Here is a 565,457-nt window from a genome sequence, read left to right on the forward strand (position 1 = left end):
TTTCTTTTTAATAATTAACATTCACATTTCTCCCAGCAATTTTTACATGTTTACAGCCTGTTAAACCTGCTGGTGTTTAAGGCAACACTGAAGGTCCTCCATCTCTGTCTGTTCTTGGCCATGATAGCATCACACACAAATGTAGAAGGATCATCCATTGCTGTTTCTGTAACCGTTTTGTTTGACCAGTCAGGGCTGTTAGCCCTGAGCTGAACCCCCAAAGCTGGAGGGCTGGTGGGCTGCCCTTAGTCTGGCCTCTACCCTTTGACTTGATTGGCATGGGTGACCCTACCAAGAGCCAAAGCATAAAGCCCTGACTCCGACCAACATAGCTCTCTGGGTCATTGAAGCAAGTAAGCCTACAAACCACAACAGGGTTGTAGTCCGCTTGGGGGACTCAGCAACTCACACCTCATTAAGACTTATATACCAATACCAAGAGTTGCACAGTACATGAAAGGCAGTCTGGTGAATTCCGGATGACAAGCTGTGCAACTCTGTGTGAAGTCCCTGACGCTACAGCTGAGATCCATTGGTGAAATAGGTGGGACTATTGTCGGATCACTTTGGGCCGGCAACTCCAAGTATTGGAGTAACCATCTCAGACAATATGAAAACTCTTAACATACTAGGCAGTAGTTCAGTTAACATTGAGAACCAACACTGAACTACAAACACAATGAAATTTAGTGGTTTCAGCCTTCTGCATAGGCTCTGTAACTCTTTTTTAATGATTTGAACATGCCGGAGGCTCTTTAATTCTGACACAATGATTGGAACTTGCCAGAGAATTTTGATGAAATAGATGCACAATTAATATTAGCAAATGATAAAGGAGTAATCTGCATTATAGAAATAAAACCTGCATTCATTGCAATTTTTACATTTCAATCAGCTCATCTCAAAGCACTTTTCAGTCATTTGGGGAGTTTAATCACGACTGTAATATGGGAAACCTGGCAGCGAATCTGTACACAACAAAAGCCAATTAATAGCACTGAAATAAAAGTAGAAAAAGCTGGAAACACTCACAGCATCGGTGGAAAGAGAAACAGAATGTTTCAAGTCAGAGACTTTATCAGAGCTAAGTCTTTTCTGATTAAAGATCTTCTGCCTGAAGAACTAACTCTTTCCCCAAATGCTGCTTGAACCGTTGCATGTTTCCATTATTTTCTGATTGATTTTGGATTTTCAGTGTTGCAAAACTCAGCAGATTTATTGAAGTTCAAAGTAAAATTTATTATCAGAGTGTATGTGCATCACTGAGTTGTGGCTGAAAGAAGGTCATAGTTGGGAGCTTAATATCAAAGGATGTAATTTGTATTGAAAGGGCAGGCAGGAAGGCATGGGCAGTTGTGTGACTCTGTTGGTAAGAGATGACATTACATCTTTAGAAAGAGGTAAGATATGGTCAGAGAAAGTTGAATTTGGGTGGAGTTAAAAAAACTGCAAGGGTGAAAAAACATTATGGGAATTATATATGGGCCTCCAAATAGTAAATAAGATGTGGGGTTGAGATTGCAAAAGGAGTTGGAAAGAGCATGTAATAAGGGTAATAACACAATTGTAATGGGGGACTTCAATATGCAAGGGATTAGGAAAATCAGGTTGGTGTTGGATTGCAAAAGGGGGAATCTGTTGAATGCCTGTGAGATGTTTTTTTAGAGCAGCTTGTGCTTGAGCCTACTCAGGGAAAAGCCATCATAGATTGGATGTTGTATAGTAATCCAGATTTTATTAGGGAGCTTAAGGTAAAGGAACCCTTAGGAGACAGTGATCATAATATGATTGAATTCATACCGCAATTTAGGAGGGGGAAGCTCAAGTCAGATGTATCAGTATTACAATGGAGTAAAGGGAATTACAGAGTCAATGAAAGAGGAGTTTTCCCTGGTGGATTGGATGGGGATTCTGGAGGAGATGACGGCTGAGCAAAGATGGCTGAAGTTTCTGGAAATAGTTCACAAGGCGCAGGATAGATATGTCCCACAGAAGAAGTTGTTCTCAAATGGCAGAAGTAGGCAACCGTGGCTGACAAGGGAAGTTAAGAACTGCAAAAAAGCCAAGGAAAGGGCATATAATGTAGCAAAAGTGGGTGGGAAGTTTTTAAAATCCAACAAAAAGCAACTAAAAAAGCTACATGAAGGGAAAAGATGAAACATGAGGACAAAATGGCTAATAATATAAAGCAAGATACTAGAAGTTTTTTCAGTTATATAAAGAGTAAAAGGGAGGTGAGAGTTGATATTGGACCACTGGAAAATAATGGTGGTGAGGTATTAATGGGGATACAAAGAAATGGTAGATAAACTTAATGAGTACTTTGCATCCGTCTTCACTGTGGAAGACACTAGCAGTGTGCCAGAGGTCCGTGAGCGTCAGGGAGGAGGAGTGAGTGCCATTGCTATCACAAAGGAAAAAGTGCTAAGCAAACTGAAAGCTCTTAAGGTGGATAAGTCACCTGGGTCAGATGGACTACATCCCAGAGTCCTGAGAGAGGTTGCTGAAGAGATAATGGATGCATTAGTCATTATCTTTCAAGAACCACATGATCCTGGCATGGTTCCGCAGGAATGAAGAATTCCAAATGTCACTCCACTCTTTAGGAAGGGAGGAAGGCAAAAGGAAGGAAATTATTGACCAGCTAGCTTAACCTCTGTGGTTGGGAAATTGTTGGAGTCCATTATTAAGGATGAGGTTTCAGGGTACTTGGAGACTAATGACAAAATAAGTCAAACAGCATGGTTTCTGTAAAGGAAAACCTTGCCCGACAAATCTGTTAGAGTTCTTCAAGGAATTAACAAGCAGAGTGGACAAGGGAGAGGCAGTGGATGTTATTTACTTGGATTTTCAGAACGCATCTGATAAGGTGCCACACATGAGGCTACTTAACAAGATAACATCCTATGATATTACAGAAAATATACTGGCATGGATAGAGGAATGGCTGACAGGCACATCGCAGCGAGTGGGAATAAAAGGAGACTTTTCCGATTGGATGGCAGTGACAAGTGGTGTTCCTCAGGGATCGCTGCTTTTCACATTGTTTGTCAATGATTTAGATAATGGAATTGATGGCTTTGTGACAAAGTTTGCAGATGATGTGAAGGTAGGTGGAGGGGTAGGTAGTGCTGATGAAGCAATGCGATTGCAGAAGGAATCAGAATCAGGTTTATTATCACCGGCATGTGACGTGAAATTTGTTAACTTAGCAGCAGCAGTTCAATGCAATTCATAATATAGAAGAGAAATAAATAAATAAATAATAGTAAATAAACAAGTAAATCAGTTACAGTATATGTATACTGAATAGATTTAAAAATGTGCAAAAACAAAGACACTGTATATTAAAAAAAGTGAGGTAGTGTCCAAGGGTTCAATGTCCATTTAGGAATCGGATGGCAGAGGGGAAGAAGCTGTTGCTGCATCACTGAATGTGTGCCTTCAGGCTTCTGTACCTCCTACCTGATGGTAACAGTGAGAAAAGGACATGCCCTGGGTGCTGGAGGTCCTTAATAATGGACGCTGCCTTTCTGAGACACCGCTCCCTGAAGATGTCCTGGGTACTTTGTAGGCTAGTGCCCAAGATGGCGCAGACTAGATTTACAACCTTCTGCAGCTTCTTTCAGTCCGGTGCAGTAGCCCCTCCATACCAGACATTGATGCAGACTGTCAGAATGCTCTCCATGGTACAACTATAGAAGTTTTTGAGTGTATTTGTTGACATGTCAAATCTCTTCAAACTCCTAGACAAATTAGAAGAATGGGCAAAAAAGTGGCAGATGGAATACAGTGTTGGGAAATTATGATCATGCATTTTGGTAAAAGGAACAAAAGTGCAGACTATTATCTAAATGGGAAGAAAATTCAAACATCGGAGGTGCAGAGGGATTTGCCAGTCCTTGAGCAAGGTTCCCAGAAGGTTAACTTACAGGTTGAGTCTGTGGTAAAGAAGGCAAATGCAATGTTGGCATTTATTTCAATGGAAATAGAATATAAAAATGAGGAGGTAATGCTGAGGCTTTATAATACACTGGTCAGACTGAGACTGCACTTGGAGTATTGTCAACAGTTTTGGGCCTCACATCTCAGAAAGGATATGTTGTTATTGGAGAGAGTCCAGAGGAGTTTCATAAGAATGATTCCAAGAATGAAGGCATTAACAAACGAGGAAAGTTTAGGCAGCTTTTGGCCTGTACTTACTGGAATTTAGAAGAATATATGGGGATCTCATTGAAACCTACTGAATGATGAAATGACTAGATAAGGTGGATGAGGAGAGGATGATTCCTATGGTGGGGATATCCAGAACTAGAGGGCACAGCCTCAGAATTGAGGAGCCACCCTTTACAATAGAGGTAAGGTGGAATTTTTTTAGCTGGAGAGTAGTAAATCTGTGGAATGCCTTGCCACAAACAGCTGTGGAGGTATATTCAATGCGAAAATTGATAGTTTCCTGGTCGGTCAGGGCATCAAAGGATATGGCGAGAAGGCAGGTGTATGGTGTAGTGGGGTCCAGGATCAGCCAGGATGGAATGGTGGAGCAGACTCGATGGGCTGAATGGCCTAATTCTGCTCCAACGTCTTATGGTCTTATGTCACCACATATAACCCTGAGAGTCCTTTTTCTGTGGGCATACTTAGCAAATCTGTAGAGCAGCAACTGTAAACAGGATCAATGAACAACAAACTGTGCAAATATAAATAAATAGCAATAAATAATGAGCATGAAATAGAATGAGTGCAGTTATCCCCCTTTGCTCAAGAGCCTGTCATTTGAGGGGTGGTGCAAATCCTGAGGCTCTTGTACCTTCTACCTGATGGCAGCAAGAAGGAAAGAAAATGGCCTGGGTGGTGAGGGGCTTTGATGATGGGCGCTGCCTTTCTACAACAATGTACTCAATGATTTGGAGGGCTTTACCCACAATGTAATGGGCCAAATCCATTACCTTTTGTAGGATTTTCTGCTCAGAGGCATTCATGTTCCCATACCAGGCCATCGGCACACTTTCCACCACATGTCTATAGAAGTTTGCCAAGGTTTTTAATAACATGCTAAATCTCCGCAGGCTCCTGAGGAGGTAGAGGCACTGCCATGCCTTTGTTGCAATTTATATTGTGAGTCCAGGACAGGTCCTCTGAGATAATGCCACCCAGGAATTTAAAGTTACTGACCCTCTCCACCTCTGATCCTCCAATGATTACTGACTCAGGGACCTCTGGTTTTCCTCTCTTAAAGACTAAAATCAGCTCCTTGGTCTTATTAACATTGAGTGAGAGATTGTTGTTATTAAACCACTCAGCAAAATTTTCAAGCTCCCTCCTGTATGCTGATTCATCACCAACTTTGAAACTTCCCAAAACAGTTGATGTCATCAGCAAACTTGTATATGGTGTTGGAGCCACACAGTCATAGGTGTAAAAGTGAGTAGAGAAGGGGGCTAAGCATACAGCCTTGGGGTGCATCAGTGCTGATGGAAATTGTAGAGATGGTTTTGCCAATCCAAACTGACTGGGCCCACAGGTGAGGAAATCCAGGATCCAATTGCACAAGGTGGTATTGAGGCCCAGGTCTTGGAGGTTACCAATGATGTATTTAATGTTGAGTTGATAAAGAGCATCCTGATGTATGCGTCTTCGATGTTCAGATGTTCCAGGGTTAAATGAAGAGCCAATGAGGTGGCATCTGCTGTAGATTTGTTGCCTCAGTAGGCAAATTGCAGCTGATCCAGGTCGCCACCCAGACAGGAGCTGATATGCTCCAACACTAACTTCTCAAAACACTTCATCACTGTGGATGAAAGGGCAGCTGGGAGTGATAGCCATTGAGGCTGGTTACCACAGTCTTCTTGGGCACCAGTATGATTGAAGCCTGCCTAAAGTAGGTGGGTACCTCACACTGCTGGAGCGAGAGGTTGAAGATAGCCATGAACACACCAGCTAGTAAGTCAGCACAGGTCTTTAGTATTCAGCCAGGTACTCTGCCCAGACCAATGCTTTCCTTGCATTCATTTATTAGAAGGCACATTCTCTTCAAATACTGATACCAAAGGATATTTATTGATTTTCATTTACTGCTATAGAGCTGTGATAGATGACAATCAAGTGATAATTCTTGCTCAGAAGACCAGAAGATAATATGTTACCTTTTGAAAGCTGGAGTTTTAACATTGACCAGAGCGAACAGAAACCAAATGTCTTGTTTGATAGATTGTTTTTGGGACTGAGCTGCACTCCCTCAGTATTGCAGGGAGCAGGGAAGGAGAAGTGGAACTCATCAAACATCTTTTATATTCTTTTTTTGAAGGGATATGGGTTTCACAAACTGAACCAGCAATTAATTGCCAGAAGACCGTGAGACATAGGAGCAGAATTAGGCCATTCAGTCCTATGAGTCTTCTCCACCATTCAATTATGGCTGATTTATTATCCTTCTTAAACTATTCTGCTGCCTTCTCCCATAACATTTAACAGACTTGCTAATCCAGAATTTATCAACCACCACTTTCAATGACTTGGCCTTCACAACTATCAGTAACAATGATTTCCACTGATTCAGCAGCTTCTGGCCAAAGACATCTCGTCCTTATCTCTGTTCTAAATGGATGGCTTTCTTTTCTGAGGCTGTGCCCAGGTCCTGCCCTTCCCACCATAAGAAACATCCCCTCAACATCCACTCTATCTGGCCTTTCAAAATCCGTATTGAAATATTTTGAATATTTTTGCACAAGTACCAATGAAATCAACTGTCTGTCAATTTTCAAATTATTTTGATTAAATGAACTCCTAAGCTGAACAGTCAGCCTCCCTGATTACCGTGGGATGGTCACATATAGGTAGTTCCTGCACCATCTACCCCTCCTCACGAATTTTAGCCAGGACAGTTTTTTTTTTCTGCTTGTCTGATTCCAAAGTTTCTCTCATGCCCATCCCTAGTTGTCCTTGCAAAGGTGGTGGTGAACTACCTTCTTGAACAGCTGCAGTACTTGTGATGTGGGTACGTTCATAGTCCTGCTACAGAGGGAATCCCGGGATTTCCACCCAGTGACAGTGAAGGAACGGCGATGTGTTTCAGTCCGGACGGTGTGCAGTTTGGAGGGGAACTCCCACATGGTGGTGACTTCAGACTTTCACTGCCCTCGCCCACTAACAGGTGGAGGTGATGAGTTCATAACTGCTGTCTCAGGAGTCTTAGAGAGTTGCTGCAGTGGGTTCTGCAGATTGTAGTTTGTTGCTACTGAATGTAGTAATGGAGCAAATGACTGGTTTTGGTTAGTTGTCTGTCAAGCCAGCTGTCATGACCGATTTGGTGCTGAGTTCTTCCTTTTGGAAGCGATGGTACAAGCAATAAGAACATCTTGAAAATAAAATAACCTCCTCTGCCAATTCTTGGAGATTTCAAAAGGTTGTAAAATGTTATTCCACTGGGGGGCACCAACTGTGAACAGTTACCATAAAATTTCTGGCTAGCATTATAATTCTACATTCAGGATCAAATGGTGCCAGAAGGAATCAGTAACTTGGCAAGTTGAAACAAAACACTTTGAAAGCATAAAATGTAGTTGAGAAATTAAAAACAATGACACAGTACTATTTTTGGCATAGGACAAAATAAAAAGCAGAACTGCACACTTAATTAAATTAGAAACAAATTTGCTCAGTACTTGGATGTCAGGAATTTCTGGAAAGCACCAAGAAAGGCCATTTCAGATGATCTGAGGTTCTGGGTGAATTTGCTTATCAGAGCTTGAAGAAAAAATGTCTCCTCCATTAAATGAAGATCCGAATGGTCCTAAAATGAACATATGCTAACTTCACAAGTGGCTGAAACACTCTTATCATTAAAAGCATTAAGAAGTTAGCTATAAAAAGAGCAGTTAATTTGTCCAAACAATTTTTTTCATCCTAGTGATTTCTGGCTGCATGAACAAGCTCATTTCAATGAAAAACATTAACATTTCATTTTATTGAGGTTTACGCAGATGCATGCTGTACTCTTTCCATTTCTGATTCAATATTAATAGGAATTAATGCCATTTCTTTTTTCTATGTGCAATTGTATTTACAAATACCATCTTGCCGAACATAAATAGTTAAAAGTAACTCAGTTTTGACCAGAGTAATATATGCATCCCCTCTTCTTAAGTTACAAATAGAACTTAAATGGACTAATTCTCCACAACTGCTCTTACAATGAAGTCCTCTCCCTCATGATCCCGGACTAATGTACTATTGCTTCCTGCTAGATAATTGTTTGCAATAGCATTGTTTTTTCCCCATGTTATTTCTTTTATTGCACATTCAGGGAGATATATCTTGGTTTTTAGCCAGATAGTTCTTCATTTACTTAAGCATTTACAGATGAAGATTGCTGTAATTACCAGAATACCTGCTTATTTTCTAAGTATTATCTTGGCAACCAGCTGGCATTTACAACCAATTAACAAGCTTTACCATTAGTTGCATAGGAATATCTTGGAGTCTGCCCATTGTGTGCTAATTTTCCCTCACAGATAATCAGCATAAGTCTCTAAAAAGGAAAAAAAAGTGAAAAGAAAGGTCTAAAAAAACAACTGCAGATGTGGAAATTACCATGTGGCTTCGGCAGACAAAAGCCACCTTGTGACTCACTGATTGCGATGAATGCCGTCACTGCTGGTTCTTAAGTATTCTCTTTGTCTCATCTTTTTAAAAAATGTAAGTACCCATGTTTTTTTTTATACCATAAGCTACAACTAGCGTTTGCTTGCCTGCAATTTAGTGAAATTGAGCAATTGTGGGGCTAAACACTTGGAACAATTTGACCAAAACAGCTTGAGGGAAAAAAGATGAAAATGTGCCTATTCCAATTAATGAAGATAACCACTAAATTATTCTCTAATTATTTCCCAATTGCACTAAGTGAAGGTGATCCATCTATAAATTAGCTTTAGAAAATGACAGGCTAACTTTTACTACATTGCTTCTAATCAGCAGGGTTCTGCCAGCAAATTAAACTAACTGATTGATAGGTGATTGTTATTTTGTACAGACTTTTCAAAATCAAGTTTCTAGAAAGCTATCATTTGAAAATAATTCAACAAATTCCAAGGACTAGTATTTTCTGTTTTTACATATTAGAAAAATGATATTGAAGTATATTACTGAGTGAATGATTTCCTATATGATGTATAATTCACTACCCGCACACTCCAGTTATTTATTAAATATTTTTTGCACTTTAATCCTTCTACCTTGACAAAAGCTGAAGTAATTTTTAATACTGTGAATTCTAGTTCATTGGGACACATCAGGACAAGTACATTTTGGCCCATTTAAGCGGTTGCCCTAATTCACTGATTTTTTTCTGGAAAGGTATAAAAAAAAGACAAACTATCAATCAACTGAATAAAAATTTACACTCTAAAATTAAATACAGAACAGATTATAACACTACCAATGTCACTTCAGTACTATAAAACTGTATAATAGTTTTTAAAAAAAGGATCTACTCCTTTCCCGGCGAGTATAATGAATAAACTCTTCTCGGGCTTAGTACAGGTATCGATTTTAACTGGCGTTTCAATGACAAACTCCATCATCATGGCAGTGTTTGTCATCGAAACATTGGTTAAAATCAATAACTGTACTCAGCTGGAAGCCTGAGAAGAATTTATTCGTGTGTATTCTTTCCTAATAGTTATCGACGGAGGAATTCAGCCAGCGTATGCTGCAGCGTAAGGGAGAAGAAGCACCCCTGGAGAAGGGGCTCACTCACATTTGGCTCCCACCAGACTCTCAGCTCTCACCCGTGGCTCCAAGCAGTTGTCTGCATGCAACAGTGGCCACAACCCAATACTCTGCTTCAACGGTTAGGCTAGACCAGGTGAGGGTAGCTAGCGGGCCTCATTCCCAGTGAAACATGGATATGCCTGTCCTAGCATGTGAAGTCAGCTCTGGCAGATTGGATGGTTGAGATCAACTGTGAGATCCAACAGCCAAGAAGGTGGTTCTACAGTGCTTCATGGAGAGCGAAGAAACATGAGAAGTCATGGTTATCCACTGCAACCAAGGAAGACATCAATTTGTGATGTCTAGTCATACCACTGGACCCAGACTTCCGTGGCTGAGAGAGTGGAATTGTCCTGGTGCAACAGCTTTTCCATTTTAAAAATTCTCCTGCACAGGTTTCACTGTCATCATCAGACACAATGGTCAACTGACATGTTGCTGTGTTCTTTTGATGGACTGTAAATGAACATATTGAGCACAGACACCTAGTGCAGATAGTGGACTGCCTTCATACAGTCCTTTTGACAATTGCATCCTACAAATCTTCATTTTCATTGTAACATTCAAAATGATTCAAAAACATTCGATACCTTCAAATTCTTCATAGTTCCTAACTTGCTGAAGTAGCGAAATAGTTTCATTCTCACTCCAGGCCATCTCTGGCATCTCCAAGCCTGAATGCTTGAAACCACAGTGAGAAAAATAGTTCAGTATTGTCTTGCTGCTTATTTCTCACCAACTATCAGTGACAGAAATCACTACTTTTTGAACACAAACATATGCAGACGATGCTATATAAAAGTTTGCCTTTCACACTATCTCTGACAGAATATCATCAGTTACTGCCTCTCCAAAATTCTCTTCCTCTCCCATAGATAGACATGCATTCTGCACTTTCCAGACCTACAGGTCAGATGTATTGATTTTCGTCCTTGGTACTGGTTGCTTGATCATCTTGATTGCAGAGGCCATAATCCATAGCATGTAGTACATTCTCCTTGGCACCTTAAAAAAAGAGTCTTTGTGATGATTTTGCAGCATAAGGTAGTTTTGTATACTAATAAAGGCCCTAATTGTTAAATATTCATGAATCTCTTTACCCTCATTCAAAGGAGTACGTGACAGTTCTGGTTTGGTGAAAATTTTGCTTATTTTCCCAGCTCTGCATATATATCCTGTGAAGCAGGCATTGGTACTGATAATGGTCAACAACTAGGTTCACTGTTAACCTGCAATCACCGCAGAGCTGAGCTATCCTTCCTGCTTTCAGCAACTACAATAACTAATGTTTACCAATCACTCTGATTTGTATAACCAGAACACTCATTCATCGACCCCGTTATCCAACACAAATTGGAGAGATTGAACCTTACAATAGATTAGATTTGCACCTGGCTTGACATAGATATGGATATCATAAACCATAATATCCTTGCATGTATCCTTGAACATTTGTGCAAACTTCAATTAATATGTCTTAACATGCTTTTGGAGCATCCATTTTGAATACCTCTCTCTACTCCTTCCAAGATTCTAAGCCAATCTTTGTCCATCAATATTGGCTTATTAATATAATCAGAAATTACTCATCTACTGACAGAATGCTGTGATACACATTTCACTTCATCTAAACAAGCTTTAAAATTCACTGCACTCTGTTCATGATACCTGACTTATTTTAGAAATCTCTTGTCTTGTCAATGCTTATGGTGATGCATTGATTTAACTGTCATTTTTCTTGACAAACAACAGAAAAGCTGCAGGTGCTGGAAATCCAAGCAACACACCCAAAATGCTAGAGGAACTAAGCAGGCAAGGCAGCATCTATGGAAAAGAGTAAATAGTCGGCATTTCAAGCTGAGACCCTTCCTTCATCAGGACTGGAAAAAATGGTGAGAAATTAGAGTAAGAAGATGGGGAGAGAGAAGGATAAAATACAAGACGGTAGGTGATAGATGAAACAGGGAGAGGGAGAGGGGTGTAGCAAAGAGCTGGGAATTGGTTAGTGAAAGAGATAAACGGCTGGAAAAAGGCGAATCTGATAGGCGAGGTTAGAAGACCGTGGAAGGAAAGGAAGGGGGAGGAACACCAGACAGAGGTGATAGGCAGGTAAGGAAATAATGTGAGAGAGGGAAATGGTGAAGGGGAGGGGAGGCCATTACCAGAGCTTCGAGAAATTGATGCTCATGCCATCATGTTGGAGGCTCCTGAGAAGGAATATAAGGCATTGCTCCTCCAACTTCAGTGTGGCCTCATCGCGGCAGTAAAGGAGGCCATGGACTGATATGTCAGAACGGGATTGGGAAGTGCATATAAAGTGTCTAATTCAACAAAAATGAGCAGCAGGCATCATATTAAGTCACTCTTGGAGAAAGAGGCATCCTGACCCAATATCACATGACATTGTTACGTGCTGAAGATCAAAGGTAACAACATGACAATTCTATGGTTACAATGTATCTACAATGCTTCCTTTGAATTACATAAAGGTTTTCACAAGCCTCCTTCTCACCCACACTCCAGACACCCGAAATGAATGTTAATCAGCATTGTCTGGTTTGTGCTCAACTCCAGTCGACAACTCCAGGAAAACTATTGTTCAGGGCTGCATTTTAAATTTAATCTACTATCCCCATTCATGTCTGAAGATTGGTTGAGGGTGAAGTTAATATTTGCTGTATACCCTAACTCTAGACTATGCCTTAACTCAGGCATTGAAGAGTGTCCAGAGTAGGTGCACGAGAATAATCCTAGGAAGGAAAGCAGTGTTTGATGGCTCTGGGCCTGCACTCACTGGAGTTTTGAAAATTGATGGGGGAACCTCATTGAAACGTATTGAATATTGAAAGGCCTAGAAAGAGTGAACATGGAGAGTCTGTTTCCTAGGTGTGGGAGAGTCTAGGACCAGAGGGCACAGCCTCAGAATAGAAGGCTGTCCCTTTAGAATAGAGATGAGGTGGAATTTCTTTAGCCGGAAGGTGTTGAATCTATGGAATTGATTGTCACAGATAGCTGTGGAAGCCAAGTCATTGGGGATATTCAAAGAAGGGATTAATAGATTCTTGATGAGTAAGAGCATCACAGCTCACAAGGAGAAGTCAGGAGAATGGGGTTGAAAGGAATAATAAGTCAGCCATGATGGAATGGTGGAGCAGACACAATGGGCCGAATGGCATAATTGCCAATGGCCGAATGGCCAATGACATTAGATCTGGGAAAGGATTCTGAAGTTGGTTTGCAAATCCTTCATCTGTCTTATAGTCCTGTGGTATTATGACTGTATTTTCCTTCTATTTCTGCATTGTGGATGACTCAATTCCAATTGAATTTTCTACATTCGGACGTAGCCAATGAGTCAAATGTGGGAACCACAGATGGAGCAAATGGTGACTTACAGGGCAGGCAGTTTGTGAGGTGGTGCATCCTTTCCATGGCTTAAAGAGGGCTTCTGTGAACTCCATATACATGTCCCAAAGGTTCTAAACATCTTTTCTAAATATTTCTTCTCCACATTTATTGGTCATGGGCCAAGCATTCCGAGGAAAGAGTGGGAATGGTGCACATTTTCAAGGAGGCTTTCCATCTTCAATAGTTCACTCTTTCCACCTGGTATTCCCTTCCTGGATCAGAGCACGGAATTTAACCTTTTTTAGGAGTTATTGTGGCCTGTCTATTGTTGATAAGTAAGTGTACTTAAGGTTTCAAAGCCAATGACATTAGATCTGGGAAAGAATTCTGAAGTTGGTTTGAAAATCCTTCATTGAATTTGGAGGATCTTGCAGAAACAACATTGGTAATATCTTCATAGTGCCTTCAGAGATCTGCTACATACTATAAATTCAAAGTTCAAAGTAAATTTATTATCAAATTACATACACTGTATGCCAACATATACAATCCTGAGATTAATTTTCTTGCAGGAATGCTCAGTAAATCCAAGAACCATAATAGAATCAATAAAAGACTGCAGCCGACAGGGCAGACAAACAGCCACTATGCAAATACGAAAGGGAAAATAATGCTAGTAATAATAACCAAATAAGCAATAAATATTGCAAACATTAGATGAAGAGTCTGTGAAAGGAGTCCACAGGTTGTGGGAACAATTTGGTGAAGGGACAAGTGAAGCTGAATGAAATTATCCCCACCGTTTCTGTTGAGGGGTAATAACTGTTCCTGAAGCTGACAGTGTAAGCCCCGAGGTTCCTTTACCTCTTTCCTGATAACAGCAGTAAGAAAACAGCAGGGCCTGCATGGCGGGCGTCCCTGATGACGGATGCTGCTCCGTGCAGAGGTGGCTAATGGGAGGGGAGCTTTACCCTTACTGGACCAGGCCGTTTCCGCTACTTTTTGCAGGATTTTCCACTCAAGGGCTTTAGTGTTTCCATACCAGGCTGTGATGCAGCCAGTCAACTTACTCTCCACTACACATCTGTAGAAGTTTGCCAAAGCTTTAGATGTCTTGCAGAATCTTTCCAAACCCCTAAGGAAGTAGAGGCTCTGCTTTCTTTGTTATTGCACTTACATGCTGGGCCAAGGACAGGTCCTCCAAAATAAAGGCACTGAGGAATTTAAAGTTTGCTGACCCTCTCCACCTCTGATCCTCTGATGAGGACCTCGGGTTTCCTCCTCCTGAAGTCCTAAAGTCAATAATCAACTCCTTGGTCTTGCTGACATTAAGTAAGAGGCCGTTGCTGTGGCACCACTCTGCCATATCTTCAATCTTCTTCCTATATGCTGATTTGTCACCACCTTTGACTCAGCCAGCAGTGGTGTCTATACCTTTTAATATTCGATAGGTTTTAATGAGATCCCCCTCATTCTTCTAAACTCCAGTGAGTACAGCCCCAGAGCCATCAAGTGTTCTTCATATGTTAACCCTTTTATTCCCAGGGCCATTCTCCCAAACCTCCTCTGGACCCTCTCCAATGCCAGCACATTATTTCTTAGATAAGGGACCCAAAATTGCTCATAATACTCCAAAGTGCAGTCTGATCAATGTCTTATAAAGCTTCAGAATTACATCCTTGCTTTTATATTCTAGTCTTCTCAAAATGAATGCTAACATTGTATTTGCCTTCCTTACCACCAACTGTTCTCCCCCCAACCCACCCCAAACTGTATCGAAAGCGATATGCTTGTTATTGAGGGAAATGACCACAGGTGTACTCTGCACTACCTGCTTATTCCCTTTCCCTCTCCTGACAGTCACCCCGTTACCTTCCTCTTGAAACTTGGGGATGACTATTTCCCTGTGGCTCCTATCTATCACTTCCTCATTCTCCCATATGAGTAATTCATTCAGCTGCAGGTTTTGTTCCTTAACATGCTTTGTAATGAACTGCAACTGGATGCACCTCAAGCAGGTGCAGTTTTCATGGAGAAAGAATGTCTCCTAGAGTTCCTCAACTCAATTGAAGGTCATACCATTGACCCTAGACAAATTCTCACCACACCGGCTATGTACTAATAGACAAAAATAAATAAAAACTACCATAAACTTACCGAGAACCTTCACTTCTGCTCGCCTAGGCCTCTTGAGCCAAAGCCTGCCCACTCCAACAATTGCTGCTCTACATTTTATTGGCTCAAATAAAACTCACTCCCAAAGAGACTTCTTGTTTTTTAAGTGACTCTCAGTCTACAAAGATCTTACTCTCACTCACTACTTCAAAGTTTTGACCAACATAAACCTACTCTGTGATCAACCTAAACCCTCCCTCCTACATAGCCCATTTTTTCTTTAATCCATGTGTCTATTAAAGAGTCTGTTAGATGTCCTTAATGTATTAGCCTCAACCACCACCCCAGGCAATGCATTCCAGATATTTACCACTCTGGGTAAAGTAACTGCCTCTGACATCTTGCATAAACTTTACCCCACTCACCTTTAAAGGATGATCTCTGTATTGCCACCCTGGGAAAATGTCAGAAGAAAGTGCATGGTAAATGGGAGGAACCATAGGAGTATTGATCTACAGAAGGATCTTGGGGTGCAAGTCCAAAGCTCTCTGAAAGTGAAACACAAGTCGATCAGTCAGGCTGCTGAGTAGAATCAGGAGGTCACGTTATAGCTGTATACAACTTTAGTTGAGTCATACGAGGGGTATTTTGCACAGTTCCGGTCTCTGTATTACAGGATTTGAAAAGGTTGCAGAAGTAGTTTACCATCATGTTCCCTGGTTATAGAGTATTTGCTGTAAGGGCAGGTTGGACAGACTTGGATTGTTTCCTCTGGAATATTGGAGCATGAAGTAATCTGGTTGAAATTATAAAACTATGACAGGCGTAGATAGGTTAGATGGTCAGAGTCTTTCCCCTGAGATAGAAATGTCAAATACTATAGTCTATACATTGCCTTAAGATGAGAGGGTTAAAGTTTAAAGGAAACATATGTGGCAAGTTTTCTTTTACACAGAGAATGACATTGTCTTGGAATTTGCTGCCAGGGGAAGTGGTGAAATCAGATATGATACAGTATTTAAGAGGTATTTAGTTAGGCAAATGAACAAGAGGGAAATTGGGGAATTTATGGTAGTAATAGTAAATTGGTAATATAGTACAGTAATCGTGGCAATTCGGGACCAAACTTGAAACACTGAAGAATGCTCGCCAGCTGCAGCAGAGCTTGAATGCAAATCCCTTCTACAAAGTGAAACCAAGTGACATAGATAACAATACGGCTTCGCTCCCAAAAGAGCTCAATACCTTTTATGCTCGCTTTGACCATCAATACATGAACTCCCACAGCCCCAATGACCCTGTAATTTCAGTCTCTGAGGCCGAAATAAGAGCATCCTTCAGGAGGGTGAACCTATGAAAAGCATTCGGCCCAGACAGGTTACCTGGCCAAGTACTGAAGACCTGTGTGATAAACTGGCTCAAATGTTCACTAATATCTTTAACCTCTCACTTGGGCATTCTGAGATACCCACCTGCTTCAAGCTGGCTTCAATTGTACCAGTGCCTAAGAAGAACATGGTAACTTGCAACACTATCATCCCAGTAGCACTTACATCCACTCCAGTGAAGTGCTTTGAGAGGTTGGAAATGAAACATATCAACTTCTGCCTAAGATGCGACTTGGATCCACTTCAGTTTGCCTACCGGACGAACAGGTCAACAGCAGACGCCATTTTATTGGCTCTTCACTCAATCCTGGAACATCTCGACAACAAAGATGCATACATCAGGATGCTCCTCATTGACAACAGCTCGGCATTCAATGCCATCATCCCCCCTCAAGACTAATCAATAATCTTCAAGTCCTAGGCCTCAATGCTTCCTTGTGCAACTGGATCCTCCACTTCCGCACATGCAGACACCAATCAGTTCAGATTGGCAACAACATCTCCTACACAATCTCCAACAGCACTGGTGGACCAAAAGGCTGTGTGCTTAGCTCCTTCCTCTACTTGCTATGCACTTATGACTGTGTGGCTAAGCACAGCTCTGATGCTATATTTAAGTTTGCTGACAGCACTATGGGCATAGGCTAAATCAGTGGTGGTAACGAATCAGCATATAGTAGAGATATTGAAAATCTGGCTGAGTGATGCCACAACAACTTTTCACTCAATGTCAGAAAGACCAAGGACTTCAGAAGGTGGAAACTGAGGTCCATGAGCAAGTCCTCATTGGGAGATTAGATGTAGAGGGTGTCAACAACTTTAAATTCCTTGGTGTTAAACTTTCAGAGGATCTATCCTGGGTTCAGCATGAAAGTGCCATTATGAAGAAAGCACAGCAGCACCTCTATTTTTTCAGAAGTTTGTGCAGATTCAACATGTCACCTAAAACTTGACAAAGTTCTGTAGAAGTCTGGTGGAGAGCATATTGACTGGCTGCATCATGGCTTGGTATGAAAGCACCAATGCCCTCATATGGAGAAGCCTACATAAAACAGTGCATACAGTATAGTCCATCACAGGTAAAGGCCTTCCCTCCACTGAGTTCATCTACATGGAGTGATGTTGCTTGAAAGCAGCATCCATCATCAAGCACCCCCACCATTCAGGTCCCACCATCTTCTCACTGCTGCCATCAGGAAGAAGGTACAAGAGCCTCTGGATCTATGTCACCAGGTTCAGGAACAGTTATTCAACCACCAGGCTCTTGAGCCAGAGGGAATAACTTCACTAAACTGTTCCCACAACTTATGGACTCACTTTCAAGGACTCTTCATCTCGTGTTCTTGATATTTATTGCTTGTTTTTCCTCTTTTTTGTGTTTGCACAGTTTGTAGGTTTTTTTTGCACATTGGATGATATCCTTTCTGTTGGGTGATGTCTTTCATTGATTGTATTGTGTTTCTTGTATTTACTTGTGGATTGCCCACGAGGAAATAGATCTCAGGGTTGTATATGGTGACATGTGTGTACTTTGAACGTCGACAGATGCACAGTTTATATTGAACAGACACAGTGGACCAAAAGAACTGCTGTGACCCTTGTGTGCTGCACTACACTATGTTCAATGGTCCACTGAGTTTTTCCAGCATCCTGTATTTTGTTTCAGATCACAGAATCTGCAGTCACTTTTGTCTTCAGTGAGATAACATTTCTTGTTCTCCTGGACACCATTATGTTGTGCAGGCACATTGTAACTATCACCATTTACTTCCAGAATGTCACTTGCTCTATAAAGCATTTCTATTTGTTCTCTGTACAAAATGAAAACTCACACACTAGACCATTTGCACCAGGCTGCCTAGCCATGAAGATCTCTCACTCATAGTGAAGGGGTAAACAATATTACCGACAAATGTGGATGAAATCTTTCAGCTGTCACTGCTCTGGTAAAACCTCTTCTGAAGGAAAACATTTCGCTGAACAGAAGTACATTCTGCAAGAGTAAATAGAAAACTGACCCAAAATGCAATGGCATTGAAACATCCTAGTAATCGGCAAAGCATGTAGGATTCTGTGCAAAAAAAATCCTATGTAGAAACGTATTTAACTTTTGAAGCTTTCAAGAAGATTTGAAGAATATCTGATGTGCAGAATTTCGTCACAATCAGGTTTAATATCACTGGCGTATGTTGTGAAATTTGTTGCTTTGTGGCAGCATTAGATTGATAATACATAATAGATTTATTCTCAGGGAATAATAGAATTTCATGCTGTAAAGTGTCAAAACCTTGGCACGTTCCCCAAGTTAGTTCTCTTTATGTTCACATTGAAAAAACAAAACAATAACAAAATTGAGGCAGGTTATCTGACCCATCTAGCTGATCATAATTTACGCTTCACTCAAGCCTATTCCCACTTTATTTCATTCAACCTTCTCAGCAGAGCCTTCGATTCCTTTCTCAGCTGTGCACACATATAGCTTCCTTAAAGGAAACCACGCCATCCACCTTCGATACCTCATGTGATGCCATACCTTCTAACCACTCTTTGGGAAAAGTCACTCCCACTAAAACTTTTTTGCATTCATTAGTCATATGGATTCCAGTTTTGGTGTTCTTCACAACTGAAACCATTGGAAGAAGAAGCATTTCATCAATGCACACACAGTCTATAGGATATGCACATTGAACCCAGAATTCAATTCAACTAAAGTCATCAGGAATGAAGTTTGAAAGCAGATTGCAAAGCAGACATGCTATGTCGTACATTTACCACTTGTACATTTAGATTATGAAGACACGTAGTCCTCTTTTATTGTCATTTAGTAATGCATGCGTTAAGAAATGATATATTATTTCCTCCGGTGTGATATCACAAAACACATGACAGACCAAGACTGAAAAAGCTGACAAAACCACATAATTGTAACATATAGTTTCAAACAGTGCAACAATACCTAACTTGATGAAGAAGTCCCTGAGCACAGTAAAGTTCAAAGTCTCTCAAATGTCCCATGTCTCACGCAGACGGGAGAAGGAAGAAAAACTCTCCCTGCCATGCCGACCACAATCCGACTCTGAATCATCCGAAAACTTCGAGCTTAGCAAAGACATATTATTGTTGCCACATCTAACCTAACAAACGTTAATACAGTTTCATAAACCTCCCTGAGCACCTCCCTCAGCCTTCTCATTTCTACAATAAGGTCCCAGATTGCTCAGCTTTGCTAATGTTTTAAACTTTATAATTAAATAAAATCTTTTGCACTCTGCATAGTCGCTGAAGGCAAACCATGTCAGTTCATCTCATGCGGTTGCATCTGCTTCCAAACCAAATGTGCTGATACCCTGTTCTGGAAGGTCACGGGATCAAAATGAGAGAACCAAACCTTTGCAATATCACAAACAAAATAAATGATTATTTTTAAAACTGGCAGTAATACTGTGCACACCGTACCAGAAAAAAAGGCTGCATTATTCAATGTGTTAAGTTTCTTCAGGTTAGAATTAACATCAGAGAAAACAAAGATTTTTTCCAAATTACCCAAGGGAAACAGTACTATTATTTTGGATACTTTGCTGAAAAATTAAATACTGTTGCAAAATCAAAGCTTATCTAACATAAGGAGAATTCACAACTTGCAACTGGGGTTAATTCATTTGCCTGAGTAATGAGGAAGCTTTCACCCAGCAACAACTTATAGTAAATTAACCAGGGCTATAGGTACATAAAACTCCGTATGTGTGGCTTTTACTTCAGACGAAGGGAGATAGGAAGCTATACTCAATCACAGCCACTCGACACGCGATATTTTGGATAACCTGATGGGCAATTTTAATTTTCCTGTTTGCTCGGTTGGGATTTTCATTTATGAAACAGTCCCGTCTCATGGAAACCATTTGAGCTTGCCTTGGTAATAAAGGAAAAAGCTACAAATTGAACAAAATCTGATCAGAAAGCAAACTCAGGAATTTCCAAATGTCAATAGTGATACCATCTCCTTACCCTTCGTGGTGCCGTTTTATGTGTTTATGTTACGATTAAAGTGAATAAAATTTACTCATTCATTGTCGATGTATTATCTATTTAATGAAGAAAGATTTGCTTAACTTTCTATATTACAGTATGATTTGGATGAGTAAATATCAATTCCTCTATCCTGATGATTGAATGAAGCTAAGGACAGTAACAGTACAGGCTCTAGATTGCCCTTCTGTTGCTCCCAAATTAAAACTCTCCAAACAGTTAGATACCACTAGCAATCTTAATTTCCACCGTCATTCGACACTGATATTGACATTCACTTATTAAATCATAATAATACAAATTTGCTTTTCGGCTGTTGTTGGAATGGCCTTTGTGTACAGTATGCACGTCTCTAAAGAGATACCGGAAGGAAGCAAAATGCAAAAGGTTATTAAAGTTGCATTTTAATTATGTAGTGAGAAAAATGTTTTGTTTTGTTACTCCGTACGTTGACCCATTATAATCCTTCTGTCAACCACAGTGCTCAGCGACACATTGGCAGCAATTGCTGAGATAGCTCATTTGGAAGCATCCAAGATGGAGACTTTAAAGTGAACGTGGCGAATTTCAGATTGTGGTTTATGTTCTGAAGCAGATTTAGCTACCAAGTCCCTCCAGAGTAAAATGAAAGCTCGTTTAAAGCTGATTAGGTCATATACCGACATATTTGGTAACTTCAATGCTGACAAGGTCGAAGCCGCCAGCCAGCTGGGAGTGCCACTGGAGAGGCCAATAATGAATTGGAGTCAAGAACTTACTGAAGCTAAGCGATAACGGTAGCCAAAAGCATGGTCAAGATCATTTAAAATTACTTTATCTAAGTAAAGACAAGGTATACGCTTTATCAGCAAAGCACTTCTGTTGACACCAGCATTGTCCTTTTACAAACTATTTCTGTTGCCTCAGTGTAGCAGTGGAGTTGCCTCTGATTTCAACAAAGCAGGTTTTGTAATCATTTGCTTGATTGACGTCTCAGACATGGATTGGCATTGGGGAAAGGAATGGGGGAGAGAGAGTGAGAACTGTGCTGGGCAGCCCACAAGTGTTGCCACGTTTCTGGCAACAAAATAGCCTGCCCACAACATATTAAACCTAACCGTACATCTTTGGAATGTGGGAAGAAACCAGAGCACCCAGAAGAAACCCACACATCATGGGGAGAATGTAAAAATCCCTTACAGACAGTAGTGGGTATGGAACTGTTGCTGAAAACCATTCCACCATGCCACCCATAACATTGGACAGTTTTCCAATAATATTGTAATAAAATTGAACTTGAGAACTCTCAGCCAATCCTACAGCTGAAGGAATATTTTAAGGAAACTCAGCCTAGATAGTTCAGAAAATCCAGAGATACTTTGAACATTATTTTCCTTCAGCCAATATGTTTCATGAGTCAAGAGTCAAGCATGCAGATATCAAGATCTTTCTTTCTGACCCTAAATCCCAGACCAAGACTAAAGTTTCATAAGTTAACCTTTTAAAATTCCTTTGCAGACTATGGTTGTAATATCTTCAATGGCTACTTTACACCTGAGGGGTTCTCTGATGTTTATGTAAGCAAAAGTATATTTTTTCTTTCATAAATTTAACCTCACTAAAACATAATGTATTTGGAGTCAGCTTAGGAAATATGAACTGGATTTAAATCTGAAAGTCATACTTCTTCACTTCCACTTTACAGATGAGATAAATATAAGCTCGTGTGTATCTGGACAGCTTAGGTTTCTGCAAAAACACACAAAATGATGGAAGAATTCAGCAGTTCAGGCAGTGTCTATGGAAGTGAATAAACAGCCGATGCTTCGGGCTGAGACCCTTCATCAGAACCCCTCACTTGAGTCCTGATGAAGAATCTCAGCCTGAAGTTTCAACAGTTTATTCATTTCCATGGATATGACCTAACCTGCTGAGTTCCTTCAGCATTTTGTGTGTGTTGCTCTGGATTTCCAGCACCTGCAGAATGTCTTGTGTTTAAGTGTCCTCTTTCAATATTATGTGTTTCAGTAAGATATTGGTCTGGGTACTGAGCATAGCTTCTGAGTCTTAATGCAACCAACAGATCCCACACTGACCAGATATCATACAGGAACACTGTGATACTTATGCTAAGGCATTCCTCACCATGTCACTAATGAATCCTGTCTGGAGATATGCGTTCAAACCCCACTATTATGATTTAAATTCAGTTAGATAAATCTAGAATAAACAACATCAGTAGCAGTGACCATGAAATAGCTGATAGTTATGAAGCTCCAAATCCTTTATGGTAGGATATCTGTTGAATTTACCTACTGTTTAACAACAAGTCACTCCAAGCTCACGTCAGTGGGTTTGATTCCAGCAATCATTTCAAGAATTATTAGGGATGGACAACAAAGGCTGCTTCATCTCTCTAAACAGCCATCACTGGCCGCTCTTTGTACCAGCTCCCTCTCCATGCACCCAACATAACCAATGAGCCCTCCCCACCCATTCATACTCTTCTCTCCACCCTTCCATTGGGCAGAGATACAAACGTTTGAAAACACATACCACCATTCTCAAGGACAACTTCTAACTGGCCATAATAGTTAGAAGACTCTTGCATGATGCTCTTCACCAATAACGACAAACTGTTCATCTCACAAAACAGAGAGTTTTGCAAACACTGCGAGTCAGTAGCTTGAAATGTGCAAATTTCTTCCAGACAGCAGCAGAGTGGCCCCAGGGACAACGCTTCAGCTGACTGGGGCACTTAAAAGCAGGGGAGTAGTCTCAAAATAATGGGTTAGTCATTAAGGAATTTAAAAAAAAACATGGAACTTTCTTCATCTAAGATACTGAATATTTGAAATTCTCTGTCCAAGTGAGCCGCGGAAGCTTGGTCAATAAATATATATGTCTGGTACTATTAGATTTTTAGATAGTAATTAAGATAATTGTGATTAAGATAAGACAGTAGGGCTGAGGTAAATAATCAACCATGACCTGATTTATTGGCAAGGCAGGTAGAAGGGGCTGATAAAGGCCAAATAACACAAAGCAGCTCAAAACATCAACTGTCCTTTTCCCTCCACAGATGCTGTCTGAGTTCTTCTTTGTTTGCTCTGCACAAGATGCCATAGTCTACTTCAATCTCTTATATTCTAAAAGAAAAATGGGAGAGAAGAAAAACTGAAGTTAACTTATTACATTATGAATATAATGCAAGTTTTAATCACAATTCACCATATCACTGTTACAACCTTCTTTGAATTTAACAGCAGCAATGAGCCTGAATATCTTTAAGACCAGTGAAGGAGTTAAAAGTCGTAAAGAGTATTAGCATTCCAATTAAGTTTTATTTTTGACACTTTCTTTGCAAAGACCTTCCATTGTATTCCAGCACATCACTTTAAAAATTCTTACTGATTTGTCATTCCAATTTATTTTCATATAATCACTCAGTGCAATTTGCTATTGTCTGCATTGAAAAGCAGCTGTTTTCTGACTGTTCAAAGATTGAGCTATGTCAATTACATAGAAATGACTGCAGTAGGAAGGCTATAATTAAATAGCATCATTTCTTATTATACAAAACAAAATCTGTTTTCTTCTTCTATATTCCTGAAGCCATACTGTTACACCAGTTGGACTATAGCCTCTACCTCATCTTCTGCAAAGCACAATTTCTTTTCTACAACGTGCCCTGTAAGAATAAAACAGTGCTGTGATATATGCACAGATGTGCCTGAAGCAGTTTCAACTATTGTATTCTTGTTTTTTTTACATTATTCTGTTTTTACAGCTATTCACAGAGCACCATCTGATTCCTAGAAACTAGCGACATTTTCAATATGAGTTGCTATCCTCTATGACAACTGACTCCTGTGCTAGCCCTCTCCTTACGCACTTGTCATGGAGCATAGGATCCTAGCAGCACAACACAACTTCTTATTCCCATGTTTGGTCAATGCACCAACAATGACGGGATTTAAAACAAAAGCCCGGATGAAATAAAACTAGGTTAGAGTGTAAGTCTAGTGCTGGGACTCAGAATAACTGATGTTACACATATCAGTTCCTAGACCAAGCCTGAGCACATATACCTTCCAATGCAATTGACTTGTCTTTGTTTGATCCATATTTTGTTGTCATTTAAAAAGGAGGCATGCCCATAAGATGCTCTGTAAAATAAGTGACATGAATTTGAATATTTTTCATTTTTCTTTATAAAGTAATTCTATAATCCTTGCTTATTTAAAGACTATGCATGTTGCCATTGTGCTCAATCGTATAGAGAAGTTCGGAATTGATTCAAACTGATAGCTCTGCCAGCATTACAGCAACTACTCATAACAGTTTTGCACAAGGTAAGTAAAAAAGATCAACTAAATCATATTGAGACCTGGGTGAGTTTAATTGTCCAGTTTACAGTTATGTTAACACCCATTTAATGTTCGGAGTGAAATGATTATTTTTGATATGTATTCTACCTCTCGCATAATACAGTGGACCATGATTTTCAACAGATACTTAATTATGGTTGTGATGACCTATCACCCAAGCAGCAAATGACAATTATCATTTCTTTTCTTCGAGTAGCATAAAGGTGTAGAGTATGTTGGAAAGAGGTTTAAATACCTTCCACTCCAATGAAATGCTTAATCACAGGCAAGCCATATATCAAATGCAGTAAGTGGAACGATCATCACTGAAACGATTGCAGAGGTATGTGGTTTATTTTGAAAGAAATGCAATAATGTTATCTAGTTAATTTAAAGGGATGGTCATAAACATATGTTGGAAAGTGCATTGAATTGAATTGGCCATGATAAAGTGGGACATGAAAGTGTAAGACCCAGAACCATATGCACTATCTGACATAGAAACTGAGAACAATATAGAGGGTTAAGGTTAAATTATGAGGACACGCAGTCCCCTTTTATTGTCATTTAGTAATGCATGCATTAAGAAATGATACCATGTTTTTCCAGAATGATATCACGGAAACACATGACAAACCGACTTAAAAACTAACAAAAACCACATAATTATAACACATAGTTACAACAGTGCAAAACAATACCGTAATTTGATAAGAACAGACCATGGCATGGTAAAAGTCTCAAAGTCTCTCGAAAGTCCCATCATCTCATGTAGACGGTAAATCTCCAGCGCCGCCAACTTGCCGATGCAGCATACTGGAAACATCCGACCACAGTCCGACTCCGAGTCCGTCTGGAAACTCCAAGCCTCCGACCAGCTCTCCGACACCGAGCACCGAGCACCATCTCTGCCGAGCACTTCAACCCCAGCCCCGGCAACAGGCAATAGGCAAAGCCAAGGATTTGGGGCCTTCGCCTCCGGAGATTCTCGATCGCGCAGTAGCAGCGGCAGTGAAGCAGGCATTTCAGAAGTTACCCCAGGTGTTCCTCCGTGCTTCTCACGACCGTCTCCATCAAATCCGGATTGTGCACGGCCCCCTAGTTAACACATAATCGATATCATTCGGAACGGCCACACACGCTGCATCGCGCCACCATCTTCTCCTCCCTCTAGGGCAAGCAGGATGAAAGGTCATTTGACATTTTTAGTTCCAAGGCTTTTTAAATAGAATTACTGAATCAAGGGAAGAAGAGTAAGTCCAGTTAAGTGTTTATGATTCTTTCTTTGGGGATGATCATTGCCAAGCAATTTTGTGACATAAGACCATAAGACATAGGAGCAGAATTTGGTCCATCGAGTCTGGTCCGCCATTCAGTCACTCCCCGGCCTTCTCTCCATAACCTTTGATGCCGTGTCCAATGAAGAACCTATCAAGTTCTGCCTTAAATACACTCAATGACCCGGCCTCCATGGCTGCATGTGGCAACAAAATTCCACAAATTCACCACCCTCTAGCTAAAGAAATTTCTCCGCATCTCAGTTTTAAATGGACATGAAGGCTTTATCTGCAGCTTTTATGCTGTTCAGTCATTCTTAAACATCCCTTATTACTCTGTCACTTTCATCACCAATTTGTTTTCCTCTGCTCTTTATAGTTTGCCTTATTCAAGTTGGATGTAGCTTTAGCTAATATAACAATGTTTTTTAATATATTTATAGCAATATATCTCCTCCACTCTCCTCATTTGCCCAATTCTTTCGCTCAGTGATGGACAAAAACACACTCCCTGTGTCTGCAACTTCACGGCTCAGTTGGTGCCAGCTTTGCCTCTCTGAGTCTGAAGGTTGTGGCTTCAAGTTCTCCAGAGAACTGAGAACAGAAACAAGCAAATGCAGATGAGATGTTAAACCATCTGATCTCTCAAGTAACAACAATCCCTATACTCAATTCCTGATGAGTTACTATTTCACATTCAAAGTAAATTCCAAAATAAATTTATTATCAAAGTAGATGGAGGTCATAATTATAATGCCCTGGTTAAGATTTTTACTGCTAGCCTGTAGGTATTTCATTTTAGCTGTTTCTATGAAAGCAGTGTGTCTTGCCAATAGGATGTTTTGGTTTCGGCTAAAGTTAAGAAGCCCTGCTGTTCAACTTAGGATTGTTGTGTCAGCCAATCAGGATGGTGGAATAGAGAGAAAGTTCTAGAGAGGGCGGGGTGGAAAGATTTGTGACAGACAGTAGTCTGGGTTTGGGGGCTTTAGGTGGCACTGCCAAGGGGGACAGAATGGAAGATGCTGTAGAATTCCATTGGAAGGCCTGTTGCCAAGGTGATTTGTGCAGATGAATAGCTCCAAGGAGGAATGGCCAATGCTCCTGAGAGAACGCCTGTTTGTTCGAGATGGATTTTAAGCGAAGTTTGGAATGTGGTATGCGCTTTCACACAGACCATGGGTCCAGTGTGTGAGTTAAAGACAACTCCAGTATGAGTTCCAACCTTATGTGCACATTGGACTAGTTTAACTGTAATGGGCCTTTTTATTTTTTTTTCTTCTCTCTTTCCTATTAACTATTCGATAAAGCTGAATTTGAAAATATACTTTCATTGTAATTTTATGTGGTGTACAATCTGTTATTTTTTGCCAACTGACAATAGTGTACAGACAGTATTTACATAGCATCCATTGAAATCGAGATTTCTTTAATCGGAACATCACAACATTCCCATTTGATTGAACCTCAAATCATACCAACATTAGACATATATTAGACCCATTAGACCCACCCAGCCAACACACTTTTCATCCCTCTTCCCTCCGGGAGAAGGCTCAGGAGCTTGAAGACTCATACGGCCAGATTTGGGAACAGCTTCTTTCCAACTGTGATAAGACTGCTGAACGGATCCTGACCCGGATCTGGGCCGTACCCTCCAAATATCTGGACTTGCCTTTCAGTCTTTTTGTACTACCTTACTTTCCATTTTTCTATTTTCTATTTATGATTTATAATTAAAATTTTTAGTAATTACTAATTTTTACTATTTTTTATATTTTTAATATTTAATATTTTAATCCAGGGAGCAGGAAGTGCTGAATCAAATATCGCTGTGATGATTGTACGTTCTAGTATCAATTGTTTGACGACAATAAAGTAGAAAGTATATATTATTTGTGAAAAAGGGGCATTCTCACCACTGAGTCACGGGCTGTTACCAGAGCCGGCTAACAAACCAAGTTTATACACGAGCCCAGGGAAGGGCATTTCTTGCAGGCATTTACAGGAAAATAAATAAATACAATAGAATTTACAAAAACAACTATTCTTAACAAAAAGGCTGACAAACATCCAACGGGGAAAAGAGGACAAGTCATGGAATTAATAAATTTAAGAAGTAAATAAATAATACTGAGTTGTAAAGTCCTTGAAAATGAATCTATAATTTGTGAAGTCAGTTCACTGTTGAGTAAGTGAAGTTATCCACACTGGTTCAGGAGCCTGATGATTGTCAGGTAATAAATGTTATTACGCTACCTGGTGGTGTGGGACCCAAGGGTTCTGCATCTCCTGCCTGATGGTAGTGGTGTTGGTGGTCTGGTAACTGGGCTGGTATTGAAAGTCCTGCCATGGTTGCCCCTGAGAGTCACCTTCTGGTCTACATTTGTGGAGACACCATCCAGGAATTCTCGAATGCTGTGTGATTTGTTGTTTAAGCTGTTTGTGTGTTTGTGCCTGTGTTTAAATTAGTGTAAGGGAAAGTAACTAAAGTACTTTATTATGGAAGCCACAGGAACTAAGGTTTGATGCAATCAAAGAGATTATCTACAAATAATGCTTGTGCTTTGAGCAGGGTGGATGCCCGAATTCCTGATTTATGGTTACTCAGAGAGCTGAGTTCTGTAAAAGTTTTGGGGGAAGTTACACTGATTGAACGGTGTTTTGACCAATCAGCTGGTAAGGATGTCACGTCAGTCCAGACTAGCAGTGACGTGACTGAAGTCGCGCTGCCTGATAGGTTGGGAGACGCAGGAGAGGCAGGGGCATCGGCAGTCCATATTTTTAGAGAAGGGGGTATGTCGCTGAGGGCAAAGACTTTAAAGACAAGTTGTTCTCATTTCTGCGAGGTGAGGGGAAAGAGCTGTCTGATGTGAAAGGTCTAAGGGGTCCTTCAGCGCCTGATTTAATTTCTGAGCTGGTTTGGGCAATTATATCACTGGTTGATAAATGCAGAAGTATATCTGTGGAGATCCAAGGTTGTTCTTGGCTGAGAGTGTTCTCTGGAATCAAGCACAGCCCCGGTGGGGAAGAAAAATCTGAGGCTTGGGCTGAGCAGACATCTCAGTCACTGGATGCATAGCAGTGCTCAGGTAATATGAGAAAACAGAGACTGATAGAGAGCTGAAAAGGTCTGGCAGCTGATATAGTGAGGTTCCTAAAGGCAGAAAACCCATTAGCCACGTTGGCTAATTACCTGCAAGCTCTGGAAGATGCTTTTGGCACAGCTGAATGTGCAGCCAGTCTGATGACGAAGTTCATCAGGAGGAAGGAGAGAAGCTGTCTGCCCACCTTTTCAGGTCGGAGACACGGCTGTGCTGTTTGTGCCACAAAGAGGACATTCAACTGTCTGAGAGAAATTGCTTGAGGATGGAGCAAGTTGTGAAGGGCATGCTGTCACATGATGTGATTGCTCTACGTATTTGAATGACCCGTAAAATGTGCCCTCCTCCATCCTTTACTGAATTGCTCAGACAAGTTAGAGAGGAGGAAAACATGATTGAGAAGCAGAACGTTTCCAAAAGCCGAATAGTGCCTTCAGTGGTAGCCATTGCTGCTACAATGGCCCCTAATGCCACAGAGACGGAGCTTTTGAGATTGAAGTGGAAAGCCTTCGAGCTGAGCTGAGTCAATGTACGTCTGCTAATGTTTTAGCTAAACGTGATACGTCCATTGGGGAACCCAACCCATCCATAGGACTTACGATGTAGAGGAAGCTGCTGGAGAAACAACCGGTATTTTCTGTTACAACTGTGAAGAAGATGGACATTTCAGGCGAGACTGTGAGAGACATGAAAATCTTTGAAGAAAAAGTCAGCGGTTCATCAAACAGAGAAGAAAAGGGGCACAACTGTGGAGGGACCCAGTAAAGGAATGGGCTGGCATTTTGGAGAGTATATGTTCCTATCAGTGTACCAAGGTAAGTATAAAGTACAGAACACTATTCCTGAAGGTTTAGTGGGACCAAGCACTGATGTATCCATATGGATTGAGGAAGTTTATGCGAGAGCCATACTTGACACAGGTTGTCAAGTTACTTTGCTTTATAGATCCTTTTACAACAGTATTTGACACATTTACCATTGACATCACTCAGTGCCCTTGAGATTCGGGGGCTGAGTACTGATGAGTACCCATACGATGATTACTCATCGCTGAAACTGGAGTTTTCAGAAGCAGATATTGGAGTACCTGAGACTATTGACACACCAGTGTTGGTCTGCCCGGATCTGATCGAAACTGGTGGAGCTTCCATTCTTTTGGGAACAAGTACTTCCATTGTGAGAAGGCTCGTGGAAGCATGTAAGGAGAGAAATGCAGAGAACTTTTTGAAAACCTTGTCCATTCACCATATGTTCAGAGTTTCTTTTGAGAAGGTGCAAGTTCATCCTAAGCAGGATGACGAGCAGAAACAAAGAACTGTGTGGTATACCCACTCTAAACCTGTCATGTTACGTCCTGGAGGAGTAGCTAGAGTAACGGGAACCTCCAAATTTGCCAGAATGCCCAATACCTCAGCCATTCTTGTGGATGCCCTGATGATCAGGAAGAAGAGGTACGTTTACCTGCAACAGTGCTGGTGAGACCTGAACTGCAGAAATCTTGGGCTGTCTATGCAAACAGGATGTTAGTGATTATCAGGATCTCCTCAGGAAGAGATGTTACCCTCAGACACTGGGTGCCAACTGCCTCTCTTTTTTCTGTGATGGTAGTGTCTAGTTTTCCAGGGATCGAGGAAGTCAACATCAAAGTCATGCAACTTTGGTAACTCACCAATGCCTGAAGAATGGAAAAGGTATTAACTATGAAGATGTTGGAACATGAAGATACCTTCTCTACTGACAAGTCTGATGTTGGTTGCTCCAAAAGTACTTGCCACACTGTTAGAGTGACCGAGGACACACCTTGCTGAGAGAGGTTTCACCGGGTAGCACCTGTGGAGATTGAAGAGGTTCAGCAGCACCTACTTAAAGTGAAGGCAGCTAAGTTCAGTCATGGAGCAGGGGAACCTGAGCTGCTGGAAGGCATGAGTGATAGACAGGAAGGATGACAAGGAGCAGCTGAAGCTGAGATAAGGAGGTCTCAGAAAGTCAGGAAACCCCTAGCAAGGCTGGCAGAGGATGCACCTGGAAAGCAGAGTGTTATGTCCAATCCCATGGTGAGAAATGCAACTTCCATTTACAAATAGGTCGGGGGTCCTGAAATCACAAAATTCATTTGAATATTGTGCTATTAATAATGGTGTAATAAGTTCTGAAGTCATGAGGACATGACTATTTTTGGCAGTGGGGGGGAGTGTAATGCCCTGGTTAAGATTTTTACTGCTAGCCGGTAGGTATTTTATTTCAGCAGTCTCTACGAAAGCAGTGTGTCTTCCTGATAGGATGCTTTGGTTTCGGCTAAAGATAGGAAGCCCTGTTGTTCAACTTAGGAATATTGTGTCAGCCAATCAGGATGGTGGAATAAGGAGAAGGCTCTAGAGAGGGTGGGGTGGAGAGATTTGTGACGGACAGTAGTCTGGGTTTGGGGGGTTTTGGCAGGAACTGCCAAGGGGGACAGAAAGGAAGGTGCCACAGAATGCCTTTGGAAGGCAAGTCCCCTTTGCACAAAGTGCTTTGTTCAAACGAATGGCTCCAAGGAGGAAGGGCCAATAGTCCTGAGAGAGAGGCCATTTGTTCAAGATAGATTTCGAGTGAAGTTCAGAATGTGGTGTGTGCTTTCACACAGACCGTGGGTTCAATGTGTGAGTTAAAGACTCTTGTATGAACTCCGAGCTTATGTGCACATAGGACTGGTTTAACTGCAATGGGCTTTCTGAATTATTTTCCTTTTCTCTTTCCTATTAACTGTTTGATAAAGCTGAATTTGTAAGTATACTTCCTTTATAATTTCTTTGTGGTGCACGATCTGTTGTTTCTTGCCATATGACAATTGTGTATGAGTAGTACTTACACAGCATTCACTCAAATTGATGTTTCTTTAATCGGAATATCACAACATTCCTGTATGGTTGAACCACAAATTATACTGACCCTAGACATACGTTTTTTTTTGTGAAAGGTGCCCCTCTCACTGCGGAGCCATGTGGCTGTTAGCAGAGCTGGCTCATGAGCTGTTTATACACGAGCCCGGGGAGGGGCTACATAATATATTACCACGAGATTCATTTTCTTGCAGGCATTTACAGGAAAATAAATAAGTACAACAGAAGTTACAAAAAAAAACTATTCTTAACAAAGGCTGACAAACATCCAATGGGAGAAAGAGGACAAGTCATGGAATTAATGAATTTAAAAATTAAATAAATAATACTGAGTTGTAGAGCCCTTGAAAGTGAATTTATAATTTGTGGAATCAGTTCAGTGTTGAGGTAAGTGAAGTTATCCACGCTGGTTCAGAGCCTGATGATTGTAGGGTAATAACTGTATTACCCTACTTGGTGGTGTGGGACCCAAAGATGACTGATGGTAGTAGAGTTGGTGGTCTGGTAGCTGGGCTGATGTTGAAAATGCTGCCGGGGTTGCCCCTGAGAGCCATCCTCTGGTCCAGGAGTGAAAGACAGCAAGAGTCAGGCTCCTGTGACTCGGGATTTATCACCTGCTCAGTCCCAGGGTGAACAATGGTAGTGCAGCCTGGGTGCCAGCAGATCATTGGTCCTCAGAGTCCACCCAGGCATGACCTGGTCTGCAGATTCACGCCATTGCAGTGACACCCCATAAGGTCAGTCACTGACCTCCCACTATTAACTCGCAGGGAGCACCGTCAGCCTTGCCCTACAGCTAGCCATGTTGGACTGATCCTTCAATTGTCTTTTGTGCCAATCTGACCCATCTGGAACAAGAACTTCCCTTGGTTCACCAAGGGCATGCTGAGGACTTAAAGCAGATGGAAGCAGTCTTCCAGCAATCTGTCTGCAGCTATAGCAGAAGATGGAGCTTTTCATTTATCTGAGGAGGTAGAAGGATGATCAGTGTCTGCCGATTCATCATCCGTTCTGGGTCCCCTATTCCTCTGCACAACTGCTTCCATCAGCACATCATTCTTCTCTTATCTTGGTGCACTGATCTCCTGAATTAGTCAGCATCGGCAGCCTCCTGCAACTCCACTGATCACCCTCAACCCTCTGTCTCTACCTCTACCCACCACTCCCACCCACCTGGCTCCATCTCCTCTTTTTCTCGCCTCTCTTCATCTGTCTCTACCTATCACCTATCAGTCACAATCTCCCAACTCTACCCCACCCCACCTGCCTCCATCTGCCCATCTTTTCCCTCCTCTCACACAGTTCCACCGATCACCTTCCAGCCCCTGGCTCAACCCTCCCTCTCGCTTTTTGTGTACTGGCTATCTCCACTCTACACTCAGTCCTGATGCAGGGTCTCGACCTTAAACAGCAACCATGCCTCTGCTTCCACAGATGCAACCTGACCTGCTGAGTTCCTCCAGCAGTTCGAGAGGTCATAAGTATAGGATGAAAGGTGAAATATTTAAGGGGAATCTGAGGGGAAACCTCTTCATAAAGAGGGTGGTGCAAGTGTGGAACAAGTTGCCTGCGGAAGCGGTCATTACAGGTTCAGTTGTAGAAGTTTAGATAGGTACATTGTGGAAGGGGCTTTGAGGGATATAGTCCAGGTGCAGATAGGTGGAACTGGGCAGAAGATTAGGTCAGCATGGACTAGATGGGCCAAAGGGTCTGTTTCTGTGCTGTAGTGTCCTATATCTGAGATCTGGATCATCAATTTTAAGTTATTCCATGGGGAAGGATTGGAACCACCTCCTTCAAAAAGAGATTTTGTAAAGCATGGATGCCTTGCTGTGGACAAAGGGTAACTACTGTATATTTAATATTTCAGTTATATTGTAAATATATTGTTTGATTATGCATTCCTTTCTTGTTTACAGAATTCATTACAGGTTATATAGAAACATAGAAAACCTATAGCACAATACAGGTCCTTCGGCCCACAAAGCTGTGCCAAACATGTCCCTACCTTAGAGCTACCTCGGCTTTACCCATAGCCCTCTATTTTTCTAAGCTCCATGTAGCCATCCAGGAGTTTCTTAAAAGACCCTATCATTTCCGCCTCCACCACCACCGGCAGCCCATTCCACGCACTCACCACTCTCTGCGTAAAAAAACTTACCCTGACATCTCCTCTGTATCTACTTCCAAGCACCTTAAAACTATGCCTTCTTGTGCTAGCCATTTCAGCCCTGGGGAAAAGCCTCTGACTATCCACAAGATCAATGCCTCTCATTATCTTGTACACCTCTATCAAGTAACTTCTCATCCTCCGTTGCTCCAAGGAGAAGAGGCCAAGTTCACTCAATCTATTCTCATAAAGCATGCTCCCCAATCCAGGCAACATCCTTGTAAATCTTCTATGCACCCTTTCTATAGTTTCCACATGCTTCCTGTAGTGAGGTGACCAGAACTGAGCACAGTACTCCAAGTGGAGTCTGACCAGGGTCCTACATAGATACAACATTACCTCTCGGCTCTTGAACGCAATCCCATGATTGATGAAGGCCAATGCACTATATGCCTCCTTAACCACAGAGTCAACCTGCATAGCAGCTTTGAGTGTCCTATGGACTCAGATCCCAAGGTCCCTCTGAGCCTCCACACTGCCAAGAGTCTTACCATTAATGCTATAATATATAAGAAGTACATGAATGGCATACATCATTACAGTACCACGTCAAAAGTACATGCCACACTAAAGAAAAAGAAACTAAGCACATGTATCTCAAGCTCCTGTGTCTTTCTTAAGATTAGTTACAAAACATAACTGTGGCGACAAATAAGTTTTATAATTAACCAGACATGACTACATTCCTGTTGAAGCGTAGCACGTTTTTTCTTCACAGGGGAAGAGAGACGTACAAGTTTTTTAAAAAATGTGCAGCACATTTTGCTTTGGAAAGGGAGAGAGAAGGTTGAGTTTTAAAAGAGGCAGAAAACAGACAAAATTCGCAGGTTCATAAATAGTGATTACCGGGTGATAACACTTAAAAAAAAGCAGAAATTGCTGGCTACATAGGAAAGATAGATATGTTCAATTTCACAACAGTTAACTGGATGATGTATACCGAATGGATTTAGCAGTATTTTGAATTAAATGAATAGCTAATAAAAAGAGAGTGCCAGTATTACTGAGTGCAATAGGTGAAAAAGCATACAGTTTGCAGAGAACTTTAACTGCTCCAATCAAAGCAGCCAAAATTAGCTTTCTGATATCATTAACATTTTGTAAGAACATTTAGAGCCAAAACTATTTTGTAGCATGGAGCTACAAAAAAAAAACAGAATTTGGGATACAACTGGATGATTCAACTGTGCAAGACAATGAGGCATTGCCAATGACATATGTATGGTTTAACAAAAGTGGAAAAAGTTTATGAAGAGATTCTCTCTTGTAAAAAAAATAAAAACAGATATCATTGGAGAATCAATCTACAATGAACTCAAAATGTATATTGAGGATACAAGTATTCCAATTAGGAATATAATTTCTTGTGCAACAGATGATAGGCTGTCATGTTGGTTTAGTAGCGTTTATGAAAAAAGAAATTCCAAGTCTGTTTGCAATCCATTGTGTAATTCATTGTCAACATCTCACAGCCAAAAACTTCAGCCAGTGACTTTTTTCAAGCATGACTCTTGTAATATCTGCTATCAACAAAATTAAAGTTTATTCATTAAATAGCAGAATGTTTTGCAGTAAAGCCAAGATAACGATGAAGAGCTTGAATGCTTGCCTCTTCACACTGAAGTGCGTTGGCTGTCAAAAGGCCGCTGCTTAAAACATTTCTTTCATCTTTTTGACACTATGGTTGAATTTTTGCTCACAGTCGACAAGAGCTTGAGAAACAAGATTGAACTACATGGAGATGTGGCATATCTAACCGATCGGTATGACAAAATGAACATTCTAAATATGAAATTGCAGGGTGAGAATTTCAATTTAATCCAGGCAAAAAGTGCACTGTCCATTTTTATCAGAAAATTTAAAATATATATAAGCAGAACAGTGGGAGGAGAATGTTCTCACAGTTTCCCTGTATGGAAGGTAAGGCATTCTCTTTCACAGATGGTGATTTGTAAGAGTACTGCTTATACCTGCAGTCACTGAAAGATTTTCAGTATAATTTCAGGGAAAAATCTGGAAATTCTTTGCAAGGTGAAAGAACGGGAAGAGAGCTTGAAAGAAGAAATTATCAAAATTCGGAATGATGAAGAAGCAAAAACACTTTCAAAAACGTCTGCTTTTGTGGAATGTGGCTGCATTGTCATAGGATCTTTTCTGGTCTTTGTAGAAGAGACAAATTGCATTGCATTTCCATCCTCCTACCTTGTTTAAAGAGACTTCACTGCAGTGAATCACACACTCAGAAAAAACAGATACCGCTTGGACATTATTATGTGTCAGGACTTAAGGATTTTGCTGTCACAACTTGAACTAGATATTTCAACTCTTGCTAAAAACCATCAAACTCAAGGATCACATTGACATATTGAAGCTGCTGTACAGCGCACAGGTACTGAGTAAGCTAGGTTTAAAGACAAATAAAAATTTAAAGCAAAATCATTTTTCTCATGTTAGCATATGGTAGACATGTTTTTACACTATATTGTGCCTAAGAGGGCCATTGGCAAGTATGAAGTTGCTTTAGAGAGGTTTTGGGCTAAGAAAGGTTGGGAAACACTGATTTATATTTCATAAGTGGAATCAAAATGAAGGGGAGTCCATTTCAGTCCATGTGGTTGCACTGAAGAAATTGTCCAAGCATTGTCAGTTCAGTGATGGGCTTAATGATTCACTGAGGGATCATTTAATTTGTGGAATCTTACAAGAAAGCATTAAAAATGGCTCCTAACTGTATCACAACTCACATTCAAAAGAGCAATGGAAATCACTATATCAATGGAAACAGCAGCCAGAGACACAATTGAGTTGCAGTCAGGAAGGAAAGTGAGCATGAAGAAAATTGCAACATCTAAACAGAAACCTGCCTGGCCGAACAAATTGCATTTCCACTGTGGCAGGGGCTCACATACACCAGACCAATGCAGATTTAAGGGCAAAACTTGCAGAATTTGCAACAAAGTAGGGCGTATGCAAATAGTATGTCAGGCAGAGAAAAATAAATGGATTGTACAGGGTAGAAGAAAAAAGATAAAAAGTCAAGTTGTAATACTGGGTGTCCAAAACTATCAGAACCATTTTCTGCTGTCCCAGAGTCAACTCCTACAAACACCACAGAGGAGGCCCCAGAACCTGAGATGGTTTCACAGCCACAAGCCTCACCAGCCAAGCAGAGTGACACCCCACCCCTAACTTGTCAGGAAATATGTTATCCCACAAGAGTAAGAAATCCTCCACAGTGATTAAATCTTCAGGGCTGAACGGCAACACATGCGATAAAGTCTGATTTGTTCAGCGAAAGATGGCAAATGATAGTGTTTGATCTGAAGTTTAATTCAGCAGTTGAGCAGTGCATGATCCCTGATTCTTTCTCAGAAAACTATTTAAGTTACCAACACATAATCAAGTCTAGGCTGAGAACATTGTTCCAAATTGGTTTACTGCTGGCACCACCTCAAAGGGAGTGAAGCTGTAATCATCTGCAAAATTTATAACTTTCCATTTTCATAAATAATATACAATTTTGTCAGTAATCCTGTAAACGTTATAATCCTATTGAATACTATCTGCATCTCTATGTTTAAAGAATTTAAGATTTTAAACTGGGCCGTGATCCAGGTCCAATTGTACATTTCACAGACTATAAAATGTAGCTTTGGTTTTAGCAGTACAGCAGAAATTAAATTAACTGGTCATTTTTGGAACAACCCCAAGCATCCTGATGCCATTTAGGATGAAGTTTATCAGCTTTGCAGGTGCTTAAGTTAATGCACTGAACATGGAGTGAGTATAGCAAGCAATTTTCTTGCACCGAAAAGAACACTCGAAAGCAGTAATGATTATTTGATGGTGCCACTAACTTAAGCTTCAATCGCTGCGAGGTAATTTAGAAAAAATTCCAGATTATCAAGGATTTACAATGAATTGCTGGACAAATCAAGGCACGGCCCAACACCTTAAGTACAGATATTTTTATTAACAAGAGGAATTTTATTCACATTCCAACCAGTCCTATTTTTAACTGCATCCAAACCCACTTGTCTTTCTCCATATGTAATCGGCAACCCACCTCTGCATTTACACCGTAAGCTATGGACAGGCATGGTAAATTTCCTGTCTTGATGTCCCCACCACACCCTATCCCCATTCAGAACCTATGAATTTCCATTGACAAGAACCAAAGTGAAAGATCTCACCTCTAGTCTATCTATAACAAATTCCACCTCCCATTTCATATGAGTTCTTTGGTGACATTTAAGGTTAAATAAAGCCCTGTTGATCTATTGTATTCTGCTCCTATTGAGGGGGAATGAAATTATGTGTAATACAGAGGTAAAGGTGTGTAAAACGAGTAATTTTCACTTCTTTTGTTAGAATCTGGGCTTCATGAACATGAGGTTAAATCCTAGTGTAACACATTGGTAAATGAAAAACAGTTTCTAAACATGGATGATACAAAAAGGAGGTGATATGTCAGAGTGAAGGGTTACATTGATCTTTAAAGGGTCAGCACATTATCGTGGGCTGAAGGGCCTTCACTGCGCTGCAGTGCTGTTCATTAAAATCACCCTGACGTTTCTGAAATGTTCAGACTAAAGTTATTATTAAAGTACATATATGTTACCACTTATGTACTTTAATAATACCCTGAGATTCATTTTCTTGCTGGTATTCGCAGTAGACACATAGAATCAATGAGAAACACTACACAAACAAAAGACAGACAAACTAACAAGGTGCAAAAGAGGACAAACTGCGCAAATACAAAAATAATAAATAAATAAATGCATGATACTATTGCGAAGGTGACTTGTAGAGTCCTCGAACATGAGTCCATAGGTTGTAGAATCTATTCAGTGTTGAGGTACAGGGGCCTCGGGACTCACACTACCAGATTGGGAACAGTTATTACCCCACCCCAAGCCATTAGGCTCTGGAACCAGTGAGGAGCATTTCATTCATCTTCACTTTCCCCATCACTGAATTGTTCCCACAACCGATGGACTAACTTCAAGGATTCTTCATCCCATGTTCTCGACACTTACTGTTTTTTCCCTCTCTCTCTCTTGTATTGGCGCTGTTTGCTGTCCTTTGTACATTGGATACTTGTTCGTTATGTTGGTTGCGGTCCTTCATTGATTCTATTATGGTTCCTTGAATTACTGAGTATGCCTGCAAGGTACGGGATCTCAGGTTTGTATATGGTGACATATATCTACTTTGATAATAAATTGACTTTGAACTTTTATCCATATTAATAAAGAGCTGCTGGTTGAATGGTAGTAACTGTTCCTGAACCTGCTGGTGTAGGACCCAAAGCTCCCGTACCTCCTTCCTGATGGCAGCAGTGAGAAAAGATCATGGACTGGATGGTGAGGGTCTTTGTAAATGCCCTCCATGGAAGGATAACTTGGTGTCCTTACCCAGTTTGACAAATGTGATCCCAGTCCATCACCAATTTTATTGGCTTCATGTCATGCTCTGATAACCATCTCAGTTTTATTAAATCACTTGTTCAGGAAGTCCTACAACCAACTGAAATTCAAAGGAAAATGTTGGGTGCTGAAAATTTGAAATTTCTCTTGAAATTTGAATACTCCCCTTTTCTTCTTCATCGGGTAAACGAGGATGAATATTAAATTCTAGTGTTGGAAAGTGACATTCTTTCTTTTCATTGGCATTCAGCACATTTTCCGAGCTGCACAAATATAACGGGAGACCAGGAAAAAACACTTGTGTTTATATTATGCATCCAAAATAGTTAGATGTTCCACGAGACTTCCCAGTAGCATAAACTGTTGGGAAGGACTTAGAGAAAGTCAATAAAAACAGAGAGAAGAGATGAATTTTGAAGCTGCTTTTAAAGTGGGAAAGTTTGGTTGGTGGAAGGCTGCAGGGAGAGTATTACAAGATGTGGAGACAAGTCAGAAAGCAACACCAGCGTCAGTGCAGGGGCCAGGGTGTATGTTCAATGGTATAATTGGGGATCAGAGCATTGGTGCTTAGGTGCTTAGGGGTGGAGGAGGTTGCAAAGATGGGGATGGGTGAAGGTACAGAAGAATGTGTAAAACTTGGCAAAGACTGTAAGCCAATTCATTTAAAGACTGGGAGCAAATGGAGGTTGACAATAGGAACTAACATCATTCCAATCAGCACACAGAAAGTTACTGCTCTCTTTAAGATACTGGAAGATATTTGGTAAGTCAAACTAACAAGTGGAATGTATTAAACAACCTACAAGAGGAATGGGATTCCTGTGTAGCAATTAGTACAAACCTTTACAGCGCCAGCAATCACTGATTGCAGGGGTTCAATTTCTGTTGCAGTCTGAAAGGCGTTTGTATATTCCCTCTTGTAACTATGTGGGTGTCCTTCCGATGCTCCTACATTACAAAGACATATGGTTGAAAATTCAGAGTTCAAAATAAACCGATTATCAAAGAATATGTCACCATATACAACCCTGAGATTCATTTTTTTGCTGTCTTTCACAGTAAATACAAAAAACAACAGAATCAATGACTAATGGATTAACAACTAGTGCAAAACCAACAAACTGTCCAAATACAAAAGGAAATAATGTTAACAATAACAATAAATAAATAAGCAATAAATATCGAGAACATGAGATGAAGAATCCTTGAAAGTGAGTCCATAGGTTATGGGTTAAATCAGTAACGGAATGAGTGAAATTATCTCCTCTGGTTGAAGAGTCTGATGTTTGAGGAGTAATAACTGTTCCTTAACCTGGTGGTGGGGGAGTTCCGAGGCTGTTATATTTGAAAGTATTCTTTCATTTATGCCAAATTGGTTTCCCCTCAAAAGCTGTGAAGCTGTTCATTTGAAATGGGTTTGGAATGGTTTGCATCATAAAAACATCAGGTTCAACTGCAGACGTTGTGGTCAGCTGTCAGTCAGTGAAGGGCACCAACAATTAAAGCTCACTTCTTTGGCAGCCGGACAGCAGGAACAAACTCTATGTCTTTTGTGGAGGGAAGGAGGCCTGCAGGAGAAAGAGAGCTGCCAGATTTACAGAAAGTTTATCAAAATTCTCTTTCTCTTTCTGCAAATGCCTGTATTTGGGAAAATGCTTGAAGCTATCATTAAGGAAGGAATAGAGAGACATCTATATGGAAGTAGTTTCATCAGGCAGACACAGCATGGGTTCATGATGGGCAGGTCCTGTTTGACAAGCTATTGTATTTTTTGAGGTTATAATGAGTGCAGTGGAGGGGAACAGGAGGATATTATCTACTTGGATTTCCAGAAGGTGTGTGATAAGGTGCTCAATAAAAAACTTATCCATAAGATAAGGATGCATTCAGTTGGGAGTAACATATTAGCATGGACCAAGGATTGGTTAACCAGTAGAAGGCAGAGAGTTCGGATAATTGAGTGTTTCTCTGGTTGGCAGTCAGTGGAGTGCCGCAGGGATTGGTGCTGGGTCTCCAAGTGTTCATGATACACATTAATGATTCAGAAGAGGGGTCTGGGCATAGAGTATCTAAGCTTGCTGATGCCACTAATTTGAGTGGAAAAACAAATTGTGCAGAGGATGTGGAGAGTCTGCAGAGAGATATAGATAGGTTAAGTGAATGGGCAAGGGTCTAGCAGATGGAGTACAACGTTGGAAGGAAAAACAGAAGATGAGATTGTTATTTAAATGATGAATTATTGCAACATGGGGTTGTGCAGAGGGACTTGACAGTGCTTGTGCATGAATCACAAAAATTGGTTTGCAGGTACAACAGGCTATCAAGAAGACAAATGGAATGTTGATCTTCATTGATCCAGGGAGCAAATTTAAGAAAAGGGGGTTATGCTGCAACTGTATAGGGTACTGTTGAGGCCATACCTTGGATACTACATGCAGTTCTGGTTTCTTTACTTGAGAAAATGTATACTAGCCCTGGAGGTAGTGCAGTGGAGGTTCACCAGATTGATTCCAGAGATGAGGAGGCATTGAGTTGCCTAGAACTCTACTTGCTGGAATTCTGAAAAATGAGAGGGGATCATATAGAAACATATAAAATTAGAGGCAGTAGAGGCTACCTTATGAAATATATTTAAGACACTGTTAGATAGATCCTTCCATAGCAGGGAAATGAAGAGTTATGGAGAAAAAGCAGGTGAGTGGAGCTGAGCCCACAGCTAGATCAGCCATGTTCATTTTGAATGGCAGAGCAGACGCAACAGGGCAGAAGACGCACTCATATTCATATTTATTATGTTCTTATGTTGAAGTCCTGAATCAGATACATGCAAGGAAAGGAATGAGAACTCCCACACCTCGGAGCAAAGACGGAAAAAAATCCATGATCTTGGTTCAAATGTCAGAAGTGAGCTGCATGCCACTACAATTCTATTCTTGTTCATTAACTCAAGACATCAACACTCATCTCTCCAAAGAGGCAGGAGACCACCGGCAGAAGGGGAGGGGGAGGGATCATTGTGTTTCTCACATGCGGAGCACATCCTCTGTACAGATAAATAGGTTACTTGAGGCCCTAACCAGATGATTGGATCACCATAATTATCACTTTAACAGTTTCCGTGCACATTCATCTTTTTCATCTCCAGGGTATTGGGGAAGGGTCTCTGATTTTCCCCTTCCCAGAAGGTTGAGCTGGTGGAACAACAATTTGAGGGAAAGGAGGAGGTGGGGGGGGAGATGAAGACTAGTGATGAGGTTGTATATTTTACTTTAAAGTTGCTCTGATTTTCATTTTACAAAATATTCTCAAGGCACCCTCACTGTTAAAATGTAGCTGTTTCATTGTGCAGTGGTAAGTCACACAGTTGTGGAAGCTGCTTGCATTACTGCAGCCTCTGCTCTACCACATAGGGTAATGAAACCAACACCATAAGACATTGGAGTATTCAGCCCATTGAGTCTGTTCCACCATTCCATCGTGGCTGATTTATTATCCCCCGCACTTCCATTCTCCTGCCTTCTCCCTGTAACCCATGACCCCTTACTAATCAAAAACCTATCAACTTCCACTTTAAATATACCCTGTGACATGGCCTCCACGGCCACGTCTGGCAAAGAAGTCCACAGGTTCACCACCATCCAGCTAAAAATATTCCTCTTCATCTCTGTCCTAAAGAGGTATCACTCTATTTTGAGTCTGTGCCCTCTGGCCATAGACTCACCCACTATAGGAAATACCCTCCCCAGTCCATTATATCTAGGCCTGTCAATTTTTGATAGGTTTCAATGAGATCATAAAGCACCACAGCACAGAAGCAGACCCTTTAGCTCATGTAGTCCTTGCTGAACTGTTATTCGGCCTAGTTCCATCAGCCTGCACCTGGTCTGTAGCCTTGATACCCCTGCCATCCATGAATTTACCCAAACTTTTCATAACTGCTCCAATCAAACCAATCGTCAGCTTGGTCAACACTCTTATCACCCTCTGAGTGAAGAAGTGCCCCTCTGGTTCCCCTTAAATATATCACCTTTCACCCTCAATATACGAGCTCTAGTTCTAGTTTCACCCAACCTCAGTGGAAAAAGCCTGCTTGCATTCACCCCATCTCTACCCCTCCTAATCTGGCATACCTCTATCAAATCTCCCATCATTCATCTGCACTCCAGGAAATAAAGTCCTAACCTGTTCAATCTTTCCCTGAAACTCATCAAGGAAGGCGGCACACGCAGAATGCTGGAGGAACTCAGCAGTTCAGGCAGCATCTACGGAAAAGAGTACGGTCAATGTTTCGGGCTGAAGCACTGCAGCATCTATGGGAGGAAAGGAATTGACAATGTTTCAGGTTGAAAGCCTGTAAAAAGACTGAAACGACAACAATTGCTTTCCTGCCCACAGATGCAGCTCAGCCTGCTGACCCCAGCCAATTATTAGTTGCTCCAGCTTTCAGCATTTGAAGTCTCTTGTGCCCTAATTGAGGTAGCAGGTAGTTCCACTTGTGATACAAAAAAAAAGGAATTAAGTGATAATTCACATGTCCAAGCTAAGTATTATCAACAAGCTTAGAGTGAAAAATTTCTCTTTAGCCATAGAATCATACAGACTAGAATCAAGTCAACCATCCCACCCTGTGCTTGCTGATCCCACTTACTGATCTAAAACTGAATACCTACCTGTCAAACAGCACATCACCTTGGATTTGCATGACACTGAGCTCCTACTGGGTGCAACAACAGACTGTGGAGACTGTAAAGTTCAGCATTAATGTAGGCCACCAGAAGTCCAAAAGATTTAGGAAGAACCTTCAAAGCCTGTTTTCAAAGCACTGTCGTGATCTACATTTCGTTGGATGTGCGATCACCCTACTCAGCTCTGATTGTCCAGTAAATTGTCAGTGAGGTTGTGCGAAGCAGTGAACAAGAAGCCACAGGCACTGATGAGGCTCCAAATAATGATGCCAACTGCTGCGACCTCTGAACTTGCAGCACAACCTGCTGGGAAGCGAGCTCAAGGTCTCTGTTCACCTCTGACACTCTGCTGGCTCAAGGCTTTGTGGGATATCCATTCAGCAGAGGGAAGGTGAAATTTATAGAATCATACAGATGTACAGGGGAGAAACAGGCCTTCAGCCCACTCAGTCCATGGTGACCGTCAAGCACTCAATTGCACTAATCCCATTTTGCTTCCCCACAGGAACTACCAGTCACCAACACACTGGGGCAATCACAGTGGCCAACAAACCTACTGACCTTGGGATGTGGAAAGATACCAGAGCAGCCGGAGAAAAGCCCACACGGTCCTGGAGAGAATGTTGAAGCTCGCCACGGACAGCGCCAGAGGTCAGGGTTGAACCTGGGTCACTGGCGCTCTGAGGCAGCAACGCTACCAGCTGCAAGTCAAGGAAACAGACGGGTGAGGTGCTAACAGGGAAGACTGTTAAACTCAGCTGGTGCAACTCTGGACATACTCTTCAAAAAGACTGCAGTGCAGGGTGAACAGGTGAACCCTTGCTTAAAGATGAGAAATTGCAAAAGTACTTTCAGAGTTATGCTCTCCATGCCTGGCTACAAGATTGGGTGGCTCAGCAGCAGAGTGGTTAGCATGACGCTAGTATAGCACTGGTGACCCAGGTTCACTGGTGACCTATCACTGTTGGTAATGCATTTGTATGTTCTCCCCCGTGACTGTTTCCTCCAGGCGCTCCAGTTTCCTCCCACAGTCCAAAGACATATGGTTAATTGGTCACATGGGTGTAATGGTGCCGTGCAGTCTCATTGGGCCCAAAGGTCCTGTTACTGAGCTGGATCTCTAAATAAAAATAAAAGAAATCCAGTCCCATCAAATAATTTCAAAAAAATCCAGCATAGAAATTAATCCCCAGTAATCTGCCAGTTGGACTGCTGGTTATAGTGACAATTCCCTGAGAAAAGAGCATTCAATAAGAGTGGAACTTTCATTTCTAGTAGACAAGATATTGTGCAATATCATTTACCCCTGTATGACAAAGTTCTTAAGAAAAGAATTGGGGTAAGACTTTTATCAGAAAGTAGATGATGTAGTAGTAGTACAGGCCCTCAGGCCCACTAAAATTTAGTCTGCAACCTATCCTGTAACATTCCTTGGAGTGGTTGTGACAACTGTACATGATGGTCATGGAGTTAGGGAAGCTTTTGATGCACCATACTATATGAGCAACACACACAAAATGCTGGAGAAAATCAACAGGACAGGTAGCATGTAAGGAGGGAAACAAGCAGTCAGCGTTTCAAGCTGAGACCCTTCATCCTGAGACCCTTCATCCTGCGTGCAAATAGAATCCTTCTCCTGATCTGAATCATCAAAAGCTTAAGTGCAAAGTTGATCACAGTGAGCTCAGCCTTTGAATGAGAACAGGAACGTATCAGGAACCAGCCCACCCTTTCCACTATTACCATGAATTGGCCAATGTGGTGTGTAACAGAAGACCTCGGCTCCGCGGGACTGACTCAGCGGTGAGCAGGCAGTGCATTGTGGCCAGCTTCCGAAGGATGGCTGCATCCTCTGTCTTCATCATGAAGACACTGTCACCTGGAGAAGCAAGAATGGCATTGGCCTGGTATCCTAGCACAAGCAAGGTGAGACACAAATGTTTGTGTTCCATGAGGAGTTTTGGTTACATGATGCCATCTGAGTTTTGTTCCTCACTGCCTGAAGTTTCAGTGATCATGGCAAACCTGTGATCCCACCATCCGTGATAGAATTTACCCACCATCAAGGAAATCTTCAAAAGGCAACGCCTCAAAAATGTGGTATTCATCATTAGGGACCTCCACAACCCAGGACTTGCCCTCTTCTCACTGCGACCATCAGGGAGGTATCTCAATGTGCCAACATTGTGAATCTACATGTATAGCATGCAAAAAAACTGTTTTCTCTCTACCTTGGTACATGTAAGCCAATTACCATTTCCCTTTGATCTCCCTCCGCCCACTCCTGACTGTGCTGGAGACTCACCTGGACAATGACCTCAGCAGCATTTGTAAACAGAGAGACAACCTTGAGCTGTGCACTCAACCGCACTAGCAGCAGGACTTTAATCTGCCCCAGTCAAAGCTGCACCACCTCCATCTCAGGGCAGAGCAAACTAAATAACTAAAGATCCTTTTGAATACAGAGAACGGGGCTTGTTCCTGCTGCTCAGTGCATGGATCAGCGAGAGCTCTAATTGTATATTCATTATTCTCCTTTACAGGGGATCTGTCAATTCTTTCTCAGAATCAGAATCACCAGCCTAATGTCTTGAATTCTTTTACTTTGCGGCAGGAGTACAATACAATTCAAAATAATAGAGAAAAAAACATGAATTACAGTACGTACATGGATATTTATACATATATGTACCGTGTGTGTGTGTGTGTGTGTGTGTGTGTGTATGTATATATATGTGTGTATGTGTGTGTGTGTGTCTGTGTCTGTGTGTGTGCGTATATATATATAAATAAAATGAGTATATATAAATAGTTAAATTAATAAGTAGAGCAAAAATAGAAATAAAAAGTAGTGAGGTAGTATTCATGGGTTCAATGCCATTCAGTAATCAGATGGCGGAGGGAAAGAAGCTGTTCCTGAATCATTGAGTGTGTGCCTTCAGGCTTCTGTGTCTCCTACCTGATGGTAGCAATGAGGACAAAGCATGACCTGGGCGATGTGGGTCCTTAATGATGGACACCACCTCTGAGGCATCGCTGCTTGAAGATGTCCTGGATACGACGGCTAGCACTCATGATGGAGCTGACTGAGTTTACGACTCTCTGCAGCTTACTTTGATTCTGTGCAGTAGCCCCTGCATACCAGACAGTGATGCAGCCAGTGACACTTGCAATTGGATTGACACTCCTGTGCATTTTACGTACCGTGTTCAGATCCGGTTTAGTTTATTGCCAAATACACCAGGGTGAAATGAAATTCAATGCAGCGTAAGTGTGTTCCAGGCACTCAAACGGATGCAGAAGTCTGACTGCTTGCTACATTTGCTGTGCTTGGGTACATTGAGGTCTACAGCGTGTCATGCTGGAAATCAGTTGCATAGCACTCGAAAAGGATGTGCTACAGAACTGAATTTCTAGGGCTTTCAGAATCAGAACCAGGTTTATTATCAACTACATATGTCATAAAATGTGTTCTTTTTCAGCAGCTGTGCAGTGCAAGACAAAAAATTACTCTGTTACAAATATAAATAAAAAGTGCAAAAGATGGCTTTAACTTTTATTATGGTTAACCACATTGAAGTGAACTACAGTTTACAACAAAGTAAGTATATCTAAAACAAAAAGAAGTGAAATTTAAATATGTTAGAACCAATGGAAACACATCTACACACAGTGCTGTCACAGGAAAGCAGCATCCATCATCAAGGACCCCCACCATGAGGGCCATGTGCTCTTCTCACAGCTGCCATCAGAGAGAAGGTACAGGAGCCACATGACCCACTCCCTGACCCTGGCCATCAGGCTCTTGAACCTAAGGGGATAATTTCACTCGCCCCCATCACTGAACTATTCCCACATACCTATGGACTCACCTTCAAGGACACTTGATCTCATGTTCTTAATAATGCTTATTTATTTCTTATTGTTGTTAATTATTTTCCTTCATTTTGTATTTACACAATTTGTCCTCTTTTTCATATTGGTTGTTTGTCTGTCCTCTTGGTTCCATTGATTCTATTGTGTTTCCTTCATCTACTGTGAATGCCAGCAAGAAAATTATTCTCAGGGTTGTATATGATGACATATATGTGTTTTGATAATAAACTTACTTTGCAGAATTGCTAAATTGTGCAGTACTCAATTACTTTATTAAACTGCAAGCAAGTAAATCCTTTCCTCTGAAAGTTAAATCTTGATGAAAAGGTGGAAAACACTGCCACCTACTGGGGAATATGTGTACATTCAGAACTCAGTTGAAGCAACCAGGCTAAAGCAGGATATGTAGGAAGCTTACCTGGCTGGTAACCTGAGCTCACTGCAAGTCCAAAATAGTTACAGAAGTTGTGAGCACTCTTGCTTCCTTGGCCCCTTTCATTGATTTTAATTTCCATACTTAATTTCCCTACCAGCAGCTACCTCCCGTCGCTGTCTGAATACAGTTTTGTCTAATACCTTGTTGCCTAATGTCACAAAGCCATCTAGAATTCTGTTCCACTGAGAGCATAGGTCCAGCTAAATCAAATTGGGAAACTTTCCTCACATAAAAAAAGAATTATACTCTTGGCTAATGGATAAATGATGTACTTTTTCCAAAAGGAGAGGTTATGAGCATAGCAACAGACACAAAAGGGTGGAGGAAATCAGCAAGTCAGGCATCTATGCAGAATTATGAAAATAGGACGAGAACTGAATGGCATTAGTTGACTCAACATGACAGGAAACACATTCAGCCCATTAGGTTTACGCTGACTCCCAATAGAATAATTTTGTTAACCCATTTTCCTCTTAATTTCCTCTGCCCCTGCACCTTATTCTCTTACACATGACCATCAATTTGTCTTTGACTCGACTGACACTTACCTACACTTAATGAGTGTCACAATAAAAGACAATAAATCTATCAACTTAACTCAGAAGGACTTTTTTTCAGGTTTGAGGAATTAAAGACGACATAATTTTAAGGATAGAGCTGAAAAGCACCCTCTTTTACACAGCAGGTACTAGATATAAGGAACCAGCTGCCGGAGGAAGCAGGGACATTTGATACATTTAAGAAGAGTGTGGACAGGTACATGGATGGTATGGGTGTAAAGGAATATGGCCAAGTGCTGGGAAATGTGATTATCTTGAATATACATCATGGACAAGGATGGACCCAAGGGGTTTTTGTGCATGCTGTACAACTGTATGACCCCATGACTCTGACTTTAGGACGTGGGAGGAAATTGGAGGACCACAGAGGATTCCACAGCCCCAGACAGGACATGCAAACTGCACCTGGACAGCAGCCAAGGTCAGGATTAAACTTCGGTTTCTGGGACTCTAAGGCACTTGCACTAAGTGCTAGGCTACCGAAATCATAACAATGTGAAATTCTTTAGAAACACCCAAGGAATTTATCTTCCAGTAAAATTTAAATTAAATTCTGGATAGACTTCAGACAAATCTGTTCCAGGTACAGCAGTTACACCTTAAGTCCAGTAAGAACTTAATATTCTTATTTTCAAAGCTAAGAGGGTGCATTGCCCTATCATTTCATTGCATACGTTAATAGTGTTTAGCAAGAACAATGACATCAATAAAGGAATGAAAGGGTTAAATCCTACTAAACCATATTAAAATTAAAGGGGAGGGGGGTCAAATGACATAGGTCTCAGACAACAAAAGTGCACAGATGGTTCATGGGTCAGTGAGGTAGAGGTCCAGCCGTGGTCGCTCATACTAAACGTGCGACTGTTTACCAATCATTGTGTTCATCCCTGTATAATTAGTCTGAAGCCAGTGCATGTTTGCAATAGTAATAAAAGATGGACTTCTTAGGTAAGTTTACCTTTTGAGTGCAACCTGTTATCTAAATCTCAAAAGCCCCTGTCCAATTATTCTTATCTGATAGGTGCCTATTCGATTAAACCAAAGAGGGAGAAACTGGGAGAAATGAATGTGTATATTGTTAACTTTGAAATTCACTTGTGTGGAAATTGCATTTATATCAGGTAAGATAAAACTGTGCTTTGTGTAACACAAAAACCTATTCAGCTCCTCACTAGAAAAAATTAATTTGCGATGGCTATAGTCTAGCTCACTCCCTGAATCCGGAGCTGGAACAGGACCAGAACAGTTCCTGACAAGACCTATGTATTGGTGCAAGACGTAGGCTATATTTCATTAGGAGTTTCAGGAAATGTGGTATGTCACCAAAGATTCTAGCAAATTTCTACAGATGTACCATGCAGATCATTCTGACTGGTTGTATCACCATCTGGCATGGAGACACCAGTATGTAGCATTGGAAAAAGCCACAGAGGGTTGTAAACTCAGCCAGCTCTATTATGCACACTAGCCTCCCCGCCACCGAGGACATCGTCCATAGGCGATACCTCAAGAAGGCAGCATCCATCTTTAAGTATCCCCCCTCACCCAGTACATGCACTCTTCTCAATGCTTCTATCAGGGATGAGGTACAGGAGCCTGAAAATACACACTCAACATTTTTAGAAACAGTGTCTTCCCCTCTTCTGTAAGATTTCTGAAAGAACCACGAATCCATGGACACCATCTCACCATTTGCACTTTTTTATATTTCTGGCTGTAACTTGCAGTAATTTTGAGTTTTGCACTGTACTGCTGCTGCAGAACAACTCTCATGACATATATCAGTGATAATAAACCTGGTTCTGACCTCACTCAGTTTAATGCAGACTCCAGTTTGAAATGGCCTCACCCTTCGAGTCTCATTCCCTGTGGACTCTGTTGAATTGGTAATGACAAAAGCTGCAGGCGGCTGGAAGAGTGCCCCAATAGCTCAGCACAAGGAACCCAGCATTCACATAATTGCCAACAGTCTGAGCACCAAGGCATGCACTGACTGGGCAGCTCAACAAGTAGCTGCTCTTCGTTCAAAACAGGAGGGAGTATCCCCTCCCCATTCTGCTCAGTAGAACTAAAGACACTGCTCTAGACTGTAGCCTATCTGGGTATGAAAAGGGAAACACTGCTGGCGTCAGGACACTTGATCCATTACAGACCTGTAGCTAACCGTGGCCATATTCAGAAATACGCATTGTCTTGTTTTCTGCTTCCACCGTTTCAAATTTCATTCAATATCTTGAAGGAGATGGAGCTGGCACTCCAACTGTGATGATGCTGTCAAGCAGCAAAAGAAGATCAAATGAAGCTTCCAGAGAGTCATATGTTTCAACTGGATCACCACACATTCTTCCAAATCAGGGGTTCCCAACTTCTTTTTTTAATGGGATGGACAAATACCATTAAGCAAGGGGTCTGCGGACCCCAAGTTGGGAACACCTGGTTTATAGGCCCATTTTACTTCATCTCTCCCCTTCGACAGCCTCCTCATCCCAGCAACAAATCTAATGAACTTCTGCAGCGTCTCCTCAAAGCAGATCTACCATTCCTTTGAATAAAAGACCTGTAGCTGGTCAAGTCAACTCTGCAGCCTGTGTATTGGAACCTGTGATGCACCCAGTCAGAATGCCCTGCACCATATATCTATAGAGGTTTGCAGGAGTCTTTGGTGGCACGTTGGATCTCCTCGAATTGCTGTTAAAGTATAGCACAGCTCGGTCAGCTGTAGTTCCTGTTTCTCTGCTGGATGGCTCTGTAAACTCCAGGAAGGCAGAGGCCACTAATTTCTGGATCAAAGGGCTGAGGAGACGCCTCAAGGTCCAAATTTTCCATCTTCTGTGTTCGAGTCTCAACAGAGAAGCCCTCATGACAACCACAGCTGTACAGTGCCTATAAAAAATATTCACCCGCCCCCCCCCCCGGAAGTTTTCATGTTTTACTGTTTTACAACATTGAATCACAGTGGATTTATTTTGTTTTTTTCTGATAAACAGAAAAAGACTCTTTCGTGTCAAAATGAAAACAGATCTCTACAATGTGATCTAAATTAATCACAAATATACAACACAAAATAATTGATTGCATAAGTATTCACCCCCTTCAAGTCAGTATTTAGTAGATGCAACTTTGGTAGCAATTACAGCCTTGAGTCTGTGTGGATAGGTCTCCATCAGCTTTGCCCATCTGGACACTACAATTTTTCCCCGTTCTTCTTTACAAAAGTGCATGGGGATCGTGAGAGAACAGCCCTTTTCATGTTCAGCCACAAATTTTCAATTGGATTGAGGTCTGGACTCTGACTTAGCTACTCCAGGGTATTAACTTTATTGTTTTTAAGTCATTCCTATGTAGCTTTGGCTTTATTTTGGGGTCATGGTCTTGCTAGGAAACAAATCTTCTCCCAAGTCGCAGTTCTCTTGCAGACTGCATCAGGTTTTCCTCCAGGATTTCCCGGTATTTTGCCGCATTCATTTGACCCTCTACCGTAACAAGCTTTCCAGGGCCTGCTGCAGAGAAGCATCCCCACAGCATGATGCAGCCACCACCATGCTTCTTGCATGATCACTCAGTTTTTGAGGTTGGCCTGCTCCAGGCAGATTTACAGCTGTGCCATATTCTTTCCATTTCTTGATGATTGATTTAACTGTACTCCAAGGGATATTCAGTGACTTGGAAATTTTCTTGTATCCATCTCCTGACTTGTGCTTTTCAATAATGTTTTCGTGGAGTTGCTTGGAGTGTTCTTTTGTCTTCATGGTGTAGTTTTTGCCAGGATACTGGCTCACCAGCAACTGGACCTTCCAGATACATGTGTATTTTTACCACACCTTGACTACACATAGGTGATCTTCATTTAACTAATTATGTGACTTCTAAAACCAAACGGCTGCACCAGTGATAATTTGATGTGTCATATTGAAGGGGGATGAATTCGTATCAATCAATTATTTTGTGTTTTATAATTGTATATAATTTAGATCACTTTATAGAGATCTGTTTTCACCTTGACACGAAGTAGTCTTTTTCTGTTGATCAGTGTCAGAAAGCCAAATTAAATCCACTGCAATTCAATGTTGTAAAACAATAAAACATGAAAATTTCCGAGGGGGTGAATATTTTATACAAGCACAGTATCCTCGGACCGGAATTTCCCAGTCTGATTACCTCAGCCATACAAAGTTCCTGGATGTTTATGGGTACTTTTCCTCCCTGCAGAGTAAACAGGCAACATCAACAGTTTCACAAACCTGCAATATCTCCTCACGCAGTATTAGACACTTGAAGACTACAATAAGTATGAGAGTAAGTTCACTAACATCACTATCCCAGCATAGAAGCATGCTCGCAGCGAAATAGGAGCGGGGATGGGTTTGTAGCACTTTTGCTCTAATGTTCTCTTGAGCACAACGCCCTCACCCCCACCCTGCTCAATTTTAATGATCTCAGGTGAGCTTTGGCTTTTCTTTCTGTGATATAATGACACTGAGAATTATGAGCCACACTTTTCAGCTTGCCTCAGTGGCTGGTATCTCCATCTCTACTGTGAAGGTTATGAACCTATCGAGAAACTAGAGCGCCATCTCCCTTGCGGGACTTTCAAACCAAAGCTCTGAACTCCTGAGTTCCAGCAAGTGTCAGGCATCCAGGAAATGTTGTTTTAATATATGTAAGAAGTTCTAATCTCTTGGCAAAAAGGTGTACCCACGGTAGAACAACAGAAGCAGCCTAGGTTTCAAAAGCCAAAATTGCTCAGAATACCTCACAACATATGGTTGCCACAACTAATAAGGCACATATACAGACATCCCACCCTGCAAAAACTCATTTCAGGGAGGTATCACCACCATTTCAGGGAGGTTAACACCCTACCCCCCGCAACATCATATCCACGCCCCTCGCCCGTCGACCTCCAAGGGTGTATGTAATACTTTGTTTAGTGATTTTGTCTAATCTGTAAACCAAGTTGGGTATATACAGCAAATGTGACATTAAAATATGTGTTTATATTATATTATATTATCATGTTTATTCTATTACAACTTTAAGCAAGTCTACAGGGAGTTTGGCCTCATCACGTAGGACATTAATAGTGTAGCTCCTTAGCAGCTAGCCAGCTAGTTTAAATAACGTTAGCTATGCTAATGAATGAATGACACCTGTTAAACTCACCTCAACATGCCTTTTACATTTTAACCGACCATGGACAATAGAAAAGTCACTGTTGCAAACAGTGCAGCGAGCAACACTGTCATTATTTTTGAGGTCGACTGTAAAGCCCGCCCGCAGAGAAAACTGATAGGTCTACTTAGCAGGGGTCCCCAACATTTTTTGCACCGCAGACCAGTGTAATATTGACAATATTCTTGCGGACTGGCCGACCGGGCCAGGGTGTTAATCACGACCGGAACATAGGTGATAAGTCAATAGTATCATATCATTTTAAGTAACGTTTGGATATTAAACACACAGCGCATATTTTCCCCATATGAACATATAAAATCATTGCAACACACCAATATCGCTGAAACAGTGGGAGCCCTGGGCTTGTTTTCCTGCAGCAAGACGGTCCCGTCGAGGGGTGATGGGAGACAGCGATACTCGAAGGGGGTTCCTTATGTCCAGTCTATTCCGCAATTTAGTTCTCGTTGCATTCATTGCAGAAAACTCCGCTTCGCAGCGAAATGATGTTGGAAATGGAAGCAACGATTTCAGTACTTTCATGGCTATCTCAGGATATTCAGCCTTGACTTTGATCCAGAATGCCGACAGAGATGTTATGTCAAACATACTTTTCAGCCTGCCATCATTTACAAGCTCGAGGAGTTGATCTTCTTCCCGCGCTGACATGCGCGTAATGATCTTGCGTGCGTTCAAGTTTAACAGTGTGTGACAGGGAATGAGGAAAGGTGCAAATGACTCACGTCATTACATATCGCCAAATCATATTGTTTCCTCATGGCCCGGTGGTTGGGGACCACTCTTAGCACAAAGAGAGACCAATCAGGATGCTCGCTCTCCCTCTCCCTCTCAAAAAAATCTATTTCCGGGATATTGTATATAATCTCCGGGCATCAGGGAGCCACTATCGATATGTGGGAGACTCCCGGATCTTCTGGGAGAGGTGGGATGTCTGCATATAGATAGACACATGGATGAAGGGCTATTGGGAGGAAAGTGTTAGATTGATCTTGGAGTAGATTAAAATATGGCTCAACATCATGGGCCAAAGGACCTGTGTACCATGCTGTATTGTTTTATATTTCAAAATGTATCCCTCGTTAAGAGGGCTGTTAAAGCTTACAATGAAATCATTGTCACAGTTGACTCCCTCTGTTTGGAGTAACCAGGCTGCCTTTTATTATCTAACCTCAATAAAGACAGATCAAAACAATCCAGGAAAGCCATTTACTGTCTTAAGAGCTGGAACATCAGCCTTGTTTACAATGTTGTTTCTTCTAGCTGCAGTGTCCAGCTCCGGTCATAATCTATTTAATAGCTCACCTGCCTTCACTTGTCCTTCACAGTGGTAGTTGGAAAGCACTGCTGGCTGACAAGCACATGCTGTTATTATCTTCCTGTGGAGCACAAGAGGGAAGATCAAAGAGATCTGATATATTTTGTCTTTATAATGTGAAACAGGTTGAGATCTGCAGTAGAGACATGAAATAACAGGAATGCAGAGTGAATACCAGCACCTGAAAGCAAGAGGAACAGGTAGCACTTTGTGGATGAGACCTTCAATGTGGAACTTATTGTAGCTAATGTTTTACTGCAACAAGTATATTAAATCATCTCATTCGTTCAGAAGCTTCATTCTTTGTGTTTAGTTCTGGCATAAATAACACAGCTTATATCCCTGCTCTACACTTTGGGGAGCACTACTCTCTTTTCCTATAGCCACCTACAAGCAGAAGCGGTGATATCAGAGGGGTGTGTGTGTGTGTGTGTATATATATATATATATATATATATATAGTGTGTGTGTGTGTGTGTGTGTGTGTGTGTATTTATATATATAAATAAATTAAATGGCAGGACAATGAAAGACCATCCAATTAAAATCTGAATCACACCATCAATCTGCTCTTATTTTGTGTGTGCCAATACATTTGCAGGTTGATTTCTTGCTAATTAGCATTAAAAATATCATCAGGTTCACTTTAGATCAACTATCTTTATAACATGCGGCTCTGGAAACTGTTGTAGCGTGGATGAAATCACGCAGAGACAGAGTCACTGGTAGATACAAAGCAGCTTCTTTATTCGACACAACAAGGTACAGTAGGCATCTCAAGACTCTTTCGCAGAAAGGTCTGCTAGCTAAATGTGGGCTCGATATTTATATGCTAAACACAAAGGCAATTGCTACTTAAAAAGTTACAGACAATGCATAGACAATGCTTCCCTTTGAAGTTACATACAAAATATCACACTATCCTTTCCTTCCGACACCAACATGTCTGTGTTGGTATCCACAGCCTTTAGTTCAATCCACAATACATTTATTTGGCATTTTACGTGCTAACATAGAAGACAATTAATATTTATAGTGTATAGGTAAGACTGTCTTCGAAACTACAGCATCAGGCACCAGAAGCATCTGGTATTTACACCTTTTGGGAAGCCCATTGCGGTGGACTCAATCCACAGTCCTTTGTCAAACAGTTAAAATAGAAGTCTGGTGGCCAAAATCATTTAAGTGTAAACAAATCATCTACCCCAAAAAAATCCACTCTAACAAAACATTCAGATAAATAAATGGCAAGTGCCTCCCAGGTTAATATAACATGTTCCTTTAGCTTCGTTCTTTGGATGGGTTGACCAGCTTTTTGGCCACATAGTAAAAAGATAACCTTTATATATCCTCCCAGAAAATTGGCAAAAAAATGTTTCACAGTCATATCTTGGTAGAGGATTAATCTATTCTGCTACTCCGGTATGTTCTACCATTGTGCCATTCTGTAGTTGACTTGTGTGCTATCTTCATTTACCAACCCTTTCTCCGTAATCAATACACTTACCTAACCAAATACTGTTTTGGCAATTCCAATTAATCTGGTTGGTCTTCTTGGGAAAAGTCTGTCAATCTTTGTTTATGTATAGTTTTCCATAATTTTTCTCGTATTTCTTTACTTTCCTGTAAATGTCTGCATGGAAATAAATCTCAAGGTAGAATATTGTAACATATACATACTTTCACAATAAATGTATTCCAACTGACTTTGAAGAGAGGCTGAGCTTTAATTTTGCTCCTACATGGCCTAGTTCCAACACAATTATTATGACTTTCTTTCCTGGATTTACACAACTAATGGTACATCCTTCCATTATATCACATTATCATTTTGGATGCCTTGATTAGATCACAACTCATTCAAATTCACAGGAACTCAAGACAAATTAATGCAATGTATATCATAGTTTAGTTCTTTCAGTGTTGGAAATATTCTGGTATATCTGCACCTTCCCTTCTCCCAGATCCTTACATTCACCTTCCCTTAGGCAAGGTACCCAGAACTCAGTGCACAACCCGATTTCATGCAATTGTTAAAGTGCTGTTACTACAGTATTATTTCCACAACAACTGATTGCTTAAAAGTTAAGATTGCCACAATATCGCTGCTGCAGGGGTATAACAAATTCAAAGATCAAACAGATGAAGAAATAAGCTACAATTATCTAATTAGCTTGGATATCCTCCTGGAAAAACAGCTTAAAAATCTTTGCTTAGACAAGACTTACAGAATCTTGGGGTATTGTTATCCAGTTGCCTTTCATGTAACATCCATCCAGCTGACAATAATTATGAACTATTCTGAAAATGATTATAATCATATTTCCAAGCTTCCAGCTTTTGGGAGAACAGCTGTCCATTTTTTTTTGCTTCCAATATCTTGACTCCAACTACTTGATCCAATTCTCTTAAAAAGCAGGAATGTACACCAATTTCTCTAATTTCCAGTAAATTTTTCACCTTCCCCTCATTTCTCTTTTTCTATTCCCCATTCTGGCTCCCCTGTTAACCCTTTTCTTCTCCTCACCTGCCTATCACCTTCCTCTGGTGCCCCTCATAACTTCCCTTTCTCCCATGATCCATTCTCCTTTCCTATCAGATTCCTCCTTTTTCAGACCTTCACCTTTTCCACCAATCACCTCCAGCTTCTCACTCCCCTCTCCCACCCGCTCACCCACCTTCCCCCTCACGTGACTTTACCTATCACTTGCCAACTTGTACTTTCCACTCCCCCACCTTCTTTTTCTGACTTCTTCCCCCTTCCTTTCCAGTCCTAGTTAGGAGTCTCAGCCTGAAATATTAACTCTTTATTCATCTCCATAGATGCTGCCTGACTGCTGAGTTCCTCCAGCATTTTGTGTGTGTTACTCTCAATTTCCAGCATCTGCAGAATCTCTTGTGCATTTATTTTAGATTTATATTCCTTGAGCTAGGTCTACAACATCAAAGACTGAATATCTGAACAGTTCATTCCACTTGGGTGATTTCTACACTCAAGACATGAACAAGGAACATTCATTTTAACTGAACCCAAACAAAGGCTGTGGAAATATCATCAGAGGCACATACTTGCTTTGTCCAAAAACTAAATAGACTATTAAGTAAAAAGTCTAAAGGGAAACAAATTCAGCATTAGGGTGGAACAACTACACAAATGGAATTCCACCCAAACAGCAACAGGAATAGAAAAGTAAACCCTATTCATTATCATCCCAGATGGAGTCATAACCCATTAATGATAGCATTATCAAACACCAAACCATTTCCTATTTACTCCTATCTGAACTTCAGTTTGTTTTATGACATTAGTCCAGGAATTAATTACACCCAGGAATTAGATTAGATAAGATTGCAGTCTTTGAACTGTAGTTAAGCTAACATCACAAAACTCAATCAGAATCGGGTTTATTATCACCGGCATGTGACGTGAAATTTGTTTTTATGTCTTGAGTTGTTGCCACATGATTGGCTGAATAGATATTTGCATTAAGCAGCAGGTGTACCTAATAAAGTGCCTCTGTGTGTAGTAGAAGATACAAGCTGAATCTGATGGTCAAAGGTAATATTGCATTAGACTTGGTGTAATATTGGGAGATCTAGGACCAGGCACCAAGTGAAGACATGCCCAGAGTGCTTGACCATTGGAAGGAGAGAGATTAGGGCATGCCATCTTGGAATGAGAGAATATATCTACCAAACTCACTTCCATGAGGCAGTTTTACAAGTGGATTGTATGTCATGTATAGGATTTGCTTCACTGGGATGCCTGAGGGCATATTTCCCATGGGACTTTTCATTATAGCAACTTACTTGATGTACTTCTCTATATTTTGGAGAACTAGAAACATAGAAAACCTGCAGCACAATACAGGCCCTTCAGCCCACAATGCCGTGCCGAACATGTGCTTACTTTAGAAACTACCTTGGGTTACCCATAGCCCTCTGTTTTTCTAAGCTCCATTTACCTATCCAGGAGCCTCTTAAAAGACCCTATCATATCCACCTCCACCACCATCTCCGGCAGCCCATTCCACGCACTCACCACTGTCTGCATAAAAAACTTACCGCTGACATCTCCTCTGTACCTACTTCTGAGCACCTTAAAACTATGCCCTCTCATGTTAGCCATTTCAGCCCTGGGAAAAAGCCTTTGACTATCCACACGATCAATGCCTTTCATCATCTTATTCACCTCTATCAGGGTCACCTCTCATCCTCCGTCGCTTCAAGGAAAAAAGGCCAAGTGCACTCAACCTATTCTCATTAAGGCATGCTTGCCAATCCAGGCAACATCCTTGTAAATCTGCTCTGCACCTTTCTATAGTTTTCACATCCTTCTTGTAGTGAAGTGACCAGAACTGAGCACAGTACTCCAAGTGGGGTCTGACCAGGGTCCTATAGAGTTGTAACATTACCTCTCAGCTCCTCAACTGAGTCTAAGAGGATTCTATCATACTCCTCTTCTGAGATTGAAAAAGGAATTGGGTGATTGGGGCGGTTAAAAGTTAACTGAAGTGAGTTTGGGAGTTCATGAGTTAACTCATGCATTACCTTGACTTAAGAAAATGAATGAGGTTTTTCAACTTTATTTCGACTGAACTGTTCAAAATACATCACCCAGGCTGCATCTGACCACCCTTTCCAGGCATCGGTTTTGGAGTGCTCTTTTTGTACTCGTCGCTGCTCCTGTTTATTACAGAAATCTTATTAACGCACCAAAGATGGCTGCAATGGTGCAAGTGCTCAATAGGTGACAGTATTACACCAGACATTTCAACATACCCCAGAGTCTTTCAGGTTCAATTGAAATTAGGTTCTGAGGGTTGCATTTTACTATGGACATTGGCTCAATTCCCGTGTGTTTGGTTTCTTTCAACAGTAACAACATCTGAATTAGAGGTCATATTCTACTCAAAAACAATACACAGAAAAGAGGAGTTTCTGAACATTTGTGATTACTAATCTATCTTTCTCTCTGGAAGTGGAGTATTTACTGTTATGGTTTGTGACTCCAAAACATTAAACTAATTAAAAGAACGACACTGGAGTCCAAAATGGGAGTCTAACTTTGTGGTTACTTAAAGTGAGGTGCACATTTATCACGAGATAGAGACATGACGTATGCAATTCACTTACTTTTGCATCTAACCCGTAATGAATTATTTAAGTGAACAAGAATGTTTAATCAAACAATGCATTTGCAGTATTGCTCAAATACTACTGAAATATTAAACACCCAACACTCTTCCCTGCTTAGCTATAAACTCCAACTCAATATAGAATGCATCTCAACTATGCACACATGTATACTTTATAATACAACTACTATAAATACATCCACAGCATAGTAATTTTTTAATTGTCCCATTCAGGCCTAAAGATTTAATCGCAGTGGAGGATTTCTTACTGTTGTGGGATAATATCTTTCCAGATAAGGGGGTCACTCTGCCTGGCTGGTGAGACGTGTGGCTGTGAAACAATCTCAGGTTGTGGGGCCTCCTCCATGGTGGTTGTAGGAGTTGATTCTCGGACTGCAGGAAGTGGTTCTAATAGCTCTGGACAGCTTTCTTCTCCTTCCTTTTCCTTCTTGTAGTTTGTGCATCTTGATCTTTGGAAGGTGCACTTAGTTCACTGGAGACCAAGCTACAGAAAGTTGTAAAATTAGTCCTTTCCAACATGGGTACTAACCTCTGTAGTATCCAATACATTTTCATGCAGTGCCTCAGAAAAGCGACGTTCATTATTTAGGACCCCCATCACCCTGGGCATGCCCTCCTCTGATGAAGAGTTCCGGCCCGAAACTTCAACTCATCGTTTCCACGGATGCTGCCCGACCTGCTGAGTTCCTCCAGCATGTTGTGAGAGTTCCCTCTTCTCATTGTTACTGTTGGGAAGGAGGTACAGAAGTCTAAATTCAGGAACAGCTCATTCCCCTTTGCCAACTGATTGCTAAATGGACATTGAACCCAGGAACAACGCTACCTCACTTCTTAAAATTATTTCTGTTTTTGCACTATTTCTAATTTACCGAAAATCCATATATATATATTTACCGTAATTAATTTAGTTTTTTTTCCATATTTGTCATGCATTGCTTAGTACTACTGCTGCTAAGTTAACAAATCTCATGACATAAGCCTCAGATACTAAACCTGATTCAAATTCTGAAAAATCCTTCTAATGGTTCCTTTGGCATTCTGCAATCAACAATGGTTTCAATTCTAAATGTTCCTGCATTACTTTCACAATATCAGCAAAGCTCATTTTAGCTGGTTTGGTTGGAACAGTTAAACTCTTAAGCAAGCTGTATGCTTTTCCTTCCAACATGCTCGGCAAACCTGGTACTTGCTTCTCATTGGCTATTTCATTTGCTTTAAAATACAGCTCAGTTCATTCAGTATACATGAGCCAGTAATCCAGTAAGCAATTGAACGTATCTATCTTTCCAAAGTAGTCAGCCATGCCTGCGTTTTTTTGAACTATTGTCATCCAGTACTCACAGTTTATGAAACCATGAATTCTTCTGTTTTCTGCCTTTTTATAACTCGACTGTTCCTGCACATGCTGAGGTGTTTTTAATTTGAATGTCTCACTGTGCTTTTTTTAAACTCGAATATCTGGATGTTCTTCAGTAGTTAGGTAATTATTTCAGGTTCATTTTAAAAATACCTCATCACCACTGTTATGTTCTGTAACTCCACATCACTAAACTCATTAAAATAAAGACACAGAAATTCTCAGGAATCCAAAGTTTGACCATGGTGTGACTAATGTCTTGAGCTGTGTATATTTCAATGGAAGAAGCATTGCAAGAAAGGCAAATGAGCGCAGGCATAGATAAGCACCTGGAATTATGATATTGAAACCAATAATGAGACTTGGTTACATGAGAGGAGGACTGGGAACTCAGTATTCTGGGGTTCAGTTGCTTTAGAGGCGACAGAGTGGAAAGATTTAAAAGGAGAGGGTGGCATTACGAGTCAGGGAAAATGCCAAGGCAGTGCTTAGTTTGGACAGACTGGAGAACTCATCTATTGAGGCTTTATGGGTGGAACAGAGGAATTGGAAAGGTATGACCATATTACCAACCACCCAGCAGTCTGGGGGACTTCAAGGAACAAATCTGCAGAGAGATCACAGAGTGTTGAAAGAAACATAAGGTTGTTATAGTGGTTGATTTTAACTTCCCACATATTGACTGGTATTCCCAGTCTCTTAAAGGAATAGATGGGATAGAGTCTATCAAATGTATTCAAGAAAGCTACCTTAATCAGTACATAGAAGTCCCAATGAGACAGTGTGCGATATCTTATCTCCTTTTAGGGAATGAGTCAGGGAAGCTGACAGAAGTTTATGTAGGGGAGCACTTTGCATCTAGTGATCTTAATGCCACTAGTATTAAAGTAAAATGGAAAAAGACAGGTTGGTCCGTGGGTTGAGATTCTAATTAAAGAAATGCCAATTTTGATGGCATCAGAAAGGATCTGGCAAGTGTGGATTGGGACAGGTTATTTTAGACCATAAGACTATAAAATATAGAAGCAGAATTAGGCCATTTGGCCCATTGAGTGTACTCCACCATTTCATCATGGCTGATCCATTTCCCTCTCACCACCAATCCCCTACCTTTTTCCAGTAACTCTTCACACCCTGACTAATGAAAAATCTATCAACCACTCCCTTTGATTTACCCAATGACTTGGCCTTCAGAGCCAGCTATGACAATGAATTCCACAGATTCACCACTCTTTGGCTAAAGAAATTCCTCTTCATCTCCGTTCTAATTGGACTTCCCTCTATTCTGAGGCTATGTCATCTGGTCTTAGACTCCACCACCGTAGGGAACATCCTCTCCACATGCACTCTATCAAGCCTTTTCAACATTCAACAGGTCTCAATAAGTTTCCATTTATTTCTTCTGAATTCCAATGAGTACCAGCCCAGAACCATGAAACATTCCTTATATGATAAGCCTTTCAATCCCAGAATCATTTTCGTGAACCTCCTTTGAACCCTCTCCAATGTCTGCACATCCTTTCTTTGATAAGGGGACCAAAACTGCTTACAATACCAGTGCCTTTTAAGGCCTCAAAATTACATCCTTGTTTTTATATTCTAGTCCACTCAAAATGAATACTAACATTGTATTTTCCCTTTTCAACACCAACTCAACCTGCAAATTAACCCCTAGGGAACCCTGCATGAGGACTCCAAAGTCCCTTTGCACTTAAGATTTTTGAATTTTCTCTCCATTTAGAAAATAGTCTACATTTTTATTTCTCCTACCAAAGAGCATGATCAGACACCTCGACCCTGTATTCCATTTGCACTTCTTTGCTCATTACCCTAACCTGTCCAAGTTCTTCTGTGGCCTCTCTCTTTCTTCAAAACTACACTCCACTTATCTTTGTATCATCCACAAACTTGGCTACAAAGCCAACAACTCCATCATCCAAATCATTGACATATAACATAATAAGGAACAGTCCCAAAACAGACCCCAATAGAAAACCACTGGTCACTGGCTGCCAACCAAAAATGGCTCCTTTTTTGCCTCCTGCCAATCAGCCAATGCTCTGTCCATGATAGTATCTTTTCTGTAATAGCATGGGCTCATAGCTTGTTGAGTAACTCATGTGTGGCACCTTGTCAATGGCCTTCTGAAAATCCAAGTACGCAACATCCACTGATTCTCCTTTGTCTATTCTGTTCGTTATTTCTTCAAAAAATTCTGGCAAGATTTTCCCTTAGGCACATTTTATCATGTGCCACCAAGTACCCTAAAACCACATCCTTAACAATGACTCTAACATCTTCCCAACCACTGAGGTCAGACTAACTGGTTCATAATTTCATTTTTTCTGCCTCTCTCTCTTCTTGAAGAGTGGAGTGACATATGCAGTTTTCCTGTCCTCTGAAACCATGCCAGAATCTATTGATTCTTGAAAGATCATTACTAGTGCTTCCACAAACTCTTCAGCCACCTCTTTCAGTAACATGGGGTGTAGACCGGGTGACTTACCTACTTTCGGATCTTTCAAGCACCTTCTCCCTAGTAATGGCAACTTCACTTGCTTCTGCCATCTGACATTCTAAAACTTCCGGCATATTTCTTACTTCAGTGGTTGGTAAGTTGATGGAGAAGACCCTGAGAGGCATAATATGATTAGCAATAGTCAGCATGGCTTTGTGAAAGGCAGGTCATGCCTTACGAGCCTGTTTTAATTTTTTGAGGATATGACTAAACACATTGATGAAGGTAGATCAGTAGATGTAGCGTATATGGATTTCAGCAAGACATTTGATAAGGTACCCCATGCAAGGCTTATTGAGAAAGTAAGGAGGCATGGGATCCAAGGGGACCTTGCTTTGTGGATCTAGAATTGACTTGCTCACAGAAGGCAAAGAGTGTTGTAGACGGGTCATATTCTGCATGGAGGTCGGTGACCAGTGGTGTGCCTCAGGGATTTGTTCTGGGACCCCTTCCCTTCACGAGTTATATAAATGACCTGGAAGAGGAAGTGGTGGGATGGGTTAGTAAATTTTCTGATGACTCAAAGGTTGGGGGTGTTGTGGATAGTGTGGAGGGCTGTCTGAGGTTACAGCACGACATTGATAGGATGCAAAACTGGACTGAGAAGTGGCAGATGGAGTTCAACCCAGATAAATGTGAGGTGGTTAATTTTGGTAGGTCAAATATGATGACAGAATATAGTATTAATGGTAAGACTCTTGGCAGTGTGGAGGATCAGAGGAACCTTGGGGTCCGAGTCCATAGGGCACTCAAAGCTGCTGTGCAGTTTGACTGTGTGGTTAAGAAGGCATACAGTGCATTGGCCTTCATCAACCATGGGAAGAGCCAAAAGGTAATGTTGCAGCTATATAGGACCTGGTCAGACCCCACTTGGAGTACTGTTCGAGCCACCTCACTACAGGAAACTATAGGAAGGGTGCAGAGGAGATTTACAAGGATATTGTCTGGATTGGCAAGCATGCCTTATGAGAATAGGTTGAGTGAACTTGACCTTTTATCCTTGGAGCGACGGAGGTTGAGAGGCGACCTGACAGAGGTGCATAAGATGATGAGAGGCAGTGATTGTGTGGATAGTCAAAGGCTTTTTCCCAGGGCTGAAATGGCTAACACGAGATGGCATAGTTTTAAGGTGCTTGGAAGTAGGTACAGAGGAGATGTTAGGGGCAAGTTTTTATGCAGATAGTGGGGAGTGCATGGAATGGGCTGCCGGCGATGGTGGTGGAGGCAGATATGATAGGGTCTTTTCAGAGATGGGCACATGGAGCTAGGTTTTCTATATTGCTAGTGTCTTCCACAGTGAAGACTAATGCAAAATAGTTATTCAGTTCATCTGCCATTTACTTTTTCCCCATTACTACCTCTCCAGTGTCATTTTCAAGTGGCCCTAATTCTACTCCTGCCTCTCTTTTACACTTTATATATCTGAAGAATCCTTTCGTATCCTTTTTAATATTATTGACTAGCTTACCTTGTCTTCCAAATTTTGCTTTTTTATGACATTTTTGTTGCCTTCTGTTGGTTTTTAAAAGCTTCCCAATTCTCTAATTTCCCACTATTTTTTTCTCAATTATATGCCCTCTCTTTGGATTTTATGTTGGCTTTGACTTCACTTGTCAGCCACGATTCCATCATCCTACCTTTAAGATAATTCTTCTTTAGAATATATCTTCTGAATTATTCCCAGAAACTCCAAAATTTGCTGCTTTGCTGTCATCTCTGCTAGTGTTCCCTTCCAATCAATTTTGGCCACCTCCTCCCTTATGCTTCTGTAATTCCCTTTATTCCGTTATAATACTGATACATCTGACTTTAGTTTCTCCTTCTCCAATTGCAGGACCAATTCTATCATATTACAATTATTTACCCCTAAGGGTTCCTTTAATCAGTTCCAGTTCATTGCACAACACCCAGTCCAGAATAGCTGATCCCCTAGTGGGCTCAACCATGAACTGCCCTGAAAAGCTGTCTTCTAGGCATTCTACAAATTCCTCATCTTGGAATTCAGCAGCAACCGAATTTCCCAATCTACCTGCACATTGAAATCCCCAGTGATCATCATAACATTGACCTTTTGCCATGCATTTTCTATCTCCCATTGAAATTTGTAGATAACATATTTGCTACTGTTTAGAGGTCTATATATAACACCCATCAGGGTCATTTTACCCTTGAAGTTTCTTAGCTCTACCTACAACGTTTCTATACCTTCTGATTCTATGTCCCCACTTTATACTGATTTGATTTAATTTTTTTTTACCAACAGAGCCTACCTGACTGTACTTCCAATACAACGTGTATCCTTGGACATTAAGCTCTCAGTTATAATCGTCTTTCAACCATGATTCAGTGATGCCTGCAATATCATACTTGCCAATCTGTAACTGAGCCACAAGTTCATCTACCTTATTCCTCTGCGTGCATTCAAATTTTACACCTTCAGTCCTATATTCTTCACCCTTTTCAATTTTGTCCCCATTTAACATTGCAATTCATCCCTATCATTGCAATTTTGTCCTATCATCAGCTTCTCCTTGCTAGCAGTCTTACTATACAGTGCCTTTGTTTGCAACCCAACTACCTCATCCTCAGTCCTATCACTCATTCCCATCTCCTTGCCAAATTAATTAAACCCTTCCAAACAGCTCTAGAAAACCTGCTCACAAGGATATTAGTCCCCCTTGGGTTCATTTGTAACCCATCACATTTCTACAAGTTGTACCTTCCCCAAAAGAGTTCCCAATGATCCAGAAATATGAACCCTTGCCCCTTGCACCTGTTCCTTCTCCACGCATTCTTCTGCCAAATCACCCTATTCTTACCCTCACTGGTGCATGGAACAGGTAACAATCCAGAGATTACTGCCCCGGAGGTCCTGCTTTTTAGCTCCCTACTGTAGCTCCCTAATATCTCTCCTCAGGACCTCCTCACCTTTCCCACTTGTGCCATCGGTGCCAATATGCAGCAGGACTTCTAGCTGCTCACCCTCCACCTTTAGACTGCCGTGGTCCCGATCTGAGACATCCCTGATATGGCACCTGGGAGGCAACATACCATCGAGGTGTCTCTTTTGCATCCACAGTATCTCGTCTCTTTCTTCTAACTATGCAATCTCCTGTCACTGCTGCAGTCCTCTTCACCTTTCTCTCTTCTGAGCTACAGCACCAGACTCAGTGACAGAGACCAAGTCACTGCTGCACCTCGCTCCCCCCAGCAGAATCTAAAGTGGCATAATCATTATTGAGGGGAACAGCCACAGGGTTACTCTGCATTGGCTGCCCATTTCTCTTCCTTCTCATGACAGTCACCCAGTTACAAGCCTCCTACAACCTAGGGGTGACTACTTTGTTAGTCTCCTGTATGAGCTGAAGGTCATTAGGCTGCAACTCCAGTTCCTTAACATGTTCTCTGAGAAGCTGCAGCTCAGTGCACCTTGTGCAGATGGGGTTATCTGGGAGGCTGAATTTTGCCCAGAATTCCCACATCTCATACAGAGAACAAAACACATCCCCTGGAGACATTCTCACTGCACTAACTGTGCCCAAACAGATGAGGAGTGAAGAATAAAGAAGAAGAAGAAACTTACCAGATACTTAGCTCACCCAAACCTGATGAGCCGAAGCCACTCTAACACTGGTCCACTTGCACAATGGCCGCTCCAACAATGGTCACTCCATTTGCTCCTGCCTTATTTTTAGTCACCCTTTCTAATGAATCCCATTCTGTTTTCTGGCAGAGGTGTACTTGGTAAGGGGGAGGTATTCAAAAGTGAGAGTATAAATCTTGTATGTGCCTGTCAGAATAAAGGGTAAAGATAACAGGTTTAGGGAACCTTCTTTTCAAGAGATAGTGAGGCTCTCATTAAGAAACAAAAGGATGTATACAGCAGATGTAGGCAGGTCGGAATAAATGAGGTACTTATGGAGTATAAGAAATGCAAGAGAACACTTAATGAAGAAAGAAATTGGGGGGGGGGGTTAAAAGAAGGTAAACAAGGCATGAAGTTGCAATGTGAAGGAAAATCCTAAGAGATTCTACAGGTATGTTAAGAGAAAAAGGAGTGCAAGAGATAAAATTGGTCCTTTGGAAGATCAGAATGTTAATCAATGCATGGAGCCAAAAAAGATGGTGGAGATCTTAAATGGATTTTTTGCATCTGTATTTACTCGGCAGGTGGACACAGAGTCTATAGAAATTAGACAAAGCAGCAGCGAGATCATGGACCCCATACAGATTACAGAGGGGGAGGTGTTTTTGCTTTCTTCAAACAAATTAGGGTGGATAGATCTCTAGGCCCTGACAAGGTGTTCCTTCAGATCCTGTGGAAAGCTAGTGTAGAAATTGCAGGGGTCCTAGCAGGGATATTTAAATCACCCCTAGTGACAGGAGGAGAACCAGAGGATTGGAGAGTTGCTAATGTTGTTTAAGAAAGGCTCTAAAGATAAACCAGAAAATTATAGGCCGGTAAGCCTGACATCAGTAGTGGGAAAAGTTATTGGAAGGTACTTTAAGGAACCAGATGTATGAGTATTTGGATAGCCAACATGCTTTTGTGCATGATAAGTCACGTCTAACCAATCTTATAGGGTTTTTCTAGGAAGCTGCCAGGAAAATCAAAGAAGGCAAGGCAGTGGATATTGTCTAAATGGACTTTAGTAAGGCATTTGACAAGGTCCCGCAAGGGAAGTTGGTCAAGAAGGTTCAGTCGCCCGGCATCCAAAATGAGCTAGTAAACCGGATTAGGCATTGGCTTTGTGCAAGAAGTCAGAGAGTGGAAGTAGATGGTTGCATCTTTGACTGGAGGCCCGTGAATAGTGGAGTGCCGTAGGGATCGGTGCTGGGTCCATTGTCGTTTGTCACCAATATCAATGATCTGGATGATAATGTGGTTAACTGGATCAGCAAATTTTCACATGACATGAAGATTGGGGGTGTAGTGGACAGCAAGGAAGACTACCAGAGCTTGCAGCAGGATCTGGACCAGCTGGAAAAATGGGCCGAAAAATGGCAGATGAAAATTAACACAGACAGGTGTGAGGTTTTGCACTTAGGAAGAACCAACCAAGCTAGGTCTTAGCAGTGAATGGTAGGGCACTGAGGAGTGCAAAAGAACAAATCAAGCTGGTAAGACAGGTCCACTATTCATTGAAAGTGACCTCAGATGTAGATTGTGCTGTAAAGAAAGCCTTTGCCGCTAGGCCTTCATAAATCAAAATATTGAGTATAGGAGATGGGATGTTATGTTGAAGCTGTATAAGAAATTGGTGAGGCCTAATTTGGAGTACTGTGTGCAGTTTTTGTCACCTACCTACAGGAAAGATGTAAATAGGGTTGAAAGAATACAGATAAAATTTACAAGGATATTACCAAGACTGAAGAACCTGAGTTATAAGGAAGGATTAAACAGGTTAGGCCTTTATTCCTTGGAACATAGAAGATTGAGGGGAGAATTGATAGAGGTATACAAAATTATGTGGGGTTTAGATAGGGTAAATGCAAGCAGGCCTTTTCCACTGAGGTTGGGTGGGACTACAACTAGAGTTCATAGATTAAGGATGAAAGGGGAAATATAAAGAGGAACATGAGGGGGAACCTCTTCACTCAGAGGGCTGTGAGAGTGTGGAACATGCTTCCAGTGTAAACTCAATTCAACTTTAAAGAGAAGTACATGGATGGTAGGACTATGGAGGGCTATGATCCAGGTACAGCTCGTTGGGACTAGGTAGTTTAAATGTTTTGGCCTGGACAAGATGGGTGAAAGGGTTGTTTCTGTGCTGTATTTTTCTATGGCCATGACTCCATGGTTGCACTGGTGTAAAGTCATTCACATCCTCAGATGCCATGAAGCTGAAAAGAATCAGAATCGGATTCAGTATCACTGCGATATGTTGTGTAATTTGTTGCTTTGTGGCAGCAATACAGAGCAGGACATAAAAATTACTAGCAATTACAAACATAAATAAATAATGCAAAACAGAACTGCTGAGGTAATGTTCACCGACCGTTCATGGTGGAGGCAAAGAAAGTATTTTAAAAACATTGAGTATGTGTCTTCTTTCTAACAGACTAATGAGAGAGGATGTATCTAGGATAGTGAGGATCCTTAATGATTAATCTCACCTTCCTGAGGCACTGCCTTTTGAAGAAGTCTGTGATGCCAGGGAGGTTTTGTCCATGATGGAGCTGGCGGGGTCTACAGCACTCTGCAATCTCTTTCGATCCTGCAGACTAGAGCCTCCACAGCAGGTGGAGATGCAACCAGTCAGAGTGCTCTCCACAGTACATCTATAGAATTTACAAGAATCTTTGGTGACATTCAAATCTCAAACTCCTAATGGAAGTACAGTCCACACTGGTGCAATGTGGATATTAAAATACTGCTTCTTTATTTTCTGGGTTTGAGAAAATATTTGGTGTAATCTCCTCTTTTTGCAGAAAATTCTTATATATGGGTGAGCCAGAACAAAATCGTTGGGGGTCCATAACCTGTTTCTTGTTTAAGGGAAAGTTTTACTGATTTTGCAAGCCTTTAGGGTTTAGTGTTTCCCATGCAATAAGCATGTCTCCAGTTCCAAGATTTACTCTGGGAAGGTTAAGGAGCCAGTTTAATATAATGAAAAGCAGACCAAATCTTTTAGATACCAAAGCAGACCCCTTCCACAACCTAAATGCCCATTCAAACCTTCCAGGTGAAGCAGCAATTGTACTTCTATTTTAGTGTACTAGCCCCAGATTATTGATGTACATTCATTTATAATGCTCTCTGGTGATGCTCATGCTGTGGTCTCCATGCAGTGAAAGTACCAAATGGATTTTGGGTGATCTCTTCGCAAGTCCATCTGTTCAGTACACAAGATCACCCTGAGCTTCCATTTGCATGTCAATCTAATTTTCCACCCATTCCCACTGAACTTTCTTCCTTCTGCCACTTACGCTAGTGCAATTTAAGCTCCAGGAATCTATCTCCTTCTCCCTTTCATTCCCTTTCTCTATCAATCCATTGAGCTTTGCACTATCTTCTGTGAGGGTCAAAGGGAACAGACCTGTGGCAGGGTGGAGATGAAATTATCAACAGATGCCCCAGGTGAAGCATGTGCTTTGTATTACGAAGGATTCTAATTGGATCAGCGCTGCAACGTGATGAAGTCACAAAAGGAGAAGAAGGGGTTTCCGTCAAAACTGATCTGGAAGGTGAGGTCACATGGGATGCCACCCCAGGGCAGCTAGTGAGGTGGTTTCAGAATTGGCTCAATGATAGGAAGCTGAGGGTGATGGGTAAAAGTCAGTTCTCTGACTGGGAGTCTGTCACTAGTGGGGTGCCCCAAGAATCATTACTGGGACCTCTATGAAAATGATTTGGATATAAATATACATGGCTTGACAAGCAAGTTTGCTGATTATATTAAAATAATATTATCTTGCTGATGGTGAACCAGGTTACTATGAATTGAAAGAGATCTTGATAGGTTAGGGAGATTGGGTAAGAAATACAAAATGTTTATCAATTTTCAACTTAAATAGCGTAAGTATGAAGTGAAGAATTTTGGACATTACAACAGGGTAGGACTTAGATGGTGAAAGGCAAGGCAGCTTCAAGTTCCTGAGTGTCAACATCTCTGAAGATCTATCCTGGGCCCAACATATTGATGTAATTACAAAGAAGGCACGACAGCAGCTATATTTCATCCAGAGTTTGAGGATACTTAGTATGTCACCAAAGACTCTCACAAATTTCTGCAGATGTACCATGGAGGGCAATCTAACTGATTGTATCACCATCTGGTATGGGGGCAGGGGGGCAGGCAACTGCACAGTATCAGAAAAAGCTGCAGACAGTGGTAAGGTCAACCAGCTCCATCATGAGCACCAGCCTCCTCAGCAGCGAGGACGTCTTCAAAAGACGATGCCTCTAAAAGGCAGCATCAATCATTAAGGAGCCCCATCACCCAGGGCGTGCCCTCTTCACATTGCTACCACGAAGGAGGAGGTACAGGAACCTAAAGAAACACACTCAATGTTTTAGGAATAGCTTCTTCCCCTCGGCCATTAGATTTCTGAATGGACAATGAACCCATGTACACCAACTCTTCACTTTTTTCCTGTGTTGCTCTCCTTTTGCACTTCTTATTTTGTATAGTTCTTATTGTAATATATAGTTTTGTAATAAGGTATGGAAATATATAGTTTTATAATTAGGTATTGCAATGTACTGCTGCCGCAAAACAACAAATCTCACAACATATTCCAAAGATACTAAACTTGATCCGGATTGGAACAGAGGCACTTGGGAGTACAAGTGCACAGATTATTGAAATTAACCAGAAAAGTACATAGGGCGGTGAAGAAGGTGTTTAACATTCTGCCGTTCATCAGTCAGGTATGGAGTTTAGGAGTAGGAATATTATGTTGCAGTAATGCAATTCATTGGTGAGATGCACTTAGAGTATTGTGTACAGTTATGGACACCCTGATATAGGGAAGATGTTGTCAAGCTGGAACAGATGGCAAGAGATTTTTGAGGAAGCTGCCTGGACTAGGGGACATCTTCCCTATATCAAAGTTATATAAGGACAGGTTAGACTACAGCAGAATGAGGAGTGACCTCATATAGTTTATAAAATCATGATGCTTATAGATAAGCTGGTCATTCAGAGCCTTTTCACAGGGTTGGAGAATCCAGAACTAAAGGGCACAGATACTAGGAAAGAGGGGAAGGATTTAAAAGATTCCCGAGAGGTAACCTCTTTACACAGAGGGTAGTGAGTACCTGGAATGAACTGTCAGAGGAGGAAGGTACATTTACAACATTTAAGAGGTATTTGGATAGGTACATAGAGGGAAAGGGACTTGGAGGGTTATGGGCCAAACAAGGGCAATTAGCAGGGAAAATGCCGTGGTTGCATAGACCAGTTAGGCCAAAGGGTATTTTATCATGCTGTCGAGTCATAGAAAACTCCAACATAAACACAGGCCCTTCAGTCCATCTAGTCCACGCTGAAACTTTCAAACTGCCTAGTCCTATCAAGCTGCACACAGACCTTAGCTTTCCATACCCCTACCATCCATGTACCTACAAGTATCCAAACTTCTCTTAAATGTTGAAATCAAAATCACATCCACCACTTACACTGGGAGCATGTTCCACACTCTCAACATCCTCTAAGTGAAGAAATTTCCCCTCATGGTCCCTTTAATTTTTCAACTTTCACCCATATCCCATGAACTCTTGTTGTAGTCTCACCCAACCTCAGTGGAAAAAGCCTGCTTGTATAACCCTATCTCTATCTCTCATAATTTTGTACACCACTATCAAATCTCCTCTCAATCTTCTATGTTCTAGACTCTAGAATAAAGTTCTAACCTATTCAATATTTCCTTATAACTCAGGTGCTCTAGTCCCAGAAACATCCTTGTAAATTTTCTCTGTACTCTTTCAATGTCATTTACATCTTTCATGTAGATTGGTGATCAAAACTGTACACAATACTCCAAAATAGGCCTCACCAATATCTTATGCAATTTCCACATAACATCCCAACTCCCTTATTCAATACTTTGATCTACGAAGGCCAAGAGCGCCAAACCTTTCTTTATGACCCTAACTACCTGTGCCACAACTTTCAATGAATTATGGACTGGTATTGTCAGATCCCTTTGGTCTACCACACTCCTCAGTGCCCTACCATTCTTTGTGTAAGACCTACCCTGGTTGGTCCTCCCAAACTGCAAAGCCTCACACTTGTCTGCATTAAATTCCTTCTTCTGTTTTTCAGCCCATTTTTCTGGCTGGCCCAGATCCCACAGTAAGCTTTGATAGTCTTCCTCACTGTCTACTGTCCACCCCCAATCTCTGCGTCATCTGCAAATTTGCTGATCCAGTTTACCACATTACCATCCAGATCATTGATGTAGAGAAACAACAATGGACCCAGCACCGACTCCTGTGACACTTCTCTAGTCACAGGCCTCCAGTCAGAGAGGCAACCATCTACTATCATTCTCTGGATTCTCCCACAAAGACAATGTCCAATCTGATTTACCACCTCATCTTGAATGCCAAGTGACTGAACCTTCCTGACAAACCTCCCATGCAAAACCTTGTCAAATACATTCCTGAAATCCATGCAGACAACATTCACTGCCTGCCTTCAACTTTCCTGGTAATTTCCTCGAAAAAATCTCTATAGGATTGATTAGACATAACCCATACAGAACGCTATGCTATTATCCCTATTCAGTCCCTGTCTACCAAAATACTCATATATCCAGTCCATTAGAATACGTTCTTATTTTCCCACTACTGATACCAGGCGCACCAACCTATGATCTTCTGGTTTATTCTTAGAGCCCTTCTTAAACAAAGAAACAGCATTAGCATTCCTCCAAACCTTTGGTGCCTTACTTGTCACTAAGAATGATCTAATTATCTTTGCACTTGCCCCTCGCAGGGTCCAAGGCAACACCTTTTCAGGCCTTGGGGATTTGCTCACCCTAGTTTACCTCAAGATAGCCAGCAGCTCATCCTCTGTAATCTGTATAGGGTCCATTACCTTGTTGCTATAGTGCCTTACTTCTACAAACCCTGCTTCCATGTCCTGAGTAAATACAAAAGCAAAGAATCCATTTAAGATCTCCCCATCTCTTTTGCCTCCACACACAAATTACCAATCTGATCTTCCAGAGGACCAATTTTGTCTCTTGCAGTCCTCTTGCTTTTTACATATCTGTAGAAGCCCTTTTAAGATTCCTCTCTGCGAGAACAACCTTCAAAGCCCGACTGATTTCTTTAAGTGTTCTCTTGCATTTCTTACCCTCCTCAAGCATCTCATTTGTTCTTACCTGCTATACAACTCCTTTTTTCGTAACCAGAGCCTCAATATTTCTCAAAAGCTGAGGTTCCCCACAATCTGTTTTCCTTGCTTTGTATTTTGATAGGCAAGTACAAGCTTTCTAATCTCAAAATGGCACTTTTGAAGGCCTCCCATTTACCGAGTACACCTTTCCCAGAAAACAGCCTGTCCCAATCCACACTTGCCAGATTCTTTCTGATACCATCAACATTGCCCTTCCTCCAGTTTAGAATCTCAACCAGAGGATTATTGCTTGCTTGGTGGGTGATGGGTGCTGAGGTTTCCTACCGAAATAAGTGGGGCAGGGGAGAGAGTTGATGCTTTGTTGCTGCTTGTGCATGGGAGTGGGGAGAGGGGGCTTGGGGTTCTAATGTTTTACTGTCATTCATTTTAATTTTCCACACATAGACTGGGAAGCCCATTCTGTAAAAGGGCTGGATGGTTTGGAGTTTGTAAAATGTGTGCAGGATAGTTTTTTGCAGCAATACATAGAGGTACGAACCAGAGAAGAGGCAGAGTTGGATCTCCTGTTAGGGAATGAGATAGGTCAGATGGCGGAGGTATGTGTTGGGGAGCACTTCCGGTCCAGTGATCACAATGCCATTAGTTTCAATATAATTATGGAGAAGGATAGGTCTGGACCCAGGGTTGAGATTTTTGATTGGAGAAAGGCTAACTTTGAGGAGAAGCAAAAGGATTTAAAAGGAGTGGATTGGGACAATTTGTTTTATGGGAAGGATGTAATAGAGAGATGGAGGTCATTTAAAGGTGAAGTTTTGAGGGTACAGAATTTTGAGGACTAATCAAAATAGGACATACATGGTAAATGGTAGGGCATTGAAGAATGCAGTAGAACAGAGGGATCTAGGAATAAAGGTGCATAGTTCCCTGAAGGTGGAATCTCATGTGGATAGGGTGGTGAAGAAGGGTTTTGGTATGCTGGCCTTTATAAATCAGAACATTGAGTATACGAGTTGGAATGTAATGTTGAAATTGTACAAGGCATTGGTAAGGCCAAATTTGGAGTACTGTGTATAGTTCTGGTCATGAATTATAGGAAAGATGTCAACAAAATAGAGAGAGTATAGAGAAGATTTACTGGAATGTTACCTGGGTTTCATCACCCAAGTTACAGAGAAAGGTTGAACAAATTGGGTTTTTATTTTTTGGAGCATAGAAAGTTGAGGGGGGACTTGATAGAGGTATTTAAAATTATGAGGGGGATAGATAGAGTTGACGTGGATAGGCTTTTTCCATTGAGAGTGGGGGAGATTCAAACAAGAGGACATGAATTGAGAGTTAAAGGGCAAAAGTTTAGGGGTAACATGAGGGGGAATTTCTTTACTCAGAGGGTGGTAGCTGTATGGAACGAGCTTCCAGCAGAAGTGGTTGAGGCAGGTTCGATGTTGTCATTTAAAGTTAAATTGGATAGCTATATGGACAGGAAAGGAATGGAGGGTTATGGGCTGAGTGCAGGTCAGCGGGATTAGGTGACAGTAGGAGTTTGGCAGGGACTAGAAGGGCCAAGATGTCCTGTTCCATGCTGTAATTGTTATGTGGTTATATGGTTATATTCTTTGGGGTTCTACTCAGGTTGTCTGCGGAGAGTAAGAATTTCAGGTTGCATACTGTATACATTCTCTGATATTAAATGGAACCATTGGAAACATTAAGATCACTAGATTCAAACTGGTCCCCTCCACAAACTTCTGCCACCTACCATTATCTCATTCTCTCATAGAAGATCAAGTATTGCACACTCTCTTATTGGGGCTTCTATGTACTGATGAAAGAAGCTTTCCTGAACACACTTGACAAACTCTATCCCATCTTGTCCTTTTACAGTTTGGGAGTCCCAGTCAGTATGTGGAAAGTTAAAATCACCTATATTTTTGGAACAGTCTGCCATTTCTCCACAAGTTTGTTCCTCTAAATCCCACGGACTGTTGGGTGGCCTGTAATACAGCGTCATTAATGTGATCATACAGTTCTTATTCCACAGTTACATCCATAAAGCCTCACAACATAAGTTCTCCAGTCGGCCCTGACTGACATTTTTCTCTGACTGATCATGCCACCCTTTCCCGCTCCATCACATTACTATTCTATAATTCTAATTGGGGGACTGATATGGTGGGAGCTCACTTTGCTACATAAAGTGAAACGATTGCTTACAGAGTGAGATGTAATAATCACAATCTATTCATTTCTCTGAACCTGAAAAGATCACTCATCCACATCGTTCACTGTATCCATAAGCCGGGTACAAACTCCGAATGATCAGCTCTCTGATAACTGTGCTTTTCAAATACATCAGTTGTTTACTTGAAATCAGCAGGCAGGAAGATCAATGTCACCACCACCTTATCTTTTTACTATGTTCTCCTATGGCTATTACACTGGATTACCCAGCTATTTCTCCAAATAAGAATGTTTGAAATTGTTTATATTTAATGCAGTTTTTAAGTTCTCTAAGTGTAACAAAAACAATCAATCTAGTTTGATACATGATCATAAAAAGAAAGCAAACAATTTAAACTTCCTCTGGAATTTTGAAATTCCCTTGAATCGTGATTTTCATCATCATTTCTTATCCCTCTCTTCCAGGTTTTTCTTCTCACTTTTGAGAGCAAAGAGGCCTCATTTTAAACATCTCATTTAAACCACAGTAGTTCTAGCTTCCCTCCATACAAAAACAGAGAGTCAGCATGGATGTTTTGTTTTGATCCAATCTCAGGAAGGAATCTCAAACCCACAACCATTGACTCAGAGGCCAGAGGGTTTTCAAATAAGACATAAGCAAGACTTGCTTACAGTTGGGACATTCTGGACAAGAACATCTGTCACATGAGCCACGCAATGCAACACTGACTAGCGAATAAGCAAAAGCAAATAAGAATTACCACAGCTGTGACATTTTAATGTGTGGAAAGGGCATTGCCTGAGGCAGCAGGGGATTCGGCCTCCCAAACCTCATAAAGCTGGATATTTTCTCAGGAAGGGAAATCTTGCACTAAAACATATTTCATCTTGCTGTTACCTGTATGAAGCTGAGCAGGTTACAATATATATAATTATAATTTAAATTATAATTTGTGTGTATCTTTTTGCTGCAATCAATGCAGTTCCTCCTCTGGGCATAGAAGTTCTCAGTTCTTACATAACTAATCTTTGAATAGAATATTTTCTGCTGATGAAGATAGTTTTAATAACAGTGCACGGCCAGACATGATGCAAGTTGCATTTGGTGTACTGTTTCAGTGATCATGAGAGAATGTCATCAACAAGGAGTTCAAAGTTCAATGTGCATCATTATACTGGGATGCACAATGACAATGTGCAACAAATTTGAAGTCGCCCATGAGGGCATTTGCTTTTGCTGGAAAGGCTTAGCTTTGAGATGAAATGGCCCAGTCCAGCCCAGTACCTTTGTAATTGGTTAAATCCAGGATGACAGGTTCCATGGTCAAAAATGGAGTATTCATTCATGTCAATTCTGCTTCTTTGATCAGAGTGTAGAATTGTAACTTTTCTTATATTTATCTCGCAGTTCAACTTGCCTATTGCTTGCTTACAATCACCTGTAAGTGTGCAATTATTTAGTAAATTTTCAGTAATTGTACTATAGCTGACTCTGTATTTCTAGAAGTTCCTCTGTAGCCTCTGTCACGCTGCTGAACCTAACTATTTATTCCTTCTCTGAAATGTCTTGCTATCTCTTCAATTTGAGCTAGTCTTCAATAGTTCAGTAGTTTCAGAGAAATGTGTGCAATATACATCTTGTTCTTCACAGACATCCGCAATAACAGAAGAGTGTCCTGAAGAATGAATGACAAAAAAAAGGTTAGAACCCCACCTCCCCTTCCCAGGAATAAACAGTAGCCCTTCCCCATTATTTTTTTGTATAGAATGACCACAACTTCTTTGTGATTTGTTTTTTCTTCCTTTGTTCTTTGCTCTTGTAACACCTAATAAATGGCCACAACCACCGAAGAACTTCTGGATCACAGTATTGCCAGATCCAAAGAAAGGTATCTATAAAGAAAGGTAGAGTCGAAGGGTTCTGAAGCAGCAGGCCATATTGGACAGCTGGAGATATCATATTTCATGAGATATGTTCCAGTGCGTGGGCAACATGGACGTCTGGATAAGAAGTTTGTTTTGGCACTTTGTGTAAGGCAAGTGGGGTAGGACCATGGTCTTCAGAAAAACCTGGTCACAGGCAACTTACAAGCAACAATCAAACGTCAATCACTGTCTACAAAGATTGCAGGCTACCAGTTCACAGCAGAGGGTAACCTCACTTTCTACACTGACAAGACATTTTTTTCTCTATTGAGAATAGTATGCAAATACTTTCTTAAACAAAGTAAAACTCATTGACACTTTAAGGACATTGAAACCAGCCAATGGATATGAGTCATTCCAGCTTTGCACTGTTATAAATTTTGCAAGGTAAAACAGCAGATGAGCCCATATTAGATGTCCCAAGATAAGGTTAGGGAAGGAATTAAATAACTATCCTGTCACTTAAGATGTATTTGTTCTGTCAATCATTATTTGGCGTGTTTGTATATCTCAGAACCCATCCTTCAATACGATGAAATAAAGTAAATGGGGTTTGAGTAAATGGGGTTTTGCATTCTAAAACCTTCAGACCATATATAGGCGTTTGAATATTCTCAGGTGCCGTGTCAGTTGAACCGTGCTTTATTTTAAAGACATGATTTCTAGAAGTACTTATCTACATCCAAAATATTGATGTAAGCTATGTAATTATAATACAAAAATGGAAATTGTTGGAAATATTCAGCAGGTTATCAGTGGGAAGGGTAAAACAACTTACATTTCAGGCCAACTAGGGAGGAGACAAAAGAAGCGGTTAAGCTGCAGGGAGGATGAAGGAGACATCTTGGAGAGGTTTACAATCTCTGTTTGTCTCCTTCCCAGTTTTGACTAATGGACCTCAGCCTGGAACTCAAACTATTCTGCAGATGCTGGAAATCCAGAGCAACACACCCAAAGTACTGGAGGAACTCAGGAGGTCAGGCAGCATTAATGGAAATGAATAAACAGCGGACATTTCAGACCGAGACCTTTCACCAAGACTGGAAAAGAAGGGGGAAGGAGCCAGAATATGAAGCTGGGGTGTGGGGGAGAGGGGAAGAGAAGGTGTAGAAACTAGAAAGGGATATCAGGTGCGTGGGGGTGGGGTTGAAGTAAGAAGCTAGGAGATGATAGATGGAAACGTTAAAAGGCTGAAGAAGGAATCCAGTAAGCGAGGAGAGTGGACATGAGAGAAAGGGAAAGAGGAGGGTCACTAGGGGGAGTTGATAAGCAGGTGAAAAGGCAGGAAGAGATAATGGGGGTCAGAGTGAAGAATTGAAAAAAAGGGGTGGGGGGGAGGAATTATCAGAAGTTGGAGAAATATGTTAATGCCATCAGGTTGGTGGCTAACTAGATGGAATATGAGATGCTGCTCTTCCAACCTGAGAATGACCTCATCACGGCAGAAGAGGAGACCATGGACCAATATGTCGGAATTGGAATTCAAATGGTTGGCCACCAGGAAATCCTGCCTGCCCTGCTGTGTTAACCTGAAACATAAACTCTGTTTCTCCTCCCTGAGATGCAACCCAACCTATCCGCAGCACGTTCTGTTTTTATATTAGATTTCCAGCATCCGCAGTTTTAATAAATTTTCATTTACTAGCTCATTATAATGAATGAAACTGTATTTAATATCATCACTTGCTGTTATCTGTGATGATAAATCCTTGATATACTTTGAGTGCAGGAACGGCTGCTTGCCAAGTTATAACTGCATCTCCTGTATGCACCTGGATCATTCAAAGTTCCAACAGGAGCAATGTTACAAGCATTAGTAATAGAAGTGAAGTGGAGCATTATGTTCTGGTGTAGATAGATAGATAGTTAGATATACTTTATTGATCCCGAGGGAAATTGGGTATCATTACAGCTGCTCCAACCAAGAATAGAGCATAAATATAGCAATACAAAAACCACAAACAATCAAACAGCAAAATGCAAACTATGCCAGATGGAAATAAGTCCAGGATCAGCCTATTGGCTCAGGGTGTCTGACCCTCCACAGGAGGAGCTGCAAAGTTCGATGGCCACAGGCAGGAACAACCTCCCGTGACGCCCAGTATTGTATCTCGGTGGAATATGGCCGGGATCCAACAGCAAAAGGTTCAATATATGGTCTACAAACACGTTCCTCGATCGTAATATGACCCGGATTGCACCATCCATTGTTAACCAGAACAGTAAGCACCCAACTCCTTTACGCTTACCGCTCTCAGTGCACTTCCGGTCAGCCCGAACGGTCTGGAAGCTGTCCATGGAAAAGATTTGATCGGGTATGTCCTCGTGCAGCCCCGTTCCAGTAAATCGCATAACATTGCACTCCCGAAATGTTCTCTGACGCCTGGCTAGCGCCGTGAACTCGTCCATTTTATTACCCACCGAACTCCTCTTCTCCATAAGTCTCTGGTGCGCTGCTGCCATATTGAGCACAATCCATTCCCTACCTTCATTTCTCAATGTTATTGCCTCCCCCTTTTCTCCAAACACATGTTGAAGTACATGTTCATCCTGTAACCTCTGCTAACAACCAGCCTAATTTTAAATGAAAATCACAAATGAAAACATGAAGTGGCATTGGTGAAATACGTTTTACTCCCCCACCCAGAGCACATACTCTCAGTCACACTCCCTGTATCGGGAAGGAACTGAAACAAGAGTGGGAACTTGGTGAATGCTTCACTGGGCTGCGGTCACAAGCTATTTTGTTATTATCTAGGAGCAGTGCTGTGTGAAGCCTCAGAGTGCATAGCACCAACTGAAGTATTACCTTGGGCTTGTCTCTGGTTTTGTTTTTGCACTCACGTCTTTCTTTTTTCCCTCTCCATTGGTTTGTATGGCTTGTGATTAATTTACGTTCTGTACTGTCTGAACTTATACTTGTACTTCACCATACTGGTGCAGAAAACGGTAAACTCAACTTGACATACCTTGATGATCAATGAGGCAAGAAGAATTTACAGGCGAACACTAAATGGGGCAGAAATAAAATATTATGAGGTAAGGAGAACTTTTTAATTAATAAAATGCAAAAATGTCTTAGAAGTTACTTCTATTTGACAGAAAGGTATTTAATGATAACATTTCCCCACAGACTTTTAGACATTGTTACCTTAATTTGCCATTTAAGATCTGGGCTGTGTGAATAAACGCAGCTGGCATGAGGAGCTCATTTTGTCAAATGAAGATTGTGACGGAAACAAGTAGTAAATCACAACTGTTGTTGTCAGCAATTGAATATTACTTTTTCTGCGCACATAATGATTGCCTGACAGATCCCAAACTCTAATGCTGAGTGACTCATTTTCCAAAGGCTACTCTAAAATGCTGCAAAGAAGCAGTTCAAACTGACATGCTAAAATTTTCACCATAAGCAGGAAAATTTCAATTCGACAAAGGCGTTCAGAATGCATAATCAGTAGAAGAAATGGAAACTTTAAAAAAATTCAATAAAAATGCATGGAGGAATCAGCAAAAAGCATGTAAATGTGACACAAATCACTTGGGGAGACCAAAGAGCTGGAGAATTCATGAAGAATTAAGTCAAAAGCACTGATTTTACCTTCAGTATTTGTGTCAGTCTAATTTACAAAATTGCAAATTGCTTAACCAAGAGAGAAAAAAAAACACTGTAAAGTCTTAGTCGAGACACATAAAATAAATTAAAAGGATAATTGCAGTTTAAACTTGGGATGTTCATGTGGCAAAAGAATGCTAAAAAGCAGGGATAATAGCATAATATTAGAAATCACAATTAACTCAATATGGCTTCATATTGTTTTATCCCCATCTCCATTCTATTTTAATTAAATACAAACAAAGACAGATAATGCCCATGGAGAACAGAAGAAATTAAAGCCTATTTCATATTCAATAAGGTACCTCACTGTAACTTTCCTGCCCTAACTCTATATTCCTTAGATCACCTGGACAACAGTAATACTGACGTCAGGCTGCTGTTTATTGACTACACAGCTCGGCGTTTAGCACAATCATACCCTCAGTTCCAATTGACACACTCCAAAACCTGGGCCTCTGTACTACCGGCTGCAGCTGGACCCTCAATTTCTTCATCAGGAGACCACAGTCAGTGTGGATCAGAAATAACATCTGCTCTCCGACATCAACACTGATATACCTCAAGGATGTGTGCTTAACCCACTGCACTACTCTCCTCCACACCCACAATTGCGTGGCAGGCACAGCTCAAATGACATTTATAAATTTGCTGATGACAGTACTATTGTTGGCAGAATTTCAGATGGTGATGAGATAGATCTGCTGATTGAGTGGTGTTGCAAAAACAACCTTCCACTTGATATCAGTAAGACCAAGGAATTGATTGTGAACTTCAGGAAGGGGAAGTTGAAGGAGCACATGCCAGGAATCAGAGATGGAAAATGTGAGCAGTTTCAGGTTCCTGGGTGGCCGCATCTCTGAAGATCTTTTCTGGGCCCAGATGTGGTCTGACTAATGTCTTATAAAGTATCAGCCCTACAGCCTTGCTTTTACATTCTAGTCCTCTCAAAATGAATGCTAACTATGCATCTCCCTTCCTTACTACTGACTCAAACTCCAAGTTAACCTTTAGGGAATCCTGCATTAGGACTCCCATGTCACTTTGGACCTCCGATTTCTAAATTCAATCCCCATTTAGAAAATAGTGTAAGCCTTTATTCTTCTGCTAAAGTGCATGACCATGTACTTCCCTACGTTCTATTCCGTCTACCTTTTCTTTGACCATTCTGCTATTCTGCCCAAATCCTTCTGCAGACTCCATGCTTCCTGATCGCTACCTGCCCTTCCACCAATCTTTGTGTCATCCACAAACTTAGCCCCAAAGCTATCAATTCTGTCATCCAAATCATTGAAATATAACATGAAAATTAGCACCGATTCCCGCTGAACACCATTAACCACTGGCACCCAAGCAGATACAACTCCCTTTATTGCCACTCTGCCTGCTGCCGCTCAGTAAACTAATCATTTACAGGCTTGACTTCAGCACTGCTCTCTCCTCCTCGAACCTTACCCTCTCTGAATGCACTGCCCTCTCCTCTCTCCACACTAATCTCAAACTTACCATCAAACCCACAGACAAAGGGGGTGCTGTTGTTGCCGTCATAATGGGGGCGCTGGGAGCAGACCCAAATGCAAGACAGACACTGAAGCACTAGGAACGGGACTAGGTGTGTCAAGAAAGCAAGGGAACTGGGGAAGAAACGATGCTGGACAAGACACAGGCCCTAGACGAGACTAGGATACAGGGCCTGAGCTAAGACTAGACTAGGAAAGCGGGACCTGGACGAGGAGCTAGGAACTTCGAACCTGGACATGGACTCCGAGCCAGAGACTGGACAGGGACCCAGAACCTGTCTTGACTCGGGCTCGGACTCAGGATCTAGGCAAGGACAAGACGTGTCAAGGCAACAAGACAGGATGTGGCAGCAGGAAGCGGGACTCCTGGGCAAAACAAGGCACCAGAACTGAATGAGGACACGAAGCTCAGACTTGGACTTGGGAGGCGGGAACGCAGAACACAGGGCCTTGGTTTTGGGAGGCGGGAACGCGGAACACAGGGCCTTGGTCTTGGGAGGCGGGAACGCGGAACAGAGGGCCGGGACCCCTCCTTGGGAACAGGACGTAGGGCTGGGACTCATACACAGAATGCTGAACATGACAAGACGGTCCTCAATACAGGGTAGCAGCAAATGGCTGGACCTACCTACCAAAGGCAAGGACACAAAGAGACAATTCCAAACAATGAAAGACAGTTCCTTATCAGGGCAAAGGCAGAGGCTTCAGAAGGAAGGGGAAAGTCTAGCAAATGAAGTTATTAATGTAGCCAGCCCAAAATGAGAATCAGGTGCCTCAATTAAAGCACCCAACAGAACAAGGGAAAACTGGAAAACCTGGAATAAGGAGCGATGGACCGGACCATGAACCAGAATGCGGACTTCACGGACCGGACCACGACCATTGTAGAGGAGCAGACTGACCTCTACCTTGCGAGGCCAGGCCAGGCGGCAACTCTCAGTCTTGAAGGGTCTCGGCCTGAAACATTGACTGTTCATTGATTTCCGTAGGTGCTGCCTGAGCTGCTGAGTTCCTCCAGCATTTTGTGTGTTGCTTTGATTTCCAGCATGTCCAGACTTTCTCATGATTGTAAATTTCAATCATCTCCTCATACCTACCCCTTAAAGAAGACCCTACTCCAGACCATCAGAAAGCTGACTTCAACATCAACTCTGGAAAGCTCCCATCCACAGCCACTGAACTCACAGTTACCTTACCTCACACTACTCGCATCTACCTGACTCCCTAGATAGGCACATTGCTTCTGCCTGCTCCTAGTCCACTGCACTTGTGTCCTCATACCTCGACTCCATTCTATCCCCCTTTGGTTCAGTCACTTCCCATCTACATCCACAACACTTTTCATGCTCTCGATCTCCTCATTAACTATCAATTCCCTGGCCCTGACCAGTTCAGCACATTTAACAGATAACTTCGCCCACCAGTCTTCAGATCTGGATATGGATTGTGGATTTGATTTTAATGCAGCTCTGAACAATAGGTTCACAGACCAGGCAGACCAGGAAAGGGGCACTTAGCTAATTGTCTGGATATGCATGACCCCAATCAACATTCCACTGCATGGATGCAACAGAGATTAACACCCGTTTTGGGTATGATGGTGGGAAGATTGTAAATATGGATTTGTTTGAATTGTCCTGAATTTTCTTTGAACTTTAGCACACAAAATGTGTGTAGTGCCGGGCATAGGCTGACCTTTTGACTGAAAATATCTCCATATGATGCCTGCTGTATCTTGTTTTCTCAAATGAAGAAACTGCTTGGTAGCTACCAGTACTTTTCTCTAGTAACTTCATTCACACAACAACAGTACCCATGGGCATCTGCATGGGCTCCAGCTATGTCTGTCCTTTCATTGGCTACGTAGAACAGTCCATGTTCCAAACCTTCCCTGGTAATGCTCCCCAACTCTTCTTCCGCTGCATTGATGACTGCATTGGTTCTGCTTCATGCACCCATGCTGAGCTCATCAATTTCACAAATTTTGCCTCCAACTTCCTCACTACCCTTAAATTCATTTTGTCCATTTCTGACACCTTCCTCCCATCTCTCGATTTCTCTGTCTCCATCTCTGGGGACAAACTGTCGACCTGCATCTTTTATAAAACTACAAATTTCCACAGTTATCTTGACTATACCTCCTCCCGCCCTGCCTCGTGTACGAATGCTATTCCCTTTTCTCAGTTCCTTCATCTCCACCGCATCTGTTCCCAGGATGTGGCTTGCTTTTCCAGGACATCAGAAATGTCCTCCTTCTTGAAAGAACAGTGTGTCCCTTTCTCCACTATTGATACTGCCCTTACCCACATCTCCTCCATATCCCAAATATCACCTTCACCCATTTTCCAGTGATAGAGCTCCTCTTGCACTTACCTACCACCCCATGAGTCTCCACATCCAACACATCATTCTCTGAAACTTCTGCCTTCTCCAAAGGGATCCTACCACCATTTACCCCTCCCCCTCTGCTTTCTGCAGGGATCGGATCCTCCATGATTTCCTTGTCCATTCATCCCTCCACACTAATTTCCCTCCCGTAACTTACCTCTGCAAGTAGCCAAAGTGCTGTACCTTCCCTTTCACCTCCTCCCTCACCTTCATTGAAGGCCCCAAGCAATCCTTCCAGGTGAAGCAACACTTCATCTGTGAATCTTTTGTCTCCAGTGCTACTGATGCAGCCTCCTCTACATTGGTAACACTTGTCATAAATTGGGGAGCAATTTCATACAGCATGTCCGCTCTATCTGCCAAAAGCGAAACTTCCTAGGCACCACACATTTTAATTCTGATTCCCATTCCTGTTCTGACATGTCAGTCCATGGCCTCTTCTTGTACCACCATGAGGCTACCCTCAGGGTAGAGGAATATCATCTTATATTCCATCTGGATAGCCTCCAACTTTTAGATTATGAGAACACTCAGTCCTCTTTTATTGTCATTTAGAAATGCATACATGCATTAAGAAATGATACAATGTTTCTCCGGTATGATATCACAGAAAACAAGACAGACCAAAGACTAACACTGACAACACCACATAATTATAACATAATAATTACAGCAGTGCAAAGCAATACCATAATTTGATGAAGAGCAGTCCATAGGCAGGGTAAAAAAAATATAGTCTCAAAGTCACTGAGTCCCCGATAGCGGCAGCAAAAGGGAAAAACTCCCTGCCATAAACCTCCAGGCACCGTCAACTTATCAATGCCTTGGAAGCAGCCGACCACAGCCAACACTGAGTCCATTCGTCTGAAAACTTAGAGCTTCCGACCAGCCTCTCTGATACAGCCTCCCGAGCGCCATCCTCTGCCGAGCGCCTTCGACCTCTCCCCGGCTGCTGAAACACGCAAAGCTGAGGATTTCGAGGCCTACAGCTCCAGAGGTTCCGGTTACCACACAGTAGCAGCGGTAGCAAAGCAGTCATTTCAGAAGTTTTCCAGATGTTCCGCTATGCACTCATGTCTGTCTCCAGAATCAGAATTGTGCACGGTCCCCTACTTGACAGATAACAGATATTCATCACCGGAGAGGCCGCGCGCGCTGCCGTCGCGCTGCCATCTTCTCCACTTGATGGAGTAATTAACAATTTCTCCTTCCAGTAAAAAAATACCCTCCCCCTCCCTTCTTCTATTGCCCACTCTGACCTCTTGCCTCTTCTTACCTGGCTATCACCTCCCCCTGGGTCCCCTCCTCCTTCCCTTTTGCCTATGACCCACTCTCCTCTCCTATCAGATTCCTTCCTCTCCAGCCTTTTATCTTTCCCACCCACCTGGCTTCACCTATCACCTTCTAGCCATCCTCCCTCTCCTCCCCCTCCTTTTTATTCTGGCATCTTCCCCCTTCTTTTCCAGCCCTGAAGAAGGGTCTTTGCCTGAACCATGAACTGTTTATTCATTTCCCTGGATGCTTCCTGACCTACTGAGTTCCTCCAGAACTGTTTTCTGTGTTGCTTTGGACTTCCAGCATCCGCAGACTTTCTCATGTCAAAACTGAGAATGTTTTACTGTGACTACTTGAAATAGATTGAATTCACCATGGAAGCAACTTGTTGATGCATAAACACAAGAAATTCTGCAGATGCCAGAAATCCAGAGTAACACACACAAAACACAAAATGCTGGAGGAACTCGGCAGACCAGGCAGCATCGATGGAAAAAAGTACAGCCGATGTTTTGGGTCAAAACACTTCAGCAGGACTCCAAAGGGGTTCGGCCCGAAATGGCGACGGTATTTTTTTCCACAGATGCTGCCTGGCCTGCTGAGTTACTCCAGCATTTTGTGTGTGTTGCTTTTCTCTTGATTTTAACAGACACAAAATGCTGGAGAAACTCAGCAGGTCAGGCAGCATCTATGAAACTGAATAAACAGTCGACATTTTGGGCTGAGACCCTTCATCAGGACTGGAAAAGAAGGGGGTTTCACCTATCACTTTCTAGTTTGTCCCCCTTCCCCTTCCCCACCTTTTGATTCCAGTCACATGATCCATCATGTCTATATCCACCCTGTCAATCCTATATTGGATTTTATTTGTTTCGATAAGATTACCCCCTATTTCTTTAACTTCAGCTTAATCTTTCTTTTTACAATAAATTCCCCATATCAGGTATCAAGCCTATGAACCTTTGTTGCTTTTCATCTATCACAAGTATATCTGCCTTTAGGATAAGCAGACTAGTTTGCATTATCAACACTCACCAGAGCCCTATAAAAACCCAGTAAGATGTTTTAGACCTATTCACAAAATTTCTTGCAATAATGGATTACAACCTATTTGTCTTGCTCTTGCTTATATCTGCATATTCAGTGAATTGTGCCCAGATCCTTCTGAACACCAATACTATTTAATACAGCCCACTTAAACATCTGTTTTTCTTTTTCTTCTAACAACTTACGAGATTTCCCATATTCCATCTGCCATAGTGCAATGCCTTCACTTAGCCTGCCTTTATAGCCTTGAAACCTAGAGTCCACCTCATAACCCACACTGCTACCCAGTTTTGCATCATCAGGAAACATGGACTTGGACATTTGGTTTTCTTCTCCAGATCATTGTTATAGATTGTGAACTGCCAGGGATATATCATCAACCAGTCCAATAAGACGGGCACCAGACACAGCCTCCCAACCTGTTTATTGCTGCATGTTTTTTCTGAACATTAACACATCCTTAATCCATGCTAGTTTCTTAACCCTTTCCCACATGCTCCAATGTTATTTAACAAGCACATGAGTGGCATTTTATTGCTGACATTTTGAAAGTTCTAATGCAGATAATCCCCACAATATGGCCTCTTGACTTACAGAAAGTCTCTCTTACTGAATCCCTCAGATTCACAGATTCCCTCTCATGGAATTAGAGTCAAAAAGGACACAATTTTTTTTAAATTTGTATTCCTTAGCACATGTGCAGTTGATATAGCTTCACACTATAGAAAATTATGATACAGACTGTTTTCGAGGAACTCAACCATCCTCTCTGTAATGTGAGATTTTCCTGTACACCACATCTACTAGTTCCTTCATATCTATTTCACTAGCTGCAAACTCAAAAAAAAACTATTAACAGATTTGTCAAACATGATGTCCCTTTCATAATTTCACATTGCCTAATGTTAGTATTTTCTATGGTCTCTGATCATTTGCTTTGTGACAAATGCTAACTTTCAGATATCAAATTAACTGATCTGTAGTTCCCCAGTTTCTTTTCCCTCCCCTTGCTCTTTAGTTAAGACTGCATTTTCCACTTTCCAAACTGTGGGAACACCTCTGGAGTCCATGGAGTTTTAGAAGATGTCCAGGGCATCTGCTAACTGGATGAGTTCAAATCTGACTATGAACTTCCTGGCCTTTGTTTCAAAACCCTATGCTGCAGGTCATCAAGTCATAGTAACTTGTTGGCTTTCAGTCCCATGTTTTTGAATGGTGTTCCTTCTTTTCAGCTCTAGATCCCCTGCCCCCGTCACGCTCCATTTTCTGAAGGCTTGCTGGATCTTTTTCAAAGACAACTATACAGTATATTTCTCTGCTATTTTGTTATTTCCCAGTAAATTATTTTTCCTTTTTATATAAATGTAGAAGCTGTTACAATTCATTATCTATCCATGCTTCTTGCTAATACTACTTTCCCTTTCCTTATTAACCTTTCGGTACTTCTTTGAAATCTTCACAGTCCTTGGGCTTGCTTTACATTTTCGCCATAATGTAAACCTTGTTTGATTGACCTGAAACTGCATTTAACTTCTCTTGCTAGCCACAGCTGGACACTTTGTCCTGGTGATTGAGTCTTTTGAAGGGTAACAAAGAAGATTGATGAGAGTAGGTGGTAGACATTGCCTACATGGACTTTAGCAAGTTCCTTAATAAGGTAGGCTGCTTCAGAAAGTTAGATCACATGAGAGCCAGGGCAAGTTAAATAACGAATGGATGGCACTAAGATTGATGTTAGTGGAGAGTGAAGAAGGTTATCTAAAATTACAATGGGACCTTGATTAACTGGACCAAGTAACGGTAGATTTTGTTAAGACAATCAGGGCAAAGTAAGTGCCAGGGCCCTGGTAAGAATTGTAGTACAGAGTAGTACACAAGGTGTGCAGGTGCATAGTTCCTTGAACGTGGTGAAACAGGGCGCTGAAACATTTGCCTTCATCAGTCAAAATATTGAATACAGGAGTTGGGAATCATGGTACAACTGTACAAGACATTTTAAGGCCATTTCTGGAGTACTGCATGCAGTTCTTGTCACTCTGCTATGGCAAGGATGTCATTAAACTGGAGCGGGTGAAAGAAAGTTATACAAGGCTGCTTCAGGACTGGAGGGTCGAGATATAAGGAGAGGTTGGTTAGCCTGAAGCTATTCTCCCTAGAGTGTAGTATGCTGAGGAGTGACAATAGAGATTTATGAAATCATGAGGGTCATGGATAAGGGGAATAGCCAGTCTTTTCCCCAGGGTAAAGGGTAAAGGAGTCTAAAACTAGAGAGAATAGATTTAAAGTGAGAGAGAAAAATTTAAAGGGAACCTGAAGGATAATTTTTTCCACAGAGGGTAGTGCATATGGAATGAGCTGCCAGAGGAAATGTCAGAGGCATGTACAAAAACAACTTTTAAAAGACATTTGGATGGGCACATGGAGTCACAATGTCACAGAGTTAATACAGCACCTAGGCCCTTTATATCAGGCACTTTGACCCCACTGGTCCATGATATCTACAGCATCCTCCCTGCTAGTCCCAGTTGCCCATGTTCAGCTCATATCCCTACAAACCCTTCCCCTCCATGTACCTATCCAAATGCCTCTTAAATGCAACAATTGTACCCACCTTGGCCACTTCCTCTGGAAGCTCATTCCAGGTACTCACTGCCCTCTGTGTAAAGAAAACACCTCTCAGATCTCTTTTAAATCTCTCCCCTCATAGTTTGATTCTGTGCCTTCTAGTTCTGAACTCCCCAACCCTGGGGGGAGAAAAAAACAATGACTATCCTCATCTCTAGGGTTGGGGAGCCAGATCTTAGATCTTACCCATACCGCTCATGATTTAGAGGAAAAAATTAGAGGAATATAGGACTAGTGCAGGCAAATTGGACCAGCTCATCTGGCAACTTGAGTTGGGCTGAAGGGCCAGTTTTCCTGTTATATACCTGTAACTCTGTGCCTCTATGATTCTAAATGCAGATGTTTCTGTGTTCTGTTCCTGCCTGAGATATACTGGTTATCATCACTCATTTCACCAACTGCAGTTATCTCATTATCCTTTCCCTTTCACTTATCAAATGTTCCCTTTGGAAATCTTCCAGCATTTTGTTAAATATTTTAAACCATTTTGGTTTCCTTAATCTGGATCATTGCTAGCTGGGGACAATCTGTGAATGGTCTTATTAGTGACTTAATGAGGTTATTATTTGTCTCTGCTGTAAGATTTAGGATTACACTTTTTACTAATTGCATGAGAAGTGTGAATTCTATTGTCCAATTAGCGACTGGAGCAGCAGACCTAAGCATCGCTGTTGGAAATGTATCGTTTGGGAAAGTTTTAATTCCACAACACTGGAGCTGTCACCACAGCATTCCAGGAAAATATTGTTGAAGGCAACCTGCTGATGAAGCAGCAGCATTATTAGAAAGAATTCAGCTGTTGTTAGATCTTCATAAACACACTCATTAACTACAAAGATCTGGTTTTTGCTCTTCCAAAAATACGTTATTGGACGCAAGTGCACAAACATAATTCAAATCTATCAGATGTCAAGCACAAATAAATCAATGACAAATTTTACTTTTGTTGAAGTAAGTAAGGGAAGATTAACTTTTTCTCAGATTAATGTAGGAAAGATGTTGAATTTTCTCCTGTGTGTAGAAGGGAATAACTGTGCTTAAAATTTCTCTGAAATCATAGTATTAATTATCACTTCTCAGAAATACAGCACAGCAGCAGCTTCTGCGAGTGTTACAAAGCATGTTACCAAGGCAATTTCTTTAGGTGTCTCAAAGGTGACGCAGCTTCAATTTGTCGAAAGTGGAAATTGCGGGTAAATATCCAGGTGACCCCTTCCTTATGCCATCCAAAAATAACCTGTCTTTTGTTCAGTCTTGACATAGACTGGATTGATTTTCTTCCCCCAGAGGCCTAAGTGGCTTTTTGATGGGAAGTACATCGGAAGTAAACCGGCTATTTTACTTCAGTACTGAGGAGAAAAGAGCCAAAATTATAGCGTAGGTGTCTGCTAATGCACAGTCTAGCTGTAAAACACTTCCCCTTGATAAGGTTTTGATTCAAGCAATTCGTGACCATCACTTATCAGCCAGTAACACTGGGGCACAAGAACAGGTTTCTTTTTGTATGTATTAATGGTAGAATCTGCATACTAAAAACAATGGGAACATTAAGCCTTTTGCATTGTCAACTAAAATGCTATTTGGAATATCTGACTATAAGGTCAGTTGGTAAAACTCTGTCCTCTCAATCAGATAGTTGTGTCTTTTAAATTCACTCCAGAGGCTCAAGCACATGACATTTTGGAGAAGTGCTGGAGGTACGAGCTGACAGATGCATTAAACAATGTTTCTATCTGCTCTAGGATAAACAAGGGGTGCTGAAAGCCCCATATTAAAATACTGGCCTCTTGCAACAGAAACAGCAATCACAAATCTGGGGTCCTGATTCCCACAGCCATGCATTCTCTACACCCCTGCTGCTTCCTTTCCCTCTTCTGCTGAGCTGCAGACTGAGACTGAATTAAATTATTCACAATTATGGTTTCATATTTGATATATAAATATAATTTCAAAGAAAGCATGACAGCACCTCTACTTCCTCAGGTGTCTTTGGAGATTGTGCAGATCACCACATTGAGCAGATCTACATGAAACTTTGCCGTAGGAAAGCAACATCCATCATCAAAGATCCTCACCACTCAAGCCATGCTGTTTTCTCGCTGCTGCCATCAGGTAGAAGGTACAAGTGCCTCGGTACTCGCACCAGCAGGTTCAAGAACAGTTACTACCCCTCAACCATCAGGCTCTTGAACAGAAGGGGATAACCACACTCATTCTATTTCTGGTGTTCCCACAACCAATAGTCTCCCTTTAAGGACCCTTTATCTTGTTATTTCATACTCGCTATTTATTGCTATTTACTTATATCTGCATTTGCAGTTTGTTGTTCTTTGATCCTGTTTACAGTTACTGTTCTATAGATTTGCTAGGTATGCCCATAGGAAAAAGAATCTCATGTATGTACTCTGATAATAAATTTTGCTTTAAACTTTGGTAAGCTTTTACCATAGATCTATACAATCACTGAGACCTCCAATTTCTACCTGTGTAACAATCTGTGATTCTCCTCAATCACAACTCATCTGCTACTCAAAATCATAAGTGGGGTTTTGATTAAACTTATACAAGTAAAATCATTGCCAATAACATTGGATAATGCCCTTCAGCAACAAAATACACTTATTTGGAAATTTGTCTAAACCATTTTGTCAGTGTTAAAATGCCATTAGTAATCTCCTAAATGTTGCTTCTAAGAAATGCCAAATTCATTCACAGCATTCTCTTCTCACTGCTGCCATCAGGAGCGAGGTATAGAGCCTCAAGTCCCACAGTACCAAGTTCAGGAAGTTATTATCCCTTGTGACGAGAATACACATAAAATTAAGATGTTTGCTGGCCTAGGTTAGCATCAGTGACATCAGCAAGTGGTCTGCCACCTGCCCTCAGGGGAAGGAGAGATAAGGAACAATGGAGCAGCGTCTGGAGATGTGTAATGAAGGGATGTGGGAGAGAGAGCTGTCTGGAGCGGCTCCCCCCTTTGAACCTTGAACTGTTTGAAGTGATGGACAGGCGATGCCCCAGCAGGGGGATAAAAAGGGACCAGTTCGCTAAGGCAGGACACACACGCCACCCGAGGTAACGAGACCCTGGAAGCGGTACGCTCCTCACGAGTCGGTGGGAAGTACCAGACAACGCACAGGGTGGAAAGGTACGATCAGCGGGAACCCGGTGTGTGTCCGCCCTTGCCTGGGTGCCGGGTTCACTGCAGAGGATCGACCGCATCTGGAGGAGGGGTCACAGTCGGTGACCTCAGGTGACATCACCAAGGACCCGCCCAAAAGCTGCTTGTGAGCCATCTCGTCGGTCTGTGAGTGAAGCCGTGCTGAATGATCGGTTGTTCCCGTTCTCTCTCTCTCTTCCCCCACGTTGTCCATCGCCATGGCAACGATTACTGTGAACTGAACTACTAAACTGGACTGAACTTTGAGTCACTTTGAAATTTGGTCATTTACCCCTAGACAACGATAGAGCTTGATTGATGCTGTTATCTTAATTCTGTGCACATGTGTGTTTAGCATCGCTGAACTGTTGCATTTATTATCCTTTCGATTACTATGTTGCTTGTTTCTTTAATAAAACTTTCTTAGTTCTAGTACTCCAGACTCCAACTGAGTGATCCATTTCTGCTGGTTTGGCAACCCAGTTACGGGGTACGTAACACCCTCAATCATCAGGCTCTGAACCAGAGGGGATAACTTCACTTACTGCAACACTGAAATTATTCCACAACCTATAGACTCACTTAAGGTTTCTATAACTCATGTTCTCAATAGCTATTACTTATTTATTAATTATTATTATTTTTCTTTTCCTTTTGTATTTGCACATTTTGGGGTCTTCTTCATATTAATTGTTTGTCCATCTCTGTTGTGTGCAGTTTTTCATTTATTCTATTGTGTTTCTTTGTATTTTCTGTGAATATTCATAAGAAAATGAATCTCAGGGTAATTTAAGGTGACATATACATACTTTGCTAAAATATTTACTTTGAACTTTGAACTTTTTTGAAAATAGTGGGAGCAGACTCCCTTACATAACACCACTCTAGTTCAGGCACAGTGGGTTAAAAACTGAGAGGAAAACTGCTTTAATCTTTTGGGTGTGTGGTGCCGTGGATTCCAGTTACAGTCTCTTGACTTGAGTTGTCCAACATTTCGCCTACAACTTTAAAGTCAAAGTAATTTTATTATCAAAGTATGTCTATGTTACCTTGAGATTTATGTTCTTGGAAGTCTTTACAGGAAAAAAGAAAGACAATAGATTTTACAAATACATATATAAACCGACAAAGACTGACAGACCAATGTGCAAAAGAAGACAAAGTATGCAAATAAAAACACTACTGAGAACATGATTTGTAAAGAGTTCTGGAGAGTGAGTCTGTAAGTCACAGAATCAGATCAGGTTAGTAGAGAATGAAGCTATCCACATCAGTTCAGAAGCCTGATGGTTGTAGAGTAATAAGAGTTCATGAACCTGATCGAGTGGGTTCTAAAGCTTCTGTACATCCTGCCTGATGGTAGTAATGTGAAGAGAGCATAGGCTGGATGGTGGAGGTCCCTGATGATGATGATGATTATGATGATGCTTTCCTGTGCTGAGAATCCATGTAAATGTGCTCAAAAGTTGAGAGGGCTTTGCCTGTAATGTACTGGGCTGTATCCACCACTTTGTAGTGTTTTCCATCGCTGGGCATTGGTGTTTTCATACCAGGCTGTGGGGCAACCAGATGACACACACAAAATGCTGGAGGAACTCAGTAGGCCAGGCAGCATCTATGGAAAAGAGTACAGCTGACATTTCAGGCCAAGACCCTTCGGCAGGATTGGAGAAATAAAGCTGAGGAGTTGAGTTAAAAGGTGGGCGAAAGGGAGAGGAAAACACAAGGTGACAGGTAAAACCTGAAGGGGGAGGGATGAATTAAAGAACTAGGAAGTTGATTGGCGAAAGAGACAGAAGGCCATGGAAGAAAGAAAAATTGGGGGAGGAGGACCAGAGAGAGATGATGGGCCGGCAAGGAGATAAGGTGATGGGGGAAAGGGGATGGGAAATAGTGAAGGAGAGTGGGGGTGTGGGGGCATTACCAGAAGTTTGAGAAATCGATGTTCATGCCATCAGGTTGGAGGCTACCCAGACAGAATATAGGGTGTTGTTCCTCCAAGCTAAGTCTGGCTTCATCGCGACAGTGGAGGAGCATAGGTGCTCAGCAAAGCAGCCTCCCAATCTATATCGGGTCTCATCGATATACAGGAGGCCACACCGGGAACACTGGACACAGTATATGACCCCAGTAGACTCACAGGTAAAGTGTCGCCTCACTGGAAGGACTCTTTGGGACCCTGAATGGTAGTGAGGCAGGAGGTATAGGGGCAGGTGTAGCACTTGTTCCACTTGCAAGAATGTGCCAGGAGAGAGATCAGTGGGGAGAGATGAATGGACAAGGTAGTCGCAGAGGGAGCAATCCTTGCAGAAAACAAAAAAGTGGTGGGGAGGGAAAGATGTGCTTGGTGGTGGGACCCCATTGGATACGGCGGAAGTTTCGGAAAATTATGTGCTGGCTGTGGAGGCCAGTGGGGTGGTAGTTGAGGACAAGATTAGATTAGATTATGAGGACACTCAGTCCTCATTTATTGTCATTTAGAAATGTATGCATGCATTAAGAAATGATACAATATTCCTCCAGAGTGATATCACAAAAAAAATGGGACAAACCAAAGTCTAATACTGACAAGACCACATAATTATAACATATAGTTACAACAGTGCAAAGCAATACCATAACTTGATAAAGAGCAGACCATGGGCACGGTAAAAAAAAAGTCTCAAAGTTCCGATCAACTCCCGATAGTCCCCGATAGCAGGCGGCAGAAGGAAGAAACTCTCACTGCCATAAACCTCCAGGCACCGACAACTGTCGATGCATTGGAAGCAGCCGACCACAGCCAACTCTGAGTCCGTCTGAAAACTTCGAGCCTCCAACCAGCCCTTCGACACCTAGCACCCAGCGCCATCTCTGCCGAGCGCTTCGACTCTGCTCCGGCCGCCGAGCAACAGGCAAAACCAAGGATTCAGGGCCTTCCCCTCTGGAGATTCTGGATCACACAGTAACAGTGGCAGCCATAAAGGCATTCCAGAAGTTTCTCCAGGTGTTCCTCCGTTCTCTCACGTCTGCCTCCATCAAATCGGGATTGTGCACAGCACCCTACTTGACAGATTACAGACATCATTCACCGGAGTGGCTGCTGCAAGCTGCGTTGCGCCGCCATCTACTCCTCGTATCCCTGGTAAGATGCCTATCCTTGGTAGGGTGGAGAGAGGATGGGCTAAGAACAGACGAACATGAAAAGGAAGAGATGCGGTTGAGGGCAGCGTTGATGGTGGAGAAAGGGATGACTGTACTCTTTTCCATAGATGCTGCCTGGTCTGCTGAGTTCCTCCAGCATTTTGTGTGTGTTGCTCGGATTTCCAGCATCTGCAGATTTTCTTTTGTTTGTGGTGCATCCAGTCAGGATACGCTCCACTGCGCATCCATAAAAGTTCATCAAAGATTTAGACAACATGCTGAATTTACACAAACTTTGAAGAAAGTAGAGGCACTATCATGCTTTTGTTATGATGACATTTACATGTTGGTCACAGGACATGTTAATACCAAGGAATTTAAAGCTACTGACCATCTCCACCTCCATTCCCCTAATGAGGACTGTCTCATGGATCTCCAGCTTCTTCCTCCCGTAGTCAATAACCAGCTCTTTGGTTTTGCTGACGTTGAGCAAGAGGATGCTGCTGTGCATCACTCAACCAGATTTTCTGTCTAACTCCTAAATACTGATTCGTTACCACCTTTGATTCAGCCAACAGCAGTGGTGTTATCAGCAAACTGCAGGAGAATTCCTTTAAGTTAGGTTCTTTTATAAAACTATTGATTCCCATAGTTATCTCAATTGTATCTCTTCCCACCCTGTCACCTGTAAAAATGCTACTTCCTTTTCTCAATTCCTTCCCCTCCGCAGCATTCTTCTCCGGACATGGCTTTCTGTTCCAGGACATCAGAGATGTCCTCCTTTAAAAAACAAGGTTTCCCTCCCTCCTCTATTGATGCTTCCCTCACCTGCATCTCCTCCTCTTCCCAGACATCCGTGCTCACCCTATCTTCCCACTGCCTTAACAGTGATGAAATTCCTTTTGTCCTTACCTACCACCCCATCAGCCTCCACATCCAATGCATTATCCTCTGCAACTTCTGCCATTTCCAAAGGGATCCTACCACCAAACATATCCTCACCTTCCCCCCTCTTCTTTTTCCACAGGGATTGTTCTCTGGGTGATTCCCTTGTCCATTCGTCCCTTCTCACTAATATCCTTCCTGGCATTTATCCCTGCAAGTGGCCAAAGTGCTAACCATGCCCATATACCTCCTCCCTCACCTCCATTCAGGGACACAGGCAGCCCTTCTAAGTGAGGCAACACTTCACCTGGGTTCATCCATTGTACCCAGTGCTCCCAAGGCAGCCTCCTCTACATTGGTGAGGCCCCTCATAAATTGGGGGACTGCTTTATCAAGCACCTCTGCAGCATCAGTCACAAGCAGGACTTCCTGGTGGCCATTTTAATTCCCATTACCGTTCCCATTCCAGCATGTCGGTCCATGGTCTTTTCTTGGCACAAGAGGAGACCACTCTCAGGGTGGAGAAGCAACACCTTATATTCTGTCTGGGTAGCCTCCTACCTGATGGAATGAATTTCGATTTCTCCCTCTGTAAACAAATTTCAACCTCCTATCTTCCTCTATTTCTCACTCTGACCTTTTACCTCTTCTCATCTGCCTATTACTTCCCCCCCCCCCCGGATCCCCCCTCACCTTTCTCCTATTGTCCACTCTCCTATTCCATCAAATTCCTTCTTCCCCAGCGTTTGACCTTTCCCACCCACCTGGCTTCATCTATCACCTTCCAGCTAGCTCCCCTCCTCTCCTCCTATCTTATTATTCAAGCACCTTCCTTCTCTGTCCTTAAAAAGCATCTCAGCCTGAAACGTCGACTATCTATTCATTCCCACAGATGCTGCCTGAGCTGTTGAGCTCCTCCAGCAGAATCAGAATCAGGTTTATTATCACCAGCATGTATCATGAAATTTGTTAACTTAGCAGCAGCAGTTCAATGCAATAGATAACACAGAATAAAAAAAATACTAATAAATAAGTAAATCAATTACAGTATATGTATATTAAATAGATTAAAATCATGCAAAAACAGATAATAATATATATTTAAAAAGTGAGGTAGTGTTCATGGGTTCAATGTCCATTTAGGAATCGGATAGCAGAGGGGAAGAAGCTGTTCCTGAATCGCTGAGTGTGTGCCTTCAGGCTTCTGTACCTCCTGCCTGATGGTAACAGTGAGAAAAGGGCATGCCCTGGGTGCTGGATATCCTTAATAATGGACACTGCCCTTCTGAGACACCGCTCCTTGAAGATGTCCTGAGTACTTTGTAGGCTAGTACCCAAGATGGAGCCAACTAAATTTACAAACTTCTGCAGCTTCTTTCAGTCCTGTGCAGTAGCCCCTCCATACCAGACAGTGATGCAGCCTGTCAGAATGTTCTCCATGGTACATCTATAGAAATTTTTTAGTGTATTTGTTGACATACCAAATCTCTTCAAACTCCTAATGAAGTATAGTTGCTGTCTTGCCTTCTTTATAACTGCATCAATATGATCAATATGTTGGGACCAGGTTAGATCCTCAGAGATCTTGACACCTAGGAACATGAAACTGCTCATTCTCTCTCCACTTCTGATCCTGCTATGAAGATTGGTATGTGTTTCTTCGTCTTACCCTTCCTGAAGTCCACAATCAGCTCTTTCGTCTTACTGACATTGAGTGGCAGGTTGTTGCTGTGGCACCACTCCACTGGTTGGCATATCTCACTCCTGTACGCCCACTCGTCACCACCTGAGATTCTACCAACAATGGTTGTATCAGCAGCAAATTTGTAGATGGTATTTGTGCTATGCCTAGCCACACAGTCATATATATATATATGTATATATATATAGAGTATAGAGCAGTGGGTTAAGCACACACCCCTGAGGTGCACCAGTGTTGATCGTCAGTGAGGAGGAGATGTTATCACCAATTTGCACAGATTGTGGTCTTCTGGTAAGGAAGTTGAGGATCCAATTGCAGAGAGAGGTACAGAGACCCAGGTTCTGTAACTTTCTCAATCAGGATTGTGGGAATGATGGAATTAAATGCTGAGTTATAGTTGATGAACAGCATTCTGATATAGATGTTTGTGTTGTCCAGGTTGTCTAAAGCCATGTGAAGACCTATTGTGGCGATAGGCAAATTGCAATGGCTTCAGGTCCTTGCTGAGGCAGGAGTTCAGTCCAGTCATGACCAACCTCTCAAAGCATTTTATCACTGTAGATGTGAGTGCTACCGGGTGATAGTCATTAAGGCAGCTCACATTACTCTTCTTAGGCACTGGTATAATTGTTGCCCTTTTGAAGCAAGTGGAAACTTCCGTCCGTATCAGTGAAAGGTTGAAAATGTCCTTGAATACTCCGCCATTTGGTTGGCACAGGTTTTCAGAGCCTTACCAGGTACTCCATCAGCACTTTCCACCTCGCGAGTGTTCATTCTCTTTAAAGACACCCTAACATCGGCCTCTGAGATAGAGATCATAGGGTCATCAGATGCAGCAGGGATCTTCACAGCTGTAGTTATATTCTCCCTTTCAAAGCGTGCATAGAAAGTGTTGAGTTCATCTGGTAGTGAAGTATCGCTGCCATTCATGCTATTGGGTTTCGCTTTTTGTGTGTGCTGCTTTAAACTAGATTCATGTTGAGTTTCCAATATTATCAAGAGCTGAATCTTCACAACAACAGCGTGATCCAGACTGATGTGTGATAATCTCACCATAAACAAATATTGGACATCAAACCACTGTGATATCATTCATGGTCACTGGACAACTGGGGAGTGGTGAGAAAACAGGAAAACTATCACCACAAGACCACACAACAAGCATTACACTGACAGAACATTTGTGTGAAATTGGTTAACACTGTGTATGCCATCTGCATTAATTTCTCTTACATTGACTTAATCCAGGTTCACATATTAATCATTGTGAGTCCTTGCCCTCAGTTACAAGCTGTCATTTAAGTGATAGCATAGATTATTAACTATGTGATAAATTTTGTCAAAATATTATTGCATTCTTGCCCATTTCTATTTCATATTATGTTGCTTCTATTTTTGCATTTCATGATAGGATTGTACATGTGATTTAAACTGCTTTTTCAAATTAGAGAAAAATATAGACTACGATTTGACGTTGTTACATGTAAGGAAGAATCAAGAATGCAGGATTGGATTAAGTGAAAATTCCAGAATTAGCTTCGCTATATGAAAATAATAGATAGTTTAATTACAATAAATTTACTTAACCAGTAACAGTGCAGGCCCCTTGATTAGGTTACTCATTTCCATTCAATTAACGTTTACTTATTTTTGTAGAGATACAGTGCAGAATAGGCTTTTACGGCCCTTCATGCCGCACCGTCCAGTAACCTCGAAAAACCCCAATTTAACCCTAACTTAATCATGGGACAATTTACAATGACCAATTAACCTACCAAGTATGTCTTTGGACTGTGAGGGGAAACCGGAGGACCTGGAGAAAACCCACCTATTCCATGGGGAGGACATATAGGGGCTCCTCACAGAGGATGCTGGGATTGAATTCCAAACTCCAAAAACTCAAGCTGTAATAGCATTTCACTAACCATGTGGTTTGCCATTAATTGTAAAAGAGAGTTATACAACAAAGTCAAAGTTTAAAGTAAGTTTATTATGAAAGTACATATACTTTATGTCACCATACACTACCTTGAGTTTCATTTTGTTGCAGGCATTCACAGTAGAACAAAGAATTAATGAAAAACTACTCACAAAGATTGACAAACCGACAATGTGCAAAAAGACAATGGATATATTTAGAATATAGGAAAGTGCTCTGAGCAGGTGATAACTTTATATATATTATATATAAAAATCAATTATGTAACATAATATACTTCAAAACCACAGTATTCAACCCAATTGTGACTTGCCTAATGAATGGGTCGTTATACCTCTGGGGGAAGGAAGGAGGCAAAATTTAGACATGTATGTTTAGAAGACAAGGTGACAGATTGTTCAGAGGTTGTATTAATTGTCTCCTCTGTTACTGGGCAATTTTGAAGACAAAGCTCTGACAGGATTAGCTGAGTTACATTGTTCCCTTACAATGGGATTAATTGAACCACAATGTTCTCTTTTGGAGCTGGCTCCTGCCTGGGCAAACTCTACAGTAAATCGCTGTCACATCTGAAAATAAATCTGAATTTACTGAAGTAAATCAAAGGGAATTGCTGACACTGAGGTGCCAATATGACTCCCTGAGGAGGCAGACACAACTAATGCTTGTAGGCCATTGTAGAAAAGCAGAATCTGTACTTCAAAAACCTGTCACCTGTCTTTGTGGATGTAACCCAGCAAGATGGTGCCTGAATTAAACTGATACATTTAGGGAGTCATAGAGTCATACGGTAGGGAAACCAGCCCTTCAGCTCATCTCCTCAATGCCGACCATGTTGCCCAGCTTGCTGTCAACGAGATTACATTTAGTTATCTCCATCCTGATCTATCCTGTGGAAAATATGGTGAGTGGGGGTAGGTTGTTGTGAGTCCTCTGGATGGGACCCTAATGACAGATTTGTCCTTTAAAAAGCAATGGGTGCATGATTCAGAAAATTAAATTTCAAAGTCCAAATTTGTATCGATCATCAGATGCTTTAGAAAAGAACTCCCAAATTTACCAATAGGATCGATGCTACATGGATACATTTATAAGGTGGTAAGTATTGAACTCATTTCATACTCAGAAATTGTCACCATTTTCCCCCACTTTGGCAGAAAATAAAACTAAACAAAAACAGGGCAGGAAAGGGGAAATGATTCTGTCTTAGAACATTTATCATCGTACATTGGTTGATTTTGACACTTCGGGCAAACCAGAGAGAATCTTTCACTGAGCTGATGATCTTCCAGCAGCAGTCAATTTTGACCTCAGTATGCTTCCCTGGGAGCAAATTGCAGACAGAGTCCTACGTCAGGAATAAACTTCCTGCTGCTCAGGAAAATACTTGGCAAAGACCATTGCATCAACTTTCTAACGTTGGCAAAGTATGGTCCAAACAGAGATGGACAAACGAGTTGTTTACAATGCAGCTGTCTCAAGGGCAATGTGTGGTAAGATTGAGACATTAGCTGTACAGGAAGGATCTGACAAGTTGAGTCCTTCTCACCACTGGCCAAGTGAGATGCTGGTGCTTGTTTGATAGGTCTGCTGTTGCTGGCATTTTGCAAAATAATTTTTTCTGTCTGCTCAGGGAACTATCCTGGAGAATCCAACATGACTTTCTTTGACTTGGCCCCCAGAACATTCTGTGCTGATAGACACTGTGAAGCTGGTGATATGGAAGTCTTTATTTGTCACAACACGCAGGCATCATTCTGGAGACATTCTCTGTCGAGGCTCACAAACCCAAATGTACACCACGTTTTTATATCCATAAGATCTAAGGCACAGCAGGAGATTCAACACAGTTTCAATAGTTACAATAACTTTGCCTACTTCAATATTTTGGGTTGACAATGCTTCCTTTGAATTACATATCTACAGGACAGACACCTCTGAATGCTCAAAGATCTTTGTCACAAAGTAATTCACACAATTAGTCTGAAAGCTTCTGGAGACAGAATTGTAAGACACCCAAAATTAATGTTGTCAGGGCTGTCTCTGAGTACACAAATATGATAAGTACATAAAGACTATTGATTGTCTATACCTGTGACCATGCTTGATATGTTAAGTGACAACACCTGTGTGATCTGACGGCTTGAACTCAGGTCACAATGGTGCAAATAACTTAGTCATATAGCCTGATTTAATGAAAGACATTTAACACAATCCCACTATTTTCATGCGTATGTAATCTCTCAGTCTGTGGAGCAGCCTGTGCTTTAAACTTCAATTTACTGTTTGCAATTTACAAAAAACTAAAGCCCACTTCTAAGCTTCCTGAACACATTTACATTTACAGAACTGAAGCTTGGTTCTTGTTTGAATTAGCATCTCCTACAGTATATTCATGTAACTCCAGAGTACTCCTGAACACCCGAAGACTGGACTGACACCTCTATTTATTTATAATTATAAACCTACTGCCCTCTACTGTGCATATTGTCTTGTTTAGTATTTATTGTAATGCCTGCACTGTTTGTGCACTTTATGAAGTTCTGGATAGGTCTGTAGTCTAGTGTAGTTTTGTGTTGTTTTTTATGTAGTTCAGTATAGTTTTTTGTTTGTTCATGTAGCACCATGGTCCTGAAAAACATTGTCTTGTTTTTACTGTGTGCTGTACCAGCAGTTATGGTTGAAATGACAATAAAAAGTGACTTGACTTGACTTGACTTGAACATACCCTCCTCTTGACCCCGGACATAAATCTATCCTAGGATCTGATTAAGTGGATCAGCAAAAATGCATTTCACTTTGGATCCCTTCCGCAATTACTAATCTACCTGCACCTACATCTACACTATCTAACGTCCTAATTGTCTCTCTACAAGACTGCACAAGGATGGCGATCAAACCTTCCAGAAATTTGATCACATCCTTTTTGCCCTTTCAGTCTCTGTTTGTTTGTTTGTCACTTTGTTTCAGGCTCACCGGCAAGAGTTCACAATCCATGTCATGACAGAAGATCATCAGAATAATCCTGACAACTAGTCTTTCTGCTCAATCTACAAGATTTGGGGTGGTCTCTATTTGAATTGATGAAAGAACTTCACCCCAGTGGCACCCCCTCCAGCTGGCCCAACTACTAAAAGGGCCCAGCTTATTTGTGCAAACAACAGGAATCCTGCAGATGCTGGAAATTCAAGCAACACACATCAAAGTTGCTGGTAAATGCAGCAGGCCAGGCAGCATCTCTAGGAAGAGGTACAGTCGACGTTTCAGGCCAAGACTCTTCGTCAGGACTAACTGAAGGAAGAGTTAGTAAGAGATTTGAAAGTGGGAGAGGGAGGGGGAGTTCCACAATTATAGGAGAAGACAGGAGGGAGAGGGATGGAGCCAAGAGCTGGACAGGTGTTTGGCAAAAGGGATATGAGAGGATCATGGGACAGGAGGCCCAGGGAGAAAGACGGGGGGGCGGAACCCAGAGGATGGGCAAGGGGTATAGTCAGAGGGACAGAGGGAGAAAAAGGAGAGTGAGAGAAAGAATGTGTGTATAAAAGTAAATAACAGATGGGGTACGAGGGGGAGGTGAGGCATTAGCGGAAGTTAGAGAAGTCGATGTTCATGCCATCAGGTTGGAGGTTACCCAGACGGAATATAAGGTGTTGTTCCTCCAACCTGAGTGTGGCTTCATCTTTACAGTAGAGGAGGCCGTGGATAGACATGTCAGAATGGGAATGGGATGTGGAATTAAAATGTGTGGCCACTGGGAGATCCCGCTTTCTCTGGCGGACAGAGCGTAGGTGTTCAGCAAAGCGGTCTCCCAGTCTGCGTCGGGTCTCGCCAATATATAGAAGGCCACATCGGAGAAAGGGGCTTCCCTTCCTCCACTATCAACTCTGCTCTCAAACACATCTCCCCCATTTCACACACATCTGCTGTCACTCCATCCTCCCGCCACCCCACTAGGAATAGGGTTCCCCTGGTCCTCACCTACCACCCCACCAGCCTCCGGGTCCAACATATTATTCTCCGTAACTTCCGCCACCTCCAACGGGATTCCACCACTAAGCACATCTTTCCCTCCCCCCCTCTCTCTGCATTCTACAGGGATCGCTCCCTACATGACTCCCTTGTCCATTCGTCCCTCCCCATCCCTCCCCACTGATCTCCCTCCTGGCACTTATCCGTGTAAGCGGAACAAGTGCTACACATGCCCTCACACTTCCTTCCTTACCACCATTCAGGGCCCCAGACAGTCCTTCCAGATGAGGCGACACTTCACCTGTGAATTGACTGGGGTGATATACTGCGTCCGGTGCTCCCGATGTGGCCTTTTATATATTGGCGAGACCCGACCCAGACTGGGAGACCGCTTTGCTGAACACCTACACTCTGACCGCCAGAGAAAGCAGGATCTCCCAGTGGCCACACATTTTAATTCCACATCCCATTCCCATTCTGACATGTCTATCCACGGCCTCCTCTACTGTAAAGATGAAGCCACACTCAGGTTGGAGGAACAACACCTTATATTTCGTCTGGGTAGCCTCCAACCTGATGGCATGAACATTGACTTCTCTAACTTCTGCTAATGCCCCACCTCCCCCTCATACCCCATCTGTAATTTATTTTTATACACACATTCTTTCTCTCACTCTCCTTTTTCTCCCTCTGTCCCTCTGACTATACACCTTGCCCATCCTCTGGGTTCCCCCTCCCTTGTCTTTCTCCCCGGACCTCCCGTCCCATGATCCTCTCACATCCCCTTTGCCTATCACCTGTCCAGCTCTTGGCTCCATCCCTCCCCCTCCTGTCTTCTCCTATCATTTTGGATCTCCCCCTCCCCCTTCCACTTTCAAATCTCTTACTAGCTCTTCCTTCAGTTAGTCCTGACGAAGGGTCTCGGCCTGAAACGTCGACTGTACCTCTTCCTAGAGATGCTGCCTGGCCTGCTGCGTTCACCAGCAACTTTGATGTGTGTTGCCAGCTTATTTGTATTCACTCCCCATTCAGCTGCCTTCTCTCTTTCTCGGCCTGCCTTGCCATCGAAGTTGTGGAACTTGATGTCTCTGCTTTACCTCAGATCCCTTCCCGTCTATTATCTCCAATATCATTCTCTTCTGACCTATACAACTAATCATCTACCTCCAAGAAACAGCCTTTGTTACAAAGTATAGTACAGTTAAATTTTAAAATGTATTCACAATTCATTGAGACACTCTGTCTCTGTCTTCTGTATTTGCATTCTCTTTCTTCTACATTCATCAGTTGTGGTCAGATGTGACGCAGCAGCCTGGCGTTCAGAATAAAGTTTAATATCATCAGCATATGTCGTAAAATTTGTTGTCTTTGCAGCAGTGGTGCAATGTAATACATATTTAAAGAAAAAACACGAATTACAGTAAATATATATAAATTAACTTATTTAAGTAGTGCAAAAACAGAAATAAAAAAAAGTAGTGAGGTTGTGTTCATGGGTAATGTCCAATCAGAAATCAGATGGCAGAGGAGAAGAAACTTTTCCTGAATCATTGAGTGCGTGTCTTCAGCAAGATGTTTAGTATTGGGAGTCGAAGGCCATGCTTCCTTAAATGAACTTTTAAACCATTGCAGCATCCTCTCTTCTGCTGTCTTAAAGAGGAACCACACCAGTGACCACAGTCCATTCAAGCTTCTTCGACTTTGAGTAGCGATAGATTTCTTAATTGCCTAGAAGTGATATTACTAACTTTACAGATCTTAGATGTAGTTGTGGTTCTCAGTGAAAGCAATCTGAAATGGGAATATTTGATGCCTTCCATTGGAGTTGCTTGTACAAATCGATTTCTTGACGACGCCTCAGAAGTTCTCTGTAATGACACTGTTACTGGGTGGACTTGATCCCTTGTTCTGTCTGTGAGGGCGACAAGAAGGTGAGTCATAGGGTTTAACCTGAATCCAGTGGTTCTGCTTGCTGCCTCGTCAAGTCTGAACACAGACACAGGTGTCATTCGTGCTGAGCATCATTTGTGGTCCTATCCACTGGGAGTGAAACCCGTTTTTCCAGGCAGCTCCCTTACCGTGACTTGACCACTCGGCTGAGGGAGGACTATCTTCTCACTCCCTGACTTTCTCCGATCAGTAACATGTTGCTGCTGTTTTGCTCCATCCTTCAGTGCATTAATCTCATTACAATGATCCTTCACTTCGCCATATGGTCTGACTAAACAGGCTCCAGTATGTTCTTCCCCTACACTTACAATTTCTGTCATCTCATTATCTTCTGTTTTTCTCTGCACCCTGTGATCTGCACACTTAATCCCTGTCTGCTCCTTACTCTCCCCTTTCTGGTGCATCTTTATGCTATCTCTGCAGGCTGTTGCACTACCTCTAACAACTCTTCACTGTGTTTGGCCCCTACCCTCGAGACCTCCTGACAAGATTCACAATCATTGTTCCGTCTCCTCCTCCTGCTTGGGGATGCTGTCTCTCTGTCAGCCATGTTGTCTGCTCTGGGGATCACACAAGTTTGCTATCACTGCCCTGTCCATGTTATTTCTCCTTTTCCTGAGTCTATGATAGAATCTGCCTTATTTACCATGTCTAGCCCCAGGATAGTACACTCATTGTTTGGGCGCACCCAAAAATCTGCAGGAAGCTGCACTCCCTCAATCACAAGTACCTGAGACTCACTTCTCTCTGTTCTCACAGTTTCACCCCCTGCACTGGTAATGGAAGTCACCTCTCCAGGCGTGGGCACCAGTAGATTAGTTATCAATACTGACAACCCCATGACCACAAACATTTTACATTGCTAGCCCCCTAATGAATATCTTGAGTACATCCGTGAGTGACCATTACTTGCAATGGAGGCTGCTGCCTGCCAATTTTCAGACCTGGACGATGTCTTCACCAGCTCTATAATCTGGTCAACAGTCAACTTGGACAGAGAGGTTGCTGCTGTGGATTCTGCCTGATTCGGTGAATGACTCTCACACCTTCCTCCTTTTTAAGACACTGCCTCAAACCATCTCCTTCACCTTTAAGAGGCACAATATATTTAGGAATAGTCAGCATGGCTTTGTGAAAGGCAGGTCATGCCTTACGAGACTGATTGAATTTTTTTGAGGATGTGACCAAACACATTGGTGAAGGTAGAGCAGTAGATGTAGTGTATATGGATTTCAGCAAGGCATTTGATAAGGTACCCAATGCAAGGCTTATTGAGAAAGTAAGGAGGCATGAGATCCAAGGGGACATTGGTTTGTGGATCCAGAACTGGCTTGCCTGCCCACAGAAAGCAAAGAGTGGTTGTAGACGGGTCATATTCTGCATGGAGGTCGGTGACCAGCGGTGTGCCTCAGGAATCTGTTCTGGGACCCCTTCTCTTCGTGATTTTTATAAATGACCTGGATGAGGAAGTGGAGGGTTGGGTTAGTAAATTTGTTAATGACACGAAGGTTGGGGGTGTTATGGATAGCATGGGGAGCTGTCAAAGTTTACAGCGGGACACTGATAGGATGCAAAACTGGGCTGAGAAGTGGCAGATGGAGTTCAACCCAGATAAGTGTGAGGTGGTTCATTTTGGTAGGTCAAATATGATTGCAGAATGTAGTATTAATGGTAAGACTCCTGGCAGTGTGGAGGATCAGAGGGATCTTGGAGTCCGAGTCCATAGGACGCTCAAAGCTGCTGCACAGGTTGACTCTGTGGTTAAGAAAGCATATGGTGCATTGGATCTCATCAGTTGTGGGATTGAATTTAGGAGCCGAGAGATAATGTTGCAGCTATGTAGGACCCTGGTCAGACCCCACTTGGAATACTGTGCTCAGTTCTGGTCGCCTCACTACAGGAAGGATGTGAAAACCATAAAAAGGGTGCAGAGGAGATTTACAAGGATGTTGCCTGGATTGGGGAGCATGCCTTATGAGAATAGGTGGAGCAACGGGGGATGAGAGGTGATCTGACAGAGCTGTATAAGATGACGAGAGGCATTGATCATGTGGATAGTCAGAGGCTTTTTCCCAGGGCTGAAATGGCTAGCACAAGAGGGCACAGTTTTAAAGTGCTTGGAAGTAGGTACAGAGGAGAAGTCGGGGTTGGTTTTTTATGCAGAGAGTGGTGAGTGCATGGAATGGGTTCCTGGCAACGGTGGTGGGGGCGGATACGATAGAGTCTTTCAAGAGACTCCTGGACAGATACATCGTGCTCAGAAAAATAGAGGGCTATGGGTAACCCTAGGTAATTTCTAAGGTAAGGACATGTTTGGCACGGTTTGTGGGCCGTAAGGCCTGTATTGTGCTGAGGTTTTCTATGTTTCTATGTCTCTTCCGGTGGTTTCTTGCTTGGTGCCCCAGTTGCTGGCACACAAAGCAAGTCCTCAGTGTCTTCACAACAGCTACATCCACTACAGCCACTTAACGACTTCTCTTCCCCCTACTCCGGTCAATCTTCCTGGCCCGTGAGACTGTTGTGTGGTAAATCATTCCTGCTATCCCCAAATATAAAATTTCCTGGTGAGCTGTGCTCTGGCCTTCCTTCTGCATTTTCAGGAAGACTGGATCGTCTCTAGATTGTGCAATCTTGAATGCTCCTCATATGCTTGATATTTACACTCTGCATAATGCACGTCAGGCTCATCAGCTCTCTGAACCAGTGACATTATCATTCCCCAGTAATTCTCACCTCCGCCCAGTTACTCGTTCACTTTGCCCTTAAAGCACTGATATCTCTCTTCACTACTGGTGTTCTCAGCAGTTGCCCAGTTACTCTTCCGCACACCCTGGGCCATACTATCCCACATACTCCTTGGTCATTTTGCTTTAACCAATATGTGAATATCTTTGGGTGCACCTATTGAATTTTAATCATTTCCTCGAGTGTGGACCAAAATTCTGAATTCAAACAAGTGACTTTAAGTGAGGGCAGCTCTGACAAAATGGTCTTCTTTTCCCCAGAGGTCTCTGAATGATGGTAATTGGGGTCAAGGGTTGGCTGGGGTCAGTAGGATTCTCGACCTCAATAGGTGCCAGCCCAACAGATGTACCTGGATGCAATCTCTCCCTCAAATATCTCCACACTAATTCCCATACCAGGCAAAATATGGAAGATGGATAAATATTAAACAGTACATACTTAAAACTACAGAGTATGTACTCTGTAATCTTCCACATATATGCTGTTGAACTCTGGAACCCTGGGACATGTGCTCTGCAAAGATGCATACATCAAGATGTTCTTTATCGACTACAGCTCAGCGTACAATACTTTCATTCCCTCAAAGCTAATCAATAAGCTTCAAGACCATGGCCTCAATACCTCCTTGTCCAACTGGATTCTCCATTTCCTCTCTTGCAGACCCCAGTCAGTCCAGATTGGCTCCTCCGCAATCTCTTATCAGCACAGGTACACTGCAAGGCTATAGCTTAGCCACCTGCTCTACTCACTTTATGCTTTATGCTTATGGCTGTGGCTAAACATAGCTCCATTGCTGATAAAACCACTGTCGTAGGTGGTGATAAAATCTGGGAGATTGAAAATCTGGCTGAGTGGCGCCACAACAACAACCTCTTACTCAATGCCAGAAAGACCAAGGAGCTGATTATTGATTTCGGGAGAAGGAAACTGGAGGGCCATGAATTAGTCCTCATCAGGTGATCGGAGATGGAGAGAGTCAACAAATTTAAATTCCTCATTGTTATCATTTCAGAGGAACTGTCCTGAGCCCAGCAATTCTGTGCAATTACGAGGAAAGCATGACAACACTTCTACTTCCTTAGGAGTTTGCAAAGATTTCGCAGGACATCTATAAGTTTAACAAACTTCTATAGGTGAGTGATAGAAAGTATATCGACTGTCTGGTGTGGAAACACCAATGCCCTTAAATGGAAAATACTACAAAAAAGTTGTGGATCAAAGTCACTAGAGAGATACTGATGTTGGTGATATAGAAGTCTTTATTTATCATAACAAGCAAGCATCATTCCACAGACATTCTTGGTAGAGGCTCACAAACCCAAATGTACATCACATTTTTATATAGATCAAAGGCAACAGCAGGATATTCAACACAGTTTCAATAGTTACAATGACTTTGCCTACTTCAATATTTTGGGTTGGCAATGCTTCCTTTGAATTACATATCTACAGGACAGACACCTCTGAATGTTCAGACACCTTTGCCACAAAGTAATTCACACAAATAGTCTAAGAGCTTCTGGAGACAGAACTCCCAGACACCCAAAATTAATGTCAGGGTCATCTCTGAGTACACAACTATCATAGGTACAAAAACTGCTTGAACTCAGGAAACAATGGTGCAAATAACTTAACCATGTAGCCTGGTTTGATGCAAGCCAATTAACACAATCCCATTGTTTTAATGTTTGGCTGGTGCATATGCAATCTCTTAGTCTATGGAGCAGCCTGTGATTTTAACTTCAATTTACTGCTTGCAATTTACAAAAAGAACTGAAGGCTAATTGCGAGCTTCCTGAACTCACTCACATTTATAATAAGAACTGAAGTCTGGTTCTTATTTGAATTAATATCTGCTAGATTCACATAACTCCAAAATACTCGCTAACAGTAACACCAGGGATATATAAAATCACAGCAGGTAGAGCCATTCAGAATTTGCATGCCCAAGCTCTACCCAGTGCTTGATGCAGCCAAAAAGGGCTGTGATAGAAAGGTCCTCACCTCCTTTCTCTGCAAGTTTACTGAACGTTACACCTGTTGGGCAAGAGAAACAGGGAAATTTAAGATAAAAGATCAGTTCCTCCGTCACAGTACCACACCAACAAAAACCTGCTACATATTTAATACTTCAGTAACATCTGAGTAATTTTGTAAATGTATTATTTGCTTGAGCATTCTTGTTCATTTAAATAATTCATTATGGGTTATCTATAAAAGTATGTGAATGGCATACGTCATCACACCACCACGTCAAATGTGCGTGGCTCACTAAAAGTGAAAACAAAACTAGAAATGCTATCTCCAGGCTCCCATCTTTTTCTTTTGATTAGTTTCATGTTTTGGAGTTATAAAACATAACAGAGGAAACGATGAAGTTTTAGATGAATCCAATATAACTACCTACCTGTTGAAGCACAGCAAGTCATTTGTGCTTTTAAAAAAAGGTGTAGCAAGAAACAGTCTAAAAAACAGTGCAGTGCGTGCCTCTTCGGGAAGGGAAAAAGACAATCAAGATAAAAGTGTCAGAAAACAAACTAAATTCACAAGTTCATAAACAGTGGGTGCTGTTGTTGAGTGCTGTTGAGTCATCATCAACTCAAAGCAACCCTATGGATAGTGTAGTTATCTATAGGGTTTTCATGGCAAGATACTGAAGTTGATTGCCAGGCCTTTCTTCCACACAGATACTGCTGCTGCCCAAGTTGGGACCCAGCCGATTCAAACTCAGGACCACCTGTTTTGAAGTCCATTGCTGATACCATGACACCACCAGTCAGCTCAAACAGAGAGTACTGAGGGATATTAATCAAATTTTTAAAAAACAGTAATGGTTGGCTATATTGGAAAGATAGACACATTCGATTACACAATAGATATACTGAACTAATTGAGCTGTATTTTGAAGTAAATGGAATTGCTAATGAGAAACAAGTGCCAGTTTTGCAGAGAGCATTGTGCTTAAAGGCATACAGTTTGCTTAGAAGTTTAACTACTCCAACCAAACCAGTCAAAATGAACTTTGCTGATATTGTGAAACTAATGCAGGAACATTTAGACCTGAAACCATTCTTGATTGCAGAACACTTTGAATGCTTTAAATTTCATAAGCGGAATCAAGAGGAAGGGGAGTCCATTACAGTGTACGTGCCTGAACTGAAAAAGTTGTCTGAGCATTGTTAGTTCAATGACGGGCTCAATGATGCACTGAGAGATTGTTTAGTTTGTGGAATCTTACAACAAAGCATTCAAGGACTGGCTCCAAACTGAAGCACAACTCACATATTAAAGAACAGTTGAAACAGCTGTATCAATGGAAACAACAAACAGAGGCTCAGTTGAGTTGAAGTCAGGAATGAAGTCAGGAATAAAAGTGAGTGTGAACAAAATTGCAACATCTAAACTGAAACAGGCCTGGCCAAACAGAAAGTGTTACTGATGTGGCAGGGGATCACATACACTAGACTGATACAAGTTTAAAGGTAAAACTTGCAGAAAAAAGTAGGACACATACAAAGAGCACGTCAGGCAGACAAAAATAAATGGACTGCACAGGTAAGCGAAAAAGATAAAATGTCAAGTTCAGTTTCAAAATGAACACTAATCTGCATGCTGTTGGTGAAAAATCTGATAATGATGAGAATTGCACAGGACTACATAGTCTTGAGATTTACAATGCGAAAACTAATAATAGACAAACAATATTGCTCACATAAGAAGTGAATGGCAGGTTAATTAAAACAGAATTAGACACTGTCTCGGCTGTTTCAGTCATTCCACAAAATGAGTTTGAATCGCATTTCAAAGATACTGAACTAAAGACTCCAGATATCCAACTAAGCATTTATATTAGAGAAAAGGAAACTCCTGTGGGAATGACATTTGTAACAGTGAAATACCACAACCTAGAAGCCACATTGGGCTTGTATGTGGTAAAAATAAGAGGTCCAGTATGGTGACACAATAATTGGCTGAGACCACTACAATTTGATTGGAGAATCATCCATCATTTGCATGCCACATTCCTTGCAATAGGGTCAACAGAAAACAAATGAAGAAAGGTATCGGATGATGCCATGCCTAAGGAAGGCATCGAAAAACTCAAACATATTGAGGCAGGTTTTGAAGGGGGTAGAAATCTGCCTCAATGACTATTGCCCAGAAGCCCTTACATTCACAGTGACGAAATGTTTTGAGAGGTTGCTGATAAAACATAGTTGCTGCCTGAGAACCAATTTGGATTTACTCCAATTTGCCTACCAGTGCAACAGGTCCACAGCGGATGCCATCTCATTGGATTTTCACTCAACCCTGAAACATATGGACAGCAATGATACATACATCAGGATGCTCTTTATTTTCTAAAGCTCAACATTCAATACTATCATCCTCTCAAAAATAATCTATAAACCTCAAGACCATGGCCTCTCTACCTCCTTGTGCAATTGGATCCTTGATTCCTTCATTTGCAGACCCCAGTGAGTTCCGATTGGTAACAACATCTCCTCCACAATTTCCATTGGCACAGGTGCACCACAAGGCTGTGTGCTTAGCCCCCTGCTATTCTACTGGCTTTACACTTATGACTGTGTGGCTGAGCACAGCTCCAATTCCATACTCAAGTTTGCTGACAACGCCACTGTCATAGGCCGAATCAAAAGTGGTGATGAGTCAGCATGTGTGCCGAGGGGTGGGGGGGTGGAGATTGAAAATCTGGCTGAATGGTGCCACAACAACCTTGTACTCAACGTCAGCAAGACCAAGGACTTGATTATTGACTTCAAGAGGAGGCAACTAGTGGTCCATGAGACAATCCTCATCGGAGGATCAGAGGCAGAGAGAGTCAGCAACTTTAACTTCCGCAGTGTTATCATTTCAGATAATTTGTACTGGGTCCAGCACATAAGTGCGATTATGAAGAAAGCACAGCAGCACGTCGACTTCCTTACAAGTTTGTGAAGATTCAGCATGTCATCTAAAACTTTGACAAACTTCCATAGAGAAGTGTGTAGTGGAGAGTATATCAACTGGCTGCATCACTGCCTGGTATGGAAACACCAGTGCCCTTGAACAGAAAATCCTACACAGTAGACTGAAAGGGAGAGTCAATGCTATTGCCCTATCTTGTGATGTAATTGTAATTGTATTAGTAGAGACATTAAGGGTTATAGGGAGAAGGTAGGAGAATGGGATGAGAAGGAAAACAAATCAGCCATGACAGAATGCCAGAGCAGAGCTGATGGACTGATGAGCCTAATTTTGCACTCATACCTTATGGTCTTATGGCAGTTGACCTATAGAAGGCTGCAAACAAGTGCAATATTTAACATAGTTCCTGTAACATAAGAAGTTTAAATTTTCACATTTAACTTGTATTATTTATTGATATTCTACAGTAGATAGAAAGCGTGACTCAAAGTTATTGCCCTATCTTGTGGCCTTTTGAGTTGACATGTCAGATTCCGGTATGTGTCAGTGCAACATACTATTTTTAAAAGGGCACATTGCAGGTTTTTATCATGACATTTTGAAAGTCATTTCTATTTGTGAGGTTTAATATTTATGGAAAGTGCCTGCAGGAGGCCAACCTAAAACCATCATTTGTCAAGTATGAGTTCCTTAAATGTTTAAAATCCCTCCAGCTGCTCTGTAGCAAGGAGGCAGACTGAACGCCTTTCACCAGCTGAGACTTCATCAGTCTGTTCCCTCTGCAGCCTTGCTGGAAATTTTGCCTTCAATGACTCACCTTCCTTCCTGTATGGCACTCAGCTCCGAAATACTCTGTGAAGACCAACTCCATAATAATTAGACCCAATTCCATTGCAATCCACATCCTCCCCACACACACACACACCCCCACATATATCCCATCCCAAACACATCCCGCCACCCCACCCATACGCACACAATACACACCACACAGACAACACACAGATCACACACACACACCAATTCTGCACAATCCCATCTCTCACATATCGTACACACACACACACACACACACATCATATACACCCACCCTTATGCGCAGTCTACAGCACAAACAGACTCCACACTCCCTCTTTGGATAGGGATACGAGTCAAAAAAACACCGATGGAGAAGAGAGGGGGTGTGTTACTGTTAAAGGTAACAAATTAACTAGAAAACGAGTGCTGGTCATGTTTAGCTGCTGCAGTCTTTACTAATGCAATAAGCATTCCTCTCGTACTACTGCTGATCAGCAAGAGAATGGAGGCTTATTTTGGAAGCATTAAAGCTCAGTTAGATAATTTGCTGCATAAACATATCAAATTTCTGTGACATTCCAATTCTCAGAGTGTTGATTGAGTCAAAAAACAAATTGCTGAAAGAGACATGTCATGACATCCATGTGTGTGTGCAGTTGTTAATGAGTTGTAAGGAATGTACGTACTGTAAGAGTACAGAAAGACCAGTCACACCAAAGTATTGTTAACACTTGTAACTGTTTTCATTGACATTTAAAGATCAAAGGTTCAAAGTAAATTTATTATCGGTTGTGGTGGTTGTCCATCATGTCTGACGATGACAGGAAACCTGTGCGGGAGAGTTTTTGAAGTGGAAAAGCCATTGCACTGAGACATAAGGTACCCTATGCAAGGCTCCTTCAGAAAGTAAGGAGGCATGAGATCCAAAGAAGCATTGCTTTGTGGATCCAACACTGGCTTGCCCACAGAAGGCAAAAGCTGGTTGTAGATGGTTCATATTCTGCATGAAGGTCGGTGACCAGTGGTGTTCCGCAGGGATCTGTTCTGGGACCCCTCCTCTTCGTGATTTTTATAAATGACCTGGATGAGGAAGTAGAAGGGTGGGTTAGTAAGTTTGCTGATGACACAAAGGTCGGGGGTGTTGTGGATAGTCTGGAGGGTTATCAGAGGTTACAGTGGGACATTAACAGAATGCAGAATTGGGCTGAGAAGTGGCAGATGGACTTCAACCCAGATAAGTGTGAAGTAGTTCATTTTGGTAGGTCTAATTTTAAGACAGAATATAATATAAATGGTAAGACTCTTGACAGTGTGGAGGATCTAAGAGATCTTGGGGTTCGTGACACTCAAAACTGTTGCGCAGGTTGATAGGTTTATTAAGAAGGCTTATGGTGTGTTGGCATTCATCAACCGTGAGACTGAGTTCAAGAGCCATGAGGTAATGTAACAACTATATAAGACCTCGGTCAGACTCCACTTGGAGTACGGTGTTCAGTTCTGGTCACCTCACTACAGGAAGGATGTGGATACTATAAAGAGAGTGCAGAGAAGATATACAAGGATATTGCCTGGATTGGAGGGCGTACCTTATGAGAATAGGTTGAGTGTACTTGGCCTTTTGTCCTTGAAGCGATGGGAGGTGACCTCATAGAGATCTATAAAATGAAGAGGGACATTGATCGTGTGGATAGCCAGAGGCTTTTTCTCGGGGTTAAAATGGCTAAAATGAGAGGGCATAGTTTTAAGATGCTTGGAAATAGGTACCAAGGGGATGTCAGGGGTAAATTTTTCACTCAGAGAGTGGTGGGTGTGTGGAATGCACTGCCAGCAGTGGTGGGGGAAGTGGATACAACAGGGTCTTTTAAAAGTCTCTTAGATAGGTACATAGAGCTCAGAAAAATAGAGGGCTATGTGATAGGGAAATTCTAGGCAGTCTCTAGAGTAGGTTACATGGTTGGCACAACACTGTGGGCCTGTAAAATGCTGTAAATTTCTATGTTCCATTTTCTATATTTTTCCACTCTCTCGACCTCTGAAGTCCAGGTCCAATGGTACGAACAAGTGTCACAATCTGGGGTCTTCCTTGGTTGCAGTGGATGACCATGACATCTTCTGTGCCTTGTCATACCCTTTGCTCTCCACCGAGCGTTGTGGTACCACCTTCCTAGCGATTGGATCTCTCTGTTGATCTCAACTGCACAGTCCTCCAGGGCTGACTTCGCATGCTCGGCCAGGCATGTCCCTATTTCACTGGGGTTCGAGGCTGTCGGCTATCCTCATTAAGCTTAGCTCGCCTATTGAAGCAGTGTACCAGGGTATGGCCAGTGTCGCATGAAAGTAGCTACTTGGAGCCACAGGTGAGAGCTGAGTGCCCGGTAGGGACCAAAAGTGAGTGACCTGCCCCTGAATGGAAACAAGCCACTTCTCCGGGGGTGATACCCCTCCCTGAACACACCATACACCATTATCAAAGTACATTTCCAGTATCTCAGCATATACTACCTTAAGATTGATTTTCTTGCTGGCATTCACAGTTGATAAAAAGAAATACAACAGAATCAATGAAAAGCTACATGCAAGAACAGACAAACAACTCATGTGCAAAAGACAAACGGTGCATTCACAAAACAAACCAAATAATGATTAATAAACAAACAAATAAATAATACTGAGAACAGGAGTTGTCGAGTCCTTGAAAGTAAGTCCATAGTTTGTGGAATCAGTTCAGTGTTGGGGTGAGTGAAGTTATCCGCAGTAGTTCAGAAGCCTGATGGTAGAAGAGTAATAATTATTCCTGAACCTGTAAGTGTGCAACTAAGCTCCCGTTCCACCTTCCAGATGGCAGCAGCAAAATGGGAGCATGTCCTGTATGTGCTCAATGGTGAGAAGGAATTTTCCTTTGATGGACTGGGTTTGGTCGTTGGTTATGATATTCTTTGTAGCCTATTGCTTCAAATTTCAAGATGTAAACTTAAATGGTCAAACAAACTGCAGAACTTATACTTATCAACTGCTGCTGCAATAAGTATAATCACAATTTCTAAAAGGCTGATATGGTTCTGAGAATGAGAAGGACCAATGCATTTCAATCCATGATAGTTTGAGGTTGCAGTAGATGGACATAACTGCTGATAGCTGGCTGGATGTGTGATGATCTGAGCTGAGAGGTAGATATACCTCTCACCTGACACCTCAGCTTTATGTCAACCACAGCTGCTACATCTAAGGCAGCAGCCCTCATTCAAAAAGGTGGCACACAGTTTGCTTACTATAATTTTAATTAGCATTAATAGATCAATGGTGACACGTTGCAAGCCGCTCTCTGGAGGTAAATACGTTACATCTATTTCAATCACTTTACTCTTTTTTAAATCTAAATTCTATGACTCCAGGACGGCCTTAAATGTTATTGTCTATCTGTATTGCACATTGTAACTCTAAAACCTTGTTCTATGTTCTGTTATCACTTTCCCTTGTACTACCACAATGTACGTTATAATGAAATAATCTGTAGAGATGGCACATATAACTAAGATTTTTCACTGTACCCCAATACATGTGACAATAATAAAATAGTTTATCATACTTTATGTCAATGAGTTGTGATTAAGTGAAATTATTGCTTATTTTACTCAGCAATAAGTTGTCTAATCAATGAGCTACGAATCACAAGGAAAAGAAGTTGCCTTGTCTGTCATAGCTACAACCCACAGTAATTAGTTCAAAATACGAACCCATCTTCCCCAACCAGTGACACTAATCTTTGACTGATTTGCTCATGGAATCCAACAGAGGGCAATGTTGGCCTGTAATATTATGTCAGTATGGGATAAAAATAATAATAATTTTACATTTTAATTTACATTGCATTGAAAATACAGTTTTCTTTATAACTGCTTGTTACATTTTGTATTCTAATTTATGGATCTGTGCCCCAGTACTCTGCTTTTCCATCCATTTCTACAAGAAGTGGAAATGTAGATTGAAAATATGGCAAAAATAGATAAATAACTCATTAGAACAAGACCTAAATCAACATCATGTGGAGAAACCATGTTCTCTCTTTTCTTTCAGTTTCCTAGGGATCTGGCTTTTGTATAAATAGGAGGAGAAAGATAATTCACAAGGGATTCCTGTGCAGCTAACAAGGTGATACAATTTGCAAAAAACAAAGGTCATTTTAAGAAGAACAGGGCAAAAAGCAAGGATATTTGATTAATCCTGCATGGAAACTTAGACTAATCCTGAAATACCTGCACAATAAATATTTCTGACCTGCACTATATATAGAGACACTGAAGACAAGACCTGCACAGAAGAAATAAGAAATGAGAAGGGTTGCAACGGTGCTTGTGGGTGGGAGTGGCAAAGGAGGAAGCTGGGCTAGTTACCTGATGTAAGTCTTTAAAAAATCATTTAAGTCTAAGAGGGTAGATGTGGAGAACTGTAAGGGAAAATCCAAATCCAGAGAAAATAAATATTAAATAGACAAAATCCGGTGGAGTAATCCAGTGAAAAATGAAACGGTGGAAATTGCCATCAAATGAGGCAGGTGAATGAACAGCAGATCTGCATTCAGAAAAGGAGAATGAAGAGAAGGCTGTGGATTAAGTGAGATTCTTACCACAGAAACACAGGTGCTGTCTGATGAGGCCGTAAAAATGCTGCTCTATCCTGCAAAGTGTTTGTGATCATCAATAGTTTTCGTAGTTTTACTGAAAAAAAATGCAAAAAATGTGGCAATTCACAAAATGCACTACTAATATTAAATCTGGATAATGCACAGAGGTTAATTTAACTTACCTCCGTACCATCTCTGGTCAGAGAATGACATTGATCAGCTGGTAAACTAAGCAGGGCAATGCCAGATGGAATTTAATCCTGGTAAGTGTGAAGTGATTAAAATTTTAATAAGCTGCCTAATAAGCAGACAGCATAAATAGTAGGGCCCTAGGGGTTATTGTAGAAACAGAGGGACCGTGGTGTATAGATCCATTGATCCCTGATGGTGGAAGCAGAGGTAGATGAATTGGTGAAGAAGGCATATTGGATACTGGCTTTGGAGATGATGATATGACTTTGTAGAAACTTGGTTAGGCTACACTTTTGGAGTACTGAGTACAGTTCTGTTTGCCACGCCATAGGAAGGATACAGCAGGGTGTTGCCTGGAGTGGAGCAATTCTGTTACAAGGAGAGCGTGAATGGCTGGGATTGCTTTCCTTGCAGCAGAGGAGACAGGGATATATAAAATTATGAGGGAGATAGATAAGGTGGCTCACTAGATACTTTATCCCTTAATGGAGATGAGCAGTCAGAGGGGATCTAATGATCATTTTCACTCAGGAAGTGGCTGCAATCTAAAAGATTACCTGAATGGACGGTGGAGGCAAATATTCTTGCAAGCAAGTACTTGGAGCCATTGAATTGCCTAAGGCAATGACAGGCTGTGGAGCATGTGCTGTTAAATGTGGATCTGGTTAGGTAGTTACTTGGTGATCAACATGGACACAGTGGGCCAGTACAATTTAGCCCAGGCAACACACATCAAAATTGCTGGTGAACGCAGCAGGCCAGGCAGCGTCTCTAGGAAGAGGTACAGTCAAAGTTTCGGGCCAAGACCCTTCATCCTGATGAAGGGTCTCGGCCCAAAACGTCGACTGTACCTCTTCCTAGAGATGCTGCCTGGCCTGCTGCGTTCACCAGCAACTTTGATGTGTGTTGCTTGAATTTCCAGCATCTGCAGAATTCCTCGTGTTTGTGATTTTTAAAAAAAAGACAATTTAGCCCAATAATCTTTTCTATTATTCTGAGTACGTCTATATTAATTTAGTCTGATTAGACATTATAAAAATCAAGTATAGATTTTAGTAATAAGTGCTCAAAACCCAGGCCTGTGACAATTATTTTTAAGCATGCAGCTGTCAGTTGAGTTAATTCATGACCAGTTTGTGGCTTTAAGATATTACTTGTCATCACTCCAGAGATCAGTTGATTATTGAGTACAAAGAATGCACTGGTAAAAATAAGTGAAATCTCTGTGATTAGGATAAATGTTGACTGGGTCTTTTCCAACAAAATATTTTGCTGGCCTTGATAACATCTCGTATTTGTTTTGTTTATTGGCTCAGTTCAATAGTGGGTCTGCCATTGCAGTAAGTTCTCCTATACCAGCACTTTCATCACTAAAGTTCTGCTATTTGCATGGGTTAGAACTTTGGTTCCTTAGTTCAAATTTGTGTTTCAAATCAGATTGAATCATAGATTAAAGCAATACTTATCTGTCTTTATTTGCTTGTGGTATGCAGACCAGGGACATGGTCTAACTCCACTTTGCTCAGTTACTCCTCCGCTGCAGGATCCATCAAGTCAAGATCCATCTCCTGCTGTTAGTTGTGTAATGACCTTTCTTCCTTCTCCAAACTGTGTACCCAAAGTTGAAATGTTCGGTAGGATATTAGAGATGGATTTCTCATTCATAGGAGGAAAAGGAGAATGGATCAGAGGAGGGAGCCGGGACAATGTATTTATTTTAACTTGCTTTTCAAACCAGCCATTGCCCTCCTACCAGTTGAAACTTGCAGTGAAGAATGAAGCTGGGGAATCAGTGCTACTCTCTGTCTGCTTGTTGTACGCCAATGTGTGCTTCCCACTTTCAGTTTACCCTACTGGAGGCAGCCATGCAGAGTGTCAGTCTCTCCAGAGTGCAAACCTTGGCACTTTTGACCAACTTCTATTGATGCACAGTGGAGAGTATCCTACCTGGTTGCAGCATGGCCTGATATGGAACCACCAGGAATAGGAAAGGCTACAGAAAGTTCTGGATACAGCCTAGCCCATCACAGGCAGAGCCCTCAACACCATTGTATACAGACATCAAACCCACCCCCCCGTACAAAAAGACAGCGTCCTGATCGCCAATCCCCCTCTCCCCTGCACAAAATGGAACAAAAACATTGACCACAAACAACCCCTCCCCCAAACAAGTAACTAACAGAACACAACAGAACATCTCCTTCCAAACCCCCTCCCCTTGCACGACAAAACGGAAAAGGAACGGGCGCTAAAAAACACAGAATAGAAAATCTGTAAGTTTGAAAATGTCCACAGTCCATAAACGTAACAGTCCAGTCCATAAATGCAGAACCACGATGCCATTCTCTGATATCACCAACATTCATCGAAAGAGTGGGACACCACATGAGCGCAGAGGCCTACCCGCCTGCCACAGCTCACAGATTCCTTCTCGGGCAGAAATCAAAATGAAGGCAGTCAGTGCTGAACTCTCACTCGCTATGTACATTTGCCTCAATGTCTCAATCTTCCTTGAAGCTTTAATCAGCGATTAATGGACGCTTTAACTGGCAAAATGGAGCTGAACATTATAGCTGTTTAAATTATGGACCTGTATACCCAGACCTCTTTATTCTACCACACTCCTCAGTGCCTTACTGTTCACTGTGTTAGACCTACCCTAGTTAGTCCTATCAAAGTGCAAAACCTGGCACTTGTCTGCATTAAATTCCATCTACCATTTTTCGGCCCATTTTTCCATTGATGCAAATCCCTCTGCAAGCCATAATAGCCTTCCTCACTGTTCACTACACCTCCAGTCTTGGTGTCATCCACAAATTTTCTGATCCAGTTAACCACATTACCATCCAGATTGTTGATATAGATGACAAACAACAAGGGACCCAGCACCAATCCTTGCGTCACGCCGCTAGTCACAGGCCTCCAGTCAGTGAGGCAACCATCTACTACCACTCTCTGGCTTCTCCCACAAAACCAAAGTCTAATTCAATTTACTACCTCATCCTGAATGCCAAATAACTGAACCTTCTCAACCAACCTCCCATACAGGGACCTTGTCAAATGCCTACTAAAGTCCATGTAGACAACATCCATTGCCTAGCCTTCATCCACATTCCTGGTAACTTACTCGGAAAAAACAATAAGCTTGGTTGTACATGACCTACCATACACAAAGCCATGCTGACTATCCTTATCAGTCCATGTCTATCCAAGTACTTATACCTCCTGTCCCTTAGAATATCTTCCAATAACTTTCTCGCCACTGATGTCAGACTCACTGGCCTATAATTTCCTGGCTTATGTTTAGAGACTTATTAAAAAGAATAAAACAACATTAGCTATCCTCCAATCCTCTGAAACTTCTCCTGTCACTAAGGCTTTTTAAATATCTCTGCTAGACCCCAGAAATTTCTGCACTTACCTTCTGTAGGATCTGAGGGATCACCTCGTAAGGCCCTGGGAATTCATCCATCCTGATCTGCCTCAGGGTATCAAACACCTCCTCCTCTGTAATCTGTTTCAGTCCATGAAGTCAATGCTGTTTTGCCTCTCTTCTATAGATTCTGTATCCGTCTCCTGAGTAAATACAGATGCAAAAAAAATCTATTTAAGTTCTCTTTTGGTTCCACACAAAGGTTACCATTCTGGTCTTCCAATTTTGACCCTTGTGATCCTTTTGCTCTTAACATACTTGTAGAATCTCTTAGAATTCTCCTTCACCTTGTCTGCTAGAGCAAATTCATGCTTTCCCTTAGCCCTCCTGATTTTTTTCTTTCTTGCATTTTTATACTCCATAAGCACCTCATTTGTTCCTACTTGCCTATACCTGTAATGAACCTCATTTCTTCTCTTAACCAGGGCTTCAATAACTCTTGAAAACCAAGGTTCCCTACACTTCTTATCTTTATCTTTTATTGTGACAGGAACATACAATCTTTGTTCTCTGAAAATTTCATTTTTGAAGGCCCTGCACTTTCCAAGTACATTTTTGCCAGAAAACAGCCTATCCCAATCCATACTTTTGAGATAACTTCTGATACCGTCAAAATTGGCCTTTCTCCAACTTAGAATCTCAACCCACGGACCAGATGTATCTTTTTGCTTATTTACTTTGAAACGTCTATCACCTGCCCTGTCTCATTCCCTAATAGCAGATCCACTATTGCAAGCTCTCTCATTAGGATTTCTATGTAATGATGAAGAGAAAACTTTCCTGAACACATTTGACAATCTCGATTCCATCTAGTCCTTTTACAGTATGAAATTCCCAGTTAATTCATGGAAAGTTAAAATTACCTACTATAAAACACGTTATGTTTCTTGCAGCAATCGGCAATCTCTTTACTAATTTGTTCCTTCAAATCCCTCACAGTTTGGTGGTCTATAATATTGCCCCATTAATGTGGTCATACCTTTCTTATTTCTCAGTTCCACCCATAATGCCTCACGAGTTGAGTTCTCCAGTCTGTCCTGACTGAACATCGCCGTAACATTTTCCCTGACTCCTCCTCCTTTAATCCCCCCACTCTGTCACATCTAAAACAACAGTACCCCAGAATATTGATCTGCCCGTCCTACCCCTCCTACAACCAAGTCTGCCTAATGGCCGCAACATCCTAATTCCAGGTGTTGATCCATGCTGCAAGCTTATCTGCCTTTCCTGTGATACTTCTTGCATTGAAATATATGCAGCTCAGGACTCTAGCTGCACCACACTCAACCCTTTGATTTCTTACTTTGTCTGAGGTCTTCCCAACATCTGCCTCCACAATCTCTCCACTAACTGTTGCCTCCCCTGCAACTCTAATTTAAACCCCACCCTGCAGTATTGACAAGCCTCCCCACTAGAATATTAGTCCCCCTCCAGTTCAGGTGCAAACAGTTCCTTCTGTACAGATCCCACCTTCCCTGGAAGAGAGCCCAATGATCCAAAAATCCAAAGCCCTCCCGCCCACACCAACTCCTTAATCAAGTGTTAAACTGTATAATCTTCCTCGCTCTGGCCCCACTAGCACATGGCATAGGTAGCAATCCTGAGGTTACAGCCATGGAGGTCCTGTCCCTTTAAGTTAGCACCTATCTCCCTGAACTCTCTACACAGAACCTCATCACTCACCCTATCTATGCCATTGGTGCCTACATGGACCACGGCCTTTGGCTGTTCACCTTCCCACTTAAGAATACGAGGTCTCGATCTGAGCTGTCCCAAACCCTGGCACCCAGGAGGCAACATACCATCCAGGAACCTCATTTTCACCCACAAAAACCCACCGTCCGTTTCCCTAAATAATGAAGTCCCTATCATCACAGCGCACCTCATCTCCGTCCCTTCCCTCTGAGACACAGAGACAGACTCAGTGCCAGAGACTCAACCACTGTGACTTTCCTCTGTTAAGTCAAACCTCCCCCTGACAAACAGTATCCCCCTGTCATTGAGAGGGATGGCCACAGGAGTACTCTGCACCGTCTCCTTAATCCATTTCCTCTTTCAGACTGTCACCCAGTTTCCTGTGCCCTGTACCTTGGGTGTAACTACCTCTCTATATGTCCTATCTATCTGCCTCCCGAATGATCTGGAGTTCATCCAGTTCCAGCTTCATCTGCTTAACGTGGATTCTTAGGTTGTTAATTCAGACAATAAAATTCACTTTATGTTTCTACATACATGTGATAAATAAACTAATCTGAATTTAGATAGTGAGACTCTTAGTACTCCAGTCATTTTAAAACAATGCATCGTTCCAAGGCACGGAAGATTCATGGCAATCTACAGCCATCTGTTAGCTCCTTACAGCTGGAATGCAATCATAAAAAGCGTGGGAAAAAATTCAGGCTTCCCCTACTGGGATTTTTGTCTCAACAGCTTGGCTTCTCTGTTAAAAGAAGAAAAAGACTGAGATAAGGGAATAAAATGTCATACTGCATGAAAATGAAAAGTGGTAGCTTTACACATAAACAAAAGTGAAGATAAAGTCAACGTACTGCAGTGCAGAGAGTGTGGGAAATTAACTGTGGCTTAGAAAGTATTTTGTCAAAGGAAGATGAAAATTTACTAACACTAACAGATACTCAGTTGAAAACTGAATGAAGATAAACAAATCAAGAAGACTGAAATTGAGAAATGAGGGAGTGGGAATTTTAGTGAAGTGGGAAATACATGGGGAGGATGCACTGTTGCCCCAAACAACTTTCATTTGTGTAGACCTCTAATTTAGAAGATAAGGATTTCACAGGTCCATTAATGAACAAATATTTGATAGAATACGTGTGGGCTATGAAAACGGATGGTGAGGTGGAGCCATGTACGGTATAAGCAGGATAGATACGGACAATGTTACCAAGGAGCAGCAAATTAATGAAAAAAGAATCAAAGTTCAAGAATTCTAAGTAAGTGTAATAAATTACTAATAAAGTAAAGGTAAATTATTGAAGGACTTCCAAGAACAACAGAGCAGGGATTGAGAAAAGAAGCTCTTGCTTGTGACATTCCCGCTAAGACCGGAAGCATAAAAACTGAAACAAAGGATTATGGCTAATTAAGTAACATTGGAGAGATGTTGGGAGTAGGAAAACAGTATAGGGGTGGGAGATCAGCAATGATTGAGCTGAATGACCTTCTCCTACTATTTTTAAGAGGAGGACGTGACAAGGTGCTGATGGATTCAACATCGTTTGAGATAAGGGATAAACAATAATTCCCTTCACATTACTTGAGGTAGGCTTCCAGTTCCTGGGGAGAAGAGTGGACAATAAAAGGAGGTCAATGGGAATTCTAAAATTATTGCCAGAGGAGACATCAGTTACTGAGTATGGTGGTACAAAGAAAATAGAATTACATTCTCTAAATGTGCATAGGAATCCTTCTTCAAGCTGTATGTACAAAGATCTTGGAGAAGTAATTTTTGATCAAATTATGACTAATAACATATATTTGCTAATAACAAGTGTTGTCTTGGGAACTATAACCATAGTTTAGGTAGTATAAGATTATAGGAAAACATTACAGTGAGAAGAAAAAATTGGCATGAGCCAGATTCTCAAAAGATGACGTCTAAGAAACTGAGTTAAGCTTTAATGAAAGCCTTGCAGGCAGGAGAGCAGATAGTGAGTGGGACAGTTTAAAAGGGAGAATGTGAAAATTTTAAATAAAGCAATCCATTTAAAAAGGCAATACTCTAGATTTCAGAACATTCTGCATAAATAAGAAGCAAACAGATAAGAGAGGTCCAGGCACTATAAGCATACTAAAGAACACCACATGACAGAAGAAGCGGTAGACGTAGGTGTAATTACAATGCTTAGAAAGGCAATTGGACAGGTACATAGAAATAAAAGGCTCAGAGGGATATGGGCCAAATGCAAGCAAGTGGAACTAGCTTACGTAAATACCTTGATCAGCATGGACTAGTTGGGCCAAAGGGCTTGTTTCTAAGCTTTATTGCTTTCTATAAGTAAGGCATGAAATTAAGAAAAAAAAGTGAAGAGAGGAATATAGGGGGAAGGTACTATGGAGAGAGAAATAAAAAAATAACAAGGAAGATTGAACTATTTCCACAAAAATATGAATAGACAAATGGAAAATGGCTCAATAAGGTGCAAGACCATTGATAGGGGATATTAAACAAATACTTCATCCAAAGAATTGAATTAGTTTATTACTGTTACATGTACCTAAGGACAGTGAAAAACTTGCTTTGTATGTCTTCCATACAGATCATTTCATTAAAACAGTGCATCGAGAAGGGAAAACAATAACACAATGAAGAATAACGCTTTACAACTACAGAGGACATGCACTGCAGACAGATAATAAGGTGCACATGCATAATGAGGGAGCTTGCAAGGTCTAGAACCCATCTCATTATACTAGATGACTGTTCAATAGTCTTATAATAGTGTCCTGCTCAGAAGATGACCTGAGCTTGGTAGCATCTACTATCAGACTTTTGTATCATCTGACTGGTTGGAGAAAGAGAACAAAGAATGTGTACATGGGTGGGATCTTTGATGATGCCGCCTGCTTTACTGAGGCAGTAAGAAGCATAGACAGAGTCCACAGAAGGGAGACTGGTTTCTGTGCTGTGTCGGGCTGTGTTGACAATTTCTGTAGTTTCTTGTGGTCACGGGCAGAACAGTTGACATACAAAGGCATGTTGCATCCATGTAGGATTCTTTCCATGATACATCAATAAAACCTGGTGAGGTTCAAAGAGGACATAACAATTATTTTTTTGGCAGCCTAAAGAAGTAGGATCACTGGTGAACTTTCTTAGTCATGGTTGGGCCAGAACAGGTTACTGGTGATACACCCTCCTAGAAACTTGATGCTTTTATCCCTCCCGACCTCTGCACCATTGACATAATCAGGAGCGTATGCAACCCCTCCCCCGATCCAGTTCCTGTAATCAATGACCAGATCTTTTGGATTGCTGACGTTGAGGGAAATGCTGTTGTCATGGCACTATGTTACTTGGCTCTCAGTCTCCTTCTGTACTAAGTCATCGTTATGTGAGATTTGGCCCACTACGGTGGTATGACGTGCAAACGTTTAGATAGAGTCAGAGCATGCAGTTGCAGAGAGTACAAAAAGGGGTCTAGGGGTCTGAGGACATTGCTCTCTGGGGGACCTGTGCTGAGACTGAGGAAAATTCTGAATTGGTTAAAAATCAGTTGAAAAATATGATAAAGTATTAAACAACTAGAAAACACAAAAGAGAACAAAGGTTCTGTGATCAGGTAAGGTATACCTGATCAACCCGAGGGTAATTAAACAAAGGATTTTATTAAATAGTGTATTCAATGACAAGAATAGTGTATTGGAGGAGTAAAGAATGGCTGATGTGATATAATAACTTAAATCAGTAAACACAGGCAATTATCTTAAAACTGCTGGAATATTTAATTAAAATTAAATTACTTAAGAATATATAGGTTGAGAAAACAATTAGAAACAACAAACTTAAATTTCAGAAGGGGAGATTGCCTTTCCTAAATGCTGGGTGGATTACCGTCAGTGACAGATATGGTGGATAGCAGGAAATGCAGGACATGGTGCAAATACCCCATGAAAGAGTGGGTGAATTGACTATGATGTCTTGGAATGTGGAAACAAGTTGTAAATCTGATGCTGTGCTTGTTCAGAAAAAAAAGGGATACTAAAAAGCCATTAGTTGTAAATATTTATGATCATGAGTGGATGGGACAAAATTGTTCTGAACAAATTGTTTCCACATGTACTTCTCCAGTGGGGCAGAACTTGGGAATTTACAAACAGTTAAGGATCTAAAGGAAATTCTCAGTAATTAATTACTAATAGCCTTTAGAACATGACTTCTCCAAAGGGAATACTTGAGCAGTGACATTAGGGACCAGGCCTGTGAAATATGGTTTCAATTTGGCAGCTGAGCATCAGAATTAGGTTTCTGTAGGGTTATGGAGTCGTAGAATAACACTGGATGTAAATAGGCCCTTCAGCCCTGCTGGACCATGCCAACCACGGCATTTTCCCTGCGAGTCCCAGTTGCCCACGTTTGGCCATTAACCTTTCAAACTCTTCCCCTCCACGTACCTAACCAAATGCCTCCTAAATGGTACAATTGTACCCACCTCAGTCACTTCATCTGGCAGCTCATTCCAGATATCCAATACCCTTTGTGTAAAGAAGTTATCCCTCAGGTCTATTTTAAATCTCTTCTGGCTTATCATGTATCCGTGCCCTCTAGCTTTGGACTACTCAACCCTGGGGAAAAGACTATGACCGCCCACTTTATCTATAACCATCACGATTATATAAACTTCTGAGGTTACCTGTCATTCTTCTACACTCCAGGGAGTAAAGATCCAGCATGGCCAACCTCTTCTCTAACTCAGGCCCACTAATTCAGGCTCACCTTTGTAAATCTCTTCTGCACCCTCTCCTATTTGATTGTGTCTTTCTTACAATAAGGTGACCAGCCAAAGCAGCCTTACCAAGGACACTCTATATAAGTGCAACATAATGGCCTCACTCCTAAACTCAGTGCCCAGACTTGAAACACATTAAGGTCAGCAAATTCTCAGGGTCAGACCAGGTGCACCCGAAGACCTTATGAGAAGGGAAGGGAAGAAATTATGAAGGCCCTGGTAGAGACATTTGCTTTGTTGCTAGCCACTGGTGAAGTTCCAGAAGACTAGCAAAAATCTATCTCCCTAGTTCCCACCAAATCCAATGCACCCTAATCTTCCAGATCAGTCTGTCATGCAGAACCTTGTCTATATGGACTTTAGTAAGGCCTTTGACAATGTCAATTGCCCACCACTCTCTATCCCCTTAGTTACCTGTTCAAAAAAACCCTAAGGGATTCATCAGCCATGACCTTTCACATGCTGACTATTCCTGATCAGGCTTTGACTTATCCAAGTGATGTTAAATCTTTTTCCTCAGAATTCCCTCCAGTAACTTCCCCACAATTGAAGGCAGGCTCACCAGCCTGTAGTTCTCTGGTCTGTCTTTGTACTACCCTTGCTGAGGTATTACAACATCAACTAGACAGTCAGCCAAACTCCATTCCAAAATGACATGAGATTTATGGTTTAGCATACTAGCTCCATGGGTTTATTACAGATTCGATGGCGTGACATAGTGAATAAGGAGCGAAACTGAAAAAAAAATCACTGCAATTATCATGTTGTTCCGTTCAAACAAGTAAATATACACAGATAAATAAAAACAGTTAAATTTCCTGCAGGTAAACATTATACGATTCCAACAAGCAATTACTGCAGGTAAATTGCATGTGTAAACCATTGGCATTTAGGTTAGCATCTAATAAACTCAAAAATAACATTCTATTTCAGCAAAATCTTATTTATACCTGCTAATGTATCTGAAGAAGTTCTTGGCGTTATCTTCAACCCTGCATCTCAAATCCATTTCATGCCCTCTTTTTGCCCTGTTGATTTCCCTCTAAAGCCTGCTCTTAAACTTTCTATATCTGTTTAAGGATTTATTAATACATAACTGCCTGGAAGCATTCTACACTTCCTTACCAGAGCCTCAAAATCTCTCAACAGCTAGGATTCACTGAACTTTGTATGGCTACCCTTCACCCTCAACATGACCCATTTCAAATCCTTCCTCCTTCCAACTATTCCTTTACCTTTAAGTAGAGTTACCCAGCTGATCTCAGCTAGATCCTGCCTAATGACCTCTATGTTGGCACTGTTCGAGTTCAGAACTTCAACCTGTAGACCTTTTCTATGACTATTTTAAAGTTATTTGTGGTCACTGGACCAAAGGTACATCCTAAGTGACACTTAATTTACTTGGCCTCCCTCATTTCCTAAGACGCAGGCCAGTATTACTCCTTCCCAAGAAGGGTCCTCTATATATTGCCTGAGGAAACTGTCCTGATTACACCGCACAAATTCCAACCCAGCCAGGCCCTTTGCACTGTGGAAGGTTCAATGCAAAAGGGACAGGTTGCACCTGAACCCAAGGGGGACAAATATTCTCATGGGCATGTTTGTTAAAGCTGTTCAGGAGGGTTTAAACTAATTTGGCAGAGGTACAGGAACCGGAGTGAGGGGAGTCAGAATAGGACGGATGGTGAAAAGGCAGAGAGCGCGCAGTCAGACTGTCAGGAAGGGCAGGCAGATGATAGAACAAAATTGCAGCCAGCAGGATGAGTATAGGTGCTTTAGGGATGGAAAATCAAAAAGGGTAGCAAATACAGTACTCAAAGTGTTATACCTCAATGCATGGAGTATAAGAAATAAGGTGGATGATCTTGTTGCACTTTTACAGATTGTCTGGAATGATGTTACGGCCAGCAATGAATCGGGACTGAAGGATGGTCGTAGTTGGGAGCTGAATGGCAAAGGTTACACATTGTATCAGAGGGGTAGAAGGTAGGCAGAAGGGTTGACGTGGTTCTGCTGATAAAGAATGGCATCAAAACATTAGAAAGGTATGACACAGGATCAGAAGAAGTTGACTTCTTGTGGGTTGAGTTAAGAAACTGCAAGGGTAAAAGAACTCTGATAGTTATATATAGGCCTCCAAATAGTAGCTGAGAGGCAGACTACAGATTACAATGGGAAATAGAAAAGGTGTGTCAAAAGGCAATGTTATTAAAGTCATGGGGGATTTTAACATGCAGGTAGATTGGGAAAATCAGATTGGTGATGGATCTCAAGAGAGTGAATTTATTGAATGCCTATGAAATGGCTTTTTAGAGCAGCTTGTCATTGAGAATACTAGGGGATCAGCTGTACTGGATTGGGTGTTATATAACGAACCGGAGACAACTACTAAGCTTAAGGTAAAGGAACCCTTAGGAGACAGTGATCACAATATGATTGCGTTCAACTTGAAATTTGATGGGGAGAAAGTAAAGTTTGATGTAGCAGTATTTCAGTGGAGTAAAGGAAATTACATTGGTATAAGAGAGGAGTTAACTAAAGTAAATTAGAAGGAGATGCTAGCAGAGATGACAGCAGAGCAGCGATGGCTTATGTTTCTGGGAAAAATGAGGAAGGTGCAGGGTAGATGTATTCCAAAAACAAAGAAACACTTAAGTGGCAAAATAGTACAACTGTAGCTGACAAGTCAAAGCCAATGTAAAAGCAAAAAAAAGGGCATACAACAAAGCAAAAATTAGAAAGCAACTAAAAGAATTATTAGGAGGGAAAGATGAAATATGAAAGCAGACTAGCGAACAGTATCAAGGTGGATTAAAAAAAGTTTTTTCAAGTATATAAAAAATAAAAGAGAGATGAAAGTGGATATAGGACTGCTAGAAAATAAGGCCAGAGAAATAATAATGGGGGATAAGGAGATGGCAGATGAACTAAATGACCATTTTGCATCTGTCTTCACCGTGGAAGACACTAGCAGTGTGCCAGGTGTTGAAGGGTGTGAGGGAGGAGAAGTGAGTGCAGTTACTATTATAAGAGAGAAGGTGCTCAAAATGCTGAAAGGCCTAAAGGTGCATAAGTTAACTGGACCAGATGAACTGCACCCTAGGGTTCTGAAAAAGGTGGTGGTAGAGATTGTGGAGGCATTAGTAATGATCTTTCAAGAACCATTGGACTCTGGCATGGTTCCGGAGCTCTGAAAAATTACAAATGTCACTCCACTCCTTAAGAAAGAAGGGAGGTAGCAGAAAGGAAATTATAGACCAGTTAGTATGACCTCAGTGGTTAGGAAGATATTGGAGTCAATTGTTAAGGATGACCTTATGGAGTACTGGTGACACATGACAAGATAGGACAAAGTCAATATGGTTTCCTAAGGGGATAATCTTGCCTGACAAACCTGTTGAAATATTTTGAGGAGATTACAAGTGGGATAGATGAAGGGGATGCAGTGAATGTTGTATATTTGGATTTTCAGAAGGCCTTTGACAAAGTGCCACACATGAGGCTACTTACCAAGTTAAGAGCCCTTGGTATTACAGGAAAGTTACTGGCGTGGTTAGAGCATTGACTGATTGGTAGGAGGCAGCAAATGGGAATAAAAGGATCCTTTTCTGATTGGCTGCCAGTGACCTGTGGTGTTCTGCAGGGGTCAGTGTGGGACCGTTCCTTTTTATGCTCTATATCAATGATTTAGATGATGGAATAGATGGCTTTGTTTCTAAGTTTGCAGATAATACAAAAATTGGTGGAGGGGAAGGTATTGTTGAGGATACAGGAAAGTTGCAGGAGGACTTGGACAGGTTAGGAGAATGGGCAAGAAAGCGGCAAAAGAAATACAATGTTGAAAAATGCATGGTCATGCACTTTGATAGAAGAAATAAATATGCGGACTATTTTCCAAATGGGGAGAAAATCCAGAAATCTGAGATGCAAAGACATTTTGGAGTACTTATGCAGAACACCCTAAAGGTTAACTTCAGATTGAGTTGGTGGTGAGGAAGGCAAATGCAATGTTAACATTCATTTCAAGAGGTCTAGAATACAAGTGTAGGGATATGATGCTGAGGACTTATAAGGCATTGGTGAGGCCTCACCTTCTGTGTACTGTGAACAGTTTTGGGCTCCTTATCTAAGAAACAATGTGCTGGCATTAAAGAGAGTTTGGGGAAGGTTCACAAGGATAATTCCAGGAATGCAAAGTTTATCATATGAGGAACATTTGATTGCTCTGGGTCTCTACTCACTGGAAATTAGAAGAGTGAGGGGGATGTCATTGAAACCTTTCAAATGTTGAAAAGCCTGGACAGAATAGATGTGAAAAAGGTGTTTCCCATGATGGGAGAATCTGGGACAAAGGGGCACAGCCTCAGGATAGAGGAGCATCCATTTAAAAAAGAGCTGTGGAGAAAATTCTTTAGCCAGAGGATAGTGAATTTGTAGAATTTGTTACCACAGGCAGCTACGGAGGCCAGGTCATTGGGTGTATTTAAGACAGAGTTTGACAGGCTCTTGATTGGCCACTGCATCAAAGCTTATGGGGAAAAGGCCAGGGAGTGGGGCTGAGGAGGGAAGAAAAAAGATCAGTCATGATTGATTGGTGGAGCAGACTTAATGAGCCAAATGGCCTAATTCTGCTCCTATATCTTGTGGTTTAAATACCAGGAAAATTGGAAGCATAAATTGGCAACAGATGTTCTCAGGGAAATGTACGGAAGAAATGTGGCAAATGTTCAGGGGATATTTGCGTGGAGTTCTGCAGAGGTACATTCCAATGAGACAGGGAAAGAATGGTAGGGTACAGGAACTGTGGTGTACAAAGGCTGTTGTAAATCTAGTCAAGAAGAAAAGAAGAGATTATGAAAGGTTCAAAAAACTAGGTAATGATAGAGATCTAGAAGGTTACAAGGCTAGCAGGAAGGAGCTTAAGAAAGAAATTAGGAGAGCCAGAAGGGGCCGAGAGAAGGCCTTGGTGGAAAGGATTAAGGAAAACGCTAAGGCATTCTACAAATATGTGAAGAGCAAGAGGATAAGATGTGAGAGAATAGGACCAATCAAGTGTAACAGTGGAAAAGTGTGTACGGAACCAGAGGAGATAGCAGAGGTGCTTAATGAGTACTTTGCTTCAATATTCACTATGGAAAAGGATCTTGGCAATTGTAGGGATGACTTACAGTGGGCTGAAAAGATTGAGCATGTAGATATTAAAAAAGAGGATGTGCTGGAGTTTTTGGAAAGCATTAAGTTGGATAAATCACCGGTACCGGACAAGATGTACCCCAGGCAACTGTGAGAGGCGAGGGAGGAGATTGCTGAGCATCTGGCAATGATTTTTGCATCAGCAATGAGGACAGGAGAGGTTCCAGAGGATTGGAGGGTTGCGGATGTTGTTCCATTATTCAAGAAAGGGAGTAGAGATAGCCCAGGAAATTATAGACCAGTAAGTCTTATTTCACTGGTTGGTAAGTTGATGGAGCTGATCCTGAGAGGCAGGATTTATGAATGCTTGGAGAGGCATAATATGATTAGGAATAGTCAGCATAGCTTTGTGAAAGGCAGGTCGTGCCTTATGAGCCTGATTGAATTTTTTGAGGATGTGACTAACACATTGACGAAGGTAGAGCAGTAGATGTAGTGTATATGGATTTCAGCAGGCATTTGACAAGATACCCCATGCAAGGCTTATTTAGAAAGTAAGGTGGCATGGGATCCAAGGTGACTTTGCTTTGTGGATCCAGAACTGGCTTGCCCACAGAAGGCAAAGACTGGTTGTAGATGGGTCATATTCTGCATGGAAGTCGGTGACCAGTGGTGTGCCTCAGGGATCTGTTCTGGGACCCTTACTCTTCGTGATTTTTATAAATGACCTGGATGAGGAAGTGGAGGGTTGGGTTAGTAAATTGGCTGATAACACAAAGGTTGGGGGCGTTGTGGATAGTATGGAGGACTATCAGAGGTTGCAGCAGGACATTGATAAGATGCAAAACTGGGCTGAGAAGTGGTAGATGGAGTTCAACCCAGATAAGTTCATTTTGGTAGGTCAAATATTATGGCAGAATATAGTATTAATGGTAAGATTCCTGGCAGTGTGGAGGATCAGAGGGATCTTGGGGTCAGTGTCCATAGGACACTCAAAGCTGCTGCACAGGTTGACTCTGTGGTTAAGAAAGCATACGGTGTATTGGCCTTCATCAATCATGGAATTAAGTTTAGGAGCCAAGAGATAATGTTGCAGCTATGTAGGACCCTAATCAGACCCCACTTGGAGTACTGTGCTCAGTTCTGGTCGCCTCACTACAGGAAGGATATGGAGACCCTAGAAAGGGTGCAAAGGAGATTTACAAGGATGTTTCCTGGATTGGAGAGCATGCCTTATGAGAATAGATTGAGTGAACTTGGCTTTTTTTCCTTGGAGCAATGGAAGATGAGAGGTGACCTGATAGAGGTGTAGAAGATGATGAGAGGCATTGATCATGTGGATAGTCAGAGGCTTTTTCCCAGGGCTGAAATAACTAGCATGAGAAGGCACAGTTTTAAGGTGCTTGGAAGAAGGTACAGAGGAGATGTCAGGGGTAAGTTTTTTACGCAGAGAGTGGTGAGTGTGTGGAATGGGCTGCTGGCGATGGTGGTGGAGACAGATACGATAGGGTCTTTTAAGAGACCCCAGGACAGGTACATGGATCTCAGAAAAATAGAGGGCTATGGGTAACCCTAGGTAATTTCTGAGGTAAGGATATGTTCGGCACAGCTTTGTGGGCCAAAAGACCTGTATTGTGCTGTAGGTTTTCTATGTTAGCATTACCCTACCCTAGCACCATTAGCACTATCCTACTATTCTCACAACTATGTGGAATCCCTTGACATAAATCCTGCCTATTCTGAATCAAGGAGTGAGAATTTACAGACAACACAATTAACTTTACCTTCTCACAGAAACTTTTGGTTTTTTAAAGAGCTGCTCTCACTACCCAAACCTGGGCCACTAAATCCACCTCTTCACACGAAGGTCTCAATTCTCCACTCTAACAGTGACCACACACACAATAGCCGCTCCAAAATGGCCAACCACTTGACCCTAGCTTATTTTCATTGGTTGGTGTCTATTAGCTAATTAGCCAAACAATTATTAACTAATAATTTGGAACTGTGCCTCTTTTAGGTTTCTGATAAGTGGAACACACCAGCAAGTGCCAAAACCTACTTGTTTTAAACACTCATTCTCTCGCTCCATGTCTTGCCTCCTGGTAAGTGCTCCAAATACTTCAGAATAAAGTTGGTGGAAAATAAATTTACAAATGACTGTCTTGTCAATGACGAAAGGAAATGCTGATCTTCCCAGTATCAGCAAAAATGCTGCACATTTGTTTGGATTCAACTGTAATGAATCATCTTTCTAATGAAGGTGGAAAAGCTCACTGTGCCAAAGATGTTGGCAAGCAACAAATAAATTCAAGATGTCTTTATTTAGAATGTTATTGTGTAGAGAATAAATGTCATTATCGCAATGAGAATTTAAGAAGACAGGTACACTCTGAAACTGGGAGCAGGGACAACAATACATGAACATTAGAATTGCTTTCTTTATTCTTGTCACATGTATGTACCAAGACACAAATGAAGAGCTCATCTTACATGTTATTCATACAGATCAAATCAGTACACAGTGCAAGGTAAAACAATAAGAATGCAGAATAAATTGTAACATCTACAGAGAAAATGCAGTAAACAATAAGGTACAAGAGCATGACTAGATAGAATGTGAGGGGTAGAAGAATATAGACTACTGCAGCACAGAAACAGGGCCTATGGTCTGTAATGTTGTTCTGAACCAATTAAATTAGTAATCAAATGTCTAACTAAACCAATCTCTTCTGTATCCAGATCCACATCCTTCCACTTTCCTGTGCCTATCTTAAACATCTCTTAAAAATCCCTAATAAGATTTAAATCTAATGGATTTCTAAAAAATCTGCCTTTAACACCAGTGCAGTCCAGGTACCCACCACTCTGTTTAGAAAAATTGCCCCTCACATCTCATTTAGAACTACCCTTCTCACCTTATGCGTGTGTCGGCTGGTATTAGACATTTCAACCCTGGGAAAAAGATACTGTCTGTCTACTTATCCTTCTCATAATCTTATAAAGCTCTATCAGATCTCCCCTCAGCCTTCACTCCTCCAGAGAAAACAACCCAAATTTGTCCAACCTCTCCTTATAATACACGCACTCTGTTCCAAGCAGTGTCCTGGTAAGTTTCTAAAGTTCAAAGTTCAAAGTAAAATTTATTATCAGAGTACATACATGTCAGCACATACAACCCTGAGATAGAGCAGTAACTGTAAACGGGATCAATAAACAACCAACTGTGCAAATATAAATAAATAGCAATAAATAACGAGAGCATGAAACCTTTTGTTCAAGAGCCTGATGGTTGAGGGGTGGTAACTGTTCTGGAAAATGGTGGTGCGAGTCTTGAGGCACCTGTACCTTCTACACGATGGCAGCAGCAAGAGAAGAGCATGGCCTGGGTGATGAGGATCTTTGATGATGGATGCTGCTTTTCTACGGCAACATTTCATGTAGATGTCCTCAATTGTTTGGAGGGCTTTACCTGTGATGTACTGGGCTGAATCCACTACTTTTTGTAGTATTTTCCATTCAAAGGCATTGATGTTCCCACACCAGGCCATAATGCAGCCAGTCAGTACCCGTTCCATCACACATCTATAGAAGTTTACCAAGGTTTCTGATGACATGCTGAATCTTCACAGACTCCTGAGGAAGTAGTGGCGCTATCATGCTTTCTGTGCAATTATGTTTATGTGATGGGTCCAGGACAGGTCCTCTGAGATAGTAACACCCAGGAATTTAAAGTTACTGACCCTCTCCACTTTTGATCCTCTGATGAGTATTGACTCATAGATCTGTGGTTTCTCTGTCCCAAAGGCTAAAATCAAGTTCTTGGTCTTGTTGACACGAGTGAGAGGTTGTTGTTATTACACTACTCAGCCAAATTTTCAATCTCCTTCCTCTATGCTCATTCATCACCACCTTTGATACAGCCTACAAAAGTGGCATCATCAGCAAATTTGTATATGGTGTTGGAGTTGTACTTATCCACACAGTCATTGGTGCAAAGTGAGTAGAGCAGGGGCTAAGCACACATCCCTGTGGCAGACCTGTGCTGATGGAGATTGTAGAGGAGCTGTTTTTGCTAACTGCGGGGTCTGCAAGTGAGGAAATCCAGGATCCAATTGCACAAGGGGGTATTGAGGCCCAGGTCTTGGAGTTCTTCTGCACATCAAAGCCTCGATGTCCTTCCTATAATGGGGAGACCAGAACTCCATGTAGTATTCTAGAAGAGGCCCAACTAGTGTTTTATCAAGCTACAACATAACTTCATGACCTTTGAACTCAGTGCCTCGACTAACAAATGCAAGCATGTCATATGCCTTCTTAACCACCCTATCAACCTGTGTAGCTATTTTCAGGGAGCTATGGAGTTGGACATCAAAATTCCTCTGCTCATCAACACTGTTCAGGGTCTTGCCCTTAATATATACTGTCTCTTTACATTTGACTCACCAAGGTGCAACACTTCACATTTGGCCGGGTTAAACTCCATCTGACATTTCTTTGTCCATATCTGCAACTGATTTATATCCCACTGTATGCTATGCTAGTCTTCTCGCTATCTACAACACCACTAACTTTGTATCATCTGCAAACTTACTAACTTGCCCATCTACAGTTTTATCCAGGTTATTTGTATGCATCACAAACTGAAGAGGTCCCAGTACAGATCCCTGCAGAACGGCAGATAGGATAAGCCCCTTCGAAAACCACACTCTGTCTTCTATTGGCAAGTCAGTTCTGAAATCAAACAGCTAATTCACCATTGATCCCATGAACCTTAATCTTCTGGATGAGCCTCCCATGAGGGATCTTGTCAAACATCTTCTAGAATCTATGTACCAACATCCACAGATCTACCTTCATTCGTCACCCAGTCACCTCGTTAAAAAAGACCAATCTAGATAGTAGTATCTAGTATACCTGTGGCTAGGAAGGTCACAAAGATACTGGTTAAAGTCCCAGCAAACTCTTCACTTGCCTGGAATATATCCCATCAGGGCCTGGTGACTTATTCACCTTAATGCTCTTTAAGAGACCCAATGCTACATCCTCTTTTACTTCGAAATGCCCTATCATGTTAATACACTTGTCTCTGATCTTCCTATCCTCCATGTCCTTCTCCTTGGTAAATATTGATGTAAGATGCTCATTAAAGTCCTCATTAAGGGTGTATGGGGTGTCAGGAAGGGGTAGCACCTCTGGTGAGGGAACATGTTGCGTCCTTTTCAGGGTGGTTAGTCCACCTTTGGTCCCCACCTGGCACTCAGCTCTCACCTGTGGCTCCCCGTAGCTGTTTGCATGCAACAGCGTCCACACCCCGGGCAACGGCTTCGACAAGCCGGCTAAACCAGGTGAAGGTAGCCGACGGGTCTCAAACCCTCGGTGAGATAGGGAGTTGTCTATCCCAGCATGTGAAGACAGACTCCGGCAGATTGAGCAGACAAGATGGTCCAACGGTCAAGAAGGCGGTCTCTGCAAGCGTCATGGAATGCGTAGAGTACGACAAGACACAGAAGATGTCCTGGTCATCCACTGCGCCTAGTCCTATCTCCAGCCATCTCGACTCTTGTCTTGCCACTGGATCCAGATGGGAACTGGTGGGAATTGGGAAGAGAGAGTGAGGCTGATTCTACACAACTCTCCCTCACTTAAATCCAAATCAAGCGCTAGTCTCAGCACCATCAAAGCCAGCTGGTGGCGCAGTGACATCAGCGCCGGACTCCAGGAAGGTTCCGAGTTCGAATCCAGTCGGGTCGCTCCTAGGTACGCTTTCCATCCGTGCCAGGTTGAGTGTCGAGCTAGCAACTCGACTTTGTAACAAGTACTAATGGTGTTGAAGTCTTCATTGATGACGATGGACGAATTCAAGGACCTCACTCACATCATTTGCATCCAAGCAAACGTTCCCCACCCTTCTTTATCCTTGATAGATCTACCCTCTTCCTAGCTATCCTTTTGTTCCTGATGCACATATAGAATACCTTTGAATTCTCTTTAATCCTATTTGCCTAGGACTTTCCATGGCCCCTCTTAGCTTTCCTAATTCCCTTGTTGAATGCTTTTCTGGCTTCTTTATAATTTATTAATGGGGCTATGTTACAGACCACCCAACAGACGAGAGATTTTGAGGAACAAATTTGTAATGAGATCGCAGGATACTGCAAGAAACACAAGGTTGTTATAGTAGGTGATTTTAACTTTCCACAAATTGACTGGGACCCCATACTATCAAAGGACTAAGTGGGATAGAGCTTGGCAAATGTGTTCAGGAAAGTTTTCTTGAATAGTACATAGCAGTCCCAATGAGAGAGTGTGTTATGCTTGAACTCCTATTGGGGAATGAGACAGGGCAGGTGACAGAAGTTTTTGTAAGGGAACACTTTGCATCCAGTGATCACAATGTTATTAGTTTCAAAGTAAATATGCAAAAAGATAGGTCTGGTCTGTGGGTTGAGATTCTAAATTGGAGAAAGGCCAAGTTCGAATGTATCAGAAAAGATGTGGCAAGTGTGGATTGGGACAGGTTGTTTTCTGGCAAAGATGTACACACTTCGTACTTGATAAGTGAATGGCCTTCAGAAGTGAAATTTTGAGAATACAAAGAGGAGCTCAGCAGGTCGGGCAGCATCCGTGGAAAAGATCGGTCGACGTTTCGGGCCGGAACCCTTCGTCAGGACTGAAGAGGGAAAGGACAGAGGCCCTATAAAGAAGGTGGGGGGAGGGTGGGAAGGAGAAGGCTGGTAGGTTCCAGGTGAAAAACCAGTAAGGGGAAAGATAAAGGGGGGGGGGAGGTGAGGCATGGAGGTGATAGGCAGGAAAGTTGAAGAAGGAATAGGGGAAAACACAATGGGTAGTAGAAGGAGGCGGAACCATGAGGGAGGTAATAGGCAGCTGGGGGAGGGGGAAGAGTGACATATGGATAGGGGAAAGGAGGGGGAGGGAATTACTGGAAGTTGGAGAATTCTATTTTCATACCAAATGGCTGGAGACTACCTAGACGGTATATGAGGTGTTGCTCCTCCAACCTGAGTTTAGCCTCATCATAGCAGTAGAGGAGGCCACGTATGGACATATCTGAATGGGAGTGGGAAGCAGAGTTGAAGTGGGTGGCATCATGTTCTACTGCCATGATGAGGCTAAACTCAGGTTGGAGGAGCAACACCTCATATACCATCTAGGTAGTCTCCAGCCCCTTGGTATGAACATAGAACTCTCCAACTTCCGGTAATTCCCTCCCCCTCCCTTCCCCTATCCCTATGTCACTCTGCCCCCTCCCCCAGCTGCCTATCACCTCCCTCATGGTTCCACCTCCTTCTACTACCCATTATGTTTTCCCCTATTCTTTCCTCACCTTTCCTGCCTTTCACCTCCCTGCCTCTCCTCTCCCACCCCTTTATCTTTCCCCTTACTGGTTTTTCACCCGGAACCTACCAGCCTTCTCCTATCCACCCTCCCCCCACCTTCTTTATAGGGCCTCTGTCCCTTCCCTCTACAGTCCTGACAAAGGGTTCCGGCCCGAAACGTCGACCGATCTTTTCCATGGATGCTGTCTGACCTGCTGAGTTCCTCCAGTATGTTGTGAGTGTTGCTTTGACCCCAGCATCTACAGATTATTTTGTGTTGAGAATACAAAGCTTGTACGTGCCTGTCAGAATAAAAGGTAAAGATGAAAGATGTAGGGATCATTGTTTTTTAAAAGATATTGAGGCCCTGGTTAAGAAAAAAAGAGGTGCGTTCTAGGTATAGGCAGGTAGGAACAAATGAGGTGCTGATAGAGTATAAGAAATGCAAGAGAACACTTAAGATAGAAATCAGGAGGGCTAAAAGAAGGCATGAGGTTGTCCTAGCAGACAAGGTGATGGAGAATTCTAAGGAATTTTACAGATATGTTAAGAGCAAAAGGATCACAAGGAACAAAATTGGTCCTCTGGAAGAGCAGAATGGCAATCCATGTGTAGAGCTAAAAGAGATGGGGGAGATGAATTTATTGCCTAATTCATTGAAAGTGGTCTCACAGGTTGATATGGTCCTATAAATAAATCTTTTGGCATATTGGCCTTCATAAATGTACTGAGTACAGGATTTGGGATGTTTTGTTGAAATTGTATAAAATATTGGTGAGGCCTAATTTGGAGAATTGTTTGCAGTTTTGGTCACCTACCTGCATGAAAGATGTCAATAAAGTTGAAGGAGTACAGAGAAAATTAAAAGGATGTTGCTGGGTCTGGAGGTTCTGAGTTATATGAAATGATTGAATAGGTAAGGACTTTATTCCTTGTAAGGTAGAAGATTGAGAGAAGATTTGATAGAGGTACACAAAATTATGAGAGGTATAGTGAGGGTAAATGCAAGCAGGCTTTTTCCACTGAGATTCGATGGGACTACAACTAGAGGTGATAGGTTAAGGGTGAAAGGTAAAATGTTTAAAGGGAACATAAGTGGAAACCTCTTCACTCTGAGGGTAAAGAGAGTGTGGGACAAGCTGCTAGTGGAAGTGGTGCATTGGGGCTTAATTTCAACATTTAAGAGCAGTTCGGATAGGCACATGGACGGGAGGGGTATGGCGGGCTATCTTCTCAGTACAGGTCGATGGGAGTAGGCGGTTCAAATGTTTCAGCATGGACTAAATGGGCCAAAGGGCCTGTTTCTGTGCTGTAATTTTCTATTACTCTATGACTCCAGGGTTCTGTTTGATTCCTGCTTTCTGAACTTTACATCCTTTTATTCCTTTACTAAATTCATCACCCCTCTCGACATCCAAGGATCTCTTACCTTGCCATCCTTGTCCTTCCTTCAGACTGGAACCTGCCTGTCCTGTACTCTGTGTAGTTGGTCTTTAAACACCTTGCATATGTCAGACATGGACCTGCCCAAAAATAGCTGTTCACAATTAACTCCCCAAGGTTCCTGCCTGATGCCCTTGCAATTTGTCCTGCTCCAGTTTAATACTCCCCTGTAAGGTCTGTAGGTTTTGGTTACTTCCCTAAATGCTCACTCACTGAGAGTTTGGTCATCTGGCCAGACTCATTATCCAACACCGGATCCAGTTTTGCCCTTCCTTTTGTTGGACATGATTTAAAAAAACCTTCCTGGGTGCAATTAACAAATTCTGCCCCAGCTAAACCTCTTGAACTAAGAAGGTCCCAGATGAAACATAAAAGATCTCCATGACAACATCCCTACTGTATTTACACCTTTCCTTAATCTGCCTGGAAATTAGTTCCTCAATGTTCTGGTGGCTATTACAATTCCAGTAGTATGATTGCTCCCTTCATATTTTTTGAGTTCTACCCATATAGACTCAGTGGACAAGTCCTCCATTACATCCCCTCTGAGCGCAGCGGTGGCATTGTTCCTGATTTGTAGTGAAAACCCCCCTCCCCCCACCACTACCACCTTTCACCTCCCTCACTATCTTTCCTAAAACATCAAAACCCTGGGACATTAAGCACCCATACCTGTCCCTCTCTCAACTAAGTCTCTGTAATGACAACAACATTATAGCTCCAGATGCTGATCCATGTTCAACATCACCTTTACTCATGATATTCCGGGCATTAAACAGGGCAGAAGCAGTTTCTTCAGACCAACTGATCCGCGGCAACCACCCTCTGGCTGTTCAATCATGATGCCTACGTCATCCAAAACATTACACAACATTCATAAGCTTCCCCACATTTTTCAGGTCAACATGACAAAACAATAGAAACTGATAAAAAAAAGGCAAGCACTCTCTCATGCCCTGACCTCCAACAAGGATTTTTTTCTCTCGTGTTGGAGGAACGAAAACTGGGTAGCCTCCAACATTGATATCATGAATACTGATTTCTCTAACTTCTGCTAATTTCTCTCCCCTTCCCCTTCATTCCATTCCCCACTCTGGCTCCCCTCATACTCCTTTTCTTCTCCTTACTTGCCCAACACCTCCCTCTAGTGTCCCTTCTCCTTCCTTTACCCCAATGGTCCACTGTCCTCTCCTGTCAGATTCCTTTCTCTTCTGAGTCATTGCTGCTGAGGTGCAGCCAGGGTAAAACAGTGGAAGGAATTGGAACAGGAATAGAAATTGGTTTATTATTGTCACAAGTACCGAGGTAGAGTGAAAAGATCGTCTTGCATACTGTTCACACAGGTTAATTTATTTCTCAGTACATTGAGGTAGTTCAAGGTAAACCGATAACAGAGTGCAGAATAAAATGGAACATCTACAGAAAAAGTGTTGTACAGGTAAAAAATAAGGTGCAAGTGTTGAGTGTTATCAACTGGCCTAGGTTAGGCAGTTCACTAAGCCAATCAGAATTTATCAAAGTTTGTAATTTATGATTTCTGCACGAACATCAACATAACTACAGCGACCTTGGGCCAACAATTTAAAACATGACTTCTATTGTTACAACTCCTCACTCAGGTAACTTCTCCAATTTATAACAATGAATAGGGCATTTCCCCTTGGCCAAATAATCAATACTTCTTCTCCCAGCCCCTGTTATGGGGAGCCTCCCTTGTGATAGTTAGTCTCCAAAGAGCTCACTGCTTTGCTTTTGAAGCCTCTCACTTTTATACACTCCTCATCAGTTCACATGTTTTGTTTCAATCTCTTTGGCTCCGGCCTATCTGGCTAACATGTGTCAGCATCCAGTGGCTCTGGTCCAAGTCAGCATCAACTAATTGCTCTTATTGCAAGTATCAACTTGTAATTAATGTCTGTTTGTTCTGAATCAGCCAGCCACTCAGCTCGGGTTACTCCGATCAGACACAGAACCCCCCCATTCATAAACCTGCATGTTCTACATTACCAAAGAACTCCTCATAAATAACTCCTTATTTGGAAATTATCTCTCGTTCAGCAGATTATCAGGAGAAGCATTGTGTCCACTTTAAAGCATTCCTGAGCAAACCACCTCAGAAAACAGTTCATAAAATGGAGGTTAAGGACCAGTTTCACAAAATGGCAGCCTTCATTCCTTCAACCACATGACAAGAACAAAGACAATTGGTTTATCTACTTCCATTGTCCTTGACTCATTCGAGTTCAGTGTTTTCTTCCATATTCTAATTCCTTCATGGCCAACACAAGGTCATAATTAGGTCAAGAGTCCATCTTATCGTAAGAGGGAATTATTTAATAGTTTTATAACAGCGGAGAAGAAGCCGTACTTGAACCTGGTGGTACGTGATTTCAGACCTTTGGGCATCTTCTGCCGATAGGAGAGGGAAGAAGTGAGAATGTCTGGGTGGGTAGGGTGTTTGATTTACTGAGCTTTACTGAGGCAATGAGAAATGTAGACAGAGTCCACGGGGGGCAGACTGGTTACAGAGATCCTCTAAGTTGTGTTCAAAACTCTCTTTAGTTTTTTGTGATCACGTGGACAGTGGTTGCCATACCAAGCTGTGATGAGCGCAAACAGAATGCTTTCTATGGTGCATGGATAAAAATTGATAAGAGTTGATATGGACATGCTGAATTTCTTTATCCTCCTGACAAATTAAAGTTTTTATAGAATCATAGAGTCACAGAGAAGTACAGCACAGAAACAGGCCCTTTGGCCCATCTAGTCTATGCCAAAACCAGTTAAACTGCCTACTCCCATCGACCTGCACCAGGACCATAGCCCTCCATATCCCTATGATCCATGCACCTTTCCAAACTTCTCTTAAACGTTGAACTCGATCTCGCATGCACCACTTGCACTGCCAGCTCACTCTCACGACCCTCTGAGTGAAGTTTCCCCTCATGTTTCCCTTAAACTTCTCACCTTTCACCCTTAACCCATGACCTCTAGTTATAGTCCCACCCAACCTCAGCGGAAAAAGCCTGTTTGCATTTGCCCTATCTATACCCCTCATAATTTTGTATACATCTACAAATATTGTATCAAATCTCCTTTATTCCGTCTGGGTAGCCTCCAACCTGATGGCATGAACATTGACTTCTCTAACTTCCGCTAGGCCCCACCTCCCCCTCGTACCCCAGCTGTTACTCATTTTTATGCACACATTCTTTCTCTCACTCTCCTTTTTCTCCCTCTGTCCCTCTGAATATACCTCTTGCCCATCCTCTGGGTCACCCCCCCCCTGTCTTTCTTCCCGGACCTCCTGTCCCATGATCCTCTTGTATCCCCTTTTGCCTATCACCTGTCCAGCTCTCGGCTCTATCCCTCCCCCTCCTGTCTTCTCCTATCATTTTGCATCTTCCCCCCCCCCCCAGCTTTCAAATCCCTTACTCATTCTTCCTTCAGTTAGTCCTGACGAAGGGTCTCGGCCTGAAACGTCGACTGCGCCTCTTCCTATAGATGCTGCCTGGCCTGCTGCGTTCACCAGCAACTTTGATGTGTGTTGCTTGAATTTCCAGCATCTGCAGAATTCCTGTTGTTTGCGTTTAAATTCACTACTGCGAAGCCTCTTCCGGTGATGCCTACACCGAAGAAGTTTAGATCCTCTCTTCGACGGGAGTTCAGTGAAACCATCTCTCACTGCTCCCCATCTGTAATTTCTTCGGCTCTTCAACTTTTCGACCACACTTTGACTCAAACTCGCTATCACAGCCATGTATCCTTTCTTGGAACGTGCCTCCGTCGCCAACTTACTCCAGTTGGCTTTAGGATTCGTTTCCAAGCCTCTCAATTTGGACCTTCTGAGGATCCCAGGTACTCACATTTTATTGACTCTGCCTCTCGCCGCTTCTCCCGTCAAGCTCTGAAGGCGACGCTCTCCGCCATGAGGAGGTACTTGGTGTCCCTATCCCAGACCCTTCCACACCTTCGGGACACTTTCTTCGCCGTCTGTAATGGTCCTACCCGTTATTTCATCCTCCGTCGGATCCACGCCTGCAATCGCCGTTTTTTTGACTTTGTCATGTTAGGCAAAGATCGCAAGATCTTACATCTACGGACTCCAGAGCCTGCCGGCCCCGACGCTAGCAGGCATGAACTTTCAATTGCGGCCCCTGCCATTGATCTCGGCGGCTCCAACACCTCAGGACATATTCAAAACCCGGACTCCAGCAACGACCATGGACACATTCGAAGTGATTACGCAACCACCAACTGCAACTCCAGCCTTGAACTCCAGGCCGGGTCTTTATGTGCTGCTGTTGTGACTCCCGTCTCCCCTTCCCCCACCACCACTCCGCAGCCCCGTCTTCCTCAGATCCCACCGTCAGCTCCTGGGCCCTCAGAGGCTCCATCTTCCTCTCACCCCAACCCTCCCCTCTCCACTGACACCCCCAGCCTCCCCCCTCCCTCCTCTGATCCCAGCTCTCATCTGTGCCGGGTCTTTACCATCCCCTCCGACCTTCAACTGTCGGAGGCAGAACGCTCTGTTCTCAGTAAGGGTCTCACGTTTGTCCCCCTTCGCCCACACCTCAGCGAGTTCCGTGTTCGCCATGATGCGGAACTTTTCTTCCGCCGTCTCCGTCTCCGAGCCTACTTCTTCGGCAAGGACTCTTCCACCCCCACCGATGACCCCTTCTCCCGTCTTCGACCCTCCTCTTCTTCATGGACACCCCGCTCTGGTCTTCTGCCTGCTCTGGATCTCTTTATTGCCAACTGCCGACGGGACATCAACCGTCTCAACTTCACCGCACCTTGTCCCCATTCCAACCTCACTCCTTCGGAACGCTCTGCTCTCCACTCCCTCCGCACTAATCCTAACATTATTATTAAACCCACTGATAAAGGGGGTGCTGTTGTAGTCTGGTGTACTGACCTCTACCTTGCCGAGGCACAGCGACAACTCGCGGATACCTCCTCTTATTTACCCCTCGATCGTGACCCCACTAAGGAGCACCAGGCCATTGTCTCCCACACTATCAACGACTTTATCCACTCAGGGGATCTCCCATCCACTGCTACCAACCTTATAGTTCCCACACCCCGCACTTCCCGTTTCTACCTCCTACCCAAGATCCACAAACCTGCCTGTCCTGGCCGACCTATTGTCTCAGCTTGCTCCTGCCCCACCGAACTCGTTTCTGCATACCTCGACACTGTTTTATCACCCCTTGTTCAATCCCTTCTGACCTATGTTCGTGACACTTCTCACGCTCTTAAACTTTTCAATGATTTTAAGTTCCCTGGCCCCCACCGCTTTATTTTCACCATGGATGTCCAGTCCTTATATACTTCCATCCCCCATCAGGAAGGTCTCAAAGCTCTACGCTTCTTTTTGGATTCCAGACCTAATCAGTTCCCCTCTACCACCACTCTGCTCCGTCTAGCGGAATTAGTCCTTACTCTTAATAATTTCTCCTTTTGCTCCTCCCATTTCCTCCAAACTAAAGGTGTAGCTATGGGCACCCGTATGGGTCCTAGCTATGCCTGCCTTTTTGTTGGGTTTGTGGAACAATCTATGTTCTGTGCCTATTCTGGTATCTGTCCCCCACTTCTCCTTCGCTACATCGACGACTGCATTGGCGTTGCTTCCTGCACGCATGCAGAACTCGTTGACTTTATTAACTTTGCCTCCAACTTTCACCCTGCCCTCAAGTTTACCTGGTCCATTTCCGACACCTCCCTCCCCTTTCTAGATCTTTCTGTCTCTGTCTCTGGAGACAGCTTATCCACTGATGTCTACTATAAGCCTACTGACTCTCACAGCTATCTGGACTATTCCTCTTCTCACCCTGTCTCTTGCAAAAATGCCATCCCCTTCTCGCAATTCCTCCGTCTCCGCCGCATCTGCTCTCAGGATGAGGCTTTTCATTCTAGGACGAGGGAGATGTCTTCATTTTTTAAAGAAAGGGGCTTCCCTTCCTCCACTATCAACTCTGCTCTTAAATGCATCTCCCCCATTTCACGTACATCTGCTCTCACTCCATCCTCCCACCACCCCACTAGGAATAGGGTCCTCACCTACCACCCCATCAGCCTCCGGGTCCAACATATTATTCTCCGGAACTTCCACCACCTCCAACGGGATTCCACCACTAAGCACATCTTTCCCTCCCCCCCTCTCTCTGCATTCCGCAGGGATCGCTCCCTACACAACTCCCTTGTCCATTCGTCCCCCCCATCCCTCCCCACTGATCTCCCTCCTGGCACTTATCCGTGTAAGCGGAACAAGTGCTACACATGCCCTTACACTTCCTCCCTTACCACCATTCAGGGCCCCAAACAGTCCTTCCAGGTGAGGCATCACTTCACCTGTGAGTCGACTGGGGTGATATACTGCGTCCGGTGCTCCCGATGTGGCCTTTTATATATTGGTGAGACCCGACGCAGACTGGGAGACCGCTTTGCTGAACATCTACGCTCTGTCCACCAGAGAAAGCAGGATCTCCCAGTGGCCACACATTTTAATTCCACATCCCATTCCCATTCTGACATGTCTATCCACGGCCTCCTCTACTGTAAAGATGAAGCCACACTCAGGTTGGAAGAACAACACCTTATATTCCGTCTGGGTAGCCTCCAACCTGATGGCATGAACATTGACTTCTCTAACTTCCGCTAGGCCCCACCTCCCCCTCGTACCCCAGCTGTTACTCATTTTTATGCACACATTCTTTCTCTCACTCTCCTTTTTCTCCCTCTGTCCCTCTGAATATACCTCTTGCCCATCCTCTGGGTCACCCCCCCCCCTGTCTTTCTTCCCGGACCTCCTGTCACATGATCCTCTTGTATCCCCTTTTGCCTATCACCTGTCCAGCTCTCGGCTCTATCCCTCCCCCTCCTGTCTTCTCCTATCATTTTGCATCTTCCCCTCCCCCTCCAGCTTTCAAATCCCTTACTCACTCTTCCTTCAGTTAGTCCTGACGAAGGGTCTCGGCCTGAAACGTCGACTGCGCCTCTTCCTATAGATGCTGCCTGGCCTGCTGCGTTCACCAGCAACTTTGATGTGTGTTGCTTGAATTTCCAGCATCTGCAGAATTCCTGTTGTTTATCAAATCTCCTCTCTATCTTCTATGTCCTAAAGAATACAGTCCAAACCTGTTCAATCTTTCCTCATAACTCAGGCCGTCCCAGCAACATCCTTGTAAATTTTCTCTGCATACTTTTAACCTGGTTTAAATCTTTCCTGTAGGTAGGTGACCAAAATACTCTAAATTAGGCCTCACAATGTCTTATACAATTTCAACATAACATCCCATCTTCTGTTCTCAACACATTGATTTATGAAGGCCAATGTGCCAAAAGCTTTTACAACCCTGTCTACTAGAGATTCCACTTTCAATGAATTAGATACCTGTACTACCAGATCCCTTTGTTCCACCACACTCCTCAGTGCCCTACCATTCACTGTGTAAGACCTACCCTTGTTAGTCCATCCAAAGTGCAAAACCTCGCGCTTGTCTGCATTAAATTCCATCTACCATTTTTCAGCCCATTTTTCCAGCTGCTGCAGATCCCTCTGGAGCCATGATAGCCTTCCTCACTGTCCACCACACCCCCAATTTTGGTGTCATCTGCAATTTGCTGATCCAATTAACCACACTATCATCCAGATCATTGATATAGATAACAAACAACAAAGGACCCTGCGCCAATCCCTGAGGCAATCTACTAGTCACAGGCCTCCAGTCAGAGAGGCAATCCTCTAACTACCACTCTCTGGCTTCTTCCACAAAGCCAAAGTCTCATTCAATTTACTACCTCATCCTGAATGCCAAGCAATTGAACCTTCTTGACCAACCTCCCATACATGACCTTGTCAAGTGCCTTATTAAATTCCATGTAGACAACATCCATTGCCTAGCTGTCATCCCCATTCCTGGAAACTTCCTCAAAAAAAGGAATAAGATGAGTTGGATACGACCTACCAGCATGAAGCCATGATGACTATCCTTAATCAGTCCATGTCCATCCAAGTACTTAAATCTCCTGTCTCTTCGAATACATTCCAATAACTTTCCCACAACTGATGTCAGACTCACTGGCCTATAATTTCCTGGTTTCTGGTTAGAGCCTCATTTTAAACAGCAGAGCAACTTTGGCTATCCTCCAGTCCTCTGGTACCTCTCCTGTCGCTAAGAATGTGTTGCAGGCTGCTTCCCCAGTGCTAGTGCTGTCATACAATTTTTCAGCCAAAGATAATGTGAGTTGACATTTCTCCCATCTAGCACAACATCTCACAGAGTCAGAAGCTGCAGCTTAGTCAGGTAATGCAGGGACTGCATGACAGGGGCACATTTCGTGGAGCTGCTGTCACGCAGCTCCAGCAATCCAGGTTCAATTCTGACCACCTGTGCTGTCTGTGTGGGATTTGCATACCGTCCTTGTGACCACATGGGCTTCCTCTGGGTGCTCCCGTTTCCTCCCACGTCTCAAACACATGCGGTTTCGGAGTCAGTGTAAATTGCCCCCGGTGTACAGGTGAGAGATTGCATCTGGGACAGGACTGTACAGGAATGCAGAGAGAATAAAATGTGTCAGTGCAGGTTTAATGTTTGCCTGATAGACAAGGGGCATTTCACCCATGCAAAGTGACTCAACGATTAGATATCTCCTTGTTTCATGAGGTGATTCGGCAAAGACACAGTGTTACTGGACCACAAACAAGGGAGAATTCTGCAGATGCTGGAAATCAAAGTAATACATGCAAAATGCTGGAGGAACTCAGCAGACCAGGCAGCATCTGTGGAAAGGAATAAACAGTCGACATTTTGGGCCAAGACCCTTCATCAGGACTCTTCATCCAGCGTTTTGTGTATATTACAGCATTACTGGCGTTCGCAGCGCTTGTCACCAGTTGGAATAATGACATCTGCATTTAATTTAAAAGATGGCAAAGAAGTAGGGAATCCACATGAGACACATTAGTAGGTGGATTTCAGGTGACCATACACGGGTTCTCCTGCAAAGGACTCATTAGAAGACTTCAGACAAAGTCAGGCCTCCAACAGATTGCTAGTGCTACTCTGAAGGAGATCCTGTGGTTCCTTTAAGCACGGGCAGGCTTCCCCCGTGAAAAGGACACTGCTCTACCCACGCTTGCAACTTCATCAATGCCCTTACTGTTGCTTGCCTGTAAGCCAGACAGGCCTGCCTACTCCTGTGTGCTGAGACAGTGCAGTTTGCAGACCGGCGTCCTGGCACCAAACTGTGAAATTGCCACAGACATTTGCCACCACCGCCAGCACTAAAAAATTAGCAGCCCCTACTCATTCCTGCCACCCATGTGCCAAGGCAGGGGATCTCCTTAGCAGAGAATGGTATGAAGGATCACACACAAGAATAAAGTTGTCATTTGTACACAGAACAGCAAGAATTTACTTCTAACTTGGTGTGGGATGTAATGCACACAAAGTGCTAGAGGAACTCAGCAGGCCAGGCAGCGTCTATGGAAAAGTGTAAACCGTTGACGTTTCAGGCTGAAACCCTTCATCAGAAATCCGACAGCCCAGAACATCAACTGTTTACTCTTTTCCATAGATGGTACTTAGCCTACTGAGTTCCTCTAGCATTTTGTGTGTGTTGCTTTGATTTCCAGCATCTGCAGATTTTCTGTTATTGGTGTGGGATGTTTATTTTGTGGTGACATTTGTTTCTGTATTGACATGATTGAGCATTGGGATTGTGCGTGCTTGGGAAATGGAGCCTGTGTTTACTGGTGTTGTACTCACGGTATCACAGAATCACATCAAAGATGTTGCCATTTGGCCTTTTGTGCAGAGCTATACACAAAAGTAAAAAGGCTCTTGAGACGAAGGCAAAGCAATGATGGTGGAGTCTGAAATGAGAACAGAATTGCTGGGGGACTCAGCCAGTCAAGCAGCAGAGTAATCAGTCAGATTTTCATGGCTGCAGCCCTTCCTCAGAAGGTTAAGGCAGAACCGGGGGAAAGGGAAGAAATGCGCTGTAAGGCAATAGCCCACGTAGAGATAGGTTAAGATAGATTAGGTAGTAAGAAGCATTGATAAATAGTGAAGCATGGGCCTGTGTTGGAGGGAAGGGAAGAGGTGAATGGAACAATGCTGCATCTCCTCGGATTCAGTGGGAAAGCAGATCTGATATCTACAGATGCAGGAGAGGGCCAAGGAGGCACAAAGACACACGGAGAGAGGGGAGGTCAAGACATTTCTGGATCATGTTGAAGCTGGTGGATGTTGCACAGAATTTTATGTTGAATGCGAAGGCTGGTGTCATGGAAAATAAGTACCAGGGAAACTCCATTATTCTTCTGTTCTAGAGAAAGGGGAGAAAACCTGCAGAAAATAGAGATACAGAAAAGCAGAAACAACAATTCAAGAAGGACGACATTCCTTAGGCACCAGTATGGAAGAACTTCTCATTGGAATGAATCCAATATAGAGAGAAAGAAACTGGGGGAGAGGAATGGGGCCCTGATATGAGGCAGGCTGAGAGGATGGAGAGTCAGGTAGCCATGGGAGTGTGAGGATCTGTGTGGCTGGTCTGATTCCTGAGATGGGGACAGAGAGATGCAGCAACTGTCTCAGACTCCATCTGCTGCTTCCTACACACAAAGTGCTCTCCCACTTTCTTTATGTACATAGTGAGAATTCCTACCTCCCCCACATTAATAATCAGCGAGCTCCAGAACTTCACCACTTGCTGTGCGAAGGATACCGCTGCAAATAAATACCATTTGTTTTTGACCTGAGAGAAAATATTACTTCCCACTCTCATCTAGTGTCTTATAATTTTATTCAACTCCTTTGAGAAAATCTTTCCACATATCTAAAAATTTCTAGTCTTGGCAATATCATAACAAATCCTTTGAATATTCTCTCTTGAGCCATCATATCCTTCTTCTAAATAGTTGACCAGTCTATACAGTACCTCAGCTATGATCTAATCAAAACACTTTGCATAGCTTGACTTCCTCGTACTTTTATTCTGTGCCTTGGACAATGAAGAAGAACATCCCAAATACCATCTTAATCACCTTATCTACTACTTTGATACCTTCCAAATCTGTCCATCTATGCTTTTCTATCTCTAAGATCCCTACCACTTAGTGGTCTTGTTTGATTATTTCACACCTCTCCAGGCTGAAGAGTCACTTGCTCTTCTTTCCCCATCCAGTCAGTCCATCGATCTACAACTCCATCTTCACTATCCACCACACAACAATTTGGTCTCATTTTCCTTTAAAAATTTCTTTCTAAAAAAACATATCATCATTCAACATTCCTTGCAAGTCTTTCTTCACAATTTTGTTGGCTTATTTTATCTTTTCTTCTGCAAAACTTTTAATATTTTGATCTTGTGTTGCATTATAATTGGTCGACATTACTTTATGATGAATAACTTCAGATATGGGAACTATGTTCATGAGGGCAGTAAAAGCAAAATGTCATTTATTAAGGTTTCACCAAGTCACGTTGTGATAAGCTGGAAAAATAATTATTCCCTTTGACCAAAGAATCATTGACAAAGAATTAACAGTTTAAAAGCATTCTCTTGGAGGTGAAGGGACAAGTTCAGAGTGAAGACAAGTGTAGAGTCTAACTCAGACAGCATGTCAGTAGAAATCACAATATCATTTGAAATGAATAAATATGTGAAGCATAGAAAAATTCTGGGTTGTGGGGACAGCACAGTTGGGAATAGAATTGGATAGCTTCAGCAAAGAGCTGGCAGAGATACAATCAGCCAAATAGCTTCCTTCTGTGCTGCAAATCTCTTTCTATCAAAGTGAGATTTATGACATCACTTCTTACAAAACTCTTCCAATCGAATTTCTTTCTTCATCCAAGAAACGTCAGCCTTTGTAGTAATAAGGCTAATTTTAACTTAGTCTTCTGTTTAAAAGGCTTCAGTTGTTCTCTAAACATCTTTAGTTGGAGATTCTTATTTTGAATTTATATGGGCAAGTTATCTATTCTTTCTGATTGCTTTATATCATTGAGAGAAGTGTTAATACCATATGTTGGCCTTGGTATATGGTGCTTTGATGTTAGTGTGCACATTTGGATGCATCTCCAAATCAATTTTTCACTTTCCTTTAAAATATATACTTAAATAAACAATCTGCACAACACTCAGAATAAAATCTACATATAAACAATCTACACAAGTTGACTTTTGACTTATTAGTCTATGATTCAGCAGCAGAAACTTTGAACTAGAAAAATACTCTGATCTGCAGGTTGTGAAAACATATTCAGACCTTTCTTTTCATTGAAACTTTTTTTTATTTTATAATTTCACCCTATAAATACATATAAATCTCACACACTTTTCAAATTCATCTACTCACTATCACGCATGTAGCAGATTTTAACGGAGATAGAGTCATTATTCTCTCTCAGAGCTGTGCACTGGAAGTGTTGAGGGAGCACTTCACTGGAGAGGGTCAGTGTGATTTAATCTTAGGTTCTAACTTGGCTCTGAGTTATCATTACATTTTATTCACATGCTGTTTGAGTTAACTGAGCTCTTTAAATTGTTTTATATTGCAAGTTACAACAGGTCAGAACAGCAGGTTTTAAGCTTGCTGGGGAAATAAATCAATCAACAAAATAAATCAAACTATTTTGGATTTTATTTCAATTGTAATTTGGCAGGAAGGGATATACAAACAAATTTTTGTGAATTCAGTGCGTAAAACTGGAGTTCATTGAATCCTTTATTAATTTGAGCAAACTGCAGTGCTTAACTTGTCCAAGTTTGGAGCCTTCAACAAAGAAAGCATAGAAAGAGAGCCTTTCTTCAGGTCTTGTTATTATAATTTAAGTTAAACCCAATCAACAATATTCCCTCAAATACCTTCAATGCAGATAACCATCCATTGGTTTTGAAAACAGTGAAATGCCATAGAACTGTTAGATCTTCTCTCAAGTAATTTTAATATGTGGTTACAAATGTTAATGCTCTTCAAACCTCATAACGGCATCTGTACAGCATTAAAGGCCTCTTTTTTTTTGAATATTGCAGAATAAATTGCATGCAAGCCAAGAAACCTGATAGCTTTGGTCAAGTCCTTGGCATCACAGGCTCCGCTGTGTGCAGTGTAGATCGTGTATCTTAATTACACCCTTACAAATTGCCTCAGGCTCACATGCAGTGCTCTGCATGGTTCCATACTAATTCTGCATGCACACTGCATGTATGTGGCATACGCTGCAATAATATCAATCTTTGGCTAATGATGACCAAGCCTGCCGTGGCAAAGTGGGCTGTAAGTATGCACATAACACAGTGCTTAGAATACCAGGGCTTAGGATTTCTTTGAATCTTGAATAAAAGTATAAACTGCAGTACAGGTGTAATCCGTCCCATGGGAATACTTGTACACCTAGTGTACTATTGTCTCAATATCTACATAGTAGCTACTTCGTAGTAAACCAATCCTGTGCACCATTGGAACTGACCTCCGCTAAACAATAGGACTTCAGAGCCTACAGGATCACACCACTCTTGGAAGCCATTTTGAGATTTCTTAAGTGAGTCGACAGGAATGGTGCTTCAAGAGAGAGGTGAATGAGCTTTTTGGTTTACACATTGCGTTCTCAGTATCCCAGTAGTTATGGGATGCACCATTTATCCAGGAAAGCACAAAGGCCACTCTGTACTGAGCTGAGGCACTGAAAATGAGGAGTTGCTAGAGAGATACTCGGAGCAAGGGCCTGGCAACAGGGCCAGGAAAGCAGTCCTTTCGAAGTTGCTGTATTAACCCACAAAGCCCATCAAATGAAGCCAGCACTGCTTCAACATTGCATAGCATAAATTACACATGCATATACCCATCTAGACACAGACGACCCCATTGCACATACACATATAACTACAGGCACACAAGCACATGCAGGCACATTGAACAGGCTCTGCCATGGCAGCCATTTTCTGGCCACACAATGAGAGTCACTTTTTCCTTTGCCTTGCAGATAAAGCAGCCAGGAGTAGATGGATGGTAGAACAGACAAGGTGGTTGTACTTACCATCGCAGAGGTGCTCCGTTAGTTGACCTGAGTATAAGGGAGACTGCAGCCACTGTTAGAGCAAAGATATGTATTGTATTAGACTGTTTGCTCTGTATCTGTCCAAGTAAGCATCTACATAATTCTGTCGTCCAGAGTAACAAAGTCAAAAGACTATGCTGCTGAAGGGTCTCGGCCCGAAACATCAAATGTACTCTTCTCCATAGATGCTGCCTGGCCGGCTGAGTTCCTCCAGCATTTTGTGTTTGTTGCTTGGATTTCCAGCATCTGCAGATTTTCTCTTGTTTGTCAAAAGAATATTGTCAGGTTAGCAAGGTACCTTATTCCTAACCACATCCATTTGGCTTTATCAACGTAATTCTTGTCCAACCTTTCACAGCAGGAGACCTTGTTTAAAAGTGACACTTGTACAATGCAGCAATTCATGGATTTCAGCTCCCCCGGGTGCACAGACACAGGCCACGCATATCCACAGCGGCACAGGTGATAAGAGCTTTGGGGAACGTTGGCCCACCGCTGGACAAACTTTTCAATGATTCTTCTGCTTCTGATCCAGAAGTAACATATTTGGATCAAAGATGTGTTGGTCGATTGCAGCTTGTGCTCTTAATTAATATATTATTGAGCAATAAGGATGTAGAAAATTTCAAATATTGTAAAGCATAAACATGAGAGATTCTGCTGATGCTGGGAATTCCGAGCAACACACACAAAATGCTGGAGAATCTCAGCAGGCCAAGCACATCAGGACTCCTGAGGAAGGGTCTCATATCGTGGACTTGCTGACCTTAATGCACTTCAAGTCTGAATATATGACCACCTTCCTCGCAATATGCATGGGATAAGACCACAGGATCATAAAATATAGGAGCAGAATTAGACCATTTGGCCTATCAAGTCCACTCTGCCATTCCATCATGGCAGATTTATTATCCCTCTCAACCCCATTCTCCTACCTTCTCCCTGTAACTTTTGACACTCTTACTAATCAAGAATCTATCAACCCCTGCTGTACATATACCAATGGCTTGACCATACAGCTGTCAGTGATAATAAATTCCACAGATTCACCACCTTCTGGCTAAAAAAAGCCTCCTCATCTTTGATCTAAAGGGACATCCTTCCATTCTGAGGCTGTGCTCTCTGGTCCCAGACTTCCCTAATATAGCAAACATCTTTTCCACATCCACTCTGACTAGGCCTTTCAGTATTCAATAGTTTTCAAAGTGATCTGCCCCCATTCTTCTAAATTCCTGTGAGTATAGCCCCAGAACCATCAAACACTCCTCATACATTAACTCTTTCATTCCTGGGATCATTATCATGAACCTCCTCTTGCGCCGCTCCAAAGTCAGCACATCCTTTCTTAAATAGGGGGCCCAGACTGCCTACAATACTCCAAGTGGGGTCTGACCAATTCCCTATAAAGCTTCAGCATTAAATCCTTGTTTTTATATTCTAGTCCTCTCAAAATGAATGCCAACATTTCATTTGTCTTACTTACCACTGACTCAGCCTGCAAGTTAACCTTTAGGAAAGGGGTTCCCAACCTTTTTTTATACCATGGATCAGTACCATTAAGCAAGGAGTCCTTGGATTCCAGGTTGGGAACCCCTGCTTTAGGGAATCCTGCGCAGGGATTCCTAAGTCCCTTTGCATTTCTGATTTCTGAATTAAATCCCCATTTAGAAAATAGTCTACACCTTTATTCCTTCTACCAAAATACATGATCATACACTTCCCTACACTATATTCCATCTGCCATTTCTTTTCCCATTCTCCTAATCTGCCTAAATCATTCTGCAGACTTTCTGCTTCCTCAGCACTACCTGCCCCTCCACCTATCTTTGTATCATCCACAGAACTGGTCACAAAGCCATCAATTCTTTCATCATGTTATGTTCACATATAACATGAAAAGAATCAGTCCCAAAACTGACTCCTGCAGCACACCACTAGTCACCAGTAGCCAATCAGAAAAGGCCCCCTTTATTCCCACACTTTGCCTCCAGCCAGTCAGCCAATCTTCTATACATGTTAGTATCTTTCCTGTAATATCATTGGCTCTTAACTTGTTTAGCAGCTTCATTTGTGGCATCTTGTCAATGACCTACTGAAAATCCAAGTAATCAACTTCCACTCACTCTCCTTCGTCTATACTGCCTCTTATTTTGTCAAAGAATTTCAACAGATCTTCAGGGCAGAGAAAAACATACCCTCAAGTAACGAAACCTCTTTCCTAATAATACTTACCTAATTAGCCTATAATTTCCTGTCTTTTGTAACCATCTCTTCTTAGAGTATCTAGTGATTCTTGAAAGATGACGACTAATGCCTCCACAATCTCTTCAGCTACCTACTTCAGAACCCTGGGGTGTAGTCCATCTGGTCTAGGTGACTTACCTACGTTCAGACCTTTCAGCTTCCTAAATACTTTCACTTTAGTAGTTGCAGCTACTCTCGCTTCTGACCCCCTCAACTGTTTCTTCCTCTCCATTGATGCTGCCCGACCTGCATTTTGTGTGTTGCTTTGAAAAGCAGAGGAAATCTTGAAGGCAACAGCTGCTGTGAGATGGACTAATTCCCCGGTGCACTGAATATGACTAGTGTTCTAGGGGTTGGGGTAGGTGGTTGGTGGAGATGAGAGGGGCCAGGTACTGAAAGCTGCGATCATTGGGAGTGAATTATGGTTACATGGGCCAGTCACTTGGCATCAGAGTAAGCTGCTTGGTATCCACTGGCTGAGATTACCATAAAACCAGAACGGAACAACAGCACGGATTTGTGGTGCAAAAGATGACTGGAGTTGTACGCTGGGTGATCAGAGAGCATAGAAAACATCACCAGTGAGGTGATGATAGCAGTCGGGAGGAGCTGGTGTGTTACAAGATGGAAGCCATCTGGAACCTTGTGGACATCATGAACTCTGCCATCTTCATGCAGGTCTGAGAAGACCTCAACTCTCCAGCTTCACTCTTCTCACAGATCTCATTCTCATGCTTAAAGTTTGCAAAAGAGAAGTCTAATGCATTGGTATGCTGATTGACAGCACTCTATAAGCCAAATAGAGCTATGTACAAACATAGCTATGGATTGGAGAGCATGCCTTATGAGAATAGGTTGAGTGAACTTGACCTTTTTTCCTTGAAGCAACAGAGGATGAGAGATGACCTGAGAGAGGTGTATAAGATGATGAGAGGCATTGATCATGTGGATAGCCAGAGGCTTTTTCCCAGGGCTGAAATGGCTAATACGAGGGGGCATAGTTTTAAGGTGCTTGGAAATAGATACCAAGGGGATGTCAGAGATAAGTTTTTCACACAGAGAGTGGTGGGTGCGTGGAATGCACTGCCGGTGGCGGAAGCGGATACAATAAGGTCTTTTAAGAGCTTCTTAGAGAGGTACATGGAGCTTAGAAGAGTAGAGGGCTATACATTAGGGTAATTCTAAGCAGTTTCTAGATTAGGTTACATGGTCGACAAAACATTGTGGGCCAAAGGGCCTGTAATGTGCTGTAGATTTCTATAAATAAATCTACCTATAAATATCCTGTTCACATGATGTTCCAGCAGCAATTTCAGCCTGAAGTCTTCTGCTCCAACTGCAGCAAATTAACAATGAACATAACAATGTACAAATTAGGAGAATGTATTCACATATTTTCCAAGGCCTCTTGAACAAATATGTGCCCTGGAGGCTTGAAAGCCACAGTCACTAGATTTTCTTTCTTATGTTTTGTGTGGATATTTTCCCCTACTGAAGAAATCTAGAACCAAAGGGCATGATCTCATGTTAACCATTTAAGTTGGAAAGAAAAGGTGTTTCTTTCCTCAAAGAGCTCTAAACATTTTGAATTCTTCTGATGCTATGACATTAAGTACACTGAATATTGTGATTAAATTTTACAGAGTCATTGAGACTTTAAATCAAATGGGGAATCAAGAGTAAAGTTATCAAGCAGGAAAAAGGAACTGAGGACAAAGATCATAATCCCTTGAAAGGAGGATCAGTTTGGGTGGCCAGCTGACTTACTCCTCCTTTTTCTTGTATTTTAAGCTCAAAGGCCAAAATAGAGCAATGGTTTTAGGCCATACTTTCATGCCATAAGTTGCAGTTGTCAACAAGTGGTTTATCCACTTTTCTCAATGACCGACTGACTGACATTCTTAACGCAATAAAGAATATTGCCTTGATGAATCAGATCTACGTGTTAGAGAACATTTTCTATTTGCCTTATAAAAAGGTTTCTCATTGTGCACTTGATTGTCCCATCTATGCATTGAACTGAACATTTAGTGCGATGGTGTTGTAGTGCGCTGTCAGTGAAATGGGTGCCAGCATTACATCCGGGCTTCCTCAGAATTACACAAAAAGGCTCTTTCCTCCCTACCTCCCAGATGAACAGAGTAGAGATATCATGGGTAACATACTACTTCCAAGTTTCAAAGGCTCAACGGTTAAACTTGCGACATTACCTCCATGCAAAGCATTATCTTGGCTTGGAATTATTTGTCACTTTTCCTTTGTGCGTGCTGAGTACATTCACAGCAATAACGGTCCTTCTCGCCATCTTTAGTGGCAAATAGTGATGTAGGTGAACACATTATGTTTATCTTCCACAGCCCACCTGCAATCAGTGCTGAAAAGGAACTCAAAAATCATCTGCATTCAATTCCTACCTTACATCAGTTGCTAGCCCATTCCTCTGATGTTGTTCTTCCCTGTGTCTGCTTGATCCTAATCATGAAATTGTATTGCCAATGCTGTTATCCTTTTGGATGAAATGGCAGACTGAGGGAGCAGTCACCTATATTTGTGCGTTTAAAAGAAAACTCCTTGAGCTATTTCAAGAACAAGGAATTGTTCTTTCTTCAGCAACAACAACCTGGACAAGTTATGTAATTGTTCTTCATTCTCTATTAATTCATCTGTTTGCCAATAAGTAACTGTACATCAAAAATTTAAAATGATTGTTAAGTGGCAATGAATGCCCTGGGGACAGGACAATACAAAGGCTTCAAGTAACATTTATAACCCAATGGTTTGTTCAAGTCACATAAATTATCACTACAAAAATCATTAAAGTCTAAATTAAAATACGTTGTAAACAGCATATAAGTCGCTTCAAATTTAACTGACAACTATCTTAAGAAATCTGAGACAACATGCTTTTGTTCAAATTTTAAGTATTTATTTTACTATAGCATGTCAGTAAAGAAAAATAGTACAATTTCAGTGTGAAGTTACAAATGTCTTTGCAAACAATATACAAATCATATACATTCACAACTTGATCATTTGAGGTAACTACAAATCAATAGATATATAATAATGAAGGACATAGTTATTACAAACATAAGGATTGGGCCACATTCTAGAAACTGTTTATGATGCTTATCCATTGTAATTTATATTACGTTAATTAAGCACTGAATTTTTGTAGATCTTACTTCTTCCTCAGTTACATGAACACTGTTGCCATTTTTGATCTGACATGACACAACAGGAAACAAAGAACTCACGTTAAGTTAAAATACAAGACATCAAAACCTTTATTTTCACAGTTGTTACCATTTTAATCCAAAATTAGGCATTCATTAGTAGTCAACACTGTCATAAAATAGTGTACATTATACAAATATTTAAGACCCATTATCCGAACATCTAAAGATATACCTACTTTCAACTTGAATGGTCAAGTTTCATGTACTGCTTTAATATTGATTCTTATTGATCACACATTTAAAGGATGTTTCTAATACTGGAAAAATAATGTTTGCACAACAGTCTCTGCTTTCATAAAAAAAAACATGGGAAATGAGGTTTTGCAGGAAGTTTCAAACACTTTCATACAGCAAGATGCTTGTGTTATTTTATGACTTCTACAGATAGCAATGGAGAAGGCAAGGAAATAAGTCAATACCACATACCACACTATATAATTGCATGAACATTCCTAAATGAAATATAGTGCTATTAAAGGTGGTTAATTGACTACAGAAAAAAAGTCATATTGACTTGTCTTGAGTCAATGACATTAGTATAATTGCAGCAATAATTCAAATGAGTGCATTCATTATAACAATTTGACTTTATGCCCAAGCTAAGCCAATTTTGAACTTGACATAGAAATATATTGTCATTCCTTTGTTACTAATGGGTCAAACAGTGGAGCTCTCTAATCACAGGATGGCCCTAGTATTTTTACAGACTTCAAATGATCAATAAGGCAGCTTACCATCACCTATGTAAGAGAAATTATGGACAGGCAGTAAGTGCATTTAACACCATTGATGCCTATACATTTTGAAATAAACTATATTAAAAAAAATTAAACGTTTGTTGCCTATGTATTACTGCATATCTCATTTAAAAATACTTAAAATGTAAACATATACTTGTTGTCCAAAGGCAATTAATTAGTCTCATAATTACATAAGAAATTGTAGTTGAAGATTTATTTGGATTAATTGTGTTGAGTTTTCCATGTTTTTATTGCCATCACCTCCCAGATTAGATCACGGGATCAGCTAAATGACAATATCATTCTTACTGTAATTGTTGAAAATGAACTATATAGAATAGCATAATATTGCCAGAATTCTCACATGGATCCTCACTGATAAACCATTACTATACGAGGGGTGATTGATAAGTTCATGGCTTAAGGTAGAACGAGTCAATTTTAGAAAACCTAGCATATTTATTTTCCAACATAGTCCACTCCTACATTTACACACTTAGTCCAGTGGTCGTGGAGGATACGAATCCCATCTTTGTAGAGATCAGTGTCTTGGACCTCCAGAAATTGGTCCACAGCAGGGGTGATTGAAAAGTTTGCGGCCTAAGATAGAAGGAGATGAGTTATACAGCTTTCGTTATATGCATGTGCAGTTCAACTCTTTGAGTGATTATGCAGAAAGTTTGAAGTTAATACCTCATCTCCTTCTACCTTAGGCCACGGACTTGACCAATCACCCCTGCTGTGGACCATTTTCTGGAGGTCGAAGACACCGACTTCTACCAAGGTGGGATCCGTATGCTCCACGACCATTGGACTAAGTGTGTAAATGTAGGAGGGGACTATGTTGAAAAAAAAAAATATGCTAGGTTTTCTAAAATTGACTCCTTCTACCTTAAGCTGCGAACTTATCAATCACCCCTTGTAAAATAAAACAGAGTAAGAAGGAGGCTCAGGGAGATGTATTAAGGGTGTGTATCCAATGTTGAATAAACACCAGCAACCAGCTAACCTTAAAGGACAGCATTTCACAGATCCCCTTGTTGGCAATAAATTGATGTATGTTTATGGTAAGATGAAGAATTGCACTGGTTTACATTATCATCCACAGGCATAACAAAGAAATGTAGTTAAAATTACTTGAAAATATCTTGTTTACATAGCTAAAGCACAAGTTAAGGTGGAGATTAGGAGGCATGTGCTCCTGCTCTGGTCTGTTGTAAAGTAAAAATTGTGCTAAGAAATTAGCATCTCTTTAAAGATTACAGAAAAATACAATTTATCATTACAAAAATATCACAACTTTGCAAAATAAACCCAGGATAATTTCTCAGGAAAAAGGTAGATATGTGTGAGAAACACTACATACAAATTAAATGCATAAAATCAATCCTAGTCACCTGCAACAGTTCAGTCATCAATTCGACTAAAGGCAGATTACCAAATTTTCTGTATTCTGATTGTGAACCACAAAGTTATTATGGAGAGAAATAAAACAGAGAACACTAGTTAGAAAAGTCATTCAGTTGGGCAGCATTTCTGGAGAATGTTTTGGGTCAGTAACCTTTCATTTATTGTGTTTCTCTCACAACAGATGATATCTGAGTATTTCCAGCATTTTCTGTTCTTATTCTCAGATTTCCAGCTTCTACAGTGTTCTTCTTTTGGTTCCTATATACAGCGCTAATTAAAAGAAACTAAATAGATTTAGTTCTCATCTGTTGTAAGTCTGCAAATTCTACATATCCAGCACCACCAAATTCCTGAGCACCCTGAGTTCTGTTCGATCCGTCCTTCCTTCCAATGTCACAGTATTACACTGCCCAGCTGGCTGCGGATGGGACCAAATTTCCCTACATCTGTTAGAAGTTTTTCAAGGGTGCACAAGGGCCAGCTGCAGTCCCTAGCATTCTGAGTTGCCTTCCCCACTTCTGCCTCAAGACGAAATGTTGTCACAAGTCACCAATGGAGAAATGTTGTCACAAGCCTGTTACTTTCAATACAAATTACTCTGGTAATAGTTCTTAGCTGATGTTATCCACAAATACTATTTTCATTAAAATCACCTGATAACATTAAAATAAAACACTATCACAAACAAATATTTAGGCGATTTAACTTACTTCATGCTTCCCTTCATACCTTTCAAATATAAATTCTCCACTGAAGTGAATAGGCTCATGGGTACTTCCCGTATCAAACCTGTCCCAGTATCCCAGAGCAGGGTCTACAGTCTGCATGCAGCAGAGAAGTAGAGTTGGGAAATGGCTGGAAGATCCTGGCTAGTACATGGGAGTCTTGAACTTCTTTGCATCTCACAGGGCTAAATGCTGGCAAACCCCAGCAAAATCTGAGCCACTATTACATCAAGACATTACATCAATGCTACTCAAATGCCAACTAAAACATTGGCTTTAATCAATCAAAAACATTTCAGCACTAGTGAAGCCTGTATCCTCTTAAACTGGGTAATATGGAGACAGAAAACAGCTGATCAGAGCTGCCCAGTTAATTCCTAATTAGAAAAATGTGTGTTATGACAAGAAATTAAAAGAACTTGGGATTCTAAACTTTAAAACCAGGTGCGAAGGAACCTGAAACAGAAGTGACAGGGTTTGGGGTGGTAATACCAGCAAAAGAAATTGGAATCAGCAGAAGAACATCTAATAAGTTAGGGGTGTTTACAGTGGAGATGCTGGCAGTGTTGGTTGCGTTGCAATGGGTGCAGAAAGCCAGACAAGCCAAAGCATTGATATGTTCAGATTCATCCTCAGTTCTAGCAAGCTTAAGGTCTTTTCACGCAAACAGTCGGCAAGATGTACTTTATGAAGTCCTTCAGTTAGTTACAAGAATTGCAAATCTGGGAGGTCAGGTAAAATTTCTATGGGTTCCAGCACATGTAGGGGTGAAGGGGAATGAGAGGGTGGATGAGTTGGCAAAGAGGGCGTTAAAGAAAGAAAATGTGGAAATGCACATTAGTATCAGTAAAGCAGAGGTTAAGTGTGTAATCTGGGAAAAAGTCAACCGAATGTGGCAAGAAAGATGGGACAGGGAGGGGAAAGGGAGGCATTTATATCAAATACAAAAGAGTGTTGCAGTTACTAGGGTAGGTAATGGAAACAGAAGAGAGGAAATTGTGTGGACTAGGTTAAGGCTGGGGCACTGTGCATTAAACAAAACATTGAAAATGATAGGGAAACACCAGACAGGATTGTGTGAGGAATGTCAGGAAGAGGAGTCAGTAGAACATGTAGTTTTGTGTTGCAGGAAGTATGGGATACAGAGAGAGATGATGAGAAATAAATTAAGGGAGTTGGGGATGCAGGAATTCACATTAAAAGGGTTGCTGGGCATGGGTGAGAGAGCACAAGTCCGGGTATTTTTAGCGTTTTTAAGGGGTACAAGGGTTTTTTATAGAATATGACGAATAAACAGGAATAGGATACTAGGATGGTCAAAGATGGGAGGGTGAAGTGTAGGTTTGTGTGTGTGTGTGATTGGGTGAAGGGATTTAGAATGTATGTCTAGTGCACATTCTGGAGCAGAGGGTGGCAGTAATGCACCATTAAGCTGGATGCCAACCGCCATAAAACAAGATACAGACAGACAGAACTTTAAAACCATAAGACCATAAGATGTAGGATCAGAATTAGGCCACTTGGCTCATCAAGACTGCTCCACCATTTCATTATGGCTAATTCAATTTTCCCCTCAGCCCCAATCTCCTGTTTCTCCCTATATCCCTTCATGCCCTGACTAATCAAAAATCTATCAACCTCTGCCTTAAATATACATAAATTCTTAGCCTCCATAGCTGCCTGTGTCAAAGAATTCTACAGATTCACCACTCTGGCTGAAGAAATTGCTCCCCATCTCCATTCTAAAAGGATGCCCCTCTATTCTGAGGCCATGTCCTCTGGTCTTAGACTCTCCCTTCATAGGAAACATCCTCTCCACATCCACTTTCAAGGCTTTTCACCATTCAATAGCTTTCAATGTGGTCTCCCCTCATTCTTCTGGGGACAATGCCAGGCACAGAGCCATCAAACGCTCTTGATATGACAAGCCATTCAATCCTGGAATCATTTTTGTAACCCTCTTTTGAACTCTCTCCAGTTTCAGCACATCCTTTCAATGATAAGGGGCGTAATCTTACTCACAATACTCCAAGTGAGGCCTCACCAGTGGTTTATAAAATCCCAACATTCCATCCTTGCTTTTATATTCTAGTCCACTTGAAATGAATGCTAACATTGCATTTGCCTTCCTCACCACAGGCTCAACCTGCAAATTAACCTTTAGGAAATCCTGCACAAGGATCCCCAAATCCCTTTGTGCCTCAGTTTTTTTTTTGTATTTTCTCTCCATTTAGAAAATATTCAACCCTTCCATTTCTTCTACCAAAGTGCATGACCATATGTTTCTAGACACTGTACTCCATCTGCCATTTCTTTGCACAGTCTGTTTCCTCAAAACTACCTGCCTTTCCACTTATCTTCATATTCTCTGCAAACTTTGCAACAAAGCCATCAATTCACTCATCCAAATCATTGACATATAATGTTAGAAGAATTGATCCCAACATAGATCCCTGTGGAACACCAGTAGTCACCAGCATCCAACCAGAAAAGGCTCCCTTTATTCCCACTCTTTGTTTCCTGTCAATCAGCCACTGCTTTATCCATGCTAGAATCTTTCCTATAATACCATGAGCACATAGCTTGTTAAGTAGCCTCATGTGTGGCATCTTTTCAAAAGCCTTCTGAAAATCCAAGTACACAGCATCAACTTATTTCTCTTTTGTTAACATGGCATCCCATCTCCTGTACTCTATACTTCAATTTATGAAGGTCAATGTGACAAAAGCTTTCTTTACAACCCTACCTACCTGTGATGCCACTTTCAATAGATTGTGGACCTTTATTCGCAGATCTCCTTGCTCTACAGCACTCTTCAGTGCCCTACGTTCACTGTGTAAGAACTACCCTGGTTGGTCCTGTAACAACTCACACTTACCTACATGAAACTCTATCTACCATTTTTCACTTCCTCACTATCCACTAATTCCCTAAACCTGGCGTCATCCGCAAATTTGCTGATCCAGTTTACCATATTATCATCCAGATCATTGATACAGATGACAAACAGCAATGGAACCAACACTGATCCCTGTGACATACCACTAGACACAGGCTTCCAGTCAGAAAGGCAACCATCTACTACCACTCTTTGACTTCTCCCATAAACACAAAATCCAATTTACTACCTCGTCTTGAATGCTGAGTGAATGAATATTCCTGACCAACCTCCCACGTGGGACCTTGTCAAATGCCTTGCGAAAGACCACATAGACAACATCCACTGCCTTGCTTTTATCAACTTTCCTGGTAACTTTATCAAAAAGCACTATAAAATTGGTTAGACATGACCTACCATGCACAAAGCCATGCTGACTATTCAAATACACATGTATCCAGTCCCTTAGAATACTTTCCAATAACTTTCCCAAGACTGATGTAAGGCTCACCAGCCTATAACCTCCTAGTTTATTTTTAAAGGCTTTCTTAAACATCAGAACAACATGAGCTATCATCCAATCCTCCAGTACCTCACCTGTCACTAAGGATGATTTAAAAATCTCGGCTGGAGCCCCTACAGTTTCTGCACTTGCCTCCCACAGGGTCTGAGGGAGCATCTTTTCAGGCCTTGGGGATTCACCCGAATTTGCCTCAAGACCGCACACACCTCCTCCTCTGTACTCTGTATGGGGTCCATGAAGTCGATGCTGTTTTGCCTGTCTTCTATAGACTTTGTATCTATCTCCTGAGTAAATACAGATGCAAAAAAAAAATTTAAGATCTCCCCCATTTCCTTTGACTTCATGCATAGATTACCATCCTGATGTTCCAGAGGGCCAGTTTTGACCCTTGCTATCCTTTTGCTCTTAACATATCTGTAGAATCCCTTAGCATTCTTTTCATCTTGTCTGCTAGGGCAACCTCACGCTTTCTTTTGGCCCTCCTGATTTCTTTTTGAAAGTCTCTTGCGTTTCTTATATTCCATATGTACCTTATTTGTTCCTACCTGCCTATACCTGCTATGCACCCCGCTTTTATTACTTAACCAGGGCTTCAATATCTCTTGAAAACCAGGGTTCCCTACACTTGTTACCTTCACCTTTTATTCTGACAGGTACATACAGGCTTTCCACTCACAAAATTTCACTTCTGAAGGCATCCCATTTACCAAGTACACCCTTTGCCAGAAATAGGCTGCCCTAATCCACACTTGCCAGATCATTTCTGATACCATCAAAATTGGCCTTTCTCCAATTTAGAATCTCAACCCACGGGGCCAGACCTATTTTTTTTCACATATGTACTTTGAGAATAATGGCATTGTCATCACTGGATGCAAAGTGTTCCCCTACTCAAACCCATGTCACCTGCCTGTCTCATTCCCCAAAAGCAGAACCAGTATCATATGCTCTCCCATTGGGACTTCTATGTACTGATGAAGGAAACTTTCCTGAACATATTTCACAAGTTCTATCCCATTTAGTCCTTTTAGAGTATGGGAGTCCCAGTCAATATGTAGAAAGTTAAAATCACCTATTATTACAACCTTATGCTTCTTACAAAAGTCTGCGTTCTCTCTACAAATTTGTTCCTCTAAATCATGCAGACTGTTGGATAGTCTATAATATAGCCCCATTAACGTGGTCATACCTTTCTTATTCCATAGTTCCACCCAATACACCCACTAGACAAGTCCTGACTGAGCACTGTCATGACATTTTCCCTAACTAATGTCGCCACCCCACCCCCTTTAATCCCTCCAGCTCTATCATGTCTAAGACAACGGAAATTCAGAATACTGAGCTCCCAGTCCTGCCCCTCCTGCAACCAAGTCTCACTAATGGCTCTAATATCATAATTCCATGTGTTGATCCATGCCCTCAGCTCATCTGCCTTTCCTACAATACTTTGTGCAGTGGAATATATTAGTCACACCATGCCCAACCTTTTGATTCCTGACTTTACCTGACATCTTAACAATATCTGCTTCCACAACCTCTCCACTATCTGTTCTAGCACTCTGGTTGCCAACCCCCTGTAACTCTAGTTTAATTCCCCCTCCCCCCAGTGGATTAAAGACTGTGTGTGAAGTGCATGATTGTATAACAAAGGATAACTAAAAATAGGACAGAAAAAATTAAAATTATATTAAACCTGAAAAGAAATCTAGAGACAAAAGAAGCGATTAATGATACCTTACAAGAAAGTAAATAATGTTCAGACTTCAAAGGAGTGCTGCTAATGTTTTTTTCTAATCTTACAATGGAATGCTGGAAGCCTATTAGCTAATGGTCAAGAATTTTTAAAATTTATTGAAAATTTACTAAAGAAGCCTAATGTTATGATGTTATATGAGTACCAGAAACGTGGTTGAAATCATCTAAGTTTTAAAATTCAAAGTTATGTTGATATATAAGACACAATTAGAAAATGGGTAATGGAGGAATGGCTACCTTTTTAAAAGTTGGATAGCGCATCGATTTATGGAGTTGAAAATGAGTCAATTGTGGATGAAATTTCAGAAAAGAATAGTAAAGTACAGGTAATTAATTTTTATAACCCATGAACACTGCCTCAATACTTTTTTAAAATTTCTGTTTTTGCACTACTTAATTTTAACTTATCTATTTAATATACATATATAATTACCGTATTTCAGTTTTTTTCTATATTTATCTTGTATTGCTTTGTACTGCTGCCACAAGGTTAACAAATTTCACAACATATGCCAGTGATATTAAACCTGATTCAGATTCTGAAGATTATCAGACAAAGTATCAGTATTCATGCCAGAGATGGTTGCCATCATTTTAGCCTTGGAATGGTTTGAAGCAATGCACCCTGATTATGTACTTCCCGTGCTCTGATTCATTCGTTGTCTGTTTTGATATATATTGAAACAGGTACTTCAAATTGAAGGTCAGACATTCTTGAGACTGGACAACATCTGCTGAGGCTGCAGTGTCTAGGCTTCTTACGGGTCGCTGCCCAAGTTGGGGTTTAAGGAAACAAGGTGGCAGACATTCTAGCCAAACGATCACTTAAAATCAAAGATATAAATGTAATAGTGCATTTGCTTAAGGGGAGATGAAAGCCATAATTAAAATATCTATTCGGTCACTGTGGCAACAAAGTTAGGACAAAGAAAAGAAAGGATAGCATTTATAACAAATTCAGAGGATGGTGGGAACTCAATTGGGAGATAGGTATAAAAGGAGGAAATAAATTACATTCACATGTTTACATATTGGACATATTAGATTGAATGATTCCTTGTTCAGAATTAATATGCATAATATGGACATTTGTAGGGAATACACTTGTCAAGAAACGGTGCAGCATATATTGTTCAAATGCAGTTCCTATGAGTTGCAAAGGAAACATCTGATTGCTAAATTGAGATCTTTGGATGGAAAGTTTGTTAGGATATCACTGCCATTGTAATGTATATAAATGCATATTTCACTTTCTGAAAAGCATTAGACCTTGATATTATTTGAGGTTTTTTTGGGGGGGAGGGAGTGGAGTTGAGTTGGTATACAACCTGTCTCTTTGTTCCATACTCGTGCTCAGTAGATAGTCATAATGCATCTTATTTTGGTCTGCCAACCATCATTAAACTTCAGTAGAAGAATAAAAGATTCATTTGTTGTTCGGACCAGACATCAGAATGTGCAAGAAAAGTGATCTAAGGACATTGACCATGGAATAATTGTTAGTGCCAGATGGGGTGGTTTGAGTATCTCAGAAACTGCTGCGGCGCGACGCAGTTCACAGCAGCCACTGGGGTGGTGATGTCTGTTATCTATCAAGTAGGGTGCCGTGCACAATCCTGATTTGATGGAGGCAGACGTGAGAGCACGGAGGAACATTTGGTGAAACTTCTGAAATGCCTGCTTTGCTGCTGCTGCTACTGTGTGATCCAGAAACTCCGGAGGGGAAGGCCCCGAGTCCTCGGCTTTGCTTGTTGCTCAGTGACCGGGGCTGGGTCGAAGCGCTCAGCAGAGGATGGCGCTTGGTGCTCAGTGTCGGAGGGCTGGTCGGAGGCTCGAAGTTTTCGGATGGACTCAGAGTCCGCTGTGGTCAGGTGCTTCCAATGGTGCTGCATCGGCAAGTTGGCGGCACTTGGAGCTTCATGGCAGGGAGAGTTTCTCCCTTCTACCGTCTGCGTGAGATGATGGGCTATCAGGACTTTGAGACTTTTTTTTTAACCGTGCCCACGGTCTGCTCTTTATCAAATTATGGTATTGCTTTGCACTGTTGTAACTATATGTTATAATTATGTGGTTTTGTCAGTTTTAGTCTTGGTTTGTCCTGTGTTTCTGTGATATCACTCTGGAGGAACATTGTATCATTTTTTAATGCATGCATGTCTAAATGACAATAAACAAGGACTGAGTGTTCTCATAATCTAATCTAATCTAATCTAATCTAATCTCCTGGGATTTTCATGCACAATACTCCTACAGTTTACAGAGAATGGTGCAAAAAACAAAAACAAAAATCCAGTAAGTGGCAGTTCTGTGGGTGAAAACGCCCTATTAATGAGAGAGGTCAAAGGAGAATGGCTGGACTGGTTTAAGCTGACTGGAAGGCAACTGTACCTCAGATAACCTCATGTTACAACAATGGTGTGCAGAAGAGCATCTCTAAGTGCACAAGATATTGAACCTTGATAGACTACAGCAGCAGAAGACTATGAACATACACTCAGTGGCTGCTTTATTGAGTAGAGGAGGTATTGATGGGTATGGAGTCATGTGGAGGTTTCACTGTTATAAGGTGTTGTTCCTCCAACCTGAGTGTGGCTTCATCTTTACGGTAGAGGAGGCTGTGGATAGACATGTCAGAATGGGAATGGGATGTGGAATTAAAATGTGTGGTTTGATTGATTGAAGACATATTTCTTACCATGAAGGAAAATAGTACACTGAATAGAAACAATCTAACAATTTCACGGTCAGTGTTACTTATACTATATATTTCTTGAATCTAATTTCCCCAGTTGTCTTGGGAGGATTCAAATGCTTGTCTCCACATCAACATTCTTGACCACTGAATATGCTGTCCTCGATACCATGGAAATCATCTTATTTCAGTACTAATGTTAATTTTTGTTTTGCAGCCTATAACAGGTGCATGTCCTGGAAACTGAAGGGGACTCCTCCAGACCTAAAGCTCGGCAGGATGAAGAAACAGGTTGAATGTCCCATGGAGACTGGAAGCACCTGGGCCTTCATCCAAGTGGTAAGAGACAAAATGGCTAAAATTCACATGGTTTTCCGTGAACCCAGGCTTGCTTGTATCAATCCCAGACAACACTGCTGTTGCACTTCCCAGCACAGTGTGGATAAGTGTCAAAAGAATACAAAAAGTGCTGATGAGCATGTTAGGAAGGAAAATTTGATTGATTAAAGGGAGATTGGAGGGATAATGAATATGTGGCTTTGTTCTTCTGAATGCTAACATGGAGTTGATAAGCTGACTGGCCCGCTTCTGTGAGGTAGGTAATAAGAAGTTAATCTGGAAAGATCTGATGAAACAGGTTACTCCTTCCAGTAGTGCACATGCAGAGGCCATCTAATGTCTTCTTTAAGTCTTCATGTCTTGATCTATCAGATCTCTTAAACCAGAGGTCAGAGTGACACCTGAGCATAGAATACGTGTCCAAGTAGCCAAGTAGAGAAGACATCAATGGGAAAATTCTCTTCCCATCCAAAAAAACAGTGCATGAGTTGATTGCGCTTATCAGTTGGCATGTGTTTGGAAGATGTAATGACAGCTGAGTAATCGAGATCACAAAAACTTCAGGGTCTATCGGACACCCAGTTCAGGGAGGGTTTGATTGACTGTTTGCAAGTTCTAAGGTGCTTTTTTATTTAACAAAGTAAACCTTATTCATAATAAAAAAAATTACAAGAATAAACTATCCAATGCCTTTTCATTCTTTAGATTCACAGTCAAGCTTTCTGTACTGTTCTATTGCATTTATACACATCAAGAGCACTGCTGCCACTAATGTGGTATTCTGGGGTGGTATACCGCTACCATAATAATTGAGGGGCTTCTTTCTCCAACCTCAACCCTCCCTCTCCAGTAGGAGAAGACCTTGCACTGTGGTCCTTCCCCAAGATGCTCTCAACCCTCAATATCTCAGCAGCTCTATTCCTACTACAGATTCTGTGGCATTGAATAAACTCAGTTACTGGCCCACAACCAGCAACTTCAGACTACTGCCAGGTAACGGCAGTGGATCATCAGTAGGAGTGCTGTGGAGCTGTTCAAATTCAGCCAGTGTGACTATTGAAAGAGGACGTGCTTCACCGCAGACATGGAAAAGCAGTACCGAGAAGTGGCAGAATCAACAAAGAGGCTGTAAAAGGAGGACGCGGGTGGACAGTTGATCAGAATCAGGTTAATATCACTGGTATATGTCGTGGTATTTGTTATATGTGGCAGCAGTATACTGCAGTACATAATATTAAAAATTGTGAATTACAGTAAGAAGTATATAAAGTTAAATTAAATAAGTAGTGCAAAAAAAGTAGTGAGGTGGTGTTCATGAGTTCAATGTCAATTCAGAAATCTGATGGCAGAGGGGAAAAAGCTGTTCCTGAATTGTTCAGTGTGTGCCTTCAGGTTCTTGTACCTCCTCCCTGATGGTAGCAATGAGAAGAGGGTATGTCCTGTGTGATGGAGGTCCTTAATAATGGATGCTGCCTATTTGAGGCATCGCTTCTTGCAGATGTCCTGGATGCTGGGGAGGCTAGTGCCAATGCTGAAACTGTCCACCATAATGTAATCTATACAAACTTCAATGTTGTGAGATTTGTGTTATTTAAATTTGTTTCTCTAATTTATTTCAGCCTACATACTTCAATCAATTGTTGGAATGAATAAGGATTCTTTAGGAAGATAATGCACTGCACAGTGTCATAGACTTTGCTTGGATAACCTTTATGCATAAAAGATAAGCATAAAAAGCAACCCCTGTTTAATGTGTGAAAATATCTGAAGGACTGTAATATCCACTTCAGCAACCAGGTTGAACTAGAGCAGAGATAGGGTGAATTGTCTGACATATGCTGGCAAGGTGGTCAGTTGTAAGCAGCTCTTATTTTTTTATTATATGAGCCTGTGGATTTTCTTCCTTGCCCTATTATTTCACGGTCTTTCTAATGCTTCTCAAAGATCATACTCCAGGCCTTTCCTAGACAATATTGATCTGGAGTTTTAGAGACAATTGCATCTGATGGCCAGGTAATCAGCCAAAACTAGATCAAATATTACTTACATTGAGTACATATCTATCCAATATCTCTTCCCAGTTGTACTTATTCTGGTCACATATATAAATTCATACTAAGCATCACCAACAAATGGGAAGTTGTCACGCTTTGATGAAATGGACAGCCTTCATTTTGACTCTTCCTTTGAACCTTTTAAGTTTAATGATGCGGTCAGAAGCAAATCTATGGACAAGTCTAGGTTTGGAAAGTAGACAGTAAAATTGTGCAAGATTGTTCAGAGACTTGCGGTTTTCTTTTTTTTTTCAGATTTGGATACCAACTTTGTTTGTGTCAAAATGTTCTTGCACCACCATCTATTTGTCAAGGTCAAGGAATATTATTAAGTCTCACACTTTGGTGGTCCCTCTGATAAGAGATTCCTCTGGACTTAATCCTGCACCTCTATATGGTAATAAACAGTATGAGAATGAAGTCCAGGTGAAACACTGACTATCCATTTCCCTCCACACATGCTGCCTGACCCACTGAATTCCTCCAACGCTTTTCGTGTTGGTCCATATTCCAACGTCTAGAGTCTCCCTATGAAAAGACATGCAGTGACTACTGAGAGAGAATTAACGCCTTCCAGCTTGAGCCAGCACTGAGGTAGACAGTCCAACTGCAGCTTCCAACGCATATGTGTCTCACCTTAATATTTGATTGATACCTCTGAATATGTTAAGAGATCCTTACAAGCATATTTATTGATGAATATATAGAACATATATAGTACAGCACATGAATAGGCCCTTCAGCCAATAATGCTGTGGCAAACTATTTAAATTAGTAATCAAATGTCCACCTAAACTAATCTCTTCTGCCTACACAGTGTCCATATCCTTCCATTTCTTCCACATCCATCTGTCTGTCTAAGAACCACTACCTCCACCTTTGGCAGCACACTCCAGGCTCCTACTACACCGAGTATATAAAAAAAATCTTGCCCTGCACATCTACTTTGAACTTAAACCTTCTTACCTTAAATGCATACCCTGTGGTATTATATATTTCAACCCTAGGAAAAAAGATACTACTCTTTCTATGCCTCTCACAACCCTGTAACCCTCTTTTATTTCTCCCTTCAGCCTCTGCCACTCCAGAGAAAATAATTCAAGTTCAACTCATTATTACATGTGCCCTTTAATCCAGGCAACAACACGGTAAACCTTTTCTTCAACCTTTCCAAAGCCTCAACATCATTTCTATAATGGGGAGACCAGAACTGAATGCAAAACTCCAGATCGAATTATAGAAAAGCTGTCAACAAAATAGAGAGAGTACAGAGAAGATTTACTAGAATGTTACCTGGGTTTCATCCCCTAAGTTACAGAGAAAGGTTGAACAAATTGGGTCTTTATTCTTTGGAACGTAGAAGGTTGAGGGGGGACTTGATAGAGGTATTTAAAATTATGAGGGGGATAGATAGAGTTGATGTGGATAGGCTTTTTCCATTGAGAGTGGGGGAGATTCAAACAAGAGGGCATGAGTTGAGAGTTAAAGGGCAAAAGTTTAGGGGTAACATGAGGGGGAACTTCTTTACTCAGAGAGTGGTAGCTGTGTGGAACAAGCTTCCAGCAGAAGTGGTTGAGGCAGGTTTGATGTTGTCGTTTAAAGTTAAATTGGACAACTATATGGACAGGAAAGGAATGGAGAGTTATGGGGTGAGTGCAGGTCGGTGGGACTAGGTGAGAGTAAGAGTTCGGCACGGACTAGAAGGGCCGAGATGGCCTGTTTCCGTGCTGTAATTGTTATATGGTTATATGGCTATATAGATGTGGCTTAATTAGAGTTTTAGTATAAAGCTGCAACATAGACTCTTTGACTAATAAAGACAAGCATGCCTATCAACCCAGGTAGCCACTTTCAGAGAGCTATGGAGTTGGACCTCAAGATCCCTCGGCATGTCAACAAGGTTAAGGTCTTGGCATTAATACATACTCTCCTATTTCTTAACATATATTATCTCCTATATTTGCCTTTGTTTGAGTTGGAAACACTTCGTTTTTTTTCTTAATGCTGAGAAGTATTTCTAATGTAGCAAAGTGATTTTTTCAATAATTCACCAGCCAACTGGAGTGGTCTGTTCATTGGTGAAGACTGTTTCTCTGTTCTGGTCAGCTTGGTGCATTATTTCTTGCAGATACTTCTAGAAGTGACTGGGAGTAAGATCTCCTGCAGTTGAAATGCAGAGTCTGAGTCACACAGAATCTCCTTACCATGAAACCTTGGTTATTGAATCTCAAAACCAGCTGATGTAAAGGCATCTTCATTGCTATCTTTTTGGTGACTGGAAATTTCAAAGTCTTCTGGTACATTTTGAATACCACAGTCTCATGAACTTCTCCACCACACTATCTCAGTATCCTACTTGTTCTGTCTCTGCTTTCTTTCTTTCCCCATTGCACAACCCCAGCCTGCAAAGCAATACTGAGCCTTCTGATGGTGAATTTTGGAGGATGTAACAGATGACCCCCCTTCCCCTCTGACAAATACTGCATATTACCTTTGGGCCCATGTGGACACCAGAATTCTCACTGAGGACACCAGGAGCATTTCCCGCAAAGCTTTTGGCACCCAAGAGATGGATAAGGAAGACTGCAGATGCTGGAATCTAGAAAAACAAACAATCTGCTAAATAATTTCAGTGACCAAGAAGTATCTACAGAGTAAAGCAATTGCCCAAGAGATGGGCCTGTTCCTGGATGAGTCACGTTAAGTACTATTGGAACTTCTTAGGGCCAAAATAATCTGGACTGGTTTAAATCAGTCTAAGGGCATCAGATGAATTTCCTAGACATTTACCCCATGAATTAATCTGTTTTCTGTAAGCATCCTGTTACATTAACCAAAGCGTAATAGGAATGAGCAGCCATGAAACAAGATATTATCTCTCACCCTCCGAGAGCTACCCCTCTTTGCAGCATACCTACTAAGACAGGCGACAGAGATTGAAGCAGAGAATCATGTGCACTCCCCAAATACAAGGCACAAAGTGTGAGAACATTTTCTGCCGTCCTGCCGAAGAGTTTTGGCCTGAAATGTCGACTGTACTCTTTTCCATAGATGCTGCCTGGCCTGCTGAGTTCCTCCAGCATTTTGTGTGTGTTGCTCCGATTTCCAGCATCTGCAGATTTTCTCTGATTTGTGATTGCACAGTTTCTCATGGCCACATGCAAGCAAACATTTGCATGACACCCTCCCAATTCTATGTTCTTAAGGGATTCCTGAAACACGTGCATGAAAGCCGTCATTCAAAGTAAATTTAGATGCCTGCTCTGTCTGATGATCTCTGTTAAAAAGAAATTCTTCTCCTCAAACAAGAGAGTATCAATGACAACTCAAAAGCTGTGGAGCAAATGTTAATTTGTATTGATTATAATTATCATACAATTGGGAATTATCCAGAGGCCTTGGAAGTTTAGAAAGACAATTACCTTGACATCTAACTCTCCAGGAACAAGTGTATATCTTAAATTCTGACCTCAAAATGTCAAAGATCTCTTTGCCCTCTCCAACTTTCACAATGTTAAAATATTGTTATTGGGAAATGGAGCAGTACACAAACAACCACAGCACACTGAAACCCCTGCCTGAGATTATAACTGGGAAAATATCAATGCACCTCCCTCAACACTTATTTCGAGATACAGCACAGTAAAGGTCCTTTCTGCCTAATGAGCCCACAATGCCTAATTACACCCATGTGGACAATTAACCTAACAACCCATTTATCTTGAAATATGGGAGGAAACTAGAGCACCCAGAGAAAACGAACACAGTCACGGGAAGAACATACAAACACCTTATGGACAGTGGCAGAACTGAACCTGGGGCACTTATACAGTAATTGCATCGCAGTAACTGCTATGCTACCATGCTGCCCCTGAGTTCTGAGTTCTGACATCCCTCATCCCTGCAACAGCAACTGAAGTATGAAGTGACTAACACATTCATTCAATAGCACATTTGTAGTGAAGTTTCAATTTCAGCTACAAATGCCCCAAAGATCCCTGCACTACAGATTATTTAACACTTCATGTGCCACTGAACATCATTCTCATACTGAACAGAAAGACTGCAAGAACTCAAGTTATTCAAGCAATGATTCTGGAAAGAGAAGACAATCAATGTTTCAGGTCAGTAACCCTTTCTCAGAACTGGAGGAAGGATGGCACTAGGGAGAGTGGATGGTTTTCAGAGCTGGGGGAAAGAGTGAGTTGTAGGGCAAAAGCCCATGTGAAGAGAGATTAAACCAGATCAGGTGATAAGGAGCATAATACTGACCAGTAGATAGACATTTTAAAGGAACTGTGTTAGAAAGAGACACTAGCATGATAATGGGAAACAATTAACCAGTTTACTTAAAAATTCAGAGTTCATTCCAGAATTGTTACAAATTGCCTCGAGAGGAGTTATTTCTACTATTTCATATTGGGTCTCACAAACAGGTTAAAAAAGGAGTGGAAGTGAGAGTTGAAGTGGCATGCAACAAGAAACTGGAGATCGTCCCTGCAAACTGAGTACAGGTGCTCTGCAAAGCGAACACCTGATCTGTATTTAGTTTCTCCACCATAGCAGAAGCCATGAACAATGAACACAGTATATTCAACTGAAAGAACTACAAATGAATCACTGCTTCACAGGATACGATTGTTCGGGCCCTGGGTTGGTGGGAAGGGGAGTGGTGGACGGACAACTATTCCATCTCCTCTGATTACATGGGTTGCTTATTTGTCATACTTTCAGTAATTGAAATTCTAGACCAAACTTCTCGTAACAACACAATTCACACTTATTTTGCACAGGGTGTCCAAAACTGATACACATAAACAGGAACACAGAGTCATTTAGTTCTGAATAATCGAGTGCCATAATATCCAAATTCAAGGCCAAGATGGTTTAATTGAGATTGATTAAAAGGGAAATGGTTTATGTGAGTTGGTCAGTATTGCTTAGATATCAGAAAATAGTTCTTTTGCCAGAGAATAGTAAACCATTAATGAAATTATGGCTTTTTTCATATGGCATTCCTTCAAGCAAGAACAGGGAGCTGTTTTAGACTGAGTGCAGTTAAATACTGCATCAAATTCTCGGTCAGAGTAATCTGGATTAATTTTATTTGCCTTCAGGCTAGAGGTAGCAGAGGTAAACTTCCCAGATTCATTTCTCCATGATCCCCACCCCCTATCAAGCTGAATTTTTCATCAGACCCATGAAAGCGCATAGGTGCAAAGTATTTCTGATTAAGTGCAAGGCATTTCAGCTGTGTAGCTCAGTCTGGATAAGTGGGCCAGAACATCATATCCAATCTACCATTAACTAAATCTTTCAACACACAATTACGTATCTAATTTTGTTATAGAAGGCAGTTCAAGACCACAAAAATCATCACAAATTGCATCAGCAACAATCGATATGAAGGTAATCTATTATCTGACATTCACTATGACTTCTATTGGACAACAAACCAAAACTGGAATAAGAAAATGAAATGCCAGAAATTCCAAATTGATCAGGCAGTATCAATAAGCTAACAAACTGAGTTAATGTTTCAGACAATAAAAGAAATTAGGTTTTATTGTGAAATATCATTTCCTTTTCACTTCCCACAGATGCGGCCTGATTTAATGAGTATTTCCAGCATTTTCTAATAACTGACCAGAATATGCTGGTCTAAAGGAAAAACATAACTACAAATCCTATTGTAGCTTTGGTTCAATCTTTAATAGCTTAATATACCAATGTAGCTATAAAGCCATGGAAGAAAAAGCTTCCTATTACATGTATATGGTATCAGTGACCCCTGTATTACCACTGTTTGGATAATGGAAATTCACCTTTACAGAATTCACAAATCACTATCCAAAATATTAAAATATGGAATAAAATTCACTCTCATGTAAAAAGTAAATAAATAAACAAAAATTAACTTTTTTAAAAATTCATGTTTCTGGACACATGCGGATGATGCAGCTTTGCATTATGAAATAGCATGATATGGAACACAAGCCACCCCCCCATCCTAGTAATATGGGAATTGCCTGTATAGTGTATATAAATTGATAGCCTTCCCATTTCCACATGGTCCATATTGTTCCTACCATGAATAATCATGATAAACTCTTACCCTTTTGAAGAAATCATTTATTTAGAAATATAATACATCAGTAAAAAGGTCAGCTTCTGCAACCTTCAAAATATTGTTTTAGTATTAGTTAACATCATACAATCTATTTTCCATTTTGAATTCCTTCTTCTTTTGAAGACTTGCACTTAAATTTGTTTATGTTTCAGTCAAAAAACTTAAATTTACTTTCTGGAGCTTAACAAGGAAAAGAAGCAAGCTATTTCACCACTGGATACATAAATCATGTTGTCCATATGTCCAGCAAGGGTAACTGGTAAGTGCAAACCAAAGCTAATTTTACCCACACTGAGGCAGCAGGTAAGATGGGCTATTGGTGAAACAAACAACAATCAAACTAAGGTCCTTTTTTATTTGTGTATAGCTCTGGCAGCTAACTGGTTAAGCATTTGAGGGATATTTATTTACGTATTTAGAGATAGAGCACAGAACAAGCCCTCTGGCCCAATGAGCCTCCCCACCCAGCAACCCACCTATTTAACACTAGCCTAATCACAGGGCAATTTACAATGACCTATTAACCAGTACATCTTTGGACTGTGGGAGGAAACTGAAGCACCAGCAGGAAAGCCACACAGTCACAGGCAGAAAGTACAATGTCCTTGTAGACGCCACTGAAGTTGAATTCCAAACTTATGACACCCCGAGCCATAACAGCATTGCGCCAATTGCCAGGCTACCTTGATGCCCCACGGTATGTAAATTGCTAGGGGAAACCAGGGGGCCTGAAAATAAATTGAAAGGACATACAGCATTGCAGATGGTCCCTTTCCTCAACGTTTCAGGAGAATGACTGTCATAATACAAATTATGAATAACTGTCAGGATGCAAATTGTTACAATTTGTTATCTGTCATAAGCCAACAACCCTGTTCTGCTTGGCTAGTAAATTCAACTTCCCGTTTTGTTTTGGTTAAAGCCTTTGTTAAGAATTAATATTGATATTTTCCAAAACTACAAAACTCTTTTCCATTTTTCAAATGTTTATAGAGAATGATGTTTCAATACAATTTTGACACAAACCTCAACATACATAACAAACATTTTAAAATAAAGCAATATTTCATAGTCTTCACAGCAGAAAAATATTATGATGCATAACACTAAATGTACAGTACAATATTCTTTTCTCACATTAAAATGTATTTAAAAGCTGGTACCTATATAATTTATCAAAGAAAAACATAAAGAAAAGTGCATGCCAATCATGACTTTACAGTCCGTGCTGCTTTCTTTAGTTTTAAATGAGTAGCAATTAGAAGAATAAAGGCAGTTACAGGAATGTTAGAAATATCACATTGATACGATTTTCCTTGAACTATTTTATTGTGGTATGTACCATAAAACTGGGTGCTTTGAATAGCTAGTGCTGCATTTTCAAATGCTGTATAAAGGTTCTGATAGTATGTTCAGTATCATCTAGGGAAATAAATGAGTTATCTCCAAACTGCAAAAATTTTGACTCCATAACAAGCCACTGGGACTGGTTTAGGAACTAAGTAAATGTTCGATTCTCCTTTTGATTTTCTTTCTCCTGTATTGCCTGAAGACTTTGCTTGGAACTCATCTCTGCACTTTCATTTCCTGACTTGCTCAGTCCACATGAGATACAAGCAGTATGAATCTGTTTCATGTTCTCCAGCACCTCATTCTTAGCATTTTTCAGTAAGTCTCCCTGGCCCTGCATATGTCAAAGGATTAGGGTTATATGCATTCACTAATTATCTTAAAACATATTCATCTGTCACAGTTGCTCCAATAAAGTAAATGATATACTTTAATCCAAGCCAAAATATATAAAAAACATTAATATCTGGCAAAACATATACAAAAGAGCCTTGTGGTACAAAAGGTCTATATTTTCAGTTTTCTGAAATAATCATTTTATATCACAACACAACTCAGAAATACTTCAGGATGGCATTCCTAGCTTTCAACAAGAATGACATAACCGATGTTCCTCTAAATGTACATGACCAAAGGATTAACTGAGTGTGAATATTTTATGTAGTTTCATTTCAAAACATTTGCAACAATTATCCAAAAGCAACATAAAATAGGCACTATTTTAGCAAGCTGATTAATTGTTTACATCAATTTCTAGCGTGTTTTTGAGGAAAACATTTAACAAGTTGGCTAGCTTGTTAAAATTGTATACACAAGCTATCCCACATATACATAAATCAATGATAAATTGTTTTGGGGACAGTGCAGATCCCTTCTGTTCAGAGCTTGTTACAATGTGTATTTCCGAATGAAAGTGGATGATATTTATGGTGTGTATCAGTGTGGTATTAGCTCAAGGTTAGCACCGTATGTCAACAGTGATATAAAATCGGCTAAAAATGCATGGCTTTCATCTATAAATTTTAACAGATCTTTTAACAGAAGTGCATGGCTGTTATCAGTCTTCTGTGAACTAAGCAGAGAATGGGAAGGTTTTCTGCATGACTCTCCACTGCTTCTCTTTCACTGTTGACCTACCAGACTCCTGGCTCAGCAATGGGTTACATTTCGTCTTAATCATTTCACGCATCGTATCTCTGAGCCCAATAACAGCACTGGGCTACTACTTCTCGCCATCAATCAAAAGTGACCTTGAATTGGCATAAACTGCTTTAAATATAAGAATTTATATTTTCAACTGTCTGCAGCCTGACATTTGCCTTAGGTGGAATTTCCTGTGCCCACTATATTACTTTTCTTCAATCTAAAACATACTTTATGAAAAATATGTAAAATTGAGCATTTCCAGTTTAATCCGATATTTAACAATACTAAATCAAATGAAGGGCCTTCAAGCTTAAATATTAAATGTTACTCCCTTTACAAATGTTACCTATTCTGCTGTTTCCATCATTTTCCATTACATTTCAAGTCTGCAGTATTTTGATTACTGATTTATTATTTAGAAGTACCTCCATGCTCTATTATCCCTCCATGCTTAAAGGTAAAACAGATGGATTGCATTTTTCTACTTCTGAATTCTTTGTCAATTTTTGTGAATATCTATTAAGATTAAGGATACTATTGAACAAAGAAATAGCTACATCAGCCATCCTGAGTCCATTTAACCACAAGCAGGTAATGGACAAAGTTCCCTTCTCTCTGTCACAATAAATCACTAAATTGCATTATTATTGTCCAATGTACCAAGAGAGAGAGAAAAGCTTGTCTTATATGCCATCCATACATTCATTACAACAATGCATTAAGATAGTACAAGGCTAAGTAATAAAATAATGAAGAATAATGTGTAACAACTACAGAGGAAGTGCACTGCAGGACAATAAAGTGCAAGATCAGGTAGAGTGTCAGGTCAAGAGTCCACCCTATTATATTAAAGAACTGTTCAGTAGGATAGAAGCGGTCCTTGAGCCTGGTCGTACTTGCTTTTAAGCTTTTGTATCTTCTGCCCAAAGGAAGGAGGGAGGAGGGAGAAGAGAGAATGACTGGAATGGGTAGGATCCTTGATTATACTGGCTGCTTTACTGAGCAGCAAGAAATGCAAATAGAGTCCATGGAGGGATGCTGACCTGTGTCCACAACTCTCTACAGTTTATTGCAGTCATGGGCAAAGCAGTTGCCATCAAGCACTATTCATATACTAAGATGCTTTCTATGGTGCATCGATAAAAATTGGTGCCAATCAAAGGGGATGTCCCAAATGTCTTTAACTTTCTGAGGGGAGTAGAGGTCCTGTGTTCAGTGTGGCTGGACCAGGCCAGGGTATCGGTGATGTTCACTCCTAGAAACCTGAAACTCTTAACCACCTCAACTTCAGCACCATTGATATAAATAGAGCATAGTCGATGACGTGCTCTTTTGTTTTGTTGAATTTGAAGGAAAGATTGTTGTCATGACACTGTAATAACTAGGCTCTCTATCTCAGGTTGAATGGCAAAGTCAGGTGAAGCAGCTGTAAACTACATTTTGGGGAAGCATAGCACACAGCACTCCCTAAGTTTTCTCTCAGTTTCACGTTTAGTTAATCAATTTTGTTCTCAGTGGTGTGGCTGTTATCTAGTAGTATGTTGGAGAGGGGTTATTGTTTCAGCCTCATCAATATCCCAGTCCTTTTACCATGCTTCTGAGATCATTAACTGCAGCTGATCAGTCCAATAACATACTTCCCCTAATCTTAAATGTCTGAAATTGTACTCCTTAAATCAAAGTCTGGCACAGTCTATGTCTCTTGTCACAGAGGTACTCAGTGGCAAGGCCTATGCTGGATGAAGCAAGGCCACTGCTGAGACTGGCATATGTCTAGCCAGTTGGCTGAAGGATAGAGAGGCAGGACAATTGGACCTAAACTATGGAAAGTGTGCAAACATGAGGAGAGTACAGTGGAGTCAGAGGAAGGAGGGGAAAGGGATGGCAGACTACACAGACCATTGTGTGCTACATGCATATAGTGTTCAGATGGATAGCATAAAGGGTGCCATCTTAGGAGGTGGAAAATAAGTGAACTGCAAATAAGTACAAACATTTAAGTACTTCAAAATTCCAATAATTTGGGAAATTAACACCCAGATGGAAAAGGCTTAATGTTAATCTGATTGGATTGAATCTAATATTATTTATTTTTACATATTTCATTATGGAAAAAGAAAGAAAATATATTGTGGCTTCCATTCTTCTTTTCTTCACCCTTACTGCTAACCTAATTACTTTTGTCCTTGTGAAAAGTTTAAATAACAATTACACCAAGTACTGTGAACTCTTCAGGTGTTCACCATGAGAAAAACAATAATCAATTTGTTGCATATTAGTCACGATTACTTAAGATCATCACAGTTTATCTAGTTATTACAGTACCTTCAGTACGGTGATATTCCACGCAAAACTTTCAAATGCTCTATTTAACTTAGTTCCTTTTAATCCCTCTTTTCTCCCTAAATTAAGAAGATCCTCATGAAACTGAAGTCCTGTTGAAAACATAAAAAAATTCTTTGTGACATTCTGCTATTGCTTTTTGAGATACTAACAAAATAATTAAACTTTTAATTGTTTGGGGTGAGTAAATGATAATTTTATTATATACATCTTTTTAATGAATATGATTTTCATTAGCTCGTATTTAAACTTTGTATATTATAAAGTTTTAATAAATTAGATTGTAACCGTGGAAGGATCGATATTCTGTGCATTTTCCATTTATTACACATGGTTTTCCCTTGTGTTTCTGATGCTAATTCATGCATAATTTTCCCACTGTGAATAAAACACCCAACTGAGAACACTCAGATTAATTGTACATAGTTATATGAGAATTAATTTCCCTTACATAAGTCACTTATGGAATAGCACACAGAAACCCAAAAGAAATGTCTTGGCACTAGCACCTCATCTCTACTATCAAGTCTGCTCCACTATTCCATTATAGCTGGTTTATTATCCCTCTCAACCCCATTATACTGCCTCCTCCCTCCCCATAACCTTTCATACCCTTACTAATCAAGAACCTTTAAATATGCCCAATGACTTGACCCCCACAGCCATCTAGAGTAATGAATTCCACATAGTCACACCCCTGGCTAATGAAATCCCTCTTCATATCTTTCCTTAAGGGGCATCCTTCTATTCTGAGTCTGTACCCACTGGTCCTAGACTCCCCCCACACTATAGAAAACATCCTTTCCATATCCACTGTACCTAGGTATTTGAATACTCAATAAGTTTCAGTGAGATTCCTCTCATTTTAAACACCCTGAGCCATCAAATGCTACTCATTAACCCTTTCATTCCTGGAATAATTCTCATTAATCTCCTCTGCATTCTCTCCAATACCAACACATCCTTTCTTAGATATGAGGCCCAAAACTACTCATAGTACTCCAAACATGGTCTGACCATGATATAAAGCCTCAGCATTATATCTTTATTTTTATATTCTAATTCTCTTAAAATAAATGCTAACATTGTACTTGCCTTCCTCAGCACTGACTCAACCTGCAAGTTAACCTTTACAGAAGCGTGCAAGCAGTCTCCCAAGTCACTTCGCACCTCGATTTCTGTATGACCATATAATTCCTTGCCACTGTTTTCCATCCGCCACTTCTTTGCCAAATATCCTAATTTGTCTAATTTCTTTTGCAAACTTCCTCCTTCCTCAACACCACCTGCTCTTTCCACCTTATCTTTGTATCATCTGCAAACTTGACCACAAAGCTATTAATTCTGTCATCCAGATCACTGACAGATAACATGCATAGAAGCAGTCCCAGTCCCGTCCCCTATAGAACACACTAGTCACTGGCAGACAAGAAGAGAAGGTCCCTTTTATTCCCACTCTTTGCCTCCTGCCAACCAGCCAATCTTCTATCTATGTTAGTATCTTTTCTCTATTACCATGAGCTCTGATCTTGTTTAGTAGCCTCATGTCTGACACCTTGTCAAACGCCTTCTTAAAACCCAAGTACAAAGATTTGTCAGACAAGGAAACCCCACAGGAATCTATGTGACTTTGGCCCACTTTATCATGCACCTCCAAGTACCCTGAAACCTCATCTTTAATAATGGACTCCAACATCTTTCCAACCACTGAGGTCAGGCTAACTGGCCTATAATTTATTTTTCTTTTGCCTCCCTCCCTTCTTTAAGAGTGGAGTGATATTTACAATTTTAGTATTCTCACTGAAATCCAGTGACAAGGGGCTTCAGGCACAAATTGCAATCCCTTTGTCTGTGTCTGGGAAGAGAAGGATATACCAGGGAGCCTCAGAGATACCATGGTCACAAGCATCTTCAAGAAAAGAGACAAGTTTATCTGTGGCAACTACACAGGACATTGCTGTCTGCCACAGAGAGGCATCGCCAGGTTTGTCTTTAACCATCTCCTTCCACTGGCCAAATTATCAGCATTCAGCATGGCCTTCTGTTAAGGAAGCCTCCAACAGAGCTCCTGGAAAACATGTGTTGAAGCAGCCACCTCTCAGTGGTATTGTTAAAAGTCACTATTACCTTCAATGCACAAGCATTACCTATGGTCAATTTTGGTAATGGGTATCTGAATATCAAGACCTCCAATCAGGTACAAAAACCAGAGTGTATCAGGCTGTACTGGTCTCTGTCATCCTATGCATTTTTCAGGCTTTGACTATCAACAGCAATATTTTAAGCTTTGGAAAGATGCAAGCAAAACTGTCCAGGAAAAATTCTCCAATTGCACTGAAAAGATATGCTAACTAATGTGAATCTCCCGTCCCAGGCCCACATCCCCAGCATTGAGATCCTAGTTATGGCCATTCAGCCAGATCAATCATATGCCCAAAACCAGGTTTCTAAAACAGACACTTTATTTCAAAGCTTCTTTCAGAAGAAGATTCCCAAGCAAAAAGAAGAACAGCTTGAAGGATGCTATCAAAGTGTCATTGAAAATATGCAACATCCCTACTGGCAGAAGTCTGTGATGTCTCAGACACATGACATCTCCAAGGTCATGATGAAGGACATTACACCTTGTTCCTAACTCAAGTTGCACTTGCGCCAATATTTTGCCATACATATATTCAGCGGGTGTTTCTTCAACAGAATTGACCTTGTTTGTTGCCAAGTACATTGTATTCAACTGATAAATCAAATCTGACACTGTCTTTATCTCAGCACAGCTTGCCTCATCCACATTATGAATGTCTGATGTCCTCTTCATTGTGTGTTGTTTGTAGGGATGACCTTGCAATCCACACTGCACGTTTATTTCCCACGCACATACAATGGTATGCAAAAGTTTGGGCACCCCTGGTCAAAATTTCTGTTACTGTGAATAGCTAAGCGAGTAAAAGATGACCTGATTTCCAAAAGGCATAAATTTAAAGATGACACATTTCTTTAATATTTTAAGCAAGATTACTTTTTTATTTCCATCTTTTACACTTTCAAAATAACAAAAATGGAAAATGGCCCGAAGCAAAAGTTTGGGCACCCTACATGGTCAGCACTTAGTAACACCCCCTTTGGCAAGTATCACAGCTTGTAAACGCTTTCTGTAGCCAGCTAAGAGTCTTTCAATTTTTGTTTGGGGAGTTTTCGCCCATTCTTCCTTGCAAAAGGCTTCTAATTCTGTGAGATTCTTAGGCCGTCTTGCATGCACTGCTCTTTTGAGGTCTATCCACAGACTTTCGATGATGTTTGGTTCGGGGGACTGTGAGGGCCCAGGCAAAACCATCAGCTTGCGCCTCTTGAGGTAGTCCACTGGGGATTTTGAGGTGTTTAGGATCATTATGTGAGGTGTGTTCAGAAGCCATCCTCTTTTTATCTTCGGCTTTTTTACAGATGGTGTGATGTTTGCTTCCAGAATTTGCTGGTATTTAATTGAATTCATTCTTCCCTCTACCAGTGAAATGTTCCCCGTGCCACTGGCTGCAACACAAGCCCAAAGCATGATCGATCCTCCCCTGTGCTTAACAGTTGGAGAGGTGTTCTTTTCATGAAATTCTGCATCCTTTTTTCTCCAAACATACCTTTGCTCATTGCGGCCAAAAAGTTCTATTTTAACTTTATCAGTCCACAGGACTTGTTTCCAAAATGCATTAGGCTTGTTTAGATGTTCCTTTGCAAACTTTTGATGTTGAATTTTGTGGTGAGGATGCAGGAAAGGTTTTCTTCTGATGACCCTTCCATGAAGGTCATATTTGTGCAGGTGTTGCTGCACGGTAGAACAGTGCATCTCCACTCCAGAGTCTGCTAAATCTTCCTGAAGGTCTTTTGCAGTCAAACGGGGGTTTTGATTTGCCTTTCTAGCAATCCTACGAGCAGTTCTCTCGGAAAGTTTTCTTGGTCTTCCAGACCTCAACTTGACTTCCACCGTTCCTGTTAACTGCCACTTCTTAATTACATTACGAACTGAGGAAACGGCTACCTGAAAACGCTTTGCTATCTTCTTATAGCCTTCTCCTGCTTTGTGGGCATCATTTATTTTAATTTTCAGAGTGCTAGGCAGCTGCTTAGAGGAGCCCATGGCTGCTGATTGTTGGGACAAGGTTTGAGGAGTCAGGGTATTTATAAGGCTTTGAAATTTGCATCACCTGGCCTTTCCTAATGATGATTGTGAACAAGCCATAGCCCTAACAAGCTATTTAAGGTCTGAGACCTTGGTAAAAGTTATCTGAGAGCTCAAATCTCTTGGGGTGCCCAAACTTTTGCATGGTGCTTCTTTCCTTTTTTTTCCACTCTAAAATTGTACAAACCAAAAATACACTAATCTTGCTTAAAATGTTGAAAAGGATGTTTCATCTTTAACTTTATGACGTTTGGAGATCAGTTCATCTTCTACTCACTTAACTATTCACAGTAACAGAAATTTTGACCAGGGGTGCCCAAACTTTTGTATACCACTGCAGCATTCCTGCTGGCAACTGCATCACTTGCAATATCTAAGCCACCTCAGCTGTACTTCCTTCTTAGAACATGATGCTGTGCAAAACAGTACAGGCCCTTCAGTCCACTGTGTTATGCCAACCTATACAAACCTACTCCACAGTCCATCTAACCCTTCCCTCTTAAACACCCCATAACCCTCCATATTTCTTACATCCATGTCTCTTAAATGTCCCTATTGTATCAGCCTCTACCACCACCCCTGGCAGTACATTCCAGAACATATCACTCTGTGTAGAACATCAACCTCTCACATCTCCTCTAAACCTTCCTCCACTCACCTTAAAATCTTACTTGTATATCCTTTTTTCTGTTGGCTCTCCAACAGCTCTGGCCTGACTTTGGATAGCTCTATCACTTTGCACTTTTCTAGAGTTCACTCTGCTATGCATAGCAGCCCCTCCCTCAGGAAGTTCTGACAAACAACTCCATCAGTTCTGCAAAATCTACAGTTACCTGCTGAAAGTCTGACCCCGTCAAAAAATAAAGTAATGCTGCTGTTTATATGTAATGAAGTGGTTAAAAATGCAGTGTTTCATTTTTGATTGGGTTGCCATGTGCCTTCCCCAGGGTCTTATATGAAGGCTTTACTGTATGGTAGAATTCTCTTGCTTTGTGTCTAAAGAGACACAACAACATTAATTCTTCCATCTGTGCTGATTTATCTGCTGTAACCTGCTCATTTTATAGCATTTTCTCTTCACTGCCTCAGCTAAATGGGTAGGTTATTTGCTGGAAATTCACCATCTCAGATGTCTTTACTTCTTCCACATTGTACTGTCTCCGTTGAATCACACATCTCATTCAGTCTTGGTGCATTGTCTACTGCTTTTTCAGTTTTCAGGTACAGTGTCAATACTTCATAGATTCATTTATCAGCAATTCTAACACCATGTCTCAGCATTTTCTTTAAACTATTGGAAGTCAGGTGGCAAAATATCAATTAACAAGGCAAAAGTACTTTTTTTATCAAACATAAAATTGTGCAAAGCAACTTTTTCAATAGTGGCTTTATCTGTTGAGGACAGATTCTGGAACCTTCCACTGAGGTTATGCATCAACAATACACAAGAAAGGCTTTAAGAATATACCAGGAAATTATAGACCAAGACATTTTAACATTAGTAGTGGGAACATTATTGGAAGGTATTCTAAGGGACCAGATATATAGTATTTGGATAGAGAGGGACTAATTAGGGATAGTCAACATGGCCTTGTGTGTAGTAGGTCATGTATAACCAATCTTATAGAGTTTTTCAAGGAAGTTACCAGGAAATTGATGGAGGCAAGGCAGTGGATATTGTCTACATGGACTTTAGAAAGGCCTTTGACAAGGTCCTGCTTGGGAGGTTGGTCAAGAAAGCTCAGTCGCCCGGCATTCAATGTGAAATCGTAAATTGGATAGACTTTGACTTTGCGGAAGAATCTAGAGAGTGGTTGTAGATGGTTGCCTCTTTGACTGGAGGCCTGTTACTAGTGGAGTGCTGCAGGAATCAGTGATGTTTGTATCCCAATCAACGATTCAGACAATGATGTGGTAAACTGTCTGTCTAGGTACCATATCTGATGCAGACTTTGGTGACCATGGTTTTCCATATAGAAATATCCTTCGTTTTTTGGATGACTTCCATTTCCTCAATGTGTAGCCACCTGGCTATGCTTTTGATGTACATAAGCCAAGGTCTTCCTCTAGGTTTGCTCCCCTTAATCTTTCCAGAGAGTATGAGTTTTTCTAGTTCATCTTCCTGCATGATGTGTCCTAGGAATTTGAGTTGTCTTTCTCTTATTGTTGGTACGAGTGATCGAACTGCTTGGGCTCTTCTGAGAACTTCTTCATTTGATGTGTGTGTGGTCCATGATATTTTTAACATTCTCCTGTAGAACTATAATTCAGCTGCTTCTAGTCTCTCTTCCATTGCTGGAGAAAGAAGTCAGGATAGTCAGGATAGAATGAATGTAGAACTGCAGTATTCTGTTTTTAGTGTACGTGCTCATCTTTCTGTCTGTTAATATGGTCTTCATTTTTTGGAAAGCTTCTTTTGCCATTGCTCTTCTGTATTTGATATCTGTGTCACACCTGCCGTTACTTGTTATTAGGCTGCCAAGATATTTGAATTTGTTGACTTGTTTAATGTTTGTATTTCCAATCTTGATCACACATTGTGGGATGTCTGTCTTTCTGGAGATGACCATGCTATCTGTCTTCTTGGTGTTGATTGAGAGGCCTCTGCAATTACTTTCTGATGCCACTATAGTGAGTAGTTCTTGAAGTTTTGTTTCTGAGTCAGTTATTAGTACGATGTCTTGTACATCAGTCACTGAAAGCAAGCGTGCAGGTACAGCAGGCAGTGAAGAAAGCTAATGGCATGCTGGCCTTCATAACAAGGGGAATTGAGTATAGCAGCAAAGAGGTCCTTCTGCAGCTGTACAGGGCCCTGGTGAGACCACACCTGGAGTACTGTGTGCAGTTTTGGTCTCCAAATTTGAGGAAGGACATTCTTGCTATTGAGGGAGTGCAGTGTAGGTTCACAAGGTTAATTCCTGGGATGGCGGGACTGTCATATGTTGAAAGATTGGAGCAACTGAGCTTGTATACTCTGGAATTTAGAAGGCTGAGCGGGGATCTTATTGAAACATACAAGATTATTAAGGGATTGGACACGCTGGAGGCAGGAAGCATGTTCCCGCTGATGGGTGAGTCCAGAACCAGAGGCCACAGTTTAAGAACAAGGGGTAGGCCATTTAGAACGGAGTTGAAGAAAAACTTTTTCACCCAGAGAGTGGTGGATATATGGAATGCTCTGCCCCAGAAGGCTGTGGAGGCCAGGTCTCTGGATGCTTTCAAGAAAGAGATGGATAGAGCTCTTAAAGGTAGCGGAATCAAAGGTTATGGGAATAAGGCAGGAACTGGATACTGGTTATAGATGATCAGCCGTGATCACAGTGAATGGCGGTGCTGGCTTGAAGGGCCGAATGGCCTACTCCTGTACCTGTTGTCTATTGTCTATTATCACACTGAGTGCAACAGGCAATTTTTATTCATTTATTTTTCATGTTGAAACAAAATTAAATAATGTAACTTAGAATTAAAGGTGTGAAGTATTGTAATATTCTTAAAGAAAGACAACTATGGCCTGTTTGATATGCTAGTTACAGTGTTTTCTTGTTCGAATTAATTTGAAAGTTTGACAAAAGTATCTTGTGTAATTCAAATACAATTCGCCCAAATAAAAGGCCTCAAATTGGAAGTACAACCTGAGCTGTTTTTTTCTCTAAATGATTTAGTAGGTAGATCTTGCCTTTCACTGAGGTCGAGGTAAGGGATCTTGGGTTTAAAAAGGTTGGTGACCAGAAGGCTGTGGAGGCCAAGCCTCTGGATGCTTTCAAGAAAGAGATGGATAGAGCTCTTAAAGATAGTGGAATCAAAGGTTATGGGGATAAGGCAGGAACTGGATACTGATTGTGGATGATCAGCCATGATCACAGTGAATGGCGGTGCTGGCTCAAAGGGTTGAATGGCCTACTCCTGCACCTATTGTCTATTGTCATGTCATCAGCATATCTGATGTTATTTATATTATAGCCTCCAATTGTGAATCCTTTGATGTCTTTGATACTTCTCAAGATATTTTCACTATACAGGTTGAATAAGTCTGGCGAAAAGACACAAACTTGCATGACTCCTCTCATGATATTCACATACTCACTCACTTCTCCTCCTATTCTGATGGATGCTGTCTGGTCCCAGTATAAGTTTCTTAAGAAAAGTATATCTTTCCCATCTATGTCAAGATCTTGAAGCATTTCCAGAAGATCTTGCTGTCTGACAGTGTCAAAAGCTTTTGTATAGTCAATGAAATATAGGTAGATGTCTTTTTGTACCTGGATGGCTCGTTCACAGATCATCCGTAGCATGAAAATTGCATTTCTGGTTCTAGTGTTTTCCACAAAACTGCATTGTTCTTTACTGATTTCTGGTTTTACGCAGCGTCTTGGTCTCATCATGATTACTCTGAGAATAATTTTTGCCACGTGGCTCATCAGGCTTATTGTATGATGTGTTACGAGAATACACATAAAATTAAGATGTTTGCTGGCCTGGGCTAGCATCAGTGGCATCAGCAGTTGGTCTGCCACCTGCCCTCAGGGGAAGGAGAGATAAGGAACAATGGAGCAGCGTCTGGAGATGTGTAATGAAGGGATGTGGGAGGAAGAGCTGTCTGGAGCGGCTCCCCCCTTTGAGCCCTGAACTGTTTGAAGTGATGGACAGGCGATACCCCAGCAGGGGGATAAAAAGGGACAGGTTCGGTAAGACAGACACACACGCCACCCGAGGTAACGAGACCCTGGAAGCGGTGCGCTTCTCACGAGTGGGTGAGAAGTCCCAGACAACGACAAGGGTGGAAAGGTACGATCAGCGGGAACCCGGTGTGTGTCCGCCCTTGCCTGGGTGCCGGGTTCACTGCAGAGGATCGACCGCATCTGGAGGAGGGGTCACAGTCGGTGACCTCAGGTGACATCACCAAGGACCTGCCCAAAAGCTGGTCTGTGAGCCATCCCGCTGGTCTGTGAGTGAAGCTGTGCTGAATGATGAGTTGTTCCTATTCTATGTCTCTCTTCCCCCACGTTGTCCACCGCCATGGCAACGATTACTGCGAACTGAACTACAAACTGGACTGAACTTTGAGTCATTTTGAAATTGGTCATTTACCCCTAGACAACGATAGAGCTTGATTGATGCTGTTATCTTAATTCTGTGCACATGTGTGTTTATCATCACTGAACTGTTGCATTTATTATCCTTTCGATTACTGTGTTGCTTGTTTCTTTAATAAAACTTTCTTAGTTCTAGTACTCCAGACTCCAACTGAGTGATCCATTTCTGCTGGTTTGGCAACCCAGTTACGGGGTACGTAACATAAGTGGGGTTCTCGTCCGCGATTTTGAACGCTAAATTTGGGACGGAGTAAATTGATTGGGTTAAAATTCCCGAAAGAAAGAAAAGACAAACAGCAGAAATGGAGGTTGAGGAATTTATAAAGGCGCCGACCTTGGAGGCATTAGAGGATGCCAGGAAATCGGAATTGATAGCTGTGGCCAAACGGGTGAATCTTGCTAAGGTGAAGTCGACAATGAGGAGAGAGGAGATACACAGAGCTATTGTAGAGCACTATGTATCTAAAGGTGTGTTTCCCCAAGGTGAGCTGGGGGAGGTGTCTATTGAAAAACCTGCTGGAGACGCGGTACAGGTACAGCTTGAAAAACTGAGACTCGAGCACGAGTTCCGGGTACGGCAGTTAGAACACGAAGAGAAGCAGTTAGAAAGGCGGGAGAAAGAGAGAGAGTTAGAAAGGCGGGAGAAAGAGAGAGAGTTAGAAAGGCAGGAGAAAGAGAGAGAGTTAGAAAGGCGAGAGAGAGAGAAAGAGGTAGAAAGGCAAGAGAGAGAAAGACAGTTGGAGAGAGAGGAGAAACAGAGGGAAAGGGAATTTGAGCTGGAGAAGTTAAAGATAAGGGCCGAGCAGGGGCTCGTGCCGAACCAAGGTGGAGGGTTCCGGGCGACCCAGGAGGTTAGGCTGGTTCCCCCATTTGACGATACCGATGTGGATCGGTACTTTCTCCACTTCGAAAAAGTAGCTATAAGTCAGGACTGGCCGAGGGATAAGTGGGTTGTTTTACTTCAGAGTGTACTGAAAGGGAAAGCCCAACAAGCTTACTCCGCTTTATCCCCGGAAGATGCCCAGAAGTATGAGGTGGTGAAGGAGGCCATCCTCAGGACTTATGAGTTGGTCCCGGAGGCATACCGGCAGAGGTTCCGGAATGCGAGGAAGCGGTGGGACCGCACGTATTTGGAGTTTGCTCGTGAGATGCAAACATATTGTGAGCGTTGGTGCGCCTCGAAAGGGGTAGAGGGGGATTACGACAGACTGCTGCAACTGGTTCTGATTGAGCAGTTTAAAGGTTGTGTCCCTGAGGGTATGAGACCCTACCTCGATGAGAAAGAGGCAGCCACGTTAGCCGCAACTGCTAAGTTAGCGGATGAGTATGCGTTGACGCATAAAATGAAGGTTGCCCCGAGTAAAGGCTACCAGAAGGGTAGTCAGGACGGCGGGGAGAGTCCGCCGGAAAAGTCAGAAAGTAAGCCGGGGACTAGTGAAAAGGATAAGGTAGACCGGGAGCAGCCTGGTAGGAAGTCTCCTGGGGTCGTCTGTTATAATTGTGGGAAAGTCGGACACTTTGCGTCCAGGTGCTTTGCCCCAAGAAAGGAGACGGGGAAAGGAAAAGCGGAAATTTGGAATGGCTGTATTGAGCTGTTAAGCGAACCGCTAGGGAAGGACAGGTCTGAAAAAGTCCAGGAAGGGCGCGAGAGGTTTATCTCGGCCGGACTGGTGTCAGTGAAAAAGAGGTTAAAACCAGTTCCAGTGCGGATCTGGAGAGACACGGGAGCGTGTCAGTCACTAATACTGAAGAGTGTATTAGAGTTTAGCTCAGAGACCCAGACTGGGGAGGTAGAGGTCAAAGGTGTTGGGGAAGGGACAGAGTCAGTCCCTTTGCACCAGATACACTTACAGAGCAACCTGGTCTCTGGACGAGTCACGATCGGGGTGAGGTCCGAATTACCGATGAAAGACGTGGAAGTCTTGCTCGGTAATGACATCGCCGGAGGAATCGTGTTCCCAGTCGTGAGATTGACGGGTCAGCCTGCCAGCATGGAGGCCCCGCCCGCGATGGTGAATTTGGCTGAAACATTTCTGCCAACCTTGTATGAGACAGGGTGTAGTGAGATAAGAGGTAGTGAGGGAGCTGGGACGGACGTAGCAGTAGCCAGGAAAGAATTTGTGCAGACGCAGGAGCGAGACGAGGGGCTGATGGTTTTGGCCGAGACAGCTCTCTCTGACACAGCCTTGACAAGGGAACTAGTAGGCTATTGTGCGGATGAGGAAGTGCTAAGGAAGAAAGGGAAATCAAGTACAGCATCCGCAGATGAGGAGTGGGGGGTGGTGCAAAAGAGTTATGGGGATGAGGTTTTTAACATGGCCCACGAGGTACCCCCCGGTGGACATTTTGCGGTGCTGGAGGAAACAGTTGGTGGAATCATGAAAGAGATTTACCGGCTGCCCAGGGGGAAGAATGTTATTGATCATGACCGACGCGAACTGAGACGGTCACCGGCTTTTGATATGCTAACAAACCTAGTCGGTGTTAGCGTGGAAATCAATGAAGCTAGGGGCCCCTTGATAAGAGGAAAAAACCATTTTGAAAAGATTAGGATGGGATCGGTCAGATGGGAGAAGGCTATTGTTTTGGCCAGGTCTACTGATAAGGTCTCTCCCTTAATCCCCGAAGGAGTAATTAAACGACTCGCACCCATGTGTTTGATTGTCCCGAGGAAATGCAAAGAACTGGGACGTTGGGTTATGTCGGTTACAATAGGGCGGCCAAGCAAACAACACCCATATTTTTTGAGTAATTCAGTGACTAAAGGGCTGATGAACACAGAGGTGTGTATTGGCAATTTAACACGGCTGTCTGAAGCCAGCGTGATAGTGAGCCTTGGAAAAAATGAATTCGGCCACACGAGAGTCACTTACCTGGGAATTGTGGTGACACAGGGGCAGCTGGCAGTGATGCAAGCTACAGTGCAGGCTATCGCTGACCTCCCAACCCCGACAGACAAGAGGGCCCTCAGAAGGCTCTTGGAGATGGTGGGGTACTGCAGGAAGTTTTGCAATAACTCTGCGGTCAATACCCGTCCCCCTCCTACTAAGCCCTTGCGAGAGAAAACTGAGTCGGAATGGGACGACCCTTGTTATTGTGGTCCGGGACAAAACCAAATGAGAGGTTACATTGGTCGCAATTCATCAGTGTTTTTGGCCACTATGAAGTTTGCTGAGTTGGAGCCTGGTCTAAGGGATTATTAATAACACGTGTAAAAGGAACAGAAAATGTGATGACTGTCTGTCAAGGTGTTGACAGCTTCAAATTCTCTGTATTAGCTAAATAACTGTTAAAGATGTATATTGTGTATGTATCAGATAATGTAGTCATGTTTGTAATTTTTACCTCCCGGTAAAAATCCTTAAAGGGGGGAAGTGTTACGAGAATACACATAAAATTAAGATGTTTGCTGGCCTGGGCTAGCATCAGTGGCATCAGCAGTTGGTCTGCCACCTGCCCTCAGGGGAAGGAGAGATAAGGAACAATGGAGCAGCGTCTGGAGATGTGTAATGAAGGGATGTGGGAGGAAGAGCTGTCTGGAGCGGCTCCCCCCTTTGAGCCCTGAACTGTTTGAAGTGATGGACAGGCGATACCCCAGCAGGGGGATAAAAAGGGACAGGTTCGGTAAGACAGACACACACGCCACCCGAGGTAACGAGACCCTGGAAGCGGTGCGCTTCTCACGAGTGGGTGAGAAGTCCCAGACAACGACAAGGGTGGAAAGGTACGATCAGCGGGAACCCGGTGTGTGTCCGCCCTTGCCTGGGTGCCGGGTTCACTGCAGAGGATCGACCGCATCTGGAGGAGGGGTCACAGTCGGTGACCTCAGGTGACATCACCAAGGACCTGCCCAAAAGCTGGTCTGTGAGCCATCCCGCTGGTCTGTGAGTGAAGCTGTGCTGAATGATGAGTTGTTCCTATTCTATGTCTCTCTTCCCCCACGTTGTCCACCGCCATGGCAACGATTACTGCGAACTGAACTACAAACTGGACTGAACTTTGAGTCATTTTGAAATTGGTCATTTACCCCTAGACAACGATAGAGCTTGATTGATGCTGTTATCTTAATTCTGTGCACATGTGTGTTTATCATCACTGAACTGTTGCATTTATTATCCTTTCGATTACTGTGTTGCTTGTTTCTTTAATAAAACTTTCTTAGTTCTAGTACTCCAGACTCCAACTGAGTGATCCATTTCTGCTGGTTTGGCAACCCAGTTACGGGGTACGTAACAGATGTAACTCACTTTCTGTTGCTCCCTCTTTCTTTGGAAGTGTGATGAACACTGATTTACTTAAATCATCAGGTATCTCTCCATGATCATAGATTTCATTTGCTATTTCTGTTATTTTTTCTATTCCAAAATCTTCTAAGGCCAGTATCATTTCAACAGTGATGTTGTCTGGACCAGTTGCTCTGTTATGTTTTGTTTTATTTACGGCTGCTCAAATTTCTGATTTTAGATTGCTAGGTCCTTCAAGATTCTTCATGTTCGGTTTTTTCTCCTCTTTGGTCTTCAAAAAGTTCTTTTATATATTCTGTCCATCTGTTTAGGATTTCCTCTTTGTTCATAATTAAGCAGCCATCTTTTGCCTTGATGCATCCACTTGCTGACCAAGGTAATACCCGTGTTAGTTCTTTAATCTTATTGCATATCAACTTTGTTAAACTACATCAGCAAATTTGCAAATGACACCTAGATTGGGGATAAAGTGGTCAGCAAAGTCTATCACAGCTTGCAGCAGATTTGAACCAGATGGAATTTAATACAGACACGTGCGAGGCTTTGCATTTGAGGATCAATTAGGGTAGGTCTTATATGGTGAGTGGTAGAGCACTCAGGACGTTCAGTAGAACAGAGTGATCTAGGAATACAGATCCATAATTTCTTGAAAGTGGCATCACAGGTAGATAGGGTCGTAAAGAAAGCTTTTAGCACAATGACTTTCATAAATCAATGTATAGAGTACAGGAGTTGGGATGCTATGTTGAAATTTGTGTAAGAAGTTGTTGAGGCCTAATTTGGAGTTTTGTGCAGTTTTGGTCACCTACATGAAGGAAAGATGTAAATAAGATTGAAAGAGTGCAGAGAAATTTACAAGGACATTGCTAGGTCTTGAGGACCTCTTGAATAGGTTAGAATTTTATTCTGTAGAATGTACAAGATTGAGGGGAGATTTGATAGAGGTATACAACATTATGAGGGGTACAGATAGGGTAAATACAAGCAGGCTTTTTCCACTGAAGTTGGATGAAATGATAACTAGAGGTCATGGGTTAAGGGTGAAAGTTGAAACTTTTAAGGAGAATATGAGGGAGAACTTCTTAATTTAGACGGTCATGAGAGTGTGGAATGTGCTGCCAACACAAGTGGTGGATGTGTGGTTTGACTTCAACATTTAAGAGAAATTTCGATTAAGTACATGGATGGGAGGGATATGGAGGGCTATGGTCTGGGTACAGGTCAATGGGACTAAGTAGATTACCAGTTCAATTTGGACTAAATGGGCCGAAGGGCCTATTTCTGTGCGGCAGTGATCTATGAATCTATAACAACATACAAGAGAATTTAGTCATGTGCTGCATTTCTTAGGGTGGTAACAATGTAAGTGGCACCTCCTACATACCTGATTTATGACACTGAATAATCTGCTCGTATATAGAATCTGCCATATCAATCAGGTACTTTGACTCCTGTATCACCTGCGAAACAATACAAATGAGTGAACACAAAGTAACCGTAGCGCACTTTATTATATATAACATTCTTCCATGACTTAAATTACCCTTAGAGTTATGACTTAAAAGTTGACAGCTCTTTCCAACCTGTCTATTGTGACACAGACTTCCTGCCACTTGGAACTTCACCGTGGTTCTTAATCATTTTTTGCATGAATGGTTAGGTTGCTTACTGGAGAAAATATTAAAATTCAACACTTCGTTTAGTAGAAATCTCTCTTCATCACCTCCTTTACATCTAAGGAATCAATTGACTTAAAAAGCTCACTGCAGGTAATGGCATCCAAATTGAACAACTAGGATGTCCTATTGTTATAAATTTTTAGTTAAAAATATAATGGGTATTTAAAGTAGTCTTTTAATTTTCTTCTCCAATTTATCTAAAAGCAGGTTTAAAACTGTGCCTACTATTTTTATTTCATATTTAAATAGTTTGTTGAATTTATTGTTGATTTATTGCTGTGATTCAACTGATGCTGAGAACAAAGTGAAATCAAAACTGTCAGAAATGGGCTGCCCCAAACCATCTTGTACAAGTTTCATGAAGGAATTTTGGTTGGGAACAACTCTTTTGACATTGCGTGTCAGTGACTTGGATGATGAAATTGGTGGCTTTGTGGCCAAGTTTACAGATAATACAAAGGTAGGTGGAGGGGCAGGTAGTTTTCAGGAAGCAGGGAGACTGCAGAAAGCCTTGGACAGATTAGGAAAGTGGGCAAAGAAGTCGCAAATGGAATAATGTCAGGACGTAGATGGACATGCACTTTGATAGAACGAATAAAAACATAGACTATTTTGTAAATGGGGAGAAAATTCAAAAATCTGAGGTGCAAAGGGACTTGGGAGTCCTCATGCAGGATCTACTAAAGGTTAATTTGCAAGTTGAGTCAGTGGTGAGGAAGGCAAATGCAATGTGAGAATTCATTCAGGAAGACTAAAATCTAAAAACATTGATGTAATGCTGAGGCTTTATAAGGCACTGTTGAAGGCTTCAATGGAAGATTGTGAGTAGTTCTAGGCCACTTCACTAAGTAAGGATGAGTAGACATTGGAGAGGATTCAGAGGTGGTTTCCAAGAATGAAAGACTTATTGTATAAGGAGCAATTGATGGCTCTAGGCCTTTACTCACTGTATTTGGAAGAACGAGAGGGGATCTCATTGAAACACGTCGAACGTTGAAAGGCCGGAATAGAGTGGATGTGGAGAGGATCTTTCCTATAGTGAGGAGTTTAGGACCAGAGGGCACACAGCCTCAGAAGAGACAGACATCCATTTAGAACAGAAATGAGGATTTTCTTTTGCCAAAGGGTAATAAATCTGTAGAATTCATTACCACAGATGGCTGTGGAGGCCAGGTTATTAGGTGAATTTAAGGTAGAGGTTGATAGGTTCTTGACTGGCCAGGGTGTGAAAGGTCACGCAGAGAAGGAAGGAGAATGGGTTTGAGAGAGAAATGGATCAGCCATGATGAAATGGCAGAGTAGGTTTGATGGGCTGTATGGTCTAATTCTGCCCCTATACCTCATGGTCTTTGATTACCTTGCATCACATCATGCCAAGAATGCAGAGCTCCCAGCATTTTCTGTTATTTCAGAATTTTAGGATTTGTTATATCTTGTGATCAAAATTGCTATTAGTGTTATAAGTGTTTATGACATAGAATTTCAACAGGTGTACTGGACATACACTCAATGATGAATTTTTCATTCAATTTGAAGGAAAGTATTCATGTTACATTTTGATTGTGCTTTTGGGAGAATCCTGACATTTGAGTTATCTGTTTTCTTATGATTTGACTTCCTAATTTAATCTCTGATATTCTTGAGGGAAAATAATTACATAGATTTGTGTTCTAAAATATACCAAACAACTGTTTTTGAGCTTGAAGGATTAACTGTCAGAAGAAGCTTTAGTTTTCAATTGCATTTAATGACAACCTACAAGAATAACAAGTCCTCTGAATCACAGATAAAAACCTTGGGATATGATTTAGTCTCATTTTAAACACTCTGTGCCAACTGAATAAAACAGAACTTAGCAAAGTAAAGTGCTCAAAGATGCAACTAGCACAATTCGAAAATAAAGCCAAAATCTCAGAATTCTAATATTATTCACATGTTTAAATCAAAACACTTGTGTCTGTTTGAAAACAAAGCACATGATTCTTTTACTCTCATTAAGACAGAAAATCTTTTGAAAGCCCTTACTTTAATCTGGGCAACATAATTACATTGTCCTGACCTGCCACAACATGCTGTACATTTTGTGAATTAAATTAATGTTTAAGCCCAGCAAAGGATGGCAAAGAATTTATTAGTCATGAATTAATAATTATTTTGTATTTGTAGATAAAACCAAAAAAAACATCTAAATTACCTGTACGTCACAATGTCATTATGTAAAACATACTAATTTAATTGGCACAAGAGCTTTCATAAAGTTGATTAAATTGCATCCTGATGTTTCAAAGCATGATTAAAGGGAAATATTTTTTCAAGTTTGATACTTTTGGTTGTCACAAGTTAAAGTTTCTTGCAATATATACTTCTCCAATCTTTAATTTATCAGGCACATGCTAAAATATGAAATAATTCAAATGATTTTCCTCTAGAATGGTGCAATAGTAAAAAAAAACAATGAGATTAGGGTAGGTTGGTTCAACAACTCAATGGCTGAAGGGAAGTTGCTATTCTCCAACCTGGTGAAGTGGGACTTTCAGCCTCTGTACCTCCTGCTAGATGACTGCTACAAGAAGAATGCATGGCTGAAATGGTGGAGATCTTTTATGAAAGATGTTGCCTTCGTTAGTCAGTGCCACCTGTAGATATTACTGAAGGTGGGAAGGGATGTGCCAGTGATGTATTGGGCTGAATCCACTACTCTCTGCAGCTTCTTACGTTCTTAACATTTGAATTGCTGTACCAGACTATGATGCAATTAGAAAGGATACTTTCAACAATGCATCTGCAGAAGTTTGTTAGTTTTTGGTAACATGCTGAACCTCTGGTGTGTCTTCCTTGTGACTGCATCAACAGTTGAAGTCAGAAGTTTACATACACCTTAGCCAAATACATTTAAACTCAGTTTTTCACAATTCTTGACACTTAATCCTAGAAAACATTCCCTGTCTTAGGTCAGTTAGGATTATTTTAAGAATGTGAAATGTCAGAATAATAGTAAAGAGTATAGATTTATTTTGGCTTTTATTTCTTTCATCACTTTCCCAGTGGGTCAGAAGTTTACATATATTTCGTTAGTATTTGGTAGCATTGCCTTTAAATTGTTTAACTTGGGTCAAATGTTTTTGGGTAGCCTTTCACAAGCTTCTCACAGTAAGTTGCTGGAATTTTGTTCCATTCCTCCAGACAGAACTGGTGTAACTGAGTCAAGTTTGTAGGCCGCCTTGCTCACGCACGCTTTTTCAGTTCTGCCCACAAACCTCCTATCGGATTGAGGTCAGAAAATGATGTCAAGTCTGGTTTATCCTTGGGAGCAATTTCCAAATGCCTGAAGGTACGTTTGTCTGTACAAACAATAGTATGCAAGTATAAACACCATGGGACCACACAGCCGTCATACTGCTCAGGAAGGAGACGCATTCTGTCTCCTAGAGATGAACATACTTTGGTGCGAAAAGTGCAAATCAATCCCAGAACAACAGCAAAGGACCTTGTAAAGATGCTGGAGGAAACAAGTAGACAAGTATCTATATCCACAGTAAAAGGAGTCCTATATCCAACATAACCTGAAAGGCTGCTCGGCAAGGAAGAAACCACAGCTCCAAAACAGTCATAAAAAAGCCAGACTACAGATTGCAAGTGCACATGGGGACAAAGATCTTACTTTTTGGAGAAATATCCTCTGGTCTGATGAAACAAAAAGTGAACTGTTTGGCCATAATGACCATCGTTATGTTTGGAGGAAAAAGGGTGAGGCTTGCAAGCCGAAGAACACCATCCCAACCGTGAAGCATGGGGGTGGCAGCATTATGTTGTGGGGGTGCTTTGCTGCAGGAGGGACTGGTGCACTTCACAAAATAGATGGCATCATGAGAAAGGAAAATTATGCGGATATATTGAAGCAACATCTCGGCATCAGCCAGGAAGTTAAAGCTCGGTCGCAAATGGGCCTTCCAAATGGACAATGACCCCAAGCATACCTCCAAAGTTGTGGCAAAATTGCTTAAGGACAACAAAGTCAAGGTGTTGGAGTGGCCATCACAAAGACCTGACCTCAATCCGATAGAAAAATTGTGGGCAGAACTGAAAAAGCGTGTGCAAGCAAGGAGGCCTAAAACCTGACTCAGTTACACCAGTTCTGTCTGGAGGAAAGGAATAAAATTCCAGCAACTTATTGTGAGAAGCTTCTGGAAGGCTATCCAAAATGTTTGACTCAAATTAAACAATTTAAAGGCAATGCTACCAAATACTAACAAAGTGTATGTAAACTTCCAACCCACTGGAAATGTGATGAAAGAAATAAAAGCTGAAATAAATCATTCTCTCTACTATTATTCTGACATTTCACATTCTTAAAATAAAGTAGTGATCCTGACCTAAGGCAGGGAATGTTCTCTAGGATTAAATGTTAAGAATTGTGAAAAACTGAGTTTAAATGTATTTGGCTAAGGTGTATGTAAACTTCTGACTTCAACTGTACGTGCTGGGCCTAGGACAGGTCATCCAATATGTTAATGTCAGGAATTTAAAACTGCTGATCCGCTCCACCAATGATCCAGCAACAAAGACTGTCTCATGTTCACCCTTCTTCCCTTTCCCAGACATCCCACCCTGCAAAAGCTCATTTCAGGGAGGTAGCACCCCTGCCCCCCGCAACCCCATATTCCCCCCCCCACCCCGGGTCGACCTCCAAGGGTGCATGTATACAGGATATTTGATTATGAAAGAACACAACAATTTATTTGATCACATATTGAAACTATTTACACACACACACACACACACACACACACACACACACACACATATATATATATTCCTTGTTGAGTATTTTGTTGGCCGTCTCAATGCTCATAGCTAAATGCTAATGCAAATAGCTTTTCTATTTTTTTGCAAACTTTCCTTGTACTGTGATATGGCTTGCTTGGCAGATTTGAGCATTTTGCTGGAAGTCTCAACCTCACAGCAGTCTGTGTCAATGAATTTGTTAATTTTGCAAGACACCAGATTTGCATGTGTTCTGTGAGACAGCTGACTTCTGAATTCTGTCTTAATGTGACGCACCATGCTGAATGCCCTTTCTATATCACAATTAGAATTTGGCAGCACCAAAAGCAGCTTCATCAACTGGCAGAGCTCTTTGAATCTCAACTGCCCTGTGCTCACAGATTTTACTTCGGACAGCTTCTCCCAGAACTCATCAACTGGCAAACTTTTGTAGTTTAGCACCAGTCCTTCAAGGTTAGTTGAGACATAATCCAGGACTTCCAAGTGGAGCTGTTCTCTTGCATCTGCCTTGATCACATTTGAAAATCTCTCTGCCAAAGTCAAAATCTGGTCTGGATTCACCTCATCTTGGCTCTCTGTATTGACCACTGACAGATTTTTCACAAGATTTGATCTCTCATTGGGAACTTCTCCAAATTTTTTTGAAAGCACCTGACATAGAATGCTCTGGCATCTTTGAAGAACTACTTTGTCTCTTAAGGGGGGATCTCATGTGCTTCTCACTTAGCAACTGCCACCTTTCCGGGTACCCAGTAAATAGCTCTTCATCTGGGCAGTGAATTTCAGGGTTGCTCACATCTATCTCCTGAATGTTCTGTTCTCTCAATACCTTTGGCTCAATAAATCTGCTTGCTATGTCATGCAGGAGCTCTTCTACACTCTGATCCAACTTTAAGAGGATAGATGCCTTGTTTTGAAAAATCAAATTGAATTTGTCAAGACATTGTGGGGCATTATGGAGAAAGCATGTGTATATTTTCATTTGGGGGTCTTTCAGCCTCTTCTGAATATGAGATGACATCTGATTGTCACTCTTTGACTCAAAATATGAAATAAAGGCTGACCATTGGTGAAGCAGATGGTCCAAACCTTCTCCTAAAGAAAGCTAGCGTGTAGGACAATACTTTTGTACTCTCTGCTGGGCAACATTGCAGAACTCTTGAAACTGTTTAGGTCTTCTCCTCATTTGGAACTTTTCTCAAAGTAGTAGTAGATGTCAATGAGCAGTTCTTCAGCTGACACTGAGAACTCCTTAGCAGCAGTTTTGGCACAAATGTTGACCAGGTGGCTTGGACAGCCAGCGCTGTAAATATGAGGGGCCTGTACTTTCACTCTTGATAAGACAGAGTTGTTTTTGCCAATCATCACATTGCAGTTGTCACTGCTAAATCCTACACAATTAGACCATTCAAGGCCTTTGTCATGCATGGATGATGCAATGCAGTTGAATATGTTTTCAGCTTTGGCATCATTGCATGTCTACAAATCCAACAATTACCCAATCCTGTGTTTCATTCTAGTACCTGGCTAAAATGGCACATGATATTGTTGCTTTCATCAACCAAAATACTGTATGGCCTTTTTTCTGTCCGGATGAACTTGTACAGATCCTCTGAACATTCAGGTCCCAGTGCCATGTTCACAATTGCTGCTTTCCTGGTTGATGAGCAGGCATAGTTTTTTGCTATTTCTGTACTTACATTATCAACAGACAATAGACAATAGGTGCAGGAGTAGGCCATTCGGCCTTTCGAGCCAGCACCGCCATTCACTGTGGTCATGGCTGATCATCCACAATCAGTACCCCGTTCCTGCCTGCTCCCCATATCCTTTGACTCCACTATCTTTATCATGGAGTAGTTTTTTTTATTCTATTACAACCTTAAGCATGTCTACAGGGAGTTTGGCTTCATCACGTAGGACATCAATAGAGTAGCTCCTTAGCAGCTAGCCAGCTAGTTTAAATAACATTAGCTATGCTAATGAACGAATGACATCTGTTAAACTCACCTCAACATGTCTTTTGCAGTCATCTGGGCAATAGAAAAGTCACTGTTGCAAACAGTGCAGCGAGCAACACTGTCATTATTTTTGACCCCTATTAGGCAGGGGTACGCTTTGGTGTAGTCTGGGGTGAAGTGCGTTTTATATTTTTTTTTTAAACACCCTGCCATGGCGGTGCAGGACACGAAACTGAACTGATGGAGAGACAGAGGTTGACTATAAAGCCCGCCCACAGAGAAAACTGATAGGTCTACTTAGCACAAACAGAAACCAATCAGGATGCTCGATCTCGCTCCCGCTCTCGCTCCTGCTCTCAAACAATTCAATTTCCGGGATATTGTATATAATTTGCGGGTGTCAGGGAGCTGCCATCAGAATGCGGGAGACTACCAGAACTTCCGGGAGAGGTGGGATGTCTGCTTTCCTGATATCAATAATCAGCTCTTCAGGTTTACTGACTGTGAATGTGTGGTTATTGTTGTGGCACCACTCAACCAGGTGTCCTAGCTTGCACCAGTACACTTACTCATTATCATCAGTCATCAGTGAATTTGCATTTGTACCTGTTCTATGTAAAGTGGGGTAACTTTGCTAACATTCTTTTAAGTTGCCTAATATTGGTAAATAAGGAAGATAAAGGCTTCTATATCAAGCTTTGTGTTTCAAATTTTTCTCTGTTACAATTTGAATATGCTGATAGGATTAATCAGCAATATTCAAACATGAAATAATGCAATGATTTCTGACAGTCAGCACTGGGGACAATTAACAAATGTGACTCCTATCCTGCACATTTTTGAAGTTGGGGAAAAACGAAACATAACATTTTGACAGTTTGGTAAATTTAATAATCTCAAATAGGGGCCTTGTTGCCTTAAAAGCATGAACATCTATTTTGCATAAATTACTAATAGGAACTTGGGATCAACTATGCATGGAGTAATTAAATTTGCTGACATGAATGACCATAAAGGTCTGTATCAAACAAAATATGCACTTGGCCAATCTGCTATCAGCTGGGAGTCAGCATTTGTGGATGTTGTGTCAAGTTACCAGAAGAGTCTCCAGTAGTTGATACTAATCCTAAAAATGTATGAGAAAAATGCCTAGAAATTTTAAAGTGCATTAAAATGTATTGAAATGGTGCACCATCCCACCAGTGCCAGTTTCACACAGGGTCATAACTGAGCAATTCCACTGCATGCAACAGTTGTTCAGCAGTGAGGAGAGCTTTCACTTAAAGAGGAGAAAGCTTTCGTCCGTTTCAGGCATTCTTCTTGATTCAAGGCCCATGAAGTTGCTAAAGCACATATGTATATTTTAATGTTGCAGGAACAATGTTAAAAGTCCTTTGCACCTTGACTGAGGTCACTGCTGGAGGCACAGTAGCTTCTGTGGGCAGGCATGTCAGTTTCCCATGCCGCACTATAAAGATCACATTTGTGCTTTGAGTCTATTGTATGCCGCATAAAAAAGCTGCACAAAAGAACTTTTAGCCCATAAGAATTTGTAGTTCCCTTGAGGATACACTGAAGGATAAAATTTTAAATGTTCTGCAAATCAGAAATATCTGGCCCAGGAGCCAGACACGTAAAATAAATTTCATAAAGTGAGCAAACAACTAAGTGTAAGGTCACTCAAGACAAGAACTAAGGACAATAGTTTAAAACTAGCAATCAGATAATTATAGCAATAATTTCTGGTCACCTACTATTTTAATTCCAGATCCTACTCCTACTTTGACCTCTATGACTTTGGTCTATAACAGTGCCTAATGGAGTTCTTCTTAAACTAGAGATCTGCAGCTTTTAAAAAAAAAACAACCCTTAGTTCAATAAATTCAACAATTTCAGGTCAGTAATTGCTGTAATGACCTTATTGTTGCTGCCTCACCAATCCTTTATTTTATTTAGCCTTGTGGATCGTGCATGTCATCTTTCCTATTTTTCACCATAGTTTAGACCTTCCTTTTTATGCAATCTTACCTTCCTCCTTTCTATACTTCTGCATTATTCAAACCCTGATAAAAGTACCTGAAGCATTAACGTCTACAAATTGGATCACATTGCACTTTTTTTCCATCTCATGAGCTTAAAAATAGATCTTACGTGAAATAAATTGCATTTGCAAACATTTCCTGGTTGAATCACACAATCAGGAAATTTGACCAAGCTCTTCTTTTTGTAACTCACCCTTGTAACCAAAACTGATTTCTGTATCTAGGACACAAGAGACGACACATTTCCCCATGCAACGCCTGCTGGAGTATTGCAGGGGGAACTTGGACCATATCTTGAAGGGAGTATCAATGTTGGGCATTCCTGTGATAGTAAGGTCCTAAAACTGCAACACTAAACTGGGACACCTTCAAGACAAGTAAACTAATTATCTTCATCCTTGGGCAATCATACGTCACTGAAACAACACTGTCTGCAAACTACTTTCATGTCTAGCCTGTTCCCTGAACCACTGTTCCACACCCTCCTAAACTCTGTGATCACCGCTCTCTCTTTGCTACAGCCTCAAACCCCACCACTCAGTCCTAAATTCTTTATGCCAGCTCTGTCTCTGACTTCACCACCATAAACTCTATAATGGTTTCTGTCCCTGATCCCAAGCCCATATAATGCTGCTATTACTGATCTAAATCCAGTGATCCCTTGCCATATTCTTGGGTCCTGTTTCATCCACTCCGACAACATGTGCCAGGCTTATCCTTCCCTTCTTCCACCTCCCCAATTACATTTGAGAAGACCACTACTGATGCTGGTAAGTCTTGATTCATGACCACCCCAATCGCCTTTCCTGAATCCAGTACTGGAAGAGAAATATTTGGCTGGCATATTTAGAAAGGCTCACTGAAGTCTCTTATAAGTCCTATTATTGTATGAGTGTGCATTAAAATTTGTAGGCATATCTTTGTTCAGAGATGCAAATTGATCTGCTGAGTATATATGTTATTTTCTAAGATGTATAGTTCAATCTGTGGTGAAAAGGAACACTAATGACTAATGATCTGTTGTATTCTGGTCTATTCAGCATTCTCTAAGACAGAAACAAAAACCTGCAAAAAAAAAACCATAAAATTGTGAGGTTACTGCCATTCTAAAAATATCTTAGATAGTTGAATATTTCACCTATCTTATTTATCTCACCAATTATACACTTAAGCAACAAACCAAAAATGGTGGAAAAACTCAGCAGGTCAGGCAACATCTATGAAGGGAAATGTACAGTCAACATTTCAGATTGCGATCCTTCACCACGACACAGGACACACGCATTTTGTCTGTGTTGCTCATGATTTCCAGCATCTGCAGAATCTAGTGTTTCCAAGTATATACTTAATCCCTTTATAGTATTAATATTTTCATTTGTTAAATTATTGCAGTCAACAGACGACTTAATTCTTTCTGCTCCCAAACTGTTTTCCTTCTCACCTTTTATAAGTAGCAAACAGTTACATCTTTTTAACTACATAGTAGATTTGTATCTACACACGATACAATCATTTACTTTTCCTATTTTCTTTCATCCTGTCTAATTCTAACCAATTCCTGGTTGGAACAACTTTCCTTCAATAAAAAGGGAAAAAAAAGATTTTTTAAATTAAAGTAATATGGCCTCCCGCACATGCAGGACTCAAACAGCCATTGGGAGCCGCGGGCAGACACACGGTAGCGCGTTTGGAACGACCCGCTCGGTGCGGACCTTCCGGGGACAGTCTGATGTTACGTCCGCCCCGCGGATTGCAGGAGCGGAGATTTAAGCGCGTGATTTTGAATCAGTAAAGGCATTCTGAATTCAGCTCTCTCTGCTTCCATGTGTTTCTTTAGTAGCACATTTGCACGTCACTACTGTGGTAAACAATATATATATGTTGTAACTGGGTTAACTGTCTGGACATGCCCCTCTGCTGACTGCCCCTGTGGCTCCTCCCACAGACCCCTGAAGAAAGGTGATTTCGCCCTGCTCCTCCTCCTCAGCCCAGGGGCAAACACTCAGCATGCTGGAAGTCATATTTTACTGCAAATAAAAGCCTTTCAGTATTTACCCTACTTCAGTCTTTTGGAGAAATTGAAGGTGCATCAATTTTATTCACAGTAATTTTAAAGCATGGAACGCGTCTGAGATCCGACCAGTTAGACCTTGACCAACAAATACCTGAAGCTGGAAACGCTTTCGAACTCTGGCTGGCTTGCTTCGAATCATACCTAGAGGAGATTAAAACGACCGACCCTGCAGTGAAGCTTAGAGTTCTACTCTCCAGGGTCAGTCCACAGGTCTACTCAATGATCAGAGACCAGCCGAGCTACGACGGCGCGATGAGCGCACTCAAAGGACAATACCTACGGCCGCTAAACACCGTCTATGCGCTGCACTGATTAGCGACTCGGCACCAGCAGCCTGGGGAATCGAGTGCCGAGTTTGTCCGGACACTACAGATGCTCATGCGGGACTGCGATTGCCAGGGCCTGACTGTAGGACAGCATGCAGAGCTCCTAGTGAGAGATGCCTTCGTCACAGGGACCAGGTCAGTGTATGTGCGCCAGCAGCTGTTGGAAAAAGCTGATCTTACCTTAAGTTCGGCGATTGAGCTGGCTGACACGCTGGAGGCCGCTCTGCACAACTCTGAGGCTCTCCAGGCATGCGACCCCCCGATGGCCTCGTGGGCGCCGCAGACCCTGCAACCCGCAGGTGAACCGACCTCGGCTGCTGCCAGTCACGAGTCTGTGAAGTGCTACTTCTGCGGACTCGAGAAGCACCTCCGGAAACGCTGCCCAGCCCGAGAAGCTACCTACTCCAGCTGCAGAAAGAAGGGCCACTTCGCCAAGGTCTGTAAGTCCAAACCGCGAGCGGGATCAAGTAGCGCCACGTGCCAGACATGGGGGTCGTCATCTTGCCTGCCGCCATCTTCCCTGCATGCCGCCATGACGTGCAAGACATGGGGGCAGCCATCTTGGTCGGCGCTATCTCCCACCTACGACCAACTGGTGCTCACGGGGCACCCCATCGCGCTGGACCAAGACAGCGACTTAACCCTGGCCTCCATGACCCTCGACCAAAGCCCTCCCCACCAGCCCGCAAGGTCAATGATGGACATCCCAGTGGAGGGGTGCAGGACAAGCTGCCTGTTTGACACAGGCAGCATGGAGAGTTTTATCCACCCGGACACGGTGCAGCATTGCGGACTCGCAATACGGCCGGTAAGTCAGAGGATCGCCATGGCTTCCGGCTCACATACAACAGACATCTGGGGGGGTTGTGTAGCGACGTTAGTGGTGCAAGGCACAGAATATCGAGACTTTACGTTACTGGTCATGCCTCAACTGTGTGCCCCTGTGTTATTGGGGCTCGACTTCCAGAGCCACCTGAAAAGCGTGACAATGGAGTATGAAGGGCCCTTCCCACCAATCACTGTCGTAAATCCCCAGTTTTGTAGGAATACGTCACATACCCAGCTACTGACCACCCACACACACCGACCCGCACATCCCACCCAACACCATGCCAACAGCCGCACTACTGACGCCACTTGCGGCCTCTTCACCCTCAGGATCCCTTCCCCACCGCTGTTCGCCAACCTGACCCGCGACTGTAAACCTGTGGCAACTAAAAGCAGGAGGTACAGCGCGGGGGACAGAGCTTTCATTAAGTCGGAGGTGCAGCGGCTGCTCAGGGAGGGGGTCATTGAGGCAAGCACAAGTCCTTGGAGAACGCAGGTGGTCGTTGTTCGGAACGGGGAGAAAAATAGGATGGTCGTGGACTATAGCCAGACCATCAATAGGTTCACGCAGCTCGATGTGTACCCTCTATCTCGCATCGCAGATATAGTCATAGTCATAGTCATACTTTATTGATCCCGGGGGAAATTGGTTTTCTTTACAGTTGCACCATAAATAACTAAATAGTAATAAAACCATAAAGAGTTAAATAGTAATATGTAAATTATGCCAGTAAATTATGAAATAAGTCCAGGACCAGCCTATTGGCTCAGGGTGTCTGACCCTCCAAGGGAGGAGTTGTAAGTTTGATGGCCACAGGCAGGAATGACTTCCTATGACGCTCTGTGTTGCATCTCGGAGGAATGAGTCTCTGGCTGAATGTACTCCTGTGCCCAGCCAGTACATTATGTAGTGGATGGGAGACATTGTCCAAGATGGCATGCAACTTGGACTGCATCCTCTTTTCAGACACCACCGTCAGAGAATCCAGTTCCATCCCCACAACATCACTGGCCTTACGAATGAGTTTGATGATTCTGCTGGTGTCTGCTACCCTCAGCCTGCTGCCCCAGCACACAACAGCAAACATGATCGCACTGTCCACCACAGACACATAGAACATCCTCAGCATCGTCCGGCAGATGTTAAAGGACCTCAGTCTCCTCAGGAAATAGAGATAGAGGTCAATCAGATAGCACAGTACAAGGTGTACTCGACCATAGATCTAAAATCCGTCTACCATCAGCTCCCCATCCGGTGAGAAGACCACCCTTACACCGCCTTGGAGGCGGACGGCAGGCTTTATCACTTCCTGCGTGTCCCCTTCGGTGTCATGAATGGTGTATCTGTCTTCCAGAGGGCAATGGACCGGATGGTGGACCAGTGCCAACTGAAGGCCATGTTCCCATATCTGGATAACATCACCATCTGCGGTCACAACCAGCAGGATCACGACAACAACCTCCAAAAATTTCTCCAAGCGGACAAAGCTTTCAATCTCACCTATAACAAGGACAAGTGTGTGTTCGGAACCACCCGATTTGCTATCCTTGGGTGTGTTGTGGAAAACGGAGTCATTGGCCCTGACCCCGACCATATACGCCCCCTGTTGGAACTCCCTCTTCCCAACACCCTCAGAGCCCTCAAAAGCTGCCTAGGCTTCTTTTCATATTACGCCCAATGGGTCTCTAACTACGCAGACAAGGCCTGCCCCCTGGTCAAGTCCACCACATTGCCCCTCTCAGCCGAGGCCCGTGCGGCCTTCAGCCGCATAAAAGGGGACATTGCCAAAGCAGCAATGCATGCGGTGAATGAGGCCAGTCCCTTCCAAGTAGAGAGTGACTCCTCCGACTTCGCACTGGCTGCTACCCTCAACCAGGCGGGAAGACCGGTGGCGTTCTTCTACCGTACCCTTCAAAGCCGTGAAATTCAGCACTCCGCAGTGGAGAAAGAGGCCCAGGCCATAGTGGAAGCTATTAGGTACTGGAGGCACTATCTCGCCAGCAAAAAGTTCACCCTGCTAACTGACCAGCGCTCAGTCGCATTCATGTTTAGTAATTAACAGCGGGGCAAAATCAAAAATGATAAAATTCTGAGGTGAAGAATCGAACTTTCCATCTTCAACTATGACATCATGTACAGGCCTGGGAAGCTCAATGAGCCCTCCGATGCCCTATCCCCGGGAACGTTTGCCAGCGCACAGATCGACCGGCTATACGCACTACATGTAGATCTTTGCCACCCGGGGGTCACCCGGCTTTTCCACTTCGTGAAAGCCCAGAACCTGCCTTACTCCCTTGAGGAGATCAGGACGATGACCAGGGACTGCCAAGTCTGCGCAGAGTGCGAACTGCACTTCTACCGACCCGAAAAGGCACAACTGATCAAGGCCACCCACCCCTTTGAGCGACTGAGTGTTGATTTTAAGGGCCCCCTTCCCTCCACTGACCGCAATGTGTAATTTCTTAACGTTATCGATGAGTACTCGCGGTTCCCCTTCGCCATCCCCTGCCCCGACACCACTACCACGTCAGTTATAAAAGCCCTGCGCAAGCTCTTCACTCTGTTCGGATACCCATGCTATATCCACAGTGACAGAGGGTCCTCGTTTATGAGTGACGAGCTGCGCCAATATCTACTGGCTAGGGGAATTGCAACTAGTAGGACCACGAGCTATAATCCCCGGGGGAATGGACAGGTAGAGAAGGAGAATGGCACGGTGTGGAAAGCCACACTCTTAGCCCTCAGGTCAAAGGGACTGCCGGTCTCCCGCTGACAGGAGGTCCTTCCCGAGGCACTCTACTCCATCCGCTCCCTGTTATGCACGTCCACCAATGCCACCCCTCATGAGCGGCTCTTTTCCTTTCCCAGAAAATCGACCACTGGAACCACCCTACCAACTTGGCTGACGTCCCCGGGGCCAGTGCTGCTCTGGAAACATTCGAGGAATAATAAATACTCCCCGATGGTCGAGAGGGTTCACTTACTTCATGCAAACCCCCAGTATGCCTATGTGGTTTTACCTGATGGGCGGGAGGACACGGTCTCCATCCGCGACCTGGCACCCACAGTAGCACCGAGCCCCTACACTGAACACTCTATGGTGACTATTAACCCCGTATCCACCGATATATATACCCACGAGACACCGTGCACTCCAAGCCCTACACAGACACCACACGACACTCTCATACCGGGCACGACGCACACGCACAAGGGATTACCGACGCCTAACGTGCTGGCACCTCAAGTCAGGCCGGAGCCAGCACAATTGCCATCGCCGGTGCAACCACCACCGATGCTACGTAGATCACAGTGACAGACTCGACTGCCTGATAGACTTGACCTGTAAACATACTTGTTTTAAATATTGTCAGTCACTTCACCCCGTGGGACTCTTTTAAAAAAAGGAGGGATGAATGTGGTAAACCATATATATATGCTGTAACTGGGTTAACTGTCTGAACACGTGCCCCTGTGGCTCCTCCCACAGACCCCTGATTAAAGGTGATTTCGCCCTGCTCCTCCTCCTCAGCCCAGGGGCAGACACTCAGCATGCTGGAAGTCATATTTTACTGCGAATAAAAGCCTTTCAGTATTTACCCTACTTCAGTCTTTTGGAGTAATTGAATGTGCATCAACTACGTTGGTGACCCCGACATTCATAATCATAGTCATAGTCATACTTTATTGATCCCGGGGGAAACTGGTTTTCGTTACAATTGCACCATAAATAATAAATAGTAATAACACCATAAATAGTAATATGTAAATCATGCCAGGAAATAAGTCCAGGACCAGCCTATTGGCTCAGGGTGTCTGACCCTCCAAGGGAGGAGTTGTAAAGTTTGATGGCCACAGGCAGGAATGACTTCCTATGATGCTCTGTGCTGCATCTCAGTAGAATGAGTCTCTGGCTGAATGTACTCCTGTGCCCAACCAATACATTATGTAGTGGATGGGAGACATTGTCCAAGATGGCATGCAACTTGGACAGCATCCTCTTTTCAGACACCACCGTCAGAGAGTCCAGTTCCATTCCCACAACATCACCGGCATAACGAATGAGTTTGTTGATTCTGTTGGTGTCTGCTACCCTCAGCCTGCTGCCCCAGCACACAACAGCAAACATGATAGCACTGGCCACCACAGATTCATAGAACATCCTCAGCAACGTCCAACAGATGTTAAAGGACCTCAGTCTCCTCAGGAAATAGAGACGGCTCTGACCCTTCTTGTAGGCAGCCTCAGTGTTCTTTGACCAGTCCAGTTTCTTGTCAATTCGTATCCCCAGGTATTTGTAATCCTCCATCATGTCCACACTGACCCCCTGGATGGAAAAAGGGATCACCGGTACCTTAGCTCTCCTCAGGTTTACCACCAGTTCCTTAGTCTTTTTCACATTAAGCTGCAGATAATTCTGCTCACACCATGTGACAAAGTTTCCTGCCGTAGCCCTGTACTCAGCCTCATCTCCCTTTCTGATGCATCCAACTATGGCAGAGTCATCAGAAAACTTCTGAAGATGACAAGACTTTATGCAGTAGTTGAAGGCCGAGGTGTAAATGGTGAAGAGAAAGGGAGACAAGACAGTCCGCTGTGGAGCCCCGGTGCTGCTGATCACTCTGTCGGACACACAGTGTTGCAAGCACACGTACTGTGGTCTGCCAGTCAGGTAATCAAGAATCCATGTCACCAGGAAAGCATCCACCTGCATCGCTGTCAGCTTCTCCCCCAGCAGAGCAGGGTGGATGGTGTTGAACGCACTGGAGAAGTCAAAAAACATGACCCTCACAGTGCTCACTGGCTTGTCCAGGTGGGCATAGACACGGTTCAGCAAGTAGACGATGGCATCCTCAACTCCTAGTCGGGGCTGGTAGGCGAACTGCAGGGGATCTAAGTGTGGCCCGAACATAGGCCGGAGCAGCTCCAGAACAAGTCTCTCCAGGGTCTTCATGATGTGGGAGGTCAATGCCACCAGTCTGTAGTCATTGAGGCCGCTGGGGCGCGGCGTCTTCAGCACAGGGACGAGGCAGGACATCTTCCACAGTACAGGAACCCTCCAGAACCTCAGGCTCAGGTTGAATACATGGTGAAGTGCTCCACATAGCTGAGGGGCACAGGCTTTGAGCACCCTGGTACTGACACCATCCAGTCCTGCAGCCTTGCTTGGGTTGAGACGTTTCAGCTGTCTTCTCACCTGTTCGGCTGTGAAGCCCACCGTGGTGGTTTTGTGTGGGGAAGGGGTATAGTCATGAGAGCAGGGTGGGGGACTGTGAGACGGGGTAGGAGGGGAGAGCGGAATATGTGTTGGTTGGGGGCCGACAACAGATGACTCATGTGGGGGATGGGCAGGGGCCACAATGATTTCTGTGATATTGTATATAATTTGCGGGCATCAGGGAGCCACTATTAATATGCAGGAGACTCCCAGAAGTTCCGGGAGAGGTGGGATGTCTGGCAGTGTTCTAGCCATGGTAACATGGTTGAAGTCACCCGAGATGGTAATGAGGGCACTCGGGTGCTGGGTTTGTAATCTAGTTATGACAGTGTAAATGATGTTACACGCCGATGTCGGGTTGGCAGAGGGAGGGATGTACACAACAACCACAATTGCATGCAACATTTCCCTTGGCAAATAATATGGCCAGATGGCATCTGGAGCCGGCAACTGAGCGACCAGCCATGAGTTCGAGCAATTCGCACAGTGCGGTCCCTCTGAAGCTCCCGACTTTCTGGGCCATTCAGCCCCACTTTCGGTTTGAGCAGGCTGAGGCCCAGTTCAATATCAGAGACATTACAGCCGACGCCACGCGGTACTACCACGTGGTCAGCACACTCGACCAGGAGACGGCAGGCCAGATCATCGACTTCCTACGCCAGCCACCAATGGAGGACAAGTACACAAAGCTTAAGGCACTCCTGATCAGTACCTTCAGACTCTCCCGCCGCAAACGGGCCGCGCGGCTCCTACACATGGGACAGCCTGGGCTACCGCATGCCATCCAAGCTCATGAAGGATATGCAACACACATCAAAGTTGCTGGTGGAGAAGGATATGCTGGTGCTCATGGACGGCCATAAGCCATGCCTTTTATTTGAACAGTTGTTCCTCAAGCAAATGCTAGAGGACATTCGCCTCCTCCTCACGAGTGAGGATTTCCGGCTAAAGCAGACGTCCTTTGGTAGAGCAAGCAACGTGGAGCAGCCTCCATTAGCCTAGCCACAATCACACGCCCCAAAGCCCAGGCCCCACAACCAAAGCCGTCGAGACCCACGGGGGAAAAAGGCAAAAGTTTGGAACAATGGTGTTTCTATCACCAAAGATGAGGCTCAGGCAGGCGCCGCTGCCGTCCACCATGTGCTTTTCTGGGAAACGCCGGGGCCAGCCGTCGCTAATGGCTACGACGGCTGGCCATCGAGACAGCCTCCTGTACCTCTGGGACTGACACTCCGGGAGGCACTTTCTGGTAGACACTGGGGCCGAAGTCAGCGTACTCTCCCCCTCGAACATGGACACTCATAACGTGGTCCCAGGCCCCGAACTCACCGCTGTAAATGGCACCAGTATTCGGACATATGGCCCGCGAACTATCTCACTGCATTTCGGGTCCAGCCTTTTCACTTGGACTTCCACGTTGGCAGCGGTGTCACAGCCACTGCTAGGGGCAGATTTCCTATGAGCCAACTGCCTCCTGGTCGACCTAAAAGGCCAGTGTTTGGTCCACGCCGAGACGTTCCTGACTTTCCAGCTCAGAAAAGCCAAGCTACAAGCCCTCCACCTGGATTCCGTGACCGTCTCGGGTAACGGATTCGCAAGGATGTTGGCGGAATTCCCCTCCATAGTCACCCCGCAGTTCTCCACAGCCGACCCAAAGCATGGCGTGCAGCACCACATCCCCACACAAGGACCGCGGCTGCATGCCCGAGCTCGCAGGCTCCCACCCAACAAGCTCCACCTCGCCAAGGAGTTCCGTAAGATGGAAGAAATGGGAATCGTACGCCACTCTGACAGCCTGTGGGCATCCCCGCTGCACATGGTGCCCAAGTCCACAGGAGGACAGAGGCCCTGCCAAGACTACGGAAGGCTCAATGACGCCACAACTGCCGACAGATACCCGGTACCCCACATCCAGGACGTCACGGTGAATCTGCACGGATCGACCATCTTCTCGAAAATCGACCTGGTCAGGGGATACCATCAGATCCCAGTGCACCCCGACGACGTGCCCATGACAGCCCTCATCACCCCGTTCGGCTTGTTTGAATTCCTGAGGATGCCTTTCGGTCTCAAGAATGCAGCCCAAACTTTCCAAAGGCTCATGGACTCGGTGGGATGCGGCCTGGATTTCTTTTTCATCTACTTGGACGATATCCTGGTGGCCAGCAGTTCCCACCAAGCGCACATAGCACATTTGCGCCAGCTCTGCCAACGCCTGAGCGACCACGGACTGGCAATCAATCCGGCGAAGTGCCAGTTCGGGCTGACAGAGATCGATTTCTTGAGCCACAGAGTCAACCGACATGGCGCAGTTCCCCTACCGGACAAGGTCCAGACCATCCGCCAGTTCCCCAAGCCCAGCACGGTCAAGGGCCTGCAAGAGTTCGTAGGGATGGTCAACTTTTATCATCAGTTCGTGCCGACAGTGGCACGCATCATGAGACCCTTGTTCAGCCTGATGGCCGGCGAGGCCAAAGAAGTGGCACGGGACGCAGAGTCCATGGAGGCGTTCGAGCAGGCCAAGGAGGCGCTGGCAAAGGCGGCCCTCCTAGTGCACCCGAGAGTCGATGTACCCATGGCACTCACAGTCGATGCTTCCGACATGGCAGTCAGCGGAGCCCTGGAGCAGCTCATCGAGGACCAGTGGCGACCACTCGCTTTCTTCAGCCGGCATCTATGGCCACCAGAGGTGAAGTACAGCGCTTTCAACAGAGAGTTGCTAGCGCTCTACCTGGCTGTCCGGCATTTCCGGTACTTCCTCAAGGGAAGGGAGTTCACCGTGTATACGGACCATAAGCCCATCACCTTCGCACTGGCCAAGGTATCGGACCCAAGGTCAGCTCGGCAGCAGAGGCACCTGTCCTTTATTTCAGAATTCACCACGGACGTCCGCCACATCGCAGGGAAGAACAACGTCGTTGCCGACACACTGTCTCGCACCTGCCTCCAACTCAGTAGGCATATCGTTCTCAGGAATAGACTACGCAGCACCAGCGGAAGCACAATGGTCGGACATCGAGATCCTGGCTTACCGCACCGCCGTTTTAGGGCTCCAGTTGGAGGACGTCTCCATCGGCCTGGCAGCGGAACGACTCCTGTGCGATGTGTCTACCGGCAAACCCTGACCCATGGTACTAGCAGCATGGAGGCCCCGGGTGTTCGACACACTGCACGAGCTGGCGCACCCGTCCATCCGGGTGTCCATCAAGCTGGTAGCAGACAGATTCGTCTGGCACAGTTTGCGCAAACAGGTCAGACTCTGGGCCAGGACCTGCGTACACTGCCAGATCGCCAGAGTCCAGCGGCACGTGAAGGCTCCCCTCCAGCAGTTCCAGCTGACGCATAGGAGGTTCCAACACATCCACGTGGACATCTTTGGCCCCCTGCCAGTCTCCCAGGGAGCCAGGTATATCTTTACCATGGTAGACGGGTTCACCAGATGGCCGGAAGCCGTACTGCTCGCAGACACGTCCACTGAGTCCTGCGCCAAGACGCTCATTGCAAACTGAATCGCCAGGTTCGGCCTCCCAACAGACATCACCTCCGACAGAGGGGCGCAGTTCACACCTGGTTTGTGGACAGCACTGGCGCAGCTCCCGGGCACCCAGCTGCATCACACCACAGCGTACCATCCCCCATCCAACAGTTTGGTAGAGCAATTCCACCGGCATCTCAAGTCGGCCCTGATGGCGTGTCTCAGGGGCCCCAACTGGACAGATGAGCTTCCCTGGGTCCTACTGGGCATCCGCACAGCCCCCAAGGAGGACCTGGACACCTCCTCAGCAGAATTGGTCTACAGCACCCCCCGCCCCGACGGTTCCAGGCGAGTTCGTACCAGAGGCCCGAGGTTCGGAAGAAACTCCAGCAGTGGTGCTAACGAGGCTGCGGGACAAGGTAGGGACCCTGGCACCAGTCCCAACCTCCAGGCATGGTCCCATGCCATCCTTCACCCCTAAAGACCTCCGAGACTGTGAGTATGTTTTTATTCACAGGGGCATGCACAGGTCACCTCTACAGCGGCTGTACGAGGGACCCTTCAAGGTGATCCGGCACAGCAGAACCACGTGTGTCATGGAGGTGGGTGGCCGGGAAGAGACTTTTACAGTGGACCGTCTCAAACTGGCACACTTGGACATTGAGCAACCAGTGAGGATACCCACACCGTGCCAGCGAGGCCAGCCACCCAAGCAAGCCACACAGACTGGGGGCTCCACTCCCCCGATGGACGTTTCTGGTGGGGGGGGGTGGTGGCCTGCACACGCAGGACTTGAACCGCCATTGGGAGCCGCGGGCAGACACGTGGTAGCGCGTTTGGAACTACCCGCTCAGGGCGGATCTTCCGGAGACAGTCTGACGTCACGTCCGCCCCGCGGGTCGCAGGGGCCCATGGGAGGGGAGATTTAAGCGCGCGATTTTGAATCAGTAAAGGCATTCTGAGTTCAGCTCCCTCTGCCTCTGTGTGTTTCTTTAGTAGCACGTTTCCACGCGACTATAGAATGTTGTTTCCTTTAATTTAAAAATGGAAATTAAAATGGAAAATGCTAGGAATACATAGCAGACGATCAGTATCTAAAATGAGAAAAGACAGTTTCAGGTAGACTCCGTCAAAAATAATTTTTGTTCCTTTTCGCTGCTATACTTTAAGAGCTCCTTTTCTTTAATTCCTTCACATTTATTTCCTATGATTCCATTCCTAGAATGATTCGAGCCTTTCCATGAAGATTCTAGTCTTTTTTTTAAACTCACTAATACACTATCACAAAAAAGAAAGCAAAAGCTCTCCCAGATGGTCAGTCTTCTTCCCAGGCTAAGGAGCATAGCTTTAAGATGAGAGGGGACAATAAGGGGATTTACAAGGCAAGATGTTTTTTAACATGGCATTAATATTTCCAGGGACAAATGAGGTATTTGAGGAGTACAGGATATGCAAGAGAATACTTAGGAAGAAAATAAGGGCTTAAACTAAGGGCCTTAGAAGGACTCAAAGAAGGCATAAGGTTGCACTAGCAGACAAGGGTTTTGAAAGATCTGATAAGAGCAAGAAGGATAGCAAGGGACAAAATTCTTCATCTTGACGATCAATGTAGTCATCTACACATGGAACTGAAAGAGATGGGGAGAGCTTAAATTAGTGGTCACCAATCTTTTTAAGCCCAAGATCCCCTACCTCGACCTCAGTGAAAGGCAAGATCTACCTACTAAATCATTTAGAGAAAAAACAGCTCAGATTGTACTTCCAATTTGAGGCCTTTTATTTGGGTGAATTGTATTTGAATTACACAAGATACTTTTGTCAAACTTTCAAATTAATTCGAACAAGAAAACACTGTAACTAGCATATCAAACAGGTCATAATTGTCTTTCTTTAAGAATATTACAAGACTTCACACCTTTAATTCTAAGTTTCATTATTTAATTTTGTTTCAACACGAAAAATAAATGAATAAAAATTGCCTGTTGCACTCAGTGTGATAATAGACAATAGACAACAGGTGCAGGAGTAGGCCATTCGGCCCTTCAAGCCAGCACCACCATTCACTGTGATCACGGCTGATCATCTACAACCAGTATCTAGTTCCTGCCTTATTCCCATAACCTTTGATTCCGCTACGTTTAAGAGCTCTATCCATCTCTTTCTTGAAAGCATCCAGAGACCTGGCCTCCACAGCCTTCTGGGGCAGAGCATTCCATATATCCACCACTCTCTGGGTGAAAAAGTTTTTCCTCAACTCCGTTCTAAATGGTCTACCCCTTATTCTTAAACTGTGGTTCTGGACTCACCCATCAGCGGGAACATGCTTCCTGCCTCCAACGTGTCCAATCCCTTAATAATCTTATATGTTTCAATAAGATCCCCTCTCAGCCTTCTAAATTCCAGAGTATACAAGCCCAGTCACTCCAATCTTTCAACATATGACAGTCCCGCCATCCCAGGAATTAACCTTGTGAACCTACGCTGCACTCCCTCAATAGCAAGAATGTCCTTCCTCAAATTTGGAGACCAAAACTGCACACAGTACTCCAGATGACTGGGGCTGAATACTCTCTGCTAGTTCCCTGAAATTTGGCTCATAACTACAGACAGCCAGTCTGAGACAGCCTGTGAGGTGTGGGGTTTGCAACTGTCCCGTATTTCCCCCGCTAAGGTAGAGCATTCCTATGAAACCTTTTGTGCCGAAATGCTTTACGCCGAAGAAGCAATTACCATTAATTTATATGGGAAAAAAATTTGAGTGTTCCCAGACCCTAAAAAATAACCTACCAAATCATACCAAATAATACAAAAATCCTAAAATAACACTAACATATAGTAAAAGCAGGAATGAGATGATAAATACACAGCCTATATAAAGTAGAAATAATGAAGATTAAGCCAAAACTGATTCGTGGGGTAAAAAAATTCGGCACAAACACGCATGCGCACACAGGTGCCCGCGCAAGGTTTCATGCTCATGGCAGTCTTTCTTGGGGTAAACACAAATGTCCCGGGACTTGACTGCTACTTTTGTCCCTTATTTGGGAGTGAGAAAGTTGGCAACCCTAGTGAGGCGTCTGTCAGTAAGTCAGCTCTTGTACTTAGATTTAATCATTTTCACCTGTGAAAATGCAATTTCACATAGATAAGTTGACCTGAAGTAGGCACTGACTTTTAGTGCTTAAAACTAAGACACACACCGCGAATTACTCGGCCCCATCAGTAGTAATTGCCACCAGTTTATGAATGGGGATGTCATTTTCACAGACATACTTTTTAAACTCATTGTAAATATCCTCATCTCTCGTTCTTTCCTTTAATTGCAAAAGAGTGAGGGAGCCCTCCTTTGTTGTAAAATCCTGGAAAGCCATTCTGACAAACACAACAAGCTGAGTTGTTTGCATTACATCCAGGGATTCATGGAACTGTAGTGAAAAATACTCACGTCCTCTGTTGGTGACTCTACCCTCCTTGTCACTGTTGCAGGGCCAAGCGGTATATTATGTATTGTGGTTGTAATGTTGGTTTTGTTTTTAAAGTCATTAAAAACAGTCTCTGCGGCAATGGCCATTGCTTTCTTGAATAAATCGCCATCTGTAAAAGGCTTCTTGTGTTTAGCCAAAAGGTGACTTACACGAAATGATGCTTCAATAACAGCCTTATTTTGAGCAGCATGTTTTGTGGAAAACGATTGCTGGGCCTTCAACTCCGATTTCAGCTTAACTTTCCAGGCACGAATTGCGCTCTTTGAGGGGTGGGTGTCTTTAAATTCCTGGTGGTTGGTGTTGTGGTGCCGCTCCAGATTCCCTCTTTTAGTCAGTGCTTGTGTTTGGTGGCACAACATACATACACACTTGTCTTTCACCAAGGTAAATAGAAATTCCTCTTCCCATTCTGGATGGAATTTGTATGTTTTTGCCTTCTTTCGTGGAGCCTCCGCCATGTTATCAGGATATCACGTGCGATTGCCAATTGCGTCGCCTCTGATCTGAGCCGACATTTACTGGCCGGGCGGCACCTAATTAATTAGTTTGTTTATTTCGGCTTTTTTTCTTAAAGATGTGCTGGGTGCGTCCTGGCTACCGCTGCACCCCTGCATGCTTCGCGGCCTGGAGGTTGGGGACCACTGCCGTATATTGATGTTTGCGACAGTCTGTACTCTTATCTAATCTGATTGGTCACTTTGATGCAGCACAGGCTACGCTGAAAACGCGGTGCATGGCGGGAGAACTACACACATGTGCACTGAGCAGAAAGAACAGAACTAAACCCCCGCAACCCAGAAACAATCTCTCTTTACAAACAGCTTTCTAGTGAAAATATTGCTATATTACCATTATCCTAATTAGTATTACTTACTTTTATAATGTTCACATTACAACAGTATTTGTGTACTTATTTTTGATTCTTCTTCGGGATCTACTGGGAAAGTCTCAAAGATCGACCGGTCGATTGCGATCGACGGGTTGGCGACCCCTAGCTTAAATGAATGTTTTACATCTGAATTTTCTTGGAAGACAGACATGGTGTCTATAGAACTGAGGCAAATCCGCAGTGAGATCGTGGAACATATACAGATTACAATGGAGTTGGTGCTTGCTGCCCTGAGGAAAATTAGGGTAGGTGAATCTCCAGGGCCTGTCAAGCAGTCCTGTCAGACAATATGGTAGGTTATTGCAGAAATTGCCTGAGCCCTGGACTTTTGCAAGGCTTTTGACAAGGTCCCACTTGGGAGTTTGGTCAAGATGGTTCAGTCATTTGGCATTCAGGATGAAGTTGTAAATTGGATTAAACATTGGCTTCATGGGAGAAGTATGAGAGTGTCAGTAGATGGTGCCCCTTACTGGAGGCCTGTAAGAAGCAATATGCCACAAAGATCAGTACTGGGTCTATTGTTATTTGTCATCTATATCAATGATCTGGGTGATAATATGGAAAACTAGATCAGTAAATTTGCAGATGACATCAAAATCGGGAGTATAGTGGGCAGTGAGGAAGGATATCAAAGCTTGCAACTGGCTCCAGAGGAGCTGAAAAAATGAAAATGGCAAATGGAATTTAATGCAGACAAGCATAAGGTCAAGAAAATCTGCAGAAGCTGGAAATCCAAGCAACACACACAAAATGCTGGAGGAACTCAGCAGGCCAAGCAGCATCTATGGAAAAGAGTAACCAGTCAATGTTTCGGGACAAGACCCTTCATCAGGACTAGAAAAAAAGATGAGAAGTTAGAGCACGAATGTGGGGAAGGACAGGGAGAAGTACAAGGTGGTAGGTGATAGATAAAACCATGAGAGGGGGAGGGGTGAAGTAAAGAGCTGACGAGAGGGGGAAACAGGAATGGGAATGGGGTGGGGGTGTCCAACTCTCTCACAATGGGAAATATTATCTCCACACACACTCTATCTAGACCTGTCAATATTTGCTGAGTTTCAATGAGATCCCTGCTCATTTTTCTAAACTCCAGTGAGTACGGGCCCAGAGCCATGAAACACTCACATATTAAGGCTTTCATTCTCAGAATCATTCTCATGATCTTTTTCTGGACCTTCTCTAATGTCACAACATCCTTTTTCAATAAGTTGCCCAAAACTGCTCACAATATTCAAAGTGCGGTTAGATCAATGCCTAATAAAGTCTCTGTTCTATAAGGTGTTGGCCGGACAGTACTTGATAAGCATCCTTGCTTTTATATTCTAGTCCTCTCGAAATGAATTGCTCAATTGTGTCTGCCTTCCTTACCACCGACTCAACCTGCAAGTTAACATTGAAGAATCCTGCATGAGAAATTACAAGTCCCTTTACAGCATTGATTTCTGAATTTGCTCCTTGTTTAAAAAAGTAGACCACACCAGTATTCCTTCTACGAAAGTGCATGACCACTCTCACTTGCTTATCAAAATCCAGCACTGGTAGTCCATTGTGTTCCTGCTTATCTCTCTCCAGCAGCTGCCTCCCTCTTCGCACTGCCCTCCCCCCAATCGTGCTTAATCAGTTTTTCTCTTTTACTTCTGTCTGCCTCAATCTGTCATTCATCTGCCCTGAAATTTGAGAAGCAGAAGCTAATATTAGATGTATCAGTATTACAATGGAGTAAACAGAATTACAGAGGCATGAGAGGGAGTTGGCCAGAACTGATTGGAAAAGACACTGGCAGGGATGGCAGTAGAGCAACAATGGCTGGAATTACTGAAAGCAATTCGGAAGGCACAGGATATATACATCCCAAAGAGAAAGAGGTATTCTAAAGGAATGATGACACAACCATGGCTAACAAGAGAAGTCAAATTCAACAAAAAAAGCCAAAGAGAATACATATAATATAGCAAATATTAGTGAAAAGTTAGAGAATAGGCAACCTTTTAAAAAACAACAGAAGGTAACTACAAAAGTCATTAATAAGGTAAAGATGGTATTCGAAAGTAAGACAGCCGGGGGGCGCCAGTGCACATGCGTATGGATTAGACGTGTTTGGTCGGTGCTCCTCTCTGAGGCCTTGATAAAATTACTATTATACCGTGTTTTATTCATTCATAGGCCAACAGTGTATGTCTAAACTAAGTGTCTGGAAAAGTTTGACAATGCCAAAGGCAAATAAAGACAAGTCCGCCGACTGCCAAACTACCAAAGTTAGTGTTAACAATGGGTCTGTAAAGAACTTCTCCGTGTCTGAGATACTGCCGGATAAAACTTACACCATGTGCAAGGAATTCGGTCAGGAGATTTCTGAGTCAGTTCTGCGCGGCATTAGCGACTGCTTTGATGTTTTTGAGACCAAGTTTTAGATGCTTGTGGCCTCACAGGCTGACTTACAAGCCCGTGTGGGTAATCAAGAACTAACCGCCAGCGACCTTGAAGCACGCGTGCAAGAGCTTGAAGCTAAGTATTCAGAGTTAATGAGACAAAATAGCCAGCTTGAAGCTAAAGTGCATGACTTAGAGGCTTGTTCCCGGAGACGTAACATTAAGATTGTAGGGATACAAGAGGGCGAGAAGGATGGTAAACCTACTGAATTTGTCTCCAGACTGATTCCCAAGTTGCTCGGGGAGCAGCATTTCCCGTACCCAGTTAAAGTCGATCGTGCACATTGCTCTCTCCAGCCAAAGCCGGCTGCCGGCGTTAAGCCGCGCACCACCTTGGCAGGTATCCATCACTTCCAAGTGAAAGAGCTGATCCTGCGCCACAACAGACTACAACCCATGGAGTACAAGGGAAACAAGGTCTTGATCTTCCTGGACTATACTAAAGAGGTGATGACTCAACGTCGTGCCTTTTGTGATGTACTGCAAACTCTGTGTGATGGAGGAATCAAGCACACCCTGTGGTATCTGGCTAGGCTCTATATTTATCATCAAGATGAAAGAGCGCCTAAGGTATACGATGACCCGATAGAAGCAGCACAATTCTTGGAAAGGAATAACGCACGCAGAAGGGAGTAGATATATTCACACTGCTTATTCAGCTTATATTTGAGCCGGTTTCCATGTTGGGATAAGGAGAGGGACCTGCTTGTTATATGTAGTTTTACAATGCCGTATGCCGCACTGGGATTTAATTGCAGAGAATGTTCTAAATATTTCTATTATTATAAGGGTTAAATTTGAGTTGGTGTCATGAATGTTCAGTTTCAGGTGCAGACATTGGATAACTCTTCCCAGCCCTAATAGCATTTGTTTAACGGTATTATATAGTTTGTGTTCTAAATTTTCTCGGAGATGGGGTTTGTGATAATTGTGTAATGTTAGTTACCTGCCCAGCAGCTCCTTTTGGGATGGAAATGGGGAACTATGTGTCTGGTTTAGGGAGACACGAAGGAGGGTGGGTTAGGGTGTGCGTTATTCTTGTTTATGGCTCAGACACTTTTTTTTGTGTATGTTGTGTTCTTATGAGGCTGCTAGCTATTCTGCATTGTTTACTATGTTTGTGCTCAACTCTAATAATCTCTTTTTTATTCTCATATACAGAGGCCTTGCGGTAGAACGCAGCTGGGGGGTAAAGATATTACAATAGTCTCGTGGAATGTTAAGGGGCTTGGTCATGTTGTTAAGAGGGATTAAGTTTTTAGACATCTCAAATCTCTATCTGCAGATGTGATTTTTCTACAGGAAACCCATATCAAAGTAACTGACCAACACAGATTGAGATCTAGCTGGATATCACAGGTTTACCAGTCACCATTTACTTCTCATGCCCGTGATGTGGCTATCCACTTTAGGAAAAACATTCCATTTCAACTCACTTCCACGACCACAGATCCCCTCGGCAGGTTTATTATGATCTCTGGCACCATTAATTCGTTTCTGCTAACCTTCCTTAATATTTATTGTCCAAACACAGACGAGCCAAATTTTTTTAGGAAAGTTTTTGATTTACTTCCGGATGCCAGTAATTCAAATATAATAATCGGCGGTGACTTGAATTGCTACCTAGATCCATATTTAGATAGATTGTCCTCCCGCCCGCCCTCAAATATCGCGTCAGTGCAGGTCCTAAATAATTTGATTAAATCTAGGAATTCAGTAGATATTTGCCGAGCTCAACATCCCACCAACAAGGACAATTCTTATTACTCTCATGTTCACAAATCTTATAGTAGAATAGACTATTTTTTGGTTGACTCTCATTTAATATCTCGTGTTACCAATACAAAATATCACAATAGATTAATTTCTGACCATAGCCACTGACAATGTCTCTAGATCTCTCCCTTTCCAAACGGATCTATTCCTGGCGTTTAAACCCCTCCCTACTCGCCGATAAGAAATTTATAGAAAATATCACCACCAGATTAAAAGATTTTATAGAAATTAACGATAACAACAAGGTGTCAGATTCCACACTCTGGGAGATATTAAAAGTTGTAAGGGAAAGATTGAACAGGTTAGGACTTTATTCCTTGGAGCACAGAAGAATGAGGGGAGATTTGATAGATGCTTACAAAATTATGAGGGGTATAGACAGAGTAAATATGAATAGGCTATGTCCACTTAGATTAGAAGAGATAAATACAAGAGGACATGGCTTTAGGGTGAAAGGGGAAAGGTTTAGGCGGAACATTAGGGGAAACTTCTTCACTCAAAAAGTAGAACATAGAACATAGAATAGTACAGCACAGCACAGGCCTTTCGGCCCACAATGTTGTGCCGACCCTTAAACCCTGCCTCCCATATAACCCCCAACTTAAATTCCTCCATATACCTGTCTAGTAGTCTCTTAAATTTCACTAGTGTATCTGCCTTCACCACTGACTCAGGCAATGCATTCCTCGCACCAACCACTCTCTGAGTAAAAAACCTCCCTCTAATATCCCCCTTGAACTTCCCACCCCTTACCTTAAAGCCACGTCTTCTTGTAGTGAGCAGTGGTGCCCTGGAGAAGAGGTGCTGGCTGTCCACTCTATCTATTCCTTTTAATATCTTGTATACCTCTACCTTGTCTCCTTTCATCCTCCTCCTCTTCAAAGAGTAAAGCCCTAGCTCCCCTAATCTCTGATCATAATGCATACTCTGTAGACGAGACAGCATCCTGGTACATCTCCTTTCCAATGCTTCCACATCCTTCCTATAGTGAGGTGACCAGAACTGGACACAGTACTCTAAGTGTGGCCTAACTAGAGTTGTATAGAGCTGCATCATTACATCGCAACTCTTAAACTCTATCCCTCGACTTATGAAAGCTAACACCCCATAAGCTTTCTTAACTACCCTATCTACCTGTGAGGCAACTTTCAGGGATCTGTGGACATGTACCCCCAGATCCCTCTGCTCCTCCACACTACTAAGTATCCTGCCATTTACTTTGTACTCTGCCTTTGAGTTTGTCCTTCCAAAGTGTACCACCTCACACTTCTCCGGGTTGAACTCCATCTGCCACTTCTCAGCCAACTTCTGCATCCTATCAATGTCTCTCTGCAATCTTCGACGATCCTCTACACTATCCACAACACCACCATCTTTGTGTCGAGTGCAAACTTGCCAACCCACTCTTCTACTCCAACATTCAAGTTGTTAATAAAAATCACAAAAAGTCGAGGTCCCAGAACCGATCCTTATGGGACACCACTAGTCACAACCCTCCAATCCAAATGTTCTCCCTCCACCATGATACTCTGCTTTCTGCAGGCAAGCCAATTCTGAATCCACCTGGCCAAACTTCCCTGGATCCCATGCCTTCTGACTTACTGAATAAGCCCACAATGTGAAACATTGTCAAATGCCTTACTAAAATCCATGTAGATCACATCCACTGTACTACCCTCATCTATATGTCTGGTCACCTCCTCAAAGAACTCTATCAGGCTTGTTAGACAAGATCAGCCCTTTACAAAGCCATGCTGACTGTCCCTGATCAGACCATGATTCTCTAAATGCCCAGAGATCCTATCTCTGAGAATCTTTTCCAACAGCTTTCCCACCACAGACATAAGGCTCACTGGTCTATCATAACCCGGACTATCCCTACTACCTTTTTTGACAATATTCGCCTCCCTCCAATCCTCCAGGACCATTCCCGTGGACAACGAGGACATAAAGATCCTAGCCAGAGGCTCAGCAATCTCTTCCCTCACCTCCTGGAGTAGCCTGGGGAATATTCCGTCAGGCCCCGAGGACTTATCCGTCCTAATATATTTTAATAACTCCAACACCTCCTCTCCCTTAATATTATCATGCTCCAGGACATCAACCTCACTCATATTGTCCTCACCATCATCAAGTTCCCTCTCATTGGTGAACACCGAAGAGAAGTATTCATTGAACACCTCGCTCACTTCCACAGCCTCCAGGCACATCTTCCCACCTTTATCTCTAATCGATCCTACCTTCACTCTTGTGATCCTTTTGTTCTTCACATAATTGAAGAATGCCTTGGGGTTTTCCTTTACCCTACTCGCCAAGGCCTTCTCATGCCCCCTTCTTGCTCTCCTCAGCCCCTGCTTAAGCTCCTTTCTTGCTACCCTATATTCCTCAATAGACTCATCTGATCCTTGCTTCCTAAACCTCATGTATGCTGCTTTCTTCCACCTGACTAGATTTTCCACCTCACTTGTCACCCATGGTTCCTTCACCCTACCATTCTTTATCTTCCTCACCAGGACAAATTTATCGCTAACATCCTGAAAGAGATCCCTGAACATCGACCACATGTCCATGGTACATTTCCCTGCAAAACATCATCCCAATTCACACCCACAAGTTCTAGCCTTATAGCCGCATAATTTGCCTTTCCCCAATTAAAAATTTTCCTGTCCTCTCTGATTCTATCCTTTTCCATGATAATGCTAAAGGCCAGAGATCGGTGGTCACTGCCCCCAGATGCTCACCCACTGAGAGATCTGTGACCTGACCCGGTTCATTACCTAGTACTAGACCTAGTATGGCATTCCCCCTAGTCAGCCTGTCCACATACTGTGACAGGAATCCATCCTGGACACACTTAACAAACTTTGCCCTGTCTAAACCTTTGGAACTAATCAGGTGCCAATCAATATTAGGGAAGTTAAAGTCACCCATGATAACAACCCTGTTGCTTTTGCACCTTTCCAAAATCTGCCTCCCAATCTGCTCCTCTGTATCTCTGCTGCTACCAGGGGGCCTATAGAATACTCCCAAAAGCGTAACTGCTCCCTTCCTGTTCCTGACTTCCACTCACACTGACTCAAAAGAGGATCCTGCTACATTACTCACCCTTTCTGTAGCTGTAATAGTATCCCTGACCAGTAATGCCACCCCTCTTCCCCTTTTCCCCCTCTCTATCCCTTTTAAAGCACTGAAATCTAGGAATATTGAGAATCCATTCCTGCCCTGGTGCCAGCCAAGTCTCTGTAATAGCCACTACATCACAATTCAATGTATGTATCCAAGCTCTCAGTTCATCACCTTTGTTCTTGATGCTTCTTGCACTGAAGTACATGCACTTTATCCCTTCTACCTTACTACCTTTACATCCTTTATTCTGCTTCTTTTTTCTCAAAGCCTCTCTATATATTAGATCTGGCTTTTCTCCATGCACTTCTTCCACTGCTCTATCGCTCTGCGTCTCATCCCCCTTGCAAATTAGTTTAAACCCTCCCGAACCATGCTAACAAACCTACCTGCAAGGATATTGCTCCCCCTCGAGTTCAGGTGCAACCCATCCAATCTGTACATGTCCCACCTTCCCCAGAAGAGACCCCAATGATCCAAAAATCTAAAACCCTGCTCCCTGAACCAACTCCTCAGCCACGCATTCAACTGCCATCTCCTCCAATTCTTACCATCACTATCACGTAGCACTGGCAGCAATCTTGAGAATGCCACCCTTGAGATCCTGCTCTTCAGCCTTCTGCCTAGTTCCCGAAACTCACACTTCAGGACCTCATCCCTCTTCCTGCCTATGTCGTTGGTACCAACATGTATCACAACTTCTGGTTGCTTTCCTTCTCATACCAGGATGTTGTGCACCCGCTCAGAGACATCCCAGAATTTGGCACCCGGGAGGCAACAAACCATGTGGGTGTCCTTCTCACGTCCACAAAATCTCCTGTCTGCTTCCCTGACTATAGAGTCCCCAATGATGACAGCTCTCCTCTTCTTCGTCCCACCCTTCTGCACCACAGGGTTAGATTCATTGCCGGAGGCCCTGCCACCCCTGGTCGGTCGTCCCCGCCAACAGTATCAAGGACGGTATACTTATTATTCAGTGGAATGGCTACAGGGGTGCTCTGCACTACCTGTCTACTCACCTTCGCTTTCCCCCCTCTGACTGTCACCCAACGACTTGCTTCCGGCAGCCCAGGTGTGACTACCTCCCTGTAGCTCTCATCTATGACTGCCTCATTCTCCCTTATGAGTCATAGAAACATAGAAAATAGGTGCAGGAGTAGGCCATTCGGCCCTTTGAGCCTGCACCGCCATTTATTATGATCATGGCTGATCATCCAACTCAGAACTCTGCACCAGCCTTCCCTCCATACCCCCTGATCCCCATAGCCACGAGGGCCATATCTAACTCCCTAAGTCGAAGGTCATCCAACTGCTGTCCAGATTCCTTAAACGGTCTTCCATATTGCCCAGCCGCATGCACTTCTGGCAAATGTGACTTTGCGGGAGAGGAGGCATTCCCCAAGACTGCCACATCTCACATGACAGGCACATCACCGTCTCAGGAGGCATTGTAAAGCCTAACTGGGAGCAAGCTCATCCTCCACCTCTTCTCGTCGAACCCTCTTGAGTCAAAGCCTCAAAGCTCCACTCCTTCACTGGTGGGAGCGTGGAACGAGCTGCCATCTGACATGGTAAATGCAGGCTCACTCTTAAGTTTTAAGAATAAATTGGATAGGTACGTGGATGGGAGAGGTCTGGAGGGTTACAGACTGGATGTAGGTCAATGGGACTAGCAGAATAATATTTTGGCACAGACTAGAAGGGCTGAATGGCCTGTTTTCTGGTTTTCTGTCCTGTAGTGTTCTATGGTTCTATGATTCTAGAACACTGGAAAATTGCAAATGTCACTCCACTCTTCAAGAAGGGAGAGAACCAGAAGAGAGGAAACTATAAGCCAGTTAGTCTGACCTCAGTGTTTGGGAAGATATTCAAGTTGATTATTAAGGATGAGGTCTCAGGGTACTTGGAGGTGCATGATAAAATAGGCCATAGACCATATGGTTTCCTCAAGGGAAAATTTTGCTTGACAATAGGAATGCTTTGAATAAATAACTAGCACCATAGACAAAGGCTGAAGCTGTATACTTGGATTTGTAGAAAGGCCTTTGACAAGTTGCCACGTATGAGGCTGCTTAACAAGCTATGAGCACATGGTATTACAGGAAAGATTCTAGCATGGATAAAACAGTGACTGATTGGCAGGAGACAAAGAGTGAGCATAAAGGGAGCCTTTTCTGGTTGGCTGCCAGTGACGAGTGGTGTTCCACGGGAGTCTATGGGACCAATTGTTTTTACATTATATGTCAATGATTTGGATGATGGAATTGATGGCTTTGTTGCAAGGTTTGTAGACGATATGAAGATAGGTGGAGTGGCAGATAGCTTTCAGGAAGTAGGGAGGCTACGGATGAACAGACTGATTAGGAGAATGGGCAAAGAAATGGCAGATGAAATACAGTTGGGAAGTGTATGGTCATGCACTTTGGTAGAAGAAATAAAACGGTCGACTATTTTCTAATTGGGGAGAAAAAACAAAAATTGGAAGCACAAAGGGACTTGGGAGTCCTTGTACAGGATTCCCTAAAGGTTAATTTGCAAATCGGATCTGTGGTGAGGAAGGCAAATGCAATATGAGCATTCATTTCAAAAAGACTAGAATATAAAAGCAAGGATGTAATATTGAGACTTTATAAAGCACTGGTGAGGCCTCACTTGGAGTATTGTGAGCAGTTCTGGGCCCATTATCTGAGAAAGGGTGTGCTGAAATTGGACAGGGTTCAAAGGAGATTCACAAAAATTATTCCAGGATGAATGGCTTGTCATCTGAAGAGTGTTTGATGGCTCAGGACATGTATTCACTGGAGCTAAGAAGAATGAGGGGTGACCTCATTGAAATCTATCGAATGGTAGAAGGCCTTGATAGACTGGATATGGAGAGGATGCTTCCTATGGTGGGAGAGTTTAAGACTAGAAGACACAACCTCAGAATAGAGGCGCATCCTTTCAGAACGGAGATGAGGAAGAATTTCTTTAGCCAGAGAGTGAATCTGTGGAATTCTTTGCCACAGGCCAAGTGTTTATGTATATTTAAGGGATGGGTTGACAGATTCTCAATTGGTCAGGCATGAAGGGATATGGGGAGAAGGCAGGAGACTGAAGCTGAGAGGAAAATTGGACCAGGCATGATGAAATGGCGGAGCAGACTCAATGGGCTAAATGGCCTAATTCTGCTCCAATATCTTATGGTCTTATGGTCAAAGTCTTCCTGCTCCATTCCCTCTCATTTCCCCTATCTGGCACTACCAGCCAGACATTTTACACCCCTCCTCAGTCCAGCATTTTCCTCAGAATCCTTTCTTGCTACTCCCCTTCTCCCTTCTATGTGGGCCATTTTGACTTTCCTTCTCTCAATCTTAATGCAGGGTTTAGGCCCGGTGTCAACAATTTTGCTTTCCTCCCATTGATGCTGCTCGACCCAAAGATTTCTTCCAGCAGATTGTCTATTGCTCCAGATTCCAGCATCTATGGCCTCTAATGTCTTCTTCTGCTATCTGTCAGCCCATTTCACTAGTCTTTCTATTTCAAATCCTCATCCACTGCCACCAAACTCATAGTTCCCTTACCCTGCACTGCTCATTTCTACCTTCTATCCAAGATCCACAAACTCTTCTGTCCAGGTAGACCCATTGTCTCTGCCTGCTTGTGCCTCACTGAACTTGTGTCTTTATACCTCAACTCCATTCTCTTCCCCTTAATTCAGTCTCTTCCCACAAACATCTGTGGCAATTCACATGTTCTCAATCTCCTCAACAACTTTCAATTCTCTGGCCCTGATCACCTCATTTTCACAATGGGTGTCCAGTCCCTATACACCTTTATCCCCCACCAAGAAGGCCTTAAAGCTCTCTGCTTCTCTTTGGACAAAAGACCAACCAGTTCCCCTCCACCACCATCCACCTCTGTCTGGCAGAACTGGTTCTCATCCTCAACAATTTCACCACTGACTCATCCCACTTTCTCCAAACTCAAGGGGTGGCCATGGGCACCTGCATGAGCCCCAGCTATGCCTGCCTTTTCGTTGCCTACATGGAACAGTCCACGTTCCAAGCCTTCTGGTAATGTTCCCCAACTCTTTCTGCTCTACAGACAACTGCATTGGTACTGCTTCATCCACCCATGCTGAGCTAATCAATTTTGACTCCAACTCTGAACTAAAAATTCACTTTGTTCATTTCCGACACCTCTCTCCCCTTTCTTGATCTCTCTGTCTCTACCGCTAGAGACAAACTGTCGACCAGCATCTTTTATAAACTTACCGATACCTATGGCTATCTTGGCAATACCTCTTCTCACCCTGTCTCCCATAAAAATGCTATTCCCTTTTCTCAGTTACTTTCTCTCCACCACATCTGTTTCCAGGATGAGGCTGTCCTCTTCAGGACATTAAAGATGTCCTCCTTCTTCAAAAAACGAGGTTTCTATTCCTCTACCATTGATGCTACCTGTCACCTGGTTCAGACATGGCCCGAGTACAGAGAGAGAGACACTGAAGCAGGTCGATAGTTCACAGACTTTAATGTGAACAGTATTAAAGGGGAAAGAAAACAATAAACGCGAGGCCAAACAGGGCCCCTAACTAAAACTCTCAAATGGAAAAACGAAGCTTACACTGCAGATGAAAAGAACAACTAAAATATAAAATGAATAGCACTAGCCTTTAGAGTCAGTTGACTCGAAGGTCCAATTTCTCAGTCAAGGCAGAATGAAAGCAGGCAGCGAACCGTTGCTGTGCTGTGTCCAAGTCTCGACAAGCACTACGATGAAGTATGGAGTTAAGTACTATCACAATGACATAATAATTAGCTGACACATGCGTATTCACAAACACAATTGCTGTATTTACTGCGCTGCTAAATCTGTGGATGTGACACTATCCTCACCCGCATCTCCTCCATCTCCTGCATATCCGTGTTCATCCCTTCTTCCCACTGCTTTAACACAGATGGATATCCTCTTGTCCTCACCTACCACCCAATGAGCATCCGCATCTAACATATCATTCACTTCAACTTCTGCCATCTTTAACGGGATCCTACAACCAAATAATCTTTACTTCCCCCAACTCTCTGCTCTCCAAAGGGATTACTCCCTCTGTGATTCCCTTGTCCATTCATTCCTCCCCACCAATCTCCCTCCTGGCATGGATCCCTGCAAGTGACAGAAATGACACACCTGCCCATACGCCTTCTCCCTCATCTCCGTTCAGTGCACCAAACAGTCCTTCACAAGTAAAGTAACACCTCACTTGCATATATCTTGGGGTCGTCTATTGTATTCAGTACGTTAGATGCAGCCTCTTTTTTTTTGTGGAAACCGGACGTAAACTATATCGATCACGTCCGCTCCATCAACTAAAGGTGGAATTTCCCGGTGACCATCCATTTTAATACCTGTCCCAACTCCCATTCAGACATGTCGGTCCAAGGCCTCCTGGCCTCCTCTTCTGCTATGAACAGACTATTCTCAGGGTGGAGAAGCAACACCTCATATTCCATCTAGGTAGCCTCCAACCTTTTAGCATGAACGTCGATTTCTCCTCCTGGTAATTTTTCCCTCTCTTTTCGCACTCTGGCCTCTTAAATCTGATGATATGAGACATCTGAAAATAGTTCATAAGAACTTAAGAAACAGGAGCAGGAGTAGGTCATCTGGTCCATCAAGCCTGCTCCACCACTCAATAAGATCATTTCGGATCTGGCTCTGGACTCAACTCCGCCTTTTCTCTATAACCTTAATTCCCCAGCTATGCAAAAATCTGTCTAACTATTTCTTAAAGATATTTAATGAGATAGCATCTACTGCTTCACTGGGCAGAAAATTCCACAGATCTACTACTCTCTAGGAAAAGAAGTTTCTCCTCATCTCCATCCTAAATCTACTCTCCCGAATCTTGCAGCTATGTCGTTTAGTTCTAGTCTTACTTATCTGTGTAAACAACTTTCCTGCCTCTAACTTATATAACTCTTCCATAATTTTATGTTTCTATAAGATCAACTCTCATTCTTCTGAATTCCAGTGTGTGTAGTCCTAGGTGATTCAATCTCTGCTCAGAGGTGCACCCCCTCCCCACTTACACCAGAATCAACCCAGTGAACCTCCTCTGCACCATCTCCAAAGCCAGTGTACCTTTTCTCAAATCAGGAAACCAGAGCTACTGACAGTACTCCAGGTGCAGCCTCGGCACCTAGATAGTTCCAACATCCTTTAAGTCCACTAATTTGCTCAGCACCACCTCTTTAGGGAACATAGTTTTATCAAGTCCTCACATCTCATCACATCCATAATATCTCTATTTGGCATGTTGGACATGTCCTTCACATGCAGATTGACACAAAATTGTCATTCAAAACCTTGGTTAATTCCACATTATCAAATAAGAATTCCTCTTTCTCATCTTCCAAGGAACCTATGTTCACTTTAGCCACGCTTTTCTGCTTTATGTAATTATAAAACCTTTTACTGGTTTCTCTTTATATTTTGTGCTAGTTTATTTTCATAATATATCTTCCCTTTCTTTATTGATTTCTTAGGATTCTTTGTTGCTTTTAAAAGTTTTTCTAATCTTCCAGTTTCCTGCTACTCTTGGCAACTTTGTATGCATGAACTTTTAGTTTGATGCATTCCTTTATTTCCTGAGTTTCCAAGGCTGACTCTCCCCACCCTTACTGTCCTCGCTTTTAACTGCAATATACTTCTGTTGAGTACCGTGAAAAATCTCTGAAAGTCTTCAACTCTTCCTGAAATGTCCCACCATGTAGCCTGTGTTCCCAACAACTTCTCCCTCTTTCTGTTGAGGTTTCCCTTGTTTCGGCATAATGTACTGTACTAGTTTTTGATTGAACTATTGCCCTCACCATTTGTAAGAGAAATTCACTCATACTGTGATCACTGTTTTCAAGAGGATCTTGAACTACAAGATTATTAATTTTACTTGTTCTCTTTGCACAAGACCAGATTTAAGCTAGCATGTTCCTTTGTAGGTTCAGTAAAATGCACTTCAAGAAAGCTATCAAGGATGCATTCTATGAAGTACTCCTCAAGTCTGCCTCAACCAACTTGACTCACCCAATCTATATGCAAGGTAAAGTTCACCATAACAACTGCCATGCATTCTTACATGCATCAAATATTTCTTGGTTTATTGCCTGTGCCACAGTAATGGTATTATTTGGTTACTCCCACTAAAGATTTTTCCCTTTACTATTCCTAATCTCTATCCAGATATATTCAACAGTTCCTTAGATCTTATATCATTCCTCAATATTATCCTGATCTCATCCATAAGTAAGAGGGCTACCCCATTTCCGTTACCTTTCTGTCTATCCTTCCGTATTATCTGGCACCTGGAATGATCAGTAAAAATAATTGTTTGGAATCAAATGGCCTTGCCTGGTACCTCAGGGCTGGCTACGCCTGCATCTACACCAACCCACCTGCGCCCCCTCCCACCTCTGGGACTCCTCTTCTACCACCTGTCTCACAACTCTTCCATGGCGCTCCATCCTCACCATTCCTAACATCCTTTGCTCCTGCCAGAGTTACAAACTCGCTCTTAACTCTGCGTTGACAAATACAGTACTGTGCAAAAGCCTCAGGCACCCTAGCTATATACATGCGTCTAAGACTTCTGCACAGTACTGCAGATGGCATTTAAAAGGCACTAACAGCAGCGATCAGTCAAAAGTTATCAAAGAATTCCAGGTTTTTGGCCTCAGGATTAACTATATGAAGCCCAGTTATTGTTACAGTTCACTGTGCTTCAAGGAGCAGCCATAGCAATCAAGCTTCCTGGTCAGCTGATCCCACAGATCCTCACAGAGTAGTCATTGGCAATCAACATTCCTAGTCAATTGATCCCTTGAAAGCAAGTACACCCTTGGGAAAAGTGCAGGGCAATGTAGCCAGCATCTAAATTGGGCAGGATCTGTTCTCATATTTCTTTCCCAATGGGAAATCAAGTTGCAGAACAACTTGTTCTCTTGCACCATAACTGACAACTGAACATATGGTTCAAGAAAAAGAACTGAGCATTTTTAATTTATTTTCTTCTACTTACCTTATCCTCATGGACACGCTAGAGGCAGGAAACATGTTTCTGATGTTGGGGGAGTCCAGAACCAGAGGCCACAATTTGAGAACAAGGGGTAGGCTATTTAGAACGGAGTTGAGGAAAAACTTCTTCACCCAGAGAGTTGTGGATCTGTGGAATGCTCTGCCTCAGAAGGCAGTGGAGGCCAATTCTCTGGATGCTTTCAAGAAAGAGTTAGATAGAGCCCTTAATGATAGCGGAGTCAAGGGATATGGGGAGAAGGCAGGAATGGGGTACTGATTGTGGATGATCAGCCATGATCACAGTGAAAGGTGGTGCTGGCTCAAAGGGCCGAATGGCCTACTCTTGCACCTATTGTCTATTGTCTCATCAGCTGGAGTTTACCTTATTTATAGTTTATAATTCAAATTATAAGCTATAAATTATAAGTAAAATAAAAATAAAATGGATTGATTTATGAACTTTCTAAATTGATATCAACTGGGAGAAGAAAATTACAGGATTAAGAAGATAAGTGACTTAGTAATGCTGCCACAAAACAGCAAATTTCATGAGATATGTCAGTAATAATAAACCCGATTCTGAAATAGTGTCAAAGCTATAGAGCACGGAAAACACCCCCTTCGGCCCAATGTGGCAATGCTGACTCACAACAGTTTAGCAACACCATGACCACTTTGATTACTTTGACTAAAGCGGGAAATGTTTCTTTATTCTAATTATGTTCTTTCTTGTAAAGATTATGTATTATTTATATTTTTCTTGTGATTGCTGCTTATATGATGCAATGTGCCTGTGATGCTGCTGCAAGGTTTTCAATGCACCTATGCATACATGCATTTGTGCATATGATAATAAACTCAACCTTGACTTCGACTGTAACAGCTCATTCCATATACATACCCATATAAATGTTAAAAAGTTGCCCCTCAGGTCAATTTTAAATCTTACCTTCTCACTTTAAATTATACCCTCTTTATACTATTATAACATTTCTTAAAATTGATTAAAATCAACAGTATTATGGATTAAGTGCAGAGCTAGTTTCCAAATAGGGACACTTTGTACATAAAAATAAATATCCCACCCACTACTCTAACTACTTAGTTAAATCAAAAACTAAGATTTATTTTTCTAATTAGTCATACAGATCAGAGGCAGGTCCTCTGGCCAAATGATCCAAGCTGACCAAGATGCCAATCAATGCTATTTCCATTTGTACATGTTTAGCCTATATCCATAAAAACATTTTCTATTCATGTACCTGCCCAAATGTTGTCTAAATGATGTAATTGTATCCATCTCTACTACTTTCTCTGGCAGTACATTCCACACACTCATCACCTTCTGCGTGAAGAAGATGCGCCTTGGGTCCCTTTTAATTGTTTTCCCTTTCATGCCCTCTAGGCTTTGATTCCCTTTCCCTGGGAAAAAGACTATGTATACATTTACCCTATTCCTCATGATTTTATAGATCTTTATAAGATCACACCTCATTCTGCTATGTTCCAATGAATATATTCCCAGAATGCTCAACCTCCCACTATAACTCAGCCCTGTGAGGTTTGACAAAATCCTCATAAATCTTTTCTACAGTTTTTTGGTATTCTGGAAAATAACTGTATATTGGTCACAAAAATAACAATGCAAATTGTAGTGTTCTCGTGCAGTGTGTTGAAACTCTGACTAAACACCAAGTTAAACCGGAGTCAATGAAGACAAAGTCGTAGTAAGGTTAACCATTTACTGTGTACTCTTCCACATTAACATCGTATGGTGAAAACTGTTGATAAAAAAATACAAGCATGCACAGCGTCTGTTTCATTCTGGAGACCACGTGCGCTCTCTTCTTTTAGCGAGTGTCTCCAGCCGCCCCAAGTAGCGGGTGAGGGGTTCGCGTCAAACTGCTATCGGGCTCGAGCTGACCCCGTGTTTGAAATTGAAAAGCCGGCATGCGCGGCACCCCAACCGCCGCTTCCTTAACAGAAACCGCGTTGATATTTTACTTCAAATACATTCTTATGAACTTACAGCATTGCTTCTATAATGTTTCTTTGTGGGGCGAAACGGAGCTCTTCAAGATCATGCTGCACGCATGGCACCCAACTTCTCACCTTCTCCGAACCGGAGGTTACACACAAGACGCGGTGAAACTAGAGGTGACGTCATCACATGCCGCGATATACCATAGACAATGAATTTACCTTTGTTATACTGTAACTTAATTATCTACTTTTAACTTTAACTAGAAAATAGTTACAAACAAATCATTTAAAACGTAGACCCAACAAAGTCAAATAAATGCCTTAAGGGCAACACACAAATACTTAAATGACCAACATATCTAAAATATGTAAAACATATGAATGTCCTTTGGTTTGCATATTGAAAATAAAACATGCCTACCAGATCATATGATGACAGAACCTTCCTTTGCACATCATTTAGTGTTCCTTTGGACTCCAAGTAGGGATACTCATTCTTCATGTTGAGTGTTACTACGGAAGTGTTGTCGCCATTCAATAATCTTGATGACAGGGTCAGTATGCACTGAGACAGATTGGCAGTGGGAGCTAATCCACATATTTCCTTAAGAGAGACTATAGCATTCTGCACAGAAAAAAAATGAACCAAGCAAGCAATCAAGATATATTGAGCCATTTTATAAATAACCAGTATGACAATAGTTTCACAAAAAAGAAATACTGTTTGCTAGGAGAGTGAGAAAACATTTTAAAAGTTTTTTTTTAATTTATGCAATTGCAAACTAAAAAAGTGTGACAAATAATCTAACAAAAAGGGCTGTCTATTTAAGTTTGGACCTTTGAAATAAATAATAGCCAAATCCTACAACTCTGATTTCTTTCATTTTAAGTTGGTGCACTTAAAAGCAACATGCACCAACTCAAATTACATTAAAAAATCTTTAATCAGATGCTTATCATTTCTACGACTAGCAATTTCCTAACTCCCTTAAATAACTTAAAGATCTCCACAAAGAAAAAAACTTCAAGAACACATCTTTAAGCAATGTTGTATTCAATTTAGTCTGATGACAGCTTTTTAATGTAGCCCTGATTTTCTGAACCATGACCAAGAAAAGTAATGTGTTACTGTTCCCTTCATGTACAACTTCTGATATCTACTGCTGTCTCCCGCTCCTCATACAAGCTTTCACCCTTTTATCAGTTAGGATGGTCCTCTACCTGACATAAGGTATCAGACTTTGGATCCAGTTTATTAGAATGTTATCTGTACAACCAAATATGGAATGAAACATGACCACCGCTCTCCTATGGAGGATCTAGACACAAAAGGTTAATAATTCCATCCCCACCAATACAGATACTGTTCAACTCACTAATTTCCCCTAGCAATTTGTTTATCACTCCAGATTCCACCATCAGCAGTTTCTTATGTCTACAGATTATGCTCAATATATGTCATTAATATAACTTTTAAATAATTGTGACTACATCCTTAATTCTTTATTTACCCTATTTTAAAATGCTTGATCTATAAATGTGAACTATGTAGCTCAAAGTCATTACCATATGTTATTGGTGCCACGTACTGCATATATTGTAATAACAAATTATTAATCAGTATCAGTCTTAATTGAAATTCAAATATATTTAATTTAGCTTCCTTTTTTATTGTTCTCAAAATATGTTTTTCCCTGAACAAATAATTAAATCACAACCTGCTAAACTAAGTTTCAATTCACTTCCAAAGTAATGGGCAAATTAAATACTAACATGTAAACATTCTACAATCACCAATTTATTAGCAGCATGTTTTCTGACACTCCTGATAGCACACTTCACAACAAATAACATCAATCAGTATAATGACACAAAGGAGAGAAATACAATTCTCCAACACTTTCTTGGGACAATTGTGTAATTAGAAGAGCCCGGGCACTATTACCACAGCATTAACAAATATGGTTTGGGGATAGTAGGAATATAATCAGAAATATTCAGAGATGATCTTTGCGAATGCCCTTAAAGAGAAAGATGAACCTCGGCAGCTTAGAGCCTCCAGCTGCCATCAGTTGTGGAGCAATTTTGACCGAGGATACTCAAGATCTCATATTTGGAAAAGCAGAGAAACCCATCAGATTATAGAACTAGAAGAGTTCACAAAGATAAGGAAGTTGAGACCATAAATAGAAGCACGAGATTCCAATTTGCTCAAATTTGTGAGATGTGCCCTATTAAATCTTCTCCTCTCACCTTAAAACTATGCCTTCCAGTTCTTGACCCCCACCCCAAAACCAGGACAGAAGTCTGGGTGCATTCACCCAATCTATGCCCCTCATTATTTTATATATCCATATAAAATCAGCTGTTAGTTTGCTACTCTCTAAAATCCTAGCACATCCAACCTCTCCCTATAACTCAGTCCCTCAAGTTCTGACAATATTCTTGTAAACCTTTATTGCACTCTTTCCAATCCAATTTAATCTCTGCTGTAACAGGATGACCAAAATGGAACACAATACCCAAGTGTGACTTCACCTGCACCATGACCTCCCAATTTTTATAGTCAACTCAAAAAAGCCAACATGTCAAAAGCTTTCTTCACCACCTTGTCTAACTATGACTCCATTTTCAGTAAACCATGCACTTCGACTCCAAGGTTTTTCTGTTCTACAGCATTCCCCAGGGACCTACTGTTCACTGTGAAAATTCTACCTGCATCCGGCTTTCCAAATTACAACACCTCACAAGACCGTAACTTTGATAACCTTCTTCATTGTCACTATACCACATATTACTAACCATGCCAAGTACATTCTGATCCAAATTGTAGAACTAGAAAACAAAGAACAATGGATTCAGCATCAACCCCAGAGTCACACCGGCTATCACAGGCCACCAGTCTGAGAATCAACCTTCCACCATCATCATCTGCTTTCTACCAAAAAGCCAATTGTGCATCCAATTAGGCAGCTCTCTGGATTCCATGATATCTAACCTTCCAGCACAGTCCCTACCATGCAGCCTTATTTAAGCCCACATAAACCATGCCTACTGCCCTGTCCTCATCAGCTTCCTTGCTCACATCATCAAAAACTCAATCAAGTCGTAAGTTGTAAAACATGATAAAATCATGCACAAAGCCATGTTAACTACCCTAATTAACCTATCTCTCCAATGTATGTATATTTAAACCCTCAGAATCCTCTCCAATAATTTAAGTATCATCAATGTCAAACATACTGGTCTATTGTTCCTAGGATTTTTTTTTTACCAACCTTCTTAAATAAAGGCACCATATCTACTCTACCAGCACCACACCCTTGGTTAACAATAATGCAAATATCTCTGCCACAGCTCCTGTAAATTCTTCTCTAGCCTCCCAGTGTTCTTAGATATATATAAGTCAGGCACTGGAGAGTTGTCTACCTTCATAATTTTTAAGACATCCAGCACTTCCTGTATTGGTTAATACATGTTTTTCTTATGAACGCTCCTTATATGATGCTATATGCCTGTAATGTAGCTGCAAATAAGTTTCCCCTTTCACCTGTCCATACATGTACTTGGGCATATGACAAAATGACAAATTCAATTTTGATAAATACTGTAATGCAGGCTATCCACAAGACATCCTCATCTATTTTTGTTAGTTCAGAAGTCCTCATGTGTTTCTCTATGGTAAAAGCAGGGGAGAAATATTCATAAAAGTCCTTGCCCGTTCCTGCAGCTCATTCAAAGATATCCCCTTTGGCTATGAGGGACTCTATTCTTTTTCTAGTTTCTCTTTTCCCTAATGTGCTGATAAAATCTCTTAGGATTTTCCCAATTCTCTGTCATAGCTTCCTTTTGCCCTCCTGATTTCCTTCTAGATTGCATTCCTGCATCCCCTATACCCTGCCGATACCTGACCCATCCCTGATTCTATTTCCTGGTCACAGCCTCCATATTCCTCAAAATCCAGGGTTCCATTCTCTTTCTAGTCTTTCCCTAGAACAGGAACATGCAAACCATGAGCTTTCACTATCTCATCTTTAAACTCCACCAACTTGCCTGTTGTCTCTTTATCTGCAAACAGCCTACTGAAATCAACCATTGCAAGCCTCTGTCATACCATCAAAATTTACCATGCCCCAATTTCAAACTTAAAACTTTGGACCACTTCTGTCCTTTTCTATAACTATTTTAAAACAAAGAGGACCATGGTCACTGGTCTCAAAGTGGCCCCTCAGTATCTGTCACCTCTGAATGTATGTCAAGAAATACAACTTGGAAAAAAACTATATTTATTTACTTGGCTTATTTTGGGTGGTGATTTGTGAATTCTTCAAGAATAAATTTCTGTAATCCAAGTGGCTGTAACTCTGGGGTTGTCAGTATTGGAGAGAAGAGGTAGTAAGGTGGGGAAATAAATTGTCATTTAGCAAAAATAATTATGTCCTCAAATTCAAAAAAATTATTAGATATTTAGTGCATATGATCCAAAAGTAATTCTAAATATTATATAATTTCATTTCATCTTCAATAATTTATTACCTGCACAGTTTCTCTGATATCTGCAGCTTCTCGTAATGGATGGCCTGCAACTTTGAATGTATCATCAATAATTTTAATCCCAGTAGTCCTTAACATGGTGTATTTTATTGTGTTCTTCCCTTTTCTAACTGAATGACCACGTCTGTGAGCCTTTCCTCCACCTCGTCGATCAGTGATTGCAACATGAACAAAAAGCGTAGCAAGTTCAATTTCTTCCCCAGTGAATGTGTATAGAGGAACATGTCGATATCCAGGCTGCAGACACTCAAATGGGATAGAGTACTGGCCAATAAATTCATCCCCAATGTAGTCATCGTCTAAAGCAACAAATCGAACCATTGCAAGCTCAGGAAGATTAATTTCAAACTCCAAGCTTTCATCAAACATAGGGTTCTCTCCATTTTGATGGATTGTCCTGGTTCTCATTTCTGCACAATCCACAGGAATTCCATGAATTTCCACAAAAACATATGGATCTACGACATCTCCTTTTGTACCAGAACCTTTAGGCTTTGGAAATTTCTGACCGCTGATTATTTTTATATGTAGAACCTGAGGTGAGACTCCTGGAAACACTCCCTCAGTGTTGGCACTGAAATAGGACAGCTCATCACGCATGATTGCAGGCCGTAAAACGTAACCACAGCAACCGTTCTGACGAAACCAGCCAACATTAAGATCCAACATTGGGCCTGGGATCTGGCAGTTGATGGCCACCAACTGACAGCCACAATTCCAGAATTCTTGTGGATTCAAATTGCTTGATTCTATACCCAAGAGAGAAGGAAAAACACGTGACAGAAACTTTTTATTGTAGTTCACAAAGTCTCCTGGTAATTCATTTGCCAATATCCTTGCATCAGATTCAATGAAGTTGCATATTTCCCAATATTTCTGGTTCTTCATTGAATACTGAAAATCTGTGAACCGCACAGTCTGACACAGTGTGACCAGATCAGAGAGTTCCCTACACAATCGAATTGTACGCTTAGCAACAAAAAATGTATCAGTCAACCTTCTGGAAACTAGTACTTCTTCATCTTCATCTGTCACATCACCTTCTGATAAATCATTGTTTGGTGCTAGTTTTTTTCCCTTCAAGATAATTTTTCCCTTCAGGTTTTCTGGTGCAGGGAGGTAGCCGTCTGCTAAATTTGGGGTCTCCGTATATAATTTTTCTCCAAAGGTCTTTTTCATTTTCTGAGCCATCACTTTTTGTTGTTCTACTGTGCAGTGATTTCGCAAGGATACAATCAAAGGGTACTCAGAAGTTAAAAACGCATATTTATTAATCACTTCAATTACATTACAGAAGGGGATTGGTGAGGTCACATTGTTGCGTTTACTGACAACTGGCTCATTATTTGGACCATTATACACATCAAGCTCAATACTTCTACAGCCCAATTTCAAGGCCTTAACATATCCATGCACATCAGATGGACCTTTAATATTGCTTTCTTTCAGATAGGTGTTGTAAGATGCATTGATATAATAATGGGACAATGGCTGAGTCATATCCTGACAGACTTTATTGTGTTCTGGATCAAATATGCTGCACTCTGCTGATAACAGATATCGAGTAAAACCATCAATACTAAGGTAACCCTGCAGCTGACCTTGTTGCGAAGGTTCGTATCTCTTTATAATACCGAGACACATTTCCTTTGTGGCGTGTATCATTCCTTGTTCTGTTTCTAAAAATAACATTAAATCTTTGGCATCTAGGTATTCTTTATTCCTGGATATTTGAACAAGTAAGAAATATACTTCAGGCCTAGTGCACAAATCACTGTAGACATCGGAAAACTCCTCCTTTGTTACCCTTGTAGTTAGCTTTTCTTTACGTTTCTGTACCTCTCTAAATTTAATTCTGATTCTGGCCTCCTTCAAACCTGGATTGAGATTCTTTATCAGTTTCACTGCAGTGTCTTCTAACATAATTCCATTGCCATCTATATCAGCCTCATCAAACACAGAATGGAGCCACTTAGTCCTTGGTGTATTCTGGTCATTTTCGATCAAATACAGAGCTTCCTTACCATGTAAAGCAATATACCGTAAGCCTGTCACCCAGATGTTAGCGACATCTGCAGAACTTGCTACGAGGTCCAATGACTCATAATTATCCCCATATATTAATGAGAAGGAACAGTCTTCACAAATCTGATCCACAACTGCACAACTTCTGAAAGTCTCTGTGTTTTTTCCAACTCTAACTTCTTTAAACAAAGAAACATCAAGTTTAGCCTTATCAGGGTCCTTTTTGGATGGTTCCCAACGCAAAGCCAGAAGGTCAAGATCTAAAGTGAAGAAGCGACTGTAGATGCGAGTATTTGAACGCACTTTCTTCAGCTCACAGCCAGCCTGCATGAAGCTAATGCAGTCAGTGGCACTGCTAATTTTTCTTTCGGAAGGCATACTACTGAATGAAACAGTTTTCTTCCGCTCCTGTCTCTGTCTTGTGGAATCCTGTAGAACAAGTACAAAACAAATAATATAAGAACAATCATCACATTTCTATATTACTGAACTATGGGCTATTATTTTGTTTTCCATTCTTTTTCCTCTCCACTGGTCATAAAGTATTTGATACTCGCCGCCCAAGATAAACGTTTTAAAAATTAGCACTTCCAATAATGCAGTACAAACTCCATTTATCAACCTATATTTTCAATTTTCAGATGACAAAATAACTATTAGTAGCCCCAGATGTAGACCAGGACTTCTAGACTCCAAGGCATAGGAAGGCAAATGAAAGGAGTGTAATTCACTGATCTCTATTGATTACACCTACTTGAGATCATGGGGATTGATTAAATGCAGAATCACTGACATTTACTGGCATCCAGGTTTCCCAAGAAAATATCCCCCAATATTTAAATATATTTTATATGCTAATCGATTATTTGAATAAGCTTACATTTTAGACGTTAATGCCCCAGAGTTCTTGTTCTCCAAAAAAGAGCCCATCTATTTGTTCTGCACAGCAGCAACTGAGAGTGTTTTTGATCCAAATGAGGGTGATCCCTGTGTTTTCTGATTAGCCTTGCAAGTGGAATCTTGTCAAAGGCCTTCTAAAATCCATACAGACTCCATCAAAGGCACTACCCCTGTCAATCTCCCCATTAACTTATCAAACAAAAACCAGCCTAGTCTTTAACAAATCCATAATGATCATACTTAAATAATTTCAATCTAAAGATGGTTAGTACTAACATTCAGAATCTTCCATTATGAAAATTTGACTGACTGATCTGTAGGTACTCACTTTATCCCCTTCCACTTTTATTGGCAATTGTACCATGCAGTGAATTTTGGTTAATTAGGCCATCAGTCAATCGGAGCAGCCACTTATTTAGGGCAACTCATAAAGAACAAAACCTAATTCAGAATATAGCGAGGATTCCCTTCATTTATTTGGGGCACTATGCCACTTAATTAGGACAGGAGACTGTTGCCAAACAGTTTCTACTAGTGTTAGTCACATGCGCTTGTGTAGCCATTAGACTTTGTGCTTTGAGTGAACAGTTTTTAAATTACATCAGCTGCATGTGCTTGTGTTCAAAAAGCAGTGATTTTTGTCACTTATAGTTGGCAAGAAATAAGCAGTAACACAATTCAGAATTGTTTTGTTCACTGTGGTTTCAAGCATTTAGGCTTGGAGATGCCAGAAATGGCCAGGAGTGAAAATGAAACAATTTCACTACTGCAGCAAGTTAGGAACTATGGAGAATTCGAATGAATCAGCTATTATCATGAATGTTACAATGAAAATGAAGATTTGGAGGATGCAGTTGTCAAAATCATTGTATAAAGGCAGTACATTATTTGCACTGTTCATTTACAGTCAAAAGAACAGAACAGCGTACACTGGATGAATTCCTCCATTGATAATTCTTCAGAACTAGTGCATAGTTTTAGTGTACTGTAGTAGAATTGGTACTGTTCTAATTTGTTCTTGAATTAATTTAAATACCTAATTTCTTACTCAGTTAAATGGTAATTTTTTTTTAATATACCTTTTAACTATTTCCAGGAAACTTCAGCTAATTGGGACAACACCTGAATCTGGCCAAAATATACTGGTTCCAATGTGTCCCAATGAACCATAATCCACTGTATTTACATTCCTCCATGAACCACAGCCTGTATCTGGAAAGGATTAGAAGATTACTTCCAGAACCTCCATTGTATCTTCCCTTGCTTCCCCCATATGTCAGAGTATCCAGCATTTTCTCCTGTCGTTTTAGGAGTAGTTGGGTATAGGCCATCCCTGGGTAATGAATGCATTCCATCTTTACAGAAGTTCAATTTGGTCCATGAGTTGGAAAAAACACAAAAAAACATTTAACATGAGAAACCACACCTCTACAGTATTCTAAAAAAGCACGTAAGAATGATAAGAAGTATCAATTACTAAAAGTGGAAGGAAAGAAGAAACATGTTTTGCTGTTTATACATCCTCCAGACATTTGAAATTACTAAAGTTATGTAAATTCTTTCATATGTCAGAATTTCTAGAAGTCAAGCCATAAGCCAGTCATTCAAAGTTCCAAGTTCAAAGAACATTTATTACCAAAGTATAAATATGGTATAAAATCTTGAGATTTGTTTTCTTGCAGGCAGCCACCAAACAAAGAAACACAACAGAACCCGTTCAAAGGAAAACTTTACACAAGACCATCAAACACCCAATGTGCAAAGAAAGAACAAATTATGCAAAAAATAACAAGTAAATATCTAACATTAACTGGAGATCCCCAAAAGTGAGTCCTCAGCACACGCTACAGGCCACAGCTGCAGAGTTAGGTCACTGCTGAAGCACCCCAATCAAATCGTGCAAATAGGAAAAAAAGTAAACAAAAAAAAACGCAAGGAACATGAACTGCTGAGTCCCTGAAGTTCCCAAAGTGAGTAATGGAGCTGACCATGAGTTCGTATTCTCCCATTAGGAATCAACACAGAATCTCATCCACCCTGAATCCCTTAAAGATTGTAGAACTGCCAGATCATTCAGTTGGCCAATAAATACATTCTTAAAAGGGAAATTACAGGCCGCAAATGATCGCAGTTCAGAAGTATCCAGCAAGCTGTCTGCAAGGTATCACAGTTGATCACCGGTACCATCTTGCCACCTATGTTGGACTGCATTTTTTTGATCTTAGGATGTGAACAACATTGACAAACCAGTATTTGTTACCAATGCATTCAAGTTCATTGCATGCGCTAACCGTAAAACTAATACAGGAGGATGAGCAAACTATTCCCTGCTGGAAATTAGTAAATAACTGGGGTCCTTACAGATGTCCATCTGTTTTTTCTGATTTTTATATCTGCTGCCTGATTTATTGAACCCAGATTCAAGGGGTAGATTTCCCAGCTGTGAAATTTGTACAAATTTGTGCCCTTATGGTGGGCTCCAAGAGGTGTCCATCATCAGAGTACAGACAGGAAAATGCAACTAAGAAATGGTCAACAAGTTCAAGATTTCAGTGTTGTGTGGGAATTCTGCACAAGGTCTGGTCCACTAAATCTCTACCGGAAGGTCAAAAGCTTTCCATAAACTAAAGTATTTGTTTACATTACTACAAATTGATTGTGTCAGTCCAGATGACCCTGTGTGTCTGGACCACATCCATTTTCCTCTGTAATGATAGATTACTATATGGCAACCTGAAAGAGGCCTTGCTTAAGTTTGCTAAATAAGGATAAGTAGCAGAACATAAATACAAGCCCCTACTATTCCAAGTACAGTTCATCACTGCTGGACCAAATCAGATCACCTAGAAATTCCCACACTAAATGGAGGAATATCAGAAGTTAATATATTTTTTCTCTACTTTGTTAGTACAAGCTATATCCATAGAAGAAACTTAGCAGATAAAAAAAAGATATTTTCATTCTTCCAGCCCTGATTTCATTGCAGTATTTTGAAAGAATTAGTATGTTATATTTAGCAGATTACATTTGAATTACAATGCCTACAAAAAGTGTTCACCACCATCCCCCCAGAAATTTTCATGGTTTATCGTTTTACAACATTGAATCACAGTGCATTTAATTTGGCTTTTTTTTGACACTGATCACCAGAAAAATACATTTTCATGTCAAAGTGAAAACAGATCTCTACAAGGTGATCTAAGTTAATTACAAATATAAAACACAAAATAATTGATTGCCTAACTATTCACTCCTTTAATATGACACACCAAATCATCACTGGTGCAGCCAATTGGTTTTAGAAGTCACATAATTAGTTAAAATGGAGATCATCTGTGTGCAGTCAAGGTGTTTCAAGTGATTGCAGTTAAAATACACTTGTATCTGGAAGGTCCAGCTGCAGGTGAGTCAGTATCCTGGCAAAAACTGTACCATGAAGACAAAAGAACACTCCAAGCATCTCTGTGAAAAGGTTATTGAAAAGCACAAGTCAGGAGAGGGTTACCAGAAAATTTCCAAGTCACTGAGTATCACTTGGAATAAATTGATCAATCATCACTATTGGCTGTCCTCAAAAATTGAGTGACTGTACAAGAAGGGGACTAGTGAGGGAGGTCACCAAGAGACCTATGACATCTCTGGAGGAGTTACAGGCTTCATTGGTTGAGATGGGAGAAACTGTGCTTTCAGCTGTTGCCTGGGTACTTCAGTCTCAGCTTTATGGCAGCGTGGCAAAGAGAAAGCCACCATTAGAAAAAAAACTCACATGAAATCTTGGCTAGAGTTTGCCAGAAGTCATATGGAAGACACTGAAGTCAGTTGGAAGAAATTTCTATGGTCTGATGAAATCAAAATTGAGCTTTTTGGCCATCAGACTAAATGCTATGTTTGGTGTAAGCAAAATACAGGGAAATTCTGGAGGAAAACCTGATGCAGTCTGCAAGAGAACTGTGACTTGGGAGAAGATTTGTTTTCCAGCAAGACAATGACCCCAAGCATAAAGCCAAAGCTACACAGGGATGGTTTAAAAACAAAAACGTTAATGCACTGGAAGTGGCCAAGTCAGAGTCCAGACCTCAATCCAGTTGAGAATTTTGAGCTAGACTTGAGAGGGCTACTCACTCATGATCCCTATGCAATCTGATAGAGCTTGAGCAGTTTTGTAAAGAAAAATGGGGAAAAATTATAATGTCCAGATGTGCAAAACTAATAGAGACCTATCCACACAGACTCAAGGCTGTAATTGCTGCCAAAAGTGCACCTACTAAATACTTCGCCTCAAACTTCCACCCTCCCCTTATATTCATTTTGTCTATTTCTGACATCCCCCTCTCCTTTTTTGATCTGTCACTATCTCCAGAGACAAAATGTCTACCAATTATCTTTTCTAAACCTACCAATTCCCACAACTATTTTGGCTACACCTTTTCCCATCCTTTCTCCTCTAAAACTGCTCTTGACTTTGTCATTTCCTTCGACTCCATATATCTGTTCCCAGGATAAAATGTTCCTTTCCAGGACATCAGAGATATCCTCTTACTTCAAAGAACAGTGTTTGCCTTTGATGCTGCTTTCACCCACATCTCCTCCATCCGTCACCCAGACAGCCGGGGTCACCCATCTTCCTGCCGGCTTGACAGAGATAGAGTTCCTCTTGTCCCCATCTACCACCCTATGAGTCTCCACGTTCGACACATCATACTTCACATTGTCCACAATCTTCAATAGGATTCTACCAGCAAACACATCTGACCTCTCCCCTACTCTCCACTTTCTATAGGGATTGCTCCCTCCATAATTCCCTTGTCCATTCATCCCTCCCCACTGAACATCCTCCTGGCACATACCCCGGCATGCAACAGAAATGCTACACCGGCCCATTTACTTTCTCCCTTACCTCCATTCAGGGCCCCAAGCAGTCATTCCAGGTGAGGTACACTTCACCTACAAATCTATTGGGTCATCTACTGTACAAATCTATTGGATCATCTATGGTGCTCCTGATCCAGCCTCCTCTATATTGGTGAAACCCAATGTAAATTGGTGGATTGCTTTCTCGAGCACCTCAGCTTTATCAGCCAGGAACAGAATTTCCAAGTGGCCAACAATTGTAATTCCTATCCCCACTCCCATTCCAACATGTTGGTCCATAGCCTCCTCTTTTGCCATGATGAGGCCACTCTCATATTCCATCTGAGTATCCTCGAACCAGATGGCATGAACAACAATTTTTTCTTCCAGTAAAAATTGCCCTCCCCCTTCCTTCTTCTTCTATTCCCCATTCTGGCCTCTTAGCTGTTCTTCTCAGCTGCCTATCACCTCCCCTGGTGCCCCTTCTTTTCCCTTCTCCCATGGTCCATTCTTCTCTCCTCTCAGATTCCTTCTACTCCAGCCCTTTGTTTCCGACTCACTTAGCTTCGCCTAACACCTTCTGGCTATCTTTTTTCCCCTTCCAACAACACACACAAAATGCTGGAGCAATTCAGAAGGCCAAGTAGCATCAATGGAAAAAAGTATAGTCTTGACATTTTGTGTTGAGACCCTTCATCAGGACTGAAGAAAAAAAATGAGAAGACAGAGGAAGAAGTTGGGGAGTGGGGAAGAGGAAGAAACACAAGGTGATAGGTGAAACCAGAAGGGTGAGGCAGGGGTGAAGTAAAGAGCTGGGAAGTCGATTGGTGAAAGAGATGCAGGGCTGGAGAAGGGGAAATCTGATAGGTGAGGACAGAGGCCTTGGAAGAAAGAAAATGGGGAGGAGCACCAGAGGGAGGTGATGGGCATGTAAGGAGATAAGGTGACAGAGGGAAATGGGAAATGGTGAAGGGGTGGGGGAGGCCATTACGGAAGTTCAAGAAATCGATGTTCATGCCATCAGATTGGAGGCTAACCAGATGAAATAAGGTGTTGCTGCTCCAACCTCAGTGTGGTTTCATCACGACAGTACAGGAGGCCATGGACTGACATAAGCACATAAGAAATAGAAACAGGAGTAGGCCATCTGACCCGTTGAGTCTGTTCCACCATTCAATAAGACCATGGCTGATCTGGCCATGGACTTGATTCCACCTACCTGCCTTTCCCCATAACCCTTAATTCCCCTACTATCCAAACTTCTTTTAAATATATTTACTGAGGTAGCCTTCACTGCTTTATGTCAGAATGGGAATGGAAAGTGGAATTAAAATAGGTGGGCACTGGGAGATCCTGCTTTTTCTGGCAGATGGAGTGTAGGTGCTTGGCAAAGCGGTCTGCCAATCTACATCAATCTCACCGATATACAGGAGGTCACATTGGGAGCACTGGATACAGCAGATGACCTCATCAGACTCACGGGTGAAGTGCCACATCACCTGGAAGGACTGTTTGGGGCAATGAATGGTACTGAGGGAGGAGATGTAAGGGCAAGTGTAGCACTTCCACGGATAAGTGCCAGGAGGGAGATCAGTGGGGAGGGACAAATGGACAAGTGAGTTGTATAGGTGCAATCTCCACAGAAAGCAGGAAGTGGGGGGGTGGGGGGTCAGTTGTACTTGGTGTTGGGATCCCGTCAGACATTGTGGAAGTTATGGAGAATTACGTGCTGGATGATGTGGAGGCTGGTGGGATGGTGGGACAAGGCTGACACTATCTCTGGTGGGGTCTTTGGAGGATGGGGTGAGGGCAGACATGCGTGAAATAGAAGAGATGCAGTTGAGATCGGCATTGATGGTGGAAGAACGAAAGCCCCTTTCTTTGAAGAAAAAGGACATCTCCTTAGTTCTGGAATGAAAAACTTCATCCCGAGAGCAGATGTGGTGGAGATGGAGAAATTGAGAGGAGTGAATGGCAGTTTTACAAGTTATAGGGTGAGAAGAGGTATAGTCCAGGTAGCTGTGAGAGTCAGTCGGTTTATAATAGACATCAGTAGATAAGCTGTCTCCAGAGATTGACAGAGATCAAGAAAAGGGAAGTACGTGTGTTGGAACTGGACCAGGTAAATTTGAGGGCAGGGTGGAAGTTGGAGGCAAAGTGATGAACATAGAACATAGAATAGTACAGCACAGTACAGGCCCTTTGGCCCACAATGTTGTGCCGACACTCAAACCCTGCCTCCCATATAAGCCCCCACCTTAAATTCCTCCATATACCTGTCTAGTAGTCTCTTAAACTTGACTAGTGTATCTGCCTCCACCACTGACTCAGGCAGTGCGTTCCACGCACCAACCACTCTCTGGTGAAAAACCTTCCTCTAATATCCCCCTTGAACTTCCCACCCCTTACCTTAAAGCATGTGTTGAGCAGTAGTGCCCTGAAGAAGAGGCACTGGCTATCCACTCTATCTATTCCTCCTATTATATTGTACACCTCTATCATGTCTCCTCTCATCCTCCTTCTCTCCAAAGAGTAAAGCCCTAGCTCCCTTAATCTCTGATCATAATGCATACTCTCTAAACCAGGCAGCATCCTGGTAAATCTCCTCTGTACCCTTTCCAATGTGTCCACATCCTTCCTATAGTGAGGCGACCAGAACTGAACACAGTACTCCAAGTGTGGCCTAACCAGAGTTTTATAGAGCTGCATCATTACATCGCGACTCTTAAACTCTATCCCTCGACTTATGAAAGCTAACACCCGATAAGCTTTCTTAACTACCCTATCCACCTGTGAGGCAACTTTCAGGGATCTGTGGACATGTACCCCCAGATGCCTCTGCTCTTCCACACTACCAAGTATCCTGCCGTTTACTTTGTACTCTGCCTTGGAGTTTGTCCTTCCAAAGTGTACCACCTCACACTTCTCCGGGTTGAACTCCATCTGCCACTTCTCAGCCAACTTCTGCATCCTAGCAATGTCTCTCTGCAATCTTTGACAATCCTCTACACTATCTACAACACCACCAACCTTTGTGTCGTCTGCAAACTTGCCAACAAACCCTTCAACCACAACATCTAAGTCGTTAATAAAAATCATGAAAAGTAGAGGTCCCAGAACAGATCCTTGTAGGACACCACTAGTCACAATCCTCCAATCTGAATGTACTCCCTCCACCACGACCCTCTGCCTTCTGTAGGCAAGCCAATTCTGAATCCACCTGGTCAAACTTCCCTGGATCCCATGCCTTCTGACTTTCTGAATAAGCCTATCATGTGGAACCTTGTCAAATGCCTTACTAAAATCCATATAGATCACATCCACTGCACTACCCTCATCTATATGTTTGGTCACCTCCTCTAAGAACTCTATCAGGCTTGTTAGACATGATCTGCCCTTCACAAAGCCATGCTGACTGTCCCTGATCAGACCATGATTCTCTAAATGTCCATAGATCCTACCTCCAAGAATCTTTTCCAACAGCTTTCCCACCACAGACGCAAGGCTCACTGGTCTATAATTACCCAGGCTATCCCTATGACCTTTTTTGAACAAGGGGACAACATTCGCCTCCCTCCAATCCTCCGATACCATTCCCGTGGACAACGAGGACATAAAGATCCTAGCCAGAGGCTCAGCAATCTCTTCTCTCGCCTCGTGGAGCAGCCTGGGGAATATTCCGTCAGGTCCTGGGGACTTATCCGTCCTAATGTATTTTAACAACTCCAGCACCTCCTCTCCCTTAATATCAACATGCTCCAGATCATCAACCTCACTCATATTGTCCTCACCATCATCAAGTTCCCTCTCATTGGTGAATACCGAAGAGAAGTATTCATTGAGGACCTCACTCACTTCCACAGCCTCCAGGCACATCTCTCCATCTTTATCTCTAATCGGTCCTACCTTCACTCCTGTCATCCTTTTTTTCTTCACATAATTGAAGAATGCCTTGGGGTTTTCCTTTACCCTACTCGCCAAGGCCTTCTCATGCCCCCTTCTTGCTCTTCTCTGCCCCTTCTTAAGCTCCTTTCTTGCTTCCCTATATTCCTCAATAGACCCATCTGATCCTTGCTTTCTAAAACTCATTTATGCTGCCTTCTTCCACCTGACTAAATTTTCTACCTCACTTGTCACCCATGGTTCCTTCACCCTACCATTCTTTATCTTCCTCACTGGGCCAAATTTATCCCTAACATCCTGCAAGAGATCTCTAAACATCGACCATATGTCCATAGTATATTTCCCTGCAAAAACATCATCCCAATTCACACCTGCAAGTTCTAGCCTTATAGCCTCATAATTTACTCTTCCCCAATTAAAAATTTTCCTGTCCTCTCTGATTCTATCCTTTTCTATGATAATGCTAAAGGCCAGGGAGTGGTGGTCACTGTCCCCCAGATGCTCCCCCACTGAGAGATCTGTGACCTGACCCGGTTCATTACCTAGTACTAGATCTAGTATAGCATTCCCCCTAGTCGGCCAGTCCACATACTGTGACAGGAATCAGTCCTGGACACACTTAACAAACTCTGCCCCATCTAAACCCTTGGAACTAATCAGGTGCCAATCAATATTAGGGAAGTCAAAGTAACCCATGATAACAACCCTGTTATTTTTGCACCTTTCCAAAATCTGCCTCCCAATTGGCTCCTCTGTATCTCTGCTGCTACCAGGGGGCCAATAGAATACCCCCAATAGAGAAACTGCTCCCTTCCTGTTCCTGACTTCCACCCATATTGATTCAAAAGAGGATCCTGCTACATTACCCACCCTTTCTGTAGCTGTAATAGTATCCCTGACCAGTAATGCCACCCCTCCTCCCTTTTTCCGCCCTCTCTATCCCTTTTAAAGCACTGAAATCCAGGAATATTGAGAATCCATTCCTGCCCTGGTGCCAGCCAAGTCTCTGTAATGGCCACTACATCACAATTCCATGTATGTATCCAAGCTCTCAGTTTATCACCTCTGTTCCTGATGCTTCTTGCACTGAGGTACACACATTTCAGCCCTTCTACCTTACTGTCTTAATACTGTTTATTCTGCTTCTCTTTCCTCAAAGCCTCTGTGTTAGATCTGGCTTTACTCTATGCACTTCTTTCACTGCTCTATCGCTCTAGGTCCCATCCCCCTTGAAAATTAGTTTAAACCCTCCCGAACCATGCTAGCAAACCTACCTGCAAGGATATTGCTCCCCCTTGAGTTCAGGTGCAATCCATCCAATCTGTACAGGTCCCACCTTCTCCAGAAGAGATCCCAATGATCCAAAAATCTAAAACCCTGCTCCCTGCACCAACTCCTCAGCCACGCATTCAACTGCCATCTCCTCCAATTCTTACCATCACTGTCACATAGCACTGGCAGCAATCCTGAGAATGCAAACCTTGAAGTCCTGCTCTTCAGTCTTCTGCCTAGTTCCCGAAACTCACACTTCAGGACCTCATCCCTCTTCCTGCCTATGTCGTTGGTCCCAACAACAAACCATGCGGGTGTCCTTCTCACGTCCACAAAACCTCCTGTCAGCTCCCCTGACTATAGAGTCTCCAATGATGACAACTCTCCTCTTCCCCGTCCCACCCTTCTGCACCACCGGGTCAGACTCAGTGCCGGAGGCCCTGCCACCGTGGCTCACACCTGGTCAGTCGTCCCCGCCAATAGTATCCAGGACGGTAAACTTATTATGCAGGGGAATGGCTACAGGGGTGCTGTGCACTACCTGTCTGCTCACCTTCGCTTTCCCCCCTCTGACTGTCACCCAACGACCTGCTTCTGACAGCCTAGGTGTGACTACCTCCCTGTAGTTCTCATCTATGACTGCCTCATTCTCCCTTATGAGTCGAAGGTCATCCAGCTGCTGCTCCAGATTCCTTATATGGTCTTCCAGATCGCCCAGCCGTATGCACTTCTGGCAGATGCGACTCTGCGGGAGAGGGACGTTTCCCCAAGACTGCCACATCTCACATGAAGTTGACAAACTCCACGCGGGTGCAGGAGGCAGCACCAATGCAGTTATCGATGTAGCTTAGGAAATGTTGGGGAATGATACCAGTGTAGGTTTGGAACATAGGCTGTTCCATGTAGCTGACTAAAAAAAGCAGGCGTAGCTGGGACTCATGCAGTGCAACTTCCTGCACCCACATGGAGCTCATCGACTTCAACAATTTTTCCTCCAACTTCCACCCTGCCCTCCAATTTACCTGATCCATTTCTGACACCTCCCTCCCCTATCTCTATTCACTCTGTCTCTATCTTGTCCTCATCTACCACCCCACTAGTCTCCGCATCCAGCACATAATTCTCCGTAACTTCTGCCATCTCTGATAGGATCCCACCACCAAGCACATCTTTCCCTCCCCCTCCCCCAACTTTCTGTGTTCCACAGGGATCACTCCCTACACAACTCCCTTGTCCATTTATCCCTCGCCACTGATCCCCATCCTGGCACCTATCCTTGCAAGTAGAACAAGTGCTACACCTGCCCTACACTTCCTCCCTCACCACCATTCAGGGTCCTAACCAGTCCTTCCACTTCACCCATGAGACTGTTGAGGTCATCTACTGTATCAAGTGCTGCCAGTGTGGCCTCATGTATGTCGGGAGACCGCGTGCTGTGCACCTACGCTCCATCTGCCAGAAAAAGCAGGATCTCCCAGTGGCCATTCATTTTGCTTCCACTCCCCATTCCAATTCTGACATGTCAGTCTATGGCATCCTCTATTGTCGTAATGAGGCCACACTCACGAGCAACACCTTATATTCCATCTGGGTAGCCTCCAAACTGTTGGCAGCAACATCTATTTCTCGAACTTTTGGTAATGCCTACCCCCCTTCACCATTCCCCATTCCTTTTTCCCTCTCACCTTACCTCCTTACCTGCCTATCATTTCCCTCTAGCAATCCTCCCCCTTTTTCTTTGGTCCAGAGCTTTTTGTCATCTCCTATCAGATTCTCCCTTCTCCAGCCCTTTATCTTTAACCAATCAACTTCCCAGCTCTTTACTTCAACCCTCCCTCCCTCTCCCAGTTTCACCTATCACCTTGTGTTTCTTCCTCCCCTCCCCCTACCTTATCCTGAGTCCTCATCTGTTTTCTCCAGTCCCGATGAAGGGCCTCGGCCTGAAACATCAACTGTACTCTTTTCCATAGATACTGCTAGGCCTGCTGAGTTCCTTCAGCATTTTGTGTGTGTTGCTTGGATTACCAGCATCTGCAGATTTTCTCTTGCTTGTGATTGGGCTTCTTCCCCTGCCCCACCTTTTACGTCATCTTCTCCCTTCCTTTCTAGTCCTGAAGAAGGGTCTTGGCCTGAAACTGAACTGCTTATTCATTTCCATAGATGCTGCCTGACCTGCTGAGTTTCTTCAGCATTTTCTGTGTTGCTTGGAATTCCTGCATCTGCAGAATCTCTTACTTTTCTTAATAACCTCTCATTTTTTTTTTACCTAGTTATTATCTGTTTTGCAAGAAGTTAACAAATAAGAACAGGAGAGAAATCAACCAGTTCCTCAAGCCTGTTCCATTTAATAAGACCATGGTTTATCCAAACATGCTTGAACATCACCTTTTGCATTCTTTCCTCTTGCCACTTTACTCACTTGAAATTCAAATGTCTGTCAATCTGGCAAGTTCCTTACCACCAAATACATGGCATTTTCTGTATCATCTGCAAACTCCTTAATCATGCCACTTGTATTTAAATCTAAATCACTGAAATGCATCACTAAAGGGAAGAAACATGCACTGAGTTCAACATTGCCCTACTGGAAACAGATTTCCAGTCACAATAATGCCTTTGACAACTATCCTCTGCTCCTCATCACAATGTCAATTTTGGATCTAAATTACCACTTATCACTTGATCCCATGACTAATCTGTCATGTAGGACATTTAATCAAAGATGTCAGAAACCACTTCCTTTCAATTCATACTCACTGTTCCTGATTAATCTGTGACTTTCAATAGTGATTAATGCAATGCCACAGTATAGCATTTTTTTCAATAATTTTCTTACCATTGGAGATTAGCTGACAGGCCTATAATTATCTGTTCTCTCCCTTTCACTCTTTTTAAACAGGCTGCTACATTAACACATCTCTGTTCTCCACTTCTATGCCTATAATCAGAGAGACCCAAAAATTGATGATCAGAGAATTACTTGCATCTTTTATTAACTTTAATTCAAAAGTTCCTAGCCTGGGGTCCACAGACCCCTGGCATAAATATGATTGGAACCCCCTAATTTAATTGTATCCTCGTGATTTATTCCCTTTCAAAATAGTAAAATCTGAATATTCATCTTTCAGTCGGTTTATCTAATCTGATATTTTACATTTCTTCTTAACCTCAGCATCAGCATCATCACTCTACATGAAGACTAATGCAAGATCACTCATTAAGAACCAAACTCATCTGCTGGTACACACTGGTTAACCTTTTTTTCCCTCATAGACTTGATCGATTCCCTTCCTCGGTTTGTTATTGGGCAAGATTGCTATGTTTTTCTACCTTTTCGAATGTAATGTTTACTTTTATCCAGTGTACTCTATATTCTGTTTATTTTTCTTCAACAGTGAGCTTTTGGTGCAAGCTTCCTTTTTCTCTTATTTTATTGAGTATGGCGCTTAACAACTATGGGGCTCAACATCTGAATCCAACAAATGCCATTTCTAGGAACTCTGTGCATCCCTTTTAGTTCATCTAAATGAGGCTGAAGCTCAAGTTGCACCCCAGCATTTGCACCACAAAATATGTTTAAGAGCACTGTCTCATTACAAAACAATGAATCAGCAGTGTTATTTTATTTGTGTAAGTAGTTTGTTACATCTGCAGATTCTTCAATATGATTAAAATAAACCACTGAAAACCCAATAAGTGATGCTATTTAAAGAACTCTGTATGAACCCTAGACATTCTAACTCACAAATTCTTAGTTGATTAGCTAGCAATTAACATGGAAGATGTAAAGTTAGTCTCATAGTTTCAGCATAATAACAGTTAAGAAATGTTAATGAATATCAACATACTGAAAACAAATCTCATGGTTCAAACCTGGATATTGGCCAATATGCAGACGCAAAGTGTACAGAGGAATTCAGCTTTCTTCAAATGCCAAAGTGCCTATATTTTCTAAGTTTGGCAAAATAATGCGATTATCATAATTTCAAGGTTAAATCATCCTATCCACCAAATATAAAAATCAACTCGAAGAAATAAATTACCCTAAGCACACAATGAAAATTAACTGTGCACTTCGAATAAATTCTAGTTTCACCTTACAACAGTGGATTTATTCATCTCGTAAATAAAACACCATTTAAAATTGTGTAAATATCAATGGCAGCAAACTTTTGAAGAAATCATTTGAGAAGCATTATCTTTGCAGTGTATTTTCTGCTGTCTAGCTTTCAAGTACAACCTTAGTAACAAGGTATTGTGTGCTGCATACAAATGGAGTCGTCTAGAGAAGATGCAGGAAACAATTATTTGAAATCCAAAATAGGTTTGAAGTTAAAATTAATTATGAAGAATGTTGTTCAAAATGAAACTAAATATGTACTACTGTGAACTATAAAACAAATAACTTTATCTGTCCCTGTGATTTACATCTTTTGATTTTTTTCAATTACTGCTTTAAATGATGCTTTGGCTTGGTAAAATGATAAAGGAAATAAGAGAAAGTACTTTACACTTTATTATCACCAAACAATTGGTACTAGAACATACAATCATCACAGCGATATTTGATTCTGCGCTTCACACTCCCTGGATTACAAATATTAAATATTAAAAATATTTAAAATAGTTCAAATCGGTAAATATTAAAAAGTTAAATTATAAATCATAAATAGAAAATAGAAAAATGGGAAGTAAGGTAGTGCAAAAAAAACGAGAGGCAGGTCTGGATATTTGGAGGGTACGACCCAGATCCGGGTCAGGATCCATTCACAGTCTTATCACAGTTAGAAAGAAGCTGTTCCCAAATCTGGCCGTACGAAGTAGGAAAAGAACAGCATAATGTCTTAGAAGAATATTACCGGGTGAAAATTGTTAAATGTGAGGTGAACCTTGAGGAGACATCAATTTGTAGACAGTGATCACAATGACACAGTGTTATTAGTTCATGTGGTTCTTTGCTCATATCAGGAAGGATATTAAAAAAGGTTAATCCTGAGTGAGAATGAGGCAACTGAATGATACAAGGAAGACACTAAAAATAAAAACAGAGCTGAAAATAATCAACAGCAGGCAGCATACGAAATACAGAAACTGTGTTTAATATTTCAGGTCAAAGATATTTCATCAGAACTGGAATAATAAGAAAACAATCGTTTTAACTTGCAGAGAGAGGGAGGTTGGAGATAACAAAGAGAATATCAGTGATTGTGGGTAAACAATTGTTGTACCAGTGACATGCTGCTTTGGTGCTGTCTAGATAATAGATAAACAAAAGCAGTCAGAAGAAGGAAAGGATATGAAGAGCTGTAAGATGTGGAACCCAATAGCTGTTGGAAATTTAAAACAGAAAAGATGCTGAAAATGTCCAGTAGACCAGACATCTGTGGAGAGAGAAAACTGAGTTAATGTTGCAAGTGGATGATTTCACATCAGACACAAACCAGTTAACCTGAAATTGTTAAATCCAATATGTGCTTTTGGAGCTGCAAGTTGCCTTGACAGAAGATGAGGCAAAGTTCATTAAGTTAGGATGAAATGGAGACAATATGGAGTGGGCTTCCTATTAGGAAAAAGTCTCTTTCGAGGGGAAAAAAGGCCTCTTTGAAAAATGAAAAAAAATCAAAAATGCTGGAAGTATTCAGCCAGACAGGCAGCATCTTGAGAAACAAGAACTAACAATGCAGGTTAATGACTATTATCAGAAACGTAGAGTTAGAAATAAGACAAGTTTTAAATTGGAAAGAAAGCAATAAGAGAAGTGTAAAACAAAAGGGAACATCTCGAGTTTGGAGACAACATGGAAAAAGTTGTATTCCGCTGATGTTCCTATTCGTTCCTTTTACCTTACTTATTGTTGTTGGTTCTGTTACCTTCTTGATTTTATTAAGTCTCATTATCTCCACTCAATCAGATGATTTCCCATTTTTCCATTCTATCTTTCACCACTTTGCAAATTAAAACTTATTTTATTGCTACCTTTTCCCAATTCTGACCAAATGTTATTGATCGGAAATGTTAATTCAGCTTCTCTTTTCACAGATGTGTTTGACCTGTTGAATGTTTCCACCACTTATTTTTATTCCATTTGTCTAGCATCTTTAGCATCTTGTTCTTGAAACACAGCCTTGCTTAATGAATGATGGAAAGACAAACTCAAAAAGCTAAGGAATAAACTCAGTGATGAGTAGGTTGTTAGAAATGATGTTCAATGACAAAATCATAGTCATTTACACAAGTTTGGATTAATAAAAGAAAGGAAACATGGATTAATTCAGAAAAATCATGTTTACTTAATTTCTGAGAAATCACAAGAGTAGGCTGATGAGGAACATGCTTTGGTGTAGTTTGACTTCCAAAATCATTTTTAAAAAGTTCCACATCATAGGCTAATTAACAAAGATGAAGGACAACAGAATGAAAAGGGCAGCAGCAACATGGATTCAAAATCTAATTTGGAAGAAGAAATACAAAGTGAGTAAAATGCTCCTTATTAATTTGCAGAACTAGTAAATCAGAGCTGCTGTATGAGTTTAAATTCCTCTATCATAGCTGTGCAATTTGAAATAAAACAGTCAATAATGCTGACAACAAATTACCAGGTTTTTTTAAAAACTCATTGATTCACAAATGCTTTTAAGAGGAGGAGGACATTTGCTAATATTACCTAGTCTGGTCTATGCCTGATGCCAGGTTGATCAATGTTTTTGATTATTCAATGCTCTCTGAAAGGAGAGCCCAGCCATTTAATTCGAGTACAGTAAAGACTGAAAAACAATGATGCCTAGGTTGTTAAAAAGAACCCATCTAAAAAATCCCTGGTAAACTGTTGCATTTTGTAGTAATAAATAACAAGTCTTTAAGAGCCTGGTAGAATAAGCATTGTTCTATGGATAAGGAACCAGTTGATTGAAGAAGCTGGGATTTTATTCAAAGAATTGAAAGGCAATTTAATATAGATGCGGATCATCATAAAGTGTCTAGACAAAATTAAGAGAAATAAACTATTCCTATTAACATAAAAATATAGTCATTTGCAAAAGGGTCGGGGCAACTTGGGGGAGGGGGAACTTCCTTATGCAGAAATGGCATGGCACTAAGTGCATAATCATCTTGTTGTTTCCAACAAGGAGCCAAGCTTACAGATTTAGCTGCTTCATATGGATACACAGGAAATTGGAGCAGCAATTGGTCCTTGGGCCTCTCAAAGCTGCTTCACCAATCAACTAGACCATGGTTGATCTTCTACTTCAATAGCATTTTCCTCTGAATCCTAATTTCCTTTCATTTCTTTATCATCTAGAAACCTATCCAACCTTAGATTTAATATTATCTTCAGTTGTTCTTCTAATCTATGATGAGTCACTTTTCCTGTTGTCTTTTTACATTAAAGAAATGTAATCCATTTCATTTTCCAAAAGATCATTCTCTACACTGGCTAATTTTATTGGCTTAATCGATGTATACGTTTATATCCCCATGATAACTGTAACAGTATTACTTTGAGCATCTTTAATTTCTTTTATCATGTGATTGTTTTTGATGTGTTATTCTTTTTCTTCAAGAAATTTGTGATATTGCACTTCATACAATTCATTTCTGAATGCAAAGTATTGGTAACTGATCATTATTTGTCCTTTACATTGCCCCATGTATGATCATCTTGGTATGACTTACTTTTCTGAAATTTGTTCCATTCAAAGATCTCAGATACAACTGGAAAAGACCATTTATAAAATTCTCTGCATGGTGCTGAACACAAATATCAAACAGATAAAGACATTGTCATTTAGTACACTACTACTACTACATCGACTCAGGCCTAGGGGTCTGTCATCGGGCATTTTAGTACAAATAGGTGATTAACAGCAGTGTTTTTCAGAATAAACTAAATAATGACCACAACAGAATGGATTATTTTCACTCAGCAAATGATCTTCATAATTGAATTTAGAGCAGATTTGAAATGTTATGCTTTTTCCGTTGTATTTGACAATAATTCTCCATCTAACATGCGAATCCTTAGACGTGCAGGGTACAGCAGTGCTGGTCTTAAATCCATCTTATAGAATTCCGACATCACGGATCTGTAACGGACCCGTTGGTCCCAGATTGGTTTACTGAAATCTTCCACGAATCGGAACTTAAGATCCGAAAAATCAATGAAACCTTTAGATCGAGCGAATCGAAACAGTCTCTCCTTGTCTTGAAAGTAATGAAAACGTAAAATAACATGCCTAGGTCTATCTGACCTAGACGAGTATGATGGGATTCTGTGAACACGATCCAGTAGCGGTGGTTGGTCAGGAAATACAGTAGGGAATGCATCTTTTAAAAGTTGAGAGAAATATTTCATGGGGTTGTTAGCTTCAACGGCTTCTCTCACGCCGATCATTCGTAAATTCTGCCGTCGCATTCTAGATTCCAAGTCAGAGTTTTTAAAAGTCAAAAAGTCAAGTTTCTTCTTCATTACATTAATTGTTTCTTCGATTTTCCCCATCTTAAGCTCACTTTGTTGCGCGAATTTTTGAAGATCAGATATAGCCGACTGATGTTCCGCAATACATGTTTGCATCTTATCAATTAAATCGGCAATTTTCTGGAAATTAATTGAGATTTCCGCATGAATCAGGTCTTTAACAAAGCCTGCAATTTCCGTACGAATCATCTCCCTAACAGAGGTTGAAATTTCCCTCTGAATTAACTCCGCTATCGCTTTCAAAGTCACCGGTGATTCAGTCGGGGGGAGATCCGTAGCTTTCGGTTTAGCCGAAGGTTTACCATCCTTGCCGTTTTTCCCGTTCTTAGACATAGCAGATCTAAGTATCCTCCAATTGTCAGAGAATTCAGTTTAATTCAAAGTATTGTAAAAATTGATGCCTTAATGGTTAATTAAAGTATAGCTGACCATAGAGTAAAAAAACTCAGAGGTAATGGAGCGAGTCAAGAACGCGACTTCACTCCATGAGCGCTACCGGAAGTCTCCCTGTATTTGACAATAATTCTGAGGAAGATTTTTGAGCCACACAGGAAAACTGTTGATAAAATAAACTATACAAGTTAAACCCTAAAAAGATTTGCCACCTATACAACTAAAGACTTATCATGCGGTCTTCAGTAATGATTCTATCATTCAATCTAGCTTCTCTTTCAGTGAGCCAGATTCTATTATGCATTCATCACTATGGTACAATAACAAAATATAGGAGAATTATTTATGCCAACCTAGCCAATAAAATTATATGAAATACTTTGCAAAATTTCTTTATACAAGGCCTCCAATTACAGCTAATTGTTTTGAAAAAAATGTTGCTTTTATTGTCATTTGGTATTCATATGTACAATATAAACTTTGTACACAACTCAAAATGCTTTGGCCAAGGACATTGGTTCAACATTCATTTACTTTAATTTTTAAGTATATGATATCATTCTTTGTAACTGTACATATGATGAAATTACTCATTTTTTTCAGGAATAATTTTGGAAACTCTTGGCTTTAATATTGGCTATTAATACATTACAGGGAGACTGATACATTTATCTATCAAAACACACTGTAATTTCTATGGCTCCCAAACCCTATAGATATCATCAAATATAAAAATCTTCTAGCAGAAGCAGTTGGGCCAAAGGGCCCGTTCTATTCTATGCAACTCTATGATTTGCAGCTTCAATGAATAGCTTCAGAATCTGTGAATTTAAGAACTGGGAAGTTGATTGGTGAAAGAAATACAGGGCTGAAGAAGGGGGAGTCTGACAGGAGAGAACTGAAGGCCTTGGAAGAGAGAAAAGGCAGGAGAAGCACCAAAGGGAGGTGATGGGCAGACAAGGAAATAAGATAAGGGGAGAAAAAGGGATGGGGAATGCTGAAGGAGAGGGTGGGGACAAGGGGTGGGCATTACCAAAGTTCGCCGAAGGGTCTTGGCCCGAGATGTCAATTGTACTTTTTTCCATAGATGCTGCCTGGCCTGCTGAGTTCCTCCAGCATTTTGTGTGTGTTGCTTAGATTTCCAGCATCTGCAGATTTTCTCTTGTTTGTAATATATAAACATAACTGTTTATTGAATGTAGAACATAAAATAATGGAGTAACACAAATACTGTAAATATTCAACATATGATGAGGTTGATTATATTGTTAGTAGAACTGTCAAGACATCAACCTTAGTGCCCTTGTAGGTAAATGGGAGTTTTAAAAAAAATCACCCTAATACAAATAGTTTTCCTTAATTTTCCTTAATTACATTAAGTATAAGATGTATTCCTTCATCCTTTTAATAAATAGCATTATTGGCTGGATAAGCAATCAATTAACACGGCAATGCACCTAGGCTGATAAGCTAAAAGACAATAGCCTCAGATACATTATATTTTGAGACAACCGCAAAGGTAAGTATCAGCTACTTCAACACTGTAATTCTCCAATTAGTTCATTATAGCATAGAGAACATTTAGTGCTTTTTCTTGCTTTTTAATCTTTTATTGGTTTGTACAGCGAACAAACACAAATATTTACTTTGTTCTTAAAGTCAAAGACAGCATCACCTTGCTATCTAAATTGCTTTAGGATCAATGCAGACTGTGCCTGCAGCAGAAATTGGAGTCGAGCTTGAAGGATGGGGTTTTGGGGTACTTGCAGGCATATGATAAATAGGCCAAAGTCAGCGTGGTTTCCTTAAGGGAAAATCTTGCCCGACAAATCTGTTAGAATTCTTTGAGGAAATAATAAGCAGGATAGTAAAAGCAGAATCAGTGAATGTTGCATACTTGGATTTTCAGAATGTCTTTGACAAGCGGCCGCACAAGATGAGTGCCTATAGTATTACAGGAAAGGTAGTAGCATGGATAGAGCATTGGCTGATTGGCAGGGGGCAAAGGGTGGGAATAAAGGGAGCCTTTTCTGATTGACTGCCAGTGACTAGTGATGTTCAGCAGCGGTCTGTGTTGGGACCGCTTCCGTTGTCTGTCAATGATTTCGATGATAGAATTGATGAATTTGAATTGAACTGACTTTATTTCTTACATCCTTCAGATACATGAGTAAAAATGTTTGTTACATCTCCATCTAAATGTGCATTGTGCAATCATTGTAATTTATAATAAATTGAACAGTCAATGCAACATAACAGTACATTCAAATCAGCGCAAGTTAATCAGTCTGATGGCCTGGTGGATGAAGCTGTCCCAGAGCCGGTTAGTCCCGGCTTTTATGCTGTGGTATAGTTTCCTGGATGATAGCAGCTGGAATAGATTGTGGTTGGGGTGACTTGGGTCCCCAATGTCCTACGGGCCCTTTTTACACACTTGTCCTTGTAAATGTCCTGAATCATGGGAAGTTCACAACTACAGATGTGCTGGGCTGTCCGTACCACTCTCTGCAGAGTCTTGCGATTAAGGGAGGTACAGTTCCCATACCAGGCACTGACGCAGTCACACATCAAAGTTGCTGGTGAACGCAGCAGGCCAGGCAGCATCTCTAGGAAGAGGTACAGTCAACGTTTCAGGTCAAGACCCTTCGTCAGGACTAACTCAGTCAGTCAGGATGTTCTCAATTGTGCCTCTGTAGAAAGTTCTTAGGATTTGGGGGCCCATACCAAACTTCCTCAATCATTTGAGGCAAAAGAGGCGCTGTTGCGCCTTTTTCATCACACAGCTGGTGTGTACAGACCACGTGGAGTCCTCGGTGATGTGGATGACGAAGAACTTAAAGCTGTTTACCCTCTCAACCCCAGATCCATTGATGTCAATACGGGTTAACCCATCTCCATTCCTCCTGTAATCCACAACCGGCTCCTTTGTTTATGCAACATTGAGGGAGAGGTTGATTTCTTGACACCACTGTGTCAGAGAGAAGACTTCTTCCTTGTAGGCCACCTCGTTATTGTTTGAGATAAGGCCAATCAATGTAATGTTGTTGGCAGATATAATTAGCAGATTAGATCTGTGGGCGGCAACACAGTCATGGGTGTACAGGGAGTAAAGGAGGGGATCTGACAGGAAGTCCAGGATCCAGCTGCACAAGGGGCAGGGTCAAGGCCGAGGTCTCTGAGTTTCATGTCGAGGCTGGATGGAACTATAGTGTTGAATGCTGAACTGTAGTCCAAGAACAGCATTCTCACATTAGCATTCCTTGTCTCTAGATGTTTAAGGACAGTGTGTAGAGCTGTGGTTATTGCGTCATCTGTCGATCAGTTGTGTCGGCAGGCAAATTGTAGGGGGTCCAGTTTGGGTGGCAGCAAGCTGCAGATGTAATCTTTGATCAGCCTCTCAAAGCATTTGCATATTATTGAGGTGAGTGTGACAGGACACCAGTCGTTCAGGCATGTTACCTTGGTCTTTTTTGGTACAGGGACAATGTGGATAATTTGAAGCAGGAGGGCACTCTACACTGGGAAAGGGAGAGATTGAAAACGTCAGTAAACACACCTGCCAGTTGTGCTGCACAAATCCTGAGTACTTGCCCTGGGATGCCATCTGGTCCTGTAACCTTGCGACTGTCCACTTATTGGAAACCTCAGCCTCAGAGATGACCAGGTTGCAGGTTGTAGCAGTGGCTTTCCTCAGAGGCTCAGAGTTAGCGACATCGAACTGAGCATAAAAGTGATTGAGCTCATCTGGGAGAGAGGCCGTGATGTTGGCGGCACCACAACGTTTGGCTTCGAAGTCTGCGATGGTATGCAGCCCTCGCCACAAGTCACGTGTGCTATTTGTTGTGAATCTTGACTTAATCTTGTCCCTGTATTGTTGTTTTTAGCCTTGATAGCTTTGCGCAGATCATAGCTGCTTTTCTTGATCTCTAGCTGATCGCTAGCGATGTAAGCTCGATGTCGCACTGTAAGTGCTGCTCACACAGAACTATTGATCCAGGGTTTCTGGTTTGGGAAGACCCTGACTGACTTCTGGGGGACAACATCGTCGATGCACTTCCAGCTGAAGCACATGACTCAATATGTGAACTCGGAGACATCCTCATCATGGAAGATATTTCAGTCGACGTCATCGAAGCAGTCCTGCAGCATGGAGGGTGATTGATCAGACCAACAGTGGACAGTTTTAACTACGGCCACCTCTTGTTTCAGCTTCTACCTGTACGTCAGCAAGAGCAGGATCGAAGAGTGATCTGATGTTCCAAAAGCTGGTCTTTGTAAGCGTTGTGGAAGGGAGTTTAACAGTGGTCAAGTATCTTAACTCCACGAGTGCTCACCTGGATGTGCTGACAAAACTTCACAGAGACTTTTGTCAGTGATGTGCGATTAAAGTCACCACAGCGACGATGAAGGGGTAGCTTCTGGGTGTGCACTCCCCCAACGTGTTGATACAGTTCCTTGAGAGCCCGGCCAGTATCAGTCTGTAGTGGAATGTACACCGTTGTCGTGATAACAGCTGTGAACTCCTTAGGCAGCCAGTAGGGTCTGCACAGCAGCATCATGTATTCCAGGTCTGGGAAAGAAAAGGATTTGAGTGCATGCACATTCTGGGGGTCGCACCAAGCATTGTTGACCATGAAGCATACCCCTCCTCCTTTACTCTTCTCAGTGAGGTTTATCGACCTGTCTGCCCGGAACAGGGAGAACCCAGAGGGCTCGATGGCATGATCCGGTATCTCCTCCAGGTCTCCACAAAGCACAAAACGCTGCATTCCTTTGTTTCCTGCTGATAGGAGATTCTGGCTCTCAGTTCACAAAGCTTGTTGTCCAGGGACTGAAAGTTAGCCAGGAATATACTAGGGAGCGACGGCTGATTTGCATGCCATCTCAGCTTCACCAAGACGCCTGCCTTTCTCTCTCGCTTCCAGAGCTCCTTACAAGGTAGTGGCGGTGTAAGAGATGAGTCTCTCATGGATCGCGCAAGCAAGGGATCCCAGTGTAGGAAAGGCAGCACATAGTGGGTAAATGCCGTCTTTCCGATGTTCTGAAGGGTCAGTCTATCGTATCTGATGTAACTATCAGCTACTTGAACAGAAAATGCTAAGAAAATCACAGAATCAGTAGTATACTGTATATTTGGAATGGAGCTCGCAACATGGCCACTGAACGCAGTTCCATCTTGTAGAGTAATGGCTTTGTGGTCAAGTTGGCTGATGATAATGAAGATAGGTGGATGGGCAAGTAGTATTGAGGAAACAGGGAGGATGAAGGAGGACTTGGACAGATTAAGAGAATGGGCAAAGAAGTGGCAAATGGAATACAGCGTTGGGAAGTGTATAGTCATGCACTTTGGTAGGAGAAATAAAGGCATAGGCTATTTTCTAAATGGGGAGAAAATTCAAAACTCCAGGGTGCAAAGGGACTTGGAATTCCTCGTGCAGGATTCATTAAAGGTTAACCTACAGTTTGAGTTGGTGGTGAAGAGGGCAAACATAATATTAGCATTCATTTAAGAGGACTAGAATACAAAATTAAGGATGTAATTCTGAGGCTTTATTAGGCACTGGTGAGGCCTCATTTGGAGTAGTGTGGTAATTTTGGGACATTTATTTAAGAAAGGTGTGCTGACATTGGAGAGGGTTCAGAGGAGGTCTATGAAAATGACTCCGGGATTGAAAGGCTTATCGTATGAGGAGCAATTGATGGCTCTGAGCCTTTACTCACTGGAATTTAGAAGAAGGCTAGGAGATCTCATTGAAACACATCAAATGTTGGAAGGCCTAGTGTGGATGTGGAAAGGATGCTTCCTATGGTGGGGGCGTCTAGGATCAGAGGGCATAGCCTCAAATTACAGGGATGCCCATTTACACTGGAGATGAGGAGGAATTTCTTTAGCTAGCGAGTGCTGAATCTGTGGAATTCATTGCCACAGGCGGCTGTGGGAGTCAAGTCATTGGGTGTATTTAAGGCAGAGGTTGATAGGTTCTTTATGAGTCATGACATAAAAGTTTACGGGAAGAAGCAGAAGAAGTGAGTTGAGAGGAAAATGAATCAGCCATGATGAGGTGGCAGAGCAAACTCAATGGGCTGAATGGCCTAATTCTGCCCTTATGTCTTATGGTCTTAGATACGTACTCATGACAAAGAATAAAATTGTAAGTAGGGTGGGGAACTTTAATTTTGCAGCCAGACTTGGAAGGGATATTGGGTTACAATGCAAGGTGTCCAAAAGAGCCTACAAGTGTTTATGCCCTTACAGACACCACCCTGGCAACTTCCTGTCATTGAGTGCCACCTCAATTATCAGATGCCTGTCAAACTTACTCAGTTCTGATCTCATGATTGCAGAACTTCTTATTTCTTCTGGCACTTCAGGCCATTTGATTTAAAGGGAGAACCTGCCAAACCATTGATGCAATCACACAAGCAACATTAGCAATTCCTCTTTATTTGGGAGCTTATGGAGATTTATCCATAAATTTCTATATTCCATAGATGTACAACAAAGAGCATTCTGACTGGTGGCATCACAACCTGGTATACAAGCTCCAATGCACAGAATCATAAGAGGCTGCTGAGGTTTGTAGTTCCATCATGGGCATAACCCTCCATCGCCAGAGGACAGCTTTAAAAGACAGTGTCTCAAGGAGATGACATTCATCACTGAGAACCCTCACCATGTGGGACATGCTCTCTTCTTCTTACTTCTGAACGGTCCATGACCATGTCAACGGCACCTCTCATTTTGCACTTATTTATTTTCTAATGTATAGTGATGTTTATGTCTTGCACTATACTGCTGCTACAAAATAACAAATTTCATGTCACTTAAGACAGTGATTCTGAGCTCAACTGGAGGTATGGTGATTAGGTCATCACTTTGGGTCAACTTGAAGCTTGTTTTTTTAGAGAGTTGGGTAGTTTATGATAGCAGGAGAAATGTGTCTCACACTTTAAGAGCTATTCAGCTTGGATCTTCAACAGTATTAAAGCTGGTTGTTTTGTGAGTGAACAGTGCCAGTTATGATTCAGACAAATATGACTGCAAAACACTGCAGGAACAGATTGTGTGCATGGCAGAGCCATGCTCATGAACAGAGCCAGGGGTCAAGGAACTCTTGCCTCAATATTTCCAGTCCTCCTTAACAACGCATCAGAAAACTGCACAAAATTAATTCCTGTTGCATTTCTTCATTTTCTTGTATAACACTTTTCTGGGGACATGTTGCAGATGAATTCCTACGCTTGTCTATACTAAATACTCACGAACTGATAGGTCTCATTGCCCATATACTGATCCACAGCTACTGTACAGCATCCAAGGTATTTTCCAATTAATGCACTAATTTACACATTTCCCATAATTCCATGAAAAAGATAAAAATATGAAATTAACTTGTAAGATTACTGACTCCCCTTACACATCACTTGTTATGTTACCACTTAGCTCAACTTCTTTCCATAAAATCAGGAGATAAATTTGCTGAAATGGTGTAATGTACTTACAGAGAAACAATTTAGCCATCTCTGTTCACTCAGTATTTATGAAAGCAAAACAATTATAACCGTCTCTTTGGTACCCACCTATTATTCAGAAACACCCACGCAACAGTTCAGAGAGTGTATTTTACTCCTCCACATGAGTTGAACTGAAATACACGTAACAGCTGAATTTTTTTTCGTTCTTTAGGTGCTTCTCATTATAATTCACATCTATAGATGGGTATCAGCCTACACCTTCATCAACAACTGAGCCGGTGCAATAAGGTGCAACACTTTGAGGCACATTGTAGCTCAATTACTAATGATAAAAATTATAACAAGATTGATGCATATACTACCATTATAACAATTTAGCCTGTTAGGAACAGCACACAAAATGTTGGAAGAACTCAGTGGATCCAGGTGTGAGAGGGATGGTAGTTAGGTGAGCGAGGGGCTAGTGAGAATGATACAAGATGCTGGGAGGTGATAAGTGGAAGTGACAAAGGGATAAAGCAGATGGAACCTGATAGGAAAGGGCAGTGACCATGGAATAAAGGAAAGGAGGTGGGGAGGGAAACAGAAGGTAAAATGACTGGGTGATGGGCATATTGAGAGGTCAGGGGAGGAAAATGAAAAGGGATGACATGTGTGGGGAGGTAGGGAGAAACGTTACCAGAAGTTAGAGTAATCAATGTTCATGCACATGTGAATGATGATCTCATCTGGAAGGACTATTTAAGCCTGAGTAGTGATGAGCAAGGTGGTGTAGTCCTGATCTAACACTTTGCACAGTTGCAGAGTTAAATGCTATTAAGGCGATTAAGGAGAAAAGGGACAAGCAGACAAGAGAGTCACAGTGGGAGTGATCCTGTGGATTCAGGTTTATGGAAGTAGCATGGAGGTAAGCCAGTTGTCTATATCAGGGGTCCCCAACCTTTTTCACACTGCAGACCGGTTTCATGTTGACAATATTCTTGCGGACCGGCTGACCGGGGGGGGTGTTGGTTGCCAACGGACAAGAGTAGCAGTCAAATACGTTATGTTTACCAAAAGAAAGACTACAATGACCATGAAGCCTTGCGCGGGCACCAGTGCGCATGTTTGACTTGCGCATGCGTGCACCTGCCGATTATTTTTCTACAAATCGGTTCTGGCGATTCTGTTCGGGGGGGGGGGTTAATCACGACCGGAATATCGGTGATAAGTGGCTAATACACTCAATTTCTTTTCTAAAAGGGTTTATCTAACGAATTTAATATTAAACACACACCGCATATTTTCCTCGCATGAATTTAGCGATAAGTCAATTATCAGGGGAGGACAGGGGAGCTTGAAGTAAGTGTTGAACGAACTTCCAGTAGAAGTGTCAGAAACAGGTTCAATATTATCATTTAAAGAAAAATTGGATAGGTATATGGACAGGAAAGTAATGGAGGGTTATGGGCTGAGTGCAGGTCGGTGGGACGAGGTGAGAGTAGCGTTCAGCACGGACTAGAAGGGCAGAGATGGCCTGTTTCTGTGTTGTAATTGTTATATGGTTATATAAATAAGTCAATAGCATCATAACATTTTAAGTAACGTTTGGATATTAAACACACAGCGCATGTTTTCCTCGTATGAACATATAAAATCATTGCAACGCACCAATATCGCTGAATCAGTGGGAGCCCTGGGCTTGTTTTCCTGCAATAAGACGGTCCTATCGAGGGGTGATGGGAGACAGCGATACTCGAAGGGGGTTCCTTATGTCCAGTCTAATCCGCAATTTAGTTTTCGTTGCATTCATTGCAGAGATATGTTGGAAATGGAAGCAACGTTTTCAGTGCTTTCGTGGGTATCTCAGGATATTCAGCCTTGACTTTGATCCGGAATGCTGGCAGAGATGTTATGTCAAACATACTTCTCAGCCCACCATCATTTGCAAGCTTGAGGAGTTGATCTCCTTCCCGCGCTGACATGGATGACGCGCGGGTCAGGACCTCGCATGCAATTAACCTCAACAGTGCGCGTGACAGGGAATGAGGAAAGGTGCAGCTGACTCATATCGCCAAATCATATCGTTTCCTCACAGCCCGGTAGTGCATGCTCTGTGGCCCGGTGGTTGGGGACCGCTGGTCTATATGATGGCTGGAGGGAGTACTGAAGCCCAACATTTGAGGGGGAGGGTAGAAGGAAAGCAGATGGTTGAAAATGAAAGCAAGAAAAACTAGCAGAACATTGTGAAGTACAAGCATTAGGCAGGAGGCAAAGAGTGAGAATAAAGGGGGCCTTTTTTGATTGGCTGCGGTGACTAGTGGTTTGCCGCAAGGTTGAGTGTAGGGACTGCTTCTTTTCATGACATGTGTCAATGATTTGGATGTTGGAATTGATGGTTTTGTGGCCAAGTTTGCAGACAATACAGAGATAGATGGAGGGGCAGGTAGTGTTGATGAAACAGGGAGTCTGCAGAAGGACTTGGACAGATTAGGAGAATGCACAAAGAAATGCCAGATGGAATATAGTGTAGAGAAGTGTATGGTCATGCACTTGTGGAAGGAATAAAGACATAGACTATTTACTTAAATTTAAAAATCAGAGGTGCGAAGTAACTTGTGAGTCCTTGTGCAGGATTCCCTAAAGGTTAACTTGCAGGTTGAGTCGGTGGTGAGGAAGGCAAATGCAATGTTAGCATTCATTTCAAGAGGACTAGAAATATGACAGCAAGGACGAAATGCTGGGGCTTTATAAGGCGTTGGGCAGACCACACTTGGAGTATTGAGAGCAGTTTTTGGCCCCTTATCTAAGGAAAGATGTGCTGGCATTGGAGAGGATCCAGAGGATGTTCATGAGAATGATCCTGGGAATGAAAGGGTTCATGTATGAAGCTCTGGACCTGTACTCACTGGAGTTTAGAAGAATGAGGGGATGATCTCATTGAAAACTATAAAATATTGAAACGCCTTGATAGAATGGATGTAGAGAAAATGTTTCCTATAGTGGGAGGGTCTAGAACCAGAGGGCACAGCCTCAGAACAGAAGGACATCCCATTAGAACAGAGATGAGAAGGAATTTCTTTATCCAGAAGGTGGTGAACCTGTGGAATTCACTGCTCCAGATGGCAGTGAATTCCACAGGTTCACCACCTTCTGGATGTGGACCACCTGCTGTGGAGGCTAAGTCACTGGGTACACTTAAAGTGGAGGTTGATGGGTTCTTGGTTAGCAAGGGTGTCAAAGGATCTGGGGAGAAGGCAGGAGAAAGGGATTGAGAGGGATAATAAATCAGCCATGATGGAACAGCATGAGAAAACTATGGGCTGAATGGCCTAATTCTGCTCCTCTGTCTTATGGTTGTAGAACTGGTAGACTGATGTGGAGGGATGGACATATGGGAGATATAGTGCAAAGGTGGAAGAAAGTGGGAGCCAGAAGACTAACTGGGGCAAAAGCAATTGGAATCTTTGCACAACTGTGGTGAGGGAAAGTAGCTGTTCTTGAACCTGATGGTGTGGAACTTCATGTTTCTACACCTCTCATCCATAGTGGTTATAAAAATATAGCATGACCCATTGTGGTAGCAAGTCTTGCAGATGTCTTCAATGGTCAGAGTGATATGTCAAAGATGTATCGGGCTGAGTTCACCTCCCTCTGCAGCTTCTTATATTCCCGTGTTTTCCTACTGCCACCAAATTATTGTGATGAGGATTGTGGTTGGAAAGGTGGGGATGGAATAGGTAAATAAGAAGAGGTAGATTGTTGTAGGAATAGTGGAGAATTAAAATGGAGCTTTTTCTGGAAGCTGGAACAATCAGGTTAAGCAGATCCTGTGACAAAAGTGGGGGTTACCGTAGGAATGATGGAGGATGTCATTGCCAGATGCCGCTGGGCCGAGAAACATAAGTTTGAGGATTGTTAGGATGATTTGTGGATGGGGTATCTTGGGGTTTGGAATGATCACAATCAGTGGGTTGGAGTGCAGCCTGGAGTTCAGCAATACTGCAGAAGCATTTCAATGTGGTTGGAGGTTCAGGGTGGGTGGGAAGGTATAACAGAAGGATGCAAAAAATGTAGTTGAGTACTTTACAAACCTTGCCGGTCTCCCAAGCTACCTAGAGAACATGGTGGTAGGGAGAAGAGACACCTTCTAGCAGCAAGTGCAAAAAGTTATCTCAGCATATTGTGGTAGTGGGAGAGGACTGAATGGAAGTGAACAGAAGAAATCAAATCCCAAGGATCTTCTCCTTTAAAATTTACTAAAGTAGTTCATCCATTGACTTAACATTCGAACTGCAGACACACATAATGCTAAACTGACATTAAAAGAGAAGAGGTTCATGAACAGAAAGCTGACTCTGCAATTTTGAATATCTCCTGAAGGGACTTCAAAAAAATTTTGTGTCAAAGGAGAAATGAAATCCATCTAAAAAGCTATCTTAGGGACACAAGAAACGGCAGATGCTGAACATCAGGAGCAACACTCAAAGCAGTACTGAGTTCCTCCAGCTTCTTAGCATGTTGCAAAAGATATCTAAATGAATTATAATAACCAGTAGTTATAAACAAAGTACCGAAAATCTGCATCTGGTTAATTGCAAATTTCCTTCCCCAACTGACTGCTAAAAAGCCCCTTTCATCAGGAAGTAAGTTATCATTTATAGATCGAAGCATATAGATGCAACAATAGATACAAATTAATCAGAAAACACATTCAAAAGACTTGTTTTAATTTGCAAATTGGAACAATTGTGAATAAAACAGAATGGTGATTTCTAATGAGTTTTTCTCCAGTGCTTGCTAGGTAACTTCAAACTAACTTCCACTTCCTTCTAAAGTACTACCTGATTCTAGTATACAATACAAGCTGTTATCTTGAACACTGTTATCAGCATACGTCTGTTCAGAAAGAAATGAAACTTGTGCCCCCAAGCTCTCTTGTCATTAGATTATTTTCTTTTCCCAGAAACCTTTGCAGCACTTGCTTAATTAAAATTGCCAAAGGACATTAGATCCAACACTAACAAAAGAGTTGAAACATTTATATGATTACTCTGAAGAAATGCATACTGACCAGGCACAGAACAAAACCTTCTTCTGGTTTCACCGCTAATGAAACCTTTTATCCTCTCCACCAAAGAAAATTGCTTCCTGCTTGCTTCATCTGTGCCTCTCAGAACATTCTGCTCCACAATTAAATCTCCTTCAGTCTCCATTTTTTCCAATGAAAACAAGGTCAACCTGTTCACTCTCTTATAACAATAATCCTGCAGCCCAGGCAACACCCTTGTAATCTCCTCAAATCTCCCTCTGGTGTTATCACGTTTCTTTTACTAATCAGAACTGTACACAGTGTTCTAAACAATTCTGGTATCATCTTCTTTCTCTTACATTCAGAGTCGCAGATGGTGGAAGCAAATTATGCTTTCTTAACCATCTTATCTCCTTGTCCTTCAGGGACACCCGGTAGATGTAGAATCCTAGAAAATTTATAACACAGATGTATCATCATGTCCACACCAGGCTAATCTCACCTTCTGCTTTTGGTCCATAGTTGTGCAAATTGTGGGTCCTCAGGTACACAGGCAAGTACTGCTCAAATGTGATGCCATTTTCTGTTTCTACCACCTTTCAGATAGTGTCTTCAAAATTTGTGTTAAAAATAATTTCTCTATTTCTCCTCTAACCCATCTACTAATTACTTTGCATATACGTCCCAGTTTTATCCCCTCGGTTTATAGAATAATACCATAAGATACAGGAGCAGAATTAGGCTGTTTGGCCCTTCAAGTCTGCTCTGCCACTTACAACATTGCTGATCCATTTCCCTCTCAGCACCAACCTTCTGCCTTCTCTTTGTGTTCATTCAATCAAGACTCTATTACTCAGAAACATGCAAAAGAGAAATTTCTTTCTCTGATGTATTAACCAGAAAATGTGCAAATGTGTCTTTTTATTGTTTAAAGAATGGTGCAGGAAATGGTCCATAGTGTCAATTCCTTCCAGCAAATCAGACACAATCTTAAATTTTTTTCTTTTTTGCCTCAGCACATTTATGTGTAGATTGGAGTGTAGATTGAAAAATTCAGGTGACATATCATCCATTTTTCTCAATGGTTCTTTGCAAAAAAAGAGTACCTATACAATGTTCAATACTTAGCTTTTTAAGTTTACAATTAATACAACATATTTTATTTTCCAATGAAGCATAAGTCAGGACCCTAGAATTTCCATTTTTGCAGTTAGAGTAAAAAATTACGAACTGCATGCACTCACTTTCCCTGCATTTGTTCCTTGCAGGTATTAGGCCTTGACTTGTGTCCTCACTGGGAAGTTAGCCCCAGGATTAAGTGATTTTATATTTTCCCAATCTTTATTCCATTGGTAGTTTGCCAAGTTTGTACTTGGGTTCTTAGCTTTGCAATTATTGTTAACATTACATAACCTACTTTCAACTACTTAACCAATGCTGTTTAATATTTTAAAGATGTTGTTTATTAAAACCCCTCCTGTTAAATTAGAACTGTGAATAATAGAACTATTGTTGCTTTGGAGTCTCTCTCGTGATGCAAGATAAAGTGGTCCAGTATGCACAAAAAAATTACACTGAAGAGTTAGAAAATAACTTTGCTAGGAAATCTCTTAATAGCATACTCACTAACTGCACTGCTTGCACATACACAGAATATAAAGGTGTAAGGTTCAAACCCTAGCTTAAACTGAGTCAGCTGATTTAAACCAGAGTATGATTGTAGCAATCTCCTTTTTCCCTAAGGCCAGCAGAAAATAAAGCCAGATGTCCTGCTTCACTGCCTTTCTGTTGTCCTTCTGGAAAATTTTACGTGAAAACAAAAGCTACAGTTAAATGGCACACTTAAAACTAGTAGATTAGTTCAAGGATTTATTTTGTTCTTAGGCTAAGCATATCTTGTGATTACCCCAGTGAAATAAATCTTTCTTATTATTTCAATACCACACAACATGAGGAGAAGTCATTTAGCTCATCATGCCCATACCAAGCTTTGAAAGAGTCATTGACTACCTTGTTCCTTCCATGCAGCCTTACATCCAAATCACTTTCTGATGAAACCCTCTACCACTCATTCGGGTTCCAGTTCATACTAGCTTCCTGTATTTAAAAAAAATCAACTTGCTATAGCTCTGGATCTGTTGACAATAATCTTTAAGTTGTTTAATCTGTTTACTTCAGTTCACTACAAACAACCATTGGTAGAATACCTGGTCCTCAAAAGATGGTGATGCCTTATACCTTAAAAAAATTGTCCATAATTTTTAAAAATTAGAGCTACTGGGTGAAGTACATAACACAGTCTAAATTGTCTACCCTCTTACCCCCTACTAAACATAGAATAAATTGATCAATCAGTTTTCATCCACCAAATGGACTATAAATTATAATAACATAATCTGCATGAAAAATCCTAATAGCAAAGAGACTACAGTATTACATTTGTCCTGATATACTACTACAGAAACTGGGATAATGTTGAGAAAATTTACAGATCCCACTTCTCCCACAATTTCAATTCTGATCACAAGAGATTCCACAGATGCTAGAAATCCAGAGACACACACACAAAATGCTGGAGGAATGCATGCAGGTCAGATAGCATCTATGGAAATGAATAAACAGTCGATATTTCGGGCTGAGCCCCTTCTTCAGGAATGGAAAAGAAAGGGGAAGACACCAGAATAAGAAGGTAGGGACAAGCTATTAGGTGATACAGCTCGTGAAGCCAAGTCAGTGGGAAAGCTAAAAGGTTGGAGAAGAAGCAATCTGATAGGAGAAGAGAGTAGATCATGGGAGAAAGGGAAGAAGTAGGGGCACCAGCAGGAGGTGATAGGCAGGTGAGGAGAAGAGTTAAGTGGTCAGAGAGAGGAATAGAAGAAGAGGGAAGGAGGAAGGAAGGAATAAAATACAAGAAGGAGAAATCGATGTTCATGCTATCAAGTTGGAGAATACCAATTTATATCAGGATTCACCAATATAGAGGAGCCTTCATTGAGAGCACCGGATACAATAGATGACATCAACAGATTCACAGGTGAAGTATTGCCTCACCTGGAAGGACCATTTGGTGCCCTGAATGGAGGCAAGGAAGGAGAAGTATGGGCACATGTAGCATTTCTCTCACTTGCAGGGATATGTGCTAGGTGGTAGATTAGTGGGGAGGTACAAATGGACAAGGGAATCATGCAGAAAGCAATCCTTGCGGGAAGCAGAGGGTTGGGGGGTGGGGTAAGTTGTGTTTGGCTGTAAGATCCTGTCAAAGATGCCAGAAGTTGCAGAGAATGCCACATTGGATGTTGAGGCTCATGGGGTGGTAAGTGAGGATAAGATCCTTATTAAAGCAGCAGGAAGATGGAGTGAGCACAGATGTCCAGGAAATGGAAGAGATGCCGATGAGGGCAGCATCAATGGTGGAGGAAAGGAAACCCTGTTAAAGAAGAAGGACTTCTCTGATGTCTTGGAAAGCCTCATCCTGGGAACAGATGTAGCAGAGACAAAGGAACTGCGAAAAGTGAACAGCATTTTTACAGGAGAAAGCATGGGAAGAGATATAGTCAAGATAGCTATGGGAATTGATAGGTTAAGAAAATATGTTGGTAGTTTGTCTCCAGAGATGGTGGCAAAGAGATTGAGAAAGCGAGAGGGGTGTCAGAAATGGACTGTGTGAATTTAAGGGCAGAGTGGAAGTTGAAGGCAAAATTGATGAAATTGACTGGCTTAGCATAGGTGCATGAAGCAGTATCAATGTAGCATAGGAAGAGTTGGGGAGGCTTGGAACATGGACTGTTCTATGTAACCAACTAAAAGGCAGGCATAGCTGGGGTCCTTGTGGATGCCCATGGCTAATCACTTAAGTTTGGAGAAAATAGGAGGAACCAAAGGAAAAATTGTTGAGGGTGTGAACCAGTTTTGCCAAGTGGAGGAGAGAGGTGGTGGTGGTGGAGAGGAACTGATTGGGTCTTTTGTGGAGAAAAAAGCAGGGAGCTTTAAGGCCTTCTTAATGGGGTCAGAAGCGTATCCGGACTGGTCATTCATTGTGAAAGTGAAGTGGTCAGGGCCCAGAAAATAAAGGTTGTTCATGAGTCAAGAGCATGTGAAGTGTTGTGCATGTAGGTGGGAATATCTCAATGTACATACCTCAACATTTATCCATTTATGATGCCCAAATACCTTGCTAAAGCTAACTTCTTCCAGCTGGGGAGTTGATAGATATATATAGGGGGAGAACTACATTGAGTTCCCTTTACAGCAGTTTGGGAAGGAAGCAAAAATCCTTGAGATAGTGCAAAAAAGATTTACCAAGGTTATTCCAGGAATGAGAGACTCAGCTACAAGGCTAGATTGAAGACAACGGGATTGTTCTCTATGAAGCAAACAAGGAAAGGAAAGATTTGAAAGTGATGAGTAAGATCATGACAGGTTTAAATAAGGTAAACAAAGACAGCCATTGCCGTTAACTAAAGAACCAGGACCAATGGACACGGCTTTATGATTTGGGCAAGAGATATGGGAGAATTTGAAGAAAAACATTTTTATGGAATGAATTTTAATAACTCCTGGAACTTGCTGCCTGCAAGAATGGTGGAAATGGAAATGATCAGCGGCTTCAAATGAAAAATAGATCAGTCATGGTGGAAATAAACTTACAAAGCTTCAGGGAATAAATTGTAGTATGAGACTGAATGGATTTCTCTATAGACAGTTGGCACTAACTTAATGAAATGAGTGCTCTCCTTTTGTGCTGTATTGACTCAATGTTTAATTAATCATTACTCATAAACTTTATAAGCGGTCAAGGATGAGAAAATTTATTCATTTTTCAAAGTCCATTCCCTTGTGTTTTCTAATATTTAATATATTTTGAATCACCACATAGCACTTGAGCTGGAAATTCAATTGCATTATTTTGTCAGCATGAAAATTTCATTGCAAGTCTCTCCAGTGTTGATTTTCAAAGCTCAAAAAATATCATGAGATTACACAGCACACGGCTCCCATATGTAGTGGCACAGAGTATCAGAATCAGCTGCCATTACCGGAAAGTTCCAGCTGAATTTTTATGACTCCTGGCAGTTAGTCACATAGCTTGGAGACCTCATCAGTCTCCGCTAAGGCATGCAATAACAATCAGAATGAGAATCAAGTTTATTACCGGCATATGTCGTTAACTTAGCAGCAGCAGTATAATGCAATACATGATAATACAGAGTGAACAACTCTGAAATTCTTCCAATTCTCCAGATAGTCAAGAAATAAATAAAGGCAACACAATCATCAACCCCCAAGAAGTAGTGTCCATTTAGGAATCGTATGGCAGAGGGAAAGAAGCTGTTCCTGAACTGCTGAGTATGTGCCTTCAGGCTTCTCCACTTCCTTCCTGATAGTAACGATGAGAAGAGGGCAAGTCTGGGTGATTGTGGTCCTTAGTAATAGATGCTGCCTTTCTGAGGCACTGATCTTTGGATGCTATACAGGCTAGTACCCAAGATGGTGCTGATTAATTTTACAACTTCCTGTAGCTTCTTTCCGTCTTGTGTAGCAGCCTCCCCCCTCCATACCAGACAATGATGCAGCCTGTCAGTATGCTCTAATAGTATTCTTCCAAGTACCTAGGAGGGTTATGTTTCCTTGCAAATGATTAAACAAATGATTCTTGAGATCAGGGAGCATGCTTCCATATTTAGTGAGGAGGATATAAAGAAGCTGATGGATAACATCATCCACAGAAAGGATGCCCTCTGTCATCATTATATCAGGATCTGATTATGCAGTTAAACGATAATGCATTCCTCCCGAGTGGACATTGAAAATGGTTTGGATTATAAATCTGGTTCTCCTTGCCAAAAGTTTATGCTTGAAGAAATAATCACAGCTGTGAGATACCGAATGCATCTCAAAACAAGGCTACATAGGTTGAACTAAGGAACAAAAAAGGCGGGGGGATGACACTGTTGGTAGTATAAAATAGACCTCCACTCTGAGGGAGACAAAAGAACAAATTTGTTATCAGAAATTTACGGAATGATTATAGTGAGAAATTTATGTTGAACTCAGTGAGATTTACAGGAAGATGTTGTTTCCTGCTTGGAATTGCTCCCTGCTGCACCTCCAACGGTGTCCTTAGGTCAGCTACAGAGTCATCAGCTGGGGACCACCACTCAATGATGTCTCGCTCCCTTAGCCCTGGTACGTCTCCTGGTGGCGGAGCAGTGACAGGGACGACTCCCTGCCATCCCCTGCAATTTCCAATGGGGTTAGTCAGCTCCTCCAATTTCTGTCCTTCCTCCCCAGCCACAGCCAAAAGCTGCCCTTTTCCGCCTCTTCAGCCAACTCTCTGGTGGCTCTCTTGAGCCTCGCTCAAGGCACTGCCATGTCAAGAAGTAATCTTGTTGTCAATGTACCAACAAAGCCCTAGCATCCTACCACCCCAGGGTAGATGCTAGTCCTCCAGCCAGCTTCCTCACAGCTACCAGGTCTGAGTATTTCAGCCTCTTCCGCTCATGGGCAGCCACCACTCCTTCCTCCCATGGGATGGTTAACTCAATGAGGAGGACTGTCTTGGCAGCTATGGACCACAGTACTATGTCTGGGTGGAGCGATGTGCTGGTGATTTCCAAGAGGAACGGTAGCTGTCTGCCAAAATCTGCCTTTATGTTACGTTCCTTGCTTGTAGAGAGGAGTCCTGAAAGAACTCTTGGGTGGATGCATTCAGTGCTCTTACCAGCCTTAAGAAATGAGATGAATTGTCGTCCCACTGGGGAGAGGCTGCTCCTTGTATCCCGCTTGCGGGTCTCTAGGATCTCTGCCTAGTAGTAAAGATTCTAAATTAGGATCAGGCCAATTTTAGTGCACTGAGAAATGATTTATCAAAAAATGGCAGGCAACAAAAAATAATAAACAAGAGAAAATCTGCAGATGTTGTAAATCCAAGTAACACACAGAAAATGCTGGCGGAACTCAATAGGCTGGGCAGCATCTACAGGAAAAAAAGCACTTTCCAGCAAAAAATAAAGAGCTTTTCTGATAGGAAGGCCATGTAGTCCCACGGGGCTTAGTAGCTCGCCTGTAGCTTTCTTTGCATACGTTAACGATTTTTGACTTACATATTGAGGACATGATAATGATGTTTATTAGTGACACAAAATCGACACAGTAAGCTCTAAACTGTGAGGAGATTTATACAAAGTAGTCAGAGGTAAATTAATCTAATTCAGACAGCTATGTGTGATACAATTGGGAAGGAGAAACATGATACAGTAATACAACATAAATGGGAGTATATTAAGTGGATGATAGAACAGAGAGATTCAGGACAGATCAAAATAGTACTTTAAAAGGTTTATGGTTGGCTTCCTTTTTAACTTAAGACATTATAACAACAGGGATATTATTAGATAGAGTAATGTATACATTCAGGACACCACATTACTACAACAATGTGATCGCTCTAACAAGGTACAAGGAGATTTTCAAGATTGTTGCCAGCTCTAGAAAAGCATAGCTACATGGAAGGATTGTTTACCAACCTGGAGGAGCTATTACAAACACCAGGGAGCAGCAACTTAATGTAAAAAGTAGGACTGGAAAATGATATGGGATTCACTGGCTAAAGGGATAGTGCAAGCAGAAAAAATTCATCACATTTAATAGGTACTTGAATGTGTACTAAAGAGTTGTTATCTCCGGACAATGGAGTATGGGACTATATAAGCAAAAGGGTTAGCACCACACTTTGAAGTGCTAGCTGTAAGATCGGAGTTCAATTCCCGCCGCTGTCTGTAAGGAGTATGTATGTTCTTCCTGTAACCATGTGGGTTTCCTCCAGGTGCTTCTAATTTCTTTCACATTCCAAAAAATTGTGTGGTTAGGGTTAGTGAGTTGTGGGCATTCTATGTTGGTGCTGGAAGCGAGGTGACACTTGCCCAGCACAATCCTCACCGATTTGATTTCCATAAGACGGTAAGGTATAGGAGAAGGATTAAGCCATTTCACCCATCGAGCCTGCTCCTCCAATTCATCACAGTTGATCCTCTCAGTCTCAATCTCCTGCCTTCTCCCCAGATCCCTTTATGCCCTGACCAATCAAGAATCTAACAACCTCTGTCTTAAATACATATAAAGACTTGGCCTCCACAGCTGCCTGTGGCAAAGAATTCCACAGATTCACCACTCTCTGGCAAAAGAAATTCCTCCTCACCTCCATTTTTAAAAGACACCCCATTATTCTGAGGGTGTGTCCGCTGGTCTTAGACTCTCCCACCATAGAAACATCCTCTCCACATCCACTCTATCAAGGCCTTTCACTATTCGATAGGTTTCAATGAGGGCACCCCTCATTCTTCTGAATTTTAGTGAATACAAGCCCAGAGCATCAAACACTCTTCAAATGACAAGCACTTCAATGATGGAATCTAAGATAAGAGGACGAAACTTGCCCATAATACTCCAATTGAGGCCTATCCAGCTTTATGAAGTTTCCACATTACATCCTTGCTTTTATATTCTAGTCCTCTTGAAATAAATGCTAATATTGTATTTGCCTTCCTCACCACAGATTCAAACCTGAAAATTAACCTTTAGGGAATCCTGCACAGATGAGCTAAGAGTGTGGATCAGTACATGGAGCTATGATGTTGTGGCCATTACAGAAACTTGGATGGCTCAGGGGCAGGAATGGTTACTCAAGAGTGCCAGTCTTCAGATGTTTTAGAAAGGACAGGGAGGGAGGCAAAAGAGGTGTGGGCGTGGCACTGCTGATCAGAGACAGTGTCACAGCTGCAGAAAAGGAGGAAGTCATGGAGGGATTGTCTACTGAATCTCTATGGGGGGAAGTTAGAAACAGGAAGGGGTCAATAACTCTACTGGGTGTTTTTTTATAGAACACCCAATAGTAACAGGGATATCGAGGAGCAGATAGGGAGACAGATTCTGGAAAGGTCTAATAATAACAGGGTTGTCGTGGTGGGAGATTTTAATTTCCCAAATATTGATTGGCATCTCCCTACAGCAAGGGGGTTAGATGGAGTTAGGTGCGTTCAGGAAGGTTTCCTGACACAATATGTAGATAAGCCTACAGGAGGAGAGGCTGTACTTGATCTGGTATTGGGAAATGAACCTGGTCAACTGTCAGGTCTCTCAGTGCGAGAGCATTTTGGAATTAGTGATCACAATTCTATCTCCTTTACCATACCATTGGAGACAGATAGGAAGAGACAAGTTAGGGAAGCGTTTAATTGGAGTAGGGGAAAATATGAAGCTATCAGGGAGGAACTTGGAAGCATAAATTGGCAACAGATGTTCTCAAGGAAATGTACAGAACTGTAGCCAATGTTCAGGGGATATTTGCGTGGCGTTCTGCATAGGTACGTTCCAATGAGACAGGGAAAGGATGATAGGGTACAGGAAGCGTAGTGTACAAAGGCTGTTGAAAATCTAGTCAAGAAGAAAAGAAAAGCTTATGAAAGGTTCAGAAAATGAGGTAATGATAGAGATCTAGAAGATCATAAGGCTAGCAGGAAGAAGCTTAAGAATAAAATTAGGTGAGCCAGAAGGAGCCATGAGAAGGCCTTGGCAAGCAGGATTAAGGAAGACCCCAAGGTATTCTACAAATACGTGAAGAGCAAGAGGATAAAACGTGAGGGAATAGGACCAATCAAGTGTGACTGTGGAAAAGTGTGTATGGAACTGGAGGAGACAGCGGAGATACTTAATGAATACTTTGCTTCAGTATTCACTACGGAAAAGAAGCTTGGCGATCGTAGGGATGACTTACAGCGGATTGAAAAGCTTGAGCATATAGACATTAAGAAAGAGGATGTGCTGGAGCTTTTGGAAAGCATCAAGTTGGATAAGTCACAGGGACCAGAAGAGATGTACCCCAGACTACTATGGCGGGGGGGGTGGGGTGAAGGAAGAGATTGCTGAGCTTCTGGCAATGATCTTTGTATCATCAATGGGGACGGGAGAGGTTCCAGAGGATTGGAGGGTTACAGATGTTGTTCCCTTATTCAAGAAAGGGAGTAGAGATAGCCCAGGGAATTAAAGACCAGTGAGTCTTACTTTAGTAGTTCGTAAATTGATGGAAAAGATTCTGAGAGGCAGGATTTATGAACATTTGGAGAGGCATAATATGATTAGGAATAGTCAGCATAGCTTTGTCAAAGGCAGGTCATGCCTTACGAGTCTGATTGAATTTTTTGAGGATATGACTAAACACATTGATGAAGGTAGAGCAGTAGATGGAGCGTTTATGGATTTCAGCAAGGCATTTGATAAGGCTTATTGAGAAAGTAAGGAAGCATGGGATCCAAGGGGACCTTGCTTTGTGGATCCAGAATTGTCTTGCTCACAAAAGGCAAAGAGTGGTTGTATACAGGTCATATTCTGCATGGAGTTCGTGTGCCTCAGGGATCTGTTCTGCGACCCCTTCTGTTTGTGATTTTTATAAATGACCTGGATGAGGAAGTAGAGGGATGGGTTAGTAAATTTGCTGATGACACAAAGGTTGGGGGTGTTATGGATAGTGTGGAGAGCTGTCAGAGGTTACAGCGGGCCATCAATAGGATGCAAAACTGGGCTGAGAAGTGGCAGGTGGAGCTCAACCCAGATAAGTGTGGTTTATTTTGGTAGGTCAAATATGATGGCAGAATATATTATTAATGGTAGGACTCTTGGCAGTGCGGAGGATCAGAGAGACCTTGGGGTCCAAGTCCATAGGACACACAAAGCTGTTGCACAGGTTGACTCTATGGTTAAGAGGCATATGGTACATTGGCCTTCATCAACCGTGGGATGGAGTTCAAGAGCCGAGAGGTAATGTTACAGCTATATAGGAGTACTTTGCTCAGTTCTGGTCACCTCAAGGATGTGGAAACTATAAAAAAGGTGCAGAGGAGGTTTACTAGGACGTTGCTGGATTGGGGAGCATGCCTTATGAGAATAGGTTGAGTGAACTCGGCCTCTTCTCCTTGGAGCGGCGGAGGATGAGAGGTGACCTGATAGATCATGAGGGGCATTGATCGTGTGGATAGCCAGAGGCTTTTTCCCAGGGCTGAAATGGCTAACATGAGAGGGTGCAGTTTTAAGGTGCTTGGAAGTAGGTACAGAGATGTCAGGGGTAAGTTTTTTTAAGCAGAGGGTGGTGAGTGTGTGGAATGGGCTGCCGGTGACTGTGGTGCAGGTGGATACAATAGCGTGGAGCTTAGAAAAATAGAGGGCTATGGGTAATCCCAGGTAATATCTAAAGTAAGTACATGTTCCGCACAGGATTGTGGGCCAAAGGGCTTGTATTGTGCTTTAGGTTTTCTATGTTTCTATGACTCCCAATTTCCTTTGCACCTCAGATTTTTTATTTTCCATCCATTTAGAAAATAGTCTACCCTTTTATTTCTTCTACCTAAGTGCACGACCATACACTACCCAATACTGTATTCCATGTGCCATTCCTTCGCCCATTCTCCTAATCTGTCTAAGTCCTTCTGTAGCCTATTTCCTCAAAACTACCTGCCCTCCACCTATCTTCATATCATCTGAAAAGTTTGCAACAAAGCCATGAATTTCATCATTCAAATCATTGGCATATAACAAAAAGAATCGGTCCCAACACAGACCCCTCTGGAACACCACTAGTCACCGGTAGCCGGTCAGAAAAGGCTTCTTTTATTCCCACTCTTTGCCTCCTGACAATGAGCAACTGCTTTATCCATGTTAGAATCTTTTCTTTAATGCCATTGGCTCATAACTTGTTAAGCAACCTTGTGTGTGGCACCTTGTCAAAGGCCTCCTGAAAATCCAAGTACACAACATCAATCAATTCTCCTTTGTCTATTTCATTTAAACAATGCATTTCTTGCTATATTTCGATATATTGTACATGTAACAAATAACGCTCATCTTTAAACCTATGGACATAATGCTTGAATGTGAAACCTGGCTGGGAAAAACTTTGTCAAACAGCATTTATATGATTGGCTGAGTAGCTCCTCTCTGATATATGCGAATGTTCAATAATTCAAGGAAGGCAGACTAGGTACTGTGTCATAAGTCCGCATGGAGTTACTCAGTTTATACTGTGGACTCTAGCATCGAGATTAATGAATGCCAACAGCAGCTTGCTGAACTCAATGAAAACTGGCATCAAACAAACCTGTATCATTATCCTAACATATGTTTCAATGTGCCCTGCTGTAATATTGCACCTCATCTCTAACAAACATCTGCAAAAAAATTGATCTAATCTTTAGAGTGAATGAGAAGCTTTTCAACGTAGTGAGCACCATCCATAACCAAACCTAAGTAACACAGTGGCAGTATCTTACTGATGATCACTGCCTGGTAATCTCCTCCCACAATAGAGAGAGCTGTCCATACTTCATGCTGTGTTGTTTGAGAAATGTCTGTAATTAAGAAGTCATTCTTGGGAAAAGAATCTCAGAAGGATAGAGACAGAAGTTTTAAACACATAATTGCACAGTTCCAATGTTGTATGTTTCACACAGACCTCATGACAACTGTAAGACCTGATTATGGCCATCAAAGTATAATGTTAAATCAATTACTGTGCAGATTAATAAGCTAAGTGGGCTAAAGTGTCATATTCAAATGAGCAATTTCAAACAAGACCATAAAGCTAATGAGCACATGTCTTGATCAACCGAAATGATGATCATTTGTAGTTGTTGCCTAAGTATCCCCATGGGCTCTTATGATACCGTACTGGCTTAAATGGCACTGGTATTGCATTTTGTGAATGATTGTGTAGGAAAAGTGTGGATGTTATGAATTCAGTGAGAATCTTTCCAGAGTCAAATGCTGTCTCACAGCACTTCAAGTCTGGTTTCTGTTGATGAGGGTGGTACAATATAAACCCTGAACTCATCTTCTTCCTCTTCAGTTGATGTTTTCAGCTGCGCTGGCACATACCTTCACACCATTGCTCCTATTGCCTGGTGATCCTTCCCATGCTAGATCTTGGCAGGCAAAGGCTGAGCTCATCTTATGGTCAAACCATGCAGTGCAGAACTGCACGGTACAAAGGATACCACGTGGGCAGCTGAATATAGTTGAAAACAGTCAGAATGGAGGACCATAAGACATTCGAGCAGAATTAGGTCATTCAGTTCATGAAGTCTGATCCACCATTCCATCATGGCTGATCCCGGATCTCACTCAACTCCATACACCTGTCTTCTCACCCTATCCTTTGATGCCCTGACCGATCAGGAAACTATCAACTCCCAGCTTAAATATACCCGCGGACATGGCCTCCACACCGTCTGTGGCAGAGCATCCCACAGATTTACTACTCTCTAGCTAAAAAAAATTCTTCCTTACCACTGTTCTAAAAGGTCGCCCCTCAATTTTGAAGCTGTGTCCTCTCTTTCTGGATACCCCCACCATAGGAAACAAGGGATTTTCCTATGTTTCTATGAGGAGGCAAGGAACCTTATTTACAGCAGCCCTATTATGATGTTCACTGAGCTCTGTGCTTGAGTGGTTGTTTATCTGATGGAACAAGGGTTGAGGCTGTGAGTGAACTGATCATCCAGATGCACAGCAGATAAGAGTTATCTCCCAAACTGCACTGTGTAAGACGGTGTGACTCCTGAAAGAGGACAAATAGCTGTGACTGGCTAAGAAAGAATGAATGAACCACGGGGGCTATCAACATATCTAGAACTGATCACAACAAGTCTTTTTCATGCTGTAAAACCAAGTGCATGCTCAAAGAATACAGTAGTCCCCTACTGTTGAATATTTGTAGGATCTGCAAAGGCTGCATATATGCAGTACAGACTCATGTGAGATCTTGTTCTTTTCATCTTACAATGTCTCAGATGTAATTAAAAATTGTTTCATGTCATTTCCTGCACATAGCGTGAAGGAGAGCAAAATATTTGTTACCCTAGATCTGGTGCAGCACAAAAAAAACACAAAAGATAAAGAATATAATAATAATAAAAACACAATAAATATAAATACACAAGATAGCTTGCATACATAGACTGTATGTCCACAAAATGATGCTAGGCTGTACATAAGGTGACTGACAGGAAATCTTAAAAGTTGTGGTGGAGTTAGTGAATGGAGGTGTTAATCAACCTTGCTGTTTGGGGAAAGTAACTGTTTTTGAGTCTAGTGGTCCAGGGGTGGATACTATGCAGCCCCTACCCTGATGGATGTAGGACAAACAGTCCTTGAGCATGGTAGGTGGGGTCCTTCATGATGTTACTGGCCCTTTTCTGTATATATGTCCTTGGTCAGAGGTAGGATGGTGCCAGTGATGCATTGGACAGTTTTGACTACCCGTTGTAGAGGCTCCCTGTCACCGGTAGTGCAGTTTCCGTACCATGAACAATGAAAGTGGAGTAATGCTAAGTATATATTATGGACAAGGGTCAGTGTGTTGTGTGGATATATCTATTATTGGAATATAAGTAGCAAATGATGCTTTTAGATGTGACAACCAATGCTACATTACATCTAAAAGCATCACACAAGTTTTCAGTACATTTGCTACCATATCTTTCTCATATTTGCTCTGCAGAGAAAGCAAAGGGTGAACATTTGTACAAGAAAATTCATATTAGATGTGATGCAGCATTGGTTGTGGGCTGGCTGGTGGTGTAGTGGCATCAGCACTGGACTTCAAGGCAGATGGTCCTGAGTTCAAACCCAATGGGTCCCAAACTTGACAGCAGCAGTACCTGCATGGAAGAAAGGCCTAGCAATCTACTTCTGTATCTTACCATGAAAACCCTATGGACTCTATGGTCAATGAGGTTACAAGGAGTTGGACTCGACTTAACGACTGAACAACAGCATCGGTTGTTGGTTTGTGCGGCGAGTTATTTTACAGGACAATTATATGGTGAATGAACTTGGGAAATGGTGGGTCTGTGTATGTTATTTGAGGAAAATAGAGCTGACAGGTGTATATCTGTACTGGAGACCAGATGTTGTGATAGGAGAGTTTGGGGAGAATAAATTAAAATAAGACAAGGCAGGGAAAATTAACCAATCTATAAATACATATATTTTTACCAGCAAATTGAAGAGATGGCAGATGTTTTGCTGATTGCATTGGTGGCTAGGGGCTTCCTACAATGTTATTAGACTTCTAAACAGCTGAGACTTGCATATGACTTGTTTTAAAACCTACAGCTATCAAAAGAGATTGTTCCACCTACATTCCATGTCCTTTACAGTATTGATATTCTATTTCATAATGTGTTATAACTTTGGTTATGACCCACCGTGTTGGTAACCTCGGACAGTAAAGCTCTGTTAATCCGGCACAATCAGTGCTTGGATGATGCTGGACTAGCAAATTTTCGAGATGATTGGATGTCACTCCGTTTATTTATTTATTTATTGATTGATTGAGGTACAGCATGGAATACGGCTATTCAAGCGACACCGCCCAGCAATCCCCCGATTTAATCTGAACCTAATCACGAGACAGTTTACAATGACCAAGTAGTCTACCAACTAGTATGTCTTTGGACTGTGGGAGGAAACCAGAGTACTCAGGAGCAACCCATACAGTTGTGGGGAGAACATACAAACTCCTTACAGGCAGTGGTGGGAATCGAACCCATATTGCCTGTACTGTTAACCACTGCGCAACCATGCTGCCCAATACTCCAATCCACATGTAATTCACTTTTTTAAATAGATGTTACATGGTATATCAATATGTTTTCCAGTGAACTTGGGAAGGGAATGTGAAATATCAAGCCCCCAGTAGGTTTCAAGGGAACAAGACAAACAACAATGCAAGTTTCAAGGAAATATAAAAGTGGGACCCTGCTGAATGGAAAGGGAGCCTGGGAATTGGTTCTAGTGACTGAATGGAAAGCATGGGAAGCATCACTTGGTGAGAGAGAAGAGAAACCATTGGAATTTCCAAATAATATATAAAAAGTACTGGAGAAGCTCAGTAGGTCAGGCAGCATCTATGGAAAGGAACACAGGGTCAACATTTCAGGCTGAGCCCCTGCATCTGATCTGGAAAGGAAGGGGGAAACATGCTAGAATAAGAAGGTGGGGGAGGAGAAGGAAGTACATGCTAGAAGGTGATAGGTGAAGCCAGGTAAGGGTGGATGGGGGAGGGGGAAATGAAGTGAGAAGCTGGGAGGTGATAGGTGGAAAAGATAAACGGATGAAGAAGAAGAAATCTGATAGGAGAGAGAGGGGACCACAGGAGGAAGGGAAGGAAGAGGGCACTAGGGGGAGGTGATAGGCAAGAAAAGAGGTAAGAGGGGAGCCAGAAAGGAGAATGGGTTAAGAGAGTAGCAGGAGGGAGAAGAAATTACCATAAGTTAGAGAAGTCAATGTTCATGCCATCAGATTGGAGGCTACCTAGACAAAATATGAGGTGTTACTCCTCCAACCTGAGAATGGCCACATCATGGCAGTAGAGAAGGCCATGGATTGACATGTCGGAATGGGAATAGGGATTGGAATTGAAATGGCTGGCCACTGGGAAATCCTGCTTGTTGCGAATGGAGCAAAGGTGCTTGGCAGAATAGTCCGCCAATGTACGTTGTGCCTCACCAGTGTAGAGGAGGCAGCATCCTCAGCACTGGAGGCAGTAGATAACTCAGATAGAATCACTGGTGCAGTGTTGCCTCATCTGGAAGGAGGTTCTGAATGGAGGTGATAGAGGTTCTGAATGGAGGTGAAAGAGGAGGTGAATGGGCAGGTGTAGCACGTCTTCTGCCTCTAGGGATAAGTGCCAGGAGGGAGAATAGTGGGGAGGGAAGAATGGACAAAGGAATCACCCAGAGAGGAATCCCTGAGAGCCGGGGGGGGGGGGGGGAGCTAAAGATGTGTTTGATGATAGAATCCTGTTGAAGATGACGGAAGATGTGGAGAATGATGTGCTTGATGCGGAGACTCATGTGGAGGTGGGTGGGTAAAGATTGAGGAACTCTTTCTCTATAAAGGTGGTGGGAAGATGGGGTGAGCACAGATGTCTAAGAAATGGAGGAGTTGCAGGTGAGGGACCACCAGTGATGAAGGAAGGGAAACACCATTCTTTGAAGAAGGAGGACAACTCTGATGTCCTGGAAAGGAAAGCCTAATTCTGTGAACAGATGTTGTGGAGATAGAGGAACTGACAAAAGGGAATGGTATTTTTTCAAGTGATGGGGTGGTAACAGGCATAGTCAAGATAGCTGTAAGAGTCAGTAGCTTTATAAAAGATATAAATAGACAGTGTGCATCCAGAGATGGAGACAGAGAGATTGAGAAAGGGAAGAGAGTTGTCAGAAATGGATCAAGAACTTAAGGGCAGGGTGGAAGATGGAGGCAAAATCTATAGTATGGACCATTAGTATATGGAATTATACTTTTAATTTTTCTGAGTTGCAATAATAATATAAATGTGACCAAATTAAGTTCTGCTAGTTGTTTACTGACTATATAGATTATTAGTTGTAATACTAAAGTGAACTTCATTACAATATCACGTTTACGAAAGTACTTTCCACTAAGATGCCTTAGTTATCAAAATACTAATTTGCTATTTGGAAATACTGCTCTCTACTTCATGAGAAACAATCAGAAAGCAAAATTATAATCTCATTGTGGAGAACTGCTGAAGCCATTTGGCTTTCTTTAAATCATAGACTGTTTAAAAAACTGGATAATATTGGACTGGCTTGATACATGTAAGTAACAAACTCTCTAGATACCTCATCAAAAACAGCTTTTTCCTTCATCCCAGAAAGTTAAAATTAGACAAATTAGAATATTTCCAAACTAATGGTTTAATAAAAAGCTAGAAGCTGTGGAGAAAAGGTAGACAAATCACTTAAAGGCTGTGCACAGGCACAAACCATGACCAAAAGAACGAACAAAATGTTTATTTTTCTTCAAGAAAACTGGTATTCATAAATAAGAATGGAAAGCTTCAGTTACACAGAGCCTTGGTGGAACACTATTCAGGGTACCACATTCAATTTTGGATTCAAAATCTAAGGAAAGATATTCAAATAAAAACCCTCAATGTTACTACCAGAGCCACCATTCTGGTGCCTCTCCCTCAAATGCTGTGGCATGCAAAACTATCTAAAAACGATTTGAAAGCCAATCATACTGCTATGGATATGAAGTCACCACTGATTTAGACAGATTAATTCCTTCTGTCAAGAATGTATTGACCATAAGACTACAGGAGCAGAATTAGGCCATTTGGCCCATCCAGTCTGCTCTGCTATTTAATCATGGCTGATCTATCCTCCTGCCTTCTTCCTGTATCCCTTCATGCCCTGACCAATCAAGAATCTATCAACTTCTGCCTTAAATATACATAAAGATTTGGCCTCCCCAGCTGTCTGTGGCCAAGAATTCCACAGATTCACCACTGTCTGGCTGAAGAAATTCCTCATCTCCATTCTAAAAGGATGCCCCTCTATTCTGAGGCTGTGTCCTCTGGTCTTAGACTCTCCCACCATAGGAAACACCATCTCCACATCCACTCTATCAAGGCTTTTCACTGTTTGATAGGTTTCAGTGAGGTCACCCCTCATTCTTCTGAATTCTGGTGAATACAGGCCTAGAGCCATCAAACACTCTTCATATTACAAGCCATTTAGACCTGGAATTATTTTTGTGAACCCCCTTTGAACCCTCTCCAGTTTCAGCACATCCTTTCTAAGATAAGGGGCCTAAGCCTGCTCACAATACTCCAAGTGAGGCCTCAGTAGTGCTTTAAAAAAGTTTCAACATTACATCTCCTTGCTTTTATATTCTAGTTCTCTTGAAATAAATGCTAACATCGCATTTTCCTTCCTCATCACAGACTCAACCGCCAAATTAACCTTCAGGGAATCCAGCACAAGGACTCCCAAGTCCCTTTGCACTTCAGTATTTTGTATTTTCTCTCCATTTAGAAAATAGTCTACACTTTCATTTCTTCTACCAAAGTTCATGATCATATACTTCCTGAACTGTATTCCATCTGCCACTCTTTGTCCATTCTTCTAATCTGTCTAAGCCCTTCTGTAGCCTCTCTACTTCCCTTCGCCTATCTTCATATCATCTGCAAACTTTGCAACAAAGCCATCAATATAATGTAAAAAGAATCAGTCCAAACACTGACCCCTGTGGAACACCACTAGTTACTGGCAGCCAGCCAGAAAAGGCTTTCTTCATTTCCACTCTTTGCTTTCTGCCAATCAGCCACTGCTTTATCCATGCTATAATCTTTCCTGTAATACTATGAGCTCATAGCTTGTTAAGCAGGCTCATGTGTGGTACCTTGTCAAGGGCCTTCTGAAAATCCAAGTACACACCATCAACTGATTCTTCTTTGTCTATCCTGCTTGTTATTTCTTCAGAGAATTCCAACAGGTTTGTCAGGCAAGATTTTCCCTTGAGGAAACTATGTTGACAACAGCCTATTGTATCATGTGCCTCCAAATACTCTGAGACCTCATCCTTAATAAATGACTCCAACATCTTCCCAACCACTGAGGTCAGACAAACTGGCCTCTAGTTTCCTTTCCTCTGCCTCTCTCCCTTTTTAGAGTGACATTGGCAATTTTCCAGTCTTCTGGAACCATTTTGGAATCTAGTGATTCTTGAAAGATCATTACTAATTCCTCCACATTCTCTTCAGCCACCTCTTTCAAAACCCTGGAGTGTACACCATCTGGTCCAAGTAAATTAACTACTTTCAGACCTTTCAGTTTCCAAGAACCTTCTTTTTGGAAATGGTAACTTTACACGCTTCATGACCCCGGACACCTGGAACTTCCACCATACTGCTAATATCTTCCACAGTGAAGACTGATGCAAAATACTTATTCAGTTCATCCGTCATTTCCTTGTCCCCCATTACTACCAGTTGCAGCATGTCACCTATGTAACTTGTTCTTAGTCTTCCAATCAACATCTTTGGAATGTGGAAGGAAATCGGGGGACCCAGAGAAAACCCATATAGTCACAGGGAGACTAGTCAAGTTCCACACAGAGAGTGTTAAAGGTCAAGGATTGAACTATGGTCACTGGGGCTATGTATGAGACAGCAGCTGTACTAACTCTGCCACTGTGTTTGCCCACTGTTTTCTAATAATCATAATTAATTGATTAAAATGGTATACTATACTAATGGTTTCTGAGACATGGTGGCATTCTGGGATAAAAATAAAAATGAAGACAGATTATCTTGTAATTTTGCAGAACTGATATTGTAATTTCACTGCATCTGTGCATTTAACTTCCAATTGAAAAGAGGGTATTCCTGTCGACAAATCATACATGTGATATACTGTTGGCAAGTTAGTAAATGTGATAGCTTATTAGAAAGCATGGTAAAATAGATTATTGATCATTTTATAGATTAGATTAGATTATGAGGACACGCATTCTTCTTTTTATTGTCATTTAGTAATGCATGTATTAAGAAATGATACGTTATTCCTCCGGTGTGATATCACAAAATACAGGACAGACCAAGACTGAAAAAACTAACAAAACCACATAATTATAACATATAGTTACAACAGTGCAACAATACCATAACTCAATGAAGAACAGACCATGACACAGTAAAAAGTTTGAAGTCTCTCGAATGTCCCACACCTCACACTGATGGGAGATGGAAGAAAACTCTCCCTGCCATGCTCGACCACAGTCCGACTCTGAGTTGTCCGAAAACTTCGAGCCTCCGATCAGCCCTCCGACACCGAGTGCCGAGCACCATCTCTATCCGAACGATTCGACCTCAATCTCAATTGCCAGCAGCAGGCAAAGCTGGAGATTTTGGAGCCTACCCTCCGGTGATTCTCGATCGCGCAGTAACAACAGCAGCGAACGGGCGTTTCAGAAATTTCTCCAGATGTTCCTCTGTGCTTTCACGTCTCTCTCCATCAATCAGAATTGTCCACGGCCCCTATTTAACGGATATGATATCATTTTCACCGGACAACTGCACGCACGAGGCACGCTGCTATCTTCTCCTCCCTGATTACTCCCTACTCAGGAAAGCATGAAATAAAGTAAACAACTGGAGATCCAAAATATTTGTGGGTGAAAAATAATGCTTGCACTGTCAAGCATTATATTTTTGCCTAGAATTTAATTGGCAATTGTATTCGTCTGTGAGGGAAATCAATAAAATTTGAGTCCATATCAAGTCAGGGAGTAGGAGGGTGTGAGGGAAGGGAAGGCCACTGGGGTAAAAAGCTTGTTTCTGGGTGAAGTTTGTAAGCCATAAATTGGGTGTTGGGATGCAGGTTGGTTGTCAGCAATTGATGGTGATGCTGGGCTGAGATTTTTCACTGAGTTTCCTGGTTGAGTTCGGGGAGGAGAGGATAGAGATTGTCAGTCAGATGGCAGTAGCAGGATGGTTAGTTTGGGGGGAATGATGGAAAGGAAGCTTGGATTGTGAATGTCGCAGCAGTGGAGCTCTGTATTATGGGGAGGGGGGACTTTACGCGAATGTGGATGTAGATGGTGAAACAAAGCTGAAGTGGCAAGTAAACTGGGAAATTACATATTGGCTACCTGAGATAGGTTGTCAGTGTCAGCCTGGGGGTCAATCAATGAACGTGGAATAATGTACAGTATATAGTGTGGAGAGGGGACATTGTGTTCCATTGTATCTGCAAAAATGCCAATCCACCTACTCCTATAGTAAACATCACCAATGCCAAATTAATTCTTGCAGGTTCAGCACCCAGTCATCTACTGAACTATAACAAAAAATATCTCCCACACCCATTCCACAAAAAAATGTACATTGCTCTTGTAGAATTAAATTCATCACATTCCCAAGCAAATCAACCTTCACTCAAAGAAAAGCAGGAGTAATTTTATGTACAAAATTTAATTCATTTTAGATAGTGCTATTTAACATCAACTGAATGGAGAAAGGAAAAAGCTGAAGAATCTGAATGATAAAAATATATTGATAACTAAATTCACTTTACACAAAATAGATCTATACTAACAAATGAAGCTAAGTATCTATGCACAATATACCGTGGTTGCTTAGTTACCAGAATGGCTGCTATCACAAGAAGGCTTACTATTTATATCTAAATCACCAAAAATGATCTCATCAAATCACGTCTCCTGACAACGTTAGAAAACCATTTCTATTCTCAATTCTTTGCAAAAGCAGATGTAAACTATCACAATATTTAAATTACATTAAAATAAAGAATTTCTAAACATAAAATGTATTTGTCATTAAGCTTTTAAATGCCTCTTCAAGTTTCAAAGTACATCATGCTTCCTTTTAGATCTGAACTTTTCATCAAGTAACTGAGAATTTGCAAATATCACCAACAGAATGCTTTACATCTTCTTTATAAAGCTGATTACTCTTATCATTTAAAAGATAGAGAAATCCAGGACTCCATTGTACAAGGTACAAGAATGGAATAAACATTCTATGGTTTATTTATTTATGTACAAACAATTATCCAAAACTATTAAAATAACTAAAAGATGTTGTCATTTCTCAGTAAGGCATAACATGCAAATCGTTTTACCCTATATACAGTAAGCACTAATCTATTGTAGTAGGCACCAAATTACGTACATCAATTTAGACAGCTAATTTTCATGTCATATACTAACTGATGTGCTAACTGGTTTCTCACTCATTTATCTCAATTGGACTCAATTCAGTGTGTGTATATGTATGCATGCACACTGAACTAAAGAGCGAAAGTGTAGGGGGTGGGGGTTGCACTTAATGTTTTACTTTTTATTTCTTTGATCCATATATAATTTTGGCAAAATCAACAGAATACAACAGTCAAGGGGAACTTTGCATACTGTACAAGAAGCCAAGAGCATCTTTTCTCTCAGTTGTTGTATGAAGACTGTCCCAATAAGAAGCAACATTCAGGAAGGAAAGGAAATAACGATAAAAAAGATTAAACTTCCTTTTCCCAGTAGACCCTTTCTGATCTGCAGTAATCATATCACTGAAGCACAATATCTCACATGATGCATTTCTCACCTGAAGACAAGGGACTGCCGATGACTCCTGCTATTTGAGAATGATGCTTATGCAGTTCTACTTCAGAGCAGTGGGTGGTGAGATAAGGGGATTGGTGCATGTCAGGGTACCAGGGTTTGGCTGTGGGTCCTGGTATGACAGGACCCCCAACCATAAATGTCATAGCTTCAAAATCAGAAAGCAAAACGACATTTCCTAGAACATTTTTCTGTCTTTTATAACCCAGTCACTTCGCCAGCCAAAGGGAACATTCCTTTCCTGTTTACTCTGAACTGGAGATTTGATATTCTTTAATAAAAACAATAAAACCTAAGGAATCGCAATGTACATAAAGCACCAGTACAAATGGAGGAGGTGGACAGGCAGAGTCCTCAGTATAGCAGCAGTCAGGCTGTTGAAAGTTGCTCTCTTTCCATTTGAGATATCCTTGATGTTTTACATGAAGGTAGGTCAAAACAGCTGAGATGGTTGGCCATGGAAATGCTCCCTGAGAGTGGGAGTTGAATTGGCACCCTCACGAGGGGGATATAGATATCCTGATACTGCACACCAACCAACTCTTCAAGCAACTTCCTAGATAATGGTACAATGATCTGTTGGCACTTCACAATCATTATTTCAAACATCACACCTGAAGCCAAATTAACTAACATACACCAAATCACAGAAGTTTGATCCCTCAACTCAAAATCTGTTCATTGTGTAATCCAAACAGAACTTGTGATATATGAGCAAGGAACAGAAAGGGAAAGAGTGGAGGGAAGCAAGTTGTTGCTCTTGGAGAGAGAAACAAGCTGTACAGCTCTATGTCTCTACAAGTTTCCTCATTTTTAAACAAGTGAATGCTACAAATTTCCAGATATAGTCCCTTAGTTGCTTCAAGAAGCTAGATTAATATTCATAAAAATACTCTGTATTAACAAAAATGGAACCTGACTTAGTTGTTTATCTGGGACGATAAATAAATATACTACTAAACTACTAAGATAACTTCACGATGTGCATAAATTAAAATATATATTGTTAGTGTACAATATAAAACATATTAATCCATCAGCATACACGAGGAAATCTGCAGATGCTGGAATTTCAAGCAACACACATAAAAGTTGCTGGTGAACGCAGCAGGCCAGGCAGCATCTCTAGGAAGAGGTACAGTCGACGTTTCGGGCCGAGACCCTTTGTCAGGCCTAACTGAAAGAACAGCTAGTAAGAGATTTAAAAGTGGGATGGGGAGGCGGCGATCCGAAATGATAGGAGAAGACAGGAGGGGGAGGGATGGAGCCAAGAGCTGGATAGTTGATTGGCAAAAAGGATATGAGACAGGAGGCCTAGGGAGAAAGAGAAGGGGGAGGGGGGAAGCCCAGAGGATGGGCAAGGGGTGTGGCGAGAGGGACAGAGGGACAAAAAGGAGAGAGAGAAATAAAGAATGTGTGTATATAAATAAATAAATAACGGGTGGGGTACGAGGGGGAGGTGGGGCATTAGGGGAAGTTTGAGAAGTCAATGTTCATGCCATCAGGTTGGAGGCTACCCAGACGGAATATAAGGTGTTGTTCCTCCAACCTGAGTGTGGCTTCATCTTTACAGTAGAGGAGGCCGTGGATAGACATATCAGAATGGGAATGGGACATGGAATTAAAGGGTGTGGCCACTGGGAGATCCTGCTTTCTCTGGTGGACACAGCGCAGGTGTTCATCGAAACGATCTCCCAGTCTGCATCGGGTCTTGCCAATATATAGAAGGCCGCATCGGGAGCACCAGACGCAGTATATCACCCCAGCTGACTCACAGGTGAAGTGTTGCCTCACCTGCAAGGACTGTCTGGGGCCCTGAATGGTGGTGAGGGAGGAAGTGTAAGGGCATGTGTAGCACTTGTTCCACTTACAAGGGTAAGTGCCAGGAGGCAGATCAGTGGGGAGGGATGGGGGGGACGAATGGACAAGGGAGTTGCGTAGGGAGCGATCCCTGCGGAATGCGGGGGGGGGAGGGAAAGATGTGCTTAGTGGTAGGATCCTGTTGGAGGTGGCGGAAGTTACGGAGAATTATATGTTGGACCCAGAGGCTCGTGGGGTGGTTGGTGAGGACAAGGGGAACCCTATTCCTAGTGGGGTGGCGGGAGGATGTAGTGAGAGCAGATGTGCGTGAAATGGGGGAGATGCGTTTGAGGGCAGAGTTGATGGTGGAGGAAGGGAAGCCCCTTTCTTTAAAAAAGGAGGACATCTCCTTCATCCTGGAATGAAAAGCCTCATCCTGAGAGCAGATGCGGCAGAGACGGAGGAATTGTGAGAAGGGGATGGCATTTTTTACGGGGTGAGAAGAGGAATAGTCCAGATAGCTGTGAGAGTCAGTAGGCTTATGGTAGACATCAGTAGATAAGCTGTCTCCAGAGATAGAGACAGAAAGATCTAGAAAGAGGAGGGAGGTGTTGGAAATGGACCAGGTAAACTTGAGGGCAGGGTGAAAGTTGGAGGCAAAGTTATTGAAGTCAACGAGCTCAGCATGTGTGCTGATAATCCATCAGCATGTTACCTACCAAGTTACTATTACTGAGATTAAAATGCTGTCTTTGTATGTTTCCTATAAGTCAAAGAAAAATAGTGTGAATGCTGGAAGTTTGATATAGAAACAAAAAATGCTGGATACATGCCAAATGCAAACGCTAAACAGAAGCCCATGGTATTACAGGGAAAATGCTGTAAAATACTGAAAAACAATGCTGGAAACAAGACAGGCAGAAATTTGTGGAGAGAGAAAGAGTTATTGTTTTAAGTTGATGACCTTATCAGTATGCCACTGACCTGAAAATGTTTCCCTCCCTACAGAAGTTGACCAACTTTGCTTTTATTGCTTTAAAGTTAAAGGGAATTCAAACTTGTAAGAGATAATTAATTTTCTGTTTGAGCAGCATTACATTTAATGTGTTGTTGGTAATGTAATTTAAAATATTTCAATACTTGTTAATGAATCATATTTGCCAATCATTATGAAAATATATCTATCTATCTTAAGTCAAAATGAGAGAAGAATATTTTGGAAACTGTCCATATGACGAAGCCCACATGCAGTTCAATTTATTTGACCATGTTGATATTATTATTGCAACTTAATGACTCTGAGAAAAATTAAATGCATAATTCCACTTCCTAATGCTCTATAATATAGACCAATGGTACAGTACATTAATACAGTGCTGCCAACTTATGCAGTAAAAACTAAATGTAACATGACAGAATGCATCATTTTAAAATGGTTTCGTACGCCCAAAGTTCAACGTTGACAGCAATCTTCAATAGGTATCCAGTTGTCTCACAAAACTCAATGAAACATTATATCCTGGGATATATTGTTAGGGGGAAATGCCTCAAGGAATGGTTAACACAAAATAATCTGCAGATGCTGGGGTCAAAGCAACACTCACAACACGCTGGAGGAACTCAGCAAGTCGGGCAGCATCCGTGGAAAAGATCGGTCGACGTTTCGGGTCCTGACGAAGGGTTCCGGCCCGAAACGTCGACCCATCTTTTCCATGGATGCTGCCCGACTCAAGGAATGGTTATTTAGGACTGAGATAAAAGTCATTTCAAATCTTTAACATGTTGTCTCAGAAAGAATTGTGACTACTCAGTTAAGTATGTTAAAATTTTGAATATTTTCTTTACATACTTCCCACACACTTCTTTGACCATTCTCCTAATCTGTCCAAATCCTTCTGCAGACTCATCTTCTTCAATACTACCTAATCCTTCACTTCTCTTTAGATCATCCACAAACATGGCCACAAAGCCATAAATTCTGTCATCCTGATCAGTAATTAGGGTTGCCAACCGTCCCATATTAGCCGGGACATCCCGTATATTGGGCTAAATCGGTTTGTCCCATACGGGACTGCCCTTGTCCCGTATTTCCCCCTGCTAAGGTAGAGCGTTCCTATAAAACTGTTCGTAAGCCGAAATGGCGTAAAGCGAACAAGCAATCACTATAAACTTATATGGGAAAACTTTTTGAGCGTTCCCAGACCCAAAAGATAACCTACCAAATCATATCAAATAACACATAAAACCTAAAATAACACTAACATATAGTAAAAGCAGGAATGATATGATAAATACACAGCCTATATAAAGTAGAAATAATGTATGTATGGTGTAGTTTCACTAACCAGAATTGGGAAGTTTAATCCAAAACCGATTTGCAGAAAAAAATCGGCACATACACGCATGTGCACACAGGTGCCCGCGCATGGCTTCATGGTCATGGTAGTCTTTCTGGGGTAAACACAAGTGTCCCGTATTTGACTGCTACTTTTGTCCCTTATTTGGGAGTGAGAAAGTTGGCAACCCTATCAGTAATATATGTAGGGGACCTAACACTGACCCCTGTGGAACACCAGTAGTCACTGGCAGACAACCAGAAAAGGTCCCCTTTGTTCCCACTCTTTGCCATCAGTTTTTCATCCAATTTTCTGTCCATGTTAGTATCTTTCCTGTAATACATTGGGCTCTTGTTCAGCAGCCTGATGTGCTGCACCTTGCCAAAGGCCTTCTGTTAATGTTTACGTTATATGTTAATGCTCTGAATGATAGAATTGATGGCTTTGTGGGCATGTTTGTATATGATACAAAGATAGGTAGAGAGGCAGATAGTGTTGAGGAAGCAATACAATTGCATCTGGGCTCAGAGCAGTTGGAAGCCTTGTAAGACACTAGTCAGGCCGCACGAGTATTGTCAATAGTTTTGGGCCCCTTATCTCAGAAAGGATGTATTGTCATTGGAGAGAGTCCAGAAGAGGTTCATGAGGATGATTTTGGGAATGAAGGGGGTTAACATATGAGGAACGTTTGGCAAGCCGTATTCACTGGAATTTAGAAGAATGTGGAGGGGATCTCATTGAAACCTACCAAATGTTGAAAGGACTAAATAAGATGGATATGGAGAGGATGTTTCCTCTGGTGGGGGTATCCAGAACTAGAGGGCACAGCCACAAAATTGAGAGGCGACTTTTTAGAAGAGAAGTAAGGAGTGGCGAATCTGTGGAATGCTCTGCCACAGACTGTGATGGAGGCCAAGTCCTTGGGTATATTCAAAGTGGAAGTTGATAGATTCTTGACTGGTCAGGGCATCAAGGAATATGGTGAGAGGGCAGACGCATGGGGTTGAATAGGATCCGGGATCAGTCATGATGAAATGGCAGAGTGGACTCGATGGGCTGAATAGCCTAATTCTGCTCCTTTGCCTTTTGGACCTATGGTCTATCTGGAAACATGAAATAGTACAAACTTTCAGCAGTTGTAATTCTGAAATAAAAACAGAAAATGCTGTGAATTTCAACAAATTAGGAGAAGCTGTGAAGACAGAAACAGCATCAGGCTGATAACCCTTCATCATTGACCTGAAACATTAACTATTTCTTGCTCTATGAATGCTCCATGAACTGATGAGTGTTTGCTCTATTTTGTGTTCTAGTTCAAAATTACAGTTTATAATATCAAAAGAATCCATCTGTCACTTCTTCTAATCCATCGAAGTCCCTCTGCAGACTCCCTGCTTCCTCAGCACAACCTGCCCTCCACCTATCTTCATGTTGTCTGAAAACTTTGCCACAAAGCCATAAAATCCATTATCCAAATCATTGACATATCATGTGAAAAGAAGCAGTCCCAACTCCAACCCATGAAGAATACTACTAGTCACCAGCAGCCAACCAGAATAAGCCCCTTTGATTTCCACTCTTTGCCTCCTGGCAATCAGCCCATCTTTTATCCTTGCTAGTATCTTTTCTGTAATACTATGGGTTCTTGTCTTGTTTAGTAGCCTCATGTGCAGCACCTTATCAAAGGCCTACTGAAAACACAAGTGAACAACATCCATTGACTCTACTTTGTCTATCCTGCTTGTTATTTCCTCAAAGAATTCCAACAGATGTGTCAGGCAAGATTTCCCTTTAACAAAACCTTGCTGACTTTGGCCATTTTATCATATGCCTCTAAGTACCCTGAAACTTCATCCTTAATAATAGACTCCAGCACCTTCCCAACCAGTGAAGTCAGGCTTACTGGCTTATAATTTCCTTTCTTCTGCATTCCTCCCTTTTTAAAGAGAGGAGACACGTTTGCAATTTTCCTGTCCTTCAGAATCCAGTGATTCTTACTAGATCGCCACTAATAACTCCACAATCTCTTCAGCTACCTCATTCAGAATCCTGAGGTGTAGTTTGTCCCATCCAGGTGACTTACCTGCCTTCAGATGTATCAGCTTCCCAAGCACCTTCTCCTTAGTAATAGCAACAACACTCAATTCTGACCCTGGACACCCTCAATTTTCTGGCATTCTACTGGTGTCTTCCACAGCACAGACTGATGCACAGAAACTATTGAGTTTGTCCGCCATTCTGTTGTCCCCATTACGACCTCTCTAGTGTCACTTCCCAGCAGTCTAATATCCACACTATCCAATATCTACCTTATTCATTACCTCGGACTTCACAATATCAATGGGCTACAGGATTCCAGCTGGATAGAGGTTCATGTTAAGAGCACTCACACATACAAATAATAACTTTATCTTGTCAACTTGTATTTTTCCTCGAATCTAAGGCAACATTTGATGACTGCCATGTGGAAATTATTTAAAAAGACCAACTGTTTTTTAGGTCTTGCTCATACCAGTTGAAAACATCTCTTATAGCTCCTGTTAAGAACTGCATAGATCCTATTTTAACATATGATTTTGAGTATAAACCAACATGCTGCTGTTTTAAACAAACATTTATCAGTTTTTGAGAAGAAACCAATAAACAGGCTGGGTATAACACCACTGAATCCAATCTAGTGCTATACCCACTTTATGAAAGTGAGAAATCCAATTTTTAAGCAATATTTCACACATACATTCCCAACACTACAACAGATTACAAAAAAATTGGTTCTCTCAGCCATTTTGCTTTCAGTGTCTGATGCTACCTATTTAAACACTGATGAACTTCTGCTTATTTACTGAACTAACAAGTGTGGTTATATGATTTATAAAACTGGCATGGACACTTGCATCCCTTTGTTTAAAATGGGAACAATGCTCCAAAACCCATACTTAATATTACTGGGATTCATAAAAGAGGATTTTTTTTATTTTGCTTGCCTGGAACGAGCTACATTTAGCTGAGCAGTGTGTGGCTGAGCTTGATTAAGCCAGAATGTCTGCATCTTGAAATGTACTGTGCAGGCTACTTGTCTTATCAAAGCAACACTTCTGAATGATTTCAGAACAACTGGCTTTTTTTAAAATCAACTACTGTAATATTGTACTCATTCTTTTATTCCTAACCCACATTTATTTAACTCTAATGATGGAAATTATTTTCAAGAAGAAAGTATGCCTAATGCCCTGGTGTATGTAGGTGTATTCTTTAATGAGCATCAGAGTGAAGAATAAATTATCAGTACAATTCTATGCACTAATTTTTGTTGCATAGTTAGTATTTACTTGGTGTTATTCATTTGATTATAGTTTTAATATTTTCTCAATTGAGGATATATAGTTGATTTAAGAAAATATACACATCTATGATCTTACAAAAATTACTACTGAATTATGTCATACAATATAAATTGTATATTTTCATTTGGAAATGTAGAGTACGAATAAACAAAGTTGCATGCCAATGGAGAAAAATGAAGGGAGGGATGAAGCTGCCAGGGTCAACCAAAGCATGCCAAGAGTTGCATGTAATGTGCCAGGGTAGTGGGAGTGAGGAGGGGGCAGAGTGATGGTTGGAGTAGAAACAGGCCATAAGGCCTTCAAAGGTTACAAAAGTAATGCTGAAAGAAAATGGAGCATAAACTGTCCTCCTCCAGAAAATGGAGAACTGCAAAATAAAATGTCATAATCCCATAATATACGAGAGGTGATTGATAAGTTTGTGGCCTAAGGGAGATGGAGTCAATTTTAGAAAACCTAGCACATTTATTTTTTCAACATAGTCCCCTCCTATATTTACACACTTAATCCAGCAGTCGTGGAGCATACAGATCCCTTCTTTGTAGAAATCTTTGTAGGAGATGAGTTATACAGCTCTCGCTACATGCACGTACAATTCAACTCTTTGTGTGATTATGCAGAAAGTCTGAAGTTTAATAATTCATCTCCTTCTACATTAGGCCATTTACCTTTCGGATCTCCCCCTCCCCCTCCCACATTCAAATCTCTTACTAGCTCTTCTTTCAGATAGTCCTGACGAAGGGTCTCGGCCCGAAACATCGACTGTACCTCTTCCTAGAGATGCTGCCTGGCCTGCTGTGTTCACCAGCAATTTTTATATGTGTTGCTAGGTTTTCTAAAATTGACTCCTTCTACCTTAGGCCACAAACTTATCAATCACCCCTCCTATATCCAGATAACAGCCTACTTTCTACATTAAGGTAAGTCAGACATTAATGAAGAGCAAAAATGCTTCCAGTGTCTTTCCAGACTAAAGTTAGGAGGAAGCACAGGATGGCAAAACTAAACACGAGTGAACCCTCTCAAGAGTCAGAAATACATTGCAGATAAGAGGTCCACACTCTCATGGAGGAATGGAGTGACCCAATGTCTTTCAGAGGTCAAATCAGTGAAAACATAAAGCTCATGCCTCCACGCCATTTATGTAAATGACAGCTCTGTTTAAACTTATCCGCAAGTGTGCTGCCAGCTTCCTCCAAGCAGACTATACATAATGGTTAGCATGTTTTATTTATGCTATTTAACATAGAACATAGAGCATAGAAATCTATAGCACATTTCAGGTCCTTTGGCACAAAATGTTGTGTCGACCATGTAACCTACTCTAGAAACTCCCTCGAATTTCTCTACCGCAGAGCTCTCGATTTTTCTAAGCTCCATGTACCTATTTAAGAGTCTCTTAAAATACCCTTCTCTACCACCTTCGCTGCAGTGCATTCCATACACCCACGAATCTCTGTGTAAAGAACGTACTTCTGACATCCCCCTTGAACCTACTTCCAAGCACCTTAAAACTATGCCCCTTTGTGTTAGTCATTTCAGCCCTGGAAAAAAGCCTTTGGCTATCCACACGATCAATGCCTCTCATCACTTTATACACCTCTAACATGTCACCTCTCATCCTCCATCACTCCAAAGAGAAAAGGCCAAGTTCTTTCAACCTATTCGCATAAGGCACACTCTCCAATCCAGGCAACATCCTTGAAAATCTCCTCTGCACTGTCTCTATAGTATCCATTGTAACAAATGACAGAAGATAACCACATTATTTGCTCCCAACCCAACCATGACAGGATAAAGTGGTGCTAGGATTCTGTGACATTTTAATTATATCGAAGCCAATGTAAATTAGCAGAATGTAAACTCATGTTTTAACTTACATTGAGGTTCAGATGGAGATCATTCAGAATCTCCATGCCCCCGTGAAAACTCAGTGTAAAGTCAACAGAACTCTGTAATCATTACAAGACAGTTCAGAAAAATAAACATTATAGCAATGTCTGACACCCTTTTTTTCCATTCAATAGCAGTTTTCAAATCTATCCAAATCTTTCCACTATTGAGGCTTCAGAATTCACTGAGCTAGAAATTATCCCAAGTATGTAAAAAAGTGTGCTTAAATGACACTGGAGATGGGAGCGAATAGTGGAATCACCAGCAGGTTAGTGCTGTGCCACAGTTAATTATTTTCCTAAGAACTCGACAAGCAATATATTATGAACACAAGTATCTCAAATCCTGGGCCATATCTTACAAAGTTGCACAACAGCTTTTAAAGGAATGGGGCCAGTCTGAGGGAACTTTCAGTTGGAGTGGAGGTTGGACGCATGAGCAAACATTATCCATTTCTCTCGTGGACGTTCAGTGTTGCTGGGACCTGCAACGCACATTGAAAGAAGAAAACCTTCTTTACCGACTTTGGCACTAACAATGTAGATCCTCAACTTGCTTCATATTGATCTCTTCAACTACAGATCAGATAGATACAGGTCCTTTAACTTACTAAAGACAGACCTTCATGTCCTAATTTAGAGTAGTCCTTGCATTCAAAACTGGCACAGTTTCTTCAACAACAATGTACCATGCACTGCATTGAAATGATATTATGATATGTGTGTATGCTTAAGAACCTCACATGCCTGAAGAATCACAACAGAATATCCTGGTGCAATCAATAAATTGCTATAGTTTGACTTTTTTAAAATTCAGGTATAGCACACAATCACCATGGACAATATAATTTCTAGCCCTAATACCCTTCAGTTGAATTCATTACATGACTCCCAGTTTAATAGTAGAAGCTCAGAAATTAGAGTGCCACTTCATCAGTTTCACCAAAATATTATTGCACTTATGGGTTTAATAAAAAGCGAACGAGAGAAGAGGGAGGTCTTGTATGAAATGCCAACATCAGAAATACTCGGCCCATACAAAATACTAATTCTTCAATTTTTCAAAATTCTTCAAAATTGTTTTGTTGAACAATTTTGAAGAATAGTTTAATAGGCTTGCTTCGGTTTTCTCTCCCAGGCAACGGCTTTTCATAGATAGCCATCAGTAGCCCACATATTTCCAAAGCTACCAGGGTTACTGCTTCCTGTCTTCTCTTCAGAAATATTTTCTCCCTACTTTTCCCTTGTTTGAGTCATTGATTTATAAGATCTTATCTATTAAACAATTTCAAGACTGCAAGACACTGCAAGAAATTGTGAGGACCGCCAAGGATCATCAGAGTCTTTCTTCCACTCATTCGAGATAACTATCAGGAGGGCTGCACAAAGTTTTCAGGCCAATTACTCTGTAAAAATCCTCCCCATGGATAGAGTATTCCTTCCATTTCCAGCATGTTACAAAATTTAAAATATGAGCCCAACTTGTCTCTTCACAAATGCTGAACTGGGAAAATACCTCCATTTTATGTTTTCTTTTAGAAAATGGTCCCAGTACAACAGTATATACAAAACCAAGTCAACTTTTTAAAAAACCACAGAAACAGATACCATGGTCCTCCCACAATTATTCATTTAGGAAACACATAATAACAAAAATATTCAGATTATATTAACATTGCAATAATACTGATGTTGATAAATGAGTATAGATTCTAATGAAAGATGATACTAAGGGTTCCAATGATGTCTAGTATATTTTATAAGGATCCCTTTGTCAGTTAAAAAAATAACTAGAGGACAGCTTTTTGTATGTCAGCACAAGCAAAAGATTAACTAACTTCTTCAAAAACAGACTTTCTAACATTTACAAAAACAACAGGAATTCTGCAGATGCTGGAAATTCAAGCAACACACATCAAAGTTGCTGGTGAACGCAGCAGGCCAAGCAGCATCTGTAGGAAGAGGTACAGTCGACGTTTCAGGCCGAGACCCTTCGTCAGGACTAACTGAAGGAAGAGTGAGTAAGGGATTTGAAAGTTAGAGGGGGAGGGGGAGATCCAAAATGATAGGAGGAGGGGGAGGGATAGAGCCAAGAGCTGGACAGGGGATAGAGCCAAGAGCTGGACAGGTGATAGGCAAAAGGGGATACGAGAGGATCATGGGACAGGAGGTCCGGGAAGAAAGACAAGGAGGGGGGGGGACCCAGAGGATGGGCAAGAGATATATTCAGAGGGACAGAGGGAGAAAAAGGAGAGTGAGAGAAAGAATGTGTGCATAAAAAGATGGGGTAGGAGGGGGAGGTGGGGCCTTAGCGGAAGTTAGAGAAGTCGATGTTCATGCCATCAGGTTGGAGGCTACCCAGACGGAATATAAGGTGTTGTTCCTCCAACCTGAGTGTGGCTTCATCTTTACAGTAGAGGAGGCCGTGGATAGACATGCCAGAATGGGAATGGGATGTGGAATTAAAATGTGTGGCCACTGGGAGATCCTGCTTTCTCTGGCAGACAGAGCGTAGATGTTCAGCAAAGCGGTCTCCCAGTCTGCGTTGGGTCTCGCCAATATATAAAAGGCCACATCGGGAGCACCGGACGCAGTATATCACCCCAGTCGACTCACAGGTGAAGTGTTGCCTCACCTGGAAGGACTGTTTGGGGCCCTGAATGGTGGTAAGGGAGGAAGTGTAAGGGCATGTTTAGTACTTGTTCCGCTTACACGGATAAGTGCCAGGAGGGAGATCAGTAGGGAGGGATGGGGGGGACGAATGGACAAGGGAGTTGTGTAGAGAGTGATCCCTGCGGAATGCAGAGAGAAGGGAGGAGGGAAAGATGTGCTTAGTGGTGGGATCCCATTGGAGGTGGCGGAAGTTACGGAGAATAATATGTTGGACCCGGAGGCTGGTGGGGTGGTAGGTGAGGACCAGGGGAACCCTATTCCTAGTGGGGTGGTGGGAGGATGGAGTGAGAGCAGATGTACGTGAAATGGGGGAGATGCGTTTAAGAGCAGAGTTGATAGTGGAGGAAGGGAAGCCCTTCTTTAAAAAAGGAAGACATCTCCCTCGTCCTAGAATGAGAAGCTTCATCCTGAGAGCAGGTGCGGCAGAGACGGAGGAATTGCGAGAAGGGGATGGCGTTTTTGCAAGAGACAGGGTGAGAAGAGGAATAGTCCAGATAGCTGTGAGAGTCAGTAGGCTTATAGTAGACATCAGTGAATAAGCTGTCTCCAGAGACAGAAACAGAAAGATCTAGAAAGGGGAGAGAGGTTTCGGAAATGGACCAGGTAAACTTGAGGGCAGGGTGAAAGTTGGAGGTAAAGTTAATAAAGTCAACGAGTTCTGCATGCGTGCAGGAAGCAGCGCCAATGCAGTCGTCGATGTAGCGAAGGAAAAGTGGGGGACAGATACCAGAATAGGCACGGAACATAGATTGTTCCACAAACCCAACAAAAAGGCAGGCATAGCTAGGACCCATACGGGTGCCCATAGCTACACCTTTAGTTTGGAGGAAGTGGGAGGAGCCAAAGGAGAAAGTATTAAGAGTAAGGACTAATTCCGCTAGACGGAGTAGAGTGGTAGTAGAGGGGAACTGATTAGGTCTGGAATCCAAAAAGAAGCGTAGAGCTTTGAGACCTTCCTGATGGGGGATGGAAGTATATAAGGACTGGACATCCATGGTGAAAATAAAGCGGTGGGGGCCAGGGAACTTAAAATCATCGAAAAGTTTAAGAGCGTGAGAAGTGTCACGAACATAGGTCGGAAGGGATTGAACAAGGGGTGATAAAACAGTGTCGAGGTATGCAGATATGAGTTCGGTGGGGCAGGAGCAAGCTGAGACAATAGGTCGGCCAGGTCAGGTAGGTTTGTGGATCTTGGGTAGGAGGTAGAAACGGGAAGTGCGGGGTGTGGGAACTATAAGGTTGGTAGCAGTGGATGGGAGATCCCCTGAGCGAATAAAGTCGGTGATGGTGTGGGAGACAATGGCCTGGTGCTCCTTAGTGGGGTCACGATCGAGGGGTAAATAAGAGGAGGTATCCGCGAGTTGTTGCTGTGCCTCGGCAAGGTAGAGGTCAGTGCACCAGACTACAACAGCACCCCCCTTACCGGCGGGTTTAATAATAAGGTTAGGATTAGTGCGGAGGGAGTGGAGAGCAGAACGTTCTGAAGGAGTGAGGTTGGAATGGGGACAAGGTGCGGTGAAGTCGAGACGGTTGATGTCCCATCGGCAGTTAGCGATAAAGAGATCCAGAGCAGGCAGAAGACCAGAGTGGGGTATCCATGAAGAAGAGGAGGGTTGAAGACGGGAGAAGGGGTCATCGGTGGGGGTGGAAGAGTCCTTGCCGAAGAAGTAGGCTTGGAGATGGAGACGGCGGAAGAAAAGTTCCGCATCATGGCGAACACGGAACTCGCTGAGGTGTGGGCGAAGGGGGACAAAGGTGAGGCCCTTACTGAGAACAGAGCGTTCTGCCTCCGACAGTTCAAGGTCGGAGGGGATGGTAAAGACCCGGCACGGATGAGAGCTGGGATCAGAGGGGGGAGGGGGGAGGCTGGGGGTGTCAATGGAGAGGGGAGGGTTGGGGTGAGAGGAAGATGGAGCCTCTGAGGGCCCAGGAGTTGACGGTGGGATCTGAGGAAGACGGGGCTGCGGAGTGGTGGTGGGGGAAGGGGAGACGGGAGTCACAACAGCAGCACATAAAGACCCGGCCTGGTGTTCAAGGCTGGCGTCACAGTTGGTGAAGGTGTCCATGGTCGTTGCTGGAGTCCAGGTTTTGAATATGCCCTGAGGTGTTGGTGCCGGCGAGATCAATGGCAGGGGCCGCAATCTGAAGTTCATGCCTGCTAGCGTCGGGGCCGACAGGCTCTGGAGTCCGTAGATGTAGGATCTTGCGATCTTTGCCTAACATGACAAAGTCAAAAAAACGGCGATTGCAGGCGTGAATTTGACGGAGGATGAAATAACGGGTAGGACCATTACAGACGGCGAAGAAAGTGTCCCGAAGGTGTGGAAGGGTCTGGGATAGGGACACCAAGTACCTCCTCATGGCGGAGAGAGTCGCCTTCAGAGCTTGACGGGAGAAGCGGCGAGAGGCAGAGTCAATAAAATGTGAATACCTGGGATCCTCAGAAGGTCCAAATTGAGAGGCTTGGAAACGAATCCTAAAGCCAACTGGAGTAAGTTGGCGATGGAGGCACGTTCCAAGAAAGGATATATGGCTGTGATAGCGAGTCTGAGTCAAAGTGTGGTCAGAAAGTTGAAGAGCCAAAGAAATTACAGATGGGGATCAATTTCCTTACATTTTCTATTTTACTGACAGGTTAGGATTTATCACTGTCAAAATTGTCATAGTAACTGTGCATTCTGAGCATTTAGGTCAAAATGTTTATAATAAAAACATAGCCACTTGTTAGGCAGAAGCCTCCTCAATAAGAAATATTTGTTAAGCACAGAAAAAAACTCATTTACCATTTGAAATGTTGCAAACATATTCTTAACTCAAAGTGTAAGGAATGTGCAATGCATGTTTATTAAAACTATTAAAAACTGTTAAATCATGTTAAATATAAAGAAAAAATATTTTTATCTGACAGTAATCCTAAGAATTATAATTCAGGTAAGTACCAGTTGAGTATCCATTATCCAAAATTCCAAAATCCGAAAACCTCCAAAATCCAAAATATGTTTGAGCACCGGCATAACATCCCAAATGGAAAATTCCACAAGGCACTGGGAAAGTACCCAAGTGATTCTCAGGTCTCTGTACACCACAGACAGTTCTAAGAAGTGACTTCACATAAGTAATGAACAGAAGTTATTGAAAAATAGAAAAATACTGTATAAAGCAAAAAATAAAGATCTCAATCATGTTTGAAAAAGTAGATTTGTCAGCATCGAACTGAATATATGCCGCTGAATGGTATGCTGATCATGAAACAAGCAAAGATCTATCACGGCAAACTGAAAACTGAAGGTAATTGTGAATATTCAGAAGGCTGGTTGCAAAGATTTAAGAACAGGCATTAAATTTTTAAATATTTGTGTTGATAAATCATCTGCTGATCACAAAGCAGCAGAGTAATTAATTGATGAGTTTGCCAAGATCATCACTGATGAAAATCTAACATGCTGAACAGCTGCATCAGTACATATGTTTGATGAACAACTGTAAGACAAAGACTCCTTACCAGTAGCACATAAATTCACAGTTGGAAATGATGGTGATCCCAAGGTATCTCATTATATATTCCAAAATCCAAGAATATCTGAAATCTGAAACACTTCCGGCCACAAGCATTTCAGATAAGGGGTACTCAACCTGTAATAATCAACCTGATCCCTCAAAATGTGAAAATCTTTCTTTTAGTTTTCTTACTTAAGCTTTCTTTTGTCCCTGAGTTCCCACGATGTTTCTTTTCCCGAAGGCTTTCACTGATGTCACCTCAAAGAGACTACTTCCAGATTGGTGTCTGATATCCAGCCCATTGATGATGTGGTCTTATGCTATGACACAGGAAAATTTAACTTTCTGGATAGATCTAAAGACATGATGAAGACTGACAATAGACAATAGACAATAGGTGCAGAAATAGACCATTCGGCCCTTCGAGCCTATCCAATGGGTGAAAATATATTTCACTGTTAATGTGGTAGCTGATTCATTACTATTTCACATTCAATAGTGAAATGCAAGAATGGTTAAACTTTACAGTTAAGTGATCACAAAATTCATGCACTGTTTAATTATGTCTAATTCAAGCATATATACCACGGACAAATACAGTATTAGAATTTCCATATATGGAATAACTTGAAAAGAGAATAGAATATCATGTGAAATGTAATAATTAATTTCTGATGACTGGTCATTTTCCCATGTCCACACAACAGGTCTTAAGCAAGGTTAAATTCATAAACCATCTCACTACAGTGATTACTATGACAGGTGTGAAGTAAGTAGTGACCATTGCTCTTTTTCTTTAACTGTGTAACATTCATTTCAGTATCTGAATAATAATCATCTTTCCTCAGTTTTTTAAAGTTGGCTTAAATAAAGGCAGGTCATGCTGCAAAAACTCAGCAGGTTAAGTGGCACCTGTGGAAAGAGAAATAAAGTTGCATGGGGGATGGGACCCAGAGCGATAGAGCATTGAAAGAAGTGCATCTAAAAGCCAGATCTAACATATAAAGAGGCTTTGAGGAAAGAGAAGCAGAATAAACGGTGTAAAGACAGTAAGGGAGAAGGGCTGAAGTGTGTGTACCTCAATGCAAGAAACATCAGGAACAAAGGTGATGAACTGGGAGCTTAGATACATACATGGAATTGTGATGTAGTGGCCATTACAGAGACTTGACTGGTACCAGGGCAGGAATGGATTCTCAATATTCCTAGATTTCAGTGCTTTAAAAGGGATAGACAGGGGTGGAAAAGGGGAGGAGGGGTGGCATTACTGGTTAGGGATACTATTACAGCTACAGAAAGGGTGGGTAATGTAGCAGGATCCTCCTTTGAGTCAGTATGGGTGGAAGTCAGGAACAGCAAGGGAGCAGTTACTCCATTGGGGGTATTCTATAGGCCCCCTGGTAGCAGCAGAGATACAGAGGAGCAGATTGGGAGGCAGATTTTGGAAAGATGCAAAAATAACAGGTTTGTTATCATGGGTGACCTTAACTTCCCTAATATTGATTGGCACCTGATTAGTTCCAAGGGTTTAGATGGGGCAGAGTTTGTTAAGTGTGTCCAGTACGGATTCCTGTCACAGTATGTGGACAGGCCGACTAGGGGGAATGCCATACTAGATCTAGTACTAGGTAATAAACCGGGTCAGGTCACAGATCTCTAAGTGGGTGAGCATCTGGGGGACAGTGACCACCGCTCCCTGGCCTTTAGCATTATAATGGAAAAGGATAGAATCAGAGAGGACAGGAAAATATTTTGATTGGGGAAGGGCAAATTATGAGGCTATACGGCTAGAACTTGCGGGTGTGAATTGGGATGATGTTTTTGCAGGGAAATGTACTATGGACATGTGGTCGATGTTTAGAGATCTCCTGCAGGATGTTAGGGATAAATTTGTCCCGGTGAAGATAATAAAGAATGGTAGGGTGAAGGAACCATGGGTGACAAGTGAGGTGGAAAATCTAGTCAGGTGGAAGAAGGCAGCATACATGAGGTTTAGAAAGCAAGGATCAGATGGGTCTATTGAGGAATATAGGGAAGCAAGAAAGGAGCTTAAGAAGGGCTGAGAAGAGCAAGAAGGGGGCATGAGAAGGCCTTGGCGAGTAGGGTAAAGGAAAATCCCAAGGCATTCTTCAATTATGTGAAGAAAAAAAGGATGACAGGAGTGAAGGTAGGACTGATTAGAGATAAAGGTGGGAAGATGTGCCTGGAGGCTGTGGAAGTGAGCAGAGGTCCTCAATGAATACTTCTCTTCGGTATTCACCAATGAGAGGAAACTTGATGATGGTGAGGACAATATGAGTGAGGTTGATGTTCTGGAGCATGTTGATATTAAGGGAGAGGTGGTGTTGGAGTTGTTAAAATACATTAGGACGGTTAAGTCCCCCGGGCCTGACAGAACATTCCCCAGGCTGCTCCACGACGCGAGGGAAGAGATTGCTGAGCCTCTGGCTAGGATCTTTATGTCCTCATTGTCCACGGGAATGGTACCGGAGGATTGGAGGGAGTCGAATGTTGTCCCCTTGTTCAAAAAAGGTCATAGGGATAGTCAAGGGAATTATAGACCAATGAGCCTTACGTCTGTGGTGAGAAAGCTGTTGGAAAAGATTCTTAGAGATAGGATCTCTGGGCATTTAGAGAATCATGGTCTGATCAGGGACAGTCAGCATGGCTTTGTGAAGGGCAGATCGTGTCTAACAAGCCTGATAGAGTTCTTTGAGGTGGTGGCCAAGCATATAGATGAGGGTAGTGTAGTGGATGTGATTTATATGGATTTTAGTAAGGCATTTGACAAGGTAGGCTTATTCAGAAAGTCAGAAGGCATGGGATCCAGGGAAGTTTGGCCAGGTGGATTCAGAATTGGCTTGCCTGCAGAAGGCAGAGGGTCGTGGTGGAGGGAGTACATTTAGATTGGAGGATTGTGACTAGTGGTGTCCCACAAGGATCTGTTCTGGGACCTCTACTTTTCGTGATTTTTATTAACGACCTGGATGTGGGGGTAGAAGGGTGGGTTGGCAAGTTTGCAGATGACACAAAGGTTGGTGGTGTTGTTGATAGTGTAGAGGATTGTCAAAGATTGCAGAGAGACATTGATAGAATGCAGAAGTGGGCTGAAAAGTGGCAGATGGAGTTTAACCCGAAGAAGTTGTGAGGTGGTAGACTTTGGAAGGACAAACTCCAAGGCAGAGTACAAAGTAAATGGCAGGATACTTGGTAGTGTGGAGGAGCAGAGGGATCTGGGGGTACATGTCCATAGATCCCTGAAAGTTGCCTCACAGGTGGATAGGGTAGTTAAGAAAGCTTATCGGGTGTTAGCTTTCATAAACCGAGGGATAGAGTTTAAGAGTCGCGAGGTAATGATGCAGCTCTGTAAAACTCTAGTTAGGCCACACTTGGAGTACTGTGTCCAGTTCTGGTCGCCTCACCATAGGAAGGATGTGGACGCATTGGAAAGGGTACAGAGGAGATTTACCAGGATGCTGCCTGGTTTAGAGAGTATGCATTATGATCAGAGATTAAGGGAGCTTGGGCTTTACTCTCTGGGGAGAAGGAGGATGAGAGGAGACATGATAGAGGTGTACAATATAATAAGAGGAATAGTTAGAGTGGATAGCCAGCGCCTCTTCCCCAGGGCACCACTGCTCAATACAAGAGGACATGGCTTTAAGGTAAGGGGTGGGAAGTTTAAGGGGGATATTAGAGGAAAGTTTTTTACTCAGAGAGTGGCTGGTGAGTGGAATGCACTGCCTGAGTCAGTGGTGGAGGCAGATACACTAGTGAAGTTTAAGAGACTACTAGACAGGTATATGGAGGAATTTAAGGTGGGGGCTTATATTGGAGGCAGGGTTTGAGGGTCGCCACAACATTGTGGGCCGAAGGGCCTGTACTGTGGTGTACTATTCTATGTTCTATGTGCTAAAGCTTTCAACTTGACACATTAACCTGTTTCTCTTTCTACCCATGCTGCCTGACCAGCTGTTTACAGCATTTTCTGTTCTTATTACAAATTTACAGCAACTGAAGTTGTATGAGTTTCATTTACTTAAAATTAGCTAATACTGTTCTCTTATAATCACAGTGCTTTGGTATGCGTGACAGTCAAGTAAAAAAAAATTGAACATCAGTTTCTTATGCCAGAAGTTACATTCATTCCCATATATTCCATTGCAACAAATGACTGATCAGTCCAATCAAAATATCTTGGATTATCAGATTGCCACATCTGAATCAACATGGAATCTAAAGTCTAAAATGTTTAAGACTGTCAATTGGAAAAAGATTTATTTACCATTTAACATTAATTATAACTTACGTTGAAAGTAATAGTAATTGATTTGCCAGGTCACATTAAATACAGCATGCATAGATACTGGAAGCTGATGTTATGAATTGGTACTCATCAAAGACAGAAGATACAATTGAAGTCTAATTCCACAATGAAGGAGATATCCTCCTTCTTCAAAGAAAGGGGCTTCCTTTCTTCCACCATCAACACTGCCCCAACCGCATCTCTTCCATTTTGCGCACATCTGGCCTCACCCCATCCTCCCACCAGCCCACCAGGAATAGGGTTCCTCTTGTCCTCACCTACCAACCCACCAGCCTCTGCATCCAGCACATAATTCTCCACAACTTCCACCATCTCCAACGGGATCCCACCACCAAGTACGTCTTTCCCTCCCCGACACTTACTGCGTTCTGCAGGGATCGCTCCCTATGCCACTCCCTTGTCCAATTCGTCATTCCCCACCCCCCACCACTGATCTCCCTCCTGGCACTTAACATTGCGAATGGAATAAGTGTTACACCTGCCCCTCACTACCATTCAGGGCCCTAAACAGTCCTTCCAGGTGAGGTGACACTTCACCTGTAAGTCTGCTCGGGTCATCAATTGTACCCAGTGCTCCCAGTGTGGCCTCTTGTATATTAGTGAGACCCAACAAAGATTGGGAGACTGTTTCGCTGAGCACCTACACACTGTCTGCCAGAAAAAGCAGGATTTGCCAGTGGCCACCCATTTTAATTCCACTTCCTATTGCCATTTTGCCATGTCTATCCATGGCCTCCTCTAGTGTCACACTCGGGTTGGAGAAGCAACACCTTATATTCCATCGGGGTAGCCTCCATCCTGATGGTATGAGTATCAATTTCTTGAACTTCCGGTAATGCCCTCCCCTTCACTATTCCCCTTCCCCTTTTCCCTCTCTCACCTTACCTCCTTGCCTACCCATCATCTCCCTCTGGTGTTCCTCCCCTTTTGTCCTCTCTTTGGTTCTCCCTTCTCCAGCCCTATATCTCTTTCACCAATCAAATTTGCAGCTCTTTACTTCACCCCTCCCCTGCTCCAAGTTTCACCTATCACCTTGTGTTTCTTCACCCCCTCCCTCCACCTACTAACTCTGACTCCTCATCTTTTTTTCTCCAGTCCTGCAGAACGGTCTCAGCCTGAACCGTCGACTGTACTCTTTTTCATAGATGCTGCCTGACCTGCTGTGTTCCTCCAGCATTTTGTGTTTGTTGCTTGGATTTCTAGCATCTGCAGATTTTCTCTTGTTTCACATAAAAAAAAGTCTTGCATGGTCTTCAGTGCAGTGAATAAATAAAAAGTTCATGATTCAAAGTAAATTTATTATCAAAGTACATATATGTCACCATATACAACCCTGAGATTCATTTTATTGTGAGCATACTCAGTAACTCCACATAATGATAACCATAACAAAATCAATAAAATGCCATACCAACTTGGATATTCAACGAGTATGCAAAAGACAACAAACTCTGCAACTACAAAAATAAAAAATAATGATAATAAATGAATAAGTAATAAATATTGAGAACATGAAGTGAAGAACCCTTGAAAGTGAGTCATGCATGTCTAGTCCCTATACACTTCTATCCCCATCAAGAAGCCCTTAAAGCTCTCAGTTTCCTTCTTGACAATAGATCCAACCAGTTCCTGTCTACCACCACCTCCTTCCGTCTGGCAGACCTGGTCCTCACCCTCAACAATTTCTCTTTCATCTCCTCGTACTTTCTCCAAACTCAAGGTATAGCCATGGGAACACACATAGGCCTCAGTTATGCCTGCCTTTTTGTTGGCTACATGGAACAGTTAATGTTCCTAGCCATCCCTCATAATGTTCCCCAATACTTTCCATGCTATACTAATGGCTGCATTGATGCTGCGTCATTAACCAATGCTGATCTTATCAATTTCATTCATTCTGACTCTAACTTCCACCCTGCCCTTATTCACACAGTCCATTTCTGACAGCTCTCTCCCCATTCTTGATCTCTCAGCCTCCATGAGTAGAGACAAACTGTCAATCAATACCTTTTATAAACCCATCATTACCTATGGATATCTTGACTATATCTTGACCCACCCTGTCTCCTCTAAAAATGCCATTCCTATTTCTCAGTTCCTTTATCTCTGCCACATTGGTTCCCATGATGAAGACTTCCTTTCCAGGACATCAGCGATGTCCACCTTCTCCAAAGAACAGGATTTTCCTTCCTCCACCATTGATGCTATCCTCACTTGCATCTGCTCCACATCTTTCCAGCATCGTAAAAGGGAAAGGGTTCAACTTATCCTCACCTACCATATCATGAGCCTCTGCAACCAACAGACCATTCTTTGCAACTACCACCATCTTCAATGGGACCCTACTAGCAAACACATGTAACACCCTCGGGGTTTCTCTGCTAACGTAGTGCTCTTTCTGTAGAAGCAGTGTTTGGGTTATGGTTAGAGATAATGGGTGCATTGGAATGTGAGCTGTCCAATGAAGGGACATGCTCACATGTTTTCGTGTTTTGTGTCTGACACCGGGGTGAGCTGGGTCTCACGTTTGGCGGGAGATGAAGGGAGAAGATGCCAGAGAGAAGAGGTCGTAGGACTTGACCCAGAGTTGGGCCATGATCTGACAAAGCCCAGGGAGATCAAAGGAAGATCAGCAAAGGGGAAACCGTGAGCTCCATCTTGTGCACATTAGACTGTTTCATTAAAATAGACCCCTTTTTTTTGCTTTTTCTTTACTAACCCTTTAGCGAAATTAAGAATTATAAAGCTAAATCGTTTAATTGTATGCGGTGTACTGTCTGTTATTTCGTGGCACTTATTTGTAACAGGGTAATAAATCACACACAAACAGGGGGTTTCGGGGTGGGCTCGCATCTCAATCTCACATGTTTGTTGGGGCCAGAGATTGCCTTCCCTGGACTTACGCAGCCGACAGAACCAGTGTTTCAATTGTGGAGGCATTGCCTGGGATCAATTTCGTTGGATGCTGTGTGATTGCCCCGAGTACTGATCCAGTGGGTTGTGTGCTTAAGTCTGTGCTAAACTGTTGCCCAGTAAAATGATTACGGTACGTGGTTATGGAAATTGCCGGGGTGGACCCAAATCACAAGTTGAGTCTCCTGCTGCTGGGGGCAAAGATTTCAAAGACTGGGTGCTCTCATTTCTGTAGAGCGAGGGGAAGGAGTGATCTGATTTGGAATGTCTATTGTCCCCCAGCGAGGAGTAAGAATTCTAAGTTGGTAGTGGTCCTTACCTCCCTGGCGAATAAATGGAAAAATGTCCAAGTTCAAAGCCCCAGCTATCGTAGGCTCTGCCTGTTCTCAGGAAAGAAGCCCACCCCAAAGAGGAAGAGGAGTATGAGACTTGGGCGGAGCAGACCTCTCAGTTGTTAGATGAGTGGCAGTGCTCTTATGACATTAAACGTCAGCGATTAGTTGAAAGTTTGAGAGGGCAGGCTTCTGACGTAGTGAGAGTAGTAAAGGCACAGAAACTCCTTGCCACTTTTGCAGCCTACATGCAAGCACTAGAAAAGGTGATTGGAGCTCACAACGGGGTTTCAGAACATGTGTCAGGAGGAGGGGGGATGCATTCTGCCTACATTTTTCAGCTGGAGAGGCAGCTGAATTGCTTTCAGCGTACAGGGGCCATTCAGATGGCTGAAGTGGATCAGTTAAGAATAGACCAAATAGCGAAAGGTGCCCAGTCCCAGAACCTGATGGTTTGGGGTCTCCGACTCTCTCATAAGATGCACCCCCTTCCCTCACTTGTTGAATTGATCAGAGAAGTACGAGAGGAGGAGAATGTGTCAGAGAAGTGGAAGGACTCCATCAGCAGGGTACAGTCCTCAGTAGTGGTCCCCTGTGTTGAAGTGATCACGGAGAGCCCACCCCAGGGAGTAGTAGAGGAAATCATGGCAGAGTTGTTCCAGTTGTTATCAGTGGGTGTGGCCCCCTCCCCCATATGACGGAGCTGATAGGGAGGTGGACCCTCTAAGGGGACGGACTATGCAGAGGGCCGCTAGCAGCAGGGGTCCCGCGAGAAGGGGAGCGGCTGATATTGTCTATTATAACTGTTATAACACTTCAGGCAGGAGTGTGAGCAACAGGAAGCCCCTTGGATACTGAGCCCCTGAGTACCTAAGCAGAGAGAGACGTTGGGAAAAATTAAGAGAGACCCAGTGAGGGGACAGCTTGCCGTCTCGGGGGGGGGCACATTCCCAGCAATGCATCGAGGTACGCCCTAAAGCAAAAAACCCTATTTCTGAAGACCTAGTGGGTCCAAGCTCCAGTATATCGCTACGGATAGAGGGTATTTATGCTAGAGCCATACTTGACACAGGGTCAAGTATGTACTGTTTGTTTTACAACCAGTATTTGACACATTTACCATTGAAGCCACTCAGTGCACTAGAGATCTAGGGTCTTAGTGCAGGTGATTATCCGTATGATCGTTATTTGTCAGTGAAGCTGGAATTTTTGGAGGCAAATACGAGGTTGGCTGACACTCACAACACGCTGGAGGAACTCAGCAGGTCAGGCAGCATCCATGCAAACAATGAGACGACGTTTCGGGCCGGAACCCTTCGTCAGGACTGTAGAGGAAAGGGGCAGAGGCCCTTTAAAGAAGGTGGGGGGAGGGTGGGAAGGAGAAGGCTGGTAGATTCCAGGTGAAAAACCAGTAAGGGGAAAGATAAAGGGGTAGGGGAGGGGAAGCAGGGAGGTGATAGGCAGGAAAGGTGAAGAAGGAATAGGGGAAAACACAATGGGCAGTAGAAGGAGGCGGAACCATGGGGGAGGTGATAGGCAGCTGGGGGAGGGGGCAGAGTGATATAGGGATAGAGGAAGGGAGAGGGAGGGAATTACCGGAAGTTGGAGAATTCTATGTCCTTGATACATTAGCACCGGTTTGTCCGGACCCCATTGAGAGGGGCGGAGTTTCAATTCTTGTGGAGACAAATACTCCTATTGTGCGGAGGCTGATGAGAGTCTACGAGGAGAGAGCTGGAGAAAGCTTTCTGAAGACATTGTCCATTCACCCGGTGTTTCAAGCTGCTTTCAAGGAAGTGCGTGGCCACACTGGGCCGGATAATGAATTTAGATGAGGGACTGTGTGGTTCACCCAGTCAAAGCCAATCATGTTACAGCCTGAGGAAGTAGCGAGAGTGATGGGAAACCCCAAATTTCCCGGAATGCCTGAGGCTGAGCCCCTCTTGGTGGATGCGCCGGAAGACCATGAAGAGGAATCAGGCAAGCCAGATGGGGTACTGGTGAGGCCCAAGCTGCAGAAGCCCTTGGTTGTACAGGTGTCAGGAACACTACGAAGAAGGAGGTCACCTTCAAGCGGGGGATGCCCCTGGCGCATCTTTTCCTGGTGACAGTAATGTCTAGTGTCCCTGTGAGTCAAGCCGGGGAGAAATTATCTGCAAAAAGGGGAATGTTGACCACTGAGTCATTCAACTTTGGGGAAACCCCGGTACCTCTGGCTTGGAAGGAGAGGTTGATAGAGAAGATGTTGAAACTGGAAGGTGTCGTTTCTACTGACGAGTGTGATGTGGGTTGTTCCAAGAGCACTCCACACACTATCCAGGTGACCAAGGACACCCTGTTCAGAGAAAGGTTGTGGTGACTGGTCCCTGCAGAAGTGGAAGACATGCAGCAGCATTTGTGTAAGTTGAAGACGGCTGGGATCATCACGGAGTCCAGAAGCCCCTAGGCATCCCCAATAGTACTGGCCAGGAAGAAGAATGGGAAGCTACGGATGTGTGTGGACTATAGGACTGAACAGGTGTACCGCTCCCGACCAGTATAGGGTCTCAAGGATCGAAAACACACTGGCCTGTTTGAGTGGTACGAAGTGGTTCAGTGTGCTGGACTTGAAGAGTTATTATTACCAGATCCCCATGAGTGAGGCTGACAAATAGAAGACGACATTTATAAGTCCACTGGGATTCTTCCAGTCGGAAGGGATGCTCCAGGGCATTCTGGGAGCCCCTGCAACCTTCCAGCATGTCATGGAGAAAACAGTGGGGGATATGAACTTCCTTGAGGTATTGGTATATCTGGATGACCTCATAGTCTTTGGGTCCACCTTGGAGGAACATGAAGCGAGGCTACGGAAGGTGCTGGGCTGCCTGAAAGCAGTAGGGTTAAAGCTTTCCCTGAACAAGTGCCAGTTCTGCAATACGTCTGTCAGCTATGTTGGGCACATAGTCGCACGAAATTGAGTAGCTTTGGATCTGTCTAAAACCAAAGCGATGACCACATGGCCAAGGCCCCAGACTGCGCTCCTTCCTTGGGTTCTGTGGGTATTATCAGAGGTTCGTGAAGGGCTACTTTCAGCTTCTGTGTGGTTACCCTCCCTTGGGGAAGAAATGGATGAGGACTAAAGGAGTGGAGGGTAAAGAGTATCTTAGTCCTTCAGAGCCTTTTGGTGCAAGGTGGGATGTGAAATATGAAGAGGCCTTTCAGTCGCTGAAGCAACTGCTGACATAGGCACCTGTGCTGGCTTTTAAGGACCCCCGTTTGCCGTATGTACTGCATACAGCAGAGAGGGCTTAGGGGGTGTCCTGTATCAGGATCAAGGCACTGGGCTGAGACCTGCTGCATTTGTTAGCCGGAGTCTGTCACCCTCTGAGAAAAACTATCCCACGCACGAATTGGGGTTCCTGGCATTGAAATGGGCTGCGATGGATAAGTTGAGTGACTACCCTATGGTGCCAAGTTTGAGGTGAGGACAGACAACAATCCCCTAACTTTATCCTGATCTCAGCAAAATTGGATGTCACAGGCCATCGGTGGTTGGCGGCATTGCCTGCCTATGATCTCAGCCTGAAGTACCAGCTGGGAAGTAGGAACATTGATGTTGATGCTTTGTCCTGACATGCGCCTGAAGGGCTGGACAGGGATGAAGAGTGGGTGAGCATTCCTGCCCTGGCAGTGAAAGCCATGTGCCAGTTTTCCATCACAAAGAAGGCAGAGGGAAGGCAATGGCAGGATCGAGTGGTAGATCTACTCTGACGACGCCATTCCACAAGCTGACTGCCCTAAAGAGAAACCAGTTACCAGAATTGAGGCCTGAGGAAGTGGCAGCCACTCTGCAAGATGACCCGAACATCGGTACCATTTGTCAGTGGTCGAAAAGGGAGGCATGGCCCAAGCGGAGAAGACGAAACACGCTGCGGTGCTTCCATTACTACAAGAATGGAGTTGAGAAAACATCCTATATCGGGTCATGTCGCCTCCAGACTTCAGTGTTCCCAGCTGGTTCTGCCTAAGATTGTGTTGAAGCCACGTCATGATGATTCTGGACATCTGGAGGTTGAAAGCACCTATGGATTGCTCAGAGATCGGTTCTACTGGCCCCAAGTAAAGCCGGAGGTTGAAGAGTACTGCAAGTCTTGCATTCGATGCATATGGAGGAAGATGCTGCCTACGAGGGCCACTCCGTTTCCTACTTGCAGAGTGCGGAGCTCCCTGACCTGGTGTGTATGGATATCCTGTCAATAGAGCCAGATGCCAGGAAAATGGCAAATGTCTTAGTCATCACGGATCACTACACCAGATACACGCAAGCTATCCCTACCAAAGATCAGTGGGCATCCATGGTGGTCAAAGTGTTATGGGAGAAGTATTTCATTTATTATGGCCTTCCCAGGCAGATTCATTGTGATCAGGCACAGGATTTCAAAAGTAGGTTCATTTACAAGTTACTGAGCATGTTTGGAGTTGAGAAGTCGAGGATCCTCAGCCCGATAGATTTAATCGGACCTTGCTAGAAGTGCTCAAAATATTGGAAATCAGCAAGAAGACCAAGTGAAGTCAACATAATGGATATCTGGTCCACCGCTACAACTGTACACAAAATTAAGCTAATGGGTACTTGCCATATTATCTGAAGTTTGGGCAAAAGGCAGGGTTGCCCATCGACCTTTGTTTTGAACTGGCGAGGAAGACTTACCACCAAAGACTTACCTGAAGTAGGTGTCTGATATGAGAAGGGAGCTGAAAAAGGCTAATGAATTAGCCGAGGTAGCGGCTGCCAAGCAGGTCAAGGAAATAAGAGGAGGTATAATCAAAAGATTATTAGGTTCTCCCAGCTCATGCCGGGAGACCGAATTCTCATAAGGAATTTGGGGCTACCTGGAAAGCACAAGTTGGCTGACTGCTGGGCGAGTCAGATGCCAAATGTACCAGTTTTCTGGGTGAAACCAGAGGATGGAAAAGGGCCTGTCAAGATTCTCCATCGGAACAACCTTCTGCCTCTAGGACAAGAGGTGTGGGTTGACCCAGAGCCCGACCTGGAGCCTACACCTAATAAGAGGACTCTGCGGCAATGTGGACCAAAAGTAGGAGAGGTTAAACCAGCCCCTGCCCCTGAATGGGATACGGACTCGGAGGGTGAGGAAATGGGGGTGTGATATATGCTGCCTTTTGCTAACTCTCCACTGATTGAGGAAGAGATTCCCAACCCTTCTCACACTGAGTCAAGTAAAATCGGGGGTATTATCTGTGGACAGACTAGGTTTCAGTGAGACCATGAAAGGGATGAAGTGGGGCTCAGATGGGTCTGAGTTGCAAGAGGGCACGAGTGATAGACCAGGAGAGGCCTCACCATGTAGACCAAAAGTATCCCAAGGAGTGTCTCAACCTGAAGAAATTGGTGATGGGGTAAGGAGGTCTCAAAGAATCAGGAGACCACCAGATAGGCTGGCCTTTGTAGCACCAGGGGAACAGAGTGTGGAACCTATTGCCTTGGTGAGCCGTGTCACTGCCATTTACACCTGGGTTGGACGTTGTGCTTTGTATGAAGGGGTGGCAAATTATCTCAATGTCATGAGGACATGATTAATTTTGGTGGGGGGGGGGGAAGAGTCTAACACCCTGGGAAAGGTTTCAATGCTAACGTAATGGTCTTTCTGTAGAAGCAGTGTTTGGGTTATGGTTAGAGATAACGGGTGCTTTGAAATGTGAGCTGTCCAATAAAGGGAGTGTGTTTTCATGTTGTGTGCCTGACACTCTCTTTTGTTCGGCAGGAGATGAAGGGAGAAGATGCCGGAGAAAAGAGGTTGTAGGACTCGACCTGGAGCAGAGCCATGATCCAACAAAGCCTAAGGGGATAGAAGGAGGACTGGCGAAGGGGAAACTGTGAGCTCCAACTTGTGCACATTAGACTGTTTCATTAAAATGGGCCCTTTTCTCTTTTTTTACTTTTTCTTTACTAACCCTTTAGTCAAATTAAGAATTATAAAGGTAAATTGTTTAATTGTATGTAGTGTGCTGTCTGTTATTTTGTGGTACTTATTTGTAACAGGGTAACAAATCACGCAGCATCCACACAAACAGGGGGTTTTGAGGTGGGCTTGCACCTCCATCTCACACGTTCAGTGGGGCCAGAGATAGTCTCCCCTAGACTTATGCAGCTGACGGAACCAGAGTCTTCACACATTATTACCTCCCCCAACTCTCTACCTTCTGCAGGGATGACTCCCTCCATGATTCCCTTGTCCATTCATCCTTCCCCACCAATCTCCCCCCCCCAGCACTTATCCCTGCAAGCCAGAGAAATACCGTACCTGCCTAGTCACCTCCTACCTCACCCCCGTTCAGGACTCCAAACACAATCCTCCCAAGTGAAGCTACACTTCACATGGAAATCTTTAGGGGTTGTCTACTGTAGCGGTCCCCAACCACCGGGCTGCGGATCGGTACAGGGCTGCAAAGCATGTGCTACCGGGCCGCAAGGAAATGATATGAGTCAGCTGCCCTTTCCTCATTTCCTGTCACACACTGTTGAACTTGAACATAGGATTGCCAACTGTCCTGTATTTGCCGGGATATCCCATATATTGGGCAAATTGGTTTGTCTCATAAGGGACCGCCCTTGTCCCGTATTTCCCCCGCTAAGGTAGAGCGTTCCTATGAAACCTTTCGTGCCGAAATGGCGTAAAGCGAAGAAGCAATTACCATTAATTTATATGGTAATTAATTAATTTCAAGTGTTCCCAGACCCAAAAAGTAATCTACCAAATCATACCAAAGAACACATAAAACCTAAAATAACACTAACATATAGTAAAAGCAGGAATTATATGATAAATACACAGCCTATATAAAGTAGAAATAATGTATTCACCGTGTAGTTTCACTGAACAGAATCGTCCAAAACCAATTTGTGGGGGGAAAAGTCAGATATGTGCACATCACGCATGCGCACACAGGTGCCTGCGCAAGGCTTCATGATCATGGTAGTCTTTCTCAGTGTAAACACAAATGTACTATATTTGACTGCTACTTTTGTCCCTGACTGATCAGGAAACTATCAACTTCCTCCTTAAATATACCCACGGACACCACAGTCTGTGGCAGAGCATTCCACAGATTCACTACTCTCTGGCTACAAAAATTCCTCCTTACCTCTGTTCTTAAAGGTAACTTCTCAATTTTGAAACTGTGCCCTCCAGTTCTGGATATCCCCACCATAGGAAATATCCTCTCCACATCCACCCTATCTAGTCACTTCAACATTCAGAAAATGCTGGAGATATGCATTTTGTGTGTGTGTGTGTGTTGCTTGGATTTCTAGCACCTGCAGATTTTCTCTTCTTTGTGATTGGCTTTCAACATTCAGTAGGTTTCAATGACAACCCCTGCAGTCTTCGAAATTCCAGTGAGTACATCCCCAAAGCTGCCAAACGCTCCTCATATCTTAACCCTTTCATTCCCAGAATCATCCTCGTGAACCTCCTCTGGACACCCTCCAATGGTAACACATCTTTTCTGAGATACGGGGCCCAAAACTGTTGGCAATACTCCAAGTGTGGCCTGACCAGTGTCTTATAATGCCTCAGCGTTATCTCCTTGCTTTTATATTCTATTGCCCTTGAAATAGATGCCAACACTGCATTTGCCTTCTTGTAAATTAACCTTCTGGAAGTCTTACACAAGGACTCCTAAGTCCCTCTGCACCTCTGATATTTGCACTTTCTCCTTATTTGGGTAATAGTCCACATTATTGTTCCTTTTGCCAAAATGCATTATCATACATTTCCCAACGCTGTATTCGATCTGCCATTTTTTTGCCCATTCTTCCAATTTGTCCAAGTCCTGCTGCAATTGCAATGCTTCCTCAGCACTACTTAACCCTCCAGCTATATTCGTTTCATCTGCAAACTTTGCAACAATGCCATCAATTCCATTATCTAAATCATTGATAAACAATGTGAAAAGTAGCAGTCCCAATACTGAACCTGAGAAATACCACTAGTCACTGACAGCCAACCAGAAATGGTCCCTATTATTCCCACTCACTGCGTCCTGCCTGTCAGCCATTCCTCTATCCATGCCAGTATCTTTCTTGTAATGCCATAGGATTTTATCTTGTTAAGCAGCCTCATGTGTGGCACCTTATCAAATGCCTTTTGAAAATCTAAGTAAATGACATCCACTGCCTCTCCTTTGTCCACCCTGCTTGTTACTTCCTCGATGAAATCTAACAGAATTGTCAAGCAAGATTTCCCTTTACAAAAACCATGCTGACTTTGATCTATTTCATCATTAGTCTCCAAGTACCTCAGAATCTCATCCTTAATTATAGATTCCAACACTTTCCCAACCACTGAGCTTAGACTAACAGGCCTATAACTTCCGTTCTTTTGCCTTCCTCCCTTTTTAAAGAGTGGAGTGACATTTGCAATCTTCCAGTCCTCCGGGACCATGCCAGAATCAAGTGATTCTTGAAAGATAGTGACCAATGCCAATGTATCCATTATCTCTTCAGCAATCTCTCACAGGACACTGGGATGTAGTCCATCTGGTCCAGGTGACTTATCCACTTTAAAAACTCTCAGTTTACCCAGCACTTTTTCTTTTGTAATAGCAATGGCACTCACTCCTGCTCCCTGACACTCACAAACCTTTGGCACACTACTGGTGTCTTTCACAGTGAAGACAGATGCGAAGTACCCATGAAGTTCATCTGCCATTACTTTGTCCTCCATCACTACCTCACCAGCATCATTTTCCAGTGATTCAATATCAACTCTCACCTCCTTTTTACTCTTTATATAACTGAAAACACTTTTGGTATCCTGCTTTATATGATTGGCTAGTTTGCTCTCATATTTCATCTTTTCCCTTCTTATAGCTTTATTATTTACCTTTTACTGGATTTTAAAAGCTTCCCAATCTTCCAGCTTCCTATTCACTTTTGCTACCTTACATGCCCTTTCCTTCTCTTTTAAGCGGTCCTTAATTTCCCTTGACAGCCACGGTTGCCTACCCCTGCCATTTGAGAACAACTTCTTCTGTGGGACACATCTATCCTGCGCCTTGTGAACTATTCCCAGAAACTTCAGCCATCTTTGCTCTGCCATCGTCCCAGCCAGTATCCTCCTCCAATCCAATTGGGCAAGCTCCTCTCTCATGCCTCTGTAATTCCCTTTATTCCATTGTGATACCGATACATGTGACTTATGCTTCTCCCTCTCAAATTGCAGTATGAATTCAATCATATTATAAGCACTGCCTCCTGTGCTCCCGGTGCCTCCTCCTCTACAATGGTGAGACCCAACATAGATTTGGGGTACCACCTGATAAGCACTTAGCTCCATTCGCAAAAGTGGAATTTCCTGAAGGCTAACCATTTCAATTCCCATTCCCATTCCTGTTCTGACTTGTTGGTTCATGGCCTCTTCTGTCACGATGGGGCTACTCTCAAGTTGGAGCAACAACACTTCATATTCCATCTAGGTAGCCTCCAACCTGATGGCATGAACATCAATTTCTCCAACTTCCAGTATTTTCCCTCCTCCTTCCCTCTTCCTGATTCCCCCACTCTGGCTTGTTACCTCTTCTCCTCATTTGCTTATCACCTCCCCTGGTGCCCACCCCCCTTCCTTTTTCCTATGATCCACTCTCCTCTTCTATGAGATTCCTTCTTCTCCAGCTATTTGCATTTTCCACTTATCACCTCCCAGCTTCTTAATTCATCTCCCTTCCTCCACCCACCTGGTGGACCCCTAAAACCTTCTAGCTTCTCCTCCTCCTCCTCCCCACCAATTTTTATTCTGCTTCTTCTCCCTTCCATTCCAGTCCTGATGAAGTGTCTCAGCTGAAACATTAAAAATTTATTCATTTCCATAGATGCTACCTGACCTGCTGAATTCCACCAGCATTTTGTGTGTGTTGGAAACCACGACAAACAACATTTGAATAGAACTTGCAAGTTTTGGGCAAATTCAACAAGCCTGCCTTTTATGAGATAATTCTGACACTGGCATGTAGTCATCAAGATAAGTTTATATGTCTCACGAGAAACCAAATCCATAAAAAGTATGTCGAATAGTACAAATGTCATTTACAACTTATTTTTTCATGGGCTGTTATATATTCCTATCAAGTGGAGAATATCTGGTTGCATCATGGCCTGGTATGGAAACACCAGGGCACAAGTACAGAAAACCCTAGATAAAGTGCAGTCCAGTGCAGTTCATCACAGGAAAAGCCCTCCAAACCAATAAACACATCTATAAAGAGCACTGCCACAAGAAAGCAGTATCAATCATCAAGGACCCTCACTATCCAGACCATGCTCCCTTCTTGCTGCTACGATTTGGAAGGAGGCACATGAAGATATGGAAAGCTCTGTCCCATACCACCAGGTTCAGGAACAGTTATTATTCTTCAACAATCAGGCTCCTGAACCAGCGTGGATAACTTCACCCACCACCATACTGAACTTATCACTGAATACAACCTATGGACTCACTTTCAAGGACTCTACAACTCAGGCACTCGATCTTAGATATATATAAATTACTATTTGTATTTCTTTGTATTTGCAGTTTGTTTTCTTTTGTATATTAGTCGCTTGTCAGTCTTTGTATGCTGCTTTTCATTGTTTCTAAAGTATTTCTTTGTTCTACTGTGAATGCCTGCAACAAAATTAATCTCAGGGTATTATTTGGTGACATATACCTACTTTAACAATAAATTTATTTTAAACTTTGAAGTATGGCCAGAGGGTATATCAGTTCTGTTCTATACATGTCAAATTTTTGGTTTTCAAAGTGAATGAGACTTACAGTCCATAATGCACAAGCAGAATACTATAAAGTCCCTATATCTCAAAATACGATACCAATAAAAGTCCAGAAATGATTTACCAGAGCTAAGAGATTATAAAAATTCAATCAACCTATTATTTTTCCCCTCTAGAAGACTGATGGGTGACCTGATGAAAATTCTGCATGACTAAGAAAGATGGTCCTATATTTTATGCTGTCATCACTGAGGTAAATTTCATTATAGGATTATGTTCCAATTCACAATCCATGAGAATCTGACCGTGAAAATTATGATTTTTCAAATAGAATAACTTGATAAAATGTGTTGCCCTGTGTCAAACCGCAACATTTCAAACTGTTAAAAATTTCTTTACGTTCACTTCCCAGCATTTAAAATATTAGTCTTTTACACTAAAGTTTGACTTGATTTGATATTCACACTGATGCTTGTTACATACACCTGTTAGGGTGCATTCTCCAGTTACCTTATAAGGTAACCATAGCCTTCAGCCAGGAGCAGATATCATCAAGTGGTTCCCAACCTTCACAGAGTGTTTTGACCCTTAACCACACTCTCCAGTTGGTGGGCTGGCAGTGGTGGCCAAATCACCGCCCATCTGCTCCTGGCTTCCAGCACCCCTCCTCTCGCCTACTCCAAATCTAACAAGAGGCTCGTTCTGCCTCTTCCCCCATCCTACAAGCTTATTTTTTGCTCCTTTCATCCAGGCCCAGATCTGACAACAACCGCCATGCTGATTTGGCTGGGAAACCTCTGCAGCCGATCTCCACAGGGAACAACCATGCCTGCCATCCCTTGTCTTTACACTCCTGCACTAAGGGCTGGTACGTCAAGGCCTTTCTCTCATGGGCCTCTTTCCATCCCTCCTCCCACGGCACAGTCAGCTCAACCAGAATTATTTTCTTGTCTTCGGTTGACCACAGTACAATGTCTGGGCATAAGGTTGTGCGCACCAGATCCGGGAACTGCAACCTTCTTCCCACATCGACCCTCATCTCCCAGGACCTGGCCGAAAGCAGCAGATTGGGCTTTGGTTGTTTGGTTACGAAAGGCCTGGCTCCCTCTTTGATGAAGATGATGGCCTTCCTCAAATCTGTGCCAGCCGTCCTCTTCTTGCATCTCTTCCGCTCTAGTGTGTCAGCAAGAGCCAGAAGCACCTTATCATGGTGCCACCTATAACGTCCTTGAGTTAGAGCTGTTTTACACCCAGACAGTATATGAGCCAGTGTCCCCTCTTGACCACAGAGCTTACAGTTTGGGTCCTCTCTCATCCCCCATGTGTACGGATGCAATGGTGAAGGAAGGGTGTCATACACGGATCGCAAGAGGAAGGAAATACGGAAGGGCTCCAGTCTCCATAACTCTGCCCATGAGATCTTGCGCTTAGGCAGATCCCATTTTGTCCAGGCAACCTGGAACCCTTGTTCCACTGCCTTTGACATCCGCTTCTCTTCCTCATGGATCTGTACTTCTGCCTGTACCATGTCTCGCCTGTTTCTTATGCTTGCGTTTCCCCACTGCTGGAAGTGAACTGAGCCGAGGCCTTGCCGCCCGACGCAGGGGTTGCCGATGATGTCTCGCAGCTTCAGAGAACACACTGCCTGCTCCACAGCTGCGTTGGCTGCCCACTTGTGCCCAGATCTGGTTGTAATACCTGCTTGCTTTACCAAGACGTCATTGGACTCTCTCAAGCTTAATAAGGCTTTGCATTTTGCCACCTTGAATTCCTCCACAACAGATGATAGGGGAAGCTGCAGTTGCCCAGTACAAATGTAGAGGCCCACTGAAGAGAAGCTTGGGGAAACTCCCAACCATCTCCGCAGGTGCTTGTTGGTTTTCCTCTCGATGCCCCCTATGGCAGTCAAGGGAAACTCATAAAGCGTGAAGAGCCCGAGAAGCCTAGGCAGAATGCTGTATTGGTACAGCCAGGTCTTGAATTTACCGGGAAGTCCAGATTTGTCAATCTTCCTCAGTCATTCGTCTGTCTGCTTCACAGCATTGGTGAAATTGGCCCCATCTGTCAGTGACACATTAAACCACTTCCCCAAGCATTTTATCGGATTATCTTCGATGGAAGGGATGACCTCACCCTGAACTTGGCAGCTAAACTTGCTAGTAACTTTGCCCTTTCTGATCACCATGCACCTGGACTTCTTGGCCTTGAAGGACATCCTTGCCCAAGTGGCTTCATTCCCCAGGATTTCCAATACCCATCTTGCTTGGACATGTGACACAGTTGTCATAGTGATGTCGTCCATGAACCCTCGTAGAGCCAGCTGAACAATACCCGACTCCAGTGTTGGGCCGTGGGTTACATCTTCTGCTATTGGTAATAGGAGGTTCATTCCCATAATAAATAGGATGGGGGAGATGGAGCGTACCTAGGAGATCCCCTTCTGGAGGTCCTGCCAATTAGTTGTGAAATGGGCTGATGTAAATCTGAGTTTCAATCCTCCTAGGTAGCTGGTGATCATGTCTCGAATAGCCATGGGATGTAGTAGTGGTCGAGTCCTTCTAGGATGAGGTCATGTGGAATAGACCCATAGGCGTTCACGAGGTCTAACCAGACAACTGTAGAGGTCCACTTTTTTCTGCTTGGCCTCACGGATCAAATGGCAAATCATTGAGGTATGTTCCAGACACCCCAAAAAGCCTCGAATATCGCCTTTTTGGATGGATGTGTTGATATAGCAGTTCTGCATCATGTAAGAAGTCAGCCTTCTTGCGAGCACAGAAAAGAAAATCTTACATTCCACATCCAGGAGAGAAATTGTCCTAAACTGGGCAAATTGTGGAAGAAACCTCTTCCTTTGGAATAAAGCATCCCTCTGCCAATTTCCAACTTGATGGAATAGTACCTTTGGCCCAAATCTTTCTCATGACCTTCCACAGCCTCTGAAGAAGTTTTGGGCATTTCTTATACACCTTATAAGGTATGCCGCTTGGGCCTGGGGCAGCTGATGCTTTAGCTTTCCGGATGATGTCCTGGATTTCCTGCCATGTAGGCTCCTTCACATTCAGCTCAATTGATGGTTTTTCTGGTCTACACACAGCCCGATTGGTTCCTAGTCCCTGACCCCTCCATGGGTCGCTGTGTGCCTCCCGCAGGAACTCCTCTACCTCTGGCTTCGAGCTGGATAGTATACCAGATTTTTGTTGGCCGAGAAGAATCCTGGTGAAGCTGAATGGATCTCTCACAAACTGCGCTCGCCTTTTCTCTTTCTGCCTTCTTTGCTGTCGCAGATGTTCCGCCCTCCGGAGTTTGCACAGCTTTTCCCACAACATACTGGTTAAGTCTTTGATACCTTCTTTTTCGCCTGGTGAGCTGATTTTAAACCTCTTGTTGAGCACTTTTAATTCACCTCTCAAGCGCCGAATCTCTGTTTCCCTCCTATTTGGTTGCTGCGGTAACTCTGGCTGGCTTCTCTGCTCCATTGGGCCAAATCGTTGCTTAGCTAGATTGTATGCTATGGCTGTGAGTGAGTCGATCTTTCTTTGTACTGGACCTGCTAAGGCAACTTCCAGGATGCTGTCCAGATCATCATTGAACTGCATCCAGGCAACGTTGTCTGACGATCTAGGCCATTTGACCCTGTCTTTCCTTGACGAATGGACTGGGGTAGCCAAAGAGGAACTCACTAGGTCTGTTGTTTGGTGCTGAGGCAACTCAAGTGCGGAGAGATCTTTAGCTCTGTGGGGTGCTTCCTGGCTGGAACTCTTCTTCGTCTCACCGGACACTAAGTCCGTGTGCTGCACTTGGGTCATCACTGATCCACATCTAAACCTGCTCTGGTGTATCTTGAGCCCTCTGATGTTTTTGCAGACTTTCCCGCAATGACACCTTACCGTGAATTCCTCTCCAGTCAGTGGTGTTTGATTTAGCTTCCTCGTAGTCGTGTTTCCTGTCCTGTCCATTGCCGGTATGACCGTCCCTGTTGAGTCTCTTATCCTCACCCCCTCTCAGGAGACTCTATTGCTCTTTCTTTTGAATAAGCATATTCAAACTGCTTGTATGGCAGCAAAATTGATGTGCACATTTAAAACATCATTATTTTGCTGCCATACAAGCAGTTTGAAGCAGTTTGTAGCAGTATTTCATTTGATGTGCACATTTAAAACATCATTAATGAAATACTGCTACAAAAACATAAACAGAAATATACGATAGGTTTCTTTTAAAAAAAAACTACTAGTTTTTCCACTTCTGCTTCATCTAGTCATTCACACAATCTATTTCTCTTGCTTGGAGGGCAGGTAGCCAGAACCATGTTGCTATGCCATCAATAATTAAGAGATTCAGGGTGTGCCAAAATGCTTTTCTTCACTTCACATTCATTTGGCTCTTTGCTATGGACTAAATATGGGAATCCAGCAAATAACAGCTCCAAATCATATATTTTGTTCTGTAAACAATGGCATCTACTGAGATATTAAAACACTGAGATTTACACTTCAGTAAAAATTTAGTCCAATGCTTCCCAAACTTTTTTGTGTTACAGTCCCCTTGGCTTGGTGACCACGTCCTCAGTGCCCCCTCTCCCTTTCTGGCCATTACATATAAATTTAAAAGAATTTTGATTTACGATGCACAGTGAAAGAAAATAGGAACTGCAAATTCAAAGCAGTGACGTATAATTGTAAAATTTATTCAGATCCATTTATAGCTACAATTAAAATTATTTCTTTACTTAATTGCAGTAAAAACAATTTTTTACTCCACTCCACTAAAAAGGATGTTGGAGAAGCAATAAAAAAACATTTTGACGTTTTTTCACAGTGCAGGATAGCATTCAGAAATTTCTTTCTGCAACCAAGAGTCTTGATATGATTTTTTGAACCTTGGCTTCAGCTCAAATTCATTTTGTAGCAAGATTCGTTCTTCCTCCATCCTTTATGTTAATTTCTCATTCCAAATGTTCGAGAATGCATTTATTACCCAATCTAGATTTTAGATCAATGAAAGATCGAGACATCTCTCTGCCATGTCTTTATGCAGCTCATGCAAGTGGTATTCTTGAAGATCATCATCTGGTATTCTTTATTTCTCTTTCTACTCAGAGAGGCTCAGAAATTGGAAAAGGTTGCAATGGCTAATGTTGCACTTAAATAGGGTTAACTTGGATAAAAAAGTGGAGATGACTGATTTGACTTTGATAAGATTCACATCAGTGCTTGCAAATGAAGATTGACTTCATTAAACTTCGTGACTAATCTTGACAAATAAGCAATGTCATGTCTAATATTCTTGAGTTGATTACTGAATAAAGCATTTGATCTTCCAATGGAATTTTATCAGTTTCAAAAAGCAGATAAAAGCGTCTTATACGAGGAAATCTGCAGATGCCGGAATTTCAAGCAACACACATAAAAGTTGCTGGTGAACGCAGCAGGTCAGGCAGCATCTCTAGGAAGAGGTACAGTCGACGTTTCGGGCCGAGACCCTTTGTCAGGCCTAACTGAAAGAACAGCTAGTAAGAGATTTAAAAGTGGGATGGGGAGGCGGCGATCCGAAATGATAGGAGAAGACAGGAGGGGGAGGGATGGAGCCAAGAGCTGGACAGTTGATTGGCAAAAAGGATATGAGAGGATCATGGGACAGGAGGCCCAGGGAGAAAGAAAAGGGGGAGGGGGAAAAACCCAGGGGATGGGCAAGGGGTATAGTCAGAGAGTCTCGGCCTGAAACGTCGACTGTACCTCTTCCTAGAGATGCTGCCTGGCCTGCTGCGTTCACCAGCAACTTTTATGTGTGTTGCTTGAAATTCCAGCATCTGCAGACTTCCTCGTGTTTGCAGCTATAATACCTGTTTTCCCTCCTCCTCCCCACCTTGCTACTAAGTGTCACCCCCACCCTTTTTATCTTTATACACCTACTTTGAGACCCCCAGGGGAACCATACCACCCCCAAAGGGAACCACTGATTTAGTTGCACAGAAATACTGATAATACTGCAAACATAAAAAGCACTTGAAGGTGTCTAGTTTATTAGCAGGAGAAGCTTCTGTAGTAGATCAACAAAAAAAAAAAGACCTCAAGAAAAAACCGGGAGCAAAACATGAGACTGAGAAAGACAAAATACTGGAAAATCAGATAAGAATCAAGGAAATGAGCAATCTAAAAGGAAGATCACAACATTAAGGGAATGTAAATATCTTTAATGTCTTGCAACATGGGAATTATTGACAATACTGAGTAGCTAAGTATTTTCAGTAATTATTAACAATTATTGAAAATACTCAACAGCTCAAGCAGAATTTGTGGAGAAACAGTAGAGTTAAAAAATGAGGTTAATAATCTGATGAAAGTTCAGGCAAATTCCAACTACCCTCTGGGTGTAAAGACTTTTCCTCAGGTCCTCTAAACTGCTTCTTTTTTCAATATGCCCTCTTGCTCCAGACATCTCTGCCACAAGTGAAAGCCTGTTTTTTTTTACCATCTAACTCTTCTGTGCACTTCATTATTTAACGCACCGCAGCCAGGAAATCTCTCTCTTTGGCTCCAAGGAAAACAAATCCAATCTACTCAGTTCCTTCTCATTACTGAAATGTTCCATGTTGCCTAAGTAATATCCCAGGAGATCTTCTCTGCACCCCTCTAATCTATTCGTGCCCATCCTCACAGTGCGGCAATTAAAATCGCACAAAACAGCCCAGCTTAAGCCTAACTATTGTCCCAGACCACTGTCTCATCATCATTTTTCTGTTACATTCTATGCCTGGGTTAACAAAGGTAAATAGTTCTTATGCCAGTTTACCTACCTGTGTAGTCATCTTCAAGGATCCTTGGACTTGTACATCAAGTTTTTTTCTATTCCTCAGTTCTTCCCAGGGCCCTACTAATCACTGTATACATCTAAGTCCATCAGCCCTCTGAAAATGAACACTCTTATTTGAGTGCTATCAGTATTAAAGTCCACCTGCCACTGTCCTACCTATCTCACCAACTCATCTCTGTCTGCAGTTGCTGCTAGACTTACTAAATATTTAGCTTGTTTTATTTTAAATTTCAGTTTCCCAGCATCACAAGTCCTTTTTTCTTATTTTTATGGGAATTATAGACCAAGATAGTTAGAGAATTTTAGAAAGTTGGAAAGCATTTAAGTAATTAAAAGAACTTAAAAAAAAGGAATGTAATAATTTTTAAAAATCCATTCAAACTCACATTCACCTTAAGTAAATCATATAAAAACCATTTAACATTAATTAGACAAAGGAAAAGAAAACATTTTCCTTTACAGTGAAGGTTGATGACCCCATAAATTTTACACCAGCCATAATTAATACTGGATATGCAAAACTTAAGGATTAGATACTAAATGCACCCGGCACCGTAGGTTTGGAATAACTGCTGCACTGTACTACCAGCTAACCTCCAACGTTTCATGATTTAAAGTCTATAGCACATTGATATGTTCACTGTAACTAGTCCATGCTCTTCTATAGAACTGCTGGCTACTTGTCAGCATGATCCAGCCCTGCTTTTAGTTCTTGCATAATCTCTATTTCTTTGCAAAAAGTCAACCTTACAAAGAATAGTCATTTTGGGTGAAGCTTAACTTTCTTGTATGTGTGTGGGATACTTTTCACCTGAAATGTTTCTCCTAAAAGACAGTAAGGTAAGCATTGGTATGTTATCATCAAACCTGCTTCAACTTTCAAAGACTTCATCTTTTAAGTCTTTGAAATGAGGTGATCAAGATCTTTTTATGTAACCATTAGTGTGATGGAAGTTAAGATCTCCACCAAGAGCCTTGAGAGATGACAGAGGCAGATACAGAGCCAGTGGAAATCTGTTGGCTTGTTCAATAGTATTGTGTTAAAGGACGAACTGTAATCAATGAAAAGCATCCTGACGTAGGTGTCCCTGTGCTTCAAGTGGTCCAAGACAGTATGAAGCTGATAGAAATGGCAGCTTCAGTTGATCTCTTTGCCATGGAGGCAAACTGGTGCTGGTCCAAGGTAGCCAGGATTATGTCCCTGAGGTGGGACATTGCCAATCTTTCCAAGCACCTGGCAACTGTGGGAGTGAGTGCACCAGTCTGAAGTCATTAAGATATGTTGCCACTGACAACTTGGGGATTGGTATGGCAGGTACTGCTTTGCAGCATGCCAAAACCACAGCCTGGGGCAGTGAGAGGTTGTAAATACCCATCAGAACTTCTGCTAGCTATTCGGCACAGTCCCTGAAGACCCATCAAAGGTCACCATTTGGTCCTGCTGCTCTGCCAGTGTTGATGTTACAGAATACACGCCTCACCTCATATATGTTCAGTGTCAATGCAGTTCCTCCGATAGAAGTTTAAGGCCCTCATCACTGGTTCCTTATTATACTAATCAGAGCGAGCAAGGAAGTTGTTCAGTTGTTCAGCTCTTCAGCTGGTTTGGTGTCATCATATGCAGAGCAGGAGAGCTTTTCTTTGTAATCTGAGATGGATCATTGAGGATCGGTGATATTATAGAAATTTGTCTCAATTTCTACTTTGTCTATACCTGGCGGTCTTGATGTCTCTCTTAAGATTTGATCTAGCCTTACTGTATTCTTTGGCATCACCGGATCTGTAAGCAGCATCATGAGCTTTGAGCAGGTTCCGTACCTCACTGTTCACCCACAGCTTCTGGTTCAGGAATATCCAGATGTTTTAAGTAGTGGTGACATGGTCTACACAGAATTTGATGTAGTGCATAACTGTGGTTATGTATTCCTTTAAACCAATGTCCAAAAAGTGGATAGTCTGGCGTGCCAACAGACTCCAGTCAATATTCTCAAAGCAATCTTGAAGACTGGAGAAGTCTCCTTCAGGCCACACTGTCACTGCCCTTAAAGTTGGTTTCCTCTTTCTTACCTGTGGTCTATACGCTGGGATCAGATGTAAAGACAGATGATCAGACAATCCCAGGTGAGGGCATGAGAAGGCCTTATATGTGCCTGCTATGTTGGCATACACCTGGTCCAATGTATTTTTACCCCTTACAGGGCAATTCATATTTCGATAGAATTTACGGAATACTGTTTTAAGGCCAGCCTGATTAAAATTGCCAGCTGCGATGAAGGTGTGTTGGTAACCTGAATCAAAGTTAGTTAGATGATAGGAAGCAGGGGAGGGGATAAGGATAGGATGGTTGTTTCACCAATTGAAAGTCTGTAACAAGTGCTGTTCCACAGGAATCGTGCTTTGTCGTTTATGTAGTGTGTGTGTTTGTGGATCTGAATGAGAAACTGAAATGGCAAAAAAGGTTGTCCAAAGAGACAAAGGGTCAGAGACCAAATTGGAAAGTTGGGTGGAAAACTTAATCTAGACAAGTGTGAAATAATTTGAGAGGTCAAATACTGGCTGGACATATTCAATAAGTGGCAGCAACTATTGGAGCATTTATGTACAGAGGCATCTTGGGGTGGAAGTTCATAGCTCTTTGAAAATGTTGACACTGGTGGATAGGACTGCAAAGACGACATTTGGAAGGCTTGCCTTTATAGGCTGAGGCATTGAGTATAAGAGTTGGGATGTCATGGTCAAACTGTACAAAACATTAGTTATACAAAACCTGAAGTATTAAGAAACCATAGAAACTACAGCACAGAAACAGGCCTTTTGGCCCTTCTTGGCTGTGCCGAACCATTTTCTGCCTAGTCCCACTGACCTGCACATGGACCATATCCCTCCATACACCTCTCATCCATGTATCTGTCCAATTTATTCTTAAATGTTAAAAAAGAACCCACACTTACCACCTCGTCTGGCAGCTCAATCCATACTCCCACCACTCTCTGTGTGAAGAAGCCCCTCCTAATGTTCCCTTTAAACTTTTCCCCCCTTAACCCATGTCCTCTGGTTTTTTTCTCCCCTTGCCTCAGTGGAAAAAGCCTGCTTGCATTCACTCTATCTATACCCATCATAATTTTATATACCTCTATCAAATCTCCCCTCATTTTTCTACACTCCAGGGAATAAAGTCCTAATCTATTCAACCTTTCTCTGTAACTGAGTTTCTCAAGTCCCGGCAACATCCTTGTAAACCTTCTCTGCACTCTTTCAACCTTATTAATATCCTTCCTGTAATTTGGTGACCAAAACTGAACATAATACTCCAGATTCGGCCTCACCAATGCCTTATACAACCTCATCATAACGTTCCAGCTCTTATACTCAATACTTTGATTAATAAAGGCCAATGTACCAAAAGCTCTCTTTACGACCCTATCTACCTGTGACACCACTTTTAGGGAATTTTGTATCTGTATTCCCAGATCCCTCTATTCCACTGCACTCCTCAGTGCCTTACCATTAACCCTGTATGTTCTACCTTGGTTTGTCCTTCCAACGTGCAATACCTCACACCTGTCTGTATTAAACTCTATCTGCTATTTTTCAGCCCATTTTTCCAGCTGGTCCAAGTCCCTCTGCAGGCCTGAAAACCTTCCTCACTGTCTACTACACCTCCAATCTTTGTATCATCAGCAAACTTACTGATCCAATTTACCACATTATCATCCAGATCGTTGATATAGATGACAAATAACAATGGACCCAGCACTGATCCCTGTGGCACACCACTAGTCACAGGCCTCCACTCGGAGAAGCAATTCTCTACTACCACTCTTTGGATTCTTCCATTGAGCCAATGTCTAATCCAATTTACCATTTCTCCATGTACACCTAGCGACTGAATCTTCCTAACCTCCCATGCGGGACCTTGTCAAAGGCCTTATTGAAGTCCATGTAGACAATATCCACTGCCTTCCCTTCATCCACTTTCCTGGTAACCTCCTCGAAAAACTCCAATAGATTGGTCAAACATGACCTACCACGCACAAAGCCATGTTGACTCTCCCGAATAAGTCCCAGTCTATCCAAATGCTTGTAGATTCTGTCTCTTAGTACTCCCTCCAATAACTTACCTACTACCGACATTAAACTTACTGGCCTATAATTTCCCGGATTACTTTTCGATCCTTTTTTAAACAACGGAACAACATGAGCCACTCTCCAATCCTCCGGCACCTCACCTGTAGACAGCGACATTTTAAATATTTCTGCCAGGGCCCCTGCAATTTCAACACTAGTCTCCTTCGAGGTCCGAGGGAAAACCCTGTCAGGTCCCGGGGATTTATCCACTTTAATTTTCCTCAAGACAGCAAGGACCTCCTTCTTTTCGATCTGTACTGTTTCCATGATCTGACTACTTGTTTCCCTTAATTCCATAGACTTCATGCCAGTTTCCTTAGTAAATACAGATGCAAAAAACCTATTTAAGATCTCCCCCATTTCCTTTGGTTCCGCACATAGCCGACCACTCTGATCTTCAAGAGGACCAATTTTATCTCTTACAATCCTTCTGCTCTTAATATACCTGTAAAAGCTCTTTGGATTATCCTACACTTTGACTGCCAAGGCAACCTCATGTCTTCTTTTAGGCCTCCTGATTTCTTTCTTAAGTATTTTCTTGCACTTCTTATACTCCTCAAGCACCTTATTTACTCCCTGCTTCCTATACATGTCATACAACTCCCTCTTCTTCTTTATCAGAGTTGCAATATCCCTTGAGAACCAAGGTTCCTTATTCCTATTCACTTTGTGTACATTTCTGGTTGCCACACTACAGGAAAGATGTGGTGGCATTATTAAGAATATCAAAGAGCTCTACCTGGATGTTGTCTGGAATGGATGGCTTTAGTTTAAGGGAAAATTGGATATGTCGACATTCTCACTGGAGTAATGGAGACATTACAATGGTTTTTAAGATCATGAGGGATATAAATAATGTGGATAGTCTGTGTCTTTTTCCCAGGGTAGGGGAGTATAAAATCAGAAGATGCTATTTAAAATGATAGAGGAGAAATTTAAACAAAATTAAAAGGCAAGTTTTTCACACAGTGGTTATTTGGAGGGAACTATCAGACAAAGTAACAGAGGCAGATACAAGTACAATTTTCAAAAAATTTAGACAGATAGGAAAGAAGTAGAGGTACATCTAATACTGGCAAATGAGATTAGAGTGGTTGGGCACCATAGTCAACAAATTTGACTTGGGGTAAATGGCCTGTTCTGTGCTCAACAGCTCTATGATTCTCGTTGAATGGTGTAACAGATTAAAGAAGTTGACTGAAGTTGTTATTTTATACATTGATGTGTGCTTTTTTTTAAATAATGGAGATTGTGAAGAAGGGAAATGATCCTTTACAATCTAGAAAAGTCTACTGAAAAATACTCTTCAAAAAAATTTTTTTCATCAGCTCTACTGGTTTATAGAAACATAGAAACATAGAAACATAGAAAATAGGTGCAGGAGTAGGCCATTCGGCCCTTCGAGCCTGCACCGCCATTTATTATGATCATGGCTGATCATCCAACTCAGAACCCCGCCCCAGCCTTCCCTCCATACCCCCGACCCCTGTAGCCACAAGGGCCATATCTAACTCCCTCTTAAACATAGCCAATGAACTGGCCTCAACAGTTTGCTGTGGCAGAGAATTCCACAGATTCACCACTCTCTGTGTGAAGAAGTTTTTCCTAATCTCGGTCCTAAAAGGCTTCCCCTCTATCCTCAAACTGTGACCCCTCGTTCTGGACTTCCCCAACATCGGGAACAATCTTCCTGCATCTAGCCTGTCCAATCCCTTCAGGATCTTATACGTTTCAATCAGATCCCCCCTCAATCTTCTAAATTCCAACGAGTACAAGCCCAGTTCATCCAGTCTTTCTTCATATGAAAGTCCTGCCATCCCAGGAATCAATCTGGTGAACCTTCTTTGTACTCCCTCCATGGCAAAGATGTCTTTCCTCAGATTAGGGGACCAAAACTGCACACAATACTCCAGGTGTGGTCTCACCAAGGCCTTGTACAACTGCAGTAGTACCTCCCTGCTCCTGTACTCGAATCCTCTCGCTATAAATGCCAGCATACCATTCGCCTTTTTCACCGCCTGCTGTACCTGCATGCCCACTTTCAATGACTGGTGTATAATGACACCCAGGTCTCGTTGCACCTCCCCTTTTCCTAATCGGCCACCATTCAGATAATAATCTGTTTTCCTATTTTTGCCACCAAAGTGGATAACTTCACATTTATCCACATTAAATTGCATCTGCCATGAGTTTGCCCACTCACCCAACCTATCCAAGTCACCCTGCATCCTCTTAGCATCCTCCTCACTGCTAACACTGCCGCCCAGCTTCGTGTCATCCGCAAACTTGGAGATGCTGCATTTAATTCCCTCATCCAAGTCATTAATATATATTGTAAACAACTGGGGTCCCAGCACTGAGCCTTGCGGTACCCCACTAGTCACCGCCTGCCATTCTGAAAAGGTCCCGTTTATTCCCACTCTTTGCTTCCTGTCTGCTAACCAATTCTCCACCCACACCAATACCTTACCCCCAATACCGTGTGCTTTAAGTTTGCACACTAATCTCCTGTGTGGGACCTTGTCAAAAGCCTTTTGAAAATCCAAATATACCACATCCACTGGTTCTCCCCTATCCACTCTACTGGTTACATCCTCAAAAAATGCTATGAGATTCGTCAGACATGATTTTCCTTTCACAAATCCATGCTGACTTTGTCCAATCATTTCTCCGCTTTCCAAATGTGCTGTTATCACATCCTTGATAACTGACTCCAGCAGTTTCCCCACCACCGACGTTAGGCTAACCGGTCTATAATTCCCCGGTTTCTCTCTCCCTCCTTTTTTAAAAATTGGGGTTACATTAGCCACCCTCCAATCCTCAGGAACTAGTCCAGAATCTAACGAGTTTTGAAAAATTATCACTAATGCATCCACTATTTCTTGGGCTACTTCCTTAAGCACTCTAGGATGCAGACCATCTGGCCCTGGGGATTTATCTGCCTTCAATCCCTTCAATTTACCTAACACCACTTCCCTACTAACATGTATTTCACTCAGTTCCTCCATTTCACTGGACCCTCTGTCCCTTACTATTTCTGGAAGATTATTTATGTCCTCCTTAGTGAAGACAGAACCAAAGTAATTATTCAATTGGTCTGCCATGTCCTTGCTCCCCATAATCAATTCACCTGTTTCTGTCTGCAGGGGACCTACATTTGTCTTTACTAGTCTTTTCCTTTTTACTATCTCAAGTCAAATGAGGTTGCAAAGATAAATTCAGTGACTGTACAGGTCCTGGCCAGGTTACAAACACCTGACTTGTGGACAATCAGTACATATGACTGAGTGTAAGACCAGCTGGTGAATAGAGTGCATTTGCTAGCTGCTGGTTGGCTGTAGGCATTACCTGCCAGGTGGGAATGGGGAAAATCTGCATGCCTTCTCTTCCCATTTCCCTGGACTATAACTATCGGGAGCAGGGTTTAGCCAACCAAATCTGGGAACTCTGAGCAGACTCACTTGCTCACTTACCAAGTCAGTGTGGCTGACAGATGGCTGCTTTTCCCCGCCTGCCCGCTGTCCTGTCATAACTGTTTCTGTGATCCTCTTCCCCACTTTTTTGTTCAATTACTATTTATAAACTGTTCACCTTGCAAATAATTCATATGAAAGGAACCCTCTTGTAATCTGTAGGCCAGTCAGTTAATGTTGGTGGTAGGCAAAAATCTGATAATTAGGGAAATTTTGCAGTAATTTGCAAAAGTGTTCGTTGATTAGGAAAAGACACCATAAGTACGTCAAAGGGAAAATGGAAACTTGACTGGAGTTTTTGATAAAAACATTTGTGAGGGCTTGAGAGGAGAGTTGTGTTTTGTGTCAGCAGTATCAGTAATGCATCGCTATATATGATGCAATAGTAACCCATATTAGTGTTAATTTCATGAGAATTCTCATTCCTGGGAACACACCTTGAACTCTGAATGATACAAGAACAGATAAGTCATGATGAACCTTTATGAAACACTAGTTCAGCTGCAATCAGAGTGTATTGTTTGGTTGTGGGCTTCATACTGTGTCATACGTGAATGTCTCAGTGTATTTGAAATCATAGAAGACCTAGATACTCTAAGTAGAGAGAAGCAGTTACGATTGACTGAAAGGCCAAGAACTAGGGGACGGTAATGAAGGTGACTGGCAAAAGAACTAAAATTGACATGAAAAAATGAGTGGTTAGATTCTGGGAAGAAAGCTCAGATTGTGAAGTGGGACAGATTTAACAATGACTTTCAAAGGGACTGAAAAAAATACTTGGAAAGAAAATTGAGGAATACAAGGACAGCACAGGGGAATAGGACTAAAGCAATTTCTCTAGCAAAGTGAGGCATGGATTTAATGGGTTACATAAGCCTCCTTCCATGCAGTAACCTTTTTGTGACTGTATGACTTTGTAAACTGTTTACCGAGTGGATAAATCTGGATGACTGCGCTCATTTAGTATCAGTTTCAGAGTATGTTATGACATACTGACAAGTCTGAAAAGATTCAGGATCACTTGGATTCATACAATGGAATGGAGCTTGTTGGTATTAAAGATTTCAGAAATCTTTAGATCAAAGAGTTAACCTTTGTACTAATATTGATCTTGCCTCTGTGTACCTTGTAATATATAATCCATGTTACAAAAACGTTTCCAGTGCTGGTACTTTGACTATCTATGAGTTGTGTTTATAAAGAAAATCCTTCCTCTAATCTACTGAAATACACTATCAATCTTTTCTTGATGATATAGTAATACATCCTGAGAGCTTTCTTTTATCTGCGAGCCTAAATATTGAATGTCAGCAGGATACTTTATGATACCCTTTTGAATCAAATCTGGGACTTTTGTGTTATTTATAGCTCTATTTATGTATGTCATGTGAAACCAGTGGATCTGGTTTGCCATTTACTACTTATATGGCATTTTTATTTCTTTGCCCAATTACCTAAGCCATGAATGAAACAAAAATTATCATCATTAAAAAAGATATTAATAGTACTTAACTGAAAATTTGTGTGCTTATCCAAGTATAACCATGCATCATATCTAGCAACACCACTGATAGCAAAACCGAATACTAATTAAAAACAACAGGGAATTGTAATAACTGTGGGACAAATCCATTGACAGAGGTTAAAACTATCATCTTTCACTGTTGTCATTTCAGCAAGTCTTGTACTTCTACACATGATGAGAACACAAAGGTCTGAGACTTCTCAATGATATATGGTTGAACCACAATTGCTGGATTCCACATAGATTTGAATGGCTGAATCTAGTCACACTGCAATCGCCCAGTACTGTGCAAGGGAATTACCCCATAGATCTCATACTGGGACAATTCATAGAATCACAAAGGTATGAGGAATAGAAACAGCCCATTAGGCTCACTATGTTCACACCAACCAGTGGGCATCCATCCATATTAATCCCCATCTTCCAGCCTTGGCCTACAGCCTTAAAGCTAGGGAATTTAAGTGCTTGTCTAGACACTTTTTAAATGCTGTCAGTGACTTTGCTTCTCCTACTGTATTAGGCAATAATTCAGTTCTGGCAGTTGATCTGAGGCTCCACTGATTTCAGTACCTTAGTTTTCTTTAATTATTTCAGCATTGTTTATGTTTTGTTGAAAAGCTAACTGTCAAGCATTTAGTCGGATGGCCAAAAAGCTCAATTTTGGTTTCATCAAACCATAGAACCTTCTTCCAGCTGACTTCAGAGTCTCCCACATACCTCCTGGTAAACTTCAGCTGAGATTTCATGTGATTTTTTTTTCCCAATAGTGGCTTTCTCTTTGCCACTCTGCCATAAAGCTGCAACTGGTGAAGCACACAGGTTGTTGTATGCACAGTCTCTTCCATCTCAGCTACTGAAGCTTGTATCTCCTCCAGAGTTCACACAGGTCTCTTGGTGGCCTCTCTCACTTGTCCCCTTCTTGCACGGTCACTCAGTTTTTGAGTAAGGCCTGCTCTAGGCAGATTTACACCTGTGCCGTATTCTTTCCATTTCTTGATGATTGACTTAACTGTTCTCCAAGGGATATTCAGTGGCTTGGAAATGTTCTTATATCCATGTCCTGACTAGTGCTTTTCGATAACCTTTTTGCAGAGTTACTTGGAGTGCTCTTTCATAGTGTAGTTTTTGCCAGGATACTGACTCATCAGCAGCTGGACCTTCCATATACAGGTGTTTTTTTACTACAATCATTTGAAGCACTTTGAATCCATATAGGTCTCCAAAACAAATCTCCATTTAACTAATTACATGACTTCTAAAACCAATTGGCTGCACCAGTGATGATTTCGTGTGTCATATTAAAGGGGGTGAATACTTATTCAATCATTTACATTGTGTGTAACCCCCAGGTCTGGTGGACTGCGTAAATCTAGGGGAAGATAGTTGCCGCCCCCACCAAACTGATGAAATCTTGTTTGTGTGGATGCTGCATGATGTGATTCCCTGTTACAACTCAGTACCACAAAAGATCAGATGGTACACCATATGCAATTAAACAATTGAGCTTTATAATTCTTAAGTTGGCTATAGGTTTAGTACAGAAAACAAAAAGAAAAAGTGCCCATTTTAATGAAACAGTCAATTGCTCACGTTGGAGCTCACGGTTTTCCGTCTGTGAATTCCCCATTGATTTCCTCCAAGTGTCGTCGACTCCCAGACCCTCACTCCAAGTCCACTCCACACTGCGGTCTACCAGCTCGCACCTCTCACACCTTCTCTCCATCTCTCGCAGACAAAATACCACGAATACCTTCTCTCAGGCACACAAGAAAGAAACAACATGACTCTCATCGGACGGCTCATATTCCAAAGCCCCCTTCTCTAGTCATAACCCAAACACTGCTGCTACAGAGAAACCATTACATTAGCAGCGAAATCTTACAGAGCGTTACATATGTTTTATATTTGTAATTAATTTAGATCACTTTGTAGAGATCTGTTTTCACTTTGACACAAAAGAGTCTTTTTCTATTGATCAGTGTTAAAAAAGCCAAATTAAATCCACTGTGATTCAATGTTGTAAAACAATAAAACATGAAAACTTTCCGGGGGAAGGGGTGAATACTTTTTATAGGCACTGTATTAGCCTACAGCAATCAGGATCCTGATATAGATAACTTCACTTACCATAACTCTGAACTGATTCCACAACCTATAGACTCACTTTCAAGGGATCTACAATTTATGTTCTCAGTATTATTGTTTTTGTTTGCACAATTTGTCTTTTGCACATTGGCTGTTTTTCAGTCTTTGTTTATGGATAGTTTTTCATAATTCTATTTGTGCTTCTTTATTTTCCTGTAAATGGCCACATGAAAATGAATCTAAAGAGAGTATATGGCAACATATATGTACTTTGATAATAAATTTATTTTGACTTTGATTCTCCCAACCTGTCCAAGTTGTTCTGTAGATGCTCTGCTTCCGCTACACTACTTGCTTCTCCAACTATCTTTGTTTCATCTAAAAACTTGGGCACCTTCAATTCCATCATTCAGATCATTAACATATAACATGAAAGTAGTGGACCCAAAACTGACCCTCGGAGAATGCCACTAATCATTAGCAGCCAATCAGAAAAGGCTGCCTCTATTCCGACTCTTTGCTTGCTGTCAGTCAACCCTGCGAGCACCTTTCCTGTAACACCATGGGCTTCTATCTTGTTTAGCAATCTTACATGCAATTCCATTTCAAAGGCCTTCTGAAAATCCAAGTAAGCAATATCCATTGATTCTCTTTTGTCTATACCACTTGATACTTCCTCAAAGAATCAAAAAAATTCCTTAAGGAAACAATGCTGACTTTAGCCAATTTTATCCTGTGCATTCAAGTACCCTGAAACTTCACCCTTAATAATGGACTCTAAAATCTTACCAATCACTTTAGTCAGACTAACCAGCCTACAATTTCCTGACTTTTGCCTTTCCCCCTTCTTGGAGAGCAGAATGCCATTTTCAATTTTCCAGTCATCCAGAACCATTCCATAATTTAGTGATTCCTGAAAGATCACTACTAATGCCTGCACAATCTCTACAGCTAACTTCTTTATAGCGCTGTGGTGTAATCCATCTCATCCAGGTGACTTATCTACCTCCACACCTTTCAGCTTCCCAAACACCTTCTCCTTAGTAATAGTGACTACACTCACTTCCACCCCTAACTCTTGAATCTCTGGCATTTTGCTGGTGTTTTCCACTGTGAAGACTAACTTACTCAGTTCTTCTGCAATTTCCTTGTTCCCACTTGTTACAAACAAGTGCAAGTAAGAAAGATTGACACTAACCACAAAATCCAACATATGAAGCAGAGACATTAAAATATCCATTAATAAGCTTGACACTTTTTTGATTTGACAATAAAACTTTGAGCTCCAAGATCTTGCTCACCCTTGAAAACACCCTTTACGTCACTTGTATTTAAAAGTCATGACATCACTTGTCATTATAAGTATCTCTGGTCCTTCCACATCAGACTGTTAGAAATTTCCTCTGCAAAATGATAATAAGCATTTTTAATGAAATTGATCGTTCATGTGGTTTTACAAGTACTGCCTCCTTCTGTCAGAGATTTTATAAGTCATTTCAAGTTCAATGCCCCATCAGTAGCTGACTGTATTGCCTTAAAAATATATTAAAATACGCAATCTTAGCTTGGTGCTTTCCTCTGACAATATTTCAAACTTGAAACTGGGTCAGTTAGTCAATTCTACATCTTTGGAATTTTCTCCATCTGATTTGTAGAGGCTTAGTTGTTTAGGCTTAGATTAATGAATGTCTTGAACACCAAGGAAATCTGAAAAGATGAAGATCAGGCAGGAAATTACATTTGGGACACTGGTTCACAATCTCCTGAAATAGCACATACTTGAAGGGCTACAAGAACTACTCCTGTTTCTAATTTCTTGTACTTTTATCTCTTTCAGCATTTCAGTTCAATGAACACATGTACTGACAAATTCTTTCACATAGTCCCACTATTTTGTGCACTACACTAAAGTGCTTAATCAAATAACCAATTTTCTTTACATGCAGAACACAATTTGATTCATTCAGAATCCCTTAAATATGCGCACTAGACATACAAAGATGCCAAATGACATGCAATCAATCTATACTTTGATACAAAGTTTTATTTTGCTCAATCTTGGCTTGGGAACAATGACCTTAGATCCAACAATGACTTTCTATTTCTGCATTACCTAAAGAGTATCAGGCTTACTTGGTCTGTAATCTGTCAAGTTACCTTTAACCTATTTTTAATACCAGTGCCTGTCTGTCCAAACTTTTGTCTCACTACCAATATCAGATGGGTACCTCTTTTTCTTCTCCTGTTGTGACTGTGATCAAAGTCACCAAAGACACACTGAAACTGGTAATACAGAAGTCTTAATTCAGCACAACAAGCAAGATTTATTCTGCTAACACTCTTGGTAGAGGATCACAAACCCAAAGGTTATGTCACATTTTTATAGTATTAAGATCAAAGGCAACAAAAGGTGATTCAATAAAATTTCATTCGTTACAATGACATTGTTCACTTCAATACTTTGGTTAATAAGTAGCTCCTTTGAGATACATAGTGGAAGCACATTGTAATTGATAAGACAACTCTGAAGGTCCAAACACCTTTGGGAGAAACTAATTATCACAAATATTCTGAAACTTTTTGACAACAGAGAGCCAGACACCCAAATTTGGTGTTGTCAGGGCTGTCTTTGAGTACACAAGTATCATAAGTACACAAAAACTATTGATTGCCTATACTTGTGGCTATGTTTGATATACTAAGTGACAACATCCATCTGGTCTACCAGTTTGAACGCAGTAACAATGGTGCAAATAATTTAGCTCAAATCGCCTGGTGTGATGCAAGCCAATTAACATGATCCTATTGTTTCAAGTTTGGCTCTTGCTATACATGTATAATAGTCTCTTAGTCTGTGACGCAGCCTGTGCTTCAAACTTCAATTTACTGCTTACAATTTACAAACAAAAACTGAAGGCTAATTGAACTCATTTACATTTATAATAAAAACTAAAACCTGGTTTTGGTTTGAAGTGACATCTGCTATATTTGCATAACTTCCTTACACTCCCCTTCAGCGCTGAACAGAAATCTATCCAAGGAAGGTCAAATTTTGAAGAGGATCAGATTAAGCGGGGCAGCATAATTTTCCTTCACTTCAGATCCCTTCTCCAATTGCAAACCTATGTGTACCTACATCTCCACTATCTAACATCCCTAATTGACTATCTGCAAGACTGTGCAGAGACAGCATTCAAACATTCCAGAAATTTGATCATATCCTCTTCACCCCATCAATCTCTGATAGCTAAAACTATTAGGAATGGTTGTCAGTAATTACTCTGTGGGCAGAGACAAAGCAAAGTAACTTTGTTTCAGATTCACAGGCAAGAGTTCACATTCCATGCCATCACAGATGATTATCAGAATGATCTTGACAACCAGTCTTTTTTGATCAATCTACAGTAGGGTTTCTATTCTGACATGTTCCAGCACCTGTCCAACGAACTTTGCTAATTCCCATATGTTAATTTTTAGTCTTTCCATTTCATTTATCACATTGTCCAATTTTCCTGCTTGATTCTAATTTATTCTTGTGGAACATCCCATACTAATGGAGTAGGAATTCTTATGGATGAAAACATGGCAAAAAGTGTTTTAGGACATTGGGCAATATCAGAAAGAGTGCTCCTTGTTAGATACAGAGGACAGCCATTTGATTTAGCAATTATACAGGTATATGCACCAACAACAGATGGAACAAATGAGGATATAGATAAATTCTATGAAGAGCTTAAACAAGCAAAGAATGGATGCAAATCTCAAAATATGGTTATTGTCATGGGAGATCTAATTGCTAAAGTAGGACAAGGTGCTGATGGAAATACCATAGGAAAATTTGGACTAGGGGAAAGAAATGAAAGAGGTGAGAAATGGGTAGAATGGTGCAAGATGAATAATCAGGTCATTATGAATAACTACTTTAAAAACCATCCAAGACGCTTATGGACCTGGAAAAGTCCAGGTGATAACACTAGTGCATCTTTACTTTAATTCATGCTATCTCTGCAGGCTGTTGCACTACCTCTAACAGCTCTTCACTGCGTTTGGCCCCTACCCTCGAGACCTCCTGACAAGATTCACAATCATTGTTCCTTCTCCTCCTCCTGCTTGGGGATGCTGTCTCTCTGTCAGCCATGTTGTCTGCTCTGGGGATCACACAAGTTTGCTATCACTGCCCTGTCCATGTTATTTCTCCATTTCCTGAGTCTATGATAGAATCTGCCTTATTTAGTAGGTCTACCTCCAGGACAGTACGCTCATTGTTTGGGCGCACCCAAAAATCTGCAGGAAGCTGCACTCCCTCAATCACAAGTACCTGAGACTCACTTCTCTCTGTTCTCATGGTTTCACCCCCTGCACTGGTAATGGAAGTCACCTCTCCAGGCGTAGGCACCAGAGATCAGTTATCGATAATGAGGACCCATGCCCACTAAATATTGCATTATCGGCTCCCTGAAAATGCTTTGTGTTCACCTGTGGGTAACCAGTACTCGCAATGGAGGCTGCCGAGGCCATATGTCTGACCTGTGGCCGGTGGTCAGGTTGTACAGAGAGGGCACTGCTGTGGTTTCTGCCACTTTCTCACACCTTCTTCCCTTATTAGGACAGTGTCTCCAACTATGGCGTGAGAGGCCACAACTGTAACAACTCATCTCCTTTACCCTTCTATGTCTATTCTCGCAGTTCCTTGCTCATGCCCTGGTTGTGGCACAAAAAGCAAGTCCTCTGTTACATCACAGCAGCTACATCCACTACAGCCAGTTTATGACTTATCTTCCCCCTCCTCTGGTCTATCCCCCTAGACCATGATACTATTGTGGGACAGGTCAATCCCACTGCTATTCCCCACAATCTAATATTTCCTGGTGGACTAAGCTCAGGCCTTCCTTCAGTATTTTCAGGAACACTGGATCATCCCTCCCTGGATTGTTCAACTCTGAATACTCCTCATATGCTCGATATTTACACTCTGTATAATCCATGACAGGCTCATCAGCTCTTTGAACTACTGACATTATAATTCCCCAGTAACTCTCACCTCCCCACAGTTGCTCACTTCCCCCTCTTCATTACTAGTGTTCCCAGTAGTTGCCCATATACCACTTCACACTCCCTAGGCCATACTACCACACACATTTCTCGGGCATTTCACTTTTACCAACACGCGTATATCTTTTGATTGCATCTGCTGAATTTCAATCAACTCTTCGAGCTTGTGCCAGAATTCTGAATTCCCACAAGCAACTTTACGTGAGGGCAGCTCAGACAAAATACTCTGCTTTTCCCTGGGAGTAAACGGCTTATGAATGGTTATAATCACTGCCAGAGGCTGGCTCAGGTCATCAGAATTCTTGACCTGACATTGTTTGACCTCATTAGGTGCTATCTCAACTGATATATTTGGATGTAACCTCTCCCTCAAATATTTTCACACTAATTCCCACACTAAGCTAAATATAAAGGATGAATAAAAATTAAACAGTACATACTTAAAACCACAGGGTATGTACTCTATAATCTTCCTTCCTCTGTACCACTGAACTCATGATACCTGTTGCATCCCCTTCCAGATAAAAATCTATTACCCTAAAGTATGCCACTATAGAATTCCCTTGAATGAGCACACACACACCCCTCTGACATCCTGAGCAGTCAGTAATCACCTTTCGCAACTCACCAAGCTACCCAAAGCTGTCTGATTGCTTGTCCCTTACACAAACACACATGCACACACATAATCTACCAGTTCAGCTCTCTGCTGCATTCTTTGATAATTTGTGATCCTGTAGCCATTGACCTGAACAATTCTAAGCATGGATGCTACTCTTAAAAGCTGAGGTCATTTGCCATACAGTGGGTCATGAATGTATCCCAGACGATCTCCCAAATGTTGTGACCAGGATCGAAGTCTTTGTTCAGCACAACAAGCAGGAGTAATTCTGGAGACATTCTTGATAGAGACTCACAATCCCAAAAGTAGATCACATTGTTATACTCTTAAGATCAAAGGCAACAGCAGGTGATTCAATACAATTTCAAAAGTTACAATTACATTATTTACTCCAATACTTTTGAGTTGACAAATGTGATACATAGTGGAGGCACATTGTAATTGTGCTCTGATGCTCCTTTGGGAAAAACTAATTAATTCTGTTAAAGTTTAATTGTCATTCAACCATACATGACTACCAATAAATACAGCTAAATGAAATATTACTCCGGAGCCAAGGTGCAAAACACAGTACCAACAGTCAAACACAGCACAAGGCACATATAGTACAAATAAGATAGCAAGTACATATAAAATATTAGTTAAGTATATAAAAAATATAGTCCAAGACTCTGGGTACATGAATGTAACAGCTATCTACATTCAAACACAAAACAACTTGTCTTCTGCTCAGCGAACACTAGAGGATAACACCAACTCCAGCTTGTATACTACTCCACACCACACCCAGCACTCCAGTGGAGTGCACCAACTCTAGTACCTCTTTACTGGATGACTGCAAACAGGCGATACCTAATCTCATTATATCCCATTCAAGCAATCCACAATCAGGCTATTTTCCTCACATAGCTCCATATAGACATAGCATGAGTTTCCACATGAAAAGCCAATGCATAGAAACAGAACATAACTAGACTATTCATCATTCAAGCTTACTCCACCATTCAACATGACTATGGCCATCGTCTGTTTCATTGCCACATTTCTTATACCTCCTGATGTCTCGTCAAATACATTCAGCAAACTGGCCTCCACTGCATTTTACAGCAGAGAATTCTACTGGTCCACCACTCTCTAAGAGAAGAAATTTATCCTCATTTCAGCCTCAAGTATTGAGCAACCCTCCCCTTGCATCCCAACTGTTTAGTCCAATGAGATCCCCTCTCATTTTTCTAAACTCTCATAAATACACAACTAAACGTCCAATACCACCAACCGCACGTTCTACAGAATTTTGCTACCAGAAGGATGAACAGAATATCCTCTTTGCATAATACTGGTTCATCATACACAGATTTGAAAGCCTGATCTGATGTTAGAAATATGTATCATAATCTTGGGGAATACTTATTAAAATATATCACCTTTGTAAAACTGAGAAAAGTTCTCAAAGGAAGCTTACAAAAAAGATCTAGACTGAACCAATCCAAAAAAAAATCAACTGAAAATCAAAAATGATGAAGATCTGAAATAAAATAGAAAATATTGTAAACATTTAGCAGATCAGGCAGCATCTGAGGAAGGAAAGGCAGAGTTAATGTTTCAGGTACTGAGCTGTTACTGTTTGCACAGGTGCTACAAGTGCCCATCTGGATTTCCAATAACACTGGACAGTGAATTTTTTTCAAAAGTAGTGCTTCCTCAGAAATATTTTTTGGTTATAATAGGCTGCTTGAAGTATAATTGCAGACTACTTGTACCACATGGGAATTTGGAGAAACAAGAAACTAACTTTTATTGAATATAAAGCACTTACTTGCATTGCAGTGCTGATGTTTTACAATTGTTCAACTAAGCTAAAAACATTTATTGATGATATTCATTTGTACTCGGTGTATGAGATTTCTCACTTAAGTGTCCAACAATAATCAGCCAGCATTGATGGATTCCAGTTGCTCTGTTATCGTTTCTTCATGACCGCAATGTCCTGGTGAAACCTTTCACCATGCCTGTCACAGACAGCACCAAGATTTGTAGGGAAGAAGTTTAAATGGGAATGCAGAAAATGAATCTTTAGTGACATGTTGCACTTCATAGTTTGTATATGTGAAGCATGTCATAAATCAGCTACACATAGTTTTGTGCTCTGTAGTTGCCAAGAAAATTTTCAACAACATTTTTGAATGCTTTCCATGTGATTTTCTCCAGTCCCACTAGACATTCTTTCAATTGCCTACCATTGGTGACCTGTTTGATCTGTAGACCAACAAAATGCCTTCCTTAATCTTGGTATTGATTATTTTGGGAAACATCGGTCTCCACTATCAAAATCTTTCACCTTCCTTGTTCATCTCTTTCACAAAATTTTTCATAAACCACAGTTTTATTTGAAGAAGAGGCAAACATATCTTTGTTGGGTCTAGAAATGACTTGTGTCCCACACTCTTCTGTCCTGGAACCAACTGCTTAAGGGGTAGTCAATCGTTTTTAATGTGATGAGATTCTTTCACAAATGAAAAGACAGTATTTGGTGTACCTGAGTAGCATTCCTAGTAACACCACTACTACTTTCAGATCACCACAGATGTTCCAGTTGTAGTTGCTGTACATGTTTCAACAAGACTTTCAAATTTCGGTAGTTTTCTTTCATGTGTACTGCATAGCCAATTGGTATTGAAGAGTGGACATTGCTGTTATGTAGCAGCACAGCTTTCAGACTTAACACTGAAGATTCATTAAAAAGACACTATTGTTGTGGGTCATGCTGGCAACCCAAAGCAGTCAAAAGCCCTTTAATGTCAGTGCAGAAACTTATCAACCTGAGCAAAGAATTGCGTCAAATCTTATGAATTAATTAAGAATTGAAATAACAAATATGGTCGATATTAAAAAAATGGTACGCGATGGGAAATTTCATGGTGACTTTATGATCAGCAGCCCAAAATCCATAAGATACATCCAAAAGTACTCAGGAAGCAAAATCTTTGCTGTCCTATCTAATTAATCTGATTTTCTCTACCTACATTTAAAATAGAGCACCCAATAGCTTTAAGTGGAACCATTTGTTCTGTTACCATCCAATTTCAAAGAAAAGTTTTTAAGAAGTCAAATGTATTCCTCATAAGAATAACTAAATCAACGACCAAGAAGAAGATAGTTACACAAACTAAATAAAGGTAGCATACAGCTGATGCTGGAAAGGCATATAATTCAAACAAGTGAGGTTCATGGATGTTGATTATTGGACCACCAAATCAATGAACCACAATAACATCAGCTGTCCATCTACCAACAAGAATATAACGATTGTGAATCATATAATAATAAAGCCTGTTCTTATAAAGTATAGACGCCACAGTTTTCTCTCACTCAAAAAAGAGAGAAAAGAAAATCTTCCTATTTTGAAACTTCATTTTAAAAAACAGATGAAGCAAAGTAGCCGGAATCCTGAAAGATTTTAATGAAAATTTTTCATTCATTAGTGGAAAGCAAATCTAATTGTGGATGTAAAAATTATAATACAAAACATATCAAAATTGCAAACAGCTTTATAAAAACTTGCCATTCAACAATATTTCTTAAAATATTAGCTGATATGCTGAAAGCCTTCTACGCACGATTTGATGTAATGAATTATGTAACATCGAGGAAAGACCCCTCAGGGAAAGCAATGCTCATCCATGCCATAGGTAGGCAAAATAAGTATTCACAGACAACTTTTGAACCAGGGACAAACAGCACATGCAGCAGAGTATAAAAAAACTTAACAGATTACAATTGCACCCTGCATGTTAACAACAGCAATGCTTCCCTTCCTGATAGGCTGAATGCCTTCTATGCACGATTTGATGCAATGAATCCAGTGACATCGAGGAAAGCGCCCTCTCCTCCTGAGGAACAGGTCTCAGCTGTGTCGAGGAAAATCTTAGCCAGGGTAAACCCACACAAAGATGCGGGGCTGGTTACGTACTGAGGGATTGTGCAGCCCAGCAAACAGAAGTCTTAATGGACATCTTTAATATATCTTCATAACAGTCCACTGGGCCTACAGGCTTCAAGGAAGCCACCATCATTCTGGTGTCCAAGAGAGCAACACTATCTAGCTAAGCAATTCCCACCCAGTGGCACTATCTTCAATAATCATGAAGTGCTTTGAGTGGCTGGTAATAGATCATAAAAACCCACCTTCCAGCTACATTGGACCTTTTCTAGTTTGCCTACCACTCAAACCTCCTCCTTCCTCTTCCTTGTGCCCTTAACTCCTGGTGGAGTTGTCGGGGCACCATCATGTCAAGCTTTGCACCAGTTTGTTCCATCTGTTGCGATTGTGTGCCAGAGCCTGGGTCACCACAAATGTTTTCCCTGTCCATTCTTTAATGTTGTCCGTCCATCTTTTCCTCTGTCTACCTCTCCTTCTTTTCCCCTCCACAGTTCCTTGTAGAACGGTCTTTGCAAGGCCACTGGATCTCAGCTTTCTTTTCTTCACCATTGTGAAAAGGTCTTCATGGGGGCCAATGTGGTGCTGGATGGTCTTGCAAACCTGCTCGTTTGTGATGTGGTCCAAGTATGAGATGCCCAAGATGTTGCGATAGCATCTCATTTCCAATGCCTGTATCTTCCCCTGTAGCTCTGCTGTGAGGGTCCATGTGTCATGGTCCGGTCCATGAAGTCCGCATTCCGGTTCACGGTCCAGTCCATCGCTCCTTATTCCAGGTTTCCACTTGTTCTGTTGGGTGCTCTAATTGAGGCACATGATTCTCATTTTGGGCAGGCTACATAAACAGCTCCTGGGTTCAGCTTCAGTTGCTGGACTGTTCCCTTCCCTTCACCTTCCTCCTGAAGCCTTGCCTGTATAGCTATCAAGTTCTACTGCTGGAGCAAGACCGGAGCCTTGCTGTGTCTAGATAAGGAACTGTCTTGCCGCTACCTTGTGTTGGGAACTGTCTCTGTATCCACGCCTTGGCTAGGTAGGTCTGGACCTTTGCCGCTACCTTGTGTTGGGAACCATCTATGTGTCCACGCCTTCGCTAGGTAGGTCCGGCCGTTTGCCACTACCTGATGTTGGGAACCGTCTCATTGTGTTCAGCATTCTGTGTATGAGTCCTGGCCCTACATCATGTTCCTAACGAGGGGCTCCGCGTTCTGGTCTCCCTTGACGACCAAGGCTCCGCGTTCCAGTCTCCCTCAATGAAGTCAAGGCTTTGTGTTCTCGTCCTGTCCATGTGCCTCGCCCAGCCTAGTGCTGGGGTTCCCTCGTCCTGTCCAGGAGTCTCTCGCCTAGTCCTGTAGCCACGTCATGTCTTTGCCGAGTTCTAGAGTCCGAGCCCGAGTCAAGACCCAGGTTCTGGGTCCCTGTCCATTCTCTGGCTTGGAGTCCATACCCAAGCCTTGAAGAACCCTCATCTCAAAGAACACAAGCCATGTCCAGTCCTGTAGCCACGTCATGTCCTCGCCTAGTTCCGGGGTCCGAGTCCGAGTCAAGACCCAGGTTTCAGGTCCCTGTCCAGTCTCTGGCTTGGAGTCCTTGTCCAGGTTCCAAGTTCCTTCTTCCTCTTCCAGGTCTCGCTTTCCTGGTCTAGTCCTAGCCCAGGCCCTGTATCCTAGTCTCGTCCAGGGCCTGTGTCTTGCCAGAGTCATTTCTTCCCCAGTTCCCTTGCTTTCTTGACCTAGTCCTGGTTCTAGTACTTCAGTGTCTGTGTTTTGCATTTGGGTCCGCTCTCCATCGCCACCCCCCCACCCCCCCCTCCCCGTTATGACACCATGTCTCACAAGCATACAGGAAGATGCAGAATACCAATACACATAGGAGTCTGATCTTGTACTTCATGGTGATGTTGCTGTCCCTCCATATTGTCTTGAGTTTAGATAGTGCAGTCATTGTCTGTGCAGTTCTTGCCAGAACTTCTGGTCTTGATCCTTCATCACTGATGATTACCCCCAGGTATTTGAACTGCTGCATTGTCTCAAGTTTCTGATCATGGACTGAGATGTCTGTTGTGATGGCACCGTTGGCATTTGCCATAAGCTTGGTTTTCTCGGCACTTATTTCCATTCCAGACTTTATGGAGGCTCTGTCAAGATGACTGACCAGGTTGGCCGGTTCGTCCTCTTTTCCTGCAAGTCCATCAATGCTGTTAGCAAATCTTAGGTTTGTGATGTTCCTCCCTCCAATGCTGACTGTGCCCACATGATCTTCAAGGGCAACACTCATGATCCATTCCAGGAAGACGCTGAAGAGAGTGGGGGAGAGGAGGCAGCTCTGACAGACTCCTACAGAGGAATGGAACCACTCCCCAATGGTGCCCTGAGCGAGTACTGCACTGGTTGCCTTGCCGTAAAGCTGATGGATTGCATGAATCAGCTTCTGCCCCATGTTGAATTTCTTCATGGTGGCCCATAAGGCATCATGCCAGACTCTGTCAAACACCTACTTGAAGTCTATGAAGATGTGGTAGAACTCCCTGGTGCTGAAGGTGTTTCTCACAGAGGGTGCAGAGGTTGAAAATCTGCTCAGTGGTGCTTCTGCCCTTACGGAAGCCTGCTTGTTCCTCAGCAATGATGTCTTCTGCCTGAGGTCCAAGTCTGCTCAAGATGATTCTGAGAATTACCTTGCTTGCATGGCTGCTCAAACTGATGGTACGGTAATTCTGGCAAAGTTGGAGATTGCCTTTCTTGGGAAGCATAATGATCAACGACTGAGTCCAAGGTGTTGGCCATTCACTTGTCTGCCAGATCTTATTGCAGATGGTGGTAAGCATGTCTATCGTGACCTCTCCTCCATGCTTCAGCCGTTCAGCACGGGTGTTGTCAACTCCTGCTGAATTCCTGCACTTCAGTGATCGTATTGTGGCTTCAAATTCAAGCATGATTGGATTGTCATCCTCATTGAAAGATTCCTGTACATTCAGCATGCTTGGATCCCCTTTGCTCTGGTAGTTCTACAGTTCTGAACAGTGCTCTGTCCACCTTTCCATTATTTCCTTTTCTGTCAGACTTTTGCCATTTTTGTCTTGGATGGTGTTTACTTTGGCTTGTTTTTCTTTGGTAAGATCTTTCACCAGTTGGAATGCCTTCTTTGTGTAAGAGGCTGTCTTCAATGTCCGCACATTTTTTGGCTATCCATCTTTGCTTTGCTTCCTTCATTTCCCTCCTCATTTCCTTGTTGATTTTCTTGTATTCTGTTTTTCCCTCTGCTGTGTTTTTATCTTTCTTTAATTTCCTTCTTGTGTCACACATATCCAGTATCTTGTTAGTGATCCATGGTTTAGACTCAAACCAGTTCACTAATAATGCCATAGCCTCAACCCTTCATTCCAACCTGTTCCATGAAGAAAACAATGCCTCATCAATTGTTGTTCATCAACTTCAACTCAGTGTTTAACACGATCATCCCTCAGAGGCTAGTGGGTAAGCTATCCTCATTGAGACTCAACACCCCTCTCTCTAACTGGACCTTCGACATTTTGGATGGAAATACCCCAATCTGTCCAAGTCATCATGCCGAGCACTAGTGCCCTACAGAGCCGTATGTTCAGCCCACTGCTGTTCACACAGCTGACGCATAACTGCATCGTCAGATCCCATTCAAACCACATCATCGTTTACTAATGATACAACAGTGGCTGGTCTCATCAGGAATAATGGTGAGTTAACATATCAAGAGGAGGTAGGAAGGCTTGTTAAATGGTATGAGATCAACCCAAGTCTCAACATGGACAAGACAAAAGAGATGTCTGTGGACTTCAGGAAGGTGAGTTTGACTACTCTCCATTGTACATCAATGGCCCTGCCATGGAGAGAATGAACACCACAAAGTTCCTTGGTGTGCAGGTAATGGACAATTTAACCTGCACCCACAGTACCTCCTCATTAGTTAAGAAGGTACAGCAGCTTCTACACTTTGAGGAGATTGAGATGTGCAAGGGTCCCTGCCCCCATTCTAATAACTTTCTACAGGAACACCATCGAGAGTGTTCTATCTGGCTTCATCATTGTATGGTACAGAAACTGCAAGGTAACAGACTGCAAGACCCTCCAGAGGATGGTAAAAAATGGCAAGAGGATCACTGGGGGTCTCCTTCCCCACTGTTTGTGACGTTTATCAGGAGCACTGTAGACAAAGGGTCCAAAGTACTGTTGAGAATCCCTCAAAATTGTATCATTTAGTGCCACATTTTTTGTGCACATTCAGATTCAATTTCAATTTTTAAAAGTTTGACAGAAAATTGGACAAGGTCTGTGATTTTATTCTTCTGAGACTTTGCTTTATGTTGAAAGTTGCGGCTTGGGTTCAAACTGTGATAAACTAGATCCATGCAGATGCCAGAACAAGTATCTCAGTACATTAAAATCAAAGAATGAATTACAGAGATACTTGTTCTGGCATATTCATTCAGGCATTCACAGTTCTGCCAGAAGCAAGCCTTTTCAATGACTGTGTGGCCTGATTCAGCATTTTTAGAAAATCTGCCTGATGAGTCACAATATACAGTATTGCTGCAGGGTCTTAACCCAAAGCATCTAGAGATGCTGATCAATCCACTGAGTTCCTACATTAGTTTGCTTTTTGCTCCAGACTACTTACCTGGTTTTCACTTTCCTGCTAGCATGTCTAACCCACCCTGCCTTGATTGCAAGCTCATTACCTTCAACTCGCTGCCCATCCGTATAGAGCCTACTAACCACCATCATAAAAAGTGTGCACATGACTATCCAAACAAACAACAGGAATTCTGCAGATGCTGGAAATTCAAGCAACACGCATCAAAGTTGCTGGTGAACGCAGCAGGCCAGGCAGCATCTATAGGAAGAGGCGCAGTCGACGTTTCAGGCCGAGACCCTTCGTCAGGACTAACTGAAGGAAGAGTGAGTAAGGGATTTGAAAGCTGGAGGGGGAGATCCAAAATGATAGGAGAAGACAGGAGGGGGAGGGATGGAGCCGACATCCCTCCCCCTCCTGTCTTCTCCTATCATTTTGGATCTCCCCCTCTCCCTCCAGCTTTCAAATCCCTTACTCACTCTTCCTTCAGTTAGTCCTAACGAAGGGTCTCGGCCTGAAACGTCGACTGCGCCTCTTCCTATAGATGCTGCCTGGCCTGCTGCGTTCACCAGCAACTTTGATGTGTGTTACATGACTATCCAAACAGGGTGCATTTCAATTTCTGGACATTGATCTTCACTTGATAACACATCTACACCTTCCATTCAAAAAAATCCTATTAAAATTTTCCTTAAATGTGGATTCTTCATGACCACAAAGGGAACCAAATAATATCAGATTTCAGCTTTTCATCTTGCTCTATAACCAATTTTGCTTATTTACAATTATTATGCCATAACTAAATGGGCTTGAAAAATACATCAGAGAGCACTTTTTAAAATGTTCATTTTAATTTTAAATTATTTTTAAAAATAACAGTCTTGAGTACTTTCTACTTTTTTAGCCTTTCCTAGAATAATACAAAACACTGTGGAGGAATAATGTTGATGGTTCTAAGGTACAAAGTTCAAAGTAATTTTTTGAATCCAAGTACTTAGATTATTATATACAATTTTAAGTTCCATTTTCTTGGAGGCATTTACAGATACAATAAACAAATACAAAAACAAAGACTGACAAACAACCAATGCATATTAAAAGAAGACAAAATTCAAGATTCAGCACAATACAAAAACCAAATACGATAAAGAACAATAATAAAAAATTCACAATAAATATCAATACATAAAATAGCTTATATAGATAGATTGATTATATATCTATAAACTAATATATTAGGCACAGGAGTGTGTGTACATGAAGTGACTCCAACAGATAAAGTAGTGGTGGTGGGGTGCGGCGGGCTGGGTTAGTTGGCGGAGATGTTGAGCAGCCTTACTTGCTTACAAACTGTGCCAATAAAAAAAAATCCTGAGAACATGAGTTGTATAAAACCTTTGTAATTAAGTCTATAGGCCGTAAAGTCAACTCAGAGTTGTGGAAAGTGAAGTTATCCTCGCCAGTTCAGGAGCCCAATGACTGCATGAAAATAACTTCCTGAACCTGGTGGAGCATCCGGAGCATCGTGGGGGTCTTTGATAATGGATGCTGCTTTCTTGTGGCAGTACTCCATGTAAATGTACTCAATGGTGGGGAGGGCTTTGTCTGTCATAGACTAGGCTAGTACATATGTCAGAGACAGTGATGGTGTCCCTCTCTCTCCCCATCCCCCACAAATTGTGGTGACTGCTCTAAGTAATACATCTCTCAGTAGCATAAGAATCACAGGTATAAGATGTACCTGTTTCATTGTTGTCGCTAAGTTGCAGGTTATGTTTTGTTTTGTTGTGATCTATGCTGTCCGGCTGAATCTTGTGGGCATGCTACGTTGGTGCTGGGATATGCGGCGATAGACCAGCACATCCTTAGTCTATTGGTTGCTAATGCAAATAACATCTTTCACTGTACCTTTTGACGTACGTGTGATAAATAAATATAAATATGAAATCAACAAGAATTCTGCAGATGCTGGAAATTCAAGCAACACACATCGAAGTTGCTGGTGAACGCAGCAGGCCAGGCAGCATCTCTAGGAAGAGGTACAGTCGACGTTTCAGGCCGAGACCCTTCCTGACGAAGGGTCTCGGCCTGAAACGTCGATTGTACCTCTTCCTAGAGATGCTGCCTGGCCTGCTGCGTTCACCAGCAACTTTGATGTGTGTTGCATAAATATGAAATAGAATCTTGAGGTCCTGATCTTCAACACCCATTTCCTCAGATGGCTGAACATACAGTGTACAGATAGCTACAGTGAATTTCATCATCAATGTTCGCATTTGATGAGGGGTGACTGCTGTGACAAAGGAAACAATATGGTTAGTCAAGGACAAACAAGTTCCTCCAGCATTTTGTGTGCTGGTTAGTCAAGGATCTTTGTTTTGAATCCTCTGCTGTACTTCAATCAACAATATCTTAGAACACAGAAATCTACAGCAGATTACAAGCCCATCGGCCCACAATGCTGCGTTGATCATGTAACCTACTCTAGAAACTGCCGAGAAGTTCCCTAGTGCGTAGCCCTCTATTTTACTAAGCTGCATGTACCTATCTAAGAGCCTCTTAAAAGACCCCATTGTATCCACCTCTACCATCATCACTGGCAGTGCATTCCACACACCTACCACTCTGTGTGGAAAAACTTACCTCTGACATCCACCTTGTACCTACTTCCAAGCACCTTAAAAGTATGCTCCCCTTGTATTAGCCACTTCAGCCCTAGGAAAGAAGCCTCTGGCTATTGCACAATCAATGCCTTTCATCTTATAAACAACAGACAATAGGTGCAGGAGTAGGCCATTCAGCCCCTTGAGCCAGCACTGCAATTCACTGTGATCATGGCTGATGATCCACAATCAGTACCTTGTTCCTGCCTTCTCCCCGTATCCATTCACTCCACTATCTTTAAGAGCTCTATCTAACTCATTCTTGAAAGAATCCAGAGAATTGGCCTCCACTGCCTTCTGAGGCAGAGCATTCCACAGAATCACAACCCTCGGTGTGACAAAGTTTTTCCTCAACTCCGTTCTAAATGGTCTACCCCTTATTCTTAAACTGTGGCCTCTGGTTCTGGACTCCCACAATATTGGGAACATGTTTCCTGCCTCTAGCGTGTCCAATCCCTTAATAATCTTATGTTTCAATCAGATCCCCTCTTACCCTTCTAAATTCCAGTGTATACAGGCCCAGTCGCTCCAATCTTTCAACATATGACAGTCCCGGCATCCCGGGAATTAACCTCGTGAATCTACGCTGCACTCCCTCAATAGCTAGAATGTCCTTCCTCGAATTTGGAGACCAAAACTGTACACAATACTCCATTTGTGGTCTCACCAGGGCCCTGTACAACTGCAGAAGGACCTCTTTGCTCCTATACTCAACTCCCCTTGTTATGAAGGCCAATATGCCATTAGCTTTCTTCACTGCCTGCTGTACCTGCACGCTTACTTTCAGTGACTGATGAACAAGGACACCCAGTTCTCGTTGTACTTCCCCTTTTCCTAACTTGACACCATTCAGATAGTAATCTGCCTTCCTGTTCCATTTATCCATATTAAACTGCATCTGCCCACTCACCCAACCTGTCCAAGTCACCCTGCATTCTCATAACATCCTCCTCACGTTTCACACTGCCACTCAGCTTTGTGTCATCTGCAAATTTGCTAACGTTACTTTTAATCCCTTCATCTAAATCATTAATGTATATTGCAAATAGCTGTGGTCCCAGCACCGAGCCTTGCGGTACCCCACTAGTCACTGCCTGCCATTCTGAAAAGGACCCATTAATCCCTACTCTTTGTTTCCTGTCTGCCAACCAATTTTCTATCCATGTCAGTACACTACCCCCAATACCATTTGCTCTAATTTTGCCCACTGTGTGGGACCTTATCAAGGCTTTCTGAAAGTCCAGGTACACTACATCCACTGGCTTTCCCATGTCCATTTTCATAGTTACATTCTCAAAAAATTCCAGAAGATTAGTCAAGCATGATTTCCCCTTCGTAAATCCATACTGACTTGGACCTATCCTGCTACTGCTATCCAAATATGCCGCTATTTCATCTTTTATAATTGATTCCAGCATCTTCCCCACCACTATGTCAAACTAACTGGTCTATAATTGCCTGTTTTCTCTCTCCCTCCTTTCTTAAAAAGTGGGATAACACTAGCTACCCTCCAATCCGCAGGAACTGATCCTGAATCTATAGAACATTGGAAAATGATTACCAATGCGTCCACAATTTCTAGAGTCACCTCCTTAAGTACCCTGGGATGCAGACCATCAGGCTCTGGGGATTTATCAGCCTTCAGTCCCATCAGTTTACCCAACACCATTTTCTGCCTGATGCAAATTTCCTTCAGTTCCTCTATTACCCTAGGTCCTCTGGCCACTATTACATCTGGGAGATTGTTTGTGTCTTTCCTCGTGAAGACAGATCCAAAGTACCTGTTCAGCTCGTCTGCCATTTCCTTGTTCCCCATTATAATTTCACCCGTTCTGTCTTCAAGGGCCCAACTTTGGTCTTAACTAATTTTTTCCTCTTCATATACCTAAAGAAGCTTTTACTATCCTTTATATTCTTGGCTAGCTTGCCTTCGTACCTCACTTTTTCCCTCCATATTGCCTTTTTAGTTATCTTCTGTTGCTCCTTAAAAGTCTCCCAATCCTCTGGCTTCCCACTCATCCCTGCTATGTTATACTTCCTCTCTTTTATCTTTGTACTGTCCTTGACTTCCCTTGTCATCCACGGTCACCCCTTACTCCCCTTAGAATCTTTCTTCCTCTTTGGAATGAACTGATCCTGCACCCTCTGTATTATTCCCAGAAATACCTGCCATTGTTTTTCCACAGTCATCCCTGCTAGGGTATCTTTCCAGTTAACTTTGGCCAGCTCCTCCCTCATGGGTCCATAGTCCCCTTTGTTCAATTGTAATACTGACACTTCTGATCTTCCCTTCCCCCTCTCAAATTGTAGATTAAAATTTAACATATTATGGTCACTACCTCCTAATGGCTCCTTTACCGAGTTCCCTTATCAAATCTAGCTTATTACACAACACTAAATCCAGAATTGCCTTCTCCCTGGTAGGCTCTAATACAAGCTGCTCTAAGAATCCAACTCTAAGGCATTCCACAAACTCCCTTTCTTGGGGTCCAGTACCAACCTGATTTTCCCAGTCTACCTGCATGTTGGAAATCCCCCATAACAACCGTAGAATTACCTTTGCGACATGCCAATTTTAACTCTTGATTTAACTTGCACCCTATATCCAGGCTACTGTTTGGGGGCCTGTAGATAACTCCCATCAGGGTCTTTTTGCCCTTAGTTTCTCAGTTCTATCCACATTGACTCTACATCTCCTGATTCTGTCTCCCCTCACAAGTGACTGAATTTCATTCCTCACCAACACAGCCACCCCACCCACTCTGCCAACCTGTCTGTCCTTTCGACAGGATGTATATCCCTGAATATTCATTTCCCAGCCCTGGTCCTCTTGCAGCCATGTCTCTGTTATTCCCACAACATCATACTTGCCAATTTCCAACTGAGCCTCAAGCTCATCCACTTTATTTCTTATACTCCGTGCATTCATATATAATACGTTTAATCCTTTTAAAGTAATATTTTCATTCCCCTCACCTTTCACATCGATTCCTATTGCACTTGGCCATACTCTCCGATCCAGTCCAGAGCTTTCTGCCCTTTTAATTCTGTTGTCTTTCTTAACTTTTCTTATTCTCTCTTTTCCTTTAACTCCATTCTTATTTTTCCAGTTTGTCCCCTCCCCTCCACTACTTGGTTTAAACACACCCGTGTAGCAGTGGCAAACCTGCCTGCTAGAACGCTGGTCCCCCGTCTGTTAAGGTGCAACCTGTCCCTTCTGTACAATTCATCCTTACCCCCAAAACGTATCCCAGTGGTCCAAGAATCTAAATCTCTGCTTCCCGCACCAGCTCCTCAGCCGCACATTCAGATCCCCTATTTCCCTGTTCCTGCACAAGAAGCTGGAAGCAAACCAGAGATAACCACCCTGGGGGTCCTGCTTTTCAGCCTTCTTCCGAGTTCTCTGAAGTCACGCTGCAAAATGTCTCTCCTCTTCTTCCCAACGTCGTTTGTGCCAACATGCACCACCATCTCCAGCCGATCACCTTCTCCCTTGAGGATGCCCTGCAATTGGTCTGTGACGTCCTGGATCCTGGCACCATGGAGGCAACACACCATCCTTAAATCCTGCCTGTTGCTGCAGAAACCCCTATCTGTACCTCTCACTATGGAGTACCCTACTACCACGGCTCTGCTTGACTTCTGTCTCCTCGGCTTTGCTTCAGCGCCAATTTTTGACTCGCAGACCCATCCGCCTCTCAGACTGGCACTGTCTTCTGTCCCGACAGCTTCCAAGAGAGTGAACCTGTTTTCAAGAGGCACATCCCCCGTGGTCTGCTGTATTCCAAGCATCCACCCCTTCCTCATCGTCACCCCACTTCTTTCTTCCAGTATCTTCGGTGTAAAGACCTCACTGCAGGTCCTGTCCACAAAAATCTCTGTTTCCCAGATGAACCTGAGGTCATCCAGTTGCCTCTCCAGTGCCTCAACACAGTCCTTCAGGAGCTGAACCTGGACACACTTTCCACATTTGTAGCAGCCAGAGGCACCATCAACGTCCCTGACCTCCCACATCATGCAAGCAGCACACTGAATCAGTTGACCTGTCATTTCTTCACCACTTCTCATCCTCTCCAACTGTGGCGTAGTCTCCTCCCTCAGCCTCCTCACCGAAGAATCTTGAGGCAAAGACTTGCACTTTTCTCACAAGGCACTTCCCTCGACAAGGCCGCTCCCCGACAGGCTGCTGCCCTACAGCAAACCTTGCTTATATTGGCTGATATTTTGACTAATTCATTTCACTTGTCGCACCTCGGCCGACCTCGAACGTTTGTGTTGCAGGCTGGTCTCGACCGGGTTTTAAATCAACTGCTCCTTCTCAGCCAATGCCCTCACTCGCTCCTTCAATTGTCGCACCTCGGCCGACCTCGAACGTTCGTTTTACTTTCTATACACCTTTTATAACTCTTCCTTTCTAAGTAAGCCTTGCATGGGGAACCTTATCAAATGCCTTACTGAAATCTATATACACTACATCCACTGCTCTATATTCATCAATACGTTTTGTTACCTCAAAGAATTCAATCAGGCTCATAAGGTGTGACCTGCCCTTGACAAAACCATGCTGACTATCCTTAATCAGATTGTCTCCCCAAATTCTCATAAATACTGCTGCTCAAGATCTTCTCCAACAACTTGCCCACCACTGAAGTAAGACTCACTGGTCTATAATTTCCTGGGTTATCTCTACACCCTTTCTTGAGCAGGTGAACAACATTTGCAACCTTCCAATTCTCTGGTACTTGTCCCGTCCCTATTGATGATGAAAAGATCATTACCGGAGACTCAGTAATCTCCTCCCTTGCTTTCCACAGCCTGGAGTATATCTCGTCTGGTTCCAGCAACTTATCTAACTTAACACCATTCAAAAGCTCCAGCACATCCTCTTTCTCAAGCGTTTTGTCCGCTGTAAGTCATCCCCATAACTGCCACGGTCCTTTTCACTGGTAAATACTGAAGCAAAGTATTCATTAAGTACCTCTGCTACTACCTCCAACTCCATGCACATATTTCCACTATCACTCCTGATTGGTCTGATTTTCACACAGCTCATCCCCTTGCTCTTCATCCTACTCACCAAGGCCTTCTCATGGCCCCTTCTAGCTCTCCTAATTTCATTCTTGAGTTCCTTCCTGGCACCCTTGTCATTTTCTAGAGCTCTAACAGTACCTAGTTTCTTGAACCTCACGTAAGCAATTCTTTTCTTCTTTTCTAGATTTTGTACATCTTTTGTATACCATGGTTCTTTTACCCTATCATCCTTTCCTTGCCCCAATGGAGCATATCCATGCAGAAGGCCATGCAAATGTTCCCTGAACATTTGCTATATTTCTGTCGTGCATTTCCCGAGAACATCTGCTCACAATTTATGTTTCCAAGTTCCTGTCTAATAGCATCATATTTCCACCTACCTCAATTAAATGATTTTCCAAATTGTCTACTTCTATCCCTCTCTAGCACTATGGTAAAGGAGATAGAGTTGTGATCACTACCTCCAAAACGCTATCCCACCCAGAGATCTGACACTTGACCAGGTTCATTTCCCAATACCAGATCAAGTACAGCCTCTTCTTGAGTTGGCTTATCTACATATTGCATCAGGAAACCTTCCTGAACACACCTAACAAACTCCACCCCATCAAAATCCCCTACTCTAAGGAGATGCCAGTTAATATTAGGAGAGTTTAAATCACCCATCACAACAAACCCATTATTATTACACAGTTCCAGAATCTGCCTCCCTATCTGCTCCTCGATGCCTCTGTTACAACTGGAGGATCTATAAAAAAAAGTCAGTAGAGTTATTGCCCCCTTCATATTTCTGACCCAGTAGATAATCCCTTCATGACTTCCTCCTTTTCTGCAGCCGTGATACTGTCCCTGATTAGCAATACCACTCTCCCACCTTTTTGCCTCCCTCCCAGTCCTTTTTGAAATATTTAAAGGCTGGAACACTCAGCAGCCATTCTTGTCCATGAAATATCCAAGTCTCTGTAATGGCCATAACGTCATAGTTCCACTATTGATCCACGCTCCAAGTTCATCTGCCTTGTTTATAATACTCCTTGCATTAAAATAAGTACATCTCAAACCATCTGGCTGAGTACATCTTTGCTCTATCATCTGCTTATCCTTCCTTCCAAACTCTCTACAAACTCACTCACCCCATCACTGAATTGTTCCCACAACCTATGGACTCACTTTCAAGAACTCTTCACCTCATGTTCTTGATATTTATTGCTTATTTATTTATTTCTCTTGAAGTTTGTTGACTTTTGTTCATTGGTGTTAGTCCATCTTGTTGGGTGCAGTCTTTCATTGATTCTAATGTATTTCTTTCTATTTACTGTGAATCTCAGGGTTGTATATGGAGACAAATATGTACTTTGACAATAAATTTACTTTGAACTTCTGGAAATTTGTTTTTGTGTACCTTAACCATAGAATGTTAACTTACCAAAATTCCCATTATCTATTGAACCATTGATGGAATATAAAATATTGAGTTCAACAAAGAGTTCACAAATACATTGGATCATGAATGTAAATGCTACTTCAATCATAGTACAATATAAATGCCAGCAGAGGAAGTGCCTGCTTAGTTTTCTATACCTATGGTAACTCCACATAGAATCCTTACTTTAATCCATTTCTAACTGCTTCTATCATCATCAGGTGCCATGCCCAGTTTGAGCTTTGACTACCATGGCCCACACATTCCCGTTTCGGGTCAAGTGGATCAATTCATTGGTATTCATTTCCCGTCGTCTGGCTGCTGTCTCCAGCATCATTTGTCTTTGTCTTCCTCTTGCTTTCTTCCCTTCAATCTTTCCCATCATTACCGTGCATTCTAACTCCTCTTTCCTAATCACATGTCCAATGAAGTTATGTTGCCTTTGCATGGGATGTTAGGAGATTAGTGTGCAAACTTAAAGCACACGGTATTGGGGGTAAGGTATTGATGTGGATAGAGAATTGGTTAGCAGACAGGAAGCAAAGAGTGGGAATAAACGGGACCTTTTCAGAATGGCAGACAGTGACTAGTGGGGTAACACAAGGCTCAGTGCTGGGACCCCAGTTGTTTACAATATATATTAATGACTTGGATGAGGGAATTAAATGCAGCATCTCCAAGTTTGTGGATGACACAAAGCTGGGCGGCAGTGTTAGCTGTGAGGAGGATGCTAAGAGGATGCAGGGTGACTTGGATAGGTTGGGTGAGTGGGCAAATTCATGGTAGATGCAATTTAATGTGGATAAATGTGAAGTTATCCACTTTGGTGGCAAAAATAGGAAAACAGATTCTTATCTGAATGGTGGCCGATTAGGAAAAGGGGAGGTACAACGAGACCTGGGTGTCATTATACACCAGTCATTGAAAGTGGGCATGCAGGTACAGCAGGTGGTGAAAAAGGCGAATGGTATGCTATGCTGGCATTTATAGCGAGAGGATTCGAGTACAGGAGCAGGGAGGTACTACTGCAGTTGTACAAGGCCTTGGTGAGACCACACCTGGAGTATTGTGTGCAGTTTTGGTCCCCTAATCTGAGGAAAGACATCCTTGCCATAGAGGGAGTACAAAGAAGGTTCACCAGATTGATTCCTGGGATGGCAGGACTTTCATATGAAGAAAGACTGGATGAACTGGGCTTGTACTCGTTGGAATTTAGAAGATTGAGGGGAGATCTGATTGAAACGTATAAAATCCTAAAGGGATTGGACAGGCTAGATGCAGGAAGATTGTTCCCGATGTTGGGGAAGTCCAGAACGAGGGGTCACAGTTTGAGGATAAAGGGGAAGCCTTTTAGGACCGAGATTAGGAAAAACTTCTTCACACAGAGAGTGGTGAATCTGTGGAATTCTCTGCCACAGGAAACAGTTGAGGCCAGTTCATTGGCTATATTTAAGAGGGAGTTAGATATGGCCCTTGTGGCTACGGGGATCAGGGGGTATGGAGGGAAGGTTGGTGCAGGGTTCTGAGTTGGATGATCAGCCATGATCATAATAAATGGCGGTGCAGGCTCGAAGGGCCGAATGGCCTACTCCTGCACCTATTTTCTATGTTTCTATCTCATACATTATTTCTCTTTTTGTGTTTGCTCCGTTCATGACATCCTCATTAGATATTCGTTTTGTCCATGATATTCTTTGCATCCTCAATGTATTAACTACTTCTATACTTTTCCTTTACAATTGGTTTGTTCTCTTTCATATGTCCAAAAATAAGAAAATAATAAATAGAATCAGGAATAAGCTAGAAAACAGAACCTCAAGCCTGCTGAACCAATATGGACATTTGCTTTTGCCCTGGCATCCATTGGCCTACCTGCAGTCAAACATTTTGCAAAGTCAGCCTTGAACCCACTTCAAGGATTCAGCCACTACAATTCTCCAATGACTCTTAAGTTTCAAGACTCTGAAAGAAGAAGTTTTTCCTCATTTTGGCCTTAAATATGCAATTTTTTTTCCCTGAAACTATGCACTAAATTCTGGGTTTCCCTAATCAGGATCTTCTAACATCTACCTTGTAAGGCTCCTTCACCTTTACCTCAAAGCATGGCCAGCCCCTTTACCTACTAGATGTTCATGTGGTTGGAACAGCATTCAACATACTATGATTTTGTTTGCCAGCCAACACTATATTTCAAAAATAAGGGCCATTATACTGCAAAGCTTCTTTGGGCAGTGTTTCAGCAGACCAAGGTAAATGTAGGCCAAATATCCCTTCTTTCAAAAAATTCTGTAATAAAATAACAAAGCTCTAAATTAAAATAAGATTTCAGCAGGCCTATGTCAGACATCCCACCTCTCCCGGAACTTCCGGGAGTCTCCCGCATATTGATAGTGCCTCCCTGATGCCCGCAAATTATATACAATTTCACAGAAATCAATTTTTTTGAGAGCGAGCGAAATAAAAGCAAAAGAGAGTGCGAGCGACCACGAGAGAGAGCGCGCAAGGGAGAGAGCGAGAGAGCGCGCGAGAGTGAAAGCGAGAGCGAGAAAGCAAGCGAGAGAGCTTGAGAGCGCGAGAGCGACCACGAGAGAGAGCGCGCAAGCGAGAGAGCGAGAGAGCGCGCGAGCGACCACGAGAGAGAGCGCGCGCGCGAGAGCGCACCATGGCAGAGTGTTCCAAAAAATATATAAAACATACATCACCCCGGACTACACTAAAGTGTACCCCTGCCTGATAGGGGTCAAAATAATGACAGTGTTGCTCACTGCACTGTTTGCAAAATGACTTTTCTATTGTTCATGGTGGGTTAAGACTGTAAAAGACATGTTGAGGTGAGTTTAACAGGTGTCATTCGTTCATTAGCATAGCTAACGTTATTTAAACTCGCTGGCCAGCTGCTAAGGAGCTACTCTATTGCAGACATCCCACCTCTCCTGGAAGTCTCCCGCAAATTGATGGTGCTACCTCCCTGAAATGAGTTTTTGCAGGGTGGGATGCCTGCTATGTACTTTCTAGTCCTTGTAGACTCCATCAGTATACTTGACAGCTTGTCATGTTGTTACACTGAGGACAAGCTTAATCAACCGACACAGCTGATAACATGCTGCTGACTGTAAAACCTTACCAACTGTGTCTGTCTTGTGTCTCCAACACAAGCACTGTCTCAGAGTGATTCCACTCAGTTCAGGATCAGGAATAAATCTTTGTTGATTGAGCCAGGAAAATTATATGAGAAAAAGAACATCTGTACTGATTTTATCTGGAGCTGCCAAGGCATCTGCATTATGGTCTACCTTCTGAGTCATAAATTTTCTCTGAGTCTGCCACTTCTTCCATTTAAATATGGTGACTTGTTGCGATATATGATTGAAGTGAAATTGGAGACTGGCTTCATGCAGGCACAGCATCAGACCAATCCAGAAATGCAAGACTCCAGCAAATGTTCAGGTCACAATGAATAGAATCAGATAATTATTTTAAAGATGTGTTGAAATCCATGAAGCTCAAATAAGCAAACTCAAAAACACAAACAAAAAAAAATCAGATCATTGAACAGGCCCGACAGTCCATGATATCCAGCCAAGTTAATTAAATGAGTAGTTAAATGTCCAATTAAACTAATACGTTCTGCCATACCCTTCCATTCTTTGCACATTCATGTGCCTATCCAAGAGCCTCTTAAATCTCTCTATCATATTTGCCCCTTCCACCACCTTCGACAGCATATTTCAGGCAACTAACACGCCTTGTGTAAAAAAAAACAACTTTCCCTGCTCACTTAAATCTATGCCCTCTAGCATTAGACATTTCAACCCTGAGAAAATGATATTGGCTGGGGGGTGGGGGGGGCGGTGAATCTATAGCAACTATAGAATCTGTAGCACCAGTCCCCAAGATGGTGAGTATAAAAATTCTATTGGCACGTGGCATGCAGTGCTGCCCCTCAATTCTTTAAACACCATACATAATAAAAAGATACATAACAGTTATCTTTATTGTTAAATGAAGCAGAAAATTATTTTTTACAACCTGACAGCAGCAAGATATTTTCACAGGATCACCTCTGTAAATTACTTCTCAATTCTATATGTATTTATTCCCACGATGTTCCCAACTTTACACCATTCTGTTTACAAACCACATGCATGTAAAAAAAATTCAATATGGCAGCACAGTAGTGCAGCCAGCAGAGCTGTGGCCTCACTGCGCCGAAGATCCAGGATTAATTCTGATCATGGATGTTGTCTGTGTGGGGGCTTCATATTCTCCCCTTGACTGTATCAGTTTTCTTGCCCATCCCAAAGTTGTGCAGGGTGGTAAGTTATTTGGCCACACTATATTGCTCTTATTGCATAGGTGAGTGAAAATTTGGAGGGGGCTGATTTGAATATAGGGAGAATAAAATGAGATTAACATAGGGTTAATATACATAGAACTATATATTTATGGAGCATTACAGCAATAATACAGACCCTTCAGCCCAATGAGTCCAAGCTGACCATGGCATCCACCAGCTCACCTCAATATCCTACATTCAGCCCATATCACTCTCAGCACTGCCCCTTGATGTACCTATCCAAATGCTTTTTTAAATGATACTACATGGGTGGTTGTTAACTGGAAGGTCTATTTCCGTGCAGTGTCTCTTTATGACTGCGTGGATTCAAGTAGAAGCAATAGTTGTCACGCACATAACAGATAAATCAAACTTTCTCAATTAAACACTGCAAATGTACTGTGACCCTATCATCTTTCAAGCCAATGTCCAACTTAACTAAAGTGCTACACCTGTCTTACAGTCAAAATAATGTGCTGAGCAACAATAATTTTTAAATGTCATGGAACAGATAATGAGAATACGAAGGTTACAAATTAGAGTGAGGTCACTTACAAATCAACTCTAATTAATTTTTCTATTCATTATCACCAATGATTTAAGTAGGTAATTATACTATGAAATTAGCTGACAAAAATAATAACATAATGAAACAGATGGAGCATCTGCTTTGAGAGTTCCTGGCCATTTCTTCAATAGGTAATGGAATCAGGGATAGTTCCATTAGCCTGAAAGCAAGTTCACATTGTTTGTATTTTCACAAGAATGGAACATGTTAGATACAAGGAACCAGGGAATTACAGGTCTATCAGTTTCAAATTTATTTTTAAAAGATACTATAATGGTTCACAAAGAAGACCATCAGAAAAAGTGATTGAGTCAAGTTGATAAATCTTTTAAGAAAAAATGTACAGTAGGAAGTCAGATCACATAGGGTTACTTCATTAGAAGGAATCATATGTTTTCAGTAGATATTTAGAGCTTAGCTGAGTATAGGAATGTGCTCCAAGTAAAAGGCTTTGCTCAGCTGATGTGGAGACATTTGAGACACATTACTGATGTGTCACAGAGTGCATGGTCTCAAGCATGATGTTAGGACCATGGTAGGATGATACAATTTGGAGATTATACAGTTATCTGTTCTCATTTTCAGAAAGAAGCATAATCAAATCCCCAAAAACTTTAAATATGTAAGCGAAATGTAAAGTGGTATTCAAATTGTGTATGTGTAGCACATCCTTATTGGTAAGCCTAACAATGAATGTACCATTTACAGAACAGAGATTGGTGTGAAGTGAGGTTGAAAGTGTTACATCAATTATAGTCAGGCATTCACAGTACTGAACAGATCTAAAGGATCATTTAGTCTTTAATTTCCACTAATTTTGCATGCGGTTAACAAGAAATACACTACAATAAATAGGGAATGAGAAAAGTACAATTTACAGCAATCCAACAAAAATTCAACCATCAATGTACAGGAAGTACCTAAAAATAATGGCCACTGAATTTGGATCAATGAGGTCTTTGATTCATAGTCTGTACCAAACAATTCAATCTTGCATTACGTTAACTACAGCTATGCTAGAATTAGCTTCAGCAACACCAAGCTTGGACAGGAACTAAACTATTTGATCAGACTCACAGGGTCAAGGTACTAGCATCAATGAAACCATAAATCAGATTCATCTTCAGCATGAGAAAAGATACAGACATACAGTTATGAATTGCGCCCACAAACTATGGATTCACTTTTAAGGACTCTTCATCTCATGGTCTCGATATTTATTGCTTATTTACTTATTGATATTATTAATTCTTTTTTATTTTTCCTTTTTATTAGCACAGTTTATTGTCTTTTGCACACTGATTGTCTATCCTGTTGGTGCAATCTTTCATTGATTCTATTATGGTTATTGATTTTTTTTGGCGTGTGCCTGCATGCGTGCGAGTCTATGTGTGCGCATCTGTATGTGTGCGTGCATGCATGCATCCATAATGATGTCTTTTTCATGGCTTTTTACAAGGCGCGGAATGACCGAGTGAGAGAGAGAGACACAGTGTGGCAGGCCACTCCTCACACAGACATTTTCACAGTATTTTCCCTTTATTTTTACGAGGTCAAGTTGCAATCTTGACACTCAACCCGGCACGGATGGAAAGCGTACTCGGGAGCGGATCCGACTGGTTTTGAACTCGGGAACCTCTGCTCCCGGGTCCGGCGCCGATGTCATTGTGCCACCAGCCGACCCGGTTATTGATTTTATTGAGTATGCCCACAATAAAATGAATCTCAAGGTTGTATATGGTGACATACTGTATATGTAATTTGACAGTAAATTTACTTTGAACTTTGATTAAATTAATACTATTTTGGTGCCTGGATGAGTGCAGCTCCAAGAGGCTCAATAGCATTTAGCTTACTTGTTTGGTCCTATTCTATTGACCAAAACTCTATACGCTGCATTTTCAACATAGAACGGCTACAATGTTTGTCATCTACAAAATCATCACATTTGTTGCCCCTACCTAGAAAAACAAGGGCACCACTGCCTACCATTTCACTTACAATTAACACACAATATTAACTTCAAAATTTATTGCCATTCGTTCATCACTGCAGGCTCCAAGCCTTGGAACTCCTTACCCAACAGTATTGTGGGAGAGGAACTACAGGAGTTTAAAAAAGGATGCACAATAAATGTCGGTCCTGTCAACAATGTCCCAATATCAAAATAGGAATTTAAAACAAAATCACAAAAGCAGGAGAAGAGTGCTGCCACATGGAAGTTAAATACATGATTTAAATGAGTGTTTCAGGCAGCCATTGTAATGAGCTACAAATACATTCCATTCAGTTGTTTATGTTATTTAGCATGTGACGCAGGCAGGGCTATATTTATAACCCAGCATTAGCTGCCAAGAAATTGATGATGTGCTTTATCCTTGAGCAGAGGTCTTCGTAATGATGATGTTCTCACTATTGTGTAATAAAGTGACATAATATGCCCAAGGATTTACAAATGACAGCTTGCCTGTGGCATTTCTTTTCTTGCTTTTCGGTTGGGACATTCTTTTAAAGTGTAAGGAACCCTGCTACCATTCCATGAATGTGCTTTTGAAATCTTTAACAAAGCAAACAGCTCTGTTCAAAATTATATAGAACATTATTCACCTAGTGCGCATTGTTTTGCCTGATCCAACTCATGCAGAGCAATAAGTAAATTGCGACATTCCAGCGTTGTTATTTCTCTCTTGGGGGACAATATTCATTTGCATGTTAGCAAATTGAAGAGCACAAAAACAGGGGAAGGGGAAATGGAAGTTATTTAATACAAACCTCATTGTCTGACCAGGCAACAGCTCTCTCCTTTTAGATATTCTCCACAGCATCCCAAATTCATTTGTTATCTGTTATATTTGTACTGTAATTGGAACCATATTCTTCTTATTGATAATGTTGGACTTACAATCCTGTAATCCTGAATCACCTGCCCCCAAAATGTATCACAGTAATGCTGTCACAGCAAAACCATGGCTAATTTCTCAATCTGTACATGTCACAGTTGAACCAAGCAAACATTCTTCTTAATTCTCACGTTCATAAATCAAAAACACATGGGAGTTTTTTGAGTATATATCAAGTGGAATGGAGAATGGGAACATTGGATGAGGTGTACCTGAATATTTCACATAGTCCCATACAAGTGGTTGATTATTAAATTTATGGAGCGTGGAATTGGAGGAAATGTATTGACATGGATTAGGAGTTGTTTATTGGATAGAAATCAAAGACGGTGAATAAACAGATCCATCTCAGGTTGGAAGACTATGACTAGTGAGATATTGCAGGGATCATTGCTCGAGTCCTAGCTATTCACAATCTGTTGGGCAAGAGAGCCAGGTGTCATATTTCCAAGTGTCCCAATGATAATAAAGTTGAAAACGTAGTCTTCATAAGAACATGGACAAGCTGAATGAGTGGGAAAGAGCAAGACAGATGGAAAATAATATAGAGAAAAAGTGAGTATTTGTGTAACTGGCAAGATATTGGAATTGCAATTGGATTATTATTGCCTCATGTACAAAAATACAGTGAATAGCATTCCAGCATACTATTCATACAGATCAAATTATTAAACAGTGCACTCAGGTAGAACAAGGTAAAACAATAACAGTAAATAAAGTAAACAATAAACAATAAGCTGTAATAGCCACAGAGAAAGAGCAGTGCATGTAAACAATAAGGTACAAGATTAAAATAAAAATGATTGTGAGGTCAAGAGTCCATCTCATCATACCAGGGAAACATTCAATAGTCTTATAACAGCTGGGTAGAAGCTGTTGAGCCTGGTGAAATGTGCTTTCAGACTTTTGTATCTTCAGCCTCATGGAAGAGGTGAAAAGAGGGAATATCCAGGGTGGAAGAGGTCTTTGATTATGCTGGCTGTGTTACTGAACCAGCAAGGAGTATCCACAGAATCCATGGAAGGGAGACTGGTTTCCATTATATGCTGAGCTGTGTCCACAACTCTCTACAGTTTCTTGCAGATACAGGCAGAACACTTGCCAAACCAAGCTGTTATGTATTCAAGTTGATGATGCATCAATAAAAATTGGTACGGGTCAACAAGGACAAGCCAAATTTCTTTAGCCTCCTGAGAAAGTAAAGGCTTTCTTGGCCATGGTGTCAATGTGATTGACCCAGTATGGGTTATTGATCATGTTCACCCTGAGGAACTTAAAGCTCTCAACTCTCGCAACCTCACTACATTGTACATTGGGTAAATGTTGAAATTCAAAGGATCTAAATGTTCTTAGACAAAATCTGTTGAAGGCCAAAAGGCAGCAAGCAATAAGGAGGACGATTATTATGTTAGCCTTTATTAATAGAGCTTCATGCTAGAACAAAAGAAGTGTCATTAAAATTTTATCAAGTCTAGGTGAGGCCACATTTTAAGTACTGTGTACAGTGTAGTCTCCACCAGTGAAGAAAGGATGTACTTACTATGGTGGGGAGACTGCAGGGTGCACTGGTCGTGGTGCATCACTGTTTACTAGACTAGTTCAAGAGATGGCAGTCTTTGGCATAGTAGGAAAGATCAAGGAGACTGGGACTCAAGAAAATTCTTAAGGTGCTTGAAAGGCTAGATGCAGGTTGGGTGCTTACATCTAATGTGACACCTGGTCTTGAATGAGGAGTCCAGGACGAGGCACCACAGGTCCAGAATAAGGGATAGGTCATAAGGACTGATATAAAGAAAACTTTTTCACTCAGAGGGCAAGTAAACTATTGGAATTTCCTATCCCAGATAGCGAAGCAGGCTCAAGTGTTACATTAATTCTAAATAGTCTCTGGAGGTAACAGGAATCAGGGGATAAGTGTACTTAGCTGGAAATGCTAGAAGGTATGTTCAAATAGCAGTGCGTCCTTCATCTGTTCCTGTTTCTTACGTTATAATGTCTGCTTTAGATTTCAACCAGTTAGCCCAAATTGACTATGAGGTCCGTACAATGAATTAAAATTTTACTTCTAAAATTCAATTCATTGCTTTTGCTACCAAATTCTAAGCCTTCGATTTAAAAGGCATCAGTGATCCCAGTGAACAATAATCATTTCAACATTTTTTTGCCGCCTTGTGAAATATTTGTCTTTCAACTTCAAAATTTGCTTTTCAACAGCTACTTCTTCTAATTTCACCTTCCTGAAAAGTGCAATTTTATAGCTTAAAATTTATATAGAGAGTAGATCATGATTACCTCCAACACAGTTGCTGCTTTAGTTTGGAAAAAATAACTGGCCAGGCTGGCAAACATAGTGCATGCACAATTCAACCATAAAACTGAAAAAGAACAGAATATGTTTACCAATATTAAGACTGACTCTGTTTAAAAGATTCATCAATCTAAAACACTGCAACATTCATTGTAGATTACCAGTAATAAATCGCAATGTAACAAGTATTTGATATCTGTTGGGCTAGTACAGTAGAGCTCTAATAATGTGGCATGTTCAAGCCTTAGGTGACTTACTGGCAGATTTTCTAGACCATTGGATGTTATTTCCTTTTTATTCAAGTTTTTAATTCAATAAATTATGATTAAATATTCCAGTGAGCCTGGTAGATTGAAAGGGAGCATGGCCTCTGTATTTCAAAAGAAGTGCATGAACCAGGGCAACAGGAGCATAAAGGAAGCACCCGAATTAGGACCATGGTGATGGGGAAGGAAGCACAGGAACTGAGGGCCTGGTGTATTAGAGGGTTTGCAGGAACTGGGTCTTTGAAACAAGTGGTAAGGGAGCTTGGGAACTGTGAGGCTTCAATATGTTGGAAAGGGAAGAGCATACATTGCCTGGAGAAGCAGATGCTAATTGATCAGGGTTTCAGAATATTCAGACAGCAGACTGTCAAGATTTTTACTGCAGTAGGATTTCTCCAACTTAACACCAAAATTAATACAAAATTCTGCAAATGCAAGAATTCTAAAACAGAAACTGAAAGCTTTGGAAATAACTGAAATAACTCTGTTTTCCTGTACCCACAGATCTTGTTTGCTATACTATTGCCAGAATTTTCTACTCTATTTCTTTGACATAACTGCTTTAGATCCAGACTGTTGGGGGGGGGTGGGGGGAGGCCTATCTGGGGGAAGCAATAGTAATCATGCCTCTGGCACAGAGTCTGGCCCTGTGGCTCAGAAGGGTAGGGAAAGGAAGAGGATGGCAGCAGTGATAGGGGACTCTATAGTTAGGGGTGAGACAGGTGATTTTGTGGATGCAGGAAAGAAGCACGGATGGTAGTTTGCCTCCCAGGTGCCAGGGTCCAGGATGTCTCTGATCGCATCCATGATATCCTGAAGTGGGAAGGTGAACAGCCAGAGGTCATGGTACATATTGGTATCAATGACATAGGCAGGAAAAGGGAGGTGGTCCTGAAAACAGACTACAGGGAGTTAGGAAGGAAGTTGAGAAGCAGGACCACAAAGGTAGTCATCTCAGGATTACTGCCTGTGCCACGCGACAGTGAGTATAGGAATAGAGTGAGGTGGAGGATAAATGCGTGGCTGAGGGATTGTAGCGGGGTCAGGGATTCAGATTGCTGGGGGGTGGGAAGCAAACTGAGGAGATGGAGGAAGAGGTGGTTGGCTCACAAATAGAGAAAGCTTGGAGACAGTGTGTGAGGGAAGTTAGGCAGGTGATAGAGAAGGGATGCGCTCAGACCGATGGTTTGAGATGTGTCTATTTTAATGCAAGGAGTATTATGAACAAAGCGGATGAGTTTAGAGCGTGGATCAGTACTTGGAGCTATGATGTTGTGGCCATTACAGAGACTTGGATGGCTCAGGGGCAGGAATGGTTACTTGGAGTGCTAGGCTTTAAATGTTTCAGAAAGGACAGGGAGGAAGGCAAAAGAGGTGGGGGTGTGGCACTGTTGATCAGAGATAGTGTCATGACTGCAGAAAAGGAGGAAGACGGGAGGGATTGTCTACGGAGTCACCGTGGGTGAAAGTTAGGAACAGGAAGGAGTCAATAACTCTACTGGGTGTTTTTTTTTTATGTATAGACCACCCAATAGTAACAAGGACATCAAGGAGCATTTCCCTGAGAACATCTATTCCCAATTTATGCTTCCAAGTTCCTGCCTGATAGCCTGATATTTTCCCTTCCTCCAATTAAATACTTTCCTAACTTGTCTGTTCCTATCCCTTTCCAATGCTATAGTACAGGGGATAGAATTGTGATCACTGTCTCCAAAATGCTCTCCCACTGAGAGACCTGGCACCTGACCAGGTTGATTTCCCAATACCAGATCAAGTACAGCCTCTCCTCTTGTAGGCTTATCTACATATTGTGTCAAGAAACCTTCCTGAACATACCTAACATTATGCCTTTCCAGAATCTGTCTCCTCGATAATAACAGGGTTGTCGTGGTGGGAGATTTTATTTTCCCAAATATCAATTGGCATCTCCCTAGAGCAAGGGGTTTAGATGGGGTGGAGTTTGTTAGGTATGTTCATTTCAATGTTCAATAGCATTGGAAAGGGATAGGAACAGACAAGTTAGGAAAGCGTTTAATTGGAGGAAGGGGAAATATCAGGCTATCAGGCAGGAACTTGGAAGCATAAATTGGGAATAGATGTTCTCAGGGAAATGTATGGAAGAAATGTAGCAAATATTCAGAGAATATTTGCGTAGAGTTCTGCATAGGTACGTTCCAATGAGACAGGGAAAGGAGGTAGGGTACAAGAACTGTGGTGTACAAAGGCTGTTATAAATCTAGTCAAGAAGAAAAGAAGAGCTTACAAAAGGTTCAAAAAATTAGGTAATGAAAGAGATCCAGAAGATTATAAGGCTAGCAAGAAGGAGTTTAAGAAAGAAATTAAGAGAACCAGAAGGGGCCATAAGAAGGCCTTGGCAGGTAAGATTAAGGAAAACCCCAAGGCATTCTACAAGTATGTGAAGAGCAAGAGGATAAGATGTAAGAGAATAGGACCAAACAAATGAGACAGTGGAAAAGTGCGTATGGAACCAGAGGAGATAGCAGAGGTACTTAATGAGTACTTTGCTTCAATATTCACTACAAAAAAGGATCTTGGCAATTGTAGGGATGACTTACAGCCACCTGAAAAGCTTGAGCATGTAGATATTAAGAAAGAGGATGTGCTGGAGCTTTTGGAAAGCATCAAGTTGGATAAGTCACCGAGACCGGACAAGATGTACCCCAGGCTACTGTGGGAGGTGAGGGAGAAGATTGCTGAGCCTCTGGCAATGATCTTTGCATCATCAATGGGGATGGGAGAGGTTCTGGAGAATTAGAAGGTTGTGGATGTTGTTCCATTATTCAAGAAAGGGAGTAGAGATGGCCCTGGAAATTATAGACTATTGAGTCTTACTTCAGTGGTTGGAAAGTTGATGGAAAAGATCCTGAGAGGCAGGACTTATGAACATTTGGAGAGGCATGATATGATTAGGAACAGTCAGCATGGCTTTGTCAATGGCAGGTCGTGCCTTACGATCCTGATTGAATTTTTTTGAGGATGTGACTAAAGAAATTGATGAAGGTAGAGCCGGAGATGTAGTGTATATGGATTTCAGCAAGACATTTGACAAGGTACGCTGTGGAAGGCTTATTGAGAAAGTAAGGAGGCACAGGATCTAAGGTGACATTGCTTTGTGCATCCAGAACTGGCCTGCCCACAGAAGGCAAAGAGTGGTTGTAGATGGGTCATATTCTGGATGGAGGTCAGTCACCAGTGGTGTGCCTCAGGGATCTGTTCTGGAACCCCTACTCTTCATGATTTTTATAAATGACCTGGATGAAGAAGTGGAGGGATGGGTTAGTAAATTTGCTGATGACACAAAGGTTGGAGGTATTGATAGCATGCAAAACTGGTCTAAGAAGTGGAGTTCAACCCAGATAAGTGTGAGGCGGTTCATTTTCGTAGGTCAAATATGATGAAAGAATACAGTATTAATGGTAAGACTCTTGGCAGTGTAGAGGATCAGAGGGATCTTGGGGTCCAAGTCCATAGGACACTCAAAGCTGCTGTGCAGGTTGACTCTGTGGTTAAGAAAGCATATGGTGCAGTGGCCTTCATCAATCATGGGACTGAGTTTAGGAGCCGAGAGGTACCGTTGCAGTTATATACAGTCGGACCCTGGTCAGACCCCACTTTGAGGTACTATGCTCAGGTCTGGTTGTCTCACTATAGGAAGGATGTGGAAACCATAGAAAGGGTGCAGAGGAGATTTACAAGGATGTTGCCTGGATTGGGGAGCATGCCTTATGAGAATAGGTTGAGTGAACTCGACCTTTTTTCCTTGGGGCAACGGCGGATGAGAGGTAACCTGACAGAGGTGTACAAGATGATTAGAGTGGATAATTAGAGGCTTTTTCCCCAGGGCTGGAATGACTATCAAGTGAGGGCACAGTTTTAAGGTGCTTGGAAGTAGGTACAGAGGAGATGTCAGGGGTAAATTTTTTTTAAAAACCGGAGTGTGGTGAGTGCCTGGAATGGGCTGCCGGCGATGGTGGTGGAAGCGGATACAATAGGGTCTTTCAAGAGACTCCTGGACAAGTACATGGAGCTCAGAAAGATAGAGAGCTATGAATAACCCTAGGTAATTTCTGAGGTAAGGACATGTTTGGCACAGCTTTGTGGGCCAAAAGGCCTGTGTTGTGCTGTAGGTTTTCTATGTTTATGCTTCCTAACCAAATCTGGTTCATTTCACAATACCAAATTGAGATTCACACCTCTGTCTGTAAGGAGTTTGTAGGTTATTCTCATGACCGAGTCGATTTCCCACTGGGTGCTCTGGCTTCGTCCCACAGTCCAAAGACCTACCAGTTGGTAGATTAATTAGTCATTGTAAATTGTCCTGTGAGGGTTAAATTAGGGGTTGCTGGGCAGCACAGCTCAAAGGTTCAGAAGGGCCTATACCACGCTGTACCTTAATGAATAAATTAAATAAATTGCCTTATGATTTCCCTTGTGGGCTCAATCATAAGCTGGCTTAAAAAGCCATCTTCTAGGCATTCTACAAATTCCTTCTCATGGGATCAAGGACTGCAATGCAAAATTCACTTCCAGCAAGGTGTTCAAACATGTCATCCAAAATTATTGCTGGAACACATCACTCAGAAGAACCAGATTTAATTAATGCTGAAGGCTCAGCAACTGGACCAGAAATATTTCTGCTGTGTTCATAAACAGAGTTTTGCACACCTTATTTTCAAAACAAACCTCAAGTATAGTGATTCAAATTGGGATCCCAGTGACAGGTGGAGTCAATATTCATCAGACAGATGAACATTGAAGGACAAGGAGAAAAATATCTGACAGAAAATGTGGCACCCAAAATGTTATCCACTCAGATTTCACCGGGAGCTAATCTTGTAAACAAATCTTGTCACAGCAATGCAAGGAGTAGGCTATCCTTCTATAATGTACTCCTCACTCGATTCTGTCTCTCACGAATATTCAAATACAAGTTCGTACAGGTGCTTGTACTGCTCTCAAATGCGAAGACATTTTTAATCACAAAAGTTCAGTCTCATAATTCTTCCAGGCTAGCTCTATTGTCAAAGCATATATAAATTTTAACAGTTCACAGAGACATTATTCAAGTCAAAAACATTCTATCGACACTGTAGAAATTAGGTTGAAATGACTTTAATATTTGGAGTTGTTGATGGCTTTGATATACTAACTTCTACTATTTGCACACAGTGCCTTCAATATTTAGCCTGTAGATGGCTTTGAGTGTGCTGAGCAACCAATGCATCTCATGACTGTAACAGCTATTGGGCCACCTGAACTCTTTCTATTCACCCCTGTCCTTAAGTCAGTGGTTTATGCTGCAATTCTATCTTCAGGTGCCAATAGACCTGTTCCTTTTCACTTAAGGAATAATGGAGTTTCCAATAGGAACCTCTTATCTTTGCCTTTAATTATCTCCTCTATCTCCTGGTTATGCACATCAAACCAGTTATAGGTCTTCTTCATGAAAAATCCAAGAGTCTTTTCACACATCGTCAACTATGGTAGACTTCAGAGCAGCCCATACACTAGACCTTCTGTAGCTCTTGCTTCTAACTGCAATCCAATGCTTGCTGACTAGAAGCATACCCAAGGATTTTAAGTTCAAATAAAGGAGTAGATTTCTAACGTCTCCATATACTGTAAATTATAATACTCAGATTCACAAAGTATATCATTTTGGGCAAGGAATCAAACTGGCTGGCAACTATAGATGTGCAAGTTAATTCAAATCAAATTTTTCAAGGAACAGAAGTAGGAAAAAAGAAAAAAAAGCACAAACAAAATAATTGTGAGAGTCGAAATAGCCATCGGCTCTCCCAGAGCACTGAGGTTCCATCTCAGGTTATGCCATGACTTCGTTCAGGATCTGCACTGTTAGTATATCTAGATTTCAACAACGACACTGATTTTGGTCTCAAATGATCTTAGTTTAGGAAAAGGGAAGGAATAATTGTTCTTGTCCCTGATTTCTGCCTATTAATTCAGTAAATATTAGGTAAAAAGGAGGTTCAGCATAACACTGTTGATGTCACAACTGAAAAGCCCACTGACTCGTGCTACTCAGTTAAAAGGTTGGAATATCATGGAATTATTCCCAGCAGGGATTTAATGGCTACCACTGAAGTGAAAGGGAAATTATTTTAAAAAGTGGTTGATATAAACATAAACTATATTATACTCACCAGAACCATGGAAGGACTACATAACGGCAGGAAGTCATCATCAAACTACTCACGTATAATATAAAGCACACAATGCTTTGGTTCTTGTGTAGAACAGAAGGTGTTACAGTCTTATGCACACTCTTAAGTTATTAATTATATGCTTATGAAAGCTTTAATTGATTACATCATAATCATTAATGCTTTTAGCAAGCACATCATTAGCACATCATTGAAACACAGCATAAAGGGTGCATCATTATCCACCATGACAACCACCATGCAGCTGCAGTTAACAGCAAATGAACCCTGGAGTATCATTTACTTTTTCCAGATGGTTTGGTTTATACATGTACCAGCTAATGTAAAATTGAATCACTATAAGCATGGAGTTTAATTGTCCAAGCCAACTGTGGTAGCTAATATCAGCCAAAACGTAGTTTGTGCTTTTTGTGAAGGGAAAAATAAATATCCACTTTCACCCTTTTGATAGTTGGCAATTTCTGAAGTACATAAGTATAGCTGCCAACGAGTTTAGGTTCTGGGCAACCCTTATGATATTCTGGCCGAATAATTCAATTCCACATAAACTTGTATATTTATCAGCTGATCCAGATTGGACATTTATATTAAAAACATTGAAGTTTAAATTATTTTAAGTTGAATATTAAAATACGAGAGAATGCAAAAAAAACAAGCCAATGTCATACCTAAACCAAGGAATACAGAAAATATGCAGCAAGACCATTAGGTTCTGAAAGAAGATAAAGGCAAAAAAAAACGTAATGTGTAGAAAACTTGAAAATAACAGCAAAACTTTGCAAACATTTGGCAGATTAGACAGCACTTGTGGAGAAACCAAGTTAACTTAAAGTCTGATGATCATTAATGTGCCAACATACCACAGCAAATTCCTAATACATAGAAATATACAGTATATGGTGAATAAAGTTGATCCTTGATCCTTTTTTTTAACAAGGACTGCCTGACCAGCTGAGTATTTCCAACATTTAGTTTAATATTTCTGAAAGAAAACAAATATATTCATGTCCTGAATAAAATTCATATTATATAACATCAAACAATAGCAGGTAGAGTTGGAAAGAATGATATGATTGCATGCTATTTTCATGTATTTTACATCTTTGGTAAAGAAAACATCTTCACACAGTTCATAAAATAATAGTGGACACCTGCCAGATTATGTGGAAATTTGAATTATAAAGCCTTGTGCAACAGTAGCCTTTAAAATTCTTCAATGCAACAGCATCATGTTTATCCATTTAAAGTATAGGCCATCCATAGTAAACAAACTTTTCATCTAGTCCCATTCACAGCAACTGTGAATGGATTATTTCAAGGATATTTAAAGGATTATTCCAGGTCCCTTCAAATAGCTGTGGAGCATTTTCCACAGGGTTTTGCAGTGATCTAAGAGTGGATTCCAAGCTGCAAGAAAAAAATAAATCTCACAAGAAAGAAGGGTCCTGCAGATTGTATATTCTCAAGAGTAAATGTATGAGGAAAGTTTGATGGCGCTGGTCCTAAGCTCACTGAACTTTAGAAGAATGTGGGGGGATTTAATTGAAGCCTACTAAATATCTAAAAGCCTGGAGTTGACTTGGAGAGGCTGCTTCCAATAGTGGAAGAGTCTAGGACCAGAGGGTACAGACTCCGAATAGAAGGGCAATCCTTTAGAACAGAGATGAAAAGGAATTTCTTTAGCCAGAAAATGCTGAAACTGTGGAATTCATTGCTACAGATGGCTGTGGAGCCAAATCTTGATTAGCAAGGGTATCAAAGGCTAAAGAGAGAAAGCAGAAGAATGTGGTTGAGAGAGAAAATATATCAGCCATGATTGAATGGTGAAGACGATTTTATGGGCCAAATAGCCTAACTCTGATCCTATGTCTTATGTCTTAAGAACATGCAGGCAATGAAGTTGTGAGCTCAGGCTCTGAGAAAAAAAATGTATCTGAAGCTACGATTTTGAAGCTAATAGTGAAAAATATCTGTAACCTTGTGCTGACAGTCATCTTGAACCTCTGGGGCAATAGACCAGGAACATTCAGGCTGGCTCAGTACTGCTTTAGAGGCATTAATCCCTTTGCAAAGAAATAGATCTTTATTGCCTTCTCAAGTGTGACAATCAGTCTCTGCAACATTGAGTAGAAGCTATCAGTTATTGCACACATGTAGATTTGCAAAGATGGTGGACATCTGAAAGGTATACAGGATAGGTAAATCGTGTTCACCATGCTTTAGGCTCCCTACAAAAATTCAGACTTCAATGTGAATGCAGGACCCCTTTAATCACAGGCAGTCCACTGGAAATGCTCAGCATGCCAGGTAGCCCTTGTGAAAAGATGAACAGAGTTAACGTTTCAGGTTGATGATCCTTCATCAAAGTTGGTGTTAACTCTGTTACTTTCACCACAAATGTTGCCTAACCTGCAGAATGTTTCCATCTGTTATTCTCAAGTTTCCAGCACACTGCATCCCTTTTGCCTTTATCATCTTTTAGAATCTAATGGCCTTGCCACATATTTTCCATACTTCTTGGTTTACCTACCCCATAGCTCAACTCTCTGCCTTTGTACATGAAACCTGTTTGGGCTTCTGCTTGTACAACCATGCCATTATAAAGGAGAGATGGGTCAAAAAGAACCCTAATGTGGAGTGTTTCCCAAGGCGTCAAGATTCTGTGTGAGCACTGATCCAAGAGCACCATTGAGTACAGAGGAAAATACTAGTGCTATTCAGTCTTTCATGTCTTCTCCATCATTCAGAAGAAACATGGCTCATCATTTAACTCAGTGGCACTCTTTCTGCACTAACTCCATATTATGTGAATCCTTTGACAGCTACGCATCTACCAACCTACCTTGAATATACTTGGTGATGAAGCATCTACAGCCTGCTTACATGAAGAATTCAAAAGATTCACTATCCCCTGAGTGAAGAAACTTCTCATCTCCATTCTGAATGGTCAGCCTGTATTTTGAGACCCTGGTCCTGGATATCCCATCTAGGGGTACATAATACCCAAATCTAACTTTTCACAACTAATAAAAAATGTTGTACATTTTCTCACCTTTCATTCGTGTAAACTCTAATGAGTAGGATCTAGTCTACTTAATTTCCCTTCATGTGATAGACTTGCCATTCTAGTAATCATTATGGTGAACCTTTGCTGCACTCCCTTTATTACATACAAACAAGAATCCAAATGCAGTCTAAAAATAATAACCTGTACTTGTTTGCTGTCCTTTCTGCATCCTAAATTTGCATGTTAACTTTTGTGACTTGTGTTCAAAGACAGCCAGGTCCTTTTGAATACCAATACTTTTCAATATCTCACTTTCTGAAAAGTAGTCAATCTTTATATAAGAGTTTTTACCTGCCTTGTCCCTATCTATTCACTTAAACTGTTCATATCCCCCCTGAATCATCCTGTATTCACCTCACAGCCACCCACATTTTTTAAAAAAATCATTAAGTAATTATGACTTTATGACACTTGATCCCTTCATTTGAATCACTAATTGAGACTTTGAAGAGGGATAGCCCCAGTACCTATCCACTTGGCAATCCACTGGTCACAGCCTTGCAATCTAAAAATGGCACATTATTCCTACAGTTTTCTGTCCTTTAATCAATCTTCAGTACATGGCAGCATATCGCCTCTCCATACCGTGCACTCTAATTTTGTTTGATAAACCCTTGTGCTGCATCATATCAAAAGCCTTCTGAAAATCTATATACATAGCAGCTACAAGTTAGAATTTCAAGGAAGTTTAACAGAACTGCAAATGGTGTTCTGCTTTCAAAATGTTAGGCATTGCCTAGTCCCATTATTATTTCCCAGTACTTTATTTTACAACTTTCTGAATAACATATTCTAGCATTTTTACGGACTTCCAATGTTTGGCTCACTGTCCATAGTTTGCCATTTCCTCTCTCCTTTCCTATTTAAGTTATGAAATTACATTTATTAAATTCCAATCTATGGAACCATTATAAAATCTGGAGAAATCTGGACAACCAACTTATCAATAGCCATCTCCATCAAAACCCTTGGATGCAGGTCATTAGATCCAGGGGACTTACCAGTTTCAATCTGTGAAGCTTTTATTGCACAACCAGGCATAAAACATTTGCTTAATTTCTCTGCCATTTCCATATTATTTCTCTTGCCATAGTTTAAAATGGATTCACATTAATTGTCATCAATGATTTCCTCTTATGAGTTAGTGGTGGAGAGGAGGTCACTAAACAAACATTGTCCCATTATGGACAATCTGGCACATCCTCTCCATGACCTAATGAATAAGCAGCGGAGCACCCTTTCAAGCAGACTCATTCAGCTCCGCTGTACCAAGGATCATTACAGAAAATCTTTCCTACCAAGTACTATAAGCATATACAACAATTCATCTCTGTGCGACAGGAGGACACACACCGTAGTACAATAGCCTCCATTTTACTATTTTGTACATTATTATTGCACATTATTGCACATTGGTAAATTATTATTCTGTGTATTATTATTACATACTTTATTATTTAGTTAAGCCTGCTGTTTTTAAATGTTGCTGCTATAACAAAAGAATTTCCCGGCCATGAGAACGCCTTGGCAGGCAGGATTAAGGAAAACGCCAAGGCATTCTACAAGTATGTGAAGGGCAAGAGGATAAGACGTGAAAGAATAGGACCTATCTAGTGTGACAGTGGGAAAGTATGTATGGAACCAGAAGGAATAGCAGAGGTTCTTAATGAGATTAGATTAGATTATTAGATTATGAGGACACTCGGTCCTTGTTTATTGTCATCCAGAAATGCATGCATTAAAAAATGATATAATGTTCCTCCGGTATGATATCACAAGAAACACAGGACAAACCAAGACTAAAACTGACAAAAACCACATAATTATAACATATAGTTACAACAGTGCAAAGCAATACCATAATTTGATAAAGAGCTGACCATGGGCACAGTAAAAAAAAAGTCTCAAAGTTCCGATAGCCTCATCATCTCACGCAGACGGTAGAAGGGAGAAACTCTCCCTGCCATGAACCTCCAAGCGCCGCAAACTTGCCGATGCAGCACCATTGGAAGCACCCGACCGCAGCGGACTCTGAGTCGGTCTGAAAACTTCGAGCCTCCGACCAGCCCTCTGACACAGCCTCTCCGAGCACCATCCTCTGCCGAGTGCTTTAACCTCGCCCTGGCTGCCGAGCAACAAGCAAAGCCGAGGACTCGGGGCCTTCTCCTCCAGAGATTCTGGACCACACAGTAGCAGCAGCAGCGAAGCGGACATTTCAGAAGTTTCACCAGATGTTCCTCCGTGCTCTCACGTCCGTCTCCATCAAATCAGGATTGTGCACGGCACCCTACTTGACAAATTAACAGAATCACCACCGGAGTGGCCGCTGCGAGCAGTGTCGTGCCGCCATCTTCTCCTCTCTTCAGTATTATTGAGATGTGTCCATTTTAACGCAAGGATTCACTATGGAAAAGGATCTTGGTGATTGTAATGATAGCAGCAGACTGAAAAGCTTGAGCATGTAGATATTAAGAAAGAGGATGTGCTGGAGCTTTTGGAAAACATCAAGTTGGATAAGTCGCCGGGACCGGATGGGATGTACCCCAGGCTACTGTGGGAAGCTAGGAATGAGATGGCTGAGCCTCTGCTGATGATCTTTGCATCATCAATGGGGACAGGAGAGGTTCCGGAGGATTGGAGGGTTGCGGATGTTGTTCCTTTATTCAAGAAAGGGAGTGGAGATAGCCCAGGAAATTATAGACCAGTGAGTCTTACCTCAGTGGTTGGTAATTTGTTGGAGAAGATCCTGACAGGCAGGATTTATGAACATTTGGAGAGGTATAACATGATTAGGAGTAGTTAGCATGGTTTTGACAAGGGCAGGTCATGCCTTACGGGCCTGATTGAATTTCTTGAGGATGTGACTAAACACATTGATGAAGGAAGAGCAGTAGATGTAGTGTATATGGATTTCAGCAAGGCATTTGATAAGGTACCCCATGCAAGGCTTATTGAGAAAGTAAGGAGGCAAGGGATCCAAGGGGACATTGCTTTGTGGATCCAGAAATGGCTTGCCCACAGAAGGCAAAGAGTGGTTGTAGACAGGTCATATTCTGCATAGAGGTCAGTCACCAGTGAAGTGCCTCAGGGATCTGTTCTGGGACCCTTACTCTTCGTGATTTTTATAAATGACCTGGATGAGGAAGTGGAGGGATGGGTTAGTAAGTTTGCTGATGACACAAAGGTTGGAGGTGTTGTGGATAGTGTGGAGGGCTGTCAGAGGTTACAGTGAGACATTGATAGGATGCAAAACTGGACTGAGAAGTGGCAGATGGAGTTCAACCCAGATAAGTGTGAAGTGGTTCATTTTGGTAGGTCAAATATGATGGCAGAATATAGTATTAATGGTAAGATTCTTGGGGGTGTGGAGGATCAGAGGGATCTTGGGATCCAAGTCCACAAGACACTCAAAGCAGCTGCGCAGGTTGACCCTGTGGTTAAGAAGGCATACGGCGTATTGGCCTTCATCAATCGTGGAACTGAATTTAGGAACCGAGAGGTAATGTCGTAGCTATATAGGACACTGGTCAGACCCCACTTGGAGTACTGTGCTCAGTTCTGGTCGCCTCACTACAGGAAGGATATGGAAGCCATAGAAAGGGTGCAGAGGAGATTTACAATAATGTTGCCTGGATTGGGGACCATGCCTTATGTGAATAGGTTGAGTGAACTCAGCCTTTTCTCCTTGGAGTGACGGAGGATGAGAGGTGACCTGATAGATGTGTACAAGATGATGAGAGGCATTGATCATGTGGATAGTCAGAGGCTTCTTCCCAGGGCTGAAATGGTTGCCACAAGAGGACACAGATTTAAGGTGCTGAGGATTAGGTACAGAGCAGATGTCAGGAGTAAATTTTTTACTCAGAGAGTGGTGAGTGCGTGGAATGGGTTGCCGGCAATGGTGGTGGAGGTGGATATGATAGGGTCTTTTTAGAGACTTCTAGATAAGTACATGGAGCTTAGTAAAATAGAGGGCTATAGGTAAGCCTAGTAATTTCTAAGGTAGGGCATGTTTGGCACAACTCTGTGGGCCGAAGGGCCTATATTGTGCTGTCGGTTTTCTATGTTTCTATCCTCTAGTGGGTTCAACCACAAGCTGTTCTAAGAAAGCCATCTTGTAGGTAATCTAGAAATTCCCCCCGCCTGTAGTCTAGCACCAGCCTGCAGATTGAAGTCTCCGTGACTATTGTTATTGCCCTTTTAGCATGCATATCCTATCTCCTGTTGTAATTTGTAGACTATAAAGGCAAGGATGTAATGTTGAGACTTTATAAAGCACTTGTGAGGGCTCACGGAGAATTGTGAGCAGGTTTGGGCCTCTTATCTTAAAAAGGCTGTGCTGAAACTGGAGAGGGTTCTTTCTTTTCTTTCTTTTTAAATCTTTTTATTGAATAAGTATACAAAAAGGTAAGCCATATAGGCACTAATACACTGTTAGAATATAATAAAATTACAGGAGATATTAATACAGAAAAAAAAGTGATACAAACAATGTAATTTAAACATAACATACTAAGGTAACATAATAGTATACTAATTTTATATATATATATATATATATCAATAGAGAAAAGGAAAAAAACCCACCGTGCAACTAAACTAAAAGCAAAGCAAAGCAATGGGCTAACTTGGAACCAAGTAGAGTTAAAGAACTTAAAATCATGTCCTCAAACCCGACCTCCATTAAAAACAGTAAAAAAAAACAAGGGTATATAAATATGGAGCAAAAAAAAGAAAAAAAAATTACAATAAATGAAAATATTGAATAAAAGATCTCCAGGTCTGTTCAAATTTAAGTGAGGAATCATAAAGATTGCTTCTAATTTTCTCCAAATTCAAGCATAATATCGTTTGAGAAAACCAAAAAAAGGTGGTTGGCTCTTTCCAATGTTGTAAGATACATCTTTTCGCCATTAAAGTAAAAAATGCAATCATTCTACGGGCTGAAGGAGAAAGATTACTGGAAATTTTAGGTAGTCCAAAGATAGCAGTAATAGGGTGAGGAGAGATATCTATATTCAATACCTTTGAGACAATATTAGAAATGTCTCTCCAAAAAGTTTCCAGAGTAGGACAAGACCAAAACATATGAGTTAAAGAGGCTATCTGCCCCGGACATCTATCACAAAAAGGATTAATATGAGAATAAAAGCGAGCTAATTTATCTTTGGACATATGTGCTCTATGAACAACTTTAAATTGAATTAGGGAATGTTTAGCACAGATAGAGGAAGTATTGACTAATTGTAAAATCTGCCCCCAGTCATCCACGGAAATGATAGAACCCAATTCCTGTTCCCAATCTACCCTAATCTTATCAAATGGAGCTTTCCTAAGTTTCATAATAATATTATAAATCATAGCCGATGCACCTTTCTGACATGGATTAAGGTTAATTATAGTATCTAAAATGTATGTAGGAGGAAGCATTGGACAGGAAGAAAGTATAGTACTTAGGAAATTTCTAACTTGTAGATATCTAAAAAAAATGTATTCTTGATAAATTATATTTATTAGATAATTGTTCAAAAGACATAAGGCAACCATCTAAAAATAATTCCAAAAACCGTGAAATACCCTTAGTCTTCCAAATTTGAAAAGCACGATCCATAAAAGAGGGAGGAAAAAATGTTACCTAAAATAGGAATCGCTAGCCCAAATTGGTTAAGATCAAAAAATTTTCTGAATTGAAACCAAATACGTAAGGTATATTTAACTATCGGGTTAGATACCTGTTTGAGGCGTTTCAAATCAAAAGGAAGAGAGGAACCTAAAAAAGAGCCAAGTGTATAGCCCTGAACAGATTGTAATTCCAATACTACCCATTTAGGAATGGATAGTATACCCTGGTCAAGTAACCAAAATTTCATATGTCGAATATTAATTGCCCAATAATAGAATCTAAAGTTAGGTAATGCTAAACCTCCATCTCTCTTAGCTTTCTGTAAATGTATTTTACCCAGTCTCGGGTTTTTATTTTGCCAAATAAATGAAGAAATTTTTGAGTCAACTTTATCAAAAAAAGATTTTGGAACAAAAATCGGCAATGTCTGAAATATATATAAAAATTTTTGCAGAAAAACATCTTAACTGCATTAATACGACCAATCAAAGTTAAATATAAAGGAAACCATTTAGATGAAAGTTGAATAATATGGTCAATTAAGGGTAAAAAGTTAATCTTAAATCTTTGTGTTTACAAGTAATTTTAATCCCAAGATATGAAAAATAATTATTAATCAATTTAAACAGAAAGTTATGATATAAGGGAAGTTGTTTATTAATCGGGAAAAGTTCACTCTTACTACGATTTAATTTATAACCTGAAAAGAGACTAAATTGTGCTAATAACTCTAAAATAGCAGGGATGGATTTTTGAGGATTAGAAATATATAAAAGTAAGTCATCAGCATAGAGTGATATTTTATGGGACTTTAAGCCCTGAGTTATCCCAGTAATATCTGGAGATTCTCGAATGGCAATTGCAAGAGGTTCTAATGCAATATCAAATAATAAAGGACTAAGAGGACAACCTTGTCGAGTACCTCAAAAAAGAGGGAAAAAAGGTGAGCTTAGAGAGTTAGTACGGACCGAGGCCACAGGAGAATGATATAACAGTTTGATCCAGGATATAAATTTCGAGCTAAAATTAAACATTTCAAGCACCTTAAATAAGTAAGGCCATTCTACTCTATCAAAAGCTTTCTCAGCATCTAAACTGAGGAACATTTTGTGAGGGGGTATAAACAATATTTAACAGTGTGCGAATGTTATAAAAAGAGTAACGACCTTTAATAAAACCCGTTTGGTCTTCTAAAATAATAAAAGGAAGTACTTTTTCTAATCTGTTTGCTAATAACTTAGAAAAAAATTTAGAATCAACATTTAATAAAGATATTGGTCTATAAGATGCACATTGAGCAGGATCTTTATCCTTCTTTAATATTAGAGAGATTGACAATCTATTGAAAGATTCGGGAAGTTTACCAAGTTTTAATGACGCCTCGAAAACCCTACAGAACCAAGGGATTAATGAAGGTGCAAAACATTTATAAAATTCTGCGGTAAACCCATCAGGGCCAGGAGCTTTCCCCAGGTTCATAGAGGAAATAACATTCTTAATCTCATCAGTGGTAATGGGAGTATCTAGCATAGAAGACATATCCTGTGAAATCTCAGGGAAGTCTAGGTTATCTAAAAAATCATTCGTATATTTAGAGTCTCGAGGAGACTCTGATTGATATAAGGAAGAATAAAAATCAAAGAAGGTTTGATTAATCCCCGCATGATCAAGTATCAGTCGATCATTTTGATAATAAATCTGATTAATTTGAGATTTAGCATAATTAGACTTCAACTGGTTAGCCAACAGTTTGCCAATTTTGTCACTGTGTACATAAAATTCTCTTCTTGTTTTCTTTAATTGGTTTACAATCGAGGACAAAAGTAATAAACTGTGTTCCATTTGAAGTTCAGTTCGTTGTTTATATAACTCCTCAGAGGGAGCTGTAACATATTTCTTATCAATTTCCTTAATCTTGTCCACAATTACCAACTCCTCCTGCTTCAGCTTCTTCCTCAAAGCAGCAGAATACGAGATAATCTGACCACGAATATAAGCTATAAAAGTATCCCAAAGAATGTTCACAGAAATATCCTCTGTATAGTTGATTGTAAAAAAAAAGATCAATCTGTTCATTCATAAAGTTAACAAAGTCCGAGTCCTGAAGCAACAGCGAATTAAAACGCCATTGTCTATTATTTTGTGTATTGGCCTGAATTTTAATAGAAAGCTTAAGTGGAGCATGATCCGAAATGGTTATAGAGTCATAATCACATTTAATCACTGAAGAAATAAGATGAGAGTCAATAAAGAAATAATCAATTCTTGAATAGGAATGGTGAACATGTGAAAAAAAAGAAAAATCTTTTTCCTGAGGATGCAAAAAACGCCAAATGTCCGTCGACCCAGAATCAGAGAGGAATGAATTAATCAAAGTTGCAGATTTATTAGGTAAGGTCCGTAGAGGAGCCGAACGGTCCGAAGCTGGAGATAAACAGGTATTAAGATCTCCGCCCCAGATCAATGAAAACTCATTCAAATTTGGGAACTGATTGAATAATGATTTATAAAATTCTGGACAGTCCATATTGGAAGCATAAACATTAACCAAAACTACCTTTTTATTAAATAGTAGACCACTAACCAGTAGAAATCTACCATTCGGATCAGAGATAATATCATGTTGTATAAAAGTAACTGAGGAGTCTATAAAAATAGAGACGCCTCGAATCTTAGCGTTAGAGTTCGAATGAAACTGTTGTTCCTTCCAGAATTTAAAAAAACGTAGTCTGTCCCCACTCCGCACATGGGTCTCTTGTAAAAATAGAATTTGTGCTTTAAGCCTCCGGAACACTTTAAAAACTTTTTTCCTTTTAATAGAATGGTTAAGACTATTAGTATTCCAGGAGACAAAATTAATAATAGACTCCATAAACCCTAAAGTCAACCCACAAAAAGGAGGATTGACGATAGGCTCGACCCACGAACCCGGAAAGGGAACAGAACAAATAAGAGATACCGGGAAGGAGAACGCAACCAATACTTCAATAGTGCACATAGCCCAAGAAGAAAAAAACTAAAACGTGAAGCCCCTCCCACCACCCCTCACCCCATGACCCCAAGGCTAAATCTAAAACAGACCAGCCAGAAAGAAGCAAGCACTAAAACTACCCCCATGACTTCCGATAGACGCTCCCTAAAAAAAAGTGTAAATATAAAAAAGATCAGCTAGTTATAAAACAGTAAAAGGATAAACAAAATAAATCAATTAAAACAAACACTTAATATAACAGAGAAAAAGCCAGAAAATATAAAAAAAACCGCAACAAACCCCAGACTCTATGAATAAACAAAAAAAGAAATGAAATTATTAACATAAACTAGTTATGAAAACCTACAAAAAAAAGTAGATTTAAAAACTACAAAATTTAAGGCCTCAAAGGAAATACGTAGAATGACGCTGAGGGAGTAGCCACCCAGAATCCCCTGGGAAAAAGAAAGGAATGATGCAGATAGAAAGAAAGTTTAGCAACCATATTAATTAATCAAAAATAAACTTTTCTGCCCATATAAGGCAAAAAAAATCAAGGCCGACAGATTCACAACCTCCGATCAAACGGAGATAGCTAAAAATTACGATTAAGATGTTGAAGGTGAAAATTGATCCAGATAACTCTATGCATCCGATGGAGATTCAAAAAAACGGAGGGCTCCATCCAACGTACGAATCCTTAGACGTGCTGGGTAAAGCAGCGCTGGTTTTAAATCCATCTTGTAGAGTTCCGACATCACAGATCTATAACAAACCCGTTGATCCCGAATTGGTTTACTGAAATCCTCCACAAACCGAAAATGAAGATCCAAAAAATCAATGTAACCTTTAGATCGAACAAAACGAAACAGTTTCTCCTTGTCTTGAAAGTAATGAAAACGTAAGATGACATGTCGAGGTTTATCTGACTTAGACGAGTATGATGGAACTTTGTGAACACGATCCAATAATGGTGCTTGGTCAGGAAATACAGTAGGAAATGCATCTTTTAAAAGTTGAGAAAAAAACTTCATTGGGTTGTCAGATTCAGCAGCTTCACGCACCCCAATCATTCAAAGATTCTGCCGTCGCATTCTGGATTCTAAGTCAGAGTTTTTAAAGGTCAGAAAGTCAAGTTTCTTCTTCATTACATTAATTGTTTCTTCAATTTTCCCCATCTTGAGTTCACTTTGTTGCGTGGATTTTTGAAGATTAGATATAGCCGACTGATGTTCCGTAATAGATGTTTGTATTTTATCGATTGAGTCGGCAATTTTCTGGAAATTAATTGAAATTTCCGCACGAATCAGCTCCGTAATAGAGGTTGAAATTTCCCTTTGAATTAGATCCGATATAGCTTTCAAAGTCACCGGTGGTTCAGTCGGAGGAAAATCGGTACCTTTCGGTCTAACCGGAGGTTTGCCGTCCTTCCCATTTTTTCCATTCTTAGATATAGCAGACCTTAAAAGCATCCGATTACCAAAGAGCCCAATTTGTTTCAAAGTAGTGTAAAAGTCGGTGCCTTAATGGTTAGTTAAAATATAGCTGATCATAAGAAGAAAAACTCAGAGGTAATGGAGCGAGTCAAGAACACGACTTCACTCCATGAGCTCTACCGGAAGTCCCGAGAGGGTTCAAAGAAGTTTCACAGAAGTAATTCCAGGATTGAATGACTTGTCATATGAAGAATCTCTGATGGTTCTAGGCCTATATTCACTAGAATTTAGAAGAATGAGGGGTGATCTCATTGAAACCTATTGGATGGCGAAAGGCCTTGATAGAGTGGATCTGGAGAGGATGTTTCCAATGGTGAGAGTTTAGGACCAGAGGAGGCAGTCTCAGAATAAAGGGGCATCCTTTTAGAATGGAGATGAGGAGGAATTTCATTAGCCAGAGAGTGGTGAATCTATGGACTTCTTTGCCACATGCAGCTGTGGAGGCTAAGTCTTTATGTATATTTAAGGCAGAGTTTGATAGATTCTTGACTGGTTGGTCAAGGTATTAAGGGATACAGGGAGAAGGCAGGAGATTGGAGCTAAGAGGAAAATTGTATCAGTCTTGATGAAAATGATGGAGCAGACAGGCCAGATGGCCTAATTCTGTTCTTATAAGTAAGAAAAATCACATCAAAGTAATACAGTTGTCATACCAAAGTGATATTTCTGGCTTCAACCGGAATTATACATGTAACTTGAATAAAGGCAAAAAATTTGAAATACAATGACTTTTTAAATATCAATTTCATCTTTCACGGAACTCATCTACAGGCTTCCTCAGCCCTTTGCCTCAACTGCAGTAACACAGTTCCATGTGCATTTCCCCCAAGAATTGTGTGCCTCTAGTCTACTTTCTATAATCTGTGTGATGCCAAGATCTGAGGTGGTCTTAGGAAGCAGCTTGATGCAATGATGTCCCTCTTCCTTCTCCACTGCCGCTTTCACTTCCATGCTGGGACTGCCACCTGGATACAGTGAGCTGAGCTGGGTAGATGAATATACAATGACAAAAGGAAAGGGACAGAATGTTCAGCAGGGATGTTTATGGTCACGGAAAGAATATATAGTGAAGAAAGGGGGTATCTCAAAATATTGTTTATTTCCTTGCATACCTTCATATGTTACATTCCTGGCTCTTGCACCAAAAACTGGGGCCTTTGCCCTGAAGCCCATATTCTGGAACTAGCCTGATCATTCCTCAGAACAGAAACAGTACTCAAATTATCTAGAGACACCATCTCACAGGACTATTATGATCTTTTCCATTGTTTTGTCAATGTTGGTAAGCAGTGTCACTCTGATATATAAAAAAAAAAGATGTGTGGTACATATACATTGATATCCAGATTCCAGCTCTTAAAAGCATCTCAATAATGAAGCACACCACTGGTGAGAATAGTGTAGGCTGAGAATATGAGCACTGCAATCCTGGATTTATCCAAGGAATTTTGATGATCATAGCATTAATCTTGACCACATTGTTCCAACCTCTTGGGAACTGATCTCTCTTTTAAATTGCTTCATGTTACCTCATCTCAGTGTGGGGTTCCCTCAAGGCACTTTAATTATCACACATTCCCTTTACACCACTGACAACCAGGTTGGTAGCCATGAACTTGGGATCTCACTTCGGAATTAGAATCAGAATCAGGTTTACTATCACCGGCATGTGACGTGAAATTTGTTAACTTAGTAGCAGCAGTTCAATGCAATACATAATATAGAAAAAAAATTTAATAGTTAAATAAATCAATTACAGCATACGTATATTGGATAGATTAAAAATTGTGCAAAAAATGGAGATACTGTATACTAAAAAAGTGAGGTAGGATCCAAGGGTTAAATGTCCATTTAGGAATCGGACGGCAGAGGGGAAGAAGCTCTTCCTGAATCACGGAGTGTGTGTCTTCAGGCTTCTGTACCTCCTACCTGATGGTAACAGAGAAAAGGGCATGCCCTGGGTGCTGGAAGTCCTTAATAATGGATGCTGCCTTTCTGAGACACAGCTCCCTGAAGATGTCCTGAGTACTTTGTAGGCTAGTACCCAAGCTGGAGCTGACTAAGTTTACAACAGTCTGCAGCTTCTTTCGGTCCTGTGCAGTAGCCCCCCCACCCCCACCCCATACCAGACAGTGATTCAGCCTGTCAGAATGCTCTCCACGGTACATCTATAGAAGTTTTTGAGTGTATTTGTTGACATGCCAAATTTCTTCAAACTCCTAATAAAGTATAGCCATTGTCTTGCCTTATTTATAACTACATCAATATGTTGAGACCAGGTTATATCCTCAGAGATCTTGACACCCAGGAACTTGAAGCTGCTCACTCTCTCCACTTCTGATCCCTCTATGAGGATTGGTATGTGTTCCTTCATCTGACCCTTCCTGAAGTCCACAATCGTCTCTTTCCTCTTACTGACATTGAGTGCCACATTGTTGCTGTGACACCACTTCACTAGCTGGCATATCTCACTCTTGTACGCCCTCTCATCATCACTTGAGATTCTACCAACAATGGTTGTATCATCAGCAAATTTATAGATGGTATTTGAGCTATGCCTAGCCACATAGTCATGGATATAGAGGGAGTAGAGTAGTGGGCTAAGCACACACCCCTGAGGTGCACCAGTGTTGATCATCAGCAAGGAGGATATGTTATCCGCACAGACTGTGGTCTTATGGTTAGGAAGTCGAGAATCCAATTGCAGAGGGAGGTACAGAGGCCCAGGTTCTGCAACTTCTCAATCAAGGTTGTGGGAATGATGGTATTAAATGCTGAGCTATAGATGATGAACAGCATCCTGACATAGGTGCTTGTGTTATCCAGCTGGTCTAAAGCCATGTGGAGAGCCATTGAGATTGTATCTGCTATTGACATATTGTGGCAATAGGCAAATTGCAATGGGTCCTAGCTGAGGTAGAAGTTCAGTCTAGTCATGACCAACCTCTCAAAGCATTTCATCACTGTCGATGTGAGTGCTACCGGGCGATAGTCATTAAGGCAGCTCATATTCTTCTTCTTCTTAGGCACTGGTATAGTTGTTGCCTTTTTGAAGCAAGTGGGAACTTCTGCCCGTAGCAGTGAGAAGTTGAAAATGTCCTTGAATACTCCCGCTAGTTGGCTGGCACAGGTTTTCAGAGGTACTCCATTGGGACCTTCCACTTTGCAAGGGTTCACTCTCTTTAAAGACAGCCTTACATCGGCCTCTGAGACAGAGATCACAGGGTCATCAGGTGCAGCAGGAATCTTCACAGCTGTGGTTGTGTTCTCCCTTTCAAACTGGGCATAGAAGGCATTGAGTTCATCTGCTAGTGAAGCATCGCTGCCATTCATGCTATTGGGTTTCGCTTTGTAGGAAGTAATGTCTTGCAAACCCTGCCAGAGTTGCCATGCATCCGATGTCGCCTTCACCCTCATTTGAAATTGTCTCTTCACCCTTGAAATAGCACTCTGCAAACCATACCTAGTTTTCTGGTACAGGCCTGAGTTGCCAGACTTGAATGCCACAGATCTAGCCTTCAGCAGATGACACACCTCCTGGTTCATCCACAGCTTTTGCTTTGGTAATGTACAGTAAGTCTTTGTAGGCACACACTCATCCACACAAGTTTTAATGAAGTCGGTAATAACTGCAGCATACTCATCCAGGTTCGAAGATGAATCCCTGAATACAGTCCAGTCCACCTATTCAAAGCAGTCCTGTAGGTGCTTCTGTGCTTCCCTTGTCCATACCTTCTTGGTCCTCACTACTGGTGCTGCAGTCTTCGGTCTCTGCCCATATTCAGGGAGTAGAAGTACAGCCAGGTGATCAGACCTTCCGAAGTGAGGGCGTGGAATAGCACGGTAGGCATTCTTGATGACGGTGGTTGTTTCCTCTGGTATTGCAAGTGATCTGTTGATGGTAATTGCTTAGTAATTTTTTCAGACTGGCCTGGTTAAAATCTCCCAAAACAATGGTGAAGGTGTTAGGATGCTCTGTTTCATGCATGTGGATCCCATTGCTCAGATCATCTAAAGCCTGATTGATACTGGCCTGAGGTAAAATGTATACAGCTACCAAAATGACCACAGTGAACTCCTGTGGTAGGTAAAAAGGACAGCACTTAACTGCTAGATATTCCAGGTCTGGTGAGCAGAATTGGGACAGCACTTATATATTTGTGCACCAAGAAGAGTTGATCATGAGGCATACTCCTCCACCTCTTCTTTTGACAGACTCTATGGATCTATACTGACGGTGTATAGTAAACCCATCTATCTGAATCACTGCATCCGGTACGGAAAGGGTTAACCAGGATTCCGTGAAACAAAGGACACACACGGTCCTATTGTCCCTCTGATTCAGCACCCTAGCTCTGAAATCATCGATTTTATTCACCAGAGACTGCACGTTTGCCAGCAAGATAGTCAGTATAGGGAGTTTAAAACCCTGTTTCCTTATACGTATTTGTAACCCCACTCTACAGCCACGCTTCTTCCATGGTATACTATGTAGGCATTTCCGACCACAATCGGTGTTTCCATCAGTTCTAAGCAGCAATCCCCTAGTGAACACTTGGAGTTACTTCCACCAGCCGTGAGCTTTAAATTGAGATGCCCTATTGAGATGCCTTTAAAAGCTGAAGCCTTGAATACTATTTACACAGAATCACTTCTTAAGGTGAGCAGCCCTAAATTAATAAGACAGTAGTTTGAGTAAACAAGGTGTTCTGCATTCAAAATGCTGCTGCACAAGAAGCACAATCCTGGCTTGGTGCCAATGCCATCAGGATTTGAGAAGAAAAGTCTCTAGCTTTGGGTACATTTTTACAAAGAAATGCATCATGGTTTTAAAAAAAAATTAAAAATTTTGAAATAGTGGAGGAAGGTGAAAGGCGATAGGTCATATCAAAAACTCAGTCCTAGTCAAAAATTGTATCACTTCAGAAAATCTAGTAATTTGGCGGTTCTCCCCCCAGTGAAATTTGCCTCACTGGTTCAATCCTAACCTCTGTTGTCTGTGTAGCATTTCCACATTCTCTCAATGACTATATAGGAGTCTTCTGAGTAGTCTGATTTCAGCTCACATCCTGAAGACATGCTGGTTGATTGGTTAATTAGCTATTACATGTTACATCCAGTGTAGGCTGGAGGGCATGCAAGAAAGAATGTGCAAGGGGACAAAAGCTAGGAAATGGGATTGATGAAATTGCTTTGAATGACGGCATAGACTCAATGGGCTGAATGGCATCCTTCTGTGAGAAATGTTACTATGGATAGTAAAATGTGAATGGGAAAACTGCAGAAAAATGCAGAAAATTAAAGAATTTTTAAAATCCATTTTCTGTCTGGAGAATTACACAATACTTAGATGCATAGGAAAAGATTAAATTCCGTCTATATTTTGTGTTGACGCTATCCACAGTAGAACAGAAATTCTAACCAAACATGGAGCTTGGTTTCTTAACAAGGATACTCTTGTTCTGAATGCAATAATGATCACTTCAAAACAGCTGCAAGAAATTTAAAACTAAAGAAATGTTTAAAATTAGCTACAAATATCTGGTGAAACTGGCCTTATTAGCTAAATGATCTACACATCAGATTACTTTGCAAAATAGAGCAAGGAAATAATTTAAAAACTCTTACATAATCAAGTATGTAACTTTACTTCAAGTATAAAAAATTATTTTCAAAAAAGGTAAACTGTTGAAATGTAGGAGAACCAAAAAAAATTGGGTAAACATCATTTATTCTTGTTCATAAGAACAGTTTACTCAATATGTTTTCACTGATTGAGTCAGGTGAGAAAATTTAGCAATTTAGCTACTTCTCTCAACTGCAATTTTTACCATAGTTTAAGTGAGCTGAAGCAGAAATATCAAATCTTCTAAGATTCTAGAGACCATATTCTAATTCCTCTGTGAATTGTTTCCAATATACATGGGCAAGATACATTGTACCTTAGATCTTTTACATAACTTTTTAACATTAATACAAACATTAATGTTGTTTTCACAGGATTAAGCAACAATGGATGCTTAGCAAAATTCATCTGTGAGGTTCCACTGTAAAAGAATCCCAATTATCAGGTTTCTTCTCAAATCAACAACAAAAAGTATTCATTGTATAATACAATACCTGTACTATTCTGTCAGCTACATTTGAGACCAACTAGATATGTCGTGTACTATGAAAATGGCTACAGATAATACTATTTTAGGTTTACCCTTCCTAGAAGTTTTTTTAATTTTTTTAACCAAATAAAACAAGAATGCAAAAAATTAGAGGGAAACTTTTATCAATTTCCCTCTCAATTATTCTGTTTTCATCCTAATAATGGCAGAAGATCAATCAATAACAGGTTATAAGCATTGGAAAGAGTAAGTTCCTGGGTGCCAACGGATCAGAGGAGTTTGACGTGATTTGGTAAGTCACCAAAAACCCTTGCAAAATTCTGTTCTGTTTTAATTATTACTTCATTAATTGGATCTTCAACAACGCATCAATTTCTGACCATTTAATATAGTTCATTGAAAGTTTGGGGAAATTACTCCTTACATAATAATAGGGATGTATTACAGGTTTCCCCCGCCATCTGAAGGTAGGGCATTCCTATGAAACGGTTTGTAAGCCGGAATGTCATAAAGCAAAGAAGCAATTACCATTTATTTTTATGGGGAAAAAATTGTGAGCGTTCGCAGACCCAAAAGATAACCTACCAAATCATGTCAAATAACACATAAAACCTAAAATAACAGTAACATATAGTAAAGGCAGGAATGATATGATAAATACGGAGCCTATATAAAGTAGAAATAACTTTTCCACAATCATTTCCACACTGTTCTCCGTAGCGAAAATGTCACGCAAGTGGTCTCGGCAGAAAAATGGCGCAAGTGCTCTCGGCAGAAACACTCTCTCCAGTGACCTTTGAGCCAGCGGTCCCCAACCATCGGGCCGCGGACCGGTACCGGGCCACCAGGAAACGATATGATTTGGTGATAGGAGTCAGCTGCACCTTTCCTCATTCCTTGTCACGCCCACTGTTGAGCTTGAACTTACGCAGGTCATTACGCATATGTCATCCATGTCAGCGCGGGAAGGAGATCAACTCCTCGAGCTTGCAAATGACGGCGGGCTGAAAAGTATGTTTGACATAACATCTCTGCCAGCATTCTGGATCAAAGTCAAGGCTAAATATCCTGAGATAGGCACGAAAGCACTGAAACGTTGCTTTCATTTCCAACATTTTTCTGCGAAGCAGTTTTCTGCAATGAATGCAACGTAAACCAAATTGCGTAATAGATTGGACATAAGGAACCCCCTTGGAGTATCGCTGTCTCCCATCACCCCTCGACAGGACCATCTTGTTGCAGGAAAACAAGCCCGTCTTGTTGCAGGAAAACAAGCCCAGGGCTCCCACTGATTCAGCGATATTGGTGTGTTGCAATGATTTTACATGTTCATACAGGGAAAATATGCGCTGTGTGTTTAATATCCAAACGTTACTTAAAATGCTATGATGCTACTGACTTACTTATATAACCATATAACAATTACAGCACTGAAATAGGCGATCTCGCCCCTTCCAGTCCGTGCCGAACGCTACCCTCACCTAGTCCCACCAACCTGCACTCAGCCCATAACCCTCCATTCCTTTCCTGTCCATATACCTGTCCAATTTTTCTTTAAATGATAATATCAAACCTGCCTCTACCACTTCTACTGGAAGTTCATTCAACACTTACTTCAAGCTCCCCTGTCCTCCCCTGATAATTGACTTATCGCTATATTCATGCGAGGAAAATATGCGCTGTGTGTTTAATATTAAATTTGTTAGATAAATCATTTTAGAAACAAAATTGAGTGTATTAGCCACTTATCACCTATATTCCGGTCATGATTAACCCCTCTCCCCGAAAAGAATCGCCAAAAACGATTTACAGAAAAAAAATCGGCTGGTACACGTATGCGCAGGTTATGCATGCGCACTGGTGCCCGCGCAAGGCTTCATGGTCATTGTAGTCTTTTCTGGGTAAACACAACGTATTTGACTGCTACTTTTGTCCGTTGGCAACCCTACCGCAGCCCCACCCCACCGGGTCGGCCGGTCCACAAGAATATTGTCAATATTAAACCAGTTCGCAGTGCAAAAAAGGTTGGGGACCCCTGCTTTAAGCTATAAAGCTGCCAAATCATACCAAGTAATGCATAAAAATACACAGCCTATATGAAGTAGAAATAATGTATGTACAGTGTAGTATCACTTACCGGAATTAGCAAAACAGCGCCGAGCACACTGATGACGGTGTGTTAGGCTGAGTCGTTGGAGGTTGGGGTGGTGCAGTGGTCCCCAACCTCCGGGCAGCGAACCGATACCGATCCGCGAACAATGCAGCGGTAGCCGGGACACACCCAGAACATCTTTAAGAAAAAAGCCGAAATAAACAAGCTAATTAATTAGGTGCCTGTCAGCCCAGATCAGAGGCGATGCAATTAATTAGCTTGTTTATTTCAGCTTTTTTCTTAAAGATGTGTTGGGTGCATCCCAGATACCACTGCATTCTCCACGGCAATGTATCGGTCTACGGCCCGGGGTTTGGGGTGATGGGACACTAGAATGTCATCTCATCATCGTCTGTTTCCATCAGGGGCAGGCAGGTCATCTTCTTCACGTTCAGTTCCTGGACGACTTCACTTTCGGTCCGTTTGCTACTGCATTTGGTTTCAATTATTATCCTTTCCTCTTCCAATTGCATCAGTTCTTCATCTATCAGTTCTTGGTCATAGGATGCCAAAATCTCTTCAACATCATCTTCATCAACTTCCACAAGCCAAACTCACTTTGTCCTTACTTCGTTCACCACGATCCCGAGACGCTTAATTATATCTAGTTTTACGCTAATTTTAACACCCTTACAAGCTCTTTCAGGCTTTTCCAATACCGTAGAACTCACCTTGCTAACGGCTGCTCACAAGCACGTGTTTAAGCAATGCCAGCGAGAATGCAGTTCCGGGGAGGAGCTTGGCTGCTCGGGGCACGCGCTGCCTTTTTTCATAACAGTGAAAACACCTTCCGTTAGCAAAAACAGGTAACTAATGTAGGTCTTTCGCTTCGTAAAGCGAACGTTCGAAAAGCGGGGCACACCTGTATAGACCACCTAATGGGGAGCGAAAATTGGAGGAGCCAATTTGTAAGGAGATAGCAGATATTTGTAGTAAGCACAAGGTTGCGATTGTGGGAGATTTTAATTTTCCACACATAGACTGGGAAACCCATTCCGTAAAAGGGCTGGATGGTTTGGAGTTTGTAAAATGTGTGCAAGATAGTTTTTTGCAGCAATACATGGAGGTACCAACTACAGAAGGGGCAGTGTTGGATCTCCTATTAGGGAATGAGATAGGTCAGGTGACGGAGGTACGTGTTGGGGAGCACTTCGGGTCCAGTGATCACAATGCCATTAGTTTCAATATAATTATGGAGAAGGATAGGACTGGACCCAGGGTTGAGATTTCTGATTGGAGAAAGGCTAACTTTGAGGAGATGCAAAAGGATTTAGAAGGAGAGGATTGGGACAATTTGTTTTATGGGAAGGATGTAATAGAGAAATGGAGGTCATTTAAAGTTGAAAGTTTGAGGGTACAGAATCTTTATGTTCCTGTTAGGTTAAAAGGAAAGGTTAAAAGTTTGAGAGAGCCATGGTTTTCAAGGGATATCGGAAACTTGGTTCAGAAAAAGAGAGAGATCTACAATAAATATAGGCAGCTTGGAGTAAATGAGGTGCTCGAGGAATATAAAGAGGTGTAAAAAGAATCTTAAGAAAGAAATTAGAAAAGCTAAAAGAAGATATGAGGTTGCTTTGGCAAGTAAGGTGAAAATAAATCCCAAGGGTTTCTACAGTTATATTAATAGCAAAAGGATAATGAGGGATAAAATTGGTCCCTTAGTGAATCAGAGTGGACGGCTATGTGCGGAGCTAAAAGAGATGGGGGAAGATTTTGAACACTTTCTTCTCTTTGGTATTCAATAAGGAGAAGGATATTGAATTGTGTAAGGTAGGGGAAACAAGTAGGGTAGTTATGGAAACTATGACAATTAAAGAAGAGAAAGTACTGGCGCTTTTAAGGAATATAAAAGTGGATAAGTCTCCGGGTCCTGACAGGATATTCCCTAGGACCTTGAGGGAAGTTAGTGTGGAAATAGCAGGGGCTCTGACAGAAATATTTCAAATGTCATTAGAAACGGGGATGGTGCCAGAGGATTGGCGTATTGCTCATGTTGTTCCATTGTTTAAAAAGGGTTCTAAGAGTAAACCCAGCAATTATCGGTTTGTGAGTTTGATGTCAGTGATGGGTAAATTAATGGAAAGTACTCTTAGAGATGGTATATATAATTATCTGGATAGACAGGGTCTGATTAGGAACAGTCAGTATGGATTTGTGTGTGGAAGGTCATGTTTGACAAATATTATTGAATTTTTTGAAGAGGTTACTAGGAAAGTTGATGAGGGTAAAGCGGTGGATGTTGTCTATATGGACTTCAGTAAGGCCTTTGACAAGGTTCCACACGGAACATTAGTTAGGAAGGTTCAATCGTTAGGTATTAATATTGAAGTAGTAAAATGGATTCAGCAGTGGCTGGATGGGAGACGCCAGAGAGTAGTGGTGGATAGCTGTTTGTCAGATTGGAGGCCGGTGTCTAGTGGTGTGCCTCAGGAATCTGTATGGGCTGAGTGCAGGTCGGTGGGACTAGGTGAGAGTAAGAGTTCGGCACGGACTAGAAGGGCTGAGATGGCCTGTTTCCGTGCTGTAATTGTTATATGGTTATATGCTTATAATCCAAATTAACTGAAATTTCTGTGCCTCATTTAAGCATTACACTGGATAACAATTTTTCCCCCAAAAGTGTTGCTTCCTCAGTATTGTTTTTTTGTTTATAGTAGACTGCTTGAAGGTGAATACAAATATAAATTTCAGACCACTTGTATCATGCGGAAATTTGAAGAAACAAGAATTTAACTTCTATTGAAAAGAAAGTTTAATTACATTATAGTGCTGACGCTTTGCACCATTTTGTTAATGATTTTCACTTGTACTCTGTGTCTGAGCTATTTAACAATAATCAGCCAAAATTAATGGATTCCAGTTGCTCTGATACCATTTCACCATGACTACAATACAATGGTGAAACCTTTCATCATGCTCGTCACTGACAGCACCAAAATTTGCAAGGAAGTCATCTGAATGGGAATGCAGAAATAAATCTTTAGTAACATTTTGCACTTCATGGTTTTGTATGCTTAAACTATGTTACCAACCAACTGCACGTAGTTTGGTGTTCTATAGTTGCCAAAGAAAAATTTTAACAACATCCTTGAATGCCTTCCATGTGATTTTCTCTGGTCCCAATACAAGTTCTTCAAATTGTCTGTCATTGATGATGTGTCCGATTTGTTGTCCAACAAAAAATGCCTTTCTTAATCTTGGCATCAGTTATTTTGGGAAACATCTGTCTCAAATTTCTTTAACAAACTTATTGCCTTTCTAAAACTTGTCCTGCCTTGCAGCATCCACCCTGCCCAAGCATGCCCAGGCGTGCTGGACAAGATAGAAAACCTTTTAACTACATTGTTGGCAACATTTTAATTGAATTGAATTATGAATTGAAATAACAAATATAGGCATTTTTTTAAATGGTGGTTAATAGGGAAATTTCATGGTGATTCTTATGATCAGCAGCTCAAAATCCATAAGATACACTCATAAGTTTTCAGGAAGCAAAATCTTTGCTGTCCAGAATTATTGTTTGTATTTGGTAAACAATGAATGGAAAAAAAGGAATAAAGAATGCTTTAACCCTTCCACAAAATCTATAAGGTTGGCTGCTTGGCCAAGGACAGGTATTAGACTCATAATCAGATTATTGTTGGAGAGCTAAGTCAAATCTCAGTCCAAGTATTATAACTCTGATCAAGATTTTCCGGGGTTGTAATGATTTGATCTGAGGGTTGATTCTCTTCATTACAAAATTAAGATGACAAGATAAAAAATATCCTTTTTTTTTGTTCAGAACTGATCAAGTTGTTGCTGGTATTTTATGAATAGCCTCCAGTATCTCAAGAGTTAACAGTCATTCTAAAAGAAATTCCCAAAGGCGTTGAGACTAATAGGATCAGTTTTAATGCTAAACTCATTTCCTGTGTTGAACATCAAATGAGACTACAAAGCAGCCTTGCTTCAACTCGTGCGAATGTTTGACAGATCAAATCTACTAATCCCCTAAAAAAATAACTAAAACCAGTCTAACTCAATATCTAAAAAGTAGGAGAGCTACTGCATGAATGGTCATCTAAAATCGGGATAAACACATTAAGCTACAGGACAACTATATCACATAGCTTGTATTATTAGTGCAGACATATCACATAATTGTATGACTTTTGAATACAATGCTTTAATAAAAATGATGAATATAGCACACCAGCCTATGACTTTGTGAACATGCTTAAATCTACATCACCTGCCAGAAGAAACTGCATACAATACTTGAACAATTTCCATATTGTACATTAGTGTTTCTTCCATTTCATTCTCATCATCATACAATGTAAACAGGAAACAACTGGATTGTGTAATACAGTGCTTTTATCAAGGATGCTGGCTACTTTTTATTACCCACCAAATTTACAAAGCACTGCATTTCCTTTTGGAAAAACCTTTGGCACATTCTTGATATAAAACTGCTGTGCAAGAGGCAGAACATTTGCTACAACCTTTCCATGAATCAGCTAAGCAGAAGGTCCATCTCCATCTCCATCATTCAATGTAGCCCTAATTACACCATTACCCAATCAAATTCATAAGCCACATAGCCTTGTTCCTCATGCTTTCTTTTCATGTTACAGTTTCTGGTAGTAACATCTCTACTACTCCAAAACTTGAGATTGTATTTTTAAATTTTATTTATGATGCATGCCTCTGAAATTCAACATTCAGTTTTTAGTTCTTTCATCAATTAAATTTTTATTTTCTTTCATGTAATCAAAATCAGTTTTAATTTCTCACTCCAGTTCTGCATCAAATCATTTTTCCACCACAATCACACCATATACTCACTCGTGGATCAAACAAATAAATGGAAATTGCTCAGTAGCCCAAACACACATTTAGAAGGCCATAAGCAACCTTTATGAACCGAAGTAAATGAAAACATTATGTCCAAATTGAAAAGCTTTTTGGTTTTCATTTAAACCAAAAAAGTCCAATATATTTATGCTTCACAGTATTTACAATGTTCAATTAGTATTGGACGTCCATCACTTAAAGTTCTATCATGTATTTCAAGAACACATTTTGTTTTCCAGAAAATATTAAGAAACATAGAAAACCTACAGCACAATACAGGCCCTTCGGCCCACAAAGCTGTGCCAAACATGTCCTTACCTGAGAAATTACCTAGGGTTACCCATAGCCCTCTATTTTTCTGAGCTCTATATACCTGTCCAGGAGTCTCTTAAAAGATCCTATTGTATCCGCCTCCACCACCATCGCCGGCAGCCAATTCCATGCACTCACCACTCTCTTGCGTAAAAAACTTACCCCTGACATCTCCTCTGTACTTATTTCCAAGCACCTTAAAACTGTGCCCTCTCATGCTAGCCATTCCATCCCTGGGAAAAAGCCTCTGACTATCCACACAATCAATGCCTCTCATCATTATACACCTCTATCAGGTCACCTCTCATCCTCCGTCGCCCCAAGGAAAAAAAGCCGAGTTCACTCAATTTAATTACACTTAGACAAGATTTTTCTTACTATATTTCAATATATTTAATCTGATATTGAAACAAATGTGAACCAGCAGTACAGAATAGCCTCAGTTAAAACATGACAGCAGAAATGGTCATTAAAATTTGAGATGAACACAATGTCACGAGAAAAAGCAGCATATGGTTATCTCAATATACTGCATAGATAGTCATTTTCCCATCTTTATAATGCTACACTATCTGTGAAAATAAAAACCAGGAATACTGTGGATGAGAGTACGTGGGGGAGAAAAATCAACTGTGGATGGCAAGCAACTAAAGAGAAATTTCAGTCCGTTATCTTTCACCTTATCTAGTTTTAAATAGTTGCGATAACTCATAATACAAATACTATCAACAAGCTGTTCATTTTTCTGGATTATTTCTAAAATTCCATTAGTCTAGTTTAGCTATCTTATAGCTAAGAAATCATGTAACTGGATGCAATTCAAATATGTATCATTATTGTTAGAATAATTTTGAGAACTTAGTGTCAACCAATACTGAAAAATATTATCTTCATCAATACAACAAAATACAAATATTCCAGAACTAGATTACAGACCTAGTATTATTCACCTGGAGAGGAGGCATTAACAACTGTAGCAACATGGGAAAACTTGAATTACAAGGAAAACAAATGTATGATCACATCAAACAGATGGCCCAGTCGATCATGGGTAAAGTCCTCCCCACCGTTGAGCACATCTACACAGAGTGCTATCACAGGAAAGCAGCATCCACCGTCATGGACCCCCATCATCCAGGCCATGCTCTCTTATCATTGCTGCCATCAAGAAGAGATATAGCAGCCTCAGGACCCACACCTACAGCTTCAGTAACAGTTACTACCCCTCAACCACTAGGCTCTTGAGGCAGAGGGGCTAACTTCAGTGGACCCATCACTGAACTATTCCCACAACCTATGAACTCACTTTCAAGGACTCTTCATCTCAGGTCCTCGATATTTAATGCTTTTTTTTTGCTCTCCTTTTTCATATTTCAACAGCTTGTTTTTTTTTGCACATTGGTTGTTTCTGCCTTGTTGGGTGAGGTCTTCCATTAATTCTACTATGTTTCTTGGATTTACTGTGATTGTCTGCAAGGAATGGAATCTCAGGGTTGTATATGGTGACGTACATATACTTTGGTAATAATTTTTTTACTTTGAACTTTGATTTGCTAGATGGTACAATAGATGATATACATAGATGAAAAGAAGGTCAGGGTTATTTGAGCAAGGTTGGTAAGATGGTCAGGGCTAGGTTTACAAAGCAGGGAGGGAATCAGTGTTTTGCATTACATCTATCCCATGGCCAGAAAAATCCTGAGGTATTAAATAAAAAGCCTACAGTGGATTCTAGTTCATTGGGACATAGTGGGACCAGTACCCCAATTAACAGAAGATTCATGGAAATAGTTTAAAAAGATATAAAAATGACAAACTACTGTTTAAAGGAGTAACAAATTATACATTAAAATGAAATACAGAACAAATTAGAACACTGTTAATAGTACTTAATAGTTATTGACGGAGGAATTCAGTGTACACTCCCATGTTCTTTTGATTGATGGTAATGAACAAAATCAGGGAAGACACCGAATGCAGATAATGGACTGCCTTCGACAATCCTTTTGATGACTGCATCCTCCAAGTCTTGTTTTTCATTATAAAATTCAAGACCTTTATCAATACCCTTCAAATTCATTGTAGTTCCTAATTTGCTGACATTTCATTTTTATTCCCAGCCATTTCTGGCATCTCTAAGCATGAATGCTTGGAACTGCAGTGAGCAAAATAGTTCTGAATTGTCTTACTGCTTACTTCTTGCCAACTATCAGTGACAAAAATCACTGTGTTTTGAACACAACACTCCCAGCTGATGCTATTTAAAAATTGTTCGCTCCAAGCATGGTGTAGTGGTTAACTGCCACACAGTTGCATGCCTCTGACACGAATTAGAAACTGTTCAGCAACAGTCTCCTGCCCCAAGCGTCACAGTGCCCCAAATAAATGATGGTATATGGCTATTTTCTCGATTTAGTTTTTGTTCTTTAAGAGTTGTCCCAAATAAGTGGATGCCCCAATTAACCAGAATCCACTGTGTTCTGAAAATGAAAATCATACTTATTGCCACCACAATTTGCATTGTTACTTTTTAAGAAAGGAGGGAGAGAGAAAACAGGCAATTATAGACCAGTTAGTCTGACATCAGTGGTGGGGAAGATGCTGGAATCAATTATAAAAGATGAAATAGCGGCATATTTGAACAGCAGTAGCAGGATAGGTCCAAGTCAGCATGGATTTACGAAGAGGAAATCATGCTTGCCTAATCTCTGGAATTTTTTGAGAATGTAACTATGAAAATGGACATGGGAAAGCCAGTGGATGTAGTGTACCTGGACTTTCAGAAAGCCTTTGATAAGGTCCCACACAGTAGGCAAAATTAGAGTAAATGGTATTGGGGGTGGGGTACTGACATGGATAGAAAATTGGTTGGCAGACAGGAAACAAAGAGTAGGGATTAATGGGTCCTTTTCAGAATGGCAGGCAGTGACTACTGGGGTACCGCAAGGCTCGGTGCTGGGACAGCAGCTATTTACAATATACGTTAATGATTTAGATGAAGGGATTAAAAGTAACGTTAACAAATTTGCAGATGACACAAAGCTGGGTGGCAGTATGAAATGTGAGGAGGATGTTATGAGAATGCAGGGTGACTTGGACAGGTTGGGTGAGTGGGCAGATGCAGTTTAATGTGGATAAATGTGAGGTTATCCAGTTTGGAGGCAAGAACAGGAAGGCAGATTACTATCTGAATGGTGTCAAGTTAGGAAAAGGGGAAGTACAACGAGATCTAGATGTTCTTGTTCATCAGTCACTGAAAGTAAGCATGCAGGTACAGCAGGCAGTGAAGAAAGCTAATGGCATGCTGGCCTTCATATCAAGGGAAATTGAGTATAGGAGCAAAGAGGTCCTTCTGCAGTTGTACAGGGCCCTGGTGAGACCACACCTCGAATATTGTGTACAGTTTTGGTCTCCAAATTCGAGGAAGGACATTCTAGATATTGAGGGAGTGCAGCGTAGGTTCACGAGGTTAACTCCCGGGATGGCAGGACTGTCATATGTTGAAAGATTGGAGCGACTGGGCTTGTATACACTGGAATTTAGAAGGATGAGAGGGTATCTGATTGAAACATATAAGATTATTAAGGGATTGGACACGCTACAGGCAGGAAACATGTTCCCGATGTTGGGGGAGTCCAGAACCAGAGGCCACAGTTTAAGAATAAGGGGTAGACCATTTAGAACGGAGTTGAGGAAAAATTTTTTCACACAGAGGGTTGTTGTTCTGTGGAATGCTCTGCCTCAGAAGGCAGTGGAGGCCAATTCTCTGGATTCTTTCAAGAAAGAGTTAGATAGAGCTCTTAAAGATAGCGGAGTCAAGGGATATGGGGAGAAGGCAGGAAAACGGTACTGATTGTAGATGATCAGCCATGATCACAGTGAATGGCGGTGCTGGCTCGAAGGGCTGAATGGCCTACTCCTGCACCTATCGTCTATTGTTCCAATGAGACAGAGAAAGGATGGTAGCGTACAGGAACCATGGTGTACAAAGGTTGTTCAAAATCTAGTCAAGAAGAAAAGCTTATGAAAGGATCAAAAAAACTAGGTAATGATAGAGATCTAGAAAATTATAAAGCTAGCAGGAAGAAGCTTAAGAACCAAATTAGGAGAGCTAGAAAGGGCCATGAGAAGGCCTTGGTGAGCAGGATTAAGGAAAACCCCAAGGCATTCTACAAATATGTGAAGAGCAAGAGGATAGACGTGAGAGAATAGGACCAATCAAGTGTAACAGTGGAAAAGTGTGTATGGAACGGGAGGAGATAGCGGAGATACTTAATGAATACTTTGCTTCAGAATTCACTACGGAAAAGACCTTGGCGATTGTAGGGATGACTTACAGTGAACTGAAAAGCTTGAGCATATAGACATTAAGAAAGAGGATGTGCTGGAGCTTTTGGAAAGCATCAAGTTGGATAAGTCATTGGGACCAGACGAGATAGATCCCAGGCTACTGTGGGAGGCGAGGGAGGAGATTGCTGAGCCTCTGGCAATGATCTTTGCATCATCAATGGGGCCAGGAGACGTTCTGGAGGATTGGAGGGTTGCAGATGTTTTTCCCGTATTCAACAAACGGAGTAGAGATAGCCCAGGAAGTTATAGACCAGTGAGTGTCACTTCAGTGGTTGGTAAGTTGATGGAGAAGATCCTGAGAGGCAGGATTTATGAACATTTGAAGAGGCATAATAAGATTAGGAATAGTGAACATGTCTTTGTCAAAGGCAGGTTGTGCCTTACGAGCTTGATTGAATTTTTTTTAGAATATAACTAAACACATTGATGAAGGAAGAGCAGTAGATGTAGTGTATATGGATTTCAGCAAGGCATTTGATAAGGTACCCCATGCAAGGCTTATTGAGAAAATAAGGAGGCATGGGATCCAAGGGGACCTTGCTTTCTGGATCCAGAATTGGCTTGCCCACAGAAGGCAAAGAGTGGTCATAGATGGGTCATATTCTCCATGGAGGTCGGTGACCAGTGGTGTGCCTCAGGGATCTGTTCTGTGTCCCCTTCTGTTTGTGATTTTGATAAATGACCTGGATGAGGAAGTGGAGGGATGGGTTAGTAAATTTGTTGATGACACTAAGGTTAGGGGTGTTGCAGAAAGTGTGGAAGGCTGTCAGAAGTTACAGCAGGACATTGATAAGATGCAAAACTGGGCTGAGAAGCGGCAGACGGAGTTCATTCCAGATAAGTGTGAGGTGCTTCATTTTGGTAGGTCAAATATGATGGCAGAGTATAGTATTAATGGTAAGATTCTTGGCAGTTTGGAGAATCAGAAGGATCTTGGGGTCCAAGTCCATAGGACACTCAAAGCTGCTGTGCAGGTTGACACTGTGGTTACAAAGGTATACAGTGTATTGGCCTTCATCTACCATGGGAATGAGTTCAATACCCAAGAGGTATTGATACAGCTATGTAGGATCCTGGTCAGACCCCACTTGGAGTACTGTGCTCAGTTCTGGTCACCTTACTGCAGGAAGGATGTAGAAACTATAGAAAGTGTGCAGAGGAGATTTACAAGGATGTTACCTGGAATGGTGAGCATGCCGTATAAGAATAGGTTGAGTGAATTTGTCCTTTTCTCCTTGGAGCGACGGGGGATGAGAGGTGACCTGATAGAGGTGTGTAAGATGATGAGAGGCATTGTCCGCATGGATTGTCAGAGGCTTTTTCCCCAGGGCTGAAATGGCTAACACAGGAGGGCACAGTTTTAAGGTGCTTGGAAGTAGGTACAGAGGAAATGTCAGGGACAAGTGTTTCTTTTTTTTAAATGCAGAGTGATGAGCGCGTGGAATGGGCAGCTGGCGACGGTGGTGTAGGTGGATACAATAGGGTCTTTTAAGAGACTCTTGGATAGGTACTTGGAGCTTAGAAAAATAGAGGGCTATGGGTAACCCTAGGAAATTTCTAAAGTAAGTACATGTTTGGCACAGCTTTATGGGCCGAAGGGCCTGTATTGTGCTGTAGGTTTTCGATGTTACTTTTTATGTTTCTACAATTAAAGGAACAAATCACATATTTAAATACATAAAAGCTCTTTAATATATTAGAAATTTCTCAAATTTTAAAACATTGCCAGCTGAGCCTATACAGTCATCATGCAATGAGTTGTTCAGATGCTTAAATATAACTTACATCTTTTAATTATTCTTTGTCTGCCCACTGGAATACTAATGTAAAGAATAATATACTTTTTGTATCCAATGTTGCTATGAAGTAAATCCTGACAATGCATGATGTGTAGCATTCCCATCATTTACAGAGCCTTTTGATAATGACCCTGTGTATTTGGCATACAAAATCCATCACTTCAAATAGTGTGAACAAATTGGGATTTGACTTAGATTTACACAGTAGATTTTCTGGGACATTTACCTGCAGTTGCACTAACTATACAGTACACATCCACACTAAAGCCCATCAATAATTCTTGCGTATTTTACAATCTGAAATTCACAAGTATTTGAAAAGTCTATTTTCTTTGTTTTTCTGAGAAACTTAAAATTACAGATTACAAATGATGAACATACCCCATCTCCTAATTTTGTGGAAATTCACCACTTAGTAATGCTATACACATACTGCTAAAATAAAGATGGCCTGCAGATAAAATATTTAGACTATAGTAACAGGAGTAGTGCCGAAAAAAACTCTCCTTAAATACAACTGGATTTCCTAAATTCAAAAACAATTAATTTAAAAAATAAATCACTTTAAAAACAAAATTATGTTTTCCTTTGTAAAGGCACCAGTTTACATAAGAACATAAGAAATAGGAGCCGGAGTAGACCATTGGGCCCGTCAAGCCTGCTCTGCCAATCAACAAGATCATGGCTGATCTGGCCATGGCCTCATCTCCACCTACCTGCTTTTCCCAATAACGCTTAATTCCCCTACTATGCTAAATTCTATCCAACCTTGTCTTAGATATGTTTACTAAGGTGATCGCTACTGCTTCACTGGGCAGCGAATTCCACAGATTCACCACTCTCAGGGGAAAGCAGTTCCTCCTCATCTCCATCCTAAATCTACTCCCCTGAATCTTGAGTCCATGTCCCCTACTTCCAGTCTCACCCATCAGTGGAAACAACCTGTCAGCCTCTATCTCATCTATCCCTTTCATAATCTTATATGTTGCTATAAAAGAGGAGATCTTATAATGGAATATGGGATGAAGATTGGACAGGTTCAATATTGTGTGAAAATCAAAAATTATTCTCTTTGCCCTCAGTCTGATGCCCCCGATTCCTCCCCCACCCCATCCCCAACAATTGTACATTTGTAACACACAGGAGGAGCATAAATAAAGGACAAGAAATTCAAATTCAAAATTAATGATTATCAGTACTATTTGGTCCACTGAAGCAGATTGAAAGAATTTTTTTTTAAATGCAACATTTCATACCATACTTCTATATTGAACTTGGATAAAATATATATTAATATTAGTTGATCAATCTTCTACAATTCCTTAATGTTTGTCTTCTGCATCACTTTGTCTATAAAAGTGCTTTCGAGCAGTGTTCCTACTCTTGCTGCGATAAGGCTGGCAGAAAGATGCTAAGTTACACCAAGGGCACTGACAGATTTGTGATTGATGCTAGTGCATACATGTTACATGGAGCTATTTCTACTCCACATGGACAACATCTCATGAAGCCTTTTATAGGATATATTACTGGAGTTCCGCAGCACTCTCCAAACCCTTTTTTACATTGGAACAGAGAAACACGATGACTGCAATCATAACTTGCATGACTATGAGTGAATTTATACAACAGCTGCTTAACATTGCATTAGCAGACATTTGAGCTTCCACTCCAGTACATGCATGTAAGATAGCTACAATCTATACTGCAATGGAAAAAGATAGAATCATCAGCATTCTTAAGTGGGAGGGTGGGCAGCCAGAGGTCATGGTCCATGTAGGTACCAATAACATAGATAGGAAGAGTGACAAGGTTCTGCAAAGTGAGTTCATGGGTTAGGTGCTAAGTTAAAGGGGAGGACAGCTAGGGTTGTGTTCTCAGGATTGCCAGCAGCGCCTCATGCTAGTGAGGACAGAAATAAGAATATCAGACAGTTTAACACGTGACTAAGGTGTTGGTATAGGAGGGAGAGCTTCAGATTTTTGGATCATCGGACTCTCTTCCAGGGAATGTGGAACCTGTAGAGAAGAGTTTGGGCCTGAACTGGAGGGGGACCAATATCCTACCAGGAAAGTTTACTACTGCTGCATGGGGGCAAGGAGGTTAAACTAGAGTTACAGAGGGATGGGATACAGAACAGAAAGTGGAGAGGTTGTGGACACAGATGTTACTAAGACCTCGGGGAAAGCCAGGAATCAAAAGGTTGAACATGGTGTGACTAATGTTCTGAGTTGCATACATTTAAATGCAAGTGGTATTGTAGGAAAGGCAAATGAGCTCAGGATATAGATTTTAAAAATGGAATTATGATATTGTTGGCATTAATGAGTCTTGGTTGCAGGAGGGGCAGAACTAGCAGTTCAATATTCTGGGATTTCGTAGTAGGAGATGGGCAGAATTAAAGGGGGAGGAATGGAAGGAAAGTTGGGGAAAAAGTTACCGCAGTGCTCAGTGAGGACAGACTGAAAAAGTTGTCTAGTAAGGCTTTTTGGGTGGAACTGAGAAATAAGAAAAGGTATAACCATGTTAATGGAGCTATATTATAGACTATTCACCAATCTGCGGGATTTAAAGGAACTCATTTGCAGAGAGATTGCAGACTGGTTTAAGAAACACAAGGTTGTGAGTGTTAGTGATTTTAACTTTCCACATATTGACTGATACTCCCATACTGTTAAAGGACTAAATGGATAGTGTTTGCAAATGTGTTCAGGAAAGTTTCCATAATCAGTGCTTGATCTGCTTTTGGAATGAAACAAGGCAAGTGACAGAAGTTTGTATATAGAACACTTTGTATATAGTGATCATAATGCCATTATTTTCAAAATAAATATGGAAAAAAACAGGCTGGTCTATGGGTTGAGATTCTACATTGGAGAAAGTCTAATTTTGAAGGCATCAGAAAGGATCTGGTAAGTGTGGATTGGGACAGGCTGCTTTCCAGCAAAGCTGTACTTGGTAAGTGGGAGGCCTTCAAAACTGAAATTTTGAGATTACAAAGCTCACATGTGCCTATCAGAATAAAAGGAAAAGATAAAAAGGTGTAGGTTTACAAGAGATATTGAGGCCCTGGTTAAGAAAATGAGCTGCATAGCAGGTATGCACAGGTAGGAACAAATAAGGTACTCATGGAGTATAAAAAATACAAGAGAACGCTTAAGAAAGAAATCAGGAGGGCTAAAAGAAGGCAAGAGGTTGCCCTAGCAGACAAGGTGAAGAAGGATCCTAAGGGGTTTTACAGATATGTTAAGAGGAAAAGGATCTCAAGGGACAAAATTGGTCCTCTGGAAGATCAGAATGGCAATCCAAGTGTGGAGCCAAGGAGATGGGGGAAAATCTTAAATGGATCTTTTGCATCTATATTTACTCAGGATACAGACAGTCTTTAGAAGTGAGGCAAAGCAGCAGCGAGGTCGTGGACCCTATACAGACTTCAGAGGAGGATATGTTTACTGACCTGGGGCACATTAGGGCAGATAAATCCATAAGGCCTGACAAGATGTTCCCTCGGACCTTGTGGGAGGCAAGTGCAGACATTGCAAGGGCCCTTGCAGAGATATTTAAATCATCATTAGTGACATATGAAGTACTAGAGGATTGGAGGATAGCTAATGTTGTTCTGCTGTTTAAAAAAAAAGTTGCTAAATATAAACCAGGAAACTGTAGACTGGTGAGCCTACTGTCAGTAGTGGGAAAGCTATTGGAAGGTATTCGAAGGGACTGAATGTACGGCTATTTGGATAGACATGGCTTTGTGCATGGTAGGTTGTGTCCAACCAATCTTATAGAGACTTTCGAGGAAGATGCCAGTAAAGTTGATGAAGGCAAGGCAGTGATGTTGTCCTCAAGGACTTTAGCACGGCACTTGAAAGGTCCCACATGTGAAGTTGTTCAAGAAAGTTCAGTCATTCGGCATTCAAGATGAGGTGGTAAATTGGATTGGACACTAGGTTTGTGGGAAAAGCCAGAGGGTGGTAGCAGGTGGTTGCCTCTGACTAAAGGCCTGTGACCAGTGGAGTGTTGTAGGGATCAGTGCTGGGCCCATTGTTGATTGTCATCTGTATCAATGATCTAGATGATAACGTGATTAACGGGATCAGCAAACTTGTGGATGACACCAAATTTGGGGGTATAGTGGACAGTGAAGAAGACTAATTGGTGCTTGCAGCAGGATATGGACCAGCTGGAAAAATTGGCTGAAAAGTAGCAGGTGGAATTTACTGCAGACAAGTGCAAGATGTTGCACTTCAGTAGGGTAGGGTAGACCAACTAGGATAGGTCTTAAACAGTGATTGGAAGGGCACTGAGGAGTGCAGTAGAACAAAGGGATCTGGAGATACAGGTTCATAATTTATTGAAAGTGAAGCCACAGGTAGATAGGGTCTAAAATAAAGATTTTGGTACATAAATCAAAGTATTGAGTACAGGAGAAGGGATGTTATATTGAAATTGTATAAGACAATGGCCAGGCCTCATTTGGAGTATTGTGTGCAGCTTTGATCACCTACCTACAGGAAAGAAGTAAATAAGATTGAAAGAGGACAGAGAAAATCTGCAAGGATGTTGCCAGAACTGGAGGACCCGAGTTATAAGGTAAGCTTGAATAGATTAGGACTTTATTCCTTGTAATGTAATAGACTGAGGGAAAATTTGATAGAGGTATACAAAATTATGAGAGGTATAGATAGTGTAAACGCAAGCAGGTTTTTTCCATGGAAGTTGGGAGGGACTTCAACTAGAGGTCATGGGTTAAGGGTGAAAGATGAAAAGTTTAAGAGGAAACTTCTTCGTTCAGAGGGTCATGAGTGTGTGGAATGAGCTGCCAGCACAAGTGGTGCATGCAAGCTCAATTACAATGCTTAAGAGAAGTTTGGATTGGTACATGGATGGTAGAGGTATGGAGAGATATAGGGCTGGTGCAGGTCTACAAGTGCTGAAGTGGGATTGGCCACTATTTTTGTATGGTTATTGATGGTCTCCAAATTCTTTATAAGCGCACACACACAATTCTGGATCAGAATTCTTTACTTTTTTCCCCTTTTTATCTCTACTGGCTTGTTAGTGTACAAAACATCTCATTGTGTATATCTACTAGCCCTCATAATCTACCCTATCTTAATCCCGAACTTAGACCTCAGCATTACAACCTGTGTGTAATCAAAATCTTTTGGGAGCTAAAAGCTAAAGAATAATTTCCTCCACCTTGGTTGCAGGCCCTCAGAATCTTAATGTTAATACTTACAATAAATTATATCATTATTTAGGGTAGGTGGCCACATGCAACAGATCTATTGACAACTGCCATTTCCAGCTTGCAATCAGCAGAGACTAAAGGATAATGCAAGGCAAGGAACAGGATTATTTTTAAATGTTTTATTACACTCAAGGAGAAGATGGTAGGAGTCATACGGATTTGTAGAATGGATTTCAAAGCCAAGACCCTTGGCACAATCTTCATAGTCTTGCAAGCTTTGATGGTTAGTACCCTGTCTAGCAGGTGAGATGTTACAGATGTATACGGTATATGTTTTCATCAATAACCTCTCATTGCTGGCACTGATTGTGTGGCATTTTCCACTGGAAGAGAAAGCCTATTGAATGTTGCTCAATATGTTTGGCTGATGCACATATCATTGTCAAATACACGTGTGCAAATTGTGAGACTATAGGTGTGACACTTGCAGTAGTGGTACCCTTTGGAGGTTGTGTTGCTGCATTGAACTGTAGCATATTGAGTAGGATAACAATAAAACTAGTAAGAGATAGCATTTGAAGATATATTCATTAACCTTGACTATGTCTATGAGGTTACTGAACCTATTTTGACCCTACCCATATTCTTGATGTAGAATTCTTATCAAAGTAAATCAGCTCCCATTCTTCAGATTATACTCCGCTGAATGGTGAAATCTTCCTCCTATATTTTTAACCTCAAATTTTTGGCCACTAACTTGTATAATTCCCTTTACATCTTCCTCACAACCTTCTATCCCTCCTTTTCCACATAGTATCATCAAATCTAGTTTATAATACACTTGCTACTGCACTGAGCTATGTGGCTACCCACCAATTACTATTTGCCAACCTGAAAATTACCCATTAATCACAACTCTTTGTTTTCTGTCAGTCAACAAATCCAGTGTCCTTGTAAGTGTACTTGCTACTTTATATGACATCATAAGATGGAGTAAAGATCTCATGAGGTAGTGGAAGGTAGAAGGAATTGGAGACGTTTCAGTATGAAAATAAAAGAAAGGAAATGGCAAGGTTGGAGGGCTGTGGATTAATTTGGAGAGATTTGGTAGGGAACGTTTAAAAAAAAAGTAACAGTATAATAATTAGTTTCATGTAAACCTAAAATCTGAAAGGATTGATGAGCTTCTGGTTATGGATGGTGGGGAAATACAGCACTCTTCTGTAAGTGCACTTCCTTTAACCTGACTTGAAATATTAATTAGGGAATTTTCAAAACAAATCACAGCATGAAGCTAACTCTGACTCAGAAAAGGAACTAATTTTGATATAGCTTTCAATTTAGGATTAATTAAATACCATATCCTAAACTTCAGTGGAAAAATAAATATGAGAAATTCTGCAGATGCTGGAAATTCAAAGCAAGGAACACTAAGTGCTGAAGGAACTCAGTAGATCAGGCAGCATCTATGGAAATGAACAAACAGTCGACATTTCAGGCAGAGGCCTTTCTTCAGGACTGGAAAGGAAGGCGGAAGACACCGGAATAAAAAGGTGAGTGGAGGGGAAGAAGGATAGCTGAAAGGAAATAGGTGAAGGCAAGAGTGTGGGAAAGGCAAAGGGCTGGAAATGAAGAAATATGATAGGAGAGGAGAGTGAACAAAGGAGAAGGAGAAGAACAAAGGACAAGGACAAAGAGGAGGGGGACCAGGGGGAGGTGATAGGCAGTGCAAAGAGGTAAGAGTGGGGAATTGAAGTAGAGGGGAGGGGAAGGGATTTTTTACCTGAAGGAAATATCTATATTCATGCCACTGGAAAGAAACTTTGGCTTCAGTCCATTATGAGTTGCTAATCTATCAATAACATTGTTACACCAAATAAGCTGAGTATCATCGAGGATTGAAATTAGACTCTTAGTATCGTACTACCCCTTCATATAACTTTAAATTAATCTTGCAATTCCCTTCTTCGTCTTAAAATTCTTTCACTGTATCTGGAAAATCTTTGCTATTTTGTGGAATACTTCTACTGATTACTGTAAACTTGAATTTATTTTTGAATTTTGTCTCAGATACGAACCATTTAGCTATTATCTACATATTGATTTTGTGTCATTTTCTGGTAATTATGTTCTCTTAAGCTTCTTGAAGTGTTTTCCTACACTGTATTGGATGCAAATGATTATGGCCATGGTTCTGTTCTTAAGAATTCACTTATAAAATTGCATTTCCTGGAAGGATCTCCCTTTCAAGTTCCCGGTCTCCTTAAACATGCCCCTTTTAAGTCTTGCCTTTCTTAAATGTCTGTTTTTAGCCCTTCATAGTCATGTCCTTCTTTATATTTACTTACTTACTGCTGGTTACACTTGCTGACATTTAGGGCAGCAATGAAGACCCTCCTTCTCTGTCTGTCCTTGGCCATCTTCTCTATTGTGCCCCAGGTGTGGTTCAGAATACTAATTTTTGCCTCTATCGTACGGTGCAAAGTTGTCTTTGGTCTCCCACACTTCCTATACCCTTCAGGGATCCAGTGAAGTGCTGGCTTGATGGAGTTGGCCTCTTCTTATCACGTGCCAATCCACCTCCAACACTTCATGTCCTTTATGCAAAACATTAAATGCTCAAGATTGAGCATCTGCAGAATCTTGTGTGTTTATTAAATGACTAAATAAGAGAAAGACAAAATATTAAATGTTCATCAGCCTGAAGGAGGACGCTTGATGGTGAATTTTTCAATTTCTTATATTTTCACACTAATAGTTCAATAACAACAAATTAACATCTGATATGTGGATGTCCTTTAAAGTTCAGGATTGGCGTGTCCTAGAAATGAGTAAGGTCAAAGATTGTAAAGGAAACTTGGATGAACCTAGAGGTTCTAAGTTTAGCCAGGAAGAAAAAAAGTACATGTCAGGTTTAGGAAGCTAAAATAAGACTGGGCTTTTGTAGAATATAAAGATAGCAAGAAAGTGCTCAAGCATGAAATTAGGTAGACCAAAAAGGACCATGAAATGCACTTGGTGAGCAAGATCAAGGAGAATCCGGAGGCCTGCTATATTAAGAAAAGGAAGATAACTAAGGTGAAGGTAGGTTCAAACAAAATCGAAGAGGGGAATTTGTGCTTGAAGCCAGAGCAAGTGGCCGAGGTGCTAAATTAGTACTTTGTGTTGGTAATGAGCAAGCACAAGCATTTGGAGGGTAGAGAGCGCAAAGTGGGACACGCTAATGTGATGCAACATTAAGATTAAAGAAACAATTGTGCTGGGTTTTCTGAAAAGCATTAAGGTGCTTGTTCCCAGGACCTAATAGCATATCTCTATTGAAAGATTATCGGAAAAAAAAGCAATTGAAGAGATTACTGGAGCTTTGACCAGCACAAGCAAGATCCCAAATGACTGGAGAATAGCAAGTGGTGTGCCTTCGTTGAAGGAAAACGGTGATAACCCAGGTAATTATAAATATGTACATTTGGAAAGGTATGGCTGTTTAGAGACAGTCAGCATAGCTTCACGTGATGCAGATCATGCCTTACAAACATTATTGAGTGTTTTGACAATGGGATACAGCTGCTTGATAAGGATAAAGCTGAGTACATTTTCTAATGGACATTGGTAAAGCATTTGGTAAGGTCCCACTTCATAGGCTGATTCATTAGATCTAGATACATGGGGTCCAGGGTGAATAATTTTGGAGTTGGAATGGCTTGCCCTTCGAAGATATGGCGGCATGACAGCATAGTGGTTAGTGTAACTCTTTACAATACAGGCGCCCGGGTTCAATTCCCGCCGCTGCTTATAAGAAGTTTGTATGTTCTCCCACTGACTGCATGGGTTTCCTCTGGGTGCTCCAGTTTCCTCCCACAGTCCAAAAACATACCAGTTGGTAAGTTAATTGGTCATTGTAAATTGTCTTGTGATTAGGCTAGGGTTAAACCAGTAGTTGCTGTTCAGCACAGCTCGAAGGGCCAGAAGGGTCTATTCCGCGTTATATCTGAATAAAATAAATAAATAAATAGATAAGAGTAGAGGTGGAAGGCTGTTACTTTGACTGGAAGGTCATGACCAGTGGTGTTCCGCAAAGATCGATGCTGGGATCTCAGTTTCTTGTGATATATCGAGTCAAAGTACATTTATTCTCTGAGTATGTATGCATCATGTTCTTTAACAGATTTGACATTGTGGCCCCTGCCCATCCCCCACGAGTCACCTGTTGTCAGCCTCCAACCAACACATATTCCACTCTCCCCTCCTACCCCTCCTCACAGTCCCCCACTCTGCTCTCATGACTATACCCCATCCCCACACGAAACCACTACGGTGGGCTTCACAGCTGAACAGGTGAGAAGACAGCTGAAACGTCTCAACCCAAGCAAGGCTGCGGGACCGGATGGTGTCAGTACCAGGGTGCTCAAAGCCTGTACCCTTCAGCTATATGGAGTACTTCGCCATGTCTTCAACCTGAGCCTGAGTCTCCAGAGGGTTCCTGTGCTGTGGAAGACGTCCTGCCTCGTCCCTGCGTCGAAGACACCACGCCCCAGTGGCCTCAATGACTACAGACCGGTGGCTTTGACCTCCCACATCATAAAGACCCTGGAGAGACTTGTTCTGGAGCTGCTCCAGCCTATGGTTAGCCCACACTTAGATCCCCTCCAGTTCGCCTACCAGCCCCGACTAGGAGTTGAGGATGCCATCGTCTACCTGTTGAACTGTGTCTATGCCCACCTGGACAAGCCAGCAAGCACTGTGAGGGTCATGTTTTTTGACTTCTCCAGTGTGTTCAACACCATCCGCCCCGCTCTGCTGGGGGAGAAGCTGATAGCGATGCAGGTGGATGCTTTCCTGGTGTCATGGATTATTGATTACCTGACTGGCAGACCACAGTACATGTGCTTGCAACACTGTGTGTCCGACAAAGTGATCAGCAGCACTGGGGCTCCACAGCGGACTGTCTTGTCTCCCTTTCTCTTCACCATTTACACCTCAGACTTCAACTACTGCACAGAGTCTTGTCATCTTCAGAAGTTTTCTGATGACTCTGCCATAGTTGGATGCATCAGCAAGGGAGATGAGGCTGAGTACAGGGCTACGGTACGAAACTTTGTCACATGGTGTGAGCAGAATTATCTGCAGCTTAATGTGAAAAAGACTAAGGAGCTGGTAGTAGACCTGAGGAGAGCTAAGGCACCGGTGACCCCTATTTCCATCCAGGGGGTCAGTGTGGACATGGTGGAGGATTACAAATACCTGGGGATATGAATTGACAATAAACTGGACTGGTCAAAGAACACTGAGGCTGTCTACAAGAAGGGTCAGAGCCGTCTCTATTTCCTGAGGAGACTGAGGTCCTTTAACATGTGTTGGACGATGCTGAGGATGCTCTACAAGTCTGTGGTGGCCAGTGTGATCATGTTTGCTATTGTGTGCTGGGGCAGCAGGCTGAGGGTAGCAGAACCAACAGAATCAACAAACTCATTCGTAAGGCCAGTGATGTTGTGGGGATGGAACTGGACTCTCTGACGGTGGTGTCTGAAAAGAGGATGCTGTCCAAGTTGCATGCCGTCTTGGATAATGTCTCCCATCCACTACATAATGTATTGGTTGGGCACAGGAGTACATTCAGCCAGAGACTCATTCCACCAACATGCAACACAGAGCGTCATAGGAAGTCATTCCTGCCTGTGGCCCTCAAACTTTACAACTCCTCCCTTGGAGGGTCAGACACCCTGAGCCAATAGGCTGGTCCTGGACTTATTTCCTGGCATAATTTACATATTACTATTTAATTATTTATGGTTTTATTACTATTTAATTTATGGTGCAACTGTAACGAAAACCAATTTCCCACGGGATCAATAAAGTATGACTCTGACTATCATACAACACTGAAATACATCGTCCCCATAGACAACCAGAATAAAGAACTGTGGAATCAACACGTTCAAAGAAATGCATCAAAACCCCCTCTCCCCAATATGCAAAGAAAAATTGCGCAAACTGCAACAAAAAAAAAAGCACTAGCGAAAACAGAGAAGTAAAATCAATCGACACGTTTCAGTTCAGCTCAGTATTCATTATCTGCAGGCTGCCCCAATTCAAAAATCACCCAAAAGTAGCAACCAGAACTAGAACATATCATAAACCTGAATTAGAGTCCAAATCTATAACCAATGGCAATCAATCAATCTTGCTCCACAGCCATCCTCCAACAGCATCTAGAGAGAAAGAAATCACTTGAACACAACCTTCCATTGAGAACGGCGAGTGAGAGGGAAAGAGATACCGCCACATGCAGACACCCTCCTCCAGCAGCAGCAAGCAAGAGGCTGGTAGACAGCACTGAACACTAGCTCGCCCTCCACACCCAGCTCAATGAAAATGTAGATGGCTAGTTCAGCAAGATTGTGATGACATCAAGATTAATGGGAGTAGTGAACAATGTAAAGGACCATCACAGAATATAGATTAGTAACAGATATGGGCAGAGAAATGTTAAGAGTTTTATAAAGATCAGCTTTACTTGCCATATGTGAAATGTGTTGTTTGCATCAATGACCAAAACAGTCAGAGGATATGCTGCAGGCAGCCAGGAAGTGCCACCATACTTACAGTGCTGACATAGCATACCCACAATTTACTAACTTGTACATATTTGGAAGGTGTGAGGAAACCAGAACCCCTGGAGGAAATCCATGCAGTCACCAGGAGAACCTGGTGACCTATTGGAATCTCGGGATCCAACTCCATACACGCGGATAAGGTGGTAAAGAAGGCATATAGCTTACTTGTCTTCATTGACAGGGGTGTTACATATAATAGGGAAGTCATGCTGCAGCTAAATAAAACTTAACCCAGGCCGTACTTAGAATATTGTGTACAGTTCTGGTTGCCCCATTATAAAAAGGATGTGGAGACTGTGGACTGACCACAGAAGAGGTTTACAAGGATACTGCCTGAATTTGAGGTTATAAGCTAAAAGGAAAGGTTGGACACACTTGGGTTGTTTTCACTAGAATGTCAGAGACCGAGGAGAGACCCGATAGAGTATTTTAAAATTATGAGAAGAATAAATAGGATGGGCTGTCAGAATCTTTTCCCTAGGGTAGAAATATTAAATGTCAGAGGACATGCATTTAAAAGTTAAAGAGTGGAAGTTTCAAGACAACATGAGGGGCAAATTTTCTTTTAAACACTGTGGTCGGTGCCTGAAATGGGTTGCCAGGGTAGAAGTGGAACCTGGCAGTTTGATGGAGTTTAAAAGGCTTTTAAGTAGACTCATGAATATGAAGGGAATTAAAGGATAGAGACGATTCATAGGATGAGGAAACTGAGCACAAATTGGCATCAATATCAGCACAGCCAAATGGCCTGCCCAGTATTGTACTGTTCTATGTTCCTCAATCCACCAATCACTTCAGAATTCTTTCTTGTCACTTCCCATCTCTTCTTTATACTGGCCATCCTGCCTCTCCACTCTCAGTTCTGATGCATGGTTTCAAATTGAAACATCAACAATTCTTTTCCTCCTACCAATGCTGCTTGACCTGCTGAATTATTCAGGCAGATTGTTTGTTGCTTGTTTTCTCTCTATTATTTCTGACCATGGGTATTCAATCAAAAATATTAATTCTTTTCATCATACCCTAAATATTGTTGATGAATACTACCGATGAATGTGTGGTAAACCATATATATATTAACTGGGTTAACTGTCTGGACACGCCCCTCTGCTGACCGCCCCTGTGGCTCCTCCCACAGACCCCTGAATAAAGGATAAAGGTGATTTCGCCCTGCTCCTCCCCCTCAGTCCAGGGGCAGACACTAAGCATGCTGGAAGTCATTTTTTACTGCAAATAAAAGTCTTTCAGTATTTACCCTACTTCAGTCTTTTGGAATAATTGAAGGTGCATCAGAACGTTTCCAGCATTTTCTGTTCTGATCGCACGATACAATAGTCTGTTGCATGTACTTAGTCTGAAGTCACCTCTCTGTTCCCACAAAACTGCAATCTACTCCCAGTGAAGAAAGCAATCAGCTCAATACTGGCATCTCTTTCTTCCTGGTAGACTAGAATCTGCTGTTAGGTTAAAACTCTGAAACCTGATCTATTACTCGCTGCGTAAAAGTGACACCAGACCCTGGAAATGGAATACCAATCACCTCCAGAGTGAAAGAAACCCTTCCTTGATTCTGCACAACTTCTGTGAAAAGATTCAGATTATCTCCTGGAATAGACACAGTAGTGTTGCAGTCAGCACAACACTATTACAGCTTGGGGCATTCCTGAGCTCGAAGTTCAATTCCAGCACTGTGTTCTGTAAGGAGTCTCTGTACATCCTCCCCGTGGAGTTTTCTGGTTTCCTCCCACAGTCTAACGATATACTGGGTAGATTAATCAGTCATTGTAAATTGTCCCGTGATTAGGTTAGGGTTAATCGGGTTTGGCAGAGTTGCTGAGGCACCATTGCTTGAAGGGTGGAAGGGCCTATTCCACATTGCATCACTAAATAAATAAATAAATCTGATAGGCTGAACTATCATCCATTTATGATCTATACTAGGCTTCTCACAAAGGCTTTCCTGTCACTGTTCTCATACAAGTAGTTTCAGGCAGTATTAATGTGCTGATTTCCACTCTGGTAAGCAGGCCCACTCCCCAAAGCAACCAAATTAAATTGCGTCTCCAGCCTGCATACTAATCACCAATTCCAGGAGTCTGTCCCTTTATGACATACCACTCCAACAAAATGCCTACAGACCTCAAAGTGTCATTATTTCTATAGGTATTTAATGCTGCTGGGCATAGTGAGACTGTGCTTTCACTATGATTTTTCCCATCCTCCTCCCTTAATAGTTAGTCTAAGTGACATCTGGCATCATGGGTGTCTATCTACTAAGTCTGAGGTGCAAAAGACCAAATAAAATGGCATGGCCGTGCTGACTGTATTGTCTGCTTGAGAACAGGTTAGCACATGAGCAAATGCATTCAAAGTAAATTCAAAATACATATTCTGTCACCATATACTACGATGAGATTCATTTTCTTGCAAGCATTCACAGTAGAACAAAATATACAACAGAATCAATGAAACACTACACAAAAACTGACAACAACCAATGTACAAATGAAGACAATCTATGCAAATACAAAATACATGAATTAATAATACCAAGAACATGACTTGAAGAGTCCTTGGAAGTGAGTCCATAGGTTGTGGAATCAGTTTAGAGTTGAGGTGAGCGAAGTCATCCATGCAGGTTCAGGAACCTGATGGATGATGAGTAATAACCGTTCCTGAACCTGATGGTGCGAGTTCTGAGGAGCCTGCACCTTCTTCCTGATGGCAGCAGTGAGCAGAGAACATGGGCTGGGTGGTGGGGGTACTTGATGATTGATGCTGCTTTCCTATGACAGTGCTCCATGTAGATATGCTCAATGGTGGGGAGGGGTTTACCCGTGATGGACTGGGCCATATCCACAACACTCCCTCCCCTTTCTAGATCTTTCTGTCTCTGTCTCTGGAGACAGCTTATCCACTGATGTCTACTATAAGCCTACTGACTCTCACAGCTATCTGGACTATTCCTCTTCTCACCCTGTCTCTTGCAAAAACGCCATCCCCTTCTCGCAATTCCTCCGTCTCCGCCGCATCTGCTCTCAGGATGAGGCTTTTCATCTAGGACGAGGGAGATGTCTTCCTTTTTTAAAGAAAGGGGCTTCCCTTCCTCCACTATCAACTCTGCTCTTAAACGCATCTCCCCCATTTCACGTACATCTGCTCTCACTCCATCCTCCCACCACCCCACTAGGAATAGGGTTCCCCTGGTCCTCACCTACCACCCCACCAGCCTCCGGGTCCAACATATTATTCTCCGGAACTTCCGCCACCTCCAACGGGATCCCACCACTAAGCACATCTTTCCCTCCCCCCCCTCTCTCTGCATTCCGCAGGGATCGCTCCCTACACAACTCCCTTGTCCATTCGTCCCCCCCATCCCTCCCCACTGATCTCCCTCCTGGCACTTATCCGTGTAAGCGGAACAAGTGCTACACATGCCCTTACACTTCCTCCCTTACCACCATTCAGGGCCCCAAACAGTCCTTCCAAGGTGAGGCATCACTTCACCTGTGAGTCGACTGGGGTGATATACTGCGTCCGGTGCTCCCGATGTGGCCTTTTATATATTGGTGAGACCCGACGCAGACTGGAAGACCGCTTTGCTGAACATCTACGCTCTGTCCGCCAGAGAAAGCAGGATCTCCCAGTGGCCACACATTTTAATTCCACATCCCATTCCCATTCTGACATGTCTATCCACGGCCTCCTCTACTGTAAAGATGAAGCCACACTCAGGTTGGAGGAACAACACCTTATATTCCGTCTGGGTAGCCTCCAACCTGATGGCATGAACATCGACTTCTCTAACTTCCGCTAAGTCCCCACCTCCCCCTCGTACCCCATCTGTTACTCATTTTTATGCACACATTCTTTCTCTCACTCTCCTTTTTCTCCCTCTGTCCCTCTGAATATACCTCTTGCCCATCCTCTGGGTCAACCCCCCCCCCTTGTCTTTCTTCCCGGACCTCCTGTCCCATGATCCTCTCGTATCCCCTTTTGCCTATCACCTGTCCAGCTCCCGGCTCTATCCTTCCCCCTCCTGTCTTCTCCTATCATTTTGGATCTCCCCCTCCCCCTCCAACTTTCAAATCCCTTACTCACTCTTCCTTCAGTTAGTCCTGACGAAGGGTCTCGGCCTGAAACGTCGACTGCACCTCTTCCTATAGATGCTGCTTGGCCTGCTGCGTTCACCAGCAACTTTGATGTATGTTGCTTGAATTTCCAGCATCTGCAGAATTCCTGTTGTTTCCACAACACTTTTGTAGGTTTTTCCATTCAAGAGCACTGCTCCTTCCATACCAGGCCATAAAGCCACCAGACAATATACTCCACACTGCACACCGATAGACCTTTGTCAAAGTTTTAGATAAAATGCCAAATCTTCGCAAACTTCTAAGTATAGGTGCTACCATGCTTTCTTTGTAATGGCACTTACATGCTGGACCCAGGACAGATCCTCTGAAATTTTAATATCGAAGAATTTTATACTGCTGATCCTCTCGACCTCTGATGAGGACTGGCTCATAGACCTCCAGTTTTCTCCTCCTGAAGTCAATAATCAGCTTCCTTGGTCTTGCTGACATTGAGTAAGAGGTTGTTGTTGTTGTGGCACCACTCAGCCAGGTTTTCAATCTCCCTCCTATATTGATTTGTCATCACCTTTGATTCAGCCAATGACAATGATGTCATCAAGCAAACAAATATGGCATTGCAGCTATGCTTAGCAGCATGAACAGCAGCTGGCTGAGCACACAGCCCTGGGGATTGTGGGGGAGGGGAGGGGGGAAAAGGGGGGGTACCAGTGCTCCGTGTGTTGGAGCTTGTGAGGTTGCTGCCAACTCAGACTGACTGGGGCATGTCCATCAAGGAGTCCAAGATCTAGTTACAGAGAGGGGCGTTGAGTCCCAGCATGAACAGATTACACACCGGTCTCAGAGATGATCATGTTAAATGCTGAGCTGAAGTTGATGAACAATATCCTGATGTTTAAGGCATCATTTTCTAGGTGAGGCAGGACAGAGTCGAAGCTCGAGGCTATGGCATCATTAGTAGACAGGTTTGAGCAGTAGGCGAACTGGAAGGGGGTCAAATGTAGCTGTAAGGTGGGATTTTATATGATCCATTACCAGCCACTCAAAGTTCTTCATGATTGTTGAAGTCAGTGCCACAGAACAGTAATTGTTTAGGCCAATTACCGTTGCTCTCTTAGGCATCACGAATGATGGTGGCTGCCTTGAAGCCTGCAGGGAGGGTGGACTGTTCAAAGAGATATTAAAGATGTATGTTCAGACTTCCATTAGCTGGGCCACACAATCCTTCAGTATGTAACCATGTTTGTTGTCCAGCCCCGCAGCTTTGTGTGGGCTTACCCTGGCTAAGATCCTCCTCACCTGACTGCAGCCAGACAAAGTACCTGTTTCTCAGGGGGAAAGGGGTCTTTTCTCAATGTCAATCATTCATTGCATCAAATCATACATAGAGAGCATTCGGCCCATCAGGAAGGGAGGCATCACTGTTGTTGACGTACAGGGTGCACTTGTAATCTTTTATGGTTTGTATACATTGCCACCTGTACTGCGTGTCCTGGTGTCACAAAGTTGTATGTGAATTTTCTGTGAGTACTCAAGCTTTGCCTTCCTATGGCACAGGACAGCACAGTTCTTGCTTACTTTAAGAGTCATCCTATCCCCAAATCTAAAGGCAGTGTCCCGATCCCTAAGAAGTTCTCAAACCTCTGCAGTCAGCCATGATTTCTGGTTTGCCCTAGCAATGTAGTGTTTCATCATGGTTATGTCCTAAGTGCATTTTCTTATTTAGCCAGTCACCGATACCGCATATACATCAATGTCAAATGATGACTGTAGGTAGCCACTTCCTTGAATATGCTCCAGACCATGTTTTCAAAGCAGTCCTGCAATGCAGAGGTGGCACCTTCTGGCCAGGTCTTCGTCTCCCTATAAACTAGTTTAAAGTAGTTTGTGTGCAGGGATTAGCAAAATGGGTGACAGAGAATCCAGGATGATTTGTTGCCTCCCAGGTGCCAGGGTCAAGGATGTCTCTGATCGATTGCATGACATTCTGAAGTGGGAGGGTGATCAGCCAGATGTCGTGGTGCACATCGGTACCAATGACATAGCAAGGAAGAGTGAGGAGGTCCTGGAGAGTGAGTATAGAGAGCTTGGTAGGAAGTTGAAAAGCAGGACCTCGAGGGTGGTAATCTCAGGAATGCTACCTGTGCTACGTGCCAGTGAGGGTAGGAATAGGATGCTCTGGAGGATGAACAAGTGGCTGAGGAACTGGTGTAGGAAGCAGGGTTTCAGATTTCAGGATAATTGGGACCTCTTCTGGGGCAGGTGGGACCTGTACAAGAGAGACGGGTTACACTTGAACTACAGGGGGACCAATATCCTTTCAGGGAGGTTTGTTAGTGCTGTTGGGGAGGCTTTAAACTAGATTTGCAGGGGGATGGGAACCACAGTGCCAGAGCTGACAGTGTGGCTGGGGTGAAAATAAATGATGTTAAAAGTTCAAGCAAATCCACTAATAGAAAGGTTGTGAGTGGTGGTAAAAAATCTTCTGAGGTGTATATATTTCAATGCTAGGAGTATTGCGGGGAAGGCGGATGAGTTGAGGGCGTGGATTGACACGTGGAATTATGACGTTGTAGCAATTAGTGAAACTTGGCTACAGGAGGAGCAGGACTGGCAGCTTAATATTCCAGGGTTCCGATGTTTCAGATGTGATCGAGGCAGAGGAATGAAAGGTGGGGGAGTGGCATTGCTTGTTAGGGAAAATATTACAGCAGTGCTCAGGCAGGACAGATTAGAGGGCTTGTCTACTGAGTCCTTATGGGTGAAGCTGAGAAACAGGAAAGGAATGGCCACATTAGTGGGATTGTATTACAGACCACCCAATAGTCAAAGAGAATTGGAAGTGCAAATCTGCAGAGAGATAGCAGGCAACTGCAGGAAACATAAAGTTGTGGTGGTAGGGGATTTTAATTTTCCATATATTGATTGGGTCTCCCATACTGTTAGGGGTCTAGATGGTTTAGAGTTTGTAAAATGTGTTCAGGAAAGTTTTCTAAATCAATATATAGAGGGACCAACTAGAGGGGATGCAATATTGGATCTCCTGTTGGGAAACGAGTTAGGACAAGTGACAGAAGTCTGTGTAGGGGAGCACTTTGGTTCCAGTGATCATAACACCATTAGTTTCAACTTGATCATGGACAAGGATAGATCTGGTCCTAGGGTTGAGGTTCTTAACTGGAAGAAGGCCAAATTTGAAGAAATGAGAAAAGATCTAAAAAGCGTGGATTGGGACAGGTTGTTCTCTGGCATGGATGTGATCGGTAGGTGGGAAGCCTTCAAAGCAGAAATTTTGAGAGTGCAGAATTTGTAAGTTTCTGTCAGGATTAAAGGCAAGGTGAATAGGAATAAGGAACCTTGGTTCTCAAGGGATATTGCAACTCTGATAAAGAAGAAGAGGGAGTTGTATGATGTGTATAGGAAGCAGAGAGTAAATAAGGTGCTTGAGGAGTATAAGAAGTGCAAGAAAATACTTAAGAAAGAAATCAGGAGGCCTAAAAGAAGACATGAGGTTGCCTTGGCAGTCAAAGTGAAGGATAATCCAAAGAGCTTTTACAGGTATATTAAGAGCAAAAGGATTGTAAGGGAGAAAATTGGTCCTCTTGAAGATCAGAGTGGTCGGCTATGTGCAGAACCAAAGGAAATGGGGGAGATCTTAAATAGGTTTTTTGCATCTGTGTTTACTAAGGAAACAGGCATGAAGTCTATGGAATTAAGGGAAACAAGTAGTGAGATCATGGAAACTGTACAGATCAAAATGGAGGAGGTCCTTGCTGTCTTGAGGAAAATTAAAGTGGATAAATCCCCAGGACCTGACAGGGTGTTCCCTTGGACCTTGAAGGAGACTAGTGTTGAAATTGCAGGGGCCCTGGCTGAAATATTTAAAATGTCGCTGTCTACAGGTGAGGTGCCGGAGGATTGGAGAGTGGCTCATGTTGTTCCGTTGTTTAAAAAAGGATCGAAAAGTAATCCGGGAAATTATAGGCCAGTAAGTTTAACGTCGGTAGTAGGTAAGTTATTGGAGGGAGTACTAAGAGACAGAATCAACAAACATTTGGATAGACTGGGACTTATTAGGGAGAGTCAACATGGCTTTGTGCGTGGTAGGTCATATTTGACCAATCTATTGGAGTTTTTCGAGGAGGTTACCAGGAAAGTGGATGAAGGGAAGGCAGTGGATATCGTCTACATGGACTTCAGTAAGGCCTTTGACAAGGTCCCGCATGGGAGGTTAGTAGGTTAGTTAGGAAAATTCAGTCGCTAGGTATACATTGAGAGGTGGTAAATTGGATTAGACATTGGCTCGATGGAAGAAGCCAGAGAGTGGTGGTAGAGAATTGCTTCTCCGAGTGGAGGCCTGTGACTAGTGGTGTGCCACAGGGATCAGTGCTGGGTCCATTGTTATTTGTCATCTACATCAATGATCTGGATGATAATGTGGTAAATTGGATCAGCAAATTTGCTGATGATACAGATTGGAGGTATAGTAGACAGTGAGGAAGGTTTTCAGAGCCTGCAGAGGGACTTGGACCAGCTGGAAAAATGAGCTAAAAAATGAAGAGTTTAATACAGACAAGTGTGAGGTATTGCACGTTGGAAGGACAAACCAACGTAGAACATACAGGGTTAATGGTAAGGCACTGAGGAGTGCAGTGGAACAGAGGGTTCTGGGAATACAGATACAAAATTCCCTAAAAGTGGCGTCACAGGTAGATAGGGTCGTAAAGAGAGCTTTTGGTACATTGGACTTTATTAATCAAAGTATTGAGTATAAGAGCTGGAATGTTATGATGAGGTTGTATAAGGTATTGGTGAGGCTGAATCTGCAGTATTGTGTTCAGTTTTGGTCACCAAATTACAGGAAGGATATAAATAAGGTTGAAAGAGTGCAGAGAAGGTTTACAAGGATGTTGCCGGGACTTGAGAAACTCAGTTACAGAGAAAGGTTGAATAGGTTGGGACTTTATTCCCTGGAGCGTAGAAGAATGAGGGGAGATTTGATAGAGGTATATTAATTACGACGGGTATAGATAGAGTGAATGCAAGCAGGCTTTTTCCACTGAGGCAAGGGGAGAAAAAAACCAGAGGACATGGGTTTAGGGTGAGGGGGGAAAAGTTTAAAGGGAACATTCTTCACACAGAGAGTGGTGGAAGTATGGAATGAGCTGCCAGACGAGGTGGTAAATGCAGGTTCTTTTTTAACATTTAAGAATAAATTGGACAGATACATGGATGGGAGGTGTATGGAGGGATATGGTCCGTGTGCAGGTCGGTGGGACTAGGCAGAAAATGGTTCGGCACAGCCAAGAAGGGCCAAAAGGCCTGTTTCTGTGCTGTAGTTTCTATGGTATGGTTCTATGGGTATGTGATCTGAGTATCTGAGGTGAGCCCGGGGGCAGGGGCAGCCTTGTAAGGCTCCATGCACTTTGGTATAAACTAGGTCTAATATATTCTCTCCTCAGGTTGCGAAGATGACATGCTGGCAGAACTATTGTTAAGTTGGCATTCAGCAACAATGAAGACACCATCACAGTGAGTGGCTTCTAGGTCACAGATGCCACCACAGAGCTCCTCTAGCACTTCCCCAGTAAAAGCAAGATGGGGGGTGGGGAATGAAAACAGCAACAACTATAATGGTAGTAAACACCGTTCGTAAGTAGAGGGCTTACACATTACCATAAAAACAATTTGCAGTGAGCAGTAGGCTATTACTACCAGTCCTTTCATGCACCAGTTCTTATTGACACACAGCTCTCCCCCATGGGTCTAGCCAGAGACTGCAGTACTTCTGTCTGCCCAAAAGATCAGACCTTCTAGCTGGTTGGCTGAGTTTGGAATGATGTCCTGGATCCATGTTTCTGTCAGGACAATTGTGCAGCAGTACCTCATCTCTCACTGATTCAGATGCAAACGCAGGTAATCCAGCTTCTTTTCTAGTGATTGGACATTCACAAGTAGGATTGTCAGAAGTGCAAGTCTACAGGGATCCGCTTTGTTTCACTCGAATACTGGTACATGGTCGCTTCTGCATTCTCACACACCACCTCCAATGTCCACTTCCCTGAGTAGATGTAGCAGGCTACAGCACAGCATAAGGGGCAATTCCATTCATTAGACTATAACTGCATAGCACCTTCATTATCCTACTTGCTCGTGAGACTGACTTGCAGATTTTACGTTCTTTATGATTAGGAGTATTTTTCAAACATAGAGAAGATGAACAGGATAAAGAATTCCACTGTTAATTGGAGCCAGAGTGGCAGCTGCAGCTATGCACACCACCATCTTGTGACATAATGCCCCTTGAAGATATCCTCACTTCTCCTTTATTTTGCCCCTTGATGATAACCTAACTCCTCATTTTCCAATGCAAGGCACTTCTCCCTGTGTATACTACCTTTTTGATAAGGAGCTTCACATCACTATTCTGAAAACAAAGAACTCATCCCCCTCTCTTGTTTGTCAGCGAAATCAGCATAGCACAACTTGCTGCAAGTTGTTCTGCATGACAAAGTCCTTTTAAAAGTAAAGAATTGCAGTGTGCTTGCTGCACAGTCAAGTCAAATTCAAATCTTAAATAAAAATGAATAAATATTTTTTTAGAAACAGGTCATGGATTGCTTTCCTTTTATGGAATTGCTGTCCAGTGGCTTTACACTTGTGCAATTGCACTATGACGACAATCCAAATCCACAGTTCTCGTGTATTGCATTTGACCAATGTGGATCAACAGTACAACAAATACAGGTGCTTCAATAATACAGCTGGGCAATCGCAATCAGTTTCTACTGTTTTCTCAGATTTATTTTCAACATATTCATAAAAATGCAATTATGCATGCGAGGTATGATTGTTTTGCTTTGAATTCTGTCAGCCATTTCTGCTTAGGAGTGACTGTGCATTACAATCTGCACTCCAGGGAATTTTAGTGATTACGGATAGGATGTGATTTTACCTACCTATCACAACCATGCTATTGTAATGTTGACTTTCATGTTGCTGACAGTTTCTCCCATTCATAGTGTCCGACCTGCTTGGGGTTTGATCATTTAAAAAAATCACCTAAATTCCCCAAGTTAGATTTATCACGTGAAAATTCAAACAAATGTAAATAATTTAAGTAATGTTTATATTTCAGACTTCATGTAATCTACTTTATGACCACCAGATGACTCCAAAAGGAATTTGTTCAGTTCATGCAAGTTCAAGGCATCATGTTTCTTAGCTTTTCAATCACACATGATATTTTTATGTCAAATACTTCCTCTGGCTAGAAGCCAAACACACTTCACTTTTCACATTCCAAGTTTTTTTTTTAATTTCCATCTTTAAAAAAAATGGTATACATTTCCCTGTATTCTCTTCATTACTTTATTCAGATTTAATTAAACATAGATGTATGTTCATTTACTGTTGGGAGAGGGAAAAATGCAAACATTTTATCTTCAATGATGAAGACAAAACATCTCACTCTAGTTGCCAGTACTGACTAGCTTTTTTGATATACTCAAATGAGCTCATGTAGGAGAAAACGTTTTCAGAGATGCTTCTGTTAAATTTGTATAAGATTAATGATAACCTGCACTACAGTATATTGGAATTCTGAGCAACAATCAAAACAAACATGATTTCAACTAAGCACATATAAGTCACATTTTTTTCACAAATAACCACATGTTCAGAGTTAATGCCAAGCATAGTAATTAGCTGAACACGTTTGAGACAGCTAGCTTTTTTGTTCTAGTTTACTAATGGGGATTATAAATTTCAGAGGCATATTCAAGCCTTGGCCCATCATCTGCAAGCAAAGATATGAACAACGGGAAAATTTATACAGACAAGTAAACCCATGTCATTGTTGATCATTAATTCTCCAATTTAGTTCTTAAGCCTAGAGAATGATACTCAAAAGAACAAACACAGGAACAATAGTTACTGCACTCCACTATAACATAGAGCAGGGAGGGAAAAAAAGTCAGAGTAGGTATCATTCCAGCTCTTATCAGATATGTGCAATGGTTCAGGGACGATTCGGATAAGGTCCACAACATTCTAAAGGAAGAAGGTGAGCAGCCAGAAGACTTGGTACATATTGGCACCAATGACATACTGCAGGTAGAAAAAGCAAGGAGGTTCTGAAAAGAGAATTTAGGGAGCTAGATAGAAAGCTGAAAAGCAAGACCTCCAGATTAACTATCTCTGTATTACTGCATGTGGCACGTACCAGTGAGGGTAAGGTTAGGATGATTTGGCATATGAATGTGAAGCTGAGAAATTGGTGCAGCGGGCAGTGTTTCAGATTTCTGGATCATTGGGATCTCTTCTGGGAAAGGCATGACCTGTACAAAAGGGTTACACCTGAATTCAAGGGGGACTAATAACCTTGCGGGTAGGTTTGCTAAAGCTGTTGGGGAGGGTTTAAACTAAATTATCAGGGGAATGGGAACAGGAGTGATAGGGCTGTTGGTTTACAAGCAGAGGCAGTGTGTAGTGAGACTGGCAGGATGGACAGGAAGATGATAGGGCAAAATTGGTGTCAGTGGGATGAGTTACAGTGTAAAAGGTGGACAAAATTAAAAGCATGATAGAAACCAGAGAAAATGTGTTATACTGGAAAGCACGCAGTAAATGGAATAAAGTAGATGATCTTGTAGTGCAGTAGAGAATGGCAGGACTGACGTTGTAGGCATCACTGAATCATGGCTGAAAGAAGATTTTAGTTGGGAGCTTAAGGGACCGGCAGACAGAAAGAGGGTTGGGGTGGCTATGTTGGTAAAAGAATGAAATCAAATCCCTAGAAAAAGATGGCATAGGATCGGAAGATGCAGAATCCTTGTTGATAGTTAAGAAACTACAAGGGTAAAAAGACCCTGATGGGAATTATATACAGGTCTCTGAACAATAGCCTGGATATGGGCTACAAATCACAATGAGAGATAGAAAACTATGTCAAAAGGGCAATGTTAAAATATCGTGGGGGATTTCAATCTGCAGGGAGATTACGAAAAATAGGTTGGTGCTGGATCCCAAGAGAGAGAATTCATAGAATGCCTACAAGACGGCTTTTTAGAGCAGTTTATGGTTGAGCCCACAAGGGAATCAGCTAATCTATATTAGGTGTTATGTAACTGGAATAGATTAGGAAGCTCAAGGTAAAGAAACCCTTCAGAAGGAATGATCATAATATGATAGAATTCACCCTACAATTTGAGAGGGAGAAGATAAAGTCCGATGTTTCAATATTACAGTGGAGTAAAAGGAATTTCAGAGGCATGAGAAAGGAGCTGGCAACAGTTTTGAGAAGAGGACACTAGGAGTAATAACAGCAGAGCAGTAATGGCTAGAGTTTCTGGGAGCAATTCAAAGGGGTAGAATAGATACACTGCAAAGAAGTAGTATTCCAAAGTCAAGATGACTCAACCATGGTTGACAACAGAAGTCAAAGCCAACATAAAAGCAAATGAGAGGGTATAAAATAGACTAAAAATTAGTGGGAAGTTAGAGAATTGGGAAACTTTTGAAAACTAACAGAATGCAGCTAAAGAAGCCATGGGGGGGGGTGGAAAAGGTGAGATATGATGGTAAGCTAGCCAACAATATCAAAAAGGGTGCCTTTCTTTTCTTTGCATATCTGAAAAAATGAGTAAAAAAGAGGCAAGAACAGATATTGGACCACTGGAAAATGACACTGGAGAGGTAGTAATGGGGGACAAAGAAATGGCAGACGAACTGAATAAGTATTTTGCATCAGTCTTCACTGTGACACTAGTAGTATGCCGGAAGTTTGAGAGTGTCATGGTACTGAAGTGAGAGCGCTGGCCATTACTAAGGAAAAGGTGCTTGGAGAACTGAAAGGTCTGAAGGTAGATACGGCACCTAGACCAGATAGACTAAACCGCCAGGGTTCTGAAACAAGTAGTTGAAGAGATTATGGAAGCATTAGTAATGATCTTTCAAGAATCACTAGATCCTGGAATGGTTCCGGAAGACTGGAAAATTGCAATTGTCACACCATTCTTCAAGAAGGGAGGGAAGCAGAAGATAGGAAATTATAGACCAGTTAGCCTGACCTCAGTGGTTGGGAAGATGTTAGAGTCAATTGTTAAGGATGTGGTTTTGGGGCACTTGGAGGAACATTGTAAAATACACCAAAGTCAGCATGGTTTCCTCAAGGGAAAATCTTACCTGACAAATCTGTTATAAATCTTTGAGGAAATAACAAGCAAGAAAGAGAAAGAAGAATCAGTGGATGTTGTGTACTTGGATTTTCAAAAGATCTTTCACAAGATGCCACACGAGGCTGCTTAATAAGAGCTTGCAGTATTACAGGAAAGCTACTAGCATAGATAGAGTATTGGCTGATTGGCAGGAGACAAAGAATGGGAATAAAAGGAATCTTTCTTGCTTGGCTACCGGTGACTAGTGATGTTCCACTGGGACCACTTCTTTTTATGTTCTACGTCAATGATTTGGATGACAAAATTAATGATTTGGTGGCCAAGTTTGCAAACCATATGAAAATACGTGGAGGAGCAGATAGTGTTGAGGAAGCAGGGAGGCTGCAGAAGATCATAAACAGTAGGAGAATGGTCAAATAAGTGGTAAATGGAATACAGTGTCTGAGAGTGCATGGTCATAAATGGGAAGAAAATTCAAAAATCCAAGGTGCAAAAGGTACTTGGGAGTACTCATACAAGATTCCCTAAAAGGTTAATTAGCAGATTGAGCCAGAAGTGAAGAAAGTAAATGCAATGTTAACATTCATTTTGAGAGGACTAGAGATACCAAAACAAGAATGTAAAGCTGAGGCTTTATAAGGGACTGGTGCAGACTCACTTAGAGTATTGTGAGTAGTTTGGGGCTCCTTATTTAAGACAGAATGTGCTGACATTGGAAAGGGTTCAGAGGAAGTTCACAAGAATGATTCCAAGAATGAAAGGTTTATCATACAAGGAGTAATTGATGACTTCGAGCCTCTACCTGCTGGAATTTAGAAGAATGGGGGGGATATCATTGAATGTTAAAAAACCTAGATAGAGTGGATGTGGAGGGGGTGTTTCCTCTGGTGTTGGAGTCCAGGACCAGAGAGCAAAGCCTCAGAACAGAAGGACATCCATTTAGAATGAGATGAGGAGGAATTTCTTCTGCTAGAGGGTGGTGAATCTGTGGAATTTGTTGCCACAGTGACTGTGGAGGCCAGGTTATTGAGTGTACTTAAAGGTGGAGATTGACAAGTTCTTGATGAGTAAAGGCATGAAAGGTTATGGGGGGGGGGGGAGGCAGGAGAATGAGGTTGACAGTGAAAGATCAGCCATGATAAAATGGTGGAGTAGACTCAATGGACGAAACGGCCTAATTGTGCTCCTATGGTACTGGTTTCATACACCATATATTTCCACCTCTGAAACAGATAACACACAGAAATCTTGAAGTTCTTTGGAGTAATTGTGCAATCCAAAGTCATAGTCACAGGATTAGGTTAGATTATCTCACTCTCCATCACTCTTTCAGCAAACTGAATGCAGTAAGTGGTACAGCATCTTTCATTTGACAGGAAGTTGAAAGGAGGCGAGAGTAAGAAAAATCAGCCAGTCAACACGTGATTTATGCAACAACATGCTGGAATGTGCAATACGGATAGCAGGTTAGGACAGGATCATAATGCCCTACAAATGCATACCACAAATGAAAAACAAGGAATGACTTCAGGGTGAGGTACCACAGAAGCGCTGTTGTCTTCTGAACACAAGTATAGGTTGACAGGAGAAAGTAAAAAATAGAAAGTTTTTAGGAATAAATAAAAGCATAGAAATAGCATCAAGCAAAAAACAGATTGTTATAGTGTATCAGCTCAAACACTATTTAATATTTTCATGCCAAGAAAAAAAACCTTTTGATCTCATAGATTAATTACCGAATTTCCTTGTATTTTAAAAATGTAGGCGTGCATTTCATAATCTCAGTGGTACGTTAATGGTGTTGTAATACAAAAACAAGTTCTTTTAAAAGAAAAAAATTCTGAAATGCCACAAAGGTATTCTACGTGTAAATTACATAACAAGTCATTTGTGCTTTGCATAATCTCTCAAATATACAAGGCCAAAATCCTTTCCTGAAATTCCTACGTAGTTGTCAAAAACATTATAAGAATGACCTCAAGGATAAGTTTTACATGACATTACTCCAAACAAAATTATTGTACTGATAACATAATTTCTTGTCAATGAATTATTAATTTTAAATTTGCATACAAGCATTTATCCCTGCAATGTGCACTTTATTACATTCAATGACCAGGATAGTATTGGTCACTTCAATCTATCATGACAACTTCATTAAAAAGTTTGATTTTATTTCCATGGCACAGAATAATATGGCCACTTCAGCATTCAGAGAGTAGTTATGAATTATTCAAATTGCAATCTCAAAAGATTACAAAATGTTTTGCTCTCAAATATTTCACAAAATAATCTAGTTGGCCAATCTCTTATTTTCCTTCATTCCTAATTTTATTCTAGTTTACTACATTTCAGCATTCACAAAAATAAAAAGGATACAATTTATCAAATAGCTTAAATTCAACTTTATTTTGAAATGAGCTATGCACTAAGATTGAAACTAGATAATTAATTGATTACTAGATAATTAAATTAATGTCTGGACTTTGAATAACAGATTGAAAGAAATAAAAACAGATTTGTAATCAAGTCACCAATGATTGGGAAGTATGTTTAAACACAGATGAGAGTTAGCGCCTCGTTAATTAATCACCAATATGATTTTCAAGGACAGAATGTGATCAGAGACATAGTGAATACAATATACAATGAGGGTTTGAAAGTAAGGGTGAAATAAGGGTGAGCAAAGACAAAATAAATGGCCAGATTATTATTCAGGTTAAAACAAAACCCCCTGCATTTTTTACAATGCTCATCCTATCCCCAAGCAATTTATACAATCAACCCTTCCTTCTTCACAAATGCATCCCTTTGAGAGTGCACCACTCGCAATCTGAAATGTTTAAATGTTGCTTCTGTGCCACAAAACAACAATAATTGTTTCTTTGTAATTTAGCTTCTTGTCTTCATCCTCATTTATGTGTCTCAGTTTTATTTCATAATTTGCATACTGTTTATTTCTGTATCTGCAAAGTTTGTCTTCTTGTGACTATGTACTATCTTAAATACATATGCTATCTGTAATTGCATATACTGTAATTTGCACCCTGACCAGAAGGAACACTGTTTTGTTTAGCTGTTACATGTGTATGGAAATTTATTATAACACAGGCAACATATAAAAAAGTGATCTAAAGCATGTTGGGTATTAATTAGCCTGACATCAGCAGTGGGAAAGTTATTGAAGGTATTCTAAGGGACAGGACCTATGACCAGTGGATAGACATGCACTGACCAGGCATGACCTTGTGCATGGTAGGTTATGTCTAACCAATCTTAGTCTTTCAAGGAAGTTAGCAGGGAAGTTGATGAAAGCAAGGCAGTGGATGTTGGCTTTAGCGAGGCATTTGACAAGTTCCCATGTAGGAGGTTGTTGAGGAAGGTTCAGTCATTCAGCATTCAAGATGAGGTAGTAAATTCGCTTTGTGGGAGAACCCCAACAGTGGTACTAGATGGTTGCCTCTCTGACTGAGGCCTGTAACCAGTGGACTGCCGCAGAGATTAGTGCTAGGTCCATTGTTGTTTGTCATCTATATCAGTGATCTGGATGATAATGTGGTTAACTGGATCAGCAAATTCACAGAGGATACCAAGACTGGGGATGTAGTAGAAAGCAAGAAAGACTATCAAAGCTTGCAGTGTGTTCAGGTTGCCTGTACCCCTTCATAATCTTCTGCAAAAAACCCTTCGTAGAACTAAGTATGATCAGACAAGTGGCTAGATATGGTTCTGCACATCAAAAAACATGTCCAACTACATATGGTAGACTACTGCATGTTTTAACACAATAATCTATTGGGCACAAGGTTTATGTCATGTTCTCAGAAAGAATATCAATTAAATGATCCTCTAACATCTTCTGCTGTGCACAAAACAGTATTGCTCAGCAATGCTCCATTGCAAAAGTGCAGCTTAGAGAACTGTTGCCACATGGCTCCAGAAATCTGGGTTAGATACCAGTCTCTGGTGCTGCTTGTATGGAATTTGCACACTCACCCTGTGAGAATGTAGAATGGATTTCCTCCAGGTGCTGCAGCTTCCTCCCACATGTCAAAGGCCCACAGATTGGTAGATTAATTATCGATCATAAATTGCCCATAGCATGTAAATAAGTTGCAGGATCCAGGGGGAATTGATGGGAATGGTGGAGAACATATTACAGTAAGATTAGTATTAATGGATGATATACATTCGGCACAGACTCTGAGTTGAAGGGCTGTTCCATGCTGTATAAGTATAACTCTATCAGAACTTAGTTCCCCCCCCCCTACAGATTGCAGGTCACAGGCTTGTGAAGACAGAGGGTTGGGGGTGAAATGTGCAGGAAAATCAGAATCATGGATATCAGTATTCTAGGTATTCAAGTCAAATACTGACTTCCAATTTCACAAGTTTATTTGACACACTCATATTTTAATTATTTTATCTTTAATATCTAGGTTGTTTCATAAATAAATCACTAAAATCATTTTCTCCATTTATAATAATTCCATGTCCCACTTGTTGGCATTCATTTCAGAGGACTAGAATATATATGCAAGGATGTAATGCTGAGGCTTTATAAGGCATTGGTCAGCCCACAGTTGGAGTTATTGTAAGCAGTTTTGGGCCCTATATCAAAAAAGATGCATTGGCATTAGAGAACATCAGAAGAGGTTTACAAGAATGATCCCAAAAATGAAAGGGTTAAAGTGTGAGGAGTGTTTGATGGTTCTGGACCATCAAACACTATCTAAATTATCTAAATGGGGAGAAAGTTCAGACATCAGAGAAGCAGAGGACTTAGTAGTCCTCATGCAAGTCTCCCAGAAGATTAATTTACAGGTCCGGTTTGTGGCAAGAAGAGTCAAATGCAAAGCTAGCATTTATTTCAAGGGAAACAGCATATCAAAGCAAGGAGACAATGCTGAGCCATTATAAAACACTAGTCAGGTTACACCTGGAGTTTTGTCAACAGTTTTGGGCCCCATAACTCAGAAAGGATGAGTTGTCATTGGAGAAAGTTTAGAGGAGGTTCACAAGGGGATGATTCTGGAAATGAAAGGGTTAATATGAGGACCATTTGGCAGCTTTGGGCCTGTACTCAATAGAATTTAGAAGAATGTGTGGGGATCTCATTGAAACCTACTCTGTTGAAAGGACTAGATAAGAGTGGATGTGGAGAGGATGTTTCCTATGATAGAGATATCCAAAACTAGAGAGCACAGCCTCAAAACTGAGGGGTGGCCCCTTCCAACAGAGGCAAGGAAAAATTCTTATAATCAGAGAATAGTATATCTATGGAATGCTCTGCCACAGACTACGGTGGGAGCCAAGTCCGTGAGTATATTTAAGGCACAAATTGCTCATTTCCTGATCGAACAGGGCATCAAAGGATATGGCGAGAAGGCAGGTGTACGGGGTTGAGTGGAATCTGGGATCAGCAATGATGCAGTGGCGGAACAGACTTGATGGGCTGAATAGCCTAATTCTACTTTTTATAGTCCGATCAATTTGGGATTGAGGGGGAAAATAATTCAACCATGACCGAATGGAGAAGCAGAATCCATGGGCCTAATAGCTTAAACTTATAACATAGAAATCTACAGCATATTACAGGCTTTCAGCCCACAATATTGTGCTGACCATGTAACCTACTCTAGAAACTGCCTAGAATTTCCCTACCGCATAGCCCTCTTACTTTATGAAGCTCCATGTACCTATCTAAGAGTCTCTTAAAAGTCCCTATTGTATCTGCCTCTAGCACCATCACTGGCAGCACATTCTATGCACCCACCACTCTGTGTGGAAAAACTTACCTCTGACAACCCTCTTGTACCTACTTCCAATCACCTTAAAGCTATGCCCCCTAATGTTAGCCACTTCAGCCCTGGGGAAAAGCCTCTGGTTATCCATTCTCCAATGTCTTCTGCACTCTCTCTATCTAGTATCTACCATCTTGTAATGAGGTGACCAGAACTGAACACAGTACTCCAAGTGGGGTCTAACTAAGGTCTTATATAGCTGTAACATTACATCATGGCTCTTCAACACAATCCTACAGTTGATGAAGGCCAACGCACCATACACTTTTTTTTTTAGCAACACTGTCAACCTGCGCAGCAGCTTTGAGTATCCTATGCACACTGACCCCAAGATCTCGCTGATCCTCCACACTGCCAAGAGTCTTACCATTAATATTATTATTCTGTCTTCAAATTTGATCTACCGAAATGAATAACTTCACACTTACCTGGGTTGAACTCCATCTGCCACTTCTCAGTCCAGTTCTACATCATATCGATGTCGTGATGTAACCTCTGACAACCCTCCAGACTATCCACAACACCCCCAACTTTTGTGTCATCAGCAAACTTACTAAACCACCCTTCTACTTCCCCATCCAGGTTATTTATCAAAATCACTAACAGGAAGGGCCTCAGAACAGAACCCTGCGGAACACCACTAGTTACTGTCCTCCATGCAAAATACAAACCATCTACAACCACCCTTTGCCTTCTGTGGGCAAGCCAATTCTGGATGCATACAGCAACGTCTCCTTGGATCCCATGCCTCTGAATGAGCCTTGCATGGGGACCCTCATCAAATGCCTTACTGAAATCCATATACACTACATCCACTGCTCTACCTTAATTCTAGCTCTAGCTTAATTCTACCTTACGTTTTAGTTTGTACATAATTATATTTAGTTTTATTTTCCCCACCTATTCCAATACAGTTTATAAAAAAGTAACTTACTCACTCAGTAAAAATTGGCAGCCAATCTTCACAAATTACTAGCCATTTGACACAAAGGTATGCAAGAGATCAAGTGTTACTCCATTCCTAATTAAAACTCATATCTTAATCATCACATTCTTTACACTCTTGAACCTGTTTCCTTACTGGTTATATTCATTTTTCTGACTTGTCTGCTTTTAATTTATACTGTATAATAGTTAAGTTCTATGTCTAATAAGTTACTATAGCTAAAAATAAACAAGTGTAAAAAATTTACAAATTCACCTTCTGTAAAATAAATTGTTTACTGAAATTCAGCATACTAAGTTTCACAGTTCAAATATAGCACACTATTATTCCTACCTATTCCTGAGAAGCTAAATAAATTTTAAATGAAAAGGAGTCACTTTCCTGCAGCACTATATTTCCATATACTATTCCTAATTTGCTGCTGGATTTTAAATGTCAAATGATCACATGAATCTTGCCCTAAAGGTTTTATTGGTCTCATTAGTCCAAAGTAAAAGAATTTTTGCCTACATTTCTTTAGCAACTCTCCCTGGTTGGGTGGTTTGGGGTGAATATGCCAGTAGATGATGTGGGATAGAACACTGACTAAAGCAACACACAGGCAACTCCAATCATGCTTCCTTGAGACACAAGACATTGCAGATGCAAAAACAAACTGATGGAAGAACTCAGCAGTTCAAGCTACATCCGGAGGCAAAAGTAACATTGAGGATTTGGGTTGAGCCCACCAAGCAAAAGGCAATTCTGGACTGTGTGTTGTGTAATGAACCAGATTTGATTAGGGACCATAAGGCAAAGGAACCCTTAGGAGCCAGTGATCATATTACGATAGAATTCACCCTGCAGTTTGAGAGAAATAAGCCAATGACAGATCTATGTATATTCCTTTTTTTTTTAAGATTAGATTATGAGGACACTCAGTCCTCGTTTATTGTCATTTAGAAATGCACACATTAAAAAATGATACAATGTTCCTCCAGAAAGATATCACAGAAACACAGGACAAACCAAGACTAAAACTGACAAAACCACATAATTATAACATATAGTTACAACAGTGCAAAGCAATACCGTAATTTGATAAAGAGCAGACCATGGGCACGGTAAAAAAAAAGTCTCATGTCTCGATAGCCCCATCATCTCACGCAGACGGTAGAAGGAAGAAACTCTTCCTGCCATGAACTCCAAGCACCGCAAACTTGCCAATGCATTGGAAGCACCCGACCGCAGCCGACTCTGAGTCCATCCGAAAACTTCGAGCCTCCAACCCTCTGACACCGAGCACCATCTCTGTCGAGTGTTTTGACCCCGCCCCGGCCGCCAAGCAACAAGCAAAGCCGAAGACTCGGGGCCTTCCCCTCCGGAGATTCTGGATCACACAGTAGCAGTGGCAGCGAAGCAGGCATTTCAGAAGTTTCACAGATGTTCCTCCGTGCTCTCACATCTGTCTCCATCAAATCAGGATTGTGCACAGCTTGACAGATAACAGATATCATTCGCTGGAGTGGCTGCTGCAAGCTACGTTGCGCTGCCATCTTCTCCTCCCACCATGAAAAACAATATTCCTTTACTCCAATATACTCTAAATTATAGAGGCATGAGAGAGGAGCTGGCCAAAGTTGACTGGAAGTGAGGCACTAGCAGGGATGACCACAGAACAGCAATGGCTGGAGTTTTTAGGAGCAATTCAGAAAGTGCAGAACAGATACATACCAAAGAAGTATTCTAATTGGAGGATAAAGCAACCGTGGCTGACGAGGGAAGTCAAAGACAGCATAACAGCAAATGAGGGGGCATATAATATAGCAATAATAGTGGGAAGTTACAGGATTGGGAAGCTTTTTGAAAAACAGAAGGCAACTAAAAAGTCATATGGGGAGAAAAGATGAAATATGAAGGTAAGCTAGCCAATAATATAAAAGAGGATACAAAAACTTTAAGCAAATATATTAAGAGTAACAGAGGCAAGAGAGGATATCGGGCCACTGGAAAATGGTGCTGGAGAGGTACTAATGGTAGACAAGCTTCATAAGTATTTTGCATCTATCTTCATTGTGGAAGGCACTGGCAGTATGCCAGAAGTGCAAGAATGTCAGGCAGCAGAAGTGAGTGTAGTTGCTATTACTGAGGGGAAGGTGCTTGGGAAGCTAAAAGATCTGGAAGTAGATAAGTTGCCTGGACCAGATGACTGCACACCAGGGTTTTGAAAGAGATAGCTGAAAAGATTGCAGAGGCATTAGTAATGATCCTTCAGGAATCATTAGATTTTGGAATGTTTCTGGAGGACTGAAAAATTACAAATGTCACTCCACTCCTCAAGAAGGGAGGGAGGCAGAAGAAACAAAATTATAGGCCAGTTAGCCTGACTTCAGTGGTTGGGAAGATGTTGCAATCCATACTAAGGATGAGTTGTCAGGGTACTCAGAGGCACGTGATAAAATAGGCCAAAGACAGTATGGTTTCCTTAAGAGGAAATCATGCTTGACCAATCTGTTGACTTAGAATAGTGGGCAATAATGGAAGTTGACAATAGACAATAGGTGCAGGAGTAGGCCATTCGGCCCTTCGAGCCAGCACCGCCATTCACTGTGATCATGGCTGATCATCCACAATCAGTACCCTTTTCCTGCCTTCTCCCCATATCCCTTGACTCCGCTATCTTTAAGAGCTCTATCTCACTCTTTCTTAAAAGAATCCAGAGAATTGGCCTCCACTGCCTTCTGAGGCAAAGCATTCCACAAATCCACAACCCTCTGTGTGAAAAAGTTTTTCCTCAACTCCGTTCTAAATGGTCTACCCCTTATTCTTAAACTGTGGCCTCTGGTTCTGGACTCCCCCAACATCGGGAACATGTTTCCTGCCTCTAGCATGTCCAATCCCTTAATAATCTTATATGTTTCAATCAGATCCCCTCTCATCCTTCTAAATTCCAGTGTATACAAGCCCAGTCGCTCCAATCTTTCAACATATAACATTCCCACCATCCCTGGAAATAACTCCCTCCATAGCAAGAAAGTCCTTCAGTGAACCCATGTACACTACCTCACTACTTTTTTCTTGCTCCTTTTCACACCACTTATTTAACTTAATTTTTTATATACATTTCTTATTGTAATTTATAGGTTTTTTTATTTATAGAGCTGTACTGCTGCTGCAAAATAACAAATTTCACATATATGTCAGTGATATTAAACCTGATTCTGAAACAGTTAATACATGGAGCATTTGATGGCTCTGGGGCTGTACTCACTGGAGTTTTGAAGAATAGTGAAAGGTCTAGTTAGAGTGGATGTTCTTGTCTTTCTGACAATAAAAATAAATTTAAAAGACAAGCTTATCTGGTAAGTGGCCATATGATAAGTATTTTTATAGATTACAAAATGAACATCACAACCCAAATTCAGTTTTCAAAATTTAAAATATTCCTTTTAAATTGAAATTAGCTTTCAAGGAGACACTAAACCAGTTTGTAGATATCCCTTTTATTAAGATGGAAAGACCCTTAATGTTGCACGTAATGATACTACCATGAGAACTTCAATCAGGTATTGCTGATTATTCAATTGAAAATGAACTTCTTACACTCTACATCACTCCAATTTACCGGCATGAATTGCACTTATGTTTGGGTACCAGATGCAAGTTTTCAAGAGCAAATTGAAGTAGAAACTTCTTTTTCTCCTCTTCTACCACTTATTTTAGAACTCTGTGCGTATTTATCTGTTGGTGAGTGTGGAGTTAGCAGGGAGGAGAAGTTATTGCCTGGCTGTCGATAACTGTGGAGAAGTACAGTGAAGCAGGTAAAGATTGTAGCTAAAGGCAATACAGTACATGTCAGGCATTAGGGTGAATGCTTAATCATCTCATATCCGCTGAGATTGTGATACCTCTTCCTCGGCTATGTCATTCCTGAAAGTTAGCTCAACTATCTCTTTCATCTAGCCATGTTACTTTTGCCCCATTTAGACTCCAGGCCATCCACCTAACCCCATCACAAAGAGTTCCTCTCTTCATGTAGGCCTCATCAGCTAACACTACTAGGACTCACTTAGCAAAATGGGAAGGAACAGGAGGACTTGCCTCCTTTCTTCTCCTTTGGAGTTCAGGAGGTGTGTTGTCATTGAAGCAACTTGGGGCGGGATCAGCAGGTTTGATAGAATATATACAGTGAGAATATTGTGTTGCTGTAGTATTTAGAACAATACACAGTTTAAGAATAAAGCTGGGGAAATTAAGATAATAATAAACCAATTTCAGTTCCAATTTACACAAGCATAAAACTCTTTGCCACAGTTTCATTTAAATTTTCACTGTCCTGTTAGCCAATGCTCTGCCAGACTCAACTGCTCTTTAGCATTATAACCCTACTTTAGAATCTTTAAGGATCAGGAACTACAGTAATCAGTTAAGTTGTAGATCTAATAATACATTTAAATCAGGAACTCAGCTAGGTTCAATAACGATGGACTTGTATTCATACTGTGCCTACTTCCTGCTTCCAAATTTCAAATATAACAGGCCAAAGTAAATGGAATACCATGCTGATAAGTGCCAACACAATAGGATTCTTGTTCAATAAATTATTGATTCTGAAGGCAGTCAATTCTCAGCACATTTGTGCAAGAGATTACAAATACATTACTTTGTGATCAAAAGAATTTCATCAGAATCATTTTTCAAATAACTATTGTGCTTACCAAGAAAAAGGACTTGAGAAATTAGATATAATTTTTCACTCAGATTATTTGATTAAGCCAAGGTTACCTCTAATACAATAAATGTTACTGCAATACTGTTAGTTATTCAAGATAATACCTCCCTGTCCATACCACTGTTTATGAAAGATTAAAGTTTATTCATTATCAACACATAAAAGTGGAGGAAAACTCCATTTAACACAGCAATGCAACATAATCTCTTCTATTAAAAATCTATTAAATTTCTTAGTTAATACTCAAGATTTTCCTTTTGTACCCTGCAGTTACCTTCATTACACAAACCTGACTTTAAAAATCATATGTACCAGAAAGAAAATAATCAGACATCCTTCCATCCTTGAATATGTAAATAAGCTGTTTCCTTGAATTATTCTAATCACTGAGCTGTTAGGTGATGAATTCTAAGGTATAGATCCAGCAAAAGTCAAGGACAATATATTTTCAAGTCAGATTGGTGAACAAATTAGAAGAAATTTGGAAAGTGAAGCTAACCTATGCACTGGCTGAGTGGCAGAAATTACAGGCACAAAAATTGCTTCTGAAGGAACCATGCTGTGATGTTATCTGAAGATGGCAGACACAGTGTACGTGATACCCAAGGGGTGTGGAAGAGTGTACAAAGTAAATTTATTATCAAAGTACATTCACAGTCAATACAAAGAAACACAATAAAATCAATGAAAGTCTGCACACAAGATGAACAAACAACTAATCTGCAGAAGAAGAACAAAATGTGCAAATACAAAAAGAAAAAGAATATTAATAATAAATGAGCAATAAATAGAAAATATGAGATGAAGCATCCTTGAAAGTGAGTCCATAGATTGTGTTCAGTTCAGTGTTGGAGTGAGTAAAGTTGAATGAGGTTATCTCCTCTGGTTAAGGACAGCCCAATGGTTGAAAGGCAAGAACTGTTCCTGAACCCGGGAGTATGAGTCTTGAGGCTCCAGATTTTTTTCTTTCTTTATCAATCTTTTTATTAATTTTTTTAAAAGTACATATATGCAAACAAGAGGTAAATTATCTCAAATATCTATAGCGATAACAGTATAAAAGGTAAAAATAAACATTATCAAGATTATACAGTGTTAATCTAATAATATAATAAAAAATAAGACAATCAATTCTCCTCTTATCATTTCATAGAAAGAAAAAAGATAAAGAAACTTTTATTTTATATATATAATTTATATAAAACCCACTATTCTCTATAAACAAAAAAAAGGTTAAAAAAAAATGGGGGCAACTGGGCAGCCCATACTGAGAGTAAAAGCAAGAAAGAGGAACTTTCTGATCAAATCCAAAGTTTCGAGAAAGTAACTGGAAGAGCAATAAATCAAACTACATGAAAATATTGAATAAAAGGTCGCCAGGTTTCTTCAAATTTAAAGGATGTATCAAACGTCCGACTTCTTATTTTCTCTAAACTTAGACAGGACATAATGGAGGAAAGCCAATAAAAAACAGTAGGTGGATTAGAATCATTTCATTTAAGCAAAATGGCTCTCCTAGCCAATAAAGTGTAAAAGCTATCATCCGTTGAGCAGGAACAGGAATATATCCTGCTTCCGGTGGAATTATTCCAAAAATTGCTGTAAATAAATAAATTCGGTTGTAGGTCCAAATTCAAGACGTTTGATAAAGTTTTGAAGACATCTTTCCAAAAATTATCTACCTTGATACAAGACCAAAACATACGAGTTAAAGTAGCCACCACAATATTACATCTGTCGCAAATAGGATTAATATTAGGAAAAATAAGGGCTAATTTATCCTTTGACATATGTGCCTTGAACTGTATCAAAGAATGATGGGGACAAATAGATGAAGTATTTCCCAAACAAAAAATTTTATCCCATTGATTATCTGAAAGTGACTCTTGAAATTCTAATTCCCACGCACCTTTAATTTTATTGTTAGATACCTTTTGCAAATTCAATAACCATTTATAAATTATAGCTATCAGTCCTTTTTGAAATGGTTTAATCTGAAAAAGGGTATCTATCATATTGGGTGGATAAGCAGAGGGAAAATTTGGATGTAAACTACATAAAAAACTCCTAATTTGTAAATATCTAAAAAAGCGTGCATTATGTAAGTCATATTTGTCCACCAACTCTTTCACTGAACAATCCTCCATAAACAGATCTAAAAAAGTTATTATTCCTTTGGTTTTCCAAAGTAAAAAGGTCTGATCGGAAATTGATGGTTTAAAAAATAATCAAGATAGATTTTACTAGAAAGAACAAAGTTATTAAACTCAAAAAATCTACGAAACTGAAACCAAATTCTTAATACATAACCTCTTAATACAGCACCTCTTCCTTGAGATGCTGCCTGGCCTGCTGCGTTCACCAGCAACTTTTATGTGTGTTGCTTGAATTTCCAGCATCTGCAGAATTCCTGTTGTTTGCGTCCAAATTCTTAATGTATGTTTAATAATGGGATTGAGGTCTCGACTACCAATCTCAGAAAGCAAAAAAGGAAGAGGAGCTCCCAGTAAAGAGGCCAAAGAATACCCCTTCACCAAGTTTTTCTCCAAATCCACCCATAGAGGACAGTCATGTATGTCTGAATAATGAATCCAAAACGAAATATATCGAATATCAATTGCCCAGTAATACATTCTAAAATTTGGCAAACCATGCTTTTTTAATTTCTGCAATAGAGGTTTACTCAATCTAGGATTTTTATTATTCCAAATACAAGATAAAATTTTAGAGTCTATTCTATCAAAAAACAGTTTAGGAACAAAGGAAGGGATTGCTTGAAATACATACAAGAACTTCAGTAGAACTATCATTTTAATAGCATTAATCCGACCAATTAATGATAATGTCATAGGAGACCATTTAGAAAGTATTTGTTGCATGTGTTCAATTAATGGAAGGAAGTTATATTTATACAGATCCTTAAAACTTTTAGTAATTTTAATACCAAGATAAGTAAAGTTATTTTTAGCAATGCTAAAAGGAATTTGATCATATTAATCCAAGTAGTTCTTAATAGGAAAAACTGACTTTTGTGTAAATTTAATTTATATCCAAAAAAACTACTAAATTCAGAAAATATAGATAACATAGAAGGAATAGATTTCTTAGGATCAGAAATATAAACTAACAAGTCATCTGCATACAACAAAACCTTATGCACTTTATCTCCTCTCTTAATACCTTGAACATTGTTGGAGTCCTGAAGAGCAATAGCAAGAGGTTCTAAAGCCAGGTTAAATAACAGCAGACTAAGAGGACAACCCTGCCGGGTACCTCTATATAGCCTAAAATAAGGAGATTTTTTATTGTTAGTTATAACTGCCGCCATAGGAGCTTGATAGATCAGCTTAATCCGGGAAATAAAACCTGGACCAAAATTAAATCTTTCTAAAACTTCAAATAAATAAGACCACTCTACCCTATCAGAGGCTTTCTCTGCATCAAGGGAAACAACATATTTGGATTCTTTAGATGGAGAGGAATGAATAATGTTCAATAATCTCCGAATATTAAAAATGAATATCTATTCTTAATAAATCCAGTTTGATCCTTAGAAATAACCTTAAGTAAAATATTCTCAAGCCTGTTAGCCAATATCTTAGAAAGAGTTTTAGAATCCACATTTAATAAGAAAATTGGTCTGTAAGAGGTACATTCAGATAAATATTCTTTTTTGGGAATTAATGAAATTGATGCCTCATAAAAAGTTTTCGGAAGGGTCCCAGAGGATATAGAATCAGTGAAAAATTGCCATAAATGAGGTGTAAGTATTTCAGTAAAAGTCTTAAAAAATTCTACTGTAAACCCGTCTGGTCCCGGAGCTTTACCTAATTGAAAAGAGGATATAGCCCTTGCTATTTCCTCTCGTTTAATAGGCGTGTCTAATGTATTCATATCTTGAATAGAAATTTTGGGTATATTCAATCTTTGCAAGAATCTATTCCTAACAGTAGTATTGTCTGGAAAATCAGATTTATAAAGGTTAGAGTAAAAATCCAGAAATACCTTATTAATTTCCTGACAGTCTGATGTTTCAGTTCTGTCAGTTCTTAGTATTTTCAAAATCTGCCTTCTAGCCATAGTTGCTTTAAGTTGACCAGCCAACAGTAGTTGACCAGCCGACAGTCATATTTTTTAATACAGATTTGAAGAAAGACAAAGCATGTGAAAATCTAGTTAACATAACAGAGGCTCAAAGGTAAGAGGTAAATCCTTGTAAGCCTGAAGCCTTGAAAGGGTTTACCCTCTTGAAGAATGTTCTCATGTCGGCTTCCAAGACAGAGATCACAAGGTCACCGGACCCTGTGATCATCTATCAGGAGGGCCCGAAAGCTCTCTGCTTCTTTCTGGATAACAAACCCAAACTGTTCCCCTCCAACACCACTTTTTTCCATCTGGCAGAACTGGTTTTCACACTCAATAATTTCTCCTTCAGCTTCCCCCACCTCCTCCAAACCAAAAGTGCAACCATGGGCACTCACATGGGTCTCAGCTATGCCTGCATTTTTGTTGGCTACATGGAATAGTCTATGTTCAAAGCCTAGACCAGTATCACCCGCCAATTTTTTTTACGTTACATTGATGACTGCATCAGAGCCACTTCCTGCATCCATGCCAAGTTCATTGACTTCATCAACTTTGCCTCCAACTTCCACCATGCCCTCAAATTTACCTGGTCTATTTCTGATACCTTCCTCTTCTTTCTAAATCTCTCCATCTCTACCTTAGGAGACAGTTTATCTACTGATATATTTTATAAACCCGCTGATTCCCACAGCTACCTGGACTATACCTCTAGCCACCCTGTCACTTGTAAAAATGCCATCCCCTTCCCTCAATTCCTCCATCTCCACCGCATTTACTCTCAGGATGAGGCTTTTCGTTCCAGAACTAATGAGATGTCCTCCTTCTTCAAAAAAAGGGGCTGTCCTTCATCCACCACCAATGCTGCACTCACCCACATCTCTTCCATTTCACGCATGTCTGCCCTCATCCTATCCTCCTACCAGGGATAAGGGTCCTCTTGTCCACATCTACCTCCCCAGTAGTCTCTGTCTCCAGCACATAATTCTCTGCAACTTCTACCACCTCCAATGGGATCCCACCACCAAGCCCATCTTTCCCTCCCCTCCACTTTTCACAGGAATTGCTCCCTACGCGACTCCCTTGTCCATTCAACCATCCCCACTAATCTTCCCCCTGGTACTTATCCTTACAAGCAGAACAAGTGCCATACCTGCCCCTACACTTCCTCCCTCACTACCATTCAGGGCATCAAACAGTCCTTGCAGGTGAGGCAGCACTTCACCTGTGAATCTGTTGGGGGTTATCACCTGAATCCGATGCTCCTGGTGTCACCTACTGTACATCGACAGGATCCAATGTAGATGGAGAGACTGCTTTGCTGAATACCTATACTCCATCCCCCAGAAAAAGCAGGATCGCCCAGTGGCCATGTACTTCAATTCTACTTCCCATTCTGACATGTCAGACCGCAACTTCTTCTACTGCCGTGATGAGACCACACCCAGGTTGGAAGAGCAACACCTTATACTCCATCTGTGTAGCCTCCAACGTGATAGCATGAACATCAATTTCTTGAATTTCCGGTAATTGCTACCCACTCCTCTTCATCATTCTCGTTTCACTCTTTCACCTTATCTCCTTACCTGCCCATCACTTTCCTCTGATGCTCCTCCCCCTTCCCTTTTTCCCCCATGGTCTTCTACCATCTCCTATCAGATTCCCCCTTCCACAGCCCTTTATCTCTTTCACCGATCAGCTTCCCAGCTCTTTACTTTATCTCTCCCCCTCTCACGGTTTCACCTACCATCTTGTACTTCTTCCTCCCCTTCCCCCACCTTTTTGCTCTAATTTCTCATCTTTTCCCCCAGTCCAGATGAAGGACCCTGGCCCAAAATATCGACTGTTTACTCCTTTCCATAGACGCTGAGTTCCTCCAGCATTTTGTGTGTTGTCTGCCATTTATGCTGTTAGGTTTCACCGTATAGGAAGTAAAGGCATACAAACTCTGCCATAGCGGTCGTGCATCCAATTGTGTCTCTAAATTCACTTGGAATTAATTTTTCACTATCACGGTGGCCTTCTTGTAGGATTCTGGATCACTGGTTTTGAGCACCACAGATGTAGCCTTCGGCAGGCTATGAATCTCCTGATTAATCTAGGGCTTTTAGTTTGGTATGTTCAGCATTCATTCATACGTCTTGATGAAATTGATGATGACTGAAACATATGCAGATCTGAAGATGAATCACTAATATGGTCCAGTCCACTGATTCAAGGCAGTCCTACTAGTGCTTCTCCATTTCTCTTGACCACATCTTCACAGTCTTCACCACTGTGATCCTGCATATGCTGGGAGTAGAAGTGAAGCCAGGCAGTCAGACTTACCCAAGTGCAGGTATGGGATGGCACAGTAAACATTCTTGTTGGTGGTGTAACAATGATCAAATGAGTTGGCTGCTCTGGTTCCACAGGTGACATGTTAGTGGTAGTATGTCGGAGACTTCTTTGAGATAATCTGGTTGAAGTCCACTGTAATGATCAGGATGGCATCAAAGTGCACTGTCTTATGATTGTTGATCATGGTGTTCAAATTGCCAGTGCCAGCTTGATGTTTGCATTGGTGGAATGCAATGTTAAAATGTGGGTTATGACCGAAGGGAAAAAAAAATGGCTGGAGTTATTTAGCACTTCAGTGCAAGGGTGTTTATTAGGTGCATCAAAATTTAAGCTTACAAAAATTAGAGAAAAAAGCAGAGAAAAACTAACAATATTTACAAAAAAACATCTACCAGAAAACACAATAATACCTCCATATTCTTGTCGAGTGTGAACTCCTGGTAGCTTCCATCTCTCTCTCTCCACACCCCTCCCCCTCTCTCTCCCCCCCTTCTGAGAGCGACGAACCCCCATTTATTAGAAACCAGGGCATACCATCTTTAATTACTCAAAGATAACTTAAGACTACACATGAATTAGAATATGATGCACCCCACATTATAGTTACAATCATATTACAAAATAAACAGATATTTCTACTATAACTACAGTATACAGACGCAATATACACATCCCCATTACTAAAGAAATGGAATATTCTGCCGTATACGGCAGAAAAGGCATCATAAAGCAAATCCGAGGGCATCAGCTCAGTTTAGAACCATTTATGAGAACATACCGGGGAAGACATTGAAGTGTGTACACTCAGTGCAACAGCAGAATGACAAGGGTGTGTGTGTCTGTGTGTGTGTGTGTGTGTGTGTGTGTGTGTGTGTGTGTGTGTGTGTGTGTCACACACAAGGACAAAGGCAGAAAATGCCCTGGGCAGATAGAATAGATGACACTTCACTTCCATATGTTCCAGGTTTCGGGGATCAGAACTAAGACAGGAGCACCACATGCTGCTATCTTTCCTCCAGTAGGAAACTTGCTGGAAAGAAGTACAATATTGCATCAAGAAAGACTGAGCAGAGAGTAAAAACAATGATGCAGCTTTGCTTGACCCTGACCTGTACCGGGATTGGCTCTGTGGTGGATGTATTAAAATCATGCCTTGTTTATCATCATGCACTAAGTCTAGAATGGAGATGTATTGTATTTCTAAGGTCAACCAAATTTGAAAAGAATGCCTCCACTCCTTCTGGTTGACAAAAATTGGAAGGTTTTATAAAGTTTAATATGGCTATGTATAGTGATAAGATGCAGTCTTTTGACTATTTTTTAAGTTAACATGCGGCATTGATCACTTTTATATGTTGTACATTTTAATGGATGAAATCCTCCCAATTACTTGGGGAGTAGCTCTTCAGCAACTGGGAGAAGGCGACTGAGGCGGACTATTGTGATTACTTTCCCTTTGTGGCACACCCCTCCATCATTAACACAATTAGATTTGTCCTTTCTTGCATATGGCCATTGTTGCAACATCTCTACAGCAGGGGTACCCAACCTTTTGTGCACTACGGACTGGTTTATTATTGACAATATTCTTGTGGACTGGCTGACTGGGGGGGGGGGTGGTGGGGGGGAGGGAGGGGAGGGTTGCCAACAGAGAAGAGTAGCAGTCAAATACATTGTGTTTACCCCGAGAAAGACTACCATGACCATGAAGCCTTGCACAGGCACCTGTGTGCACGTGCCGATTTTTTTCTATAAATCGTTTTGGCGATTCTGTTCGGTGGCGGGGAGTGTTAATCACGACCGGAATATAGGTGCTAAGTGGCTAATACACTCAATTTACTTTCTAAAAGGGTTTATCTAACGAATTTAATATTAAACGCACAGCCCATATTTTCCTCGCATGAATATAGTGATAAGTCAATTATCAGGGGAGGACAGGGGAGTTTGAAGTAGGTGTTGAACGAACTTCCAGTAGAAGTGGTAGAGGCAGGTTCGATATTATCATATAAAGAAAAATTGGATAGGTATATGGACAGGAAAGGCATGGAGGGTTATGGCCTGAGTGCGGGTTGGTGGGATTAGGTGAGAGTAGCGTTCAGCACGGACTAGAAGGGCAGAGATGGCCTGTTTCCATGCTGTATTTGCTATATGGTTATTTAAGTCACTTATAAGTCAATAGCATCATAACTTTTTAAGTAACATTTGGATATTAAACACACTGCACATATTTTCCCCGTATGAACATATAAAATCATTGCAACACACCAACATCGCTGAATCAGTGGGAGCCCTGGGCTTGTTTCCCAGCAACAAAACGGTCCCATCGAGGGGTGATGGGAGACAGCGATACTCTAAGGGGGTTCCTTATGTCCAGTCTATTCCGCAATTTAGTTTTCGTTGCATTCATTGCAGAGATATGATGTTGGAAATGGAAGCAACGTTTTCAGTGTTTTCGTGGCTATCTCAGGATATTTAGCCTTGAATTTGATCCAGAATGCCGGCAGAGATGTTATGTCAAACATACTTCTCAGCCCATCGTCATTTGCAAGCTCGAGGAGTTGATCTCCTTCCTGCGCTGACATGGATGACGCGTGCATAATGACCCCGCGTGCATTCAAGCTCCACAGTGGGCATGACAGGGAATGAGGAAAGCTGACTCATATCGCCAAATCATATCGTTTCCTTGCGGCCCAGTAGCACATGCTTTGCAGCCCGGTGGTTGGGGACCGCTGCTCTACAGTAATTTGGGATAATCTTATTTCCCTAGTTTGAGAGCTGTGACTATAATATTTTGCCAGAAGTTCAGCAAGTTTTAGAACTGCAGTGGGAACACTATTGGCTTCAGGATCCCTGTTGTTTTCAATGATCTCTTCAGATTCTTCTCTGTGTATCAGCTATATACTTAAAGCATTTTGTCAGGAGCAGGACTTCAGGAATCAGTTTCTTTTCCCCCTCCTAAAAAGAATCTGAGATCTACATCACTCAACTCTGTCATCATATCACTGATAACATACCTTTAGTCATCTAAAAAATATGCTGTTGAATTCTATCTCCATCACTTCTAGTCTCAACATACTTCTCTTTTAAAATGTTCCTTAAAATCTGTCTCTATGATTAAACTTTTACACACCTGTTCTAACATCTTCTGTCTCCTTTGCAATATTAAAAGGTAGGAGGTTCATAAAATAAGATAACAAACACTTCAGCTCATTGAGTCTGCATGCTGGCTATCAAAGTGCCCACCTTTACTTAACCAATTTCCAGCACTATACCATGGTGTTTCAAGCATTCATCTAAATATTTTTAAATATTATTACACTACCTGCCTCTATCCCACCCACAGGCAATGCAGATTTATAGATTTTAAACAGTTTGAATTTTAAAAAATCATTAAGTGGCTTCTAAATCCCCTACCCTTATTTTAAACCTATGCCTTGTTGTAAAAGACACGTCTACCAAAGGGAAAGCTTTCAACCTACCCATCTTATCGATGCCCCTTATAACTTTATATATCTCAATCAGGTATTCCCTGCAGCTTTCTTTCTTTCAATGAATTCAAACCCAATTCTTCCTGACCTTGATCACATCTGAAATGTTCTATCCCTAACAACATCCTGATAAATCTCCTCTGAAGCCTCTTCAGTGCAATCGCTTGATTCTTTACTGTGGTAAAGAAAACCGCACAGAACTCCAAGTGTGGTCCAACAAATAATTAACAACCACCTTACCTTTATATTCTCTGTCTTGGTTAAAACAGGCAGGTGTCCCACATCTCTTTTTAGCCACCTTATCTGCCTTCTGGGATCCTGGGGACATGTGCATCACAGTCCCTCTGTTTCTTAGTACTTCTTAGGATTCTCCTGTTCACTGTGTAATATCCTTAATTTATCTGTCCTCCCAAAATGCATTACCTCACATTTTCCAAGATCAGACTCTACAGTAGTGATTAGTGATATATGAGATAGACAACATCTCCTCCATGATCTCCATCAGCACAGGTGCACCACAAGGCTGTAGCTTAGCCCCCTGTTCTACTCACTTTATACCTACGACCGTGTCCCTAAGCACAGCTCCAAAGCCACATTCAAATTAGATGATGGCACCACTGTCATAGGCCGAATTAAAGGTGGTGATGAATCAGCATATAGGAGGGAAATTGAAAATCTGGTTGAGTGGTGTCATAACAACCTCTCACTCAATGCCAGCAAGACCAAGAAACTGATTATAAACTTCAGGAGAGGAAAACCAGAAGTTCATAAGCCAGTCATCATCAGAGGATCAGAGATGGCGAGTTAGCAACATTGTGGGCCAAAGGGCCTGTACTGTGCTGTACTATTCTATGTAATGTTCCATCTATCTATTAAATTCCTGGGTGTTACTATTTCAGAGTACCTGTCCTGGACCCAGCACGCAAATACAATTGTGAAGAAAGCACAGCGGCACCTCGACTTCCTTAGGGGTTTGCAGAGATTCGACATGACTTCTAAAACTTAGATAAACTTCTACAGATGTGTAGTGGAGAGTATATTGACTGGCTACATCACAACCTGGTATGGAAACACCAATGCTTTTGAACGGAAAATCCTACAAAAGTCATGGATTTGGCCCAGCATATCATGGGTAAAGCCCTCCCAACCATTGAGCATGTCTACATGAAATGTCTTTGTAGGAAAGCGGCATACATCATCAGGGATCCCCACCACCCAGGTCATGCTCTCTTCTTGCTGCTGCCAACAGCTAGAAGGTACAAAAGCCTCAGGACTCACACCACCAGGTTCAAGAATAGCTACTACCTCTCAACCATCAGGCTCTTGAATAAAAGGAGATAACTTCACTTGCCCCATCAGTGAAGTGTTCCCACAAGCAATGATCTCACTTTCAAAGACTCTTTAACTGATTATCTCATATTCTCGTTATTTCATTATCTCATATTCTTGGAGGAGGAGAAGATAGCGGCGTGATGCGGCGCGCAGCGGCCACTCCAGTGAATGATATCTGTCATCTGTCAAGTAGGGTGCCATGCACAATCCTGATTAGATGGAGACAGACGTGAGAGCACGGAGGAACAACTGGAGAAACTTCTGAAATGCCTTCTTCGCTGCCTCTGCTACTGTGTGATCCAGAATCTCCAGAGGACAAAGCCCCAAGTCCTTGGCTTTGCTTGTTGCTCGGCGGCCGGGGTGGGGTCAAAGCACTCGGCAGAAATGTTGCTCTGTGCTCAGTGTTGGAGGGCTGGTCGGAGGCTCAAAGTTTTCGGACGGACGCAGAGTCAGCTGTGGTCGGGTGCTTCCAATGCATCAGCAGTTGTCGGAGCCTGGAGTTTTATGGCAGGGAGAGTTTCTCCTTTTTGCCGCCTGCTATCGGGACTATCGGGAGTCGATCGGAACTTTGAGACTTTTTTTTACCGTGCCCATGGTCTGCTCTTTATTAAATTATGGTATTGCTTTGCACTGCTGTAACTATATGTTATAATTATGTGGTCTTGTCAGTGTTAGTCTTTGGTTTGTCCTGTTTATTTTGTGATATCATTCTGGAGGAACATTGTATCATTTCTTAATGCATGCATTTCTAAATGACAATAAATGAGGACTGAGTGTCCTCATAATCTAATCATAATCTAACCTAATTTATTGCCATTTAATTTGTATTTGCATTTCCACAGTTTATTGTCTTCTGCATTCTAATTGCCCTTTCATTGATATTGTTATAGTTACTGTTCTATAGATTTGCTGAGTATGCCCAGAAGAAAATGAATCTCATGGTTGCATATAGTGACATATATATATATTGATAATAAAATTTACTTTGAAAATTTACAATCACGTCAGCACCAGGACACTGTTACAGTGGCTTATCACAGCTGTCCACAGGTCCAAGCTTTCAATAATGGCGGGGGGGGGGGTGGATGCAGAGTACTTTGCATCACCCTATAATGTGGTCTCACTAGTGCTTTGTACAGATGCAATTAGCCTTCTGCACGTTTATATTCCAACAACAGAAACAGGGCCTAAGATTCTATTTGCCTGCTAGCTTTCTGTGTTTTTCTGTCTACTACGATCCCAAAATTCCTTTGTATAGTAGATTTCTGAGGTTATTATCCATTTAAATTGCATTGTTTGTTCTTTCTTCCAATTATATTCCAATCACCACTCATTTAATCAATCTCTCTCTAACACTAACCTGAAAGATCTTTTAAAGTTGTGTTAGCACATTATTACAAAGCTAATCTAGTAATTTTAACATTATATCCCAGAAAAGGAAGACCAAAACCAGTTTCAAGTAGTAGAGAATCACACAACCAAGACACATACTGTTAGAGGCATTTCAAACATAAAAGCAAATTTTAAATACTGTTGGTACACAAACCCAAATCAATTAAATATATTTTAATATACCAAAATAATAAGACAAAGACACCCAAGTTATGAAATATAAATAAGAAAATGTTAGCATCATAGCAATTCTGTCGATCAAAGTGAAGTCTTTGAATTAAGAGTGCAAATCCAAGAACTTCAGAATGACTTGTATGGCGTCTAGTTAACCTTTTCACTTTTATAACGGCCATGAACAGACAAACTGGGTACCCAGGGAAAAAAAACATACTCCTGGTAATCAGGAGGTAACTCGGACTTAAATTGCTATATTGAATAGTTGCATTTGTGCAGAGACACTAGATTATCCCTACATATTTGCTATGTTAAAAGGGAAACTTCCCCAGTAACATTGCAAATATGCAGGGATAATCTAGTGTCATTTCACTAATTCACTAAGTCATCAAAAAGGTTCAATGTTTCAAACCTGTGACATGGCATCTGGCCAAAGCACTTTAAAGAACTGTTGTCGATAAAATTGCAGTTATTCACTTTTCCCAGTCAATGGGAAAGCAATTATTTCCAGCAGTACCAGAGGAGTTACTTGCCCCACTGCTCAGGTACAATCGGTAGGTGCTTTCAACAAAATATTTCATTGATCTGAAACTGCTTCGAAGTGCATCAGGGAAAATGTATTTGTATACAATATCGTTTGCATCTTCAGCTTCGGTTATCAAAGGACATCGAGTTAATTTTCAAGTACGATATATTAATTGTTGACAGGGGTGCAAATGTCTTTATAGGGAGAGAGATCTTAGTATGGTAATGACATACCTTAATGATGCTGCTCCTACGAGGTGTAGTTTTGGCAGCCTCGATAAGGGAAGCTTCGACATCTGTTGCTGCTGCTTTGAAAGACGGTGATCCCCCAGGACTGAAACGATCTCCAGCCGCTGAAAGTGCCCTTCTCCTCCTGCTATCCTTCCCGCTTGTCACTACACCAACATTTTCCAAGACACCTTCTTCGACAGTGCCCCAACCTTTGTGGGAATTTCCAACTGCTTCGGGATCCCCGAGTACCTCGGGTATAATAAGTCCACTCTCCTTCCGACTTTCCGCCATTTTGTCCGTAAATTATCAGAAATAGAGATAATACTTGCAGGTAATTTTTATACTCTCAACCAAGTCCTCCAGCAGTAATGCTGATAGGCGAGACTTCCATACCTCCAGCTGTCAAAACACAACTGAAATACAACACTCTTCGCAACTTACTACTTTAAAAGGAGTCTGTGTCCATGAGCTGGTGTGATGCCAAATTAAATCTGCAAATAATTTATAGATGCATAGTTTTAATTGCAGTTGTTAAATAGATGAAGTTTGCTGATTGGCCGCTCTGCTGCTGAGAGCTGACAGTACTCCACCCGCTTCTGTTCTTTTTCGTTTCCCGTGTTAGCGTGAAGGCGAGCTTGAAAAATCCATCTCCTCGTTGTGATTGACGTCACCTCCCACCAGTCAGCATCCCCAAGCTCCGTCTCGTAACCAATTAACCTCCGGAGTCGGCAAGAGTTCCTAGGAGTTGCGAAGGAGGAGGCTTATTACTCATGAAAAAATATTGATTATACAGACCTTCTAACTGAAATTCAAAAGTTGGCAGTATTTTAATGTCTGCTTTATTTTGTTTACATTTTGTGAAGATCCATTTATTCAACCATATATAGTGTGGACAATGCTCTTTAATCAACAGTTTTGATTCAAAGGGCACTTGGTGAGACTAACTGCTTTCTAAGTTCACTTTTTTTCAACAAACTATCTCTGTTTACTTTATGGGATAAGAGTGATTTGTGCACAGTTTATATCATGTTTCGCTGAGAGAAAACGTCGAACCTTTTAATTATTAAGCCATTTAAAAAGTTACTCTTTAATTTTCCACGAACTATATGATTCACTCAAACATTGTTGTAGCTTCATCTGTCGTGTGCATTTTTTTGTTGCAAGATGCGTCAAAATAACTTTAAATCTGTTCGATTTTTTTGGTCATATTAAATTACTGTTACACTGAACATGAGATGTTGACAAAACCACTATCGCCCTCTAGCTCTGACACAGATGTTCAGAAATGTCAAAACATTTCGCTGTTTGGGAAACTCGTTCTATTGTTCAAATAAATCTTCAAAATAATTTACGGTTTACGATGTCAAATTATGATTTACAATTTCAACATCGAAATCTCAGTCCTAAACAATTGTAAAATATCTCGAAATTCAAAATTATAGGAGTGTGTGTTGAGTAACGTTGAAGTCTCTGAATATTCTCCAAAAGTGAAAATAATCTAAGAAATTGTATAGGTGGTAGTTAACCATATAATTAAACAGATTATGCAAACCACAATAAAAGTTTTTTTTCAATGCGAAAATGTAACATTTGTGATTATATACTAATGGATTGTTAGTTGCAAATAGTACTTTGTGTTTCCCCAAACTGATTACTATTTTTCGAATCCAGTTATACTGAGTCTGCGTCATTCGTTTGGAATTCGAGCTTGTTCCGGTTCTGACTGGCAACCCGAAAAAGTAGACTTAAGAAGTTCAGTAGTGAAGTTGCACAACTAAAACCTACAGCATTAAAATGTTACCTTAAATGGACAGGTTGTCACGCTCTTGCGATTTAGCCACGATATTAAACCATTGCGTCCTTAATATAAAGCTTCATTGACGCGTAACTGAAGCGTAGTTTTATGGTACGGACATGTTTTAATAACTTGTTTTCCAATGCAATCTTCAGAAATTTAAGACCAGCTTTATAAACATCTTTTGTAGTACATTCACATATTGATATGGTGTAAAGTGGTTTACCCAACACAGTTCAAAGCATGAATAGGATATTAAAGGAAAGTGACAATTTTGTGTTGATGCAAAGCTGCGCTGTTTTCGTGACACAGCACAATTTAACTAGACTTCGATGCTTTTACTTTCGGCTTTACAATACTTGGGTTACTCAGACATTGTTACCACTAGCACTACAGTCTAAAGCTTTTCCAACGAAAACTCATGAAATTGATCAAATAAAGGTCAGAAAACCAGGGTGCTACATACATACAGCTGCGTTAAAAAGGTATTTGCACGTTTCCTCAGAAGAGCTTCAGAGATCCGTGTTTTGCCGAGATGTGCACCTAAAAGGATCCATTCCCATGGCGCCGATTACACAATTTGCATTGCTTGCCGTGAAGGTGAAAATGCGCAAAATGAAAGGAACAAAATGATCATCAGTTTGAGTGGTAAACCTCACACCCATTCACACTCCGCAATCCAATGCCCTGATGGAGCCCATACCATTCGTGCCAACAGGTCACAGGCGATGTGGTATGATCTTGGGCGGAGACAAGGTAGCACCTTCTTATTCTGGCTTTTGGACCTTCCTTTCTAATCCTGATGAGGGATCTCTTGCCTGAAACATCATCTGCTTATTCCCTTCCGTGGACGCTGCCTGACTTGCTGAGTTCCTACAGCATTTTAGGCATGTCAATATGGCTTGTAGACAGCATTGTACTATTTTCCAGATGCATGTTTTTACCCACCGATTATAACTAGAACAATCTAATCTGGATGTTCATTGATCCAATGTCTTGGCTTGCTGATGTAAAAAGAACTATATGATTGTGTCTTCTAAATAAGGTTAGAAAGACATAGATAATATTGTCTGGACTGTGGGATGCTGAAGGAACCCTGATAAATGTTGCAAATGGTTGGTCTTTTTGCCCAGAATAGAAATACCAGATGGTAGAAGACATTGCTTTAAGTTTAAAGGTGAAAAGTTTAAATAAGTCGTGTGGAGTAGGAAGGTGTATGTTCTTTACACAGGTAGTGGTAGGTGCCTGGACACACTGCCAGAAGTGGTGGTTTAAGAAGACATAATAGTGGCATTTAAAAAGCATTTCAACAGACATGTGAACATGCCAAGAAAGGAGAGATATAGATCATGTACAAGCAGATCTAGTTTAATTTGGCATCATGGTCAGCACAGACATTGTGGTTCAAAGGTTGTATTCCTGTGCTCTTCTATGTAAATGATGATTAAAAATTGTGTATTCCTTCATGAATTATATACCTACAACTGTTAATTATTTTTGAATACCAAAAGATGGCTTCATAATTTATGTATTAGAGTATATGTAGAGTTTCCCAAACATTCATATCTAGCTGTTCAAAATTAACCTATATTAACATTCCTGAGCTGGTTGACAGATTTAAAACAGGCTGGATACACAGACTGCAGATTCTGTTCCATGAAATGTCTATGAACTGATTAGTGTTCATTAATCAGTGAATTATTATTACTTAAATTTTAAAACTTCCTGGTTACTTCTTTCACAGATAAGTGATTCATCAGTTCTTAATACTTCCCATGATTGACATCATAAAAAATCATCTCCCCTTTCCCCCAACTGTGCAATCAAAGTGTTATTTGGGAAATAAAATGTTAAGACTGCCAGACTTTCCATTTTTGACAGTTTGACAGTGACCCCTGCTGGAAAATGTATGTAAGTAACTCAGTCAGGATTTTATTGAGTTTGGTTGTGATACCTATGTCTTCTTTCCATTGATTCAATAGTTAAATGGGAAATTTTAACGAAGGATAGGCATTAGGATAAGTGTTACAAACATTTCTTAAAATCAATTCTTTCCTAAGTTATTAGGTCACCAAATTACAGGAAGGATATAAATAAGGTTGAAAGAGTGCAGAGTAGGTTTACAAGGATGTTGCCGGGACTTGAGAAACTCAGTTACAGAGAAAGGTTGAATAGGTTAGGACTTTATTCCCTGGAGCGTAGAAGAATGAGGGGAGATTTGATAGAGGTATATAAAATTATGATGGGTATAGATAGAGTGAATGCAAGCAGGCTTTTTCCACTGAGGCAAGGGGAGAAAAAAACCAGAGGATATGGGTTAAGGGTGAGGGGGGGAAAGTTTAAAGGGAACATTAGGGGGGGCTTCTTCACACAGAGAGTGGTGGAAGTATGGAATGAGCTGCCAGATGAGGTGGTAAATGCGGGTTCTTCTTTAACATTTAAGAATAACTTGGACAGATACATGGATGGGAGGTGTATGGAGGGATATGGTCCGTGTGCAGGTCAGTGGGACTAGGCAGAAAATGGTTCGGCACAGCCAAGAAGGGCCAAAAGGCCTGTTTCTGTGCTGTAGTTTCTATGGTTCTATGGTTCTATTACTTTCAGAAAAAGAAAAATGAAGAATATAATCAGTTACAAGATAATATTAACACTCACAACACGCTGGAGGAACTCAGCAGGTCGGGCAGCATCCGTGGGAACAATCAGTCAACATTTTGGGCCGGAACCCTTTGTCAGGATAATAGAAGCACTGAATGTTTCCAAGTAGAGCTATTCATTTGATTTATGTTGCTGATAGGTGTAATTAAATATATTTTAATAAAAAAGTATATGGACAATACATCTAATGATTTTTAAATAATTGAATTCTACTATGTAGTCAGTTTCATGGAATCATAGAGTCATAGAGTTACACTCATGGAAACAGGCCCTTCAGTCCACTTGACCAAACAGACCAAATTGCCTACCTAAGCTTGTCCCATTTGCTATGTTTGGCCCTTACTTTTAAACTTTTCCTATCCATATACCCATCCAAATATCTTTTACATATTGTAATTGTACCCACATCTCCCACTTTCTATGGCAGCCCATTCCAAACTCAGCGTGAAAAGGTGACAGCAGGTCCCTTTCAATCTTTATGCTCTCACCTTAAATCCATGCTCTCTAGATTTAGATTCACTTACCATGGGAAAAGACTGTGACCATTCACTGTGCCCCACACAATACTAGATAACTTTATAACATTACCAACCAGTTTAAAAAGCTCCAGTGTAAAAAAACCCTAACCTATCCAATCTCCCTTTATCAAGCCCTCCAGTCCTAGTAACTTCCTTAATGAATCTTTCCTGCAGCCTTTCCCACTTAACAACATTCTAACTAGAGCTAGGCAACCAGAACTCACCAGCATCTGATATAATTGTAACATAAAGTCCCAACTCTTCCACCAAATGCCCTGATGGATGAAGACAAGCATGACAATTGCATTCTTCACCACCATGCCTCCCTGTGTCACCTCAATAAGGGAACAATGCACTTGTAACTCTGTTCTCTCTTTCTACAACACTTTACAGGACACTGTCATTTATGTTTAACTTGGTTTAACCTTGGTTTAACTTAGCAAAATGCAACACTTTGCATTTATCTGAGTAAAATTCTGTCTGTCACCATTAGCCCACTTTATGATCTAGATTACACATGATGTAGATCCTCTTCTAATCTTAGATAGATTTCTTTATTATCCACTCTTCCACCAATTTTATAATCATCATAGAATTATTAACCATGCCATCTCTTCTCATCCAAATTACTAATATAGATGATGAACAGCAGAGGATACAGCACTGATCTCTGTGGCACACCACTGGTCAGAGGACTCCAGTATGAAAAACAATGCTACTAAAGTTCAAAGTTTAAAGTAAATTTATTATCAAAGTACAGATATATTACCATATATAACATAGAAAATCTACAGCACAATACAGGCCCTTTGGCCTACAATGCTGTGCTGAACATGTACTTACGTTAGAAATTACCTAGGGCAGCGATCCCCAACCACCGGGCCGTGGACCGGTACCGGGCCGCAAAGCATGTGCTACCGGGCCGCGAGGAAACGATATGAGTCAGCTGCACCTCTCCTCATTCCCTGTCACGCTCTGTTGAACTTGAACATAGGGTTGCCAACTGTCCCGTTTTTGCCAGGACATCCCGTATATTGGGCTAAATTGGTTTGTCCCGTATTTCCCCCACTAAGGTAGAACGATCCTATGAAACCTTTCGTGCCGAAATGGCATGAAGCAAAGAAGCAATTACCATTAATTTATATGGGAAAAGTGTTTGAGCGTTCGCAGACCCAAAAAATAACCTAACAAATCATACTAAATAACACATAAAGCTGAAAATAAATAACAGTAACATATAGTAAAAGCAGGAATGATATGATTAATACACAGCCTTTATAAAGTAGAAATAATAAATGTTCAGTATAGTCGAGAAGATGAAGGCAAAACCAATTTGTGGGGAAATAATCGGCACGTACACGCACGTGCACACAGGTGCCCGCGCAAGGCTTCATGGTCATGGTAGTCTTCGTTGGGATAAAGTGTCCCGAGATTTGACTGCTACTTTTGTCCCTTATTTGGGATTGAGAAAGTTGGCAACCCTAGCTGTAAAAGATATTTTGAGGTGATTTTAACCCTACTTGAACCCCCCCCCCCACCCACCACTCGGCCGGTCCGCAAGAATATCGCCAATATTAAACCGGTCCACTGTGCAAAAAAGGTTGGGGACCCCTGACCTAGGGTTACGCATAGCCCTCTTTTTTTCTAAGCTCCACCACCTCTCCAGGAGTCTCTTAAAAGACCCTATTGTATTTGCCTCCACCACAGTCGCCGGCAGACCATCCTTCGCACTCACCACTCTCTGCGTAAAAATCTTGCCCCTGACCAACTTCCAAGCACCATAAAACTGTGCCCTCTTGTGTTAGCTATTTCAGCCCTGGGAAAAAGCCTCTGACTATCCACACAATCAATGCCTCTCATCATCTTATACACCTCTATCAGGTCACCTCTCATCCTCCGTCACTCCAAGGAGAAAAGGACAAGTTCACTCAACTTATTCTCATAAGGAATGCTCCCCAATCTAGGAAACATCCTTGTAAATCTCCTCTGCACCCTTTCTACAGTGTCCACATCCTTCCTGTAGTAAGGTGACCAGAACTGAGCACAGTACTCCACGTGGGGTCTAACCAGGGTCCTATACCGCTGTGACATTACTTCTCAGCTCTTAAACTCAATCCCATGGTTGATGAAGGCCAATGCACCATATGCTTTCTTAACCTCACACTCAACCTGTGCAGCAGCTTTGAGTGTCCTATGGACACGGACCTCAAGATCCCTCTGATCCTCCACACTGTCAAGAGTCTTACCATTAATACTATATGCTGCCATCATATTTGACCTACCAAAATGAACCACCTCACACTTATCTGGGTTGAACTCCATCTGCCATTTCTCAGCCCAGTTTTGCATCCTATCGATGTCCAGCTGTAACCTCTGACAGCCCTCCACACTATCCACAATACCCCCAAACTTTGTGTCATCAGCATATTTACTAACCCATCCCTCCACTTCCTCATCCAGGTCATTTATAAAAATCATTACGAGAAGGAGTCCCAGAACAGATCCCTGAGGCACACCACTGCAGAATATGACCCATCTACAACCACTCTTTGAATTTCTGTAGGCAAGCCAATTCTGGATCCACAAAGCAAGGTCCCCTTGGATCCCATGCCTCCTTACTTTCACAATAAACCTTGCATGGGGTACCTTATGAAATGCACTGCTGAAATCCATATACACTACATCTATTGCTCTACCTTCATCAATGTGTTTAATCACGTCCTCAAAAAATTCATTCAGGCTCGTAAGGCATGACCTGCCTTTCACAAAGCCATGCTGACTATTCCTAATCATATTATGCCTCTCCAAATGTTCATTAAATCCTGCCTCTCAGAATCTTTTCCATCAACTTACCAACCAGTGCAGTAAGATTCACAGGTCTATAATTTCCTGGGCTATCTCTACTCACTTTCTTGAATAAGGGAACAACGCCTGCAACCCTCCAATCCTCTAGAACCTCTCTCGCCCCATTGATGACGCACAGATCATTGCCAGAGGCTCAGCAATCTCCTCCCTCATCTTCCACAGTAGCCTGGGGTATATCTCGTCTGGTCCCAGTCACTTATCCAACTCGATGCTTTCCAAAAGCTCCAGCACATCCTCTTTCTGTCATAGTGGGGGGCGTTGGGAACAGACCCAAATGCAAGACACAGGCACTGAAGTACTAGGAACAAGAACGGACAAAACCAAATGATGGGACAGGACGCAGGCTAGGAGTAGGGACAGGAACACAGACTAGGCTAGGGAAGCAGGACCAGGACGAGGGACTGGGAACAAGGAGCCTGGGCATGGACTCTGAGCCAGAGAGTGGACAAGGACCCGGAACCTGGGTCTTGACTCAGGCTCGGACCCCAAAACTAGGCGAAGACGTGATGAGGCTTGGGTCCTTGGAGACCAGGCGAAGATGTGACAAGGCTTGGGTTCTTGGAGACCAGGCAGAGATCTGATGAGGCTTGGGTTCTTGGAGGCTCGGGGTCTTGGAGACTAGACGAGGACATGACGGGGCAAGTGTACTTCAAGGCAACTCCTGGGCAGGACACAGGCATCCTGGGCAGGATGCAGGACTCCACCCCATGGAGGCAAGGACAGGGAGGGATAGAACCAACTGCAGGGTAATGGCAAACAGCCTGGCTTACCTGACAGAGGCATGGGGCAGGAAGGGACAGACCCAACCGCAGGGTAACAGCAAACGGCCTGGCTTACTCAACAGAGGGAAGGAACAGGAAGGGACAGAACCAAACACAGGGTAACAGCAAATGGCCCGGCTTACCCGACGGAGGCAAGGGACAGGAAGGGACAGAACCAACCGCAGGGTAACGGCAATTGGCCTGGCTTACCCGACGGAGGCAAGGGACGGGAAGGGAGCTAGGTCCGGGATGGCTCCAAGACTCAAGGCGGCCGGTAACCTCAGTGGGCTACAGAACAGCCAAATCCATATCTCAATGACTGCACTAGCCTTCCACCGGTGGGTTGCTCCAAGGGGAGACTGACAAGACAACCCCGCAACCACACTCGATCCCACGTCCACTTATATTCCCAGTCCCAAGATGAGCATCAGGTGCTTATGGTTAAGCCCAACCGAAACCAGGGACAGCTGGAAGATCCGGAGTCCGCGGACCGGACCATGAACCAGAATGCAGACTTCAGACCGGACCATGACACTTTCTTAATGTCTATATGCTCAAGCTTTTCAATCCGCTGTAAGTAATTCCTACTGATAAAACTGTTAATTTTTCCACAAAAAATGTCTCCTGACTTTTCACACCTTTTGGTTTCGTCAAAAGGCGGTTGCTGATGGAGCTTAAGGCAGGACATTCCTTTATCAATTAAAATTTAAATTTCAGTGGAGTCTTTTATCTAAGTTATTAAGTTTTGCTCTATTTGAGTAGCTGGGATGTCTATCCAACTGATTGTTCTTTTGTATCAACCTGACCGTACTTTTGTATCGGTGGCCTTATAACTTGTAACAATTCTGACATCGGGCAGTGAACTTGTTGAACCGCCGGAGGAATGAGAACACTTCTCTCCTGATGTCAGGACCAAGTTCACTCACCGGCTGAGATAGAAGAAATAAACTGAAGAAAAGATAGGTAACCATCTTTTTGTGCTGTGGTTATTTGATCCGGCAAATTTACATTTACATTTAGTGCCGTGACTCGGATCCCAACATAGGGAATGTCCCTCTGGGCTGAGTAAGTGACGGGGGCTTGAATCGAACAAAATTGAGTGACAGGGTGTCCCGAGGTAGTTTACCTCTGGCTACTCCTTGTGTCCATTGAGACCAATACCTTGACGGGATCAGATACTTTGGATACAGGATTTAAGGTAAGCAGTTGTCTCTTTTACGTTGCTGCAGGTGACAGGATATGGCCGGTTGAAATTTGATGATTCGGAAAAGGGGTTGCACATGTCTCAAGATATGGCCGGTTGAAATTTGAAAATGATATGAGACTGGCAGCCCAGTAAAATTCTCACCTTGGCAGCAGAAATATGGCCACTTGAAATTTAATGAGACAATTTCAGGATAAAGGAGGAAAGGCCTCCAGAATATGTGAGAGTTGTTTTTTTTTGCGGGTATTAACAGAAAATAGGCTAGCAGTTTTTGTGAGAATTAAAGGCTGCGGGTGACATTGGGTATTCTGTATTGTTCCTAAGGAAAGAGCCGGGGGACCCCGGTCGGCTGCCTCCTGATAATATGGCCGGTTGAAATTGATTAAAGGGGAGGCAGGCTGGCTAAGTTTCTTACCCAGTGGCATAAACAGTGACTGTATTTTGGTTTGTGCCTAGGCCCTTGTGTTGTGTATTTTGTGCCTATAAGCTGTTTGCCTTGTTGGTCTGTCTGTGTTTCATGTATTTGTGATTTTAGCTACTTGCTTTGCTTTGTACAGCACTTTGGTCAACGTGGGTTGTTTTTAAATGTGCTATTGTAGCGATGTGCTACACACAGCGCTAGAATAACCACACAGAGTCGTTGAGTTAGAGTTGTGATGAAAGAGATTTATTCAAACTTTGCGGCCTGCTTTAAAGCCTTCCCGTTCCCGCCCTCCTTGGGGTGGGATTGCTGTGGGGAATACATATTCCCAGACCCTTTCCGCGCGCGGGATTTTCCCCCTGCTGGTGAAGATGGCCTGGCGCCCTTTTTGGGGCCGGCCCTCTGCCTGCACGCGCTGTTGTGAGCCGGTTCGTGTGTGCCAGAAAGTGGGTCGCTACATAACCCCCCCCCCCCCAGAACCGGGGATACCTCCCCCAATGTCCACAGTCTGGATCGGCCTCTGTTTGGGAGGTCTGCCCCTGCGCCGCGGTGCCTGAGCCTGGACCGGCTGCGCCAAGTCCACATGGGCCAGTTTGAGTCGGTCCACCGTGAAAACCTCCTCTCTCCCCCCAATGTCCAGCACGAACGTGGACCCATTGTTCCTGATCACCTTAAACGGCCCCTCGTAGGGCCACTGTAGCAGTGCCCGGTGTCCGCCCCGTCGTACAAAAAGAAACTTACAGTTCTGCAGGTCATTGGGTACGCAGGTCGGGCTCTGTCTGTGCTGTGAAGTGGGGTTGGGGGCCAGGTTACCGAGCCTCTCACGTAGTCTGTCCAGGGCTGCTGTGGGTTCTTCCTCTTACCCCCTTGGGGCTGGTATGAACTCTCCTGGGACTACCAGGGGTGCGCCGTACACCAACTCGGCCGACGAGGAGTGCAGATCCTCTTTGGGCGCCGTGCGGATTCCGAGCAGGACCCAGGGAAGCTCGTCCACCCAGTTAGGCCCCTCCAGGCGGGCCATGAGAGCCGATTTCAGGTGACGGTGAAAGCGCTCCACTAGTCCGTTCAACTGTGGGTGGTAGGCAGTTGTGTGGTGTAGCTGCGATCCTAAAAGGTTGGCCATAGCCGACCACAGGCTGGAGGTGAACTGGGCGCCTCTGTCGGAGGTAATGTGGGCCGGTACCCTGAAGCGGGCTACCCGGTTGCGATCAGTGCTCGGGCGCAGGATTCGGAGGTGGTGTTGGTGAGCGGGACTGCCTCTGGCCATCTGGTGAACCGGTCTACGATAGTTAGGAGGTACCGCGCTCCTCATGACACTGGCAGGGGCCCCGCGATATCCACATGGATGTGGTCGAACCTCTGGTGGGTGGGTTCGAACCGCTGCGGCAGAACCTTGATATGCCGCTGCACCTTGGCCGTTTGGCACTGCATGCACGTTTTGGCCCATTCACTGACCTGTTTACGAAGCCCATGCCACATGAACCTGTTGGCGACCAGCCGGACGGTTGTCCTGATGGAGGGGTGCGCTAAGTTGTGAATGGACTCGAAAACCCGCCAGCACCAGGCTGCTGGGACGACGGGGCGGGGTTGGCCGGTAGCATGTCACATAGTAGGGTCCACTCACCTGGGCCTACAGGGAGGTCTTGGAGCTGAAAACCGGAGACTGCAGTCCTGTAACTGGGGATCTCAGCATCTGCCTGCTGTGCCTCTGCCAGCGCTGCATAGTCCACCCCCTGGGACAGGGCCTGTATGGTAGGTCTGGAAAGTGCGTCCGCCACGACGTTGTCCTTTTCAGAGATATGCCAGATGTCCGTCGTGTACTCGGAGATGTAGGACAGATGTCGCTGCTGGCGGGACGACCAGGGGTCGGACACCTTCATGAACGCAAAGGTAAGCGGTTTGTGGTCAGTGAACGCGGTGAAGGGCCTACCTTCTAAGAAGTACTTGAAATGCTGGATTGCCAGGTATAGTGCCAATAGCTCCCGGTCGAGAGCACTGTATTTGAGTTCCGGTGGTCGTAGGTGTTTGCTGAAGAACACCAGGGGTTGCCAGCGACCCTTGATGAGCTGTTCCAGCACTCCGCCGACCGCTGTGTTGGATGCGTCCACCGTGAGGGCAGTAGGAACGTCCGTTCTGGGGTGCACTAGCATCGCAGCATTTGCCAAGACTTCTTTGGTTTTAACAAAAGCGGTTGCGGCCTCTTTGTCCCAGGTAATGTCCTTGCCCTTACCCGACATGAGAGTGAACAGGGGGCGCTTGGTTCGGGCTGCTGAGGGGAGGAAACGGTGGTAGAAATTCACCATACCCACGAATTCCTGCAGGCCTTTGATTGTGTTGGGTCGGGGGAAGTTGCGGACCGCGTCTACCTTGGTGGGCAGCGGGGTTGCCCCGTCTTTAGTAATCCTGTGGCCCAGGAAGTCGATGGTGTCGAGTCTGAACTGGCATTTGGCTAGGTTGATTGTAAGACCGAATTCGCTCAGGCGGGAGTAGAGCTGGCGGAGGTGGGACAGATGCTCCTGCCAACTACTGCTGGCTATGAGGATGTCGTCCAAATAGATGAATGCAAAGTCCAGGTCGCATCCCACCGCGTCCATTAGCCGCTGGAAAGTCTGTGCGGCATTCTTTAGACCAAATGGCATTCGGAGGAATTCGAAAAGTCCGAACGGGGCGATAAGTGCTGTTTTGGGGATGTCGTCCAGACTTACAGGGATTTGATGGTATCCCCGAACGAGGTCTACCTTGGAAAAGATCCTTGCGCCGTGTAGGTTTGCTGCGAAGTCTTGAATGTGCGGCACAGGGTAGCGGTCTGGCGTTGTAGCCTCGTTCAATCTGCGGTAGTCACCGCATGGTCTCCAGCCCCCCGTTGCCTTGGGCACCATGTGAAGGGGGGAGGCCCATGGGCTGTCAGACCGTCGTATGATCCCCAATTCCTCCATCTTCTTGAACTCCTCCTTCGCCAGTTGGAGCTTGTCCGGGGGAAGCCTTCGAGCACGGGCGTGGAGGGGTGGTCCCTGGGTCGGGATGTGGTGCTGTACTCCGTGTCTGGGCATGGCTGCCGTGAACTGCGGTGTCAGTACTGTTGGGAAATCCACCAGGACCCTGGTGAATTCGTCGTCGGACAGCATGATGGAGTCCAGGTGTGGGGCTGGCAACTGTGCTTCACCCAGGGAGAACGTTTGAAAAGTCTTGGCATGGACTAATCACTTCCCTTGCAGGTCGACCAGCAGGCTGTGGGCTCGTAGAAAATCTGCCCCCAGGAGTGGTTGGGCCATGGCGGCCAGTGTGAAGTCCCACGTGAACCAGCTGGAGCTGAACTGCAGCCGTAGGTTCGTATTGTGCTGCCATTTGCGGCCCTCAGGGTGGGTCCCGGTTCTCTGTTGGAGGTAAGACGCTGATCTCCGCTTTGGTGTCGACCAAAAAGCGGCATCCCGACTGCTTGTCCCAGACGTACAGGAGGCTGTCCTGATGGCCAGCCGCCGTAGCCATCAGCGGCGGCTGGCCCTGGCGTTTCCCGGGAATTTGCAGGGTGGTCTGCAGCGGCAGGCCTCTGTGCCCCACCGCTGGTGGTAGAAACACCATTGTTCGTTGGGCTCCTCACTCCCGTCGCCGGGTTTTGCAGGCTCTGCTACCGGGCCTGGTCTGGTCTGTCGTTGGGCATGCGGCTTGGTGATCTGTGCACGGACACCCCTCTCTCTTTCCTGGCATTCCACAGCACATCTGCTCGGGCCACCACCTCCCGGGGGTTGCTGAAATCTGCGTTGGACAGCAGCAGGCATATGTCCTCGGGCAGTTGCTCTAGGAACACCTGCTCAAACATGAGGCAGGGTTTGTGTCCTTCAGCCAGGGCCAGCATCTCGTTCATTAATGCTGACGACGGCCTGTCTCCCAAACCATCCAGGTGCATTAAGCGGCGTGCTCGTTCGTGCCGTGAGAGTCCGAAAGTCCTTATGAGCAGGGCTTTGAATGCTGTGTATTTGCCGTCCTCCGGGGGCGACTGTATAAACTCCTCAACTTGTGCAGCAGTCTCTTGGTCGAGGGAGCTCAGCACGTAGTAGTAGCGAGTGGACTCTGAGGTTATCTGCTGAATGTGGAATTGAGCTTCTGCTTGTTCGAACCATAAATGGAGTCGCAGCGTCCAGAAGCTTGGCAGTTTTAACGAAACTGCGTGAACAGATGCGGCGTCGGTCATCTCTGGTCCAAATATCGTTTGGGCCGTCGGGGTCACCAATTGTAGCGGTGTGCTACACACAGCGCTAGAATAACCACACGGAGTCGGTGAGTCAGAGTTGCGATGAAAGAGATTTATTAAAACTTCGCGGCCTGCTTTAAAGCCTTCCCGTTCCCGCCCTCCCTGGGGCGGGATTGCTGTGGGAAATGCATATTCCCAGACCCTTTCCGCACGCAGGATTTTCCCCCTGCTGGTGAAGATGGCCTGGCGCCCTTTTTGGGACCGGCCCTCTGCCTGCGCGCACTGTTGTGAGCCGGTTCGTGTGTGCCAGAAAGTGGGTCGCCACATTATATAAATAAACTTGACTTGATAAATAAGAATAACTGATAATATAATAAGGGCAATAACGGGACAGGCCCTTGATACAGCTGGAAGGGAACTCCCCTCCAAAGTATGTGTGAAAAATTACCTAAATCAGAGGACAATTTATGAAGATTAAGTTTTGCACTTATTAAACATTTGGGTTCTGATATTTGGTCCCTGGGGGGAACATGGGATATAGAGTCCTGCGAACAAGCCGTTAATTTAATCTGGAAAAAGAACTGTGGAAAGAAATGGAAATTCCTGATGAAGGAATGGAAAGATAAAGTGGATGTAAAATGGAATATTACTTTCCTGGCCAGTTGGAGGAATAATGCATGCAATAGAGGAATAGAGGCATGTGCCATTGATGGAACTCCTCAGAGCTGGGAAACCCTTAAAGCTGAACATGAATGGGTAGACAGTAGAAGGAAAAGGGAAAAAAAAACAACAGCGAAAACAGCAGAAGGCCGAAAAAGATAGAAAGGAGGGTTTAAGGCTACAGCGCAGTGAACAAGAGCGGAAAGGGTCCCGGGATCCCGATCCTATGTCTGGCATACCGACCCTGCTTGATGATTCAGAAGACACTGATAGGGATGAGAAATGGGGGCTATTTCCCAGAGTCCCACTAACCCCTGGCCCAAACCAGCGTACCTCAGCAGCCCCTCCGCCTTATAATTCCACACATCCTTATTGAGACCCTGAAGGATCAGGTATAAGGGAGCGAGTAAAACTAAATCCAATAAATAAGGGGCATAAAGAAACACAGAATAGAGATCAGGGGGAAGAAGTGGCAGAACTTACCCAGCAATTGGAGGAGGTCCAAATTAGCGCCCCGGGCCAATAACCGATTAGACAACTGCCCAATCCATGAGCAGCAGGCGGTAATGAGGAATCAACTGTTGGGGTTTATGTTCCTTGGAAACCCCAAGAAATGATCATGATAATGAATCAAGCCCCCGACCGAAAGAAAAAACTAGCTCAGTTTGCCCAGTATGTCCGGAGTACTATTCAAATGTATGGGGCTACTACTAAAGACTTATTTGGATTATGTTGCATGATTTTATCCCCAGAAAGTGGTAAATGGGTGGAACAAATGAGTGATGATATGGGGCCGGTTTGAACTCATGATGATTTACAACAAAAGGTCCCTAATGACAATCACCGTATTAACTGGTTGATTCAAGCACTGGAGCGAGCCCTTCAGCAACCAGTAATTATTAACAGGGTGCTAGAATGCAAGCCTAAACCAGAAGAGACAGGAAGTGAGAACTGGGAACGGTTTGTTGCCTGTTATGGAACCTTTGCTGGAGATTTAGCTTTTAACCAAGGACAAGATTCGCCCCTGTTTAATGCCATGTTATTGCAGTGTGTTCCTCCCAGTGTTGCAGATATGATTCGGACTAACAATATGGACTTTCACAGTGAACTCTATAAATCTCAGTTTCCAGCTGATCCTTCTATAGTGAATGCCTTTTTACAAAAGATTGATTTTCCTAGAATGTCTGTTGAAGATCAACAAACTCTTGATACTCCTATTACTGAAAAGGAAATTCAGAAAGCTATTCTTTCAATGCAATCTGGTAAAGCTCCTGGATTGGATGGTTTTTCTGTAGGATTTTATAAAAAATTTGAAGAATTGCTTTCTCCATATATGTTGGAAATGCTCAAAGATTCTTTTTTGTTAGGAGAATTACCTTCCACATTTTATGAAGCTTCTATTTCTTTAATTCTTAAGGAAGATAAAAACCCTACTGATTGCGCTTCATATAGACCTATTCCACTATTAAAAGTGGATGCTAAAATTCTTTCAAAAATAATGGCTAATCGACTGGAGAATATTCTAGCTAAAATTATTTCTCGGGACCAAACAGATTTTATAAAAGGCCGTTATTCCTTCTCTAACACTCGGAGATTGTTAAATGTTACATACTCATCCCTTTCTAAGACTCCCCAATGTGTTGTTTCTCTTGATGCTAAAAAGGCATTTGATAGAGTTGAATGGAAATACCTGTTTAACATTTTAGAGAACCATAGAACCGTAGAACCTACAGCACGGAAACAGGCCTTTTGGCCCTTCTTGGCTGTGCCGAACCATTTTCTGCCTAGTCCCACTGAGCTGCACACGGACCATATCCCTCCATACACCTCCCATCCATGTATCTGTCCAATTTATTCTTAAATGTTAAAAAAAGAACCCGCATTTACCACCTCATCTGGCAGCTCATTCCATACTCCCACCACTCTCTGTGTGAAGAAGCCCCCCAATGTTCCCTTTAAACTTTTCCCCCCTCACCCTTAACCCATGTCCTCTGTTTTTTTTTCTCCCCTTGCCTCAGTGGAAAAAGCCTGCTTGCATTCATTCTATCTATACCCATCATAATTTTATATACTGTGACAAAAGACCAAGTTATCAGAAGATTGATGCCGATAAGAGAGACAATGGGGAAACATTCAAAATATTACCCACCCTCTTACTAAGCCCTTGCCAAAGAATGCTAAGTTGGTGTGGGACGACCCTTGTTATCTGTGTCCGGGACGAAAACCACTGAGAAGTTACACTGATCACAACTCATTAGTGTTTTTGGCCACTATGAAGTTTGCTAAATTGGAGCCTGGTCTTAGAGGATTATTAAAATAACACATATAAAAGGAATGGAAAATGTGATTGCTGACTGTCTGTCAAGGTGTTGACAACTTAAAGTTCTCTGTATTAGCCAAATAGCTGAAGAACATGTATATTTGTGTGTATCTAATAGTGTATTCATGCCTATAATTTTTACCCCAGTAAAAATCCTTTGAAGGGTAGGGGTGTGACAAAAGACCAAGTTATCAGAAGATTGATGCCGATAAGAGAGACGATGGGGAAACATTCAAAATGCTAATATGAGAGACGAGAGAGATTAACGAAAAGAGACACAGTTCTGAGTATTGTCAGACCGGTTGCTTTGAACCTGAACTGTTTGAAGTTTGATGGACAGGCGATACCCCAGCAGGGGGATAAAAGGAACAGGTTCGCTAAGGCAAGCGACACACCACGACACCACGAGAAAACGAGACACTGAAAGTGCGGTGTGCCCCCCCAACAAGTTGGTGGGAGTTTTGGAGGTCTGGTCGTGAGACCGACCATAGACGCACAGGGTGAAAAGGTACAATCAGTGGGAACCTGGTGTGCGTGTCCGCCCTTGCCTGGGTGCCGGGTTCACCACAGAAGAACAATCGTATCCAGAACGGAGGAGTCACAGTCGGTGACCTCAGAAAACATTACAAAGGGTTCGCCCGAAAGCTAACTGCGAGGAATATCAAAGGTCTGTTTGAATCCAATTTGAATATCATCATTCGCTCTCTTTCTCTCTCCCCAACGGCACAACAGCAATTACTGCGAAATATACTAAGCTGAACTGAACTCTGCGTCACTTGAGACTGATCATTTTACCCCTAGACTGCGATAGAGCTTGATTGATCCCTATTATCCTAGTTCTGTGTACACGTGTGTTTTACCATTGCTAACGTGTTGCATTTATATCCTTAGGTTTAGAGTACTCTGTTACTTATTTCTTTAATAAAACTTTCTTAGTTCCAGTAATCCGGACTCCAACTAAGTGGTCCATTTCTGCTGGATTGGCAACCAAGTTACCGGGTACGTAACAATACCTCTATCAAATCTCCCCTCATTCTTCTACGCTCCAGAGAATAAAGTCCTAACCTATTCAACCTTTCTCTGTAACTGAGTTTCTCAAGTCCCGGCAACATCCTTGTAAACCTTCTCTGCACTCTTTCAACCTTATCTATATCCTTCCTGTAATTTGATGACCAAAACTGAACACAATACTCCAGATTCGGCCTCATCAATTCAACATTGGTATTAATTTTAATAAGTGGATTAGAATGATATATAAAAGCCCTATTGCCACTGTTATTACTAATAATTGCAGATGTTTTTTTCAACTTTCGCGGGGTAAGAGACAAGGATGTCCGTTAAGTTCCCTGTTATTTAATTTGATGTTGTAACCTTTGACTATTGCACTTCGTGAAGCTAAAGATATTCAAGGAATTTCCATAAATGGGACTATTCATAAGTTTTCCCTTTGTGCTGATGATCTCTTAGTTTATGTTTCAAATCCTGAAGAATCCAATCCTAGTTTATTGAAATTATTAAATGAGTTTGGAAAGTTTTTGGGATATACAAACTGTAAATTAAACCTTAATAAAAGTGAATTATTTCCTCCAAATGATTCTGCTTCTATATATGATGACATTCCTTTTAAAGTTACAGACTCTTTCAAATATTTAGGTATGATCTTCACTAAAAATTATGGAGACCTTTATAGAGCTAATTTGGTTCCCTTAGTGGATTTTATGAAGCAAATATTGTGTAGCTGGAATCCACTTACAATTTTGTTAGCTGGCCGAATTCATGCAGTTAAAATGATGATTTTACCAAAATGTTTATATGTATTTCAAAGTATTCCTATTTTTTAACTAAGCAGTTTTTTGATCAGGTTGATTCTATTATTTCATCTTTTGTTTGGAATAATAAAAGACCAAGAATCGGAAAATATCATTTACAAAAATCAAAAAAGGATGGATGTCTTGCTCTGCCTAATTTAAGAATGTATTATTGGGTGGTTAATATTCATTATGTGTGTTCTTGGTTATATTGGACTGATAAAAATGAACGACCACCTTGGGTTGATTTGGAATTGAAAGCTGTGAAACAATTTTACTTAACTTTGTTATTAGGAGCTTCTTTACCTGTACAACTAGCCAAAATGTCTATTCTACATTTATATCCCATGATTAAACAGTCATTACAAATTTGGTACCAGTTTTGTAATTTTTTTAATCTTAAAAAATTTAACCTTCTTAGTTTAATTTATCGAAACTATTTATTTAAACCTTCACTTAGTAATCCTACCTTTTTTCTTTGCAGGAATAAAGGAGTTTATTCCTTCATGGATCTGTTTCAAGAAGGTAGATTGATGTCTTTTGAGAAATTAGTAACTGAATATTCTCTCTCACACTCACATTTCTTGCAATATCTTCAGGTCAGACATTTCTTACAAGAATATTTAAGTAATTTTCCATATATACAAGATTCTGACCTGTTAGACTTTATTTTAAAAATGAATCCTTTAGTGAAAGGTTTTATTGGGAAAATTTATAATTTACGATTACGACAGTATAATTATCCTTTACTTATGATTAAGCAAGATTGGCAAAGAGAGCTTAACATGACCTTGGTAACAGAGGATTGGTTGCAAATTTTGAAGTTGGTTAACTCTTCTTTGATTTGTGCCAGTCACTCTCTAATTCAATTTAAAATTGTACATTGTTACTATTTGACAAAGGAGAGACTGTCTAAAATATTTCCTAATGTTGATAGTCAGTGTGATAGATGTAAAACTGAGACGGCTAATTGACATATATGTTTTGGTCATGTTCTGTATTGAAACAGTTTTGGAAATCTATTTTCTCTATAATTTCTAAAGCTTTAAAAATTAATTTACAACCTAATAAATTGACAGTTTTGTTCGGTATAATTCCTCAATATATTCATGGTATTTCTATATCAGACCAACATGTAATTGCATTTGTCACATTATTAGCCAGAAGGGCTATTTTATTGAAATGGAAAGATGCCTCTGCTCCCACTTTGATACAATGGTTCTCTCAGGTGATGTTATGTCTTAGTTTGAAGAAAATTAGAAGTCGAACTTTTGATCCTCGATTTGACTTTGAGAAAAGGTGGGGTTCTTTTGCCCGCTACTATCATTTGATTTGAGTTAATTAAGATGGTCCCCTTCTGATCCTTGTGCAATTGGATTTGGTTGGCGGATTGAAGTTTTTCTTTTATGGAAGCTTGTATGGTGTATAGCTCCGGGGTTGTGCTCCCAATGGTTTTTTTTCTTGTTTTTTTTCGGTTAGTAGAGGGGGTTTTTTGTTTTAGTTAGTAAGGGTTCTTTTTTCTTTCTTTTTTTTTCCAAAAAAAATAGTTTTAACATTTTTTTTATTATTATTATTGGTATACTGTCTAGCTTGGTTAATCAGCTATTTGATAGTTTAACTCTTATTGTACATATTGATATGTTGATTTGACTACTTTAATGTATTTTTTGTTGATTTTCAATAATAATTAATAAAAAGATTTAAAAATGAACAAAATGGATTGGTCTGACAATACTCGAACTCAGATGAGACGAGCTGTTGTTTATTATTGGAGGGGTCAGAATGAGTCCAAACCATGTTCCAAATCCCAGGTGAAGACTGAGTATGTTCAACGACCACGAAGGCAGGCGGTAAGGGGGCAAGAGAATCCTTCGGAGGGTGGGGAGGAACCCGGAAATCCTGACTAGAGGTACCTGGACTGGCCTTATCCTCCATTCCACAATCCTGATATGGCAGACTGGGGCCAATATACAGGATGGGATAAGTATCTCCATGGAGGGAAGAATTTACCCCAGAGACCGGCTCAGTGGTACCCATCTACTAACCCCTTTCAGCTGGGACCCTGGAAGGGGAATCAAGGAGGACCTGATAGTGGACCTTGGTCGCAGGGAACCAGACCCCCGGTACCGCCCAGAGATGAGCTTCAACCCGAAGCAATGGCTAGACCCTTTTTTAATTGTGGAAGATATAGCCATTGGAGGGCAAAATATTCCTATCAATCAAGGACAGAACCTCCCTTCAGCAGACCACTTTGAGCCTCATTCACTATGAACAATCCTTTAAAATGAGGCAAGGGCCAAAATCTCTCAGTCGTCACTACGTCCCCTAATCAAGAATCACATGTTACGCTACAAGTGGCAGGAATTCCAATTCCATTTATGATTGATATGAGGGCAACTGCTTCGACCCTCAATCAGCAAATAGTAAAGGACAAGGGATTTCCATTATCGGATAGGACTATGGTTTACCAGGATTTGAGGGACAGGAAAATGTATATCATCAAACTATGCCGCTGCCTGTTCAATACTGTAGACAAAACTGTGTCATTCCATTTACAGTGACCACCAATCTAGGATGCAACTTGGCAGGAAGGGATTTGCTCTGTCCACTAGGGGTTGAAATATTCTGCACAGACGAGGGCATCACTTTGGGACTGACTGGGGGAAGGCAGTGTCCCCAGTTTGCTGTTCCCCAATGGTGGGGAATCAGCCTTGACCCAGCTGCTTTTGTGCCTCCCTTCTCAACAGCTGATCCTCATGTAACAGTCTGTTATGACGCCACCGGGGCTTCGGTTGAAGAAAATCAGTATTATACCCCTCTCGAGGGAAAGGAATATCCAATTTCCATAATCAGAGAAATAGCAGGTAGGGAAGGCACTGCTTACTTTGCTCAGATCCCTGATTATCTTTGGCGACAAACAGGACTGGTGGTTCTGCATATTACACGAACCATTAATCCAGGTTATAAGGCAACAAGTCTGGGCACTCTCGCCTATACCTCAACGCAACTTGTCCAGGATGTTAAAGGATCATGGCAGCAGTTTCCTCATGGATGCCTACAATTTTGGGAATGCCCACAAAACCTGACTGGATGGTTGACCCAGCATGCATCCAGCATTAACCCAATGATGGAGATAGCACCACAGCTATGGGCGACCTCCCCTCACAAAGTCAGGCGGACCTCTTGCACCCCTGTCTGCATTGAACTCAAAAAGGACCAGGTGTTGCCTTCAGTTCTTCAGTACCCCTTGAAACCAGAGGCAGAAGGAGTACGAGCCCTTATAACCTCCTTTCTGGCTCGGAATTTTTTTCTCTTTCCAATCACCTTGCAATACGCCAATCTTCCCCGTTTCAAAGCCAGGAAGAAAAGAATGGCACCTAGTACAAGAACTAAGGAAGATAAATGAAATTGTGGCACACCTACATGCCCTTGTCCCAAACCCTGCAACTACTTTGAATTGCATACCTGCAGCCGCCTGTATATTTACAACAGTAGATTTGCAATTTTCGCCATTCCAATACATCCAGATTCCCAATATTTGTTTGCATTTACGTACCAAGGACAACAATACACCTGGACTCGCTTGCCCCAAGGGTTTATTCATTTTCCAACACTATTTTGGCAGACTCTCCAGTGCCAATTACGTGAGTTGCAGTTGCCTTGCAGTTCAGCTTTGATACAGTATATAGATGATTTACTGATTGCCAGCAATAGAGTTTCAGCCTGTGAAACTGACACGACGGTACTGCTGAACTTTCTCCACTCATTGGGGTACGTGATCCCGCCCCATAAGATAAAGCGTTCCCAGAAAGAAGTGACGTTTCTAGGGGGTCCTACTCTCAGCAGCCGAACAGAAGCTGACAGAAGACCGAATATGACCAATTGCAGATGCCCCCATTCCAACTACACCGAAACAGATGAGGGCCTTTTTGGGACTCCTGAATTTCTGCAGACAATGGATACCGAATATTGCCATTTACACCTGTCAGCTATCTCCATTGGCATCCCCAAACGCTCCACCTACCTTCACTCTCACTGCCGAGCAAAGGGAGGCTGTCACTGAATTAAAGATCAGTCTATTATGAGTCCCTGCTTTGGGATGACCCCTCTATGATCGTCCTTTTCAGCTATACGTCATCATTAAAGACCGTTGTGCTACTGCAGTACTCACTCACAAACATGGTAACTGGCAGCGTCCAGTAACCTATTACTCTACCAGATTAGATCCCGTAGCAGCAGGATTGCCACCCTGCACACAGATTCTCCCAGCTGTATACATAATTGTGTCAGCCGCTTCAAATATTTCCTTACACCAACCAGTTGTTGTGCTCACACCACATTCCACGGTGAACTCCTTACTACTTGCCAGACTCAACATCTTACACAAGCTTGGCAAAGCCGATACAAGATGGCTCTCCTGAATAATCCCCTTCCGACTTTTTCTCACTGCACAACTCTGAACCCTGCAACCTTCCTAAATAACCCACCACAACTCTTCAATGTTCCGGCACGTGATTGCCTATTACGAAATTGTATTTTCACCACCACACGAGAAGATTTGACCGATCAACCATCGTCTAATGCCGACCTCCACCATGTCGATGGCAGTTCTTTTTGTCAGCCCTACCGGCCAACGATGCTCAGGATATGCCATCGCCACTGACACCACAGTTATTGAACAAGGATCTTTTGAGACCCCTATATCGGCACAAAAGACAGAGCTCTATGCCCTCACCCGCACCTGTATTTTAGGTAGAGACAAATCAGCCAATATTTACACTGATTCCTGCTACGTTTTTGGTGTCGCCCATGATTTTGGCACTCTGTGGGAGCATCGTGGATTTTTAACCTCCGCTGGACAGCCCATTAGTAATGCCCTATATGTTTGTCACTTATTACAGGCTCTTCAGCTCCCATCCCAAGTAGCTATCATTAAATGCGCCGCACATACAAGAGCTTCCGATGAGGTATCCCAGGGAAACGCCAGGGCGGACGAGGCGGCAAAACAAGCAGCTCTCCACCAGCCACTTATCATACCTATGGGGAACAAACAGGCCACAGTTCAAACGCCACAGCAAACGGGTATGCCAGACATAGGGGAAATTTGCGCATTTCAGGGGGATGCCCCGCTGAGGAACGCCAATTATGATCTCAAATGGGATGCCACTATGATAAAAACACCTAATTGTGACTGACTCCTACAGTACAGGTTTGCGTTCCAAATGTCTTTTTACCTGTCTTGATTTATTATGTGCACAATTGTACCCACCTGGGCAAGGAGGGAATGGTAACCACATTATTACAATCCTGATGGCACCCTGACTTCCAATCAGCAGCGGAAAAACAAATAAAAGCATGCCTATTATGTAAAAAGGCAAATGCTGGGAAGGGGATACCTTGTGCCCCCGGGAACACCCCCTTGCCAGGTGGACCTTTTTCTTGTCTGCAACTTGATTTTATTGAAGTTCTAGGGTACATTGTTATAAATATTGCTTGGTAATAGCAGATATATTTAGCAGATGGGTAGAGGCTATACTGATAATACTGCTATGACGGTTGTAAAAATATTAAGAGAAGTGACTCCCCATTATGGATTACCCGAATCAATAAGCTCAGACAATGGACCTCATTTTATTGCTAAGATAAATGAGAAAATCTGTAAAGAACTGGCAATAATACAGCAGTTTTACTGTGCTCACCACCCTAGAGCAGCTGGTATAGTGGAACGAGCAAATGGAACCTTAAAGAATAAGCTAACTAATCTTATGCAAGAAATTGGACTAACCTGGCTTAAGGTTTTACCTCCGGCATTTTTCCATATGAGAGTTACACCCTTGACTAAAACTGTATTATCCCCAGCAGAAATCATCTATGGAAAGCCCATGCGTACCCCATGAACACCGGGGTTAACTTGTCCCCTCCCTGATGAAATAGATATGCATACTCTAGGGGAGGAAATAGGAAAATATTTGTGTAAGCTAACCAAAATTTTCCAAAGTTTGCATTCGCAGGTTCACCAGGCCCACCAAGAGGACGAGGATCAAGCTAAAGGGGACTGTCCCACTGTTAACCCTGGAAACTTTGTCTTGATAAAGAATTGGGACAGAAAGAAATTGGACACTCGGTGGAAAGGACCCTATCAGGTGCTGCTGACCAAACCCACCGCCGCGAAGGTGGAAGGGCAAGGTGGATTCATCAAACCGACTGTAAACCCGTTGTTAAGGAAGTAGAAGAAATGAAGGGGGAATAATATCAAGATGACTGTACTAATGTTACTTTTTGTACTATGTACCCAAGTTTCCAAACAAATAATTTCCTTTCTCCATGCCACACATATGCAGAACAAATAAGGCAGTCGGCTTGTTGGGTACGTGCCAAGTTACCCCAGCATGCGGAGTCAGGAATGCCCTTGGAAGGAGTACCTTTGAATAGTAGTGAGACGTTATCTGTGAGATTTACGAATTCTTTGAGTAAATCCTCAGACCCATTTTTGGATCAATGGTGGATATCAGGATGTAAAACAACCCAGAATTGTGGGTGTCTCTGTTTTAAGAGATGGCATTCGCATATACCTACAGAAGTGGTTGAGAGATCTTCTATAGAACCTGCCCATACCCTGAGTAAGGTAAATAGGACCTGTTATTGCTGTACTGGAGGAATAGAGGAAACATTTTTGGGAAGCACTCAAAAATTTCTACAGATATATCATGGAGAGCATTCTGGCCAGCTACATCACCATCTGGTAAGGGGGAGGGGGTGGCTACCACACAGGATCGAAATAAACTGCAGGAAGTCATCTCCATCATGGGTACTAGCCTCTGCAGTATCCAAGACATCTTCAAGGAACAGTGCCTCAAAAGGAAGCGTCCACCATTAAGGACTCCCACTACCCAGGACATGCCCTCTTCTCATTGTTACCATTAGGAAGGAGGTACAGAAGCCTGAAGGCAAACATTCAGCAATTCAGGAACAGCTTCTTCCCCTCTGCCATCCGATTTCTTAATGAGCATTGAGAACCTGAACACTACCTCACTACTTTTTTATTTCTGTTTTTGCACTACTTATTTAACTGCTTAATATACATATATACTGTATACTTACTGTAATTTAGTTTTTTATATTATCATGTATTGCATTGTACTGCTGTCGCAAAGTTAACAAATTTCACAACATATGCTGGTGATATTAAGCCTGATTCTGATTCTGAATAGAATAGTAACCATAATAGATTCAGTGAAAGACCGCACCAAATGGGCATTCAAGTGTCAAAAGGCAACAAACTGTGCAAATACAAAAATAAAACATTGAGAACAGGAGATGAACAGTTCTTGAAAGTGAGTCCATAGGATTCAGTCATGGGGCAAGTAAAGCTGAGTGAAGTTATCCCCTTTGGTATAAGAGCCTGATGGTTAAGGGGTAAGGACTGTTCCTGCACCTGGTGGGGAGGACATTACCCATAATGGACTGGCCACATCCACTACTTTTTGTAGGAGTTTCTGTTCAAGGGCATTAGTGTTTCCATACCAGGCTGTGATGCAGCAGTCAATATGCTCTCCAGAACACATCTATAGAAGTTTGTTGAAGTATTAAATGTCATGCCAAATCTTCACAATTCCTAAGGAAGTATGGGTGCTGCCAAGTTTTCTTCGTAATTGCACTTACATGCTGGGCCCAGGTCCTCTGAAATTATACCACAATTGATTTAAAGTTGCTGATCCTCTCCACTTCTAATCCTCCAATAAGCATATGTTCGAATGCTGTTCATAGACTTCAGTTCAGCACTCACCACAACCATTCCTCAGTACCTGATTGGAAAGCTGAAACTGCTGGACCTGAACACCTCCCTCTGCAACTGGATCCTAGACTTCCTGACTGGGAGACCTCAGTCAGTCCGGATCGGGAGCAGCATCTCCAACACCATCACACTGAGCACGGGGCCCCCCCAGGCTGTGTGCTCAGTCCAATGCTGTTCACTCTGCTGTCCCACGACTGTGCTGCAACACACAGCTCGAACCACATCATCAAGCTCGCCGATGACATGACTGTGGTGGGTCTCATCAGCAAGAACGATGAGTCAGCATACAGAGAGGAGGTGCAGCGGCTAACAGACTGGTGCAGGGCCAACAACCTGTCTCTGAATGTGAACAAGACAAAAGAGATGGTTGTTGACTTCAGGAGAGCACGGAGCAACCACTCTCCGCTGAACATTGACGACTCCTCCGTAAAGATCGTTAAGAGCACCAAATTTCTTGGTGTTCACTTGGCGGAGAATCTCACCTGGTCCCTCAACACCAGCTCCATAGCCAAGACAGCCCAGCAACGTCTCTACTTTCTGCGAAGGCTGAGAAAAGTCCATCTCCCACCCCCCATCCTCACCACATTCTACAGAGGATGTATCGAGAGCATCCTGAGCAGCTGCATCACTGCCTGGTTCGGGAATTGCACCGTCTTGGATCGCAAGTCAGCTGAGAAGATTATTGGGATCTCTCTTCCCGCTATTACAGAATTTACACCACATGCTGTACTTGCAAAGCTAACAGTATTGTGAAGGACCCCATGCACTCCTCACACAAACTCTTCTCCCTCCTGCCATCTGGCAAAAGGTACCGAAGCATTCGGGCTCTCACGACCAGACTGTGCAACAGTTTCTTCCCCCAGGCCATCAGTCTCCTCAATACTCAGAGTCTGGACTGACATCTACATCATTTATTATTATATTGTAATTTGTCCTCTACTGTTCCTATTGTCTTGTTTATTAATTATTGTACTGCCCTGCACTGTTTTGTGCACTTTATGTAGTCCTATGCAGGTCTGTAGTCTAGTGCAGTTTTTATGTTATTTTTATGTAGTCTAGTATAGCCTTGTGCTGTCTCACATAGTTTAGTGTAGTTTTATGTTTTATGTAGGGTCCTGGAGGAATGTTGTCTCGTTTTTACTGTGTACTGTACCAGCAGTTTATGGTCGAAATGACAATAAACTTGACTTGACTTGACTTCACTCATGGACCTCTGGTTTCCTCCTCCTGAAGTCAATAATCAGCTCCTTGGTCTTGCTGACTTTGAGTAAGAGATTGTTGTGCACCACTCAGCCAGATTTTCAATCACCCTCCTATATGCTGATTCATCACCACCCTTGATTCAGCCTATAACATTGGTACTGTCAGCAAGCTTGAAAATGGCATTGGAGGTGTGCTTAGCCACACAGCCATAAGTGTAAAGTGAGTAGAGCGAGTAGCTAAGTGGCTTTGTGGTGCACATATGCTGGGTACCACCCTCTGATTCTTTCCACCAAGCCAAATTTGTATCCGGTTGGGTAGCTCGTCCTGGATTCAGCGTACCATACTTGACCTTGTCAAAGGCGTTGCTAAACACCATTTGACACTTATCTTCTTTCCTTCATCAATCCTGTTGGTCTCCTCTCAAAAAACTCATGAGACATAATTTCCCACACACCAACCCTAATCAGTCCTTGCCTTTCCAAATGTACATAAATTCTGTCTTTTAGAATCTCCTCAAGTAACTTTCCTGCCATTGATGTTAGGTTCATTGGCCTGTAGTTCCCTGGCTTACCCTTGCAGATCTTAAATAATGGCAAAGAGTTAGCCACCTGCCAGTCTTTCAGAACCTCACCTGTAACTAATAATGACACAAATATCTTTGCTAGTGCCTGGTAATTTCTTCACTATCTTCCCACAATGACCAAGGACACACCTGGTCAGGCCCAGAGGTTTTATTCACCTTTATACACTTTAAGACCACCGTATTTTCTCTTTCATAATGAAAGTGTGTTCCAAAATATCATTATTCTCCTTCCTGAATTCCCTAGCTTTCATGACCTTCTCCATGGCAAATACAGATGAGAAATATTCACTTAAGACCTTACCTATCTCTTGTGGCTCTAGACATAGACACACAAACCGATCCTTAAGGGGGCCTATTCTATCCCCAGTTATACTTTTACCCTTAATATACTTAAGGAATCTCTAAGGATTCTCCTTTACCATATTGCCAAAGCTTTTTCATGTCTCAAGTTAGACCTGATTTTATCCCTTAAGTGTATTCCTACATCCTTTGATCCCAGCTGCCTAAAGCTGACATATGCCTCCTTTTTCCTGATCACAGCATCAATATCCCTCATGAATCAGGGTTCCCTAATCTTGCCAGCCTTGCCCTTCACTCTAACATGAACATTTTCCTATCTCACTTTTAAAAGCCCCAGATATCCCTTTACCTGTAAAAGCCTCTCCTAATCAAGTTCCTGTTTCATGCCATCAAAATCATTTTTACCATCTGAGAAAGATTTCCCCATGCCTAATCATTTTTCAATGATGTAAGAAAGTAATAAATAGGAGTTGACCATTTAGCTTCTTGCCACTGCTCCCATCCTAAGATCATGACTTATCTCTAAACCTCACCTCCACATTCCTACAATAACCCCTAACATCTAGCTCCCTTAGTATTCAAAAACCTGTCTGAAATGTACTCAGTGAGTGAGTCTCCAGAGATCTCTTAGCTAGAAAATACCAAAAGCTATTTGTCACTTTGGCAAAGAATATTATCTTTATCTCAGTTCTGAGTAGCCAACTCCTTATTTGAGACTGTGATCTCTGGTAATAGACATCACATCAAGGGCAAAAATCACCCCATATCTACTATATCAAATGCTATATGTTTTGTATATTTCAATAAAATCACCATTCCTCCAAATTCAAGAGTATAAGTCGAGTCCACTTAATCTCTACTCCTCAGACAATCCCTTGCCTCTAAGAAATCAATCTGGTGAACCTTCTTTGCATCAATTACAAATACAGTAAAAACCCAGTTACCTGGCATTTTGCCACCTGACATACTCTAGTAGGCAGTATCCCAAGATCTCTTGACTAAGTCAGAATATATCTGTGATTTGTTCGAGAGAACATAGGAACAGCACTAGAGCACACAGCCCCTTAAGCCTACTCTGCCATTCATCAACATCATACCTGACCTGAGAGTCATAGAACAAATAGCACAGATATAGGCTGTGGTCAACACCATGCTGAACACAGCACCCACCAAGCTAGTCCAATTTCCTGCTATATACATCTCCAAGCCCCATCCATCCATTCATCTACTTACCCAAGTGCTTCTTAAATGATACTGTTGTACCTGCCACTGACAGCTTATAGCATATACTCACCACCCTCTGTGTGAAAAAGTTGTCACTCAGGTCCCTTTTAAATCTCGACCCTCTCAACCTAAATCTATGCTCCCTAGTTTTGATTTCTCCTAAACTAGAGAAAAGATTGTTATCATCATTTCATCTAAACCTCTCATAATTTTAGATCTAATCTCAGGTCACCCTTCATTCTCTATGTTTCAAAGTACGAAGACTTAGCCTGGCCAACCTCTCCCTATAACTCAGGCCCTCGAGTCCTCATAACATTCTCATTAATCTTTTTTGCACTCTTTCAAGTTTGTGTATATGATGACGAGAGGCATTGATCGTGTGAATAGTCAGAGGCTTTTTCCCATGGCTGAAATAGCTAAGATGAGAGGGCACAGTTTTAAGGTACTTGGAAGTAGGCACAGAGGAGACATTAGGGGTAAGTTTTTTTTTACGCAGAGAGTGGTGAGTGCATGGAATGGGCTGCAGGCGATGGTGGTGGAGGCAGATATGATAGGGTCTTTTAAGAGACTTCTGGATAAATACATGGAACTTAGAAAAATAGAGAGCTAAGGATAACCCTCGGTAATTGCTAAAGTAAATACATGTTCGGCACAGCATTGTGGGCCAAAGGGTCTGTATTTTGCTGTAGGTTTTCTATGTTTATATGTTTCTGTCTACATTTTTCCTATAATAGGGTGACCATTCCAAGTGCGGCCTTACCAATGAGCTAAACAACTGTAACATAATGTCCCAACTACTATTCTCAATGCTCTGACTGATGAAGGCCAGCATGCTAAATGGCCTTCTCACCACCCTGGCTACTTGTGATTCCCCTTTCAATGAACAATACACTTATATTCGTAAATCCCTCTGTCCCATTACACACCTGTTAGATCCCCAGTTCTCCAGCCCTGTATCTCTTTCAGCAATCAACTTCCCAGCTCTTTTTCACCCCCTCCCTCCCGATTTCACCTATCATCTTGTGTTTCTCCCTCACCTCTCCACCACCTTTTAACTCTACTTCTCATCTTTTTTTCTCCAGTCCTACTGAAGGGTCTCGGCCCAAAAAATTGACTGCACTTTTCCATAGATGCTGCCTGGCCTGCTGAGTTCCTCCAGCGTTTTGTGTGTGTTGCTTGGATTTCCAGCATCTGCAGATTTTCTCTTGTTTGTGATTCCATTACACTCCATAGTGGCTTACTATTCATAGTATGTCTCATGGTAACTTAACTTTGCAAAATGCATCACCTCACATTTATCTGTATTAAAATTCATTTGCCTCTCCTCGGCTCATTTCCCTAACCGACCAAGGTATTCTTGAAATGTATGATAACCTTCCTTACTATCAACAACATCTCCTAATTTCATGTCATCTGCAAACTTATCCATCAAAGCTTGTGCATTCACTTCAAAATCATTTACATAAGTAATGAATATTAAGGGTCCCAACATCAACCCCTGAACCACACCTCTAGTCACTGACCTCCATTCTGAGAAACAATCTTTAAGTACACCTTGCTTCATACCCCCATGCCAATTTGGAATCTATCTAATTAGCTCTTCCTGGATTCCATAGGACCTAGTATAGCCAACTTTTTACGCTTCCAAGTATAGCCAACCATGTGAGTCCTTGTTCAAGGCCTTGCTAATGAACAAATAGACAACATCTCTGCTATACCTTCATAAGTCTTTTTGGCTATTTCTTCAAAAAATTCCACAGGTTCAGCAATCACAATTTCCTACACACATAGCCATGCCAATTGCTTCTAATCAGAAACACCAGAGATTCTGCAGATACTGGAAATCTTGAGCAACACATAGAACGCTGGAGGAACTTAGCTGGTCAGGTGGCAACTATAGAGGGGAATAAACAGTTAGTGTTTTGGGCTGAGACCCTTCAACGGGAGTGGAAAGGAAGGAGGCAGAAATCAGAATAGGAAAGTGGGGGGAGAAGAAGGAATACAAACTGCCAGGTGATAGATGAGACCAAATGAAGGGAAAGATGGGTGGTGGTGAGCATGAAGTAAAAAGCTGCAGGTGATAAGTGGAAGAGCTGAAAAAGGAATCTAATAGGAGAGGACAGTAGATCATGTAAGGAAGGGAAGGAGGAAGGGAACCAAAGGGAAGTGATGGGCAAGTAAGGAGAAGTAAAAAGGTAACTAGAATGGAGAATGAAAAAAGAAAAAAGGGGAGGGGAAGAGAAATTTCCGGAATTCAGGGAAATCTATGTTCATGACATCAGATTGGAGGCTACCTGGACAGAATATGAGGTGTTGCTCCTCCAACCTTAGTTTGGCCTCTTTGTGCAATAGAAGAGGCTATTATTTCCCTCCATAAATGACTCCCGACTTGCTGAGTTCCTCCAGCATTTTGAGTGCATTCCTCCTAATCAGAATCTGATCATCCAAATGCTGGTAGGTCCTGTCCCTCAGAATTCCCTTCAGTAACTTACCCACTACTAATGTCAGGCTGACTGGCTTTATCCTTCTGAATCACAGAACATCATAAGCCACTTTTTAGTCTTCACATGTGGCTAACCATGAAGCAAATATCTCCACTAGGGCCTCTGCCATTTCTTCTCTAGCCTCCCACAAAGTCTGAGGATGCACTTGGTCTGGCCCTGGAGATTTGTCTACTTTACTGCACTGTAAGGCTGAAAATACCCCCTACCTAATGGTATGATTATCTTTGAAAACATCTTCATTTATTTTCCTTGTCTCTCATACAACTATAAATGGTGGAGCAGACTCAATAGGCTAAATGGCCTAATTCTGCTCCTATGTCTTATGGTCTTATGATCTTATGACTTTCTCCTCAGTAAACACTAAGGAGAAATATTCATTAAAAATCACACCCATCTCCTGCGGCTCGAGACACATACGGCCTTGCTGATCTCTAAGAGGACCTATTCTCTTCCTAGCCACCTTTTCACTCTTCATATAGCTATAGACTCTCTTGGGATTTTCTTTAACCTTACCTGCCAGATCCATCTCATACCTTCTCTTTATCCTCCTGATTTCCCTCTTAAGACTGTTCTTAACTTCTACACTAATCAAGGAATTTGCTCGATCCTGACCTAAGTCCGATGTATGCTTCCTTCTTTTGCCTGACCAGAGCCTCAATATCTCTTGTTAGCCAAAACTCCCAAAATTTTAGCATTTACCCTTCATACTAACAAGAACATGCTACTCATGAACATTTGAATCATATTCTTAAAGATGGATTACCACTTACCATTCATTCCTTTTCCTTCATACAAGCTCACCCAACTGACATACACTAGATCATGTCTAATTTTCTCAAAATAAGTTCTGCTTCAGTTTTACATCCTAACCTGTGGACCTGTCCTACCTTTTTTCCTTCACTGTCTTAAAACTAATAACATAATGGTCACTAGAGCAAAAGTGCACTCTGCTGCCACCTCAATTACTTTCCTGCCTTGATACTTAAGAGAAGGTTCAGTATTGCAACCTCCCACGCAGGGCAGTCCATGTATTTACTCAGGAAACTGTCCAGGACACATTTCACAAATTCCACCCTCTACAGGCCTTTAATATTCCGTTCAGTCAGTACTGGAGATATAAAAACCTCAAACTATTGCAACTCTATTATTCATACAACTTTGAACAATTTCTCTAAACACCTACTCCTCGTGTTCCTGCTGACTATGGGGAGGGAGGCTATAATAAAGTCACACTAGAGTGACCCTCTCCTTCTTGTTTCTACATTCTACCCATATGGCCTCTCTAGGAATATCACCTCTAATACTGCTGTTACAACCACTCTTATCAAAAAGGTTACACATCCTTACCTGTACCTCTGTCATCTTGTACCTCAGCAACATTTTCCTCCAATATCCCAATTTCATTTGACCTTTGTATCCATAAAGCTATATATCTGCTTTGAATTGCACTCCACAACACCCCTGCCCAAGATGGCAAATTTCAAAGATTTGATACTGTGTGTGAAACAAAAATCATTCACAGGACATTGTCAAGAGTGGTGTCTCCAGAAGGCATCCATCATTAAGGAGTTTCACCATCCAGAACATGCCCTTTTCTCGTAACTACTGTCAGAGAGAAAGTACAAGAGCCTAAAGACACACTGTCATCAATTTAAAAATAGCTTCTTCCCCTCCATCATCAGTCCAGGATCCCATAAACACAAACTTATTATTTGTCTTTTGATCTACTTAATTTTGTAACATATAGTAATTTTTATATCTTACACTGCACTAATGCTGTAAGACAACAAATTTTACAACCCAAGTCAGAGATAATAAACCTGGTTCTATTGCTCAAGCATTAAATCTTTGTGATTATCCCGAAGTCTCAGCCTGTAAACTTCAGAAGGATCTATTTATTCTTACTGGTGAATGCAGCAGGCCAGGCAGCATCTATAGGAAGAGATACAGTTGACGTTTCGGGACGAGACCCTTCGTCATCCCGAAACATCCGCTGTAGCTCTTCCCATAGATGCTGCCTAGCCTGCTGCGTTCACCAGCATTTTTTATGTGTGTTGCTTGAATTTCCAGCATCTGCAGATTTCCTCGTGTTTGCATTTATTCTTACTTTTTGTTTTCTATCTAATAACAGTTCTCAGGCATGGCAGTATATTTCACCTCTCCCCCCCCTGCCTCAGTTCCTTACATTTTAACTTTGTGAATCAACATTCCCTATGGGAGTTTATTAAAAATTCCAAAATTCATTGGTCTCCCCTTTTCAGTTCTACAACTCACATCCTCCAAGAGTTTCACCTGATTGGTCATTAGATCTTCATTTCATAAACCCATGCTGACTCAGCTCTATATACAATCAGTGGCCACTTTATTAGGTACACCTGTACACCTGCTTGTTAATGCAAATATTTAACCAGCCAATCATGTACCAACAACTCAATGAATGCCGATGTGGTCAAGAGGTTCAGTTGTTGTTCAGACCAAACATCAGAATGGGGAAGAAATATGATCTAACTGACTTTGACCATGGAATGATTGATGGTGCAAGACGGGATCTGAGAAACTGCTAGGGTTTTCATGTACAACAGTCTCTAGAACAGGGTTTCTCAACCAGGGCTCGTGGAACCTTGGGTTCTGCAAGAGGTCACTAGCGGTTCTGCGACAGATCATGATTTTTTGAACTACACACAATGCTGGTGCTTGCAGTGGTGGGCATTTACAGAGCAGCCCCATTAACAATCTCGTTAGAGGTCTCTCAGTCCAGTATGGCAGCGTGTAGTAGGACTGTGTTTATTCTCAGTTTTTGATGCTAGATAAGGGAGGCTGTTGATAATTGATGAGTGCTGTGTTGCACGAAGGGGAGGATGGTTGGCTGATGGTGAGAGCTGTACTGCATGGAGGGGAGGATGGTCATCTGATGGTGAGTGCTGTATTGCACAGCGAGGAAGACAGTATGCTGATAGTTGGTGAGATCTGTATTGTATGGAGGGGAGGATGACAGGCTGATAATTGGTGAGTGCTTTATTGCACAGAGGGGAGGACAGTAGCCTGATAATTGGTGAGCCCTGTATTGCACGAAGGGGTAAACGGTAGGATGATAATTGGTGAGTGCTGTATTGTACAGGGGGAGGACAGTAGGCTGAAGTACGTTTTCCAAGCATTGAACAGACTTGCCCAGTTTGGGTTGTGATGTCAGCCTCTCCTTCCTGATGAGATTTACTGGCCTGCCCTGGACAAGTACTGGATTTCTGTGAAAGAAGAGTGTTCTGCCATTCATAGGAAAGCAATGAACACTTTGCTGTGGTTTTCAACTTCTTACATGTGTGAACAAGCTTTTTATGTTAAACAAGCATTAAGAGCAAGGATAGAAATTATCACAATCCAGTTGAGAGTGAAATGTATGTGTACTTATCTCAAGTTCAACCCAGAATTGAATATTTATGCAGCAATAAACAAGCATGGGTTTCACATGCTAGGCTTATATTTGAGACTGATCACGTCACTTAGTAAGAAAATGTATTTTCAAAGTCATGTATAAAATTGTGTCTTAGGCTATATTTTCATTCATATTGCTTTGGCTTATGGTTTTTAGTAACTTTACTGGTCAACATTGTCAATAAATTTTCATGTAAATAGCATTAATTAAAAACAATTTGCACCTTCTATTTAAATTAAATCTACCGAGCTTACTTTAAGAAAAATTAAGTCCCATTTTGGCTTAAGCCGGTTATTTAACAGAAATTTATTATGTTTGCCTCATGAGTTTTTAAAATTTATGAAAGGGGAGGAAAGAGACTAACTTAAAGAAGTTCAAGAAAGGTAAGCCAAGCTTAACTACCTGTTTTTTTTCTAGAAAGTTTGGCTAAAAATTCATTCTCTGCTTAAAGGAGCATTGGATTAATATATCGACAACTTACTGATCACAAAAACGTACTGTGAGCTGTAGATAAAATAATTTTTATGCAGGGGTTCCCATAGACCTGAAAATTATTTCGAGTGTTCCTCCAGGGCAAAAAGGTTGAGAAAGGCTGCTCTAGAGTTTACAGAGAACGGTGTGAAAAACAAAAAAAGTATCCAGTGAGTGGCAGTTCTGTGGGTGAAAATGCCTTGATAATGAGAGAGGTCAGATGAGAATGGCAAGACCGTTCAAGCTGACAGGAAGGCGACAGTAACTCAAATAACCATGCATTACAACAGTGGTATATAGAAGAGTATTGCCAAATGCCAAATCTTGAAGTGGATGGACTACAGCAGCAGAAGACCATGGACATACAATCAGTGGCCAATTTATTAGGTACAGGATACCTAATAAAGTGGCCACTGATTGTATTATTCCATATATTATCAATCCTTCATTTTAGATTCCACCATTTTCCTTACTACTGATATCAGGCTAAAGCTGCTAGGTCCTTCTTTCTCTCTCCCTCCTTTCTTAAATATTGGGCTCATATTTGCCACCCAACAATTCACAGAAATAGATGATAACCAGAACTAGAATATCAAAGTAAGGATGTAATGTTGAGACTTTATAAAGCACTGGTGAGGCCTCATGTGGAGTATTTGTTGCAAGGGGACGTAGGGAGTGGACCCAAGTGCAGGAGACTTGACACGGAGACGTACTAGGACATGACTTGGACATGGGGACGGACTTGGACATGACTTGGACATGATGCCTGGACTTGGACTGAAACTCGAAGCCTTCAAAACAAAACAACGCCAGACCACTCACATCCTGGCTCGGAGCAGTGGCGAAATGCCCGGCAATACTCAGAGACAACAGAAACAAACAACAACAGACAATACGAATCTTGACACGGAGAAGTTCATGAACACAATCCCTTATTCTTGGTGGCTCAGAAGACAGTCCCTTATTCTTAGTGGCTCGGAACATTCATTGCCACCCTGGCTACGGTGACAGATCAGCCCCGAGTAGCTGTAAGCTGGGGTTTTTATCCTGCTGGTTCAGATGAAGATCAGGTGTCCTAATCAAGGAGCCCGTTGGAAATGAACTGAAATGAGTAGTTAATGGACCAGACCATGAGAGTATTGTGACCAGTTTTGGGCCCCTTATCTTAGAAAGGATGTGCTGAAACTGGAGGCGCTTCAAAGGAGGCTCACAAAAATGACCCCGGGATTGAATGGCTTGTCATATGAAGACCATTTGATGGCTCTGAGCATATATTCACTAGAATTCAGAAGAATTGAGGGTAAATCATTGAAACCTTTCAAATGGTGAAAGACCTTGAAAGAATGGATGAAGAGAGGATGTCTCCTATGGTGAGAGAGTCAAAGACCAGAGGACACAGCTTCGGAATACAGGGGTGTCCTTTTAGAATGGAGATGAATTTCTTTAGCTAGAGTGTGATGAATCTGTGGAATTCTTTGTTCTTTGCCACAGGTAGCTGCACTGCCTACCTATTCCCTTTCCCTCTCCTGACAGTCACCCAGCAACCTGCCTCCTGCAACTAAGAGGTGACTACATCCCCATAGCTTTTATCTATCACCTCCTCATTATCCCGTATGAGCCAAAGGACACCCCTGGGAAGAAACAAAGCATTTTGTCAGAGCTACCCTCACTTAAAGTTACATGTGGGAATTCAGAATTCTGGCATGAGCTCATGAAAATGCTTGAAATTCACCAGATGCACCCCAAAGATATACACACACTGGTAACAGCCGTGCCCAATGAATATGTAACCAGGTGACCATCGGATCTTATTCAGTATCGTTAAAAGTGTACTTAGGCATCCATCCGGATAATGCTAGAATAGTTGTCTGTGCCTTTAAGGGAGATGGTGATGTCATTACGCATGTGCGGAATAGTGGGGAGACCATTTTGCTTTCGGCTGAAGACGTGGTAGGGCGTTGGAATTGGGTCCTCCCAGAGTGTGCTGGGCATGGTGAGGAAAGGTGAGAATTAATTGACAATATCCATGTGAATTCATTTATGCTTGTTGGCGGATCGAGAATATCAGTAATTTGACATGTTTTACATGTGGATGCTTTAGATTTCCACGAGTGAAGAAATCAACGCTGGGTAGCATGGCTTATACCAAGTTCCTCCCATCCAAGTAGGTCAGTCTTCCTGTAATTTAACTACCAGGCAATATCTTGTAAAAGTTGTGCCAAAGTGTACCTTTTGTCTAACTTTATTGTATCGGGACTGATTGTGCATGTAACCGCATAACGTGAATGTTTAGTCTCTGTTCGGAAGTTCAGCACGTGTGTCTGTCTTAGGTGAGATGTATTCGCTTACATTTTTTGCTGTTATGTATAAAATGCAGGGTGGGTGGGATTCTAATGTTGTTTGTATTGTATTCCTTCAGGATTGCCACTACCGTATTTGTACCGTATTAGTACCATACTAGCTCTGGTATTTTTATACTGCATACGCAATTCTGTTCATACACAAGGGTGTGGATCGAAAGTTAAACTGAGATTGTAACGGCAAGAACTGGTTGTATATTCGTTCATTTTGTTTCGCAACCCTCTTCTGGCACTTAAACATCTAAAACAGATAAAGGAATTAAAACCCAAAAAAAGTCTTTGTTGTCCTGAGTGTGTACTTTTCCCCAGGCTACAAATATATGGGACCGTACAGCTCAGAGAGTGCAGGATGGTACATGGGTAACTGCAGGGAATGCCAATAGCAAAGAGAGATATCGCATCTTTAAAGGGAAAGCAAGGCAGCTACTGGAGGGAGGTGAGAATAACAGGGGGAATGATAATGGCAGTGATTCAAAGAATTGATAAGCCAGCCATGGATTATGCAGAACCTAAATATCGAGCGTATGAGGAATATTCAGGGATGGTTAATCCAGGGATGACTCAGTCTTCTTGAAAATGCTGAAGGAAGGCCACCAGGAAGTTTCAAATTTGGGGATAGTGGTGGGATCGACCTACTCTGCGATAGTATCATGGGCAGTGTGATAGACCAGAGAAGTCGTAAAGTGGCTATAATGAATGTAGCTCCTGTGATATCAGAGAGAACTTGCTTTGTGTGCCAGCAGCTGGGTTATGCAGCAAGAAACAGCTGGAATAGACATGGGAGGGTAAAGGAGATGATTTATTACAACTGTGGCTTCTCAGGCCATGGTTGGAGGCAGTGCCCTGAAAAAAGAGGAAAATGCGAATATCACTCACCAAAGCAGGCAGAATCCACAGCAGCACCGTCTCTTTCTGATTAGAACTGGTGAGGTCAGACAAGCAGCTCCCTGCAGCCTTTATTGCCAGTGGAGGTCATCTATGGATGTACACAAGAGGTTTATTAGGGGGCCAGCAATGTGAAATGTTAGTGAACACGGGGTCAACAGTAGTGATAACTGATCTGCCTTTACCCATGACTGGAGAAGTAACTTATATTTCCAGTGCAGGAGGTGAAACAATGAGGGTGGAGAGAATTCACCCACAGATACTTGAGATTGAGGGAGTGCTGCTTCCTGCAGATTTTTGGGTGTGCCCAAACAATGAGGGCACTATCCTGGGGATGGACACAATGTGTAAGGCAGGTGCGATCATAGACTCTATAAAAGGAGAAATAACATGGGCAACATAGGGGCACCAACATGTGTAATCTGCAAAGCAACTAACATAGCCCACAGAGAAACAGCAGCCCCAAGCAGGGAGGGGAGACAGGGCAATGAGTGGGAATCATACCAGGAGGTCCCAAGGGGAGGGGCCAAGCACAGTCAGGAGCTGTTAGAAGTAGTGCAGCTGCCTGAGGGGGCAGCAGTGTTTAAAGTAAAAGCTCACCAGAAAGAGGATGGTAAGGAGCAGGAAGGGAACGAGTTGGCAGACATCAGTGCAAGGAGGGCAGCAGAAGAACAAGAAGCAACAGAAATTATAAGAGTACAAAAAGAAACTACAACTGTGAATTTTGTAAGATTAGTGCCATCCTGACAGATATATCTGGGTACAACCTCTTCCTGAAATATCTCCATACTAATTCCCACACTACACAAAATATAAATGACAGGCATCAGTTAAACAGCACATACTTAAAAACGCAGTGAATGTACTATGCAATCTGCCAGTTTTGAGCACCTGAAGCCATCATGCCTGCTGTATTCTCTTGAATCTGGCTATTACACACACACACACACACACACACTCTCTCTCTCTCTCTCTCTCTCTCTCTCTCTCTCTTGCAAGTGCAGCCCCCACAATGAGTATATATGCCCCCACTAGAGTCCCAAGCCTTCAATAACAGCCCTTCACAACTGGTAGCATCATCTCACCAAATTAACACACCAAGTTTTGTCTCTTACATAAACACACATGCAAATGCACACTCTACTTCTATATCCGCCAGTTCAGCTCTCCATGTACGTGATACCTCATGTTCCTGTGTACCACTGACCCAAGCAGATCCAAGTGTGAGTGCTATTTTTAAAAATACTCACCTACTTAGACTGCTAAGATTACTAGCCACATGTTGGGTCGCGTGAAGGTATCCCACTCCTCACACCAAATGTTGTTGCCTGAATAAAGTCATCAGAGAAAAGTACTGGTAGATACAAAGCAACTTCCTTCTTCAACAACTCAAGGTGCAGCAGTCATCATATGGAGGCACTCTCAGTCGAAAGCTCTGGCTGGCCTAACCTGGGACTCAATATTTTATGTGCTAAACATCAAAGGACAAATCCATATTTACAATGTATCTACAATGCTTTCTTTGAAACTACACACAAACTTCACACCTCCCGATTCACACCCAAACCACAGGCATCAAATAAATTTTAATCAGCATTGTCTGGTGTGCGATTCACGGCTTTTAGGAACCAGTTGTTCAGAGCTGCAGTCCAAATTAAATTCACAGTTTATACTCAGACCCGAAGACTGGTGGCCAAAGTGATTTGCTAAATGTAAATGTGCTAACCCCAAAAATCACTCTAACAGTGACATTCTTGGGCAAAAATAAATTTGTACCATTAAAGGTCAACCTTAAGGAGGATCTATTCAAATAGGGCAGTAGAAATGGCTGCCTTGGAAATCCTCCCCTCCCCCATTACTTTATGTGAATCTACATCTATCCTATCATCCCTAATCACCATCTACAAAACGCTAAACAGAGAGATTGTTCCAGAAATTTGAACAACAGTGTTTTGAAATGCATTGTCATCCGTATGCATTGTTGGCTCTTTCCCTGTTGGCCAACTGCAGCTTAATCACATTTCTTGACTTCACACCCTCATTATCTGATAGCTAAAATTCTATCCTTCCAGGGGCACCAGCAAGGTAAGAGCATAGGCTGACAGACCCTCTCATCAATGTAGAGGAAAGGGTTGGGGTGGGTCATAGTTGGAGGCAGAGTTGTAAAAATGAGGAAAGAAAAACAGGTGAAAGTCACAACTGACACGCAGTCTCTCACCCCACCCATGCCTAGTCTGGCCAATCTGACGGTCGATCAGATCACAAAGCAGTGAAGATGGATTCTAGGTCAGAAAAAGATGTAGCAGTGGCTCCCACTGCCAGCACTGGTGATCCATGAATGTACACAACAGCATTGTTAGGGGGCCAGCAATATGATATGTTAGTTGACACAGGGGCATAGGTATCAATAACTGACCCACCCTTTCCAACAACTGGACAGGTTATTATATCACAGGTGTAAGAGGGAAAACAGTGAAAGCAGAAAGAAGCGAGTCGCAGATACTCAAAATCAGTGGAGTGCACATTCCGATGTATTTCTGGACTAGTCCAAATAATGAGGGCACTATCCTTGGACTAGTCATCTTAAAGGGAGCAGGGTTTATTATAGATTCAAGAAAGGGAGAATTAATTGTCATAGTCCGGTCCGTGAACTCCATATTCCAGTTCACGGTCCGGTCCATTGACCCTTGCTCCAGGTTTTCCTATCTACCCTGTTTCTGTCTTGTTGAGCTCTAATTGAGTCAACTGATGTTAGTTGGGGCTGGCTGCATAAATAACTCCAGAGACCAGGGCGTGGCTGCTGGATTGTTCTTGTCCAAACTCCTTGTATCCCTTCTCCTGCCTTCTGTTTCTTCGTCTGAAGCCCTGCCTTGTCTTGCCGGTAACTCTCGCCTCACCTGAAGTTCTTGTCTTTGCCTTGCTTTGCCAGTAGCCTTGCCTTGTCTTGCTGTCCGGTCCTGGTGCCACCCTGTACCTAGCTCCTTTCCTGTCCCTTGCCTCTGCCCAGGTAAGCCAGGCCGTCCTGCCGTTACCTGGGGTTGGTTCTGTCCCTTCCTGTCCCTTGCCTCCGCCCAGGTAAACCAGGCCGTCTTGCCGTTACCTGCAGTTGGTTCTGTTCCTTCCCGTCCCTTGCCTCTGTCGGGAGGTGATCCGCGCCCTGCCCGGGAGGAACCAAGCCTCACCTCAAGTCTCCTGCCTCCTACCAGGCTTCGCCTCAAGTCTCCTGCCTCCAGCCTCGCCTCGCCTCAACTCTCCTGCCTCCAGCCTCCAGCCTCACCTCGCCTCCTCCTCCCTCCAGCCTCGCCTCTAGTCTCCAGCCTCCAGCCTCGCCTCGCCTGATGTCTCCAGCCTCCAGCCTCCAGCCTCGCCTCGTCTCCAGCCTCCAGCCTCGCCTCTAGTCTCCAGTCTCCAGCCTCCAGCCTCGCCTCTCGTCTCGTCTCCAGTCTCCAGCCTTGCCTCTAGTCTCCAGTCTCCAGTCTCCAGCCTCCAACCCCGCCTCTAGTCTCCAGTCTCCAGCCTCCAGCCTCGCCTCTAGTCTCCAGTCTCCAGCCTCCAGCCTCGCCTCTAGTCTCAAGCCTCCAGCCTCCAGCCTCGCCTCTAGTCTCCAGTCTCCAGCCTCCAGCCTCGCCTCTAGTCTCCAGTCTCCAGCCTCCAGCCTCGCCTCTAGTCTCCAGTCTCCAGCCTCCAGCCTCGCCTCCAGTCTCCAATCTCCAGCCTCCAGCCCCGCCTCCAGCCTCCAGCCTCGCCTCCAGTCTCCAGCCTCCATCCTCGTCTCTAGTCTCCAGTCTCCAGCCTCCAGCCTCGCCTCTAGTCACCAGTCACCAGCCTCCAGCCTCGCCTCTAGTCTCCAGTCTCCAGCCTCCAGCCTCGCCTCTAGTCTCCAGTCTCCAGCCTCCAGCCTCGACTCTAGTCTCCAGCCTCCACCCTCGCCTCTAGTCTCCAGCCTCCAACCTCACCTCCAGTCTCCAGTCTCCAGTCTGGCCTCTACTCTCCAGTCTCCAGCCTGGCCTCTAGTCTCCAGCCTCCAGCCTGGCCTCTAGTCTCCGGTCTCCAGCCTCCAGCTCCAGCCTCGACTCTAGTCTCCAGTCTCCACCCTCGCCTCTAGTCTCCAGTCTCCAGCCTCCAGCCTCGCCTCTAGTCTACAGTCTCCAGCCTCCAGCCTCCAGCCTCGCCTCTAGTCTCCAGTCTCCAGCCTCCAGCCTCGCCTCTAGTCTCCAGTCTCCAGCCTCGCCTCTAGTGTCCAGTCTCCAGCCTCCAGCCTCGACTCTAGTCTCCAGCCTCCACCCTCGCCTCTAGTCTCCAGCCTCCAACCTCACCTCCAGTCTCCAGTCTCCAGTCTGGCCTCTAGTCTCCAGTCTCCAGCCTGGCCTCTAGTCTCCAGCCTCCAGCCTGGCCTCTAGTCTCCGGTCTCCAGCCTCCAGCCTCCAGCCTCGACTCTAGTCTCCAGTCTCCACCCTCGCCTCCAGTCTCCAGTCTCCAGCCTCGCTTCTAGTCTACAGTCTCCAGCCTCGAGCCTCCAGCCTCGCCTCTAGTCTCCAGTCTCCAGCCTCCAGCCTCGCCTCTAGTCTCCAGTCTCCAGCCTCCAGCCTCGCCTCTAGTCTCCAGTCTCCAGCCTCCAGCCTCGCCTCTAGTCTCCAGCCTCCAGCCTCCAGTTTCGCCTCTAGTCTCCAGCCTCCAGCCTCGCCCGCCTCTAGTCTCCAGCCGCCAGCTTCGCCTCGCCTCAATTCTCCAGCCTCCAGCCTCCAGCCTCCAGCCTCCAGCCTCGCCTCAAGTCTCCAGCTTCAAGCCTCCAGCCTCGCCTCTAGTCTCCAGCCTCCAGCCTCACCTCAAGTCTCCAGCCTCCAGCCTCAACTTAAGTCTCCAGTCTCCAGCTTCCAGCCTCGCCTCCAGTCTCCAGCCTCGCATCCAGTCTCGCCTCTAGTCTGCAGCCTCCAGCCTCCAGCCTCGCCTCTAGTCTCCAGCCTCCAGCCTTGCCTCTAGTCTCCAGTCTCCAGCCTCCAGCCTCGCCTCTATTCTCCAGTCTCCAGTCTCCAGCCTCGTCTCTAGTCTCCAGCCTCCAGCTTCGCCTTAAGTCTCCTGCCTCCAGCCTCGCGTCTCATCTCCAGTCTCCAGCCTCGCCTCTAGTCTCCAGTCTCCAGCCTCCAGCCTCGCCTCTAGACTCCAGTCTCCAGCCTCCAGCGTTACCTCTAGTCTCCAGTCTCCAGCCTCCAGCCTCGCCTCTAGTTTTCAGCCTCCAGCCTTGCCTCCAGTCTCCAGTCTCCAGCCTCGCCTCTAGTCTCCAGCCTCCAGCCTCCAGCCTCGCCTCTAGTCTCCAGTCTCCAGTCTCCAGCCTCCAGTCTCCAGCCTCCAGCCACACCTCCAGCCTCCAGCCTCGCCTCCAGCCTCCAACCTCGCCTCTAGTCTCCAGCCTCCAGCCTCGCCTCGCCTCAAGTCATCAGCCTCCAGCCTCAAGCCTCGCCTCAAGTCTCCAGCAAGCATCCAGCCTCGCCTCTAGTCTGCAGCCTCCAGCTTCGCCTTAAGTCTCCAGCCTCCAGCCTCGCCTCAAGTCTCCAGCCTCCAGCCTCGCCTCTAGTCTCCAGTCTCCAGCCTCCAGCCTCGCCTCTAGTCTCCAGTCTCCAGCCTCCAGCGTCGCCTCTAGTCTCCAGTCTCCAGCCTCCAGTCTCCAGCCTCGCCTCTAGTCTCCAGCCTCCAGCCTCCAGCCTCGCCTCTAGTCTCCAGCCTCCAGCCTCGCCTCGCCTCTAGTCTCCAGTCTCCAGCCTCCAGCCTCGCCTCTAGTCTCCAGTCTCCAGCCTCCAGCCTCGCCTCTAGTCTCCAGTCTCCAGCCTCCAGCCTCGCCTCTAGTCTCCAGCCTCGCCTCAAGTCTCCAGCCTCCAGCCTCCAGCCTCGCCTCAAGTCTCCAGCCTCCAGCCTCGCCTCTAGTCTCCAGCCTCCAGCCTCGCCTCTAGCCTCCAGTCTCCAGCCTCGCCTCTAGTCTCCAGCCTCCAGCCTCGCCTCGCCTGATGTCTCCAGCCTCCAGCCTCCAGCCTCGCCTCGTCTCCAGCCTCCAGCCTCGCCTCTAGTCTCCAGTCTCCAGCCTCCAGCCTCGCCTCTCGTCTCGTCTCCAGCCTCCAGCCTCGCCTCTCGTCTCCAGTCTCCAGCCTCCAGCCTCGCCTCTAGTCTCCAGTCTCCAGCCTCCAGCCTCGCCTCTAGTCTCCAGCCTCCAGCCTCGCCTCGCCTCTAGTCTCCAGCCTCCAGCCTCCAGCCTCGCCTCTAGTCTCCAGCCTCCAGCCTCCAGCCTCGCCTCAAGTCTCCACCTCCAGCCTCCAGCCTCGCCTCTAGTCTCCAGTCTCCAGCCTCCAGCCTCGCCTCCAGTCTCCAGCCTCCATCCTCGTCTCTAGTCTCCAGTCTCAGCCTCCAGCCTCGCCTCTAGTCACCAGTCACCAGCCTCCAGCCTCGCCTCTAGTCTCCAGTCTCCAGCCTCCAGCCTCGCCTCTAGTCTCCAGTCTCCAGCCTCCAGCCTCGCCTCTAGTCTCCAGTCTCCAGCCTCCAGCCTCGCCTCTAGTCTCCAGCCTCCACCCTTGCCTCTAGTCTCCAGCCTCCAACATCGACTCCAGTCTCTAGTCTCCAGCCTCGCCTCTAGTCTCCAGTCTCCAGCCTCGCCTCTAGTCTCCAGCCTCCAGCCTCCAGCCTCCAGCCTCGCCTCTAGTCTCCAGTCTCCAGCCTCCAGCCTCCAGCCTCGCCTCTAGTCTCCAGTCTCCAGCCTCCAGCCTCGCCTCTAGTCTCCAGTCTCCAGCCTCCAGCCTCGCCTCTAGTCTCCAGTCTCCAGCCTCCAGCCTCGCCTGTAGTCTCCAGTCTCCAGCCTCCAGCCTCCAGCCTCGCCTCTAGTCTCCAGTCTCCAGCCTCCAGCCTCGCCTCTAGTCTCCAGTCTCCAGCCTCCAGCCTCGCCTCTAGTCTCCAGTCTCCAGCCTCCAGCCTCGCCTCTAGTCTCCAGTCTCCAGCCTCCAGCCTCGCCTCTAGTCTCCAGCCTCCAGCCTCCAGTCTCCAGCCTCCAGCCTCCAGCCTCGCCTCAAGTCTCCAGCCTCCAGCCTCCAGCCTCGCCTCAAGTCTCCAGCCTCCAGCCTCGCCTCAAGTCTCCAGCCTCCAGCCTCACCTCTAGTCTCCAGTCTCCAGCCTAGAGCCTCGCCTCTGGACTCCAGTCTCCAGCCTCCAGCCTCGCCTCTAGTCTCCAGTCTCCAGCCTCCAGCCTCGCCTCTCGTCTCCAGCCTCCAGCCTCGCCTCTAGTCTCCAGTCTCCAGCCTCCAGCCTCGCCTCTATTCTCCAGTCTCCAGCCTCCAGCCTCGCCTCTAGTCTCCAGTCTCCAGCCTCCAGCCTCGCCTCTAGTCTCCAGCCTCCAGCCTCGCCTCTAGCCTCCAGTCTCCAGCCTCCAGCCTCGCCTCTAGTCTCCAGTCTCCAGCCTCCAGCCTCCAGCCTGGCCTCTAGTCTCCAGTTTCCAGCCTCCAGCCTCGCCTCTAGTCTCCAGTCTCCAGCCTCGCCTCTAGTCTCCAGTCTCCAGCCTCCAGCCTCGCCTCTAGTCTCCAGTCTCCAGCCTCCAGCGTCACCTCTAGTCTCCAGTCTCCAGCCTCCAGCCTCGCCTCTAGTTTCCAGCCTCCAGCCTCGCCTCTAGTCTCCAGTCTCCAGCCTCGCCTCTAGTCTCCAGCCTCCAGCCTCCAGCCTCGCCTCTAGTCTCCAGTCTCCAGTCTCCAGCCTCCAGCCACACCTCCAACCTCCAGCCTCGCCTCCAGCCTCAAGCCTCGCCTCAAGTCTCGAGCAAGCATCCAGCCTCGCCTCTAGTCTGCAGCCTCCAGCTTCGCCTTAAGTCTCCAGCCTCCAGCCTCGCCTCAAGTCTCCAGCCTCCAGCCTCGCCTCTAGTCTCCAGTCTCCAGCCTCCAGCCTCGCCTCTAGTCTCCAGTCTCCAGCCTCCAGCGTCGCCTCTAGTCTCCAGTCTCCAGCCTCGCCTCCAGTCTCCAGCCTCCAGCCTCCAGCCTCGCCTCTAGTCTCCAGCCTCCAGCCTTGCCTCGCCTCGCCTCTAGTCTCCAGTCTCCAGCCTCCAGCCTCGCCTCTAGTCTCCAGTCTCCAGCCTCCAGCCTCGCCTCTAGTCTCCAGTCTCCAGCCTCCAGCCTCACCTCTAGTCTCCAGCCTCGCCTCAAGTCTCCAGCCTCCAGCCTCCAGCCTCGCCTCAAGTCTCCAGCTTCCAGCCTCGCCTCAAGTCTCCAGCCTCCAGCCTCGCCTCTAGCCTCCAGTCTCCAGCCTCGTCTCTAGTCTCCAGCCTCCAGCCTCCAGCCTCGCCTCTAGTCTCCAGCCTCCAGCCTCGCCACGCCTTGCCTCTAGTCTCCAGCCTCCAGCCTCGCCTCGCCTCGTCTCCAGCCTCCAGCCTCGCCTCTAGTCTCCAGTCTCCAGCCTCCAGCCTCGCCTCTAGTCTCCAGTCTCCAGCCTCCAGCCTCGCCTCTAGTCTCCAGCCTCCAGCCTCCAGTTTCGCCTCTAGTCTCCAGCCTCCAGCCTCGCCCGCCTCTAGTCTCCAGCCGCCAGCTTCGCCTCGCCTCAATTCTCCAGCCTCCAGCCTCCAGCCTCGCCTCAAGTCTCCACCTCCAGCCTCCAGCCTCGCCTTTAGTCTCCAGTCTCCAGCTTCCAGCCTCGCCTCCAGTCTCCAGCCTCGCATCCAGTCTCCAATCTCCAGCCTCCAGCCCCGCCTCCAGTCTGCAGCCTCCAGCCTCGCCTCCAGTCTCCAGCCTCCAGCATCGCCTCTAGTCTCCAGTCTCCAGCCTCCAGCCTCGCCTCTAGTCTCCAGTCTCCAGCCTCCAGCCTCGACTCTAGTCTCCAGCCTCCACCCTTGCCTCTAGTCTCCAGCCTCCAACATCGACTCCACTCTCTAGTCTCCAGCCTCGCCTCTAGTCTCCAGTCTCCAGCCTCGCCTCTAGTCTCCAGTCTCCAGCCTCCAGCCTCCAGCCTCGCCTCTAGTCTCTCCAGTCTCCAGCCTCCAGCCTCCAGCCTCGCCTCTAGTCTCCAGTCTCCAGCCTCCAGCCTCGCCTCCAGTCTCCAGCCTCCAGCATCGCCTCTAGTCTCCAGGCTTTAGCCTCCAGCTTCGCCTCTAGTCTCCAGTCTCCAGCCTCCAGCCTCGACTCTAGTCTCCAGCCTCCACCCTTCTCTCTAGTCTCCAGCCTCCAACCTCGACTCCAGTCTCTAGTCTCCAGCCTCGCCTCTGGTCTCCAGTCTCCAGCCACGCCTCTAGTCTGCAGCCTCCAGCCTCGCCTCTAGTCTCCAGCCTCCAGCCTCCAGCCTCGCCTGTAGTCTCCAGTCTCCAGCCTCCAGCCTCCAGCCTCGCCTCTAGTCTCCAGTCTCCAGCCTCCAGCCTCGCCTCTAGTCTCCAGTCTCGAGCCTCCAGCCTCGCCTCCAGTCTCCAGCCTCCACCCTTGCCTCTAGTCTCCAGCCTCCAGCCTGGCCTCTAGTCTCCAGTCTCCAGCCTCCAGCCTCCAGCCTCGCCTCTAGTCTCCAGTCTCCAGCCTCCAGCCTCGCCTCTAGTCTCCAGTCTCCAGCCTCCAGCCTCCAGCCTCGCCTCTAGTCTCCAGTCTCCAGCCTCCAGCCTCGCCTCTAGTCTCCAGTCTCCAGCCTCCAGCCTCGCCTCTTGTCTCCAGTCTCCAGCCTCCAGCCTCGCCTCTAGTCTCCAGTCTCCAGCCTCCAGCCTCGCCTCTAGTCTCCAGTCTCCAGCCTCCAGCCTCGCCTCTAGTCTCCAGCCTCGCCTCGTCTCCAGCCTCCAGCCTCGCCTCAAGTCTCCAGCTTCCAGCCTCCAGCCTCGCCTCTAGTCTCCAGCCTCCAGCCTCGCCTCAAGTCTCCAGCCTCCAGCCTCGCCTCAAGTCTCCAGCCTCCAGCCTCACCTCTAGTCTCCAGTCTCCAGCCTCCAGCCTCGCCTCTGGACTCCAGTCTCCAGCCTCCAGCCTCGCCTCTAGTCTCCAGTCTCCAGCCTCCAGCCTCGCCTCTCGTCTCCAGCCTCCAGCCTCGCCTCTAGTCTCCAGTCTCCAGCCTCCAGCCTCGCCTCTATTCTCCAGTCTCCAGCCTCCAGCCTCGCCTCTAGTCTCCAGTCTCCAGCCTCCAGCCTCGCCTCTACTTTCCAGCCTCCATCCTCGCCTCTGGCCTCCAGTCTCCAGCCTCGTCTCTAGTCTCCAGCCTCCAGCTTCGCCTTAAGTCTCCTGCCTCAAGCCTCGCCTCTCATCTCCAGTCTCCAGCCTCGCCTCTAGTCTCCAGTCTCCCGCCTCCAGCCTCGCCTCTAGTCTCCAGTCTCCAGCCTCCAGCGTCACCTCTAGTCTCCAGTCTCCAGCCTCCAGCCTCGCCTCTAGTTTCCCGCCTCCAGCCTCGCCTCTATTCTCCAGTCTCCAGCCTCGCCTCTAGTCTCCAGCCTCCAGCCTCCAGCCTCGCCTCTAGTCTCCAGTCTCCAGTCTCCAGCCTCCAGCCTCCAGCCTCGCCTCTAGTCTCCAGTCTCCAGCCTCCAGCCTCGCCTCTAGTCTCCAGTCTCCAGCCTCCAGCCTCGCCTCTAGTCTCCAGTCTCCAGCCTCCAGCCTCGCCTCTAGTCTCCAGCCTCCAGCCTCGCCCGCCTCTAGTCTCCAGCCGCCAGCCTCCAGCCTCACCTCAATAGTCTCCAGCCTCCAGCCTCCAGCCTCGCCTCTAGTCTCCAGTCTCCAGTCTCCAGCCTCCAGCCACACCTCCAACCTCCAGCCTCGCCTCCAGCCTCAAGCCTCGCCTCTAGTCTCCAGTCTCCAGCCTCCAGCCTCGCCTCTAGTCTGCAGCCTCCAGCTTCGCCTTAAGTCTCCAGCCTCCAGCCTCGCCTCAAGTCTCCAGCCTCCGGCCTCGCCTCTAGTCTCCAGTCTCCAGCCTCCAGCCTCGCCTCTAGTCTCCAGTCTCCAGCCTCCAGCGTCGCCTCTAGTCTCCAGTCTCCAGCCTCCAGTCTCCAGCCTCCAGCCTCCAGCCTCGCCTCTAGTCTCCAGCCTCCAGCCTCCAGCCTCGCCTCTAGTCTCCAGTCTCCAGCCTCCAGCCTCGCCTCTAGTCTCCAGTCTCCAGCCTCCAGCCTCGCCTCTAGTCTCCAGCCTCGCCTCAAGTCTCCAGCCTCCAGCCTCCAGCCTCGCCTCAAGTCTCCAGCCTCCAGCCTCGCCTCTAGTCTCCAGCCTCCAGCCTCCAGCCTCGCCTCTAGTCTCCAGCCTCCAGCCTCCAGTTTCGCCTCTAGTCTCCAGCCTCCAGCCTCGCCCGCCTCTAGTCTCCAGCCTCCAGCCTCCAGCCTCACCTCGTCTCCAGCCTCCAGCCTCCAGCCTCGCCTCTACTCTCCAGTCTCCAGCCTCCAGCCTCGCCTCTAGTCTCCAGCCTCGCCTCGTCTCCAGCCTCCAGCCTCCAGCCTCGCCTCAAGTCTCCAGCTTCCAGCCTCCAGCCTCGCCTCAAGTCTCCAGCCTCCAGCCTCGCCTCAAGTCTCCAGCCTCCAGCCTCACCTCTAGTCTCCAGTCTCCAGCCTAGAGCCTCGCCTCTGGACTCCAGTCTCCAGCCTCCAGCCTCGCCTCTAGTCTCCAGTCTCCAGCCTCCAGCCTCGCCTCTCGTCTCCAGCCTCCAGCCTCGCCTCTAGTCTCCAGTCTCCAGCCTCCAGCCTCGCCTCTATTCTCCAGTCTCCAGCCTCCAGCCTCGCCTCTAGTCTCCAGTCTCCAGCCTCCAGCCTCGCCTCTACTTTCCAGCCTCCATCCTCGCCTCTGGCCTCCAGTCTCCAGCCTCGTCTCTAGTCTCCAGCCTCCAGCTTCGCCTTAAGTCTCCTGCCTCCAGCCTCGCGTCTCATCTCCAGTCTCCAGCCTCGCCTCTAGTCTCCAGTCTCCAGCCTCCAGCCTCGCCTCTAGTCTCCAGTCTCCAGCCTCCAGCGTCACCTCTAGTCTCCAGTCTCCAGCCTCCAGCCTCGCCTCTAGTTTCCAGCCTCCAGCCTCGCCTCTATTCTCCAGTCTCCAGCCTCGCCTCTAGTCTCCAGCCTCCAGCCTCCAGCCTCGCCTCTAGTCTCCAGTCTCCAGTCTCCAGCCTCCAGCCACACCTCCAACCTCCAGCCTCGCCTCCAGCCTCAAGCCTCGCCTCAAGTCTCGAGCAAGCATCCAGCCTCGCCTCTAGTCTGCAGCCTCCAGCTTCGCCTTAAGTCTCCAGCCTCCAGCCTCGCCTCAAGTCTCCAGCCTCCAGCCTCGCCTCTAGTCTCCAGTCTCCAGCCTCCAGCCTCGCCTCTAGTCTCCAGTCTCCAGCCTCCAGCGTCGCCTCTAGTCTCCAGTCTCCAGCCTCCAGTCTCCAGCCTCGCCTCTAGTCTCCAGCCTCCAGCCTCCAGCCTCGCCTCTAGTCTCCAGCCTCCAGCCTTGCCTCGCCTCGCCTCTAGTCTCCAGTCTCCAGCCTCCAGCCTCGCCTCTAGTCTCCAGTCTCCAGCCTCCAGCCTCGCCTCTAGTCTCCAGTCTCCAGCCTCCAGCCTCACCTCTAGTCTCCAGCCTCGCCTCAAGTCTCCAGCCTCCAGCCTCCAGCCTCGCCTCAAGTCTCCAGCTTCCAGCCTCGCCTCAAGTCTCCAGCCTCCAGCCTCGCCTCTAGCCTCCAGTCTCCAGCCTCGTCTCTAGTCTCCAGCCTCCAGCTTCGCCTTAAGTCTCCAGCCTCCAGCCTCGCCACGCCTTGCCTCTAGTCTCCAGCCTCCAGCCTCGCCTCGCCTCGTCTCCAGCCTCCAGCCTCGCCTCTAGTCTCCAGTCTCCAGCCTCCAGCCTCGCCTCTCGTCTCGTCTCCAGTCTCCAGCCTCCAGCCTCGCCTCTAGTCTCCAGCCTCCAGCCTCCAGCTTCGCCTCTAGTCTCCAGCCTCCAGCCTCGCCCGCCTCTAGTCTCCAGCCGCCAGCTTCGCCTCGCCTCAATTCTCCAGCCTCCAGCCTCCAGCCTCGCCTCAAGTCTCCACCTCCAGCTTCCAGCCTCGCCTTTAGTCTCCAGTCTCCAGCTTCCAGCCTCGCCTCCAGTCTCCAGCCTCGCATCCAGTCTCCAATCTCCAGCCTCCAGCCCCGCCTCCAGTCTCCAGCCTCCAGCCTCGCCTCCAGTCTCCAGCCTCCAGCATCGCCTCTCGTCTCCAGTGTTTAGCCTCCAGCTTCGCCTCTAGTCTCCAGGTCCAGCCTCCAGCCTCGACTCTAGTCTCCAGCCTCCACCCTTGCCTCTAGTCTCCAGCCTCCAACATCGACTCCACTCTCTAGTCTCCAGCCTCGCCTCTAGTCTCCAGTCTCCAGCCTCGCCTCTAGTCTCCAGCCTCCAGCCTCCAGCCTCCAGCCTCGCCTCTAGTCTCCAGTCTCCAGCCTCCAGCCTCCAGCCTCGCCTCTAGTCTCCAGTCTCCTGCCTCCAGCCTCGCCTCCAGTCTCCAGCCTCCAGCATCGCCTCTAGTCTCCAGGCTTTAGCCTCCAGCTTCGCCTCTAGTCTCCAGGTCCAGCCTCCAGCCTCGACTCTAGTCTCCAGCCTCCACCCTTGTCTCTAGTCTCCAGCCTCCAACCTCGACTCCAGTCTCTAGTCTCCAGCCTCGCCTCTGGTCTCCAGTCTCCAGCCTCGCCTCTAGTCTGCAGCCTCCAGCCTCGCCTCTAGTCTCCAGCCTCCAGCCTCCAACCTCGCCTGTAGTCTCCAGTCTCCAGCCTCCAGCCTCCAGCCTCGCCTCTAGTCTCCAGTCTCCAGCCTCCAGCTTCGCCTCTAGTCTCCAGGTTCAGCCTCCAGCCTCGACTCTAGTCTCCAGCCTCCACCCTTGCCTCTAGTCTCCAGCCTCCAGCTTGGCCTCTAGTCTCCAGTCTCCAGCCTCCAGCCTCCAGCCTCGCCTCTAGTCTCCAGTCTCCAGCCTCCAGCTTCGCTTCTAGTCTCCAGTCTCCAGCCTCCAGCCTCCAGCCTCCCCTCTAGTCTCCAGTCTCCAGCCTCCAGCCTCGCCTCTAGTCTCCAGTCTCCAGCCTCCAGCCTCGCCTCTTGTCTCCAGTCTCCAGCCTCCAGCCTCGCCTCTAGTATCCAGTCTCCAGTCTCCAGCCTCGCCTCTAGTCTCCAGTCTCCAGCCTCCAGCCTCGCCTCTAGTCTCCAGCCTCGCCTCGTCTCCAGCCTCCAGCCTCGCCTCAAGTCTCCAGCTTCCAGCCTCCAGCCTCGTCTCTAGTCTCCAGCCTCCAGCCTCGCCTCAAGTCTCCAGCCTCCAGCCTCGCCTCAAGTCTCCAGCCTCCAGCCTCACCTCTAGTCTCCAGTCTCCAGCCTCGAGCCTCGCCTCTGGACTCCAGTCTCCAGCCTCCAGCCTCGCCTCTGGTCTCCAGTCTCCAGCCTCCAGCCTCGCCTCTCGTCTCCAGCCTCCAGCCTCGCCTCTAGTCTCCAGTCTCCAGCCTCCAGCCTCGCCTCTATTCTCCAGTCTCCAGCCTCCAGCCTCGCCTCTAGTCTCCAGTCTCCAGCCTCCAGCCTCGCCTCTACTTTCCAGCCTCCATCCTCGCCTCTGGCCTCCAGTCTCCAGCCTCGTCTCTAGTCTCCAGCCTCCAGCCTCGCCTCTAGTCTCCAGTCTCCAGCCTCCAGCCTCGCCTCTAGTCTCCAGTCTCCAGCCTCCAGCCTCGCCTCTAGTCTCCAGTCTCCAGCCTCCAGCCTCGCCTCTAGTCTCCAGCCTCCAGCCTCGCCTCTAGTCTCCAGTCTCCAGCCTCGCCTCTAGTCTCCAGCCTCCAGCCTCCAGCCTCGCCTCTAGTCTCCAGCCTCCAGCCACACCTCCAGCCTCCAGCCTCGCCTCCAGCCTCAAGCCTCGCCTCAAGTCTCCAGCAAGCATCCAGCCTCACCTCTAGTCTGCAGCCTCCAGCTTCGCCTTAAGTCTCCAGCCTCCAGCCTCGACTCAAGTCTCCAGCCTCCAGCCTCGCCTCTAGTCTCCAGTCTCCAGCCTCCAGCCTCGCCTCTAGTCTCCAGTCTCCAGTCTCCAGCCTCCAGCCACACCTCCAACCTCCAGCCTCGCCTCCAGCCTCAAGCCTCGCCTCAAGTCTCCAGCAAGCATCCAGCCTCGCCTCTAGTCTGCAGCCTCCAGCTTTGCCTTAAGTCTCCAGCCTCCAGCCTCGCCTCAAGTCTCCAGCCTCCGGCCTCGCCTCTAGTCTCCAGTCTCCAGCCTCCAGCCTCGCCTCTAGTCTCCAGTCTCCAGCCTCCAGCGTCGCCTCTAGTCTCCAGTCTCCAGCCTCCAGTCTCCAGCCTCCAGCCTCCAGCCTCGCCTCTAGTCTCCAGCCTCCAGCCTTGCCTCGCCTCGCCTCTAGTCTCCAGTCTCCAGCCTCCAGCCTCGCCTCTAGTCTCCAGTCTCCAGCCTCCAGCCTCGCCTCTCGTCTCCAGTCTCCAGCCTCCAGCCTCACCTCTAGTCTCCAGCCTCGCCTCAAGTCTCCAGCCTCCAGCCTCCAGCCTCGCCTCAAATCTCCAGCTTCCAGCCTCGCCTCAAGTCTCCAGCCTCCAGCCTCGCCTCTGGCCTCCAGTCTCCAGCCTCGTCTCTAGTCTCCAGCCTCCAGCTTCGCCTTAAGTCTCCTGCCTCCAGCCTCGCCTCTCATCTCCAGTCTCCAGCCTCGCCTCTAGTCTCCAGTCTCCAGCCTCCAGCCTCGCCTCTAGTCTCCAGTCTCCAGCCTCCAGCCTCGCCTCTAGTCTCCAGTCTCCAGCCTCCAGCGTCACCTCTAGTCTCCAGTCTCCAGCCTCCAGCCTCGCCTCTAGTTTCCAGCCTCCAGCCTCGCCTCTAGTCTCCAGTCTCCAGCCTCGCCTCTAGTCTCCAGCCTCCAGCCTCCAGCCTCGCCTCTAGTCTCCAGCCTCCAGCCACACCTCCAGCCTCCAGCCTCGCCTCCAGCCTCAAGCCTCGCCTCAAGTCTCCAGCAAGCATCCAGCCTCACCTCTAGTCTGCAGCCTCCAGCTTCGCCTTAAGTCTCCAGCCTCCAGCCTCGCCTCAAGTCTCCAGCCTCCAGCCTCGCCTCTAGTCTCCAGTCTCCAGCCTCCAGCCTCGCCTCTTGTCTCCAGTCTCCAGCCTCCAGCGTCGCCTCTAGTCTCCAGTCTCCAGCCTCCAGTCTCCAGCGTCGCCTCTAGTCTCCAGCCTCCAGCCTCGCCTCTAGTCTCCAGCCTCCAGCCTTGCCTCGCCTCGCCTCTAGTCTCCAGCCTCCAGCCTCGCCTCGCCTGAAGTCTCCAGCCTCCAGCCTCCAGCCTCGCCTCGTCTCCAGCCTCCAGCCTCGCCTCTAGTCTCCAGTCTCCAGTCTCCAGCCTCCAGCCCCGCCTCGTCTCCAGTCTCCAGCCTCCAGCCTCGCCTCTAGTCTCCAGCCTCCAGCCTCCAGCCTCGCCTCTAGTCTCCAGTCTCCAGTCTCCAGCCTCCAGCCTCGCCTCCAGTCTCCAATCTCCAGCCTCCAGCCCCGCCTCCAGTCTCCAGCCTCCAGCCTCGCCTCCAGTCTCCAGCCTCCATCCTCGTCTCTAGTCTCCAGTCTCCAGCCTCCAGCCTCGCCTCTAGTCTCCAGTCACCAGCCTCCAGCCTCGCCTCTAGTCTCCAGTCTCCAACCTCCAGCCTCGCCTCTAGTCTCCAGTCTCCAGCCTCCAGCCTCGACTGTAGTCTCCAGCCTCCACCCTCGCCTCTAGTCTCCAGCCTCCAACCTCGCCTCCAGTCTCCAGTCTCCAGCCTGGCCTCTAGTCTCCAATCTCCAGCCTGGCCTCTAGTCTCCAGCCTCCAGCCTGGCCTCTAGTCTCCGGTCTCCAGTCTCCACCCTCGCCTCTAGTCTCCAGTCTCCAGCCTCCAGCCTCGCCTCTAGTCTCCAGTCTCCAGCCTCCAGCCTCGCCTCAAGTCTCCAGCCTCCAGCCTCGCCTCTAGTCTCCAGCCTCCAGCCTCGCCCGCCTCTAGTCTCCAGCCGCCAGCTTCGCCTCGCCTCAATTCTCCAGCCTCCAGCTTCCAGCCTCGCCTCAAGTCTACAGCTTCCAGCCTCCAGCCTCGCCTCTAGTCTCCAGCCTCCACCCTCCAGCCTCACCTCAAGTCTCCAGCCTCCAGCCTCCAGCCTCGCCTCTAGTCTCCAGTCTCCATTCTCCAGCCTCCAGCCACACCTCCAACCTCCAGCCTCGCCTCCAGCCTCAAGCCTCGCCTCAAGTCTCCAGCAAGCATCCAGCCTCGCCTCTAGTCTGCAGCCTCCAGCTTCGCCTTAAGTCTCCAGCCTCCAGCCTCGCCTCAAGTCTCCAGCCTCCGGCCTCGCCTCTAGTCTCCAGTCTCCAGCCTCCAGCCTCGCCTCTAGTCTCCAGTCTCCAGCCTCCAGCCTCGCCTCTAGTCTCCAGCCTCCAGCCTCCAGCCTCGCCTCTTGTCTCCAGCCTCCAGCCTTGCCTCGCCTCGCCTCTAGTCTCCAGTCTCCAGCCTCCAGCCTCGCCTCTAGTCTCCAGTCTCCAGCCTCCAGCCTCGCCTCTAGTCTCCAGTCTCCAGCCTCCAGCCTCGCCTCTAGTCTCCAGTCTCCAGCCTCCAGCCTCACCTCTAGTCTCCAGTCTCCAGTCTCCAGCCTCCAGCCACACCTCCAACCTCCAGCCTCGCCTAGAGCCTCAAGCCTCGCCTCAAGTCTCCAGCAAGCATCCAGCCTCGCCTCTAGTCTGCAGCCTCCAGCTTTGCCTTAAGTCTCCAGCCTCCAGCCTCGCCTCAAGTCTCCAGCCTCCAGCCTCGCCTCCAGTCTCCAGTCTCCAGCCTCCAGCCTCGCCTCTAGTCTCCAGTCTCCAGCCTCCAGCGTCGCCTCTAGTCTCCAGTCTCCAGCCTCCAGTCTCCAGCCTCCAGCCTCCAGCCTCGCCTCTAGTCTCCAGCCTCCAGCCTTGCCTCGCCTCGCCTCTAGTCTCCAGTCTCCAGCCTCCAGCCTCGCCTCTAGTCTCCAGTCTCCAGCCTCCAGCCTCGCCTCTAGTCTCCAGTCTCCAGCCTCCAGCCTCACCTCTAGTCTCCAGCCTCGCCTCAAGTCTCCAGCCTCCAGCCTCCAGCCTCGCCTCAAGTCTCCAGCTTCCAGCCTCGCCTCAAGTCTCCAGCCTCCAGCCTCGCCTCTGGCCTCCAGTCTCCAGCCTCGTCTCTAGTCTCCAGCCTCCAGCTTCGCCTTAAGTCTCCTGCCTCCAGCCTCGCCTCTCATCTCCAGTCTCCAGCCTCGCCTCTAGTCTCCAGTCTCCAGCCTCCAGCCTCGCCTCTAGTCTCCAGTCTCCAGCCTCCAGCCTCGCCTCTAGTCTCCAGTCTCCAGCCTCCAGCGTCACCTCTAGTCTCCAGTCTCCAGCCTCCAGCCTCGCCTCTAGTTTCCAGCCTCCAGCCTCGCCTCTAGTCTCCAGTCTCCAGCCTCGCCTCTAGTCTCCAGCCTCCAGCCTCCAGCCTCGCCTCTAGTCTCCAGCCTCCAGCCACACCTCCAGCCTCCAGCCTCGCCTCCAGCCTCAAGCCTCGCCTCAAGTCTCCAGCAAGCATCCAGCCTCACCTCTAGTCTGCAGCCTCCAGCTTCGCCTTAAGTCTCCAGCCTCCAGCCTCGCCTCAAGTCTCCAGCCTCCAGCCTCGCCTCTAGTCTCCAGTCTCCAGCCTCCAGCCTCGCCTCTAGTCTCCAGTCTCCAGCCTCCAGCGTCGCCTCTAGTCTCCAGTCTCCAGCCTCCAGTCTCCAGCGTCGCCTCTAGTCTCCAGCCTCCAGCCTCGCCTCTAGTCTCCAGCCTCCAGCCTTGCCTCGCCTCGCCTCTAGTCTCCAGCCTCCAGCCTCGCCTCGCCTGAAGTCTCCAGCCTCCAGCCTCCAGCCTCGCCTCGTCTCCAGCCTCCAGCCTCGCCTCTAGTCTCCAGTCTCCAGTCTCCAGCCTCCAGCCCCGCCTCGTCTCCAGTCTCCAGCCTCCAGCCTCGCCTCTAGTCTCCAGACTCCAGCCTCCAGCCTCGCCTCTAGTCTCCAGTCTCCAGTCTCCAGCCTCCAGCCTCGCCTCCAGTCTCCAATCTCCAGCCTCCAGCCCCGCCTCCAGTCTCCAGCCTCCAGCCTCGCCTCCAGTCTCCAGCCTCCATCCTCGTCTCTAGTCTCCAGTCTCCAGCCTCCAGCCTCGCCTCTAGTCTCCAGTCACCAGCCTCCAGCCTCGCCTCTAGTCTCCAGTCTCCAGCCTCCAGCCTCGCCTCTAGTCTCCAGTCTCCAGCCTCCAGCCTCGACTGTAGTCTCCAGCCTCCACCCTCGCCTCTAGTCTCCAGCCTCCAACCTCGCCTCCAGTCTCCAGTCTCCAGCCTGGCCTCTAGTCTCCAATCACCAGCCTGGCCTCTAGTCTCCAGCCTCCAGCCTGGCCTCTAGTCTCCGGTCTCCAGTCTCCACCCTCGCCTCTAGTCTCCAGTCTCCAGCCTCCAGCCTCGCCTCTAGTCTCCAGTCTCCAGCCTCCAGCCTCGCCTCAAGTCTCCAGCCTCCAGCCTCGCCTCTAGTCTCCAGCCTCCAGCCTCGCCCGCCTCTAGTCTCCAGCCGCCAGCTTCGCCTCGCCTCAATTCTCCAGCCTCCAGCCTCCAGCCTCGCCTCAAGTCTCCAGCTTCCAGCCTCCAGCCTCGCCTCTAGTCTCCAGCCTCCAGCCTCCAGCCTCACCTCAAGTCTCCAGCCTCCAGCCTCCAGCCTCGCCTCTAGTCTCCAGTCTCCATTCTCCAGCCTCCAGCCACACCTCCAACCTCCAGCCTCGCCTCCAGCCTCAAGCCTCGCCTCAAGTCTCCAGCAAGCATCCAGCCTCGCCTCTAGTCTGCAGCCTCCAGCTTCGCCTTAAGTCTCTAGCCTCCAGCCTCGCCTCAAGTCTCCAGCCTCCGGCCTCGCCTCTAGTCTCCAGTCTCCAGCCTCCAGCCTCGCCTCTAGTCTCCAGTCTCCAGCCTCCAGCCTCGCCTCTAGTCTCCAGCCTCCAGCCTCCAGCCTCGCCTCTTGTCTCCAGCCTCCAGCCTTGCCTCGCCTCGCCTCTAGTCTCCAGTCTCCAGCCTCCAGCCTCGCCTCTAGTCTCCAGTCTCCAGCCTCCAGCCTCGCCTCTAGTCTCCAGTCTCCAGCCTCCAGCCTCGCCTCTAGTCTCCAGTCTCCAGCCTCCAGCCTCACCTCTAGTCTCCAGCCTCGCCTCAAGTCTCCAGCCTCCAGCCTCCAGCCTCGCCTCAAGTCTCCAGCTTCCAGCCTCGCCTCAAGTCTCCAGTCTCCAGCCTCCAGCCTCGCCTCTCGTCTCCAGCCTCCAGCCTCGCCTCCAGACTCCCGTCTCCAGCCTCCAGCCTCGCCTCTAGTCTCCAGTCTCCAGCCTCCAGCCTCGCCTCAAGTCTCCAGCCTCCAGCCTCGCCTCTAGTCTCCAGCCTCCAGCCTCCAGCCTCGCCTCTAGTCTCCAGTCTCCAGCCTCCAGCCTCGCCTCTAGTCTCCAGTCTCCAGCCTCCAGCCTCGCCTCAAGTCTACAGCTTCCAGCCTCCAGCCTCGCCTCTAGTCTCCAGCCTCCACCCTCCAGCCTCACCTCAAGTCTCCAGCCTCCAGCCTCCAGCCTCGCCTCTAGTCTCCAGTCTCCATTCTCCAGCCTCCAGCCACACCTCCAACCTCCAGCCTCGCCTCCAGCCTCAAGCCTCGCCTCAAGTCTCCAGCAAGCATCCAGCCTCGCCTCTAGTCTCCAGCCTCCAGCCTCGCCTCAAGTCTCCAGCCTCCAGCCTCGCCTCAAGTCTCCAGCCTCCAGCCTCGCCTCTAGTCTCCAGTCTCCAGCCTCCAGCCTCGCCTCTAGTCTCCAGTCTCCAGCCTCCAGCCTCGCCTCTAGTCTCCAGCCTCCAGCCTCCAGCCTCGCCTCTTGTCTCCAGCCTCCAGCCTTGCCTCGCCTCGCCTCTAGTCTCCAGTCTCCAGCCTCCAGCCTCGCCTCTAGTCTCCAGTCTCCAGCCTCCAGCCTCGCCTCTAGTCTCCAGTCTCCAGCCTCCAGCCTCGCCTCTAGTCTCCAGTCTCCAGCCTCCAGCCTCACCTCTAGTCTCCAGTCTCCAGTCTCCAGCCTCCAGCCACACCTCCAACCTCCAGCCTCGCCTAGAGCCTCAAGCCTCGCCTCAAGTCTCCAGCAAGCATCCAGCCTCGCCTCTAGTCTGCAGCCTCCAGCTTTGCCTTAAGTCTCCAGCCTCCAGCCTCGCCTCAAGTCTCCAGCCTCCGGCCTCGCCTCCAGTCTCCAGTCTCCAGCCTCCAGCCTCGCCTCTAGTCTCCAGTCTCCAGCCTCCAGCGTCGCCTCTAGTCTCCAGTCTCCAGCCTCCAGTCTCCAGCCTCCAGCCTCCAGCCTCGCCTCTAGTCTCCAGCCTCCAGCCTTGCCTCGCCTCGCCTCTAGTCTCCAGTCTCCAGCCTCCAGCCTCGCCTCTAGTCTCCAGTCTCCAGCCTCCAGCCTCGCCTCTCGTCTCCAGTCTCCAGCCTCCAGCCTCACCTCTAGTCTCCAGCCTCGCCTCAAGTCTCCAGCCTCCAGCCTCCAGCCTCGCCTCAAATCTCCAGCTTCCAGCCTCGCCTCAAGTCTCCAGCCTCCAGCCTCGCCTCTGGCCTCCAGTCTCCAGCCTCGTCTCTAGTCTCCAGCCTCCAGCTTCGCCTTAAGTCTCCTGCCTCCAGCCTCGCCTCTCATCTCCAGTCTCCAGCCTCGCCTCTAGTCTCCAGTCTCCAGCCTCCAGCCTCGCCTCTAGTCTCCAGTCTCCAGCCTCCAGCCTCGCCTCTAGTCTCCAGTCTCCAGCCTCCAGCGTCACCTCTAGTCTCCAGTCTCCAGCCTCCAGCCTCGCCTCTAGTTTCCAGCCTCCAGCCTCGCCTCTAGTCTCCAGTCTCCAGCCTCGCCTCTAGTCTCCAGCCTCCAGCCTCCAGCCTCGCCTCTAGTCTCCAGCCTCCAGCCACACCTCCAGCCTCCAGCCTCGCCTCCAGCCTCAAGCCTCGCCTCAAGTCTCCAGCAAGCATCCAGCCTCACCTCTAGTCTGCAGCCTCCAGCTTCGCCTTAAGTCTCCAGCCTCCAGCCTCGCCTCAAGTCTCCAGCCTCCAGCCTCGCCTCTAGTCTCCAGTCTCCAGCCTCCAGCCTCGCCTCTTGTCTCCAGTCTCCAGCTTCCAGCGTCGCCTCTAGTCTCCAGTCTCCAGCCTCCAGTCTCCAGCGTCGCCTCTAGTCTCCAGCCTCCAGCCTCGCCTCTAGTCTCCAGCCTCCAGCCTTGCCTCGCCTCGCCTCTAGTCTCCAGCCTCCAGCCTCGCCTCGCCTGAAGTCTCCAGCCTCCAGCCTCCAGCCTCGCCTCGTCTCCAGCCTCCAGCCTCGCCTCTAGTCTCCAGTCTCCAGTCTCCAGCCTCCAGCCCCGCCTCGTCTCCAGTCTCCAGCCTCCAGCCTCGCCTCTAGTCTCCAGCCTCCAGCCTCCAGCCTCGCCTCTAGTCTCCAGTCTCCAGTCTCCAGCCTCCAGCCTCGCCTCCAGTCTCCAATCTCCAGCCTCCAGCCCCGCCTCCAGTCTCCAGCCTCCAGCCTCGCCTCCAGTCTCCAGCCTCCATCCTCGTCTCTAGTCTCCAGTCTCCAGCCTCCAGCCTCGCCTCTAGTCTCCAGTCACCAGCCTCCAGCCTCGCCTCTAGTCTCCAGTCTCCAGCCTCCAGCCTCGCCTCTAGTCTCCAGTCTCCAGCCTCCAGCCTCGACTGTAGTCTCCAGCCTCCACCCTCGCCTCTAGTCTCCAGCCTCCAACCTCGCCTCCAGTCTCCAGTCTCCAGCCTGGCCTCTAGTCTCCAATCACCAGCCTGGCCTCTAGTCTCCAGCCTCCAGCCTGGCCTCTAGTCTCCGGTCTCCAGTCTCCACCCTCGCCTCTAGTCTCCAGTCTCCAGCCTCCAGCCTCGCCTCTAGTCTCCAGTCTCCAGCCTCCAGCCTCGCCTCAAGTCTCCAGCCTCCAGCCTCGCCTCTAGTCTCCAGCCTCCAGCCTCGCCCGCCTCTAGTCTCCAGCCGCCAGCTTCGCCTCGCCTCAATTCTCCAGCCTCCAGCTTCCAGCCTCGCCTCAAGTCTACAGCTTCCAGCCTCCAGCCTCGCCTCTAGTCTCCAGCCTCCACCCTCCAGCCTCACCTCAAGTCTCCAGCCTCCAGCCTCCAGCCTCGCCTCTAGTCTCCAGTCTCCATTCTCCAGCCTCCAGCCACACCTCCAACCTCCAGCCTCGCCTCCAGCCTCAAGCCTCGCCTCAAGTCTCCAGCAAGCATCCAGCCTCGCCTCTAGTCTGCAGCCTCCAGCTTCGCCTTAAGTCTCCAGCCTCCAGCCTCGCCTCAAGTCTCCAGCCTCCGGCCTCGCCTCTAGTCTCCAGTCTCCAGCCTCCAGCCTCGCCTCTAGTCTCCAGTCTCCAGCCTCCAGCCTCGCCTCTAGTCTCCAGCCTCCAGCCTCCAGCCTCGCCTCTTGTCTCCAGCCTCCAGGCTTGCCTCGCCTCGCCTCTAGTCTCCAGTCTCCAGCCTCCAGCCTCGCCTCTACTCTCCAGTCTCCAGCCTCCAGCCTCGCCTCTAGTCTCCAGTCTCCAGCCTCCAGCCTCGCCTCTAGTCTCCAGTCTCCAGCCTCCAGCCTCACCTCTAGTCTCCAGCCTCGCCTCAAGTCTCCAGCCTCCAGCCTCCAGCCTCGCCTCAAGTCTCCAGCTTCCAGCCTCGCCTCAAGTCTCCAGTCTCCAGCCTCCAGCCTCGCCTCTCGTCTCCAGCCTCCAGCCTCGCCTCGAGACTCCAGTCTCCAGCCTCCAGCCTCGCCTCTAGTCTCCAGTCTCCAGCCTACAGCCTCGCCTCTCGTCTCCAGCCTCCAGCCTCGCCTCTAGTCTCCAGTCTCCAGCCTCCAGCCTCGCCTCTATTCTCCAGTCTCCAGCCTCCAGCCTCGCCTCTAGTCTCCAGTCTCCAGCCTCCAGCCTCGCCTCTACTTTCCAGCCTCCAGCCTCGCCTCTAGCCTCCAGTCTCCAGCCTCGTCTCTAGTCTCCAGCCTCCAGCTTCGCCTTAAGTCTCCTGCCTCCAGCCTCGCCTCTCATCTCCAGTCTCCAGCCTCGCCTCTAGTCTCCAGTCTCCAGTCTCCAGCCTCGCCTCTAGTCTCCAGTCTCCAGCCTCCAGCCTCGCCTCTAGTCTCCAGTCTCCAGCCTCCAGCCTCGCCTCTAGTCTCCAGTCTCCAGCCTCCAGCGTCACCTCTAGTCTCCAGTCTCCAGCCTCCAGCCTCGCCTCTAGTTTCCAGCCTCCAGCCTCGCCTCTAGTCTCCAGTCTCCAGCCTCGCCTCTCGTCTCCAGCCTCCAGCCTCCAGCCTCGCCTCTAGTCTCCAGCCTCCAGCCACACCTCCAGCCTCCAGCCTCGCCTCCAGCCTCAAGCCTCGCCTCAAGTCTCCAGCAAGCATCCAGCCTCACCTCTAGTCTGCAGCCTCCAGCTTCGCCTTAAGTCTCCAGCCTCCAGCCTCGCCTCAAGTCTCCAGCCTCCAGCCTCGCCTCTAGTCTCCAGTCTCCAGCCTCCAGCCTCGCCTCTCGTCTCCAGTCTCCAGCCTCCAGCGTCGCCTCTAGTCTCCAGTCTCCAGCCTCCAGTCTCCAGCGTCGCCTCTAGTCTCCAGCCTCCAGCCTCGCCTCTAGTCTCCAGCCTCCAGCCTTGCCTCGCCTCGCCTCTAGTCTCCAGCCTCCAGCCTCGCCTCGCCTGAAGTCTCCAGCCTCCAGCCTCCAGCCTTGCCTCGTCTCCAGCCTCCAGCCTCGCCTCTAGTCTCCAGTCTCCAGTCTCCAGCCTCCAGCCCCGCCTCGTCTCCAGTCTCCAGCCTCCAGCCTCGCCTCTAGTCTCCAGCCTCCAGCCTCCAGCCTCGCCACTAGTCTCCAGTCTCCAGTCTCCAGCCTCCAGCCTCGCCTCCAGTCTCCAATCTCCAGCCTCCAGCCCCGCCTCCAGTCTCCAGCCTCCAGCCTCGCCTCCAGTCTCCAGCCTCCATCCTCGTCTCTAGTCTCCAGTCTCCAGCCTCCAGCCTCGCCTCTAGTCTCCAGTCACCAGCCTCCAGCCTCGCCTCTAGTCTCCAGTCTCCAGCCTCCAGCCTCGCCTCTAGTCTCCAGTCTCCAGCCTCCAGCCTCGACTGTAGTCTCCAGCCTCCACCCTCGCCTCTAGTCTCCAGCCTCCAACCTCGCCTCCAGTCTCCAGTCTCCAGCATGGCCTCTAGTCTCCAATCTCCAGCCTGGCCTCTAGTCTCCAGCCTCCAGCCTGGCCTCTAGTCTCCGGTCTCCAGTCTCCACCCTCGCCTCTAGTCTCCAGTCTCCAGCCTCCAGCCTCGCCTCTACTCTCCAGTCTCCAGCCTCCAGCCTCGCCTCAAGTCTCCAGCCTCCAGCCTCGCCTCTAGTCTCCAGCCTCCAGCCTCGCCCGCCTCTAGTCTCCAGCCGCCAGCCTCGCCTCGCCTCAATTCTCCAGCCTCCAGCCTCCAGCCTCGCCTCAAGTCTCCAGCTTCCAGCCTCCAGCCTCGCCTCTAGTCTCCAGCCTCCAGCCTCCAGCCTCACCTCAAGTCTCCAGCCTCCAGCCTCCAGCCTCGCCTCTAGTCTCCAGTCTCCATTCTCCAGCCTCCAGCCGCACCTCCAACCTCCAGCCTCGCCTCCAGCCTCAAGCCTCGCCTCAAGTCTCCAGCAAGCATCCAGCCTCGCCTCTAGTCTGCAGCCTCCAGCTTCGCCTTAAGTCTCCAGCCTCCAGCCTCGCCTCAAGTCTCCAGCCTCCGGCCTCGCCTCTAGTCTCCAGTCTCCAGCCTCCAGCCTCGCCTCTAGTCTCCAGTCTCCAGCCTCCAGCCTCGCCTCTAGTCTCCAGCCTCCAGCCTCCAGCCTCGCCTCTTGTCTCCAGCCTCCAGCCTTGCCTCGCCTCGCCTCTAGTCTCCAGTCTCCAGCCTCCAGCCTCGCCTCTAGTCTCCAGTCTCCAGCCTCCAGCCTCGCCTCTAGTCTCCAGTCTCCAGCCTCCAGCCTCACCTCTAGTCTCCAGCCTCGCCTCAAGTCTCCAGCCTCCAGCCTCCAGCCTCGCCTCAAGTCTCCAGCTTCCAGCCTCGCCTCAAGTCTCCAGTCTCCAGCCTCCAGCCTCGCCTCTCGTCTCCAGCCTCCAGCCTCGCCTCCAGACTCCCGTCTCCAGCCTCCAGCCTCGCCTCTAGTCTCCAGTCTCCAGCCTACAGCCTCGCCTCTCGTCTCCAGCCTCCAGCCTCGCCTCTAGTCTCCAGTCTCCAGCCTCCAGCCTCGCCTCTATTCTCCAGTCTCCAGCCTCCAGCCTCGCCTCTAGTCTCCAGTCTCCAGCCTCCAGCCTCGCCTCTACTTTCCAGCCTCCAGCCTCGCCTCTAGCCTCCAGTCTCCAGCCTCGTCTCTAGTCTCCAGCCTCCAGCTTCGCCTTAAGTCTCCTGCCTCCAGCCTCGCCTCTCATCTCCAGTCTCCAGCCTCGCCTCTAGTCTCCAGTCTCCAGTCTCCAGCCTCGCCTCTAGTCTCCAGTCTCCAGCCTCCAGCCTCGCCTCTAGTCTCCAGTCTCCAGCCTCCAGCCTCGCCTCTAGTCTCCAGTCTCCAGCCTCCAGCGTCACCTCTAGTCTCCAGTCTCCAGCCTCCAGCCTCGCCTCTAGTTTCCAGCCTCCAGCCTCGCCTCTAGTCTCCAGTCTCCAGCCTCGCCTCTAGTCTCCAGCCTCCAGCCTCCAGCCTCGCCTCTAGTCTCCAGCCTCCAGCCACACCTCCAGCCTCCAGCCTCGCCTCCAGCCTCAAGCCTCGCCTCAAGTCTCCAGCAAGCATCCAGCCTCACCTCTAGTCTGCAGCCTCCAGCTTCGCCTTAAGTCTCCAGCCTCCAGCCTCGCCTCAAGTCTCCAGCCTCCAGCCTCGCCTCTAGTCTCCAGTCTCCAGCCTCCAGCCTCGCCTCTCGTCTCCAGTCTCCACCCTCCAGCGTCGCCTCTTGTCTCCAGTCTCCAGCCTCCAGTCTCCAGCGTCGCCTCTAGTCTCCAGCCTCCAGCCTCGCCTCTAGTCTCCAGCCTCCAGCCTTGCCTCGCCTCGCCTCTAGTCTCCAGCCTCCAGCCTCGCCTCGCCTGAAGTCTCCAGCCTCCAGCCTCCAGCCTCGCCTCGTCTCCAGCCTCCAGCCTCGCCTCTAGTCTCCAGTCTCCAGTCTCCAGCCTCCAGCCCCGCCTCGTCTCCAGTCTCCAGCCTCCAGCCTCGCCTCTAGTCTCCAGCCTCCAGCCTCCAGCCTCGCCTCTAGTCTCCAGTCTCCAGTCTCCAGCCTCGCCTCCAGTCTCCAATCTCCAGCCTCCAGCCCCGCCTCCAGTCTCCAGCCTCCAGCCTCGCCTCCAGTCTCCAGCCTCCATCCTCGTCTCTAGTCTCCAGTCTCCAGCCTCCAGCCTCGCCTCTAGTCTCCAGTCACCAGCCTCCAGCCTCGCCTCTAGTCTCCAGTCTCCAGCCTCCAGCCTCGCCTCTAGTCTCCAGTCTCCAGCCTCCAGCCTCGACTGTAGTCTCCAGCCTCCACCCTCGCCTCTAGTCTCCAGCCTCCAACCTCGCCTCCAGTCTCCAGTCTCCAGCCTGGCCTCTAGTCTCCAATCTCCAGCCTGGCCTCTAGTCTCCAGCCTCCAGCCTGGCCTCTAGTCTCCGGTCTCCAGTCTCCACCCTCGCCTCTAGTCTCCAGTCTCCAGCCTCCAGCCTCGCCTCTACTCTCCAGTCTCCAGCCTCCAGCCTCGCCTCAAGTCTCCAGCCTCCAGCCTCGCCTCTAGTCTCCAGCCTCCAGCCTCGCCCGCCTCTAGTCTCCAGCCGCCAGCTTCGCCTCGCCTCAATTCTCCAGCCTCCAGCCTCCAGCCTCGCCTCAAGTCTCCAGCTTCCAGCCTCCAGCCTCGCCTCTAGTCTCCAGCCTCCAGCCTCCAGCCTCACCTCAAGTCTCCAGCCTCACCTCAAGTCTCCAGCCTCCAGCCTCCAGCCTCGCCTCTAGTCTCCAGTCTCCATTCTCCAGCCTCCAGCCACACCTCCAACCTCCAGCCTCGCCTCCAGCCTCAAGCCTCGCCTCAAGTCTCCAGCAAGCATCCAGCCTCGCCTCTAGTCTGCAGCCTCCAGCTTCGCCTTAAGTCTCCAGCCTCCAGCCTCGCCTCAAGTCTCCAGCCTCCGGCCTCGCCTCTAGTCTCCAGTCTCCAGCCTCCAGCCTCGCCTCTAGTCTCCAGTCTCCAGCCTCCAGCCTCGCCTCTAGTCTCCAGCCTCCAGCCTCCAGCCTCGCCTCTTGTCTCCAGCCTCCAGCCTTGCCTCGCCTCGCCTCTAGTCTCCAGTCTCCAGCCTCCAGCCTCGCCTCTAGTCTCCAGTCTCCAGCCTCCAGCCTCGCCTCTAGTCTCCAGTCTCCAGCCTCCAGCCTCGCCTCTAGTCTCCAGTCTCCAGCCTCCAGCCTCACCTCTAGTCTCCAGCCTCGCCTCAAGTCTCCAGCCTCCAGCCTCCAGCCTCGCCTCAAGTCTCCAGCTTCCAGCCTCGCCTCAAGTCTCCAGTCTCCAGCCTCCAGCCTCGCCTCTCGTCTCCAGCCTCCAGCCTCGCCTCCAGACTCCCGTCTCCAGCCTCCAGCCTCGCCTCTAGTCTCCAGTCTCCAGCCTACAGCCTCGCCTCTCGTCTCCAGCCTCCAGCCTCGCCTCTAGTCTCCAGTCTCCAGCCTCCAGCCTCGCCTCTATTCTCCAGTCTCCAGCCTCCAGCCTCGCCTCTAGTCTCCAGTCTCCAGCCTCCAGCCTCGCCTCTACTTTCCAGCCTCCAGCCTCGCCTCTAGCCTCCAGTCTCCAGCCTCGTCTCTAGTCTCCAGCCTCCAGCTTCGCCTTAAGTCTCCTGCCTCCAGCCTCGCCTCTCATCTCCAGTCTCCAGCCTCGCCTCTAGTCTCCAGTCTCCAGCCTCCAGCCTCGCCTCTAGTCTCCAGTCTCCAGCCTCCAGCGTCACCTCTAGTCTCCAGTCTCCAGCCTCCAGCCTCGCCTCTAGTCTCCAGCCTCCAGCCTCCAGCCTCGCCTCTAGTCTCCAGCCTCCAGCCACACCTCCAGCCTCCAGCCTCGCCTCCAGCCTCAAGCCTCGCCTCAAGTCTCCAGCAAGCATCCAGCCTCGCCTCTAGTCTGCAGCCTCCAGCTTCGCCTTAAGTCTCCAGCCTCCAGCCTCGCCTCAAGTCTCCAGCCTCCAGCCTCGCCTCTAGTCTCCAGTCTCCAGCCTCCAGCCTCGCCTCTAGTCTCCAGTCTCCAGCCTCCAGCGTCGCCTCTAGTCTCCAGTCTCCAGCCTCCAGTCTCCAGCGTCGCCTCTAGTCTCCAGCCTCCAGCCTCGCCTCTAGTCTCCAGCCTCCAGCCTTGCCTCGACTCGCCTCTAGTCTCCAGCCTCCAGCCTCGCCTCGCCTGAAGTCTCCAGCCTCCAGCCTCCAGCCTCGCCTCGTCTCCAGCCTCCAGCCCCGCCTCGTCTCCAGTCTCCAGCCTCCAGCCTCGCCTCTAGTCTCCAGCCTCCAGCCTCCAGCCTCGCCTCTAGTCTCCAGTCTCCAGTCTCCAGCCTCCAGCCTCGCCTCTGGTCTCCAGTCTCCAGCCTCCAGCCTCGCCTCCAGTCTCCAATCTCCAGCCTCCAGCCCCGCCTCCAGTCTCCAGCCTCCAGCCTCGCCTCCAGTCTCCAGCCTCCATCCTCGTCTCTAGTCTCCAGTCTCCAGCCTCCAGCCTCGCCTCTAGTCTCCAGTCACCAGCCTCCAGCCTCGCCTCTAGTCTCCAGTCTCCAGCCTCCAGCCTCGCCTCTAGTCTCCAGTCTCCAGCCTCCAGCCTCGACTGTAGTCTCCAGCCTCCACCCTCGCCTCTGGTCTCCAGCCTCCAACCTCGCCTCCAGTCTCCAGTCTCCAGCCTGGCCTCTAGTCTCCAGTCTCCAGCCTGGCCTCTAGTCTCCAGCCTCCAGCCTGGCCTCTAGTCTCCGGTCTCCAGTCTCCACCCTCGCCTCTAGTCTCCAGTCTCCAGCCTCCAGCCTCGCCTCTAGTCTCCAGTCTCCAGCCTCCAGCCTCGCCTCAAGTCTCCAGCCTCCAGCCTCGCCTCTAGTCTCCAGCCTCCAGCCTCGCCCGCCTCTAGTCTCCAGCCGCCAGCTTCGCCTCGCCTCAATTCTCCAGCCTCCAGCCTCCAGCCTCGCCTCAAGTCTCCAGCTTCCAGCCTCCAGCCTCGCCTCTAGTCTCCAGCCTCCAGCCTCCAGCCTCACCTCAAGTCTCCAGCCTCCAGCCTCCAGCCTCGCCTCTAGTCTCCAGTCTCCAGTCTCCAGCCTCCAGCCACACCTCCAACCTCCAGCCTCGCCTCCAGCCTCAAGCCTCGCCTCAAGTCTCCAGCAAGCATCCAGCCTCGCCTCTAGTCTGCAGCCTCCAGCTTCGCCTTAAGTCTCCAGCCTCCAGCCTCGCCTCAAGTCTCCAGCCTCCGGCCTCGCCTCTAGTCTCCAGTCTCCAGCGTCCAGCCTCGCCTCTAGTCTCCAGTCTCCAGCCTCCAGCGTCGCCTCTAGTCTCCAGTCTCCAGCCTCCAGTCTCCAGCCTCGCCTCTAGTCTCCAGCCTCCAGCCTCCAGCCTCGCCTCTTGTCTCCTGCCTCCAGCCTTGCCTCGCCTCGCCTCTAGTCTCCAGTCTCCATCCTCCAGCCTCGCCTCTAGTCTCCAGTCTCCAGCCTCCAGCCTCGCCTCTAGTCTCCAGTCTCCAGCCTCCAGCCTCGCCTCTAGTCTCCAGCCTCGCCTCAAGTCTCCAGCCTCCAGCCTCCAGCCTCGCCTCAAGTCTCCAGCTTCCAGCCTCGCCTCAAGTCTCCAGTCTCCAGCCTCCAGCCTCGCCTCTCGTCTCCAGCCTCCAGCCTCGCCTCCAGACTCCCGTCTCCAGCCTCCAGCCTCGCCTCTAGTCTCCAGTCTCCAGCCTACAGCCTCGCCTCTCGTCTCCAGCCTCCAGCCTCGCCTCTAGTCTCCAGTCTCCAGCCTCCAGCCTCGCCTCTATTCTCCAGTCTCCAGCCTCCAGCCTCGCCTCTAGTCTCCAGTCTCCAGCCTGCAGCCGCGCCTCTACTTTCCAGCCTCCAGCCTCGCCTCTAGCCTCCAGTCTCCAGCCTCGTCTCTAGTCTCCAGCCTCCAGCTTCGCCTTAAGTCTCCTGCCTCCAGCCTCGCCTCTCATCTCCAGTCTCCAGCCTCGCCTCTAGTCTCCAGTCTCCAGCCTCCAGCCTCGCCTCTAGTCTCCAGTCTCCAGCCTCCAGCGTCACCTCTAGTCTCCAGTCTCCAGCCTCCAGCCTCGCCTCTAGTTTCCAGCCTCCAGCCTCGCCTCTAGTCTCCAGTCTCCAGCCTCGCCTCTAATCTCCAGCCTCCAGCCTCCAGCCTCGCCTCTAGTCTCCAGCCTCCGGCCACACCTCCAGCCTCCAGCCTCGCCTCCAGCCTCAAGCCTCGCCTCAAGTCTCCAGCAAGCATCCAGCCTCGCCTCTAGTCTGCAGCCTCCAGCTTCGCCTTAAGTCTCCAGCCTCCAGCCTCGCCTCAAGTCTCCAGCCTCCAGCCTCGCCTCTCGTCTCCAGTCTCCAGCCTTGCCTCGCCTCGCCTCTAGTCTCCAGTCTCCAGCCTCCAGCATCGCCTCTAGTCTCCAGTCTCCAGCCTCCAGTCTCCAGCCTCGCCTCTAGTCTCCAGCCTCCAGCCTCGCCTCTAGTCTCCAGCCTCCAGCCTTGCCTCGCCTTGCCTCTAGTCTCCAGCCTCCAGCCTCGCCTCGCCTGAAGTCTCCAGCCTCCAGCCTCCAGCCTCGCCTCGTCTCCAGCCTCCAGCCTCGCCTCTAGTCTCCAGTCTCCAGCCTCCAGCCTCGCCTCTCGTCTCGTCTCCAGTCTCCAGCCTTGCCTCTAGTCTCCAGTCTCCAGTCTCCAGCCTCCAGCCCCGCCTCTAGTCTCCAGTCTCCAGCCTCCAGCCTCGCCTCTAGTCTCCAGCCTCCAGCCTCCAGCCTCGCCTCTAGTCTCCAGTCTCCAGTCTCCAGCCTCCAGCCTCGCCTCTGGTCTCCAGCCTCCAGCCTTGCCTCGCCTCGCCTCTAGTCTCCAGTCTCCAGCCTCCAGCCTCGCCTCTAGTCTCCAGTCTCCAGCCTCCAGCCTCGCCTCTAGTCTCCAGTCTCCAGCCTCCAGCCTCACCTCTAGTCTCCAGCCTCGCCTCAAGTCTCCAGCCTCCAGCCTCCAGCCTCGCCTCAAGTCTCCAGCTTCCAGCCTCGCCTCAAGTCTCCAGCCTCCAGCCTCGCCTCTAGCCTCCAGTCTCCAGCCTCGTCTCTAGTCTCCAGCCTCCAGCTTCGCCTTAAGTCTCCTGCCTCCAGCCTCGCCTCTCATCTCCAGTCTCCATCCTCGCCTCTAGTCTCCAGTCTCCAGCCTCTAGTCTCCAGTCTCCAGCCTCCAGCCTCGCCTCTCGTATCCAGTCTCCAGCCTCCAGCCTCGCCTCTAGTCTCCAGTCTCCAGCCTCCAGCTTCGCCTCTAGTCTCCAGCCTCCAGCCTCGCCCGCCTCTAGTCTCCAGCCGCCAGCTTCGCCTCGCCTCAATTCTCCAGCCTCCAGCCTCCAGCCTCGCCTCAAGTCTCCACCTCCAGCCTCCAGCCTCGCCTTTAGTCTCCAGTCTCCAGCTTCCAGCCTCGCCTCCAGTCTCCAGCCTCGCATCCAGTCTCCAATCTCCAGCCTCCAGCCCCGCCTCCAGTCTCCAGCCTCCAGCCTCGCCTCCAGTCTCCAGCCTCCAGCATCGCCTCTCGTCTCCAGTGTTTAGCCTCCAGCTTCGCCTCTAGTCTCCAGGTCCAGCCTCCAGCCTCGACTCTAGTCTCCAGCCTCCACCCTTGCCTCTAGTCTCCAGCCTCCAACATCGACTCCACTCTCTAGTCTCCAGCCTCGCCTCTAGTCTCCAGTCTCCAGCCTCGCCTCTAGTCTCCAGCCTCCAGCCTCCAGCCTCCAGCCTCGCCTCTAGTCTCCAGTCTCCAGCCTCCAGCCTCCAGCCTCGCCTCTAGTCTCCAGTCTCCTGCCTCCAGCCTCGCCTCCAGTCTCCAGCCTCCAGCATCGCCTCTAGTCTCCAGGCTTTAGCCTCCAGCTTCGCCTCTAGTCTCCAGGTCCAGTCTCCAGCCTCGACTCTAGTCTCCAGCCTCCACCCTTGTCTCTAGTCTCCAGCCTCCAACCTCGACTCCAGTCTCTAGTCTCCAGCCTCACCTCTGGTCTCCAGTCTCCAGCCTCGCCTCTAGTCTGCAGCCTCCAGCCTCGCCTCTAGTCTCCAGCCTCCAGCCTCCAGCCTCGCCTGTAGTCTCCAGTCTCCAGCCTCCAGCCTCCAGCCTCGCCTCTAGTCTCCAGTCTCCAGCCTCCAGCTTCGCCTCTAGTCTCCAGGTCCAGCCTCCAGCCTCAACTCTAGTCTCCAGCCTCCACCCTTGCCTCTAGTCTCCAGCCTCCAGCTTGGCCTCTAGTCTCCAGTCTCCAGCCTCCAGCCTCCAGCCTCGCCTCTAGTCTCCAGTCTCCAGCCTCCAGCCTCGCTTCTAGTCTCCAGTCTCCAGCCTCCAGCCTCCAGCCTCCCCTCTAGTCTCCAGTCTCCAGCCTCCAGCCTCGACTCTAATCTCCAGTCTCCAGCCTCCAGCCTCGCCTCTTGTCTCCAGTCTCCAGCCTCCAGCCTCGCCTCTAGTATCCAGACTCCAGTCTCCAGCCTCGCCTCTAGTCTCCAGTCTCCAGCCTCCAGCCTCGCCTCTAGTCTCCAGCCTCGCCTCGTCTCCAGCCTCCAGCCTCGCCTCAAGTCTCCAGCTTCCAGCCTCCAGCCTCGTCTCTAGTCTCCAGCCTCCAGCCTCGCCTCAAGTCTCCAGCCTCCAGCCTCGCCTCAAGTCTCCAGCCTCCAGCCTCACCTCTAGTCTCCAGTCTCCAGCCTAGAGCCTCGCCTCTGGACTCCAGTCTCCAGCCTCCAGCCTCGCCTCTGGTCTCCAGTCTCCAGCCTCCAGCCTCGCCTCTCGTCTCCAGCCTCCAGCCTCGCCTCTAGTCTCCAGTCTCCAGCCTCCAGCCTCGCCTCTATTCTCCAGTCTCCAGCCTCCAGCCTCGCCTCTAGTCTCCAGTCTCCAGCCTCCAGCCTCGCCTCTACTTTCCAGCCTCCATCCTCGCCTCTGGCCTCCAGTCTCCAGCCTCGTCTCTAGTCTCCAGCCTCCAGCTTCGCCTTAAGTCTCCTGCCTCCAGCCTCGCCTCTCATCTCCAGTCTCCAGCCTCGCCTCTAGTCTCCAGTCTCCAGCCTCCAGCCTCGCCTCTAGTCTCCAGTCTCCAGCGTCACCTCTAGTTTCCAGTCTCCAGCCTCCAGCCTCGCCTCTAGTTTCCCGCCTCCAGCCTCGCCTCTATTCTCCAGTCTCCAGCCTCGCCTCTAGTCTCCAGCCTCCAGCCTCCAGCCTCGCCTCTAGTCTCCAGTCTCCAGTCTCCAGCCTCCAGCCACACCTCCAACCTCCAGCCTCGCCTCCAGCCTCAAGCCTCGCCTCAAGTCTCCAGCAAGCATCCAGCCTCGCCTCTAGTCTGCAGCCTCCAGCTTTGCCTTAAGTCTCCAGCCTCCAGCCTCGCCTCAAGTCTCCAGCCTCCGGCCTCGCCTCCAGTCTCCAGTCTCCAGCCTCCAGCCTCGCCTCTAGTCTCCAGTCTCCAGCCTCCAGCGTCGCCTCTAGTCTCCAGTCTCCAGCCTCCAGTCTCCAGCCTCCAGCCTCCAGCCTCGCCTCTAGTCTCCAGCCTCCAGCCTTGCCTCGCCTCGCCTCTAGTCTCCAGTCTCCAGCCTCCAGCCTCGCCTCTAGTCTCCAGTCTCCAGCCTCCAGCCTCGCCTCTAGTCTCCAGTCTCCAGCCTCCAGCCTCACCTCTAGTCTCCAGCCTCGCCTCAAGTCTCCAGCCTCCAGCCTCCAGCCTCGCCTCAAATCTCCAGCTTCCAGCCTCGCCTCAAGTCTCCAGCCTCCAGCCTCGCCTCTGGCCTCCAGTCTCCAGCCTCGTCTCTAGTCTCCAGCCTCCAGCTTCGCCTTAAGTCTCCTGCCTCCAGCCTCGCCTCTCATCTCCAGTCTCCAGCCTCGCCTCTAGTCTCCAGTCTCCAGCCTCCAGCCTCGCCTCTAGTCTCCAGTCTCCAGCCTCCAGCCTCGCCTCTAGTCTCCAGTCTCCAGCCTCCAGCGTCACCTCTAGTCTCCAGTCTCCAGCCTCCAGCCTCGCCTCTAGTTTCCAGCCTCCAGCCTCGCCTCTAGTCTCCAGTCTCCAGCCTCGCCTCTAGTCTCCAGCCTCCAGCCTCCAGCCTCGCCTCTAGTCTCCAGCCTCCAGCCACACCTCCAGCCTCCAGCCTCGCCTCAAGTCTCCAGCCTCCGGCCTCGCCTCCAGTCTCCAGTCTCCAGCCTCCAGCCTCGCCTCTAGTCTCCAGTCTCCAGCCTCCAGCGTCGCCTCTAGTCTCCAGTCTCCAGCCTCCAGTCTCCAGCCTCCAGCCTCCAGCCTCGCCTCTAGTCTCCAGCCTCCAGCCTTGCCTCGCCTCGCCTCTAGTCTCCAGTCTCCAGCCTCCAGCCTCGCCTCTAGTCTCCAGTCTCCAGCCTCCAGCCTCGCCTCTCGTCTCCAGTCTCCAGCCTCCAGCCTCACCTCTAGTCTCCAGCCTCGCCTCAAGTCTCCAGCCTCCAGCCTCCAGCCTCGCCTCAAATCTCCAGCTTCCAGCCTCGCCTCAAGTCTCCAGCCTCCAGCCTCGCCTCTGGCCTCCAGTCTCCAGCCTCGTCTCTAGTCTCCAGCCTCCAGCTTCGCCTTAAGTCTCCTGCCTCCAGCCTCGCCTCTCATCTCCAGTCTCCAGCCTCGCCTCTAGTCTCCAGTCTCCAGCCTCCAGCCTCGCCTCTAGTCTCCAGTCTCCAGCCTCCAGCCTCGCCTCTAGTCTCCAGTCTCCAGCCTCCAGCGTCACCTCTAGTCTCCAGTCTCCAGCCTCCAGCCTCGCCTCTAGTCTCCAGCCTCCAGCCTCGCCTCTAGTCTCCAGTCTCCAGCCTCGCCTCTAGTCTCCAGCCTCCAGCCTCCAGCCTCGCCTCTAGTCTCCAGCCTCCAGCCACACCTCCAGCCTCCAGCCTCGCCTCCAGCCTCAAGCCTCGCCTCAAGTCTCCAGCAAGCATCCAGCCTCACCTCTAGTCTGCAGCCTCCAGCTTCGCCTTAAGTCTCCAGCCTCCAGCCTCGCCTCAAGTCTCCAGCCTCCAGCCTCGCCTCTAGTCTCCAGTCTCCAGCCTCCAGCCTCGCCTCTTGTCTCCAGTCTCCAGCCTCGCCTCTAGTCTCCAGCCTCCAGCCTCCAGCCTCGCCTCTAGTCTCCAGCCTCCGGCCACACCTCCAGCCTCCAGCCTCGCCTCCAGCCTCAAGCCTCGCCTCAAGTCTCCAGCAAGCATCCAGCCTCGCCTCTAGTCTGCAGCCTCCAGCTTCGCCTTAAGTCTCCAGCCTCCAGCCTCGCCTCAAGTCTCCAGCCTCCAGCCTCGCCTCTCGTCTCCAGTCTCCAGCCTTGCCTCGCCTTGCCTCTAGTCTCCAGTCTCCAGCCTCCAGCATCGCCTCTAGTCTCCAGTCTCCAGCCTCCAGTCTCCAGCCTCGCCTCTAGTCTCCAGCCTCCAGCCTCGCCTCTAGTCTCCAGCCTCCAGCCTTGCCTCGCCTTGCCTCTAGTCTCCAGCCTCCAGCCTCGCCTCGCCTGAAGTCTCCAGCCTCCAGCCTCCAGCCTCGCCTCGTCTCTCAGCCTCCAGCCTCGCCTCTAGTCTCCAGTCTCCAGCCTCCAGCCTCGCCTCTCGTCTCGTCTCCAGTCTCCAGCCTTGCCTCTAGTCTCCAGTCTCCAGTCTCCAGCCTCCAGCCCCGCCTCTAGTCTCCAGTCTCCAGCCTCCAGCCTCGCCTCTAGTCTCCAGCCTCCAGCCTCCAGCCTCGCCTCTAGTCTCCAGTCTCCAGTCTCCAGCCTCCAGCCTCGCCTCTGGTCTCCAGCCTCCAGCCTTGCCTCGCCTCGCCTCTAGTCTCCAGTCTCCAGCCTCCAGCCTCGCCTCTAGTCTCCAGTCTCCAGCCTCCAGCCTCGCCTCTCCAGTCTCCAGTCTCCAGCCTCCAGCCTCACCTCTAGTCTCCAGCCTCGCCTCAAGTCTCCAGCCTCCAGCCTCCAGCCTCGCCTCAAGTCTCCAGCTTCCAGCCTCGCCTCAAGTCTCCAGCCTCCAGCCTCGCCTCTAGCCTCCAGTCTCCAGCCTCGTCTCTAGTCTCCAGCCTCCAGCCTCGCCTTAAGTCTCCTGCCTCCAGCCTCGCCTCTCATCTCCAGTCTCCATCCTCGCCTCTAGTCTCCAGTCTCCAGCCTCCAGCCTCGCCTCTAGTCTCCAGTCTCCAGCCTCCAGCCTCGCCTCTAGTCTCCAGTCTCCAGCCTCCAGCCTCGCCTCTAGTCTCCAGCCTCCAGCCTCCAGCCTCGCCTCTAGTCTCCAGCCTCCAGCTTCGCCTCGCCTCTAGTTCTCCAGCCTCCAGCCTCCAGCCTCGCCTCAAGTCTCCAGCCTCCAGCCTCCAGCCTCGCCTCTAGTCTCCAGTCTCCAGCCTCCAGCCTCGCCTCTAGTCTCCAGCCTCCAGCCTCCAGCCTCGCCTCCAGTCTCCAGCCTCGCCTCCAGTCTCCAATCTCCAGCCTCCAGCCTCGCCTCCAGTCTCCAGCCTCCAGCCTCGCCTCCAGTCTCCAGCCTCCAGCATCCAGCCTCCAGCCTCGCCTCTAGTCTCCAGTCTCGAGCCTCCAGCCTCGCCTCCAGTCTCCAGCCTCCACCCTTGCCTCTAGTCTCCAGCCTCCAACATCGACTCCACTCTCTAGTCTCCAGCCTCGCCTCTAGTCTCCAGTCTCCAAGCCTCCAGCCACAAGTCAGGAAGCCTGCCTCCAGCCTCCAGCCTCCAGCCTCGCCTCTAGTCTCCAGTCTCCAGCCTCCAGCCTCCAGCCTCGCCTCCAGTCTCCAGTCTCCTGCCTCCAGCCTCGCCTCCAGTCTCCAGCCTCCAGCATCGCCTCTAGTCTCCAGGCTTTAGCCTCCAGCTTCGCCTCTAGTCTCCAGTCTCCAGCCTCCAGCCTCGCCTCTAGTCTCCAGTCTCCAGCCTCCAGCCTCGCCTCTAGTATCCAGCCTCCAACCTCGACTCCAGTCTCCAGCCTCCAGCCTCGCCTCTGGTCTCCAGTCTCCAGCCTCCAGCCTCGCCTCTAGTCTCCAGCCTCCAGCCTCGCCTCTAGTCTCCAGTCTCCAGCCTCCAGCCTCGCCTCTAGTCTCCAGTCTCCAGCCTCCAGCCTCCAGCCTCGCCTCTAGTCTCCAGTCTCCAGCCTCCAGCTTCGCCTCTAGTCTCCAGGTCCAGCCTCCAGCCTCAACTCTAGTCTCCAGCCTCCACCCTTGCCTCTAGTCTCCAGCCTCCAGCTTGGCCTCTAGTCTCCAGTCTCCAGCCTCCAGCCTCCAGCCTCGCCTCTAGTCTCCAGTCTCCAGCCTCCAGCCTCGCTTCTAGTCTCCAGTCTCCAGCCTCCAGCCTCCAGCCTCCCCTCTAGTCTCCAGTCTCCAGCCTCCAGCCTCGACTCTAATCTCCAGTCTCCAGCCTCCAGCCTCGCCTCTTGTCTCCAGCTCCAGCCTCCAGCCTCGCCTCTAGTCTCCAACCCTCCAGTCTCCAGCCTCGCCTCTAGTCTCCAGTCTCCAGCCTCCAGCCTCGCCTCTGTCTCCAGCCTCGCCTCGTCTCCAGCCTCCAGCCTCGCCTCAAGTCTCCAGCTTCCAGCCTCCAGCCTCGTCTCTAGTCTCCAGCCTCCAGCCTCGCCTCCAAGTCTCCAGCCTCCAGCCTCGCCTCAGCCTCCAGCCTCCCTCTAGTCTCCAGTCTCCAGCCTTCAGCCTCGCCTCAAGCTCCAGTCTCCAGCCTCCAGCCTCGCCTCTGGTCTCCAGTCTCCAGCCTCCAGCCTCGCCTCCAGTCTCCAAGTCTCCAGCCTCCAGCCTCGCCTCTAGTCTCCAGTCTCCAGCCTCCAGCCTCGCCTCTACTTCTCCAGTCTCCAGCCTCCAGCCTCGCCTCTAGTCTCCAGTCTCCAGCCTCCAGCCTCGCCTCTCTTTCCAAGCCTGCAGCCTCCAGACACCAGGCCTGTCTCCAGCCTCCAGCCTCCAGCCTGAATTCTCAAGTCTCCAGCCTCCAGCCTCGCCTCCAGTCTCCAGCCTCCAGCCTCGCCTCTAGTCTCCAGTCTCCAGCCTCCAGCCTCGCCTCTAGTCTCCAGTCTCCAGCCTCCAGCCTCGCCTCTAGTCTCCAGTCTCCAGCCTCCAGCCTCGCCTCTAGTCTCCAGTCTCCAGCCTCCAGCCTCGCCTCTATTCTCCAGTCTCCAGCCTCGCCTCTAGTCTCCAGCCTCCAGCCTCCAGCCTCGCCTCTAGTCTCCAGTCTCCAGTCTCCAGCCTCCAGCCACACCTCCAACCTCCAGCCTCGCCTCCAGCCTCAAGCCTCGCCTCAAGTCTCCAGCAGCATCCAGCCTCGCCTCTAGTCTGCAGCCTCCAGCTTTGCCTTAAAGTCTCCAGCCTCCAGCCTCGCCTCAAGTCTCCAGCCTCCGGCCTCGCCTCCAGTCTCCAGTCTCCAGCCTCCAGCCTCGCCTCTAATCTCCAGTCTCCAGCCTCCAGCGTCGCCTCAGTCTCCAGTCTCCAGCCTCCAGTCTCCAGCCTCCAGCCTCCAGCCTCGCCTCTTCTCCAGCCTCCAGCCTTGCCTAGCCTCGCCTCTAGTCTCCAGTCTCCAGCCTCCAGACCTCAAGCCTGTCTCCAAGTCTCCATCCTCAAGCCTCAAGCCTGTCTCCAAGTCTCCAGCCTCCAGACCCCAAGCTCTGTCTCCAAGCCTCCAGCCTCAAGCCAGCCTCGCCTCATCCAGTCTCCAAACCTCCAGCCTCAAGATGGCAAGCCTGTCTCCAAGCCAGTCTCCAGCTTCAAGACCACAGACCTGTCTCCAAGCCTCAGCTTCAAGACCCCAGGCTTTCTTCAACCTCCAGCCTCAAGACCGCAAGCCTCTAGTCTCCAGGCCACCAGCCTCAAGACACCAAGCCTGTCTCCAAGCCTCAGCCTCAAGACATCAGTCCTGTCTCTAAGCCTCCAGCCTCAAGACCCCATGCCTATCACGAAGCCTCCAGCCTCAAGACTCCAAGCCTGTCTCCAAGCCTCCAGCCACAAGTCAGCCTCGCCTGTCTCTAAGCCTCCAGCCTCAAGACCCCAAGCCTGTCTCCAAGCCTCCAGCCTCAAGACTCTAGGCTCTGTCTCCAGCCTCCAGCGCATCAACACCCAAGTTGTCTCTAAGGCTCCAGCCTCCAGCCCCCTCCTGTCTCCCAGCCTCAAGCCTCAGGCCTGTATCCAAACCTCCAGCCTCAAGACCCCAAGCCTGTCACGATGCCTCAAGACCCCAAGCCTGTCACGATACCTCAAGCCTCAAGACCCCAATCCTGTCTCCAAGGCTCCAGCCTCAACACCCCAAGCCTGTCTCCAAGCCTCCAGCTTCAAGACCCCAGGCCTTCTTCAAGCCACCAGCCTCAAGACCACAAGCCTGTCTCCAGGCCACCAGCCTCAAGACACCAAGCCTGTCTCCAAGCCTCCAGCCTCAAGACCCCAGGCCTTCAACAAGCCTCCAGCCTCAAGACACCAAGCCCTTCTCCAAGCCTCCAGCCTCAAGCCCCCAATCCTCTCTCCAAGGCTCCAGCCACAAGCCCCCAATCCTGTCTCCAAGTCCTCCAGCCTCAAGATCCCAAGCCTGTCGCCAGCCTCCAGCCTCAAGACACTAGGCCTGTCTCCAAGCCTCCAGGCTCAAGACCCCATGCCTGTCACGAA

The 565,457-nt window shown here is 43.4% G+C and overlaps 1 protein-coding gene across 2 annotated transcripts; it reads right to left on the minus strand.

Moving 5' to 3' along the window:
* Positions 1-167,326: 167,326 nt before the first annotated feature.
* plcl1 (phospholipase C like 1) lies at positions 167,327-487,381 on the minus strand. 2 transcript variants are annotated; one of them, XM_063051927.1, is made up of 7 exons: positions 487,227-487,381; positions 484,965-485,699; positions 251,981-254,452; positions 247,866-248,069; positions 204,703-204,778; positions 189,799-189,908; positions 167,327-186,661 (listed from the first exon to the last, which is right to left on the minus strand). In XM_063051927.1, exons 2-7 carry the CDS (start codon positions 485,250-485,252, stop codon positions 186,476-186,478), a joined length of 3,336 nt encoding a protein of 1,111 aa, XP_062907997.1. In that variant the 5' UTR covers positions 485,253-485,699; positions 487,227-487,381; the 3' UTR covers positions 167,327-186,475. The 2 variants fall into 2 exon arrangements, with proteins under 2 accessions (XP_062907997.1, XP_062907998.1); XM_063051928.1 differs by having other exon boundaries at positions 487,223-487,381.
* Positions 487,382-565,457: the final 78,076 nt, after the last annotated feature.

This window comes from Mobula hypostoma, chromosome 6, assembly GCF_963921235.1.
Source record: "Mobula hypostoma chromosome 6, sMobHyp1.1, whole genome shotgun sequence".
Taxonomy (NCBI): Eukaryota; Metazoa; Chordata; class Chondrichthyes; order Myliobatiformes; family Myliobatidae; genus Mobula; species Mobula hypostoma.

Bases quoted from the DNA above. Each gene is read 5' to 3' on its own strand.
- plcl1 (XM_063051927.1), bottom strand. From the start codon at position 485,252: ATGGCGGAAAGTCGGAAGGAGAGTGGACTTATTATACCCGAGGTACTC. The intron at 254,453-484,964 runs GTATGTCATTAC...CTTGTTCTACAG, and splicing joins GTAGGAGCAGCATCATTAAG to GATTCCACAAGACAGAGACA. The intron at 204,779-247,865 runs GTAGGCATGTTT...ATTGTTTCGCAG, and splicing joins TTCTGTCATCATATGATCTG to GTGATACAGGAGTCAAAGTA.